The 498,664-nt window shown below is 37.5% G+C and overlaps 4 protein-coding genes across 7 annotated transcripts; 1 reads left to right on the forward strand and 3 right to left on the reverse strand.

Annotated features, from left to right (window-relative positions):
• Window positions 1-485: 485 nt before the first annotated feature.
• UBR3 (ubiquitin protein ligase E3 component n-recognin 3) lies at window positions 486-296,639 on the reverse strand. The gene is made up of 39 exons (XM_057503934.1): window positions 296,017-296,639; window positions 252,390-252,529; window positions 249,545-249,703; window positions 232,607-232,750; window positions 232,003-232,052; window positions 218,562-218,628; window positions 211,178-211,308; window positions 209,591-209,819; window positions 198,388-198,567; window positions 197,683-197,816; window positions 187,171-187,257; window positions 182,949-183,014; window positions 182,775-182,864; window positions 181,877-182,005; window positions 181,164-181,216; window positions 180,939-181,072; window positions 180,489-180,573; window positions 179,097-179,239; window positions 176,410-176,506; window positions 167,438-167,579; window positions 164,948-165,052; window positions 163,704-163,877; window positions 161,417-161,877; window positions 154,925-155,013; window positions 116,133-116,282; window positions 105,642-105,775; window positions 99,614-99,724; window positions 94,807-95,007; window positions 93,431-93,567; window positions 87,384-87,469; window positions 62,101-62,206; window positions 54,427-54,530; window positions 41,862-41,986; window positions 31,484-31,591; window positions 31,239-31,364; window positions 21,233-21,412; window positions 3,877-4,086; window positions 3,184-3,323; window positions 486-2,902 (listed from the first exon to the last, which is right to left on the reverse strand). The coding sequence occupies exons 1-39, from the start codon at window positions 296,562-296,564 to the stop codon at window positions 2,785-2,787; spliced, it is 5,673 nt and encodes a 1,890-aa protein (XP_057359917.1). The 5' UTR covers window positions 296,565-296,639; the 3' UTR covers window positions 486-2,784.
• Window positions 296,640-364,087: 67,448 nt separating this feature from the next.
• Window positions 364,088-375,606, forward strand: METTL5 (methyltransferase 5, N6-adenosine). 2 transcript variants are annotated; one of them, XM_036888081.2, is made up of 7 exons: window positions 364,088-364,768; window positions 367,367-367,481; window positions 367,808-367,986; window positions 368,755-368,837; window positions 372,104-372,155; window positions 375,094-375,143; window positions 375,520-375,606. In XM_036888081.2, exons 1-7 carry the CDS (start codon window positions 364,660-364,662, stop codon window positions 375,556-375,558), a joined length of 627 nt encoding a protein of 208 aa, XP_036743976.2. In that variant the 5' UTR covers window positions 364,088-364,659; the 3' UTR covers window positions 375,559-375,606. The 2 variants fall into 2 exon arrangements, with proteins under 2 accessions (XP_036743976.2, XP_036743977.2); XM_036888082.2 differs by lacking the exon at window positions 372,104-372,155 and having other exon boundaries at window positions 364,101-364,768.
• A 3-nt stretch (window positions 375,607-375,609) lies between these two features.
• On the reverse strand, window positions 375,610-384,185 carry SSB (small RNA binding exonuclease protection factor La). Of its 3 annotated transcripts, none has more exons than XM_057503931.1 (12): window positions 384,028-384,185; window positions 382,304-382,378; window positions 380,260-380,363; window positions 379,999-380,173; window positions 379,253-379,360; window positions 379,067-379,167; window positions 377,917-377,988; window positions 377,550-377,592; window positions 377,019-377,159; window positions 376,479-376,665; window positions 376,200-376,331; window positions 375,610-375,703 (listed from the first exon to the last, which is right to left on the reverse strand). In XM_057503931.1, the coding sequence occupies exons 2-12, from the start codon at window positions 382,367-382,369 to the stop codon at window positions 375,615-375,617; spliced, it is 1,218 nt and encodes a 405-aa protein (XP_057359914.1). In that variant the 5' UTR covers window positions 382,370-382,378; window positions 384,028-384,185; the 3' UTR covers window positions 375,610-375,614. The 3 variants fall into 3 exon arrangements, with proteins under 3 accessions (XP_057359914.1, XP_057359915.1, XP_057359916.1); XM_057503932.1 differs by lacking the exon at window positions 384,028-384,185 and adding an exon at window positions 382,877-382,932; XM_057503933.1 differs by lacking the exon at window positions 380,260-380,363.
• A 55,610-nt stretch (window positions 384,186-439,795) lies between these two features.
• KLHL23 (kelch like family member 23) lies at window positions 439,796-452,511 on the reverse strand. Its single transcript, XM_057503929.1, has 4 exons — window positions 452,192-452,511; window positions 450,185-451,399; window positions 447,052-447,204; window positions 439,796-440,883 (listed from the first exon to the last, which is right to left on the reverse strand). The coding sequence occupies exons 2-4, from the start codon at window positions 451,395-451,397 to the stop codon at window positions 440,573-440,575; spliced, it is 1,677 nt and encodes a 558-aa protein (XP_057359912.1). The 5' UTR covers window positions 451,398-451,399; window positions 452,192-452,511; the 3' UTR covers window positions 439,796-440,572.
• Window positions 452,512-498,664: the final 46,153 nt, after the last annotated feature.

Genomic DNA, 498,664 nt, shown 5'->3' on the forward strand with positions numbered 1-498,664 from the left:
TTCCAAGTCACAGAATCAGTAAGTATAAAAATACATAAAACAGAAAGAAATTTTTGTGAACACAAATGGATTCCTAGCTGTCTTGCAGGGGTAGGGGGGAGGACTGTCCGTTTCAACAAACCCTCAAACCACTCAAAATAAACATTATCAGAAAGCATGTTAGATTTCTGAAGTTCAGATGGGAATTTTCAGAGAGTCGCAAGGACCATAGCAGTACTCCTCAGCTCTGCACACTTGTTTCCTTTTTCCCCACTCCCCAAACCACATGGACTTAGGAAAGGCTTTGTTAGATATGAGACAAGGATAGAAGAAGTAGGAACTAACTCTGTAAATAAAAGGTAAAAGGAAAATCAAACTCTTTATACTTAACTCCACCTGAAGTCACTATTAGTTGTTAGGCTTTAGTCTTTTCAGGTATATTCTCTTACATACATTATTGTCAATATCTTTGGGGAAAAAAAAGAAAAACATGTAGGAACTAAACATTTTAAGGACTTTTCACAAACCAAATGACAGGTTTTTATTAACATATCTTACAATGTTGATTATTCCTAGTTTTGTAATTTCTGCTTAATTATAAAGACTGATTTAGCTTCTACAGTAATGTACTGTATTTAAATGATCATTCATACAATGTATCACACCAGTACATTTTTTTAAATAATATGCACACATCACTCTAACTTGGACCTGTTATTTTTAAAAGTGGGTTTATAAATGGGACTTATAAAAGTTATGGGGAGAAAAATTGAAGTTCTAGTTTAGCAGCATGCATGTATGTAATTCAAGTACAATTTTCAACCAAGTGCTTTTTCAAAATTTATTGGTGACTAATTCACCAATATCAAAATAAACACTATCAAATACCCAAATTTTAATGTTAAGGCTAATATTTTCACTTCACATCCATATGCACAACCATAAGACATTCCATTTTAAATATGTAGTAATCAAAGTTTGAATACATTATACCATGTATACATAGCATCAGAGTTTCAAACTGTAGAATTATTCAAGTTCATGAATCCTGTAACAGTATTCACTAGAGATGTAAATTCGATTTTGCTCTTCAACCACACTTACAAATGGTCTGGTATTCATAATGGCCAATGCAAAAAATATGACAGGCTGAACTTATGATACAGTATTTAAAAAAGTAGCAATGTGTTGGAAAGGACAGCTATTTAGTTAAAGAGAATCATTCTAGTCTTTCAGAAAGTTATCTTAATATTTTTGAAATGTATATAAAAATAACACACTATTTCCACATATTTTATTGTAGAGCTATAGGTAATTCTTTTGACTTTTTTAACACATTTGAATATGTACTGTTCTACTCTATTTTAATGCAAGGCATCATTTAACATCCATTTTCATATTCTGCAACATCATGTCATTCAATCAATTTTAGAATATATGCCTGACTTTATTTTTATATTTTATCATTAGACTTTTTTTTAGTTCATTTTTACATGTAAAAATGTAATTTTATATAACAAGCCATGGAAGTTCAAAAGTACCAGCAATTGCTTGATAGCACTATATATTAAATAATCATAAATTACTGAATCATTTGGAGGAAAAATCTTGTTAGTAATATAACATGCTTTTCTATAATCTTCCTTCTCTACTTATAGAGTGGGTTTTAACTCAATCATTACCACTCTTACTGATTTAAAAACCCTACAAACATAAATTGCTTTTCACAGCAGCTTCTAAGAATGCAGATGCATAGCTCATTCATGGGAGTCAACACCACTGAGCCTTCTCTTTCCTTTTAGGAAACTAATCAGAAATAGTAATTACACTGCACAAATACAACTGAGGTGATAGGAAAGTTTTCTTTTTTTCCCCTCAGCAAAAGCATCAATCCCCCAAACTATGCTTCATTTGTGGGTGAGTCTGAGCACATCCAATTCAATAATTTAAACAAAAAGTTGGTGAGAAAAGGTGGGCACACACAGTCAAAATTTGCCATGTGTATGCTCTTAAAATTTTTGATTTTATAGTAAAATCTATTTGTTACTAGCATGAGAAATTCATCCAATTGAAATACTCGATTTTGATTATTAAGGATTCCCCCCATCACACTTATGTCCCACAAAATGTACTGTATTATATTAACAGCAGCTATCTACTTATTTTACAAGTATTTCAATTATTTACCTGGGGAGAATATTTATGAAATTCCTGAGAATGAATTAAGTTTTTCGCAAAGCCTTAAACTTTTAACAGATTCCTCACAATAAGAAAAAATGTTAAAGTTCTATTATTAGACCAACTTTTACTATACAATATTTCACATAAATCATGTTTTACATTTTTTCTAATTACATACAACAAAAATCTCAAATCAGCACAAGAATGGTAGAGGGAAAGATGCACTATGTTTAGCAGATGCAAATTAAAACACAGATATAAAGAAGCAGTACAACTTTAAATAAATCATACACCCACTCTAAGTATCAATGAACAGCAGATAATGCATTGCAGGGAGAAATCATTTTAACTGATTTTGTCAACAAGTTGTGCTTCTTATTAATTGTAGACTCAAAAAAAGGACTGCTAAAGAATGATTCAACTTACTTGTCATGTTCTCCAGATACTTAAAAAAATTATTATACCATTAATGTAATTACCAAGCACCTAATTTTGGAAAGGCTTTATAGAGTATGTTTTCTTTTTTTTCCCCTCAGCAAAAGCATCAATCCCCCAAATTAAGTTAAAGCTTATTGTTGATAAATTCTTAATGAAAATGATATAATGCAATGCTGGGGTGATGAGTCACAGCCCATTGTAATGTGGACCCCATCTTTTATTGATGTGATCAAAAGTATGAGAAATCCACTGTTGTTCAAGAACTTTGTATCGTTCCTTACAAATGTAGAGAGGTTTGCCCCGCCTAGAATAAAAAGGAAAAAAAAGAATTATTAAAGGTAATATAATACAATGACGATTTCACATGCAAATTTTTAAACCTCATCTAGTAATTTGGTTTATTTCACATGTCCTTAACATGTTGATGGGGATAATATCTCAAAAACTAGAAATAGCTCTAAATTAATAACTGTCAGAATTTAATATAAAAATAATTATCATTATAATTACAAAGCCAGGAATCGCACATTGTTCTTACTGACCAAACCTAAAAAAACCATCTGGCGACACGCACGCGCATCTGACCTCAGATCCCGGTCCTCCTCCCCGTGAGCATCCAGATACACAGAGCCCCAGAGGCAGAAGCGGTGGCCTCGGATGAGGATGATCACAGACGCGTTGATCAAGAGGAAGATCCCTGTTCCAGCACCACAGTTCTGAGAATGCTAAAAAATTAAAAATATATTAATAAACTTCATAATCAAATGAACTTTATATAAAAAATCAAGACTGTCTTAATTAAATGTCTTCTAAATAATACAGAAATCTTTTTTTAATTTTATTAAGATTTGATCTAAGTGAAACAATCTCATTTTTAATAGTTAGTAATACATTTGGAGGAGTTTGGGTAAGGATACCTAGGAAAGCAATTAAGAGCCATCCTAAACTTAATTTAGAGTCTAGCAACTACAACAGTATATATAAACTGTTGTTTCATAGTACAGCATTTAGAACTTTGTACCATTAAAGGGCAGTGGGAGTAGGGAGAGGAACTGGAATTGTACTTAAGAAAGGTTTTACTCACTTAACTAAAGTCTCAGGTGATTTTTTGTTTGGTTTTTACCTTTCTATTGGATTAAAAAGAAAAAAACCCTTATATGTATTGTGTATTTAATTTAAAGAGTAGTTACATTTGAAGGACTGGTTTGACATAATACACATTTCCATGGATATAAGATCTGAGTTTTCATAAATGTCATATTATTTACTATTGCTTACCAACACACATTCACAGTAACTCTGTTGCTTGCAGCAAAGTCCTTTCAGGCACACAAAAGTACCACAAACAAGGCAAACAGCAGGATCTTTAGGAACCTTGGTGCAGACACTACAGGTTTTTCTGTGGTAGTACTGAAAAATGGTGTTGTAATTCTCAGGCAGCTGTAGTAGGTATGGTAATTTCCATCTTGACTCTTGGATAAGCAAGGCCTAAAACATTATCCCAAAATATTCATTAGTCCTATGTATTTGAGTCACATAAATATATTTCAAAAGGCCTTTTTTTAAAAGAAAGGAAAATCTGTCTCCAAGATTGTGGGCTTTTTGTCTTAACACTCTTCTCATTTCCATTTTACAAATGACTAAAATAGTACTTCAAGAACTACCGTTTTCTATTTTAATGTAGTTTCCAATTATAATGTAAGTTTTTAGATTAAGCATCCTAAAACATTTAGACTTATTATTGTAAAAGAAAAACATTAAATATAACTAAGCATGCACAGAAAACAAATCTAGATTTGTTTTTTAGATTTGTTTGTTGTTTACTGGTTTTTAGATATGCTTAATATAAAATTTTAAACAGTTACACTTTAAAAAACCATGTTTGACCTTTCTCAGATAAACAATTCATTGGCTTTTTCTTTAGGGAAGATCGTAGTTATAACACATTATTTCTATTACAATACTTTTTAATCTAGAGCCTCCTTCCTAGAAGGTGTAAAATCTTATACTTCAAGCTATTAAGACTTATTTGTATCCATAAGTGCTGTAGCTACAACTCTTTTCATAAATTTTTCTGCTATAAGTATGAAAAAAAATTAAATTTTAACCCAATTAGTTAAAGTGCAGAATGTACTTTATTCATTATTTGTAGTTGTATAAAAATAGTAGTAATAACACTATTTTTTTTCTAGATGCTACTCCATTAACACTGAAAATAGATAAAATGTAGTATGAATCTATTACCTTAAAAACCAGTATAGATAGCAGGCAATTCATATTTTCATCATCTCACATTACCTACAGCCATTATCCATCTAAACCAATGCAGTAACTAAACAGCCAGTTTGGTCTTTATCAATAAATTGATGGATAAAGTGGCCAAGGAACCAAGGATAAAGACAATACATGGGCTTACAATGTGCTCTTTGCCAGTATTCAGTGCCCAATCCTGAACTTCAAAGATCACATATTCTATAACAGGTTGATTATTTGGAACCCTTCCATCAGAGGAAGGAACAGCAATTTGCCCTCACTTAACTTGACACTTACTTAGAGTAGGTTGTAAATTACTCAACAGCCCACACCACATGGTCTCTAATTAAGGAATTTTATTCATACTATAGAGTTAACTGAACTTATAATCATCTGAAAAAATTACTTATCTTTTAAATGATGAATTATTTTGCTGCTGAATTTTTAGGTGGTAACAATGGTAGAAAATACCTATAGAAAAAGTACATGGTCTAAACAAGCAGCCAGTACATATAGGTGATCATTCTCCTACAGTTGGAATGCACAGGTCTGCAACTCAGGGGGGATTAGGCAGTTGTGGAAATCTTTTATGATTACACCTAAGAATTCAGTCTTTAATGTTTCCCTGCTAGTCTGGATTCTTCTGTGATTTTAGAACCATCCTAAGGAAGCTGTGTACTATCCTACATCAGGGAATAAAATAACAGTTCCAATGAATTAGAAACTAAATGTCATCTGGCCATTCTAGGCTCCCCACATGACTAGAAGAAAGGGAATGGCTTGTAGCATTGTCTGGAGGGAATGACCTGGACTAACAAGAGAAATAGAAATATACAATTGGTAGCAGTACGTTTGGAAATTAAAGACCCATCACATCCCAATACATCCCAAGCTTGAAAGGTAAAAATTAACACAAAAAACTATTATAGCAGAGAGAAGCCAAGATGGTGGCATGACTAGGGGAGTGGAAATCTCCTCTCAAGACCATATACAATTTTGAAAATACAACAAATACAACTATTCCTAAAGGAGAGACCAGAAGATACAGGAAAACAGCCAGGCTACATCCACACCTGCGAGAACCCAGCGCCTCACGAAGGGGGTAAGATACAAGCCCCGGCCCAGCAGGACCCGAGCGCCCCTCAGCCCAGCTGCTGGCAGGAGGAGAGGAGTCAGAGCAGAGAGGGAGAGGGAGCCCAGGACTGCTAAACACCCAGCCCCAGCCATCTGCACTGGGAGTGCAGACACAGAGGGCTGCTGAATATTAGGGAAATGGAACAGTAAAATCTGCGAGTGAGTCCCTGGAGCTGGGGCCCCAGAGACAAAAGAAAGGCGAGTGCTTTTTGAAACTCTTAAAGAAACAGGGGCCTCACAGCTGGACGGAAGCATCCCGGCACACTCAGTTCAGCAGCTGGGAATCCTGGGGAACTCCAGGCGCCCTAACCCTCTGGGATGAAGCGCAGCTGTGAGGCCACTCATGGCAATAAACAGCCTCCCGTCCATTCCCTCTCCAGCGGGGCCGCACCATATCAGGAGAGCAGCCATGCCCACAGCAACTGCCCAGAGCCATCTCTGCAGCTGCCTAGGCCATACTCAGAGGTCCCATGGGCAAGCAGCTTCCCAGCACAAGCCACTAGGAGACATCATTCTCGCAGTAGAGGAAGGCACCCAGCAAGCAACAAGGGACTTTTTTCTCTGAGCTGACACACGCGCCAACTGACCACGACTAACTCTATCACCAAGAAAAGGCAGAAGAATTTGATCCAGATAAGAAAAACCCAGACAACTTCTGAAAAGGAGCCTGGGGAGCCAGATTTAACCAATCTTCCTGAAAAAGAATTCAAAATAAAGGTCATAACCATGCTGATGGATCTGCAGAGAAATTAGCAAGAGCTAACAGATAAAGTGGGGAGAGAGAATACAGAAATAAAACAATCTCTAGAAGGACTTAAAAGCACACTGGATGAGGTGCAAGAGGTCGTTAATGGAATAGAAATCAGAAAACAGGAACACAGAGAAGCTGAGGCAGAGAGAGATAAAAAAAGATCTCCAGGAATGAAAGAATATTAAGAGAACTGTGTGACCAATCCAAACAGAACAATATCTGCATTATAGGGGTACCAGAAGGAGAAGAGAGAGAAAAAGGGATAGAAAGTGTCTTTGAAGGAATAATTGCTGAAAACTTCTCCAAACTGGGGGAGGAAATAGTCTCTCAGACCACGGAAGCACACAGAACTCCCAACACAAGAGACCCAAGGAGGACAACACCAAGACACATAATAATTAAAATGGCAAAGATCAAGGACAAGGACAGAGTATTAAAGGCAGCCAGAGAGAGAAAAAAGGTCACCTACAAAGGAAAACCCATCAGGCTATCATCAGACTTCTCAACAGACACCTTACAGGCCAGAAGAGAATGGCATGATAAATTTAATGCAATGAAACAGAAGGGCCTTGAACCAAGGACTGTATAGAGCATGATTATCATTTAAATATGAATGAGGGATTAAACAATTCCCAAACAAGCAAAAGTTAAGGGAATTTGCCTCCCATAAACCACCTCTACAGGATATTTTAGAGGGACGGCTCTAGATGGAAGCACTCCTAAGGCCAAATAGATGTCACCAGAGAAAATAAAATCACAGCAAAGAAAGCAGACCAACTAAATACTAACTAAAGGCAAAAAATAAAACCAACTACTGAAAAAAGCAGTGAAAGGAAACACAAAAGAGCACAGAATAAAACACATAACATATAAAGAATGGAGGAGGAGGAACAAGAAGAGAGAGAAATAAAGACTCGTCAGACTGTGTTTATAATAACTCAATAAGTGAGTTAAGTTAGACAGTTAGATAGTAAAGAAGCTAACCTTGAACCTTTGGTAACAACAAATCTAAAGCCTGGAATGGCAATAAGTACATATCTTTCAATAATCACCCTAAATGTAAATGGACTGAATGCACCAATCAAAAGACACAGAGTAATCGAATGGATAAAAAAGCAAGACCCATCTATATGCTGCTTACAAGAGATGCACCTCAAACCCAAAGACAAACACAGACTAAAAGTCAAGGGATGGAAAAAGATATTTCATGCAAACAACAGGGAGAAAAAACCAGGTGTTGCACTACTAGTATCAGACAAAATAGACTTCAAAACAAAGAAAGTAACAAGAGATAAAGAAGAACATTACATAAAGATAAAGGGCTCAGTCCAACAAGAGGATATAACCATTATAAACATATATGCACCCAACACAGGAGCACCAACATATGTGAAACAAATACTAACAGAATTAAAGGAGGAAATAGAATGCAATGCATTCATTTTAGGAGACTTCAACACACCACTCATTCCAAAGGACAGATCCACAAGACATAAAATAAGTAAGGACACAGGGGCACTGAATAGCACACTAGAAGAGATGGACCTAATAGACATCTACAGAACTCTACATCCAAAAGCAGCAGGATACATATTCTCCTCAAGTGCACATGGAACATTTTCCAGAATAGACCACATACTATGCCACAAAAAGAGCCTCAGTAAATTCAAGAAGATTGAAATTCACCAACCAACTTCTCAAACCAAAAAGGCATAAAACTAGAAATAAATTGAAAAAAGAAAGCAAAAAGGCTCGCAAACACATGGAGGCTTAACAACATGCTACTAAATAATCAATGGATCAACGGCCAAACTAAAATGGAGATCAAGCAATATATGGAGGCAAATGACAACAACAGCACAAAGCCCCAACTTCTGTGGACGCAGCGAAAATAGCTCTAAGAGGAACATATATAGCAATCCAGGCATATGTAAAGAAGGAAGAACAATCCCAAATGAATTGTCTAAAGTCACAATTACTGAAATAGGAAAAAGAAGAACAAATGAGACCTAAAGTCAGCAGAAGAAGGGATATAATAAAGATCAGAGAATAAATAAATAAAATTGAGAATAACAACCAATAGAAAAAATCAATGAAACCAAGAGCTGGGTCTTTGAGAAAATAAACAAAATAGATAAGCCCCTAGCCAGACTTAAAAAGAGAAAAAGAGTATTAACACACACAATCAGAAGCAGAAACGAGAAAGGAAAAGTCATGACTGACCCTACAGAAATACAAAGAATTATTAGAGAATCCTATGAAAACCTACATGCTATCAAGCTGGAACACCTAGAAGAAATGGACAACTTCCTAGAAAAATACAACCTTCCAAGACTGACCAAAGAAGAAACAGAAAATCTAAACAGACCAACTATGAGCAACAAATTGAAGCGGTAATCAAAAAACTACCCAAGAAAAAAACCCCGGGTCAGACGGATTGACCGCGAATTTTATCAGACATATAGAGAAGACATAATACCCATTCTTCTTAAAGTTTTCCAAAAAATAGAAGATGAGGGAATACTGCCAAAATCATTCTATGAAGCCAGCATCACCCATAATACCCAAAACCAGGCAAAGACCCCACCAAAAAAGTAAATTACAGGCCAATATCCCTGATGAACATAGATGCAAAAATAATCAACAAAATAGTAGCAAATCGAACTCAAAAATACATCAAGAGGATCATACACCACAATCAAGTGGGATTCTTCTCAGGGATGCAGGATGGCACTACATTCGAAAATCCATCAACATCATCCACCACAGCAATAAAACGAAGGACAGAAACCACATGATCATTGCTGTAGACAGTGAAAAAGCATTTGACAAAATTCAACATCCATTCACGATAAAAACTCTCAACAAAATGTGTATACAGGGAAGGTACATAACCATAAAAAAGGCCATATAAAACAAACCCACAGCCAACATCATACTTAAAAGCAAGAAGCTGAAAGCTTTTCCTCTAAGATCGGGAACAAGCCAGGGATGCCCACTCTCCCCACTGTTATTTAACATAGTACTGGAGGTCCTAGCCATGGCAATCAGACAAAACAAAGAAATACAAGGAATCCAGACTGGTAAAGAAGAAGTCAAACTGTCACTATTTGCAAATGACATGATATTGTACATAAAAAACCCTAAAGACTCCATTCCAAAACCACTAGAACTAACATCTGAATTCAGCAAAGTTGCAAGATACAAAATCAATACACAGAAATCTGTTGCTTTCCTATACACTAACGATGAACTAGCAGAAAGAGAAACCAGGAAAACAATTCCATTCAAAATTGTATCAAAAGGAATAAAATACCTGGGAATAAACCTAACCAAAGAAGTGAAAGACCTATGCCCTGAAAACTACAAGACACTCTTAAGAGAAATTAAAGAGGACACTAACAAATGGAAACTCAGCCCATGCTCTTGGCTAGGAAGAATGAATATCGTCAAAATGGCCATCAGGCCCAAAGCAATCTACAGATTCAATGCAATGCCTATCAAAATACCAACAGCATTCTTCAATGAACTAAAACAAATAGTTAAAAAATTCATATGGAACCACAAAAGACCCCAAATAGCCAAAGCAATCCTGTGAAGGAAGAATAAAGTCGGGGGGATCTCGCTCCCCAACTTCAAGCTCTACTACAAAGCCACAGTAATCAAGACAATTTGGTACTGGCACAAGAACAGAGCCACAGACCAGTGGAACAGAATAGAGACTCCAGACATTAACCCAAACATATATGGTCAATTAATATTCGATAAAGGAGCCATGGACATACAATGGGGAAATGACAGTCTCTTTAACAGGTGGTGTTGGCAAAACTGGACAGCTACATGTAAGAGAATGAAACTGGATCACTGTCTAACCCCATACACAAAAGTAAATTCGAAATGGATCAAAGACCTGAATGTAAGTCATGAAACCATAAACCTCTTAGAAAAAAAAACATAGGCAAAAATCTCTTGGGACATAAACATGAGCAACTTCTTCATGAACATATCTCCCCGGGCAAGGGAAACAAAAGCAAAAATGAACAAGTGGGACTCCATCAAGCTGAAAAGCTTCTGTACAGCAAAGGACACCATCAATAGAACAAAAAGGCATCCTACAGTTTGGGAGAATATATTCAGAAATGACAGATCCGATAAAGGGTTTGCATCCAAAATATGTAAAGAGCTCACACACCTCAACAAACAAAAAACAAATAATCCAATTAAAAAATGGGCAGAGGAGCTGAACAGACAGTTCTCCAAAGAGGAAATTTAGATGGCCAACAGACACATGAAAAGATGCTCTACATTGCTAGTCATCAGAGAAATGTAAATTAAAACCACAATGAGATATCACCTCACACCAGTAAGGATTGCCACCATCCAAAAGACAAACAAAAACAAATGTTGATGAGGTTGTGGAGAAAGGGGAACCCTCCTACACTGCTGATGGGAATGTAAATTAGTTCAACCATTGTGGAAAGCAGTATGGAGGTCCCTCAAAAAGCTCAAAATAGAAATACCATTTGACCCAGGAATTCCACTCCTAGGAATTTGCCCTAAGAATCCAGCAGCCCAGTTTGAAAAAGACTGATACACCCCTATGTTTATCGCAGCATTATTCACAATAACCAAGAAATGGAAGCAACCTAAGTGTCCATCAGTAGATGAATGGATAAAGAAGATGTGGTACATATACACAATGGAATATTATTCAGCTGTAAGAAGAAAAGAAATCCTACCATTTGCAACAGCATGGATGGAGCTGGAGGATATTATGCTCAGTGGAATAAGCCAGACAGAGAAAGACAACTACCAAATGATTTCACTCAGCTGTGGAGTATAAGAACAAAGCAAAAACTGAAGGAACAAAACAGCAGCAGAATCACAGAACCCAAGAATGGACTAACAGTTACCAAAGGGAAAGGTACTGTGGAGGATGGGTGGGAAGGGAGGGATAAGGGGAAGGAAAAAGAAAGGGGGCATTAAGATTAGCATGTATAATGTGGGGGGAGGCATGGGGAGGGCTGTGCAACACAGAGAAGACAAGTAGTGATTCTATAGCATCTTACTACGCTGATGGACAGTGACTGTAATGGGGTTTGATGGGGGCACTTGGTGAAGGGGGAAGTCTAGTAAACATAATGTTCCTTATGTATTTGTAGATGAATGATACCAAAATAAAAAAAAGTAAGTGAAAACAAAATAAAACAAAAAAAAATATTACAGTCTTATATAAGCAAGACAGGACCAATCACCAGAAGCTCAGACCTATTAGAACAACATTTGAATTATATCCTTGGTCAAACAAATGCAGCCAGTTGAGGTGTTGATCAAAGAAGGTGAAAGGAGCAGTCATATATTTGACTGTATAGTAGCTACAGCTTTATGACTAGTAGTTTTTCTTGCCTGCTGTGGCATAATTTTTTAAACATTCTTATTCTCTTTTCCTTTCTCTTAGTATTGAGTTCAGGTGAGTGGGTGCTAATTAAAGTTTTCCCCAACATCAGGGTGTGAGTACAGTAAGTCCCAGAAGGAATGGAAATCTCCTAGAGCTTCTGGACTCACGGAGACCCGATGATACAGCTATTGGTTATGACTTCAGGCTGCATTTTTGGGAAAGCAGTGGATGCATCTGTGGTTATAAATGCAATGGTTAAATCATTCTGAAAAGGGTAAAAGTGAAACTCCATGAATGAGAAGAAGATTGTTAATGTGCTGGGGAGGTAATATGTGAAGGTAGTGGGCCACCAGTATTTATTTTAATTTGTTTACAACCTTATTTATTTATCTTAACAGCATTACAAGTTCATTCAGAAAATAACCTCTTTTCCTGCTTCAAAGATCTGATACGGTTGACCCAACACATGGGTGTACATATGATACAAATTAGGCCTATCAGATTTTCTCTCCAGGAATCTGAATCTTGAGCTAACATGCGGAGGGAAGGAAACTAGTTGAGGTAGAGCCATCCCGTGGTGCCACTTCAGAATAAACAGACCAGAGGTTTCAACCAAACATCTGTTTGCAACCAAAAATCTTAGCTGATAACAAAATTAGAAACAATAATTCAGACTATCTTTCAAGGGTACTGCTGTTGGACTATTCGGCTTCATTCACTGTTTATTTTGCTATGTCTCTTCAATTTTAAAATTCTTGGTGAAGAAAACCTGGTTGACCTAGGGTCAGAGTCAGAGTTAGAGAAAGAAGAGAGTGCAATAGGGTCAAGAGAAGGGATGCAGGTTGGATGGGGGGGTGTCAAAGTAAGTGGTAGAAATCCTGGATACTACGGTTCTGACTCTAAAACCAATAATAACCACTCAGTTTTATAAAAAGATGAAATATTTCTAAATGATATATTCTTATTTTCCATCAGTATTCACAACCATAATCATTCACCTAAAATGTAGGATTTCTTCTATAATATCAAGTGAGTTAATTTTTATCCACTGCTTAACCCATGACTCAAATGAAGACCAAAAAAAATTCAGCATGCTCATCAACTTTTCTCCTGCTCTGATTCTACATATACGCCCATCTCTTACTCAAGTCATTCCTCATAGGTTTTCAGACATCAAAATATAACTTCAGGTTCTAGTTATAATCTGTGAATAAAGAAATTACTAGACAGGGAAAATATTTTTTATATAATATGCCAGGTTCAATTAATTTCTTGAACTTCCCTTTCCTTAAAAAAAAAAGTATAAAATGAGATACTATCTCTTAAGACTTCAACAAAAGATGAAATGAGCAAAGAGCAGGGCCATTTATTACTTAATGTTTACCATGCCAATATTATTCACCTCAATGTTTTAAAAATTAAGTCTAGACTGTTATCCCCATCTGAAATATGAAACTTTTTTGTCTTTTGGTGTTAAAATTAAAATTCTCATTTTCCCTGAAACTTGGCCCCCCTTTAATTAGTTCTATTTCTGCCAGTGACATCATCTTACCACTTAATTTTTCCACAAAGATTTATTAGGTGACTTGGCTATTTAAGATACTTTCTAGGAACAAGGGATTGAAGGATAAATAAAAAAACAGCTTTTCCTTTGTGGAGCCCCCATTCAGACACATTAAGCAAGCAAAAAATGATAAATACGGCAACTGTCAGAGATGGGCCAAAATACTGTCACACAGCACAACAGAGGGAGAGGATTAAGATTGTAGAGGAAGACGGACTATCAGACAGAGCTTCATAGAAGAGGTAACATTTACCTTAGCAAAACCTTGATGGGTGATTAATTCAATAGAAGGGTAGAAAGTTTGCATTAAAAATGATAGTAACAGCGAAAAGCAATAGCACAGTGGTTTGAAAAATATATAGCATACTTAAGAAACATTCTTTTGGGAGTCAAGATGGCAGTGTGAGTAGGACAGTGGGAATCTCCTCCCAAAACCACATATATTTTTGAAAATACAACAAATGCAAGTCTTCCTAAAGAAGAGACCAGAAGACACAGGACAACAGCCAGACTACATCCACACCTGTGAGAACCCAGTGCCTCACGAAGGGTGTAAGACACAAGCTGCAGCCCGGCGGGACCCAAGCGCCCCTCACCCCAGCTCCTGGCCGGAGGAGAGGAGTTGGAGCGGGGAGGGAGAGGGAGCCCAGAACTGCTAAACACCCAGCCCTAGCAATACGCACCAGAGCGCAGACACAGTGCGTGCGTGGGGTGCTGGAAACTAGGGAAACAGGACAGTAAGAGCTGTGAGCGGGTCCCTGCAGGCAGCACCCCTGGGACAAAGAAAAAGGAGTGCTTTTAGAAAGTCTTAAAGGGACAGGGACCCCACAGCTAGACGGAAGCGTCCCAGGACACTTATCCCAGCAGCTGGGAATCCCGGGGAACTTCAGGTGTCCTAACCCTTTGGGCAGCAGCTTTGAGACCCCTCATGGCGATAAACAGCCCCCCGTCCATTCCCCCTCCGGCACGGCCCCACCATAGCAGAGCAAAAGCCTGAGGCTGGCCACACCCACAGCAAAGGAGCTTCCTCCACAGTGGCCGGGCAAGAAACAGAGACCCAGTTGAAAGGGTCTTGGTTCTCCCAGCTGACAGATGAGTCAATAGCATACCACTGCATCTATCAACATGAAAAGGCAAAAAACTTTGATCCAGACCAGGCTAATCCAGACATCTTTGACATCCTCTCCTGAGAAGGAATCTGGGGAGACAGATTTAACCAATCTTCCTGAAAAAGAATTCAAAACAAAAGTCATAACCATGCTGATGAACTTGCAGAGAAATATGCAAGAACTAAGGAGGGAGAATACAGAAATAAAACAAGCTCTGGAAGGACTTCAAAGCAGAATGGAGGAGATGCAAGAGACAATTAATGGACTAGAAATCAGAGAACAGGAATGCAGAGAAGCTGACACAGAGAGAGATAAAAGGATCTCCAGGAATGAAAGAATATTAAGAGAATTGTGTGACCAAGCCAAATGAAACAATATTCGCATCATAGGAGTACCAGAAGAAGAAGAGAGAGAAAAGGGACAGAAAGTGCCTTTGAAGAAATAATTGCTGAAAACTTCCCCAAACTAGGGGAGGAAATGGCCTCTCAGACCACAGAAGCACACAGAACTCCCATGACAAGGGACACAAGGAGGGCAACACCAAGACACATAATAATTAAAATGGAAAAGATCAAAGACAAGGACAGATTATTAAAGGCAGTCAGAGAGAAAAAAAGGTCACCTACAAAGGAAAACCCATCAGGCTATCATCAGACTTCTCAACAGAAACCGTACAGGCCAGAAGAGAATGGCATGATATATTTAATGCAATGAAACAGAAGGGCCTTGAACCAAGAATACCGTATCCAGCACGACTATCATTTAAATATGAAGGAGGGATTAAACAATTCCCAGACAAGCAAAAGTTGAGGGAATTTGCCTCCCACAAACCACCTCTACAGGGTATCTTAGGGGGACTCTTCTAGATGGGAGCACTCCTAGAAAGAGCACAGAACAAAATACCCAACATATGAAGAAGGGAGGAGGAGGAATAAGAAGGGAGAGAAATAAAGAATTATCAGACAGTTTTTATAATAGCTCAGTAAGTGAATTAAGTTAGATAGTAAGATAGTAAAGAAGCTAACCTTGAACCTTTGGTAACTATAAACTTAAAGCCTGCAATGGCAATAAGTACATATATTTCAATAATCACCCTAAATGTAAATGGACTGAATGCACCAATCAAAAGATACAGAGTAATAGAATGGATAAAAAAGCAAGACCCATCTATATGCTGCTTACAAGAGACTCACCTTAAACCCAAAGACATGCACAGATTAAAAGTCAAGGGATGAAAAAAGATATTTCATGCAAACAACAGGGAGAAAAAACCAGGTGTTGCAATACTAGTATCAGACAAAATAGACTTCAAAACAAAGAAAGTAACAAGAGATAAAGAAGGACATTACATAATGATAAAGGGCTCAGTCCAACAAGAGGATATAACCATTATAAACATATATGCACCCAATACAAGAGCACCAACATATGTGACACAAATACTAACAGAATTAAAGGAGGAAATAGAATGCAATGCATTCATTTTGGGAGACTTCAACACACCACTCACTCCAAAGGACAGATCCACAAGACAGAAAATAAGTAAGGACACAGAGGCACTGAACAACACACTAGAACAGATGGACCTAATAGACATCTATAGAACTCTACATCCAAAAGCAACAGGACACGCATTCTTCTCAAGTGCACATGGAACATTCTCCAGAATAGACCACATACTAGCTCACAAAAAGAGCCTCAGTAAATTCCAAAAGATTGAAATCCTACCAACCAACTTTTCAGACCACAAAGGTATAAAACTAGAAATAATTGTACAAAGAAAGCAAAAAGGCTCACAAACACATGGAGGCTTAACAACATGCTCCTAAATAATCAATGGATCAACAACCAAATTAAAATGGAGATCCAGCAATATATGGAAACAAATGACAACAACAACACTAAGCCGCAACTACTGTGGGACGCAGCAAAAGCAGTCTTAAGAGGAATGCATATAGCAATCCAGGCATATTTAAAGAAGGAAGAACAATCCTAAATGAATAGTCTAATGTCACAATTATCGAAATTGGAAAAAGAAGAACAAATGAAGCCTAAGGTCAGCAGAAGGAGGGACATAATAAAGATCAGAGAAGAAATAAATAAAATTTAGAAGAATAAAACAATAGAAAAAATCAATGAAACCATGAGCTGGTTCTTCGAAAGAATAAACAAAATAGATAAGCCTCTAGCCAGACTTATTAAGAGAAAAAGAGAATCAACACACATCAACAGAATCAGAAATGAGAAAGGAAAAATCACAACAGACCCCACAGAAATACAAAGAATTATTAGAGACTATTATGGAAACCTATATGCTAAAAAGCTGGAAAACCTAGGAGAAATGGACAACTTCCGAGAAAAATACAACCTTCCAAGACTGACCCAGAAAGAAACAGAAAATCTAAACAGACCAATTACCAGCAACAAAATTGAAGCGGTAATCAAAAAACTACCCAAGAACAAAACCACTGGGCCAGATGGATTTACCTCGGAATTTTATCAGACATACAGAGAAGACATAATACCCATTCTCCTTAAAGTTTTCCAAAAAATAGAAGAGGAGGGGATACTCCCAAACTATTTCTATGAAGCCAACATCACCCTAATACCAAAACCAGGCAAAGACCCCACCAAAAAAGAAAATTACAGACCAATATCCCTGATGAATGTAGATGCAAAAATACTCAACAAAATATTAGCAAACCGAATTCAAAAATACATCAAAAGGATCTTAGGCCATGACCAAGTGGGATTCATCCCAGGGATGCAAGGATGGTACAACATTTGAAAATCCATCAACATCATCCACCACATCAACAAAAAGGACAAAAACCACATGATCATCTCCATATATGCTGAAAAAGCATTTGATAAAATTCAACATCCATTCATGAGAAAAACTCTCAGCAAAATAGTATACAGGGCAAGTACCTCAACATAATAAAGGCCATATATGATAAACCCACAGCCAACATCATACTGAACAGAGAGAAGCTGAAAACTTTTCCTCTGAGATCGGGAACAAGACAGGGATGCCCACTCTCCCCACTGTTATTCAACATAGTACTGGAGGTCCTAGCCACGGCAATTAGACAAAACAAAGAAATACAAGGAATCCAGACTGGTAAAGAAGAAGTTAAACTGTCACTTTTTGCAGATGACTTGATACTGTACATAAAATACCCTGACGACTCCACTCCAAAAGTACTAGAACTGATATCGGAATTCAGCAAAGTTGCAGGATACAAAATTAACACACAGAAATCTGTGGCTTTCCTATACACTAATAATGAACTAATAGAGAAATCAGGAAAACAATTCCATTCACAATAGCATCAAAAAGAATAAAATACCTAGGAATAAACCTAACCAAGGAAGTGAAAGACCTATACCCTGAAAACTACAAGACACTCTTAAGAGAAATTAAAGAGGTCACTAACAAATGGAAACTCATCCCATGCTCCTGGCTAGAAAGAATTAATATTGTCAAAATGGCCATCCTGCCCAAAACAATATACAGATTCGATGCAATCCCTTATCAAATTACCAACAGCATTCTTCAATGAACTGGATGAACAATGAAACTTTAATGAACTGGATGAACAATAAACTTCAATGAACAAGGAAATAGTTCAAAAATTCATATGGAAACAACAAAGGGCCCGAATAGCTAAAGCAATCCTGAGAAGGAAGAATAAAGTGGGGGGGATCTCACTACCCAACTTCAAGCTCTACTACAAAGCCACAGTAATCAAGACAATTTGGTACTGGCACAAGAACAGAGCCACAGACCAATGGAACAGAATAGAGACTCCAAACATTAACCCAAACATATATGGTCAATTAATATTCGATAAAGGAGCCATGGACACACAATGGGGAAATGACAGTCTCTTCAACAGATGTTGCTGGCAAAACTGGACAGCTACATGTAAGAGAATGAAATTGGATCACTGTCTAACCCCATAACCAGAAGTAAATTCGTAATGGATCAAAGACTTGAATGTAAGTCATGACACCATAAAACTCTTAGAAAAAAACATAGTCAAAAATCTCTTAGACATAAACATGAGTGACCTCTTCTTGAACACATCTCCCCGGGCAAGGGAAACAAAACCAAAAATGAACAAGTGGGACTCCATCAAGCTGAAAAGCTTTTGTACAGCAAAGGACACCATCAATAGAACAAAAAGGTATCCTACAGTATGGGAGAATATATTCATAAATGACAGATCTGATAAAGGGTTGATATCCAAAATATATAAAGAGCTCATGCACGTCAACAAACAAAAAGCAAATAATCCAATTAAAAAATGGGCAGAGGAGCTGAATAGACAGTTTTCTAAAGAAGAAATTCAGATGGCCAACAGACACATGAAAAGATACTCCACATCGCTTGTCATTAGAGAAATGCAAATTAAAACCACAAGGAGATATCACCTCACACCAGTAAGGATCACCACCATCCAAAAGACAAACAACAACAAATGTTGGCGAGGTTGTGGAGAAAGGGGGACCCTCCTACATTGCTGGTGGGAATGTAAATTAGTTCAACCATTGTGGAAAGCAGTATGGAGGTTCCTCAAAATGCTCAAAATAGAAATACCATTTGACCCAGGAATTCCACTTCTAGGAATTTTCCCTAAGAACGCAGCAACCCAGTTTGAAAAAGACAGATGCACCCCTATGTTTATCGCTGCACTATTTACAATAGCTGAGATATGGAAGCAACCTAAATGTCCATTAGTAGATGAATGGATCAAGAAGATGTGGTACATATACACAATGGAATATTACTCAGCCATAAGAAAAAAACAGATCCTACCATTTGCAACAACATGGATGGAGCTAGAGGGTATTATGCTCAGTGAAATAATCCAGGTGGAGAAAGACAAGTACCAAATGATTTCACTCATATGTGGAGTATAAGAACAAAGGAAAACTGAAGGAACAAAACAGCAGCAGAATCACAGAACCCAAGAATGGACTAACAGTTACCAAAGGGAAAGGGACTGGGAAGGATGGGTGGGAAGGAAGGGATAAGGGCAGGGAAAAAGAAAGGGGGCATTACTATTAGCATGTATAGTGTGCGGGGAGGGCACGGGGAGGGCTGTGCAACACAGAGAAGACAAGTAGTGATTTTACAGCATCTTACTACGCTGGTGGACAGTGACTGTGAAGGGGTATGTGGGGGGGACTTGGTGAAGGGAAGAGCCTAGTAAACATAATGTCCTTCATGTCATTGTAGATTAATGATACTAAAATTAATAAATAAATAATTATTTTTAAAAAAAGTAGTTGTAGAGAACTCATGTGCATTCACCATACATTTTCTATCATGTATTATTTAATCTCAAGCTAGGAGAGAGAATGGATGTCTATTTTACATGATGCCGTAACGTACATTAGTGAGTTCAACCCACTTAATCTTAAAATAACAGTATCACGTGAAAAAAAAAAAAAAAGAAACATTCTTTTATTATTTGAGCAAGACAGTGGCAGGGAAGTGGTATAGAATGAGTCTGGAAAAGCTGCAAGCAACGTGGTAAAAATCCTTGGAGCCCAGGCAGAGGCCTCCCATATTCAATGCACCATCACCAGTTCAAGCAGAAGCAGATTCCTGTAACTATGTACAGTAGTTACTATCCATCTAATGGTTTGAGTTCAAGACCTTTAAGTCATGAACATCTGGTCACCAAGTTCCATATAATTTTCTAAAATATCTCTTATATTATATTTTGTCTAATTTCCATTATCACAATTTTTTTTTCCCCACCTAAATTTTCTTCACCACCTAAATAATCTCTGGGTTCCCTTTCTTCTTCTAATTCAATTTACCTACTAAAAAGCCACCAGAATTACCTCCCTAAAATACTACTTTCATCATATTATTCCATTTCTCAAAACCATACTTCTAGCTGTAGAACAAAGTCTGAACACCAAACCAACATTGATAGTCACTGAGCAATGCCCCCACTCTACCTGGCCAGTTAGCTCATCTCCAACACAAAACCTTTTATCAGCCGAGCTGGCAGCACAGGACCAGCAAGTTTTAAAATTACAGACATAACCTGTTAGATCTGCTAGTCAAAATCTTTTATTTTTATGTGATAGTTCTCTTTCCAATAAGCTTACATGTTCCCTATCTTAAAAGTCCTATCTTCCAAGTAAAGTGCTATGATTATTTAAGGTATTCAATAAAACCTTATAACCAGAACTAAAGGTAGCATATTAATACCTCAGATTTGTTAACTGAAAAAATCCTTTTATATTCATAAACAAATAATATATAAGTGAACATTTTTTTCAATAGAATTAGTTTAATAAATGCAGTAAAGAATAAATTACCTAAAATCTTTAATTCTTCCCCTTACCTGTTAGCATAGTACCACTATGGCAAGTGAGTACGACCTCTTTTTACATACCTTTCCTTGTTCTGTATGTCTTTCAGTAAATGAATTTATCTCAGAACACCACTGAGATATAATGTCAAATGCTGGAACTGGCCAATCCAGACAGGAGGCACTGATGAATGGATGTTCTGTTTGGTAAAATGCTGGCAGAAGTCCCAGGCAACTAGAAAGAACTGAAAATTCTTCTTCTTCCTTTCAGACATGAAATAGAAAATTCTTAAGATATTTCATCATGAACATTTCCCATGGTTATGTATTTTAAATGCCATCCTCATCACTTACTTTTGAACAGTATAAGAAAACTTTAACCAGGTCAACTGAAATCAGTGAGGGAAGTAGGAGAAGGAAAGAACAGAGGTTCAAAGCTTTTATATCTAAATATTCCCATGTTTCTTCTTGAAATTTAGCACCTAAGTGCCACAGCATCTGCGTCTTTTATGTATTTGTTTTTTACATGGTGTTGTCATATATCTGTTGAATACAGTCTCTAGAACCTAGGTATTCTATGAAAGCAAATGTTAATCAGGACAAAGGGAAAGTGCCTTTGATTAAAAAACATAGACTATCAGTATGGATGAAGAAGGATAGTAAAAACATGGACTTCAAAAGAGGCAGTGCTAAATAATTTGCCTGTACCCTGAATGAGTGTGAAACAAAGTCAGTTTTAAAGAGGGGGTAGAGTTTTTTAAAACCTGAGATGATCTAAGCGCCAATCTAAAGCTCTACTCAGTAATAACAGAACCAGAGAAATCAGTGAGCCAAGGACTTAACTTAAATCAAAGTTGATTTTTAAAGGAGTTTGTTCTTATACACATCAAAATATACTCCCCAATCCCTGTTTATTTACCTGAAAAACCACTGAGGAGGCTACTATGTCTACTTTCCCTTGTCCACTGGATCTGTTCCTATCATCCTTCAAACTCCAGCTCCCCAGGGAAGCCTTCCCGGACTCCAGTTAATTAGACTTTAGATTACTTGGCTCCATTCAGACAAAATTAATCCTTCTATATCTTGTAAACACTATGTTCTCACTTTAATATTTTCTATTAATTACTTTAAAATAAATTAGCCCTTCCTATAAGACTGAGGGAGTAGTCCCTGGAGTAGGGATATCTGTTTGCAAAACTCAATTACACAGATTAATTACAAAATTCCGAGATATGACACAAAGAAGAAAAAATAATGAAGAAGAGAAATGATATGTAGTCTGAAATGTTAATGTTTATAATGTCTAGAAATGAGGCCCAAATCCTCCATTTATATAACTATGTAAAGGAGGCATCTAAAACCCTTTACTGAGGTTTAATTTACATACCAGAAAATTCATTCACTTTAAAAGGTGTAGGTTGATGAATTTTGGCAAATATATATAGTCATGCAACCACTGCTACAATAAAATCTTAGAACAATTCCATCCCTCTCAAAATTCCCTTGTACCCCTGTGGAATCAATTATACCCCCTATTCCTGGTCCCAAGCAACCACTGATCTGCTTTCTGCTATTACAGAGGTTTTTAAAAATTTCATATAAATGGAATCATACAGTATGTAGTCTTTTGTGCCTGGCCTCTCTCACTTAGTGTAGTATTTTGAGATTCATTCATATTATTGTATATATCAACAGTCTATTACTTTAATTGTTCAGAAATATTCCATGTATGGATATACTATACTCTGCTCATGCATTCACTTGTTAATGGGTTTTTTCCAAGTTTTGACTACTACAAATCAGTCTGTTTTGAACATTCATTTAAAAGTCTTTAGGTGACATATGTTTTTGCTTCGCTGGCAGATACCTAGGAGTAGAATTGTTGGTTTATACAGTAAGTGTCTGCTTAACTTTTTAAAAATACATTTTAAAGAAACTGCTAAGATTTTTTCAAATTTGACTATACCATTTTTCATTCCCACCAGCAGCAAATGAGAGTTTCAGGTACTCCAAAACCTCACAAACACTTATGACATTTATTTGTGCTCCTCTAACCAACAATGATGTTGAGCACCTTTTCATATACTTACTTGTTGGTTACTCAAATATATTATTAAGAGAAGTTAAAAATTTTCCCACTTTTTTTCTTTCTTATTAAAAATGAATTATAAGAGTTCTTGACATATTCTGGACACAAGTCCTTCCTCATGTATATATTTTTAAAATTGATATACAATTCATATTCAATAAAATTCACCCTTTTGAAGTGTACACCTTACAGGGTTTTGGTATAGTCACAAAACTGTGTAACTGCCACCCATTACCTAATTCCAGAATATTTTCATCACCCTATTATAAATGGAATTATTTTACTTTCATTTTGAAATTGCTCATTGACCACATATAGAAATACAATAGTTTTGCACATTTACATGTAGCCTACAAGCCTGATCTCATTTATTCGTTCCAATAGTATTTTTTTGAGACTCCTTATAATTTTCCACAACAGATAAGATCATCTAATTTGCAAACATATTTTTTTACTTCGTCCTTTCCAATATAGAGGTTTTTCTTTCTCTCGCCTGTTCTTTCTACGACCTCCAATATAATGTTGAAAAGGTGAAGAAGACAGCCACCCTGTTGTGTCCCTGATCTTAGTGCACGCTGCCTTTCACGTTAAGTATGACGCTAGCTGTGGGTTTTTCATAGACGCTCTTTGCCAGGCTGAAGAAACCCCTTGTTTTTTTAAGCGTTTTTACCAGGAAAGGATGTTGGATTTTGTCAAGTGCTTTGATGATTGAGGTGATATGCTTTTAAAAAAAATGTTAATATGGTGAATTAAATTTATTGCTTTGGTGTTGAACAAACTGTGCATTCCTAGGATAAACCTATTTGGTTGGGGTGTATTATTTTTTCTTTGCTAATATTTTGTTAAGACTTTTGCTTCTCTATGTTCATGAAAGACACGGCTTTGCAGTTTTCTTAAGATGCCTGGTTTAGGTGTCAGTGTAAAACTGGCCTCATGGGTTTGGGGTGTTGCTCTTCCTCTGTTTTCTGTAAGTTTGTATAGTGTTGCTACAATTTCTTCCTTAAATGTTTCATAGAATTCACCATGGTGTAGTTTGTTAGTATAAAGCTATTGACTTTTCTTTTCTAAAGAAGTTTTATAATTATATCAATTCTCTTACTTGGTATAGATCTATTCAAGAATTTCTATTTCTTATTGAGTCAGTTCAGATAATTTGCCCATTCCATTTCTGTTATCAAATTTGTTGGCAAATGTTATCCATGATATTCTCTATGGTTCTGTAGGGATATTTCCTCCCTCATTGCTGGTATTGGTAACTTGCACCATCTCTTTTTCTTATCAATCTAGTAAAGAGCCTGGTTACTGGTTAAAAACCTATGTGTGATTTTTCAAACCTAACTGAAGGTTTTACTTTGCAAGTCTTCCCTATGCCAGACTTGGCACACAAACAATGCACTGCAGTCTCTGATGGCACTTGTAGTCAAGACCTCAGGCGCTCCCCGGCCCATGATGCTCTTTAACTAGGCTCTTCCTAGTCATGGTGTCTTTATTTCCTAGGCCTCTTTACCTGAGGCCCTGGGCAGAGTTCTCTTGGACACCTCTGCCCAAGCCACGTTATGGAGGAAACAATGGGAAACCTTGAAGAGTTTTTTCCCTACCCTGACTCAGTACCCAGTGCTTTTCCACTCCTACCCTTTCACCCTCATCCCCTCTCCACCTCAAGAGTCCATAAAACTGCCAGAGCCTTTTCTTTGGAGTTCCCTCAACAGATCCCCATGTCTGTACTGATCCACCTGATCGTCAGCAAGTGTGCCATTTCATCCACAAGGGCAAATGGTGTAGGGGGAGCTGGTGTTTCCTCTGGTTTTAGCCTCTTGATAATACCACCACAGCAAGTGATTAAAGGACTTACTCTGTTAAATTTTTTACTTGTTACTTCAATTAGCTACTCTGACACCTAGCAGCTCTGTTCTTTTATCTCTCTCAGCTGAGAGCTGAGCTCCTGACATTTAGGTTTCTCCATTTTACTAATCTTTGCAAAGAACCAGATTTTGGACTCACTGATTTTCTCTACTATTTCTCCATTACTATATTATTGGTTTCTGTTCAGATTTTTATAATTTTCTTTCTTTTATTTACTTTGAATTTAATTTGCTCTACTTCCAGCTTCATAACATAGAAATCAGATAAATTATTTTAGATTCTTCCTCTTTTTAAATATAAGTATTTTAAAGCTTTATCTATCCAAGAACTTTAGCAGCATCCCACAATATTACTGTTGCATTTTCATTTTCTAATTTCCATATGATTTCTGCTTTGATATATGTTATCTAGAAGTGTGTTGCTTAATTCCCACACATTTGGGGATTTCCATATTTCTTTCTGTTACTGATTTCTAATTTAATTCCATATGGTCAGAAAATATGTTGTATGATTTCAATTATTTTAAATGTATTGATACTTGCTTATGGGTTGGCATGTGGTATATTCTGGTGAATGTTGCAAGTGCACTTGTAAAAAATATGCATTGTGCTATTTGGTGAAGTAGTCTATGTAAGTCAATTATATGACGTTCACTTGAGAGTATTGTTCAGGTCTCATTTATCTAGTTGATTTCCTGTCTACCTGTTATTGACTACTAAGAAAGAACATTGAAAGCTCCAGCTATAATTGTGGATTTGTCTATTTCTTTAATTCTGTCAATTCCTGCTTTATGTAATTTAGGGTTTTGTTTTTTTGTGTATATATTATTTATAATTGTTATATCTTCCTGCTCTATTGAGAGAGGACATTTATTTTCTAATGTAAGGCAAAAACTTGAGAGAATGGGAACTAATGGTAGAAAAGTGACAAGTTTTTATCTTTATGATAGTAAATCCAACAACAGATAAAAATTAACAAAGATGTACATAAATACAATTTTCTTCCTGGTATTCATAGGGTAGTTCAGTATTACGTAGCAACTCTTATGAAGCAGATGTTGAGTCCAAATGTAAGTCACCAAAATGAAAAAAAAAAAAAAAAACTAACTGAGGAAAATCTGTGAAAGAAGAACAAAAATTAAAGAAAAGTTTCTTATTCCTCCTTATCATCTGACTTAGACAAAACAGACAAGAGTGACAGGTTATTTTAACCAAAGAAAAACTCATGAGATACTTTTTTTAAGATCTGATAAATAATTTTTCTAATTGTTTTCATTTTCTAATTATTTTCAAAAGAAGCATTATGTAACAAGGAGGTCATAGTAAAGAAAATAAAATGGTTCCTAAATATGGGAAATGCACAATTAGGAGAAATGCAAATTAAAACTACACTGAGATATATTTTACCTACACAAAGATCTAGAGGCAAAAATCAAATAGCTTGTTAACACACTAAGTAGACACAAGTATAGGGCAACTATCATATATTACTGGTGTTAATGTAATTGGTACAATTTCAGTGAAGGGCAGTTTGGTAATAAGCATCAAAACTACAAATGTATTTAAAGTGCAGACACAGTAAATCACTTCTAAGAATTTATCTTACAAATACAACCAAAACCATACAAAATACCTTGTAGTATTATTATTCATTGTGGTACTGTTTATAGATAGCAAATGTAGAAATAACCCAAATATTGATTAATAGGGCAATGATTAAATACATCCTGGTACATACTCTGAATTTGTAAAACAAAATGTGAAGGTCTTCATATATTGAATGTGAAATGATCTCTAAGATATACTCCTAAGTGAAAAAAAAAATGCAATTTGTAGAACAATGTATAAAACTCTCAAAGAAAAAAAATACACTCCTGCACATACTTTTTTTGGTATACACATAAAATGTCTCTGGAAGAATACAGACAAAACTGACAGCACCAACAAATGAGTGGCTAGAAAAAGGGGTAGAAACAAATTTCTTCACAGAGCTGTTTTAGCACTTTTTGAATTCTGAAAAATGTGACTACATGACCAGTTCAAAAAATAAACACCTTTTTATCTTCTCTGTACTCTTAACTATTGAAGTAACATACTTCCACTATTTAAAATTTAGAAAGTATGAAAAGATCGTTTTAAAAAAGTCTCTTCATAATTCCTGTTCCCCTTCTATCCAAATCTCAAACTCACCACCTCAACTCCTAGGTAAGAACTGACCAGAGTATCTTATATACAACTGACCCTTGAACAACATGAGAATTAGGGGCACCAAACACCTACACAGTCAAAAATCCACATGTAACTTTGACTCCACCAAAACTCAATTATTAATATCCTTCTGACCAGAAGCCTTACCAATAATAAAAAGTCAATTAACACATATTTTATATATGTTCTTATGTACTCTGTTCTTACAACAAAGTAAGCTAGAGAAACTGTTTTTCAAATTGTTGCAGAAAATTTTTCCAGTATTTGAATTGAAAGAAATCCCCAAATAAGTGGACCTGTGAAATTCAAAACTGTGTTGCTCACAGGTCCACTATATAGACAAGCAAACACGAATACCATTATTTCCCCCCCATCTGCATTTAATATAAGTACACCATGCCTTTGATTACTTAATATATTTTGATATTTTTTTCCATGTTAGCATATAGGAAACTTTCTATTACTTTCTTTTCTGAAGATTATTGCATTGTATGCAGAAACCACAGTTTATTTAACCAGTTTCCCATTGATGGACACTTGAGGTGTTTTTTGTTTTTTACAATTCCAGTATGCTATTCAGCTATCAATAAACCAATCACCATATTATCACATAAGAAATGTTTATAGGTGGAGTATAGTTATATGAAGATCAAAGAGAGTATAATATGTGATATTACAGTGGTTTTTATAGACTTAAAACTAGAAGAAAATCACCTGTACCCCACAAAAAAATGTTTCATGTAGCAAGCAATAGTAAAGCTCAGATGTTAATAGTGCATATTTGGCATCCAGATTAAATGTGCTCAAATCCTAGGTGCTTTATATACTAGCTGTGCATCTTGGGCAAGTTATTAATCTCTCTGTGCCTGTTTACTTGTCTGTAAAGTGAGGATTTTAACAGCTACCTCAAAATTGTTGTGAAGCTTAAATGAATTTTAAATGCAAAGCACTTAAAACAGTGGTTAGCACGTAGCTAGTGTGTAATTAATGCTAGCTCTCATTATATATTTATAGGGAAACTATTTTTGACATATAGGAAAGAAAAAATAATTAAAGGAGTTATATTAGAGATATTAGAGTAGTGGTTTACAACTTCAGGGGAGAGTGGATAATCACAGTTCCCTATAAGAATCTGAAAACTATTTTCTTCCAAAAAAATATACACACAAACATTTTTAAATAATGCAATAGAGTTAAAAAATTACCTGAAGTCCCTCTGTTAAGAATTCCAGAGTTAGAGGACAAATAAGAGAGGATGCACTGAAGTAGGAGAAAAGATGAGAGAACTGGACACGTTACCCCATTTAGCCCTAATATGGCAGTAGAAACAGTGTTGGACTAAGACTTGTAACTAAATTAGGAAGGTCTAATATATTACTGTGGAGAGCAGGCTTGCGGTGTCACAACATGTACCAGGTACCATTCTCAGTGACTTCCCATCCTTAACAAAATGTCTGATTAAAAAATGTATTGTTAAACTCAATCCTGGCTATCTCCTGGCTTAAGTTCACTTAAGAAACAAATACTGGATTTATTTTTATTAGCAAAGTGGCTAAATGTAGAAGATTAATGTTCAAAAATTCCAACTTGGATTTCTACATTTTATCTATACATTAGAAATATAATTTCTAAGTGGTTTTTATTTATAATAAACAAATAAAAAGATATGCACAGGAGACTTTAGAAGCATTCTCTTTGGCATGGGGCACAAAAAAGGGGTGCTGCCTATCCTACTGCTCAAGACAGCGCTGGGCGCGCATCAAGGCAGCGACGGAGAGGCAAGGATCTGAAAGGAAGGGCAATGTTGTCATTATTTTCAGATGGTGTGATCATAATGACACAGAAAACCTAAAAACAATCAACAGGCAAACTATTAGCACTGATAAGGGAGTTCAGCAAGTGGTGAATCACAGGAACACACAAACATAGTAATATTCTAAACCAGGAAGAAGTAATTTGAGAATATTACAGAAAATAAGATACCATTTAAATAGTAACTAAAACCATAAAGCCTCTAGGATTAGCTTTATAAAGAATGCTCCAGATGTTAAGATGACAATTTAAAAATTCTATGAAAGTATTAAAAAAGACATGAATAAAGGCACACACAGTACACTATGTTCAATACCTTAACACCATATATTCTAACCAACTCTCATCTAACATCTTTTGGAAGAATTTTGGATGAAAATTTACAAATTGATTATAAAATTTATATATGAGAATAAAGATCCATATACAGCTAACCAGAAAATATACTCTGCATGAAAGTGACATAAAGAGAAATGTCAAATCCACAAAAGTTAGTGTAATATTACATCCATCTATACCATACAATGATTAATAAAAACAAACAGCTGTGAATGAAGTGTAAGAGCAAAAAAAATGTATCTATATATTTATATATATTACACATTTCATATTATGTATCTATTTTTATATATTACATACATATGTGAAAATAAAAAAGATTACACAGATGACAGAAATCTAAACAGAAACAGAGCAAACATCTACCTATAGCTGTAATCTTATTTTTCTCATTTCAGTTGAATACATTCACTTAAATGGTCCAACCAACCCCTCAACTTGAATAAATGCAAAATATTTTCAGGCCCCCACAAATCTGCTCCATATTTCCTCCTCCTGTTAACTGTCCCACAAAGGTTCAAGCACCCCAGGCTCAAAACCCAAGTACAGCATGATACACATCACAATACCTGCATCATTCACCACACTTCATCTCATCACGTAGGCATTTTACCATCTCACATCATCACAAGAAGGGTGAATACAGTGCAATAAGGCATTTTGTGAGACCACATACACATAACTCTTATTATGATATATTGTTATAACTGCTGTACTTCATTAATAGCTATTGTTGTTAATCTCTTACTGTGCCTAATTTATAAAAAATCTATCATAGATATGCATGTATTGGAAAAAACATAGCATATATAGGGGTTTGCTACTATCCACAGTTTCAGGCATCCATTGAGGGTCTTGGAATGTATCCGCTGTGGATAAGGGAGAACTACTGTACGCCAAAAGGAAAAACACTTATAACTTGAAATTTAAAAATAAATAACTATGGAAGAAAATATCTAATGAATGAATATTTGAATTTGTTCAATATCTTATAATTCTAAATAGAATGTTTTGGAGACAAATGTACAAATGATAAAAAACAAAGACTCCAAACTATTTAATGCAATGGTTAATTACTTAAGGAGCAATTCACTACTTAATTCTGATATATTGCAGGCTTCAAAGACCCATAAATATGATAAATTTCTTAATTCCCACATCAAGTTCCCTGGAAACAAATGGCATATAAAGTCAGGATCATAGTCCTATAAGCACAGTTCGGTTTATTTACCTTCTGGTTTCCTATCCCATCACTTTCTTGCCTACTGACATTGACCCACAGTTTTATGAAATAGGTTAAACTAGCTCATTTAACCAAGTTTTAATATAACTGGCTATAAATTGAACATTTTGCTATTTTAAAATTACATAAATGCCATCATACCTTCAAAAACCAGCTTTCTGACCAACATAATTCTTAAAAGGATTAAAAAATAGATGATGATTAGTGGTAAAAACAGCAATATGATAAAAATAAATAAATATATGAGTATTATGATCCTCTTAAAATATTGAGTATTTATCATCACTGATCTAATCCAAAACTGCTCAAATATCAAATATTAGTAATATTGTCATAAAAATGGGCAGACGCTTATAAATACAAAAATTGTAAATATTCTAAGTATTTATTCATTTGAGAATAATAATTTATGTCCTTATATACTTGTATGACAGTTCTGTATAAAGATATAAGTATTATACTATGTAACACAGCATGTTTCAAAAAAAATTAGCTAACTGTAAAAAAAAGGCTTCCTACTCTCTACCCCAAATATACCTGGCAGCTAGGTAAATCTTCCCCAAAAAGGTGGTGTTGAAGAAGGCTGGTGATTCTGAGGAAAGGTAAGCAGAAGTCCTCTAAGTATTTTTCCATAGATTCAGTAGACCAAGTAATAGGGCTAACCTAAAGTTAAAGAAGAAAATTTTAACAATTCATTCTGTAATAGATACAGCTTAAAAAATTACATTCATAATTTCAACAAAACCCAAACTTTAACTACTATATCTGATCTTAGAGCATACCATTATACACTCCTGAGTTCCTTCTTCATGGTATAACTTTCCTTTAGATAGTTCACTTATCACAAAGCTTAATAACACTTCATAAGACTTTTCCACATCACATGTATTCTGAAAAAAATTAAAAATTAGTTTCATCAGTCACTGAAAATTACAAAATAATTTACACTGGAAAGAACACTTTTGAATAGAGTATAATTCTGATTATGCCATTTTTCAAGCATGTAAATTTCAGTTCCTCAAAATTTGTGTACAACAGTACACCTCTAGATTCACAATGAAATTGGGTAGGTGATTAAAGCCATTCCAACAGTTCTTTAAAAGACAGCATATAAATTACAAAAATGTATGTGTAAGTGAACATATGTTAATAATCTCTTTTGACCTATTAATTCCCAGGCTTAGAAATTCTTCCTGGCAAACTAATAGGAAAAAAATAGCTATACACCCAAGACATTCACTGCAGCGTTATAATAATGAAAAATTAGAAATGACCAACAAAAGTGAGGCAATTACCCAAATTATGACAAATATGAGCTATATGAAAAAGTTTCTAATAATATGATGTGAAAAAAGTAAATTGAAGTATATATACTTATTAAGAGGCACAAATAGTACATGAATGAAATAGAAGAAGAAAATATGGACCACAAATATTTTCTTTTACAATTTCCCTCAAATTCCTAGAATAGGATTTGTTAAAACAATTTACTATAAAAAAATCAGACTATGTTTTTTATAGAATGTACTGATAATTACATGAAATAAGTTTACAAATTAAACTTTATGACTCTATACTTTTTCTAAATTCAAACTTATCAATAAGATTTCACACATAAAATAAATGGGTCTGTTTTTACAGTCACTGACATATTAGGGGTTGTTGCAAATTAAAGTATGAATTGGGATAAAGTAGTAATTTTGCTATGATGTCATTTATTCATTAACTATACTTTTTAAACAGTAAAACATAAAAATTGAGTAAAAACTGTGGGATATAAGAGTACCTTCAATTTTTAAGGCATTGATAGTCTGGACCACAGGAGTCTGTGATTTCATGATACTTAAGTTTTCTACAACCCCTCATTGTTCCTCACATGTCATTGTGCTCTCTTAAACTAGACTGTAAATTCCAAAATATCAGGAACTGTGCTTTGTATTTTTCATGTGTCCTTTTGCATAACAAAAATCTGAGCAATAAATACTTGCTAACTGATGAAATCTGATTCAGTAATGTTGGAATTTCTGAGCTTGGAAATTTCTGGATGTACCTCTTTTGAAAATTAATTCTTTGAATTAATTTAAATTACTTCTCTGCTTTCTGCTAAATCAACTCAGCCATGATGTGTTATCATGTCAGAATTCCAAACTTTAAAAATGTCCCTGACTCTACAACTGCTCACTTTGTCATGTGATCCACCCCACCCATGCCAGATTAATCAACAGGATAAACATTTGCCAAGTATGATGACCTACAGGTTACAAATCAACAACCTGGTGAATATCAAAACAGTAGCATATTTATATTTTTAAAATGGATTTACCACAGTAATACACAGAGTTTACTTGAACTCAAAATGTAGAAAACTCAAAAGAAAATATTACCATGATTTGCTGCTTATTAATCAATGTGACATATTTAGGTTTCTGAAACTATAAAATTCAGCCTAAAAGTTTCCTAAATTCAATAAACTCTTTTGAGTAAAAGATTAACAGAGTATGAGAGAGATTAAGGATGGTGGCACAAGAGGTGAGACAGGCCTCCTCCCAAAACCACATATAATATGAAAATATAATTAATACAACTAATCCTGAAAGAGCAACAGGAAAGAAGGCTGCACTAGACTGCATACACCTGGAGAAAAGAACAGACCTCTAGGAACAGGGTAACATACCAAAGCTGTGTTCCAGCAGGACCCAAGCCCTTCCCCTACCCCAACTCATGGGCAGAAGAAAGAGAAATTGAGCAGGGAGGCAGGTGGAGGCCTAGGACTGCAGAACACCCAGCCCTGGAGATCTGCTCTGGGAACACGAACCTATATTGCATGGTGTTCTAGAGATTAGTGGGGTTGGAAAGCTATAACAGGTGAATACCTGGAGAGACTAAGATTCCAGCTGCTTGTGGAAAACAGGGATCCAAATCTGGCTGATCTGGGACAAAAGAAAGGTGGGTAGTCTGAGAGGTTTCCTAACAGTGAATGGGCTGAAAATAGGGCAAGGATTGCTAAGAGCTTACTGCTCAGGAGAAAGGAAAGGGGGACAAAATTGTTCGGATGAACTAATACGAGCAGGTTGGGAACTTTGAGAACCTTCAGGCACTCCATCCCTCTGGCTGACTACACAGCTCCAAGGCTGCGCATGATACGCAGCCTGCTGCACCTTCCTGTTGGTCAGCACACACCGGCTCACAAAACAGCAGCCCCAGCCCTCAGGTAAGGCCAGCTAGAGGGAAGCCCCACCTATGGCAGCTACAAATGCAAAGCACAGAGGCTTACACCTCTGTTCTTGGCCCACTGGTTCTGGCAGTGAACACAGGCACTGCTGCCAGGAATCAGGAAACAGCTCTTTCTGCCTACCAGGCAGTAGTGCCAATCCCCTGTGACCCCGATATCACTCCAGGGACTGAGAAGCACAAGAAAGTAGAGCTTCTGGGCACTAGAGGTCACCACCTACAAATATGAAACATCAAAGGAACCTGGTTCAACCCAAAATCCCACGAACACCAGAAAGAGGACCAAGTGAAACTGAACTCTACAATCTCCCTGAAACACATTTCAAAATAAAAATCATAAACATGCTCATGGAGGTACAGAAACATATTCAAGAACTAAGGGAAGAATTCTGGATGGAGATTCAATCATTACAGAACACAGTATCAGAAATGAAGTATACAATCAAGGGATTTAAAAACAGATTAGAAACACTATAGGAGATGGAAAATGGAAAAGAAATTAGAGAAGAGAAATACAAAGGAGCTGAGGCACAGAGAGAAAAAAGGATCTCTAAGAATGCCAAAATATTGAGAAAACTGTGTGATCAATCCAAATGGAACAATATTCACATTATAGGGGTACCAGAAAAAGAGAAAAAGGGAAAGTGTCACTGAGGAGGTAATTGCTGAAAACTTCCCCAATCTGGGGAACGAGATAGTTTCTCAGGACATTGAGGTACACATATCTCCCAACACAAAGGACCCAAGGAAGACAACATCAAGACATATAATAATTAAAATGGCAAAGATCAAGGATAAAGACAGACTTCTAAAAGCAGCTAGAGAGAGAAAAAAGATCACATACAAAGGAAAACCCATCAGGCTATCATCAGATTTCTCAACAGAAACATTACAGGCCAGAAGGGACTGGCATGATATATTTAATGCAATGAGGCAGAAGGGCCTCAAACCATGAATACTCTACCCAGCAAAGCTATCATTTAAATTTGAAGTAGGGATTAAACAACTTTGAGATAAGCAAAAGCTGAGAGAATTTACCTTCCACAAACCACTTCTACAATACATTTTGGAGGGACTACTATAGATGGAAGCATTCCTAAGGCTAAATAGCTGTCACCAAGGAAATAAAACCATGGCAAAGTAGAACAATTAATGACTAAGATGCAAAATCAAATCAACTATCCCCTAAGTCAATCAAGGGATAGGGAACGAGTACAGAATATGATAACTAATATATAAAGAATAGAGAGGGAAGGAAAAGGAGGAAAAAAAAAAGAAGAACCTTTAGGTTGTGTTTGTAATAGCATACAAAGTGAGTTAAATTAGAGTGTGAGATAGTAAGGGAATTACCCTTGAACCTTTGGTAACCACGAATCTAAAGCCTGCAATGGCAATAAGTACATACCTATTGAAAATCACCCTAAATGTAAATGGTCTGAATGCACCAATCCAAAGACATAGAGTCACTGAAAGGATAAAAAAACAAGACCTGTCTATATGCTGCTTACAAGAGACTCACTTCAAACCCAAAGACATACACAGACTGAAAGAAAAGGGATAGAAAAAGATATTTCATGCAACTAACAGGGAGAAAAAGGCAGGAGTTGCAGTACTTGTAACACAAAAATTAGACTTCAAAACAAAGAAAGCAACAAGAGACAAAGAAGGACATTACATAATGATAAAGGGTTCAGTCCAACAAGAGGATATAACTATTAAAACTATGCACCCAACACAGGATCACATACATATGTGAAAAAAATACTAACAGAATTAAAGGGGGAAATAGAATGCAATGCATTCACTTTAGGAGACTTCAACACTCCACTCACTCCAAAGGACAGATCAGCCAGACAGAAGATAATAAGGAGACAGAGGCACTGAAAATGTATTAGAACAGATGGACCAAATGGACATACACAGAAGACTCCATCCAAAAAAACAGGATACACATTCTTCTCAAGTGCACATGGATCATTTTCTATAATAGATCACATGCTAGGCTACAAAAAGAGCCTCAGTAAATATAAACAGATTGAAATTGTACCAACCAGCTTCTCAGATCACAAAGGTATGAAACTAGAAATAAATTACACAAATAAAATGAAAAAGCCCACAAACACATGGAGGCTTAATAACATGCTCCTAAATAATCAATGGATCAATGACCAAATAAAAACAGGAATCAAGCAATATATGGAGACCAATGATAACAATAATTTAACAGCGCAAAATCTGTGGACGAGTGAAGGCTGTGCTAAGAGGGAAGTATATTGCAATACAGGCCTACCTGATGAAAGAATAACAATCCCAAATGAACAGTCTAAACTCACAATTAGTGTAACTAGAAAAAGAAGAACAAATGAGGCCCAAAGTTCATAGAAGGAGGGACATATAAAGATTAGAGCAGAAATGAAAAAAATCGAGAAGAATAAAACAATTGAAAGAAACAATGAAAGCATGAGATGGTTCTTCAAGAAAATAAACAAAATAGATAAACCCCTAGCCAAACTTATCAAGAAAAAAAGAGAGTCTAAACACATAAACTGAGTCATAAATAAGAAAGGAGAAATCACGAAGGACACCACAGAAATACAAAGAATTATGAGAGAAAACCATGAAAAATTATATGCTAACAAACTGGATAACCTAGAAGAAATGGACAACTTTCTAGAAAATTACAACCTTCCAAGGCTGACCCAGGAAGAAATAGAAAATCTGAACACACCAATTACCAGTAAGGAAACTGAAGTGGTAATCAAAAAACTACCCAAGAACAAAACTCCTGGACATGATGGTTACACTGCTGAATTTAATCAAAAATTTAGTGAAGACCTAATACCTATCCCCTTTAAAGTTTACCAAACAGTAGAACAGGAGGGAATACTCCCAAACTCATTCTATGAGGCCACTATCACTCTAATACCAAAACCAGGCAAAGACCCCATAAAAAAAGAAAATTAGAGACCAATATCCCTGATGAACACAGATGCAAAAATACTCAACAAAATATCAGCAAACTAAATTCAAAAATATATCAAAAAAGGTCATCCATCATGAACAAGTAGGATTCATCCCAGGGATGCAAGGTTGGTACAATATTCGAAAATCCATCAACATCTACCACATCAACAAATAGAAGGACAAAAACCACATGATCATCTCCATAGATGCTGAAAAAGCATTCAACAAAATTATCGCATGATAAAAACTCTTAACAAATTGGGTATAGAGGGCAAGCACCTCAACATAATAAAGGCCATATATGACAAACCCACAGCCAACATTATACTTTACAGGGAGAAGCTGAAAGCTTTTCCTTTAAGATCGGGAACAAGACAAGGGTGCCCACTGTCTCCACTTTTATTCAACATAGTTCTGGAGGTCTAGGCCATGGCAATCAGACAACACAAAGAAATAAAAGGCATCCAGATTGGCAAGGAAGAAATTAAACTGTCCCTGTTTGCAGATGACATGATATTGTACATAAAAAACCCTAAAGAATCCACTCCAGAACTACTAGATCTAATATCTGAATTTAGCAAAGTTGCCTGATAGAAAATTAATACACAGAAATCTGTTGCATTCCTATACACTAATGATGAACTAGAAGAAATAGAAATTAGGAAAAGAATTCCATTCACATTTGTATCAAAAAGAATAAAATACCTAGGAATAAACCTAACCATGGAAGTGAAAGACCTATACTCTGAAAACTATAAGACACCCATGAGAGAAATTAAAGAAGATACCAATAAATGGAAACACAGTCCATGCTCATGGATAGGATGAATTAATATTGTCAAAATGGCCATCCTGCCTAAAGCAATCTATAGATTCAATGCAATTCCTATCAAAATACCAACAGCATTCTTCAACGAACTAAAGCAAATAGTTCTAAAATTCATATGGAACCACAAAAGACTCCGAATAGCCAAAACAATCATGAGAAGGAAGAATAATGTGGGGGAATTACGCTCCCTGACTTCAAATTCTACTACAAAGCCACAGTAATCAAAACAATTTGGCACTGGCACAAGAACAGAGCCATAGATTAATGGAACAGACTAGAGAGCCCAGGTATAAACCCGAGCATATATGGTCAATTAATATACAATAAAGGAGCAATGGATACACAATGGGAAAATGAGAGCCTCTTCAACAGCTGTTGTTGGCAAAACTGGACAGCTATATGTAAGAGAATGAAACTGAATTATTGTCTAACAACATACACAAAAGTAAACTCAAAATGGATCAAAGACCTGTATGTAAGTCATGAAACCATAAAAGTCCTAGGAGAAAACATAGGCAAAAGTCTCTTGAATACATACATGAGCAACTTTTTCCTGAACGCATCGCCTCGGGCAACGAAAACAAAATAAAAAACCAACAAATGGAACTACATCATGCTAAAAAGCTTCCGTACAGCAAAGGACACTATCAGCAGAACAAAAAGACATCCTACAGTATGGGAGAATATATTTGTAAATGACATATCTGACAAGGGGTTAACATCCAAAATCTATAAAGAACTCATATGCTTCAACACCCAAAAACCAAATAACCCTATTAAAAAGTGGGTGGAGGATATAAACAGACAATTCTCCAGAGAAGAAATTCAGATGGCCAACAGACACATGAAAAGATGCTCCACATCACTAGTTGTCAGGGAAATACAAATTAAAACCACAATGAGATATCACCTCATGCCAGTTAGGATGGCCAACATAGAAAAGAATAGGAACAATGAATGCTGGTGAGGATGCGGAGAAAGAGAAACCCTCCTACACACACTGCTGGTGATAATGTAAACTAGTTCAATGATTGTGGAAAGCAATATGGAGGTTCCTCAAAAAACTGAAAATGGAAATAGCATTTGACCCAGGAATTCCACTCCTAGGAATTTACCCTAAGAATGCAGGAGCCCAGTGTGAAAAAGACATATGCGCCCCTATGTTTATCACAGCACTATTCACAATAGCCAAGACATGGAAGCAACCTAAGTGTCCATCAGTAGATGAATGGATAAGGAAGATGTGGTACATATACATAATGGAGTATTATTCACCCATTGGAAGAAAACAAATCCTATCATTTGCAACAACATGGATGGAGCTAGAGGGTATTATGCTCAGTGAAATAAGCCAGGTGGAGAAAGACAAGTACCAAATGATTTCACTCTTCTGTGGAGCATAAGAAGCAAGCAAAAACTGAAGGAACAAAACAGCAGCAGACTCACAGAACCCTAGAATGGACTAACAGTTGCCAAATGGAAAGGGAGGTTGGGGGGTGGTGGGAACAGAGGGAGAAGGGTAATAAGGGGCATTATGATTAGCACACATAATGTAGTGGGGCAGCACATGGAAGGTAGTGTAGCACAGAGAAGACAAGTAGTGATTCTATAACATCTTAGTATGCTGATGGACAGTGACTGTAATGGGGTCTGTGGTGGGGACTTGATAATGGGGGGAGTCTAGTAACCATAATGTTGCTCATGTAATTGTATATTAATGATACCATTAAAAAAAAGATTCCTATGTGAGAGGTGGCAAAGGTATGTGGGTTAAAGAAAGAAAAGAATCAAGGGTGAGAGAAGCTGTGTAGGATAGTTGCTTTGTCTAGATTATAGAGTGTCTTAAACTTTTGGGGGAACATGCTCTTTGAGTATATGCTGGATGCTACCCTCCTATTTCTCAGCAAAACAAAATGAAAAATAGAGGGAAAGGAACCCAGATTAAGAAATCCTGGTATAAAGACTCTTTTAACAGAAATTCCACTAACCAAAATTTACACTAATTGTAATGATGATTTTTTTCCAGCACACCTAAACCTCATTGTCAAATTAACTCTAATATCCCTTTGAAAAATTACAAGTACCCGTATTTTTATTGCCCTAGGTGCGATTAAATCTGGCAAAAGTCTGTTTTCATTGGAATTATTGTACCTGAGGATAAGGAATCATAGGGATTGGATGAATGAGTGAGGCTTACTGAAGACAGAAAAGAAGGAAGAAAGAAAAAAAGTGAAAGAAAAAGGGAAGGAAGAAAGAAATGGGAAAAAGGAGCAATGAACAATATAGTCACAGAAACCACAATGATACATTTCATTACTCAAAAATATTGTGGCTGCCATTATTTACAATCTGCTATATACCTAACATTTAGATCTACTGTAGAAAAAGTTCATAACATGAGACAAACCAACCTACAGAATATCATTTTCATTCACTGAAATGATTCATATGGCTATACATTTCTGACTTATGTTCTGATAACAATCTGTCTTATGATAAATGTTAAGTACTTTTAAAAATAGCTAACAATTTTCAAATTGAGAAAGAAAATGGACAGAAGAGTTACCTAAATTAATTCATGATTCTTCCATCATAGACTGACAGTTATTTAATTTTCTGTCATTAGGTCTCATCTAAGCAAACAGTAAGATGAATAAATTTAGACCCAAATTATATCAGAAAATATTTTAAATGTGTTACTCTTTCATGATTAGACTAGATAATTAAGGAAACATATTTAAACAATGACACAGCATAGAAATCTAATATATACTTGAAATTACAACAAACAGTCCAAATATCAGATTAGAGTGCATTTAGAGAAACTGAAGTAACATTTAGAAAAGAAAAAGATAATTGTAGAAAGCAAAATTATCCAAGAATCAACTAGGAATAAGGAGGGAAAATCATTAAAGGAAAATAATAGAAATCTATTTTGAGAACTTAGAATTTTAGGGACAGAATGACCCTTATAAATCATATGTTCGAAACCTCTCATTTACCTTTGAGAAAGCTGAGGTTCAGAGTTTTTATGTCTTGACGAAAAAAGGAATATGTCTGTTTAGGGACCATGAACTTGGACTAGTACTCAGGTTGAATGGCCAACAATCAATATCCCTAATTAAGACATAACAAACTTTGTGATAATACTTCCTAAATTTGTGCACACATAACTGATTTGGAAGTAAACCTGTGAAAAAAAGTAAAGGTCACTGAATTCATTTCATGTATGTATAGTTGGTTTTCTCTTCTTTGTAAAAGAAGATATGATTTTAACAAAAACTTTTCAATGAGATTTAAAACCTTTTTAAAAGTCTTTATAAATCAAAAGGTTCAATTTACACCACACCTATCACTTTTTCCTATCAACTTCCCCAAATAAACACTGAAGTAATTTTCTTACTTTATCTTTCTCTAAGCCAAACCACACAGTCAATCCTTTGGTACCATTTGTCCCATTTATCCTCAAGTCACTGAAAATCCTTATATTTAACTAAACTTGCATAATTTTTCTAACATATTTACATAATTTTAACTTAAAAAGAACTCCTTTAAATTTGCTAAGAATTTATATACATATGTGTGTGTGTGTATATATATATGTGTGTGTGTGTGTGTGTGTGTGTGTGTGTATGTATACACACACACACACTCGTTTTAACATGGGGAAAAAAGCAGTATTTAGAGAAGCATAAATAAGAAAAGGCTAGAATTCTTACATTTAGAAGTGGTGACTCAAAAGCCACCTTCTAATTGTTACTGGAGACAAGAACAAGAACAGATAGCAGATAAGTAAAATAAGTAAGACATTTTATCGCAGACACTTTATTATTTATTCACTTTGTTAGCCTAATTTTTATAACTTTTCTAAGTTGAAAGTTTGCAGCAAAAGCAAAACAAAACTGTCCAAATGTAAAGGGAAAAAGGCCAAGGTTTACAGACAGATGTAGAAGACCTCACTGTGCAGGAAAAACATTTTTAACTTTTTTAGCCTGAAAGTGCTCCATTTTCTATTGAAATACTGTTAATAACTCATTTTGCCTTTCAAACACTTAATCTCACTCACTCATATCCCCAACTTATATTAATTCACCAAACTACTAAATGATAAATTCAGGCAAGACCAATACACTAACCTTTTTAAGAGCTCCTGTGTGTTTCCAGGCTGACCTATCTTCTTCACTGCATTTAACTGAAAGTGCCACAAGAGCTTGTGTGTACACTAGGCTAAAAAGCACCCTCACAATGCAGGTGAAGTGGTCTAGAAGAGAAAGAGAAGATCATTATTTCTTTGGAATCTAGGCATTTTGTACTCAAGCTAGTTCATGAATGTATGCTTTCTTTGCATGTGTAACTGGTTTTCATTCAACAGGTAATAAAATGAGATTATAATGTAATACTGGCTACTCAACAGATTTGGAATTATGAAAGCAAAGTTCCCTTGTTCGTCCACAGAATATGAAAATGAGAAGCATCTGACACAATGCAAAGTATGCTCTATTTTAGAAGACCAGAGTGCTAATGTCACTCAACCTCAGCATAGCTATGTAACCTTAGCAAATGCCCTTACTGGACATCATGTGCTTAATAACAATGTCTGGGAGTCTGAATATTTAAAAGCAATACTTCATCTATTTCTAATATGATAGAGATCTTTTAAAGAATAATATCATATCATATATCAGAGCTTCTACAGTAAAAAAGAAAAGAATCCCAATATTTTAGGTACTCTGAACTTAAAACTCAATGAAAACTATTATGAATCAAAGAACAGTAGTAGCAATATGGAAAATGCTTGGAGGCTTCTGGTACATATTAGGTACCTAATAAGTGGTAGATTAGCAATCATAACTAACATTTATATGTACCTAAGAATTTAGAAAATTTCATTCAAATGCCTCATTTAATCCTCATAACAATCTCAGTTGGGCAATTGAGTTTCAAAAGGATGTGCTTGTGATAACAAGGTTAATAAGCAACCAAATCTGAACTTCAATCCATATAGATCATTTTACTTTGGATTCAGTATTCCTTCTATTATATTTGCTGCTCCCCTAGTAAATGGGTACCACCACTTAATCAGTTGCTGAAGTCAGAAACTTACAGACATCCTTAATACTTTGCTGTCTCTTTCTCCCCACATTCAAACAGTGACCAAGTCCTGTCAATCCTACTTTTAGAATATTTCTCAAGTCAGTTCCAACACCCTGGACCGAACTTCCATCTTTTCTTGCCTAGATCTATAATCCCAGCCTAAGCAGCTGTGTTGGGGTCCCTAAGACCACTTCCATGTTTGATGATTCACTAGCAGGACTCACAAGACTCTGCATATAGTCCTATAATTTATTACCACAAAAGGATACAAAGTAAAAGCAGTAAACTCAAAAGGCACATTGGGTGTAGTCCAGATTAAATTTCCAGAGTCTTCTCCCAGAAGAGTCACACAGTACATACTAATTCCCCAGTAATGAACTGTGAAAGCATGTATGAAATATACACCAGGGAAGTTCATTAAGAGATTCAGTGCCCAAGGTTTTTATTGAGGACAGGGCTGGTAGGTATCCTCTGCTTAGCACATACCAAACTTCTAGACTCCTAGAAGAAAAGCAGATGTGTTCAGCATAAACCACATTGTACAGTGTACTCATAGGGAGCCATTCTTATCAGTTCTGGCGATGGTGGAAACTTTCACCAAACCATAAAGTTCCCAGAGGGCAGTCAAGGCATCTTGTTAAGCAGGTTAGCAGTCAAGCCTTCTAACTTCTTCCTGCACAGTGGATTAGCTGCATCACCTTCTAGTCCCTTGCAATCTACTTTTTTATGATTATTACAGCCAGGTTGATTTTTTTTTTTAATTTGGCATCCTTCTCCTGGGTCTCTGTATAAGCTGAAACATTCTTTGCTTCCTTGTAGCCTGAATAACTATTAAATTAGATGACATCTTAAAAGTCACTTCCTAAGGAAAACCTTCCCTTATTTTAAATTGTAGGTGTGTCTCTTATCCATGATGATAGGTTGAGATGGGGACTTGACATAAACTGAGCCAGTCAGAGTACCTACCTGGGACTTTTCTACCTGGAGGTAAAGGGAGGGTATAAAGATGTGTCTGGAAGTGTCAGAGGTCACACTCCAGATCTATGGCAGAGACTCTAAAGCAAGACTGAATGGAGCAGATACACAGAGAGGAGAGACCCAGGATGGCAAAAACCCTGCCAGCATCCAAAGCCCTGGTTCCTGTTACCCCTGAGGCCACCCTCAACTCCTACAGGTTGGTCATGAGTCCATCACTGCTCTCCCTTTGTACTTAAAGCTAGCTCTGAATCGATAGCGTGATATACTGAGTTACATGAAATACATTTTTGGGCATTCATGATCAAATATCTATTTCCCAGGCATATTTGGTCTTCATCAACAGTTCCTGAAAACACTGCAGAGCCTTAAAGGTGAAATGGGTGTTTTGTCACGTTAATGAGAGACTTTTGCACCCCCCACCCGAGGGCAGGGCTGGAGGCTGAATCAGCTAATGGCCAATAATTTGGTCCATCATGACTGTACAGGGAAGCCCTCACAAAAACCCCTGAGAAGAGCTTTTCACTCTCTCTCTATTCGGCTCAGTTGGATCTGGCTTCTTGGTTGGAGAGAGCTTCTATGCTTGTGGTGTCAGAACACCCCCACGTGTCAGGGAGCCAGGCCCCAATCTCCACGAAGACAGAAGCTCCTTTATTTGGAACCTCGCCCTATGTATCTCTTCATCTGGCTGTTAACTTGTATCCGTTACAGAAATATCCTTTACTAAACTGGTAAACATAAGTGTTTTCCTGGGTTCTGTGAGTCACTCTAGCAAATCAATCAAACAAAGGAGATTGTGGAAACCTCCAATCAGAGGCCAGTGGGTCAGAAGCATAGGGAGCTGCCTGGGGCTTGTTGCTGGCATCTGGAGTTGGGGGTGGACGGAGTCTTATAGGACGGAGCCCTTAACCTGGGAATCTGGTGCTGTCTCTGTGCAGATAGCATTGGAATTAAGTTGAGTTCTCCAACAGCCTGCTGGTGTTCAAGAATTGCTTACTATTAGTATGTGTGGGAAGCCGCGCCCCCACCTCCATACATATACACATTGGAATCAGGTCCAGGAACCTGAATGAAGTTATCCTACTATTACTGCTGTGTATAATGTTGTTATTGTTATACATATATGTAGAGGAAAAAAACACAATTCCATCTGGAGTCGGATGAGAGGGACTCACAGATATCTAGATGTCCTAATACCCAGGTACTTAACACATGCCAGGATATAAACAATGAGAACTTATAGTCTGGGTAGAGAAAAAGACAAATTGCTATAAGCATGGAGAGAGTGTAATGGAAGCAATTAGGAGGAGGAACTAATCTAGACCAAAGGCAAGACACAGGGAGCAGAAAAAAGCTTCCAACCCCAATCAGGAGAGTTAGTCTTGAATGACGAAGATAAATAAACGATAATAAGGAAGGCAGGGATGGGGTGAGGTAAGGGGAGGGAATTCCAGACAGAGGAAGACATTTGTACAAGGGGACAGAAAGAGCCTAAGGCTTACAAGAACTGTAAGGTGACCAGTATAACTAGAATACAAGTAGTGATTTTTGAGAGATGAAGCTAGAAAAGTAATCATCATGCTGAAAACCAAAGGTTGCAAACTATAGGCTAATTGTCCAAATGCAGCCTGCACAGATGTTTGGTTTCATTTTATCCTGCTTTGTTTTTAATTACTGACATTTAAAAATAGGATATTTCTTAACAAAAGTCCAGAATTCCACTTACTCTTGGAAAACAGGAAGATGTGGACTATCCTGGGCTCAAATTCTTATATGCCAACAAGTATCTGGAGCTGAGTGGTAACTGGCCTTTTTGATCAAGCAATATTCTCCAGCATGTCACAGTCTCCCACTCCTAATTATATAAAACCAAAGACTATTCACAAGGAGTCAGAATATAACATTACTGTTAAGAATGAATTTAGGTTAGAAGCGAAGCTGTCTAGATTTAAATCCTGACGCTTCAGATCTTAGGCAAGTTGGCAAAAATACTAAAATGCTTTTATTTCCTCATCTGTTAAACGGGAATAATAATATCACCTACCCTAAAGGGATTAAGTAAAATAAGGTTTAAACACTTAAATGCTCAAACAGTGATTGGAAATGGCAATCAATAAATATCTGTTGTTATTACTATTTATGTTGCATGATATCTACAGGCATTTGATTTATATAGCATCAAGACTGGCCAATAAGAAGTCACTGAAGCATTTTAAGCAGGACAGTGATAATATGAGCTTTACAATTTAAAATATGCATTGCTGCTTCCTAGGAGAAAGGGACTGAAATGAGACAAGAGTACAAGGACACCTATTAGCAGATAACAAAAGTACTATATATGTGAATTTAGATGGCCAAGACTAAGGAGGAGTAATGATGATGGAGAATGGGTCAAATTAGAGAAATGTTTAGATGACAGAAGGTATAGAATCTAGCAGACCTTTGGAGATAGAGGATGATGGTAGTCTCTCATTGCTAAAAAGACTGAAAGCAATAGCAATGACTAAAATGGAAAACAGGAAGAGAGCAAGTCTGAGGGGGAAGAAAATGGATTAATGTTCTGCATGTTGAGTTTTAAGTGTATACAGGTATTTGGGTCTGGAACTCACCAGGGAATTGTAGACTGGAGCTAGATATTTGGGAATCACCAAAGAATAGGTGAGTTGAAGCTATGGAAAAGAAGAAAAAAATTGAGAAGGGGGCAGGAACTGAGGAATGACTCAAAGGATGGTGAGAAGAGGAGGTGAATGAAAAGGAGCCTTGAGAATGAGAAGAGAGACAGGAAGAGAACCATGAAAGGAGATGGTATCATCAAAGTCAAAGAAAGTATCTCATGGCTTAATTAAATGTTTTAATAGGAGTAGGAGCCAAGACTGTGGTGTGTGTAGGACAGCGGAAATTTCCTCCCAAAATCATATATAATTTTGAAAATACAACAAATACAACTATTCCTAAAAGAGAGACCAGAGGATACAGTACAACAGCCAGGCTACATTTACATCGTGAGAACTCAGCATCTCACGAAGGGGGTAAGATACAAGCTGCAGCCTGGCAGGACACCCCAGCTCCCTGGTGGTAAGAAAGGAGTTGGGGTGGGGAGGGAGTGGAAGCACAGGACTGCTGAATAACCAGCTCTAGAAATCTGCACCAGAAGCACAGACACACATTGTGCTGGATATTAGAGAAACAGAAAAGTAAAATCTGCGAGCAGGTCCCCACAGCCGGCTCCCCTGGGACAAAAGAAAAGTGTGGGCTTTTTGAAAGCCTTAAAGGGACAGGGGCCTCAAAGCTGGAAGGAAGCATCCCAGCACACTCATCCCAGCAGCTGGGAATCCCGGAGAGATTCAAGCGCTCCAGAAACCTAGGAAGCAGCACAGCTCTGAAGCCCCTCACAGCAATAAACAGCCTACCAGCTATTTCCCCTCTGGCGCGGCACCGCCGCAGCTGCAGAGCAGCTGGAGAGGGGCCCTGCATGCGCATGGAGTGGTGGACCAGCTGGGTAGCAGCCAGGCACAAGCACGCAGCGCGAGAGCAGCTGGGGAGCAGGCGCACCCACAGGAACCACCCAGAATCTCCTCCTGGTGCGCAGCTGCCCAGTCTAGACCCAGAGGCCGCCACCAATGCACAGCTGCCTGGCACAGGAAGAGGAAACCAGGGAAAGGTGTGAAGGGGCGCTGCTCTTGCAGGAGAGCAGAGCTGGTGCACCTGCCACTCCCAGCAGGGCTCTGGGCTACCCTGACGGTGACACTGCCCACAGCAGCTTAGGGGATTAATCCAGAGGTTGAGTCAGGTGTGCAGGTAACTGACACAGGGAGGGGAGAAGGGCAAAGTGACCAAAAAGGAAAGGGCTTTGTTGTCCCAGCTGACACATGCACTACCTGCCTAAAGCTACCTAATACCATGAAAAGGCAGAAGAATTTGGTCCAGTCCAGAATTACCCAAGACAACCCCCGAGATAGGGCCTGGAAAGATAGATTAAACCAATCTTCCTCAAAAAGAATTCAAAAAAAAAAAAAAAAAAAAAGAATTCAAAATAAAGGTCATAACCATGCTGATGGACATGCAGAGAAATATGCAAGAGCTAAAGGATCAAGTTGTGAGGGAGGACACAGAAATAAAACAATCTCTGGAAGGACTTAAGAGCAGATTGGATGAGGTGCAAGAGGCTGTTAATGGAATAGAAAGCAGAGAACAGGAACACAGAGAAGCTGAGGCAGAGAGAGATGAAAGGATCTCCAGGAATGAAAGAATATTAAGAGAAGTGTGTGACCAATCCAAACAGAACAATATTTGCATTATAGGAGTACCAGAAGAAGAAGAAGAAGAGAGAAAAAGGGACAGAGAGTGTCTTTGAAGAAATAATTGCTGAAAACTTCCCCAAACTGGGCGAAGAAATAGTCTGTCAGACCCTGGAAGCCCACAGAACTCTAAACACAAGGGACCCAAGGAGGACAACACCAAGACATATAATAATTAAAATGGCAAAGACCAAAGACAAGGACAGAGTATTAAAGGCAGCCAGAGAGAGAAAAAAGGTCACCTACAAAGGAAAACCCATCAGGCTATCATCAGACTTCTCAACAGAAACCTTACAGGCCAGAAGAGAATGGCATGATAAATTTAATGCAATGAAACAGAAGGGCCTTGAACCAAGGATACTGTTTCCAGCACAACTATCATTTAAATATGAAGGAGGGATTAAACAATTCCCACAAGCCAAAGATGAGGGAATTTGCCTCCCACAAACCACCTACACAGGGTATTTTAGAGGGACTGCTCAAGATGGAGGCACTCCTAAGGTTAAATAGATGTCACCAGAGAAAATAAAATCACAGCAAAGAAAGCAGACCAACCAAATACTAACTAAAGGCAAAAAATAAAATCAACTACTCACAAAAGCAGTCAAAGGAAACACAAAAGAGTACAGAATACAACACCTAACATATAAAGAATGGAGGAGGAGGAATAAGAAGGGAGAGAAATAAAGAATCATCAGACAGTATTTATAATAGCTTAATAAGAGAGTTAAGTTAGACAGTTAGATAGTGCAGAAGCTAACCTTGAGCCTTTGATAACCATCAATCTAATGCCTGCAATGGCAATAAGTACATATCTTTCAATAATCACCCTAAACGTAAATGGACTGAATGCACCAATCAAAAGACATAGAGTCACTGAATGGATAAAAAAAAAGACCCATCTACATGTTGCTTATAAGAGACTCACCTCAAACCAAAGACATGCACAGACTAAAAGTCAAGGGATGGAAAAACATATTTCATGCAAACAATATGGAGAAAAAAGCAGGAGTTGCAGTACTAGTATCAGACAAAATAGACTTCAAAACGAAGAAAGTAACAAGAAATAAAGAAGGACATTACATAATGATAAAGGGCTCAGTCCAACAAGAGTATATAACCATTATAAATATATATGCACCCAACACAGAAGCACCAACGTATGTGAAACAAATACTAACAGAATTAAAAGAGGAAATAGAAAGCAATGCATTCGTTCTAGGAGAGTTCAACACACCACTCATGCCAAAGGACAGATCTACCAGACAGAAAATAAGTAAGGACACAGAGGCACTCAACAACACACTAGAATAGATGGGCTTGACAGACATCTACAGAACTCTACACCCAAAAGCAGCAGGATACACATTCTTCTCAAGTGCACATGGAACATTTTCCAGAATAGACCACATACTAGGCCACAAGAAGAGCCTCAGTAAATTAAAAAAGATGGAAATTCTACCAACCAACCTCTCAGACCATAAAGGCATGAAACAAGACATAAATTGTACAAAGAAAAGAAAAAGGCTCACAAACACATGGAGGTTTAACAACATGCTCCTAAATAATCAATGGATCAATGACCAAATTAAAACAGAGATCAAGCAATATATGGTGACAAATGACAACAACAGCACAAAGCCCCAACTTCTGTGGGACGCAGCAAAGGCAGTTCTAAGAGGAAAGTATACAGGAATCCAGGCCTACTTAAAGAAGGAAGAACAATCCCAAATGAATAGTCTAAACTCACAATTATTGAAACTGGAAATAGAAGAAGAAATGAGGCCCAAAGTCAGCAGAAGGAGGGATATAATAAAGATCAGAGAAGAAATAAATAAAATTGAGAAGAATAAAACAATAGAAAAAAGTCAATGAAACCAAGAGGTGGTTCTTTGAGAAAATAAATAAAATAGATAAGCCCCTAGCCACACTTATTAAGAGAAAAGGAGAATCTACACACATCAACAGAATCAGAAATGAGAAAGGAAAAATCAAGATGGACCCCACAGAAATAAAAAAAATTATTAGACAATACTATGAAAATCCATATGCTAACAAGCTGCAAAACCTAGAAGAAATGGACAACTTCCTAGAAAAGTACAACCTTCCAAGACTGACCAAGGAAGAAACAGAAAATCTAAACAGACCAATTACCAACAAAGAAATTGAATCGGTAATCAAAAAACTACCCAAGAACAAAATCCCTGAGCCACATGAATTCACCGCTGAATTTTATCAGACATATAGAGAAGATGTAATACCCACTCTCCTTAAAGTTGTCCAAAAAATAGAAGAGGAGGGAATACGTCCAAACTCATTCTATGAAGCCAGCATCACTCTAATACCAAAACCGGGCAAAGACCCCAACAAAAAAGAAAATTACAGACCAATATCCCTGATGAACATAGATGCAAAAATACTCAATAAAATATTAGCAAACCGAATTCAGAAATACATCAAGAGGATCATACACCATGATCAAGTGGGATTCATCTCAGGGATGCAAGGATAGTACTACATTCGAAAATCCATCAACATCATTCACCACATCAACAAAAAGAAGGACAAAAACCACACAGACATTTCCATAGATGCTGAAAAAGCGTTTGACAAAATTCGGCATCCATTCATGATAAAAACTCTCAACAAAATGGGTATAGAGGGCAAGTACCTCAACATAATAAAGGCCATATATCACAAACCCACAGCCAACATCATACTTAACAGCGAGAAGCTGAAAGCTTTTCCTCTAAGACCAGGAAGAAGACAGGGATGCCCCCTCTCCCCACTGTTATTCAACATAGTACTGGAGGTCCTAGCCATGGCAATCAGACAAAACAAAGAAATACAAGGCATCCAGATTGGTAAAGAAGTCAAACTGTCACTAATTGCAGACGACATGGTAGTGTACATAAAAAACTCTAAAGACTCCACTCCAAAACTACTAGAACTAATATCGGAATCCTGCAATGTTGCAGGATACAAAATTAATACACAGAAATCTGTGGTACTCCTATACACTGACAATGAACTAACAGAAAGAGAAATCAGGAAAACAATTCCATTCACAATTGCATCAAAAAGAATACAATACCTGGGAATAAACCTAACCAAGGAAGTGAAAGACCTATACCCTGAAAACTACAAGACATTCTTAAGAGAAATTAAAGAGGACACTAACAAATGGATACTCATCCCATGTTCTTGACTAGGAAGAATTAATATTGTCAAAATGGCCTTCTTGCCTAAAGCAATCTACAGATTCAATGCAATGCCTATCAAAATACCAACAGAATTCTTCAATGAACTGGAACAAATAGTTTTAAAATTCATATGGAACCACAAAAGACCCCTAATAGCCAAAGCAACCCTGAGAAGGAAGAATAAAGCAGAGGGATCTCACTCCCCAACTTTAAGTTCTACTACAAAGCCACAGTAATCAAGACAATTTGGTATTGGCACAAGAACAGAGCCACACACCAGTGGAACAGAACAGAGAGTTCAGATATTAACCCAAACATATATGGTCAATTAATATATGGTAAAGGAACCATGGGCAAAGAATGGGGAAATGACAGTCTCTTTAACAGGTGGTGTTGGCAAAACTGGACAGCTATAGTATAAATAATTATGCTTGTTTACTAATGACATTATTCAACTCTTTTCAGAATACCAGAATTTGCATATCAATTTGCCTGTACTTAAAATAAATGATCCTTTACATACACACAGATGTTCTTTGTGATGTAACTTATAATGTAGCACAAGAACATAGTTTTCCACTAAAGAAGAATGGTTAATTATTTGATAGAATTTTATTTAATTGAGGTATAGTTGATACACATTAGAATTTTTTTAATTGAAGTATAGTTGATACACATTATTATGTTGGTTTTGAGTATATCACACCATGGTTCAACAGTTACACACATTATTAAATCCTCACCGCAACTAGTGTAGTTACTACCTGTCAACACAGAAAATGCTACAGACCCACTGGCTATATTCTCCATGCTGCACTTCCATCCCCATGAAAAAAATATATTATGACTGAGATTTCTGTGCCCTTTCCTACCTTTCCCACCCACTCCAAACCCTCCCCCAGGGTAACCACTAGTCACTTCTTAGTGTCTCTGAGGGTACTGCCATTCTGTTCATTTTGTTTTGTTTTTATATTCCACAAACAAGTGAAATCATATGGTATTTGTCTTTATCTCCCTGGCTTACTTCACTGAGCATAATACCCCCTAGGTCCATCCATGTTGTTGCAAATAGCAGGGTTTCTTTCTTATGGCTGAATAATATTCCATTGTGTATAGTAACCACCCTCGTTTATCCATTTGTCTATTGATGGACACTTTGGTTGCTTCCATATCTTGGCTACTGTAAACAATATGGCAATAAACATAGGGGTGCATATATCTTTTCAAATCAGGGATTTTGTTTTCTTCCAGTAAATTCCCAGAAGCAGAATATTGGATTGTATGGTTCTTTTTTAGTTTTTTGAAGAACCTCTATATTGCTTTCTGTAGTAGCTGTACCAATTTACATTCACACAAACAGTGTGGGAGAGTTCTCTTTTCTCTGCATCCTCATCACCACTTGTTATTTCTTGTCTTTTGGATAGTGGAAGAGAGGTGATATCTCATTATGGTTTTCATTTGCATTTCCCTGATGATTAGCGATGTGGAGCATCTTTTCATTTGATTGTTGGCCATCTGTATTTCTTCTTTGGAAAAAAATGTCTGTTCATGTCCTCTGCCTATTTTTTAATCAGGTTATTTGGGTTTTTTGGTGTTCAGTCATATGAGTTCTTTATGTATCTCAGATGTTAACCCCTTATTGGATAAATCATTTATGAAAATATTCTCCCATACTCTAAGTTGCTTTTTTGTTCTGTTGATGGTGTCCTTTGCTGTACAGAAGCTTTTTAGTTTGATATAGTCCCACTTGTTTACTTTTGCTTTTGTTTCCCTTGCCTGGGGAGACATATCCAGAAAAAAAAAAATGCTCACACTTATGTTCAAGATATTTTTGCCTATGTTTTCTTCTAAAAGTTGTATGGTTTCATGTCTTATATCTAGGTCTTTCCAGTTTACTTTTGTATATGGGGTTAGACAGTAATCTGGTTTCATTCTCTTGCATATTGCTGTCCAGTTTTCCTAACACCAGTTATTGAAAAGACTCTTTTCCCATTGTATATTCATGACTCCTTTATCATATATTAATTGACCATATAAGCATGGATTTATTTCTGGGCTTTATGCTGTTCCATTGATCTAGGGGTCTGTTCTTGCACCAGAACCATACTATTTTGATTACTGTAGCTTTGTAGTTGAGCTTGAAGTAAGGAGCATAATACCCCCAAGCTTGTTCTTCTTTCTCAAGATTGCTTTGGCCATTCAGGGCCTTCTATGGTTCCATATGAATCTTAGGATTATTTGCTCTAGTTCATTGAAAAATGTCATTGATATTTTGATAGAGATTACACTGAATCTGTAAATTGCTTTGGGCAGGATATCCATTTTGACAATATTAGTTCTTCCTATCTATGAGCATGGGATAGATTATCTCTTATTTGTGTCTTCTTTAATTTCTCTCATGAGTAGCTTATAGTTTTCAGAGAGCAGACCTTCCATCTCCTTGGTTAGGTTTATTCTTAGGTATTTTATTCTTTTTGATTCAATTTTAACGGAACTGTTTTCCTGATTTCTCTTTCTGCTAGTTTGTTGTAGTACATAGGAATGCAACAGACTTCTGTGTATTAACTTTGTATCCTGCAAGTTTGCTGAATGATACAATATTGTAAGCATCTCAAAATGAAAACTACAAAGACTATGGAACAATAGTTCAAATGTTGCTAATATAATGTTAATGCTGTTAGTGTCATAATATAATAACATCATAATATTATGAGAACTAAAAATGATGGGATATCGTATTTTAAATAACTGTGACTACTACTATATCAAAATATGTATGTATGTAGACAGGGTAGAGGCATTAAAGCTAACAGTTTGCTCTATTTTTCACATTTTTGTATTATCACTTTTTTTTAAACAAAGGTTTTCAGAGTCATTTCCCCATGTCTTTTCCTTATTCCTTATTATTGACTAAAAGGTAAAAAGAATAGACCCACAGGGGGGAAAAAAAAACCTTTACTTGTCATCTTCTTCTGATATATATGATTACTATTTACTAATAATAGGTAAACAATAATGTCATTTACCTCAAAACATTTCCATCAGACTGACTGCTGTATTGGTCCCCAACATTTTTAGAATATTCAGCATATATACTACATAATTTAAGAACCTGTATTACAAAGACATACCTTTGCGTAAGGGTTGTGGCATCATTAAGATCTGGATGAGCAAGAGGGATGTAACGTCATGGTAAAGAATTGGAACCTCAGGCTGTTGTTCTTCATTTCCCTGCCTAAAAGAAAAATACATAACCACTTTAGATAGTATTGTACATATTTTCTAATTTCATTTCATATTTCACATACATGTCTATGGAACTGAAATCAAACTTTTATAAGCAACTGGGAACTCTCAAAAGAAAAAGTTAGGGGCTGCATTTTTTGCCTCAAAATATAATCTTTTGGACCCATTTATTTCTTTGATTCTCCCTAAAATAAAAAAACTACATAGAAAATTTATTAGGTGTTACTAAAGTAAACAACTGGAATATTTTACCTTGACTTGAGTCTTTCTGATCTCTTATATTACAGAAATCAAATGAAGCATTAAATGGAACTTAAAATTAGTTTCACCACAAATGGGGTGGCACATAAGATGCTTGCTATCATAAACTTGACACTAAGGAGTAAATGTTCGCATTATAAGAAAAGAACAAGTACAATTCACAAAGAAGTTACACTGAAAAGTCTTGGTTAATATGTTGTTTAAAAATTGTTTCAACTTTATAATTAACATAAAGTTCAAATAAAATCTTTAACATTTATCTGCAAAGTTTCAAAAAAGATAATAATAACCAAAGCAGAACTTAAAATACATTATAAAAGACAAAGGATTAAACCTGAGGAATGTCATATTATGAAAAACATAGGATATAATGTAATGCAGCATATTTTGTTCTCAAATTTTTTAAACTTCTTTAGAAGGTTAAAGTTTTTGATCATAGGTTTAATTTTTAATGTCAGAGAACAAAAATAAATCTTAAGCTTCCAGAATTAGCTAAATTCTAAAGCTATACTTCTGACTAGACTTGGGATGAACAAAAATTGCTCTTTTTATTAGGTCCATCATTCAACAAATACTTACAAATTACTAACTGTATGTCAGGCACTGAATACACTGGCAAATAAACTAAAACCTGTTGCTATGAAGTTCATAACTGCCAGAGGAAGGAAGACAGCTCTCTGAATAATCTCTATTCTCTACAAATATCTCATTAATTTACTTGTCTTCCTCTCTGAAGTCAACCTTCCATTAATGCTAATGGATCCTACTCTTTCTTGCCTTTCGAGTCTCTCTAGCATCTCTTCTTTACAAGCCCAAAAGTTCTTTTTTAAGAAAAGAATCTGAATGGAGGGGCACCACTTCTTCACCTATTATTCAGATCCCCACAGAAATGGTTTTCCATATGGTCAACAACAATCCTATAATTAAAAATTTAGTGGACATTTTTCAATCCTTATATTACTGATCCTCAACTTTGGATATAGCTGAACACTCTTGTCTGGAAAATTCTCTTGGCTTTGTGAAACACTCTCTCAGCTTCCCCTCTACCTTTCTGTTTACTCCACTTTAATCTTCTTGATAGGTTCTTCTCCTCTGACCAGTACAAATAGTGCTGTTCCCCAAGGCTCCAATTCTCACTCTATTTTAGTATGAAGGACTCTTTTTGAAAGATCCTACAGCCCATGACTTCAATCACCAGCTGTATCCCAAGTCTGTATCTCTAGCCATGACTCTCTTGAACACTCTATGTGAATATCCACTTGTACATTTGACAGACAGCTTAACCTCAACATGCCTGAAACTGAACTCATCATCATTCCACTTTATCCACACACGCAATCCCATCCTAGTCATAATCAATATGCTCTCCCTGCTATAGTCTTAGTCTTGATGTGGCTTATTTATTATATATTTTATTATTCAGCACATGCCTGAAATGTAATGAAAGTATAATGAATAAATAAGCTAGAAACTTGGGACATCCCAAACCCATCTCCTTTCACTAGACCCATATTTAATTGGCAGTAAGTCCTAATGACTCTGCCATCCCTATGGCTGTTTAAGTATTCAATCTTCCCTAATTTTATGTCCCTCCAATTCATCCTTTATATTGTTAGTACCCTGAAAAAAAAGCTTCCATAGGAACTGTATCTTGTTTGCTATTATTTCCTAGATGCCCAGATTGAAACAATTAATAAAAACTAGCTGAATAAACAAATAAATGAAAAATGGATGGATGGATGGATGAACAAAAGAACAAACAGGTGGCAAAAGAAACAAAAACTAGACTAGCTTAGCTACACTAGAACATAATGAGACTGACAAAATAAACCAAGGGAAGACACATCATAGTAAATTACAACCTTATTGATATCAGGGCCCACAGGTCTTACACATTTTTGTATTTCAGTGGTTTTATCACAGTTCCTTTAACGAAATGAACTAAATGACGCAAAAGGAAATATGCAGAAAGGGTGAAACCAGACCCGAACAAAGAGGCGAAAAGAGTAAGAGGAAAGTAAAATTGAAAAACTCTTGCTGTACTATGGATAAAAAAGAAAATGGTCATAATAAACAGGTCCTTTAAAAACTAGAATAAAAATGATTTTGGATTATCAAATCCTACATTATAAATTTAACAGCTGATTAAGACTCAGATTTATAAGGAACTGTATGGATCCATTTAAACTAGGCCAATCTCACCCTTACACAAGGATCCACTTTACTGCACAAAAACAAATAGGCTTGAGAACTTCTTGCATCATAACCTAAAGACCAACAAATTACAGAGCTTTCAGATACAGAAAAGCATTCCCAAACAAGTAAATTAAATATTATTTCTTAAAATGGGGATATTACAAGCAACTGAAAAGCTTAAAGGACTAACAATTCTAGATTTTCATTTATCTTATGTCAACAGTTTTTTTATAATAGAATCAATCTTTCTCAAAATTGGAGGTGGATTATTTGTTTTTTGTTATTATTGCAGTGTCCTTCAAATTTCATTTAAAATCATTCTAAATCCCCATATGCATGGAAACCAATACAAAAATTATATCCTGTTATGATTATTCATATGCTCCTTGTTAAAAATTTAGCAACTTTTATATTAAATACAATTAAGAATGTATAATTAACAAGTGTTTCAAACTACAATGACACCAAAAAATGAAAGAATGGGAAAGGTTTGAGGAGACTGTCTACTATAAAGGTAACTAATTTTCCCAGATTAATTTATGAGTTTAAAATACCTTCAATCAAAATCACAAGTGTTTAGATAATGGTTCTAAAGATTACCTGGAAAAATAAGTGAGAATAGCAGAGAAAAACTGGGAGATGAAGGAAAGAATGAGAGGAATCTAGCCCAACTAGAGGTATACACATATTTCCTCAGTAAATAAACAGCATGGTTTTGTCACAGAAATAGGCTTGTAGGTCAACAGAACAAAGGGAAAAGTCTCTAATAAGGACTACAGTGTACACACACTTAGGATATAAAAAAGTAGGATATAAAAATTGCTAAAAAATTAGCTAGATATTTTAAAATAAATTTTAAATCTTCACCCATTAGTACTGATGAAAATTAACTTCAAGTAGATTATGCATTAAAAAAAAATCATCCAATAAGAAAATTCTACAAAGAATATATAGGTAGATATTGCAAGTCCTAAGATGGGAAACATTATAAAACTGGTTATGAAGGTAAACATCATTATCTTGGAAGGGATAGATAGGCATTTTAAGTATCAAAATAATCAGGAAAAACAAGAAATACAAGGTCTGATTGGTTTGGCTACATGAAAATTTAAAACTTTAATATGTCAAGAAAAGTAACTATAAAATTAAAAAGCAAAACATATTTTTGGGAAAAAAATCTCAACATTTATGACAGTTTAATATTTTTAAGGTACAAAGAATCATTCAAATAATTTTTTAAAATAAAATGCCAACAGAAAAATGGATAGATTTTCTGAATAGATCATTCACAGAGTATATACAAATAGCTAATAAACATAAAATATTTGCATAAAGTTAACTTCACCAGAAATTAAATTTCTTTTACTTTGGGATCCCATTTTACCTACCAAATTAGCCTCTAAAAATGTTTTTTTAGGTGGTAATATGCAGATTGACAAATGGAGACATTCCTACACTGCCTGTGAAAGTTTATGTATACCATATTTCTGGAAAGTATTGTAGCACTATGTAACACAGTACTTGACACTCAGTGAATATTTATCAAATTAATGACTGAAAATATAAAACATTTATATGCTTTCATGTTATTCTGTAAGTTCTGGGGTCATATCTGAATGTTAAGAACTGCTTAACACATCATCTGATATTACGCTGGAAAAGGAGAAACAATTTAAGTCAATAAATAAGTACATCATTTAAGGAATTTTTAATAATGTAAGAATTTGGTTGATATGTGTGAATTTTAAAAAGCAGATTCTAAAACATATAGTATGATTCAAATAGTATTTTAAAATCCATAATATACACACAGAAAAAAAAAGGACTGGACAGAAATTTCTGAAAATGTTAACAGTATTAGAGGAATTCTAGAAAATATAGTTGATTGTTTTCTCTCATATTTGCTCTCACTTTTATGGTTCATTAGTTTATTAAATTATAATAAATTATATGTAACATGTAGGTTATAAGATTTTAGATTATTTCACTTTTTTCTTCAATATTTTTGTATATTATAAACACAATACAATAAATATAACTTTTATTATCAGAAAAAAATTTACAAAAACAGTGACCTAGAGCTTACTGGCTACTAAGATAAAAACAACCATTCTGAGGACACAGAAATGGATCTTTCCTGGCACATGGTAGGCACATAAACAGAATAAATGAATGAATGGATATACCCCACTGTAGAGAAAAGAACCAAAGATTTTGACTGAGGGATTTAGTACCATCATTGTGATACTATCCTTGAAAATGCTTAATATTTTAAAATATGAAATTGTTTCTATCTCTTAAATTTTTTAGGTAATCTTAAAATTCAGATTCTAAAAACTATTAACTAGTAAACTCTATGGATGATATGAGGAAATGGACAGATTAGAGTTAATAGGCCTAATTTTACCATAACATTTTAAAAGAAAGTGATTATCAACACAGTTAAATTAAAAGGAAATAAGGAAATAATTTTATTGAGGACTACTGGAAAAAGTATATATGAGAAACTTGTATTATCAGACATAGAATTTTATGTTGGAAAAGTATTAAGTGAGAAAATTGAAAAAGATACTTCAATTTTTTAAAAATCTAAGATTCAGATATGAAACACAGATGACATATTACAATAAATTATATTACAAGGTAGAGAACTAATGAACCATAAAATGAGAACAAATGCAAGGGTGGGGAGGTTATGCACAAAAATCAACCAAACTTTCTTGAAATTTCTGATTTCTTCGTTCTAGGAAAGGAAGCACCCAGTAATAATTAAGAACTTAGGTTCTGGAATGAGAAAGATTTGATTCAAATGCCAGCTCTCTCTTAACAGCTTTGTGCCCCTAAAGAACATGTTAACTAATGTTCTAAACCTCAGGTTCCTCTTACGTAAAACTTGGAATATAATGGTACCTAGTGCATACAGTTATGGTGAAAAATGCCTAGCATGAAGTAAGCACCGGGTAAGTGTTCACAGCTTTACTACTATCCTATTGAGTACTACATCGCAGGACTTGAGAAGAATACAAACCAGCAATCAGTATCATGGAAAGCACAGGACCTATGCTGTTCTTTAAACTTTAATTCATTGATACTACACTTAATAAACCTTTTGTTTGCTGATTATCTTTAGACTCAGAGTTTGGCATTCTCATGTTATTTGCAAACCATCCCTATCCTTGAGTTTATAGTCTACAGAGGAAAGAAAATCACTAATATCAAGAAAAGTGACTTTCCTTAGCCATAACATGCAAAATACTCATAGCTTGCCAATTTTGTCTATAAAGAAAAAACACATGCAAAATTTTATTTTGGCTTTTTTTTTTTTTGAGAAGTAAGAAGGTATACAAATAGCCTCAAAGTAGTTCCCCACAAGATTCTAACTGCAAAGGAAAAAATAACTTCACAGTGGAAAATCCTGGCAGATACCATGTTAGACAAATGATGGGAGTTATTTCATCAATAACAAGACAAATCAGTAACATGGGCCTATTGATATGATACACTAAAAAGAACACAACATTACTCTCATGGTATTTCTGCCAAAAGTTTATAACCTGAATGTAACCATAAGAAAATATCACACAAAAATAAATTCATAGCTGAGCTCTTCAAAAAAGAGTCAATGTCAGAAATAGAAGAAAAAGTCAGGAACAAAGGAAATAAAACATGGTGACTAAATGTAAGCTCAATCTTGAATTTTCTTTCCACTGACTTTGCATTTCTCAGGACATTACAGAAACAACTGACAAAATCTGAATAGGTTCTGTATAAGGTAGGGGTCAGTATTAATTATTTCTCATATAAATATCCAATTAACTCATCACCATTCATTATAAAGACTATGCTTCCCCCACAGCTCCTCAGTGTCATCTATGCTATATTCAGATATGTGTGGGTTTGGTTTGTTCTAGCTTAACAAGTAAATATAATTTTTTTTCATTTTTTATTAAATTTATTATTGATATACAATCTTTTGAAGGCTTCACATGAACAACATTGTGGCGTCAATATTCACCCATATTATGAAGTCCTCACTCCCCCACTGCAGTCACTATCAGCATAGTAAGATGCTATAGAGTCATTACTTGTCTTCTCCATGCTTATACAAATTTATTTTTTCATCCTCCCTTGATTATACAAGTAGTGGCATAAAGTACACATTTTCTGCTCCCAGATTTTTCTCTTAACTTGTATTGGTGTTGATCTTTCCATATCAGTATACAAAGTACTTTCTCACCTTTCTTTTCTTTTAGTTCTGTTTTAATTTACTATTGTAGAAAAGGCAAAGTAGTAGGACATTTGATAGCTAGCTAAATGGAAAAATACTAAATTGGATCCACTCCTTATATGATACATTATGATAAATTCCAAATGATTAGAGATCTAAATGTAAAAACTGAAGCCACAGAAATATTAAAATATGTCTGATATGGGTTTAAGATCCAAAATATATAAAGAACTAATATAATTCAACAGCAAAAAAAAAATCCAATTTAAAAATGGGAGGAGGATCCAAATAGGCATATTTCGAAAGAAGACATAAATGACTAACAGGGCATCAACTTATTTCTTTGAAAATTCATAAATTGGGAATAATTAAGCCAATATATTTCAGAGTAACCAAATAGCTGATATGGACAACTCTTCTTTATAAAAACATTTTAGCTAATAAATCAGAAGGAAGCCTTTTTTGTTGTTTATTATGTTGCACCTAATGAAATACTGCATTTAGGCAAGAATCATCAGGGCTTGCAAAAATCATTAGGTGAAAGGCTGATGGGGAACTTTACAATAGAGGGATTAGACTAAGGCTACCTGAACCCACTGCTTAATTCTGACATAAAAAGAGAGACAACCAGCCATTATGTGCCTCCATTTGAATGTTTTATCTGGATAAAAACCAATGGGATTCTTTAAAAGATTTCCTCACTTGATAGGAATTTTTAAGCAATTTTTACAAAAGGTATAATGGCTTTCAACTTTTATTAAATATTTCTGTGTTTACAAGGAAAATTCACACTTTTACGAAGAATTTCAATCTATTTTTATACTTATTTTCCAAAAACAGTTTTAATTTACTTAAATTTTTCAATAATACTTACTGTGAATTCATGTCTTCTAGTAACTGTGTAAGCTTTCTCCAGGGATTATATTCAGAATCAATACTATAGAGCCGCATGTGCAAGGCTAATACATGGAACAGCTGATCTAAATAAATTGAAGAAAAGGTAAAATGCACACAATTCCTACAGAAAAAAATTCAGATACAATTTCTAGCTAATTCATAGGGAAATGTTTCCTATCTTTATAATTCATCAAGTTTAAGTACAAATTACTTCATGCTTTCTTTACAGTAAACTGAAATATAGATCCAAATAATTTCTACTAGAATCTGAACTGTCCTTATGCTCAAACAGGAATGTTTTTCTCATCTCCTGTCAAAGACCTACTTTTTCCTTGGCTTTATGGTTCAGCTTTGACAACTTGCAAAAACTCTATCATGGTCACCTCGTAACCAAAATTATTATTATTTTCAATACCCTACCCTAAGTAACATGGACAATAACATCCATATAAATCACTGTTAGATGAATTTCTCTTTTTACCTAATATTTTCTCTTAAATCCTCTTTAGACTGAATTGTGACTTCATCATCTTTTGATTCAACATAAAGAAAAAAATAATTGAAATAAAAGTATTTAGGAGGACTAACTCTGGCTATTTTCATTTCTTCTATCTAAACCATAATAATCTACCTGTCTTAACTTTCAACAAAATTCTGCTCACGCCATTTAGAAGAAAAAATTGTATTAAAAGTATTTTAATTATTCAGGAAAAAAATCCTGAATTTTGCTTTCATATCACGTCTTTTTTTTTTTTGGTATAAATGACAGGATGAATTAAATTATTTTACCACAAATACTCACAAATATTTCTGAATCAAAAGACATTTTCTAGAAAGTCAGATAACAAACAGTTCTTGACATATGACTGAAATTAATTCTTAAAACCAGAAGGAAAAAAGTTAGCCAAATGGCACAAGCGTATTGTCCTTTATTCTCTAAATTAAAATAATCAGAACTAAACAAGATTTTGTTTCTCCAAGCAATTAACTTAGAAATCAACTATATTTTAGATTAACTTAAGATCCATCAGTATTCTTCTTCTATGATGGCGGTATATGGTAGTGGGGGTGGTAGCAGTAGCTGTTATTTTGGGAAGCTATTGTAAGACATATGAGAGCTCTAAGATGAACAAAATAAATGTTCTTCTACTCTGTGGGGCGCGGTAGAGGACATAGGAGGTGGGCAGGAGAGCTGAATCTTAACACTCTACACACAAATTTAAGTTTCAATCTGATCTCTCTATAACACAAATTTAAGTTTCAGTCTGATCTCTCTATAACAAACAGAAAAATCCAAATACTTCACCCTGCTTCACCTCTGTCTCTAAGTCAGTGTATAGTCTATAATTATCTTTTAAAATTTCTTTATCCCATTAACAGCTAACAGTAGCTCAGCATCTATTATGTGCCAAGCACTATTTAATAATCACTTTACACAGATTATCTCAATTAATTTTCACACAAATTCTACCAGGTTAAGTAATTGTGTTATCTCCTACTTTGAGACAAGCCTCCCAAATTTCTAGTTTTTCCAGTAACCTGGTTCCACTGGTTCCACTGATTACACTGAGAACAAGAGTCATTTTTAGTAGAGAAATAATACAAGGAAAGATATATTGGTCGTTTTTATTTTATTTGAATTCAATTACACATAAGAGACTGCTTTGATCAAGCATATACTATTTTAAAAGTGTCTTAAAACCTAAAAGTATTTTTAAAATCCCTAAATTCCTTTTGCAGAAAAATATTAACTCAAGTTGCAAGATGGGGAGTTTTGCAATTTGTTTATATAAGTGCTAACAAAATCAAAGAGCTTTTAAAAATATCTCCTTTCAAGATCATATACCTTAAAGTACCTAATTAAATCAAAAGCATAGAAGTTGCAGTTTTATTAACCTGTTTCACACTGAAAATCACAGCCAGCATACAAATAATATTGCAATCTGCCTATTTTCCTAGCCTCCACCATAATTAAAGGAACATAAATGTCAGAAGGAAACTTTTTACCTTTTTATATTCCATCATCCTGCAGGTGAGGAAATAGGCCAAGAGAAAGGAAGTACCTTGCCAAGTTATCATAGTATTTATAGGAAAAGCTTAAAAATAGAATTCAAGATTTGCTACTTCCTAGTTCTTTCTACCACTCCCAGTCGAGTTCTCCTTGGAATTTTTAAAATTAAAAAAATAGTACAAAATTCCTTTTTTAATACACACACACACACACACACACACACACACACACACACCTTTCTATTCCTATGAAAACCCTGAGGCATCTTCTAAAGCTATTCAAACAATATATGTCAAAAGTCTTTGGTATTGGCTTTAACTAGAACTGAAGAATAACAACATATCTAACAAGTTATATTTACCTTCCAAAAACACTCCTAGAAATTGCAGATAACTTCAGTAGGAAACAGAATTGGCCAAGTAACAATCAATACCTTTTACTATGTTTATACAGTGCACTGTTTTCAAAATTTAATCTGAGACCTATTAGTAAGACTAAACTCTAATATTCAGTTAGCTGCAAAAATATCTCTAATACTAAACAAATATTGACAGTAGTACACACAGGATAAGGAAAACCCTAAGATCATAATCAAAAAGTTAAAAACTAAAAAATAATGAGAAGATGTATTAAACATCAACTATGTACATGGTATTAAAAAGCTGAAAATAATCATATCAGAAAGCATATTATTAAAATTTGAACAATAGTAAAATAAAAGGATAATTCCATCTCTGGAATGACACATTTTAAAGCTCTAAAGTTAGATCTATATTTATAAAAGAGTTTGGAAATAAGAAACATTATTAAATTAACTTATGGGTGTGTTGTGCTTTCAACACACGTATAGGAGGCACCACTGTCTAGTAGGAGTCAGCAAGTCCTGGATTTGAATGCAAGCTCTGTACTGGCCCTATGTGTCCTAGGGAAAATCACCTTAGTCTTATTATCTGTCAAATGGGAATAATATCACCTTTCTGGCCTGTTACATAGTGACAGCGATGATCATAATAGCATACATTTGTAGTGTATAGACAGGTATGCTTACATACATGTATATACATATGGTTTCTAAGATTAAATTCCAAGTAGTAAATTTAATACTTATAAATTTGAGATATTACAACTAAAATTAGAGATTATAACTACAGTAGAAACATCAGGTGTCCACATAAAACTACCACTCCACAAAAAATATTAACATGCATTTTTAACTCTTTCTCACTTCTCCCCGGAACTATTGATACCACTCTTCCTGGTTCTCCCCCCATTTCCTTCTCAGTTACTTTTCACACTCTTCCTCTACTGAACCCTAAAAGGTGACATTCTCTGTAAGAAAGGATAAGGAATGTCTTCTTAGTCCCCTTTCCCTCTTACTCTACACACACTACTTCACTTAAGTTCAACTTCTACTTCTACCTATAAGTTTACAGTTTACAAATTTCTCTAGCACTTCAGATGTTCAATAGGTACCATAAAATCAACATACCCAAAACTAAACTGATTAAATAGCCCAACCTAGCTCCAATGTTCATTTTCTTTTATAATCCCTACTCAAGTTAATGACATCACTGCCATGCAAATATCCAAGGAAAAACTTGGGAGCCATCTTCCGTGTCCTTATCCTCCATAGCCAACTGGTTACCAGTCCTACTGGTTCTGCATCCTATGATCCATCCTCTGCTCCACTCCACTGTGACCATCATTTCTCAGATGGATTACTCAACTGAGTGCTCATTTAGCTTTACATCTTAAGTTGTACCACTGTTAAAATTTACTTAAGGTAAAATTAACTGGGTTGCATTTCCAGACCACTCAAGATTTTAGTCCTATCGATACAGTTATCACTGGTTAAATAATTGCCAGTGAAAAAAATCTCAATTAGCCAAATGACTTTCTGAATTACCATGAGGAAAAAAAAAATCTCAGTTTCTCTGTAACTGAATAATGAAAGTGAGGAAATGGTTCTGATCCATTTATCCAAAAGATGAATGTAACAGGTATGGGTATCCTCTCTCAGCAGAGTCAGCTTCCCCTGGTTCCTCTACACACCCATGAGAAATCAGCCATGGAAAGATGGGAGAGAGCTCCTCAACTGAGGTCTGGGAGCAACTCTAAGGAGGAAAGATCTGCAGCTCTCCTCTTGGTTCCCAAGAAATAGGAGGCTTATACCACTGGGTGGCAGGGACTTTCCCCATGCCACTCCTCACCACTCCAGGCAGGGCAGGGCAGGGAATAAAGTGGCAGTCATGGTAGGAATTTTAAAGGGTTAAAATTTTTGTAAGAATAAAGTAATATATATAAAATACTTTAATTCATAAGATATATAGCATTAGATAATACCATTTGAACCTTTCATTAATCATGGTATGTTAGATATTCAACACAGGTATCATCATCCCCATTTCCACAATAAGGTAAAATGTTAGGGGTGGGGAGGGGCACAATTCTGTTTCCAAATATAGGTAGCCCCAGGAAGTGTAAAGAAACAGGTCAGTTCTTAGGATTCCTAATTTACTTCTTACCAAAGGGCACACTTCATGAATCTAGGTCTAATTGGAGCACCTCATTTAAAACTGAGGGGCAGAGAATAGAGTTCTACTCACACTGAAGAAAAAACGAGATGGATCCCTTGTGCCTATGCCCTGATAGCAGAAATTATTATATGTTGTACTTAGGTCCTGGAATATGCAAGTCATGAATGATGAATGCAGGCAGTCCTGGCTTCCTGGGCCACAAAACAAAGGACCTTCAGAAAGACTGAAGAATTGTCAAAGCCACAACTCTGATCCCAAATATTAAAGCTAAAAATTCCCTGAAATTAACTAAACAGATGAGCTATATCAGTCTTTGGAAATAAATCCCATTCTGTCCTTTCTAACATCATCTCTTAACAGATTGAAAGACTGTTGAAATCTTAAAAAAAAAAAAAAAAGAAAAAAAGAGTTAAAAATTAACTTTCATCTTGCTTCTGGTCTCATCACCACCACCACCACCATCACTAATTTGATAATGGTAGTGTTGAAATAGCAGAAATAGTAATGGTTGAGATTACAATCTATGAAGACTTAAATATACACTGTAAAATTGAGGTCTTAAATAACGATCTTCTGGGTTGAGGACCATGAGGAACAGAATCGATGAGGTGAGAAAGCTCGCAACTAAACCTTGTCTACCATAAAGAATGGTGTCAGGAGGCAAACTCCACATTTTTCTATTAATTTATGCACACTGACTTATAAAATTTGGGGGACAAACTCTCCACTAGTTATGGGGTAACAAAAAAAACAGAAGTTGTGATTAAACATAATTGCAGAATTCATAATTTTTAAATCTGAAAATAAAAACTTAGTAAACCATATATACCAGAATTTTACCAGTGTTCAAGAATAAGGTCAGACTACTTACGAGCAATTTTGGGATTTTACTCAACAATACCTTTATACAGCCTTACTGCAGGGTGAAATTAACATCAAAATAATCTTCCATACTCTGAACTCACAAAAAATTCACTCTCTGAGCAACTAAAGCTACTTTAACTTGCCTGCACACATTTAAGATGGATTGCATTCCATGAAAAACAAATTCAGGGGTCAGTTTTTCATATTTGCATAATTTCTTGATAAGATTGTAAATTATATCACAAATAAGTTAGAACTCCTCAAATGAAAATGTCAAAGAGAGGGTTTGCTTACTCTCTCTTAACTAAAGTTTCATTTTTAATCTCTGTATAAAATCATGAAATCCATTTGTGATACAAATTGAGACTTCTTAAACTACAGTAATAAGCAGAAAGTCTCACCCAACCATGTGCAAAGATGTTTTTTATCTAAAGATAATGTTTTAAAACTTATCCTTTAATGTTAATAATTTACCAAATGACATATCTTGCCTCCAGCCACTGGTTTCAACAATTACTTCATGAGAAATACACTAAGAATGTTATAGCAAAAAAGTGTTGAAAGCCTACGAATCTGTGGAGTTTCATAGGACACACTGGAATCCATGGAGTTTCATGTCACGTTCAAATTACTTGAACGAAGAAATTAACTGAGTAATTTTAATAAGATATTCCTTTATTTAAGGTATCACTGATACACGATCTTACAGAGATTTAACATGACCAACATTGTGGTTATTAAATTCACCCATATTATTAAGTCCCCCTCCACACAAACCCAATTGCAGTCACTGTCCATTAGCATAGTAAGATGCGAGATTCACTACTTGTTCTCTCTGTGGTATACTGCCTTCCCCGTGACCCAACGACATTATGTATGCTAATTATAATATCGCTTAATCCACTTCTCTATCCCTCCCCACTCACCCATCCCACCCCCTTCCCCTTGGTAACCACTAGACCCTTCTTGGTCTGTGAGTCTGCTGCTGTTTCATTTCTTCAGTTTGGCTTCATTGTTATGGTCCACAAATAAGTGAAATCATTTGGTGCTTGTTTTTCTCCGCTTGGCTTATTTCACTGTGCATAATACCATCTAGATATATCCACATTATTGCAAATGGTAGGATTTCTTGGCTTTTTATGTCTCAGTAATATCCATCGTGTATTATGTACCACATATTCTTTATCCATTCATCTACTAATGGAAACTTAGGTTGCTTCCAAATCTTTGCTACAGTAAATAGTGCTGTGATAAAAAGGGGTGCATATGTTCTTATGAATCTGGGATCTTTTTTCTTCAAGTAAATTCCTAGGAGTGGAATTCCTGGACCAATGGTATTTCTATTTTTAGTTTTCTGATGCACCTCCATATTACTTTCCACAACCACTGAACTAATTTACATTCCCACCAATAGTATAGGATGCTTCTCCGTTCTCCACCTGCTCACCAGCATTTGTTGTTCCTTGTCTTTTGGATGGTAGCCATCCAGTGTGATTTTAATTTGCATTTCCCTGATAATTAGTGATGTGAGGCATCTTTTCATGTGCCTGTTGGCCATCTGAATTTCTTCTTTGGAGAATTGTCTATTTAGATCCTCTGCCCATTTTAATCAGTTTATTTGCTTTTTGGGTGTTGAGGCATGTGAGTTCTTTATATATTTTGGAAGTTAACCCCTTATGGATACATCATTTACAAATATATCCTCTATACTATACCATGTCTTTCTGTTCTACTGATGGTGTCCTTTGCTGAACAGAAGCTTTTTAGCTTGATGTAGTCCCATTTGCTCATTTTTGCTTTTGTTTCCCTTGCCGAAGAAGATGTGATCATGAAAAAGTTGCTCACGTTTATATTCAAGAGATTTTTGCCTATGCTTTCTTCCAAGAGTTTTATGGTTTCATGACTTACATTCAGGTCTTTGATCCATTTCGAGAATACTTTTGTGTATGAGGTGAGACAATAATCCAGTTTCATTCTCTTACATGTAGCTGTCCAGTTTTGCCAACACCAGTTCTTTAAGAGGCTGTCATGTTCCCATTGTATATCCATGGCTCATTTATCATATATTAATTGATATATATGATTAGGTATATATCTGCACTGTATATCCTGTTTCATTGGTCTGTGGGTCTGTTCTTGTGCCAGTACCAAATTGTCTTGATTACTGTGGCTTTGTAGTAGAGCTTGAACTCGGGGAGCATAACTCCCCCATCTTTATTCTTCCTTCTCAGGATTGCTTGGTGATTCGGGGTCTTTTGTCGTTCCATATTAATTTCTTTTCATTAAGGTATTATTGATATACACTCTAATGAATATTTCACATGAAAAAACAATGTCGTTACTACATTCACCCATTCATGAAGTCCTCACCCATACCCCACTGCAGTCACTGTCCATCAGTGTAGTAAGATGCCACAGATTCGCTATTCGCCTTCTCTGTGCTACACTGCCTTCCCTGTGACCCCACACACAATGTGTGCTAAACATAATCCCCCTCAATCCCCTTCTGTGTCCCTCCTGACCCGCCCTCCCAAATCCCTCCCCTTTGGTAACTGCTGGTCCTTTCTTGGAGGTCCGAGTTGGCTGCCATTTTGTTCTTTCAGTTTTGCTTCTTTGTTATACTCCACAAATGAGGGAAATCATTTGGCACTTGTCTTTCTCCACCTGGCTTATTTCACTGAGCATAATATCCTCCAGCTCCATTCATGTTCTGGCAAATGGTAGGATTTGTTTTTTTCTTACGGCCGAATAGTATTCCATTGTGTATATGTACCACCTCTTCTTTATCCATTCATCTACTGATGGACACTTATGTTGCTTCTATTTCTTGGCTATTGTAAATAGTGCTGCAATAAACATAGGGGTGCATATGTCTTTTTGAATCTGAGAACTTGTATTCTTTGGGTAAATACCTAGGAGTGGGATTCCTGGATCAAATGGTATTTCTATTTTTGAGGAACGTCCATATTGCTTTTCACAATGATTGAACTAGCTTACATTCCCACCAGCAGTGTAGGAGGGTTCCCCTTTCTCCACATCCTTGCCAACATTTGTTGTTGTTTGTCTTTTGGATGGTGGCGACCCTTACTGGTGTGAGGTGATATCTCATTGTGGTTTTAATTTGCATTTCACTGATGATTAGTGATGCGGAGAATCTTTTCAAGTGCCTGGTTGGCCCTCTGAACTTCTTCTTTGGAGAATTGCATGTTCGTATCCTTCACCCATTTTTGTCATAGGGTTATTTGTTTTTTGGGTGTTGAGATGTGAGTTCTTTATATATTTTGAATGTTAACCCCTTGTTGGATATGCTGTTCAAAAATATATTCTCCCATACTGCATGATGCCTTTTGTTCTGTTGATGACAACTTTTGCCTTACAGAAACTTTTTAGTTTGATGTAGTCCCATGTGTTCATTTTTGCTTTAAGGAGATGCATTCGGGAAGAAGTTGCTCATATTTATATTCAGGAGATGTTTGCCTATGTTGTCTTCTAAGAGTTTTACGGTTTCACGGCTTACATTCAAGTCTTTGATCCATTTCAAATTTACTTTTGTGTATGGGGTTAAACAATAATCCTGTTTCATTCTCTTACATGTAGCTGTCCAGTTTTGCCAACACCATTTGTTGAAGAGGCTGTTATTTCCCTATTGTATGTCCGTTGCTCCTTTATTGTATATTAAATGACCATATATGGTTGGGTTTATATCTAGGCTGTATAGTCTGTTCCATTGGTCTGTGTGTCTGTTCTTGTGCTGGTACCAAATTGTCTTGATTACTGCGGCTTTGGGGTAGAGCTTGAAGTCAGGGAGCATAATCTGCACAGCTTTATTCTTCCTTCTCAGGATTGCTTTGGCTATTCGGGGTCTTTTGTGGTTGCATATGAACTTTAGAACTATTTCCTCTAGTTCATTGAAGAATACTGTTGGTATTCTGATAGGGATTGCATTGAATCTGTAGATTTCATTAGGAAGAATGGCAATTTTGACAATATTAATTCTTCCTATCCATGAGCACAAGATGTGTTTCCATTTATTAGTATCTTCTTTAATTTCTCATGAGTGTCTTGTAGTTTTCAGAGTACAGGTTTTTCACTTCCTTGGTTAGGTTTATTCTTAGGTATTTTATTCTTTTTGATGCAATTGTGAATGGAATTGTTTTTCTGATCTCTCTTACTGCTAGTTCATGGTTAGTGTACAGGAATGCAACAGATTTCTGTGTATTAATTTTCTATCCTGCAACTTTGCTGAATTCAGATATTAGATCTAGTAGTTTTGGAGTAGATTCCTTAGGGTTTTTTAGGTACAGTATCAGGTCATCTGCAAATAGTGACAGTTTAACTTCTTCCTTACCAAACTGGATGCCCTTTATTTTTGTGTTGTCTAATTGCTGTAGAGAGGACCTCCAAAACTAGGTTGAATAAAAGTGTAGAGAGGGGGCATCCTTGTCCTGTTCCTGAACTTAAAAGAAAGGATTTCAGCCTCTCACTTTTCAGTATGATGTTGGCTGTGGGTTTATCACATATGGCCTTTATTATGTTGACGTACTTGCCCTCTATACCCATTTTCTTGAGAGTTTTTATCATGAATGGATGTTGAATTTTGTCAAATGCTTTTTACGCATCTATGGAGATGATTATGTGGTTTTTGTCCTTCTTTTTGTTGATGTGGTGGATGATGTTGATGGAGTTTCGAATGTTGCATCGTCCTTGCATCACTGGAATAAATACTACTTCATCATGATGGATGATCTCTTTGATATATTTTTGAACTTGGTTTGCTAATATTTTGTTGAGCATTTTTGCATCTATGTTCATGAGGAATATTGGTCTGTAATTTTCTTTTTTTGTGGTGTCTTTGCCTGGTTTTGGTATTAGAGTGATGCTGGCCTCATAGAATTAGTTTGGAAGTATTCCCTCCTCTTCTACTTTTTGGAAAACTTTAAGGAGGATGGGTATTATGTCTTCAGTAAATGATTAAAATTCAGCAGTGAAGTCATCTGGTCCAGGGATATTCTTCTTAGGTAGTTTTTTGATTACCAATTCAATCTCATTGCTGGTAATTGGTCTGTTCAGATTTTATTTCTTTCTGGGTCAGCCTTGGAAGGTGGTATTTTTCTAGAAAGTTGTCCATTTCTTCTAGATTATGCAGTTGTTTAGCATGTTGTTTTGCATTGCAATCTCTGATAATTCTTTGTATTTGTGGTGTCCTTCATGATTTTTCCTTTCTCATTTTTTATTCTGTTTATGTGTGTACACTCTCTTTTTTGCTTAATACGTCTGACTTGGGTTTATCTATTTGATTTATTTTCTCAAAGAACAAGCTCTTGCTTTCATTGATTCTTTCTATTGTTTTATTCTTCTCAATTTTATTTATTTCTGCTCTAATCATTATTATGCCCCTCCTTCTACTGAATTTGTGTCTCCTTTGTTCTTCTTTTTCTAGTTTCGTTAATTGCAAGTATGGACTGTTCATATGTGATTGTTCTTCTCTCCTGAGCTAGGCCTGTATTGCAATATACCTCCCTCTTAGCATGGCCTTCGCTGCATTCCACAGATTCTGGGGTTCTCAATTAGTGTTTTCATTGCCTCCATATATTGCTCGATCTCCGTTTTTATTTGGTTATTGATCCATTGGTTACTTAGGGGCATGTTGTGAAGCCTACATGCGTTTGTGCGATTTTTTGTTTTCTTTGCAGGATTTATTTCTAATTTCATACCTTTGGGGTCTGAGAAACTGTTTGGTACAATTTCAATTTTTTTAATTTACCAAGGCTCTCTTTGTGGCCTATTATATGATCTGTTCTTAAAAATGTTCCATGTGGAACATGGCGGCGTGAGTAGGACAGTGGGAATCTCCTCCCAAAAACATACATATTTTTGAAAATACAACAAATACAACTAATACTAAAAGAGAAACCAGAAGACACAGGACAACAGCCAGACTACATCCACACGTGCGAGAGCCCAGCGCCTGGTGAAAGGGGTAAGATACAACCCCTGGCCCTGCGGAACCCGAGCATGCTTCACCCCAGCTCCCGGAGGGACAGAGAGGGAGCCCAGGACTGCTAAACACCTAGCCCAAGCCACCTGCACCAGAGCGCAGACACAGTTCATGCGTGGAGGGCTGGAAACTAGGGATACAGGGCAGCAAGACCTCTGAACGGGTTCCAAAGCTGATACCCCTGTGACAAAGAAAAGCGACTGTTTTTGAAAGTCTTAAAGGGACAGAGACGTAACAGCTAGACGGAAACAACACGTCACAGCCCAGTGGCAGGAAATTACAGGGAAAACCGGGTGCACTAAACCCCTGGGCAACAGCTCTGAAACCCCTCACGGAGGTAAACAGTCAAAAAGGCCCCGCCCATTACCCCTATGGGCGCTGTGAAAGCAGAGAAGCAGCCTAAGGCAAACCACGCCCACAGAAAGGGAAATTCCTCCATCCCGGACGGACAAGACACAAAGACCCAGTCTACACGCGATTACCCAACACAAGCCACTAGAGGTCGCAGTTGTCCCAGTAAAGAAAGGTAAGTAGTAAGTGAAAAGTTTGGCCCTCCCAGCTGACAGTCAATAGCACCTGACAACATGAAAAGGCAAAATAATATGATCCAGACAAGACTACCCCAGACAGCTTCGGCATCGGCTACATCTTCCCCTGAGAAGGAACCTGGGGAGATAGATTTAACCAGTCTTCCTGAAAAAGAATTGAAAACAAAAGTCATAACCATGCCGATGGACTTGCAGAGAAATATGCAAGAACTAAGGAAGGAGAATACAGAAATAAAACAAGCTCTGGAAGGACTTCAAAACAGAATGGACGAGATGCAAGAGACCATTAATGTACTAGAAAACAGAGAACAGGAATGCAGAGAAGCTGATGCAGAGAGAGATAAAAGGATTTATAGAAATGAAAGAATTCTAAGAGAGCTGAGTGACCAATCGACACGGAACAATATCCGCATTATAGAGGTACTGCAAGAGGAAGAGAGAGAAAAAGGGATAGAGACTGTCTTTGAAAAAATAATTGCTGAAAACATCCCCAAATTAGGGGAAGAAATTAAATCTCAGACCACAGAGGCACACAAAACTCCCATGACAAGGGATCCAAGGAGGGCAACACCAAGACACATAATAATTAAAATGGCAAAGATCAAAGATGAAGGACAAAGTATTAAAGGAAGACAGAGAGAAAAAAAAGATTACCTACAAAGGAAAACCCATCAGGATATCATCAGACTTCTCAACAGAAACACTACAGGCTAGAAGAGAAAGGCATGATATACTTAATGCAATGAAACAGAAGGGCCTCGAACCAAGAATACTGTATCCAGCATGAATATCATTTAAATATGAAGGGGGGATTAAACCATTAGTAGACAAGCAAAAGTTGAGGGAATTTGCCTCCCACAAACCACTTCTACAGGGCATCCTACAGGGACTGTTCTAGATGGGAGCACTCCTAAAAAGAGCACAGAATAAAACACCAACCATAAGAAGAAGGGAGGAGGAGGAAAAAGAAGGGAGAGAAATAAAGAATCATCAGACCGCGTTTATACTAGCTCAACAAGCGAGTTAAGTTAGATAGTAAGATAGTAAAGAAGCTAACCCTGAACATTTGGTAACCACAAACTTAAGGCCTGCAATGGCAATAAGTACATACCTTTCAATAATCACCCTAAACGTAAATGGACTGAATGCACCAATCAAAAGACACAGAGTAATAGAATGGATAAAAAAGCAAGATCCATCCATATGCTGCTTACAAAAAACTCACCTCAAACCCAAAGACATGCACAAACTTAAAGTCAAGGGATGGAAACAGATATTTCATGCAAACAACAGAGAGAAGAAAGCAGGTGTTGCAATTCTGGTATCAGACAAAACACACTTCAAAATAAAGAAAGTAACAATAGACAAAGAAGGACATTACATAATGATATAGGGATCAGTCAAACAAGAGGACATAACAATTATAAATATATATGCACCCAATACAGGAGCACGAACATACCTCAAACAAATACTAACAGAACTAAAGGAGGAAATAGAATGCAATGTATTCATTCTAGGAGACTTCAACACACCACTCACTCCAAAGGACAGATCCACCAGACAGAAAATAAGTAAGGACAGAGAGGCACTGAACAACACACGAGAACAGATGGACCTAAAAGACATCTACAGAACTCTACATCAAAAAGCAACAGGATACACATTCTTCTCAAGTGCACATGGGACAGTCTCCAGAATAGATCACATATTAGGTCACAAAAAGAGCCTCAGTAAATTCCAAAAGATTGGAAACTTACCAACCAAATTTTCAGACCACAAAGGCATAAAACTAGAAATAAACTATACAAAGAAAGCGAAAAGGCTCACAAACACATGGAGGTTTAACAACATGCTCCTAAATAATCAATGGATCAAATGACCAAATCAAAATGGAGATCGAGTAAGATATGGAAACAAATGACAACAACAACACAAAGCCCCAACTACTGTGGGACACAGCAAAAGCAGTCTTAAGTGGAAAGTATATAGTAATCCAGGCATATTTAAAAAAGGAAGAACAATCTCAAATGAATGGTCTAATGTCACAATTATCGGAATTGGAAAAAGAAGAACAAATGAGGCCTAAGGTCAGCAGAAAGAGGGACATAATAAAGATCAGAGAAGAAATAAATACAATTTAGAAGAATAAAACAATAGCAAAAATCAATGAAACCAATAGCTGGTTCTTCGAGAAAATAACCAAAATAGATAAGCCACTAGTCAGACTTATTAAGAGGAAAAGAGAGTCAACACAAATCAACAGTATCAGAAAGGAGAAGGGAAAAATCACGACAGACCCCTTCAGAAATTAAAAAAATTATTAGAGAGTACTATGAAAACCTATATGCTAACAAGCTGGGAAACCTAGGAGAAATGGACAACTTCCTACAAAAATACAACCTTCCAAGACTGACCCAGAAAAAACCAGAAAATCTAAACAGACAAATTACCATAAACGAAATTGAAGTGGTAATCAAAAAACTTCAAAAGAACAAAACCCCTGGGCCAGATGGATTCCCCTTGGAATTTTATCAGACATACAGGGAAGACATAATACGAATTCTCCTTAACGTTTTCCAAAAAATAGAACAGGAGGGGACACTCCCAAACTTTTTCTATGAAGCTAACATCACCCTAATACCAAAAACAGGCAAAGACCCTGCAAAAAAAGAAAACTACAGACCAATATCCCTGATGAACGTACATGCAAAAACACTCAACAAAATATATTAGCAAACCGAATTCAAAAATACATCAAAAGGATAGTGCAACATGACCAACTGGGATTCATTCCAGGGATGCAAGGATGATACAACATTCGAAAGTCCATTAACATCATCTACCACATCAACAAAAAGAAAGACAAAAACCACATGATCATCTCCATAGATGCTGAAAAAGCATTTGACAAAGTTCAACATCCATTCATGATAAAAACTCTCAGCAAAATGGTAAATAGAGGGCAAGTACCTCAACATAATAAAGGCCATCTATGATAAACCCACAGCCACCATTATATTGAACAGCGAGAAGCTGAAAGATTTTCCTCTGATTTCGGGAACTAGACAGGGATACCCACTCTCCCCACTGTTATTTAACATAGTACTGGAGGTCCTAGCCATGGCAATCAGACAAAACAAAGAAATACAAGGAATCCAGATTGGTAAAGAAGAACTTAAACTGTCACTATTTGCAGATGACATGATACTGTACATAAAAACCCCTAAAGACTCCACCCCAAAACTATTAGAACGGATATCGGAATACAGCAAAGTTGCAGGATACAAAATCAACACACAGAAATCTGTGGCTTTCCTATATACTAACAATGAACCAACAGAAAGAGAAATCAGAAAACCAACTCCATTCACAATTGCATCAAAAAAAATAAAATACCTAGGAATAAACCTAACCAAAGAAGTGAAAGACTTATACCCTGAAAACTACAAGTCCCTCTTAAGAGAAACTAAAGGGGACACTAACAGATGGAAACTCATCCCATGCTCGTGGCTAGGAAGAATTAATATCGTTAAAATGGCCATCCTGCCCAAAGCAATATACAGATTTGATGCAATCCCTATGAAACTACCAGCAACATTCTTCAATGAACTGGAACAAATAATTCAAAAATTCATATGGAAACACCAAAGACCCCGAATAGCCAAAGCAATCCTGAAAAAGAAGAATAAAGTAGGGGGCATCTCACTCCCCAACTTCAAGCTCTACTATAAAGCCATAGTAATCAAGACTGTTTGGTACTGGCACAAGAGCAGAGCCACAGACCAATGGAACAGACTAGAGAATCCAGACATTAACCCAGACATATATGGTCAATTAATATTTGATAAAGGAGCCATGGACATACAATGGCGAAATGACAGTCTCTTCAACAGGTGGTGCTGGAAAAACTTGACAGCTACATGTAGGAGAATGAAACTGGACCATTGTCTAACCCCATATACAAAAGTAAACTCAAAATGGATCAAAGACCTGAATGTAAATCATGAAACCATTAAACCTTGGAAGAAAACATAGGCAAAAACCTCTTAGACATAAACATGAGTGACCTCTTCTTGAACATATCTCACCGGGCAAGGAAAACTACAGCAAAAATGAGTAAGTGGGACTATATTAAGCTGAAAAGCTTCTGTACAGCAAAAGACACCATCAATAGAACAAAAAGGATCCCTACAGTATGGGAGAATATATTTTAAAATGACACATCCGATAAAGGCTTGACGTCCAGAATATATAAAGAGCTCACACGCCTCAACAAACAAAAAACAAATAACCCAATTAAAAAATGGGCAGAGGAACTGAAGAGACAGTACTCCAAAAAAGAAATACAGATGGCCAACAGACACATGAAAAGATGCTCCACATCGCTAATTATCAGAGAAATGCAAATTAAAACTACAATGAGGTATCACCTCACACCAGTAAGGATGGCTGCCATCCAAAAGACAAACAACAACAAATGTTGGCGAGGCTGTGGAGAAAGGGGAACCCTCCTACACTGCTGGTGGGAATGTAAGTTAGTTCAACCATTGTGGAAAGCAGTATGGAGGTACATCAAAATGCTCAAAACAGACTTACCATTTGACCCAGGAATTGCACTCCTAGGAATTTACCCTAAGAATGCAGCAATCAAGTATGAGAAAGATCAGTGCACCCCTATGTTTCTCACAGCACTATTTACAATAGCCAAGAATTGGAAGCAACCTAAATGTCCATCGATAGATGAATGGATAAAGAAGATGTGGTACATATACACAATGGAATACTACTCAGCCATAAGAAAAGGGCAAATCCAACCATTTGCAGCAACATGGATGGAGCTGGAGGGAATTAGGCTCAGTGAAACAAGCCAAGCAGAGAAAGAGAAATACCAAATGATTTCTCTTCTCTGTGGAATATAAGAACAAAGGAAAAACTGAAGGAACAAAACAGCAGCAGAATCACAGAACTCAAGAATGGACTAACAGGTACCAAAGGGAAAGGGACTGGGGAGGATGGGTGGGTAGGGAGGGATAAGGGGGAGAGAAGTAGGGAGGTATTAAGATTAACATGCATGGGGGGGTAGGAGAAAAGGGAGGGCTGTTCAACACAGAGAAGGCAAGTAGGGATTCTACAACATTTTGCTATGCTGATGGACAGTGACTGTAAAGGGGTTTATAGGGGAGACCTGGTATAGGGTAGAGCCTAGTAAACATAATATTCATCATGTAAGTGTGGATTAGTGATACCAAAAACAAAACAAAACAAAACAAAAAAGGGCAGTTCCTGTGTGGTAACCTCCAATGAGTTCTACACAAGGGTATTAAGGGCATATAAAAGTGTAGGCAAAGGGTCTGTTTGCGTTTATACAGAAGGTCAAAGCCTAATTGGGCTACCCCGAAAATGAACTAAGATACGATATGAAAAAGAACTTCCAACATCAGCATTCTCTGGAAGACTCATGCCAGAAGATGATCATCAAAAAACCCCAACAAAGATCCACGCACTGCTACAGCTGTAGATGCACTCATCCCACCAGCTCCTGGACTTGCCATGGGAATGAAGGAGATATCTAAGCTGGCCTGTGCATACAGTAAAACAACAAATTTGACTGGATCTATACTGTTGGAACTCAACCAAGAATTAGGAGAAGTGCAAATTGCAGCGCTCCAAAATCTTCCGACTACAGACTATTTACTGTTAAAAGAATATAAGGGATGTGAACATTCCCCAGTAATGGGTTGTTTTAATTTGTCTGATTTCTCTCAGACTGTTCAAGTTCAGTTGGACAATATCCACCATATCATAGATAAGTTTTCACAAATGCCTAAGGTGCCTAACTGGTTTCCTTGGTTTCACTGGAGATGGCTGGTAATTACAGGTATGCTTTGGTTATGTAACTATACTCCTATTATGTTAATGTGTGTGCGCAATTTAAGTAGTAGCTTAAAACCTATACATGCTGAAGTTACTCTACAAGAAGATATGTCAAAGAAATAATCAATCTTCCCATGTTTTCTTCCGCCTGCTACTTCTATAGCTTTTCTTCTTCCTTCCTAATTACAACCCTTAAATAGAATTCGTGCCTCATATCAAATTTACCGACTATCATAATTCTTCCAAGTGGTAAAGGCACCTCAAGACAAACGCTGGGCATAGAAGCTACAGGGCATAAATATGCAAAGAAATAAAAAGCTAACCATTTCAAACAATAAGGCTTCTCTCTCACTTACCAACTTTACATTTCCCTGTATGGCCCCGGAAGATGACTGGTTAGCCAGAGACGGGTAAGATTCCTCAAGGGAGGAACAACCTAAGACAGGCACAGTCGCAGGGGGGCCATCAGGTGAGAAATTGGGGATCAACAGAGGTGAGGCTTAGAACCTCACCCCCCCCGTTCTGAGAGAAATCTTCTGCATACGTGGATGTTTTATTGCACTTGTCTAGCTTGGATTAACACACAGTCTACAGGCACACACCTGATCATCTACATTTGCTCTCTTACAACACTAAACTATGTTTTCTACCTTTATCTTGTATCTACCTACCACTTCAGCATTTTTAAAAAAATAATAATAATAAAGAGAGAAATGTGGTATCCACATATAAATCAAGTATAAAAACCAAATGAGTATTCATATTTGAACTGTTTATAGTTCATAATGCATGAGCAAAACCGAAAGTTTCTGTGATGACTGCCCTTGTACTGTTCACTTGTACTGTAACTTATTCATTATGTAAGAATTTGTTCTCCATGTAAGAACTTGTTTGTTATGCCTCAGAAGATTGGAGACTGACGAAAATTAGGCTTGGTGTGGATTAATGATTGTGCATTGAGCATTGACTCCCCTATACAGAGTTTTATTGTCGTTAACAACCATTTGATCAATAAATATGAGAGATGCCCTCACAAAAAAAAAAAAAAGGACAGACTTCCAATGGTAAAATAAATAAGTAACCGGGATGTAATGTATAGCATAAGGAATATAGTCAAGATATTGTAACAGCTTGGTAGGGTGATAGCTGGAACCTAGAATTATGTATATAAATGTTTTATCACTGTGTTGTAAAAAAATAAAATATAGTAAAATAACTTGCTCTTAAAAAAAAAAAAAGATCCTCAATAAATATTTGGTGAAGTTAAAAAAAAAATGTTCCATGTGCACTTGAGAAGAATGTGTATCCTGTTGCTTTTTGGTGGTGTGTTCTATAGACGTCTCTTAGGTCCATCTTTTCTAATGTGTTGTTCAGTGCCTCTGTCTTCTTACTTATTTTCTGTCTAGTTGATCTGTCCTTGTATTGAGTCGTGAGTTCAAGTCTCCTAAAATGAATGCATTGTATTCTATTTCTCCTTTCAATTCTGTTAGCATTTGTTTCACATTTCTGAGTGCTCTATGTTTGGTGCACGGACATTTCTAATGGTTATATCCTTTTATTGGACTGACCCCTTTGTCATTATGTAATGTCCTTCTTTTGTTTTCTCCTGTGACTTCCTTTGTTTTGAAGTCTTTTTTTATCTGATACAAGTACTGCAACTCCTGCTTTTTTCTCCCTATTCAGCTGCATGAAATATCTTTTTCCATCCCTTGATTTTTAATCTGTGTAGGTCTTTGGGTTTGAAGTGAGACTCTTGTAGGCAACATATATATGGGTCTTGTTTTTTTTATCCCCTCTATGTCTTTTGTTTGGTGCATTCAGTCCTTACATTTAGGGTTATTATATGTACTTTGCCATTGCAGGCTTTAGATTTGTGGTTACCAAAAGTTCAAGGGCATCTTCTTTAGTATCTAACAGTCTAACTTAACTTGCTTATCATGCTATTTCAAACACAATCCAAAGAATTTTTTTCTCCATTTTCTTCCTCCCCCACTCTTTATATACTAGATGTCATTTTCTGTACTCTTTGTGTATCCCTTCACTGATTTTGAGGGTAGTTGATTTAATTTCCCATTTGCTTAGCAATTAATTGGTCTACTTTCTTTACTGTGGTGACAGCCATTTAGCCTTTGGAGCACTTCCATCTAGAGCAGTCCGTCCAAAATGCAACAGAGAGATGGTTTGGTTTCTGGGAGGTAAATTCCCTCAACTTTTGCATATCTGGAAATAGTTTAATACTTCCATAAAGTTTAAATGAAAATCTTATCAGGTAGAGTATTCTTCATTTGAGGCCCTTTTGTTTCATTGCATTAAATGTATCATGCCACTCCCTTCTGGCCTGTACGGTTTCGGCTGACAAGTCTGATGACAGCCTGATGGGTTTTCCTTTGTATCTGGTCTTTTTTCTCTCTCTGGATGCTTTGAATACTCTGTCCTTGTCCTTGATCTTTGCCATTTTTATTATTATATGTCTTGGTGTTGTCTTTCTTGGGTCCCTTGTGTTGGCAGATCTGTGCACCTCCATGGCCTGAGAGAACATTTCTTTCTCCAGATTGGGGTGTTTTCAGCAAATATTTCCTCAAAGACACTTTCTGTTCTTTCTTAATTTTCTTTCTCTCCTTCTGGTACCCCTGTAATATGAACATTGTTCCTTTTGGATTGGTTACACAGTTCTCTTAATACGCTTTCATTCCTAGAGATCCTTTTTTGTCTCTCCGCCTCAGGTTCTTTGTATTTCTGTTCCCTAATTTCTATTTCATTTATCATCTCCTTTACCTCATCTTATCTGCTTTTTATATCCCTCCATTGTTTCATTTAGATGCTATATTTTTCAAAGTTTCTGTCTGTTTGTTGAAGTCCTCCCTGAGGTCTTGAAAATTTTTCTGTAGCTCTGTGAGTGTGTTTATGATTTTTATTTTGAAATCTTTATCAGGAAGATTGGTGATTCAGTTTCACTTAGCCTTCTTTCTGGTGTTTGAGGAATTTTGGTTTGTACCAGGTTTTTTGTCATTTCATATTTCTAATGAATCCTACTGAATAATAACTTTGTGTAGGCAGTGGCCTCTAGTGCCCAGAAGCTCTACTCTCTAGAGCTGCCCAGACCCTGGAGCAAAGGCCGGGGTCACAGTTGCACAGGGCCAGTGCCTTCTGGGAAGAAAGAGCGCTTTCCCGTCTTCCTGGCTACAGTGCCTGCCTCCAATGCCAGGGCCAGTAGGCCAAGAGTGCAAGATGGATTCTCTGCGCTACACCCTTATTGGTGCTGTAGGTGGGGCTGCCCTCTGGCTGGCCTGGGATGATGGTGGGGTCAGCAGGTTTGTGAACTGGTGCTGGCTGGGAAGAAGAAGCCACAGGCTGCATATTGCACTGGGTAGGCCTTGGCACTGCGTTGCCAGCCAGGGAAATGAAGTGCATGGAGCTTCTGAAAGTTTCCAATCTGCTCTGCTGAGTGTGCCAGGATGATTTTGTGCACCTGTCTTTTCAGGCAGCAAGCTCTGTATAATCCTTGTTTCTTTAGCAGCCTTCTCACTGTTAGGAAGTCTTTCAAAGTGCCTGCCTTTATTTTGTCCCAACGTAGCCAGTTGTGGGTACCTGTTTTCCACAAGTAGCTAGAATCTACTCTTTCTGAGTATTCTGCCTGTCTTTGCTTTCCAACCCCTCTAATCTCCAGAGAATCGTGTAATATGGGTTCATGCTCCCAGAGCAGATCTCCAGGGGTGGGTATTTAGCAGTCCTGGGCTTCTACTCTCTCCTGCCTCCATTTCTCTTCCTCCCACTGGTGAGCTTAGGTGGGAGAGGGCTTGTGTCACACAGGATCACAGGTTTCTTTACCCTTTCCATGAGGTATTCTCTTTTCCCCAGATGTAAGTTGTCTGTTGCATTCTTCTTTCCGATCGCTCTTTCAGGATTAGTTGTATTTGCTGTATTTTCGTGTTATACGTGGTTTTGAGAGGAGGTTTCTGCCTCATTTCTCACGCAGCCATCATGTTTAATCCCCATAAGACATTATTCTTAATAAAAATTTTGCCTTCAGTTTTTCCATCACTTTGTCCTATATAAGTTGCTAACCAAGTTGGTAGTACTTACCAGCATATACATAACAAAAACTCTAAATTCACTTATATTTCAAAGTCTCGTTCATATCCCATGTCTACCATAATCTTCACTCATTTTACCATCTAGATATGATCCCAAACCTGCAAATTTTCTAGAACTTTATGCATATCCTTCTTTAGAACTTAACACTTTCTACCTTATAATAAATGATCTATAACCAGCATTATCTGTTAAACCCAAGGTCCGGTTAGGTCTCTGAAGCAGGACTCAGTAGCAGAGCTGTATGTTGGAACTGATGCAGATTGTGCACACCAGAAGCGAGGAAGAACCAGTCACCAAACTGGTGAAAAATAAGGAAGAACAAACTGGTAGTCAAGGAAGAAGGAATCAGGACTTGAGAAAATATCTGAAGGACTGGCCCAACACAAAAATAGGATCCACAGAGAAAGGTTGGTAAGAGAAAACAGAGAAGGTAATAGGAGGGTTAGCATGGCAGAGCCTGGAAAGGTCCCATGGCAACAGTATAGCTCAGTCCTTGACCAAGCCCATTGGTAAAGGCCCTAAAGGTTCTGCATCCTTTGGAAGACTTATGGGGAAGGAATACATCTTACAAAACTGAATTTAGAGTCAGAAGAGCTGGGGTGAAGTATGAGCTTGACATTTTCTAGCTGTATGACCTGGCAAGGCAATCACTCTGAACTTCAGTTTCCTTTTCTACAAAAAAGAGATTAACACCTGTTCACATGGTCATTCTAAAGAATAAATAATTTATGTGAAAGTACTTTACAACTTTAAGAATACAAATGTAAGGTATTATTAAAATACCATAGTATTCTGCTGTGTAAATTAATTTTGCTCATTTTTTTTAATGTGGAAAATTTTGCAGACCCATATTTAGGAATGAACTTTTATTATGATTGGATAGTGATCATTTTACCATAAAACTTAAAAAATCTATTTAAATATAAATGTGTTGAAGGGTATTGTTCCACTACAGTATTATTTGATTTCTCAGTATGAATTTAGCCATTTTATTTTCTGCTTTTATTGTGTAGAAAGAACAATCCTCGATCTCCTGTCCACCTCTGACCCCTCGCCACCCCAGCCCTGTGGATATGTGTGTGTGTCTATTAATTACCTGTCAGGCCTCTGAAGCCATTCCAGACAAAATTTGTTAAATCTTACCTTGACTAATCTTCAATTTCACCAAGAAGTTGTGGAGTATTCAAAAAATCTAAGTTCCCTTTCATTTGTTTAATTAGTGGATCATTTTTGGTCTTTCCTCAAAATATTATGAAATTTTAAAAGGACACTTTTAAAATGAGATATTTAATAAAAGGTAATGGAGAGCAATGAATGGGAAAAGGAAAATACTGACATATGAGGAATTTCTAGAGAAAAGACAGAATTTTTGTTTAATAATACCATTAAAGTTCTATTGGAAGATGAAAAAAATGAGACATTTGACCTAGCATCCTATGAAACACCATCCACTTAAGTTCTGGTGTTCAACTTAAATTAGGTTTGAGTTAAGCATGAGTGAAAAACAAGTGCTTAAGTTTATACACTTGAAAAAAAATAGTGGGATTTTATACAATATATTCCATATACATAACTACTTTTATAAGTATTAGGATAAATAACACATGAGCAATTGAACAATAAATCATATGAAAATGAAAGAAAACATTATGTTGTGAAACCTAAACACATAAACTTTTCTTTGTCCATCATACCTCAACAAAGTTGGGGAAAAAAAAGAACTAGTATTAGTTAATAAGAAAAGAAAAGAAAACTAAAAACAGTATTAACATATTTAGAATGAGCTTCATCACTACTTTTTCTATATTGGTACAGTGTAATCTCTTATTACCTAAGGGGAAAATAAAAAGAAGAAATCTGAAAATAACTATCAATTTAATAATTTAAATTAAAAATTGAGGATGATGACTGAAGTGGCTGCTGCTAGAATTTTACTACTACTTTAGGATTCTGGATAAATTAATAATTTACAAGCCTCTGAATAAATTTGAATACTTCAGAGAAAATAAATATGAAAGAGTGTTTGAACGTAAAACTGAAATTCCCTTACTAAATGCTTCCTAATGTAACATTTTCTGGAATATTATCATCTAATGTAAAACATCAAGTATGAATAAATCAACAAGAAAGAATAATTTATGTAAGTGCAATACAGTTTCAGCTAATTCAAACAGACTTTGAAGCTAAAGCCCTTAGCAGTTAGCACCTTCCCCTTTATGTAAAAAATAATACTAAATCACTGATTAAGCAGAGTTTAAGTGTATATACAAAGGATCAATAAATACTGAATACTCAGTAAAAAATAACTTCCAAAACCTTAAACTTTAGGAATCAAGTGATAACCCCAAATAAAATATCAAAATCTAATACAACTGATTAAATATTTTAAAGTAACTCAGTTGAAACTGCACAGAAGTCTGTATCTTTATGTTAGAAAATGCAAGATGTTTTTGATCAGTCTTTTGCTTTGAAATCATTCCAAAATTTAAAAGATATATATCTTCTAAAAATATACTAATTAAAAAAAGTACTAGTAATATTTAGTAACTAATAATTTTAGTACTTAAGAAAACATATTCAATTTTTAGAAAGAATACATTATTTGTTTTAAATAATTTTTATTTCCTATACCAATCACATTAGGTAATATTTTAATGTCAGTGATTTGGGACCAGTAATTAGCTGTATAGGACATTGAATAATATTACTTCTAGTATTCACACTAATTCTCTAAACAATGACTAAATAATGATATTATCAAAATCATATTCATGAAAAACCTCCTTCAAGTTCTAAATGACATTTCTCTCAAATTTACCCTTACAAAAAGTATTGAATCATCATGCTCATTTTATAATATATACTCATAAACAAAAGCAAACATCCACAATTTTAATATATTTTAATGTGCACATCAAAATACAGTAAGTACACTTTCATTAATTAACAGCAGCTACATCTACAGGAATTTTTAGGGAACAGAAATTGTCTTTATAAAAAGATATTCTTAAATCCACACAATTTAAAAATTCTTCAAAAGAACTTAAGTTTGAGGACAATTACAGCTGAAAATACTACATTATTTTTTATTTTGAACCAATGTAAATCTGATTAGTTAGTATGACATCAATTTACTGACTAATAGTATAGAAAGAGCTAAATATTCATATGACTCTTTTAAGTACAAGATTAACCATTTAAAGCATAGAATCACTAGTAAAACTGATTATAACATAAAGTTGAAAATATACCAAAAAACACTTTGCCTGTATATACTTCAAAAATGATGTAATTAGACATTTTAAGAAGATAGCTCTCTTTAATACTTACTTAAACAAGACCTTTTGCCAGCTGTGCTTGCACCACCTGAGCACAAATTGCCTCCTCGATGAATTAATTCAAGTTCCAAATTGGTTCTGTAAGTAAAGCATTAAAATATATCTTAGTCATTAGGCTGAAGCAATATTTTAAAATTTATTTTATTGATATGTCTGAATCAACCCAAATAGTAAAGTTCTTCAACTTTATTATTTGCTGAAGTATAGAATATGCAATATCAGTAATAATCATATTTTATGTATTTAGAACTAAAAAGGGAAACAGTTCATCTATCCTTACTTACATGTTCATATTTATACCTGCATAACTGCACACGTTATGGTGTAACTGTTGCAAAACCTCAACTGTTGGCAAATACTAGAATGTAGGCCTTAAGAAAAAAACTGTAACACATTTCATAAACCTGCATATGAATCTGATGAAAACATTTGCACTCCAACTGTTAGCCACTAATTAGGTAGTTTCTGTCATGTAAGACACAAAGGCATACCAATTTTCCTAGCAGAGAAATGGTTGTCACTCGTTGGAGCTTAGATGGTATCTAGAAATCAGTATTAAGAAACAAAATCACTAACACTAAAGAGGCTATGAACAACACATTTAATTAACGACAGTCTCTTTTACATACTTCTAATATTACAGTTTAATTAAAATATATTGTGTAACTATTAACACTGCTAAACATCAGTACTGTTCATACAGATCTGAATTTATAATATTTAGTGATTATTAGCTTACAGGATAGAAATAATTGTTAAACTGAAATTTCAAAAATCAAAGTGATGCAGAATTCACAGATTTATACAAAAACAGTAACAGTAAAATAGCCAATTTTACCAAAATAAATGAAAATCCAGAATGATAAGTTGTATTTTTACTTCAACTAATAAAAAACACACATTTAGTTGCCACAATTAAAGATGAATAAGCTAGTTTATATCAAAGATATGCATTTAACACTAGTGGTTAGACTTCCCCCATCTTAACAACAAAAAAGAGCAAAGTTTCAAGCTTACACTTTGCAAGTGAATTCAAGAAAGATACCTTATTTGATTTAAAACAAACCATTTTGAACTGTTTTCATTTTATTTTAAACACAGAATGTCTGAAATGTTATTTTCATATATTTACTTACAAACACAAACTTTTAAAAATAATATTCCTAAGTCTGTATGTTTGCCACCCATTTCTGAAGGAATGCTTTAATGCTCTCTACTGGGTGGGGAGGACAATTTAATATTGATCATTTTCCTGCTCAGAGCTCCATCTGGTTGCTGCTGATAAGGGCATCTGTGTGACAAGGGAATTTTCCACCCTTCAGGCGATTTGCATTGCTCACTGAACTTCTAAAAACCTACCAGCAAGGAAGCAGGGACAAGGATTTCATATTAGTGGACAGAAAGCGAGCGGAGACCAGCATGTGTTCCTTCATCAAGGGAATATAAATGAGATCAATACATTTTGTTTTCACAAATCTTCTGTTGCCTAATCTGTAGAAAAAAATTAATGGCTATATTCTCTTATAAAAACTAAGATTTCCTAGATAGTACTTTTAAAAGAGCTACAGAAACATGATCAATTACTATAAATGAATGTCAGAAGCAGAATGCCAACCTTTATTTAAACATACTTTGCAAAAATATTCATTAAAATATAAATACAAGAACAATTCTGTTTATTCAATCATCAAGTAAGATATTTTAAAGGATGACAAACATGTTACCAAGAATTTTACTTTAAAGAATAACTGAAAGAAAACTAGTAAATGTAATTATTTCTGATTATGGTTGGAAGATCTCCAACACAACTTTTCATTTGAGTTAAAAACACAAAAACTACCTATCCAAAGGATAAAAATCCGTATGTCAGAGGCCCTAACCATCAGCTTGCCCATATTTCATTTCATCAAAATTGTTCCTTTGACACTTCTTGGAGGAAAGAAACACAACTGCCTCACATGCCCCACATCTGATTTTCCCTCACTGCTGAAAATCCCAACACAGTCTTCGGCTCCTGTCCCCCTGAATGGATGCTGTAAAAATAAGATGCCCTGGGAGCAGGAGTGTTCTGGGCCTTTTTGTTCTCAGAGAAAAACAGACTCTACTTTCTGTATTTTCTAACACAAATACCTTCAAATTAGTTTGGAAGGGAAAAAAAGAGAAAATCTCTACATTGGAAAGAATGATGAGAAAGACTGCTTACAGATTCCCATAGTGGCCACCTAGAAATCCCATACAGAAACTCCTCCATGTCCCAGCTTCTATTTATATGACCAGGGTCTGCTTTTCCCTTCTACCCCCATGTCAGCACTAACTTCTATTTTTAGAGCTATAATTTGAAAAAGAAATGAGTATATATACGTACACACACACACACACACACAGACACTCAAACACATACTGGTATAGTATAGATTCAAGGCCTGAGCTTACCACCTACTGTCTGTACAAGTTACTGGTTTTCAGAGAAAAAAATATCTTCATCCATACATGACTCAGCTCAAGCTAACTCTTTCAGGAGTTAGCAAGAACTAACTCCTTCTTCTTAGGACAGGAAGGAAGCATTTCCACATATTTTATATTTCAATTTGCTCATTTATGCTTCTGAAGCTCTTCAGCACTTTTTCAATATGATACAGTTTTTTAACAAACTATATTCCATTTTACACACATTGGTGTTTATTAGTTTTGTCTGTCCAACCAAATATAAATTCCCAGAGAGCAGAGACCATTTCAGGTAACAGCTTCTAAATCCCTGATGGTAACTAGCAAAGTGTTCAAAAAATTCTTAGGAACTGACAACAACCTCTTTGTTTTGATATGTAACCAATGATAAGATTCTCCTTAGTCCCCAGTTTATTTTTTCTTTTGATGATCCTTCCTTCCATTCCCTTAAACCCAGCGGTGAACCAACAAGAAAGAGGGGTGGGGAGCAGGGGGAGATTATTTGTTTTTACAAAATAATTTTTTAGTTTTAAAAAGGATTCATAATTTGGTATTCTAGCAAGCATTCCTTTTATTTCACACACAGTTTAGTTTAAACTTACAATTTAACTAATGTATAAAGCAAGGTCCATTCATTCTACTGAGTAGTTCACCCACTGTGATTTAAAGATGTTTCCCCATCTACATCTCAGCTACTTATGTTTTATTTTTTTTCCATTTCCATGTTTCTGACTATATGAGGGCCAACTGCTAGTCACCAATACCTCTAGGCTATAAGTAACTTTCGTACAAAACCCTTGGAAAAATCAGTGTCATTCTTTGTTTCAATAATGAAAAACTGAATTGGCATTGAAGTAAGGAAAGCTTTCTACTCTAAAATTAACTTTCCATAATCCATTTGAATGACACATATTTGCAACAGAAGGTTTTTTAGAAATATGTTAAAACTTGAATATAGTGATTTTAATTAATTTTTATACCACAAAAAGATATCATTCCAACAAATTCTTCTTTGCTACCCTCAAAAAATCTTCCAAGGCTTCAGCATGCAAATAAAATGAGATAGAGATACATATTGTCCTACAAAAAAAAAAAAAAAAAAAACAGCTCTAAAACAGTCACTGAAGAAAACAGCTTTACAAGCTAGTTTAAAACAATCACTGAAGAAAACAGTTTTATAGGCTAGTTACCCAATAGAACTATTTGGTTTCTAAACATCAAAGAATTTAACTCTGAAAGAGCAAACAAAATTTTTTATTCAGTTTGGAGTATTCAGTACTGGGAAACTAGGGTTGTATTCCATTCAAATTACTAATGTCAAATACAAACACACACACATCTAATGAAGTACATTTTTAAGAGTCATAGTTAGTTCAAAAGTTAAATAGTTCAAATTAAGTTCATTTCAGAATATTTTATTGCCTACATTTTAGGCATAAGAATAATCATGATCTGTAATCATAATATTTTATGAAATAAGGTTATATGCTAGGCATAAAATAAAGACCTGGTTACCTAGCTTGAAAAAACTACATCCTATTCAAATAGGATACACATACTTTTTTCTTTCAATTCATGTTTTTGTTAACTCTTCAGTCAATTTGCTTTTTGTTTTCTTTTTAATGACTAAGGAAAACTTAAGAGAAGGCACACAATCTCACTGTGAGAACCTTGCAATGAATGGTCTGGGTAATTTTAATTTTAACCAAAGGATAATGAGGTTTTTAAGGGTTTTAAACTTTCTCTTTTAGACTCATTGTGTTGCTGCTTTAGACTTTATCATTAGGGATCAGAGAAGAATGGGAGAGGGGAGAACACATTTTGTTTCTCTACATACACCCATAGTAAATGACATTTGATATCTGTCCCTGCTTTTCTATAAAAGAAAAACTGAAACATGCTGAATCAAAGTCTCCCATTATCACAACATGCTTTCTTCTATAAAATATATATTTAAACCAAGAAACAGGAACTTCCACTAAACTAAATTTAAATCAAATTATTTGATATATCATGCTGTAGAAAAATTCCATGCACAGATCATTTCCATTTAACCAGGATTTTCTTATAAGGTCAATCTTAATAAAAGGTCAATCTTAATAAAATTAAAGGCATAAATACATAAGCAACATAAATGTGTGTGCATGTAATGTGTATAGCATAACTGAGGTAGTCTTCAGTCATCTGAAGATCTTCTATAACATTACCATAATACTGTACATAAATTTTGTACAACTTGAAACCTTTGCAAAATTAAATTATATTCAATTTAGTTTTCACATGAGATATATTTTGTTCCAAGTATGCAACTGGTAACTTTCCAGAAACAACCAGTACATCTTCCCCCAAATATTGTTCCTATTTATTCACAATAAAAACAGTCCAGGAATGGCAGACTGGAAAGTTATTTTCCCATCCATTAGATCCTTTTAAATCAATCTGCATCCAGCATTCACATTCTTTGACCACAAGTTAATGTTTCCTTATGCTGAGCTGTAACTTTCTTGCTGCAATTTTCCTAAGTCTGATTCCATTTTTCCGGGGTTCTAAAGACTACATATATATAGTTCATCTACTCTTTTGTTACCCTCTGTTCCAGGAATAAGGCAGAGAATGGCCATGATGAATTGCATGCACGTGACCTATAAAAAGCTGAACACAGGAGAGGAAAAAGGATAGTAATTGAAAGAAAACTAGACGTTTATTCATGATTTGAGTTCCAGTCCTATTCTGCCACTAATTTGTTGCATGACTTCAAATCACATTATCTCTCTACATTTTACCTATTATGTAATAAACAGTACTTGGACAAAACATAAAGTATGTTTCTAGAGATATCCAGGGGTCTACAACGCCGATTGTGTTTTTAAGTTCTTAATTGTGCCTACTTCTCCCCAATTTCATTTTTTTTTTATGGTTCTCATTTAATTAAGTTTTCTAAAATTCCTATTTGGAACTGTTTCTTAGGTACTGAACACATTCAGTCAATCAGACTAATCCTACTGGATCTGAAAAATGACAAGTATTTACCTCTGTTTTCTTGAGCCTGCTGCTGGCTACTAATAGAGGCTTAGAACATGCCAGTTCTCTTGCTTTTCTCCCTTACCTGATTTTCTAAGCTACCCGTAGTATTTTTGGATATTACTAGATCTTTCACTAGCTTAAATGAAACAAATTAAGTTCTTCTTATTTTCTTATTTTAAAAATAAATTAAAATGGTTTATATATTACAATGTTTTAGTTCTCAGTATTACCACTTTTGGGCAGTACTTCAATAGGGATTTCTTAACAAAATGCTGTATATATAATATTCACATGCGTTGAGGTAGGTGTCTGTCCCAAAATGCTACTAATATATTTTTTCCCACATATCTTATAATGTTTAATAAAGCTTAACCCAATAGTTCATTAAAATAAAAGCTTCAGAAAATGAAGGAAGACTACACTTTCATACTTTTAGGAGGTTTTAAAACTAGCCATAATTTCAACCAACATTAAAAATAGGCATCCTTTCTTCAAATAAATATGAATGACAATAATAAAACCAATTACTTCTAATAACTAAATACAGAAGTGTATACTATTCTTACCTACCTAGCAACAGAATACATAAAGAGAAAATCATTGTCTGGTGAGCCTGGGGTCTTGCTATAGTCTCTGTATTTCTTCTGAGTGGTATTTTTGATATCTTTCATTACAGATTCCATTTCTTTACTTAAGTTGGTTTCTGACTGCAAAAAATGCAAACATACATGTAAAGTTTATTTATATTCATTTTCTCTAATAGTTTAACAGTACAATGTTTATCATATGAACATACTAGGAAATTAAAAAGTCAAATGTACATTAGCTATCTACTATATTTAGTGTACAAAGGTAAAACAGATCAAGAAATATTTTCTCTTATTTTAGAGATCTTTCATTATAATTCTACATTGATTGGTAACACTATAATCCAACCATGAACTAACCACATAAATTTATATCCTAAACAAATAAGTAGATGTCATTAAAAAAATATTTTAGAACAGTTTCCATATTTATAAAAAACTGGACTTTCATTTGAATTCATTTTTCAAAGACTAATATCAATATCCCTTACTTTAAGCCTATTATTAACACAAAAATTACAGTTTATGAAGAAAAAAATCACACACACTCTAAGAACAGTCTTTAACTGAGAAAAGGAACTGCCAGGAGAGAAAGCTTTCTGAGCAGATTTCAATGATGAATTTCTGTTTCAAAAATCAAATATTCATAGCTTTCATAAATTTACTCCATAGAACAGACACAGCTGTCACTTCTCTCAGGGACCATATCATAGATCTATAATGAAGGTGAAATATTCAAGAATTTAAATCAAATAAACAAATCTTACTGGATGAGATTAAAGAGGAGTTCACTTACACCAAATCCCACAGTAAAACTGACTGACTTATGGTGAATGGTTCAATCAAATATACAATTATTTCTCCAATACAAAGATATGCACTCACACATGTGTAAATCTATAATTGCCCACACATAAAGTATACATGTATGTGGAAATATATCATCTTAATCTAATGTGCCTAATTGGTATATTTTTATGTATTTAGATTGTGCTTTACATAGCAAGATACATATTTGTAATTTGTTTGTTTGGCTTTGTTGTTAAATATTTCAACATCTTAAAAGAGTGTAACCATATCTAAGCTGACAGGATTTTATAATCTGGAAAATATATATTAAAACTATACAATTCAGACTATGGAAAAGTATATCTCTTAGTTCTAATGCCTTTGGTTCTATAATTTGTTCTGTTACTCTTATTTTTGTTTTTAATAACCACAAACAGAGGAGAAAAGCCCCTAAGAGCAATTTCTACTAAATGTACAAAGTTCTGCAGTAATTTATAAACAGAACGAAAATGAAAGCTGAAAAGCAGAGCTGAGTCAACCAGGATATTTCGGCCTCACACTGATGCTTACTGGGAAGGCTCCTGGCCGTCCCTGCAGCTCCTCCACTTCCTTTATGAGATCTTGGATGCTTTTGTTACTAGGACGTTGCCAAAGGTTATTTTCCACATTGCTTCCAGGATAACAAGGAAGGACACTGTTAGCAAACTGCCTACAGAGAGGACACGTAAATTCTCCTTTGTCCACTGAGAAGCCTTGGAGAACCTGGTCATTCTAAAAAATGAAATAAACATACGGATGTATGATGAACACCATTCCACAAACAAAATTGACACCACTACCTTCTATAATAAATAAAATGAATCGCACAAAAAAAGATACATCTAATATATGTCATAAAAACACAAACAAAGTCTCTTATGTAGTTGCTCTTCATTCAGGATAAGACATTCAAATCATCATGCAATCAATCTGAAATGTGCATTTTAGATAAAGAATAACTCAAAAAGTAGGCCACATTAAAGTGGATCTCTTTCCTCTTACTACATGCCCCTGTTTTCACAGTCTATAATCACTACTGGGAAGATCCTCCCAGTACCCATATTCTTTGAGGATAGACAGTTTTTGAGAGTAAACCAAGGCTAAACAATGTGCTGTGTCATTTAAGGTGTCTAATTGCTGAACAAAACTGACTAGTTTTATGCAGTGGGTTTTGGTTTAATTGATAGGGGGAAGACTTAGTTAAATTACTCAGAACATAAGTGTGATAGGAGGTGAATTAATTTTATACTTCTACTTCAGATGCTTCTGATAGGAATTGGAAGAAAAATAATTTTTGAAACAGAGATATATAATGTGCACACACTTAGGAGGAAACTCTTGCTCATAAGAGACGGCAATATATGCTGACTAAACAGACAACTTAAGGCAGGAATTCTGCCTGCTACATCTGTTCCTTTCTTTTGCCTGACACCACCCCACATCTACTTTGCAATTTAAGAATATTGCTATTGTGTAGTCCTAACTACTATATTAATCTTTTCCTAGTAGTCTGTCTCTTACTTTGCCACTAGCCAAATGCTTTATCTCAAAATTTGTATTTAATGCACTGATGTATATGTATGAATCCTACAATATGAGAATTACTACTAACAAGACAAAAATAATGAGAGAAACTGATACAAAGAAAATAAAATGAATTTACAGCCTATGGTTACAAAGGTAGTTAATGACATCAGGATGAACTTAGGTTTCCCAACTCTTAACTAGGTGCTCATTTGACTATATTTTGGATCTCAAAAACTTTGACTAAAAAGAACTGAATTCTATTTTTTTTTTACCTTTTGACATTTTTTCAAATCTTTAAAAATGTGACATCATGTCTTTTTAAATCCACTTCTACAAACCCTTACTAAGCTCCTATCCTGTGTCAAATGCGGTGATGACATAAAAAGGGAAGACACATCTTCACTTAAAGTATAAACCAATTAAAAGCAAACAGAAACAAAAAATTTTGATAAGAGTATAATAAATACAACAGAGAAAGCTTCCCAGAGAAGGAGACTTGTGAGCTAAGTTTTAAAAATATACAAGAAGAGTGTTTTTAGAAGGTTGGGGCAAGGATCCTGGTCACTGAAGGACATTCCGTGTTAAGCTTCCGTAGGGCCTTAATTTTAAAGAAGGCTAGATCCTCCTCTTTGCTTTGATTGACACGAGGTTGTTTCCTGAAGCCTCCCCACAAGCCCTCTCAACTAGGCATTACTCATTCCCCTATATCTGTCACACCTCAGTGTCCTTCTCATCTCCAGTGCAGGCTGGAGATTATGACTCTTGCATTCTTCCGTCTTTGAGGCTCATTTTATTTAATGATACCACACTTTTCCTTCATTTTCACTGAAATCCATTGCCCTCAGTCGCTGAAGACTTTGGTGCCTAGATCAGTTTTCCTCTTCACTCCAAGATCTGCCATCCTCCTGTGCATGTATGTATGTGTGTATGTGGTCAATCAATCTTGTATCTTAGTCCGTCAGCTCTTTGACCTCACCAAATTCTATAGCTTTGGCCTCCTACTCCAGAACATATTACCATGACCATCCCCTTGTCCTGCAATGACTTCAAATTGTCCATATCTGGAAATACAAAATTCAAACATCTTACATTCTGATTGCCAACTCCCCCTATCGCCTTTAGTCCCTCCTTTTTCTCCCAGTTTATCAGGACTTTCCTATCCTGCCTACACACCATGATCTACCATTTCAAAAACTCTCGTCAATGCTTCTCGTTCCCCAGCCATATGTCCTTTTATCTCATGTATCTAACAAAACTTTCACACAGCATTAATCCAATGTATGACTTCAATTCTGCATGCAAACTGAGTGCTGTTAGAGAAAATTGAAATAGCTTCTTGTTATAACCTGTTTCCATCCTCAACTAAGCCCTGAATACTGCCTGGCAATCTTTCCTTACATCTTCTGAGGCACTCTCTAATCCCCATTTCCAACCACTTCACTTGTCAAGTCCCTTCACCTACCCAAGCCTTGCCCCTTTTTACTTGAATAAAGCTACATTTCCTACCTCAGAAAGAACAAAGTCATGCAACTCTTTCAGATTCCTCAAATATCACATTAATCAATCCCATCAGCCCTTCCATCCACTTTCTTCTTTCTACCCCCTTTGCTGGTTATCTCCTAACTAGTCTCCCAACCATACAACTGCTAATATGATCTATGTAATGTGAGACTCTTTTTCCTAATCACAGTTTTTCAATGATCACCATTGTCTCTCACAGTAATTACTTTTTCTTCATATGCTCCACATGCATTCTCTCACCAAGTCCAGAAGACTCTTCTATTAAATATATTTCAAATCTCTAACCCCTTCACTATCTCCACTGCCTTGACTAAGCCTGAGCCACCATCACCTCTTATCTTCTAAATGATATCACCACATTCTTTCTTACTCTCCTACAATCCCACAACAACCCCTGCAATCTATACAACTGCCACAATGGCCTTTCTGAACACGTCTTATTTCTGCTTAAGAGTCTTTAATAGCTCTCTGTAAATAATCTGTCTGAAGTCCAAATTCTTTACAGGGACCTCAAGGCCCTTTACAATATGACCCCTACTTACTTCCCCAATCTTCTCTCTCATCACTCAAGCACCTTACTTCATCAACTGTTCCAACACTTGGCAGATGTCCTAATAAGACCCTGTGCACACTTCATAATACTTAGCACATACACTGCAACTGTTTATTTCTGTCTCATGTAATACATACTAAACTACTTTAAGGAAGAAACTGTCTTTTCACTGCTGAATTCCCAGTGTCTATCATGGTATCTGGAACACTGCAGGCACTGAATAAATATTTGTTAAATGAACAAATTGGATACAAAGGTATGAAAAATGCATAATGTGCTTACTGAGCTATTAATTAGCTTATTAATGCTGAGCTGATGGAAGATAAAGGTAAAGCAATAGGTAAGCCCAGATCATGGAGTGCTGTGAATGTCATTCAGAGAAGAGTGAACTTTTATTGTGTCAGGAAGAAGTCAGCAAAGGATTTTTAAGCCAATAACATGTCATCAGATTTACATCTTAGAAAGATCTAATTTAATGAATAAATTAGACTTGGAGTAAAGAAACTGGTAAGAAAGCAATTGCAAAAGTCAAAATGAGAGATGAAGGCATATACAAAAAGCCTAAGTGGGAATAACGAAGGCATGATATAATCAAGTAAAATTTAGGAGATAGAATCAATAGAATTTGGTAAATGACTGAATGTGAGAGGTAAGAAATAGGGAGGGAAAAGCAGAAATTCACTGTTTCTGAGTTAGGGATCTAAGATCAGAGTAGACAATGCTGTTAGGAAGACAATCTGAGAAAAGGAGAAAGACTGCAGCTACAAGGGAATGTAAGGTCAAGCGAAGGAATTTTGAATAGCAGTGTCTTTATGAGCTGAAAAGAAGGGACAGAGTAGGCAGAAACTGGAGATACAGAAGAAAAATAGGTTACCTACTGATAGATCAAGGCCTCTGAGGTGATGGGGAAAAAGTAGTAGTAAAGCATTAGCAGAAAAATTATTCCTGAACAGAAGAAGGAATACTGCCTCAAGGAGTAAAAAGGAAAGGTTTGGTTGGGATGCTGAGACATTTATCAAGAACAGAAAAATAAGGCAAGAAGCTGAGGTAGTATGTGAGAGACAACAATATCTCCTGGGGTTTAGGCAAAGAGTCTGGGATGAGGGAGGGAAAGGTTTGGAATAGCTGCTGAGGAAACAGGAAAGAGAACTGATCAAAGACAGGCAAATGAATTGATAAGTAGTATCTACAGGCCGGGATCCTAGTCTAAGCTACTATTACAGGAAACTACAAACTTGTAGAGGTACCAGTTCACCTAGTTTTATAATTTTACTAGCAAGACTAGCTGCCTGGGTCTAAAATCAAAGAAGGTAGAGCGAATGACCAGTATTAAAACAGGATGGGGATAGTACAAAAAAGTAAGTTTAGGGAAGAGCTAATGCTAGGAAAAATGCAAAGGGGTTTAAAGGACTAGAGAGCTTCATGTCAGAAGCAAAACAAACATTTGAGAGTGAAAATGAGAATGTGAAGAATAATCATATAATAAGAGGATATGGAAAGGTATTAAAACTTAGTATTTCAAAGCAAGAGTAGCAAAGTCTAAAATTATAGTTATGGAAGTCAGTTGCTAAAGTGAAGTAAAAAAATGAAATCCCTGAAGTTGTAGAGGCAAGGAACTCTCAGGCTGGATAGTTCAAACAGTGAAAAATCACTCAAGATGAAATGGGATGTATTTGCTGTAAAAATATCTAATACCTAGAAAGATACATACCACCAGAAATGTTTCACTCTACTTACCCGTAGAGATTCCATGTAAGATTTATGACAATCTATATGTAATGTGTGGCCACAGGTCTGTACATAAACACCTCCTTCCCAGCCAATTGATACTGCCAAGAGACAAGAACTCTTAAAAAAAAAGAAAAATACAATTAATTTTAAAGAAGTTTAAACAAACCTAAATATACCCACATAAACCTCTGAATGATTTTGTATTATACTACTGTGAACTTTGTATTTTTGTGACATAACACTTGACTTGACAGTGCTAAGCCAGTATCTTTCAACTTGAAACTTCATGAAGTTTTAGCTTCCAAATATCTCTGTATATAATGAAAGAAAAATTTTGAATTAGTCTTTCTCCACCCCATAAAATATAAGCTCTCAATGTTATACTACAGTTCAGTGTGAACTATACTGCTGTTGATTATTTGACATGGTCTACATGGTATTTAACCACTCTACAGCAGCTGACACTAATAGCTTTCTTTGCTTGCCTATTTCCCTCTGGCTTCTACAGTGCTACTCTCTTGACTTTTCTCCAATTTCTTTAACCATTTAGTTTACACCTCCTTTTAAGACTCTTTCTACAGATATGCTTTGGTTATGTAACTATACTCCTATTATGTTAATGTGTGTGTGCAATTTAAGTAGTAGCTTAAAACCTATACATGCTGAAGTTACTCTACAAGAAGATATATCAAAGAAATAATCAATCTTCCCATGTTTTCTTCCGCCTGCTACTTCTATAGCTTTTCTTCTTCCTTCCTAATTACAACCCTTAAATAGAATTCGTGCCTCATACCAAATTTACCGAGTATCATAATTCTTCCAAGTGGTAAAGATACCTCAAGACAAATGCTGGGCATAGAAGCCACAGGGCATAAATATGCAAAGAAGTAAAAAGCTAACTTTTTCAAACAATAAGGCTTCTCTCTAACTTACCAACTTCACATTTCCCTGTATGGCCCCGGAAGATGACTGGTTAGCCAGAGACGGGTAAGCTTCCTCAAGGGAGGAACAACCTAAGTCAGGCACAGTCGCAGGGGGGCCATCAGGTGAGAAATTGGGGATCAACAGAGGTGAGGCTTAGAACCTCACCCCCCCGTTCTGAGAGAAATCTTCTGCATACGTGGATGTTTTATTGCCCTGGTCTAGCTTGGATTAACACATAGTCTACAGGCACACACCTGATCATCTACATGTGCTCTCTTACAACACTAAACTATGTTTTCTACCTTTATCTTGTATCTACCTACCACTTCAGCATTTTATTAAAAATAATAATAATAAAGAGAGAAATGTGGTATCCACATATAAATCAAGTATAAAAACCAAATGAGTATTCATATTGGAACTGACTGTTTATAGTTCATAATGCATGAGCAAAACCGAAAGTTTCTGTGATGACTGCCCTTGTACTGTTCACTATGTAACTTATTCATTATGTAAGAATTTGTTCTACATGTAAAAACTTGTTTGTTATGCCTCAGAAGATTGGAGACTGACAAAAATTAGGCTTGGGGTGGAATAATGATTGTGCATTGAGCATTGACTCCCCTATACAGAATTTTATTGTCGTTAACAACCATTTGATCAATAAATATGAGAGATGCCCTCACAAAAAAAAAAAAAAGAAGGACAGACTTCCAATGGTAAAATAAATTAGTAACCGGGATGTAATGTATAGCATAAGGAATATAGTCAAGATATTGTAACAGCCTGGTAGGGTGATAGCTGGAACCTAGAATTATGTATATAAATGTTCTACCACTGTGTTTTACACTTGAAACTCATGTAATGTAATACTGTGTGTCAACTACCCTTCAATAAAAAATAATTATTAAAAAAAAAAAAAGACTCTTTCTTTGCCTGCCCCTTCAATGTTTATATTCCTCAAAGTTCTATTCTTAGTGCTACTCCCTTCTCCTTAAAACTATTTTCCCTGAGTGATTTAATCAGTAAATTTAACTATCTTCCAAGCCTAGACCTCTCCAGAACTCAAAAAAAAAAAAAAAAATCAGCTGCCAACCAGAAATCTCCACTCTGATGACCCTCAGATAATATAAACCCAGTGTGTCAAAAAATTGTCATTTTCTCCATGCATCTTTCTGTTCCTTTTGGTTTAAAAACTCTACAATCTATTAAGTCACCAAATCAGAAAACTAAGAGTTATTTTCTATAATCACATCCTTTCCTTACACTAATACAACTATATGTATCAGTTCTCAGGCCACAGATTTTGACCTCTCTTCATTCCCACTATAACATTCAAGTCTATATAATTTGTTGTGGGGGAGGGAGTTCTTTAAAATAAAGTTCCTTAACTGGTCTCCTTGACTCCAATTTCTGCTCTCCATGATGTTTCCTCCACACATCTTTCTAAAGTAAAAATGTGCTCATAAGAATAACCCTAAAAAGTATCTTAACACTAACAAGGGTTTCATATAATATGCACAAAAAAGAGACCAAGATTATGTAAGCAAAATACATAGCCTTTTGAAAGTTAATTGCCTTCTTCTCCTCCTTCCCTGCTAATTCCTTCCCTTTAAACCTATAAACAGGCTTAAACTTTTCTTCCTAAAATAATTTTCTTTGAATTTTCCTTTAGCCTCTGTCAAACAGCATTTGGGCTTGAACTTGACTTCACCTTCTTGAGACTGTAGTACATACATGGGCCAAGCCAGAGCAACATTAGGCTCAAGGTCTGACATGAGACCGCATATGAAGAAAGATATGAGAGCCATCAAAAACTGAGTAAACCCTTATATTTTATTTTTATGTTGAAAAGAAACATATGGTAATGTAAGATGACCAAATCATCTTTAAACAATAGTAAACAAAGTTCCAGCATTAAATTAAGACTCTTCATAAGCATCTGAAAGTTGAAATTATTACACAGTGCAAAATGCCTTCCCAGCTGATTTAAAAATGTGCAGCCACAGAAATCAAATCCTCACAGCAGGTGGGCAGCTTTTAATGTTAAAAATCAGAAAAACAACAGGAGACCTGTTCATCTATGCTTTATGCTTCAGAGCTGCTTGAAGTAGAAGCAGATACTGGTATTAGTTCATTTTAGAATAGTTGGTAGTCAGTTAATAAACAAGTTGTTCTCTTTGGCAATGTCTTATAAAAATGTAATTAATCTTTTTAATTAAAGCAGTTAGCTTCTAAAACTGAAAATAGCATGTCATTTGTCTATGCAGCTTTAGATTTCTTATTTGAAATCTGCTAGGGTCAAAAAAAAAAGCATGAACACACTTACTAACATGAGACAAATATTTTAGGAAGATTTCAATGATATGCCCAACTACCGCTGTGCTAACTGCTTAACATTACATCTTCACAACCTCAATATTTATTAAAACCTTGTGGTATTATCCTTGTTTACAAAAAAGGAATGAAAAGTTTACCAAGATCACTCAGTTATAAGTGACAGAGACCAACTTCAAACCCAAGTCTATCTGACTCTAAGGTTCAGGTTCCCTTGCTACTATGTCACCTCTTTCATATAAAATGCTTCTAGTGTCGACCATAAATTCACAGTCATACATGACTAAAATTCTACATTCTACATGTCAACTTTGTAAAATTTGATCTGAGGAAAGCAGAATCTACACAGTGTAATTCCATAATCAGTACCAGTGCCCTTTGGTACTGCTCTGTACTCTTTTCTGCTCTGAGCAGTATCTCTGGCTACAAAACTCTGGTAATCTATGCTAGAGTAATTCAAGAAGAAATCCAGTAAGCATTTATAACATACATAGCATGTGCTAGTCTCTGAATGGAGAAATATAAAACCAATATAAGAAATGGCCCTAAAAGTCCAGAGGTATATAGTCAAGGGAGCACACCATATATACATACAATAACCATTATGAAAGTACATAAAAGTATTAATACAAGAATAGACTCTCATAATCACTAGCAGAAATATAACAGAGAACCAGACAAGTTCAGAGCCTTTTTACAAAAAAGATTTTTTTCTAAAAATGAGTAACTATCCTTGAAGCAAAAAAGGATACTACTTTTTCTTTCCGTTATTAGATCACTCCTTCCCTCAAAATTATTTTACTCCTAGGTCTGGATCATATTTTGATTGAATCAAGTTATTTTTCTTTCTATTTGGCTTTAGGATTCATTTTTACTCATTTACTCTAAAGTGATTCGAAATGATAAAATTAAAACTAAGGTTGTGGCAGGAAACTAAAATTTAAATGAAGGTTGTAATAAATTTCTGCAAAAGCAGAACTTAGCACAACTGTACAATTATCTTTAAAATGAAGATATCTGTTAGTGTCTGAATAATAAAATAATATATATAAGCTTTCAAAAATTCAAAAGAATAATCAAGAAAAAAGTGTTAGGGATGTTAGGTAGAAAGACAGTCACGAGCAGCCAGAAAAGGGGAAGATAAGGTTCAAAGAAGAAGCTGCCCAAACTCTGCCCAGGGAGGGGCTCCCATGTGGAGACAGCAAAGGCTTTGCAGGGAGATAACTTCCTCCCCTCCCCAACCAGATCACAACAGACTAAAAATGCTCTCTGAGAGGGGTGACTATATACAAGGACCTATAAATCAAATAATCCCACCTTGCCAGTCAAACAGGTGCCTCCTAACCAGAATTCAATAGACAAGCCTCCCACCTAACAAATCGAGGCCTTTATCTACCTTGACTCTGGCCCTCTCCTCCATTGGAGTATATTTAAATAAAACATGCCCTCTGATTTGCTGCTGGGTCTCTGCCTTTCAATTCTTACTACAAGTGGGGACAAGGACTCAGGAGAATGAACTCAACCTGCAACAAATGTATAAAAGGCATCCTTTTTCAAAATAACAAAAATTTCATTTAAAAGCTTCTGAAAATATGTGGAAGCATAATCCTCATTACCTAACCCAAACTGCATTATAAAGCCTAACCTGAGCTCTCCTAAATGGGCTACCTTGAATATTAAAAACAACACTTTACATTTACACTGACTTTTATTATGTATAAAGTGATCTAAAGAAATTTCTATCCTGGTGGGTTACTTCATCAAAGACCACGATATGCCCTATTTTACAGATAAGGAAATTGAGCCTTTGAGTGTTTATATAGCCAAGCTCATATTGCTAAGAAATGGAAGAATCAGAATGACAACCCACTTTTTCTGATCTGGGACTCTTTATACTCTATACAACACCTCTGTAACTAGAGACATCATCTCCGCAAGAATCCACCAAAATTTTTCTCCTCTGTCCACCCAACTGAACCATACTACTCTGTTAACATCACTAGGCCAATTCCTGTTTATCTGACGAAGTAATCTTTCTTTCACCTAAACTACTAGTTTCTTATAATTAAATCTAGTGTATTATGAGCAAGAATCTCATTAGCTAACCAAAAATAATGTTGCACTTTGTATTTTAAGCATTTTAAGTTATTATTGTATGTTTACTTAATTCAAAACACAGTAGATCCAAAAAAAAACAGATGAAAGAACACTTCATTTGATAATCTACTCAGGAAACACTAGAAGTGGTATGGAAATTTTACAAAGAAGTTAATAATGCTATTGCTACTAAATAAATAAAGTTGATCTTCTGAGGTTTAGGACACAAGCTCACAATAAGAAACCAGAAAAGCATGAATTAAATATGACCCTACTTTACATTTTAGAAGTATCATAATGAGAGTGTACTGTGTACCTTTAAATAAAAGTAAAAGAAGGCAAAAATCTTTATACAATATTTGTATCGTATCAAAAGTTTTTACAAATATTTACATTCCATTGAACTGAATTTGTATGCCTCATAATAAATAACATTTAAAACAAAGCTATAACATCTATAACCTGAAATTTTTATTTATTGTTTACAATCCATTTCTTTTACTTTTTAAAGATTTCTATTTCCTTACAATCCACACATTAAGTTTTTTTCTAACAAATGTCTAGATTCCAAATTAGAATGACATTTTGTAGAAGAAAAAATATAGAATAACACTCTGGAGAGAAATAACCATCAATTTTGCAGAAAAAAAATACATGTGAAAAAAAGAGTACTTACATCCTTAAAATAACGCTGTAATAATGAAAGCCTCACATCATGAACAGCTGCACATGTGTCCCAAGGGTAAATCTGCTCCTCTTCAGTGACAGGCAGCTTTTTTGGCTCAATGTTGTCACGGCACTGCCCCAAAACTACATTAACAACAGAGATAAGAGCTCACTAAATAACAAACTTATATACCTGATTCACCAAGAAAAGCTGTTATTTACCTCCAGCTACCTTAATTTTTTCCACTATTAGAATATTTTTAAAGACCTAAACTGGTATTCTAGTTTTCTTCTATACAGTAAATAAAGCTTCAAATATACCAAATTTTTAAAAATAACACTAAAATATCAGTATGAACTCTATGGATGGATGGCTGGAAAGATGGATGGATGGATGGATGGATGGAGAGATGGATAGATGGATAGATGGATAGATGGATAGATGGATAGATGGATGGATGGAGTGACTGACGATGGTTTCCAAAATCTGTCCACTGAAAAAATCTAGAAGTTATGGCTCTCCAGTATCAATAAACTTCCTTCCTAAATATATTATTTCTCACTAACAGAAAACAGTGATCCTTGGAGAAAAAGCTGAGTACAGGGCTGGGGAAAAGCACAAGGTGACCTGTAATTGTGTGTAATAAAGAGCAAGGAAGTATTCAAACATAGAGTGGTCAGGGCACTAAAGCAATTTCAATTGGCCAAATTTGAGGAAATTTGAGCATTAAAAATAATGATAATAACAGATAACATATTCACTAATTCAGGCAAGGATTACAAGTAAAAGGGGGCAAGGATAAATTATTAGAGTCAAAATATAGAGGATCATCATATAGATTACCTATCACCTTAACCAAGTAATCAGACTTGGTTGGCATCACCAACAATAGGACAAACTGACACTATGAGCCTCCTGATATGACAAAATGGGAAGGAACATCATCTATCCAATGCCATTACCAAAATTGGTAATGGCATTTAACTTGAATCCAATGATAAGGAAATAATCACACAAATCCAGAAAATGAGACACTCTACAGAACTGGACTCTTGAATATTTTTAGGAAGCGGTAGCAAAAACTGTTTTAGATTAAAGGGGACTAAGGAAATGACAAGCAAATGCAATGCATGATTATTTTCTTGGCTTTAGGACCAAGAAAAAAAAATCTGCTACAAAAAAAATTATTAGGACAACTGGGAGAATTTAAATATAAAAATAGATGATACTATTAAATTTCTTGGATATGATAATGGTATTCAGTGGTTATAAAAAGAATAATACCCTTGAGGAGAGCAGGAAAGATGGTAGCATGAGAAGTGAAGTAGAAATAAACTCCAAAACCACATATATCATGAAAACACAGCAAATACAACCAATCTTGAAAGAGTGACCAGAAGGAAACAGCAACAGACATTACATCTGGGGAAAATAGAAGACCTCAAGGAAAAGGGTAAAGTAGCAAAGCCACAATCGGGCAGAACCCAAGCCCTCTCCCCAAACCCAGCAGGAGGACCAGAAATGGAGGAGGGAGGAAGTAGAAGTCCAGGACCGCTAAATACCCAGCCCTGAAGATCTGCTCTAGGACCACGAACCCACATTGCATGGTGCTCTGGAAATTAAAGGGGTTGGAAAGCAGGGACAGGTGGAACACTTGGGCAGACTGAGATTCCAGTCACTTACATAGAACAAGTACCCAAAAGCAGCCACTACAGGACAAGACAAAGGCAGATGCATTGAAAGACTTCCCAACAGCGAGAGGGCTGCTAAAGGGGCAAGGATTACACAGAGCTTGCTGCTAAAGAGGAAGGATAGTAGACAAAATCGTCCCAGCACACTCAGCCCATCAGGATGGTTACTTTCAGGAGTTTCAGGAGCTCCATCCCCCTAGCTGACAATGCAGCCTTGAGGCCCCCCACTACCATAAGCAGCCTGCCACTCCTTCCTCCTAGCTGGCATCTGTTCACAAACCTGCTACCCCCACCATGGCGCCGGGTCAGCAGGAGGGCAGCACCCAATAAAGTGACTAAAGGGGTGTAACACAGAGGCTGCTCTCTGCATGCTTGACCAACTGGCCCTGGCAGTTCAGGCAGACACTGTGGCCATGAATCAGGAAAGAGCTCCACCATCCCAGCAGACATCAGCGCCACATGCCTGCAACCAATGTGAACACCCCAGAGAATAAAGATCCTGGTCACTAGAGGGAGTGAATTACACAAAGTTATCATTCCATAGGATTCAAGTAGGAATAAAATGTCAAAAGAACCTTGCTCAATCCAAAATCCCTAATACACCAGAGAGGAGAGCAAAACCAAGATAACCAATCTTCTCAATAAAGATATCAAAGTAAAAATCATAAACATGCTCACAGAGCTACAAAAACATATTCAAGATCTCAGGGACAATTCAAGACAGACATAGAGACTTTGAAAAATACAATAGCTGAACTGAAACATACAATGGAAGGATTTAAAAGCAGATTAGAAGAGTGACAGGAGACTCAATGGAATACAAATTACAGAACAGGAACACAAAGAAGCTGAGGCAGAGAGAGAAAAAACGATCTCTAGGAATGAAAGAATATTAAGAGAGCCATGTGACCAATCCAAAAGGAACAATATTCACATTATAAGGATTCCAGAAGAAGAGAGAGGAAAAGGGATAAAGAGGGTCTCTGAAGAAATAATTATTGAAAACATCCCCAATCTGGGGAAGGAAAGTCACACAGGCCATGGAAGAGCACAGATCTCCCAATACAAAGGACCCAAGGAAGATAACACCAGGACATACAATATTTGAAATGGCAAAGATCAAGGATGAGGACAGAATATTAAAAGAAGCCAGAGAGAGAAAAAAGATCACATATAAAGGTAAACCCATCAGGCTATCATCAGACTTCTCAACAAAAATGTTACAGGCCAGAAGGGAGTGGCAGGATATATTTAATGTAATGAAACAGAAGGGTCTTGAACCAACAATACTCTACTCAGAAAGATTATCATTTAAATTTGAAGAAGGGATTAAACAATTTCCAAATAAGCAAAAATTTAGAGAATTTACCTTCTTCCACAAACCATCTCCACACTGTTCCTAAGGCTAAATAGCTGTTACCAGAACAAACAAAACCATAGTAAAGAAAGTAGAACAATTAATTACTAAACAAATGCAAAATTAAATCAACTACCCCAAAGTCAGTCAAGGGATAGACAAAGAGTACAGATTATGACACCTAATATACTAAATATGGAGGAGGAAGAAAAGGAGGGGAAAAAAAATAATGTTTAGATTGTGTTTGTAATAGCATTACATGAGTTAAGTTAGACTGTGAGATAGAAAGAAAGTTACCCTTGAACCTTTGGTAAACACAAATCTAAAGCCTGCAATGGCAATAAGTACATACCTATTGATAATCACCCTAAATGTAAATGGTCTGAAGGCATCAATCAAAAGACATAGAGACACTGAAGGGACAAAAAATAAGACCTGTCTATATAATGCCTACAAGAGACTCAGTTCAAACCCAAAGACATACACAGACTAAAACTGAAGTTATGGAAAAAGATATTTCATGCAACTAACAGAGAAAAAAGCAGGCATTGCAGTAATTGTATTCAACAAAATAGACTTCAGAAAACAAAGTAACGAGACAAAAAACACATTTGATAATGAAAAGGGGTCAGTCCAACAGGATATAACCATTACAAATATCTGTGTACTTAACAAAGAAGCACTCAAAAATGTGAAACAAATACTAACAGAATTAAAGAGGGAAATAGATAGTGATGTATTCATTTTAGGAGACTTCAACACATCACTCACTCCAAAGGACAGATCAACCAGACAGAAAATAAGTAAGGAGATAGAGGCACTGAACAACACATTACAACAGATGAATCTAATGGACATCTACTGAACACTCCACCCAAAAGCAACAGGGCACAAATTCCTTTCAACTGAACATGAAACATTTTCAAGAACAGATCACATACCACAAAAACCCCTAAAGAATCCACCCTAAAACTACTAAATCAAATATCTGAATTCAGCAATGTTGCAGGATACAAAATTAACACACAGAAATCTGCTGCACTATCATATACTAATGATGAACTCGCAGAAAGAGATATCAGGAAAACAATTCCATTCATGATTGCATCAAAAAGAATAAAATACCGAGGAATAAACTTAACAAAGGAAGTGAAAGACCTATACCCTGAAAACTGTAAGACACTCATGAGAGAAATTAAAGAAGATACAAATAAACGGAAACACATCCCGTGCTCATGGATAGGAAGAATTAATACTGTCAAAATGGCCATCCTGCCTAAAGCAATCTACAGATTCATGGCAATCCCTATCAAAATACCAATAGCATTCTTCAATGAACTAAAGCAAATAGTTCTAAAATTCATATGCAACCACCAAAGACCCCGAATAGACAAAGCAATCATGGGAAGGAAGAATAAAGTAGAGGGAATGCTCCCAGACTTCGAGTTCTACTACAAAGTCACAGTAATCAAGACAATTTGGTACTGGCACAAGAACAGACCCATAGACCAGTGGAACAGAATAGAGTTCAGATATTAACCCAACAATATGTGCTCAATTAATATGCGATAAAGGAGCCAAAGATATACAATAGGGAAATGACAGCCTCTTCAACAGCTGGTGTTGGCAAAACTGGACAGCTACATGCAAGAGAATGAAACTGGATCATTGCTTAACCCCATACACAAAGTAAACCCAAAATGGATCAAAGACCTGAATGTAAGTCATGAAACCATAAAACTCTTAGAAGAAAACAGGCAAACACGTCCTGAATATAATCATGAGCAACTTCTTCCTGAAAGCATCTTCTCGAGCAACGGAAACAAAAGCAAAAGTGAACTTATGGGAATACATCAAACTAAAAAGTTTCTGTACGGCAAAGGACACCATCAACAGACAAAAAGCCATCCTACAGTATGGGAGAATATACTTGTAAATGACATATCCGACAAGGGGTTAGCATCCAAAATATATAAAGAACTTACACACCTCAACACCCAAAACGCAGAGCAAATAACCCAATTAAAAAATGGGCAGAGATATGAAGGGACAGTTCTCCAAAGAAGAAATTCAGATGGCCAAAGGCATATGAGAAGATGCTCCACATCACTAATCATCAGGGAAATGTAAATTAAAGCCCCAGTGAGATATCACCTCACACCAGTAAGGATGGCCAGCATCGAAAAGACTAAGAACAAAGGCTGGCGAGGATTCAAAGAAAGGGGAACCCTCCTATACTGCTGGTGGGAATGTAAACTAGTTCAACCATTGTGGAAAGTAATATGGAGGTTCCTAAAAAAACTAAAAATAGAAATGCCATTTGACCCAGAAATCCCACTCCTTAGAATTTACCCAAAGAATACAACTTCTCAGATTCAAAAAGACATATGCACCCCTATGTTCATCGCAGCACTTTCACAGTAGCCAAGATATGGAAGCAACCTAAGTGTTCATCAGTAGATGAATAAATAAAGAAGATGTGGTACATACACACAGTGGAATACTATTCAGCCATAAGAAAGAAACAAATCCTACCATTTGCAACATGGATGGAGCTTGAAGACATTATGCTCAGTGAAATAAGCCAGGTGGAGAAAGGCAAGTGCCAAATGATTTCCCTCATTTGTGGAGTATAACAATGAAGCAAAACTGAAGGAACAAAAGAGCAGCAGACTCAGAGACCCCAAGAAGGGACTAGTGTTTACCAAAGGGGAGGGATGTGGTAGGGTGGGTGGGAAGGGAGGGAGAAGGCGATTGAGGGGTATTATGTTTAGTACATATGGTGTGGGGAATCACAGGGAGAACAGTGCAGCACAGAGAAGGCAAATAGTGACTCTGTGGCATCTTGCTGCACTGATGGACAGTGACTGCATTGGGGTATGGGTGGGGACTTGATAATATGGGTAAATGTAGTAACCACATTGTTCTTTCATGTGAAACCTTCATAAGAGTGTATATGAATAATACATTAATTTAAAAAAATTTTTTTAATTTATCAATTCTTTTATTTTCAAGAAACCAACTTTTGGTTTTATGGACTCTATTGTTTTCCTATTCTCTATTTCATTTATCTCTGCTCTAATCTTTATTATTTTTTTCTGCTAGCTTTAGATTTAGCTGTCTCTTCTTTTTCTAGTTCCTTAAATGGCAAAGTTAGATTAAAGACTTAGGATCTTTTTTAATGTAAGCATTTACAGCTATAAATTTACCTGTGTGCACTGTTTCCATTGCCTCCCACAGATTTGGGTATGTTTTGTTTTCATTTTCATTTACTTCAAAGTATCCACTAATTTCACTTGTAATTTCTTCTTTGGCCCATTATTTGCTTAAGAATGTGTTATTTAATTTCCACATATGTACGAATTTTCCAGTTTTCCTTCTGTTATTGATTTCTAGTTTCATTCCACTGTGGTTGGAATAGATACTTCAAATGATTCCAATCTTTTTAAACATTTTGAGACTTGTTTCGTGACTTAACATACTTCCATCTTGGAGAATGTTCCTTGTGTAACTGAGAAAAATGAGAATTCTACTATCGCTAGATAGAATGTTCTATGTAAGTTTGTTAGATCTAATAACTTATTGGTGTTGCTCAAGTGTTTTCTTTTTTTGATCTTCTGTCTATTGTTCTATCCATTATTGAAAGTGGAACACTGAAGTCTACAACTATTACTGTAGAACTATTTCTCCCTGTAATTATATTGATTTTTGCTTCGTATGTTTTGGGTCTCTACTATTTGGTGTGTATATGTTTTAACTGTTTTATCCTCTTGATAGACTGACCCACTTATCGGTATATAATGTCATTTTTATCTCTTGTAACAACTTTTTACTTAAAATCTGTTGTGTCTAATATTAGCATAACTATTGGACTGTTTTGGTTACTATTTGCATGGAATATCTTTTCTTATCCTTTCACTTTCAACCTACTTGTGTCTTTTGCTCTAAATATACATATAGACAGCACAATCATATTTTTTAATTCTGCCAATCTCTGCCTTTTAATTGGAGAGTTTAATGCATTTGTATTTCAGGTAATTATTGATTTGGAAGGTCTTAATTGAGTCATTTTGCTATTTATTTTCTATATGTTCCTTAATTTGTCCATTACTGCCTTCTTTTGTGATTAACTGAATGTCCTAGTGTACCATTTTGATTTCCTTCTCATTTCTTTTTTTTGTCATTTTTTTCTTAAGTGGTTACTCTAGGGAATGACAATATCTTCACTTTCTAACATTCAAATTTGAATTAATAATAATTTAGTGTCAACAGCATAAAAAACTCGGCTCCTTTATAGCTCCATCTTCCCTCCCTGTCCTTAGTTTTCATCTGAATGCCTGCAATTTTTTTTTTTTTACAAACAAGAACATTAACACTAGACTTAAAAACCTTGATCTGCAGTTCTTTCCAGATTTAGTTCCTTCTTATTAATATTGTTAATGCACTATGAAGATAAAAACATTGACTTTAACTTTGGACTGTCTTAAGCTTAGCTTTGCAAAACTGTGGGGAGTACTGGAACGGAAAAGATTACACAGTACTGTATTCTTCTCCTATAGAGAACTGAAGCTCCCAAAGTTAGTAATATTTACAACAGGCATTCTACATAATAGTGAAACAGCATGTAAATCATTATCTTCAGAATTTTACAGAACTGCTAGAAAGGACCTTAATTTAAGCAGTGTTTTGAAGCATTCCTAACCAAAAGTCTGTAATTCTACACAAGTCAAACATTAGACTAAGGGGTGAAAGCAGGGAACTTTTCTTTGATCCATGGTTTCAAGAACAGGCCAAGAGAGAAACTGAACATAAAAAGGTCTAGGGCAATAAACACACCTAATATACCCAGACTGTAGTCTCTAAATAGCATTTCACACTAAGTGAAACTAGGGGTTCTTAGATAAATGGCTAACTTTAAAGTGGGACATGTAAAAGACAAATATGGCAGAAAATGTAAAGTCCTACTACAAGGTTGTGTCAAAAGGATGCACGAGGTAACTTGAAGAGGCTCTCACTGAATGAAGATGGGAAGAATGTGAACATCAACAAGAAATTAATGGCAACAGAGTTCATAATGATACAAAAAGTACTAATTAATTAGTTTTGGAAAGTTCTGAAGAACCATTACCTCAGTATTTTGAGCACAATAAAAGGAAAAAACAGTATTTATTCTGTCTTTTGTGTACAATCTATACCTCAGAGTAATCAAAATAGGTGATGAGGTGAAATTTCTTTTATAGAAGTATTTCAGCTAACATACAAAGAAAATATGAAAGTGATTTGTGATCACTTTTTGTGATTGTGATAAACTAACAGATCTAGGCAATAATCATCACTTGCTGCTAATATCACAAACAGAGAGGAAACAGGACAAAGGAACATGTTAAACATCATGGGAATACATTCAGCAAAACCCAAAATGTTCTTCAACAATACAATTTCTTAAAAAAAGTAAGATGCATGGTGGGAGGGGAAGGGTCCCCACCTCCCACCAACCCCTCCCTGTGGGGAGGCAGGTACAGGGAAGATAAAAAAGGGACCTATTAATTAGAAGACTACAAGATTACCTAACAACTATAAACTAATTAATTAACCAAAACAAATAAGAGACAACTGGGAAATCTGAACACTGACTATATAGGTATTTGATGATAGTAAGGAACTAATTTAATTAGGAGTGACTGTGGTTATGTTTAAAAAACAAGTTCTTTCTTTTAATGGGAACAGTGAAATATTTAGATGAAATGTTGTCTATAATCTGCTTCAAAACAATTCTAGGGAGTGGGAATAAATGAAATAAGATTGGTCACAAATCAATCACTGTTAAAGATTGACAGGACATGGAGATTTATTTTACTAGTTTCTTTACTTTAGTATATGGCTAAAATTTTCCATGTTCAAATGTAAAAAAGATAAAAGAAAAAGAGAAGAGAGCAACCAAAATAATGGAAGGAGCAAGAGGTAAGGAAAAAGAGGGGGTAAAAGGTGGGTGGATTAGGTTCAGAAAGGAAAGAAAGAAAACGGCCTAAGATTTCACCTGCCACCATTACTGATGCTTTTTAATGTCAGTTTGTTATTCTTTTCCTTCTATTTTTGAAAGATAAAAGAGCTGTGGTATAGTGGATTATCCAATATTAATTAGTTTAGCTGGTGTACAAAATTGTTTAAAAGGGATTCAATGAAGTAACAAGTCAAAGCAACTTAAAAAATATAAAACAAGAATGTAAGCTTCCTCAGGGCAGGGCTTGTGTTTTATTTCTCATTAGAAGAGTGACTGGGACTGAGGTACTCGATAAACACTTGTGGAATGAATGAATGAATGAATGAATGAATAAAACAAAACATTAAGTTAATGATTATAAAATATTTGGTGAAGAAGTAATGTAAAATCAAGTAGCAATAATCTAATAAACTGGTTTCCTCGCAGTTAAAGAAAGGAGAAGTTAACTACGAAGCTCGTCAACATCCCCACATATTTCCTTTTTGTCAACATTCTGGTCTTGACAGCCATACTCCAATGTCCTATTTAACTGGGATTCCCAAATGAATTTCATTTTTATGCAACAAGAGTAGCAAGAGGAGGAACTAGCTTATCAAGCACCATATCAGACCCTGTTGTCTATGTCTTATCACTTAGCCAATACGACAATCCTCCGAAGCCAGTGTCATCTCTGCATGTAAGATAGCACCAGACCTGGCCATGTCAGGCCAGGCAGCACCTGTGTCTGAGCTCCGGGGAGCCTCATGCCTCTTTCTCCTTTACAACACTAATTCAGAGTGACCACCGTAGGAGAAAATGCTCTGGAGAAACATGTTAAAAATATTATTTCTCTTCTTCACACATTTGCCTATTCAAAAAAGACTGGATTCACTGGCAGTAGAGTGTGTGACAGTTATCACCACCTCAAAATGCTTCAGTACGAGAGAGGACCAAAGAGCATTTAGACAAATCCTTCCAACAAAAAAAAAAAAAACCTTTTTTAAACTATGGATTGGCAAATATCAAGCAGCAGGCTGTTTCAAGAATGACTGCTTCAGTCAGCTTAAGAAATAAGGGAAAAGTTACCTGACTGTGTCTTATATAATTAAAATATTTCAATTGACAATATTTCTGAGTTTAAAATTCCAGATTTTAGAAGAATTGCCTAGAAAATTGAACTCAGTTATTGGCCACCTACCATTGATAATACGCCATCAAACTTTAAGGAGAAAGATTATGTAACATAGAGAGAGATCTCTCTGTTACGGGCTTCTTCCAACACTCATGTCCAAGAAAGTGAGATAAACCAGATTAAGAATCTTTGATAAACAGATCTAAATCCATCATTGCTGTACAGATCTACAGTTATTCTGAGATAAAGATAGAACTTTTGTTTAATACAGATATTTATTAAATGTGTTGTATATAGTTTGGCTCTTAATGTTCCCACTAAAAAATTACTTTGATTTTACCTGAGGATGCTTGTAGAAGTACAACCAATCCTGTAGGTCGGTCTTCAGAGGAGGGGCCACTCTGTCCACAAATAACACAATCATATACTGCCTCAGAAACCTGTGGTTCTGCTGTGGTGATCTCCATAGGAATATCGTTCTCCGGAGAATCTAAGGGAAAGAAGTTACAGCTCTTAACTCCAGAGGACAAAAAAGTCTCCAGTGAAAATGTGAAAAAAAATTATAATAATTTTTGAACTTCAACACCAATAAAGCTATACAGTAATAAAAGCATGGAAAAAATTATATTGCTCAAGTAAAATGTTTACTCAGAAAAAGACCAAAAATGACGTTGATATAATGAAAGACTTTAAATAATACATGCTTAAATACACTTCTGATATTCTTGTATCACTCACTATAAAATTGAAACAAAAAAACAGAGGCAAAGACATTTCTATCAAAAAGAAAAAAAACTTGTAAAATATTATAATTTAAGGAAATAAGAGGGAGATTGTTTAATATTCTCTGAGGTACCTCAGAGGGGTAATTTATAATAACATGGAAGCTCTTGGGGAAAAATAACAATACTTACTAGGAGATAAAAGAAGAACAAACTATTCCTCCTTTATTTTCAATTCTACCAATTACATCTTTAGTAATAATAATTATCAATATATTTACTTGTGTATGGAAATCATTTAGTTATGACCATATACTAATAACACAGAACTACTATAGAAAATAACAGTAATTATTTGGTAATGACAGCAAGAAATAAGATATTGAGTTAATAATGATTTTCAGGTAAAGACTGAAATTCTGAAGATAGTGACATTGTCCATAGTGGCAAATAAATGAGTAGAGGGGATTGGGAAGACCATAGAAGCAGAAGTAATTTAAGACATGTTTAAAAGATGGAGGCATATCTTAATAAAAACATGACAGAAATAGAAGAAGATGTGAAATTACCCTGTTTTATTAAGAACTCATGTGGATAAAGACATACTGATGTTTATTAAGAGTAACTGAGAGGAAAAGGGGCAGAAGCCTAACATAGAACTTTGGATAATACTGAGTATTAAGGGAAATAATAAAGAAGCCAATGAAGAAACAGAGAAAAAAGCAATAATACATGAAATAGAATCATAATCAGAAAACTCAATATCTATAAAAATAAGAATGATGGGTAAAAACACAAAAAATATTTCAGAATAAAGTACTAGAGACTATTAAGACTTCAAATATGATTACTTTGTTTTTTAGGGAAAAAAATTAATACAGAAAAAGAAATGTCTGATTGCTCTTAAATTCAAAGACGAATACAGAAATATCTGACTTTGTGACAAGAAAAAATTTAGTATCACATTAACTGCTAAAAAAGTAGAATTTGATTAAATCTCACACACAAACATCGTTTTCCTTTTTAAATGTATTAGTAAAATCAGCTTGAAAACCTAATACCAACATGCATTATCACAGAAGCTGCTAAGTCACCTTTTTCTAGTGTTTTTAAAAGAAAGGCTTGACAGAGATTAAAGATGGCGGTGTGACAAGTGAGACAAAGGTTATCTTCTAAAACTGCATATAATAAGAAAATATAATTAATAGAACTAATCCTAAAAGAGCAACAGGAAAGAGGGCTGCGCCAGACTGCATACATCTGGAGAAAAGAGCAGACTTCACAGAACAGGGTAACATACCAAAGCTGTGGCCCAGCGGGACCCAGGCCCTTCCCCCGACCCCAGCTCACTGGCGGAAGAGAAATGGAGTTGGGGGTAAGGAATGGAGGCCTGAGACTGCTGAATACCTAACTCTGGAGATCCGCTCTGGGAGCACAAACCTACATTTCATGGTGCTTGCATGGTACTCTCATGATTAGGGGATTAGAAAGCTAAGAGAGGCAGAATTCCTGGAGAGACTGAGATTCCAGCAGCTTGTGGAAAGAAGGGCTCCATATCCGGCTGCTCTGGGACAAAAGAAAAGCAGGCAGTCTGAGAGACTTCCTAACATCGAGGGCTTCTAAAGGGGCAAGGACTGCACAAAGATTACTGATCAGGAGAAAGGACAGGTAGACAAAATTGTCCGGGTGCACTCTGTCCAGCAGGTTGGGAGCTTTCATGATTTCCAGGTGTTCCAGCTCCCTGGCTGGCTACACAGGTCCAAGGACACACTCTGTAATATGCAGCCTACTGCACCTTTCTCCCAGTCAGCCCCACCTGGCTCACAAACTGGCAAAACCTACCCTGGCGTTAGCCAAGCCAGAAGGAGATCTGTCTATAGCAACTACAAACACAAAGCATAGAGGCTTATAGCTGTGTGCTTGGCCCACTGTTTCAGGCAGTGGAGACAGGCATAGCAGCTAAGAAGCAGGAAAAAGCTCTTTCTTTCCCCCAGGCACAAATACCACTCCCCTGCAACACCCGACATTGCTTCAGGGGCTGAGCAGCCCCAGACAGTAGACTTCTTGACACTAGAGGGCACCATATACAAATATGAAACGCGAAAGGAACCTGGTTCAAATTAAAATTATTAATACAGCTCCCGAGAAAGATGACATCGACCTCATGAATCGTCCTGAAAGGGAGATCAAATTAAAAATCATTAATATGCTCATGGAGGTACGGAAAGATATTCAAGAACTCAGGAATGAATTCCGGTTGGAGATCCAATTATTGAAGAGCACAATGGAGGGTATTAAAAGCAGATTACATACGGTAGAGGAGATGATAAATGAAATAGAAACAAGGGAAGAGGAATACAAAGAAGTGGAGGCACAGAGAGAAAAAAGGATCTCTAAGAATGAAAGAATGTTGAGAGAACTGTGTGACCAATCAAAACGGAACACTATTCACATTATAGGGGTACCAGAAGAAGAAGAGAGAGAAAAGGGGACAGAAAGTGTCTTTGAGGAAGTAATTGTTGAAAATGTCCCCAATCTGGGGAAGGAGATAGTCTTCCAGGCCATGGAGATTCACAGAACTCCCAACACAAGGGACCCAAGGAAGACAACACCAAGACATATACTAATTAAAATGGCAAAGATCAAGGATAAGGACAGACTACTAAAAGCAGCCAGAAAGAGAAATAAGATCACATACAAAGGAAAGCCCATCAGGCTATCATCAGACTTCTTGACAGAAATCTTACAGGCCAGAAAGGAGTGGAATGGTGTATTTAATGCAATGAAGCAGAAGGGCCTCGAAACAAGATTACTTTATTTGGCAAGATTATCATTTAAATTTGAAGGAGGGATTAAACAATTTCCAGATAAGCAAAAGCTGAGAGAATTTACCTCCCACAAACCATCTCTACAGTGTATTCTGGAGGGACTGCTATAGATGGAAGTGTTCCGAAGCTTTAAAAGCTGTCACCAGAGGTAATAAAACCACAGTAAAGAAAGTAGAACAGCTAATTACTAAGCAAATGCAAAATTAAATTAACTATCCCCAAAGTCGATCAAGGGATACACAAAGAGTACAGAATATGATACCTAGCATATAAAGAATGGAGGAGGAAGAAAAAGGAGGAAAAAAAGAAAAGAACCATTAGATTGTGTTTGTAATAGCATATTAAGTGAGTTAAGTTAGACTCTTAGACAGTAAGGCAGTTAACCTTGAACCTTTGGTAACCATGAATTTAAAGCCTGCAATGGCAGTAACTACATAGCTATCGATGATCACCCCAAATGTAAATGGACTGAATGCACCAATCAAAAGACAGAGAGTCACTGAATGTATAAAATAACACCCATTTATATGCTGACTACGAGGGACTCACATTAAACCTAAAGACATACATAGACTAAAAGTGAAGGGATGGAAAAAGATATTTCATGCAAATGATAGGGAGAAAAAAGCAAGAGTTGCACTACTTGTATGATACAAAATAGACTTCAAAACAGGATTTAGGAGCCAAGATGGTGGCATGAGTAGGGCAGTGGAAATCTCCACCCAAAACCATATATATTTTTGAAAATACAAAAAATACAACTATTTCTAAAAGAGAGACCAGTGGATACAGTACAATAGCCAGGCTACATCTACATCTGCAAGAACTCAGCATCTCACAAAGGAGGTAAGATACAAGCCGCAGCCCGGAGGGACCTGAGCATTCCCCCAACCCTACCTCCATGGCGGGAGGAACAGGGAGCAGGGAGGAAGTGAAAAGCCCAGGACTGTTAAACAACCAGCTCTAGTAATCTGCACTGGGAGCGCAGACACACAGAGCACAGTATGCTGGATATTAGAGAAACAGAAAAGCAAAATCTGCGAGCAGCTCCCTGCAACCGTCTCCCCTGGGACAAAAGAAAAGTGAGTGCTTTTTGGAAATCTTAAAGGGACAGAGACATCACAACTGGATGAAATCATCCCAGCACACCCAGCCCAGCAGCTGACAATCCCACAGAACTCCAGGTGCCCTAAGCCCCTGGGAGGCAGCGCAGCTCTGAAGCTTCTCATGGAGATCAGCAGCCTGCCAGTCGTTCCTCTGGCTGGTGTGGCCCCAGACCCAGCAGCCCAGAAGACTAATAGTGGCAACAGTGGTGCGGCCCGGGAGTGGCCACATGAGCTGGTGGCAGCAGTGGCCGAGTGGCTGCTCAGGCTGGTGGCGGCAACATTTGAACAGCCCAGGAGTGGCTGCGCACGCCCGCAGCAGAGGCTGAGCAGCCGGGGAGGGGCCACTTGCACCCAAGGCAGCAGCTGAGCGGCTGGGGAACTGCCACATGCACCTGCAGTGGCAGTGGAGCAGCCCAGAAGCAGCCATGGCCCCAGTAGCCACCCAGAATGGCCTCCCAGCACGCAGCCACCCGGGCCAGACCCAAACGCTGCTGCCTGGTGCAAGCACAAGAAACCAAGTCTAGGTGGGAAGGGGCACCATTCTAGCAGGAGAGCACACCTAGGGCATCTGCCACTCCTTGCAGGGCTCTGTGCTACACTGACGGCAACCCCACCGATGGCATCTTAGGGGATTAATCCAAACGCTGCTCCAGGAGTATGGGTAACCGACACAGGCAGCAGAGAAGGACAAGGCAACCAGCAAACAGGAAAGGACTTTGTACTCCCAGCTGACACACATGCTACCGGCCGACAGCTACCTCTATCACTATGAAAAGGCAGAAGAATTTTATCTAGCCAGAATTACCCAGACAACATATGAGACAGGGCCTGCAGAGATAGATTTAAGCAATCTTCCTGAAAAAGAATTCAAAATAAAGGTAATAAGCATGCTGAGACACCTCCAGAGAAATACACAAGACCTAAGGAGCAAGTAGGGTGGCAAAATACAGAAATCAAACAATATCTGAAGGACTTAAGAGGAGACTGGATGAGTTGCAAGAGGCCATTAATGGAATAGAAATCAGAGAACAGGAATATAGAGAAGCTGAGGCAGAGAGAGAAAAAAGAATCTCCAGGAATGAAAGAATATTAAGAGAATTGTGTGACCAATCCAAACGGAATATTATTCACATTATAGAAGTACCAGAAGAAGAAAAGAGAGGAAAAGGAAAAGTGCCTTTGAAGAAATAATAGCTGAAAACTTCTCCAAACTGGGAGAGGAAATAGTCTCTCAGACCATGGAAGCCTACAGAACTCCCAACACAAGGGACCCAAGACATACAATAATTAAAATGGCAAAGATCAAAGACAAGGACAGAGTATTAAAGGCAGCCAGAGAGAGAAAAAAGGTCACCTACAAAGGAAAACCCATCAGGCTATCATCAGACTTCTCAACAGAAACCTTACAGGCCAGAAGAGAATGGCATGATATATTTAATGCAATGAAACAGAACTAAAGGAGGAAATAGAATGAAATGTATTCGTTTTAGGAGACTTCAACACATCATTCACTCCAAAGGACAGATCCACCAGACAGAAAATAAGTAAGGACAGAGAGGCACTGAACAACACACTACAACAGATGGACCTAATAGACATCTATAGAACTCTACACCCAAAAGGAACAGGATGCACACCCTTCTCAAGTGCACATGGAACATTCTCCAGAATAGACCACATACTAGGCCACAAAAAGAGCCCCAGTAAATTCAAAAAGACTGAAATTCTACCAACCACCTTATCAGACCACAGGGGTATAAAACTAGAAATAAATTGTACAAAGAAAACAAAAGGGCTCACAAACATATGGAGGTTTAACAACATGCTTCTAAATGATCAATGGATCAATGACCAAATTAAAATAGAGATCAAGCAATATATGGAGACAAATGAGAACAGCAGCATAAAGCCCCAACTTCCCTGGAACACAGCGAAGGCAGTTCTAAGAGGAAAGTATATAGGAATCCAGGCCTACTTAAAGAAGGAAGAACAATCCCAAATGAATAGTCTAAAGTCACAATTATTGAAACTGGAAAAAGAAAAACAAATGAGGCCCAAAGTTAGCAGAAGGAAGGGCATAATAAAGATCAGAGAAGAATAAATAAAATTGAGAATAATAACACAATAGAAAAAAAAATCAATGAAACTGAGAGCTGGTTCTTTGAGAAAATAAAAAATATATATAAGCCCCTAGCCACACTTAACAAGAGAAAAAGAGAATCTACACACATCAACAGAATCAGAAATGAGAAAGGAAAAATCACGACGGACCCCACAGAAATACAAAAATTATTAGGCAATACTATGAAAATACATATGCTAACAAGCTAGAAAACCTAGAAGAAATGGACAACCTCCTAGAAAAATACAACCTTCCAAGACTGACCAAGGAAGAAACAAAAGATCTAAACAGACCAATTACCAGCAAAGAAATTGAAGCAGTAATCAAAAAAGTACTCAAGAACAAAACCCGTTCCAGATGGATTCACCACTGAATTTTGTCAGACATATAGAGAAGACATAATACCCATTCTCCTTAAAGTTGTCCAAAAAATAGAAAAAGAGAGAATACTTCCAAACTCATTCTATGAAGCCAGCATCACTCTAATACCAAAGTCAGGCAAAGACACCACAAAAAAAGAAAATTACAGACCAATATCAATGATGAACATAGACGCAAAAATACTCAACGAAATATTAGCAAACCGAATTCAAAAATACATCAAGAGGATCATACACCATGATCAAGTGGGATTCATCTCAGGGATAGAAGGATGGTACAACATTTGAAAATCCATCGACATCATCCACCACAGTAACAAAATGAAGGACAGAAACAACATGATCATTTCCATAGACAGTGAAAAAGCATTTGACAAAATTCAACATCCATTCACAATAAAACTATCAACAAAATGGGTATACAGGGAAAGTACCTCTACATAATAAAGGCCATATGCAACAAACCCACAGCCAACATCATACTCAACAGTAAGAAGGTGAAAGCTTTTCCTCTAAGATCGGGAACAAGACAGGGATGCCCTGTCTCCCTACTGTTATTCAACTAGTACTGGAGGACCTAGCCACAGCAATCCGGCAAAACAAAGAAATACAAGGCATCCAGATTGGTAAAGAAGTCAAACTGTCACTATTTGCAAATGACATGATATTGTACATAAAAAGCCCTAAGGACTCCACTCCAAAACTACTAGAACTAATATCGGAGTTCAGCAAAGTTGCAGGATACAAAATTAATACACAGAAATCTGTTGCTTTCCTATACACTAAAGATGAACTAACAGAAAGAGAAATCAGGAAAACAATTCCATTCACAATTGCATCAAAAAGAATAAAATACCTAGGAATAAATCTAACCAAGGAAGTGAAAGACCTATACCCTGAAAACTACAGGACACTCTTAAGAGAAATTAAAGAGGACACTAACAAATGGAAATTAATTCCATGCTCTTGGCTAGGAAGAACTAATATTGTCAAAATGGCCATCTTGCTGAAAGCAATCTACAGATTCAATGCAATGCCTATCAAAATATCAACAACATTCTTCAATGAACTGGAACAAATAGTTTTAAAATTCATATGGAACCGCAAAAGACCCCAAATAGCCAAAGCAATCCTGAGAAGGAAGAATAAAGCAGGGGGCATCTCACTTCCCAACTTCAAGCTCTACTACAAAGCCACAGTAATAAAGACAATTTGGTACTGGCAGAAGAACAGAGCCACAGACCAGTGGAACAGAATAGAGAGTCCAGATATTAACCTAGACCTATACGGTCAATTAATTTATGAAAAGGAGCCATGGACATAGAATAGGGAAATGACACACTCTTCAACAGCTGGTGTTGGCAAAACTGGACAGCTACATGTAAGAGAATGAAACTGGATCACTGTCTAACCCCATACACACAAGTAAATTCGAAATGGATCAAAGACCTGAATGTAAGTCATGAAACCATAAAACTCTTGGAAAACAACATAGGCAAAAGTCTTTTGGACATAAACATGAGTGACTTATTCATGAACATATCTCCCTGGGCAAGGGAAAAAAAGCAAAAATGAACAAGTGGGACTATATCAAGCTGAAAAGCTTCTGTACAGCATAGGACACCACCATTAGAACAAAAAGGCATCCTACAGCATGGGAGAATATATTCATAAATGACTGATCTGATAAAGGGTTGACATCCAAAATATATAAAGAGCTCATGCACCTCAACAAACAAAAAGCAAATAATCCAATTAAAAAATGGTTAGAGGAGCTGAACAGACAGTTCTCCAAAGAAGAAATTCAGATGGCCAACAGACACATGAAAAGATGCTCCACCTCAATAGTCATCAGAGAAATGCATATTAAAACCACAATGAGATATCACCTCACACCAGTAAGGATCACCACCATCCAAAAGACAAACAACAAATGTTGGCGAGGATGTGGAGAAAGGGGAACCCTCGTACACTGCTGGTGGGAATGTAAACTAGTTCAACCATTATGGAAAGCAGTATGGAGGTTCCTCAAAAAGCTCAAAATAGAAATACCATTTGACCCAGGAATTCCACTTCTGGGAATTTACCCTACAACTTCACAGATTCAAAAAGACAAATGCACCCCTATGTTTATTGCAGCAGGTTTTACAGTAGCCAAGATATGGAAGCAACCTAAGTGTCCATCAGTAGATGAACAAATAAGGTAGATGTGGTACATATATACAATGGAATATTATTCAGCCATGAGAAAGAAACAAATCCTACCATTTGTAACAACATGGATGAAGTTTGAGGACATTATGCTCAGTAAAATAAGCAAGTTTGAGAAAGACAAGTGCCAAATGATTTCCCTCATTTGTGGAGTATAACAATGAAGCAAAACTGAAGGAACAAAATAGCAGTAGACTCAGAGACCCCAAGAAGGAACTAGTGGTTACCAAAGGGGAGGGATGTGGGAGGGCAGGTGGAGAGGGAGGGAAAAGGGAATTGAGGGGTATTATATATAGTACACATGGTGTGCGGGATTACGGGGAGAACAGTGCAGCACAGAGATGGCAAATACTGAATCTGTGGCATCTTACTACATTGATGGACAGTGACTGCATTGGGGTATGGGTGGGGAGTTGATTATATGGGTAAATGTAGTAACCACATTGTTTTTTCATGTGAAACCTTCATAAGAGTGTATATCAATAATACCTTAGTAAAAGAAAAGAGTGGGGGAAAAAAAAAACTAAGGCTTGACAATCTCCAGTGATATAGTACTAAAGGCATAAAATAAAACAGATGAGCTTTTTAATTAATTGCAATTTTTAATTGGATTGTGACTTTAATAATCCCAGACACTAATGTGCCTTTTGTTTTGCTTTAGGAAACTAAAAAGAACATGGCTTATTTCTTAAAAGAGGAGGAAAATCACTGCTTCTGTATATTCTACGATGAATTAAAATATATTTTTGGTAATTTATTATTGATTCTATTGTGCTGGTGCTCAATTTTAAAATTTTAGTTAAGATTTGTAAAGGACGTATGACTAAATTAAATGCTTGTATTTAAATGTAATTTTTATTTCTCACCTATAGATAAAGACAGTGGAAACATATTTAACAGCACCTATTCTGGAAGAAGTCAGGTTCAAAAGAGTACATATTATATGTAATAGTTACATAAAGCACAAAACAAGCAAACTAATTTATAGGATTAGGAGTAAGGATAGTGGTTCCTCTTGGAAGAGGCAGTGGCAGGGAACATAAAGTGGGGTTATGGGGTACTGGTAATGTTCTGTTTCTCAATCTAGATGCTAGTTACATAGTGATACCCAGTTTTTAAAAACTCAGATAGTTCAATTCTTATAGTACATGCACTTTTCTATGTCTACATTTCAATAGAAGTTTTTTTAAAAGCCCTATTAAATGAACAGTATAAGTCTGTATATTCTGTAAAATTATAATAAAATATTTAATTCTGCCAACTACATGCACATCAACATTTGCACATATTTTCTACACCAAAAAAAATCTAAAAATGTGTCCTGTAAATTGATGCAATTAAGAGATTACAATGGTTTTCTGTAAGTCAACTAAAAGAATGAAGACAGATGCAAAAGTAACAGAGTAATAGTCAGAGGATAAATCCAAATGCTATCAGAGATGATTCTAATAATGAAAACATTCTTGCTACAAATGACCCTTCAAATCTTAAATTCTACTTTGACTTTCAATATACTTAAAATTTTAAATGTTTTTGTGTAAAACTGACACTTGTCCTTTTAAAACAAAAATGCTTAAATTACCATAGTATTATTACAATAAAGGCAAAAAGATTAATAAAGCAATAGTTAATTCATTTGTCCAATTTTATATTTACAGAAAAGAATCTCTGATTTAGGCAGGTGATTCTTCTGAATGCTATTTCAATTTGCCAAATCACTTTGTTAGAATGACTGCAAAAAGGTTCCAATTCTCTACTCCTCCCTCCCTGTATCCATGGTCTTTGCAATATGACTTTGCAAATCCTCCCATCAAGAGGTAAAATTTATTTTCCTATTCTGTGTGTATGGACTTGCCTTGATTTGCTTTAGTCAGGAGAAAGTGGCAGAAATAACTTTCCAAGTCTTTCCAAGACTAGGCCTCAAAAGGTCTTGCTTGCTTTCTCTCCCTCCCTCTCTCTCTCTCTCTCAGCCATACCCCGTACATGAGAATAAAACTGGGCTAGCTTGCTGGAGAAGAGCCAACATGGAACACAGAAAAGCTGTCCCACCAGCTCAGGCCAGCACATTGTAGATCCATGAGTGAGTTGAGATGAGATCAGCTAAGCCTTTGGCAGAAATGTTTGGTCTAAATCATCAGAAATACCATCCAACCTACTGGTTCATGAGAAATAACACATGGTTGTTCTTTTAAATCATGTGGGTTGTTATACAGCAACTGCTAACTGACAGAAAGTTCCTACTCTTCATTATTTACAATATGTAACCTTCCAAGAGAATTGAAGAGCTCTGTCTTACTAAGGTTATATGAGTCATGAAAGCTTATATTTAAAATAATAAAAGTCTCACCATTCAGAATATTTTCTGTTTTAAGGGATTAAAATATCATTTTCCAACAGTAGCATTTTAATATCTACTTATTCTTCAATCATTAATTTTAAGATCATCAGAATGAAATCCTTCAGTGTTCATGAATATTACAATTCTACTTCAAGACTTCACACTTTTACATAAAATTTCTTATTCTTATATTGGTTAAAATTGCTTAAGGTCTATTTTCACATAAAATTAATCTTTAATTATAAAATAGTCTTTGCCTTTACTTTCAAACCTATAAAGTCACTGGATTAAAATCAAAATAAGTATTATAAGACAATAAAAAGTCTTGGCACATGTTTTGTTCTTGTGTTTATGGAGCTTTTTGTATGAATGGAGGAGAGAATGGATAAATGATATAGGGATGATATACTTAGTGCTCTCAGATCATGGGAAATATATTTTTGTTTGAAAACATTAGGTTTCCCCCTAGGGAATGGTCAACTGCCAATCACAAGCGATCACAGGTCAAGTGAGGTCTGCAACACAGTGGCAGACAATTTCTTCATTGCATAAGTTGATCCAAAACTATAAGTATTTTATTTGGTTTTAAGAGCACACCATACACTTTAATTTCTAAGCACAACTGAGTACTTGCTGGTAGCCTACTAGCTGAGTTACTATCCATAAACTAAGTGCACTACTAGTTTACTGTTTTCTGTTAAGAAGTCTAACTGCCCTTTGACAACTGCCACAATCGCAAAACTCCCACTGCACAGTATCATTAAGGATGTACAGTATTGTCCTGAATTGGTCATTATTTTTATTACTGTCATTCCTGCTTTCATCTTTTTTTTTTACTTGATTAAAATAATCTCATTTTAAAACAATTTTAGATTTTCAGAAAAGTTTTGAAGTTACTACAAAGAGTTCTCATATAGTCCACACTTACAATATAAAGTATATTGTGTTTCAGCATGGTATAATTGTCACCATGACCTAATATTGGTATATTTTTGGTACGCTTTTAGTGATATAAAACTGATACATTAACTAAAATCCATAGATAGTTTCTTCAGATTTCCTTAGTTTTTCTATTATCTTAATGTCCTTTTTCTATTCCCATTTATGATGCCATATTACATTTAGTTGTCATGTCTTCTTAGGCTACTCTTGGTTCTGACAATTTCTCACACTTTCCTTGTTTTTGATAACCTTGACAGTTTTGAGGAGTACTAACTGATCTGGTAACACTCTTCAATTGTAATTTCTCTTATGTTTTTCTCATGATTAGTTGGAGATTATGGGTTTTAGAGATGATGACCAGTGAGGTAAAGTACCTCTGTCATCAAATCATATCAAGGATTTGTAATATTACCATGACTTATCACTGTTGATACTGACCTTGATCATCAGGTTAAGGTAGTGTTTGCCAAGTCTCTCTACTGTAAAGTTACTTTTCTCCCCTTTCCACACTATGCTTTTTGGAAAGAAATCACTAAGCACAGCCCACACTTGAGGAGTGGGGCATTATGTTCCACCTCCTTGAGGGTATCTACAAAGTTATTTGGAATTCTTCTGCATGAAAAAGCTGTCTGTTCTCTCTCATTTATTTATTCAATCATTTATTTATATAAGCATGAACCCATGGATATTTATTTTATACTTAGGGTTATAATCCAATACTACTTTATTTATCTTCTTGTTCACATTATTCCAGATTACCATTGGGAGCACTTTTCAATTGACTCCTCTGACATAGTGCCTTACCCACCTCCATCACTGTATTTTGTTTTTTAGTACTTCGTAATAACTTTCTGGTGCTGTGAGATGTTCCATGCTCCTCTCACGTATTCCTTTTCCCACCCAACCCTAGAATAACCATTTATCCAAGGAGCTCTGGTTCTTTTTTTTTTTGAGAATTGTATTAAAATCCAAGATCTGGGGTATTGGGTGTGCTTGTTTCTAATGGAGGGACATTACTTCTAGACCCTCTCAGCAAACACAGCAAGGAACAATGTGTCTGTATTATAACTTGTGTAAGTGCACATACCTACATGTATAAAGATGTAAAAATCTATATCTATATAAATCTAAACATGAGTTCATGCTAATGTCTCCAACTCTAATCCATTACCACATGGATCATTCTATCCTCCTCCCCTTGCTTATCTAGAACCTCCCACTCCAATGGTGAACTGACATCCATTTACTTAATTCATCTGCCATCCACTTACTTAACTGTTCAATTTCAGTATATATGTAGAGTGGCTTCAGAATAGTTAACTTATACTGCCACGGAAGGCATGTTATCAACTACAGTACAGTGCTTATGTGCAGTTTCTTTTACTTAAATTTTTATAGCCTCTTGCTCTCTTACAACACTAAACTATGTTTTCTACCTTTATGTTGTATCTACCTACCACTTCAGCATCTTATTAAAAATAATAAAGAGAGAAATGTGGTATCCACATATAAATCAAGTATAAAAATCAAATGTGTATTCATATTTGAACTGACTGTTTATAGTTCATAATGCATGAGCAAAACCAAAAGTTTCTGTGATGACTGCCCTTGTACTGTTCACCATGTAACTTATTCACTATATAAGAATTTGTTCTCCATGTAAGAACTTGTTCGTTATGCTTCAGAAGATTGGAGACTGACGAAAATTAGGCTTGGGGTGGATTAATGATTGTGCATTGAGCATTGACTCCCCTATACAGAATTTTATTGTTGTTAACAACCATTTGATCAATAAATATGAGAGATGCCCTAACAACAACAACCAAGAAAAAGTACACACTTCCAATTGTAAAATAAATAAGCAACCGGGATGTAATGTATAGCATAAGGAATATAGTTAAAATATTGTAACAACTTGGTATGGTGATAGCTGGTACTTAGAATTATCATGTATATAAATGTTGAATCACTGTGTTGTACACCTGAAACTAATGTAATGTAATACTGTGTGTCAACTACCCTTCAATAAAAAATAATTATCTAAAAAAAAAAAAAAAAAAAAAAAAAAAAAATTTTTATAGCCTCTACTAATTTCATATACTTTTGTATGAAAAGTAAGCATATTATTATGTTTTAAAAAATGTTTTGGTGTGTACCAGTGTGGGTCTTATTTATAGAATAACCAAATCATAACTTTGATTTATAGGCTGCATTTTTTGAAATACAACACATGACAGACAACTGATTTAAAATTACAAACCTAGGACCATCCCTGAAAATAGACAAATTTAAATTCAGAGCAACCAATGTAAAAAATATCCTATCCAGGAGATCTGCTTTCTAATTTCACTGAAAAGGAATTCAAGTAATTTCTACTGGGTTGAGATAATAAAATTTTAAAGTTAACACAGCAAAATTAAAACTACAGTAATTTATAAAATAATGTTTTTACAACACAGATGCAACAGTGCCATAGATACAAAGGGCTGTGCACTATATGTATCCCAATGCCACAAGTAGATAATTCCTACCTAAAAGAAAACAAAGTCCACATATATGCCTGAGTCCAAAGAAAGGTAAGAACATTAAAAAGATGCTAATTTAAGGTAGAACCATACCCTAAACTGTCCTAAAGCAACAAAAAGGTGTGTCAGGAACAAGAGCAGTTAAAGACATAAAGATCATCCTTTTTCACCATAAAAGAAATACTAATCAAAACTAGACCATGATACCATTTCTTTTTTGCCAACAGATTAAAAAAATATTTTAATATTTTTTAATATTTAGTATTTTAAGTTTAATAATATATTCTCATGACAAGGATGCAGGAAAACTGATACCCTGACACACTGCTGGTGGGAATGCAAAATGGTACAACACCTATAAGGTAAGTTGGCAGTATCTACCAAAATTACATATACATTTACCCTTGACCTAGCAATCCCACTTCCAGAATTCTGTTATTACAAATATATTATCAAAATACAAAAAGATATACACACAAAGATATTAACTGCGGCACTATTTGTAGAGCAAGAGACTGGAAACAACCCAAATTCCAATAATAGAAGCCCACTTGAATAAACTATGGGGGAAAAAAATTCTATAAAATGTAATACTAAACAACTAGAAAAAGGATTATCTCTAGTATATAATGTTAAGTGAAAAAAGCAAGGTTGAGAAAGTGCACACAGTACGTTCCCATTTACCTAACAAACGAATACTGGGATAAATATATCTCAATATAATTTATAAAAATATATTCATAGCCCCAACCACCCTTCTTATGTAGGTAGCACACATAAGCAATAAGTATATTTGTTTATACTGTTAAAAAACAAAAGAATACATTTCAAATTGAACTGTATTATTAAATAATAAAATAACCAGCTCCCTGCACAGGTAACAATAAAAATAGACCAAATCCTGACCATGCCAGTTCTTGATTGGACTACTTTATTTTCCAAATCAAATCTTAAAAATGGGTACTGTATGTTAACACTTTATTGGATAAATCATTTACAAATATACTCTCCCATACTGGAGACTGCCTTTTTGTTTCACTGGTGGTGTCCTTTGCTGTACAGATGTAGATGTAGTCCCCTTTGCTTATTTTTGCATTTGTTTCCTTTCCCCAGAAATATGTATCCAGGAAAAAATTGCTCATGCTTATGTTCAAGAGATTTTTGCCTACATTTTCTTCTAACTGCTATGTGGCATCACATCTATACTTGGGTCTTTAACCCATTTCACATTTACTTTTGTATATGGAGTTAAACAGTAATCCAGTTTTATTCTCGTGCGTGTAACTGTCCAGATTTTTCAACACAATTTATTGAAGAGACTTTCTTTTCCCCATTGTATATTCATGGCTCCTTTATCATATATTAATTAATCATATATGCATGGGTTTATTTCTGGACTCTCTATTCTGTCCCATTGATCTATGGGTCTAGTCTTGTGCCAATACTATACTGTTTTGCTTACTGTAATTTTATAGTACAGCTTGAAGCCAGGGAGCATGACAGCCCCAGCTTTATTTTTCTTTCTCAAGATTGCTATGGCTATTCAGTGTTTGTGGGTTAATAACCAAAATATATAAGTAACTCATATAACTCAACATCGAAAAAGCAAACAACCCAATTAAAAAATGGGCAGAGAGGACGTGAAGAAATTTCTCCAAAGAAGAAATACAGATGGCCAATAGACACATGAAAAGATGTTCCACACTGCTAATCATAAGAGAAATGCCAATCAAAACCACAATGAGATATCATCGCACACCAGTCAGAAAGGCCACTATCTAAAAGACAAGAAATAACAAGTGTTGGCAAGAAAGTGGAGAATAGAGAACCCTCCTATGCTGTTTGTGGTAATGTAAATTGGTACAACCCCTGTGGAAAGCACTATAGGGCTTCCTCAAAAAACTAAAAATAGAAATATCACACATCCCAGTAACTCTACTTCTGGAAATTTACTTATGAAAATGAAATTCCTGATTTGAAAAGATACATGCACCCCTAGGATTATGGCCACATTATTTAAAATAGCCAAGATATGAAGGCAACCAAAGTGTAGAGCAATAGATAATGGATAAAGAAAATGTGGTACATATACACACACAATGGACTATTATTCAGCCATAAAAAAGAAAGAAATCCTGCCATTTGCAACAACATCGATGGACCTAGAGGGTATTATGCTAAGGGAAATAAGCCAGGCTGGGAAAAACAAACGTCATAGGATTTCACTTATATGTGGAATTGAAAACAAAACAAAATAAACAAAACAGCAGCAGATTCCTAGACACTGAGAAGTGACTGGTGCTTACCATTTGCGGGGGGCTTTGGGGTATGTGGGGAAACAGGTGAAAGGGATAAAGAAGCACAAAATCTTAATCATAATATAAATTAATCATGGGGGTGAAAGTATAGCATAGAGGATATAGTCAATAGTTTTGTAACATCTTTCTATGTTAACATAGTAAACACACTAGTTGGGGTAAAGATTTAATAATATAACTGGTCATATAAATATGTAACTGTCAAATCACTATGTTGTATACTTGAAGCCAATGCAATACTATATATTAACAATACTTGAATAAAAAAAAGATGGATACTGTAAGAGATACTATTTCTATCTAGCTAGTATCTTCTGCCACAGGAGCTAACAGTAGACCTTATTTGTTTCTTTAGGTCTCACCACCCACTTACAAGTCATGTGATTCGAGTGGTACTGCCCTTATAATCAGGCTAAATTAATAGTCACACCAAGGATTTCTGCTTTAGAAAGTATTCTATACATTCTGGATTTTAAAAATAAATACAATTTACACAAGGATGTCCACTCTCACCACTTTCATTTAACACAGGAAGTCCTAATCATGACAAACAAAAAATGAAGAGATAAAAGGCATCCAAATTGGTAAGGAAGAAGTTAAACTGTCACTATTTGAAGATGACATGATACTATATGTAGAAAACACTAAAGACTTCTCCAAAATAACTATGAAAACTAATAACTGGATTCAGCAAAGTTGAAAAAAAAAATTAATATGTGGTAATCTATTGTGTTCCTATCTACTAATAACAAAATAGGAGAAAAATCAGGAAAACAATTCATTTACAAATGTATCAAAAAGGATAAAATACCAAGGAATAAACCTAACCAAGGAGGTGAAAAACCTGCACTCTGAAAACTGTAAGACACTCATGAGAGAAATTAAAGAAGACACCAATAAATGGAAATCTATCTCATGCTCATGGATAGGAAGAATATTGTCAAATGACCATCCTTCCCAAAGCAATTTACAAATTCAATGCATCCCTATCAAAATACCAACAGCATTATTCAATTAACTAGAACAAATAGTTTTAAAATGCATATGGGAAAATGAGGATTAAAGATGGCACCATGAGAGGAGAGACAGAGGCTTCCTCCTAAAACTGGATACAATTGGAAAATTTAATTGGCACAACTAATCCTGAGAGAGCAACAGGGAAGAGGACGGCATCAGACTGCACACACCTGGAGAAAAGAGCAGACCACAGCGAACGGGGTAACATACCATAGATGTGGCTCCAAGGGACCCGAGCCCCTCCCCAACCCCAGCTCACTGGCGGGAGGAAGACAAACGGAGCAGGGAGGGAGTGGAAGGCTTGGGACTGCTGAATACCTAGCTCCGGAGATCTGGACTGGGAGGACAAACCTACATTTCATGGTGCTTTCATGAGACTCGCATGACTACTGGGTTGGAAAGTTAATACAGGCAGAGTTCCTGGGGAGACTGGGATTCCAGCTGCTTGGGGAAAGCAGGGATCCATATCTGGCTGCTCTGGGACAAAAACTTATACCTGTGTGACCGGCCCACTGGCTCACGCAGTGGAGACAGGCACAGCAGCCGGGAGGCAGAGAACAGCTCTTTCCCCCGCCCAGGCACCAGTACCACCCCCTGCGACCCCCCGCACTGCTTCAGGGGCTCAGCAGCTCCAGAATAGAACTTCTGGACACTAGAGGGTGCCATACACAAACATGAAAGGCCAAAGGAACCTTGTCCAGAGTAAAATTGTTAATACAACTCCCGAGAAAGATTTAAATGATTTGGACCTCATGACTCTTCCTGAAAGGGAGTTCAAAATAAAAATCATCAACATCCTAATGGAGGTACGGAAAGACATCCAAGAACTCAGGAATGAATTCAGGTTAGAGATCCAACTGTTAAAGAACACAAAGGAGGGTATTAAAAGTAGGTTGGATACAGTGGAGGAGACAATAAATGAAATAGAAACTAGAAAAGAGGAATACAAAGAAGCTGAGGCACAGAGAGAAAAAAGGATCTCTAAAAATGAAAGAATATTGAGAGAACTATGTGACCAATCCAAGCAGAACAATATTCGCATTATAGGGATACCAGAAGAAAAAGAAAGACAAAAAGGGATAGAAAGTGCCTTTGAGGAGGTAGTTGCTGAAAACTTCCCCAATATGGGGAAGGACATACCTGTCAGGCCATGGAGATCCACAGATCCTCCAACACAAGGGACCCAAGGAAGACAACAGCAAGACACAAAGTAATTAAAATGGGAAAGATCAAAGATAAGGGCAGACTGCTAAAAGCAGCCAGAGGCAGAAATGAGATCACATACAAAGGAAAGCCCATCAGACTAACATCAGACATCTCAGCAGAAACCTTACAGGCCAGAAGGGAGTGGCATGATGTATTAAATGCAATGAAGCAGAAGGGCCTGGAACCAAGATTACTTTATCTATCAAGATTATCATTTAAATTTGAAGGAGGGATTAAACAATTTCCAGATAAGCAAAAGCTGAGAGAGTTCACCTCCCACAAACCATCACTGCAGTCTGTTTTGGAGGGACTGCTATAGATGGAAGTGTTCCTAGGGTTGGATAGCTGTCACCAGAGGTAGTAAAATCATGGTAGGGAGGGTGGAGCAGCTGATTGTGAGGCAAATGCAAAATTAAATTGACTATACCCAAAGTCAATCAAGGCATAGAAAAAAAGTACAGAATTTGATACCTAATATATAAAGAATGAAGGAGGAGAAATAGAAAAGAACCTTTAGATTGTGTTTGTAACAGCATACTAAGTGACTTAAGTTAGACTCTTAGATAGTAAGGAAAGTAACCTGGAACCTTTGGTAACCATGAATCTAAAGCCTGAAATGGCAATAAGTACATACCCATCAATAATCATCCAAAATGTAAATGGACTCAATGCACCAATCAAAAGACACAGAGTCACTGAATGTATAAAAAAACAAGACCCATCTATATGCTGCTAACAAGAGACTCACCTCAAACCCAAAGACATGCACAGACTAAAAGTGAAGGGATGGAAAAAGATATTTCATGCAAACAACAGGGAGAAAAAGCAGGTGTTGCAGTACTAGTAACAGACAAAATAGACTTAAAACAAAGAAAGTAACAAGAGATAAAGAAGGACATAACATAATGATAAAGGGCTCAGTCCAACAAGAGGATATAACCATTATAAATATATATGCACTCAACACAGGAGCACCAGCATGTGTGAAACAAATACTAACAGAACTAAAGGAGGAAATAGAATGTAATACATTCATTTTAGCAGCCTTCAACACACCATTCACTCCAAAGGACAGATGCACCACACAGAAAATAAGTAAGGACACAGAGGCACTGAATAACACACTAGAACAGATAGACCTAATAGACATCTATAGAACTCTATACCCAAAAGCAACAGGATACACATTCTTCTCAAGTGCACATGGAACATTCTCCAGAATGGACCACATACTAGGCCACAAAAAGAGCCTCAGTAAATTCGAAATGATGGAAATACTAGCAACCAACTTCCTAGACCACAAAGGTATAAAACTAGAAATAAATTGGACCAAGAAAGCAAAAAGGCTCACAAACTCATGGAGGCTTAACAACACACTTCTAAATAGTCAAAGAAACAACGACCAAATTAAAATGGAGATCCAGCAATATATGGAAATAAATGACAACAACAACACAAAGCCCCAAATTCTGTGGGACACAGGAAAAGCAGTTTTAAGAGGAAAGTATATAGCAATCCAGGCATATTTAAAGAAGGAAGAACAATCCCAAATGAATAGTCTAATCTCACAATTACCAAAATTGGAAAAAGAAGAACAAGTGAGGCCTAAAGTCAGCAGAAGGAGGGACATAATAAAGATAAGAGAAGAAATAAACAAAATTGAGAAGAATAAAACAATAGAAAAAAATCAATGAAACCAAGAGCTGGTTCTTTGAGAAAATAAACAAAATAGATAAGCCTCTAGACAGACTTATTAAGGGAAAAAGAGAATCAACATACATCAACAGAATCAGAAATGAGAAAGGAACCATCATGACGGACCCAACAGAAATACAAAGAATTTTTAGAGACTACTATGAAAACCTATATGCTAACAAGCTGGAAAACCTAGAAGAAATGGACAACTTCCTAGAAAAATACAACCTTCCAAAACTGACCAACGAAGAAACACAAAATCTAAACAAACCAATTACCAGCAACGAAATTGAAGCGGTAATAAAAAAACTACCCAAGAAAAAAACACCCGGGCCAGAAGGATTTACCTCGGAATTTTATCAGACATACAGAGAAGATAAAATACCCATTCTCCTTAACGTTTTCCAAAAAATAAAAGAGGAGGGAATACTCCCAAACTCATTCTATGAAGCCAACATCACCCTAATACCAAAACCAGGCAAAGACCCCACCAAAAAAGAAAATTACAGACCAATATCCCTGATGAATGTAGATGCAAAAACACTCAGGAAAATAATAGCAAACCAAACTCAAAAACATATCAAAAGGATCATACACCACGACCAAGTGGCATTCATCCCAGGGATGCAAGGATGGTACAACATTCGAAAACCCATCAACATCATCCACCACATAAACAAAAAGAAAGACAAAAACCACATGATCATCTCCATAGATGCTGAAAAAGCATTTGACAAAATTCAACATCCATTCATGATAAAAACTCTCAGCAAAATGGGTATAGAGGGCAAATACCTCAACATAATAAAGGCCATATATGATAAACCCACAGCCAACATCATACTGAACAGCGAGAAGCTGAAAGCTTTTCCTTTGAGATCGGGAAGAAGACAGGGATGCCCACTCTCCCCACTGTTATTTAACATAGTACTGGAGGTCCCAGTCATGGCAATTAGATGAAACAAAGAAATACAAGGAATCCGGATTGGTAAAGAAGAAGTTAAACTGCCATGGTCTGCAGATGACATGATATTGTACATAAAAAACCCTAAAGACTTCACTCCAAAACTACTAGAACTGATATCAGAATACAGTAAAGTTGCAGGATACAAAATTAACACACAGAAATCTGTGGCTTTCCTATACACTAACAATGAGCCAATAGAAAGAGAAATCAGGAAGACAATTCCATTCACAATTGCATCAAAAAGAATAAAATACCTAGGAATAAACCTAACCAAGGAAGTGAAAGACCTATACCCTGAAAACTATAAGACACTCTTAAGAGAAATTAAAGAGGACACTAACAAATGGAAACTCATCCCATGCTCCTGGCTAGGAAGAATTAATATCGTCAAAACAGCCATCCTGCCCAAAGCAATATACAGATTTGATGCAATCCCTATCAAATTACCAACAACATTCTTCAACGAACTGGAACAAATAGTTCAAAAATTCATATGGAAACACCAAAGACCCCGAATAGACAAAGCAATCCTGAGAAAGAAGAATAAAGTGGCAGGGATCTCATTCCCCAACTTCAAGCTCTACTACAAAGCCATAGTAATCAAGACAATTTGGTACTGGCACAAGAACAGAGCCACAGACCAGTGGAACAGATTAGAGACTCTAGACATTAACCCAAACATATATGGTCAATTAATATTCGATAAAGGAGCCATGGACATACAATGGGGAAATGAGAGTCTCTTCAACAGATGGTGCTGGCAAAACTGGACAGCTACATGTAAGAGAATGAAACTGGATCACTGTCTAACCCCATACACAAAAGTAAATTCAAAATGGATCAAAGACTTGAATGTAAGTCATGAAACCATAAAACTCTTAGAAAAAAACATAGGCAAAAATCTCTTGGACATAAACATGAGTGACTTCTTCATGAATATATCTCCCTGGGCAAGGAAAACAAAAGCAAAAATGTACAAGTGGGACTATAACAAGCTGAAAAGCTTCTGTACAGCAAACGACACCATGAATAGAACAAAAAGGTACCGTACAGTATGGGAGAATATATTCATAAATGACAGATCCAATAAAGGCTTGACATCCAAAATATATAAAGAGCTCACGCACCTCAACAAACAAAAAGCAAATAATCCAATTAAAAAATGGGCAGAGGAGCTGAACAGACAGTTCTCTAAAGAAGAAATTCAGATGGCCAACAGACACATGAAAAGATGCTCCACATCACTAGTTATCAGAGAAATGCAAATTAAAACCACAATGAGATATCACCTCACACCAGTAAGGATGGCTACCATTCAAAAGACAAACAACAACAAATGTTGGTGAGGTTGTGAAGAAAGGGGAACCCTCCTACACTGCTGGTGGGAATGTAAATTAGTTCAACCATTGTGGAAAGCAATATGAAGTTTCCTCAAAATGCTCAAAATAGACTTACCATTTGACCCAGGAATTCCACTTCTAGGAATTTACCCTAAGGATGCAGCACTCCAGTTTGAGAAAGACAGATGCACCCCTATGTTTATTGCAGCACTATTTACAATAGCCAAGAAATGGAAGCAACTGAAGTGTCCATCAGTAGATCAATGGATAAAGAAGATGTGGTTCATATACACAATGGAAAAGAAGATGTGGTTCATATACACAATGGAATATTATTCAGCCATAAGAAGAAAACAAATCCTACCATTTGCAACAACATGGATGGAGCTAGAGGGTATTATGCTCAATGAAATATGCCAAGCAGAGAAAGACAAATACCAAATGATTCCACTCATCTGTGGAGTATAAGAACAAAAGAAAAACTGAAGGAAGAAAACAGCAGCATAATCACAGAACCCAAGAATAACCCAAGAACCCAAGACTAACAGTCACCAAAGGGAAAGAGACTGGGGAGAATGGGAGGGTAGGGAGGGATAAGGGCAGGGAAGAAGAAAGGGGGTATTATGATTAGCATGTATAATGTGGGGGGTGGGGGAAAGGGGAGGGCTTTGCAACACAGAGAAGACAAGTAGTGATTCTACAACATCTTACTATGCTGATGGACAGTGACTGCAATGGGGTTTGTAAGGGGGACTTGTGGTAGGGGAGAGCCTAGTGAACATAATGTTCTTCAAAAAGAAAAATACCATCCTTAGAAAAAAAAAAAACGATGGTCTTTTGAACAGTCTTACTCATGACTTGTAGGACCATATATTCAAACATTTTATTAGGCATCATGATTTTATCAAAGAATTATACTACTCTCTACTCCTGTGAGCACAATATAATGGTATGCATTGTTCCACAGTCTTTGAAATTGTCAGTTTCTATTTTTTGTCAGTCTGATGAAAGTGAACTGACATTGTGAATTTCATTTGCATTTTCCTGCATGCTAATAAATTGATACCCTTAATGAAAAAAAAAATGCATATGGGACCACAAAATACCCTGAATAGCAAAAGCAATCTTAAGATAAGAAGAACAAAGCTGGGAGGATTATGCTCCTGACTTCAAGCTCTACTACAAAGCTACAGTAATCAAAACAATACAGTACTGGCACAAGAAGAGACCCATAGTGCAATGGACAGAATACAGTGCCAAGATATAAACTCATGCACATATGGTCGATTAATATTTGATAATAGGAATCTACAATGGGGAAAAGACAGTCTCTTCAGTAACTGATTTTAGGCAAAATGGACAGCTACATGCAAGAGATGAAACTGGATTACTGTCTAAATCCATACACAAAAGTAAAGTTGAAATGGATTATAAACCCAAATGTTAAACATAAAACCATAAAACTCTTAGAAGAAAACATAGGCAAAAATCTCTTGAACATAAGTATGAGCAATTTTTTCCTGGACACATCTCCTCAGGCAAGGGAAAAAAAATAAAAAATGAACAAGTGAGACTACATCAAACTAAAGATCCTGTACAGCAGAGGACACAATCAGCAGAACAAAAAGACAACTGACAGTATGGGACAATATCTTCATAAGTGATTGATCCAGTAAGGGGTTAATATCCAGAATATATAAAGAGCTCATACACCTAAAAACCACAAAAAGAAATAATCTCATTAAAAAATGGGTGGAGGGCCTGAACAGAAATATCTCCAAAGAAGAAAAACATATAGTCAACAACAGTCACATGCAAAGATGCTCTACCTTATTAATCACCAAGGAAATGCAAATCAAAACCACAATGAGATACCACCTCACACCCGTTAGAATGGCCACTATCCAAAAGACAAAAAATAACAAGTTTGGCAAGGATGTGAAGAACTGGGAGCCCTCCTATACTGTTGGTGGGAATGTTAATTGGTACAACTGCTGTGGAAAGCAGTATGAAGGTTCCTCAAAAAATTAAAAATAGAAATACAATTTGGCCCTGTAATTCCGCTTCTAGGAATTTACCCGAAGAAAATAAAAACCCTAATTTGAAAAGATGTACACACCCTTATATTTATTGCTGCATTATTTACAATAGTCAAGATATAGAGCCCAAGATATGGAATCTAAGTGTCCATCAAGAGGAATGGATAAAGATGTGATATATCTATATGATGGAATATTATCCAGCCATAAAAAGAGAAATCCCACCACTGCAACAACATGAATGAATCTAGAGGGCATAATTGTCAGTAAAATAAGCCAGATGGAGAATGACAAATATCATATTATTTTACTTACGTGTGGAATAAAAAAACCAAAAGCAAAACAGAATAAACAGCAGAGCAATAGACTCAATGACAGTGAGCAGTGACTAGTGGTTACCATGGGGGTGGGGTCAGAGTGGGCAGGACGGGAGGGTGAGGCACAAAAATTCCAAATCATAATATAAGTTGTTCACAGGGACAGTAGTAGAGAATGGAGAATATAGCCAATGATTGTGTAACATCTTGCTATGTTGACAGAAACAGCACCAGAGGGAGTGGGGATTTAATAATAAGGGTAACTGTTGACCCACTGTGTTGTATACTTGAGACCAGTATAAGATTGTATATCAGTGATACTTCAAATAAACAAATAAATAAATAAAACTTTCCAATCATGTTGAATATCCCTTCTATCCTCTGCCTCAATCAGTCAATCAATCCATCAATCAATCAGCAATCAATCAAAATTCTAATTTTGAAATTGTTCTCCTAACTGTTCCTTCCTATACCCAGGCCACCAAACTGGCGGGGGTACAGTGGAATATTTCACTCTCCTCAAATTTGCCTCAAATTTAACAAATTAGTAAAGAATAAGCAAAATACAATCGTTGATTAATAGCCTAGGTACTACCATTTACTTATTGTAGCACCTCAGGCAAATTTCTAAGGTTAGGCATCTTTATCAAGAATAATATGACCAATCTCATGAGTGTGTCAGAACAAATAAGTAAATATGAAGAAAGTATTCAGCACAGTGCTGGCTTTACAGTTAAAATACAAAAGTCTATTTCACCATCATCAACCCCAAAATTAATACTCTCAGACCCAGATTGAAAATACAGAGAAGGTTCTGTGCACACAGTGTTTATAATAATTAAAATTAGAAAAAACTAAAGTCCAATTATAAGGGGATGATTAAGCAAATTATAGAATAAAAATATTAATAGTAAGAGCCAACACTTATAAACACCTATTATGTGCCAAGCATTCTGTTCTAAGCGTTTTGAATGTACTAATATGTTCAATCCTCACAACAGCCCTGTGAGGTAGGTAGTATAATAATAATCCCTCTATAACTATGTGGAAATCAATAAAGAGGCTAAGTAAATTACTCCAGGCATGGAGTGGCTGAGATAAGAACACAGACAGTAAATCTCCAGAGTCCATGCTTATAACAACTACACCATACAACCTCTCCAATGAAGCATAGCCTTTAAAAACTATAGTTACCAGGAGTTTTAGTAATAATTTAAGGATATTTTTATGTTAAAATGTTGGGTAAAAAGACATGATACAAAACTGTGTAACACAGGGAAGCAGGAAAAAGATGGAGGCAAGAGAAGTGAGGCAGAAACATCCCCCGCAAACCACATATAACATGAAAATACAGCAAATACAACTAATCCTGAAAGAGCAACATGAAGACTAACGAACAGACTGCCTACATCTAGGAAAAAAAGAAGACCTCACAGAAAAGGATAAAGCACCAAACTCGTGACCCAGTGGGACTCAAGCCATCCCCCTACCCCAGCTCACTTGCAGGAAGAAGAGAAACAGACAGGGAGAGAGTAGAAGCTCAGGACTGCTAAACACCCACCCACCCCTGGAAATCTGCTCCAGAAGCAGAAACCCACATTACATGGTGCTCTGGAGATTAGTGGGGTTGGAAAGCAAAGTCAGGCAGAACACACTGAGAGACTGAGATTACAGACTCTTGTGGAGAACAGGTACCCACAACTGGCCTCCCTGGGACAAAAGAAAGGTGGGCACTTTGAAAGACTTCCCAACAGTGAGACGTGTGCTAAAGGGGCAAAGAATACACAGAGCTGGCTGCTCAGGAGAAAGGGCCGCAGGACAAAATCATCCCAGCACACTAAGACCAGCTGATTGGGAACTCTCAGGAGCTTCAGACATTCCATCCCCCTGGCTTACAACACAGCCCAAAGGACCCCAAATGCAGTATGCAGCCTACAGCTCCTTCCTCCCAGCAGGCACTGGTCCCACACACCTGTTGCCCCCGCCATCCTGCGAGGCTAGCCGGAGGGTGGCTCCACCTATGGCAGCTACAGAAGCATAGCACACAGGGTTCTCCCTGCACGCTTGGCCCACTGAACCTGGCAGTGGAGCCAAGCGCTACAGCCACAAAGGCAGGAAAAAGCCCTTCCCTCCCAGCAGGTGCCTGTTCCACTCCCGTGCAACTCCCCTGCCATTGCTGCAGGTGCTTGGCAGATCCAGAGAGTACAGCTTCTGGGCACTAGAGGGCACTGCCTACATAAAGTCATTATTCCACAGAAATCAATAAAAAAATGAAATGGCAAAAAAATTTTGTCCAAACAAAAATACAGAAAGACATGCCAGAACGAGGGCTAAGTGAAACTGAAATAACAAATATTCTTGATAAATATTTCAAAATAAAATTCATAAACATGTTTATGGAGCTCCAGAAAAAAAAAAGATCTCAGAGACAGATATTCAAGAAAGAGACAGAAACTTTGAAAAATACAGTATCTGAAATAAAACATACAATGGAGAGACTTAAAAGTAGATTGGATGAGATGGAGGAAACAGTAAATGAAACAGAAATTAGTGAACAGGAATACAAAGAACCTGAAGCACAGAGAGAAAAAAGGATCTCAAGGAATAAAAGAATAATAAGAGAACTATGCAACCAATCAAAACAGAGCAATATTCATACTATATGGGTACCAAAGGAGAAGAGAAAGAAAAAAGGATAGAACATCTCTTTGAGGAAATAATTGCAGAAAACTTCCCTAATATGGGGAAGGAAACAGTCTCTCAGGCCATGGAAGTGCACAGATCTCCCAACACAAGGGACCCAAGAAGACAACAACAAGACATATAATATTTAAAAGAGCAAAGATCAAGGATAAGAACAGAGTATTAAAAGTAGGCAGAGAGAAAAAAAGATCACATGAAAAGGAAAATCAACCACGTTATCATCAGACTTCTCAGCAGAAACCCTACAGACCAGAAGGGAGTGGCATGATATATTTAATGCAATGAAACAGAAGGGCCTCCAGCCAAAAATACTCTATCTGGCATGATTATCATTTTGATTTGAAGCAGGGTTTAAACAATTTCCAGATAAGCAAAAGTTGAGGGAAGTTATCACCAACAAACAATTTCTACAGTGTATTTTAAAGTGACTGCTCTACATGGAAGTGCTCCTAAGGCAAAATAGCTGTCACCAGAGAAAATAAAACCACAGTAAAAGAAGTAGACCAATTAATTAACAAGCAAAGGAAAAATTAAATCAGTTACTCAAAAAGTAAGTAAAGTGATACACAAAGAATACAGAATATGATACATAATATACAAAGATATATATTCCACAAGGAGGAGGAAGAAGAAGAGGGAAAAACATACACATCAATAATCACCTTAAATGTAAATGGACTGAATGCCCCAAGCCAAAAAAATAGTTACAGAATGGATAAAAAACAAGAATATACATATATGCTGCCTACAGGAGACTCACTTCAAACCCAAAGACATACACAGACGAAAAGTCAAGGGATGGAAAAAGATATTTCATGCAACGAATAATGACAAAAAAGCAAGAGTTGCAGTACTTGTTGTCACACAAAATAGACTCCAAAACAAAGTCACAAGAGATAAAGGACATTACATAGTGATAAAGGGGTCAGTGCAACAAGAAGATATAACTATTATAAATATCTCTGCACCCAACAGAGGAGCACCTACATATGTGAAACAAATACTAACAGAATTAAAGGGGGAAATAAAATGCAATGCATTCATTTTAGGAGATTTCAACACACCACTCACTCCAAAAGACAAATCAACCAGACAGAAAATAAGTGAGGACAGAGGCACTGAACAACACACTAGAACAGATGGCCTTAACTGACATCTACAGAATAATTGACCCAAAAGCAGCAGGATACACATTCTTCTGAAGTGCACATGGAGTGCTTTCCAAAATAGATCCCATAGTAAGACAGAAAAACCTCAGTAAATTCCAAAACATTAAAATTGTGACAACCAGCTTCTCAGACCACAAAGGTATGAAACTGGAAATAAATTATGCAAAGAAAACAAAAAGCCCACAAACACATGGAGGCTTAACAATATGCTCCTAAAAATCAATGGATCAATGACCAAATAAAAACAGAGATCAAGCAATATATGAGACAAATGAAAACAACAACTCAACAGTCCAAAACCTGTGGGACGCAGCAAATGTGCTAAGAGGGAAGTATACAGGCTTACATCAGGAAAGAAGAACAATCCCATATGAACAGTCTAAACTCACAATTAATGAAACAAGAAAAAGAAGAACAAATGAGACCCAAATTCAGTAAGAGGAGGTACATAATAAAGATCAGAGCAGAAATAAATAAAATTGAGAAGGATAAAACAATAGAATGAATGAAAGCAGGAGCTGGGTTTTTGAGAAAATAAACAAAATATATAAGCCCACAGTCAGACTTATCAGGAAAAAAAGAGAGTGTACATACATATACAGAATCAGAAATGAGAAAGGAAAAATCGCTACAGACAATATGGAAATACAAAGGATTATTAGAGAATACTTTGAAAAATTATACGCTAATATACTGGATAACCTAGGAGAAATGAACAACTTTCTATAAAAATACAACCTTCCAAGACTAACACAGAAAGAAACAGAAAATCTCAAAAGAACAATTAAGAGCAACAAAATCAAACTGGTAATAGAAAATCTACCTAAGAACCAAACTCTTGGACCAGATGGCTTCACTGCTGAACTTTATCAAACATTTAGAGAAGACATAATACCCATGGCTCCTTAAAGTTTTCCAAAAAGTAGAAGAGTAGGGAATACTTCCAAACTCACTTCTATGAGGCCAGCATCACTCTAATACCAAAACCAAAGACACCACAAAAAGTAAAAATACAGACCAGTATCCCTGATGAACATAGATGCAAAAATACTCAACATAATATTAGTAAATGCAAAAAGATCATCCATCATGATGAAGTGGAATTTATTCTAGGGATGGAAGGATGGTACAGCATTTGAAAATCCATCAACATCATCCACCACATCAACAAAAACCACGTGATCATCTCCATAGATGCTGAAAAAGCATTTGACAAAATTCAACATCAACATCCATTCACGATAAAAACTCTCAACAAAATGGGTATAGAGGGCAAGTACCTCAACATAATAAAGGCCATAATATGACAAACCCACAGCCAACATCATACTTAACAGCGAGAAGCTGAAAGCTTTTCCTCTAAGATCGGGAAGAAGACAGGGATGTGCACTCTCCCCACTGTTATTCAACATAGTACTGGAGGTCCTAGCCATGGTAATTAGACAATACAAAGAAATATAAGGCATCCAGATTGGCAAGGAAGAAGTTAAACTGCTATGGTTTGCAGATGACATGATATTGTACATAAAAATCTCTAAAGATTCCACTCCACAATGACTAGATCTAACATCTGAATCCATCAAAGTTGCAGGATACAAAATTAATATACAGAAATCTGATGCACTCCTATGCACTAATGGTGAACTGGCAGAAAGAGAAATCAGAAAAACAATTTCACTTACAATTGCATTAAAAAGGATTAAAAGATCTAGGAATAAACCTAACCAATGGGGTGAAAGACCTATATCCTGAAAACAAGACACTCATGAGCAAAATTAAAGACACCAATATATGAAAATACATCCTGTGCTCATGGATAAGAAGAATTAATATTGTCAAAATGGCCATCCTGCCTAAAGCAATCTACAGATTCAATGCAATGCCTATCAAAATACCAACAGCACTGTCAATGAACTCGAATAGTTCTAAAATTTATATCACCAAATACAAATAGCCAAAGCAATCCTAAGAAGGAAGAACAAAGCTGGGGGGATTATGTTCCCCACCTTCAAGCTCTACTACAAAGCCACAGTAATCAAAACAATTTGGTACTGGCACAAGAACAGACCCATAGATCAATGGAATAGAACAGAAAGACCAGATATAAACCACATACATATGGCCAATTAATGTACAATAAATGAGCCATGGATATACAGTGGGAAATGACAGCCTCTTCAACAGCTGGTGTTTGAAAAACTGGACAGCTACATGTAAGAGAATGAAAATGGATTGTTTTCTAACTCAATACACAAAAGTCAACTCAAAATGGATCAAAGACCTGAATGTTAGTCATGAAAACAAAACTCTTATAAGAAAACATAGGCAAAAATCTCTTGAATATAAACGTGAGCAACTTTTTCCTGAACATATCTCCTTGGGCAAGGGGAAAAAATGTAAAAGTCAACAAATGGGACTACATCAAGCTAAAAAGCTTCTTTATAGCTAAGGATACCATCAGCAGAACTAAAAGGCATCCTACTGTAATGGGAGAATATATTTGTAAATGACTTATCCAATAAGGGGTTAACAACCAAAATATATAAAGAGCTTACATGCCTCAACACCCAAAAAACAAATAACCTAATTAAAAAATGGGCAGAGGACCTGAACAAGGGACTTCTTAAAAAAAGAAATATGGATGGCTAACAGGTATATGAAAAGATGCTCCACATAGCTAATCAACAGAGAAATGCAAACTAAAACCACAATCAAGTATCACTTCACACCAGTTAGGATGGCCAACATCCAAAAGACAAAAAACAACAAATGGTGGTGAGAATGCAGAGAAAGGGGAACCCTCCTACACTTTCAGTGGGAATGTAAAGTGTTCAACCATTGTGGAAAGCAGTATGGAGGTTCCTCAAAAACTAAAAATAGAAATACTATTTGACCTAGGAATTCCACTCCTAGGAATTTACCCGAAGAATACAAGATTTCAGATTCAAAAGGACACATGCACCCCTATGTTTATCACAGCACTATTATGTTTATAACCAAGATAGGGAAGCAACCTAAGCATCCATCAGTAGATGAATGGATAAAGAAGATGTGGTACATCCACACAATGGAATATTATTCAGCCTTAAAAAGAAAACAAATCCTACCATTTGCAACACCTTTTTTCTCTCTCTGGCTGCCTTTAATACTCTGTCCTTGTCCTTGATCTTTGCCATTTTAATTATTATGTGTCTTCATGTTGTCCTCTTTGGGTCCCTTCTGTTGGGATTTCTGTGTACTTCTGTAGTCTGAGCAACTATTTCCTCCCCCAGTTTGGGGAAGTTCTCAGCAATTATTTCTTCAAAGACACTTTCTATCCCTTTTTCTCTCTCTTCTTCTTCTGGTACCCCTATAATGCAGATATTGTTCCTTTTGGATTGGTCACACAGTTCTATTAATATTGTTTCATTCCTGGAGATCCTTTTATCTCTCTCCGCATCAACTTCTCTGCATTCCTGTTCTCTGCTTTCTACTCCATCAATGGCCTCTTGCATCTTATCCATTCTGCTTATAAATCCTTCCCGAGATTGTTTCACTTCTGTAATCTCCCTCCGGACGTCATTCCTTAGCTCTTGTATACTTCTCTGCAGCTTGTAAGCATGTTTAAGATTTTTATTTTGAATTCTTTTTCAGGAAGACTGGTTAGGTCTATCTCCTTCTCAGGGGTTGTGATTTTGCTCTGTATCAAATTTTTCTGCCTTTTCATGTCAATAGAGATAGTTTGCAGAGCTGGTGCAAGTGTTGCTGGGAGAACGTCCCTTCTTGCTGGTTTGTGGCCTTCCTCTCCTTGGAGAACAGCGACCTCTAGTGGCTTGTGCTGGGCAGCTGCACACAGACGGGGCTTCTGATTCTTTCCCGGCCGCTATGGTGTTTAGCTCTGTGTTTGCTGTGGGCGTGGCCTGCCTCCAGCTGCTGCTCTGATATGGCGGAGCCTCGTCGGAGGGGAAACGGCCGGAAGGCTGTTTTTCTCCATGAGGGGCCTCCAAGCTGCCCTGTTGCCCAAGGGGTTAGAGTGCCCAGAGTTATCCGGGATTCCCAGTTGCTGGGCTAGGTGCCCCGGGACACTTCTGTCCTGCGGTGGGGTCCCTGTCCCTTTAAGACTTTCAAAAAGCATTTGCTTTTCTTTGTCCCAGGGGTGCCAGCTGAGGAGACCTGCTCACAGGTCTTACTGTCCTGTTTCCCTAGTTTCCAGCACCCCACGAACACACTGTGTCTGTGCTCTGGTGCGAATGGCTAGGGCTGGGTGTTTAGCAGTCCTGGGCTCCCTCTCCCTCCCCACTTCGACTCCTCTTCTCCCGCTGGGAGCTGGGGTGAGAGGCGCTCAGGTCCCGCCAGGCTGGGGCTTGTATCTTACCCCCTTCACAAGGCGCTGGGTTCTCGCAGGTGTGGATGTAGCCTGGGTGTTGTCCTGTGTCTTCTGGTCTCTCTTTTAGGAAGAGTTGTATTTGCTGTATTTTCAAAAATATATGTGATTTTGGGAGGAGATTTCCGCTGCTCTACTCATGCGGCCATCTTGGCTCCCTGCTTACAATCTTTATACTTAGCATTGGTGAGCAATGTGTCCTACTCTCCAGCAGCTGCCCCAAACCTCAGGTAGCATTCTTTTCACTCAGCAGAACTCACCTTTTACTTAACCCTGAAAACTGAAGCAACCATGTGATCACCTTCCCTTCCCTTTCCCATACCCCCAATGGGACTTACCTCTATCTCCATCCATTCTTCCCAATTTCCCTCCAGGCTCCTCAGGGCTTGAGGTGGCCATTCTCCTGTTTCAAACAACACTTCCTAACTTCCTCTAGGTACTTTGCTTAATCAGTTCCTCAGAAAACTGATTTTGTTTTATCTTGCTTGGGAGTAGGAGGCAACAGATAAAAACAATTTCTAGAAGAATATTTTATTAACTAAGCTTTTTATCTTAGTTCCTAAAGTTGCACAAATAAATCAAACTGTACATCAAGGTGGTTACATCACCTACCAAAAAGAGGACTGCTCTCAAAGTGACTTAGGAACACAGAACTTTTGAGTATACACTCTTAGTGGGATTTACTGAAGGGCAAAATGAACTGTAAGCAATTTTCAATTTTTTTAACTTAATTCAATATTATCAGTGTTCACATAATATCAAGCTTGGTATTTTGAAGCTACTTTCTTCACTTCGTAGGAAAAAGTACTTTTCTTACATATATATTGTGGTTGAATAGGAGAATATTCTCAACCCTAGAACATGCATACTAAAGTACTTAGAAATAAAACATCATGATATCTGTAACTTACTTAATTTATTATAGAAAGGAAAAAAGAGCAAGAGAACAAGTAAAGACAAATCTTAACTAGGTGAAGGTTATGTTGGTATATGGGAACTAATACCATTCCTTTAGCATTTCTGTATGTTTGAAATTTTTCCTAAGAAAAAAGAGCACTGATAAAAAATTATCTCATTTTGGTAAAAAATGCATTTATATGCATATACACTTAGAAAAATATTTGTAAGGATACTGCCTGGGTTATGAAATGCAGCAATAAAAATATATTATTTTCTTATTTTTGATTATATGTGTTCTCTCTATAATAAAAATTTAATGCTTTTTAGTAACAGAAACTTTAACTTTATACATTATAATAAATATTACTATTAAATGTCTAACTCAAGATTGCAGACTGAACACATGCTTTTGTCTCTCATTCCTCCTAAAAATCTACTGAAATAAAAGTAGAGAAATACATGAAGAAATATTTCCATAAGAATACATACAAAAACAAGAATGGAGTTGTGGAAGAGAATTTCACCAACCAGCATATAAAAGATGTCAATAAAGTTTCTGAAATATTAGAGGAAATGGAGACATGTGGACAGATTAAAGAAAGGCATAAAAGCTGCAACCATTTATGCATTATGAAAAGGTCAGAAATGGAAAAACTGATCTGTCCATTAGAATATCAACTCCGGGCTCAGAGTCAGACAGTGAGGCCAAGATTAGTAGTCATAATTACAAAGTGACTCTAAAAACAGGATAATTAATTGAAGGACTATATAGAGAACTTAACATTCTGCCCCCAATTCCTCCCAAACCTTGACTGACCAGAGTACTCAGGTAGCTTGTCATTAACCTCACAGAGGAAAACAAAACAACTATTCTCCAAAGAAACTATACAAGCTGCTTGGGAAGGACTAGAGTTTCTAGGTGGTGGTAATATTTGGGGTTCCAAACAGAGCAGTCTGATGTCCTTCCACCCAAATCTAAGTCTGATAATTGACATACCTCACCCAATATATACAGACTAGAAATCAAACCTATTTCCACTTCAGTAAAGAAATCCAAATTAGCTACCAGATCATCTTTCCTGGGCAATTAAGAATCATCAAGCAAATGAAAAAAACTAAAACTAGCAACATGAAAGACCAACACAAAATTTAAAAGTAATTCAGAAGGATAAAGGATAATTTAGAGAGAGAGAGCTGTCTAACACATTCAGAAAAATCTGAGAAACAATTCTATGGACAAAGTTAGAATAAGATACAAAGAGAGAAAATTTCTAAGCATGTAAAACAAAAGGAAAACATGACATAAAAGACAAAATACATGAAAGAGTAAAGGATCAATCCAGGAGATCCAACACCCACCTAGTAGTCCCACAAAAGGAGAATAAGAATATAAAGGAGAAAAGTATTGTAATAGTTCTCTACAGCTGTTAAACAAATTATTCCAAAATTCAGTGGCTCAAACCAACATTTATTATCTCACAGTTTCTGGGGATCAGGAATCTGGGAGCAGTGCTAGCTGAGTGGTTGTGACTCACAGCCTCTCATGACACTGCTGTCTGACTAACGGCAGAGCTGTAGCCATCTGAAAGCTCGGCGAGGGCTGGAAGTCTCACATCCAAGCTCCTTCACATGGCTGCTGGCCAGAGGCCTCAGTCCCCCTCTACACAGGCCTCTCCAAGGGGCTAATCACAACACAGCAGCTGGCTTTCCCCAGAATGAGTAATCCAAGAGTGAGAAAAACAATCAAGACAGAAGCCACAGTGTCTTTCATATCCTAATCTCAGAAATGACACACTAATCACTTCTACCATATTCCAGTGCTCATGCACACCAATTCCAGTGCAATGTGGGAAAGGATCACATAAGGCACAAATACCAAGAGGCGTGGATCGCTGAAGGTCACTTTGGAGGACAGCTATACTAGTTATCAAGGAAATCTTGGGAAATTTTTTCTCAGAGCTTCAGAGATATGAATTTTCAGATGGAAAATGCCAATTAAGCATTGAGAATGAAAAAAGATCCACCTAGATAAAAATCCTAAAATTTCAGATCTCTAGGGATCAATTATAAATGTGTCACAGTAAAGGGAAAAAATGCTCTCCTTAAAGGATTAAGAATCAAATGACCACCAGACCTATCATCAAATAACAGTAAAGGGCAAAGGACAATTGCCTTAACAGTTGTGACAGAAAATGTGTATCAACCTTGAATTCTACATTCATCCAAATGAATAGAAATGCATGAGAGCAAACTAGAGTCCCATCCAGAAACACAAAAAAAATCAGAAAGCTTAGCCTCCACAAAAGCATTACTAGTACATGAGGCTGCATTCCATTAAAAGAAAACCAAAAAAGACAAACAAAAAAAAGGATGATAAAGGTGCTGGAAATCCCAGATCAACCCAACAAGTGAAAAATGTAAAAGTAATGGCTGCACAGCAAATGGCCCAGACTGGAATTGAATTCCATATGAAGGTTAGTATGACTGCACAGGTAGAATGACAGAGATGTCATAAAGGTACATTAGTTAAGAAAAAAAGCAGTTGGAAACTTCAGGAAAAACAAAAGACAATATAACAAAGTAATGACCCAAACAGAAACATGTAAATGGTTTTAGCAATCGAGAGACCATAAGAAAAGAGGCTATACACTAAATACAATCTCCTTAAAGTGGTCTAGAAATCAAAAAAAGTAAATGAATCCTAGCACATTATGTAGCCCTGTACTGAAAACATTCATAAAGTCATATTAATTATATTCAACTATTAAGGTCAACCTTTGGATGGAAGACTTGATTACAACTGCAAAACAAAATGTTAGCAACCTTGACAATTTAAAAGTAAACAAGCATCTGATAAAAGGCAGGAGGCAGAGATGAGGAGAGGAAAAATTAAAGATAAGGTGATTAGTTTTATATGAAAGAGCATGAAGAAACTGGCTATAGATAGAACAATTAATAGATATAATTACCTTTAATAAATAAAAAATACAAAACATAATTGTCAATTTTTGGAAAGAAGAAGAAAAAGAAGAGATGGATAAAGGGAAAGCAGCATCAAAGAACTAAATCCTCATCATTCATATGAGAAAGTCAACTGATACTAAGTTAACCCAATAAACAGAATTCAAGTATTCTTTACATCAAAGATATACCCTGAACAGAAACTCTACTGTTTATGGTTCAGAAGACATTATACTAAATCTGGACAGACCCCCTCCTCCACACCTCTGGATGTTGCTTACAGGTACTTATGTACACCAAACTGCATGAGAATGTATGTATATGCAAGTTTGAGTACACATATATATACAACTATAGTTTCTCTCTGCATTTTTGTCTAAAAGAAAAAAAAAATCAATGGAATGCAACAAGTACTCAAAGAAAAGAGTATCCTCATGAACTGAAGACTGAGATTAACTGAAATGTAATCTATTTCTCCAACATTTGCAGAAGATTACTCATAGCAATCTATCATTATATAGGAGAATGGTATCTCCTTTCATTGTATAAATGCTAATCCTATTGGAAGTAAGAAGTTCACCTGATTTTAAGAAATACTGAAGGGATATCAGAAGGAGGCAGCATTTAAAGTATCTGAAAACAATTTTAAGGATCTTATAATAATTTCACAGAAAAAATAAGTAAATACATATCTGTCAATCTCACAAATCTGAAGGACAGTTTAATAGATGATAACAGCAGGAGGATACTGTATTACTACCATCAGCAAGAACTTCTAACTGTAGCTACTCAACAACAGGATGGACTGCCTATAAAAAAGGTCTGATCTTCCATCACTCTTATTTAAATAAAGATCAGAATCCTCTGTCTATAATGTTTAAAATTGGTAGAAGATTCAACTAAATAATCTCTAAGGTAATAACTAAAATTATTAGAGGCCTAAACTAACAAATTTTAACTTACCAACATCCATTGCAGTTTCCATGAAGCTCTTCTGTCGTGAAGCAAACTCTGCAAGCAATTTCTGCTGCCTTTCTCTAGCCTTTTGTCGCCTAGATTAAATACAAACAAAGAGATAAGTACCAAACATTCTTAAGATATCTATTATCTTTCAGGAGTACATAATGTATGAAAAGCCCCTGGCACACTGTTAAATAACACCTATTTCCTGTATAATGTATTAAATTTCATTTAAAATTTGATTGTCCTGGATTAAAGAAGGTGGCATGAGAGGAGAGACAGAGGCTTTCTCTTAAAACTGGATACAATTAGAAAATACAGTGGCACAACTAATCCTGAGAGAGCAACAGCAAAGAGGACAGCACCAGACTGCATACACCTGGAGAAAAGAGCAGACCTCACCTAATGGGGTAATGTACCAAAGCTGTGGCCAGGCGGGACCCAAGCCTTTCCCCCACCCCAGCTCACTGGCGGGAGGAAGAGAAACTGAGCAGGGAGGGAGTGGAGGCCTGGAACTGCTGAATACCTAGCTCCAGAGACCTGCGCTGGGAACACAAACCTGCATTTCATGGTGCTTTTATGATACTTGCGTGACTACTGGGTTGGAAAGTTAATACAGGCAGAATTCCTGGAGAGACTGGGACTCCAGCCACTTGTGGAAAGCAGGGATCCATATCTGGCTGCTCTGGGACAAAAGCTTATACCTGTGTGCTCGTCCTACTGGTTAAAGCAGTGGAGACAGGCACAGCAGCCGGACAGCGGGGAACAGCTCTTTCCTCCCCCCAGGCACCAATACTGCTCCTCTGCGACCCCTGACATTGCTTCAGGGGCTGAGCAGCTCCAGAGTAGAGCTTCTGGACACTGGATGGTGCCATATACAAATATGAAATGCCAAAGGAACCTGGACCAGAGTAAAATTAATATAACTCTAGAGAAAGATTTAAATGACATGTACCTTATAACTCTTCCTGAAAGGAAGTTCAAAATGAAAATCATCAACATGCTAATGGAGGTAAAGAAAGATATTCAAGAACTCAGGAATGAATTCAGGTCGGAGATCCAATCACTGAAGAGCACGATGGAGGGTATTAAAAGCAGGTTGGATACAGTGGAAGACAAGATAAATGAAATAAAAACTAGAGAAGAGGAATACAAAGAAGCTGAGGCACAGAGAGAAAAAAAGAATCTCTAAGAATGAAAGAATATTGAGAGAACTGTGTGACCAATAAAATCAGAACAATATTCACATTATAGGGATACCAGAAGAAGAAGAGAGAAAGGGATAGAAAGTGTCTTTGAGGAAGTAATTGTTGAAAACTTCCCCAGTCTGGGGAAGGAGATAGTCTCACAGGCCATGGAGATCCACAGATCTCCCAACACAAGGGACCCAAGGAGGACAAGACCAAGACATATAGTAATAAAATTGGCAAAGATCAAGGATAAGGACAGACTATTAAAAACAGCCAGAGAAAGAAATAAGGTCACATACAAAGGAAAGCCCAACAGGCTAACATCAGACTTCACAGCAGAAATGTTACAGGCCAGAAGGGAGTGGCATGATGTATTTAATGCAATGAAGCAGAAGGGCCTTGAAACAAGATTATTTTATCCAGCATTATTATCATTTAAATTTGAAGGAGGGATTAAACAATTTTGAGATGAGCAAAAGCTGAGAGAATCTGCCTCCCACAAACCATCTCTACAGTCTGTTTTGGAGGGACTGCTATAGATGGAAGTGTTCCTAAGGTTTAATAGCTGTCACCAGCGGAAATAAAACCACAGTAAAGAAAGTATAACTGCTAATTACTAAGCAAATGCAAAATTAAATCAAATATCCCCAAAGTCGATCAAGGGATACACAAAGAGTACAGAATATGATACCTAGCATATAAAGAATGGAGGAGGAAGAAAAAGGAGGAAAAAAAGAAAAGAACCTTTAGATTGTGTTGGTAAAAGTATATTAAGTGACTTAAGTTAGACTCTTAGATAGTAAGGAAATTACCCTTGAATCTTTGGTAACCACTAATCTAAAGCCTTCAATGGCAATAAGTACATACCTATCGATAATCACCCTAAATGTAAATGGACTAAATGCACCAATCAAAAGACACAGAGTCACTGAAAGGATGAAAAAACAAGACCCATCCATATGCAGCCTGCAAGAGACTCACTTAAAACCCAAAGACATACACAGACTAAAAGTGAAGGGATGGAAAAAGATATTTCATGTAACTAACAAAGAGAAAAGAGCAGGAGTTGCAATACTTGTATCAGACAAAATAGACTTCAAAACACAGAAAGTTACAAGAGACAAAGAAGGACATTACATAATGATAAAGGGGTCAATCCAACAAGAAGATATCCATTATAAATATCTAAGCTCCCAACACAGGAGCACCCACATATATGAGACAAATACTAACAGAATTAAAAGGGGAAATAGAATGCAATGTATTCATTCTAAGAGACTTCAACACTCCACTCACTCTGAAAGGCAGGTCAACCAGACAGAAAATAAGTAAGGAGACAGAGGCACTGAACAACACAATATAACAGATGGACCTAACAGACATCTACAGAACTCTACACCCAAAAGCAACAGAATACACATTCTTCTCACGTGCACATGGAACATTTTCAAGAATAGATCATATACTAGGCCATAAAAAGAGCCTCAGTAAATTCAAAAAGATTGAAGTTTTACCAACCAGCTTCTCAGATCACAAAGGTATGAAATTTGAAAGAAATTATACAAAGTAAATGAAAAAGTCCACAAACACATGGAGGCTTCACAACATGCTCCTAAATAACCAATGGATCAATGACCACATAAAAACAGAGATCAAGCAATATATGGAGACAAATGACAACAATAATTCAACATCACAAAATCTGTGGGACGCAGCCAAGGCTGTGCTAAGAGGAAAGTATATTGCAATACAGGCCTACTTCAAGAAAGAAGAACAAACCCCTATAAGCAGTCTAAACTCACAATTAATGAAACTAGAAAAAGAACAACAAATGAGGCCCAAAGTCAGTAGAAGGAGGGACATAATCAAGGTTAGAGCACAAATAAATAAAATTGCAAAGAATAAAACAATACAAAGAATCAATGAAAGCAAGAGCTGGTTCTTTGAGAAAATAAACAAAATAAATAAACTCCTAGCCAGACTTATCAAGAAAAAAAGAGAGTCTACACACATAAACAGAATCAGAAATGAGAAAGGAAAAATCACTATGGACACCACATAAATACAAAGAATTATTAGAGAATACTATGAAAAATTTTATGCTAACAAACTGGACAAACCTAGAAGAAAAATACAAACTTCCAAGGCTCACCAAGGAAGAAAAAGAAAATCTGAACAAATTACCAGAAATCAAATTGAACTGGTAATCAAAAACCTACCTAACAAAAAAACTCCTGGAACAGATGGCTTCACCATTGAATTTCATCAAACATTTAGTGAAGACCTAATACCCATTCTCCTTCAAGTTTTCCAAAAAACAGAAGAGGAAGGAATACTTCCAAACTCATTCTATGAGGCCAGCATCACTCTAATACCAAAACCAGGCAAAGACACCACAAAAAAAAGAAAATTACAGACCAATATCCCTGATGAATGTAGATGCTAAAATACTCAACAAAATAATAGCAAACTGAATTCAAAAATACATCAAAAAGATAAACCATCATGATCAAGTTGGATTTACGCCAGGGATGCAAGGATGGTACAACATTCGAAAATCCATCATCATCATCCACCACATCAACAAAAAGAAGGAAAAAAACCACATAATCACCTCCATAGATGCTGAAAAAGCATTTGACAAAATTCAACATCCATTCATGATAAAAACTCTCAACAAAATGGGTATAGAGGGCAAGTACCTCAACATAATAAAGGCCATATATGACAAACCACAGACAACATTATACTTAACAGCATAAAGCTGAAAGCTTCTCCTTTAAGATCTGGAACAAGACAAGGATGCCCACTCTCCACACTTCTATTCAACACAGTACTGGAGGTCCTAGCCACGGCAATCAGACAACACAAAGAAATAAAAGGCATCCAGATTGGCAAGGAAGAAGTTAAACAGTCCCTGTTTGCAGACGACATGATAATCTACATAAAAAACCCATAAGAATCCACTCCAAAGCTACTATATCTAATATCTGAATTCAGTAAATTTGCAGGATACAAAATTAACACACAGAAATCTGTGGCATTCCTATACACTAACAATGAACTAGCAGAGAGAGAAATCAGGAAAACAATTCCATTCACAATTGCATCAAAAAGAATAAAATACCTAGGAATAAACCTAACCAAGGAAGTGAAAGACCTATACTCTAAAAACTATAAGACACTCATGAGAGAAATTAAAGAATATGCCAATAAATGGAAACACATCCCATGCTCATGGATAGGAAGAATCAGTATTGTCAAAATGGCCATCCTGCCTAAAGCAATCTATAGAGTCAACGCAATTCCTATCAAAATACCAACAGCATTCTTCAATGAACTAGAGAAAATCGTCCTAAAATTCATATGGAACCACAAAATAGCCAAAGCAATCCTGACAAGGAAGAATAAAGCAGGAGGAATTATGCTCCCCAACTTCAAGCTCTACTACAAAGCCACAGTAATCAAGACAATTTGGTACTGGCACAATAACAGACCCATAAACCAATGCAACAGACTAGAGAGCCCTGATATAAACCCTACCATATGTGGTCAATTAATATATGATAAAGGAGCCATGGACATACAGTGGGGAAATGACAGCCTCTTCAACAGCTAGTGTTGGCAAAACTGGACAGCTACATGCAAGAGAATGTAACTGGATTATTGTTTAACCCCATACACAAATGTAAACTTAAAATGGATCAAAGACCTGAATGTAACTCATGAAATCATAAAACTCTTAAAATACAACACAGGCAAACATCCCCTGAATATAAAAATGAGAAACTTCTTCCTGAACGCATCTCCTTGAGCAAGGGAAACAAAAGCAAAAATGAACTCATGGGACTACATCAAACTAAAAAGTTTCTGTACACTAAAGGACACCATCAACAGAACAAAAAGGCATCTTACAGTATGGGAGAATATATTTATAAATGACATATCGAACAAGGGTTTAACATCCAAAATATATAAAGAACTCACACGACTCAACACCCAAGAAGCAAATAACCCGATTAACAAATAGGCAGAATATAGGAACAGACCCTTCTCAGAAGAAGACATTCAGTTGGCCAACAGGCACATGAAAAGAGGCTCCACATCACTAATCATCAGGGAAATGCAAATTAAAACCACAATGACATATCCTCACACCAGTAAGGATGGCCAGCATCAAAAAGACTAAGAAAAACAAATGCTGGCGAGGATGCAGAGAAAGGCAAACCCTCCTACACTGCTGGTGGGAATGTAAACTAGTTCAACTATTGTGGAAAGCAATATGGAGATTCCTCAAAAAACTAAATACAGAAATACCATTTGACCCGGGAATCCCACTCCTTGGAATTTACCAAAAGAATACAACTTCTAAGATTCAAAAAGACATATACACCCCTATGTTTATCGCAGCACTTTTTACAATAGCCAAGATATGGAAGCAAACGTGTCCATCTGTAGATGAATGAATAAAGAAGATGTGGTACATATACACAATTGAATATTATTCAGCTATAAGAAGTAAACAAATCCTACCATTTGCAACAACATGGATGGAGCTTGAGGACATTATGCTCAGTGGAATAAGCCAGGCGGAGAAAGACAAGTGCCAAACGATTTCTCTCATTTGTGGAGTATAACAATGAAGCAAAACTGAAGGAACAAAATAGCAGCATACTCAGAGACTCTAAGAAGGGACTAGTGGTTACCAAAGGGGAGGGATGTGGGAGGGCACGTGGGGAGGGAGGAAGAAGGGGATTGTGGGGTATTATGTTTAGTACACATGGTGTGGGGGATCACAGGGAAAACAGTGTAGCACAGAGAAGGCAAATAGTGAATCTGTGGCATCTTGCTGCACTGATGGACAGTGACTGCATAGGGGTATGGGCGGGGAGTTGATTATATGGGTAAATGTAGTAACCACATTGTTTTTTCATGTGAAACCTTCCTAAGAGTGTATATCAATAATACCTAAATAAAAAATGTTTTTAAAGAAAAGAAAATAAGAAGAGAAGTTTAGAACCCAACAGTAATTACAGAAGTTCAATTTTTCCAAAGGGGCCCACAAGTTTAAAGTAAGTAATTTAGTATTAGGGGGTCAGAACTCTCTTCTCACCCCCAACTAGCATACGCATACTACATGCACAAACACTGAGAATACATTTGGTACCATTAATCTTACAAACTCATCAACTCTGATTATCACTGCTAAACATCCAGGTAATAAGCCTCAGATGGCCAGAAAAGGCAAATGTATCAAATCTTCAACTACATCATACATGTTTAAAGCATTAAAATTAAGAACTACCTTTCTTCTTTGTCCAGTGTTTTCTTCTCTGCTGCAGTGACTTTTTTGGGTGGCACAGGAGGCATCACTTTTCTACATATCTCTTCAATGATGCGCTTGCTAATTCTGCTTTGCAATGCAGCTTTTAGTAAAATTCTTTCTACTGCAGTTACACCATCGCCATGACTGTATTTAGGAATTTCTGGTTGGATTAAAATTTCTATGTCATCAAGCCAAGGAGGATAGTAGGAATTTTGTTTTCCTGAGAGTTTGTGGTGAAGTTTAATTAGCAAAGACAATATGCTTTCTTTAATTTCCAAAATGGCTGTAGTTAACTGTGGAGCTGAACCAGGAGCAGACCATTTACTGGAAGTTTTTGGACGAACGACCTGATTTGCTTCACTACTACTGCGGTTGATGATCTCCTGAAACTTCTTTCTACGCTCTGCTACCAAGCTGAAAACTTGAGCTGTACCAGAATTCTACCATTAAAAAAGAGAAAGAAAGAAAAATCAAAAGTTATTCAGTGTCAAGTTTAAAAACATATTAGTACTACATTTTCCAAAAGGAATGTTCAACATTTCATCCAAAGATTTCTTCAACAGATTTGCCCTATAAGTAAATCTGTAGGGGACCTTCACCTCTTTTTTTGTATATACGTAGTCCACTCAATCTTGACACATGAAAAAAAGGAGATTATCTACAATAATACCTGTTTTGTTGCAACCTTCTGGCTCATCTACCAGGGAAAACAGACAACACTTGAGCAGTATCTACAGCCACATTAAAGAGGAATCATAAACTAAGTTCCTCATCAATTTATAAGAATAAAAGCTGTTCTATCCAACATTCATCAAAAATACTACACTCTTTGTTAACTTCTAGAAGACTGCATTTTCCAGTTAAGAGAACTATAATTTTTTTTTCTAAATCTGAACTGCTAATTAATTTCATTTTTAACAAACTTCAAAAAGTTTGAAAATTATTTCTAACATAAATGCTGAAAGTTACTAAAATGAAATATAAAGATGAAAAATTAAATATTTGAATACACTGAAATTTTAATTTTTTATTTAAACAGTTTTAAACTATTTTTCTCAATAATTTATCTTCTAAACAGTCTTGTTGCCAAAGCAGTCAAAATGCATTAGAGATCTTAGAAATCATCTTTTAATTAAGATGTGAGTTAGTTTAGTGGATTTCATTATTTTTTTAAGCAAGCATAGAAAGGATGTTCCAATAACAGTTGAGCTTTTATAACCTAAGTTATGGTTTATATTATTTTTTTAATATCCAAGCTGTTGCTGTTTTTCAAAGTACTCTCTATCAGCATTAGAGATAAAAGCTGCCTCTTAAGATATTCTAATATTTTAATCAAAATTCTTTATAGTGTTCATAGCAAAAACATACTGTGAAAGACAATAAAAGTGCCTACAAATGAACCCTATGAAGAAAAATGACTGAGTATTCTCTACTCACAAAAATGTAGATTGTAGGGATTAGACTTACTGAAATTTAGTTACATGGGATGTCATTTCAAGGTTTATCATTTCTGCCTCTTAAAAATTAGGTAATTAAGATACATGCAGTGAGAGAGCTGTTTTTCAAAATGAGTCCAAAAACACAATACATGGAGTTTAAGATTTTTGTTGGCTTATTTTATCAGTTAATTAATTGCCAGAGAAACAAACAAACAAATCTATAAATGGGCATGCTGCCAGAAATTTAAGATTAAATCTATTTTAACTTAGGAAACAGTCATTCATTTTTAAGATATTAGAAACAATGCTAAATGGAAACAGGCCCAAATGTGCTCCTCATAATTGGTCGAAAATAAAATACTACTTCTACTTTCTCACACTACTTGGAAAAACTCACTATTAAATAGACAGTGTTATTTTTTTAAAGTTCAATAATATGAATTTTCTTTAAAATTAAGGTTAAATCACTATATAAAATACACGCATACATACATTAAAGAAGCATTTTTACAAATTTAACCATATTAATTAAACATACACACAAATACTTCAAAGTGTTTTTCCCCATTTCCAGTTAAAGCCATGTTGCTAGTTAATGTAAGTATCACACACATCTACCTCTCTTTGAAGAACTTTAGGCCGTCGTGAACTCTGGCAGATTAAAGGAAAAAGATGGGTAAGGCAGAAGTTGCTTAGATAAATCAGAGGAAATAAAATTTGAAGTTATCTACAACCACATTTTCTTTTGGATATCATAGGATGATCTAAACAATATATCCCTACATAACAAAGCCTTTTTTTTTTTTCTTTCTCTCTTTCACACTTACTTGTAAAGAACCCAGGCTATCAGAGCTGGTACTTGCAGATGGGTCTCTCTTCACTTCGGGAGCAGTTTCTGGAACTCTCACTCTGACATAGTTTATAAAGTGTCTCATGTTCGATACTAAGCTACTGCCAGGAAACCAACTGTCATGACAACGTTCAGGCCCACACACTGGTGCCTAAAAGATAAACTTAATGAGTACCAAACTCTGCCAAGTCAGGTCTAAGATAAAATGAAATCTAACAAGCCACAAATATCATCCACTGCCTTATTCCTGAATCCCTTACACTCTCATCCACAAATTATAAAGTGCTAATAAAATCAAATTCAAACACAAAATACAGGAATATACTTCTCAACACTAACATGGTAAATCCAATGGAAGTCAACTAAATTTCTCCTCAAAAAATACATTTTTCAATCTAGAAATACATAACAGTACAGAATATTTTCCACCATCCTTTAGTACTGACTCATAATACTGTGAAGTATTATGCTAATTTGGACTAATTGTTGAAGAAAGTCTGAAAAATCAACCAAAAGTCTTCCCTAGTCTTAGAGCAGTCTTAATGATCCATTAGTATCTATGAAAGTATTTATGTTGATTCAACTGGACTATAACATACTGCTTGTTTGTTTGCTTTTTATTTGTTTTTGTTCATTTCTTTTTGCTGTTAATATGTTTTATTTTGTCTTTTTTAGAAGGAGGGGATGAGGAAAATCTTACATTTGAAAAATCAATTTATAGTAACAATTGTTTATATGGAAACAATACTTCTAAAGTCTTGAAAAAACATTAACAACTTCTATTCTTAAGTACTTGAAACATTCTCTTTTTCTCCCATATATATAATATTCACTCTATTAACTTAAAATCTTTAGTAGAATTTGCTACTCAAAAATGGTCCTCAATCAAATTATTAGAATTTCTAGATTTAAGTCCTAACATAACAATTGTTTACCAGTACTTGATGTTATTAGCATAACACCAAAAATGCACTGGGTATTTTTCTTATATCTATATAGTATGAATTAAAAATTTTAAATTCAGTAATTCCATAAATAGAGTTTAATGCATCAGTGAAACTCTAAAAGCACCTATGTATCTGAAGATCAAAAAGGGTCTTTTCTAAGTAGTTCTTCAGAATATCTTATAGAAGTATGATATATCCATATACAATTCAAGATGACATACTACCTTTAAGGTATGCATAACTTTAATATTCAAAAATATAAGAAACTACTTACCTCTTCATCTGATTCCTCTTCTGCTGAATTTTCAAGTCCTAATTCAATCAGATATAAAACCATGCAGAGCACATGTTCTGACAGATTTTGATGATCCATCAAAATCTTTAAAAAGGAAAAAAATGCCTCATAATTACTTTTTCCACAAAAAATATCATTTAAATATCTAAAATAATTTTAAAGTTATAGATGAAAATGACATAATCATACATATATCACAACCAGATATGTAAGTAAAGCTACATCTTGGTGAAAAGACAAAACCAATAAAAAAAGAGGTTCCCTCTCAAGATCACCTAGTTTTTTAAGCAGTATCTAGAAATACTAGTTTGCTATCTCCTAATGTTTAACACATTAAAGAGTCCACTAAAACCATTATTATAAATAAACTAGTATCTAATAAAGTAATTTAGTAAGACTATTTTACATCCTAATTTGCTGACTGATGACAAGAATATCACATAAATAAGTTTGCTAAATAGGATAGTTGTTGTACATATGGTTAGCATAGCACCTTTCATACAACTGGGAGCACGATAAATGTTCATGGAACATCAATGTTCTTAAAATCTGTCTCTAAAATTGAAGTTCGAAGCCTGAGTATTTTATGTGGTTGTATAAATGTGTATATTAGCATGAGGTTTATATGGTAAGAAAGGAAAACAGGATGCAAGTGGTTAGGAGAGAGGCTTCTATGAGGAAACCCTGATAAACCTGACCCTATACATGGACTGTACAAAGCCAGCCTCACATATCTTATTCAGGATACCAGGGCTAGCCTACACCAACCTCTCCTTTAGGGCAATGCAATAAATACTAACCAGAAGATACTTAAAATACAGTAAGAAAAAAGTGGCCTGGCAGCTATCATACTGTCCTCATTATAAAAAGCCATCTGGCAAAATAAGGTAAGAGGAGGAGGTTCTGCGGCGAGTTGGCATTGTCAGCTTTGGGTGAGGCTACAGAGTGAAGAGGAGAGAGTCTTGGCTGACGCTCACAGAAACCGCCCAGATGGCTGAGGGGGCTCAGAAAGACTTAAAAGTCACTTACAAGCTAATCTGCTGTGACTAAAGAATAAAGACTCAATTTAGTAACTTTTTGTTTTGACTACTGAGAAGGCTTTTCCATTCATCTTTTGTGCGGCACAGTGGTAAGGAGTGTAGACTTTGAAAAACTTGTAAAACCTGTTTTATACGAATTCTGTATGGACCTATTTGACCTTGAGCAACAGACTGTGGCCTTAGTTTTCCCATCTTTAAAACCAGAACTGTTGTGAAAATTACCTGAGTGAATGTAGGTAATTTGCTCAGTGCATTAACTAGCAGCTGGTGTTACAAACAGTCGGTAGGTAGGTGGTGCAAGTGGTGGGAGGAGCAGGAGCAGCAAAAAGAGGGGACTGGAGACTGGGAACAGAGGTCAGCCCTTTCTCATCCACTGCTTCAGAGCGGAAGCCAGGGCTCAGCCGTAGTGTGAGCAATGATTGAACATGGATTTCATTCTCCTGACTATCGCCTGTCAGTACTACACTGCCTGCTCTTGATAAAGTGAAACATTACTAGCTAAATTCAAATAAATTTTGGCTTGAAATTCTGTGACATTACATTGGACAGCTTCAAATGATTAACTTAAAAGCTAAGAAAAATATCACTTAATTAGGTACTGCAAAAAAAAAAAACAGAATGATTCTTCTGGGGAGTTTTATTAACATGTTCCATATTAATATTTTTTAACATTAAACATGGAAGGAGATGAAATGGTTTACTGACATTGATTTTTTGGAAAGCTGACTTGCCAACACAGCATCAATTAGAGAAGTTTTACCAATTATTATAAGGGCAGGAAAACTATTATACAGTTAAGATTTTTTTAAGTTTGTTCATAAGTCACTTTTAACTGAAATATTGCCATTCTATATTTGATAAAATACTATTTTTAAATTAGGCAAATGAAAATGTTGGAAAAATATAACATGATGGAATGTAAATCACCTGTAGTAACACATCTTTAATTTTTAAATCATGAACTAACATTACTTATTAATCACATGATACTCAGTTTCAGCATCTGAACTAGTTATCTAACCTTTAAAATTCAATAATCATATTTGAACAACTAGAATAACAAAACTTAAATTCATAAGGATTTGTGCTATGTTAATGTATATAAGTGTATACAGTGTTTAAAAAATCTGGCACTAAGTAAACTTTCAAAAATCTCTGTTATTTGTAAGATAAATATAATTATCTTTTTAGTAAGAAAAAATATTCTACTTTTTTAAATAAAGTAAACATTTTAAATTATTTTCCTGAATAATCCTCACAGAAACTAATGAATTAATGATTATGACACACCCTTACACATATTTAACGTATAAATACACTTTGCTTTATAAATGGTACTTTTATGTAAATATTATCCTTTGGCATTTTTATTTGAAATTTACAGAAATAAATTCTAATCTGAGTCTTTCTATTCAAATTACTACTATACCTTGTAAAGCAGAGTGAATAGCACAATGTGTAAAGTTTTACAGTGCAAAAGTCTCATAAGACCTTTATAGCTAGGATGGAGTGGCGTCCTTTTCTTGTAGGGAGGCCAGGGATTTCCAGGGAATTTTCCACTATGTTTTAAACTGTAAAAAAATAAAATAAAACTAAAATTAGATGACAGACTCAAGATTAAACTGTGGTTTAAACAGTGATTTACAATTATTAATCTTGTCACATTTTTCTATGCAGACCTATTTTTAATCAAATTGCTCAAAAATGCCAAACGGGTATCTATTCTCTCCACAATGAACATTACAATTTCCTTTCATATTGGGTAAAAATAAGTAGAGAGAGCTAAGCTGGACACTAGGGAAAATATGAATAGGAAAATGTTAACAAAGAGAAACAGAAGGGATACAAAGTAATAAAGAAATATCCAGTTGCAACAATTAACAAAAAAGATTAACTAAAAATTCTCTTCCTACCACCAGCTGAGAAAGCTGGATAAAAGATAAAATATAATCTTCTTAATGCACATTTGAACTCATACACAAAAATGTGGAGTTCCCCAAATACCAGAAAATTAGGAGTTAACAACGAACACTAGCACTGTGTTTGTCAGCAATTTTAAAGTCCTTAAGCAAGCAGATCCCAGGGCATTGGGCTTATGTAAGGCTCAGAGTTGGAACTGAGATCCCACATAAAGCTGAGATCTTTGAGAAGCTTTATTTTCAATAAAAGTACAACTCAGGAGGAGAAATAAGAAAGCCTGTATCTCTTCTGTGATGCAAGAACAACAAGATCCCCAGAAGATAATAATTAGGAACTTGTATACGAGTAACAGCATACTCAATACATAAAAGGCAAAATCTGAGAGAATAATAAAGAGAAATTGAAAAATTGTAATAGAGGATATTAACATACTTCTGTCTAATAGAAAGCCCAAGAAAAATACACTGGTAAGGATTTTGAAAATTTTAACACAGGTAACAAGCTTCAACCAAAGACAAAAGAGGAACATCCAATCACAGCACACAAATAATTTTAAGTGCACTCAGAACCTTTATAAAAGTTGACAGACTATTAGGATGCACAATAAATCTAGAAAATGCCAAAAGACTGACATACAGACCACAACTACTTGTCATAAAGCAAATTAAACAAGAAATCAACTAAAAGATAACCCAAAACTCCAGGCATGCAGACACCTTGAAAACTCTGTTCTTTGAAATTCAAGGGTCATTGTAATCATAATAGAAAATTCTAAATATTTAAAACCTAAATTTATATATTAAAAATTGTGGGACACCACTAACACAGTACTTGGAAAGAAATCCATAACCTTAAGTGTGTAAGTTTTTTAAAGCATCCAAGAAAGGGGGGAAAACCCAAAAAAGCTAAAAAAAGGTAACAACAAATAAAGAGGAAAAAAAAAAGAATGAAATAGCAAACAAGGGTGTGTGTGTGAAATCCCAAATTAGTTTTTAAAAAAAATAAAACTGTCAGTCTTCTAATAAGACTAATCAAGAATAAGATACAGTAAACATAACTACATAATAGGAATAAAAAGGCAGACAGGATTTTTAAATCATTAATTATACACAAGACAAACTAGATTTCTTAGAAAAATATAACTTGGCAGTCCTTCTTAAGAAGTAAAAATACCAAAAGTTTCTGTGATGACTGCCCTTGTACTGTTCACCATGTAACTTATTCACTATGTAAGAATTTGTTCTCCATGTAAGAACTTGTTCGTTATGCTTCAGAAGACTGGAGACTGACGAAAATTAGGCTTGGGGTGGATTAATGATTGTGCATTGAGCATTGACTCCCCTATACAGAATTTTATTGTTGTTAACAACCATTTGATCAATAAATATGAGAGATGCCCTAACAACAACAACCAAAAAAAAAAAAAAAAAAAAAAAGAAGAAGTAAAAATACTGAGCAGGACTATAACCTTTAAAGTGAATCAATAATTTGAAATTATGATACCCTCCACCAAAAATATTACATGAGGCTCAGGTGGTTGAATAGGCAAGTTCTATGAAAATTTTAAATACACATGAATAAGAATGAAGTTGGACCACTACTTCACACCACATGTAAAAATTAACTCAAAGTATATCAAAACTTAAAGGTAAGAAATAAAACTATAAAACTCCTAGAGAAAAACATATGCATAAGTCTTTGTGACCTTGGATTAAGCAACAGATATGAAACCAAAAGCATAAAAAACAAAAGAAAAAAATAAATAGAACTTCATTGAAACTTCTGAGCTTCAAAAGACACTCAAAAAAGTGAACAGATAACCCACAATCTATTTTCAAATCACATATCTGATAAATTTAGTATTAAGAATATATGAAGAGTTCTTAAATTCAATAATAAAAAATCAATCCAATTTAAAAAAGGACAAAAGATCTGGACAGTTCTCCAAAGAAGACATATGAATGGCCAATAAGCACAGGATACATGCTAACTTCATTAGTCATCAGGGAAATGCAAATAAAAACTACGACACCTGCAAGGAGGATGACTATAATCAAAAAGTCTGATAACAAGTGTTAGTAATGATGCAGAGATATTGGATGCCTCAAACACTGCTGGCAGGAATCTAAGATGGTGCAGTCACTTTGGCAAACACTCTGGTAGAGCCTCAAACTTACAGAGTTACCATAAGACCCAGCAATTCCACTCAATAAGCATATACTTAAGAGAAATGAAAACATACGTCCACATAAAAATTTATATATAATGTTCATAACAGTATTATTCATAATAGCTCAAAAGTGGAAAGAACCCAAAATATCCATTAACTGATGAATGGATAAATGAAAGTGGGATATCCCTAAAATGGAATATTATTTGGGAATAAAAAGAAACAACTGGAATGAAGCTTGAAAACTTTACGCTAAGTGAAAACAGCCAGTCACAAAAGACCACATTTAATTCCTTTTATATGAAATGTATAAAATAGGCAAATAATCTTACTACGCTGATGGACAGTAACTGTGAAGGGGTATGTGGGGGGTACTTGGTGAAGCGGGGAGCCTAGTCAACATAATGTTCTTCATGTAATTGTAGATTAATGATACCGAAATAAAACACACAAACAAATAAATAAATAAATAAAATAGGCAGACAGACACAGAAAAATAGATTAGTGGCTGCCTAGGACTGAAGGACTGGGGGAAACAAGTAGTGGCTGTTAATGAATACAGTGATGAAAATGTAAAATTTATTGTGGTGATGGTGGCATAACTGTGCATATACTAAAACCACAGATTGAACCTCACACTTTAAATGGGTGAATTGTATTGTATGTGAATTGTATCTACATAAAGCTGTTAAGAAAAAAACTTCAATGGGGGCACTCCATAATATGCATGAATGTAGCAACCACATTGTTTTTCTTGTGAAACCTTTATAAGAGTATATATCAATGATACCTTAATTTTTAAAATGCTAGGAAAAAAATAAATAAAATTAAATCTCAAAAAAGAAAAAAAAACTTGAAGAAGCAGATAATCTCTATCTCCTGACAAAAATTTGAGAGCAGCAAAAAGGTAAAAGATACACATATAATTCTATGATGCTAATATAATCTTGTTCCTAATATAAAGACAGGATGATAAAATTATAACACTATCACTTTTAATAACATAATGGAAAAAAATTCTTTAAAAAAATTAGTAAATCACATCAGGCAATATTTTACTTAAATAAAAGACTACATCATGATGAGACAGGGACTGTGGGTATAGTCAGAGTAGGGTGAGGGCCTCCAGAAAGAGTAAGGCAGGATATTTACAGTCAGAGCAATGTAACTACATGCAAATAAACCCTCTACCAAAACTCTGTGTGAAGTATTAAGCTCAAGAGTCATTCTTCAGTAAGATCAGTTAATATTCCCTAGATAAAGGAAAGTAGCCCATGTTTTTATTATGCTAATCGTTTGTAATCATGGGTAAGATTCACTTTAGCATGCTGAAAGGCCCGGGCCTATGTGCTGTCTTTCCTCCGTCAGACCTGATGAGGTGATTTGCAAACTGGGCAACTAATTTAGCATGCAGGCCCAGCCATAAACAACACAGTAAAAGGCAGGAAAGATTTCATCCATCTTAAAGATAAGACTGCATTTTAACACCCACTGAGTTAAGAAGTAAGATTCTTTACTTACTCTTTGGAAAACAGACCATAACTCAGCCCACCTTGGGGGCTGGGCAGGCAGCCTTGATTGATATGTTCCCATTCCAAGATACCAGTATCCCAGGGAGAAATCAAAGCAGTAAATTTCTGGTGTTAGGTCAATTTTTAATATTCAGAGCCCACTTAACAAGTCCACACCCCTAAGCCTTTTATCCAGTTCCCAAAAATCCTCAACTGCTTATGAAACCCCTAGACAATTCACAACTACAGGCTCTCTTGTCCCCTCCTGGCGTGAGCCAGGAGATCTGTTTTCTCACTGCATTTTCTCAATAAAAGCCTCTCCCTGACTCTCCTACCTTGGGTGTTAGCTAAGTACATTCTTTAACTCCACGAAGGCATCAAAAACAAAATTGGGTTTTTGCCAATAAGGCAAGGATATGTGGATGGTATACCATCATGTACATAGACATTAAGAAAAGCACATGACAAAATTAAAAACTCACTCATAATAAAAATTCGTGGTAAATATGCAATACAAAAGAAATACCTCAGTCTGTTAAAGTGTAGCTACAAAACCATAATGAAAAGTTGTATCTAATAGCAACACATGTAAAGAATTCGGAAAAAGACAAGAATTCTTTTAATCTCTGCTATTATTAAATACTATACAAGAGACCCAAGTCAGCAAGGTAAGGCAAGAATGTATGTGTTTTAAAAAATTATATATATAAATAAACCAAGAGGATTAAAGATGGCAGTAGGAGAGGTGAGGCAGGTAAGTCCTCCTACAACCTCATATAATACGAAAATATAGTTAATACAACTAATCTTAAAAGAGCAACAGGTGTATGCTGCACCATACTGCATACACCTGGAGAACAGAGCAGACCATACAAAACAGGGTAACATACCAAAGACTTGATCCGGCTTAATAACTATTAAAAATATCTGTGCACCCTTTTCCCAACCCAGTTCACAGTCAGGAGGAAGAGAAACAAAGCAGGGAGGGGGAGGAAGCCTGGGACTGCTGAACACCCAGCCCTGGAGATCTGCTTTGGGAGGACGAACCTACATTGCATGGTGCCCCTGGAGATTAGTGAGGTTAGAGAGCTAAGACAGGCAGAATATTTGAAGAGACTGAGATTCCAGCCATTTGTGGACAACAGGGATCCACATCCAGCTGCTCTGGGACAAAAGAAAAGCAGGCAGTATGAGAGACTTCCTAACAGCAAGAATGCTGCTAAAGGGGCAACGATTGCATAGAGCTTGCTGCTCAGGAGAAAGGGCAGGTGGACAAAACTGTCCGGGTACACTGTGCCCAGCAGGTTGGGAACTTTCAGGACCTTCAGGCGCTCCAACCCCCTGACTGGCTATACAGCTCCGAGGCCCCCCCACCATGATATACAGACTGCTGCGCATTCCTCCTGGCCAGCCGGTACTGGCTCTCAAACTAGCACTTACTGCCCTGGCATCAGGCCAGCCAAGAGGCCCCACCTTCAGCACCTACAAACACAAAGCACAGAGGCTTATACCTGTGTGCTTGGCCCACTGGTTCTGACACTGGAATTTTATCAAGCATTTAGTGAAGACCTAATACCCATCCTCCTTAAAGTTTTCCAAAAAGTAGAAGAGGAGGGAATCCTTCCAAACTCATTCTATGAGGCCAGCATCACTCTAATACCAAAACCAGGCAAAGACACCACAAAAAAAGAAAATTACAGACCAATATCCCTGATAAACAGATGCTAAAATACTCAACAAAGTATTTGCAAACCGAATTAAAAAATACATCAGAAAACATCATCCATCATGACCAAGTAGGATTTATTCCAGGGATACAAGGATGGTACAGTATTAGAAAATCCATCAACATCGTCAACCACATCAACAAAAAGAAGAACAAAAACCACACAATCAGCTCCATAGACACTGAAAAAGCATTTGACAAAATTCAATATCCATTCATGATAAAAACTCTCAACAAAATGGGACTAGAGGGTAAGTACCTCAACATAATAAAGGCCACATATGATAAACCCACAGCCAACATCATACTGAACAGCGTAAAGCTGAAAGCTTTCCCTTTAAGATCAGGAACAAGACAAGGATGCCCACTCTCCCCACTTTAGTCAACATAGTTCTGGAGTCCTACCCACAGCAATCAGACAACACAAAGAAATTAAAGGTATCCACATTGGTAAAGAAGAAGTTAAACTGTCACTGTTTGCAGATGACATGATATTGTACATAAAAAACCCTGAAGTACACACTCCAACACTACTAGATCTAATATCTGAATTCAGCAAGTTACGGGATATAAAATTAATACACAGAAATCTGTTGCATTCCTACACACTAATGATGAACTAACAGAAAGAGAAATCAGGAGAACGAGTCCATTCATAATTGCATCAAAAAGAATAAAATACCTAGGAATAAACCTAACCAAGGAAGTGAAAGACCTATACACTGAAAACTACAAGACACTCATGAGAGAAATTAAAGAAGGTACCAATAAATAGAAATACATCCTGTGGTCATGGATAGGAAGAATTAAGATTGTCAAAATGACTATCCTGCCTAAAGCAATCTACAGATTCAATGCAACTCCTATCAAAATACCAACAGCATTCTTCAATAAACTAGAGCAAATAGTTGTAAAATTCATATGGAACCACAAAAGACCCCAAATAGCCAAAGCAATCCTGAGAAGAAAGAATAAAGCAGTGGAGATTACCCTCCCTGACTTTAAGCTCTACTACAAAGCCACAGTAATCAAGACAATTTGGTACTGGCACAACAACAGACCCATAGACCAATGGAACAGAGCAGAGAGCCCTGATATAAACCCAACCATATATGGTCAATTAATATACGATAAAGGAGCCATGGATATACAATGGGGAAATAACAGCCTCTTCAACAACTGGTGTTGGCAAAACTAGACGGCTACATGTAAGAGAATGAAACTGGATTATTGTCTAACCCCATACACAAAAGTAAACTTAAAATAGATCAAAGCCTGAATGTAAGTTATGAAACCATAAAACTCTTAGAAGAAAACATAGATAAAAATCTCTTGAATATAAACATGATCAACTTTTTCTTGAATGCCATCTCCTCAGCAAGGGAAACAAAATAAAAAATGAACAAATGGGACTACATCAAGCTGAACAGCCTCTGTACGGCAAAGGACACCATCAGCAGAACAAAAAGGCATCCTACAGTGCTGGAGAATATATTTGTAAATGACATATCTGACAAGGGTTTAACATCCAAAATATATAAAGAACTCACATGACTAAACACCCAAAAAGCAAATAACCCTATTAAAAAATGGGTGAAGGATATGAAGACACTTCTCCAAAGAAGAAATTCAGATGGCCAACAGGCACATGAAAAGATGCTCCACATCACTAATCATCAGGGAAATGCAAATTAAAATCACAATGAGATATCACCTCATACCAGTTAGGATGACCAACATAGAAAAGACTAGGAACAACAAATGCTGGCAAGGATGCCGAGAAAGGGGAACCCTCCTACACTGCTGGTGGGAATGTAAACTAGTTCAACCATTGTGGAAAGCAATATGGAGGTTCCTCAAAAAACTAAATACAGAAATACCATTTGACCCGGGAATCCCACTCCTTGGAATTTACCCAAAGAATACAGGATCCCAGTTTCCAAAAGACATACGCACCCCTATGTTTATTGCAGCACTATTTACAATAGCCAAGAAATGGAAGCAACTTAAGTGTCCATGATTAGATGAATGAATAAAGAAGATTTGATACATTAATACAATGGAATATTTTTCAGCCATAAGAAGAAAACAAATCCTACCATTTGCAACAAGGATGGAGCTAGAGGTTTTTATGCTCAGTGAAATAAGCTAGGTGGAGACAAATACCAAATGATTTCCCTCATTTGTGGAGTATAACAACAAAGCAAAATTGAGGGAACAAAACAGCAGCAGACTCACAGACTCCAAGAAAGGACTAGGGGTTACCAAAGCAAAGGGGTAAGGGAGGGTGGGTGTGGAGGGAGAGAAGGAGGAGGGGATTGAGGGGTGTTATGATTGGTACACATGGTGTGGGGGAGGTCTTGGGGAAGACAGGGTAGCACAGAGTAGACAAATAGTGACTCTGCAGAATCTTACTACACTGACGGACAGTGACTGCAATGGTGTTATGGTGGGGGGGGACTTGATATTGGTGAATGTAGTAACCATATTGTTTTCATGTGAAACCTTCATTAAGAGTATGTATTAATGATACCTTAATAAAAATAAAAATAAAAAAATATCTTGGAAAACTTTTACTCTCTACACTCATCAACATTTTAAACTGCTTTGTTAAATACTTACAAATAAAATTCATTTTGCTTTGGCTATTCTCCCAGGTAGCAAGAGCACAGCAATATTACCCCACTTCTTATAGATAAGACAATTTTATTCTCAGACAAGTTTTTATTCTCTTAACTTGTGCCGTCTGTACTGATTTAAAAGCAGAACAACACAAAAACAAGCTTTGTATCCCACTGATTAAACAGCAACTTCAAAAATTTGCTGTTTTTTTATTTATATCATTTCTGATACTTTGTAAAATTTATTTTTATCAAATTAACATCAGATTTTGGATCAAGATCTTGAGAACAAAAATCGCAGCCAGATTATTCCTTTTTATCTTAAAATACTATTTTCTCCCCCAAAGATTGACTGTATACTTTAATAAGAACATACCACATTTGCTGTAATTGAAATTTTTAAATATAAATACATAATATTCATTATTACACTAGTCAGTTTAACAGACTTACAACGCTGTATATCTGTCCATTGCAGATTGCACATCTCTACGGTAAACTGTTCGAAGAATGACAATGACAGGGTCAAACTCCTGATCCCAGACTTCAGCTATTATTTAAAAGAAAGAAGAAATAAATCAATGACTTCTTAGGAATAAAGTCAACTCCTAATGACTAATTACATTTAAGTATATTTTAAAATTAAAAGATGGGAGAGTTTAATTTGATTGCATATTTAATAAACTAGATATTATGACTACTAGTCTATGACTACTACTCTAAGTCAAAGATCACAATTTCATCACTATGAATATTCTCTTAAATTCAACAAGAACAAAAGAGCAAAAACTTTAATGTGATAATACCTCATCATAGAAGTTTAGTTCATGGGTTTTTGTTTGTTTTTATTTTGGTATAAAGTGCCAATTAGAAAGTAAGAAACATAGTTCATCAACAGTTTTTAAAGTAATTAAAATAAAAACACAAAACCTAGGTCAAAAAATTAATGAGATACTGACTTTCAAGAGTCTTCCTTTATAACATTTTTGGTTTATAAAAGATTATCTGTTCTTCCAAAATTGGTCATTGATCTCTTTGTCATCTCCACGTGTAGTATGTGTACAATTGGTGGGACACAGATGATTTTAAGTATTAAGTGTACAAAGATTTTTAATAATTATATTAAAATGTCTTAGAAAATTGTACATTGCAAATAAAAACCCGTGAACTCATTAATAATCATGTTTAGAATGAGAAGCTTAAAAAAGTGAATCCATTTACGAAAATACAGAATACTGCAGTGTAGAGATGGTATTTAGATATGCAAAAATTTACAACATGTCCTAAGAATAGTTATTTTAGAAAACATTGCCTTAAGAGTGTCTCCTTTCTAGATTAAGTTTTTTCCCCCTCTCATTCTAGCTGAATCCTTAACACTTGAAAACATGTAAGCTTAAAATTCTTCCTACACTTCTGTAACTTCAACACCCTACATAAGAAACATTTAACTGTCCCTTTTTTCATGTAACAGGCTCTTTGTCTTAAATTATCCTAAGTATGACTTAAGATCCTTAAGATAGTCCTTCACAAAGACCTTTGTTATTATTCCTATTATCCTATATCACCCTTGACTTTTAAATCTATTAATTTGTACAAAATAATTGCCAATGCTATTATCAGAATTATAAAACCAAGAAATGGAAAAAAATTTTAGTGACTAGGACAGCAAGATTCAAACAGTGTTCCATGGAGCTGAATTTCCTCAGAGGTTTAACAGAGGCCACTTAAGGAGTAAGGAGATGGCAAAACATATAATAAACTACATCTACCACCCACAGCCCTTTAACAAGAGTAGGTCTATTTTTATCAGTTTCATATAACAGATTCACTTAAGGCTTAGTTCCTCCCTAAAACTAAAGGCTTACTTCAACTACTTCTAAAAAACTTAAGAAACACTCATTTATTCCATCTCTTGCATTTTACAAATAACAAGTCAAATCCAAAAATAAAAAATGATTTTTCTCAACATTACCCAGCTAGCTAATACAATTCAATACTGTATTTGAATATAACATCCAATTTCTTGGCTCTAATCTTCAAATGCCCAGTGCGCCATCTCAGAGTCTCAAACTCTACTGTGCATGACAAATATCTTACAGAGCTTGTTAAAAAGGCAGATTCCCAGAATCCATCCCCAGAGATCCTGATAACAACAGATTGGGGCTGAGACATAGGAACCTGTTTTTAATAAGGACCACAAGTGAGTATGACAGAGACAATCCTCAAGTCACACTTTAATATACACTGAACTACACAAGGACACCACTCCACTCCACTTTGGAGCTCATCTAAATTTTAGATACAAAGTGTTCTCTACAGTAAAGAAATACTGTACTTTTTTCCTTTAATGGACTTCACTAGAACCAGAGAGTCTGGAAGTGTTCTTGCAATCTTTGTGAATTCCGTGAAAAATCCTACACGACAGGGCTTATCTGTGTTTGCCAAACATAGTACATGCCATTGACAACTTCCAAGTGGGCATCAGTTTTTCATTTAGACAATGTGTGCTGAGGGAGTCAGGAAGCATTTAACTGCTTCTTCCTTCAAATCAAAATTTTAATTCAGATTAGTAAAAATGTAAAGTGAAAAAGAGAAGTCTGTAAATCAAGACTTCACCTACTTCTGGCTCTCGTCAAGCATGTCCTCTATGAATCCAAGGGGAAAAACCTTAGAAAACCAACCACTTAAGGAAAAGGTTTCTATGTACTTACTTTCTTATGATTTTCAAAACGTAAGAAAATGTTAACATTTATACAAATTTTAATTTTTACTGTTTCAAGTTAAAATCTGGGTAGGGAGAACTGTTTCAAATTCAAATTTAGAGAGCAAATACTTTCAAAATGTTTTTAAGTATATATCCTGTCTTATAATTTCTGGTTCATTTACAGTTCATTCACTTACAACAATGAAGTAGAGTTCACATATAATGTTCCTTTTATAATTTAGAGTCATCTAAGAAGTCTTATTACAATATAAAACCATAGATTTGAAAATAAATGGAAGCACTATCATTGTATACCTTAAAAGCAAACATGAAATTTGAGAGAAAAATACCAAAGCCGAGTTAAAGGCAAAACATTTTTATTCAGTGTACACAACAGCTCACCTTCAAAAAACTGATATTTGAATGAATATATTACCTTTAGGAGTATACATGCCTTGTTGCATAGAACCTCCAGGCTCAAAAACAGGAGCCTTAAAATCAGCTACAGCTGATAAGACTGATTCAAAGCTGTAACTGCCTGGGATAATACCACTTTTGGGGTTTGGATTTTCTGGAATATGAAGCATGTGTCAAGAGAAAAATTTCATGAGAAACCAGCTTTATAATCTTACCAAGGTACTGTAGTTCCTCTATAACTAACTGCTTTTGCTAAAAAAGGCAGAGTAATTGGATGTAATACATAAAGTTGGGCACAAGAGGGCGGCTATATTTTTAAAAACTGTTCAATAACTTCTATTATTTGTGAATTTTTTAAATATTTTAACCTAGAAGCTTAGTAATAAATTGTACGCTGAAGTAGTTCCCCAAACAAATTTTTAAGTTTCAGAAAATGAAAAAAAAAAATTTTAATTAATCACCTTTTCATCATTTTGCAAATAATGTACTTTCCCTCAGAAAATCAAAGGGAATATCTAAAAATTAACTAAGACTTATATGAGCAAAGATTATTTTTCCAAAAACACAAGAAGTCATCCTCAAAGAAAAAAGAAAAAGATGCTAAGCAAATATTTCAGACACCAGAAAACCAGAGACTTTCCCATTGATTTCACATTAAAGTATATACTTCTTTTTAAATTCAAAGTTACAGAGAAAACTTTAGCTCTGTTACAACACTGCTAATAACCTACATTAATCATCAAACAACAGAAAATTATCGCTGCTTAGGAAAATCTTCAAAATTATCAAATAGGCATTCCAATAGGAGTTATTTCCCAAATTTTGGTCAATTATTCTGAACACAGTCAAAATATACAAAGTAAACTTAGTCAAAAATTTACAAAGTAAATTTTTACACAAAATAACATGATCTTTGTATAAAATTTTATTAATAACTTTAAAAACAATAATAAAGTGTCTATCGTATGCTCAATCCTATAGAAAGAGCCATACATTTTCAATTTGTAGACTATACTCTTTGCCCTTAAAAACCTCAAGCTGAATTCTATGAAAAAATCCTCTAAATGTTTAAAACCCTGGTAATAATCATTAGCTGGTATACCTCTAAATTCTAACCATGAATTCTAGCCTGGCTATATAGATGAAGCAGACATAGATGCCCTTTACAAAAGGTACACTTCCCTTTCACTAATGCTATCCTGGGATTCCCAGAGCCATCTGTCCCAAGGTGGAGGTGACAAAAAAACATCTAGTACTGGCCCTGAATACACAATTAAATAAACAATGGAGTTATTTTCCATACTATTTTTCAACTTAAAATAAAAATTAAGTGATAGATCTTAAATCTGTAAAAATTACTTATTATTTAGGTCCTACAACTAACAGAAAATTAAACTTTTAAAAGGATATGAGGTCCAGCAGTGAACTATGTGTCCTGTCATTCATACACAGCTGGGCTACCATCTCTGCCCTGAGAATCTCATCATCAGACATTCCTAAAATAATTAAAAACAGAATTAATAAATCTGAATACATGTAAATTACAAAGAAACAAATTACCACACATTTTACTAAGCTGTTCTACCAAAAATGAGATGCATCAAGTATTAAAGAACAAAGAACACGATGCCCCAAATATATCTGCAGTTTACCCTGCTGTTCGCAGTTACCTCAAGTAATGGGTTTTTTAAAGGATATCCTCAAAGGAGTATCAATTGTACACCACATCAAGAGTTTGAAACAATATTTACACATATTTGCACCCTTTTCTTTTTTTTCCACTAGGTCATTTACTCTCACAGGAAGAGGGGAAGAAAGGGAGAATAGTTAATACCCAAGTATTAGTACAAGTGTTCTTTACCTAAATGTAAACGAAGACTCAGAAGAATCACAAGAAATGTAAGGGCGCCTTCTAACATCGATCGCTCATGTTCTGCATCGAGTACTGTGTTTTGATGTTGTGAGGCCATTGTCAACAAATCCACTACCTTAAATCTATAATAATAAATATTTCAGACAGATTTTTTTTAAGTTAAAACAAAATCTAAATTCTTGCTAATACCTGTCTTAATAAAATTATGCTTACCTTTCAAACACAGATGAAATAAAATAATCTGGGTCAAGTCTAGAAGCACAAACCTGTAAAACACAACCCCACAAACTTTATTTCTCAATATTCAATTTTTCTTATGTATTAACCATGCTTTTTATTTTCTGTATCTTATGATGTTTTGATATCTTGGCAGGGAAGGGGTTGAGGGTGAGGTCTTATAGACCTAGGGAGAGATTTACCCCTCCCAGAGTTGGTAATTTCTGAGGATAGTAAACAGCTTACTTGGGAACAAGTCTCTTATATGCGAGTCAATCACCTCCCTTATCTAATTATTGCACACTAAACCAATATTCCCCCTGCCCTAAATCAATCCAAAGTCAGGTACCAGATAGCTGGGAACAGCCCCTAAACCCAACACCCGACAGAATTATTCAAACTACCTAATTCTAAACTTGTGCCCTGCCTTGCCTTTCCTGTAAACACTTTCCTGAAAACCCCAATAAAGGCTCTGATCTAGGATTTCCCCTCGCTCCTCCTTTTCTCCCTTCACCAAATCTAATGCTTCCCCTGTGGTCCTGGCATGGCAATGGTATGCCCCCTTCTCTTGGAAAATATAAGCAACTAATTCTTCTATCAATAGTATTAATCCCTCTGTGTCATCATATAGTCACCCCTAAAAATTAAAATCCCAAAGTACACATGAGACACTTCTAAAGTACAACATCTGCATTATCATACTGGCTTACCTGTAATAAGTAAATGTCAGGGTCAATCATGGAATTACAGAAATGAGATTGGACATAGGTCATGGCTTGTCCTTTGATTTGAAGGCCATTTCTTACCCACATATTGCTGTGGATTTCAGCAAGACTTGCCTGATATAGTAACAATTAAGTAAATTAGACAAAGAAGTCATCTAAATTCAATCTTTATAAAATCATGTTATACTGAACAATCATTTCAAAATAACTTTTCCAAATAATTGGTAGGTAAGAGAGAATCAGATTAGAATAAATTTCCTTACCATACTAATATTTTATCCTTCATGTATTTATTCCCTGTATCAACTAAGACTAAACAATCATTACTTCATCTCTTACTTGCTCCTACTCCCCAGAGTTAAAGTTCAATAATCACTAACAAATATGAAATAGCCAGGAAAAACAAACTGAAGTGTAAGTCCCTCTAATGTACATAAAAGGTTGAGTCACAAAATTGCAGCATTAAAACTGAAGAAACCACAGTGATTATGCAGGCTAACTCTTCTCTCTTCTCTCCTCTTATTTTACAGATGGGGAAACTAAGCAACAAGTGAGTTACCCCAAACAACCTGGATAATAAAACAGTGGAAGCACCAAGACTAGAATATATTGGATCTCCTGCCTCACAAAACAGGGTTGTAGTATGTTAAAAAGAATACCGTGAAAAACATAGTGATAAGAATTCCTGGGGCAATAACTAAATGTAAATCTCATAAAACAGAAAAAAACCTAAGTATAATCTGGCAAAAACACAAGAACTAAGTTTAAAATTTTTTTCAAACATTTTAGCTATAATAATAATGACTAAGGCATAAAAATAAAATTAAAAAATCACATAACCAAGAAATTCAACTCAAAACTTTTTAAAAGCCTGAATACATACTTGAATTTGGAGTGGATGAATCATTAGCTTCATTAACATTTCCTGGTCTGGTAAAACAGAATCCAGATCTAATTCTTGACATTTCACAGCCTAAAAATGATGATTTTTAAGAAGTTACTAATTCAATATTTCTCAATATCAAAAAAAGAAACAATTGTTTAGTGGCAGTCTTACCTTACTCAAAAACATAGCATAATAACGATGTAGTGGCAAATGAAAAGTGACTTGGTTAGGTGCTGGCTGGAATAAACAAAAGAAAAGCCACAAGTCAAGCCATGTTTTACAGAGCAGTAAGGGGTTTTCAGCACAGTCCTACAGGGAGGCACAGGTGAGGGGCTTGCCTTAGATCCTTCACCAGCTGGGTGAGATGCTCCCCATTATCAGCGCCAAGGACACAGCCCCTAAAAGAAAGCTTAGTACAGGATATGTCTGGGAATCCTTGTGAATGTTGTAAGATTGTATTTTAAATCTGTGACTTCCATGCATCACATTATCATTATAAGGCAAAAGCTGTCCTTCTTAAACAAAGAAGAAAAATTAAAAACTAAAATGTATTGTATTTAATGCTTTGTAAGTTTTTTGTAAAGCTTTTTCCTGTTAGAATTTTATCCAGAATATTCAGATAATTATGCTAACAAAAGACAGTTATGAAGAGTTGCAATATTTCACCATCCCTGGAAGTTTTTTTTCAAAACCAGTATGAGAATAACATTCTCCTCAATATGTGATTAAGTGGGTATAGAAAAATCGTTCTAATAAATAAAAGTTTGCCTTCCCTAAGAAGGAAGAAGTTTCTGACACATGCTATAGCATGGATGAGCCTTGAGGACATTATGCTCAGTGAAATAAGCTGTCATAAAAGACAAATACTGTATGATTCCACTTACATGAGATACTTATCATTTGTGTGTTCATTGGAGTAGCACTTTTAATTTCCATCAAGAACTTTTTCTTTGCATTTACAATCTGGCTAACTCTTTGGTGCAAGAAGCCAAGCATTTGCCTTATCTCAGCTTGTCACCTTCCTTGCTAAGATTATTTCTAGTTTTTGATTTAGAGTAGGAGATGTGTGACTCTTCCTTTCACTTAAACACTCAAAGGCTACTGTAGGGTTATTAATTGGCCTAATTCCAATACTGCTGTGTCTCAGGGAATAGGGAGGCCCAAGGAGAGGGACAGAGTAGAGGAATGTCCAGTTTGGAGAGTAATCAGAACACATACAACATTTATTGTAAGTTTGCCATCTTATATGGGCATGATTCATGGCACCCCAAAACAATATCAAAGATCACTGATCACAGATTACTATAACAAATACAATGATAACGAAAAATCCTGAGATATTGCAAGAATTACCAAGTTGTGACATAGAGACATGAAGTGAGCCAATGCTGCTGGACAAACAGCACCAAAAGACTTGCTCAACACAAGGTGTCCACGAACATTTAATTTATTTTAAAAGTCCATTATCTATAAAGTGCAATAAAGCAAAGCACAATAAAACAAGGCATGCCTGTAACTTGTAAAGTGAGAACTGGATTGAGAGACGTTCCAGTTGAAGCTCCAGCTGAGACTAATCCTAGACGGGGTGAAAAGAGTAAAGCAGGTTGAAAGTAGGACGGAGCTCTGTAGAAGCCAGAGAATGTTTTCTCTGAAGACTGACTCATTACCATTTACATAAACTAAGTTCAAGCTTAGAGACCAACATTTAGACAAGGCAAGAATCACAGTGATCTGGTGAGGGCAGAATCAGGGTCCAAGAGGACAACGTGGCCAGGCTGAAAGCTCCAGCAGGCATGAATGCTGGAGGAGCAATGATCAGGGTTACAGATGAGCTATTTTGGGGCAGGAAGGATGACAGTTAAAGATAGCAGGGGGCTCTTCCCTTCACGGACTATTCAGTCCCAACGCCAGTGGTGGGGGGAGAGTGACAGAGGAAACGGAGCAAAATAGGTATCTACAGGTAAGAAGTCCAACAGGGGATGTCAGAGCCAAGGATGAAGCAGACAGTCTTGGGTGGCATGATATGAAATGTGAGAGATTGTTCTGGGTGAAAAGAGTACCCACACAGAAGGCGGGGAGGCTTGATGAAGGGGGCTGTAGCCTGGCACAGGGAGCCAGGTGTGAACGGGGCCTGAAGAGCACCCACCCAAGAGGCTGACAGAAGTCAGAGGACAGTGACACAGGGAGCCAGCCTCGCATAGCAAATCAAAAATCAAACAAGGCAAGAAGATAATCCACATGTACAAAGGGCCCAATATGGGGCATCAGAGCCACCCAGAAAGAGGAAGATCTTGGTGTGAGAACTCAAAGCACGAATAAGTTGAGAAGGAATTCTTCTCAGAAGGGCAGTCCAAGATTGGGAGTCAGGCCCCAGCAGGATGTGGAGGGTATCCACATGGAGGGGAGGAGGACACACACACACACACAGAGAAGAGGGTATCCACGCAGGAAAAGGGAAGCAACTAAGATAAGAAATTGGTTATGTACAAGAAGATTGGTTAAATAAGTAAATATGTTCATGAAAGCCAGGGTTCTCGCTGAGGGAGAAAACTAGAATAAATTCTGTGGTGTCACACTGAAATTTAAAATACTCGTTTCAACGCACAGCTTTCAATATATTAACAGGTAAACAAATACAGTTGCAAATATGCATATGTTATAATGCATGTCCTTCTAAACCTGTTCACTGAGGGTGCCTGGAACAGTGGCAGTCCAACAGCAATGAGCACACCATTGCTATGGGACTTTCTTGCTTGCTTTCTAAAAATTGTTTTCTACTAAATCTTGCTTTCTAAAAACTATTCTCCTCTAAAAGTAACCAGGAATCTTTAAAAAAATGGTTGATTTCAGGAATGATACAGAAAAATATAAAGTGGGGCAGAAACATCTTGCTGGGCCACAAAGAATGGAAGTGCTGATAGGATAAATGGGTCAAATGAACAGGACATGGAGACCAGCTAAAAGGTGCTCTTGCCCATCGGATCTGAGACAATCTGAGCATTAAATCATACTGATAATGGATTAAAACGCATTGAATAAAATAGAAACTATGAATTCCTACAGATAAAAATTAATTAATTAATTGAAAATTATATGAGAAAGTAGGTATATTTACATAGCTTCAAAGTATGTCCTCAAAAAACAGTCTGTTAATTACAATTGGGAAAAGGGTCGCTTTATGATGAATTCTGGCTGGTACAACCCTAATCAAACAATCAAAGGGAATATCATCAGTAACAGGACAAACAAAAACCCTGAACTACCACATAGGGTATTATGAAAAGACTGCAACATCACTTTGCAATATCCCTGCAAAAGATGCACAATCTTAATCTAATCAGGAAGAAACCCAGATTGAAAGATGTTCTACAAATCACACAGCTGTACTCTTCAAAATGCTATTGACTTGAAAGGCAAAGAAAGAATGAGAAGCTGTTCCAGAATAATAGAGACATGATAATTAATGCAACATGTGATTTTGAATAGGACCCTTCTGCTATAAAGGACAACACTGGACAATTTGTAAAACATGAATGAGACCTACAAATTAGTAACAATAATATATTACTGTTAATTCCCTAATTTGTACAGTTGTATCTGGTTATATAAAAGAATGTCCTTGTTTCTAGGAAATATGTACTAAAGTATTTGGGGGTAATGGGTATCAAGTCAACAACTTAACTCTCAAATGGTTCAAGAGAATAAAGTTCTTTGTATTCTATTTCTAACTTTTCAGTAAGTCTGTGACTGTATCAAGATTTTACAAAAAGAAAGAAAAATTAAGGAAAGAAACTCCTCATTCCCCCAACACACACATCAAACACCAAAAAAAAAAAAAAGAGCAGGAACTCCATCTCCCCAAGATTCAGAAATCAGATGGGGGAGCTAGAATTGTCTGAAACATGGCATCCCTTCTCCATGTGGCATATTTTGACCATACTTTATAAGAGGAATAAGAGTCTTCTGATAGGAATCTTGGCTAACTAATTAAAAACTAGCCCTTAATTTAATTAATAAAGAGCATGCTCTGTGCAACTCCTCTCAGGAGAACACTGGTCAATTAATAAAGTGATGCCCTTTTCACCAGCCTCCCCTCTCCTATTCACAGCTGCACTGTCACTTTTACCTATTCAAATGAAACTAAGTTTCACTCCTGGGAAATATGGATACACATTTAATAACAGAAAAAGGAATTATGCCCTTCTTTAGAAAATAAGCAAATACATTAATGCACTGTACAATTTCCTAAATGTCAAAGAACTGATCTCCCACTTCTCCTTTTCTAAAGCCCAATTACATCATGTTCAATAAAAAGATACTCATTATTTTCAGTGTTAAATGATCTAACATTTTTTCTCTCAAATGCTTTTATGTATATATCAAAAATACATACCTCATCTACGAAGTTAATAGCATCAAACCAGTCTTGAAGAGCTTCAAGGCAATATCTAACAACATTTCGGGTATATTCTTGAGTTTCCTAAAATAAGTTATATAAGTTTTATAGTACATAAATACATATATTATAAACTTTAAATGATATATAACACATAAAAATAAGTAACGTGCATTATGAGAAATATTTTCAAAGTACATTTGCCATTTCACAAACTAATAGTAACAACTAGTGACAATTATGAAAATTAAAGAAATAGGCTCTTTTCTAAAAATAAATCAAAGCTGAAATGAGATTTATGTGATACAAATCACATTCCATTTCAAGATATCCCACAAAAATACTGTAACTTTCCCAATGCTATTGTTTAATGGGTATAGTTTCTTTTGGGATATTGAAAAAGTTCTGGAAATGGATAGTGATTGTTACACAACACTGATAATGTATTTAATGTCAATGAATTGCTTACTCACTTAAAAATGATTAAAGTAGTAAATTTTATGATATGCATATTTTGCCGCCATAAAAATAATAAAAATGGAAGGCAGGACATACAAGTAGTCTGTGCATATCTTAAACATTCAACAGAATTTAGAAGAAAGGTAAGTGTGTGCCACTTAAAATAAGGGTATTGTTTAAGAAAATTATGTTTTATGAAGAAATGGATCTAAGTGACATACACAAATATTAAGTTAAATGGAAATAGAAGTATTGAGTGAAATAGTCAAGTGTTAAGTTAAATGGAAATATAAACTTAAAAAATTTTTTTAATTAAAAAAAAAAGCAAAGGATTTGAATAGATATTTCTCCAAAGATTTACAAATGGTTAATAACCACATGAAAAGAATGTTATCAGTCATTAGGAAAGTACAAATCAAAGCCACAATGAGATACCACTTGACACCTATTAGGATAACTAACTTTTAATATGTAAAATAAAATGCTGGCAAGGATGTGGTAAACTGGAACTCTCACACGCTGCAAGTGGAAATATAAAACACTGCAGCCACTCTGAACTTGGAGTTATCATATGACCAAGCAATTCTACTCTCTTATACTCAAAAGAATTGAAAACATATGTTCACACAAAGATGTGTATACAAATGTTCATAGCAGCATTGTCCATAGTAGCCAAAAACTTGAATCAACCCATGAATGGACAAGTAAAAATGGTGTACCTACACAATGGAATACTCTTAAGCCACCAAAAAAGAACCAAGTACTGATACATACTGCAACATAGTTGAACAATGAAAACATCATGCTAAATCAAAGAGGCCAGTCACAAAACACCACGTATTGTATGATTCTATTTATATGAAATGTCCAGACTAGGTAAATTCATGGAGACAGAAGGCAGAACAGTGGTTTCCAAAGGATAAAAGGAAAGTGGAATTGGGAGGTATGAGTTTTCGATGGGGGGGTAGGGGCAGGGGAGTGATGGAAATGTTCTGGAATTAGTGGTAATGGTTGCACAATTTTGTGAACACACTATAAGCTACTGAATTGTACACTTTGCAATAGTTAAAATGCTGAATTTTACGTTCTATAAATTCTATCTCAATAAAATAAATTTTTTAAAAGCCATTTTGGGGCATCAATACATAATAGAAGTGCAGTTATAATCAATATAAAGTAAGTTAAACTCATCAGCTACATATATAAATTACACTCTGCATTTAAAAAAGCTAAACGTCTCACATTAATTACAGACTTCTCCTTTACCCTGCTCAGACTCTACGTCCTGTTAATTCTCCCTTGATATTATCATGTAGGTTCATGATAGCTGCTACCATCAAGAACAAATACAACTGAGACAGGGACCATGGGTGTAGTCAGAGTAGGGTGAGGGGATCCAGGAAAAGCAGGGCGGAATATTTACAGTCAGAGCAGTGTAACAATGGGCAAAGAAGTCCCTACTGAAAGTCTGTGCTAAGCATTATGCAAAGTCAAGGTGACACTAATTCTCTAGGGTAAAGATATACACATCTTCAGTGAGATCAATTAAAGGTCAAAAGGCCAGGAGCAACTTGGCCTGGAATGTTTGAGTGTTCTGCAAGGGCATCAGCACAACCCGTGACTCCGCTGTCACCCCTAGCAATCAGGCTATAACCCAGCCCACCTTGAGGACAGGGCAGGTGATATAAGTCCACACCCCTGTTTTTCATGTTCTCGAAAAATCCTCAACTGCCTATAAAACCCCCTAGACAACGCAGCACTACGGGCTCTCTTGTCCCCTCCTGGCATGAGCCAGGAGCTCTATTCTCTCACTTTATTTCTAAATAAAAGCCTGTACCTTGCTCTCCTACCTTGAGTGTTTGTGAAGCTCATTATTGGGCTTCGTGAACAAGAACCCCGGCATCATCTTTGGGGGCTCATCCGGGATAACTTCGGAGGTGAGTATCGGCATCCAAGCCTGCCTTTTCTTTCGCTGTCCTTACAGAAAGAAGCCGTCTATGGCACACAAAATTGGGGCACTTGTCAGCCACTTAAATGGAACTAGCCTGGCTGCCGATCTCAAAGTCTCAAGCGACAGGTTCCCCTGCGTCTCCCTTAGTGGATTCCCCTTCTCCCTTGGGAGCCGGGAATGTCACCTGAGTGGAGGCCAGGATTCCCCTTCAGAGGCATCTCCCTGGATGCGAGGGACTGAGGAAGGCCGTGGGCAACTGCAAGAGACTAGGCTGAGGCTACACTTCAGGGGCTTCTCAAAGGCCCCCGTGTCTGGAATCAGACCCTGAGAGCCCAACTGGGTATCCGTGAGGAGCGCCTCTGTCTCTGACTGCCAGCCTGCTTCTTCAGGCTGCCCTGGCCTCAGTGAGGCAGAAGGCATCCCTAAATCCCTTCTAACTTCATCAATTTCACGGGATGCTCACCACCACAAGGTAGAAGATCCACGCTTCGCTCTTATTCCTAACTAAATGCTGTACTTTTTATCTCATAAAAATGTGTCTGGGCACCCGTTAGCCACTTAAAAGACGATTAGCGTCGGCTACCAGTCTTAAGTCTCGGGTGAAAGGTTTCCCGGTGTCTGCCACTCCTTGATCCCCCACCTCCAGACTGAAGGGAATGTCGGGGAGTGGCTGAGCCGATTTCCTACTTTCCTATCCTAATCTGCAGACTCCGAGGGCAGACCGGACTAGTAGACAGTGGTCCTTGGATCTCTGCTCTGACTGATCGGACGGCGCTGAGTGAACCTCTGGCTAGGCTGCTGCCTATGCGAGAGTCGCAAATGACACCTGACCTCTTGTCTAAGTGATCAGATCTCTTACAGTGGGTGACAGCGGGATAATTTCCAGGCAGTGACAGAAACTGGTGTTTGAGACTATAGCCCCACCGACCCCCCCCGTAAATGTCCGTGGCAGCCCCTGAATTTTATTTCTGGCCTTAGCAAAAAGTTCCCTTGCTCTCCATTCAAAGCAGTCCTCTCAGGCCTGCACCACTTTCTCCTGTGTAATGTAAATGATGTCTGTAAAGTAATCAAGCTGAAACCTGAGACCAACATGTAAATGGCTCTATTCTGTTGATCTCCTTTCCTTAGAGGCAGTCATCCTGGGGATAGGCATTTCCTTTTCTGCAGCCAAGGAAAAGCAAAACAGGCTTGTGACTTAGATCAGGGCTCTGGCAAGTCACACAGTCCCTGCACTTATCAGACAGGCAGGGGGCGCTAAAGGAAAGCTCGTGCAGAGAAAACTAGGGAAACTCCCAGAAGGTGAAAGTAGGAGCACACTGGTAAGGTCCCACTAAATCCAGAGCTCTGAAGCAACTCTTGCTTAGTGGGAAGGCAAGAGGGGAATCAAGGCAAGGTGCAGGCCACGCTGGTAAGGAGTGGTTAAATCCAGTAGGCCTGGCAGAGGAGATAACTGACCACTGTCACCCAGGCTCCAAGGCGAGGGGACACCCTCACAGAGGAAAGACCAACCAGGTGTCGCACACCTGTCTTTCTCTCTCCCAGGTGGGAGCTTCCTCTTAAAGTTAAAGCCAGACATGCCTCTGGCATGCATTCTAAAGAACTGGGAGCAAATGTGATCCCCAGACCCTGAAAAAGTGCTTTACCTTCTGCACACAAGCCTAGCCTCAATACAAACTCTCTAATGGAGAGGGTTGGCCCCTGAGAGAAGTATACAATATAAGGTTATGCAGCTAAATTTATTTTAATGCAAGGAAGGAAAATAGTCAAAAGTCCCGTGAACTACTATAATATGGGACTAGTTTTCTAAATTATTTTGGTGGAAATCTATTCTACTTAATGGGTTCATTATCTTCAAAAATTGGGAGGTTTTTAAACTAGACTCCCTGAAACAGAAGAAATTTATCTTCTGCAATACAGCCTGGCTTTAAATGCCTGGAGCTAGAATTGTACTTGCATTTCATTTCCAGCCACCTGGAGACACACAGTCCCTATCAGTTCAGAGCCTTCATTGGCCCTGTTAGTCTGGGGCTGTCTAAACCTTAACCCAGTTATATAAACTGCTCGCCTGGACAGTGTATTCTTGAAAACTGAGATACTTTTAGTCAAATAAGCTAAAAGCAAAGGCAATTGGATATCAGTAACTCAAGTCTCTGTGTCAGTTTATCTGTCTGTGTATATGTTCTTTTTATGAAGAGTGTTGCTAACTGTAGTCATTATGTCTCAATCTGTATGTTTGTGTGTCTAAGCGTGTAGATGAAAGATTTTTCTACCTCCGGATGGTATTAATAAAATTGATTTAAAGACAAGTGCTTGTGAAAATTGGGCATTCTAAAACTTCCAGAGAATTGTAATAGAAAATATTAAGCATTAATGCTAATTTAAGTTGAACTGAAACGGACGTGTCCTTATGGTTATCAACTGCCTATGTTTACCTAAAGTCATTAAAGTTGATGTTATTGATGCCGGGGTTCTTGTTTACGAAGCCAAAGAATGAGCTTCACAAACAGTCAAGGTAGGAGAGCAAGGTACAGTCTTTTATTTAGAGATAAAGTGAAAGGACAGAGCTCCTGGCTCACGCCAGGAGCGCACAAGAGAGCCCGTAGTGGTGCGTTGTCTAGGGGGTTTTATAGGCAGTTGAGGATTTTTTGAGAATGTGAAGAAGAGTTTAGGGGTGTGGACTTGTTAAGTGGACCCTGAATATTAAAAAATAACTTAACATAAGGAATTTCCTGCCTTGATTTCTCTCTGGGACACCAGTGCCTTGGTCTGGGAGCACGTCAAAAGGCTGCCTGCCCAGCCCCCAAGGTGGGCTGAGGTATTGTCTACTTGCTAAAGAATCTTGCCTCTTGAACTTCCTGGGTGTTAAAATGCAATCTTATCTTTAAGATGGAATTCTTCCTGATTTTTACTATGCCGTCTACAGCTGGGTCTGCATGCTAAGTTAGTTGCTCAGTTTGCAGAATTACCTCGTCAGATCTGAAGGAGGAAAGACAGCACATAGGCCTGGGCCTTTTAGTATGCTAAAGTGAATCTTACACATGGTTACAAATGATTAGCATAATAAAACATGTGCTACTGTTCTTTATCTGGGGAACATTAACTGATCTCACTGAAGAATGATTCTAGAGCTTAATGTTCAACATAGAGTTTTAGTAGGTGGGTTTCCTTGCATGTAGTTACATTGCTCTGACTGCAAATATCTCGCCCTGCCCCCTCCGGAGGCCCTCACCCTACTCTGACTACATCAGAGTAGTCCCTGTCTCATTATATGCTAAATCTTTCAAGTATAAAATGCTTAGAGGCTTGACTTTGTCTAATATTCAGTAAAGGTTTTTTAACTAGTCTGGCATAGTTGTTAAGAATAAGTAAACTTAAGTGTAGCAAGTGAACATCTTAATAATTGTGTGTTACAGTGTGTATACCCTCAAACAGCCTGACAATCTTTGTGGTAACCTAAAACCTTAAAGTTTTGCTGAGTTTAGACATATTTTGTGCTTAGTGAGACTGTGCTATAAAGCACACGGTTCCAAAATTATAAAATGTGTTCATAAATTTGTCAAAGAATGCTTCTCAGTGTTCACTAAAAATTAAGGTACCTAATGGTTTTAAGTTCTAATTAAAACTACTTAAAGTAATAAGGAAAACATTTCTGCATGCTCAAGAATGTGTCCTTTGATAAAAAAACGTAACTTTAGTCTAAAGTACAGGTGTTTATTTAGAGGGAGAACTCTAAATAAAAAGGTTGTTGAAAGTTTTGGAAGAATTTAATATGGTCATGCTATATAAAATTAAAGCAAATGAGTCAGTATCAAGTACACAGCAAAATTAGAATTTTGTTTTCAGTTAAAAAGACAGTTTTCTTAACTGTTAGTCTGCTCGTAATATTGAAAGATTGCAAAGGGTTCTCTAATTGTTTTATTAAAGCAGTTTCTCATGCTTAAAGTCTCAGTGAGCTGTCGGAGTATTTAAGAAAATGAGATCTTAATACTAAAAGGACTGAAAGCTGAACTTTGCACAACTGTGTAACCTTTATTTGCCTTTGAGGTATTTTGTTGTCACTCTGGTTAAATGGATAAGTATTGCTTCATGGCAACCTATAATCCTATTTAAGCAAGTGTCAAAAGAAAAAAAAGCAAAAAGTCAAATGCAAAAAGGTGCTTTTACCTGTAGTTAACTCTGATATTTTCCAGAGGGCCCCTGGAACATGTCAGAGGAATTTTTTCTCATTGGGGAAAGTATTTGGCTAATTTGGCTTATTTATCTGATATATAACTACCTGCTTAATTACCTGGAAAGCACTGTCAAAGGGAATGATGCTAAACTTTGTTACTGAATGTTTTGTGTTACACAAATATCCAGATTTCCTTATGTCAACTGTCTTACAGTAAGCTCTCATCAGATCTTTAACCATTGTCATTTGTAAGTCTTTTGTCATTTATAGTCACTGTTTTATTACTCCTAAAGTAGTAAAAAACTAGATTTCAGCAGAACAGGTATTGGTTACATAGGATTAAGTAAACTAAGGAAGATGATTTTGTGGCTTTTTGTTTCAAATGTTGCTGATAAACTGTTTTAAGCTTTTTCTCTTAAGCTGACAATAGTTAATTAAATGACTAATCTTTATAAGCAGAATTGAAACTTATCTTTCTCTCTACCTGATCTCTCCAGAATTTAAAAACTCTCAGTGACTATTTTTATATTTCATGGCAGTATGTTTACTTGCATAAGTTCAATAAGAACCTGCTTTAATCAACTGCTCTTCTTGCTGCACTTATGCAAATAATAAAGCCAAGTGTTAATTATTTTCTTAACCTGGTTACTTCTAAAATGAGGGTGATTTTAGAGAAAAGTATTGTTTCAATAATGCAGACTTATCCATACTAAATCCTAATATAGTCATTGGAACATAAACTAGATCCAGAATTCTAGCTTCTTCAAAATATCTGGCTATGATTTCCAAGATATTTTAGATTTCTCCTATCATTTCAATTAAAGTTTTACTATTTCTGCCCTTAACATTTTCAAGAACCATATAGCATTCAAGGGCAATCATACTAAGAAAGTAAGCTATCAGGTGAAGTTCCCTTCAGTTTTACATTTTATAATTAGAGAATATAAACATAAATTTTTTTACTTTGAGTAACAGTCTTTCTTCTAGCTGATACTTCTAAAACCTGACAACACTGCTCCAAAGAGCTCTAGGCATTCTTGGTTAAGAGACAATTAGAGCAAAGGGGTAAAGGGCACTGGTTCTAAAATCAGATGGAGTTGTTTTCAAACTCAACTACCACTTACAGTTGTGTGAACTTGAGCAAGTTATTTAGCTTCTGAAAGGAAGGGATGACACTAACTATAAGAGATGCTATAAAGACTAGATAAGAATATAATGCAAAAGAATACAGTGTAAAATAAAGAACAATGTCTGCCATAGTGTACATACATGCTCATCAAGAGAACATCCTATCTAGGAAGTAAATGCTCCTTTTACTGAGAAACTACTCTCTCAGATTCTAGCAGGACAATACGAGTTTGTTTTCTCTCTATTCTCTTCAATTCTTAGTTTAAGGAAACCATAACACATGGCACTCCTGACCTTCAAAGCTAAAAAATAAAGTATTGCCTGGAAACAATGATCTCTCATTATCATAAAGATAAACATAACCTCATCTTCATAATCCATATTCATCCTAAACACAGTTGTCAGAATAAACCTCCTAAAATACTGATCTTTTCACATCAACATCCTAACAATCCTTCCTCCTCAATCACTGTCTTCTGTTGGCTTATAAGACACTGCATTCTGGCTTTTCCCCTCCCCCTCTCTGATGCCTAAATGTTAATTCTTCTGGGTCATTTCTCTTCTCTCTCTACTTGATCTCATCCCATCCTTTGGTGATAAATACCATCTGTATTCCCAAGTCTAAAATTTATAACCTTAGTTCAAATTTCTCTTTTGATCATAAGACTAACCAGTTCCCACCTTCATTACTCTCATAGCAACTTATTTTCCTACAGAGCACTTACAAAAGCTTACACAATAAATCTATATGTTTACTTATTACATAATGTCTATCTGCCTATTAGACTGCTCCATAAGACCAAGAACCACATCTATATGGTTAAATACCAAAAACTCAAGCATCTACATAGTGTCTGGCACAGAATAGCCATCAAAAAATATATTTTGAATGAATTAACAAATGAACCTCATTTTTTATGAGTTTTTGATAAATGCTACATTTGAGATTAAGTAAGGTACTATGAAAACACTAAGAATGGAATCATAAGTCTGACTGAGAGAGCTTAGATAAGAAGATTACAGATCAGATGAACCTTACAGGTAGAATTTTTGAAGAACTAACACTAGTGCTTCTTCACTCTGGTTAGAATCACTGCCAAGGTCCTTCTGCAAATCAAATAAATCAAAATCTCTGACATCAGAGCTTAGGCATATGTATTTTTAAGCTTCCCAGATGATTATTATATAAGAGAGCACTGAACTAAGCAGAGAGAATTAAAGAGCATATGCCAAAAAAGGACTAGCTTGAGCAAAAGCACAGAAACCAGGAAAGGACACTGCATGTTGAGGAATGGTAATCAATCCAATGAAGGCCTGGAGGTAGACAGGGTATAGGAAGGTGAATTGTGAGAGACAAGTTGAAGGCAAATTGTGGAGGATCTTAAGTGTCTCTGTAGGAAACACAAACAGTATCCTGTGGACAAATGAGAACTTGAATGACTTTTAGGCAAAGGAGAAATATGCATAGAGTTTAGAAAAGTAACTTAAGGACTGGGACAGCTTAGAGTAGGAAGAATCTAAAGGAAGGAAAACCAGTTTAAAAATTACCTTAACAACCCAGAGTTTAGAAATTTAAAGAAATAACGTAAGACAGGGAAGAAATGGTAGGGAGAAATTTCTGGAATAGAAGAGAGAATTCACGGCATCTAATTACAGGCTGGTACAGCAAGGGGAGAGTTTCTGTATCAGATAATTGCATATTTTAAGATACCATTAAATAACATTGAGGACATAGTATGAACAGATGGTTTTTAAAAATTAGCTAGAAACCTGAGAAAATTCATGCACCTATAAGGAGTTATCCCTGAATAACCACAGTTGTTGGAAATTTGACCTGGCTAGACTGCAACAAAGTTGTGAGTCATCTGCATTTGGAGAATAGATGAAGTCAAAACAGAAAATATTTATCTGCTTAAAGAAACACATACATTTAAAGAATGTATGGGATAACAGCCTCATAATAACTCTGAAAAAGAGCAGGCTTTACTGTCACATTTCCATTCCATTTTGTTTTTTAAAAAATAAGGAAAAAAGACTGAAAAGTTCAAGTGGATTTAAATTAGTTGACCTAGTCACGTAAGCAGAAAGAGGCAGAGCCAAGAACAGAATCCAGGGCTTCAAAATATTTCTACTATAAAATCTTGTACGACATACTTATTGGTACAGGCTAGCAGGCTAGCAGGCTGGCCTTCATAGCAAAATATCAGGCAAGTCCTTACTCTAGTAGGGTCAGTGGATTCCATTTTTCTGGATTGTCCAAGGATTCTGGAGACCCATCAAGCCAATACTTTAAAATGCAACAGTAAAATATTATTTGTATAGAGAGACATAAATACCTGCAATTATAAGTGAGCATTTCTTATGAAATTATAAGAATTCATGTTGCTGTTACACTACCCTTAAGTTCCTTTTGTAAACAACTGAAAGTTATATGAAATGTATACTAATTTTGTGCTTAGAATCTTAAAGGTATACTTAATTGAGGACTATCCTCATCCCTTCAAAGACAAGAAGGCAACTACTGATAATGGGTAAAATGAAACAATAAAGATGAACATGGAGATTTTAAAGTTCCAAAGATTATTGGCAGTCAGGGAAGGCTGGAAAGATCTGTTAATATAAATGAATTCCAACTTGCCTAAGAATAATAATTACTGTTTTGGGTCAGCTTTCACAGAGCTGAATTCAGAATTAAACAACTGCCCATTTTTATATACAAATAAACACAATGTTTTCACAAATATTTTTCTTAAATTATTTTAAAGGTAAGCACAGATATTAACAAATATTTTCAACATACCCTAACTTTACAATGTGATAAGAGCCCCCACATTGGCTGTGCACAGGCCTCAAGTTCAGCAGCAAAGGCAGCATAGTAGGTCTGAGACTCAAATTCCACATGCTCATTTAGTTCTCGCTTGTTTAAGTTCATACCTTGCAAAAATTAAAGCAGATATAAATCTTGCCAATGGAATCATGCATTCATATTAAAAATCAAGTGAAATACTTCCCTGTATCAAACATATTTTAATGCACAGAAATGGCATATATGACACAATACATATAAAAATAAGTAAATTACTAAAAATAAAATAATCTAGGCCTTTGGAATTCTGTACAAACTAGATTTTCTTGGAAACACTTTGTGAATCATCTTTTTTAAATAACGTAATTGAATATATAAAATAAGAAAGCCAAAACCATTTTAACTGATACAAGTTGAAATTCTTATGAGTTATGAAGCTTAAAGAATAGATTAGAAATTTCTAGATTAATGGTTTAAAATGCTAAGAACAATTATACTGTTTCCTTTTTAATAATTTGACATTTTTCATAACTGATGTTTTCATGAATACTTTATTACAGCACTTATAAATATTAACTAAAATGAGACATTTCACATGTAACCTAAATGACGTGCTATTATGTTTTAATTAGTATTAGACAGCTTAGCAGTAGGCATTTTGCAAACTAAAAAAATGAACAAAAGAAGTAAAACTCATACCTTGAAAGAAAGATACAAAATTCATCCAAGTAACTAACAAACCATGGTCCTCCAAAAATCTCTTGGCCACACTTTGATGAGAAAGGATATTAATAAAATCACTGACGAGAGGCCAATAAGTGTTATTCTTCAGTAAGGCTTCTCCACAGTTTACTACCACATGTAAACTATTTTCTTCATCTAAAACAGACATATACAGCCCAAAAATAAGCTTAAAAAAAAACTTTACCATAGATACAGATTACATATTTTAGAATCAGAGACACAAATTCAAACCCCAGCCTGCCATTTAATACCTATATGGCTTTAGGTGTGTTACTTAGACTCTAAGTCAATTTCCCCATCTATAAAATGGAAAAAACACATATATGAGGGAATTAAGTGAAAATATTAACCTAACACTTAGCATAACACAATTATCATATGTCTTAACATATTACATGACCTTGAGTTAGCTTTTATAGGTTATGTTTATAAAGCCTTATTTTCTTGATTCTAACAACATGATACTTTCTGTTCCAGTCAATAAAATAAAGTTACCCCTAGATTAATCTCATTCCATCTTGACCAACTCTGTTTGACTTAAGATGTATTTGATAGCTTTCTTCTATTCAAAGAACATGAAAATACAATTACTTATCAAACACAGTATTTCAAAACTGAAAGAACAAAAGACACACACATAAACTTCTTAAGCCTTATAAAAACATCCTCAAAGTTTAAATACATTGTTTGGGCAGGGGGAAATTAAGCTTATGCAAATCTTTACCACTAGAAGTTAGAGTATATATGCATTAGCTCTCTTAATCTATTCCAATTTAACTGATTCACTGGACAAATGGACTCCCCCTAATTCCTGCTATAAAACACACTGGTAATACACAGAAATGCTCAAAGCTAGGAGCCTACTTCCTAGTATACAAGCCAAGGTATATGCTTATCAAGAGTCAGTTTTTGTTTCTATTCATTCTAATTACTCTTTTAATTATAAAATTTAAGTTAAAAGCTTATAAGCTGATGAAATATGGATGCATAAAGAAAGGTATTACAAAAACTGGAGACAATAAAAGTGCCTAAGAAAATGCCAAAAAGTCCTGTGAGGAGGAAAATCATGAATACCTAAAAGGCGTTTTACACTCAGACTGCTACACAAAGATCTTTATGTTCTAACTCTAAAGATACTGAAACCTGAAATCACACACGATGCTTTACAGATGTGCTATATATAAGAAAGATGGCAGAGAACTCACAGTCAAGGAAACCCTACCTTAAAAATGCTTTGCCCAATATTAAAAGATATTGGAGAATGAAAATGAACTTCTGTGTTTTTAGTCAAAATACACTGTTTAAGATACATATGAATTGTTTTTTAAAGACTCCTCACTTTGATCAACTTTTCCAATTAACCATCTACTTGCCAAACTCATCAGTAAAATGATTTCTACTGCACTTCGTAATTTCCATACATTAAATTCAGGTTTCAGTCCATGAAATAATTTTACCCAACTCTTAAATTTAACAATACATAAGGACAGGACCCACAAGATTAACTATGATCTCTTTCAGTGTTTCTCAATAGAATAAGAGAGGTTATAACTGAATAAAAGAGTTGGGAGTGGGGGATAAGCCCGCTTTACAAATTACCCACACCTGAGATTCCAAAAAGTCCTCCCTGACTGACAACTACTGCCACTTGAGTGGCTGAGCCACTAACATTCATGGGACAGTGATTCAGGGATGCTGGGATTTTTTTTTTAAACTTAAATACCGTCAATCTATTGTATATATACTACAGTATATATACAGACATATTTAGAAACACATATACACATGCAATAACAGAAAAGAAGCAGGCTTGATTGAGAGATAATGAGTTTTTGGTGTGGACATTGTGTATCTGAGGTGTTTGCAAACATCCCAAGAATATAGTTCAATAAACACTTTAACATGCAGGACAGAAGATCCATCTGGGATTATGAGCCACTACATACATTTCTATGGTTATGCAATACATGGGAAAGTTCCATTTTACACAGACGGTTTCATAAGACAAACTGTAAAATTTCAGGAATATGGAAAGTTAGGAGTTATGTACAGAGCAGCGTAGTGCAGAAATGAATACAACAAAGTAAAAGTGTTAAGATAGGGACCACACACTACTAAAGGCTTTTCCTTTTAATCTTCAGCTAGTTACTGCTATGGCCCTGTGAATTCTCACAGTATCAGCTTCTGTATTTACTAACAGTGTAAACAAATTTTCAAATATTGTCTAACTATAATTTATGCAAAGGCTAGACAGAAGCTATTATAAAATGAAAGAAAGTACAGAGATCTTGTTGTAATATCAGTAGATAGTTATAGGTAGTTAAATATATTTAAAGCTCATTCTAATACTCTTGATGTAAAAACAGGGAAAGCTTAGGGCACTTTTGGAAAACCAGTAAATATATATCATGAAATGTTATGCTTCTTTTAAAAGAGGAAGAAAACACCATAGCAGCAGAAGAGAGTTTTAGACCTTGGCTTATAAATAATGTAATTTGCAGATAGGAAAAACATTTGTATTTAAAGATCTTTGCAATGCTATCTATAGCAAATTAGCTTCTGGAAAATTTAATTTGTGTAAGAATTTCAAGGACAAACTGTATATACAGAAAGCAAATAAGAACATACAGTAGATTTCAGAAAATATGGGAAAAGTGAAAAGAGCAAACATATCAGGACTAAGTGCCAAGAAACACCAACATGGATAGGACAAGTAGAAAAGGGTTTGGGTCCACAGAAAGCACAGATTCTCAACAGCATGAAATGCTACTAAAAATCAAGCAAGATAAGGCCCAAAGAGTGGCCACAGGGCTCCTCATCATGTAGGTCCAGAAAAGGTGGCCATATAATTTATCATATAAATGGAGACACTTTTGAGGGTGGAGAGGATGTACTAAACGGTCTGTCAGAACAACTGGGAAAAGTAGGACATGTGGCTAATGGAATCACAGACAGTTTTGGAAAAAGCAACAGAATGATGGAAGCAGACACTAGATTGAGGTGGGTTATGACTGACTGGAAGGTAAGGAAACAAATATAAACTGTTTTAGGAAAACTGGCTATAGAAAAAAATGGGAGTCAGACTAATATACATCTTCTTCCCCAACATTCTTCCTTGAAGACCAAATGCAAACCATATTTAACAAGCACAGCTAAATCATTTAGTCAGGAAAATAGATTCTAGATTCTTTTTCAAAAGAGCCGATATTTCTAAATTTAAAAAGTTTTCAGCTTTATGAATTAAAAATTCTTTTTGTGGAAGCTCCTTCTCGAAATATATAATTCTTTATATAACTGATACAGGTGAATGATGATTACTATTTCAAAAAAGACAGAAGAGGAATATATGTAATATATGCAGCTAAATCTTAAAGAAAAAGTCTTCTCCATGAAGATAGGAAAACTATAATACAAAAGTTATTAGATTTTTCTTTTAAAAAGTAAGAACAGTTATATACTAAATGTAAATAATGTATTACATTCCTACTACACCTAAATGGTTAGGCAGAGTTGCATATTGAGCACAAGTATAGGTTTTGAAGTCAGACACCCAGCCTTCATACTTACAGCTATAAAACCATAGATCACTGGCTTCAATTCCCTAAGCCAGAACTGCCTCACCAATAAAATGGAGACAACAGTATGTACTTCATGGAATATTGGTGGTTAAATAAGATAACACACATGAAGTACTGAGAGAAAAACAGGCATATAGTGAGCACTCAAAAGATGGCAACTTTCATAATTATTAACTAGCCATTATTATAGGTAAGGCATTGTGCCCTGCATGGAGCATATATCAATTTTCAAGGTGTAGTATCACATCTGAGAATACACAGACCATTAGTATAAAGAGAAGTAGGAGCTGATATGTAAAAGGATGCAATAGTGGAACCACAAAAGCGTCATCTACAAGATCTCTCCTCCAGAGAAAGGTTCTAAGGTTTAATTTCAGTTATTATTTTTAAAGTTTAGCTCCACATCTCAACAAGTGAAGACACAGTCCTACAATGTTGGCCGGGACACGTCAAGGTTAAGGACGAAGATACTCCCATTAGGAGCTATGAAGCATATCTTGGTTCTGTCATTTACTAGCTATACTATCCATGGCAAATGACAACTTCTCTAAGCCTCAATTTACTCATATTTCAAGTGGGGATACTAATAATGCCAATCACAGAAAACTGTTCAGAAGCTTAATTGAGAAACCATATAACTATATTAATGCAATGCCCACTATGTAGCAAATACTCAAATAACATAAATTATCACAGGGAAGTAAAGTTAACATAAAGGACCACAGAGAAATCAGAATGGGAGGAGGTCCCAGAAAATATTGTGGCAGGCTAAGAATTATGAACCATAGAGTGGGCACAAAGGAAGAAAAAAATATTTCAATAAGGGAATACAAACAAGGAAAGATTTATTTCAAATTTTAAGTTGTAAAACTATAAAACATATAAAAATGTCTAAGGCTGATAGTAACAAATTCATGATTAAAAAAATACAATTAGAGAAAGAGGAGATTCAAGATAGAGGCACAGAAGGTGAGACAGAGAACTCCTCCCCAAACCACATATAATACAAAAATACAGTTAATACAACTAACCTAAAAAAGCAACAAGAAAGAAGTTTGTGCCAGACTGCATACACGTGGAGAAAAAAGCAGACCTCACATAACAGGGTAATATACTAAAACCTTGATCTGGTGGGACCTAACGTCTTCCCCCACCCCAGCTCATGCGCAGGAGGAAGAGAAACAGAGTGGGGAGGGCGTGGAAGCCTAGGACTACAGAACACTCAGCCTTGGACATCTACTTTGGAGCACAAACATACATTGCATAGTCCTCTGGAGATTAGTGCAGTTGGAGAGCTAAGACAGGCGGAATACTTGAGAGACTGAGATTCCAGACGTTTGCGGAGGACAAGGATCCACATCCGGCCACTCTGGAACAAAGGAAAGGCGGGTGGTATGAGATGCTTCCTAGCAGTGAGACGGCTGCTGAAGAGGCAGGGTTTGGACGGAGATTACTTCATGGGAGAAGGGATGGGTGGACAAAGTTATCTGGGTGCACTCTGCCTGGAACTTGGAAACTTTCATGAGCTTCAGGCACTCCATCCCCCTGGCTGCCTACTCAGCTCTGAGTCCCCCACAGTGATATGCAGCCTGCTGTGCCTTCCTCCTGGACTGCTGGCACTGGCTCACAAACCAGAAGTCACTGTGCTGGCATCACACCAGCCACAGAGAGGCCCCACCTATGATAGCTACATATGCAAAGCACAGAGGCTTACACCTGTGTGCTCGGCCCACTGGCACTGACACAGGAGACAGGCACTGCAGCCGGGAAGCAAGAAACAGCTCTTTGCTCTGCACAGGCACCAGAGTGGCTCCCCTGCAATCCCTGACCTCACTTCAGGGGATGAGCAGTCCAGAGACTTATGGGCACTATACGACGCCACATAGAAATATGAAACGTCAAAGGAACCTGGTTCAGACCATAATCTCACAAACCCCAGAAAAAGGGCCAAATGAAACTGAACTCACCAATCTTCCTGATAGAGAGTACAAAATAAATATCATACACATGCACATGGAGGTACAGAAAAATGTTCAAGAACTCAAGGACGAATTCAGGACAGAGATTCAATCACTAACAAATTCCATATCTGAAAAGCAATATACAATGGAGCAATGTAAAAACAGATTAGATGTCGTAGAAGAGAAGGTAAATGGAGTAGAAATTAGAGTAGAAGAATACAAAGAGGCTGAGGCACAGAAAGAAAAAAGGATCTCTAAGAATGAAAGATTGAGACAACTGTGTGACCAATCCAAATGGAACAATATTCACATTACAGTGGACCTAGAAGAAGAGAGAGAAAAAGGGATAGAAAGTGTCACTGAGGAGGTAATTGCTGAAAACTTCCCAAATCTGCGGAAGGAAATAATCTCTCAGACCATGGAAGTCCACAGATCTCCAAACACAAGGGACCCAAGGAGAACAACACCAAGACATATAATAATTAAAATGACAAAGATGAACGATAAGGACAGACTTTTAAAAGCAGAGAGAGAGAGAAAAAAAGTTTACACACAAAGGAAAACCCATCAGGCTATCATCAGATTTCTCAACAGAAACCCTACAGACCAGAAGGTAGCGGCATGATATATTTAATGCAATGAAAACAGAAGGGCCTCAAACAAAGAATACTCTACCCAGGAAGGTTATAATTTGAATTTGAAGAAGGGATTAAACAATTTTCAGACAAGCAAAAGTGTGGAGAATTTACCTCCCACAAATCACCTCTACAGTGCATTTTGGAGGAACTGCTATAGATGGAGTATTCAATAGGCTAAACAGCTGTCACTGGGGGAAATAAAACCACAGCAAAGTAGAACAATTAATTACTAAGAAGAAGCAAAATCAAATCTACTACCCGCATAATCAATCAAGGGATAGACAAAACGTACAGAATATGACACCTATATATAAAGAATGGAGGAGGAAGAAAAATGAGGGAAAAAAAAACTTTTTAGTTTGTGTTTGTAATACATTACTAAGTGAGTTAACTTAGACTGTTGGATAGTAGAGGAATTACCCTTGAACCTTTGGTAACCACAGATCTAAAGCCTGCAATGGCAATAAGTACATGCTTATCAATAATCACCCTAAATGAAAATGGTCTGAAGGCACCAATCAAATGACATAGAGTCACTGAACAGATAAAAAAATGAGACCCGACTCTATGCTGCCTACAAGAGACTCCCTTCAAATCCAAAGACAAACACAGATTGAAAGTAAAGGGACAGAAAAAGATATTTGATGCAAATAATAGGGAGAAAAGAGCAGGAGTTGCAGTACTTGTATCACACAAAATAGGCTTCAAAACAATGAAAGTAACAAGAGATAAAGAAGGACATTACATAATGATAAAAGGGTCAGTCCAACAAGAGGATATAACTATTAAAACTATGCACCCACGAGAAGATCAACTACATATGTGAAAAAATACTAAAAGAATTAAAGGGGGAAATAGAAAGCAATGCATTCATTTCAGGAGACTTCAACACACCACTCACTCCAAAGGACAGATCCACCAGACAGAAAATAAGTAAGGACACAGAGGCACTGAACAATGTATTAGAACAGATGGACCAAACAGACATGCACAGAAGACTCCATCGAAAAGCAACAGGATACACATTCTTCTCAATTGCACATTGAACATTTTCAAGAATACATCAGATACTGGGCCATAAAAAGAGGCTCAGGAAATTATAAAAGACTGAAATTGTACCAACCACCTTCTCAGATCACAAAGGTATGAAACTAGAAATAAATTACACAAAGAAAACAAAAACGTCCACAAACACATGGAGGCTTAATAACATGCTCCTAAATAATCAATGGATCAATGACCAAATAAAAACAGAGATGAAGCAATACATGGAGAAAAATGACAACAATAATTAAACACCGCAAAATCTGTGGGAAACAGCGAAGTCTGTGCTAAGAGGGAAGTATTGCAGTACAGGCCTACCTCAGGAAAGAAGAACAATCCCAAATGAACAGTCTAAACTCACAATTAATGAAACTAGAAAAAGAAGAAGAAAGGAGGCCCAAAATCAGTAGAAGGAGGGACATAATAAAGATTAGAGAAGAAATAAATAAAATCAAGAAGAGTAAAACAATCAAAAGAATCAATGAAAGCAGGAGCTGGTTCTTCAAGAACATAAACAAAATAGATAAACCCCCAGCCAGACTTATCAAGAAAAAAAGAGAGTCTACACACATAAACAGAATCAGAAATGAAAACGGACAAATCACTACAGATACCACAGAAATACAAAGAATTATGAGAAAATATTATGAAAAACTATATGCTAACAAAGTGGATAACCCAGAAGAAATGGACAACTTTCTAGAAAAATACAACCTTCCAAGGCTGACCCAGGAAGAAATAGAAAAATCTGAACAGACCAATTACCAGCAAGGAAATTGAATTGGTAATAAAACACTACCTAAGAACAAAACTCCTGGACCAGATGGTTTCACTGCAGAATTTTATCAAACATTTAGTGAAGACCTAATACCCATCCTCCTTAAAGTTTCCCAAGAAGTAGAAGAGGGAATACTCCCAAACTCATTCTATGGGGCCAGCATCACTCTAACACCAAAACCAGGCAAAGACACCACAAAAAAAGAAAATTACAGACCAATATTCCTCATGAACATAAACGCAAAAATGCTCAACAAAATATTAGCAAACCAAGTTCAAAAATATATCAAAGAGATCATCCATCCTGATCAAGCAGGATTTACTCCAGCGATGCAAGGATGATGCAACATTTGAAAATCCATCAACATCATCCACCACATCAACAAAAAGGACAAAAACCATATGATCATCTCCATAGATGCTGAAAAAGCATTTGACAAAATTCAACATCCATTCACGATAAAAACTCTCAACAAAATGGGTATAGAAGACAAGTACCTCAACATAATAAAGGCCACATATGACAAACCCACAGCCAACATTATACTTAACAGCTAAAAGCTAAAAGCTTTTCCTTTAGGATCAGGAACAAGACAAGGGTGCCCACTCTCCCCACTTTTATTCAACATAGTTCTGGAGGTCCTAGCCACGGCAATCAGACAACACAAAGAAATAAAAGGCATCCAGACTGGCAAGGAAGAAGTTAAACTATCCCTGTTTGCAGATGACATGATATTGTACATAAAAAACCCAAAAGATTCCATTCCAAAATGATTAGATCTAATATCTGAATTCAACAAAGTTGCAGGATAGAAAATTAATACACAGAAATCTATGGCATTCCTATACACTAACAATGAATTAGCAGAAAGAGAAATCAGGAAAAAAATTCCATTCTCAGTAGCATCAAAAAGAATAAAATACCTAGGAATTAACCTAACCAAGGAATTGAAAGACCTATACACTGAAAACTACAAGACACTCATGAGAGAAATTAAAGATACCAATAAGTGGAAACACATCCCGTGTTCATGGATAGAAAGAATTAATATTGTCAAAATGGCCATCCTGCCTAAAGCAATCTACAGGTTCAATGCACTCCCCATCAAAATACCAACAGCATTCTTCAACGAAATAGAGCAAATTGCTCTAAAATTCATATGGAACCACAAAAGACCCCAAATAGCCAAAGCAATCCTGAGAAGGAAGAATAAAGAGGGGGAGATTATGCTCCCCAAACTCAAGCTCTACTACAATGCCACAGGAATCAAGACAATTTGGTACTGGCACAAGAACAGACTCATAGACCAGACTCATAGACTAGAGAGCCCCGATATAAACCCAACCATATATGGTCGTTTAATATATGATAAAGGAGCCATGGATATATAGTGGGGAAATGGCAGCCTCTTCAACAACTGGTGTTGGCAAAACTAGACAGCTACAGGTAAGAGAATGAAACTGGATTACAGTCTAACACCATACACAAAAGTAAACTCAAAATGGATCAAAAACCTGAATGTAAGTCATGAAACATAAAAGTCTTAGAAGAAAACATAGGCAAAAATCATGAGCAACTTTTTCCGGAATGCATCTCCTCAGGCAAGGGAAACAAAATAAAAAATGAACAAATGGGACTACATCATGCTGAGCAGCTTCTGTACAGCAAAGGACACCATCAGCAGAACAAAAATGCATCCTACAGTATGGGAGAATATATTTGTAAATGACATATCTGACAAGGGGTTAACATAAAAATATATAAAGAACTCACATGCCTCAACACCCAAAAAACAAATAACCCTATTAAAAAATGGGTGGAGGATATGAACAGACACTTCTCCAAAGAAGACATTCAGATGGCCAACAGGCACATGAAAAGATGCTCTACATCGCTAATTATCAGGGAAATGCAAATTAAAATCACAATGAGATGTCACCTCACACCAGTTAGGATGGCCAACATCCAAAAGACAAACAACAACAAATGCTGGTGAAGATGCGGTGAAAGGGTACCCTCCTACACTGCTGGTGGGAATGTAAACTGGTTCAACCATTGTGGAAAGCAGTATGGAGGTTCATCAAAAACCTCAAAATAGAAATACCGTTTGACCCAGGAATTCCTCTCCTAGGAATTTACCCTAAGAATGCAGCAGCCCAGTTTCAAAAAGACATATGCACCCCTATTTTTATTGCAGCACTATTTACAATAGCCAGAAATGGAAGCAACCTAAGTGTCCATGATTAGATTAGTGGATAAAGAAGATGTGATACATATACACAATGGAATATTATTCAGCCATAAGAAGAAAACAAATCCTACCATTTGCAACAACATGGATGGAGCTAGAGGGTATTATGCTCAGTGAAATAAGCCAGGCGGATAAAGACAAATAAGAAATGATTTCACTCATTTGTGAGCATAAGAACAAAGCAAAAACTGAAGGAACAAAACAGCAGCAGACTCACAGAACCCAAGAATGGACTAACAGTTACAAAGGGAAAAGGACTGCAGAGGGTGGGTGGGAAGGGAGGGATAAGGGGAATAAGGGACATTATCATCAGCACGTATAAAGCAGGTAGGTCCACAGGGAAGGCAGTATAGCACAGAGAAGATAAGTAGTGACTCTACAGCATCTACTATGTAGATGGACAGTGGCTGTAATGTGGTATGTGGTGGGGACTTGATAATGGGGGGAATCTAGTAACCACAATGTTGCTCATGTAATTGTATATTAATGATACCAAAATAAATAAATGAATAAATAATGGGAAAAAAATATATATATATATATATAGGAACACACCTCATAAAAAAATGGCTAGTAAGGTATATGATATTCATACCTGTAACCACTAAAAAACACGTTCTGGACATGTACACTACGGTAACATACTTTTAAAGTTTTATTTGTGTATAAAAGTATACTCATATCACATAAAAAGACAGAAAACATCCTAAAATGTTAACAGTTATTTGTGAATAACTGTAGGTAATTTTTAAAGTTGTTTTTTACATTTTGCTGAAAATTTTCAAAAATTTATTTAACAAATATTATTTTATAATATTCTGAAGCTATTTTTAGTATATAAGGAATTCATAAAAGTAGTTTTATAAAATACACCAATAATAAAACTGTGAAAATAATTCTGGGTTTACCTTGTAGCTCACTTTTAATAAGGCAACTTTCCATCATGTACAGTAGCACAGTAACCATGATATCCAGCAGCTGACATTCTTCTGTTACCTGTCTGGCTAATTCCTCATTGCTGAACAGCTGAACACTAATATGTACAATTCTGTTAGACATTGTGTCTGATTCATGACTTTTCTTCAGTGTTTTCATAATGAAAGCATAATGCTGTACAAAAGTTTTTGTAAAAGCAACCTGTAAATTTTTTTAATAGGATGAAAAAACACATTAGTTTAACTTTGAGGTTTATAACACATTTTCCAATATATTATATTAGCATTGTAAAACTATTATTAGCTTCTCATATGTCCAAAGTAATTGAAAAAATAATTTCAATGATACCAATGGTTTTAGGTCACATTTTCTTTTTTTTGAACATTAGGAAAATATTCTGATGTTTAAAAAATTTTTAATAGGCATTTTAAATTATTGCAGTTTTAAACCAATTATAAATAGTATGATTTAAAAACACAAATTTTCACTTTCCTCACAAATATATCAATTTGCTAATGTCAAAGTACGTCTCTTTGTTCTGTGTTGTTTTAACAAATTCTCAGCTAAAAACCATCAGAGGATTTAATATAACTAAATAAGTGAGTCAATGTGGTTACTCAAAAATAAGTACCTTCTCTAGCATCTTACTACACTGACGGACAGTGACTGTAATGGGGTATGTGGTGGGGACTTGATGGGGGGAATCTAGTAAGCACAATGTTGCCCACGTGATTTTATATTAATGATACCAAAATAAATAAAAAATAAGTACCTTCACCTATTTGATGTGAAAACTAAATACTTCTGTGTAACATGCACATTTCCTCTGTTGTATTCTTAAGTAGGTATAAAGACACAAAACAGTAACAATATTAAATTGATACTCAAAAAAAAAAAAAGGGAAAGAAAAGGGTCACTCCTAGAGTCTTTGTTATCAAAACCATTAAAAAAACTACATAGTACAATTTATTTTCCTTTCATACACTAAGCTGTGTCACTTTGCCATAACCATATAGTGGTAATAAGTGGGTCCAGACCCTCTAGGACTACAGACTTAACCTACTTGTATATGTAAGTCAATGCATATATACATGAATCAATAACTGTTCTGTTTTTAACAGTTATGGCCAGCTACTACTAACCCCATCCTGTTTTCCCCTGCCTAACCCCACAATTGAAATTCAGTTGCCCTGATTAAAAACTCATAGCAACTTGCATTTCTCCTTTAGAGAACTTACTTAAATTAGTAATTGCATATTTATTGGTGCAATTGTGTTTTTGTTTGTCCCCCAACATTCCCTTCAGACTAAGTTCCATGCAGAAAGACAACCCTTAAGAATTCTGCACAGTAATGCTGCTGTGCCTCTGATCTATAATACTGTGCTTTTTGTGCAGACCCCAATTTGGCAACAGAGGAAGCTAATGTTTTTTCACTGTGTTCTATCAGTCCTCAGAGCTACAACAGAAAAAGCCACAGTTGAGAAATACACCAAAAAGATTTAGTTACGAAAAGATAAAAAAGGGGAGCATGTTCAGAAAGGAAAAATAATTGTAGATACCTTATACTCTTGATCTGGAAGCATGTTGAGTAAGAAAGTCACCATCTTCTGGGGGAATTCATACTTTATAGTCCAAAACAATAGTTCTTCTAGGAAACTTTTATGTTTCAAAACATCCATTATGGACTGATCTGCATATGAAAAAGAAAATTTACCACCCTGTAATTTAAGTAGTTCACCTCACTTCAACCTTACCATAATTAGTAACCTAACAACCTCAAACACCTGAATGTATCTAAAAGGATGATACCCTTTCAATAATTCAATGATAATACTGACATCATCAAACTAGATTTCTATAACCTCCACAGTATGTAAAAAACAAAATACTTAATCGTTATATTTTCATATAAAGCAGTTACTAGAATGTAAGTACTTGTTCTAAACATAAACCATTTATCTAAAATTTCTACTAAGATTCAAAACAATTATCATACAAGAACAATAATCATTGGACTTAATTTAAAACATCAATCATTTTAAGCTAAAAAATATACTATTTAGCACAAAGTCCAAACTACCTAAATTTTTCAATTTTTAGAAAAAAGGGAATGTTTATAGGATTCAATAATTTTTTACCTATTGCTTTAAAAGTACCCTTCATAAATGAAATACTAACTTCACTAAAGAAAGAAATTACTAATGCATTTCTTACTCTAGTATAAAAAAGCATTAATTTTTTTCTGGTAAGATTATACAAGGAAACATATAAAGAAAGTTAGATATGCTTACCTGCACTGGACTCAAGATGCCCTCTTCAAATATAGAGGAAAAAGGAAATGGATACCCCTCTTTTGAATAAAGGTATTTAAAGGGGGATAAAATTACCTACTGAAAAGCCTAATTATAAGGCCAAGTGTCACTCCTTGAGGTCTAAACTATCTCTTATTCTCTGCATCTTTGGTCAACAACTTAGTCAACAAAAAAGACTCAACTGGTATATGAAGAACTGAGTATTTTTAATACTTTGGCTATTTCTTTCTCTTTTTTTTTCCTAAAAATGAACCAGGTATTTCCAACTATTAATCTTTGTAAGAGCAAATGATCTTGGGCTACTGGTCTGGATCATCAGCTCTAGATAAGGATATCAAGAGGATGTAACAAGAGTCAACTGTGAATGGGCTGGTTCAGTGACAGTGCTTAATCAAGGACTAGAGTTATAGATGAGAGATTTGAAAAAAACATTATCACATGCACCAAAATACTCAAGTATAGGCCTAATTATATTATAGTTCAACTTGTCTTACATGATAACCTTCTAGGATTTTTCAATTAATCCTACCCCAGTTTCACAGTTCTTCTATTACTGAGTAATGTGTTCATACCATATCTCCTCAGGTAATGGGGTCTAAAAGAGTAACAATAAGGTCAATGTATCATCAATCCTTTGATTCTTCTTTAATACATTCTAAGTTAAATAAGGCTTGAATCAGTCTAATTAGACAGAACTTTAAACCAATTTTCCCATTAAAAATTAACAACCCATTTTTTTTCAGAATAATAATTTCATTATTCTGGGGACAATGTATGATTTTACTACAGGGGAGCAAAAGCTATTTCCCAATCCTTTACCTAACTCCCTTTTAGTGATGCCCTCAGTATAAGCAATATGTAATAGGGATATATATAAAATATAAATAAACAAAATTACACTATACATCCCTTTATTGGTAACTATTTTCTAAACTATTTTGTTTATTTTCCAAATTTCAGAACTTCCTACTCATAAAACAGAAGTCTCTGACTCCTGAAATAGATCATCCCCAGGATATGGCACTGTTTTAAAAAGAGAAATAAATCAACCTTGCAGAAAATGAAGTAAAATATATTCAAAGGTACACTGAGGATTCAAAACCAAAAAGTAATACAATTAGGTCCCAAGTGAATCAGGTGACAGAAATATAAGGTCCATAATTTAAAATTAGAATATAATCCAGAGCACATTTCTGAAGACAATTTAATTCTCACAATTCACTTGGCACTACCATGACTGAAAATTTCACAGACTACCAAAAATATAAACTAAAACCCTTACAAATAAGTACTTCTAAAAATATTTACAAAGCTAAACAAAACTACCAGTATTCAAAACTTAGAATTCATGCATTCCTTTACACTAATGATGAATTGGAGAGAGAGAAATCAGGAAAACAATTCCATTCACAATTACATCAAAAAGAATAAAATACCTAGGAATAAACCTAACCAAGGAAGTGAAAGACCTATACCCTGAAAACTACAAGATACTCTTAAGAGAAATTAAAGAGGACACTAATAAATGGAAATTCATCCCATGCTCTCGGCTAGGAAGAATTAATATTGTCAAAATGTCCATCCTGCCTAAAACAATCTCCAGATTCCGTGCAATCCCTATCAAAATACCTACAGGATTCTTCAATGAACTAGAGCAAACAGTTCTAAACTTCATATGGAATGACCAAAGACCCTGAAGAGCCAAAGCAATCCTGAGAAGGAAGAATAAAACAGGGGGAATTATGCTCCCTGACTTCAAGTTCTACTACAAAGCCACAGTAATCAAGACAAGTTGGTACTGGCACAAGAACAGACCCACAGACCAGTGGAACAGAATAGAGAGTCCAGATACAACCCCAAACATATATGTTCAATTAATATATTGGATATACAATGGGTAAATGACAGCCTCTTCAACAGCTGTTGTTGGCAAAACTGGACAGCTACAAGTAAGAGAATGAAACTGGATTATTGTCTAACCCCATACACAAAAGTAAACTCAAAATGGATCAAACACCTGGATGTAAGCCATAAAAACATAAAACTCTCAGAAAAATATATAGGCAAAAATCTCTTGGACATAAACATGAGCAACTTCTTCATGAACATATCTCCCTGGGCAAGGGAAACAAAAGCAAAAATGAACAACTGGGACTACATCAAACTTAGAAGCTTCTGTACAGCAAAGGACACCATCAGGAGAACAAAAAGACAGCCTACAGTATGGGAGAATATATTCATAAATGACAGATCTGATAAGGGGTTGACATCCAAATTATATAAGGAGCTCATGCACCTCAACAAACAAAAAGCAAATAAGCCAATTAAAAAATGGGCAGAGGAGCTGAACAGACACTTCTCCAAAGAAGACATTCAGATGGCCAAGAGGCACATGAAAAGATGCTCCACATCACTAATCATCAGAGAAATGCAAATTAAAACCACAATGAGATATCACATCACACCAGTTAGGATGGTCAACATCCAAAAGACAAACAACAAATGTTGGCAAGGATGTGGAGAAAGGTATACCCTCCTACACTGCTGGTGGGAAAGTAAATTAGTTCAACCATTGTGGAAAGCAGTATGGAGGTTCCTCAAAAAACTCAAAATAGAAATACCATTTGACCCAGGAATTCCACTCCTAGGAATTTACCCTAAGAATGCAGCAGCCCAGTTTGAAAAAGACAGATGCACCCCTATGTTTATCTCAGCTCTATTTACAATAGCCAAGAAATGGAAGCAACCTAAGTGTCCATCAGTAGATGAATGGATAAAGAAGATGTGGTCCATATATACAATGGAATATTATTCAGCCATAAGAAGAAAACAAATCCTACCATTTGCAACAACATGGATGGAGCAAGAGGGTATTATGCTCAGTGAAATAAGCCAGGCGGAGAAAGACAAGTACCAAATGATTTCACTCATATGTGGAGTATAAGAACAAAGAAAAAAATTGAAGGAACAAAACAGCAGCAGCCTCACAGAACTCAAGAATGGACTAACAGTTATCGAAGGGAAAGGGACTGGGGAGGATGGGAGGAAAGGGAGGGATAAGGGGGAAAAGGGGGCATTATGATTAGCACCCATGGTGTAGGGGTAGGAGGCACGGGGAGGGCAGTGCAACACAGAGAAGACAAGTAGTGATTCTGTAGCATCTTACTAAGCTGATGGACAGTGACTGTAATGGGGTATTGGGTGGGGACTTAATAATGTGGGGAGTCTAGTAACCATAATGTTGCTCATGTAATTGTACATTAACGATAATGAAAAAAGAAAAAAAAACTTAGAATTCAAAGTTATGACTCTTTAAGTTTGCAACAGCCAAATTGAGAGCCTGAAGCTATCATGCTTATTATATGTCAAGCACTTAAAAAGAAAGATACTTTAACTTTGTATTAAATAAAACAAACCAAATGTGCCAGAAAAGCTGTGGCTTCTATTAAAATGAACAGCCTGCAGTTACATATAATTCAATTTTTTTCATCTTCAGGCCAAAAAAAAATTCTACAATGTCTTCACTGTTGTTACCTTAAAACAGATGATGTCAGTTTCTCAAGCTATTTAAAGTATGTGCTATGTACCATATGTATTATAGTGCTTCCATTAGTTATATATGACTACATATTTACCTTTAAAATCTTGATTAGATTGTCATGACTCAACACATTTCAGGCAAGGGAAACAAAATTAAAAAAAAAAAAAACAAGTGGGACTACATCAAACTAAAAAGCTTATGTACAGCAAAGCACACCATCAGCAGAACAAAAAGGCATCCTACAGTATGGGAGAATATATTTGTAAACAATTTATCCAATAAGGGGTTAACATCCAAACTATATAAAGAACTAACACACCTCAAAACCAAAAAAAACAAATAACCCAATTAAAAAATGGGTGGAGGATCTGAACAGACACTTCTCCAAAGAAGAAATTCAGATGGCCAACCGGCACATGAAAAGATGCTCCACATCGATAATTACCAGGGAAATGCAAATTAAAACCACAATAAGATAATACCTCATACCCGTTAGGATGGCCAACATCCTAAATACAAGGAACAACAAATGCTGGTGAGGATGCAGAGAAAGGGGAACCCTCCTACACTGTTGGTGGGAATGTAACTTAGTTCAACCATTGTGGAAAGCAATATGGGGGTTCCTCAAAAAACCCAAAATAGAAATACCATTTGACCCAGGAAATACACTTCTAGGAATTTACCTGAAGAAAACAAGATTTTTGATTTGAAGAAACATATGCAACCCTATGTTTATTGCTGTACTACTTACAATAGCCAAGATATGGAAGCAACCAAGTGTCCATCAGTAGATGAATGGATAAAGAAGAGGTGTTGAATACACACGTGATGGAATATTATTCAGCCATTAAAAGAAAAGAAAAGTAATCCATCTGAAACAAAATGGATTGATCTAGTGGGTACTATGCTCAGTGAAATAAGCCAGATGGGGTAAGACAAGTACCAAATGACTTCACTCATTTGTGGAGTAAAACAACAAGGCAAAACTAAAGAGGCAAAATAGCAGCAGACTCAGAGACACTGAGAAGGGACTAGTGGTTACCAAAGGGGAGGGATTGGGGAGGGTGGGTGGGGAGGGAAAAGGGGATTAAGGGGCACTATAATTCACAATCACAATATAGGTAGGTCATGGGGAAGGTAGTACAGCACAGAGAAAACAAGTAATGACTCTACAGCATCTTACTACGTTGATAGACAGTGACTGAAATAAAGGGGGTGAAGACTTGACAATACGTTGTTTATGTGAAACCATCATAAGATTGTGTATCAATGACACTTTTTTTGAAGAATCAGCACATGGTGCAAATGTATGAGTAAGGTAAAGGTTTCTATTAGACAGCACAGTCCAGGCTTTGCAACTCACAAGGTCAATGATTTAGACCATTGTTTGCTAAAATAAAGCCCTCTAGGTCCCAGTTTCTTCATTCTTAAAATTTAGGTATTAAGAATAGGCAGTGAAAGTATTTAATACAATAACTCACCTCTTGCCTATCATTACATATTTTATTTTCAACTCATTTTCAAACTGTTGAACCAAAGTTTTACAAAAACTAAACCACTCCCTGAACTTCAGATATCCTCAAAAGCAACAATCAGTTTTTTGAAAATACAGATTCTATTAATTCAAAAAGCCATTTCCATTTTTTTCCATGTACATACTTAAAACAAAAAATTATTAATGATCAAGTCTTAAATCTCTGTACCACTTCTTACCAGTGCAGGAAGAGAAGACAATCAATCCAATCCCAAATGGGAAAAAATTCAGGTATAAAAGAAAATAAACTTCAACTTTAAGTCTGCATAAGAAGTATCTTCAGCCAGAATTTGATGAGACTAAAGGAAAACAAGGACCTCTTACACCACAAGGGCTATTTTCTGAGCATCCTTAAAGCTTAAATTCAAGTATGTGCCTAACAATCCGCTCCAACTCACGTGTCTCAAGTACTCAGGTAAACACATAGATAACTCTGGTAGTAAGTCAAAGGGCCAGGTTTCTAATTACCTTTGGGCATCACAGGTTCTCTGCTTAGCCAGGAGGAAGGGGAACATGTGTGCATCATGGCTTACAAATCAAATTTCATGCCCTTTGCTAGTAGGCCACAAATTAAATTCAACAGCATTAAGCAGTCTACCACACTTAAAAAATGAACCTCAACTGAAACTGCCTGCTTACTTTTCCATTACAAGCAGTCCTAAATATTCCACAAGATGCATTTAACAGCAGAAGAATCTTCTTTTCATCAAAATAATAATTTGACCTCTAGAAATTTTGTAACATACCATACTAAGCCAAAAAATAAACCATGTTAAGATTTGGAAATTCATGACAAAAATCCAGAGTACAGGCTGTCAACTGTGTCAACACAAGTATCCTCTAGAAAAGCGTTTAGTGGGGTCAAGAAAACACTCTGGGATCTTACCTAAGGATCTACCTCTCATTAGCTATAATCTCTAACATGCTTCCATTTATCTCCTCATTCATAAAATAGTAGTAATAATAAAACCTGCTTCATATGGATTCTTTGAAAATTAAATGTCATAAAGCACTGAGCACTATGTCTAGCATATACAAAAAGTTCAGTAAACACTACTCATTATTATCACTATCTAGCCCTCGCTACAGGCCTACCTACTTCCTCCTTTGAGTAAACATGTTATGAGTCCTTACTCAACTCTTAGTATGTGTTCAGTGCCATTCATTCTCATTCTTTTCTACCTCTCTCCCTCACCCATTTCTCCCTTGCTTGTCCTTTTTCCGTCTAGAAATTACAAACCCCAGATTACAAAAAAATGCAAACCAAACTAAAACTTTATACCAAAAACACTACATGAAAAGCCTTACTTTTGCATGGCTCAAATATACTAATTCACACTCTATGAAGAAACAATAAACAAAATCCCTATGTTTTACTTCCTTCTGAGATCCCCCACCATCACCCTTATCAAGTTTCTCCATAATTAGTCAAATTTAATAACCTAACTCTCCCTTCAAACAGCTTTGATGTCAATTTGGCAAGCCAATGCCATGCTCTTAGTGATTAAGTATTTTTAGGAGCTTTTTATACAAGGAAAATACAAAAAATAAAATACCTTTGGTGCTACTGCTTAGTTTCACCCTCTTTCTCTTGCCCAGACCTTGACTCCCATCCTGATCCTCCTGGAAGAAAACAAAATTAGCATTATACACAGTCCTATTCAAGAATTTATACATTTTACATAAATATAAATATGCTTATAAATTATGTTAAATATATAATATAGGCATTCTTACATATTATTAGTCAACACATTTTACTTTTATCTATTTCTGTAATAAAATACATTATAATGCTAATTTTAGATTAAATTTTTTAATTAGCATATATAATGAAATCCTTAGTATCAAAATACAAGAGCTCCTAAGCTTAATCTGCACACCTAATGGAAGACTCTTTAAACACCCCAAAATGCCAAAATAAAAACTTTCTTAACCTTATAAACATAACATCAAATGCTCAATTAAGCTAATTGGGAGGGAGGGAGCAGATTAGCATAGGAAGGAAAAAGAGAAGGGGAAGAGGCCTAAAACAATGAATAAAGAGAAAGCTTTGAGGTATCTAAGACAAAATGAGTTCAAGAAATCAAGTTCCAAAAAATAAGTACCACATATAAGAAACTGGAGTTGTCAGGTAAAAAATAAGAACATATTACAATATACTTGGGAAAAAAACCCAAGAAGGAAATAAAGCCATTTCTGATCATACGTTATATATTTATTCCCATAAAAACCACACATTAAAAACAAGAAGGCTTATGGGGGAAAATGGTGAGGGGCAAATCACTCACAAGTTTGTAACCAGAAGTAACAAAGTCAATCATAGGTACGTGGGGGGATCACTTGGATGCCCTGGCAAACATCTTGGAGCTAAGGTGGACTCAGCGGATGTTAACACTGCACCACAACAGCTGATGAAGACTATGCAGAGGGACAGGAGCACAGAAAGCAGGCTGCCAATAGTGAAACCAGTATGAAGCTAGGGTACGCCTCTTAAGGAGGGAGCCTTGGGTGCAGGTACTCATTTCTGATTTTCTTAAAATGTTTCTACAAAGGTTCCTGAGGCCTTCACAGCATAGTTCAGAGTTTTTTCCCCTCCAGCTAAATGGTATGATTCTACTCCATTATCCCAGTTCTCCTAAACTAGGAAAGATAACATAGGAATCTAAAACTTTCTTATACTGACATCTTTTTCCTAATTTCCAAACATATATGAACCAACCGGTATTATGTGTCTTTACACATGTGTTACTGTTTTATCAATGGTGTTGGTAGAATTTGTTTGTGGTTACAAATTCCCAGATACTTTCTCAATTAGAGCCCATCAAATTTCCAAAGCAGAAAAATAGCCTCAGCTTCATTCTGCTACTCTATCTACTGGTATAGCTTCCGTGACCTACATACCACAGCCTTAAGTTCAGGTTTCTGCCAACTCCAGCATCAGTCCTCAGGGTCAGTTGGGTTTTCCAGAGATACCACTTAGCTCAGTCATTCAGCATTTACTAAGCACTTCAATATGTCCTCCCTGTAAATCCTCCTTTGCCAGGCCTCTATGGCCATTAACCTGGTAGCACTACTGACAGCCAAACTACACTCTCCTCCTCCTCTACCACCCTCACCTTGCCCTTGGAGAAACTCAGCCAGAATGAAATTTGGAGGCTTAAAAGACAGAAAACAGACAAAAGAATGTAAAATGTAAAATTATGCCATAGGAACATATGCCATATGACCAGAGGGTTCTAAAGTTTGAAATTTTAGCTAATAGCTATTTATGAAACTGTTCTCCCAATCCTGAGAGAAAAGACAAATTTGGGAAATAAAATGTTACATATTATGTTAGGATTACTTCATAATTCCAATGTAAATTCCCTATAAAAAGAGTATCCTTAATCAAGCAATGGTCATAGCAAAATGGAGTTCTATAAGTTTCCCAAGGAAAGTCTAAAAAGGACAAGTAAAATTAGCTAAGCAAAGGAGGGGAAGAAAAGACAGCATGAGCATAGGCACAATGACAAAAGTCTAGAAACACAGACCAGTGAGTTGGCCTCAACATCATGGTAGATATCAAACCAACAAGGAAGGAAATTACCTCCATCTAAACTGGTGAGAAAATAGGTAGTCTTTTACATTGCTGGTGAGAGTACACAGTACACAGTATCATCTTTCTGAATGGCAATTTGTCAATACATGTCAAAAGTCATTAAAGTATATTTATCACTGGAACAGAAATTACGGTTATAGGAATTCATCCTAAAGAAATCATCAGACAAGTGAATAGAAACTAAATATATAACTATTCATCACAATGTTATTTATAATAGCAAAATAAAAGAATCTTTGGTTTCCAGCAGAAGGGGATTAGCATACCTATACTCTATGAAGAAAAACAATGGTCAAGCTCTATACTCACTGTGACCAAATAGATGTTCAAAAAGCTATTATTAAAACTGAGGAAAGCATGTTATGTAGAATAGCATATGTAGTACAAAACCATTTATGTATTGAAGATACACACAAATAAAATCTGTTAAAATATACTCCTTGTTATAGAGGTTGAAAACTATCATGGGTGAGCAAAACAAATTATAGAACAGCATGTAGAACATGAAACCACTAAACATTAAAATATACTATATATAAAAATCTGTTTAGAATACAGATGTTATAGTAAGTTACCTCTAAGTGATAGAGTAATAGTTAATTATATTATCTTTCTGTTATTATTTATTTTCCATTTATTTGACAATGAATATAGATTGTAGCTTTAAGTTAATATGGATGTCTTTTTAAGTGCTAGTGCAGATTTCCAATCCTAACTGTAACAATCTGCTCAGGAAAATGGATTACTTTGTTAACTGTTACAGGTTTTATTTATTTTGAGAAAGAACCATAATTTTTAACAAAGAAGAACTCACAGTGGCAGAAATTTCAGACATTAAGGAAGATGAAAACAATAAACTGTATTATCATAACCACGATAACCCACCCACCCCAAATTAATGATGGGGAGTTATAGTTCTTCCTTAATAAGCAGGACAAGCCCCTATAGAACCCTGGGAAAAAATGATGGCCCAAAGGACAAGATAGTCAACCTCAGCCCAGACAGCACTTGTGCAGCCCTCAGAAATACTTTCCAGACATTAACTAGCCACTGGGCAAAGAAGTAGACAACATCGTTACATGTGCTTCAGACACAAAATACGTATATAGATCCAAATTGAAGTAAGAAGACCCAAGAAAAACAGACTCAAACTCCCAGTCTGCGAAATTTACAAATGGTTTCTCAACCTAAAATACCCTCTTTTTTGTTCTTTGATGAATTTACAAGACAAATGAAAAAATGTGAGTTCCAAAAAAGAAGTCAGGTAAATTCACATCTGGTCATAACATTACTCAAGGAATATTAATACAGAATACACATGACTAAAAGGCATATTTAACATTAGCAGGTTATAAAAATAAAATTCAAATATCTTAAGAGACTAGAACAATAAAGCAAAACAAAGATTTAAGTAAACCACTGTAATCTGAGATTGTTTACTTAAAATCTACAACTACAAAGCAGAGAGGGAGCTCTAACTTGTCAGCTGTAAATCTGGTAGGCAAAAACCTAGGCATTTCATTTTGACCACTGGGACTCAATCCAACAGTCTGGCATGGCTGCTAAAAGGTTACAAAAACCAGGGGCCTTAATGAACTGTATGCTTACCAAAAGATGTCCCATCACCATGCACTGAATTAGATCACAGATTTTAAAAGGGAATGAATAGGTGAAAAAGGTATGTACATCAGACAATATTAAATAACTAAGGATAAATGTTGAAAGGGTGTCTGACGGAAGTAGAAATAAAAATCTTTCTATTGGAGAAAATAAATGTGTGAAAATTGCAATACTAAAGACAGTATTAAGAAGAACTTCCTAATAAGTAGAGCTGTCAAACAAAGGAACAATTTGCCTCATCAACTAGGTGTAAGCTTCCTATCATTGGGAGTGTTTATGGAGAAGCTTAGCAATTGTCAGGAATGCTGTACAATCAATTACCATGCTGGAAAAGAAATATACTAGAAACTTCTAAGGCCTTACCAACCAAAAGTTTCTATGATTCCCCATTTCACCCTTAACCACTAATGAATTTTACTGCTAACAAATTAAAATTAACACTTATATCACAAAAATTAACATTAATTTTTTTCCTATTCATTTAAGAAAAGCAACTCTGACTTTCAATTTCAATAATCCTGCATCTTGTACAGGTTTTGACAAACTCATTTTAACAGTTTTGGATTCTGTATTGAATAAAAGGTAAGCATATCGACAGCATATCTACACAGTGACTAATTTTTGGTAAGTGATTGTTTCTCAATTATCTAAGAGGGTGCAGAAAAAAACCCTAGAAGTAATCAAAAAAAATTAAACAATGGTTATCTCTGGATGGTACAGCTATTTTATCAATTTTCCACAATGGACATTCATATTTTTATAGTTTCACAGGGGAGAAAGTGCTTAAAATATTTTCATTTGCATTAACAACTAAGTACACTAAAGTGACAGAGATAATTATCTGGTCACTGTACACAAATACATGGACATTACAGTAATGGCCACAGTGAATATAATCTTTCCTTAAAAAGTACCTTGATCTAAAAGATCCTATTTTCTCTGACAAACTCACTAATTAGGCCCATGTATAAGATACAGTACTAGAGATAATTTTCTTTTTAACTGAATTACCTGGTTACAAACCGAATAAATTCAAAATTAAATTTAAAAATACTTTGTAAAGTTAAAATATGCTTGTTTTAATTTCATTTTGGTTCCATACAATTAAACAATATGTTCTTCTATTATTTCATGTGAGCTACCCAAAAAAAGAATAAGAAGAGTATGAAGAATGTCATGTTTATAAATAGCACTGCTGAGTACATAATGTTCTCTGTGAACAGTAGGGACAAATATCTGACACAACTTGCATGAATTAAATAGACTGCAATATGCATGCTCCTTCAAGTAAAAGTCTTTACAAATATAAAATCTTGTTGCTATTAGTTTCAAATATGTTTCTTCATTTTTAAAACAAACTGGTGGGGTTAGACTACCACTGGGGTATTCCAATTCTGAATTCTGACTTACAACACTTTTTTAATTGCTGTATTCCCCTATCATTGTAATTGAGATGTCACAGCTGTCCTCATCCAGTCTTAATTTTATTATTATTTGTTAAATTACAAGAATGAAATCATGAAAAGGGTTTTTCCTCAATAGTCATATGGGCCTGTAGAGTTAAGAGTGTAGAACTATAATCCTTAAGCCATATCCAGCTCTTCATTAAATCTGATATATAAATACTAAAAGCAAACACACCATTTATGCCTCCATTTGTAAGAAAAATGCAATATAGCTTTTTTTTTGATATCGTTAATGTACAATTACATGAGCAACATTATGATTACTAGACTCCCCCCATTATCAAGGCCCCACCCAATACCCCATTTTACAGTCACTGTCCATCAGCTTAGTAAAATGCTACAGAATCACTACTTGTCTTCTCTGTGTTGCACAGCACTTCCCGTGGCCCCTCCCCCTACACTGTGGATGCTAATCGTAATGCTCCTTTTTCCCCCTTATCCCTCCCTTCCCACCCATCCTCCCCAGTCCCTTTCCCTTTGGTAACTGTTAGGCCATTCTTGGGATCTGTGAGTCTGCTGCTGTTTCGTTCCTTCAGTTTTTTCTTTGTTCTTATACTCCACAGATGAGTGAATCATTTGATACTTGTCTTTCTCCGCCTGGCTTACTTCACTGAGCATAATACCCTCCAGCTCCATGCATGTTGTTGCAAATGGTAGGATTTGTTTTCTTCTTATGGCTGAATAATATTCCATTGTGTATATGTACCAGTTCTTCTTTTCCATTCATCTACTGATGGACACTTAGGTTGCTTCCATTTCTTGGCTACTGTGAATAGTGCTGCGATAAACATAGGGGTGCATTTGTCTTTTTCAAACTGGGCTGCTGCATTCTTAGGGTAAATTCCTAGGAGTGGAATTCCTGGGTCAAATGGTATTTCTATTTTGAGTTTTTTGAGAAACCTTAATACTGGGAATGTAAATTAGTTCACAGTGGTTGAACTAATTTACATTCCCACCAGAAGTGTAGGAGGGTACACCTTTCTCCACATCCTCGCCAGTATTTGTTGTTGTTTGTCTTTTGGAAGTTGGCCATCCTAACTGGTGTGAGGTGATACTTCATTGTGATTTTAATTTGTATGCTTAGTGATGTGGAGCATCTTTTCATGTGCCTGTTGACAATCTGAATTTCTTCTTTAGACAATTGTTCAGATCCTCTGCCCATTTTTTAATTGGATTATTTGCTTTTTGTTTCTGTAGGTGCATGAGTTCTTTATATATTTTGGATTCAACCTTTTATCAGTATGTCATTTATGAATATATTCTCCCATACTGTAGGATGCCTTTTTGTTCTATTGATGGTGTCCTTTGCTGTAGAGAAGCTTTTCAGCTTGATATAGTCCTACTTGTTCATTTTCGCTTTTCTTACCCTTGCCCGTGGAGATATGTTCATGAAGAGGTTGCTCATGTTTATGTGCAAGAGATTGTGACCTGTGTTTTTTTCTTAGAGTTTTATGGTTTCATGACTTACATTCAGGTCTTTGATCCATTTTGAGTTTACTTTTGTGTATGGGGTTAGACAATGATCCAGTTTCATTCTCTTACATGTAGCTGTCCAGTTTTACAAACAACAGCTGTTGAACAGGCTGTCATGTCCCCATTGTATATCCATGGCTCCTTTATCATATGTTAATTGACCATATATGTTTGGGTTAAGATCTGGACTCTCTATTCTGTTCCACTGGTCTGTGGGTCTGTTCTTGTGCCAGTACCAAATTGTCTTGATTACTGTGGCTTTGTAGTAGAGCTTGAAGTTGGGGAGTGAGATACCCCTTGCTTTATTCTTCCTTCTCAGGATTGCTTTGGCTATTCAGGGTCTTTTGAAGTTCCATGTGAATTTTAGAACTATCTGTTCCAGTTCGTCGAAGAATGCTGTTGGTATTTTGATAGGGATTGCATTGAATCTGTAGGATTGCCATTTTGACAATATTAATTCTTCCTACCAAGAGCATGGGATGAATTTCCATTTGTTAGTGTCCTCTTTAATTTCTCTTAAGAGTGTCTTGTAGTTTTCAGGGTATAGGTGTTTCACTTCCTTAGGTTTATTCCTAGGTATTTTATTCTTTTTGATGCAATTGTGAATGGAATTATTTTCCTGATTTCTTTCTGCTAGTTCATGGTTAACGTATAGGAATGCCACAGATTTCTGTGTATTAATTTTGTATCCTGCAACTTTGTTGAATTCAGATATTAGTTGCAGTAGTTTTAGAGTGGATTCTTTAAGGTTTTTTATGTACAATATCATGTCATCTGCAAATAGTGACAGTTTGAATTCTTCCATTCCAATCTGGATGCCTTTTACTTCTTTGTGTTGTCTGATTGCCGTGGCTAGGGCCCCCAGAACTATGCTGAATAAAAGCAGGGAGAGTGGGCATCCTGCCTTGTTCCCGATCTTAGGTGAAAAGCTTTCAGCTTCCCACTGTTAAGTATAATGTTGGCTGTGGGTTGTCATATATGGCCCTTATTATGTTGAGGTACTTGCCCTCTACACCCATTTTGTTGAGAGCTTTTATCATGAATAGACATTGAAAGCTGTCAAATGCTTTTTCAGCATGAATGGAGATGATCATGTGGTTTTTGTCCTTCTTTTTGTTGATGTGGTGGATGATGTTGATGGATTTTCAAATATTTTACCATCTTTGCATCCCTGAGATGAATCCCACTTGATCATGATGTACGATCCTCTTGATGTATTTTTGGATTCGGTTTGCTAATAATTTGTTGAGTATTTTTACATCTATATTCATCAGGGATATTGGTCTGTAATTTTCTTTTTTTGTGGTGTCTTTGCCTGATTCTGGTATTAGAGTGATGCTGGCTTCATAGATTGAGTTTGGAAGTATTACCTTCTCTTCTATTTTTTGGAAAACTTTAAGGAGAATGGGTATTATGTCTTCTCTAAATGTCTGATAAAATTCAGCAGTGAATCCATCTGGTCTGGGGTTTTGTTCTTAGGTAATTTTTTGATTACCAATTCAATTTTGTTGCTGGTAATTGGTCTGTTTAGATTTTCTGTTTCTTCCTTGGTCAGCCTTGGAAGGTTGTATTTTTCTAGAAAGTTGTCCATTTCTTCTAGGTTATCCAGTTTGTTAGTATGCAATATAGCTTTAAAAGCCTTAATGAAATTTTTAAATGGCATAAAACAGGTATGTATTTAAGAATATTTGTATCTGGTTACTCTCCTTCTATCACACCCTTTCCATCTAACCTACCCCTTCATCAGCTTTCTCCTTTATTATATATTCCACCCTTTATTAAATTACTGCTTACATTTTTAATCATTTTAAGTAATATATATATAAAAAATACTTTGAAAAGAAGTACAATACAAATTTAAAGTATTAATGTTACTAGTTTTTATGTGAGTAGATGGAAATTCTTCTATTTTCCCTGTAAATAAATCACACTAAAACTCAAGTAACTTGCTTCTTCTTTATGATGCTTAGCCCCAAATGGCATTTTCTTTCCATATATGTCACTGATCCTAGTAAAATAATGTTTCCCATTAAGTAAAAGTAGAATAAAGTAGAACAGAAGACCCCAAGAAGAGACTAGCAGAAGAGTTATAATAATTTTACAATTTCATGTTTTAATTCATAAGTATATTTCTTTCCCTCGGCGGCAATGAATGCTACTAAAATTTTAGTATACTCCCTTTGGCTTTACAAAGGTAAAGATCAAATTCTTTGAGAACCCTCCTATCAAGAGGTGGGATCTGCATCCCCTCCTATTGAATTTGGGCCACCTTAGCAATTCACAACTGATAGTATGCAGTGGAAACGCCACTGTAACTCCCAAGGCTATTTCAGAAAAGGCTCTCACAGCTTGCTCTCCGGCTGCTCATTCTGATAAAAGCCAGTAACTATAAAAGAAGTTAAAAATATGTAAGAATTTTGAAAATATGTTCAGAACCAAAAAGTAAAGACTTTGCCATATATATATAAAACATAAGTAAATATGTTTTTGTGTAAAAAAAATTATGATCACAATCTTAAAATAGAAAATTACCTGACTGTATACACTAAAACTATGATTGACCTTCAGTAATGGTCTTTTCTTTATATTTTCCCATCCTGAGGCCACGGGGTTGAAGAAACCACATGCAGGCAGTTTGGCCAACAGCCAGCTGAGTTCCTTCTGGACAATCAGCATTAACTGCCAGCCCTGTCAGAGAACCACCTTAAATCCTCATCCCAGTTGAGCCTTCAGATGACTGCAGCTGCAGCCAACAACTAACTGGAATCACATACGGTAACCGAAGCACAACTGCCCAGCTGCTCTCCCTGAATTCCTAAATCATAAAATTGTGAGGGGAAAAAAAGGTAACTTTAAGCCACAAACTTTAGGACAAATTGGCTGCATAGCAGTAGTAGAACAGTGATTTATCCACATTGCAGAGAGAATCTAATCTAGACCAACAGATACAGATAGCAGATCTAGTGTTCATTTCACACTCTAACACTAACTAGTAGAAAAAATTCACTTGCCTGAGTGAATTAGTTAATTCTGTAGAATTCAGCTTCCTCACCTATACGAAAGTTATGCAAGATGAATTTTAACTTCTCTTTTGGCTCTGCTAGCATTTGTTATTTTTATCACCTTCAAACTGCCTCCTCCTAATTCTTATTTTGTTTTGGGTTTATTATATGACTTTTCTATTTCCAATTCAAGATTTGAAAATATATTCATAACCAAAAAGCAAAGGCTTTGCAATACATATATAAAACATAAATTAATATGTTTTGTGTAAAAAAATTATGATCACAATCTTAAAATAGAAAATTTCCTGACTTCATCACAAAAACTATGACTGACCCTCAGTAATGGTCTTACCTTTATGCTTCCCCATACTTTCCACTTTAAATATGTGTATGATTTTGTACTCAGAAAGAAATCTATTAAAATTTAAGATATGCATACCGTGACCTAGCAATTCTACAACTTAGAATACTATTTGCACATCTGCATAAAAAGAAATGTAAGCATTGTATCTTCTATCTTGTAATAAAAAACTAGAAATTAAGGAAAAGATTGGGTAAACTGTAGTATTCATATTTCAGAATACTACAGAACAGATGGGAAGAAGTGAGTATGACAAAGATGGATTTGTATATTATGGAGTAAATAAAAAGCCACAAAGTAACATAACATTTTTTATTTACACACACACACACACTATACATTCTATAAATACAGTTATTTAACTACACAGAAAAGGTTCAATTAAGGACATCCAAGCTATTAACTGTAGTTATCCTTAGGATGTGCTGGTATTAGGGAAGGTAGAGAGGGGACTCTTACCTGAACTGTCTGGCAAAACAACTACATGTCATTTTGTACTCATGTTTTGTACTTGTGATCATATAATACTTAGGTAATCTTTATTTTTAAAAATAAACTATTCGGCTTTTAAAACATGTGTTAGTAAACTATTTCCTCTGAAAAGATGAGCAGAAATGTCTATAATATGACCCGCAACAGCTCTAAACTTCAAATATTTGAATCCCTTCTGCACTTAAGTACTAGGATAGAAAACATTAATCATGAGCATAATCCTGCCTGGTTTGACTGGTACTTTACAGATGTTATCCCAGTTAATCCTAAGAGTTACCACCATTTTCTCATGAGGAAATTGATGTTCAGAAATTAATTAAGCTGGCAAAAAGCATAGTGATATTATGAGACAAGATTCAAACTCAAGTTTGCTTAACTCTAAAAGCTCAAGTTTCTCTTAAAGAAAACCTCAGGTAGATAACCCTTCAATCCACTTCTAGCTAAACAGCTCTACTTCAAATTCTTAAGCTTCCAAATGCCTAAATGATCTCATTTTATCCCAACTAGAAAACATGATAAATATATAAACTAGAAAAAGTACTTTTAAATAGACTAAAAGTTTAATTATAAAATATTACTTAAAGATCAGAGTCTAAACTACTTTTAAATGGGGGAGTTAAGTATACATCAATGCTATAAAAGTCTCAGCTACTATCATAAAAGTAGTATAAGGATAGGTGCTGAAATCAAGTATCTTGATGTCACCATCAAGAGTATTTACTATGATATTCACACTAAGACATAATCATAATTAAGGAACAAATTACTATATAAAACATATTACATACACAATTTCTGAAACAAAAAACCCAAAATGAATGAACAGAAAGAACAGAAGGGAGGACCTAGGAAGGACATACTAGAAGCAATGGTAACAAAGAACGAACAAATTTCAAATCCTCTAATATACCTCTAGAAATTACTTCTAGAAGGAACTCAAAGCATCCTCTCCCTGCCACACACAAAAGGATCTCTTTCTAGCAGGCTACCATAAAATACAGTGTGTTGCAATGCCATTATTAACAATTAAGTCTCCACTGGCAATTTAAAAGCTAAGCTGGAGAGTTTAGCCTAAAATAAAAATGAGTGTTACTTCTTTCCCAGACAGAGGAGAAAGCATCTATATTGAAGATCAGCTTTCCACATGCCCAGAAATCAAATTCAATTCATGAAAATAAAGTAGAATTGTTAGCAAGGCTGTTGGATGCATAATGCTAGGTATGCTAAAATAGTATGAAGGTTTTAACCTACTGTATAAACAAACATAACTACAGATATTTATTTTTCTAGATCACATCAAGATGTTTAGGTTATTTTAATAAAGTGTTCTGCAATATCACTAAGCCATTTCATTATGTAATCATTTTCTAAAGTTTCTACTGACAATAGATACAAGGCTCCTTTCCTGTCTGGCTAGCTTTAGCCAAGGAAGTACCCATGCAACCACTCGTATTCAACTCCTAGTACTCCCTGATGTCGCCTTTTGCGAGGTCCTTCTGCCTCCCTACTAAATGCCTTAAAGAAAGCAAAATGAACAGTTTAAGACCACATCTATTATAATCTTCCCTCCCTGACATACAAAAAAATTAGCATCATTGCCTCCATCACTCCCCTTTTCTAGCCTCAGAATGGAACTATTACTGTTTTAGTTGAAATTATAAGCAATGTTTATATGTTTTTGAAATTCTGTTTTAAGTACCAGCAAGTTTTCCCAATTTATCATTATGGTAACCTTGTTCTTAGAAGTAACTCTTTAAAGTTTAAAAAAAAAAAAGCAAAAATTTCAGCTAATGATTTACATTAATTTTGTTAATGATTTCATTTTAACTTCTTTATTTAAGAAACATACATATAGTGTTTACAATGTATCAGGCACTACTGCTTTAAGTGCTTATGGATATTAATTAATTCAACCCTCATAATAACCCCACATAATACTATTATCATGTCCATTTTACAGATGAAGAAATTTAGGCATGGAGAAGTTAAGACACTTGCCCAAAGTCACACTTCTAATTGGTACAGGACCCAGTCCAAATCCAGGGCACTCTAATCGCACAGTCAAACTCATAAGCAGTATACTCAACTGCCTCTCCAATTTGTTGAAAACTCTTTAATTGTCCAAAATGAAACTCAACAAAATGCTGTATTTTGTGGGAGCCTTTTTAGAGGGAAAAAATACTACTACAAAGTTCTGATTATAAGGCATTAAACCAATTACAAGCCTTCCATAACAGAAATCATCCCTTCAAAGAGAGGGTATTTGGCTTAGTTCATGTATTATCAAATAAGGATGGGATCTTAAAGTAAAAAAATGTATGTTTCAATGTGACACAATTTAGTTTAAAAATCTCAATCATTAAATGTGTAATTCAATAAGAACATGAAATTTAACTTTTTAAAGCAAGGTATAAACAGTATTTGTAAAAGAAGCAGTTTTCCATTATAAATTGCATACTAATAAAATATACAGGTTTATTAGAAATACATATGATTGCTAACCTCTATAAAAACTGAAATATTTCAAACCGACAGTCTATTTTCCAGTACTCTGCTCTTTTAAATAATCTTTGACACACCACATATAACTTGATTATGAGTTTAGAAAAGCAGTTACATTTCATATTCTCCTAATAAATTATTCTAGACTTAGTTAAAGGTCTTAAAACTATTTCATTATATGTAATAACATTCAGATAAATTTAGAGATATCTTCCTAGAAGAAATCTCTATCACTTTCCATCTTCCATATCTAAACTGTGAAAAGAGAAATGAATTATAAACAGGAAGTAAAAATCTAGTTGTAGTCCTTGTTCTGTCACTAAGTAACTGTGTGATCTTGGCTAAGTTATTCCACTCTGGGCATTAGTGTCCTTGTCTACAAAAAGATGAATTTAAACTAGATAAAATCCAAAAATCTGTATAGTTCTAAAGCTTTTAAAATTCTATTTTTAAAAAGTTTTCAATTTTATATCTCACCTCATCTGAAGAATCTAGTTGTCCCAATGTTCCTGGTGCACCTGCAAAACCTTTGGAATGAAAAAAAAAAGAAAAGGTTGCCCTTTGTGTTGTTATATATTACTTTACTTTAAAATTATTTTGAGACATAACGATATCAAAAAATTTAGTTTTGTTATGTTAAGACATCTCATTCTAAGAGTTATGTTGGCAGAGTTTAATATTTATCTTAAAAAATTTCGGCCTAATAGGTTTATACTTCAAAAGAAAATCTCCAGTGAAAGCCCAGATTTGATAACCACAAATGATGCTTCAGAAGGATCTCTTTCGTTATAGTTTTGAACCATGGTTTATAAAATATTCACATACTGAAGTTTGAGGCTACTCTTAAATAGTAACTACTACATTTTTCATGAGTTAGAACCACAATCTTAATAAACTAACAAAACTTAAGTTACATCTCATTTGGTCAATCTATTCTTGCTTGCTTCTAAATTTTTATTACTTTTACTACTTTTCTTACAATGACACATTATTTAAATTTCTTCAGTAATGAGTAAAGTTTGAGGGATTTTTGTTTTAATACAGAAAAGTTACCACTGTTCAAATTAAGTGTTAGACAAACCTTGAACTGCCAGAGTGCTAGTGCCAGCAGATGGCTCCTGTATACCATATACAAGTTTATCCTCAGGATATGTAAGTCCAGAGCTCTTCAAAGCTACAAGGTACTTTTCGTGGCTTTTCTTTGCACAGGCATTTTCTCCAAGACCTTATTTTTAAAACAAATTTAAAATCAGAAAAAACATCCTATTCAAAATATAAGTAGAGACATCTCAGTAACTAATATACATATTATATATTGCATATATATGATATATATATATCAGACATATTCTAGTAGGAGGAAACCTGGTATGAATAATACAAATAGGTCAATGGAATAGATTAGAGAGCCCAGATATAAATCCAAGCATATATGGGTCAATAAACATATAATAAGGGAGCCATGAATATACAATAGGGAAAAGACAATAACTGGTGTTCTTAAAACTGGACAGCTATATGCAAGTGATGAAACTGTATTACTATCTAACTCCATACATAAAAGTAAACTTGAAATGGATTAGACCTAATTGTAAGACATGAAACCATAAAACTCACGAAGAAAATGCAGGCAAAAAATCTCAACATGAGCATGAGCAATTTTTTCCTGAATGCCATGTCCACAGGCAAGAAAAATAGAAGCAGAAATGAATAATTGGAACTATGTTCAACCAAAAAGCTTCTGTACAGCAAAGGACACCATCAGCCGAACAAAAAGTCATCTTACAGTATGTGATAATATATTCAGCCGATAAGGTGTCAACATCCAAAATATATAAAGAACTCATACACCTGAACACAAAAAACACAAGTAACCCAATTAAAAAATGGGTGGAGGACCTGAACACACATTTCCCCAAAGAAGAAATGGCCAACAGGAACATGAAAGATACTCCACATTATTAATCATCAGGGAAATGTCAATCAAAACAACAAAGAGATACCACATCACACCAGTTAGAATGGCCACTATCCAAAAGACAGAAATAACAAGTGTTGGTGAGGATATAGAGAAATGGGAACCCTCTTACACTCATAGTGGGAATGTAAATTGGGAAGCCACTATCAAAAACAGTATGGAGGTTCCCCAAGAAAATAAAATATCAGACAATCCAGTAATTCCACTTGTAGAAATTTCCCCAAAGAAAACAAAATTCCTGATTTGAAAAGATATATGCACCCCTATGTTTATTACCACATTACTTACAATAGCCAAAATATGGAAGAAACCAAACTGTCCATCAACAGGTGAATGGATAAAGATGTAAAACATATATACAATGGAATATTATTCAGCCATAAAAAAGGAAAGAAATCTCGCCATTTGCAACAACATGGATGGACCTTGGGGTACTATGCTCAGTGAAATAAGCCAAGTGGAGAAAGACAAATGCCATATGATTTCACTTATTTATGGAATCTAAAAACAAAACAAAATGAACAAAATAGCAGCAGACTCATAAACACTGAGAAATTACTAGTGCTTACCATGGGGGAGGGGCTGGAGGAGGTAAGTGGGGAGGGTGAAGAGGATAAAAGGACACAAAAATTCTCAATTATACTATAAGATGGTCACAAGGATGGTAGTAGTACACCATGGAAATATAGCCAATGATTCTGTAACATCTTCCTATTGACAGATAGTAACAGCACTAGTGGGGGTGACGATTTAATAATATGGGTAACTGTTGAGAGGATTACAGATGGCTACGTGAGAGGTGAGACAGACACTTCCTTCCTAAAACCACAAAATAAGAAAATATAATACAATTAATCCTGAAAGAGCTACAGGAAAGAAGGCTGCACCAGATTACATACACGTGGAGAAAAGAACAGACCTCATGGAACAGGGTAATGTACCAAAGCTGTGACCCGGCAGGGCCCAAGTCCTTCCCGAACCCCAGCTCACCAGCAGAAGAAAGAGAAACGGAGCGGGGAGGGAGTGCTGGCCTGCGATTGCTGAACACCCAGCCCTGGAGATCTACTGTGGGAGCACAAACCTACATTGCATGGTGCTCTGGTGATTAGCGGGGCTGGAAAGCTACTACAGGTGGAATACCTACAGAGACTGAGATTCCAGCTGCTTGTGGAAAACAGGGATCCATATCTAGCTGCTCTGGGCGGGCGGTCTGAGAGACTTCCTAGCAGCGAGAGGGCTGCTAAGGGGCAAGGATTGCACAGAGCTTACTGATCAGGAGAAAGGACAAGTAGACAAAATTGTCTGGGCACACTCTGCCCAGCAGATTGGGAACTTTCCGGATCTTCAGGCACTCCATCCCCCTGGCTGGCTACTCAGCTCCAAGGCCCCCAACCATGATATGCAGCCTGCCGTGCTTTCCTCCCCGCCAACCCACACCCGGCTCACAAACTGGCAACACCTGCCCTGGTGTCAGACCAGCCAGAGGGAAGCCCCACATACAGCAGCTAGAAAGGCAAAGCAGAAAGGCTTACACCTGTGTGTTAGGCACACTGGTTCTGGCAGTGGAGACAGGCATAGCAGCCAGGAAGCAGGAAACAGCTCTTTCTTCCTCCCAGCACCAGCACTGCTCCCCTACGACCCCCACCATCGATCCAGGGGCTGAGCAGCTCTAGAGACTAGAGCTTCTGGGCACTAGAGGGCAACACATACAAATAGGAAACGTCAAAGGACCCTGGTACAAACCAAAATCCCACAAACATCAGAAAAAGGGTCAAGTGAGACTGAACTAATCAATCTTCCTGAAAGAGATTTCAAAATAAAAATCATAAACATGCTCACAGAGGTACAGAAAAATATTCAAGAACTCAGGAATGAATTTAGGATGGAGATCCAATTGTTAAGGAATACAATGGAGGATTTTACAAGCAGATTAGATACAATGGAGGAGACAATAAATGAAATCAAATTAAAGAAGAGGAATACAAAGAAGCTGAGGCACAGAGAGGAAAAAGAATCTCTAGGACTAAAAGAATATTGAGAGAAATGTGCGACCAATCCAACAGAACAATATTCACATTATAGGGGTACCAGAAGAAGAGAGAGAAAAAGGAATAGAAAGTGTCTTTAAGGAGGTAATTGATGAAAATTTCCCCAATATGGGGAAGGAGATCGTCTCTCAGGCAATGGAGGTGGCACAGATCTCCCAACACAAGGGACCCAAGGAAGACAATACTGAAAGGAAGGAGCGACACACAGCAGCAATTCACCGGAGAATTCCGCTTTATTAGGGAAAGGTGCTGGGTTATATAGGAAGGGGCATGAGCTGGTTGAGGTGTCATTTCTACGGGGCTGGTAGCTGTTGGCTAGGTGCTGGGATTGGGAGGGGGGCGAGGGGTGATTGGGCTTCAGGTGGCGCCAGCGGGAACCGAGGACCCAGAAGAGAAGCAGAAAGTTCGCCATCTTATGGGGGGAGGACCTTCATTCCCCCCTTTCTCCTCTATGGGGTTGTGGACATTGCTTTCTCTCTGACTGCTTCCTGCTGAACAGGGGCAGAGAAGGGAGTGAGGGCTTGAGGACTGGGAGGAAAGGGTTGATAGGACTCCCCACAGTAAGGACAAGTAGATGTGGACTTCTTCAGGTTGGAAATCAATGAAGGTTCCCTGTAACCATAGGTCGAGGACTTGTTGATTCTAATGGTGCCAAGAGGATACGGGTGCCAGAAGCCAGGTGTCTGCGGCCATTGTTTCCAGGAACAGTTTCCAGCGGAGAGAGGGGTCCATCTCAGCGTGTGGTGAGGAGGTCACGTGAGGGTGAGGGATCTTCTGTGGCTAAAAGCTGGTAGTTCCTGAGTAAAAGCTGGTTGAAAGTTTGATTAGAGATTTTACCAACTTGGGATTTGATAAACTTTATTATACAAGGCAAGAAGAGACAGGCAAGGAGAATGATTATTATAGGGCCTGCAATGGGCCAAAGCCAGGTAAGGAAGGGGTTTGTTAGTATTGAAGAGAATGGGTTGGAATTGGAAGCAGAGTGGAGGCTGGAGGCAAGGTCAGTGAGTTTGGTAATGTCAGTTTCGACAATGCTGAATTCGTTGATGTAATAGCAGCACTCTTCCCGAAGAAAGATGCAGGTGCCGCCCTTTTCAGCTGTAAGCAGATCTAAGGCCCGCCGGTTTTGAAGGATGACCTTAGCTAGCGAAGTGACCTGTCTTTGGAGAGAGGCCAGGGAATCGGCAGTGGATGTCAGGGCTCCCTCAACTTTGGCGTTGAGATCTCTAATTGCCCATAGAGAGTGACCCAAGGCTCCACCTGAAAATCCTGCCCCAATGGCTGAGGTGGCTAGGGAAATACCGACCATAATGGGAAGGAAAGCAGCCCTTCTTGTGCGCAAAGGCAAAGGAGGTTGGAGCTCAAGGAATTCTGCCATGCTGTAAAGTGTAAGCTGTGGGATTAGGGTGATGAGAATGCAGGGTGTGCTGGAGTTGGGAGGCAGTGAGTTGAAAAGACTGCCATTACACCAAAAGAAGTGTCCCGGTTGCATAAAAGTCTTAGAGCCGGAGGTAGGGGTGCAGATAGAGAAGCAGTGAAGTGCGCTGGAGGGGAGTGGAGTTGGGCCTATACAATGACGGATGGTGAGATTGTTTGCGTATTCTGGTTCCCATAGGGGTATGTCTGCCAGGGGACGGAAGGGTTGTCCTTCTGTGTGAAAGGAGTAATTGGAAATGTTAAGGGGCACGGCAGTTAGCAGTGGGCGCTGTAGTGATGCACACAAGAAACAATTGGCGGTGTTAAGGGTGTGGTTGAGAAAGATGGTGGTGTCCTGAATAAGCTGTAACCAAGAGTAGGAAGAATGGGAAGAGGGGAGGGGATAAGAAGATGAAGAGGCGCCATCAAGAGTTTGGATAATGACTTTTTCAGAATGTCCAATATCTGATGCAACTTGAGAGATATGGGAATTAGAGGGAACATACTCTCGAGAGATATGAAGGGTACAGTGGGGGGTCGAGGACCCCCCGTAGTACTCCGGCGGCCCATCAAGAGTCCCAGGGATCTGGGATTGATAAGGAGAATGAGCTGTTGAGATATTTTATGAAACGGTTGGAGGAGTAATAATGGCACAAGAACAGTAGGGACATCCCCCGTAGGTGTCTGGCCATCGCCTGCAATAGGCTTGTTTTTGGTCATAGAGGAAGCAGAGGTAGGGAGAATAAAGGTAGCTGCTAGTGAACACTTCGGTGGAGGGAGGAAAGTGGAGGTATAAAGGCTCGGAGCAGCCTTTCAGAGGGTAGTCTGATGTAGCAATGAGGGCAATAATTTTTGTTTGATGCTGTGTGTAAGTCTGTCTGACTTTGAATCGCCATACAAAGGAGGCTGGGGTGGCGGGGAAGACAATAGGAATGAGGAAAAAAAGTGAGAGAGAGCAAGGGAGCAGTAAAGGAGGAAAAAGTCATGATTCAGGTATGGATGGCAAAGGGGGTGAACGGGATTTTGGAGGAAAGAGGACAGTAAGGTCAGGAGTCTGGAGGGAGGGAGAGTCTGTAAACTTTTGTAGGTTAAGAGATCCTTTAGGTGATGTGGGGACAGAATGGTAAGGGGTGCCCCGAATGTCAGTTTATAAGCTTCCTTCTGTAAGAGCTGTCCAGCGGCTAATGCCCGTAGGCAGGGGGCCCATCCCCGAACTGTGGGGTCTAATTGCTTGGAAAGATAAGCTACTGGGGCAAAGGATGGGCCATAATGTTGGCCTAGGACTCCTAGAGCTTGACTGGACCTCTCATGAATGTATAATGAGAAGGGCTTCGACAAATCAGGAAGATGGAGAGCTGGGGCTTCCACAAGGGCTCGACGGAGCTTAATGAAGGAGTGTCAGGGTGAGGAGAATAATGGTTCTTCAGGGGGGCCCTTGCTGAGGTCATATAGGGGTCTTGCCAACAGGGAGAAGTTAGGGATCCATGCTCTAAAATACCCAGCCAGGCCTAGAAAGGATTTCTGTCTTGGTTTTGGGAACAGGCAGGTCAGAGAGGAGCCGTTTTCTGTAAAAACTCTTGGGAGGAGGGGTCCAGTGGGATAGGAAAAAAAATGCGTCCTTGAGATCTAGGACTGAGAAGTGGGAGGCCGAGGCAGGGATCTGCAATAAAAGGGTGTATGGATTTGGAACTAAGGGATGGATAGGGACGATGGCCATGTTGACAAGGCGAAGGTCTTGGACAAGGCGGAAAGATCCGTTGATTTTTTTAACAGCTAATATGGGGGTATTAAACAGGGAGTGAGTGGGTCTGAGGTAATTTTGTTTAAAAGATCTTGAATGATGGGTTGGAGGCCTATGAGGGCTGAAGTGGTTAGGGGGTATTGGGCCTGACAGATATACTGAGAGGGGTCACGTAATTTGATAGAGGCAGGAGGACATAGAGCCACGGAGGGGCTTGTAATGTCCCAAACTTTGGGATTTACAGGGTGTATGAGGGTGGAACTGGAGCTTTCATTGGGTAGAGGGGGGTCGTCGGCTATGAGGGCCATCAGAAAGGGAGTACTGGGGGCTGTGGGAGTGGATATAGTTATGGAAACATGGAGGAGAGGATGTCCCATCCTAGTAAAGGGATGGGACACTGGGGCATAACCAGGAAGGAGTGGGAGAAAGGTATGGGATTGTCTTGGATTGTGCATAAAACGGGGGGGTTTTTAATGGGAAAATCTGTTTACCTCCTACCCCGACTATAGGAGTAATGTCAGGCGTGGTAGGGCCCCGGTATTCTCGCAAGACTGAGAAGGTGGCTCCTGTATCTAGGAGGAAGGAGATGGGGCGACCGTCTACTATTAAAGTAACCCTGGGCTCCTGTTTGGTGATGGAAATGGTCGGGCGAGAAGCCCCCGGGCCCCGTCAATCTTCTTCTGCCAGCCCCACTACAGCCGGCTTAGGATGGGGGTTGTTCGTCCAGCCTCCCCTTCGGGTGGTTGGGCAATCAGACCCCCAGTGGCCCTTTTTGTGGCATCTGGGGCATGGGGTAGTAGGAGATCTGGGGGAGGGGCACGCCCTTGACCAATGTCCTTCTTTTCCGCACTTGAAACAAGCTCCTGGGGGGGGCTTGTTTGTAGAGGGGTGCCCAGGTTGTGGTTTTATCAGCTGGGCCAACATTTGGAAATTGGCCTGATCAGCCTTTTGTTTACTGCATTCTTTCTCCTCCTCCTGGTTATGGAAGACTTTAAAGGCCACTGTTAGGATCTCAGTCTGTGGGGTAGCGGGGCCCTGTTCTAACTTTTTGAGTTTAGCTTTAATGTCAGGGTAGCTTTGTGCTAGGAAGTATGTCATAAGGACATGTCTTCCATCAGGCGTTTCTGGGTCTAGGCTGGTATATTGTAATAGGGCTTGAGTGAGTCTGTCTAAGAACTCGGAGGGAGTTTCCTCCCTCCTTTGAATTATGCCTTGGAGCTTTTGAAAATTGACTACTTTACGAGCTGCCTTCTTTCAGACCTGCTATTAAGCAGCAGGCGAAGATATCTCGAGCGCGGAGGCCCACGGCGGTGTTATAATCCCAGTGTAGGTCTTGTTCGGGGACAGTGGTGGGGCCAGGGGGATAGGTGGGGTCAGTCCTGTGGGTTTCGGTAGCGTGCGTTTGGGCGAAGTTCCAAACTCGTCTACGCTCTTCAGGAAGGAGGGTATTGGCCAGGAGCATGAAAATGTCATGATGTGTGACGCTGTATGACTGGAGGGTCCATTGAAACTCCCTGATATATGTCGTGGGATCAGTGGAAAAGGAACCTAGGCGTTTCTCAAGTTGGGCTAAATCTCCTAAGGAGAAAGGGACGTGAATGCGCATGATGCCTTCAGATCCTGCTACCTTCCGGAGGGGGGGCGATAATTTTGGGAGGCCCTCGGGACCGAGTCTGAGGGGGACTGAAGGGTTCTGGCTCAGTCTGTTGGGGAGAAACAGGTGATGAGGGCAAAAACAGAGGAGGCCCCCGGGATCTAGAAAAAGGGGGGCTGAAAGGCTCAGGCTCAATCCACGGGGAGGGGTAGGGGAGGGGGGGCGAAGGCGGAGGAGGTGAGATGGGGGAGGAGATGGTGGTGGAGGAAGGGGGAGGGGATGTTGTAGGAGAGGAGGGGGAAGGGAGTGGGCGGGAGGCTTCTGCGGGGGAGGAGGTGGAGGCTGGGGAGACGGTGGAAGAGGTCAGAGGGGTTGTAGGAGGGGGAGGGACTGAAGGGGGAAGCCTGTATGGCGGAGGTTCATCGGCTGGGTCAAAGGTAATCGAAGAGGGACTGGGAGTGTGTGGAGGGGAGGGAGACAGCTTGCAGGCTAGGAGAACTTGGGGCGGGGAACAGATGATGCAGATGCTGGGATTTTGAGCTAGGAGGCGAAAAGCCTCGATATAGGGAATCTCCTTCCATTTTTTTCAGGTGCTGGCAGTAGTGAAAAAGATCGCAAGTGATGTTAGGATCAAGAGTTCCCCCTGCGGGCCATTGGTTGTTATTGTTTAGGGGGTATGTCGGCCAATCTTGGGAGCAGTATTTACGGAGAAGTTTTGGTTTTATATCAGGTGTCAGGGAGAGGGTGGCTAGATACTTGAGCAGGCATTCAAGAGGTGAATCTTTAGGGAGGGATGAGGAGGCTCCCATGGCTAAAGGACAGAGGAGACAAACAGGGGAAGATGAAAGGAGATCCTCGGACTGGGAGCAGACCACAAGGAGACAAAGGGCGTCCCCGATGATCCTTGGTGGTCTGCAGAAACTCGTATACGAGTCGGAGTTTCTTAGGAAGTGTGGGTCGTCACCCAGACTTCTCTAAGAAGGCAGAGTGCCGGAGTCACGAGGAACCTAGTACTAGGAATTTTCGGCGGAAGGAATTTTTGGCAGAAGGAACAGAAGGGGGGGGGGAGAAGGGAGCGTTCTCATCCGCAAAGGAGTCACCTCGTTTATGGCTGTTGGAGGAGGGGCCTGAGGGTCCCCCGCAGCTGTGAAGGCCTAAGGCGGGGAGAGTTCCCTCCTCATCCCCGAGCGTCAGGGCCTTGGCGGACGATCACGGTCAATGGCACTGCGATAGCTCGGGGAAGAGCGGCCTGCTCCGGGGGAAAACTTACCCAAAGGCCAAGGAGGAGTGGTGAGTGGGAGGAGCCAGCGCCGGAAAAAGAGGACGAGGACAAGCTGCTGCTGGTGTCGGGGAGAAGACGGGTCCCAGCTGGGGTGTCCTGTCTCCCGGGTTTCGGCACCAATGAAAGGAAGGAGCGACATACAGCAGCAATTCACCGGAGAATTCCGCTTTATTAGGGAAAGGTGCTGGGTTATATAGGAAGGGGCATGAGCTGGTTGAGATGTCACTTCTACGGGGCTGGTGGCTATTGGCTAGGTGCTGGGATTGGGAGGGGGGCGAGGGGTGATTGGGCTTCAGGTGGCGCCGGCGGGAACCGAGGACCCAGAAGAGAAGCAGGAAGTTTGCCATCTTATGGGTGGGGGCCCTTCAAATACCAAGACATATAATCATTAAAATGGCAAAGATCAAGAATAAAAACAGACTATTAAAAGCAGCCAGAGAGAGAAAAACAATCACATACAAAGGAAATCCATCAGGCTATCATCAGACTTCTCAGCAGAACCCTCATAGGCGAGAAGGGAGTGGCATAATATATTTACTGCAATGAAGCAGAAGGGCCTCAAATGAAGAATATCATTTAAATTTGCAGGAGGGATTAAACAATTTCCAGATAAGCAAAATCTGAAAGAATTCACCTCCCACAAATCATCTCTACAGTGTATTTTGGAGGGACTGCTATAGATGGAAGTGTTCCTAAGGCTAAGTAGTTGTCACCAGAGAGTGTATATCAATAATACCTTAATTAAAAAATTTAAAAAATAATGTGGGTAACTGTTGAACCACTGTGTAGTATATTTGAAACGAATATAAGATTGTATATCAACAATCCTTCAATAAAAAATTATAAAATTGTTTTTGTAAAAAAAATAATAATAACCACAAGTAGTTCACAAAAAAATAAAGAATCTCTAGGGTCCTATATAAGAAATGACTAAAAATATGAATAATAAAAGCTATGTATTCATCTCAGAAACAGTAAATGAAATTTCTGTAATACTTTTTAGCAAAATATATATCATCAACCCCACAGAACAAGCCTGGCAAAATGAGTGTATAATCATTTTTATAAGTGAAGAAACTGAGGCATATAGAAATAACTAGTGAGTAAAGAAGCAGTGATAAGAAGTGAAGCTAGACTGTGAATTTTAAACTTTTAAAAAAAGATACAATGTGATTTCCATCACTAAATGTTAGTTAAAAGATTTGTTTTCTTCTTTAAATTTAAGAGTTAAGAGTTTTAAATTGTAGATACAAATGACAAGCATGAAAATCATTTGTAAGGTATACATTCTTACAATGATTTAAGGACAAGCTGTTGTTCTCTTTCTCAAAGGTTAAGTTTCCAAATAACCATTTCCTAGGGTGAAGATTAATAGACCCTCTAGGTTTAATTTTTCTCTCTCTCCCACTTCTTCACCAAAACACAAAATGCACTCAAAAGCAAGCTACCATCATCTTTATCTAAGGCCACAGTATCTGAGATTCTGTTCTCACCCGTTCCAATCTCTTCTTGGCAAATTAGCAAGTTATCTTTTTAACTGACATACCTGATCATGTCTCAAACTAGAATGTCTCCATGATTTCCCACTATATTAAGGAAAAGATGTAAAATCTTTAATGGTCCATGAGGTGCTACCTCATCTGGATCTAAAGTGGCCACTTCACTTGTGCCACTATCCCCTACACTAATTTCATTCCAACCACACTAGCCTTTCTTAGTTCCTTTTAAAAAAGTAAGCTCATTCTCACTCATGAATATCTATCATACTGGTCCCTCTACATGGAATCAAGGTGTCCAGGTGTGATACTCTTTATAAATTTATTCAGTTTGGGGTTCATTAAGCATATCGGATAGTACAGATCCAAGTCAATGTTTCTCATCAAATCTGGGGATTTCTAGTCATGATTTTTCAAAGATTTTTTCCTGCCCTATTCCCAACTCTCTCGTCTCCTGGATTTCAATTATGCACAGTAGATGATCTGATTCTAATAGGTCCCAGAGACTCCACTGTGTTTTCTCTGTTCTCTAGATTAGAGATAATCTATTGCACTATCTTGAAATTCACTGAATCTTTCTTCAAACCTCTCCAATCTGTTACTAAACCTGTACAGTAAATTTTCAGCTCATTTATTGCATTCTACAAACTGGAATTTCTTTTTTTAATTTCTTTACATTTCTTAGCTTAGATTCTTTATTTCTTCACTCATTAACATATTTTCCTATAATTCTTTGAACAGATTTCCTTTAATTTTTTGAACATATTTACACTGGTTGCTGTAATGTCTTTATCTGCTAAATCCAACAACAGGATCATTCCAAAGTCAATTTCTACAGACCATTTTTCTTGGTTATAGTGCACAATTTCCCATTTTCTTCAATGCCCAGTAGTTTTTATACTGGATATTCAAATGACACAGTGTCAAATCTGGATTCTCCTATCTTCCTTTGAGGAGTTTTCATTTTAATTCTAAAAGATGGTTCAATTAACAGTCTGATTACAAAGAACTATGAAGGTTTGGTTTTACACTTCGCAAAGAGCACATATTCTTAGAAGGCTTACGGTTATCAAAAGGCCCTCTAAATGGACAGAAATAATCTCCAAACTTTGTCTCAACTTGCAGATACTGTGAGGGTTTTAGGCTCCATTAAGACCAACCTACACATTGGGACAGGATGAGAGATGGCAGCGCGAGAGGTGAGACAGAGGATTCCTCATAAAACCACATATAATACAAAAATATAATTAATACAATTAATCCTGAAAGAGCAACAGAAAAGAGGACTGCACCAGAATGCATACACCTGGAGAAAACAGCAGACCCCCAGAACAGGCTAACATTCCAAAGCTGTGGCCTGGCGGGACCCAAGTCCTTCCCCAAACCCAGCTCACTGGCGGGAGGAAGAGAAGTGCAGCAGGGATGGAGTGGAGGCCTAGGACTACTGAATACCAAACTCCAGAGATCTGCTCTGGGAGCAAAAACCTGCATTTCATGGTGCTTTCATGATACTCTCATGATAAGAAGATTAGAAAGCTAAGACAGGAAGAACACCTGGAGAGACAGAGATTCCAGCCACTTGTGGAAAGCAGGGATCTGTATCCACCTGCTCTGGGACAAAAGAAAAGTAGGCAGTCTGAGAGTCTTCCTAACAAAGAAGCCCTTAGCAAGAGGGCTGCTAAAGAGGCAAGGATTGCAAACAGCTTACTGCTCAGGAGAAAGGACAGGTAGACAAAATTGTTCGGGTGCACTCTGCCCAGGAGTTTGAGAGCCTTCACAATCTTCAGATGCTCCAGCTCCCTGACTGGCTACACAGCTTCAAGGACCCCCTATATGAGACGCAGCCTACTGCACCTTTCTCCCAGCAAGCCCCACCTGGCTCACAAACCAGCAAAACCTACCCTGGCATTAGGCCTGCCAGAGGGAAGATCTGTCTACAGGAACTACAAACGCAAACCACAGAGGCTTATACCTGTGTGATCGGCCCACTGGTTCAGGGAGTGGAGATAGGCATAGCAGCCAAGGAGAAGGAAACAGCTCTTACCTCCCCCCAGGCACCAATACTACTCCCCTGCGATACCCGACATTGCTTCAGGGGCAGAGCAGCTCCAGAGAGTAGAGCTTCTGCATACTAGAGGGCGCCATATACAAATATGAAATGGCAGAGAAACCTGGTTCAAAGTAAAATAATTAATACAACTCCTGAGAAAGATTTAAATGACATCAACCTCATAAATCTTTATGAAAGGGAGTTCAAAATAAAAATAATTAACATGCTCATGGAGGTATGAAAAGATATTCAAGAACTCAGGAATTAATTTTGGTCGGAGATCCAATCGTTGAAGAGCACAATGGAGGGTATTAAAAGCAGATTAGATATGGTGGAGGAGATGAAAAATGAAATAGAAACTAGAGAAGAGGAATACAAAGAGGCTGAGACACAGAGAGAAAAAGAATATCCAAGAATGAAAGAATATTGAGAGAACTGTGTGACAAATTCAAATGGTACAATATTCGCATAGCAGGCGTACCAGAAGAAGACATAGGAAAAGGGATAGAAAGTGTCTTTCAGGAAGTAATTGCAGAGAACTTCCCGAATATGGAGAAGGAGATAATCTCTCAGACCATGAAGATCCACAGATCTCCCAAAACAAGGAACCCAAGGAAGACAACACCAAGACATATAGAAATTAAAAGCAGCCAGAAAGAGAGATAAAATCACATACAAAGGAAAGCCCATGGGGCTATCATCACACTTCACAACAGAAACATTACAGGCCAGAAGGGAGTGGCATGATGTATTTAATGCAATGAAGCAGAAGGGCCTCAAACCAAGATTATCCGGAAAGATTATCATTTAAATTTGAAGGACGAATGAAACAACTACAAGATAAGGAAAAGCTGAGTGAATTTACCTCCCACAAACAATCTCGATAGTGTATTTTGGAGGGACTGCTGTAGATGGAAGTGTTCCTAATCTTTAATACCTGTCATCAGGCAAAATAAGACCACAGTAAAGAAAGTAGAACAGCTAATTACTAAGCAAATGCAAAATTAAATTAACTATCCCCATAGTCAATCAAGGGATACACAAAGAGTACAGAATATGATACCTAATATATAAAGAATGGAGGAGGAAGAAAAAGGAGGAGAGAAAAACAAAGAACTTTTAGATTGTGTTCGTAATAGCATATTAAGTGAGTTAAGTTAGACTCTTAGATAGTAGTGAGGAAGTTAATCCTGAAACCGTGATAACCATGAATCTAAAGCCTGCAATGGCAATAAGTACATACCTATCAATAATCACCCTAAATGTAAATGGACTGAATGTATGAATAAAAAGACATAGAGTCAATGAATGGTTAAAAAAGGAGACCTATCTATATGCTGCCTACAAGAGACTCACTTTTAACACAAACACATACACAGACTAAAAGTGAAAGGATGGAAAACGATATTTCATGCAACCAATAGGGAAAGAAAAGCAGGAGTTGCAGTACTTGTATCACACAAAATAAGACTTCAAAACAAAGAAACTCACAAGAGACAAAGAAGGACATTACATAATAATAACAGGGTCAATCCAACAAGAAGATATAACCGTTATAAATATCTATGCACCCAACACAGGAGGACTGCATATGTGAAACAAATACTAACTGAATTAAAAGGGGAAATAGAATGCAAAGGATACATTCTAGGAGACTTCAACACACCACTCACTCTGAAGGGCAGATCAACCAGACAGAAAATAAGTAAAGACACACAGGCACTGAACAATGCATTAGAACAGATGTACCTAAAAGACATCTACAGAACTCAACATCCAGAAGCAGAGAACACACATTCTACTCAAATACACATGGAACATTTTCAAGAATAGATCATATACTAGGCCACAAAAAGAGCCTTGGTAAATTTAAAAGATTGAAATTGTACCAATCATTTTCTCAGACCACAAAGGTTATGAAACCAGAAATAAATTAGGCAAAGAAAATGAAGAACCTCACAAACACATGGAGGCTTCACAACATGCTCCTAAATAATCAATGGATCAAGGACCAAATAAAAACAAAGACCAAGCAATATATGGAGACAAATTAGAACAATAATTCAATAACACAAAACCTGTGGAAAGCAGCGAAGGACGTGCTAAGAGGAAAGTATACTGCAATACGGGCCTACCCCAGGAAAGACAACCAATCCCATCTGAGCAGTCTAAACTCACAGTTAATGAAACTAGAAAAAGAAGAACAAATGAGGCCCAAAGTCATTAAAAGGAGGGACATAATAAACATTAGAGCAGAAAAAAATAAAATCGAGAAAAATAAAATAGAAGAATCAATGAAAGCAAGAGCTGGTTCTTCAAGAAAATAAACAAAATAGATAAAACCCTAGCCAGACCTATCAAAAAAAAAAAGAGTCTACTCACATAAACAGAATCAGAAATGAAAACGGAAAAATCACTACCAACACCAGAGAACTACAAAGAATTATTAGAGAATACTATGAAAAATTATATGCTGACAAACTGGATAACCTAGAAGCAATGGACTACTTTCTAGGAAAATACAACCTTCCAAGGCTGACCAAAGAAGAAACAGAAAATCTGAACACACGAATTACCAGCAATGAAACTGAACTGGTAATCAACAACCTACCTAAAAACAAAACCACTGGACCAGATGGCTTCACCACTGAATTTTATCAAACATTTAGTGATGACCTAATACCGATTCTCCTTCAAGTTTTCCAAAAAATAGAAGACTATTTCCAAAAAATACTTCCAAACTCATTCTATGAGGCCAGCATCACTTCAATACCAAAACCAGGCAAGGAAAACACCAAAAAAGAAAATTACACACCACTATCCCTGATGAACATAGATACAGAAATACTCAACAAAATATTACCAAACCAAATTCAAAAATACATCAAAAAGATCATCCATCATGATCAAGTGGGATTCATCCCAGGGATGCAAGGATGGTACAACACTCGAAAATACATCAACATAATCCACCACATCAACAAAAAAAAAAAGGTGAAAAACCACATAATCATCTCCATAGATGCTGAAAAAGCATTCAACAAAATTCAACATCCATTCATGATAAAAACTCTCAACAAAATGGGTAAGGAGGGAAAGTACCTCAACATAATAAAGGCCATATATGACAAACCTACAGCCAACATCATACTTAACAGTGAGAAGCTGAAAGCTTTTCCTCTAAGATCGGCAACAAGACAGCAATACCCACTCTCTCCACTGTTACTCAACACAGTACTGGAGGTCCTAGCCATGGCAATCAGATTAAACAAAGAGATACAAAGCATCCAGATTGGTAAAGAAGAAGTAAAACTGTAACTATTTGCATATAGCATGATATTGTACATAAAAAAACCCTAAAGAATCCACTCCAAAACTACTACAACTAATATCTGAATTAAGCAAAGTTGCAGGATACAAAATTAATACACAGAAATCTGTGGCATTCCTATACACTAACAATGACGTAGCACAGAGATAAATCAGGAAAATAATTCCATTCACAATTGCATCAAGAAGAATAAAATACCTAGGAATAAACCTAACCAAGGAAGAGAAAGACCTATACTCTGAAAACTACAAGACACTCATGAGAGAAATTAAAGAAGACTAATCTCACTCATTAGACCATAAGCTTTATAAGGCAGTCATAGGGCTACCTCGTTTACCATTTATGTTCCCCACCCCAAACTCTAGTACATAGTCCAAAGTCAAGCACATAGTGGGTGCTTAGTAAGTATGTGCTGAAAAAATTAACATATCAGATAAGACTATCTCTAACACTTAGTTAATAAAAAACATGAAGTTTCACCACTGCAGAGAAAGAAGATAAATTTCAACTTTCAAAACATGTTCAAGAGCCAGCAAAAATAATGCTATTCAAAATATTTATAACAAGATTTTTAAATACTTTATATCTATTAATTGTAGTATAAATCTCAGCTGAATGAATGGTGTAAAAACTAAACTATCTTATATAACAGTATATCTTGCATGAACATATTCAACAAATTTCAAATTTTATAACTTAAACTCTAAATTACTATAAAATCCTAGGCCATACAATCCAAAAGTTAGAATAATAAAAGTCAAGATACAGAAGTGCTTGTTGTTATTGTTTGGAAAAAGGGAGGTAAAGTATAATTATGAATATGTCACACCAAAAGTTAATCAGGAGACCTGGATTCTAGTCCCAACTCCAATATAAGTTAGTTGTGAGGTCTTGAACCAGTCATTTAATATTTCTGGGACTCAGTTTCTTCATCCATAAGATAAGAAGTACTCCTAATAACTTTCAATTTTAGCATTCTTTGAAAAAAAATCTACATTTTTTAAGTTCTAAAATACATAATTTCTTATTATTATAGCAACACAGGTAAATTTTAACTTACTTCTACCATAACATTTTACTCACCAGAAGTCAGATCTTTGTAGTTTTGCTGGTTTGTCAAAACCTTAGTAAGAACAGACCGCATTGCTCCTCCCATTTTGGTCAGATCTTCTAAAAAGGAAATCTGAGGTTCCAAAAGCTGAAGGACTTTGTTAAGGTCTTTTTCTGATGGTACATCAGCTGCTAAAATAAAATATATGTGTGTATATATATATATAAATAGCTTTAAAATATTTTGCTGAGAATAGAAATATTTTATTCTTTTAAAATTTAGTGACTTGATGACAGTATTTTATAATCAAAAAAGTTAATATAAAGAACTCTGTTTAGAAGGTAGGTGTCTACTCAGCACCCAACCTAAGAAAGACTTGCTCAGGAATTCAGTCCTCTGATAAAAGGTTGATGGAAATAGGACTTTACAAGGTATTAAGCATTAATTGTTATAAAAAGCATTTAATTTGAGGGTCCTATACTTCCAGATACATATATATAACCATAAGATCATTTCAAAACAAGGTAGTGTTTAAGAAAGAGTATTAGGACAAAATTATGTCAGCTCTAAATTTAAACGTGTGAAGTAAATAACCCATCATCTATCATATTCCAAAAATACATACTCATGTTAACTAGAGGCCAAAGCAATGAAAATGAAAACCTGTTTTCATAAACATGAATGTTTTTACTAAAACAATTTTAAAATACCAGGCAAGATTTGCCTAGTAGAGCAAGAAGGAGAGAAAAGAAATTTAGACAGCAACTGAAAAAATATTTAAGAGGGAAAGAATAAAGAAGTGTTTTGGAGAAACCAAGTTCTCAAAGGAACAAATGAAGAGAGAGATTTGAGCTTAGCCATAATTGACTGAAAGAAGAATACATATATGGGAGCTAACAGGCTCTGTGTACCCAAGAAAAGGGACATCAATTCCACTCAACATGTGTTCAGCATCTTCTATATAACAGGCACTACAAAGCAAAACTGAGTAAGGCGTAGTTCCAAGGAACTCATGTTATTCAAAGATGATCTGTGAATGAATTTCTAGATAACTAAGTCCTGGGATGCAAAAAAACAAAAAACCTTACTTTGTAAGTGGAAAACTGAATCTGTGTATTATTCAACTTTATTCTCCCCAATGACTTATGTAGTAATACAGCAGATGCTCAATTAACATTTGTTTTTAGTTTCCGGGGGTTCTAACACCAGTTCTGACACCAGTCTGAAAATGGTAGTGTGAAATAAGAAATGGAACTCAATGCAATTATCAAAGCACAAGCTCTCTGAGCTTCATTATATTGGAATAGAATATTTAAAGAATTTCTTTAACTTTAAATTTTAAAAAGTGATCTCTCCACAAAGCAATGCAGTGATTTTTTGGCATAGACAGAAAAAATTAATGCTGAGCACAAGTGGTAAAACAGAGAGGAAAGCTTCTTGAAGCTAAGTTCATGAAGCTCATCTTAAGACAAAAAAGTGCTTCCATGCATTCCTTTATATTTTCAGATAATGGTAACATAATTATCAAAGCCATGTACCTATGTCGTCTTTTAGAGCTGCTAAATATCACCAAATGAAAAAATATGTAAGTATATTTTTGTATTGATTACTCTTTGAATAAATTAATGGCCAATTTTTAAGGCTGTCAAAATAAATGATTTCTACCTATTATTTCCCTAAAATATGACACCTATAATACAAAATGTAAATTTCCAAAAAATCTGTTAACTAATATATAAGAAATAACACAAAAGGCAAGTTCAGTAACTCAGCTGGTCTCCAGTTTCTTCATTCCAAAGAGAAAGTAGTTTAGGACTAAATCAAATGTCTTTCTGTATTTGAAATAATTTGAACCAGTATTTCTTTTTGTATTTTAAGATACAAACTCTGAGAGCAGTAGAAGTACTTAACAAAGGACAGCATACTTTGCTTAAAAATGTCAAAATAAGTTTTCTCTCACAATGAAGATAAAATGATGCCTTTAGAAATGATGACAATGATATATATTATTTCTTTACACTTAAAGATAGGGGAAAAACAGACTATAAAAATGTGTGCCATAGTTAAAAACTGGATTTAAGATTATTTGTACCAAATAATTTAAAACCTCTAAAAGTAATGCAAAATGCAGTCCCTTAAATGATAAAAAATGCAAGTATCATCAGAAAGGTAAAAGACATCATAAAAAGTTGATACATTTGTTTCATACCACTAACTGATATTTGTAATTCACAATATCAGACACAGAACTTTAACTGATGAAATCTAAATCCAAATATTTAAATAAAATATGCAAAGTAATAAAGACTGTAACTAAATCTTAAAAAGCAAAAATATATGTAACTTGCATGTTTCTTTTCTCATTTCAATACTATCACAATGCTTACACCCATTCTACAAGTAACATGGAAGTGAGCAATGTAACCCCCTCCTAAGTTGTTATATATGGAAGGGAATAAGCATATATGGATGTTTACAAAAAAAAAAGAGAGAAAGAGGAAGACTGGTGAAACAGTTTATCTTCTGAAAATCTCAAGTTAAATTCAAACATTTCCAGGCATTCTTAACTACTATCATAATGTAATTGCAAATAAAGTCACTTTAACCCCATAAAATGATTATTTACTCATCTGCAAATGGCCAGGTAAATTTGACCAAAAACATTTCTGACCAAAGGAAAAGAGGGTGTCAAACTGTACCTAAGACAAGAGATCTATGAGATTATATAATTGATATTTACTGTTTTTATTTAGTCTCTGTATTTCACAGTCATCTCATAAAAAATGTTAAGCAAAAAAATAATTTCCCCAGTTATCAATGCTAAATTTTGTTAATAGACAACTTAAAAAGAGTACTCAAAGAGTGGATGAAACATACCTGGTTCATTATAGCCTTCTCTTAAGTACTGAATAAGACAAAAAATAAATCTTGGAAGAACAAATTCAGACATCATCAATAAGTCTTTGGGGACACAGGGAATATTCAAACTTGATTTAATTTGATGCCTTTTGCAAAACCTGTAATATGAAAAAGAAAAAAAATTAACAGTGATGTCTAGTCTGCCAAGAATATATTACTCTTATTTACATATCACAGTACACAGGCTAATGTCAAAGCCAGTGTATCAAAGCCTCCTTAATGATTTTTATGGCACCAAGTTAAAATATAGTTTCAATAGGTCTTTAAATGAAAAATGGTGCTGAAGGAAATTTCCTACTAATAAAAGACCATACTAGTTAAGTTCCAACTAGAATACAAAACAAAAAATAAAAAACAACTCACTATTTATTACAAGTATTACTTCCAAGTACTACTGTATTGCTTCCACTCTGTAAATCATTATGTACAAACTGATGATTTCCCAAAGAATTTGCACTTACCATTCCTTAATTACTTCTAATTTACTGCATTAACAAATAGATAAGTGATATAAACAGAAGGTTTATTTGAAAAGTTTATACACATTAAGTATACACAATCCTTCTAATCTTGTTTATACTTAATTTTAAGGTATGACTGGGATGGATATACTTGAGCAAAAAATGAAATAAACTATTCTATATTCACATTCCAACTAAGCACTAACAAGGTAACTTGTGACCAAACACAAAATAACCATACTAAACATATAAAATGCATAGAAATAAAATTATTACTAAAAGTGAAGAATCTATTTTAGCTAAAAAGTATATACAAAAGATCTGAATAGACAAAAACTATATTACCACATGAAAAAAATGATTTATTTTTGAAAGTCAGTTCCACCAAACTTAATGCCATCAGAGTTAATCTCAACAGTATTAACCACAAACTAATATTAAAGTTCAAGTAGAAGAGTACACGTGTGGGGAAAAAAACTAGTAACACTTGAAAAAATCTGATTAATGATAGTGACATAAACCCTAAAACACAGTACACAAAGCTATTATAATGAAAAATCTGTAGTAATGTGATAACATTATTGGACCATAAGGGAATATAGAAACAGACTATGTAACTTTGTGAATTTAATATAATAAATGTAGCATTTCAATTCAATGTTATCAAAAGACCTTCAATAAACTGCTTTGACACGATTATTTACATGCAGGAAGTAAATGTGACTTTTCTACAATATACAAAATATGTTCTATACAGATCAGAAATCAAATGTAAAGATAGTAACATAGTTACCAGGAGGAAAATAAAATATTCCCCTACCTTATCTCAAGTTATAGAAAGCCTAAGACTTTAAGCCAAAAGCCATAGGAGTAAAATTAAAATTGGCTATATAAATCAAAAATTTCTATGCAGAAGACAATTACAAACCAGAAAAAAAATATTTACAATAGATAAAACAAATAAAAGATTATTATCTATGAGTATAAACTCTTGAGAAAGGATAAGAAAAAGAAAAAATTGAAAAAAAATTGTTCAACCAAGATCATCAACAATTCATGAAAGAAGTACTGAATAGCCAATAAACATATGAAAAGATGCTCAAGTTCTCTGATAATCAAAGCAATGAATTTTATTAAAATAAAAAATGACTAACTAGAAAATGACAAATTTGTGATACCTACTGAAATAACTGACCCATGCAATGGAGCCATTAGAGGGAGGCTTGAGGGGAAGTTTTCCACTTAGAGATCAGACAGTTAACATTCTTCCAATCTTAGTATCACCAGAAATGAAAAAAATCAATGCTTCAATGCTTATGAAGCAACAGTACCATTTATGAAGTTATCTTAATAACTTGAAACTGAATGACACCAAGTCTCTAGAGCTAACTTCCATTTATAAGAAGAATAGGACATAAATGAACAAGTTAAATGACATCACAAAAAAAGCAAATAGACAAATTATGAATGTAGAACATTATACAGGACAACTGACTGAGTTTCTGCAAGCTGTCAGTGGCAGTGGGGAAAAGGAGGTAGAGGGACCGAGCACTCTAGGTTGGAAGACAGGCCAAATAACTAACTGTATGTTATGTGTGAACCAGTTTTAACCAACCAACTTTAAAAAGGCATTTTTTTTAAGACAATTGGGGAAGTCCAATTATAAACTGCATATAAATTCATTAGATAATTCTATTAGGTGTGATAACAGCATTGTGGTTTTATAAGTAAACGTTCATGAATATTTGCTGATATTAAGAATTATTTTGTGTAGGTATGACAATAGCAGTATTGTAGTTATCGCTGAAAAAGGAAATCTTATCTTTGAATATATCTACATAAATATTTACAGATGAAATGTTATAAAGTATGTGACTTGCTTCAAAATAATCTGGTGGAGTTACAGGAGCAGGTGAGAGTATACCAAGATAACTAGGAGTTGTTAACTGATGAAACTGGGAGATGGATGCATGGGGTTTCATTATTCTATGCTCATTAAATAGAATGCAGGCCAATTATCAAAACCAGCACAACACTCCTTTCAGATTCTTAAGGCACCAAGTCAAAAGAATTTAGTTTTAAGTAGTCTTTAAATAAAAAATGTCATGGACGGAGTTTTTCCTAATAAAAGATGATACTAGTTAAGGTCATTATGCTCACTGCTTATATATATGATTGCAATTTTATGTACTAAAACACTAAATATTTTTTAAAAGAAAGGAAATGTTCACATTTTAAAGATGAACACTGAAGCATGTCAGAGTAAGGACATAATGTTTGGAATTCACTTCAAAATATTCAACAGAAGAGAAGAAAGGGGAAAATGTGGCAAAAATCTTGATAAATGTTAAGTATGGTGATGAGGATATGGGAATATGGAGGTTCAATGTCCTATTGTCTTTACTTTTGCATGTTTTTAATACTTTTGATAACACAACAAATGTTTTTTTTTTTCATCTTGAAGATAGATTAGAGAAGCCTCATTTTTCTAATCTATTGTTGGAAAGTATGCTCACAAGGTAATATCATACACTTGGACATGTAAATAGATCCAGTTTTTGATAACATTCATAACCTCTGCTTAGCATTCCTATTTCTAGGTACTTACTATGCAGATACTCCTAAGTTTGCAACAATATTATCTACAATGATGTTCACTGTTTCACAGTTTGCAATGCAAAAAAAATGAGAAGCAACTCAAATAATTCAGTAAAAGAATAAAGGTTAGCCAAATCATGGGAAAGCCATAAAAACACTTTGCACTTATTAAAAGAATGAGGAAAATCAACAAGTACTGAAGTAAAATCATATCTAAGATAAATGAGAAAAGAATTGTAAATAGCATATATATGTATTATACTCTCTTTTATAAATAAAATTTTGGAGAAAGTGTAAGAAAGAAAATGTTAATATATGTAACAAGAAAAATATTTAAAGAAATATGTACAGAATTTGGTGGAAATTAAATGGGCCACACATTTCACTTTCTACATTAATTCTACCTGTAATGTTCGAATATTGTGTAACAAATAGATGCACAACTGAGAAACCAAAAGGAAAAAATTCACACCGAAAGCAAACAAGCAATGATTGTGCCATTCATTTGGTTTTAGTTCCACAGTTTAAAGCATTAATTCTTAACCCTTCTTTGTTCATAGATCCTTTTGAGAATCTAATGAAAATTTTAAAGCTCTTCCTTAAGAAAAATATGTATACAAAAACAAATAAAACATTCAGAGTATTCACACACTGTTGAAGTCTATCCACCCATCAGGCAGAGCTTCCAAGTGTCAGGTTAATAGATTACATAGTGCGGTGATATGGATTTCCTCAGTCCTCAAAGCAGAGAGACGGGCAGAGTCTGAGCAGTCTCCTCAGCTGCTTGTGTCACATCCAAGTATCATTTCCATGTCTACCATATTATGGAAAAGGTTAGGAAATACTACACCTTAAGGTCCAAACCTTTATTTAAAGGGAAATATGAATTTCAGAACTTCTTTCAGCAGAGGCACATAAAATCTTAGTAAAACCAAAGAAACTTTTAAAATCTTATCATTTCTATTTTAAAAGCTTTTATTTAAAGATAAAAAAAGAACCTGACCTGTATAACAGGTTAGAGAACCAGTGGTGATATAAGATGACGAAAGCGCTTACGAGCATATGCATGAAGAAAACAGATGAGGAGAAAGCCACAAGAATGAGAAAACATACTGAGACACAAAAAATACAAGATGCAGTGAAAGGCTCGACAGCAGAGAAGCAGGAAGAGAAAAAGGATTAAATAAAGGAGGGCATAGTAAGCCCTCTTAGACTTTCTATGTAGGAAAGAAATGAATTTAAAAGAGCTACTGGGCAGAAACTGAACAACAATTTGAACAGAGTGTCAAGTGGCTTCAAGAGTGAAATTTCAAACTGGAACTAAGCCCAAAGAACAGCACAACTGGTCTAAGCAACTTAGAGACTGGGGTTACAGAAGTATATCAATGGCTATCAATTGAGAAAAATAGTACCCAAAAGAATAAAGAACAAAGTTCTGTGAGCTAGTTAAGTAATGTAGGACTGTCTTATATCTGTGTAAATTACTAAAGATCAACAAACAAAATTGATTTTTGTATTTCAGGCTGAGCATAGTATGAGTGAACTACAGCATCTCACATATTACATAGCAGGTGCTCAGTAAAGGTTTAATGAAACAAAGACTTAATCCAAATAGAATACCAAAAATGACTTCAAGGGCATCCAATTAAAGAATAACGAGAAACCCATGTAATAGTTCCAGTCTTTCAAATATGTTTTGAAGAACCTATATGCCTGGCACTTAGGGGCCTGGCTCTATTGGAGCTACATATTGGGGGAGGTGGGTAGAAGACGAAAAAGAGAGAAACAAAAAATAAATATGAATAATAAACTATGAAAATAATTCAATAGAATGATTTATAGACTGCATCCATTACACTCCTTTAAATTGGGCTTGAAAGAGAAGGTCTTTCTGAAGAGGTGATATTTAGGCTGCAGACCAAATGACACAAAGGAGCTAGGCCAGGCATGCAAAACTCTGTAGGTAAAGTATATTGTCAAGAGGTCTGACAAAAGCAACTGAATATAAACAGGTACCAAGTGAAGAGGAAATTGGCTTTCTAGACAACTAGTATGGCTCCAAAAAAAAAATGAGCTATGCAGTAATGTGTTCACATTAACAGTTCACAGGTCACATACATATACTTTCTGAAAGGGACCCAATGGTTTTGAATGATTAAAAAGGTAACATATTTCTTAATAGAGCAGGATATTACAGCAATAAAGAAACAGCCAAATAGAAGTCTAGAAACAGTTCATAAAAATTACCTCTCAAAATTTTATATTACAACTTTTCCAAAATTTTTCGTTGAAATACAACTGACAGAAAATTGACAAAAAAAAGTGTCCAATTCAATGAAGTATTAAAAACTGAACACACCCTTGTAAATACCAACTAGATCAAGAAACAAAACAACACCAGCATCCCTCCTGTGACTCAACTGATATGAAACTTAAATGACTAAAAGCAGAATTCCTGGATTCTGAGAGGAGAGGGGAGGTATATAGGACAGGAGGGGAGGAGAGAGGAGGAAAGAAAAAGGGACAAGGAATTCTGGCACTCTGTTTGCAAGTTACTGAGACCAGGTGAAAGGTAGGAAGGCAAAGAGAAGGAACTCAAATAAATCAACAACATGTTTCAAAAATTAGAAACGCATCAGAAATAAGCTCCCGTAAAAATTAGCCTATGGCCTGTACACCCCATTGCATACTTAGCACAAATTCCACACTATTTTGCATATAATTTAAAGTAATTCACAGAGATCTGTGAAGAGATATGCATCACAGATTAAAAGCCTCTGAAATAAACGGTTCTCCTCATTTTAAAGATGGAAAAATCTCAGAAAAGCTAAACGACATGCCTAACTAATAAAATTGTTAAAAGACTACTGAAGATCACAAAAGGCAAACCATAAATATTGTCTCTACATAATCTATAAATTTAATATGACCTTAGTAAAATAAACAATAAGGAAAAAATGAGCTGATTCTAAACTTCCTATGGAAAAGTAAAAATAGCTAAGAAAATTCTGAAAAATCAGGATAATAAAAGTAGAGTAGCTTTATCAGATATTAAAATTTACTTTAAAGTTTAAACAATGAAAACAGTGTTATATGCTGACTAAAGAGAGTTCACATTCTAAAGGGTAGACACAGATATTAACGATAAAAATACTTAAATAAACTATAAAGAAATTGATTCAAGATGGCAGCATGAGAGATGAGACAGTGAACTCAAAACAAAAACAGAGACCAAGCAACATATGGAGACAAATGAAAACAATAAATAAACACCCCAAAATCTGTGGGACAGAGCAAAGGCTGGGTAAAGAGGGAAGTACATTGCAATACATGACTATCTCAGGAAAGAAGAACAACCCCAAATGAACAGTCTAAACTCACAATTAACAAAGCTAGAAAAAGAAGAACAAGTGAGGCCCAAAGTCAGTAGAAGGAGGAACTTAATAAAGATTAGAGTAGAAATAAATAAAATAGAGAAGAAAAAAACAACAGAAAGAATCAATGAAACCAAGAGCTGGTTCTTTGAGAAAATAAACAACATAGAAAAACCACCACCTGGACTTATAAAGAAAAAAAGACAGTCCACACACATAAACAGCATCAGATACGAGAAAGGAAAAGTCACTACAGGCAACACAGAAAAACAAAGAATTATTAGACTGTACTATGAAAAATTATATACTAACAAACTGAATAACCTAGAAGGAATGAACAACTTTCTACAAACATACACTCTTCCAAGAATGACGCAGGAAGAAACAGAAAATCTGAATGGATCAATTACCAGCAAGGAAATTGGTAATCAAAAAACTACCGAAGGTCAAAACTCCAGGACCGATGGTTTCACTGCTGAATTTTATCAAACATTTAGTGAAGACCTAATATGCATCCCTCCTGAAAGTTTTCCAAAATGTAGAAGAGGAGGAAATACTCCAAAACTCATTCTACGAGGACAACATCACTCTAATACCAAATCCAGGCAAAGACACCACAAAAAAAGAAAATTACAGATCAATACCCTGATCAACATAGATGAAAAAATACTCAACAAAATATTACCAAGCAGAATTCAAAAATACATCAAAAAGATCACCCATCATGATCAAGTGGGATTCATCCCAGGGAAGCCAGGATGGTACAGCATTCAAAAGTCCATCAACATCATCCACCACATTAACAAAAAGAAGGACAAAAACCACATGATCATCTCCATAGATGCTGAAGAAGCATTTGACAAAATTCAACACCCATTCATGATAAAAACTCTCAACAAAATGGGTACAGAGGGCAAGTACCTCAACATAATAAAGGCCATATATGACAAATACACAGCCAATATTATACTTAACAGTGAGAAGCTGAAAGCTTTTCCTCTTAAGATCGGGAACAAGACAAGGATGCCCACTCTCCCCACTTTTATTCAACATAGTTTTGCAGGTCCTGGCCATAGCAATCAGACAGCACAAAGAAAAAAAAAGGCATCTAGATTGGCAAGGAAGAAGTTAAACTGTCCCTGTTTGCAGATGACATGATATTGTACATAAAAAACGCTAATGAATTCACTCCAAAACTACTAGATCTAATATCTGAATTCAGAAAAGATGCAGGATACAAAGTTAATACACAGAAATCTGTTGCTTTCCTATACACTAACAATAAACTGCAAGAAAGAGAAATCAGAAAAACAATTCCATTCACACTTGCATCAAAAAGAATAAAATACCTAGGAATAAACCTAACCAAGGAAGTGAAAGACCTACAATGTGAAAACTACAAGAGTTCATGAGAGAAATTAAAGAAGGTACCAATAAATGGAAACACATATCGTGCTCATGGACAGGAAGAATTAATATTTTCAAAATGGCCATCCTGGGTAAAGCAATCTACACATTCAATGCAATCCCTAGCAAAATACCAACAGCATTCTTCAATGAACAAGAGCAAATAGTTCTAAAATTCATATGGAATGACAAAAGACTCCGAATACCCAAAGCAATCCTGAGAAGGAAGAATGAAGTAGGGAGAATTGCGCTTCATGACTTCAAGCTCTACTACAAAGCACAGTAATCAAGACATTTTGTTACTGGCTCGAGAAGAGACCCATAGACCAATGGAAAAGACTAGAGAGCCCAAATATAAACCCAAGCATATATGACCAATTAACATATGACAAAGGAGCCATAGATATAAAATGGGGAAATGACAGCCTCTTCAACAGCTGGTGTTGGAAAAACTGCACAGCTACATGTAGGAGAATGAAAGTGGATTATTGTCTAACCCCATACACAAAAGTAAACTCAAAACAGATCAAAGATGTGAATGTATGTCATGAAACCATAAAACTCTTAGAAGAAAACTAAGATGTTAATGTTTTGCTTTGTTTTTACACACTCTTGAGGTGAATTCCTCCAGTGATAACAGATTTTGTATGGAAGACAAACTGGTTTGAATAAGTGAAATATATATGCAATGTGAAAAAAAAATCTCTTGATATATAAAAGGCAAAAATCTATTGAATATGAACATGAGCTACTTTTTCCTAAGCGCATCTCCTCGGGCAAAGGAAACAAAATCAAAAATGAAAAAATGGGACTACATCATGCTAAAAAACTTCTGTACAGCAAGGACACTATCCACAGAACAAAAAGGGATGCTAGAGTATGGGAGAATATATTTGTAAGTGACATATCTGACAAGGGGTTAACATAAAAAATATATAAAGAACTCACACGCCTCAACACCTAAAAAGCAAATAACTGTATTAAAAAATGGGCAGAGGATATGAACAGACATGTCTCTAAAGAAGAAATTCAGATGGCCAAAGGGCACATGAAAACATGCTCCACATTGCTAATTATCAGGGAAATGCAAATTAAAACCACAATGAGATATCACCTCACAGCAGTAAGGATGGCCAACATCCAAAAGACAAGGAACAGCAAATGCTGACAAGGATGCAAAGAAAGGGGGACCCTCCTGCACTGCTGGTGGGAATGTAAATTAGTTCAACCATTATGGAAAGCAGTATGGACATTCCTCAGAAAACAAAAAAACAGAAATACCATTAGACCCAGGAATTCCACTCCTAGAAATTTACCCTAAGAATGCAGGATCCCAATTTCAAAAAGACATATGCACCCCTTTGTTTATTGCAGCACTACTTACAATAGCCAAGAAATGAAAGCAACCTAAGTGTCTATCAGTAGATAAATGGATAAATAAGATGTGCTACCTATACACATGGAATGTCATTCAGCCATAAGAAGACAACAAATCCTACAATTTGCAACAACATGGATGGAGCTGGAGGGTATTATGCTCAGTGAAATAAGCCAGGCAGAGAAAGACAAGTATGAAATGATTTCACTCATCTGTGAAGCATAAGAACAAAGCAAAAACTGAAGGAACAAAACAGCAGCAGACTCACAGAACCCAAGAATGGCCTAAGAGTTTCCAAAGGGAAAGGGAGGGATAATAAGAGTAAGGGGCATCATGATAAGCCCACATAATGTAGGGGTGGGGCACGGGGAAGGCAGTATAGCCCAGAGAAGATGAGTAGTGACTCTACAGCATCTTACTATGCTAATGGACAGTGACAGTAATGGTATATGTGCTGGGGTTTTCATTATGGGGGAAATCAAGTAACCACAATGTTGCTCATGTGATTGTATACTGAGACCAAAATAAAATAACAAAATAATTTTTAAAAAGAGTTGAAAAAGATGTGGAGAAAAGAGGACTCTTGTTCACTGCTGCTGGGAATTTAAATTGGTCCAACATTATAAACAGTATGGAAATGTCTCAAAAACTTAAAAATAGAACTAGCAATATAATCCAGCAATCCTACTTCTGGATATATCAGAAGGAAATTAAATCACTATCTCAAAGACATACGTCAACCCCCGTATTCACTGCAGCATTGTCACAATAGTGAAGACATGGAACAAACTGTCAGTTGACAGATGAATGGATAAAGAAAAAATACAGAGAGATAGAGAAAATCACACACAATGGAATATTATTCAGCAATAATAAAAGAAATACTGCCATTTGTTATAACATGGATGAACCAGTAGGGCATTATACTAAGTGAAATAAGACAGAAAGAAATACTGTATGATCTCACCTATATGTGGAACCTAAAAAAGTTGAACTCATAGAAACAGAGTTGAATGGTGGTTATCAGGGCCTAGGGGATGGGATACTTGGGAAGCTGTTGAGTCACAAGATACAAATTTACAGTTATAAGATGAACAAATTCTGGGGATCTAATGTATAGCATGATGACTGGAGTTAACAAACTTGTATTACACACTCAAAATTTACTAAGAAGTAGATCTTAAAAGTTCTTACTACAAAGGAAAGCTAACTATGTGAGGTGATAGATGTGTTAACTAACCTTACTGTTGTAATCATTTTGCAATATATAATTCATCATGTTATACATCTTAACATACACAATCTTATTTGCCAATCAGACCTCCATAAAGCTAGGGGTAAACATTTAAGGCATATGGTCTTTCTACTTAAATGACACTAATCAATCATCTTGGTTTAAGAATCTTTTATATATAGTATTTTAATATCAGAAGTAAGGCGGAACCTCTGTAAACTCTTTCTAATCTCAACGCCTAATCCCTTAACATCCAAAACAGCTTTTTATTTTAGTCTTAAAAACCTTCATCTCACTAGATTTTATGTCAGCTTGAATTCAATTTATATTAGAATTAAGGTAATAGAAAACATTTATCAATACATAGATCTATTTTTTAAAGATTATTGAAGTACCTTTTAATCCCCTTCACCTATTTCTTAAAGAATACAGTGGTACATGAATGCTCATTATACTAAAAATTTCCACACTGAAAGTACATTTCTTTTATATTGACGTCGTTAATGTACAATTACTTGAACATTACAGTTACGAGACTCCCCTATAATCAAGCCCCACCACATACCCGATTACACTCACTGTTCATCAGCGTAGTAAGATGCTGTAGAATTAATGCTTCTCTTCTCTGTATATAAAGCCTTCCCGAAGTCCCCCCTACCCACCGCTACATTAAGTATGCTTATTGTAATGTCCCTTCTTCCACCTTATTCCTCCCTTCTGACCCATCCTCCCCAGTCCCTTTCCCTTTGGTAATTGTTAGTCCATTCTTGGGTTCTGTGAGTCTGCTGCTGTCTTGGTCCTTCACTTTTTGCTGTGTTCTGATACTCCACATATGAGTGAAATCATGTGATGCTTCTCTTTCTCGGCCTGGCTTATTTCACTGAGCATAATACCCTCTAGTTCCATCCATGTTGTTGCAAATGGTAGGATTTGTTTTCTTCTTATGGCTGAATAATATTCCATTCGGTATATGTACCACATCTTCTTTATCCATTCATCTACTGATGGACACTTAGGTTGCTTCCATTTCTTGGCTATTGTAAATAGTGCTGTGATAAACATAGTGGTACATATGTCTTTTTCAAGCTGGGCTTCTGCATTCTTAGGTAAATCCCTAGTAGTGGAATTCCTGGGTCAAATGGTATTTCTATTTTGAGCATTTTGAGGAACATCCATACTCCTTTCCACAATGGCTGAACTAGTTTACATTCCGACCAGCAGTATAGGAGGGCTCCCCTTTCTCCACATCCTCACCAATATTTGTTGTTGTTTGTCTTTTGGATGTTGGCTATTCTAACTGGTGTGTGGTGATATCTCATTGTGGTTTTAATTTGCATTTCCCTGACGATTAGCGATGTGGAGCATCTTTTTATGGGCCTGTTGGCCATCCAAATTTCTTGTTTGGAGAAGTGTCTGTTCAGCTCCTCTGCCCATTTTCATTGGCTTACTTGCTTTTTTTGTTGTTGAGGTGCATGAGCTCTTTATAAGATTTGCATGTCAACCCCTTATCAGATATGTCATTTTCAAATATATTCTCCCATACTGTAGGATGCCTTTTTGTTCTACTGATGGTGTCCTTTGCTGTACAGAAGCTTTTTAGTTTGATATAGTTCCACTTGTTCATTTTTGTTTTTGTTTCCCTTGACCAGGGAGATATGTCCATGAAGAAGTTGCTCATGTTTATGTCCAACAGATTTTTGCCTATATTTCTTTCTAAGAGTTTTATGGTTTCATGACTTACATTCAGGTCTTTGATCCATTTTGAGTTTACTTTTGTGTATGCAGTTAGAGAATAACCCCGCTTCATTCTCATAGATGTAGCTGTTCAGTTTTGCCCCCAGCAGCTACTGAAGAGGCTCTCATTTCCCCCTTGTATACCCATAGCTCCTTTATTGTATACTAACTGACCATATAAGCTTGGGTTTATATCTGGGCTCTCTAGCCTGTTCCATTGGCATATGAGTCTGTTCTTGTGCCAGTATCAAATTATCTTGATTACTGTGCCGCTGTAGTAGAGCTGGAAGTCAGGAAGAGTAATGTGCCCCACTTTATTCTTCCTTCTCAGGATTGCTTTGGCTATTTGGGGTCTTTTATGATTTCATATGAATTTTAGAACTATTTGCTCTAGTTCGTTGAAGAATGCTGTTGGTATTTTGATAGGGATTGCACTGAAGCTGTAGATTGCTTTAGGCAGGATGGCCATTTTGACAATATTAGTTCTTCCTGTCCATGAGCACAGTACATGTTTCCATTTATTGGTATCTTCTCTAATTTCTCTCATGAGCATCTTGTAGTTTACAGATTATAGCACTCTCACTTCCTTGCTTAGGTTTATTCCTAGGTATTTTATTCTTTTTGACGCTATTGTGAATGGACTTGTTTTCCTGATTTCTCTTTCTATTAGTTCATTGTTACTGTATAGGAAAGCCACAGATTTCTGTGAGTTAATTTTGTATCCTGCAACTTTGCTGTATTCTGGTATCTGTTCTAGTAGTTTTGGAGTGGAGTCTTTAGGATTTTTTATGTACAATATCATGTCGTCTTCAAATAGTGACAGTTTAACTTCTTTACCAATTTGGCTTCCTTGTATTTCTTTGTTTTATCTAATTGCCGTGGCCAGGACCTCCAGGATTATGTTGAATAACAGTGGGGAGAGTGGGCATCCCTGTCTTGTTCCCGATCTCAGAGGAAAAGCTTTCAGTATGATGTTGGCTGTGGGTTTATCATATATGGCCTGTATTATGTTGAGGTACTTGCCCTCTATACCCATTTTGTTGAGAGTTTTTATCATGAATGGATGTTGAATTTTGTCGAATGCTTTTTCAGCATCTATGGAGATGATCATGTGGTTTTTGTCCATCTTTTTGTTGATGTGGATGATGTTGATGGATTTTCGAATGTTGTAGCAACCTTGCAATCCTGGGATGAATCCCACTTGGTCATGGTGTATGATCCTTTTGATGTATTTTTTAATTCGATTTGCTAATATTTGTTGAGTATTTTTGCATCTACGTTTATCAGGGATATTGGTCTGTAGTTTTCTTTTTTGGTGGGGTCTTTGCCTGGTTTTGGGATTAGGGTGATGTTGGCTTCATTGAATGAGTTTGGGAGTATTCCCTCCTCTTCTAATTTTTGGAAAACTTTAAGGAGAATGGGTATTATGTCTTCTCTGTATGTCTGATAAAATTCCGAGGTAAATCCATGTGACCCAGGAGTTTTGTTCTTGGGTAGTTTTTTGATTACTGCTTCAATTTCATTGCTGGTAATTGGTCTGTTTAGATTTTATGATTCTTTCTGGGTCAGTCGTGGAAGGTTGTACTTTCCTAGGAAGTTGTCTATTTCTCCTAGGTTTTCCAGCTTGTTACCATGTAGGTTTTCATAGTATTCTCTAATAATTCTTTGTATTTCTGGGGGTCCATCATGATGTTTCCTTTCTCATTTCTGATTCTGTTGATGTGTGTTGATTCTCTCTTTCTCTTAATAAGTCTGGCTAGAGGCTTATCTATTTTGTTTACTCTCTCGAAGAACCAGCTATTGGTTTCATTGATTTTTTCTATTGTTTAATTCTTCTCAATTTTATTTATTTCTTCTCTGATCTTTATTATGTCCCTCCTTCTGCTGACTTTAGACCTCATTTGTTCTTCTTTTTCCAATTTCGGTAATTGTGACATTAGACTATTCATGTGGGATTGTTCTTCCTTCTTTAAATATGCCTGGATTGCTACATACTTTCCTCTTATGACTGCTTTCGCTGCGTCCCACAGTAGTTGGGGCTTTGTGTTGTTGTTGTCATTTTTTTCCATATATTGCTGGATCTCCATTTTAATTTGGTCGTTGATCCATTGATTATTTAGGAGCATGTTGTTAAGCCTCCATGTGTTTGTGAGCCATTTTGCTTTCTTTGCACAATTTATTTCTAGTTTTATACCTTTGTGGTCTGAAAAGTTGGTTGGTAGGTTTTCAATCTTTTGGAATTTACTGAGGCTCTTTTTGTGGCCTAGTATGTGGTCTATTCTGGAGAATGTTCCACGTGCCCTTGAGGGGAATGTGTATGCTGTTGCTTTTGGATGTAGCGTTCTATAGATGTCTTTTAGGTCCATCTGTTCTAATGTGTTGTTCAGTGCCTCTGTGTTCTTACTTATTTTCTGTCTGGTTGATCTGTCCTTTGGAGTGAGTGGTGTATTAAAGTCTCCCAAAATGAATGCATTGCATTCTATTTCCTCCTTTAATGCTGTTAGCATTTGTTTCACATATGTAAGTGCTCCTGTATTGGGTGCATATATATTTATAATGGTTATATCCTCTTGTTGGATTGAGCCCTTTATCATTATGTAATGTCCTTCTTTACCTCTTGTTACTTTCATTGTTTTGAAGTCTATTTTGTCTGATACTAGTATTGCAACACCTGCTTTTTTCTCCCTGCTGTTTGCATTAAATATCTTTTTCCATCCCTCGACTATTAATCTGTGCATGTCTTTGGGTTTGAGGTGAGTCTCTTGTAAGCAGCATATAGATGGATCTTGCTTTTTTATCCATTCTATTACTCTGTGTCTTCTGATTGGTGCATTCAGTCCATTTACATTTAGGGTGATTATTGAAAGATATGTACTTATTGCCATTGCAGGCTTTAAGTTTGTGGTTACCAAAGGTTCAAGGTTAGCTTCTTTACTATCTTACTGTCTAACTTAACTCGCTTATTGAGCTATTATAAACACGCTCTGATGATTCTTTATTTCTCTCCCTTCTTTTTCCTCCTCCTCCATTCTTCATATGTTGGGTGTTTTGTTCTGTGCTCTTTTTAGGAGTGCTCCCATCTAGAGCAGTTCCTCTAAGATACCCTGTAGAGGTGGTTTGTGGTAGGCAAATTCCCTCAACTTTTGCTTGTCTGGGAATTGTTTAATCCCTCCTTCATATTTAAATGATAATTGTGCTGGATACAGTATTCTTGGTTTGAGGCCCTTCTGTTTCATTGCATTAAATGTATCATGCCATTCTCTTCTGGCCTGTAAGGTTTCTATTGAGAAGTCTGATGATAGCCTGATGGGTTTTCCTTTGTAGGTGACCTTTTTTTTCTCTCTGGTTGCCTTTAATACTCTGTCCTTGTCTTTGATCTTTGCCATTTTAATTACGTGTCTTGTTGTTACCCTCCTTGGGTCCCTTGTCATGGGAGTTCTGTGTGCTTCTGTGGTCTGGGAGGCCATTTCCTCCCCCAGTTTGGGGAAGTTTTTAGCAATTATTTCTTCAAAGACACTTTCTATCCCTTTTTATCTCTCTTCTTCTTCTGGTACCCCTATAATGTGGATATTGTTCCGTTTGGATTGGTAACACAGTTCTCTTAATATTCTTTCATTCCTGGAGATCCTTTTATCTCTCTCTGCATCAGCTTCTCTGCATTCCTGTTCTCTGATTTCTAGTCCATTAACAGTCTCTTGCATCTTGTCCATTCTGCTTTGAAGTCCTTCGAGAGCTTGTTTTATTTCTGTATTCTCCCTCCTTAGTTCTTGCATATTTCCCTGCAAGTCCATCAGCATGGTAATGACTTTTGTTTTGAATTCTTTTTGAGGAAGACTGGTTAAATCTATCTCCCCAGATTCCTTCTCAGGGGAGGATGTGGAGGATGTCTGGGTTAGTCTGGTCTGGATCAAGTTTTTCTGTCTTTTCATGCATGTTGACAGATGCAGTGGTATGCTGTTGACTTGTCTGTCAGCTGGGAGAACCAAGACCCTTTCCACTTGCTCCTGGCCTTTCTTTACTGGGACAACAGCAACCCCTAGCGGTTTGTGTTGGGCAGTTGCGCGTAGACTGGTTCTCTGTTTCTTGCCTGGCCACTATGGAGGAAGCTCCCTTGCTGTCAGCGTGGCCTGCCTAGTCTTCTGCTCTGCTATGGTGAGGTTGCACCGGATGGGGAACGGGCTGGGGGCTGTTTATCACCATGAGGGGTCTCAGAGCTGCTCTGCTGCCCAGGGGGTTAGGGCGCCTGGAGTTCCCCGGGATTCTCAGCTGCTAGGCTAAGTGTCCCGGGACAGTTCTGTCCAGCTGTGGGGTCCCTGTCCCTTTAAGACTTTCAAAAAGCACTTGCTTTTCTTTGTCCCGGGGCACTGGCTGCAGGAACCCGCTCCTAGGTTTTACTGTTCTGTTTCGCTAGTTTCCCGCACTCCTCCCACTGTGTGTCTGCACTCTGGGTGCGGATAGCTAGGGCTTGCTATTTAGCAGTCCTGGGCTCCCTCTCCGTCCCCACTCCGACTTCTCTCCTCCCGCCGGGAGCTGGGGTGGAGGGCGCTCGGGTCCCGCTGGGCCGGGGCTTGTATCTTACCCCCTTCGCGAGGACCTGGGTTCTTGTGGGTGTGGATGTAGTCTGGCTGATGTCCTGTATCTTCTGGTCTCTCTTTTAGGGACAGTTGTATTTGTTGTATTTTCAAAAATATATGTTTTTAGGAGGAGATTCCCACTGTCCTACTCACGCCACCATCTTGGCTCCGCCCCTAATTAACTATATTTTCATACTATTTGTCATTTGGGAGGAGTTCTCCATCTCACCTCTCATGCCGCCATCTTGAATCTAGCTGTTACTTACACATACATTTTTGTACACAATTTCCTATGTACATAAATTTGATAACATAAAAAAACGCTTAAGTGGGTGAAATAGTTGGCAGGGACAAAAGGATACAAACTTCAAAATGTAAAATAAATTAGTCACAGTATATAGTACAACACAGGAGAATGTAACAATACCGTAATATCTTGGTATGGTGATGGGGGTAAACTACACTCACTGTGGAGAGCACTTAGTAATGTATATAATCATGGAATCACTACATTGCACATCTGAAACAATATTTTTTATCAACTATACTCATAAGAAATAAGGAAAAAATTGGTATAGTAATGGGGTAACTACATTTTCAGTGGTGAGAGCATTTAGTAACATCTACAATTATCAAATCACTATATTGTCCATCTGAAACCAATATATTACATATCAACTATATTGCAAATAAATTAAATTATTAAAAAATACTTAAGATTTATTAATACAGAAACTCATAATCTGAGTTAAACCCCTACTCAATATTATTCCAAATAAGCCCACAGCAAGGCAACACTTCCCTCTTTCCCAATGAGAAGGGTTGATTTTAATCACGTGTTAAAGTTCAGGTTTATAAAAACCTAAACCTCTTTTCTTTCAGAGTACCTAAATGCAAGATGGGAAATTGAGTAAATGATTAGAAATGTAATTAGCAAAACCATGGTAACACATTAAAATAATAATTTCAGAGATAAATAAGAACACTACCTTACAGATTTTTTTCTATTATTGTTTAGAAAATAAAGTAAATATTCAGGGTACCTTTACACCACAATTTTTTAACGGATTTCTCTTTTTCCTTCTTCTCTTCCTTATCCTATACACAAATACATATACATGCAAACAACACACATAAATTCATGCATATTTCAAAGAAACTAAATCTTTATAGGGGGAAAAAAATGTTTTTACATTTTCAGAACCAGCACATCTTTGTAATCAGCTGACACAAATACCGTGCTTATAGTTTATAATAAACCCTCATCAATGGTAAATGATTCATTGCTAAACACAATGGTAAGTTCTCAACAACTGTCTCTCTCTTGATCAGCTCAGATCTCTGCTCACCTAACCTGTTCCCCTCCAGGTTTCTTCTATCAGCTAATGTGCAACTATTTTTTTCACTCATTCATAAGTAACTCCTTCTCACCTTTCAAACTAGAATTCAAGTGGTTAAGTGATTGTCAGGTATGTTTACATTAGTATATGATATGAGAAAAGTAATATTTAAAGCCAAACAATGTCTATCGAAAATTTACACTCTTTCAATGTATTTGGTTTTGGTGAGATCTCTATTTAATAGTTATTCACAGGTTTTCTAATAATTTTCATTAGTTGAGAAAGAAAAGGTATTCACAGTTCTATAAAAATCTATAGCTCTATTACATGAGCCAACAATTTTTTCTTGAAGGGCCAGATAACAAATATTTTAGACTTAGAGTATCATACAGCTTTTGTTGCACCTATTCCATTCTGCCTTTGAAGAGTGAAAGCAGCCATAAACAAAGTAATTAAATGAATGTGGTATACTCCAATAAAAAATTTTGTTTAAAAAAACAAGCAGTTAATTCCTGGGCAGTTTACTAACTCCATGTTGAAGAAGGATCTGAAGGATATACAGCAATAGAATAGAAAATGCAAAAGTCTACCTAATCCATAATCAAATGAACCCATTAATCAATGAAGCCAGTGCTCTTAGACTGCAAAGAAAGTATTTAAAATAGAGATCTGAATCATTGCTTCAAAGATCTAAGGTACATCTCAACTATAAAATGAAGAGTTGGTAGCAAATGATCTCCAAGCTGTGTTATAGCATTAAAATTCCATGTGTACATTTACAAACGGGCAGCCTAAGGCCTAGAGGGATTAAACCACAGTGCCCTCTCACCATAATTAATAAGCAGGAAAAAATAATTATAGAGGGAACATTACCGGCAATATGAGCATCTCTGAGAAAGAGTCTTAGGACAAACGGCAAATCAGTAAGCAGAAGAGTAGTTGACATTTCAAACCAATATTTATTCAACAGACTCCAATTTCGAACTATACCTTAGCTATGACAGTTACTACTCATTAAGACTTACTCTTATCCTTGACTTCCTCCCCCATAAAATAAGAACAAAAATACCTACCTCAAAGACTGCTGTATGGGAAGAAGTATAAAAAAAGTAATTCAAAACAGAAAATCAGCAGGACAGTGGATATTAATAAAACCATATCAAGAATTACAATAAATGTGAATAGTCTAAGCATGCCAATTAAAAGACAGAGATTTTCAGAGTGGATTGAAAAAACACAATCTTAATATATCCTCTCTATGACAAATGGACCTTTTTTTTGAGATAACTGACAGATAACATTATATTAGTTTCATATGTACAACACAATAATTTGGTATTTGTATATATTGTGAAATGATCACCACAATAAGCCTAGTTAAGGAAATATACTTTAAATAAGTATGAAACATACATAATTACATATAATATATATATACATATATTTAAGTTTAAGATACATTTGTTTAAAAGTAAAAGGATGGAGTGAGATATACCATGAAATTCTCATGTAACCAGTGACTGACTAACCTTATAAAAAACAAGCAAAATGTGCCTAACTTAAACACTGAGAATCCTGACATTACATGTTTTCAGGAAAATCTACCCATGAAAGCAGATGAGGGTACTTTTGGGCCCCTTCTCTAAAAGGAGATCATATTCTCTCAAAATTAGAGCAAAATCCAATAGACTTTCTAGGAGCATCTGTACAGAATAAAGGCCATTTAGCTAACTGACCAAGGTAAATATAATTACAAGAATATAGTATATAATACTGTACTACAAATATGTGCACACTTATTGAGCTAAGCATTATTAAATACATCTCATTTAAAATGTATTTGTTTTCTCAAAGGGAAGATAGACATTAACCCTTTTTCCTCAGGACTTAATAACCAAAGTACTATTTAATTTGAAAGGAAAAAAATATTATAATGATACTGCACTTCAAAAATAAACTTCATTAATGAAAGTGAATTAAATAAAACCTGTATCAAAGGCCTATTTAAAACTTGCACTTCAGTGCTTTTTCTCATCAGCCCAAGACAGTGTAACAGGCACAGGATTTACCCCCAATCCAAAACAACCAAAACACCAGATAAAATATGTGAATCAGTGGTTTTCAAGACACTGAACATCAGTCAATGAAGGACATGACCTCAGACGAGAAGCAAATGAAGTGAGCCCTGTTAAGTGTCACAACTTACTGCCTTGAGAGTTTCAAGGTCACAATACAAGGAAAGAGAATCAAATGGAGCCAGGAAACTTCCTGAGTTGAGAAAACAGAGCTGAAAGTTCTGAAAATCAATGCTGCTGAATTTCATAAGACACAATTCCAAAGAATGCCACAGAGAAATAATTCCAGAAACCTACACAAGATGCCCAAGTATCCACCAGAGTACAGATTAGCACATAAGTATGAGGGAGTAACTACTTAAAGCCAGGCAAAAGAAAACACCAGGAAGGATAACTGTACGTGCTCACATAAGGACCATGAGTGGTGTCTGCTCCCATCAGCTAGCCTAGACAAATTCATAATTCATGAGACACTAGGTACTTCCCTTGGGAGCAGGAAGGGTCTTTCCTTCATAGTAGGGAATAATTAGCACAAGACTGAACACTTCTCCAGACCCACTTAACAAATCATAAAAGCAAGACCTGAAAGAATCAAACTATTTCCCAAAAAATTAACTATATATCAAAACAAAGTTCAAAAATATTATTAAGTACAAAAAATATCAAGCACCCAAGAAGGTAAAATTCAATGTCAAGTATCCAATGTCTGGGTTGTAAGGAAGCAGGAAAAAAAAAAATCTGTAGTGAGAAGAACAATCAATCAAAAGTAATCTAGAATTAACACAAATGCTCGAATTAGCAGAAAAGAACATTAAGAGTTATCATAATGGTATTCCGTATTTTCAAAAGTAGAGATGTGGAAATAAAAAAATTGAAGTTGTAGGAATTATACTACAATGTCTGAGAAAACATACAATGGATTAGATTAACAGATTAGAGCAGAAGAAAATATTAGTGATCCTGAAGATAAATAGATACTAACAAGAAGAAAAGGGGAAGGAAAGATCTCCAACAATGAAAAGAATATCAGTGATCTATGCTCTAAGCAGCCTACCAGACATAATCAGAGTCCCCAAAAATAGAGGAAGGGAGAAAAATGTACAAAGAAATAATGTTCAATTTTTTCCAAATTTGGTTAAAATTATAAACCCACAAATCTAAGAAATGAAACAAACCCAAGCACAAAAACCATGAAAAAATCTACACCAAAGATCATCGCAAACTACACAAAAGCAGAGATAAAGAGTAAAATCTAAAAAGTCACAGAAAAAGACAGATAGGTACAGATGAGCAAAGAAAAGGATAACAGTAGATTTTCCTTAGAAATGGTGCAATCAAGGTGACACAGAAACAACATCTTTAAAGTACTAGAATCCTAAAACCAAAGAAATTATCTTTCAAAGCCAAAGGAGGAAAAAAAGAGCAAAATAAAGATACTTCAGACATTTAAAAAATGAATCAATCCATCACTAGTAAACCCACACTATAAGATATGTTAAACTAAGTCATTCAGGCAGAATGAAAATGATAACAGATGAAAACACGGACATACACAAAGGAACAAAACACACTGGAAAGGATAAGATTTTTTTTATTATTTAAGTCTCTTTTAGAAATTATTGAGTAAATACAAACAACAATGTAATCAGGGTGTTATGATATATATAAAAATTAAATTTATGGACTTAAAGATGGCAGCGTGAGAGGAGAGACAGAGGCTTCCTCCTAAAACTGGATACAATTAGAAAATATAGTTAGCGCAATTAATCCTAAGAGAACAACAGGAAAGAGGACGGTGCCAGACTGTACACACCTAGAGAAAAGAGGAGACCTCACCGAATGGGGTAACGTGCCAGAGCTGTGGCTCCACGGGACCTGAGCCCCTCCCCTACCACAGCTCACTGGTGAGAGGAAGAGAAAACAAGCACGGAGGGAGTGGAAGGCTTAGGACGGCTGAATACCTAGCTCCAGAGATCTGCACTGGGAGCACAAACCTACATTTCATGGTGCTTTCATCATACTCTTCTGATTACAGGGATGGAAAGCTGGGACATGTGGAGTTCCCGGCAAGACTGGGATTCCGGCTGCTTGTGGAAAGCAGGGATCCATATCTGGCTACTCTGGGACAAAAACTTATACCTGTGTGACCAGCCCACTGGCTCAGGCAGTGGAGACAGGCACAGCAGCCGGGAGGTGAGGAAAATCTCTTTCCTACCCCCAGGCACCAGTACCGCTCCCCTGCGACCCCCGACATAGCTTCAGGGGCTCAGCAGCTCCAGAATAGAGCTTGTGGACACTAGAGGGCGCCATATACAAACATGAAACGCCAAAGGAAACTTGTCCAGAGTAAAATTAATATAACTCCGGAGAAAGACTTAAATGATATGGACCTTATGACTCTTCCTGAAAGGGAGTTCAAAACAAAAATCATTAGCATGCTAATGGAGGTACAGGAAGGTATCCAAGAACTCAGGAATGAATTCAGATCGGAAATCCAATCACTGAAGGGTACTAAAAGCAGGTTGTATACAGTGGAGGAGACGATAAATTAAATAGAAATTAGAGAAGAGGAATACAAAGAAGCTGAGGCACAGAGAGAAAAAAGGATCTCTAAGAATGAAAGAATATTGAGAGAACTGTGTGACCAATCCAAACGGAACAATATTCGCATTATAGGGATACCAGAAGAAGAAGAGACAGAGAAAGGGATAGAAAGTGTTTTGAGGAGGTAGTTGCTGAAAACTTCCCCAGTCTGGGGAAGGAGATAGTCTCGCAGACCATGGAGATCCACAGATCTCCCAACACAAGGGACCCAAGGAAGACAACAGCAAGACATATAGAAATAAAATTGGCAAAGATCAAGGATAAGGACAGACTATTAAAAGCAGCCAGTGAGAGAAATAAGATCACATATAAAGGAAAGCCCATCAGGCTAACATCAGACTTCTCAGCAGAAACCTTACAGGCCAGAAGGGAGTGGCATGATGTATTTAATGCCATGAAGCAGAAGGGCCTGGAACCAATATTACTTTATCCAGCAAGATTACCATTTAAATTTGAAGGAGGGATTAAACAATTTCCAGATAAGCAAAAGCTGAGAGAATTTACCTCCACAAACAATCTCTACAGTCTATTTTGGAGGCACTGCTATAGATGGAAGTGTTCCTAAGGTATAATAGTTGTCACCAGAGGTAATAAAACCATAATAAAGAAAGTAAACAGCTAATTACTAAGCAAACGCAAAATTAAATTAACTATCCCCATAGTCAATCAAAGGATAGACAAAAAGTACAGAATATGATACACAATATATAAAGAATGGAGGAGGAAGAAAAAGGAGGAGAAACAGTAAAGAACCTTTAGATTTTATTTGTAACAACATACTAAGTGAGTAAAGTTAGACTCTTAGATTGTAAGGAAATTAAGCTACAACCTTTTGTAACCACGAATCTAAAGCCTGCAATGACAGTAAGTACACACCTATCGAAAATCACCCTAAATGTAAATGGACTGAATGCACCAATCAAAAGACATAGAGTCACTGAATGGATAAAAAAACAAGACCCATCAATATGCTGCTTACAAAAGACTCACCTCAAATTCAAAGACATGCACACAATAAAAGTCAAGGGATGGAAAAAGATATTTCATGCAAACAACAGGGAGAAAAAAGCGGGTGTTGCAGTACTAGTATCAGACAAAATAGACTTCAAAACAAAGAAAGTAACAAGAGATAAAGAAGGACATGACATAATGATAAAGGGCTCAGTCCAACAATAGGATATAACCATTATAAATATATATGCACCCAACACAGGAGCACCAGCATACGTGAAACAAATACTAACAAAATTAAAGGAGGAAATAGAATGCAGTGCATTCATTTTGGGAGACTCCAACACACCACTCACTCCAGAGGACAGATCCATCAGACAGAAACTAAGTAAGGACACACAGAGGCACTGAACAACACACTAGAACAGATGGACCTAATAGACACCTATAGACCTCTACATCCAAAAACAACAGGATACACATTCTTCTCAACTGCACATGGAACATTCTCCAGAACAGACCACATACTAGGCCACAAAAAGAGCCTCAGTAAATTCCAAAAGATTGAAATCCTACCAACCAACTTTTCAGACCACAAAGGTATAAAACTAGAAATAAATTGCACAAAGAAAGCAAAAAGGCCCACAAACACATGGAGGCTTAAAAACAAGCTCCTAAATAATCAATGGATCAAAGAACAAATTAAAACAGAGATCAAGCAATATATGGAAACAAATGACAACAACAACACTAAGCCCCAACTACTGTGGGATGCAGCAAAAAGAGTCTTAGGAGGAAAGTATGTAGCAATCCAGGCATATTTAAAGAAGGAAGAACAAACCCAAATTAATAGTCCAATGTCACAATTATCGAAATTGGAAAAAGAAGAACAAATGAGGCCTAAGGTCAGCAGAAGGAGGAACATAATAAAGATCAGAGAAGAAATAATTAAAATTGAAAAGAATAAAACAATACAAAAAAAATCAATGAAACCAAGAGCTGGTTCTCTGAGGAAATAAACAAATAGATAAGCCTCTAGCCAGACTTATTAAGAGAAAGAGAGAATCAACACACATCAACAGAATCAGAAACAAGAAAGGAAACATCACAACAGACCCCACAGAAATACAAAGAATTATTAGAGACTACTATGAAAACCTACATGCTAAAAAGCTGGAAAACCTAGAAGAAATGGACAATTTCCTAGAAAAACACAACCTTCCAAGACTGACCAAGGAAGAAACACAAAATCTAAACAAACCAACTACCAGCAAAGAAATGGAAACGGTAATCAAAAAACTACCCAGGAACAAAACCACTGGGTCACATGGATTTACCTCGGAATTTTATCAGACATACAGAGAAGACATAATACCCACTCTCCTTAAAGTTTTCCAAAAAATAGAAGAGGAGAGAATACTCCCAAACTCATTCTATGAAGCCAACATCACCCTAATCCCAAAACCAGGCAAAGACCCCACCAAAAAAGAAAACTACAGACCAATATCCCTGATAAATGTAGATGCAAAAATACTCAACAAAATATTAGCAAATCAAATTCAAAAATACATCAAAAGGATCATACACCATGACCAAGTGGGATTCATCCCAGGATTGCAAGGTTGCTACAACATTCGAAAATCCATCAACATCATCCACATCAACAAAAAGATGGACAAAAACCACATGATCATCGCCATAGATGTTGAAAAAGCATTCGACAAAATTCAACATCCATTCATGATAAAAACTCTCAACAAAATGGGTATAGAGGGCAAGTACCTCAACATAATACAGGCCATATATGATAAACCCACAGCCAACACCATACTGAACAGTGAGAAGATGAAAGCATTTCCTCTGAGATCGGGAACAAGACAGGGATGCCCACTCTCCCCACTGTTATTCAACATAATCCTGGAGGTCCTGGCCATGGCAATTCGACAAAACAAAGAAATACAAGGAAGCCAAATTGGTAAAGAAGAAGTTAAACTGTCACTATTTGAAGACGACATGATATTGTACATAAAAAACCCTAAAGACTCCACTCCAAAACTACTAGAACTGGTATCAGAATACAGCAAAGTTGCAGGATACAAAATTAACACACAGATATCTGTGGCTTTCCTATACACTGACAATAAACTAATAGAAAGAGAAATCAGGAAAACAATTCCATTCACAATTGCAACAAAAAGAATAAAATACCTAGGAATAAACCTAACCAAAAATGAAAGACCTATACCCTGAAAACTATAAGACACTCTTAAGAGAAATTAAAGAGGACACCAGCAAATTGAAACTCATCCCATGGTCTTGGCTAGGAAGGATTAATATCGTCAAAATGGTCATCCTGCTGAAAGCAATATACAGATTTGATGCAATCCCAATCAAATTACAAACGACATTCTTCAACAAACTGGAACAAATAGTTCAAAAATTCATATAGAAACACCAAAGACCCCAAATAGCAAAAGCAATCCTGAGAAGGAAGAATAAAGTGGAGGGAACTCACTCCCCAACTTCAAGCTCTACTACAATGTAGCCACAGTAATCAAGACAATTTGGTACTGGCACTAGAACAGAGCCACAGACCAGTGAAACAGAATAGAGACTCCAAACATTAACCCAAACATATATGGTCAATTAATATTCGATAAAGGAGCCATGAACATACAATGGGGAAATGACAGTCTCTTCAACAGATGGTGCTGGCAAAACTGGACAGCTACATGTAAGAGAATGAAACTGGATCACTGTCTAACCCCATACACAAAAGTAAATTTGAAATGGATCAAAGACCTGAATGTAAGTCATGAAACCATAAAACTCTTAGAAAAAAACATAAGCAAAAATCTTTTGGACATCAACATGAGCGACTTCTTCATGAACATATCTCCACGGGCAAGGGAAACAAAAGCAAAAATGAACAACTGGGACTATATCAAGCTGAAAAGCTTCTGTACAGCAAAGGACACCATCAATAGAACAAAAACGTACCTTACAGTATGGGAGAATATATTCATAAATGACAGATCTGATAAAGGGTTGACATCCAAAATATATAAAGAGCTCATGCACCTCAACAAACAAAAAGCAAATAATCCAATTAAAAAATGTGCAGGGGGGGGTGGAGCCAAGATGGCGGCATGAGTAGAGCAGCGGAAATCTCCTCCCAAAACCACATATATTTTTGAAAATGCAACAAAGACAACTCTTCCTAAAACAAAGACCAGAAGACACAGGACAACAGCCAGACTACATCCACACCTGCGAGAACCCAGCGCCTTGGGTAGGGGGGTGTCAGATGATCAGCTATGGAAGTACATTTTTCTGATAACATTTCTTTCTCTTAAAAAAAAAAAAGCAGTTCCTGTGTGGTGATCTCCAATAGGCTCTTCACAATGGTATAAAGGTCATATCAAAGTGTGGGCAAAGGGTTTGTTTGTGTTTATACAGAGGAGCAAAACCTAATTTGGCTACCCAGAAAACGAATTAAGATACGATATGAAGAAGAACTTCCAACATCAACATCCTCTGGAAGAGTCATTCCAGAAGATGATCCTCAAAAAACTTCAACAAAGATCCTGGCGCTGTTGCAGTTGTAGCTCCATTCATCCCACCAGTTCCTGGACTTGCCATTGGAATGTAGAAGTAGATATCTAAGCTGGCCTGTGCATACAGTAAAACAACAAATTTGACTGGATCTATATTGTGGGAACTCAACCAAGAATTAGGAGAAGAACAAGTTGCAGTGCTCCAAAATCGTGTGACTACAGACTATCTACTGTTAAAAGAACATATGGGATGTGAACAGTTCCCAGGAATGTGTTGTTTTAATTTGTCTGATTTTTCTCAAACTATTCAAATTTAGTTAGACAACATATTATTGATAACTTTTCACAAATGCCCAGGGTACCTAAATGGTTTTCTTGGTTTCACTGGATATGGCTGGTAATTGTAGGTCTGCTTTTGTTATGTATCTGTATTCCTATTCTGTTAATGTGTGTACACAATTTAATTAGTAGTTTGTTAAAACCTATACATGCTTATGTTACTCTACAAGAAGTTATGTCATACGTGGATGTTTTATTGCCCTGGTCTAGCTTGGATTAACACATAGTCTACAGGCACACACCTGATCATCTACATTTGCTCTCTTACAACACTAAACTATGTTTTCTACCTTTATCTTGTATCTACCTACCACTTCAGCATTTTATTAAAAATAATAATAATAAAGAGAGAAATGTGGTATCCACATATAAATCAAGTATAAAAACCAAATGAGTATTCATATTTGAACTGTTTATAGTTCATAATGCATGAGCAAAACCGAAAGTTTCTGTGATGACTGCCCTTGTACTGTTCACTATGTAACTTATTCATTATGTAAGAATTTGTTCTACATGTAAGAACTTGTTTGTTATGCCTCAGAAGATTGGAGACTGACGAAAATTAGGCTTGGGGTGTATTAATGATTGTGCATTGAGCATTGACTCCCCTATACAGAATTTTATTGTCGTTAACAACCATTTGATCAATAAATATGAGAGATGCCCTCACAAAAAAAAAAAAAAAAGAAAAAAAAAAAAGAAGTTATGTCAAAGAAATAATCAATCTTCCCATGTTTTCTTCCGTCTGCTACTTCTATAGCTTTTCTTCTTCCTTCCAAATTACAACACTTTAGTAGAATTCGTGCCTCATATCGAAAATTACCGAGTATCATAATTCTTCCAAGTGGTAAAGATACCTCAAGACAAATGCTGGACATAGAAGTCACAGGGCATAAATCTGCAAAGAAGTAAAAAGCTAACCTTTTCAAAGAATATTGCTTCTCTCTCACTTACCAACTTTACATTTCCCTGTATGGCCCTGGAAGATGGCTGGTTAGCCAGACACAGGTAAGATTCCTCAAGGGAGGAACCACCTAACAAAGGCACAGTCACAGGGGGGGCCATCAAGTGAGAAATTGGGGATCAACAGAGGTGAGGCTTAGAACCTCACCCCGTTTTGAGAAAAATCTTCTGCATCCGTGGATGTTTTGTTGCCCTTGTCTAGCTTGGATTAATACTTAGTCTATAGGCACAGACCTGATCATCTACATTTGCCCTCTTACAGCACTAAATTATGTTTTCTACCTTTATCTTGGCTCTACCTACCACTTTAGCATTTTATTTTTTTAAAAAAAAGGGAGAAATGTGGGTTCACATATAAATCAAGTATAAAAATCAAATGAATAATCATATCTGACTTGATTTATAGTTCATGATGCTTGATCAAAACCAAAAGTTTCTGTGATATGACTGTCCTTGCACTGTTCACCATGTAAGAACTTATTCACTATGTAAGAACTTGTTCACCATGTAAGAACTTGTTCGTTATGCTTCAGAAGATTGGAGACTGTTGAGAATTAGGCTTGGGGTTGATTAATGATTGTACATTGAGTCCCCTATACAGAATTTTATTGCTGTTAACAACCGTTTGATCAATAAATATGAGAGATGCCCTCTCAAAAAAACAAAACAAAAAAAAAATGGGCAGAGGAGATGAGCAGACAGTTCTCCAAAGAAGAAATCAGATGGCCAATAGACACATGAAAAGATGCTCCACATCACTAGTCATCAGAGAAATGCAAATTGAAACCACAATGATATATCACCTCACACCAGTAAGGATTGCCACCATCCAAAAGACAAACAACAACAAATGTTGGCGAGGTTGTGGAGAAAGGGGAACACTCCTACACTGCTGATGGGAATGTAAATTAGTTCAACCATTGTGGAAAGCAGTATGGAGGTTCATCAAAAAGCTCAAAATAGAAATACCATTTGACCCAGGAATTCCACTTCCAGGAATTTACCCTAAGAATGCAGCAGTCCAGTTTGAAAAAGACAGATGCACCCCTATATTTATCACAGCACTATTTACAATAGCCAAGAAATGGAAGCAACCTACTTGTCCATCAGTAGATGAATGGATAAAGAAGATGTGGTACATATACACAATGGAATATAAATCAGCCATAAGAAGAAAACAAATCCTACCATTTGCAACAACATGGATGGAGTTAGAGGGCATTATGCTCAGTGAAATAAGCCAGGTGTAGAAAAACAAGTTCCAAATTATTTCACTCATATGTGGAGTATAAGAACAACGAAAAACTGAAGGAACAAAACAGCAGCAGAATCACAGAACCCAGGAATGGACTAACGGTTACCAAAGGGAAAGGGACTGGGCAGGAGGGGTGGGAAGGGAGGGATAAGGGCAGGGAAAAAGAAAGGGGGCCCTATAATTAGCATGTATAATGTGGGGCGGGGGCACAGGGAGGGATGTGCAACACAGAGAAGACAAGTAGTGAGTGTACAGCATCTTACTATGCTGATGGACAGTGGCTGTAATGGAGTTTGCGGGGGGGCCTAGGTGAAGTGGGGAGTCTAGTAACCATAATGTTCTTCATGTAATTGTAGATTAATGATAATAAAATGAATTTTTTAAAAATGGGCAGAGGAGATGAGCAGACAGTTCTCCAAAGAAGAAATTCCGATGGCCAACAGACACATGAAAAGATGCTCCTCATCACGTGTTATCAGAGAAATGCAAATTAAAACCACAATGAGATATCACCTCACATCAGTAAGGATGGCTACCATCCAAAAGACAAACAACAACAAATGTTGTGAAGTTGTGGAGAAAGGGGAACCCTGCTACACTGCTAGCGGGAATGTAAATTAGTTCAACTATTGTGGAAAGCAGTATGGAGGTTCCTCAAAATGCTCAAAATAGACATACCATTTGACCCAGGAATTCCACTTCTAGGAATTTACCCTAAGAATGCACCAGTCCAGTTTGAAAAAGACAGATGCACCCCTATGTTTATCGCAGCACTATTTACAATAGCCAAGAAATGGAAGCAACCTAAGTGTCCATCAGTAGATGAATGAATAAAGAAGATGTGGTACATATACACAATGGAATATTATTCAGCCATAAGAAGAAGACAAATCCTACTATTTGCAACAACATGGATGGAGTTAGAGGGTATTATACTCAGTGAAATAAGCCAAGCGGAGAAAGACAAATACCAAATGATTTCCCTCATATGTGGAGTATAAGAACAAAGAAAAACTGAAGGAACAAAACAGCAGCAGAATCACAGAACCCAAGAATGGACTAATAGTTACCAAAGGGAAAGGGACTGGAGAAAATGAGAGGGAAGGGAGGGATAAGGGCGGGGAAGTAGAAAGGGGGTATTACAATTAGCATGTATAATGTGGGGGGTAGGAATGGGGAGGGCTGTGCAACACAGAGAAGACAAGTAGTGATTCTACAGCATCTTACTACGCTGATGCACAGTGATTGTAATGGGGTTTGTCGGGGGGACTTGGAGAAGGGGGGAGTCTAGTAAACATAACGTTCTTCATGTAATTGTAGATTAATGATAACAAAATGAATTAAAATAATAAAAAAGAATTCAATTTATGACAATAGGATAAAGCTGGGAGAGAAAAAACAGAAACTATAATTATACTACATATACATAAACAATTATACTACACATGAAAAAGTATAATATAATTGCAGACTGAAAAGTTATATATATTATAAACCATAAAGCAATCAGGTAAAATAACAAGCTAATAAACCAACAAAGGAGATAATATGGAAATATTTTAAATGTCACTGTCAGAGAGTATCTGCTTGGATTTCTTTAAAAAGGCCCAAGAAGATCAACTGGCTGTAAGAAATGAGCCTTAAATAAAAAGACACAAATTGTTTAAAAGGAGAAAGACTTTTAAAACATATACCATGCTGATACTAATAAAAAGAAATTCATGTGACTACATTAATATCAGACAAAGCAAACTCTCAACAAGGAATATTACTAGGGATAAAGAGGACATTGCATATTGATAAAGGAGTTAATTCACCAAGACATAACAATCCTATGTATGCACCTAAATAGAAAACTTCAGAATACAAGAACCAAAAAGTGACAACTGCAAGGAGAAAGACAAATCCACAATTATATCTAGAGACTTCTCTCTCAGTAATTAAAGAACAGTAGATGGAAAAATCAGTAATAACATAAAAGACCTAAATAATACTATCAATCAATTTGACAAAACTGATATTTATAAAACACTACAGCCAAAAACAGAATACTTTTCTTAAGTTCACATGTAACATTCACCAAGACAGACCATATTCTGGGCTATCAAGGAAACCTTAAATAAAGAAAATGAAAGAAACCCTTAAGAATTTTAAATGAACTGATGTATGTTCTCTGCCAATATCAGAATTAAACTAGAAATTACTAATAGACATAACCTGAAAAATCTCCAAAACTTCTAAGTCATGGGTCAAAGAGAAAATCACACAAAACAAAACATTTTGAACTGAATAAAAGTAAAAATGTCAAAATTTGTGGGATGCCTATAAAACTGTGCTTTGAGGAAAATTTGTATCATTAAATGCTTACATTAGAAAAGAGGAAAGGTCATAAGTCAATGATATAAAGTGCTACCACAAGAAACCAGAAAGAGATCACAAACTGAGAGCAAAAAAAAAGGAAGAAAATAACAAAGAACACAAATCAGTGAAATTAAGAACTGAAAGAAAAAAAAAAAAACAGAAAAATCAATAAAACGAAATCCTGGTTTGTTGAAAAAAGCAACCACAGCCATAAAGGACTGAAAAAGAAGGTATCACTACATACCCTACAGACACTGAAAGAACAATAAAATATTACAAATTTTGCCCATAAATTTAACTTAGATGAAATGGACAAATTCCTTGAACTTTCTCACATCAGAAAAAAGGTTACCTTAATAACTACTAAGTCATTAAAGAAATTGAATTTGTACTTAAAAACGTTCCAACAGTAAGTGCTCCAAATCTAGATTGCTTCACTGCCAAATTCTACCAAACATGTAAGGGAGAAATAACTTTATATGTTACACAAACCCTTAAAAAAGAAGAAGAGGGAACCCTTCCCAACTCATTTTATGAAAGTGGCTTTACCCTAACACCAAAATCAAAGATATTACAAAAGAAGAAAACTACAGTCCAATATACCTCTTGAGAACAGATTCAAAAATCCTCATGTCAAAATCCTAGCAACTTGACATTCATCAGTAGATGAATGGATAAAGAAGATGTGGAACATATACACAATGGAGTATTATTCAGCCGTAAGAAGAAAACAAATCCTACCATTTGCAACAACATGGATGGAACTAGAGGATATGATGCTCAGTGAAATAAGCCAAGAGGAGAAAGACAAGTACCAAATGATATCACTCATCTGTGGAGTATAAGAACAAAGCAAAAACTGAAGGAACAAAACAGCAGCAGACTCACAGAACCCAAGAATGGACTAAGAATTGCCAAAGGAAAAGGGCCTGGGGAGGGTGGATGGGAAGGGAGAGAGAAGGGGAATAAGGGTCATTACGATTAGCACACATAATGTAGGAGGTCACGGGGAAGGCAGTATAGCACAGAGAAGAAACGTAGTAACTCTGTAGCATCTTACTATGCTGATGGACAGTGACTGCAATGGGGTATGGGTGCGGGACTTGGTAATATGGGTGACTGTTCTAACCACAATGTTGCTCATGTGAAACCTTCTTAAGATTGTATATCAATGATACCTTAATAAAAAAAAATACTAGCAACTTGAATTCAACAATATATAAAAAAATAATACATCATGACCAAGTGGAGTTTATCCCAAGAACAGAACACTGGTTCAATATCCAAAAATTATTCCATGTAATTCACCGTATCTACAGACTGAAAAAGAAAATCACACAATAATCTCAATAGAGCACAAAAACATTTGACAAAATCCAAGAACCCATTCCTCATTTTACAAAACAAGGAATATTAGAGAAATTCCTCAATCTGATAAAGAGCATCTATAAAACACCTACAGTAAATGTCATACTTAACAACAAAAGACTTATTCTCCCCTAATATTAGGAACAAAACCAGGATGTCCACATTCACTACTTCTGCTCATCACTGTGCTGGAGGTTCTGCCCCATCCAATCAGGGAAAAAAAGAAAACAAAGAGAGGGCACTAAGATTTAAGAGGAAGAAGTAAAACTATCTTCATTCCACTCAACATGCTCATCTATATAGAAAACCTAATGGGATCTATAAAAAGCTCCTAGAACAAATAAGTTTAGTGAGGTTGCAAAATGCAAAAACAGCATACAAAACTCAATTGTATTTCTGTTTACTAGCAGTAATTATTCAGAAACTGAAATATTTTAAACTACCATTTCTAATAGCATAAAAATATGAAATACTTAGGCATTAAAATAAATGTGCATGACCTCTACACTGAAATCTACCAAACACTGCTGAGAGAAATTAAGGAAGATCCAAAAAAATGAATAGATTTACTATGCTTATAGAGCGGAAGATTCACAGTAATGTTAGGATGTCAATTATCCCCAAATAGATCTACAGGCTCAATTCAATCCCAGTCAAAATCCCAGCAGACTTTCTTTCTTGTAGAATTCTGACAGGCTTATTCTGAAATTCATATGTAAACACAAAGGCCCTAGAATACCCACAATAACTTTGAAATAAAAAATAACAAAATTGGAAGGCTAACACTATCTGATTTCACTACATTCTTATTAGTCATCAAGACAGTTTGCCATTGGCATTAAGATAAAAAGTCCAGAAACACATCCACACATATATGGACAATTTTTGACAAAGGTTTTGACATAAAGCTATTCAATGAAGCTTTTCAATAACTGGATATTCATAGGCAAAAGTATGAACTTTGATCCATGCTTCATACCACATATAAAAAATTAACTCAAAATGTACCATAGGCCTAAATGTAAGACCTAAAGCTATAAAATTCCAAGAAAAAAATCTTGATGTTGAGCTAGGTAAATACTTCTTAACTCTAACACCAAAGGCAGGATGCAAAAGTGAACACACTGATAAATTAAGACTTCCCAAAAATTAAAAACCTCTGGTCTTCAAAAGATATTGTTAATAGGTAAGCCACAGATCAGGAGAAAATATTTGCAAATCACATACCTGATAAAGGGCTTGTATTCACAATAAGTAATGAACTATCAAAACTTAATCACTGGAAAGAAATAAACAAGTAGGAGAAAAATAGACAAAAGACTGAGCCAACACCTCACCAAAGAGATACATATAGACAGCAAATAAGCACTTGAAAAGTTGCCAAACATCATTAATCACTAAGAAAATACAAATTAATACTACATGATACCACTACACATCTACTAGAACTGCTAAAATTTTAAATACTGACAACAGGAAGTGTTAACAAGGATGCAGAGGAACTGGAACTCTCACACACTGCTGGCAGGAATGCAGACTGGAACACCCACATGGAAAACATCTCCGAAGTTTCTTTAAAAGTTAAACATTATGTAATTAATGCCACTGAATTATACAATTAAGAAGTATTCAAATGCCAAAATTTTACATATATATAAAAACTATGATAAAAATCGTTCTGAATTTTTAAAAATTAAACATGCATCTACCATATGATTTATTCACTATATACCTACACACATACCAAAAGAAATGAAGTATCCAAAGACTTCTTAATATCCATGTAAAGACTTAAATATTAATGTTCATAGTAGTTTACTATTAGTAATAGTCAAAAACTGGAAACAACTCAAATGTTCACCAACCAGAAGAACAGATAAACAATTGTGGTATATCCATATAGCAGAATACTACTTAGCAATAAAGGAATGAACTAGTGAAAAACAACATGAATGAATCTCGTAATAATTATGCTGAGTGAGACACCACATCAAAAACAGATTAAAAAAACTTGTTGAGTAAGTGCACTTACATAAAATTCTAGAAATGCAAATTAATCTATAGCAACATAATATAGACCATCAGTTGCTGGGCAAAGTGGCACAGGAAAAAATGGGAGGTAGGGATTACAAAAAAGGGACACATTTAGGGATGGTTGCTATGCTTACTATCCTGATTGTGGTGATAGTTTTACAGCTATATACATATGTGAAAAAAACACTGCATTTGAAATGTGTGCAGCTTATTGTAAATTATTTATGTGTCAATAAAGCTATTCCAAAAGTTGCCCTCAAATCATATGCAGTTGCCTTGGTCAAGCATTTCTACCCAATGCTCTGATAAAAGGCTTTCCTTCTTACAGTTCTGTCCACAAGAGCATCAGTATAATGGAATATTAATATGGTATGCCAGTATGATTCAGATTCCTGGGCAATCAATCACATAAAATGGGAATAGTACCATTCCACATATATAGTGTGTGGTATCTCAGTTAATTTTTTTTTTAATTGGAATAGGTCAAATACAATCCCATTTTACATGTAAGAAAACTACAACCTAGGAAAATTAAATGATTTACCCAAGGACAAAGAGCTAACAAATGTTGGAGATACAACCAAAACATGGTAGGTATGTTCTCACAAATTCTAAACTAAAATTACGAAGACCAAAGTTTTCCTGTCAAAAACTGTTTTCTATAAGGTGTTTTCAATCAATGACTGCTAAGCTAACTAGAATTTTCTGACAATGAAAAATATCCTAATGAATGAATTAGACTATAATAATATATTTTAACAAACCGGTATTCTTGGAAACTCTTCCCATCATTATAGGTTAGATTTCCAGAGGTTCTTTCAAGAACATGTTCCACTTGTTCGTTATGCTTCAGAAGATTGGAGACTGATGAGAGTTAGGCTTGGGGGGGATTAATGATTATGCATTGAGTCCCCTAGACAGAATTTTATTGTTGTTAACAACCATTTGATCAATAAATATGAGAGGTGCCCTCTCAAAAAAAAAAAAAAAAAAAAGAACATGTTCCATTAAATTTTCCCCACCTGTCCCAATAAAATAAACTACAAGCAGGGTATCTCTACCTGAACAATGGATAAGGGTTAAAATTCCCTTCAGAAGTCAAAACACCAAATCTAGGCTTCATGCAAGTTTGCAGTTTAAATTTACATTACTTGTATGATATTGGAACTACCCAAGGCAGAAGAAATTAATTTTTAAATTGGCACTGAGTCAATGTTATGACTGCTGGCAGAAAACCATTCTAAGAGGTTTTCAAACCCAAATCACAAGGTATTTCGCACAGAAAAAGCATTCCTATTCCACTCTACCCCAGGACTGAGATACAAACACTAAAGAAGAGCTTATATTCCAAATGTCAAAACACAAAGAATCCATCAAGAGTGTCAGAAGACACAATAAACAGCATGTTTATTTCCCAAAGAACTTCAAAAATAGAACAAAAATTTCTGAAAAGACTCTACTACAAAGCCACAGTAATAAAAACAATTTGGTCCAGGCACAAGAACAGACCTACAGATCAATGGAACAGAATAGAGAGCCCAGATATAAACCCACACATATATGGTCAATTAATATACAGTAAAGGAGCTACGAATACACAATAGAGAAAAGACAGCCTCTTCAGCAACTGGTGCTGGGAAAACTGGACAACTACATGTAAGAGAATGAAACTGGATTATTGTCTAACTCCATACAAGAAAGTAAACTGGATATGGGCCAAAGACCTGAATGTAAGTTAAGAAACCGTAAAACTCATTGAAGAAAACAGGCAAAAATCTCTTGAATATAAACATGAGCAACTTTCTCCTGAACATATCTTCTCAGGGAAGGGAAACAAAATCAAAATGAACAAGTGGGACTACATCAAAGTAAGAAGAGTCTGTACAACAATGGACACCATCAGCAGAACAAAAAGGCATCTTACAGTATGAGAGAATATATTTGTAAATGACATATCTGATAAGGGGTTAACATCCAAAATGTATAAAGAACTCATAAGCCTCATAAGGGAAGGGATTGAACAATGGGATTTACAAAGTCTATGGCAGTTACAATAAGAAAGAATCCCAGAACTCGTAAGAGGAAGGGTTGGGGAGGGTGAGTAGGAAAGGGGAGGGGGAGTAAGGGGAACAATAATTCACAATCACAATATAGGTTGGTCATGGGGACAGTAGCACAGCACAGAGACTATAGGTAATTATTCTGTAATATCTTACTATACTGATGGACTGTGACCACACTGGAGGGGGTGAGGACTTGATAATATGGGTAAATGCTGAACGACTACGTTGTGTATTTGAAACCATCATAAGATTGTATAACAATGACACTTTAATTTTTTAAATGCCATAGGAAGTATAAAACAACATTATAAAGTTTTTTTGCCAAAAAAAAAATAGAATCTAAAATTTGATCAAGACTCTAGATCCAACTACTGGTTTACAGGAAATAAAGGGCAGAGAAACAAGTTAATCATCACAGAGATGCAAACAGTAAACCCAGAAGGTAGGTTTCTTCAACTAATAAACTGCAAAAAGAAAAGAAGGTGGCAGGGGACACTAAAAATTAAGAGTCCTAAGAGATATAACAACTAAATACAATATGAGAACCTTGTTTGGATTCTAATTCCAAATAAACCCTAAGAAATCATTTATGAGACAACTGGAAAAATCTGAATATTCACTGGATATTTGAAAACATTAAGAAATGTTTTAGGTGTGATAATGGTACTTTGATTATCCCTTAATTGTGGTTAAAATATACACAACATAAAACTTATCATTTAACCATTTTAATTGTACAGTTCAGTGGCCTTAAGTACATTCACATTCTTGTGCAACCATCACCACCATCCACTTCAAGAACTTTTTCATCTTCCCAAACTGAAACTCTGTACCCATTAAATAATTCCCCATCCACCCTCTCCTCAGCCCCTGGCAACCACCATTCTACTTTCTATCTCTATGAATTAAACTACTGCAAATATGTCATACAAACAGAATTATACAACATTTACCCTTTATGTCTGGTTTATTTCACTTAGCATAATGTCTTCAAGGTTCATCAATTACTTATAGCATGTGTCTGAATGTCATTCCTTTTAAAGGCTGAATAATATCTATCTTATGTATATACCATATTTTATCTACTCATCTGTCAATGGACATTTGAGTTATGTTTTATTTTTAAGAGTTCACATCTTTTTACTGAGATACATACTCAAATATTTATAAATTACATTATAAGATATCTCATATTTGCTTCCAAAACTCCATTTGGGAAGAAAGACCTGTGGGGGGAGAGGAAATAGATGAAACAGGTTATCATTTCTTATTTAACATATTAACAAAAATTAGAAATACTGATAAATACATATATATTGTCCAGGACATAGAGAAACATGCCCTTTCACACATTACTGGTGGAGTGTAAACTAATTTCTTTGAAGGGCTTCATCAAAGTTTAAAACCAACTTATAATTTCTGGGAATTTATCCTCACATATATGCTCACACATATACACACAAAAGTGTATATAGCATACTGACTGCAACAATGATTATAATAGCCCAAGACTGGAAACAATTCAAAAAATGTCTATCAATAGGTAAATAACTGCATAAATTACAGCAAAATATAAACATATGAAAATACAATGAAATATTATTTAACTTTAAAAAAGAAAATGAGAGAGTTCTATGTGTACTAATAAGAGACAGTGTCCAATAAGTACATTAAAGGGAAAAAAACAAGGTACAGAAGAGTATGACATATTCAACCAAACAGTCACTGTTTCCATTTCTGGCATTGCCAAAGACCAAATATCCTAAAAACCTCCCTCAATAAAACATCTAGAAACGCTGAGTAAATTATAACTAACATCTTTAAATGTATAAGCTCAAAGGAAAGGGAAAAAAATCTCACTGAGGAGTAAGATAGAGGAAGAGGAACTTTTTACTCTGTCCACTTATTTTTATGTAATAAACAATAAGTATTACTATTGAAATTAGAAAAGAAAGAATTATCCCTGAGCACTCTGAGAAAAGAGGCTATGGATTTAATCAATGCCACCTCCTGAATAACTAAACCAATGTCATCTTAGGGCAAATTTTCAGATATAACAGCCACTATTTTATCCAATGTAATTAAGTATTTACCAAGCACCTACTAAGTGCTTGACTATGCTAGAAGCTCATTAATAGCAAGCTGAGGTTCATATTTTTTTAAGGAGCTCAAAATCTGTAAGGAAGAACAAGCAAGAAGGCAAAAAAAAAAAACTATAATACAGGATAGAACCTGAAAATGATCATCCTCTGCATCAAACTTTGGGAACTAAATGTTTAAAATTCTAATTCAGGTTAGTACCACCAGATCCCCAAAACAGTCATACATTATTTCAGATTTTCCATTACTATTTTTTTATAGCTCATCTATCCATCAACCATTTATGACAATGATTGCACTTACTCAGTAGCAGCAAATCTATTCAGTTACATATACAGTTATTAATGTATATTTTCCTTAGTCTGTGATCTCATCCCAGACTCAGTATGAAGTCTCAGTAACTGTTTTCTTCCTTTGGTTTGTATACCTGTTAGTACCACCACAGATATTATATAAATACTACTAATCAAAAATAACTGAATCCTCTCCCATATTCCTATAATTACAAATTTGAAAATTAAATAGTAATCCACATTGTGATAGAGCCAAGATTCTTCCCCATTTCTAACCATACAGCATCTTTCCCACAGTCAAACACTTGAGAAATGGATAAAGGCACATCACAATTTCTTCTCTTTTTGCTATAAGAATGCAGATACATGGAAAAATGGAATGCTGCCTTAAAAATGTACTGAACAACGGGATTTACAAACTTCTATGGCAGTTACAATAAAAAAGAATCCCAGAATCAACACATCTTCAATATTTAGCAACCTAAAAGGAGTTTAAGAAATATCAAAAACAGAGAAGTTAAATATATTCAGTCCATGCCAGGCCAGTTCAGCTTTGCCCACCAGGAACACTACTAAAATTTGTTGATTTCCAGTTCCAAAAAGGTTCCAGAAGCAGCCTTTTCAACTGCACTGTTGGCTAACCTTACCTATGTCTCTCGAGGCAGTAGAATAGGTGTGTAGCCCAGACTTATTTTATCCAACCCAAAGAGTTGTAAACCTTTCAGAAGAATCACATAGCCACAATACTGTTTATTGTTCAACTGCCGCCCTTAATGAAAACTGGAAATGGCAACTGCTGGCACATACAGACAACTGCGCTGCATTTTAGATACACAACAATAATTATTTAAATATTATATATCAACTCATTGAGGGTTGCCAGACTGGGGAGAAATAAGAATCTAAGAGATGTCAATAAAAGCAAATACTGTAAGATTAGGATGTGTACTATATATATATATATAGCCCAGATGCCCTAAACCTGTGTGAGTAACTTTAAAGAAACTCACTGAGATATTTCCACTTCTGCACTGAAGCATTACAATTAGGAATCAGATTTGCATCTAATCCAGATCAACCTGATAATTATCTCTGTGTACCAAAAATTCAGTAAAGAATCAATATTACTTCCTACTTTCATGTCGCCTAAATGTTAACCTACCCTAATAAGTGAATATGTCTAAATACCAGTAAAGGATTATTCCAATTCCTCTGCTTTGAAATCCCTTAAAATTTTTTTTAAGTTTTTAAAAAGAAAAAGAACCAAAGGCCCAAATAAGAATGGCATATGAAGCGGGGGTGGGGGGGAGAAAAAGACAAAACACAGTATTAAACAGAGATCCCAGTAAGAACCCTATTTGTAGAACCAGTGGAGAGAAGCATTGAGCTATCAGGCTCTAGAAGGAGCATGCCTAGCTAATTTACCTGTGGAATCCAGAGTAAGACTTTTAAAACTTTCCTCTTCTTTACAATGGGGATAATAACAGTAACAATCTCAGTGTTGCTGAAGATTAAATGAGTTAAACCATGTAAAGCAGTTAATACCTGACCACTTTACCAGACAGATGGATAAAAATCCAAAGTTTTAATAACACTCTGTTGATGAGGCTGTTGGAAAACAGGGAGCCTCATACTCTTAGTACTAAGCCTTAATGGAGCACAATTTGAAAATCCCACTTTTGAGAATTTCATCCCATTGCCATTCTAGCAAAGGTGTGAAAAGAGAGATATATTAGGATTTTTTATTCATACCGGAAACCCAATGTCCATCAAAAGTGATGATTAAATAAAGCATGGCAAATTCATGACATGGAACACTGTAAAACAGACTCTTCTGTAAAAAAACAATACACTGATTTGCTGACACGGAACGACCTCTTAGGTAAGTGAAAATTTAAGATGTGTAGAACAGTGTATATGTTACTTTTCGCTTAAAAAGAGACTGAAAAATCAAAATAAAATAGTCATCCTTGTTTGTTTCTGCACTAAGGGAAATTAGTTACAGTAGCAAGGAGACAGAATGGAAAGGAAACTTCAAACTACGTATCATTTAACTTTTTTTTAGTTTTAACTTTATGAACTTTTTAACTATTCAAATATTAATTTTTAAAAGTACTTTTTAAGGGTCACGCATACAAGCTGTCAAATATTAGATGCAATTACTACTGTTGCTATTGTTAGCATCAGTAGTAGTTGGTTGTTGTTAGGAAGCTCAAAATACCTCCTTTCTGAAGGCTCTTACTTCCTTTGTATAGAAACCTCCTCCAACTCCCAGATTATTTAAGGAATTTATCATTTTATACTCTAGGGCAAGCAAGCTGCTTAGGGGTAGGTCATTGTCTTGCTCATTTTTAATATCCTAGGAGCCTTGCTTGGTAGATACAAACATCCTGGAGTACAGTAACCTACTAGTATTCCAAAGAACAACAAAGTAGTGACCACTTCTAAAGCATTTATGCTCTATCATAAATTATAAGATCTGAAAACTTAAAAACTTGAATAACTGGATTTGCTAACATCCTTTCAACTACTGCCCAGCCAAAATCCCCTCTTTCACTTAGTTTTTTCTTTTCCCAAGACTTTCCCAGACATTATCATCATCATGCCCAAGCCAAGACAGTACAGGCACTCTTTAATTCACTGCAGTCTCCGAAGTCTTTTGTCCTAAATCCCAACACACAGATATTCCCTCCCATCGAAAAAGTATTTGTTGACTGTCTCCTTTCTGACAGAGGTTCACATATTACTCAGTGAATAAAGTACCCCTTTTAACACTTGACTGCTAATTGGCTCAGTGTTTTGCTTGTTTTTCTGGTATGGAGGAAATTCTATAACTGATTGCTCTGTAGCCCAATTCTAGATGTCATTCCGGCACACCAAACACTCCACTGACAGCTCAACAACCACTTTTCACGCAGGCCCCTCCCCTTCCCTCCTCCCTCCTCCCTCCTCCCTCAACCCCCATCAGCTCTAGAGCTCCTTCCCTCACACTGACAGACACACTGACAGTTCAGAGATCCTTTTACCCCAAGTTGTCCTCCCCTGCAATTGAAGACCACCTTCCCGATTCTCATCATCCTGCAAGCCAATACAGTCCCCCAATACCATCTCCCTTCCAACCAATCTAAACCTGACCATCAGTGTCTTCCCAAAAACCAGGCAGCCTTAAAGCCTTTCCCAACAAGTACACAACCGACAGCTCTACACCAGATTCCCCAAGGATCCTTTCCTCCTCCCTCCCCTTCTACCCTCCACACCGGCTCTTTTCTGTTATCTCTCGTTTGCCCTGGCTTCCCCGAAAATTCACAGCCTCTCCACTAAACCTGCTCTCGGCTCTCCCCTTCTCCCCATCCCTTCCCGCCTCTGACAGTTCAGTCACCTCCCTTCCTCCCCATGTGACTGCACCCTCCCCTCCGTTCCCCTGACAGCTCAGGATCGGCTCCCAGCCGCCGCCCCCAGGCCTCCCCAGACCTCGGCCAGGCCGACCCCGCTGCCCCAGGCCCGCGGAAGGGCCCCACTCACCCACTCTCCCGCATCACATTGCTGTCCCCGCAGTCGCAGGCACCCCCGGCCTGGCTGCGGAACATGTTGAAGTCGTGCCCGGTGTGGTCGCCCTGGTGGAAGCACTCGGCGCACAGCGACATGCAGGGGGAGATGCCGCACGTCCGGCAGCGGTAGGCCACGAAGTTGGCCGTCCACACCAGGCCGCAGAGCGCCGCGGGGTCGTAGGCCCGGACCGCCGCGCAGAACTCGTCGTAGCCCCCGCCGCCCGCCAGAAGGCACTTGCACCACTCCAGGGCTTCCTCCTCGGCCGCCCCCGGGCCGCCCCCGCCGCCCGCTGCCGCAGCCTCCTCGCCGTCAGCGGCCGCGGCTAGCGGCCGCTCGGCGCTCAGCACCCGCTCTAGCAGCGCCTGCAGCTCCTCGGCGCCAGCCCGGTTGTCCGGCCGGCTGAGGGCCGCCTTCAGGTGCGCGGCAGTGGCCGCCTTGTCCACAGCCGGCACGGGAACGGGCAGCTCGGGCTGGGGCGGCTGCGGCCCCCCGACGGCAGCCGCCGCCGCCGCCGCCGCCATGATGAGAGCTCAGAATTTGGAGAGCCCAGGGCCCACGGCTCCTCCCGCGAGGTGGGGAACCGACTGCTGCGAGTGCTCGGCCCGCCCAACTCTCGCGATACCCCGAGGCTGTCGGCGTCCCCGCCCTGCACAAGCCTCCTCGGGCCGGGGCGCCCGCCCACCGCCTCTGGCGCCTGCCCTTCTCCCGAGCTCCTGGATTTCGGAGTTGAGAGCTCCTGGAATAAGGAACTACTCGCCTTAAAAAAAAACTTGATATAGGCAATTTTAATATGGACGATATGTGAAATCTTTAATATGGACAGTTCTTTATTTAGCCGGACCATAGGAATTATACACAGCATCTTTCAGATACATTTTAAGGATTTCATTTTGAAATTTCCACTGTTATCAACCCTTAATAACTATTGAATTACTGTTACATTGAAGTAACCGCCTAATTTTTTTCCCTCTGAATTAATTCTTTCACTCACGCTATTACCAGGTTAATCTTCTAAAAGTACCCTTTTTAGAAGATTAAAATAGATTTTACTGTCATTCTGTTCACAATCTTCAGGGGGAACAAAAGCCCAAAATCCTTAAATCTTCTCTCAAAATACAACCTATCTTTCTATCCTTATCTCTTGATACCACTCAAAGTTTGCCACTTCAAAGGGACCATTGAGACTATTCACTCTTTTCTGAAATTGCTTTATAATTTCCTGTCTCTGGGTTTTTATTGTTCCTAATTCCCACACTTCTCTATCCCACACATTCACCCTACAATCCAGTTCTAGCATGTCTGCCCATGTCATTTCCTTTCTTCAAAAAAATGGTTCTTAACTTACTTACTTGATATAATTTGTTGCCTTAACTTCAGAAATCACATCCCCACCCACTGCTAATAGGTAAGTTTACTGAGGGTAAAGAATTAGCCCTCTTCATCATTGCCCCTAAGTGCTCAAATGTTTATCTGATGATTGTTAAGTGGAATATAATTACAATATTACAATTTTACATCTGTTGCATATGTATTATGGGTTCCATTCTTTGTACACTTTATTTTAATCCTCTCAATAATTCTATGAATTAATAAGTGTTGTAACAGGAGACTAAAATTTAAGGAGGTAATTTATGTGCCCAAAAACAGGCAGCTGGCAACTAAATGAAATATGACTAGAACCTAGAACACAGATCCACCTGAGTACACAAAGCCCTGCTCCTGCTACCACATCAATGCTTCCCAAACCTACCTGATCCTAAGATTATCTCCTGACACTCTACACACAAAACGGATGTCCAGGCTCCATCTCAGACCTAAGGAATCAAAATTTACAGAGGTTATATGCCCTATGTAGCAAAATCTGAATTTTGAGATACTACTATTAATGATCCTTCAAGAACTAAAAATCTACAGCTCATTAAGTTTCCAGAGCTCACCTCCACAGAACTGGTTGTGTTACATAAATAACACATAACAGAGGACAACCAAGAATGAAGAAAAAAAAAATGTAGGAGAAGCAATCCAAGGAAGTAGAGTAAGAGTATCTCCAATACATATTCTGGAGTTATAAATGAACTGAACATAACAAAACCAAACTGTTTCACATGTCCTGACCCTCTACATTAATAAGAATTTCACAATCATCATTTAACAGTGATAAGTAATTCAAAAGTTGCTCAATAATTCTTTTTATAAATCACCAAATTATGAACCAAATAAAATCCAGTAACATCTAAGATGTAACTAGTGTGTATCCACTACTCTGTGTCTGTGGGTTAAGGCAGTTGGGGAAGTGTGCTGGTATCATTACTGGATTGCTTTCCTATGGAGAATAACAAGGGAGCCTGGTCCGCTTAACCATGATAATACATGTAGCAAATGCAGCTTTTTCAGCATTCCTCAGGGGTATCCACACACTCCTAAAATTCTGCAAGTGTCTACAAATTCCACCACTTGTAACCAGGGCCTCCTTTTTTCTGTAACTTAAAAAAAAAGTTTAAATACCATCTGGTATTTCAGTTATATATATATGTATATGTATGGAAGTCTGGATGTTTGCTAGATTCCACACCTATTCTAGTCATGATGATATTAGGCCTGATCAAAATGAAAGAACCATTAAAAATAACTAGTAATAACAAGGGTACAAATAACTCAATTAAAAAATGGGCAAAAAAAGTGAATAAGCATTTTTCCAAAAAACACATATATATGGTCAAGAGACAGAAAAGATACTCAGCATCATTAGTCATTCAGGAAATGCAAATTAAAACCATGAGAGACCACTGTACCCACCAATGGAATGACAATAAGTAAAAGGCAGACAATGGCAAGGATATGAAGAAACATGAACCCTCATGCTTCACTGATGGGAATGTAAAAAGGTATAGTCTCTTGGAAAACATTTGGCAGTTCCTTAAAAAGTTAAACGTAAGTTTACCATGGAGCCCTGCAATTCCAAGCCTGGGAATTTACTCAAGAGAATTTATAACATATCCACACAAAGACTTATAAGTAAATATTCATAACAGTATTATTCATAATAGCCAAAAAACCTGAAAATGATCCAAAGGTCTATCAATTTGTAAATAAACAAAATGTGCCATAGTCACATGATGGAATACTATGTAACAATAAAAAGGAATGAAATACTAATTGGACAATCTAGAAGAAATGGACAAATTCCTAGAAAACTACAACCTTCCAAGATTGACCCAGGAAGAAACAGAAAATCTGAACAGACCAGTTACCAGCAATGATTTTGAACTGGTAATCAAAAACTTCCAACAAGCATAAGTCTAGGACAAAATGGATTCACAGATGAATTTTACCAAACATTTAAAGAAGAGCTAATAGCCATCCTTCTTAAAGTATTTCAAAAGGTATAAAAGAAGGGAATACTTCCAAACTCATTCTGTGAGGCCAGCATCATTCTAACACCAAAACCAGACAGACACCACAAAAAAATAAAATTACAGACCAATATTTCTGATGAACATAGATGCAAAAATCGTAAAAAAATATTACCAAACCAAATTCAAAAATGTATCAACAGAATCATCCATCTGCAAGGATGGTACAATATTCACAAATCAATCAATGTGATACACCACATTAACAAAAAGGATTAAAACCACATAATCATCTCAATAGATGCTGAAAAATCATTTGACAAACTTCACCATTTATGATGAAAACTCTTAAGAAAATGGGTATAAAAGGTACATACCTCAACATAATAGGACATATATGACAAACCCACAGCCAACATCATACTAAATGTCAAAAAAGGCTGAAAGCTCTTCCTCTAAGATCAGGAACAAAACAAGGATGCCCAGTCTCACCACTTTTATTCAACATAGTACTGGAGATCTTACCCATGGCAATCAGACAAGATAAAGAGATAAAAGGCATCCAAATTGGTAAGGAAGAAGTTAAACTGTCACTATTTGCAGATGACATGATTTTATATACAGAAAATCCTAAAGACTCCACCAAAACACTTCTAGAAACTGTATTCAGCAAAGTTGCAGGATACAGTATTAATACACAGAAGGCTGCTGCATTCCTATATACTAACAGGGAATTAACAGAAAGAGAAATCAGGAAAACAACTCTATTTACAATTGCATCAAAAAGAATAAAATACCTAGGAATAAACGTAACCAAGGATGTGAAAGAACTTTACTCTGAAATCTTTGAAACACTCATGAGAGAAATTAAAGAAGACAGCAAAAAATGGCTATCTATCCCCATGCTCATGGATAGGAAGAATTAATATTGTCTAAATGGCCATCTTGCATGAAGCAATTTACAGATTAAATGCAACCCCTATCAAAATACCAAAAGCATTCTTCAATAAGCTAGAGCAAATAATTCTAAAATTCAGATGGAACCACAAAAGACAGTGAATGGTCAAAGCAATCCTGAGGAAGAAGAATAAAGCTGGGGGATTACACTCCATGACTTCAAGCTCTGCTACAAAACTACAGTAATTAAAACAGTATAGTATTGGCACAATAACAGACCCATAGATCAATGGAACAGAATAGCATCTAATATATAAATTATATATATATATATATAATATATAAATAGCCTAAATATAAATTCACTCATATGTGGTCAATTAATATGCAATAAAGTAGCCATGAATACACAATGGGGAAAAGATAGTCTCTTCAATAACTGGTGATCGGAAAACTGGACAGTTACATGCAAGAGATGAAACTGGTTTACTGTCTATCCCCATACACAAAAGTAAGCTTGAAATGGATCAAAGACCTGAATGCAAGACACAAAACCATAAAACTCTTAGAAGAAAACATAGGCAAAAATCTCTTGAACATAAGTATGAGCAATTTTTGCCTGGACATATCTCCATTGGCAAGAGAAACAAAATCAAAATGAAAAGTGGGACTACATCCAACTAAAAAGCAGCCAAGGACACCATAAGCAGAACAAAATGGCATACAGTATGGGAGAATATATTTGTAAATGACTCATCTGATAAGGTGTTAACATCTAAAATATATAAAGAACTCATACACCTCAACACCAAAAAAAAAAAGCCCAAATAACCCAATTAAAAAATGAGTGGAGGAACTGAACAAACATTTCTCCAAAGAAGAAATACAGATGATCGACAGGCACATGAAAACATGCTCCACATTGCTAATCATCAGCGAATGCAAATCAAAACCACAACGAGATATCACCTCACACCAGTGAGAATGGCCATTAACCCAAAAAACAAGAGATAAGTGTTCACAAGGATGTGGAGAAAAACGAACCCTCCTACACTGCTATTGGGAATGTCAATTGTTGCAGCCACTGTGGAAAGCAGTATGGAGGTTCCAAAAAAAACTAAAAATAGAAAAACCATAAGGCCCAGTGATCCCACTTCTAGGAATTTCCCCAAAGAAAACAAAATCCCTGATTTGAAAAGATATGTGCACCCCTATGTTTATTGCTGCGTTATTTACAATAGCCAAGTTATGGAAGCAACCTAAGTGTCCATCAATAGGTGAATGGATAAAGAAGGTATGGTATATACACAATGGAATATTATTCAATCACAAAAAAAGAAATCCTGCCATTTGTAACAACATGGATGGATCTAGAGGACATTATGCTCTGTGAAAAAAGCCAGGCCAGGTGGAGAAAGACAAATGCCATATGATTTCACTTATTGGTGGAATATAAAAGCAAAACAAAACAAAATGTACAAAACAGCAGTAGACTCATAGACACTGAGAAGTGACTGGTGGTTACCATGGGGGAGGGATTGAGGTGGGTTGGTGGGGAGGGTGAGGGAGATAAAGGGGCACAATAATTTTCAAACATAAGTTTGTCACAGGGATGTTAGTACAGCTTGGAGAATAAAGCCAATGATTTCTGTAACATCTTCCTGTGTTGACACACAGTAACTGGGCCAGCGAGGGTGAGGATTGATAATGTGGGTAACTGTCGAATCACTGTGCTTTATGCTTGAAACCAAAATAGAATTAGATAACAATAATACTTCAATTTTAAAAAATAGTTACCAAAATGTTTTTTTAATCTTCAATATCAATAAAGGATCTCTTTATTAATTAAAGAAAAAGGAATTAAGTGCTAATAGATGCTACTACATAGATGAGCTTCAAAAATACGTCAATGAAAGACACCAAAAAATGCATATTGTATGATTCAATTTACATAAATTGTCCAGAAAAGCAGATTTCTAGAGACAGAAGGTAGATTAGTTGTTGTCTGGGGCTGGCAGTAAGATAAGGAGTGAATGCAAATGGGCACAAAGGATCTTTTTTGGATGATAGAAACGTTCTAAAGTGGGATGGTGGTGATGGTTGCACAGCTATGTAAATTTATGAAAAATCATGAATTCTAGTCTAAAAACAGGTGTACTTTATGGTTTGAAATTATACCTTAATAAAAGAGTTAATAATAATAATAATCAGTATTGTTTATTGTTTGAGATGTATGAAATAATCAAATTTCTGTCCAGGTAGAATCTATTTTACTACTTTAGCTTTCGAAATCAGTTTAACAGATTCTCAAACATTTGCTTCTCCTAGGATGTCTGGGGCTTCTATCACTTGGATTCAAAATGTCTTGTCATTTTTCTCTTTCAGTGTGTTAGTATAATATAAAGACTCTTCTAAATTGCCTCCCGAATCACTGGGCTGTGTCATGGAGAAATTCCTACTGTGATCATATTTCAAAGAGGGAAAACCAGATTGAAATTCAGCTGAAAACTCTGCACTCGCCATACATGATACAATTATATTCAATTGTATCAGAATGGCTTATTCTACTCTTACTTTACCAAAGACATTGAATAAATAACACAACATGCTATTGTAATAGAAAGTTCCAAAATTTTACCTTTAAAAAGTATGTGTTTTTATGTATTCCATCTTAATGTAAAGAAGAATGTTGTGATACTTGTAAATTGGCTTTTTCAAATTAAAATAAGCCACACAGATGAGGTAAAAACTTTAGATGATAGATACATAATCGCTTCCAAAATTAGAGATCCTTAACAGAGAACTCATAAATTAACATAAATGCTCCAAAGCTGATTTTGTATTTATCAGGATGCTATTTGTTGAAATAGACAAAAACCGGACTTGAACTAGCTTAAGCAAAAATGAAGACTATGTCAGGTCATATAAACACTGGGGCAAAGAGGGAGGAGAACCCAGACTCGTCCTCGTCTTTGCTTTCCGCAACGGAGTCGCTATCTCCAGCAGCTTCTGGGCTTGGGCCTCCCCCAAACCAGATCCAGGGTGCATCTCCAAAACTTCACATCAGAGTAAAAAGTTTTAACTCTTCTGGATCCACTTAAAATCTGGGAAAGAAGGTGGAGCCAAGATGGCGGTGTGAGTAGAGCAGCGGAAAACTCCTCCCAAAATCACATATATCTATGAAAATATAACAAAGACGACTCTTCCTAGAATAAAGACCAGAGGACACAGGACAACATCCAGACCACATCCACACCTGGGAGAACCCAGTGCCTCTTAAAAGGGGTAAGATACAAGCCCCAGCCCGGCGGGACCCGAGCACCCTACCCCCAACTCCCAGCAGGAGAAGAGTAGGCAGAGGGAGACGGAGCCCAGGACTGCCAAACACCCAGCCCCAGCAATCCAGACCAGAGCGCAGACACAGTGCGTGCGCGGGGCTGTGGATACTAGGGAAACAGGGCAGCAAAAATGGTGAGAGGGTACCGGAGGCCTGGTGCCGGAGGACATAAGAAAAGCGAGCGGCCATTTTTTTTTTTTTTTTTGCTGTTTTGTTTTGGCGAGCACTTTTCAGGAGTCTTAAAGGGATAGGGACCCCAATACTAGGGAAACAGGGCAGCAAGACTGGTGAGCAGATGCCTGAGGCTGGCGCCGGAGAATAAAGAAAAACAAGTGGCCATTATTTATTTTTTAATTTAAAAAAAATTTTTTTTTTTTCTTTTGGTTGCTTGTTTTCGCAGGTGCTTTTTGGAAGTCTTAAAGAGCAGGGCGGGACATTTAATCCAGAGGTAGGGAATCCGGGGATCTCTGGGCACCCTAATCCCCTGGGCTCCAGGGAGCACAGAGGCCCCTTACGGAGATAAATAGCCTCGAGGCCGCTCCCCCTCCAATGCGACTCCACAACTTTGGAGCAGCGGCCCGAGCCAGGCCATGCCCACAGCAACAGCGGAGACAAACTCCATAGCAGACGGGAAGGAAGCAGAAGCCCTGTCTGCGTGCAGCTGCCCAGCACAAGCCACAAGAGGTTGCTGCTATCCCAGGAGAGGAACGAAACAAACCAACAAGAAGGGAAGTTCATCCAGCCGTCACTCGTTCCAGCTCTGCAAACAATTCCTATCACCATGAAAAGACAAAACTACAGGCAGACAAAGAACACAGAGACGACACCAGAGAAGGAGACAGACCTAAGCAGTTTTCCTGACAAAGAATTCAAAATAAAAATCATAAACATGCTGACAGAGATGCAGAGAAATAAGCAAGAGAAATGGGATGAAGTCCGGAGGGAGATCATAGATGCCAGAAAGGAGATTACAGAAATGAAACAAACTCTGGAAGGGTTTATAAGCAGAATGGATAAGATGAAAGAGGCCATAGATGGAATTGAAACCAGAGAACAGGAACGCTTAGAAGCTGACATAGAGAGAGATAAAAGGATCTACAGGAATGAAACAATATTAAGAAAACTGTGTGACCAATCCAAAAGGAACAATATCCGTATTACAGGGGTACCAGAAGAAGAAGAGAGAGGAAAAGGGATGGAAAGTATCTTGGAAGAAATAATTGCTGAAAACTTCCCCAAACTAGGGGAGGAAATAAACAAACAGAGCACGGAAATACACAGAATCCCCAACAGAAAGGATCCAAGGAGGACAACACGAAGACATATAATAAATAAAATGGCAAACATCAAGGACAAGGAAAGAGTTTTAAAGGTACCTAGAGAGAAAAAAGTCAACTATAAAGGAAAACCCAACAGGATAACATCAGACTTCTCAACAGAAACCCTACAGGCCAGAAGAGAATGGCATGATATATTTAATGCAATGAAACAGAAGGGCCTTGAACCAAGGATACTGTATCCAGCACGACTATCATTTAAATATGATGGTGGGATTAAACAATTCCCAGACATATAAAAGCTGAGGGACTTTGCTTCCCACAAACCACCTCTACAGAACATCTTACAGGGACTGCTCTAGATGGGAGCCATCCTAGAAAGAGCACAGAACAAAACACCCAACATATGAAGAATGGAGGAGGAGAGATAAGAAGGGAAAGAAGAAAAGAATCTCCAGACAGTGTATATAACAGCAAAATAAGCGAGCTAAGTTAGGCAGTAAGATACTAAAGAGGCTAACCTTGAACCTTTGGTAACCACAAATTTAAAGCCTGCAATGACAACAAGTACATATCTTTCAATAGTCACCCTAAATGTTAAAGGACTGAATGCACCAATCAAAAGACACAGAGTAATAGAATGGATAAAAAAGCAAGACCCATCTATATGCTGCTTACAAGAAACTCAACTCAAACCCAAAGACATGTACAGACTAAAAGTTAAGGGATGGAAAAACACATTTCAGGAAAACAACAGCGAGAAGAAAGCAGGGTTGCAGTACTAAAATCAGACGAAATAGACTTAAAAACAAAGAAAGTAACAAGAGATAAAGAAGGACACTACATAATGATAAAGAGCTCAGTCCAATAAGAGGATATAACCATTCTAAATATATATGCACCCAACACAGGAGCACAAGCATATGTGAAACAAATACTAACAGAAATAAAGGGGGAAATAGACTGCAATGCACTCATTCTAGGAGACTTCAACACACCACTCACCCAAAGGATAGATCCACCGGGCAGAAAATAAGTAAGGACATGGAAGCACTGAACAACACAGTAGAGCAGATGGACCTAATAGACATCTACAGAACTCTACATCCAAAAGCAGCAGGATACACATTCTTCTCAACTGCACCTGGAACATTCTCCAGAATAGACCACATACTAGGCCACAAAAAGACCTCAGAAAATTCCAAAAGATTGAAATCCTACCAACCAACTTTTCAGAAGACAAAGGCATAAAACTAGAAATAAACTGTGCAAAGAAAGCAAAAAGGCTCACAAACACATGGAGGCTTAACAACACGCTCCTAAATAATCAATGGATCAATGACCAAATCAAAATGGAGATCCAGCAATATATGGAAACAAACGACAACAACAACACTAAGCCCCAACTTCTGTGGGACACAGCAAAAGCAGTCTTAAGAGGAAAGTATATAGCAAACCAAGCATATTTAAAAAAGGAAGAACAATCCCAAATGAATGGCCTAATGTCACAATTATCGAAATTAGAAAAAGAAGAACAAATGAGGCCTAAGGTCAGCAGAAGGAGGGACATAATAAAGATTAGGCAAGAAATAAATAAAATTAAGAATAAAACAATAGCAAAAATCAATAAAACCAAGAGCTGGTTCTTTGAGGAAATAAACAAAATAGATAAGCATCTAGCCAGACTTATTAAGAGGAAAAGAGAGTCAACACAAATCAACAGTATCAGAAACAAGAAAGAAAAAGTCATGACAGACTCCACAGAAATACAAAGAATTATTAGAGAATACTATGAAAACCTATATGCTAACAAGCTGGGAAACCTAGGAGAAATGGACAACTTCCTAGAAAAATACAACCTTCCAAGACTGACCCAGAAAGAATCATAAAATCTAAACAGACCAATTACCAGCAACAAAATTGAAGTGGTAATCAAAAAACTACCCAAGAACAAAACCCCCGGGCCAGATGAATTTACTTCGGAACTTTATCAGACACACAGGGAAGACATAATACCCATTCTCCTTAAAGTTTTCCAAAAACTAGAGGAGGAGGGGATACTCCCAAACTCATTCTATGAAGCTAACATCACCCTAATACCAAAACCAGGCAAAGACCCCACCAAAAAAGAAAACTACAGACCAATATCCCTGATGAACGTAGATGCAAAAATACTCAATAAAATATTAACAAATCGAATTAAAAAATACATCAAAAGGATCATACACCATGACCAAGTGGGATTCATCCCAGGGATGCAAGGATGGTACAACATTCGAAAGTCCATCAACATCATCCACCACATCAACAAAAAGAAAAACAAAAACCACACGATCATCTCCATAGATGCTGAAAAAGCATTTGACAAAGTTCAACATCCATTCATGATATAAAACTCTCAGCAAAATGCGAATAGAGGGCAAGTACCTCAACATAATAAAGGCCATCAATGATAAACCCAAAGCCACCATTATATTGAAAAGTGAGAAGCTGAAAGCATTTCCTCTGAGTTCAGGAACTAGACAGGGATGCCCACTCTCCCCACTGTTATTTAACATAGTACTGGAGGTCCTAGCCACGGCAATCAGACAAAACAAAAAAATACAAGGAATCTATATTGGTAAAGAAGAAGTTAAACTGTCACTATTTGCAGATGACATGATACTGTACATAAAAAACCCTAAAGACTCCACCCCAAAACTACTAGAGCTGATATCGGAATATAGCAAAGTTGCAGGATACAAAATCAACACACAGAAATCTGTAGCCTTCCTATACACTAACAATGAACCAACAGAAAGAGTAATCAGGAAAACAACTCCATTCACAATTGTATCAAAAAAAAATAAAATACTTAGGAATAAACCTAACCAAAGAAGTGAAAGACTTATACTCTGAAAACTACAAGTCCCTCTTAAGAGAAATTAAAGGGGACACTAACAGATGGAAACTGTGGAGAAAGGGGAACCCTCCTACACTGCTGGTGGGAATGTAAATTAGTTCAACCATTGTGGAAAGCAGTATGGAGGTACATCAAAATGCTCAAAACAGACTTACCATTTGACCCAGGAATTGCACTCCTAGGAATTTACCCTAAGAATGCAGCAATCAAGTTTGAGAAAGACAGATGCACCCCTATGTTTCTCACAGCACTATTTACAATAGCCAAGAATTGGAAGCAACCTAAGTGTCCATCAGTAGATGATTGGATAAAGAAAGTGTGGTACATATACACAATGGAATACTACTCAGCCATAAGAAAAGGGCAAATCCTACCATTTGCAGCAACATGGATGGAGCTGGAGAGTATTATGCTCAGTGAAACAAGCCAAGCGGAGAAAGAGAAATAAAAAACGACTTCACTTATCTGTGGAATATAAGAACAAAGGAAAAACTGAAGGAACAAAACAGCAGCAGAATCACAGAACTCAAGAATGGACTAACAGGTACCAAAGGGAAAGGGACTGGGGAGGATGGGTGGGTAGGGAGGGATAAGGGGGGGGAAGAAGAAGGGGGATATTAAGATTAGCATGCATGGGGGGTGGGAGAAAGGGGAGGGCTGTACAACACAGAAAAGGCAAGTAGTGATTCTACAACATTTTGCTATGCTAATATACAGTGACTGTAAAGGGATTTATAGGGGGGACCTGGAATAGGGGAGAGCCTAGTAAACATAATATTCGTCATGTAAGTGTAGATTAATGATACAAAAAAAAATGCAGTTCCTGTGTGGTGACCTCCAATGAGTTGTACACAAGGGTATAAAGGGCATATAGAAGTGTAGGCAAAGGGTCTGTTTGTGTTTATACAGAGGATCAAAGCCTAATTGGGCTACCCTGAAAATGAACTAAGATACGATATGAAAAAGAACTTCCAACATCAGCTCTCTCTGGAAGACTCATGCCAGAAGATGATCATCAAAAAACCCCAACAAAGATCCACGCACTGCTACAGCTGTAGATGCACTCATCCCACCAGCTCCTGGACTTGCCATGGGAATGAAGAAGCAGATATCTAAGCTGGCCTGTGCATACAGTAAAACAAAAATTGGACTGGATCTATACTGTTGGAACTCAACCAAGAATTAGGAGAAGTGCAAATTGTAGCGCTCCAAAATCTTACGACTACAGACTATTTACTGTTAAAAGAACATAAGGGATGTGAACATTCCCCAGGAATGGGTTGTTTTAATTTGTCTGATTTCTCTCAGACTGTTCAAGTTCAGTTGGACAATATCCACCATATCATAGATAAGTTTTCACAAATGCCTAAGGTGCCTAACTGGTTTCCTTGGTTTCACTGGAGATGGCTGGTAATTACAGGTATGGTTTGGTTATGTAACTATACTCCTATTATGTTAATGTGTGTGCGCAATTTAAGTAGTAGCTTAAAATCTATACATGCTGAAGTTACTCTACAAGAAGATATGTCAGAGAAATAATCAATCTTCCCATGTTTTCTTCTGCCTGCTACTTCTATAGTTTTTCTTCTTCCTTCCTAATTACAACCCTTAAATAGAATTCGTGCCTCATATCAAATTTACCGACTATCATAATTCTTCCAAGTGGTAAAGATACCTCAAGACAAATGCTGGGCATAGAAGCCACAGGGCATAAATATGCAAAGAAGTAAAAAGCTAACCTTTTCAAACAATAAGGCTTCTCTCTCACTTACCAACTTTACATTTCCCTGTATGGCCCCGGAAGATGACTGGTTAGCCAGAGACGGGTAAGATTCCTCAAGGGAGGAACAACCTAAGACAGGCACAGTCACAGGGGGGCCATTAGGCAAGAAATTGGGGATCAACAGAGGTAAGGCTTAGAACCTCACCCCCCCTGTTCTGAGAGAAATTTTCTGCATACGTGGATGTTTTATTGCCCTTGTCTAGCTTGGATTAACACATAGTCTACAGGCACACACCTGATCATCTACATTTGCTCTCTTACAACACTAAACTATGTTTTCTACCTTTATGTTGTATCTACCTACCACTTCAGCATTTTATTAAAAATAATAATAATAATAATAAAGAGAGAAATGTGGTATCCACAGATAAATCAAGTATAAAAATCAAATGAGTATTCGTATTTGAACTGTTTATAGTTCATAATGCATGAGCAAAACTGAAAGTTTCTGTGATGACTGCCCTTGTACTGTTCACCATGTAACTTATTCACTATGTAAGAATTTGTTCTCCATGTAAGAACTTTTTCGTTATGCTTCAGAAGATTGGAGACTGATGAAAATTAGGCTTGGGGTGGATTAATGATTGTGCATTGAGCACTGACTCCCCTATACAGAATTTTATTGTTGTTAACAACCATTTGATCAATAAATATGAGAGATGCCCTCACAAAAAAAAAAAAAAAAAAAAGAAATATTATCAGAAAAAAAAAATCTGGGAAGGAACTCTGACTGACCCAGCTGGTGGCCCATGCCACCCTTATTACTAAAAGGGAGAGGAGGAAACACCTGCTGGGAACATAAACATCCAAGATACCTACAAACGGTATTAACTTCTAAATTTCTGCATCCCTCCAAATATACACCAGACCTTCTTTATGTACACAGCAAGTTCACCAGTTCTAATGGCAACTGCCGAAATTCACTCCATAGGAAACATTGTGCCTACTATGTACAAGATATTCTGCCAGGTGGTCACATTTAAGATTGATGACAACCCTGAGAGGAAATTATTATTATCCTCATTTCACAAGCAGCCGTGATACTCTTCATTTCATAGCCTTCAAAACATACGAAAGAACCCTGGAAGAAAAATCACAAATTGTTGCTACAGCTGCCTATGTTTTTCCTTTCTCTCCTCTCTCCCTCCCTTTTTCATGCTTCCTCCTTGTCCTTCCTTTCTTCCTTAATAACTGAGCCCTTTAAGACCTTGCAATTATACTTACTGTGATTCTCTCATTTGTTTATATTGAAGCAAGGACATTTTTAGTAAGTTTCTCAACTCACACTTTAGAAATATTTTTTAGGAAAAAAGGATGACAGTGCATTAACGGTTTGACCTGTATTAGCTCCTCTACAGACTGGTCTGTGCAAATATTCCAAGCTTATAAATGCTTAACAACCCTCTTCAGTCGTTTTTTATCATCATTTAATACCATTGAAAGTTGTCCTAATTTTCTTTCCCTCCCCGTTTTTTTAAACCAAAGGAAAATTTCCTTCTCAGCATCTCTCCTAAAGACCAGATTTTCACCCACTATATTATTCATGCAACAAATTAATTCAACAAATAATTGTTGAGCCCCTATCATAGTTGTCTGCAAGAGCTAAGAATAACACTGTGAACAAAACAGACATGGTCAACGGCAGAGCCTCGTGTGGCACAACTCCAGGGGGTACAATTCACAGAATACAATGATCCTGCCCTGGAGTTTACAAACCAATGGAAGCATACTATAAATTATAACAACCTGTAAGTACATTATTACTATTGCTACAATTATTAGTAAAAAATGAAAAACATTTTTTAGTGGGCACAAAAAGTACTAAGCTTGAAAGAGAAGACTGACAAAATGGGTTATTTAAATTTTTTAATGTTTATTCATTAAGAGTTTCAGACTTGCTGTTGGCAATGGTGAAAACGTTTTGGAACTAGGTCGTGATGATGGTTGAACAACATTACAACATAATTATTGCCACTCAACTTTACCCTTAAAATGGATAAAATGGCAAATACATGGATAAAACATATATAATGTTTTTTTTGGTATCATTAATCTACAATTACACAAAGGACATTATGTTTACTAGGCTCCCCCCTTCACCAAGTTCCCCCCACATACCCCTTCACAGTCACTGTCCATCTGTGTAGTAAGATGCTGAAAACTCACTACTTGTCTTCTCTGTGTTGCACAGCCCTCCCTGTGCCCCCCCACACTATACATGGTAATCATAATGCCTCCTTTCTTTTTCCCCGCCCTTATCCCTCCCTTCCCACCCATCCTCCCCAGTCCCTTTCCCTTTGGTAACTGTTAGTCCATTCTTGGGTTCTGTGGTTCTGCTGCTGTTTTGTTCCTTCAGTTTTTCTTTTTCCTTATATTCCACATATGAGTGAAATCATTTGGTACATGTCTTTCTCCACCTGGCTTATTTCACTGAGCATAATACCCTCTAGCTCCATCCATGTTGTTGCAAATGGGAGGATTTGTTTTCTTCTTATGGCTGAGTAATATTCCATTGTGTATATGTACCACATCTTCTTTATCTATTCATCTACTGATGGACATTTAGGTTGCTTCCATATCTTGGCTATTGTAAATAGTGCAGCAATAAACATAGGGGTGCATCTGTCTTTTTCAAACTGGAGTGCTGAATTCATAGGGTAAATTCCTAGAAGTGGAATTCCTGGGTCAAATGGTATTTCTATTTTGAGCATTCTGAGGAACCTCCACACTGCTTTCCACAATGATTGAACTAATTTACATTCCCACCAGCAGTGTACGAGGGTTCCCCTTTCTCCACAACCTCGCCAACATTTGTTGTTGTTTGTCTTTTGGATGGTGATGATCCTTACTGGTGTGAGGTGATATCTCATTGTGGTTTTAATTTGCATTTCTCTGATGACAAGCGATGTGGAGCATCTTTTCATGAGCCTGTTGGCCATCTGAATTTCTTCTTTGGAGAACTGTCCATACAGCTCCTCTGCCCATTTTTTAATTGCATTATTTGCTTTTTGTTTGTTGAGGTGCATGAGCTCTTTATATATTTTGGATGTTAACCGTTTATCAGATCTGTCATTTATGAATATATTCTCCCATATTGTAGGATACCTTTTTGTTCTATTCATGGTGTCCTTTGCTGTACAGAAGCTTTTCAGCTTCATATAGTCCCACTTGTTCATTTTTGCTTTTGTTTCCAATGCCTGGGGAGATATGTTCAAGAAGAGGTCACTCATGTTTATGTCTAAGAGATTTCTGACTATGTTTTTTTCTAAAAGTTTTATGGTTTCATGACTTACATTCAAGTCTTTGATCCATTTCAAATTTACTTTGTGTATGGGGTTAGACAGTGATCCAGTTTCATTCTCTTACATGTAACTGTCCAGTTTTGCCAGCACCATCTGTTGAAGAGACTGTCATTTTCCCCATTGTAAGTCCATGGCTCCTTTATCGAATATTAGTTGACCATATATGTTTGGGTTAATGTTTGGAGTCTCTATTCCGTTCCATTGGTCTGTGGCTCTGTTATTGTGCCAGTACCAAATTGTCTTGATTACTGTGGCTTTGTAGTAGAGCTTGAAGTTGGGTAGCGAGATCCCCCCATTTCATTCTTCCTTCTCAGGAATGTTTTGCTATTCGGGGTCTTTGGTGGTTCCATATGAATTTTTGAACTATTTGTTCCAGTTCATTGAAGAATGCTGTTGGTAATTTGATAGGGATTGCATCGAATCTGTATATTGTTTTGGGCAGGATGGCCATTTTGACGATATTAATTCTTCCTAGGCAGGAGCATGGGATGAGTTTCCATTTGTTAGTGACCTCTTTAATTTCTGTTAAGAGTGTCTTATAGTTTTCAGGGTATAGGTCTTTCACTTCCTTGGTTAGGTTTATTCCTAGGTATTTTATTCTTTTTGATGCAATTGTGAATGGAATTGTTTTCCTGATTTCTCTTTCTATTAGTTCATTGTTAGTGTACAGGAAGCCACAGATTTCTGTGTGTTAATTTTGTATCCTGCAACTTTGCTGAATTCTGATATTAGTTCTAGTAGTTTAGGAGTGGAGTCTTTAGGGTTTTTTACGTACAATATCAAGTCACCTGCAAATAGTGACAGTTTAACTTCTTCTTTACCAATCTGGATTCCTTGTATTTCTTTGTTTTGTCTAATTGTCGTGGCTAGGACCTCCAGTACAACGTTGAATAACAGTGGGGAGAGTGGGCATCCCTGTCTTGTTCCCAATCTCAGAGGAAAAGCTTTCACCTTCTCACTGTTCAGTATTATGTTGGCTGTGGATTTATCATATACAGCCCTTATTATGTTGAGGTACTTGCCCTCTATACCCATTTTGTTGAGAGTTTTTATCATGAATGGATGTTGAATTTTGTCAAATGCTTTTTCAGCATCTATGGAGATGATCATGTAGTTTTTTTCTTTCTTTGTGTTGATGTGGTGGATGATATTGATGGATTTTCAAATGTTGTACCACCCTTGCATTCCTGGGATGAATCCCACTTGGTCATGGTATATGATCCTTTTGATGTATTTTTGAATTCGGTTTGCTAATATTTTGTTGAGTATTTTTGCATCTACATTCATCAAGGATATTGGTCTGTAGTTTTCTTTTTTGGTGGTGTCTTTGCCTGGTTTTGGTATTAGGGTGATGTTGGCTTCATAGAATGAGTTTGGGAGTATTCCCTCCTTTTCTATTTTTTGGAAAACTTTAAGGAGAACGGGTATTATGTCTTCTCTGTATGTCTGATAAAATTCTGAGGTAAATCCATGTGGCCCGGGGGTTTTGTTCTTGGGTAGTTTTTTTGATTACCGCTTCAATTTCATTGCTGGTAATTGGTCTGTTTAGATTTTCTATTTCTTTCTTGGTCAGTCTTGGAAGGTTGTACTTTTCAAGGACGTTGTTCATTTTTGCTAGGTTTTCCATCTTGTTAGCATATAGGTTTTCATAGTATTCTCTAATAATTCCTTGTATTTCTGTGGGGGCCATCGTGATTTTTCCTTTCTCATTTCTGATATTGTTGATGTGTGTTCATTCTCTTTTTCACTTAAGAAGTCTGGCTAGAGGCTTATCTATTTTACTTATTCTCTCGAATAACCAGCTCTTGGTTTCATTGATTTTTTTCTATTGTTTTATTCTTTTCAATTTTATTTATTTCTTCTCTGATCTTTATTATATCCCTCCTTCTGCTGTCCTTAGGCCTCATTTTTTCTTCTTTTTCCAATTTTGATAATTGTGACCTTAGACTATTCATTTCGGATTGTTCTTCTTCTTTAAATATGCTTGGATTGCTATATACTTTCCTCTTAAGACAGCTTTTGCTGCATCCCACAGTAGTTGGGGCTTTGTGTTGTTGTTGTCATTTGTTTCCATATATTGCTGGATCTCCATTTTAATTTGGTCATTGATCCATTGATTATTTAGGAGCATGTTGTTAAGCCTCCATGTGTTTGTGGGCCTTTTTGCTTTCTTTGTGCAATTTATTTCTAGTTTTATACCTTTGTGGTCTGAAAAGTTGGTTGGTAGGATTTCAATCTTTTGGAATTTACTGAGGCTCTTTTTGTGGCCTAGTATGTGGTCTGTTCTGGAGAATGTTCCATGTGCAGTTGAGAAGAATGTGTATCCTGTTGTTTTTGGATGTAGAGGTCTATAGGTGTCTATTAGGTCCATCTGTTCTAATGTGTTGTTCAGTGCCTCTGTGTGTCCTTACTTAGTTTCTGTCTGGTGGATCTGTCCTCTGGAGTGAGTGGTGTGTTGGAGTCTCCCAAAATGAATGCACTGCATTCTATTTCCTCCTTTAATTTTGTTAGTATTTGTTTCACGTATGCTGGTGCTCCTGTGTTGGGTGCATATATATTTATAATGGTTATATCCTATTGTTGGACTGAGCCCTTTATCATTATGTCATGTCCTTCTTTATCTCTTGTTACTTTCTTTGTTTTGAAGTCTATTTTGTCTGATACTAGTACTGCAACACCCGCTTTTTTCTCCCTGTTGTTTGCTTGAAATATCTTTTTCCATCCCTTGACTTTTATTGTGTGCATGTCTTTGGGTTTGAGGTGAGTCTCTTGTAAGAAGCATATAGATGGGTCTTGCTTTTTTATCCATTCTATAACTCTGTGTCTTTTGATTGGTGCATTCAGTCCATTTACATTTAAGGTGATTATTGAAAGATATGTACTTGCTGCCATTGCAGGCTTTAAGTTTGTGGTTACCAAAGGTTCAAGGTTAGCTTCTTTACTATCTTACTGTTTAACTTAACTCACTTATTGAGCTGTTATAAACACTGTCTGATGATTCTTTATTTCTCTCCCTTCTTATTCCTCCTCCTCCATTCTTCATATGTTGGGTGTTTTGTTCTGTGCTCTTTTTAGGAGTGCTCCCGTCTAGAGCAGTCCCTCTAAGACACCCTGTAGAGGTGGTTTGTGGGAGGCAAATTCCCTCAACTTTTGCTTGTCTGGGAATTGTTTAATCCCTCCTTCATATTTAAATGATAATTGTGCTGGATACAGTATTCTTGGTTCGAAGCCCTTCTGTTTCATTGCATTAAATATATCATGCCATTCTCTTCTGGCCTGTAAGGTTTCTGTTGAGAAATATGGCGATAGCCTGATGGGTTTTCCTCTGTAGGTGACCTTTTTTTTCTCTCTGACCAGCTTTAATACTCTGTCCTTGTCTTTGATCTTTGCTATTTTAATTATTATGTGTCTTGGTGTTGCCCTTCTTCGTTCCCTTGTCATGGGAGTTCTGTGTGTTTCTGTGGTCTGAGAGGTCATTTTCTCCCCTAGTTTAGGGATGTTTTCAGCAATTATTTCTTCAAAGACACTTTCTATCCCTTTTTCTCTCTCTTCTTCTTCTGGTACTCCTATGATGCGAATATTGTTCCTTTTGGATTGGTCACACAGTTCTCTTAATATTCTTTCATTCCTGGAGGTCCTTTTATCTCTCCCTGCATCAGCTTCTCTGTGTTCCTGTTCTCTGATTTCTAGTCCATTAGTGGTCTCTTGCATCTTGTCCATTCTGCTTTGAAGTCCTTGCAGAGATTGTTTTATTTCTCTGTTCTCCCTCCTTAGTTCTTGCATATTTCTCTGCAAGTCCATCAGCATGTTTATGACTTTTGTTTTGAACTCTTTTTCAGGAAGACTGGTTAAATCTATCTCCCCAGATTCCTTCTCAGGAGAGGATGTGGAAGATGTCTTGGTTAGCCTGGTCTGGATGAAATTTTTTTGCCTTTTCATGTTGATAGATGCAGTGGTATGCAATTGACTCTTCTGTCAGCTGGGAGAGCCAAGACTTTTCCCACTTGCTTCTGGCCTTTCTTTACTGGGGCAATGGTGACCCCTAGCGGCTTGTGTTGGACAATTGCATGTGGACTGGGTCTGCTTCTTGCCCAGCCGCTATGGTGGAAGCTCTCTTGCTGTGGGCATGGCCAGCCTCAGGCTACTGCTCTGCTATGGCGGGGTGCTGGTGGGGGAACAGACGGGGGCTGTTTATTGCTGTGAGGGATCTCAGAGCTGCTGCCCAGGGGATTAGGGCACCCGGAGTTCCCCGGGATGCCCAGCTGCTGGGCTTAGTGTCCCGGGACGCTTCCGTCCAGTGGTGGGTCCCTGTCCCTTTAAGATTTTCAAAAAGCACTTGCTTTTCTTTGTCCCAGGGGCACCGGCTGTGGAGACCCGCTCACAGGTCTTACTGTCCTTTTTCCCTAGTATCCAGCACCCCACGCCTGGGTGTGGATGGCTAGGGCTGGCTATTTAGCAGTCCTGGGCTCCCTCTCCCTCCCAGCTCCGACTCCTCTCCTCCTGCTGGGAGCTGGGGTGAGGGGCGCTTGGGTCCCATCATTCCGGGGTTTGTATCTTATGCCCTTCCCCATGCGCTGGCTTTTCGCAGGTGTGGATGTAGTCTGGCTTTTGTCCTGTATCTTCTGGTCTCTCTTTTAGGGATAGTTGTATTTGTTGTATTTTCTAAAATATATGTTTTTTGGAGGAGATTCCCACTGTCCTACTCACACCGCCATTCTGGCTCCACCCCCATATATAATGTTTCATAATTATTTTTAAAGACTAATAATGCAATATACTCCAAAGCACTGAATTACATACTTTAAATTAATGAATATCATGGCATGTGAATTATATCTCAAAAAAGCTTTTTAAAAAATGTAGTAAGACTAATAAGGCAAGCTACAGGATAGGAGAGAATATTTGCAATATATCTAACCCCAGAAAGATATACATCTAGAACACATATTGAATTCCTACAAATCAATAAAGAAATGACTGTCATTCCAATAGAAAAATGGCAAAGAGACTTCTGCAGACACTTCATAAAAGAAGATACCCAAATGACAAATAAAAAATGAAATATGATTAATAAAAAGAGAATTGAATTGCTAATTAAAACAATGTTGAATGTCCACTATAAACCCCCCAAAATGGCTAAAATTTAAAAGACTGATAATATCAAATATTGGTGAGGATGTTGAGCACCTGGAATAATCAATTCCTGTGTATGTACCAAATGGTTCAGTCACTTTGGAAGGGAGTTCAGCAGTTCTTATAAAGTTAAACATACACCTACTCTGTCATCCAAAAATTACATGTAAAAGAAATAAAAAATATATGTATATATACACAAAAAATCTGCACAAGAATATTCATAGTAGCACTATTCATATTAGCCAAAAGCTAGAGACAGCCCAAGTGATGAATGTATAAACAGATTGTGATATATTCATATAGTGGAATGCTACTCAGCTATGAAAAGCAATGAACTACATCCAGGAAGAATCTCAAAACTTTATGCTAAGTGCAAGAAGCCAAACACAAAAAAGTACATATGCATGAGTCCATTTATATTAAGTTTTGTAATGGGGAAAAGTAACCTATGCTGTTTGAAATCAGAATAGTGATTGCCTTTGAGATGGCAGCAATTGAGTAGCAAGGAAAGAAGGGAAATTATTGGGATGAATGATATTGATAGTCACTGTATCTTTTTTATTAAGGTATCACTTATAGACAATCTTATGATGGTTTTAAATAGACAACACTGTGGTTTCAACATTTACCCATATTATCAAGTCCTCACTCCTCTATTGCAGTCACTGTCTATCAGTGTAGTAAGATATTATAGAGTTATTATTTGTCTTCTCCATACTGTACTACCTTCCCCATGACCTACCTATATGGTGATTGTGAATTAATGTGCTCCTTAATCCCCTTCTCTCTCCCCTCTCAAACTCCCCAACCACTCCCCTTTGGTAACCGCTAGTCCCTTTTTGGTGCCTGCTATTTTTTTCCTTCAGATTTGCTTTGTTGATATGCTCCACAAATGAGTGAAGTCATTTGGTACTTGTCTTGCTCCACCTGGCTTATTTCACTGAGCATAATACCCACTAGATCAATCCATGTTATTGCAAATGGCAGGATTTCTTTTCTTTTATGGCTGAATAATATTCCATCACATGTGTATATTCACCACATCTTCTTTATCCATTCATCTGTTGATGGACACTTAGGTTGCTTCCATCTCTTGGCTACTGTAAATACACACCAATAAACATATGGGTTCATATGCCTTTTTAAATCAGAAATATTGGTTTCTTCAGGTAAATTCCTAAGAGTGGAATTACTGGGTCAAATTGTATTTATATTTTTAGTTCCTTGAGGAACCTCCATATTGCTTTCCACAACAAGTTGAACTAATTTACATTCTCACCAGCAGTGTAGGAGGATTCCCCTTTCTCTGCAACCTCGGCAACATTTGTTGTTCCTTGTCTTTTGGATGTTGGCCATCCTAATGGTGTGAGGTGATATCTCATTGTGGTTTTAATTTTTTTCATTTCCCTGATGATTAGTGATTTGGATCTTTTCATGTGACTGTTGGCCATCCATACTTTTTCTTTGGAAAAGTGTCTGTCCAGATCCTCTACCCATTTTTTAATTGGGTTATTTGTTTTTGGGGTAATGAGGCACATGAGCTTTATATATATTTTGGATAGTAATCCCTTATCAGATAAACTGTTTATGAATATATTATCCCATACTGTAGGATGCCTTTTTTGTTATGCTGATGGTGTTCTTTGCTGTACAGAATCTACAGAATCTTTTTAGTTTGATGTAGTCCCACTTGCTCATTTTTTATATTGTTTCCCCTGCCTAAGGAGATATGTTCAGGAAAAAGTTGCTCCTGGTTATGTGCAAGAGATTTTTACCTATGTTTTCTTCTAAAAGTTTTATGGTTTTATGACTTACATTCAAGTCTTTGACCAATTTTGAGCTTGCTTTTGTGAATGGAGTTAGACAATAATCCAGTTTCATTCTTTTACATGTAGTTATTCAGTTTTCCCAGCACCAGTTATTGAAGAGATTGTGTATTCCCCATTGTATATTCATGGCTCCATTTATTGTATATTAATTGATCATATATGCATGGGTTTATTTCTGGGCTCGCGATTCTGTTCCATTGATCTATGGATCTGTACTTGTACCATTACCAAATTGTTTTGATTACTGTGGATTTGTAGTAGAGCTTGAAGTCATGGAGTGTAATACCCCAGCTTTGTACTTCTTTCTCAGGATTGCTTTGGCTATTTGGGGTATTTTGTGTTTCCATATGGATTTTACAACTATTCAAGTTCACTGAGGAATACTGTTGGTATTTTGATAGGGATTGCATTGAACCTATTGATTGCTTTGGGCAGGTTGGCCATTCTGACATATTAATTCTTCCTATCCATGAGCATGGGATAGATTTCCATTTTTTTTCAGTTTTCTTTCATTTCTCTTAAAATTGAGGAGAGGGGACTCAAGATGGCGGCATTAGAGGTGGAATGGAGAACTCCTCCCCAAACCACAAATAGTATGAAAATATAGGTAATTAATACAACTAACCCTAAAACAGCAACAAGAAAGAAGGCTGAACCACACTGCACACAGACCTCATGAACAGAGCAGACCTCACGAAACAGGGTAATGCATGAAAACCTTAATCCAGTGGGACCCGAGCCCTTCACCCACCACAGCTCACCCAGAGGGAGGAAAAGAAATGGAGTGGGGTGGGGGTGGAATCCTGGGACTGCTGAACACCTAGCCCTGGAGATCTGCTTGGTGAGCAGAAACCTATATTGTGTGGTGCTCTGGATGTTGGGGAGCTTGGATGGGGGGAGATTGAGATTCTGGCCATTTGCATAGGGGGGATCCACATCCAACCGCACTGTGTCAGAGGAGGGTCAGGCAGTCTGGGAGGTTTCCTGGAGGCAAGAGTGTTGCTAAAGGAGAGGGGTTTGTGCAGAGCTTCCTGCACTGGAAAAGGGAGAGCTGCACAAAGTGGTCAGGGTGCACTTTGCCCAGATGGTTGGGAATTTTGGGACCTTCACAAGCTACAAACCCTTGCTGCCTACACAACTCCAAAGCCACCCCCCTTAACATGCACTCTGCTGCACCTTCTTCCTAGCCTGCTGGCAACAGTTTGCAAACTGGCAGTCACTGTACTGGGTATCAGACCAACCACAGGGAGGCCCCGCCTACAACAGCTAGAGATGCAAAGCACAGAGGCTACACCTGTGTGCTCAGCCCACTGGCTGTGATACTGGAGACAGGCACCACAGATGGGAATCAGGAAACAGAACTTTCCTCCCCACAGGTACCAGATCCACTCCCCTATGACCCCTAACCTCACTCTAGGGACTGAGCAGCTCCAGAGACTGGAGCTTCTGGGCACTAGTTAGCACCACACCGAAATATGAAATGTTAAAAGAATATGGTTCAGACCAAAATCTCACAAAACCGAGTAAAAGGGCCAAATGAAACTGAACTCACCAATCTTCCTGAAAGAGAGGTCAAAATAAAAATTATAAACATGCTTGTGGAAGTACAGAAAAATACTCAAGAACTCAGGAATGAATTTAAGTCAGAGATTCAATCATTAAGAAATTCCATATCTGAAATGAAACATACAATGGAGGGATTTTAAAGCAGATTAGATGTAGTAGAAGAGACAGTAAATGGAATAGAAATTAGAGAAGAGGAACACAAAGAGGCTGAGGCACAGACAGCAAAAAGAATCTCTAAGACTGAAAGAAGATTGAGAGAATTGTGTGTCCAATCCAAATGGAACAATATCCAAATTATAGGGTTACCAGAAAAGAAAAAGGGATAGAAAGTGTCATTGAGGAGGCAATTGCTGAAAACTTCCCAAATCTGGGGAAGAAGATAGTCTCTCAAGTCATGGAGGTGCACAGATCTTCCAACACAAGGGACCCAAGGAAGAGAACATCAAGACATATAATAATTAAAATGGCAAAGATCAAGGATAAAGACAGACTTTTAAAAGCAGCTAGGGAGAGAAAAAAGATCACATACAGAGGAAAACCAATGATGTTATCAACAGACTTCTCAACAGAAACCTTACAGGCCAGGAAGGGGTGACATGATGTATTTAATGCAATGAAGCAGAAGGGCCTGGAACCAAGAATACTCTACATGGCAAAGATATTTAAATTTGAAGGAGGGAGTAAACGATTTATAGATAAGCAAAAGCTGAGAGAATTCACCTCCCACAAACTACATCTACACTGCATTCAGGAGGGACTCCTATAGATGTAAGTATTCCTAAGGCTAAATAGATGTCACCCAAGGGATAGACAAAGAGTACCGAATGTGATTCATAACGTACAAAGTATGGAGGAGGAAGAGAAAGGATGAAAAAAAAATAGAACCTTTAGGTTGGGTTTGTAATAGCATATGAAGTGAGTTAAATTAGACTGTGAGATAGTAAGAGAATTACCCTTGAGTCTTTGGTAACCATGAATCTAAAGCCTGCAATAGCAATAAGTACATACATATCAATAATCACCCTAAATGTAAATGGTCTGAATGAACCAGTCAAAAGACATAGAGTTACTGAATGGACAAAAAACAGGACCCATCTATATGCTGCCAACAAGAGACTCACTTCAAACCCAAAGACATACACAGACTGAAAGCAAAGGGATGGAAAAAGATATTCTCTGAAACAAATAGTTAGAAAAAAGCAGTAGTTGCAGTAATTGCATCAGACAAAATACACTTTAAAACAAAGAAAGTAACAAGAGACAAAGAAGGATATTACATAATGATAAAATGGCAGTCCAACAAAAGGATATAACTATTATAAATATCTATGCACCCAACAAAGGATCACCTACATATGAGAAACAAATACTAACAGAATTAAAGAGGGAAATAGAATGGAATGCATTCATTTTATGAGACTTCAACACACCAATCACTTCAAAGGACACATCAACAAGACAGAAAATAAGTAAAGAGACAGAGGCACTAAATAACATATTACAACAGATTAACCTAATGGACATCTACAGAACACTCCATCCAAAAGCAACAGGATACACATTCTCCTTAAGTGCACATGGAACATTTTCAAGAATAGATCATATACCAGGCGACAAGAAAAACACCATGAAATTTAAAAATATTGAAATTGTTCCAACCAGCTTCTCAGATCACAAAGGTATGAAACTACAAATATATTACACAAAGAAAATGAAAAAGCCACAGACACATGGAGGCTTATAAACATGCTCCTAAATAATCAATGAATCAATGACCAAATAAAAACAGAGATCAAGCAATATATGGAGACAAATGACAACAATAATTCAACAACACAAAATCTGTGGGACACAGCGAATGCCATGCTAAGAGGGAAATATATTGCAGTACAGGCCTACCGTAGGAAAGAAGAACAATCCCAAATGAACAATCTAAACTCACAATTAATGAAACTAGAAAAGGAAGAATAAATGAGGCCCAAAGTCAGTCGAAGGAGGGACATAATAAATATTAAACCATAAATAAATAAAACTGAGAAGTATAAAACAATAGAAAGAAACAATGAAAGGAGGAGCTAGTTCTTTGAGAAAATAAACAAAATAGATAATCCCATAGACAAACTTATCAGAAAAAAAGAGAATCTACACACATAAACAGAATCAGAAATGAGAAAGGAAAAATCAACACAGACAGCAAAGAAATAAAAAGCATCTCTATGAGAGAATACTATGAAAAATTATATGGTAACAAACTGGATAACCAAGAAGAAATGGACAACTTTCTAGATTAATACAATGTTCCAAGGCTGACCCAGGAAGAAACAGACAGTCTGAGACCAATTACCAGAAAAGAAATTGAATTGGTAATAAAAAAAAACTACTTAAGAACAAATCACCTGGAAGAGATGGTTTCACTGCTGAATTTTATCAAACATTTAGTGAAGAACTAATACCCATCCTCCTTAAAGTTTTCCTAAAAGTAGAGGAGGAGGGAATACTCCAAAACTCAGTGTACAAGGCCAACATCACTTTAATACCCAAACCAGGCAAAGACCCCACCAAAAAAGAAAACTACAGAAGAATATCCCTGATGAACGTAGATGCAAAAATACTCAACCGAATTAGAAAATACATCAAAAGGATCATCCATCATGATCAAGTGGGATTCATCCCAGGGATGCAAGGATGGTACAACATTTGAAAATCCATCATCATCATCCACTACATTAACAAAAGGACAAAACCACATGCTCATCTCCATAGATGCTGAAAAAACATTCAACAAAATTCATCATCCATTCATGATAAAATAGCTCAACAAAATGGGTATAGAGGGCAAGTACCACAACATAACAAAGGCTATATATGACAAACCCACAACCAACATTATACTTAACAGCAAGAAGCTGAAAGCTTTTCCTTTAAGATCGGGAACAAGACAAGGATGCCCACTCTCCCTTCTATTCAACATAGTTCTGGAGGTCCAATCCATGGCAATGAGACAACACAAAGAAATAAAAGGCATACAGAGTGGCAAGGAAGAAGTTAAACTGTCTCTCTTTGCAGAGGACATGATATTGTACATAAAATAACCTAAAGAATCCACTCCAAAACTACTAGAACTAACAACTGAATTCAGCAAAGTTGTGGGATACAAAATTAATAAAGAGAAATCTGTTCCATTCCCATACACTAACAATGAACTAGCAGAAAGGGAAATCAGGAAAACAATCCCATTCAAAATTGCAAAAACAAAATAATAAAATACCTAGGAATAAACTTAACCAAGGAAGTGAAAGACCTATACCCTGAAAAGAACAAGGCACTGTTAAGAGAAATTAAAGAGGACACTAATAAATGGAAATTCATTCCATGCTCTTGGCTAGGAAGAATTAATATTGTCAAAATTGCCATCCTGCCTAAAGCAATCTACAGATTCAATGTAATCCCTATTAAAATACCAACAGCATTCTTCAATGAGCTAGAGCAAATAGTTCTTAAATTCATATGGAAGCACAAAAGACCCCTAATAGCCAAAGAAATCCTGAGAAGGAAGAATAAAGCAGGGGGGATTATGCTCCTTGATTTCAAGCTCTACTACAAAGCTACAGTAATCAAGACAATTTGGTACTGGCACAAGAACAGACCCAGAGACCAGTAGAACAGAATAGAGAGCCCAGATATAAACCCAATCATATATGGTCAATTAATATATGATAAAGGAGCCATGGATATACAATGGGGAAATGACAGCCTCTTCAACAGCTGGTGTTGGCAAAACTGTACAGCTACATGTAAGAGAATTAAACTGGATTACACAAAAGTAAACTCAAAATGGATAAAAGACCTGAATGTAAGTCATGAAGCCATAAAACTCTTAGAAAAAACTACAGGCAAAAATCTGTTGGACATAAACATGAGCAACTTCTTCATGGACATATCTCCCTGGTCAAGGGAAACAAAAACAAAAATGAACAAGTGGAACTATATCAAACTAAAAAGCTTCTGTACAGCAAAGGACACCATCAGTAGAACAAAAAGGCATCCTACAGTATGGGAGAATATATTTGAAAATGACATATCTGATAAGGGGTTGACATGCAAATCTTATAAAGAGCTCATGCACCTTAACAAAAAAAAAGCAAGTAAGCCAATGAAAATGGACAGAGGAGCTGAACAGACACTTCTCCAAACAAGAAATTCGGATGGCAAACAAGCCCATAAAAAGATGCTCCACATCGCTAATCATCAGGGAAATGCAAATTAAAACCACAATGAGATATCACCTCACACCAGTAGAATAGCCAACATCCAAAAGACAAACAACAACAAATGTTGGCGACGATGTGGAGAATGGGGAGCCCTCCTATACTGCTGGTCGGAATGTAAACTAGTTCAACCATTGTGGAAAGGAGTATGGATGATCCTCAAAATGCTCAAAATAGAAATACCATTTGACCCAGGAATTCCACTACTAGGGATTTATCCTAAGAATGCAGAAGCCCAGCTTGAAAAAGACATATGTACCACTATGTTTATCACAGCACTATTTACAATAGCCAAGAAATGGAAGCAACCTAAGTGTCCATCAGTAGATGAATGGATAAAGAAGATGTGGTACATATACATAATGGAATATTATTCAGCCATAAGAAGAAAACAAATCCTACCATTTGCAACAACACAGATGGAGCTGGAGGGTATTATGTTCAGTGATGCAAGCCATGTGGTGAAAGACAAGTATCAAATGATTTCAGTCATCTATGGAGTATAAGATCAGAGAAAAAACTGAAGGACCAAGACAGCAGCAGAAACACAGGACCCAAGAATGGCCTAACAGTTTCCAAAGGGAAAGGGACTGGGGAGGATGGCTGGGAAGGGTGGGATAAGAGGGGGAAAGGGGCATTACGATTAGCAAACATAATGTAGCAGGGGGGCATGGGAAAGGCAGTATATACATATAAGACAAGTAATCATTCTATAGCATTTTACTACACTGATGGAATCAGTGACTGTAATGGGGTATGTGGGGGGTACTTGATAATAGGGGCAGTCTAGTAACCATAATGTTGTTCAAATAACTGTACATTAACAATATCAAAAAAAATTGAAGTGTGTTGAATTTTTCACAGTAAAGGTCTTTCACCTCCATGGTTTGGTTTATTCCTAGATATTTTACTCTTTTTCATGCCATTGTGATTGGAGTTGTTTTCCTGATTTCTCTTTCTGCAAATTTGTTGTTAGTATACAGTAATGCAACAGATTTCTGTGTATTAATTTTGTATCCTCCAATTTTCTGAATTCATTTATTAGTCCCATAGTGTTTTGGTTTAGGGTTTTCTATGTATGATATCATGTCATCTGCAAATACTGACAGTTTAACTCCTTCCCTATCTATTTGGATGCCTTTTACCTCTTATCTTTTAGGATTGCCATAGCTAACATCCAGTTCTATGTTGAGTAACAGTGGTGAGAGTGGGCATCCTTGTCTTGTTCCCAATCTTAGGGCAAAACCTTTCAGCTCTTCGCAGTTAGGTATGATGTTGGCTGTGGGTTTGTCATATATGGCCTTTATTATGTTGAGGTACTTGCCCTCTATACACATTCTGTTTAGAGTATTTATCATGAGTGGATGTTGAATTTTTTGAAGTGCTTTTCAGGATCCATTTTGATAATCATGTGATTTTTGTTCTTTTTGTTGATGTGGTATATGGTGTTGTTTGATTTTTGAATATTGTACCATCATTCAATCCCTGGAATAAATCCGACTTGATCATGATGGATGATCTTTGTGATTTATTTTTGAATTTGGTTTGCTAATATTTTATTGTGTATTTTTTGCATCTGTGTCCATCAGGGAAATTGGCCTGTAATTTTCTTTTTTTGTGGTGTCTTTGCCTGGTTTTGGTATTAGAGTGATGCTGGCCTAGTAGAATGAGTTTGGGAGTATTCCCTCCTCTTCTACTTTTTGGAAAACTTTAAGGAGGATGACTATTAGGTCTTCTCTAAATGTCTTATAAAATTCAGTGGTGAAGCCATCTGGTCCGGGGGTTTTATTCTTGGGTAGTTTTTTGATTACCGAATCAATTTAATTGCTGGTAATTGTTCTGTTCAGATTTTCTGTTTCTTCCTGGGTCATTCTTGGAAGTTTGTATTTTTCTAAAAAGTTGTCCATTTCTTCTATGCTGTCCATGTCCAATTTGTTGACATATAATTTTTCATAGTATTACCTGATAATTCTTTGTATTTCCATGGTGCCCATTGTAATTTTTCCTTTTCATTTCTAACTCTGTTTATGTGTACACTCTCTTTTTTCTTGAGAAGTCTGGCTAAGGGTTTGTCTGTATTCTTTATTTTCTCAAAGAACCAGCTCTTCCTTTCATTGATTCTTTCTATTGTTTTATTCTTCTCTATTTTATTTAATTCTGCTCTGATCTTTATTATGTCCTTTCTTCTACTGTCCTTCGGCCTCATTTGTTCCTCTGTTTTCAGTTTCATTAATTGTGCCTTTAGAGTGTTCATTTAGGATTGTTCTTGTTTCTTGAGGTAAGCCTGTATTGTTATGTACTTCCCTCTTAGAACTGCCTTCTCTGCACCCCACAAGTTTTGGGTTGTTGAGTTGTTGTTTTCATTTGTCTTCATATATTACTTGATATCTGTTTATATTTGGTCATTGATCCATTGATTAGGAGCATGTTGGTAAACCTCCACATATTTGTAGACTTTTTGTTTTATTTGCATAATTTATTTCTAGTTTCATACCTTTGTGGTTTGAGAAGCAGATTGGTAAAATTTCAATCTTTTTTAATTTATTGAGTCTCTATTTATGGCCTAGTATGTGATCTATTCTTGAAAACATTCCATGTATGCTTGAAAAGGATGTGCATCCTGCTGCTTTTGGATGGAGTGTTCTCTAGATGTCTGTTAGGTTCACCTCTTCTAATATGTTGTTCAGTGCCTCTGTATCCTTATTTTCTGTCTGGTTGATCTGTCTTTTGGTGTGATTGATGTGTTAAAGTCTCCTAAAATGAATGCCAATATTCTATTTCCACCTTTAATTCTGTTAGTATTTGTTCACATATTTAGGTGTTCCTTTATTGGGTGCATAGATATTTAAAATGGTTATATCCTCTTGTCAGACTGACTCCATTATCATTATGTAAGGTCCTTCTTCATCTCTTGTTACTTCTTTTGTTTTGAAGTCTATTTTATCTGATACAGGTACTTCAACTCCTGCTTTTTCCTCCCTACTATTTGTATGAAATATCTTTTTCCATCCCTTCAGTTTTAGTCTGGGTATGTCTTTAGGTTTGAAGTTTCTTGTAGGCATTATATAGATGGGTCTTGTTTTTTGTCCCTTTAGTGACTCTATGTATTTTGATTGATGCATTCAGTCCATTTACATTTAGGGTGATTATTGATAGATATGTATTTATTGTCATTGTAAGCTTTAGATTTGTCATTAACAAAGGTTCAAGGATAGCTTCCTTACTATCTAACAGTCTATCTGAAATTGCTTATTACTCTATTTCAAATAGAATCTAAAGGTTCTTCCTTTTTCCCCCTCCTCTTCTTCTTCTTCCTCCTATACTCTTAATATATTAGGTGTCATATTCTGTACTCTTTGTGTATCCCTTGAGTAACTTTGTGAGTAGCTGATTAAATTTTGTATTTGCTTAGTTATTAATTGGTCTTCTACCTTCACTGTTTGTTTATTTTCTCTGGTGACAGATGTTTAGCATTAGGAGCATTTCCATCTTGACCAATCTCTTGCTTATCTGGAAACTGTTTAATCCCTGTTTCAAATTTAAATGGTAATTTTGCTGGGTAGAGTATTCTTGGTTGGAGGCCCTTCTTTCATTGCATTAAATATATTGTGCCACTTCCTTCTGGCCTATACAGTTTCTACTGAGAAGTCTGCTGATAGCCTGATGGGGTTTCCTTTATAAGTGATCTTTACTGCTCTTTGGCTGCTTCCAGTACTCTTTCTTTGTCCTTGATCTTTGCCATTGCAATTTTTATGTGTCTTGATGTTGTCTTCCTAGGGTTCCCTTTTTTGGGTAGTCTTTGTGCTTCCAAGCCTGAGTGTCTGTTTCCCTCTTCACACTGGGGAAGTTTTCAGCAATTATTTCCTCAAAGAGACTTTGTATGCCTTTGCCTCTCTCTTCTCCTTGTGGTACCCCTATTATTGTATATTATTTTGTTTGGATTGGTCACATAGCCCTCTAATCATTCTTTCATTCCTAGAGATCCTTTTTTGTGTGTGTATTTCTCAGCTTCTTTGTTTTCCTGTTCTCTAATACATATTTAATTTACCATCTCCTCTACCTCATCTAATCAACTCTTAAATCTCTTCCTTCTGTTTTTCCTTTCAGATACTTTATTCTTCAGCTCTGAGTAGCTTTTCTTCAGTATTTCTATCTCTTTGTTGAAGTCCTCCCTGAGATCTTAAATACTTTTTTGTAAATCCATGAGCATGTTTATGACTTTTTTAAAAATTTTTTCTCAAGAATATTGGTGATTGCAGTTTCACTAAGCCTTCTTTCTGGTGTTTTTTCTTGTATTTTTGTTTGGACTAGTTTCTTCTGCCTCTTCATCTTTTTTTTTTGAGTGCTTCTTATGAAATAATAGGTTTATGTAGGAGGCCCCCTCTAGTTCCCAGAAGCTCAATTTCCTGTGCAGGCCCCCCAGCTGTTGGCATGCAGTGGGTTGTGGCACCTTTCTGCCTTGTTCATAGGGATCTGATGTCAGGTGGGCTGTGTGGGCCATCATCTGATCTTGGGAGCAGGGAAAATACTCTCTGGAGCAGTTGTGGGCAGAGCCACCCTCCTTCTGACCTGCTATGGTGGCAGAGGCTGCTGATGAACAGGACCAGCACCTGCTGGGAAGAAAGAGCTCCTGGGAGTGGCTCCTGCAAGCAGCTCCCTGGCTTACCCAAAGTAGGTCTATGCAGGTTGGAGATTCTTCCCCTGCCTACTTGGCAGCAAAGTTTGGTTTTAGTGCTGGCTGGCAGGCTGCACACTGTCACTAGGAGCCTGTGGCTGTTCTATCCACAATGGGGTTGGAACATCTGAAGCTCCTAACATCTCCCAACCTGTTGGGCTGAGGGCAGGCTGGGGAGGTATTGTCTACCTGACCTTTCTCCTAAACAGAGAGCACTGTGCAATCCTTGCCCCTCTGGCTCCCCCTCACTACTGGGAAGCCTTTCAAACTGCCCACTCTGCTTTCTTTCTCAGAGGGGCTGGTAGAGCATACCTGTTCTCACAGGTGGAGATCTCAGCCTCCCCTAGTGTTCTGCCCGTCTCTGTTTTCCAGCCCCACTAATCACCAGGGCAGCATTCAATGTGGGCTTGTGCTCCCAAAGCAGATCTCCAGGGCCAGGAATTCAGTGGTCCTGGGCTTTTAGTCCCTCCTCACTCTGTTCTTCTTAGTCCCGCTTGTGGGCTGGGGTTGGGGGAGTCCTTGGGTCTCGATAGATTGTGGGCTGCCACTTTACCCTTTACTGTAGGCTCTTCTCTTCTCCCCCAGATGTAGTTAGTTGGTGCTGCAGGCTTCAGGTCTTTCTCAGGTTTGTTGTATTTGCTCTATTTTCATGTTCTATGTGATTTTGGAAGGACATTTTTGCCTTGCCTTCCTAACAAGACCATCTTTTCCCCAAAATCTGACCAATAACTGTATCTTAATAATAACTGTATCTTAATCTTAAATTATTACATGTATAAATACATGGTATTTACATGGCATATGTGTTAGTCATGTTTCATCAAACTGAGCAGTTAAGACCTATGCATTTTATGTAAACTGTGTCCTAATTTCAAAAACTGAAACAAAGTATCCATCAACAGTAGAGAAAATCAGTTATAGTATATTCACATAATGGGCTACTATACAATAATGAAAATGAGCAAACATGGTTGAATCTTATAAACATAATGTTAAACAAAATAAATCTATCACAGAGGCTATGATTCTACTTATGTAAAGTAAAAAAACAATTGGCAAAAGTAATCTGGGGTGTTAGATCAAGGTTGTGATTACTTTTGGAGAGGGAGGCAAGAGAGTGATTGGAGGGGAGCATATGGAGGATGTTTTCAGAATGCTAATCATGTTCTGTGTCTTGGCCTGGTGATGGTTATATAGATTTGTTCACTGTATTCACTTGTTCATTGAGCTGTTCATTTATAATTTGTGTTTATGCATGTTATATGTCAATAAAGTCTTTAAATTAATACTGTTATTGAGGAAGATTCATTGCCATGAAATGAACTTTATAGTTTCTCCTTTATATGTGTGGAACATTTTGCACTTAAAATTTATGAATAAATGAATGAATCTTCAGCACTGTATATGAAATAGTCCAAATTTAAAGGTTAACTGTGATTATGAATTTACTTAAATTGAAACACTAGAATATGCTTTGTAATACTTGAAGTACAGATTCATTACAGTTATATTTCACTGAACATGTACTTATATTCACTCTGCCTCTGTTCCACACATATAAAGGAGAAACTATAAAGTTCATTTCATAACAATGTAATATAAGTGAGAGTCAAAATGAAAATTCAGAAAGAATTTCTCCAGTGTGTCCCTAAAGGACATATGCATAAAGATCCTTGGGACAAGTATTTTTGCCTCTACAGAAAATAGGTACCATTCCCTAAGTAAAAGAAAAGGGGGCTGGTCCGAGTGCAGTAGTGTTTACAATTAATTGATCACAGACCGTTACACACTTCTTTGTTCCTTCTCCACTCCTTCTGCTTCATTTGACCGGTCTAGAAAGAAAGAAAGAAAAAAAAAAGGGAAGAATATCATATTATTGGATTAAGGTAAAAAAAAAAAAGGGAAGCAGGTAGGATATACAGAACAAAGCCTGAGATAAGAGCTCATAGAAGGGGGATGGAAGTGCAGCATAAAGATTATAGTCAATAGCTCTGTAACATATTTCTAAGTTAACAGATAGTGACTGCATTAGGGTTTAATAATGTGGGTAACTGCTGAATCACTATTGATTCTACATTTGATTTTGATTCTAATTTGATTCAATCACTATTGAATCACTATATTGAAACCAATATAATATTGTATATCAACTATACTTCAATTAAAAAAAAATTTTTTAAGGATTCATAGAAGGATATTTGGGCAATGATCAGGAGGGAGGTTTTCTACTGTAAGACTCATTGCTACAACATGCATAAGCTTTGAAGACATGCTATTAAGAAGCATATGAATGAAGCATTACGAATAAAGAAGCCAGACCCAAAAGGACACACATGATTTCATTTACATGAAATGTTTGGAATAGGCAAATCTGTAGAAGCAGAAAGCAGATTAATGATTTTCAGATGCTAAGGGAAAAGGAGGAATGGAGAGGGAAAACTAATGGGCATGGTGTTTCTTTCTGGAGTGATGAAAATATTCTAGAAGAAGTGCTGATGGTTGTACAACCTTGTAAACATACTTAAAAATCACTGAATTTTATGCTTCAAATGTCAAGTTTTTTTCTCAACTTATGTATATATTTCCATCTCCTATAGCACTTCTGCTTCCAGGAAGATAGAATAGATTAACTTTTCCCTATTCATTCTGAGTACAATTGAAAATCTGGGACATTATATATAAAAAAAACATAAGACTCTGAAAATGGAAAGAAGCGAACAGACTGGCTATTTACCTTGAGATCCAAGGAAGAACCAGCAGTGAATTTCCTGGGTTTTATTTTTGCCTCATATATCCCAAACTTCCAGATAAAGAAGTCAGCAATTCATAAATTCCAACAGTCCAAACAAAAGTCTCCTCTCCCTAGACAAAGGACCAGGAAAGGTGTAGATTAGCAAGACAGAGAACTTTTAGATATTAATCATTCCACTCCAACCAAACACCCAGAAAAACCCTGTGGTCCTACCTATATCTATGCTAGCAAAGGCTCAGTGGTGAGCCTAGACTTAACGTTCTGATTAAGTTGTACTAGGCCCCCCATCACCCCCACTCCTCCTCCAACCCAGATGTCAGTGGAGACCACACAGAGAGCATATACTTACACCCCCTTCTGACATTAAAAAGGACTGTAACAGGGGATATCACTACAGACCCTTAAGGATAATAAGGAAACACTACCAGCAACTCCATACACATAAATTTGACAATTTAGATGAAATGGATCAATTTCTTGAAAAACACAAATTACTACAACTCATCAAATATGAAATAGATTGTTTGAAAAGCCCAAACTAATAAGAAAATTTAATTCAAATTTTAAAAAACTCATCTCCTTGTTCCAGGTCCAGATGATTTCACTCTAGAATTTTACCAAGCATTTAAAGAATTAACACCAATTCTGTACAATCTCTTCCAGAAAATGGAAGAGAAGGAATATAATCCAAATCATTTTATGAAGCAAGTATTACCCTGACACTAAAACCAGACAAATGCAGTACAAAAAAAGAAAATGAAAAATATCCCTCATATATATAAAGGCAAATATCTTTAATAAGATATTACCAAATAGAATTCAACAATGTATAAAAAGAGTTATACATCCTGACCAGTTAGGATTTATTCCAGGAATGTAAGGCCAGTTGAAAAATCAGTGTAATCAACTCTATTAAAAAGCTAAAGAAAAAAACCCACATGATCATATCAATTGATATAGCTAAAGCATTTGACACAATTCAACACCCATTCATGATCAAAACTCATTCATGATCAGAAAACTAGGAATGAAAGGGAACTTCCTTAACTCAATGATGTACATCTACAAAAACCTATAACCTAACACTATACTTTATGGTGAAAGAATGGATGCTTTCTCCCTAAAACTGAAAACAAGGTAAAAGTTTCTACTCTTTCACTCTTATTCAGTACAGCACTGGAAGTTCTAGTCAGTGAAGTAAAGCTAATGAATGAAATAAAAGGCATATAGATGAGAAAGTTACTGAAGGGTGTACAGATAAACAGACTGATGGAACAGAATAGAAAAACCAGAAATTGACCAACATAAATATACTCTAACAGATTTTTGACAAAATTTCAAAAGCAATAATGGATGAAGTGTACCCTTTTCAAGAAATGGTGATGGAGAAATTGGACATTCATAGGGAAAAATAATCTCAACCTAAACATCAAATTTATATAAAAAATAACTTGAATGGATTCACAAATCTAATGGAAAATGGAAAGTCATAAAACCTTTATAAAAAAACATAGGAGAAAATATTTTTGAACTCTAGAGCATACAAAGATTTCTTAGACTTGACATTAAGAGCATAATCCATGAAAAGAAAACTTGATAAGCTGGACATCATCAAAACTGAAAAATTTGGTTCTACAAAAGACTGCTAAGGGGATGAAAAAAAGCTATAACTGAAAGAAAATATTTGGAAACCACATATCCAACAAAGGACTAGATCTAGAAAATATAAAGAAATCTGAGAACTCAACAGAAAAAAACAAAAACAAAAAAGCAATTCAACTAGAAAATGGACCAAAAAAATGAACAGACAGGACTTCGATTCAAGATGGCTGTGTGAGATGAGAGACAGAGGCTTCCTCCTAAAACTGGATACAAGTAGAAAACATAGTTGGTGCAGCTAATCCTGAGAGAGCAACAGGAAAGAGGATGGCGCCAGACTGCACACACCTGGAGAAAAGAGCAGACATCAGCGAACAGGGTAACGTACCAGAGCTGTGACTCCACGGGACCTGAGCCCCTCCCCCACCCCAGCTCACTGGCAGGAGTAAGAGAAACTGAGTAGGGAGGGAGCAGAAGGCTTGAGACTGCTGAATACCTAGCTCTGGAGATCTGCACTGGGAGCACAAACCTATATTTCATGGTGCTTTCATCATACTCTTCTGATTACAGGGTTGGAAAGCTGGGACAGGTGGAGTTACTGGGGAGAGAGGGAGTCCAGCCGCTTGTGGAAAGCAGGGATCCATATCTGGCTGCTCTGGGACAAAAGCTTATATCTGTGTGCTCAGCCCACTGGTTCAGGCAGTGGAGACAGGCACAGCAGCCGGAAGGGGGGAACAGCTCTTTCCTCCCCCCAGGCACCAATACTGCTCCTCTGTGACCCCCCCTCTGAGCAGCTCCAGAATAGAGCTTCCAAACACCAGAGAGCGCCATATACAAATATGAAACACCAAAGAAATCTGGTCCAGAGTAAAATTATAAATACAACTCCCGAGAAAGATTTAAATGATATGGACCTCGTGACTCTTCCTGAAAGGGAGTTCAAAATAAAAATCATCAACATGCTAATGGAGGTATGGAAAGATATCCAAGAACTCAGGAATGAATTCAGGCTGGAGATCCAATCGTTGAAGAGCATGATGGAGGGTATTAAAAGTAGGTTGGACACAGTGGAGGAGACAATAAATGAAATAGAAACTAGAGAACAGGAATACAAAGAAGCTGAGGCACAGAGAGAAAAAAGGATCTCTAAGAATGAAAGAATATTGAGAGAACTGTGTGACCAATCCATATGGAACAATATTTGCATTATAGGGATACCAGAAGAAGAAGAGAGAGAGAAAGGGATAGAAAGTGTCTTTGAGGAGGTAGTTGCTGGAAACTTCCCCAATCTGGGGAAGGACATAGTCTCTCAGGACATGGAGACCCACAGATCTCCCAACACAAGGGACCCAAGGAAGACAACATCAAGACACATAGTAATTAAAATGGCAAAGATCAAGGACAAGGACAGAGTATTAAAGGCAGCCAGAGAGAGAAAAAAGGTCACCTACAAAGGAAAACCCATCAGGCTATCATCAGACTTCTCAACAGAAACCTTACAGGCCAGAAGAGAATGGCTTGATACATTTAATGCAATGAAACAGAAAGGCCTTGAACCAAGGATAATGTATCCAGCACGATTATCATTTAAATATGATGGAGGGATTAAAAAATTCCCAGACAAGCAAAAGTTGAGGGAATTTGCCTCCCACAAACCACCTCTACAGGGTATCTTAGAGGGACTACTCTAGATGGGAGCACACCTAAAAAGAGCACAGAACAAAACACACAACATGTGAAGAATGGAGGAGGAGGAATAAGGGAGAGAAATAATCATTAGACTGTGTTTATAATAGCTCAATAAGTGAGTTAAGTTAGACAGTAAGGTAGTAAAGAAGCTAAAAGGCTAAAGAAGTAAAAGCAAAAAGGCTCACAAACACATGGAGGCTTAACAACATGCTCCTAAATAATCAAGGATCAATGACCAAATTAAAATAGAGATCAAGCAATATATGGAAACAAATGACAATAACAACACAAAGTCCAAACTTCGGTGGGATGCAGCAAAAGCAGTCTTAATAGGAAAGTATATAGCAATCCAGGCATATTTAAAGAAGGAAGAACAATCCCAAATGAATAGTCTAATGTCACAATTATGGAAATTGGAAAAAGGAGAACAAATGAGGCGTAAAGTCAGCAGAAGGAGGGACATAATAAATATCAGAGAAGAACTAATAAAATTGAGAAAAAACATTGGAAAAAATCAATGAAACCAAGAGGTGGTTCTTTGAGAAAATAAACAAAATAGATAAGCCTCTAACCAGACTTATTAAGAGAAAAAGAGAATCAATGCACACCAGCAGAATCAGAAACGAGAAAGGAAAAAGCACGATGGAACCCACAGAAATACAAAGAAGTATTAGAGAGACTGTGAAAACCTATATGCTAACAAGCTGGAAAACCTAAAAGAAATGGACAACTTCCTAGAAAAATACAACCTTCCAAGACTGACCAAGGAAGAAACACAAAATCTAAACAAACTAATTACCAGCAAATAAATTTAATCGGTAATCAAGAAACTACCCAAGAACAAAACCGCAGGGCCAGGTGGATTTTCCTTGGAATTTTATCAGACATACAGAGGAGATATAATACCCATTCTTCTTAAAGTCTTCCTAAAAACAGAAGAGGAGGGAATAATCCCAAATTCATTCTATGAAGCCAACATCACCCTAATACCAAAACCAGGTAAAGATGCCACCAAAAAAGAAAATTACAGGTCAATATCCCTGATAAATGTAGATGCAAAAATACTCAACAAAATATTAGCAAATCGAATTCAAAATACATGAAGAGGATCATACACCATGACCAAGTGGGATTGACCCCAGGGATACAAGGATGATACAAAATTCGAAAATCCATCAACATCATCCACCACATAAATAAAAAGGACAAAAACCACATGATCACCTCCATAGATGCTGAAAAAGCATTCAACAAAATTCAACATCCATTCATGATAAAAACTCTCAACAAAATAGGCATAGAGGGAAAGTACCTCAATATAATAAAGGCCATATATGAAAAAACCAACAACCAACATCATACTGAACAGCGAGAAGCTGAAAGCTTTTCCTCTGAGTTCGGGTACAAGACGGGATGCCCACTCTCCCCGCTGTTATTTAACATAGTACTGGAGGTCCTAGCCATGGCAATTAGACAAAATAAAGCAATACAAGGAATCCAGGTTGGTAAAGAAGAAATTAAACTGTCAGTATTTGCAGATGACATGATATTGTACATAAAAAACCCTAAAGACTCCACTCCAAAACTACTAGAACTGATATCGGAATTCAGCAAACTTGCAGGATGCAAAATTAACACACAGATATCTGTGGCTTTCCTGTACGCTAACAATGAACTAATGGAAAGAGAAATCAGGAAAACAATTCCATTCACAATAGCATCAAAAAGAATAAAATACCTAGGAATAAACCTAACCAAGGAAGTGAAAGATCTATACCCTGAAAACTACAAGACACTCTTAAGAGAAATTAAAGAGAACACTAACAAATTGAAACTCATCCCATGCTCGTGGCTAGGAAGAATTAATATCGTCAAAATGGCCACCTGCTCAAAGCAATATACAGATTCGATGCAATCCCAATCAAATTACCAACAGCATTCTTCAACGAAGTGGAACGAATAGTTCAAAAATTCATATGGAAACACCAAAGACCCCGAATAGCCAAAGCAAACCTGAGAAGGAAGAATAAAGTGGGGGGTATCTTGCTCCTCAACTTGAAGCTCTACTACAAAGCCACAGTAATCAAGACAATTTGGTACTGGCACTAGAACAGAGCCACAGACCAGTGGAACAGAATAGAGACTCCAAACATTAACCCAAACATATCTGGTCAATTAATATTCGATAAAGGAGCCATGGACAATGGGGAAATGACAGTCTCTTCAACAGATGGTGTAGGCAAAACTGGACAGCTACATGTAAGAGAAGGATACTGGATCACAGTCTAAACCCATACACAAAAGTAAATTCGAAATGGATCAAAGACCTGAATGTAAGTTATGAAACCATAAAACTCTTAGAAAAAAACATAGGCAAAAATCTCTTGGACATAAACATGAGCGACTTCTTCATGAACATATCTCCCCAGGCAAGGGAAACAAAAGCAAAAATGAACACCTGGACTACATCAAGTTGAAAAGCTTCTGCACAGCAAAGGACACCATCAATAGAACAAAAAGGTACCCTACAGTATAGGAGAATATATTCATAAATGACAGATCCTATAAAGGGTTGACATCCAAAATATATAAAGAGCTCATGCACCTCAACAAACAAAAAGCAAATAATCCAATTAAAAAATGGGCAGAAGAGCTGAACAGACAGTTCTCCAAAGAAGAAATTCAGATGGCCAACAGACACATGAAAAGATGCTCCACATCGCTAGTTATCAGAGAAATGCAAATTAAAACCACAATGAGATATCACCTCACACCAGTAAGGATCATCACCATCCAAAAGACACACAACAACAAACGTTGGCAAGGTTGTGGAGAAAGGGGAACCCTCCTACACTGCTGGTGGGAATGTAAACTAGTCCAACCATTGTGGAAAGCAGTATGTAGGTTCCTCAAAAAGCTCAAAATGGAAATACCATTTGACCCAGGAATTCCACTTCTTGGAATTTACCCTAAGAACTCAGCAGCCCAGTTTGAAAAAGACAAATGCACCCCTATGTTTATCGCAGCACTATTCACAATAGCCAAGAAATGGAAGCAACCTAAGTGTCCATCAGTAGATGAATGGATAAAGAAGATGTGGTACATATACACAATGGAATATTATTCAGCCATAAGAAGAAAATAAATCCTTCCATTAGCAACAACATGGATGGAGCTAGAGGGTATTATGCTCAGTGAAATAAGCCAAGCAGAGAAAGACAAATACCAAATGATTTCACTCATCTGTGGAGTATAAGAACAAAGAAAAACTGAAGGAACAAAACAGCAGCCGTATCACAGAACCCAAGAATGGACCAACAGTTACCAAAGGGAAAGGGACTGGGGAGGATGGGTGAGAAGGTAGGGATAAGGGCGGGGAAAACAAAGGGGGGTTCTTATGATTAGCATGTATAATGTGGTGGGGGGCATGGGGAGGGATGTGCTACACAGAGAAGACAAGTAGTGATTCTACAGCATCTTACTATGCTGATGGACAGTGACTGTAATGGGGTTTGTGGTGGGGACTCGGTGAAGGGGGGAGTCTAGTAAACATAATGTTCTTCATGTAATTGTAGATTAATGATAACAAAATGAATTTTAAAAAAATGAACAGGATATGGGAGGGGCGGAAGATGGCGGCGTGAGTAGAGCAGCGGAAATCTCCTCCCAAAACCACATATATCTATGAAAATATAACAAAGACAACCCTTCCTAGAATAAAGACCAGAGGACACAGGACAATATCCAGACCACATCCACACCTGAGAGAACCCAGCGCCTCGCGAAGGGGGTAAGATACAAGCCCCGGCCCCGCGGGAGCCGAGCGCCCCTCCCCCCAGCTCCTGGCGGGAGAAGAGCAGGCAGAGCGGGAGGGAGACGGAGCCCAGGACTGCCGAACACCCAGCCCCAGCCATCCGGGCCAGAGTGCAGCGCGCTCGATACTAGGAAAACAGGGCAGCAAGAACAGTGAGCGGGCACTGAAGGCTGGACGCCAGAGGACATAAGAAAAGCGCGCGACCATTTTTTTTTTTTGCTTTTTTGCTGTTTTGTTTTGGCGAGCGCTTTTTGGAAGTCTTAAAGGGATAGGGACCCCAATACTAGGGAAACAGGGCAGAAAGACCGGTGAGCAGAGGCCTGAGGCTGGCACCGGAGAATAAAGAAAAACGAACAACCACCTTTTTTTCTTTTTTTTTTTTTTTTAATAAAAAACTTTTTTTTTTAATTTAAAAATTTTTTTTTCTTTTTTTTTTTTTGGTGGTCGTTGTTTTGTTTTGGCGGGTGCTTTTTGGAAGTCTTAAAGGGGCAGGGCGGGTCACTTAATCCAGAGGTAGGGAATCCGGGATCTCTGGGCACCCTAACCCCTGGGCTGCAGGGAGCAGGGAGGCCCCTTACGGAGATAAATAGCCTCCCAGCAGCTCCTGCTCCAACGCGACTCCACCATTTTGGAGTAGCTGCCCGAGCCAGGCCACGCCCACAGCAACAGCGGAGATTAACTCCATAGCAGCCCGGCAGGAAGCAGAAAACCTGTCTGCGCACAGCTGCCCAGCACAAGCCACTAGAGGTCGCTGTTCTCCCAGGAGAGGAGTGCCACAAACCAACAAGAAAGGAAGTCCTTCCAGCCGTCACTCGTCCCAGTTCTGCAGACTATTCCTATCACCATGAAAAGGCAAAGCTACAGGCAGACAAAGATCACAGAGACAACACCAGAGAAGGAGACAGACCTAACCAGTCTTCCTGAAAAAGAATTCAAAATAAGAATCATAAACATGCTGACAGAGATGCAGAGAAATACGCAAGAGAAATGGGATGAAGTCCGGAAGGAGATCACAGATGCCAGAAAGGAGATCGCAGAAATGAAACAAACTCTGGAAGGGTTTATGAGCAGAATGGATAGAATGCAAGAGGCCATTGATGGAATTGAAATCAGAGAACAGGAACGCATAGAAGCTGACATAGAGAGAGACAAAAGGATCTCCAGGAATGAAACAATATTAAGAGAACTGTGTGACCAATCCAAAAGGAACAATATCCGTATTATAGGGGTCCCAGAAGAAGAAGAGAGAGGAAAAGAGATGGAAAGTATCTTAGAAGAAATAACTGCTGAAAACTTCCCCACACTGGGGGAGGAAGTAATCGAACAGACCACGGAAATACACAGAACCCCCAACAGAAAGGATCCAAGAAGGGCAACACCAAGACACATAATAATTAAAATGGCAAAGATCAAGGAAAGGAAAGAGTGTTAAAGGCAGCTAGAGAGAAAAAGGTCACCTATAAAGGAAAACCCATCAGGCTAACGTCAGATTTCTCAACAGAAACCCTACAGGCCAGAAGAGAATGGCATGATATATTTAATACAATGAAACAGAAGGGCCTTGAACCAAGGATACTGTATCCAGCACGACTATCATTCAAATATGACGGTGGGATTAAACAATTCCCAGACAAACAAAAGCTGAGGGAATTTGCTTTCCACAAACCACCTCTACAGAACATCTTACAGGGACTGTTCTAGATGGGAGCACTCCTAGAAAGAGCACAGCACAAAACACCCAACATATGAAGAATCGAGGAGGAGGAATAAGAAGGGAGAGAAGAAAAGAATCTCCAGACAGTGTATATAACAGCTCAATAAGCGAGCTAAGTTAGGCAGTAAGATACTAAAGAGGCTAACCTTGAAACTTTGGTAACCACGAATTTAAAGCCTGCAATGGCAATAAGTACATATCTTTCAATAGTCACCCTAAATGTTAATGGGTTGAATGCACCAATCAAAAGACACAGAGTAACAGAATGGATAAAAAAGCAAGACCCATCTATATGCTGCTTACAAGAAACTCACCTCAAACCCAAAGACATGTACAGACTAAAAGTCAAGGGATGGAAAAACATATTTCAAGCAAACAACAGTGAGAAGAAAGCAGGGGTTATCAGACAAAATAGACTTCAAAACAAAGAAAGTAACAAGAGATAAAGAAGGACACTACATAATGATAAAGGGCTCAGTCAAACGAGAGGATATAACAATTCTAAATATATATGCACCCAACACAGGAGCACCAACATATGTGAAACAAATACTAACAGAAATAAAGGGGGATATAGACGGCAATGCATTCATTCTAGGAGACTTCAACACACCACTCACCCCAAAGGATAGATCCACTGGGCAGAAAATAAGTAAGGACACGGAAGCACTGAACAACACAGTAGAGCAGATGGACCTAATAGACATCTATAGAACTCTACATCCAAAAGCAACGGGATATACATTCTTCTCAAGTGCACATGGAACATTCTCCAGAATAGACCACATACTAGGACACAAAAAGAGCCTCAGAAAATTCCAAAAGACTGAAATCCTACCAACTAACTTTTCAGACCACAAAGGCATAAAACTAGAAATAAACTGTACAAAGAAAGCAAAGAGGCTCACAAACACATGGAGGCTTAACAACACGCTCCTAAATAATCAATGGATCAATGACCAAATCAAAATGGAGATCCAGCAATATATGGAAACAAATGACAACAACAACACTAAGCCCCAACTTCTGTGGGACACAGCAAAAGCAGTCTTAAGAGGAAAGTATATAGCAATCCAAGCATATTTAAAAAAGGAAGAGCAATCCCAAATGAATGGTCTAATGTCACAATTATCGAAATTGGAAAAAGAAGAACAGATGAGGCCTAAGGTCAGCAGAAGGAGGGACATAATAAAGATCAGAGAAGAAATAAATAAAATTGAGAAGAATAAAACAATAGCAAAAATCAATGAAACCAAGAGCTGGTTCTTCGAGAAAATAAACAAAATAGATAAGCCTCTAGCCACGCTTATTAAGAAGAAAAGAGAGTCAACACAAATCAACAGTATCAGAAACGAGAAAGGAAAAATCACGACGGACCCCACAGAAATGCAAAGAATTATTGGAGAATACTATGAAAACCTATATGCTAACAAGCTGGGAAACCTAGGAGAAATGGACAACTTCCTAGAAAAATATAACCTCCCAAGATTGACCCAGGAAGAAACAGAAAATCTAAACAGACCAATTACCAGCAACGAAATTGAAGCGGTAATCAAAAAACTACCAAAGAACAAAACTCCCGGGCCAGATGGATTTACCTCGGAATTTTATCAGACACACAGGGAAGACATAATACCCATTCTCCTTAAAGTTTTCCAAAAAATAGAGAAGGAGGGGATACTCCCAAACTCATTCTATGAAGCTAACATCACCCTAATACCAAAACCAGGCAAAGACCCCACCAAAAAAGAAAACTACAGACCAATATCCCTGATGAACGTAGATGCAAAAATACTCAACAAAATATTAGCAAACCGAATTCAAAAATACATCAAAAGGATCATACACCATGACCAAGTGGGATTCATCCCAGGGATGCAAGGATGGTACAACATTCGAAAGTCCATCAACATCATCCACCACATCAACAAAAAGAAAGACAAAAACCACATGATCATCTCCATAGATGCTGAAAAAGCATTTGACAAAGTTCAACATCCATTCATGTTAAAAACTCTCAGCAAAATGGGAATAGAGGGCAAGTACCTCAACATAATAAAGGCCATCTATGAGGCGGAGCCAACATGGTAGCGTGAGTAGGACAGTGGGAATCTCCTCCCAAAAACATATATACTTTTGAAAATACAACAAACACAACTAGCCCTAAAAGAGAGACCAGAAGACGCAGGACAGTGGCCAGACTGCAGCTACACCAGCGAGAACCCAGCGACTGGTGAAAGGGGTAAGATACAAGCCCCGGCCCGGCGGGACCCGAGCGCCCCTCCCCCCAGCTCCCGGCGGGAGAACAATAGGCAGAGCGGGAGGGAGACGGAGCCCAGGACTGCCGAACACCCAGCCCCAGCCATCCGGGCCAGAGTGCAGCGCGCTCGATACTAGGAAAACAGGGCAGCAAGAACAGTGAGCGGGCACTGAAGGCTGGACGCCAGAGGACATAAGAAAAGCGCGCGACCATTTTTTTTTTTTGCTTTTTTGCTGTTTTGTTTTGGCGAGCGCTTTTTGGAAGTCTTAAAGGGATAGGGACCCCAATACTAGGGAAACAGGGCAGAAAGACCGGTGAGCAGAGGCCTGAGGCTGGCACCGGAGAATAAAGAAAAACGAACAACCACCTTTTTTTCTTTTTTTTTTTTTTTAATAAAAAACTTTTTTTTTTAATTTAAAAATTTTTTTTTCTTTTTTTTTTTTTGGTGGTCGTTGTTTTGTTTTGGCGGGTGCTTTTTGGAAGTCTTAAAGGGGCAGGGCGGGTCACTTAATCCAGAGGTAGGGAATCCGGGATCTCTGGGCACCCTAACCCCTGGGCTGCAGGGAGCAGGGAGGCCCCTTACGGAGATAAATAGCCTCCCAGCAGCTCCTGCTCCAACGCGACTCCACCATTTTGGAGTAGCTGCCCGAGCCAGGCCACGCCCACAGCAACAGCGGAGATTAACTCCATAGCAGCCCGGCAGGAAGCAGAAAACCTGTCTGCGCACAGCTGCCCAGCACAAGCCACTAGAGGTCGCTGTTCTCCCAGGAGAGGAGTGCCACAAACCAACAAGAAAGGAAGTCCTTCCAGCCGTCACTCGTCCCAGTTCTGCAGACTATTCCTATCACCATGAAAAGGCAAAGCTACAGGCAGACAAAGATCACAGAGACAACACCAGAGAAGGAGACAGACCTAACCAGTCTTCCTGAAAAAGAATTCAAAATAAGAATCATAAACATGCTGACAGAGATGCAGAGAAATACGCAAGAGAAATGGGATGAAGTCCGGAAGGAGATCACAGATGCCAGAAAGGAGATCGCAGAAATGAAACAAACTCTGGAAGGGTTTATGAGCAGAATGGATAGAATGCAAGAGGCCATTGATGGAATTGAAATCAGAGAACAGGAACGCATAGAAGCTGACATAGAGAGAGACAAAAGGATCTCCAGGAATGAAACAATATTAAGAGAACTGTGTGACCAATCCAAAAGGAACAATATCCGTATTATAGGGGTCCCAGAAGAAGAAGAGAGAGGAAAAGAGATGGAAAGTATCTTAGAAGAAATAACTGCTGAAAACTTCCCCACACTGGGGGAGGAAGTAATCGAACAGACCACGGAAATACACAGAACCCCCAACAGAAAGGATCCAAGAAGGGCAACACCAAGACACATAATAATTAAAATGGCAAAGATCAAGGAAAGGAAAGAGTGTTAAAGGCAGCTAGAGAGAAAAAGGTCACCTATAAAGGAAAACCCATCAGGCTAACGTCAGATTTCTCAACAGAAACCCTACAGGCCAGAAGAGAATGGCATGATATATTTAATACAATGAAACAGAAGGGCCTTGAACCAAGGATACTGTATCCAGCACGACTATCATTCAAATATGACGGTGGGATTAAACAATTCCCAGACAAACAAAAGCTGAGGGAATTTGCTTTCCACAAACCACCTCTACAGAACATCTTACAGGGACTGTTCTAGATGGGAGCACTCCTAGAAAGAGCACAGCACAAAACACCCAACATATGAAGAATCGAGGAGGAGGAATAAGAAGGGAGAGAAGAAAAGAATCTCCAGACAGTGTATATAACAGCTCAATAAGCGAGCTAAGTTAGGCAGTAAGATACTAAAGAGGCTAACCTTGAAACTTTGGTAACCACGAATTTAAAGCCTGCAATGGCAATAAGTACATATCTTTCAATAGTCACCCTAAATGTTAATGGGTTGAATGCACCAATCAAAAGACACAGAGTAACAGAATGGATAAAAAAGCAAGACCCATCTATATGCTGCTTACAAGAAACTCACCTCAAACCCAAAGACATGTACAGACTAAAAGTCAAGGGATGGAAAAACATATTTCAAGCAAACAACAGTGAGAAGAAAGCAGGGGTTATCAGACAAAATAGACTTCAAAACAAAGAAAGTAACAAGAGATAAAGAAGGACACTACATAATGATAAAGGGCTCAGTCAAACGAGAGGATATAACAATTCTAAATATATATGCACCCAACACAGGAGCACCAACATATGTGAAACAAATACTAACAGAAATAAAGGGGGATATAGACGGCAATGCATTCATTCTAGGAGACTTCAACACACCACTCACCCCAAAGGATAGATCCACTGGGCAGAAAATAAGTAAGGACACGGAAGCACTGAACAACACAGTAGAGCAGATGGACCTAATAGACATCTATAGAACTCTACATCCAAAAGCAACGGGATATACATTCTTCTCAAGTGCACATGGAACATTCTCCAGAATAGACCACATACTAGGACACAAAAAGAGCCTCAGAAAATTCCAAAAGACTGAAATCCTACCAACTAACTTTTCAGACCACAAAGGCATAAAACTAGAAATAAACTGTACAAAGAAAGCAAAGAGGCTCACAAACACATGGAGGCTTAACAACACGCTCCTAAATAATCAATGGATCAATGACCAAATCAAAATGGAGATCCAGCAATATATGGAAACAAATGACAACAACAACACTAAGCCCCAACTTCTGTGGGACACAGCAAAAGCAGTCTTAAGAGGAAAGTATATAGCAATCCAAGCATATTTAAAAAAGGAAGAGCAATCCCAAATGAATGGTCTAATGTCACAATTATCGAAATTGGAAAAAGAAGAACAGATGAGGCCTAAGGTCAGCAGAAGGAGGGACATAATAAAGATCAGAGAAGAAATAAATAAAATTGAGAAGAATAAAACAATAGCAAAAATCAATGAAACCAAGAGCTGGTTCTTCGAGAAAATAAACAAAATAGATAAGCCTCTAGCCACGCTTATTAAGAAGAAAAGAGAGTCAACACAAATCAACAGTATCAGAAACGAGAAAGGAAAAATCACGACGGACCCCACAGAAATGCAAAGAATTATTGGAGAATACTATGAAAACCTATATGCTAACAAGCTGGGAAACCTAGGAGAAATGGACAACTTCCTAGAAAAATATAACCTCCCAAGATTGACCCAGGAAGAAACAGAAAATCTAAACAGACCAATTACCAGCAACGAAATTGAAGCGGTAATCAAAAAACTACCAAAGAACAAAACTCCCGGGCCAGATGGATTTACCTCGGAATTTTATCAGACACACAGGGAAGACATAATACCCATTCTCCTTAAAGTTTTCCAAAAAATAGAGAAGGAGGGGATACTCCCAAACTCATTCTATGAAGCTAACATCACCCTAATACCAAAACCAGGCAAAGACCCCACCAAAAAAGAAAACTACAGACCAATATCCCTGATGAACGTAGATGCAAAAATACTCAACAAAATATTAGCAAACCGAATTCAAAAATACATCAAAAGGATCATACACCATGACCAAGTGGGATTCATCCCAGGGATGCAAGGATGGTACAACATTCGAAAGTCCATCAACATCATCCACCACATCAACAAAAAGAAAGACAAAAACCACATGATCATCTCCATAGATGCTGAAAAAGCATTTGACAAAGTTCAACATCCATTCATGTTAAAAACTCTCAGCAAAATGGGAATAGAGGGCAAGTACCTCAACATAATAAAGGCCATCTATGAGGCGGAGCCAACATGGTAGCGTGAGTAGGACAGTGGGAATCTCCTCCCAAAAACATATATACTTTTGAAAATACAACAAACACAACTAGCCCTAAAAGAGAGACCAGAAGACGCAGGACAGTGGCCAGACTGCAGCTACACCAGCGAGAACCCAGCGACTGGTGAAAGGGGTAAGATACAAGCCCCGGCCCGGCGGGACCCGAGCGCCCCTCCCCCCAGCTCCCGGCGGGAGAACAATAGGCAGAGCGGGAGGGAGACGGAGCCCAGGACTACCGAACACCCAGCCCCAGCCATCCGGGCCAGAGCGCAGACACAGTATATGCCCAGGGGGCCCTGGATACTGGGAGAACAGGGTGTAAGACCTCAGAGCGGGTGCTGAAGCTGATGCCCCTGTGACAAAGAAAAGCGGGGGCTTTTTGAAAGTCTTAAAGGGACAGGGACTTAACAGCTTGACGTAAACAACCCAGGTCACAGTACAGCAGCTGGAAATTACAGGGAAAACCGGGTGCACTAACCCCCTGGGCAACAGCTCTGAGACCCCTCACGGAGGCAAACAGTCAAGCAGCCCCCCCATCCATCACCCCACCGGGCGCTGCGAAAGCAGAGAAGCAGCCTGAGACAAATTCCGCCCACAGAAAGGGAAATTTCTCCCTCCCGGCCAGGCAAGACACAAAGACCCACTCTACACGCAATTACCCAACACAAGCCACTAGGGCTCGCAGTTGCCCCAGTAAAGAAAGGCCAGTAGTAAGTGAAAATTTTGGCCCTCCCAGCTGACAGTCAATAGCACCAGTCAACATGAAAAGGCAAAAAAATATGATTCAGACAAGACTAACCCAGACAGCTTCGGCATCTGCTACATCTTCCCCTGAGAAGGAATCTGGGGAGATAGATTTAGCCAGTCTACCTGAAAAAGAATTCAAAACAAAAGTCATAACCATGCTGATGGACTTGCAGAGAAATATGCAAGAACTAAGGAAGGAGAATTCAGAAATAAAACAAGCTCTGGAAGGACTTCAAAACAGAATGGACGAGATGCAAGAGACCATTAATGGACTAGAAAACAGAGAACAGGAACGCAGAGAAGCTGATGCAGAGAGAGATAAAAGGATCTCCAGGAATGAAAGAATTTTAAGAGAGCTGAGTGATCAATATAAAAGAAATAACATAAGAATCATAGGCATTCCAGAAGAAGTAGAGAGAGAAAAGGGGATAGAAAATGTCTTTGAAGAAATAATTGCTGAAAATTTCCCCAAACTAGGGGAAGAAATGGCCTCTCAGACCACAGAGGTACACAGAACTCCCATGACAAGGGATCCAAGGAGGGCAACACCAAGACACATAATAATTAAAATGGCAAAGATCAAAGACAAGGACAAAGTATTACAAGCAGCCAGAGAGAAAAAAAAGGTTACCTACAAAGGAAAACCCATCAGGCTATCATCAGACTTCTCAACAGAAACCCTACAGGCCAGAAGAGAATGGCATGATATACTTAATGCAATGAAACAGAAGGGCCTCGAACCAAGACTACTGTATCCAGCACGAATATCATTTAAATATGAAGGAGGGATTAAACAATTCCCAGACAAGCAAAAGTTGAGGGAATTTGCCTCCCACAAACCACCTCTACAGGGCATCCTACAGGGACTGCTCTAGATGGGAGCACTCCTAAAAAGAGCACACAACAAAACACCCAACATATGAAGAAGGGAGGAGGAGGAATAAGAAGGGAGAGAAATAAAGAATCATCAGATTGTGTTTATAATAGCTCAACAAGCGAGTTAAGTTAGACAGTAAGACAGTAAAGAAGCTAACCCTAAACCTTTGGTAACCACAAACTTAAAGCCTGCAATGGCAATAAATTCATACCTTTCAATAATCACCCTAAATGTAAATGGACTGAATGCACCAATCAAAAGACACAGAGTAATAGAATGGATAAAAAAGCAAGATCCATCCATATGCTGCTTACAAGAGACTCACCTCAAACCCAAAGACGCGCACAGACTTAAAGTCAAGGGATGGAAAAAGATATTTCAAGCAAACAACAGAGAGAAGAAAGCAGGTGTTGCAATTCTGGTATCAGACAAAACAGACTTCAAAATAAAGAAAGTAAAAAAAGACAAAGAAGGACATTACATAATGATAAAGGGCTCAGTCCATCAAGAGGATATAACCATTATAAATATATATGCACCCAATACAGGAGCACCAACATACCTGAAACAAATATTAACAGAACTAAAGGAGGAAATAGAATGCAATGCATTCATTCTAGGAGACTTCAACACACCACTCACTCCAAAGGACAGATCCACCAGACAGAAAATAAGTAAGGACACAGAGGCACTGAACAACACACTAGAACAGATGGACCTAATAGACATCTACAGAACTCTACATCCAAAAGCAACAGGATACACGTTCTTCTCAAGTGCACATGGAACATTCTCCAGAATAGACCACATACTAGGACACAAAAAGAGCCTCAGTAAATTCCAAAAGATTGAAATCCTACCAACCAACTTTTCAGACCACAAAGGCATTAAACTAGAAATAAACTGTTCAAAGAAAGCAAAAAGGCTCACAAACACATGGAGGCTAAACAACACGCTCCTAAATAATCAATGGATCAATGACCAAATCAAAATGGAGATCCAGCAATATATGGAAACAAATGACAACAACAACACTAAGCCCCAACTTCTGTGGGACGCAGCAAAAGCAGTCTTAAGAGGAAAGTATATAGCACTCCAAGCATATTTAAAAAAGGAAGAGCAATCCCAAATGAACGGTCTAATGTCACAACTATCAAAATTGGAAAAAGAAGAACAAATGAGGCCTAAGGTCAGCAGAAGGAGGGACATAATAAAGATCAGAGAAGAAATAAATAAAATTGAGAAGAATAAAACAATAGCAAAAATCAATGAAACCAAGAGCTGGTTCTTCGAGAAAATAAACAAAATAGATAAGCCTCTAGCCAGACTTATTAAGAGGAAAAGAGAGTCAACACAAATCAACAGTATCAGAAATGAGAAAGGAAAAATCACAACAGATCCCGCAGAAATACAAAGAATTATTAGAGACTACTATGAAAACCTATATGCTAACAAGCTGGGAAACCTAGGAGAAATGGACAACTTCCTAGAAAAATACAACCTTCCAAGACTGACCCAAAAAGAAACAGAAAATCTAAACAGACCAATTACCAGCAACGAAATTGAAGCGGTAATCAAAAAACTACCAAAGAACAAAACCCCCGGGCCAGATGGATTTACCTCGGAATTTTATCAGACATACAGGGAAGACATAATACCCATTCTCCTTAAAGTTTTCCAAGAAATAGAAGAGGAGGGGATACTCCCAAACTCATTCTATGAAGCTAACATCACCCTAATACCAAAACCAGACAAAGACACCACCAAAAAAGAAAACTATAGACCAATATCCCTGATGAACGTAGACGCAAAAATACTCAACAAAATTTTAGCAAACCGAATTCAAAAATACATCAAAACCATCGTACACCATGACCAAGTGGGATTCATCCCAGGGATGCAAGGATGGCACAACATTCGAAAGTCCATCAATATCATCCACCACATCAACAAAAAGAAAGACAAAAACCACATGATCATCTCCATAGATGCTGAAAAAGCATTTGACAAAGTTCAACATCCATTCATGATAAAAACTCTCAGCAAAATGGGAATAGAGGGCAAGTACCTCAACATAATAAAGGCCATCTATGAAAAACCCACAGCCAACATTATATTGAATAGCGAGAAGCTGAAAGCATTTCCGCTGAGATCGGGAACTAGACAGGGATGCCCACTCTCCCCACTGTTATTTAACATTGTACTAGAGGTCCTAGCCACGGCAATCAGACAAAACAAAAAAATACAAGGAATCCAGATTGGCAAAGAAGAAGTCAAACTGTCACTATTTGCAGATGACATGATACTGTACATAAAAAACCCTAAAGACTCCACCCCAGAACTACTAGAACTGATATCAGAATACAGCAAAGTTGCAGGATACAAAATCAACACACAGAAATCTGTGGCTTTCCTATATACCAACAATGAACCAACAGAAAGAGAAATCAGGAAAACAACACCATTCACAATTGCATCAAAAAAAATAAAATACCTAGGAATAAACCTAACCAAAGAAGTGAAAGACTTATATTCTGAAAACTACAAGTCACTCTTAAAAGAAATTAAAGGGGACACTAACAGATGGAAACGCATCCCATGCTCATGGCTAGGAAGAATTAATATCGTCAAAATGGCCATCCTGCCCAAAGCAATATACAGATTTGATGCAATCCCTATGAAACTACCAGCAACATTCTTCAATGAACTGGATCAAATAATTCAAAAATTCATATGGAACCACCAAAGACCCCGAATAGCCAAAGCAATCCTGAGAAAGAAGAATAAAGTAGGGGGGATCTCACTCCCCAACTTCAAGCTCTATTATAAAGCCATAGTAATCAAGACAATTTGGTACTGGCACAAGAACAGAGCCACAGACCAATGGAACAGACTAGAGAATCCAGACATTAACTCAGACATATATGGTCAATTAATATTTGATAAAGGAGCCATGGACATACAATGGCGAAATGACAGTCTCTTCAACAGATGGTGCTGGCAAAACTGGACAGCTACATGTAGGAGAATGAAACTGGACCATTGTCTAACCCCATATACAAAAGTAAACTCAAAATGGATCAAAGACCTGAATGTAAGTCATGAAACCATTAAACTCTTGGAAGAAAACATAGGCACAAACCTCTTAGACATAAACATGAGTGACCTCTTCTTGAACATATCTCCCCGGGCAAGGAAAACAACAGCAAAAATGAACAAGTGGGACTATATTAAGCTGAAAAGCTTCTGTACAGCAAAAGACACCATCAATAGAACAAAAAGAAACCCTACAGTATGGGAGAATATCTTTGAAAATGACACATCCGATAAAGGCTTGACGTCCAGAATATATAAAGAGCTCACACGCCTCAACAAACAAAAAACAAATAACCCAATTAAAAAATGGGCAAAGGAACTGAACAGACGGTTCTCCAAAAAAGAAATACAGATGGCCAACAGACACATGAAAAGATGCTCCACATCGCTAATTATCAGAGAAATGCAAATTAAAACTACAATGAGGTATCACCTCACACCAGTAAGGATGGCTGCCATCCAAAAGACAAACAACAACAAATGTTGGCGAGGCTGTGGAGAAAGGGGAACCCTCCTACACTGCTGGTGGGAATGTAAACTTGTTCAACCATTGTGGAAAGCAGTATGGAGGTACATCAAAATGCTCAAAACAGACTTACCATTTGACCCAGGAATTGCACTCCTAGGAATTTACCCTAAGAATGCAGCAATCAAGTATGAGAAAGATCAGTGCACCCCTATGTTTATCGCAGCACTATTTACAATAGCCAAGAATTGGAAGCAACCTAAATGTCCATCGATAGATGAATGGATAAAGAAGATGTGGTACATATACACAATGGAATACTACTCAGCCATAAGCAAAGGGCAAATCCAACCATTTGCAGCAACATGGATGGAGCTGGAGGGTATTTTGCTCAGTGAAACAAGCCAAGCAGAGAAAGAGAAATACCAAATGATTTCACTCATCTGTGGAATATAAGAACAAAGGAAAAACTGAAGGAACAAAACAGCAGCAGAATCACAGAACTCAAGAATGGACTAACAGGTACCAAAGGGAAAGGGACTGGGGAGGATGGGTGGGTAGGGAGGGATAAGGGGGGGAGAAGTAGGGGTTTATTAAGATTAGCATCCATAGCGGGGTGGGAGAAAGGGGAGGGCTGTACAACACAGAGAAGACAAGTAGTGATTCTACAACAGGTTGCTACGCTGATGGACAGTGACTGTAAAGGAGTATATAGGGGGGACCTGGTATAGGGGAGAGCCTAGTAAACAAAGTATTCGTAAGTATTCATCATGTAAGTGTAGATTAATGATTTAAAAAAAAAAAATGCAGTTCCTATGTGGTGACCTCTAATGAGTTCTACACAATGATATAAAGGACATATAAAAGTGTAGGCAAAGGGTCTGTTTGTGTTTATACAGAGGATCAAAGCCTAATTTGGCTACCCCGAAAATGAACTAAGAAACGATATGAAAGAGAACTTCCAACATCAGCACTCTCGGGAAGACTCATGCCAGAAGATGATCATCAAAAAACCCCAACAAAGATCCACGCACTGCTACAGCTGTAGATGCACTCATCCCACCAGCTCCTGGACTTGCCATGGGAATGAAGGAGATATCTAAGCTGGCCTGTGCATACAGTAAAACAACAAATTTGACTGGATCTATACTGTTGGAACTCAACCAAGAATTAGGAGAAGTGCAAATTGTAGCGCTCCAAAATCTTACAACTACAGACTATTTACTGTTAAAAGAACATATGGGATGTGAACAGTGCCCAGGAATGGGTTGTTTTAATTTGTCTGATTTTTCTCAAACTATTCAAATTCAGTTAGATAATAACCATCATATCATTGATAAGTTTTCACAAATGCCTAGGGTGCCTAACTGGTTTTCTTGGTTTCACTGGAGATGGCTGGTAATTACAGGTATGCTTTGGTTATGTAACTATACTCCTATTATGTTAATGTGTGTGCGCAATTTAAGTAGTAGCTTAAAATATATACATGCTGAAGTTACTCTACAAGAAGATATGTCAAAGAAATAATCAATCTTCCCATGTTTTCTCCCGCCTGCTACTTCTATAGCTTTTCTTCTTCCTTCCTAATTACAACGAATTCTTAAATAGAATTCGTGCCTCATATCAAATTTACCGAGTATCATAACTCCTCCAAGTGGTAAAGATACCTCAAGACAAATGCTGGGCATAGAAGCCACAGGGCATAAATATGCAAATAAATAAAAAGCTAACCATTTCAAACAATAAGGCTTCTCTCTCACTTACCAACTTAATATTTCCCTGTATGGCCCCGGAAGATGACTGGTTAGCCAGAGACGGGTAAGATTCCTCAAGGGAGGAACAACCTAAGACAGGCACAGTCGCAGGGGGGTCATCAGGTGAGAAATTGGGGATCAACAGAGGTGAGGCTTAGAACCTCACCCTCCCTGTTCTGAGAGAAATCTTCTGCATATGTGGATGTTTTATTGCCCTTGTCTAGCTTGGATTAACACATAGTCTACGGGCACACACCTGATCATCTACATTTGCTCTCTTACAACACTAAACTATGTTTTCTACCTTTATGTTGTATCTACCTACCACTTCAGCATTTTATTAAAAATAATAAAGAGAGAAATGTGGTATCCACATATAAATCAAGTATAAAAATCAAATGTGTATTCATATTTGAACTGACTGTTTATAGTTCATAATGCATGAGCAAAACTAAAAGTTTCTGTGACGACTGCCCTTGTACTGTTCACCATGTAACTTAGTCACTATGTAAGAATTTGTTCTCCATGTAAGAACTTGTTCGTTATGCTTCAGAAGATTGGAGACTGATGAAAATTAGGCTTGGGGTGGATTAATGATTCTGCATTGAGCATTGACTCCCCTATACAGAATTTTATTGTTGTTAACAACCATTTGATCAATAAATATGAGAGATGCCCTAACAACAACAACCAAGAAAAAGTACACACTTCCAATTGTAAAATAAATAAGCAACCGGGATGTAATGTATAGCAGAAGGAATATAGTCAAAATATTGTAACAACTTGGTATGGTGATAGCTGGTACTTAGAATTATCATGTATATAAATGTTGAATCACTGTGTTGTACACCTGAAACTAATGTAATGTAATACTGTGTGTCAACTACACTTCAATAAAAAATAATTATCTAAAAAAATAAAAAAATAAAAAAATAAAGGCCATCTATGATAAACCCACAGCCAACATTATATTGAACAGTGAGAAGCTGAAAGCATTTCCTCTGAGATCGGGAACTAGACAGGGATGCCCACTCTCTCCACTGTTATTTAACATAGTACTGGAGGTCCTAGCCACGGCAATCAGACAAAAGAAAGAAATACAAGGAATCCAGATTGGTAAAGAAGAAGTTAAACTGTCACTATTTGCAGATGACATGATACTGTACATAAAAAACCCTAAAGACTCCACCCCAAAACTACTAGAACTGATATCGGAATACAGCAAAGTTGCAGGATACAAAATCAACACACAGAAATCTGTGGCTTTCCTATATACTAACAATGAACCAACAGAAAGAGAAATCAGGAAAACAACTCCATTCACAATTGCATCAAAAAAAATAAAATACCTAGGAATAAACCTAACCAAAGAAGTGAAAGACTTATACTCTGAAAACTACAAGTCACGCTTAAGAGAAATTAAAGGGGAGACTAACAGATGGAAACTCATCCCATGCTCATGGCTAGGAAGAATTAATATCGTCAAAATGGCCATCCTGCCCAAAGCAATATACAGATTTGATGCAATCCCTATGAAACTACCAGCAACATTCTTCAATGAACTGGAACAAATAATTCAAAAATTCATATGGAAACACCAAAGACCCCGAATAGCCAAAGCAATCCTGAGAAAGAAGAATAAAGTAGGGGGGATCTCACTCCCCAACTTCAAGCTCTACTATAAAGCCATAGTAATCAAGATAATTTGGTACTGGCACAGGAGCAGAACCACAGACCAATGGAACAGACTAGACAATCCAGACATTAACCCAGACATATATGGTCAATTAATATTTGATAAAGGAGCCATGGACATACAATGGCGAAATGACAGTCTCTTCAACAGATGGTGCTGGCAAAACTGGACAGCTACATGTAGGAGAATGAAACTGGACCATTGTCTAACCCCATATACAAAAGTAAACTCAAAATGGATAAAAGACCTGAATGTAAGCCATGAAACCATGAAACTCTTGGAAGAAAACATAGGCACAAACCTCTTAGACATAAACATGAGTGACCTCTTCTTGAACATATCTCCCCGGGCAAGGAAAACAACAGCAAAAATGAGTAAGTGGGACTATATTAAGCTGAAAAGCTTCTGTACAGCAAAAGACACCATCATTGAACAAGAAGGATCCCTACAGTATGTGAGAATATATTTGAAAATGACACATCCGATAAAGGCTTGACGTCCAGAATATATAAAGAGCTCACACGCCTCAACAAACAAAAAACAAATAACCCAATTAAAAAATGGGCAGAGGAACTGAACAGTTCTCCAAAAAAGAAATACAGATGGCCAACAGACTCATGAAAAGATGCTCCACATCGCTAATTATCAGAGAAATGCAAATTAAAACTACAATGAGGTATCACCTCACACCAGTAAGGATGGCTGCCATCCAAAAGACAAACAACAACAAATGTTGGCGAGGCTGTGGAGAAAGGGGAACCCTCCTACACTGCTGGTGGGAATGTAAGTTACTTCAACCATTGTGGAAAGCAGTATGGAGGTACATCAAAATGCTCAAAACAGACTTACCATTTGACCCAGGAATTCCACTCCTAGGAATTTACCCTAAGAATGCAGCAATCAAGTTTGAGAAAGACAGATGCACCCCTATGTTTCTCACAGCACTATTTACAATAGCCAAGAATTGGAAGCAACCTAAATGTCCATCGATAGATGAATGGATAAAGAAGATGTGGTACATATACACAATGGGATACTACTCAGCCATAAGAAAAGGGCAAATCCAATCATTTGCAGCAACATGGATGGAGCTGGAGGGTATTATGCTCAGTGAAACAAGCCAAGCGGAGAAAGAGAAATACCAAATGATTTCACTTATCTGTGGAATATAAGAACAAAGGAAAAACTGAAGGAACAAAACAGCAGCAGAATCACAGAACTCAAGAATGGACTAACAGGTACCAAAGGGAAAGGGACTGGGGAGGATGGGTGGGTAGGGAGGGATAAGGGGGGGAGAAGTAGGGGGGTATTAAGATTAACATGCATGGGGGGGTAGGAGAAAAGGGAGGGCTATACAACACAGAGAAGGCAAGTAGTGATTGTACAACATTTTGCTATGCTGATGGACAGTGACTGTTAAGGGGTTTATAGGGGAGACCTGGTATAGGGGAGAGCCTAGTAAACATAATATTCATCATGTAAGTGTAGATTATTGATACCAAAAACAAAGCAAAAAAAAAAAGGGCAGTTCCTGTGTGGTAACCTCCAACGAGTTCTACACAAGGGTATAAAGGGCATATAAAAGTGTAGGCAAAGGGTCTGTTTGTGTTTATACAGAGGATCAAAGCCTAATTGGGCTACCCCGAAAATGAACTAAGATACGATATGAAAAAGAACTTCCAACATCTGCACTCTCTGGAAGACTCGTGCCAGAAGATGATCATCAAAAAACCCCAACAAAGATCCACACACTGCTACAGCTGTAGATGCACTCATCCCACCAGTTCCTGGACTTGCCATGGGAATGAGGAAGGAGATATCTAAGCTGACCTGTGCATACAGTAAAACAACAAATTTGACTGGATCTATACTGTTGGAACTCAACCAAGAATTTGGAGAAGTGCAAATTGTAGCACTCCAAAGTCTTACAACTACAGACTATTTACTGTTAAAAGAACATATGGCATGTGAACAGTCCCCAGGAATGGGTTGTTTTAATTTGTCTGATTTCTCTCAGACTGTTCAAGTTCAGTTGGACAATATCCAGCATATCATAGATAAGTTTTCACAAATGCCTAAGGTGCCTAACTGGTTTTCTTAGTTTCACTGGAGATGGCTGGTAATTACAGATATGCTTTGGTTATGTAACTATACTCCTATTATGTTAATGTGTGTGCACAATTTAAGTAGTAGCTTAAAACCTATACATGCTGAAGTTACTCTACAAGAAGATATGTCAAAGAAATAATCAATCTTCCCATGTTTTCTTCCGCCTGCTACTTCTATAGCTTTTCTTCTTCCCTCCTAATTACAACCCTTAAATAGAATTCGTGCCTCATATCAAATTTACCGACTATCATAATTCTTCCAAGTGGTAAAGATACCTCAAGACAAATGCTGGGCATAGAAGCCACAGGGCATAAATATGCAAAGAATTAAAAAGCTAACCTTTTCAAACAATAAGGCTTCCCTCTCACTTACCAACTTCACATTTCCCTGTATGGCCCCGGAAGATGACTGGTTAGCCAGAGACGGGTAAGATTCCTCAAGGGAGGAACAACCTAAGACAGGCACAGTCGCAGGGGGGCCATCAGGTGAGAAAATGGGGAGCAGCAGAGGTGAGGCTTAGAACCTCACCCCCCCCGTTCTGAGAGAAATCTTCTGCATACGTGGATGTTTTATTGCCCTGGTCTAGCTTGGATTAACACACAGTCTACAGGCACACACCTGATCATCTACATTTGCTCTCTTACAACACTAAACTATGTTTTCTACCTTTATCTTGTATCTACCTACCACTTCAGCATTTTATTAAAAATAATAATAATAAAGAGAGAAATGTGGTATCCACATATAAATCAAGTATAAAAACCAAATGAGTATTCATATTTGAACTGACTGTTTAGAGTTCATAATGCATGAGCAAAACCGAAAGTTTCTGTGATGACTCCCCTTGTACTGTTCACTATGTAACTTATTCATTATGTAAGAGTTTGTTCTACATGTAAGAACTTGTTTGTTATGCCTCAGAAGATTGGAGACTGACGAAAATTAGGCTTGGGGTGGATTAATGATTGTGCATTGAGCATTGACTCCCCTATACAGAATTTTATTGTCGTTAACAACCATTTGATCAATAAATATGAGAGATGCCCTCACAAAAAAAAAAAAAAAAAAAAAAAAGGACAGACTTCCAATGGTAAAATAAATAAGTAACCGGGATGTAATGTATAGCATAAGGAATATAGTCAAGATATTGTAACAGCTTGGTAGGGTGATAGCTGGAACCTAGAATTATGTATATAAATGTTCTACCACTGTGTTGTACACTTGAAACTAATGTAATGTAATACTGTGCGTCAACTACCCTTCATTAAAAAATAATTATTTAAAAAAAAAAAAAAGAGAAAAGAAAAAAAAAAAATGAACAGACATTTCACCAGAGTGGATATACAGATGGCAAATAAACACATGAAAAAATGTTCAACATCATTGGCCATTAAAGAAGTGAAAGTTAAAGCCTCAATGAGATATCACTACACACCTATGTAAATAGCTAAATTAAAAAATTGTGGCAACAGCAAAGGCTGGCTAGGATGCAGAGAAACTGGATTACTCATATATGACTGCTGGGAATGTGAAATGATATAGCTACTCTGGAAAAGTTTAGAGTTTTTAAAACAACTAAACATGCACTTACCATATGACCCAACAATTGTACTCCTGGGCATTTGTCCCAGAGAAACGAAAAGTTAGGTTCACACAAAAGCTGTACACAAATTTTCAAAGCAGCTTTATTTGTAATAGATAAAAACTTGGAACAAACCAGATGTTCTCCAGTAGGTAGAATGTTTAAACAAACTGGTACATCCATTCCACAGCAATAAAAAGGAACGAACCATTGATACACACAACTTGGATCTCCAGAAAATTACAGTGAATGAAAAAAAGCCAGTCCTAAAAAAAGTTCACATAGTCTATGCCTCCATTTATATAAAGTTTTTGAAATGGTACAAGTCAAGAAGTGGAGATTGTCAGAAGTTATTGAGGAGTGGGTGCAGAAGTGAAGTGGTTGTGGCTAGAGAATTGCAACAGGAAGGATCTTCGTGATGGAAATGCTGTCTTGACTGTATCACTGTCAATATCCTAGTTACCATACTATACTATTAAGTTTTGCAAAATATTATTGGGGGAAACTGAGTACAAAATATACAAGATCTCTAAGTAATATTTTTTATGGTTACATACAAATTTAAAATCATCTCAAAAATTAAAAATTAATTTAATTTTTAAAAATTGCCTTAAATTTCCAATGGGCCAATTGTTTTTCCATATGTCCAGCTAGTTTCAATCATTCTTTTGGCTCAGACCCCTTACTCTAGCCACTTCCTTCTCAACAGATAACTACGATCACAACCACCATTTCCAGCTATCATTTACTTGGCATTTGTTATGTGACAAAGGATTTTACGTACTAAGAATTTTATATGTATTAAGTCTTTTACTCCTCATAACAGATAACTCTGAATTCTATTTTTCATAGGAAGTAGCAGCCTCAGACACCAGTCCCTCTACAGCCTCATATATCCACATCTTTCCCTTCCTTTAATAATGAAAACAAGAGTACTGGAAGTCCAGAGAAAGGAAATCCTGGGGCAAAAAACTCCTAAAAACCAAAATCAATCAAAGAGAGAAATAAAGTTCAAAACCTGTTCATTGCTCACACACTGCAGTCCCAGGCCATCTTTCTTCTCTACTCGAGCTGCAACCACACCAGCTCTCCCCCTCACCTCTCAGGTACAGATAAGCCCTCTGTTGTCCAGGTAATCACCCAATGATACGGAGATGAACTTCTCCACCCCTGAGGAAAGATGCAAATGCACTAAAGCCATACTGCTTTCCACCTCTGAACGCCTATTGATATGCAGATATACTAAAGCCAGGTGAGATATTCTGGAAATGTTTCAATTTTACCCACAGGCCACCCCTCCAGAAATCTCACCTTACAATTTACTCGATCCCTCTCTTCCAACCAATCTAATTACATGCAATAGCAACAGCAATAAAATCTTGATAATCCTCAAGCCAGACAATTCAGCTAGGTTACTTTATAGCACAATCTCTCACTAAGCACAAAAATACATTTCTACACTTGTTTACTCATTCTTAACAATCATACTAGATTGCTCACAAAACTTTTACAAAAATTAGACAAAGTCAAGCCTCTCTTTAAACATTATTTTCTTGACAACAGCAACACAATCATAATTCTCAAGCCAGAGGATTCAGCTAGGTTTAAAGTCCCATGCAGATTAAGTCCAAAGCTCGTCCATTCCAGCCATCACGTGGCAGCTGCAGCCAGGGGGTGCATCCAGTTCACAAAGACCGTAGAAGCAAATAACCAGGATTGTCGGGGGCCAATTTGCTGTTATTACAGGAATACACAGAAGGCCAGCTTCCAGGCCTTTTCCCCAAGGTGCCAGAAGAGCCAGCCATCGCCGATCCTGTGTTGAAATGTCCAGGGCCATGTCCATTTTACTCCTAATTGCTGCACCCATCCTTGCAACACATGTCCAAAAAAGTGGGTACCTTGATGGCTCTCAGTAACCGGTGACCGACCATAGGCTGCAGAGAGACGCTCTAGGCCCCTCTTGGTGGTTTGGTGATCTGCACAACATGCAGGGCACTCCTTCCGGGCTCGGCTGACTTCTTCAAAGGTGAAAGGCAAGCCCCACTGACAGGCTCACATTGTCTTTCGAGGTATCTGTGCCACGCCACTCCGTGGCCTTTGGGTCCAGTCTCGCACACACACCGCGATGGGATAGGAGGTTATTACCTTGGTTGGACCTTTTCCGGCGATGGGCTCTGTAGCCAGCAAGGCATGGTACACAGCAACCAGTTGCTTCTCTATCAAGGTGACCCGGACCTCTGCTCCTTTCCATGGTTGTGGCCAGGCTCTGGCCAGCAGCAAGAGCAGCAGCAGTGGCAGAAGCAGTAGCCTTAGGCTCGGGCCATGGGTCGGGGTCGACGTGGCCAGCAGCGGTGGTGGCGCCTTCGTGACCACATGAGTGTAGACACATGTCCCTCGGCGCGAGCGCCACTTCTCCCCATCATTTCTAGGGGCGGCCCTCGCAAAGAGCGCACCATTATGACAGGTTTCGGGTTCACAGGAACCCTGCCAACTTTCGCCAGTTGTAAGTCTAGGGAAAGGAAATCCTGGGGCAAAATACCCCTAAAAACCAAAATCAATCAAAGGGAGAAATAAAGTTCAAAACCTGTTTATTGCTCACGAACTGCAGTCCCAGGCCGTCTTTGTCTCCTGCTCAAGCAGCCACAACCCCGGCCCTCCCCCTCACCTGTCAGGTACAGATAAGCCCTCTGTTGCCCAGGTAATCACCCATTGATATGGAGATGAACTTCTCCACCCCTGAGGAAAGATGCAAATGCACTAAAACCATACTGCTTTCCACCTCTGAACGCCTATTGATACGCAGATATACTAAAGCCAGGCCAGATATTCTGGAAATGTTTCAATTTTACCCACAGTCCATTCCCCAGATTAAAGGGTATCCTTTCCCTTGAACACTGGAACCTATGTTCTCAAGATCCTAACTCCTTTCAACATCCTCTCTGGTATTTTAAACTCCTATTAGCTATACACTGTCTGAATTTAGGTAAGCTCATGTCTCCCCCTATCGTTTAAAAGAACAAACTTCCCCCAACCTCACTTAGCATCAACTATTCTCATGCCTCTTCTTGTAGCCACTTTCATTAAAAATTGTTTACATTTACTTTGATTCCTTAAGTTACATTCAGTTCACAAACCACGACATTTCTGCTTCTACTCTATGAAAGCTGACCTCTTCCCAGCCTTTGACACCACTACCTATTCCTTCCTTTAAACAATTTTTGGGCTTTTCTGACATCACCATTCTGTGAGAGTTGAGCTAAGTGACACAAGTGACCTAAAAAGAGGTAAATAAATTTATAATAAAGTTAGGTAAGTGTAAGATAAATTTTAGCCGAAATAAACTGGCGAAGAGAGGCAACAAAGGGCCAGGTAGTTTATTTGAACGCAAATTCCCGGGTGATATTTTACCATCTGGCTATCACAGGCTGGGGAAGTTACACTCAGCAGGGCAGGCAGCGAGTTTTTAAAGAAGGTAGGGGGAGGCAGAGCTTAGATTTACAGCGGCGCGAGGATTGGCTAGCCTGAGGCACATTTTCAGGTTGGGAGGGGGCAGCAGCTGGGTACTTCGGCACGTCATCAGTGCCTTACGTGCTCATTCCTCTCTCCAGTGCCTTTAACCTTACAGTAAGCAAATGGATTTAACCATTTAGGTAAATGGGACTGAAGGTTGCTACTTTTTGAGAGGAGACTTGGAGACAGGAAGCAGAAAGGACACTGACATTAAAACAATGTGACCGTGACTTTCAACGCTCTCTTCCCCATCCTTTAAAGGCCTGCAGGTACTCAAGGAAAAGCTAAAGGGCGAAAGGCAGCGGGGGCCGCCCGGCGCCTGCGAGAAGGGCAGGCTGTACGGCGGTGCAGACCTTGCTCCGTGGAGGTGAAGGAAGGTCCTGGGTCGCCAGCGGAACCCGTGCGCAGGACCCGGTTGCAACCCGGCGCCAGGCGGCGGTGCGGTGGGTGCCACGCGCGTGCGCGGCGGCGCTTCCGGCTCCGGCAGCCTCTGCAGTGTGCACCCTAGTTCCGGGCTCCCTGCAGTTCCCGAGGCCGGAGGTGCAAACGGCTTCTGCGGACCTCAAGCTCAGCGCCGGACACCCTGGAGGCGGGCCAGAGGCTGCCGGAGCCCACGCCCGTCGCCGGCGCCGGGAGGAGAGCGGAAGCGGCGTGCGCTCTCCGAGCCCGGCGTTCCGGGCTCGACCGAGCGGCGCTGGAAAAGGGACCCGCGGCGGGGATGGAGGAAACCCGGGTCGAATAGGTTTCTCAGCAGATTCAGGGCTATAAAGCCATGCGAGCTCGCACTTTTTAAAAAAGATGAAGAAATTAAAACTTAAGGAACTGGAGAGTCGCCTGCAACAAGTGGATGGATTCGAGAGGCCCAAGCTATTTCTAGAACAGTATCCGACGAGGCCACACATTGCAGGTAGGGCGGCTGGTTACCGCGGCCGTGCTTGCCGGGTTCGTCCTGTCCATCCACTCCACATTGACAAATAGAACAGTTATCTGGGCACAGAGAACGTCTAGAGGAAATTCCGTATTACGCCAGAGAGGACTTCCTTGACACCGAAGCTGGAGATACCATCCACACACACTTCGTTTTCCTGTTTGGTTTTCTGCATATTCCGTAGCATTGTCGGACATCTTTTTATTGTGTTTTGTTTCTTTCGTTACGCTATAAACTCCTTGAGGGCAAAGAATTTCCAGGTCTTGTTAACACAATTACCAGTGCCTCGGAGAGTTCTGATACAAGTTAGGAGCTTAGAAAATATTTGACAAACAAGAATTAATTTCCTATTTCAGTGAATTGCCAGTGCAAAGATTCCTGTGATATACACTGCCTTATAAATGAGTGCTAGAGTTGGTAGCAGGAAGACTTGAGTTTAACAAATCCAGAATAAGTACTATAGATAAAGATGAGGATGCATTTCAGTTTTAACAAATGATCTGAGAATCAACAGTGTTGCTTGACGCAAAAGATTGATACTAAGAGTTACAGGAGAGAACACTGGAAAACCCATTTACATTGATAAAACCTATTGCCAAAGTCATTGGGGACTCTTAGGGAAATTAATTTGTTGGGAACCCTGCAAGAAGGAATTCCGTTGCAGTTCCAAAGTAGTTCTGTTTCTAAACTACCAGTGAAAGTCAAGGAAAATACATGCGTACCTGCTTTCAACACCAACATACTGTATTTTTTTTTTAATCAGTTGTTCTGCACCCAGTGTGTAACATGCATGGGTGTGCTAATTTTTTGAGATACTAGCTTCAAAGTCACACCTGTATCGATACTCAGGACAACTGAGTCAGCCTGAGATGTCCCTGGGTAATTGTGTTTTGATAAAATCTTTGGATCCTGGGGGTCATTTTTGGCAAGTAGTCTTTGCTAGGTTCAGATATCCATAGGGAGATACCAGCGGGTATCTCTACTCATACCTCACCTTCAGTGTATCCCAGAACTCTGTATGTTTGAAAGGTCCCTTTCCAATCTCAGCAACTTCTGCTCTGTTCCTCAGTAGTTCTCTTATTAGGTCTCATTAGATTTTGAATATATTGTGTCTGTAGACCATGAATATATGTGTCTAAAGGCTGTATTGTGGATGTAGGTCTTTTCCTTTCCCATTCTAGCTTGAATTTACGGCATTTGTGTTCTGGTGACAAACTTGTTGCAAAAAGTTCTGTGCCATTTTAATGTTAATTCTTGTTCTATATTTACAAGTGATTCTCCCAGACTTACAGGTTTCACAGATTGATAAAAATTTCAAAACCATTTTGAAAACTGACATAGGGTTGCCAAGTTTTTATTTTGACAAGGAAAGATATTTTTTAAACCTTTACTCTTACCATCCTTTCATAAAAATATGTCAGTATCAAAGAAAGAACTGATATATATGAATGGCAAGATTTTGAACAAGCTGAAGAAAAAACATTTTTACCTTATTTTTCTCATTTTACTTTAAAGTTTTGTCATTCCTGACATTGTCAGCAGAGACTACTTTTTGGAAAGCTTTGGTATGTGTTAATCATCCTTTGTGGGGCCTCTTACTGATGCTGGGGTTCTTGTTCACGAAGCCGAAGAATGAGCTTCACAAACAGTCAAGGCAGGAGAGCAAGGTACAGGTTTTTATTTAGAGATAAAGTAAAAGGACAGAGCTCCTGGCTCACGCCAGGAAGGGACAAGAGAGTCCATAGTGGTGCGTTGTCTAGGGGGTTTTATAGGCAGTTGAGGATTTTTCGAGAATGTGAAAAAGAGTTTAGGGGTGTGGACTTTTTAAGTGGACCCTGAATATTAAAAATTAACTTAACACAAGGAATTTCCTGCCTTGATTTCTCTCTGGGACACCAGTGCCTTGGTCTGGGAGCACGTCAAAAGGCTGTCTGCCCAGCCCCCAAGGTGGGCTGAGGTATTGTCTACTTGCTAAAGAATCTTGCCTCTTGAACTTCCTGGGTGTTAAAATGCAATCTTATCTTTAAGATGGAATTCTTCCTGCTTTTTACTATGCCGTCTACAGCTGGGTCTACATGCTAAGTTAGTTGCTCAGTTTGCAGAATTACCTCGTCAGATATGAAGGAGGAAAGACAGCACATAGGCCTGGGCCTTTTAGTATACTAAAGTGAATCTTACACATGGTTACAAATGATTAGCATAATAAAACATGTGCTACTCTTATTTATCTGGGGAACATTAACTGATGTCACTGAAGAATGATTCTAGAGCTTAATGTTCAATATAGAGTTTTAGTAGGTGGGTTTCCTTGCATGTAGTTACATTGCTCTGACTGCAGATATCTCGCCCTGCCCCCTCCGGAGGCCCTCACCCTACTCTGACTACATCCATGGTCCCTGTCTCATTACCGCATACCAAGTTACTATACCTTATGTGTTTTTAATAATCTGCAACACCATGTGGGGGATAATTGAATAATGCAATACAAGATATTGTTTTAGAAGAGTCATTTGTACAAATTTGATTTTGGTCATCACCTTGCTTATGTATTCCTCAAAATGTTCTTTGATCTTTCAGCATGTATGCTATATACAATCCATAACACATATGATGACATTGAAAATAAAGTGGTTGCAGATCTAGGATGTGGTTGTGGAGTACTTAGCATTGGAACTGCAATGCTAGGAGCAGGGTAAGTGACCCACTGTGTACTACTTGGGTATGGGTGGCCTTAGTAAGCATAAATAGAATCAACTGAATTAGAGTTATGGGACTGTATAGTATGAGATGAGTAAGTATTTGATACTGTATATTTTGAATGGGCAGAACAGCAAAACAAACTAAAAAAAGAAATGGTAATGCATCTGAGTAACACACCTGCCGGGATGGGAAATCATGCTGTTGAAAGGTAACACTCACCCTTACTTTGCCAGTTGAGTTAAAAAGTATGTTTTTGGTTTTGTTATTATTCTGACTTGGGAGCTGTAAGTAGTCATTCTTTGTGTTTTGTATTTATAGGTTATGTGTTGGATTTGACATAGATGAAGATGCACTGGAAATATTTAACAGGAATGTGGAAGAGTTTGAGTTAATGAATGTTGACATGGTTCAATGTGATGTGTGCTTATTGTCTAACAGAATGTCCAAGTCATTTGATACAGTAATTATGAATCCTCCCTTTGGGACCAAAAATAAAGGTTGGTAACAAGAATCAGGTATACTGGTGTATTTGTAGAAAAGTACATTTTAAAAGCCACTGTCTCCTCGTTTGGGTCAGTGTTTTTATCAGTGTTTACTAAATAAACCAACCTCTTACCTGTATAGTTATTACAATTTCAGTTTGTTAATGCATGGCTATGGAATTGAATATTTCAGTCTTTTTCACAAATTTATACTAATAAAGTCTTTTTATTCATTTATTACTTATACTACGTTTTAAAGAATGATTTACCTAACCCTGTATATGATTATGTGTCTTATAAAGGATAGTAAGCTTTCAGAACCTTTTTTTAATACCTTAACACACTCAAAGGTTTCAACATATGGCTGTCAGTGACTTACTGTGACCACTTATTTTGTGCATGCTATGGGCAAGGAGCATAGGAAGTTAGTAAGAGGAGGAAAATAATGTAGTTTAAAAAGTCATCACTCCAGACCCCACTTGATTCTGATTGCTACTCTGTTCCCTTCTCCCTTCTTTCGAAGTTGTTAGTTTGGAATTTAATATTGAAATTTTTACTTTAACCTTACTTAACCAAGATAGTATCATTCTGGTTTTATTCTATCAACCTTAAAAAAAAGTATTTAGATATTTTATTTGTTTGTACCCTCTCATTGCAGAAAGAATTTGAAGTGGCTATTTTGGAATTTAGAAGAAAATGTTTTAAAATACCTAGTATTCATTTGATTTTCTGTTTTGATAACAGGTTTATAATGTAAACAGGAGCTTTTTCTACTCTTGACAGGGACAGATATGGCATTTCTGAAGACTGCTTTGGAAATAGCAAGAACAGCAGTATATTCTTTACACAAATCCTCAACAAGAGAAGTAAGTTCAATCATTTTCTGTGTCATTTGTTTTAAATTTATGACTGTTTTAAGGATTTGCTATGAATACTAAATACTAGGGTATCTATTTCTTCTGACATTTGTTAACATCTGGTACTTAGAAACTGAATTTTCCCTTTAACTACCTAGCATTTGTAATCAGCTTTTTCCCAGCCTCTATATAACTTCTTTTGTCAAAAATTTGTTCTGGCAGAAACTGTTACTGGGAACAAGATGATAAATCAGTAGAGAAGTATGGTATACCTTGGGTTATGGTATGTCCTCGTTTTCCTGGGTAAATCCTGATTGATGCCTGTAGTCCCAGTGTCCCTGTGTGTGGTTTCGTGTGCATAAGGAAGGCAGTTAAGTCCTGATTTTTAAGAACAGTGAACCTGGATTCAAACTGATTTGAGTTCAGAACCCACCTCCTTCCATTATTCTCTTGCCAGCATGTAATACATGGGGATGTATAAGATGTATTTCCAGAAAACTGGGGGTGAGAGTGGTGCATTTTTTTTAGTGTCTATATAATATAGTGATCAAGAAGATAAACTGTAGAGCCAGACAGCCTAAGTTCAGATCTGGACTCTGCTGCTTCCCAATTGTTATCTTGGTCAAAGTACTTGAGTTCAGTTTCATCCCCTATACTGTATTCACCTACACTCTTATAAAGAACTAAAAGTACCTTATACCTTGTAAGGTTGTTGTAAGGATTAAATCAGCCAATATTTGCAAAGACACTTAGAAGTGTCTTGCATATGTAACTGCTACATTAGCTGTTACTTTAAATCATACATGTATACTTTAAATCATACATGTATAGATTTTGAAGTAGTTTTGTAGGAAAAAAATTGCGTAAATACACTGTACTGGAATCAGGTTGGAAAAAATAAGTTCTGCATCTGCAGTAGTCTAATTACCCTTTAAAATACATAATTACGTGGCTAAAAATATATACACTGCTAACATGAGTAATGGTACATGCAGAAGCTTGTGTTGAGGAGGTTCCCAAGACCATCCTCAGGTTTGGTGATTCACAGGGAAATCTCACACTATAGCATACAGTCATACTCATTATTTACTGCTAAAAGATACATAGCAAAAATGGCAAAGGGAAAGGTGCGTTAAGTAAGTACAGGAGCAACCAGGTGCAGGCTTTCAGAGTTCTCACTTAATTCCTCAGCAGCAAATCTTTGTGACAAAGCATGTGAATGTCAACCAGGGAAGCTCACAAAGACTCAGTGCCCAGGCTTTTTATTGAGGTCTGATCACATAGGTACTCCTCTGCCTGGCAAATCCCTAATTCCAGACTCCCAGTAGCAAAACAGGTATTCAGCATAAAAGTTTAAGCACAGTGAGCCACTGTTATCAATTAAGGGTATGGAGAACAAAAACCCTCTGAAAGTCTAAGTTTCCATATTCCAGCCAACCAAGGGCTAACCTTCTACGTAGGACTCCCTAAGAAAAAGCTGTCAGGCCTCCTGCTGTGAATTCTTCTCTGTGCAGCTTGGCATAACATAAATTTTATGTTACTCATATACAGCAGGCCAAGTAAAAATAGAAGCAAGCAGCAAGTCTAATTTAAATGAATTCTTGTTGCCATGTTACCAAAGAACTCCCATCTTGGTTGTTTGGTATTGCCATGTTCCACTATTAGGAGGCAGCGTTATCAGCATTTTATTTAAAATTTTAAGCAAATATTTCATTAAGTGCATTTTTACTTAGTACAAAAGTATTTCCATCGGACCAATGATGAAATAACATAATCTGGTGTGTATTGTGCATACTGTGAAGGAGGTATGATGAGAAATAACTTCTAATATTAAGTCCTTATTTTATCCTTTTGTAGATATACCTGCTCTAAACTTGTGAAAATGTTAAGTATTACTATAGTAATAATTCACTGAAGATTACCCCAGATCCCTTAACTATAGACCCTTCTCTTTTAAAAGTGCTTGACCATCTATTCTTAATATAGTTATATTTGACATAGAATAATCTTTTGATAGAAGTACTTAGGTGAAATATGTGTATCCTGGCAGCTATGTTAATAAACTGTTAACTTTCGAAGCTGTTGCCATATCTTCCTTTAGACATTGTGAATATTTAGCTTTTGACTTGTATTAAGTAGGTAAGCCAGGCACTGTTGTTTCAGTGTTTATCCCAAACTTAGCCCATTAATTCTTTGACATTTCTGTCACAACCAAATATATTCCATTGTATAATCTAACATGTAAAATCTCTTTCATTAACCTTAGGGCTCAGACAGCAAAGAAATACCATGTTTCTCTCAAACTTATCAAGGATCAAGCTTCCATTAACTTGTATTGTTTGCGCTAAAGGCTGTATCCTTATACAGAAACTCTAGATCTCAGTTTCCTCAGAGGAAAAGCAAGCCTAGAGCTGGGACTATTTAAGTTCAAGAAAAAACTACAAGCACAAACATTGTCAGTTTGTTTATAATGGAAGTATTTGAAACTAAAATTTAGGGAAAGTTAATTTTATCAGTCAACTTGATGCCAGTTAACTACTATTATGAACACTGCCAACATGAACAAAAGTTTGATACCAAATATTGATGTCTCTACTATAGTATTTCTAGAAAATTATGCACATAACTTATGTAGAGGATTGTGGGAATTTTTTTCCCATTTCTATTAATGTTGGAGTGTTTTATATAGATTTTTTAAATTCATAAAACAATTTTTTATAACAAATTGAGAACCAAAAATTTTATGAAGTAGTTTTGAGAATTTTAGACCTCTAAATAGCTAACTTAGTATTACTATGTGTGCTGGCACAGTTCAAAGTACTGTTCACATTCTGTGACAGTCTGATGAAAGATACTATTATTCTGTTCTAAAAATGCACTTAATGAAGTATTTGCTTAAAACTTGTAATCAAATGCTCATTAAATACTAGATAGATACTACTATCCTACTATTTCCTCATTTAACAAAATGGTTGCCAGGATAGCTGTATATATTGATGAAATAAATGCTATAAAACCATATGAATACATTGTGCATATTGATGGGTTTCTGAAAAAATAACTTTATTTCTTTAATTGTAATTTGGTTCAGATTGTTAAAAATACATAAATGGCTTGGTTTATTTCCAATATACTATCCATACAATTGAAAATTTTTTAAGAGTCTAAATTCTAAGGAAATATTCAAAGCTTTAAAACTTACTATCAAGTATTAGTAGAAAGTTTTCAAAAAGTATTTAAAAATCAGCTCACATTAACATGTTATTTATATTCAGCATATTCGAAAGAAAGCTGCAGAGTGGAAAATAAAGATAAATATTATTGCAGGTAAGACAATTTATAAGTTTCTTACAAAACAGAACTGTAAGGCCAACATGCATTAGTGCAGCTAGAATATTTATACAATTGCTGAGGAGACACTATAGAACACGTTTTCCAGTGTGGCAAATGTGCTTGTTGGTAATGGGTTGGAAATGGAATGAAGGCAGGGTACCAGTGTTTGCCTAGATGGTCCCAATTTATGCATTTCACTGAAAATTTCTAATAGTACCCAAGTATGTGGTCACTACAGGCTAAGAGAACCCTGTATAGCATCACAGTGACAAAAACTTGGGCTCAGAGTTGGTCCGACCTCAGCTTGAAATCTATTCATGGAAAATACACTACCAAATTTCAATTGCCTTTCTACTGAATTTTCTAATTGTCCCTAGAGTCAAGTAGATACAATATAATCATCCACACTCCAAGTAAATAATATTTGATCCTTTTATTAGTAAATTTGATAATATTCACAAACGTCAAAATGGGAAAAGCATGTTAATAGCTAAGTATAATCCAAATAATTCTGAAAAGCCTCAAGTAAGAGGCTTGGTAAGGGGAAATGTTTTTTACATAACCAACTACGTATTACCACTGTGATGTTTACCATATAAACAGATACATTACTATTCATAAGTAACGTAGTGCATAAAAGGTCTATCACTCTTCCTATTTATATTCAGTATTGTCATTCCTTACCCAGTGTAAGGTATTGTAATATGCAACATGGAGCATCTTAGAACAGTTCCTGTAGCATACAAAGCCAGAACCTTGCTACTTCCAAATAATGTCCTCAGACCATTAGCACAGCCATCCCTTGGGAGCCTATTAGACTTGCAGAATTTCAGGCTACACCCAGACCTACTGAATTACAGTCTACATTTCAAAAGGATTTGATTTGGAAGTGATCTGATTGCACATTAAAATTTCAGAGCTGTTAAGAGATCTAGAGTTACAATTTACGTTGAAAAGTATGAAACATAAGTAGACTACTGCCTGTCAGAGTCAAGTTCCAACCGGGGTGGGAACCACGAAGGAAAGGACAGCATCAGTGAATGAGGAGACAAGACTCAGAGTCAGTGTGAAGTATCTCCTGACATCAAGTAGCAGGGTCTTTATTTTTATATCTTTTAGGTCTTACATAATGTTAAACATTTTCTTTGATCATGGATGATACAGTGTTTTTTCCCTTCAGTTTTTGTATAATTCTGGCTCATTACAGATGTTACCATTTCTTTGAACAGCTTCCTTGTAACATTTAATGTTTAACTTTCCCCTAACCTTTTTGGCCAGAGATGTAGGTTACGTGCTAGGTGCTAGACAGAAAAATGGTGTGACGGCATGTGGTTTATAATGTCTGCTTTTGCTTTTAAGCGTATGAGGTTATATATAAAGTTTACTTACAGTTCATATTTAGAATCTAAGGTTATACTCAGGTTATAAGATTCTTTTCTAAGCTAATACCATCTTATACTCATTGTCTGCCACTTGGGTTTACACCCAAAAGTTATCCATCCATCCTATTTTAAGGTATGGGCCCTCACAATCTGGATCTAATTCCCGTATACAGTATAAAACATTTTATTCTGTCATAATATTCATTCCACATTTTTAACTCCTTGCATCTTTCCTCTCATGTCCATAGGCAGTATGGTTTCCTAGCTCTTTTCATCCTCATGTAGTGACACAGAGTCTGCACGTACTACTTTGCCATTGATGTAACAGTATTTTGTTTTCATCATAAATTCCTGTGTAAGGGATACCTGTAAATGTCCATCTGTCTATTTTGCCCATAGACTTCTTTCCCCTGGGTGGATACCAGAGGCGTCCCCTTATTTTATAAACAACATGGGGAGGCCCCTGAACCGTGATTATTGGATCTTTTAGTTTCACTTTGCTGTTTCATTTAACTTTCTAATAAAAATGGGATTTTCAATGGCCCAAGTTCCCGTAATTCTTCCTTAGCCAATCCAGTAAAGAAGTCTTCATTAGGCATGTTTGTGTTATTGCAAAAGGGGGAACAGGCCACATCTAATTCTGTGAATATTTTAGGTTGTTCTAATGTAATTGCTCGTGGCAGTATGCCTGGGACGGTAAGTCCCGGAGCACTGCTTTCGTTCCCGGCACTATTATTTTGATCATAGCTTTGGGTCAGATTATTCTCCTCTACGAGGGTCAGATTGTTAGTCAAAATATTTGTCATGAAAATTTTCCCATACATGAATCCAATTATCAGCATCATAACTGCAAAAACAAATACAGGGACTAGCAGGGGCCAGCTGTGAGGTTTCCTGACTTTCAGGATTCCTCCTGTTGCCTGGACCTTGTCAAACAGCATGAGTAGCATGGCCCGTGCCAACTGCCATCAACTGATCAGTAGTAAGTTTAGAATAGCTAGACTACTGCCATCAATTGATCAGTAATGTTTGGAGAACCTACATTATTCTTTGGAAAGAAAGAATATTAAAACTTAGTAGGGAAATAACTAATATAACTACATTACTACCATTACTAAAATCCAGGTAAGTTTTTCAAATAAGCATTATTATGAGATTGCTAAGCTATAGATTATTAGCAAATTAAAATTAGCGAGGTATGGAGAACATACAGAATGCAATGAAGGTACGCACAAGCTTTACAACTTACACAAAAATTCACTCAACATTCTCCATAGAAAAAAAAAAAATTAGCGAGGTACTATCATTTTCAAAGGATATACTTTTTTGTCCTCATCACCCTTCTAACTTCCTCATGACCTCAAATTTCCACAACTAATATATAAGTCATGGGGATAGATATGAAGTCAGCCCTTGGGTAAGTCAAGGTGACAGGACTAAAATATTCAGCTTACCAGCATTTAATACTTGCAGGGTTTTTTTTTTTGAGTCAAGTGTGGTAAATGTTTGAAAATGTAATTTTTATCCTTTGATGGCTTTTGTTTTTCTAGAGCTGCGATACGACCTGCCAGCATCATACAAGTTTCATAAAAAGAAATCAGTAAGTCTCTTGATTTTGGCTTATCTACATTTAGTACTGAAAAACTTTGCAGTAAGTAATTATTTCTAGTGTTGTCAACTTGCCCAAGTAAATACAGAAAATGAGCCCAGGAGATAGAAGCATTAACTAAGGGCCGGGCCTATAATCAACATTCTTAAGTGCTTTGGGCACAAAAAGAAAAACTAAGATTTTGCTCTTTTTATGTATGTTTTATTGGTTTGTACTAATACATTCTCATATTACAAAGGCAATTTAGTGGAAGAATCCTTTTGATATTTGAATTATCTGCAATAACACAACTACACATTAAAAAAAGAAATCTTCATTTGGATTAACAAAAAAAGGTTAAACAACAAAAAACTTTCCTTTCTTGCAGGTGGACATTGATGTGGACCTAATTCGGTTTTCTTTTTAAAAGCCTCCTAAGACAAATTAAAACCTAATTAAGATGAATTTAAAAAAATGTCTAAACTACTGATCTCCAGCACCATTTTCTGTTTTCTGTTGTTTTGATGCAGGTTCTTCTTTGTCTGTTTCTTCTCTTGCTCTTTTTACCGGTCCTATGCAACAAGAGAATTAACTTCTGTTAAGTTTACTGTATTACTCTATTTTCATACTGAGCCTGAAAAATAATTGTTTAGAAAAACCTCCTACACCAATGAGAAAAGTATTTTCCTTTTGTACAGACTTGTTCTCTAATCTTACCTTCCATATATCTGTGCTTCCCACTTGTCAAACAGAATACCCAGTGTGTATCACAATCCAAGAACGTCACTTATACAGAAGTTGAAAAACCACATGCCATTCTGTCCCACAAATAATTTCTTATGAAAGTACTAAAGGAGTTTAAAAAGCTTACCCTAGGGCACAGGAAAGGCAGTATAGCACAGCGAAGACAAGTAGTGACTCTATAGCGTCTTACTATGCTGATGAACAATGACTGTAATGGGGTATGTGGTAGGGAGTTGATCATGGGAATCTAGTAACCAATGCTGCTCGTGATTGTATATTAGTGATACCAAAATAAAATTTAAAAAATTAAAAAAAAAAACTTACCCGATGAACGATTTTCATCACGTTCTTCATCACTATCAAATTTAGTTTTCTTGCCCTGAAACTGTACTTTTCCTTTAGCAGATCCAGTCTGGGCAGTTTTATTTCCCTTTCCTTTTCCTTTAAATCTGCGACCTGTGGAGACATAATGCAGAAATCAGTAAAGAAATGTTTTAAATCTCTTGTCAGTGTCTTTCAACATATTAAATTTTTTTTTCACATTAAATTTTTTACTCAAATGAATTAAAATAACTGTCAAAGAAAAAAATCAGAACTAAGGACCTTTTGACTTCCATTTGCTTAGGGATTCTTGTTGATCTTCAATGATTTTTTTCAATGCTTCTTTTTCCACATCTCCTTCTAGTACTTCCCATGTCACTTCTTTGTTTCTTAATTGTAAGTTACCATTATTTGCATCTTTGGCTTTATCCAGTGCTTCCTTAGCTCTTTCTTTAAATAGAATTATTCCCTACAGCAAAGACAGATGAAAGCCACATCCTAAAGCCACAGTTAATTTCTTCACACAAACAATTTACCTACACTGCAAACCTTGCACACCATTACCAGTTTCAATGAATTTTACTGAACATCAGGAAGTTATTGTGAAACTTCAAGTCTAACAGTTATTCACAGCAAAATTCAGAAAATATGAGACATCACATCCAGTGATAGCAGTAACAAAATGGAAAGTAAATGATCAAGTAGAAAGTATTCACAAACACATTAATAAAAAATTGCTTTTCTATTAATTTTATCTTCTAAAAGGTAAGTTTCTATGGATTTTTAAGCTGATTGCTAAAAAGCATATGAATGTTTCCAAACCTCTTTTGCTCCTCTGACAAAGTCTATCCATTTTATTTCACCATGATTTGAGAAAAGGATGTGCAAATCTTCTCTACAGGTCTGATCATCTAAGTCACCTGAAAACTTCAGCAAGCAGCCAATCTTTTCTTCTAAAGATTTCTACAAAAACATACAAAGTAATAAAAAAGTTTCTTAATGCAACCACCAGTCAGAAATGGCTTATACCACTCTATACCTACACAAAGAAAAAGCTAAAAATTAAAATGCTGTTTTGAAGTAGGTTAACGGTGCACTTCCCTTTGTCGTCCTTTGTTTTACAGTGGCTTCTGATTTTAACTCACCTAATATCTCCAAGTAGTATTTGTTGTGTGATATTAGTTATGTCTGTACTATTTAATATCTAAGTAGTAATTTTAGCCAATATTATTTGGCTATGACTTCAGTGTAGTGACAACTAGAGAATTTTTTCCATATATTCTTTAATGTTCTCAGACTTTTTAGTCTCATAATTGTGGATTATAAGATTTCTTAGATACCATTAATACTCACCATTTCGGCATTTTCTGCTAACTTTTGTTTTTCTTCCTGCTCTCTACAAATAAAAATGTAATTAGAATGTTTCCATTTACTGTGAAAGAAAATTAAATCCTGATAAAGTTAACTTTGATCATGATCACTAAACTAATTAGTAACCAAAGCCAATCCTTTGGTTTCCTGATGGTCTGATGCTAGAATGCAACAGAGTGGCCCCAGGGTTATCAAGGCAGCTTATGACCTCAATATTTCACTAGCAAAAGAAGAGCCTACTGCTACTCATTTCAGTGCACATGAGCTCCACTTCCTGGAACCACTTAACTCTACCCCCCTGTCAAAGCTTTAAGCAATTAAAATGTTATGATTAGCTCAACATACTTACTGTTTCGCTCGTAATTTCGCTTCCACTTTATTTTGCTTCCTTTCTTCATTTTTTTTTGTGAAGTAATCTTCCCTAAAGGACACAACATAGAGGCTAAAGTTTATGAGGGCAAAGACTGCCAATTACTCTAAATGATTTAAGACAAAGCACAGGAAGGAATATTTTCTATCAACATAATTACCTAATTACCTAAAAACTAAAAAGATGCCAAGGTAGTTACTTATTTTTTAATAACAGCTTCACTGAAAGATAATTCACATACCATAAAATTCACCCGTTTAAGTGTACAATTCAATGTTTTTTAATATATTCAGAATCACCTCTGAATCAGTACTAAGATCCAATTACTACTATCTAACCACTACTAATTTCAGAATATTTTCATGACCCCGAAAAGAAACCTCATATCCACAACAATCTCATGTTGGTTTTCATTTATCATTCATGTACAAAAAAAAGTACAAATAAACCAGAAGTAATGTTTCATAATTTTTTAGTATTTCACAGAAGAAAATTCTAAAATCTCTCAGACCAAGAATTAAGAATTATGAAAATCACGTTAAAAAATACTTTTTGAGGCTCTAACACTGATAATGATTCATCACAGTGCATCTCCAAGTCCATCAGATTTAATACATAGCATTTAAAAGATTGTATAATAAAAAAGTAGGAGACTATGACCATATAACTAACTTTATTATGAAAATGTTCTCATTCATCCTAATTTGTGGACACACACAGGCATATTAAAGAATATAGTCCAACTCTCTCTTAAATAATCTTTTGTATGGTATAAAAAGTTAACATGCATATATACAGACCAAGAAATATGAAGAGAGAAAAATTGTACAATGATTTCTTCTCTAACCACACCAAAAGCCCAAATTTTAGTATCAGTCTGTTAAGTACTAAAACTTAGCCTACTTTATTAATTGCTAACACTGAAAAGGTACTAATAAACACTTTCCTATAGTCTCAAAGGACTAGTAATTCACACTGAGCAAATCTCTAGCATTTCTCAAAGGATACCTAAGGATACTAAAAATACTGGCCTTACAGGGGATGCTATCTATCCCATGCATCTTAGCCCAGTGCCTCAATTCCATAGAACTAAATGGTAGCCAGAAGAAACATGAGCAAAAAGACTTACTTGAAAAGTATTAGCAGGTCCGTGTCTTTGTACTTCTGGCCAGAGGTCTCAACGAACTTCTTAGCAGAGTCAATGCTATCAAACACAGCAAATATTGATCCCTATTTAAACAGGAAGACAAATTTTTGAAAGTCATGTCCCATATATTTTCAACTACAAAAAGTCTGTAACATTACCCAACCATACCTTAAATGCTTTGTGCAATGTTCTTCTCATCTGAATATTTAGTACTTGACCTTTATCTTCTAACCACTCTTTTATGTCATCAAGGGTTGCATCAGTTGGGAAGCCTTTCTGTGAGTAGTAGGGAGAAATACACAAATGACTTCTCAGAAAAAAAACAAACCATTCACTAGAAATTGATTCATTTTGTTCTGAAGCCAAGCTCTGTGTCTCTTAAATGTCTAACAGCTCGGGTTAAGAGCCATTGTTGTCTAGTTCAACAAAAGTGACTTACTGATCTGGGATTCACTTCAAAATAATCCAGTTGGGGCAGAGATAAGCCAAGATTAATCATATGTTAATAACCGTCCAAGTTGGGTAATTGTACATTATTCAGTCTACTTTTGAATTTCTGGTATTTTCCAGAATAAAAAAATAAATACTTAAATATGCTAAAAAGAATTGCTATTAAGTTTAGCTACTTATAAATAAGAACAGTTGATATGCACTAGGTGCTTAAAATATGCCAAAGATTTTGTATAATAGTGGATGGAATTTTTTTTCATTTAATTCTCTCAACAGTTCTACAAGGTAAAAAATAATATCCCCATTTATGAAGGTAAGGCTTAGAAAGGTTAAGAACATTGCCCAAGGACATTACAGTATATGGTGAAACTATGATTCCGGAACCCTTATTCTTAATACACCCTGCTATATATTCTTTCTAAATAAATTAAAAATACAATTAAATGCATTAAAGACCAACTTACGATATAAACAGATCTGTTTTTTACATCATTTTTATACTCATCAGTCACTTCAGGGAGGGGTTTGGTTGGAGATCTTCGGATTTTAGTTTTATCTTCACTTATTTCCATGAGTTCTGCCTTTGATTTACTCAGTGCTTCTACTATTACATTAAAGTCTGTTGTTAGACGGTTTAACCTGAATATACATAAAAGAATTATAAGACTTAATAGTAGAACTTGTTAATAAAAAAATCTAAAGATGATTTTTTAAAAGGTTTTTACCTATTGAATTTTATCATTATCTCCAGAGGTACCCAGCCTTCATCCAGTTTAATCTGTTCCTTTAAAAATTTGTCCCGAGGTAAATTGAAATCACCAAAATAATACTGCAAGATAATTACAGTTTATTTCAGAGCATTGTATAACATTGACTCTGATCCTGGAGTTTTCTTTTCTTACCATTGCATCACTAAGTTCTAATCTATAAAAATAACGTCATTGGAGGCAAAAAACACTCTCTCCTACATACACTAAAATGCAAAATATTTATAACACAAATTAAGAAAAAGGGCAAACTAAAAATTGATTACTGAAACAATACAATTGATAGATAGGTCAATAGATTAGAAAGCCCTAAATATAAAAATATATTTAAGGATTTAGTATATGAAAAGTCTCATTTCAAATCAGTGTAGAAAGAATAGATTATTAAACAAAAGGAATTGTAATAAACTGGTTAATCACTAATTTTTAAAAGTTAAAAAATAAGCATTTATCTATTTTAAGTGGAAAGGTATTCTTTCTCAGTATAAAAAAACTACACATGACAATAGCCAAGTGTGACTACCTGATATGCCAAAAGTAGCATAAAAAGTAAAAAACATGTAAGTTTGTTAATAAGTCTTATAACTTAAGGCAAATTTAAATAACCAAAAATAATACTGCAGGATAATTACAACATATTTCAGAGCATTGCATAATATTCTGATTCTGAAGAAACAAACATTCATTTTGGCTAACAGAAAAAAGACATTAAAAATAAAAATGTACTACAAACATTTAAAAAGTTCAACTACATTATTAATCAAATGCAATTTAAAACAACTGAAATAGCATTTTTCACCTAACAAATTGGCCCAATTCTAAAAACAAGAATACCTAGTATTGGCCTGAACGTAGTAATGGTCATACAGGTAGGAATGTATACTGGCAATAAGTGACAAAACTTAAAAAAAATATGCATAACCCTTGAGCCAGTACTTCTCTTAGGAATTTTACCTTAAATCAGTAAACATGTTTACTAAGATTTATATATAAAAATATTCATCACAGAACAATCACAGCTAAAAAATTGAAAATATACTACAGATCAAGTAGGGGATTGTGTTAATTTTTGACACGAAATTTTACTCCCCCCAAAATGCATTCCATGTTCGGTGGGGGAAAGGAAAGTATGTTGGTGAGAGCACCAACCAAAGTGTGAAAGGGTATTCATCTGGCTTTTAGCCCTTGATTACCTCAGGAGGGTGGGATTTGAGAGGCGGCAGGTTGTTGAAGAGCCATTAACTTTTTCTATATACAGCTTTATATTGTTCTAAATATTAAACACAAAATAAATCATCTGTAATTTTTCTTAAAATCGTAAGGAAAACACTAAAGAAAGTTGTAAAATAGGAAATTTGAAATGGCAGAGAAGCACAACTTAAAAGACACCAAACAATATGATCTTAAGTTTCTCAGAAAACAAAAGACTTAAATTATGCTATAATTTCTCATGGAGCCATTATTGACACTGTAAAGCTTCAACTTAAATACCTACGTTCAAAAAAATGCTAAAAGGACTTTGAAAACAGGTATTATGTTAGAAGTTACAATAGCGGAGAACTAACTGGGCAGAAAAAAAACTAGTAGGACCTGTAAGAATAGAAAGTGTTATTTAACAGGGAAGGTACTTTACAAAGGATTCTTATGTGCCAGGCACTCCACTAAATGCTTACATTTTACTAAACGAAGGTAATCCTCACAAACACCTTAAGAAGAGTGTACTATTACCGCCACTTTATAGACTAGGAAACTAAAGCAAAAAAAAAAAGTAGCACTAGTTTACAGTGTTATCTTTTGAAATGTTTGTAGTGCTTAGTTTTCATAAACTGGCTCCACCAACAGAAAACTACTTACTCTTACATGTTAATCTAATTCCAAGAATCAAAGGCAAGCCAAATAGGTCAGTATAATGACATTAAATGTTCCTTCTGTATTCGTTTTGAGGCCCTAAATTTCCTTTCAAAGGGCTTGTTTTTGCAGTTTAATAGTACAAGAATCATACCTCAATTTGATGACAGATTTTGGTCTCAAGAGCAGCCATTTTTTCATTATCACCATTTTCGGCCATTGTGGCTATCTGTAAATTTTCCCAAATTGGCATAAAGAGGTTATTTTTTTTTTTCTTTATATAAAACTCAAGACCAGAAAAAAAATGTTTTGAAATGATCACTATCGCATTGTTTTCTTAAATATCAGCAATTTTTAATTTCACAGGTTTGATTACTCAATTCTCAAATGCCAACAAAAGAAAACTTTGGAACAAGTGATGTAAAGTTGAAAAGCTATCAATAATCCACACTATTTTCAGTAAATCACTGTTCCATCTTCTATAACAAAGCAAGTGGTTATCTTCATTTAGCTGGTCAAGAAAAGTTTTGGGGGAAAAACTCCAACTACTCACCAAACATTTCCAGCTTTAAGCAGAACACTATATGTCAGTATATTACTTTTGGACCTCAGTCCTATATATTTTGGTGTGGGTCACATTTCTTTCAAAATTAATCACAGCTGATGTGCCAAAAACTTCTCAGCAAAAATTAAGTATCATAACTTCAGGTGAAAAAAATTCACTTACTACAGTCAGGGTTAGATTAGTTGCTGCATGTTAAAGAACATATGAAAATGATCATTTGTGAGGACATGGACACTAAAATAACGTTAAATGGGTGTATACCTACTAATTCGCTAACACACTAGTCAATCTTGCAGCCAGTTTCCTATTTCACACCCCTGACATTAACAATGCAGGAAACAACGAAGGTTGTGAGGTTGGTTTGCTAGAGATCACAAAACAAGTCTTCTGACATCAAACTGCTAGCTTCCGGTGCTCTATTTAGCCAGTCAGTCATCCACTTTGTATAGAAGTATATTTTTAAGATTTCATCATGGGTGTCTACCACTGACTCTAGTGATGAACTATCATTAACTACACTTAAGAGATATAGCTTTAAACACTATAATTGCTTTGCAATAACCTAGATGCACCCTGGAAGCTCTTGCAGTAAGAATTTGGATGGTACACATCCCAATACAAAATTTGCATAATCATACGTATCGCTTTGACGACCACAATCAACATTCCTAAATTATCATGACCTAGAGCCCCTTATAAAGCAAGGGATGAGATAAAAGAACTATGTAACCCTTCTCTGGCCTATCCAATTTTGGAATTTCGTTTCATGAGATACTTTCCTTATGAAATATACCCACACTTTCCCATTTCACACAGAAGCTTTGATGTGAGTGTATGAGGACCTTAAAAACCCAAGAGGGATGCCAGAACACCTGCCCCAGTCTGTCCCACAGGATTCAACGAACCCTCCAACATCTAGCCCACGCCAACCTCCCCAGAACCCCACCCAGGGGGCGGGAAACGCCCGCCTTCGGATACGCGGGAAAGCGGTGGAGGAAGGAAGCCTTTACGGCGCAGCTGGGTTGCGGACAGCCCCGTCTCAAAGCAGCCATCACTGCTCGCCTGAGCCCCAGCCCGCGGCGGGAACCCTCGCTCCCGCCCTCCGCGAAGAGCCGGCTCGGCAGCTTGCGCGCCCGCGCCCCTACGCTCGCACAGGGCGCCCCGCCTGGGCCCACGCGGCGCGCGCCGGGACGGAAAGCAGGCACGCGGTGACGCGCCTGCTGTGAGGCGGCCGCGCAGGAGCGCGTCACCGCGTCCCACGCGAAGGAGGCCCTTTTGTACCGTCCTCTCTTGAGCCACCGAGGGTTGCTCACCTGAAAGTCCGGGCCCTGCACTGCTCCGCCACAGGACCACTTACAGCGACGGCACTGACTGGTTTCGAAGCGCCGCTGGGGGCCTGACGCGCGCAAGGAAGATGGGGGCCGTCCCAGCAGCCCCTGCGGCCAGAGCGGGCGGGGCTGCGTACGGGCAGACGCCAGCCCGCGCTGTGAGCATGCGCGCGGACGGCGGCTCTACGGCGCGGAGTCCCGCCCTCACTGAGAGGACATCGGGTTGGAGTATTGGGCCCGTAAATGGGAGGAGAGTGTTTGGATAAGTACTTATTTTTCAGTAGGTACTGACGGCGTTTGTATTCAGCCCTTACTTAGCCTCTCCATTCATATGAAGTATTTGGCTTTTGTTTTATCAGATTACACTTTTCAAAAAAATTATTTTATTTCGTTACATCATGTAATAATTCTGAAAAAAATGACAATTATTAAAGTTTTTAAAAATCAAAGATTCATAAAATCTTAGAGTTAAGAAGACAATACAGTAGAGTGTTTAAAGCTTGGAGTCTGGAATCAGACTGTGTTCAAATAGCAATATTCCAGTTCACAGACTGTGTGACCTTGGACAAGTTACTCAACTGCTCTGTCCTCATGTTAAAGTGGGCCAGTGATAGATATCACCTATTTCCTATAGTTGTGGGCATTATACGCGATATACCTTGCTCAGATCTGCCTGACATATAGCAACAAAAGCAACATATGTTAATTTAAAACAAATAAAAAATGTGATTATAAAAGAACAAAATGCCATATAGTGCAGAAGCCTGTTGCCTCTGCTAGAGCCATTTCCTATTAGTATACGTTGTTTTTTTTTTGAGAGGGCATCTCTCATATTTATTGATCAAAGGTTGTTAACAACAATAAAATTCTGTATAGGGAACTCAATGTGCAATCATTAATCAACCCCAAGCCTAATTCTCAACAGTCTCCAATCTTCTGAAGCATAACGAAGTTCTTACATGGTGAACAAGTTCTTACATAGTGAATAAGTTCTTACATGGTGAACAGTGCAAGGGCAGTCATATCACAGAAACTTTCAGTTTTGATCATGCATCATGGACTATAAACAATCAAGTCCGATATGATTATTTGCTTGATTTTTATACTTGATTTATATGTGAATCCCACATTTCTCCCTTATTATTATTATTTTTTTAATAAAATGCTGAAGTGGTAGGTAGAGGCAAGATTAAGGTAGAAAACATAATTTAGTGCCGTAAGAGGGCAAATGTAGATGATCAGGTCTGTGCCTATACACTAAGTATTAATCCAAGCTATTAGTATATGTTTTGCACAATAATTTTACTCACTTAATTTCAGGGAACTTTTCCTTGTGGTGAGGCAATCTTTTATTTTTCCCCTCAGTTTTCTTGAAAATTTAAAATGATAATGGTGAAATAGCCTGTTTAAGTGATCTCAGGACTTCTTGGCAGCCCCCAAACAAATCAAATGTATTTATCTGGAAAGAAAAATGCATTTACAGATTCACTCCAGACATTGCATCAAGCCAATGAGAAGAAAAAAGAGAACTATGCTCTGGTGGTTTAAATTCAGATTAATCAGTTCTCTCTTTTTTTTTTTTTTAGATAATTATTTTTTATTGAAGGGTAGTTGACGCACAGTATTACATTACATTAGTTTCAAGTGTAAAACACAGTGATAAAACATTTATATACATAATTCTAGGTTCCAGCTACCACCCTACCAAGCTGTTACAATATCTTGACTATATTCCTTATGCTATACATTACATCCCGGTTACTTATTTATTTTACCATTGGAAGTCTGTCCTTTTTTTTTTTTTTTGTGAGGGCATCTCTCATATTTATTGATCAAATGGTTGTTAACGACAATAAAATTCTGTATAGGGGAGTCAATGCTCAATGCACAATCATTAATCCACCCCAAGCCTAATTTTCGTCAGTCTCCAATCTTCTGAGGCATAACAAACAAGTTCTTACATGGAGAACAAATTCTTACATAATGAATAAGTTACATAGTGAACAGTACAAGGGCAGTCATCACAGAAACTTTCGGTTTTGCTCATGCATTATGAACTATAAACAGTCAGTTCAAATATGAATACTCATTTGGTTTTTATACTTGATTTATATGTGGATACCACATTTCTCTCTTTATTATTATTATTTTTAATAAAATGCTGAAGTGGTAGGTAGATACAAGATAAAGGTAGAAAACATAGTTTAGTGTTGTAAGAGAGCAAATGTAGATGATCAGGTGTGTGCCTGTAGACTATGTGTTAATCCAAGCTAGACCAGGGCAATAAAACATCCACGTATGCAGAAGATTTCTCTCAGAACGGGGGGGTGAGGTTCTAAGCCTCACCTCTGTTGATCCCCAATTTCTCACCTGATGACCCCCCTGCGACTGTGCCTGTCTTAGGTTGTTCCTCCCTTGAGGAATCTTACCCGTCTCTGGCTAACCAGTCATCTTCCGGGGCCATACAGGGAAATGTAAAGTTGGTAAGTGAGAGGGAAGCCTTATTGTTTGAAATGGTTAGCTTTTTATTGCTTTGCATATTTATGCCCTGTGGCTTCTATGCCCAGCATTTGTCTTGAGGTGTCTTTACCACTTGGAAGAATTATGATACTCGGTAAATTCGACATGTGGCACGAGTTCTATTTAAAGGTTGTGATTAGGTAGGAAGAAGAAAAGCTATAGAAGTAGCAGGCGGAAGAAAACATGGGAAGATTGATTATTTCTTTGACATATCTTCTTGTAGAGTAACTTCAGCATGTATAGGTTTTAAGCTACTACTTAAATTGCGCACACACATTAACATAATAGGAGTATAGTTACATAACCAAAGCATATCTGTAATTACCAGCCATCTCCAGTGAAACCAAGAAAACAGTTAGGCACCTTAGGCATTTGTGAAAACTTATCTATGATATGGTGGATATTGTCCAACTGAACTTGAACAGTCTTAATCAGTTCTCTTTTATTCCTTCAAACATTTATCTAGTATCAACTTTGTGCCAGACATAATTAAAAACTTAATTCTTGTTTTGATCAAGTCACTGAGAAGATAGATATTTAATGGAACAAATCATATGTGTCAGGGTACTCTCACTCATCCATTCAGCAAACTGTTTTATTACATATCTACCAATATACTGGTATGGAGCTTGGCACTGGGAATAAGAAGACCAAACTCTTGTAACTCTGTGGGGCAAATCCTGGGGCAAAATACCTTTGAAACGGAAATCAGTCAAAAGAGAAATAAAGTGGGAGAAGCCTATTTATTGAGTAGAAGCAGTCTTCCACTACTGCTCTGCCATGTCTCTAGCATCCCAGCTGTAGAAGAAGGGGACCCCCACCCAACCTCTCCAGTTCAGATATGCCCTTGCTTGCCCTTGTAATTACCTATTGATATGGAGATAGACTACTTCTCTCCACCCTTGGAAACACCTATTGATATGGAGATGCACTGAGGCTGGGCGAGAGATTCTAGAAATATTGCAATTTTACATGTACCCCACCCCTCCAGAAAGCTCACCTCACAATCTACTCACTCCCCATCTTCCACAATGGCCCCTGTGCAAGAAAACTGGAGCACTGTAAATAGACTAATAACAACAACAATATAATCCTCAAACCGGAGGATTCAGCTAAATTCAAAGTCCTATGCAGATTAAGTCAATAGCTCACCCATTCCACAGTCAGTAGCTGAACAGGCAGGGAGTTCAGAGTAATCATCACACAGCACATGCAGACAGGGGGTGGGTCCAGGCCATAGGGACTGTAAAAGAAAATAACCTTCAGGGCAATAAGATACATGTTTTAATGACACCAGCATAGGCAAATCTTGTCCATCAGGTAGGATACATTCAGAGAGTGGTCCTGTGATAGGACAGTGGCAGGAATGGTATCTCATCCTGGCCTAGTATACCAGACTTTCACTCCCCTCCCTGTGGGAGTTACAGATAGGTCAATATATAGGGCTATGGGAGGTACATGCACTGGCCATAAACATAAAACTTCCCCATAAGATGCTCTTACCTCCTGGATGTTTTGGGTACACTACTGTGATCTTTGGGGGCCACTCTGCTGTTACTCCAGGAATATACGTGAGGTCAGCTTCCAGGTCTTGTCCCCAAGGTGCCAGAAGGGCCAGCCATCACTTGTCCCTGTGTTGAAATCTCCAGGGCCACATCCACTAACAGTGTCTGCAGGATATAATGCAGTTGGAGTTGGTAGCAGGATGTCGCTCGGCTGGCCATATCCTGACTTCAGTAACTCCTCTTTGGTTTGCACATACAGTTGTATAGGAGAGGCAGCAGTGTGTGTTAGCATATCCACAGGGCTCAAGGCTCCTTTCAGGGCTTCTCGTTCAAATGCCACAGCACTGTCCATAGGTGAACTGACCAACCCTGTAGACTATTGGTGTCTGACTTCAGACCAGAGTTCAACAAATTGTTGTACCTCTTTATCATGCCTGCCCCAGTAGGGTTATATGGTACATGAAACTCCACTTTATTCCTAATTGCTGCACCCATTCATGTAACGCATGTCCTGTAAAGTGGGTGCCTTGATTGCTCTCAGTCACCTATGACCAGCCATAGGCTACAAAGAGTTGCTCTAGGCCCCTCTTGGTGGTTTGCACAATGTTCTGCACATGTGCTGATCTGCACAATGTTCAGGAAAAGCAATTAACAGTCCAGTAGCCATGTCCACCAAGTCATGGCATAACAATATTCTTCTGATAAGGGCAGAGGCCCAATATAGTTTATCTGCCACCTGACAAGGGGTATCGACCCCTTTACTCTTGTCCCATGTTGCTGTGGGACTCAGTGTAAGTCCCTCTTAGAGCACAAAAGGCACTCCCTCCATACTCTGCTGACTTCTTCAAAGGTCAATGACAAGCCCCAGTGACATGCTACAGACCACATTGTCTTTTGCCCCACGTGCAACAAACACTGATGTAACCATGGGGCCACATCAGAGGCAGGCTTTCCTTGTAGCCAACACACTTGGGCCAATGTGTCTGCTTCATCATTCCCTGGGGATGCCAAAGGCAAATGGCCTGTCACATGATATACAGTCAGAGTCTTACTCTGGTCAGATGCCCATAGGTCTTGCCACAATTCTTGCCCCCAAAAGGACCAGTGACCAACCATCCAGTTAACATGGTACCATGTCAGGAGCCACAGGGTCAAGCCCCAATAGATGGCCCAGCTGTCAGTGCAGACAACTCTAGGGGAGGGCTCCTGGGTGATCACGAGCCATACTGCCCACAACTTAGTCCATTAGCTGCTCTTTCCCTTTCCATCTTCCATCCATATGGTCTAAGTCTTGAAATGGAAAGCCACAGCCCTCCACTTCAGGGGCTGCCCACCATCTGTATACCAAGCATCTTCAGGTATAGGTGCTTTTCTCCCCTAATAATGACTCTCAGCTACCAACGGTTCAAAAGCAAGTTATTCCTGCTTTCCACTGGTATATGTCACTGGCCGCAGTAAGCATTGGAGTTCTCCACTTAAGGGGTGAATAGACAGGGTGCTGTGCTGCTGTAAGTATGCACCCCATTTGGCCAGCTTAGGTGTCTGTGCCATACCACTCCATGGCCTTTGGGTCCAGTCTCACACTCACCCTGCAATGGAATAAGTTGTTATTACTATGGTTGGAGCTGTTCCAATGATAAGCTCTGTAGCCAACAAGGCATGGTACACAGCAGCCAGTTGCTTCTCTATCAAGGTACACTAGACCTCTGCTCCTTTCCATAGCAGTGATTAGAATCCAATAAGTTACTGTGTCTCTTCTAGCTGCTGCTAAAGGGCCCATCCACAACCATCTTTGGTTACATGAACATCTAGCTCACAAGGCCTTTATGAGTCCATTACACTCAAGGCCTCTATGGCCTTGACTGCCCGCTTGGCAGCAGTAAAAGCAGCTGCACATTTCATCCCAGTCCCACCTGCTGCCCTTTCGTACCAACCTGATAAGGGCTTCAGAATTTGTGCTAAGTGTGGCATAAACACTCTCCAGTGGCCCCAAAGACCCAAAAACTCTTATAAGACTGCTGCAGTTGTAGGGGTAGGGAAAGCCTGGACCTTGTCTATGACTGCTTCTGGGACAACTTTAGTTCTACCTGACCAGAGAACCCCCAAGAACTTTACTGACAAACTAGGTCCCTGAACCTTGGTGCTTTCCACAGCCCGTCCTTTCTCCTGCAGATGTTGTAGCAGTCTAGGAACTGCCCCTTCTAAATCTGCAAGAGGATCAGACATGAGAATGATATCATCAATGTAGTGATACAGCCACACCATTTGCGATTTCTTCCACGTGGCCAATTCCTGGGCTACAAGTCCATGACAGATGGTGGGACTGTGGAGGTATCCCTGTGGAAGGACAGTGAATGTTCACTGCCACCTTCCCACATGAAGGCAAACTGTTTCTGACTTCCCTGTTCTATGTCAATAGGGAAGAAAATATTAGCAAGGTCCACAACATAATGATACGTCCCTATGTTTATAACTGAGGGTGTCCATAAGGCTGCTATAGAGGGGACAGCAGAATGCAAAAGAAACTTACTTAAATTCCCTGTAATCCATGGTCATACACCACGAGCCATCTGGCTTTTTTGCTGGCCACACTAGGGAATTAAAAGGACTATGAGTGGCCATTATGATGCCCACCTTCCCCAACTATAGGGTTTCTCCAATTTCCTTGTGCCCCCCAAGCAATTTATACTGCTTAGTATTTGTCACCTGCCAAGGTACAGGAAGAGCTACAGGCGAGTGCTTAGCTTATCCCATCAGAACTGTCTTTGAAGGGGACTTAGTTTTTCCCCCAGAAGTTGATTTTATTTTTAGAACCCTCCTTAGCATAAGTGCTGCCATTTCAAGGATCTTACCTCAGCCAATCGGAGTTTTGGCTCTCTCCTCACCAGTCAGCAAGAAGCCCACCAATTACCCCTTGACCCAGCCAATTGGCCAAGGCCACACCTCTCACCCCACCAACTGCCCCTAGATCCCCAATAAAACCTTTGTACTTTTGAAACTCGTGCTCTTTCTCTGCCATCTTGCCACTGCGTTGGTGCAGATGAGAGATTGAGCTCAAGCTAGCTAGAATAAAGGCTCTTTGCTTTTGCATCGGTGTTGGCTCCTTGGTGGTCTTCTGGTATTCACAGCTTTGGGCACAACATCCTTACCACATATACCCTCAGTCTGAACTCACCTGCAGTGGTCTGTAACCACAGACCCTGCAGGATGTCTACCCCCAAAATATGTTCAGGGATGGGAGAAATGTACACAGTATAGTCCTTTGGGGGTAAACTCCCTATTCCTAATGGGATTTGGGCTTTATTCACTCTAATTGCCTTACCCCCATAGTCATCTATCACAACAGGGGTCTCAGGAAAACACTCAGGGTTGCCATAAGTCAGAGAACATTCAGCTCCTGTGTCTACTAGTGCCAGAATACATTGTACATTCACAGGGGACCACTGAATTGCTAATTCTAGATGTGTCCTGTGGTCTTCACAATGTCCCCCAAGATGGGGACCTTGAACACCCCCATCAATCAAACCATGAAGCCCAATCATCCTCCTGTGGGAGTGAGGGCCTAGGTGGAGCATGAATACTGTCCCCCAGGAAGTCTTTCAGAGACACAGGCTGGGCATGGGGCTTTGCCTCTGGCTTCCATTTCCTGGACCTCAGCAGCTGGAACTGCTGCTCTGGCTTTAATTGGTGCCACAGTTCTAACAAGATCCTGTTGGGCTATCCATCAAGTTTTTATTTCACTACTCCAGCCTTTATCAAATCAACCCACATCTGGGTCCTTGAGAACTTCATGGTGCTCTTTCCACCTCTCCTTTCAGTCGTAGCTGGTACTTCCTTCCGTGCTCTTATTGTTTCAACCTCCCCCAGATCTGCTAAAGTACGAGTAGCCTCACTTATGGGTTGTCCTATGTGGGTGGCAAGAATAGTCACTAGGGAACCAAAGAGAGATGGGGGAGCTGTATGGAGATCCAGATTTCTCATTCCTACAGAGAGCAATGCCTCATCAGGGCCCTCAGGGGTCCATATTATAGATGACATTTTTCATGCCCAACTCCCCTAACACCTGCTGGAGCTCTGCATATGTTTTCCAGCTAGTTGGTAAGTATGGTAAATCACCCTGTTTAGGTCAAACTGCCCTGATGTTTGCTGTCAGCCAATTCAGAAGCACCTGATTCCCTGAGATGTGATGGGCACATTGCAAACGCTGCCAGAGGTAAGGGTGAGTCATCAGGAAAGCCAGTCTACCCATTTCAGAATTTGACATAACATTTTGCACCCCTATATCCCAGAGGCTGAAAAGCCATGTAGGCAGAGGTTTCAATGCCTTTAGCTGAAACCGGACACTCATTTCCACCAGCTCATCCTGGGTATAGGGGTGGAGCATGGAGCGCTCCACAACCTGGGGAAGAGGCTGCTCCTCCCAAGGAGCCCATGGTAGTTGTGTTTTCATTTTCTTAATTACAACCAGGTGAGCCTTTAATACAGGAGAGGCTGGTGCCTTGGGCAGTGTCCTCGGTGACAGATCAGCCCTTAGCCTCACCCTCTCATCCTCTCCTGACATCTCCTCTACCATCTCTGGGGCTGAGGGCACTGCTCTTCCCACTCACCCCCATGGCCTCCTGCATTGCAGCTTCTCCTGCTGCCTCCTCCCTCTCTGCTATAATATCTTCCTGGAGCACAACCTGTCTTCTTAAAAACCATCTCTCTTTCTTAAGGGCATTCCATAGGTCATCACCCAGCTCCTCCAAGCGATGTGGAAGTGTGTCTCTCTCCTGCCAAATTCTCTCTCTCTCTCTCTCTCCTTGATAACCCTCTCTTTCTCCTCAATAACCCTCTCTCTCTCCTCAATAACCCTTTCAACTACCTCAAGAAACAGACATCCCACAATCCTAGGTGCTACATGGTCACTCAGTGCCTCTAAGCTGTCTTCTATCTCACAGAGAGCTAATTCCACAGCTTCTAGTGTCTCCACCCTTCCTGAATTCTGGGGAGGGCCCCACGCATCTAGGAGGTGCTTTATCCTAGACAATTCCCCATTAGGGGCTCCCAATTGGAAACCCCACAGATAGAGGGCTCCTGGGTGAAGCTGCACCCTCTACTGCTGCAGTCACTTGGGCTTCTCCACCATCCACAGTGGCCGTTCTGAGTATCTGTGCACCATCTCTAGGGGCAGCCCCTCCAAGGGCACACTCATGAAGACAGATTTCGCGTTCAGAGGTCCTGCCAACTACTGCCAGATGTAACTCCAGGGGGAAAATCCTGGTTCAAAACACTTTGAAACTGAAATCAGTCAAAGGGAGAATTAAAGTGGGAGATACTCGTTTATTGTTTATAAGCAGTCATCCACTTCTGCTCACCCATGTCTCTCATGACTGGACTGCAAAAAAAGGAACCCAACACAGACTCTCAGGTCCAGATATACTCTCACTCCCCCTTGTAATCACCTATTGATATGGAGATGGACTACTTCTCTCCATCCCTTAGAAACACTTATTGATAGGGAGATGCACTAAGGCTAGGTGAGAGATTCCGGAAATACTGCAATTTTACCCACACTCTGCATGGAGACAGTGGCACCTAAACAAATGTAACTGCTCTTTTATGCAACACCGTGTCTGTATAGAACTGCAGATACAGTCTACTACACACTTACTGCAGAACACTTATTTAGTATCCCCATCAGGGATCTCATCCTTTACTCTCCCTCTAGCTTTTTATTCTCCATCCCCTCCAGAGGCTAAGCTCTTGTGCACCCATTAGTCTTTGGAGAAAATGGATTCCTGGCTACACATCAAGAAGCTTCATTTTTTCAGGTAGGAACTAAGAAGACTCTCATGATAACCTCCATCTCTCTCATAGTATAACTTTGTAGGATAATATGCTAAAAGACTATCTTGGTGTAAATTTAGAACAATTATTTTAGAGAGCAACTTGTTGTATCTGTTGAAGTTTATGATGTACATAGTTGATGGCCCCAAAGCCCACTTCTAAAAATATATTCTAGGGAAATGTTCACATCTATGCACAATAAAGCACATTCAAGAATGTTAATAGCAGCATGGTCTATAAATGCAACAATTTGGAAATCAACTCAATGACTATCAAAAAAGAATGGATAACAAATTGTGGTGTAAATGTAACAATGAAATAGTAAACTATATGGTGATGAAAACAAACCAGATATGCATGCACTGACATTGATGAAATTCACAAACATAATGCTGAGTTAAAATTCTTTGGAGAAATATAAGAAGCACCCCAGCCATTGTGGCAATGGGAAAAATCCCATCCACACTTCTAAACACTAAGAAATGTGTATTGCTCCTTCTGTTCCCCTCCTATCATATTGAGAACAATTAGTCTAGAATAATGGCCTTTTTCTATTTTGGACATTTAGACTTACTCTACTTGGACTTAACAGACATCCAGGTAGAGATGCCAAGGAGACAGTCAGCAAATGAGTTTGGAAGTTAGGGGTGAAGTCAGGGTTGGGGATACAAATTTTGGTGTTATTAGCATTTAGAAGACATTCAAAGTTATGCATTTCCTTGGTGACTTATCATGTTGAGCACCTTTTTACATGCTTACTTTTCATTTGGACATCCTACCTTGAGAAATGCCTATCCAAAAGTTTTGTCCATTTTTAAATTGTGTGTTATGTCATTTTTAAAAATTATTTTTAGGGGTTTCTTTATGTAATCCAGACATAGGATTGACATAGATCCTGTCAGACATGTATATTGAAACTATTTTCCCCTAGACTGTGGTGTGCTTTTTCATCTATTGGTGTCTTTGGATGATTATTTCTTTTTATATTGTGTTTAAGAAATCATTGCCTATTCCTAAGTCATGAAGAATTCTCCCCTGATTTCCTTTACAGCTTTATTGTTTTATTTTCACATTTAGTTCTGTGGTTCATTTCAAATCGATTTTGAGATACAATACAAGATAGACAACAAAGTTCCTTTTTTTCTATATGGATAGAAAATGTTCTAGGTCTTTTTACTGAAAAGACTGTTACCGTGGCTAGTTATAGAATAGTTATCCAAATTTAGAAAGATATTTTTGAAAGTCAAGAATAGAAATTAGCCAATTAAAAAATTCAGGTTGTATACTTACCTTTAATAGTAGCATTATTCACAATAGCTAAACTGAGGAAGCAACCTAATTATCTATTGACTAATGAATGGATAAGCAAAATGTGGTATATACATACAATGGAATGAAATTCAATACATACAATGGAAGACATATAATAGAATTTAGTCTTAGAAAGGAAGGAAATTCTGCAATATGCTGCGGCATGAATAAACCTTGAGGACATTATGCTAAGTGAATAAGCCAATTGCAAAAATGCTAATATTGTAGAATGCCACTTATATTGGGTACTTAGAGTAGTCAAAATCGTAAGTACAGAAAGTGTAATTGTGGTTGCCAGGTGCTGGGCGGAGGGGCATATGGGGAGTTATTATTGTTAGGCTGGAGAAAGGAAAAACAAGGGCATGCAAACAGAACAGAGAGATGCCATAGGGGGAGAACAGACCAGACCCCAAAGTCCGTGCCGTATATGGAAAGGGGACAGTTCTTCCTGAATTCCATCCTGATGTGCCAAGACCTGGACGTCAGCCTCCTCCCTCTTGGAAGGAAAAAAGTTTCTAGTTGACTATTATGTCACCTTTGGCCAATCATACCTCTCAACACCCCCCTAAGATAGTTTGCCCACTCCTCCCCCTCCTAATCCCTTATAAGCGCCCCACTTCCCTAACCGGGCATGACTTCTCCGGCTTATAGTACCCAGGCCGCGAAAACATCACCCGGGGGTATTTAAACAAAGTACCTGGCCCTTTGTTGCCTCTCTTTGCCTGCTTATTCCAGCTAGAATTTATCTTACAGATGGTGCCGAAACGCGGGAGGAGTGTGAGCGCGAGGCCCCCACCGGCCACCGGCGGCCCCGCCCCCTCCTTCCCCGACCCGGGACCTCAGCCTGCTCTCCGCTGCGTAGATTATTTTCCGGTGAGTCCCTCAGTTTCCCCGTTCTGCTTCCCTTCCTAACTCCGTTTCACCTGGTCCGTCCAAAATCGTAGCTACGACCAGGTCCGGGCATTCAGCCCATCCGTTGCGAGTATCCGGGATACTCTCGCCCCTGGCCCTGCGGTGGGGGAGACGTCCCTCACCCAAGCTCCCAGGCCGTCTCCCCTGACTTGGTGCACTTGGGACGCTGGGTGCTCCTCTCAGCGGGATATTTTTTTGGGAAGTGGTCGCAGACGTGAGGAACCAGCCCATGAAAGCAGAGGCTCAGACCCCACTGCTGTGTCTCATTTCTAATCTGGCTACTCTGTTTGTCCCGGGAAATTCACAAACAGAAGTTAGTGTTCCTTTGATCTGAGGCCGGGCCTCAGTATCCCTTGGACAACCAATCTCGCTGGCCCCCTGAGGGAACTTTTGATTTTAGCCTCCTCACCGACTTAACTAATTATTGCCACAGGAGCAGAGAGTAGAATGAAATCCCACATGTGCAGGCTTTTTGGACTTTGCACTCCCATCAAGACCTTTATGTTAAGTGTTCTATAACTCAAGTTCTCCTAACCCGATCTCCAGTTAAAGATTGTCAGCCTCTTACTCTGCTCAGTCCTTTTCAGATCTGCGAGAAAACCTCAGTCGCCTGCCTCCCTCAGCTCGCAATCCCCTCCCCCTCTCTCCACCACCATCTCTAAATCCTTTGTCTTCACACGTGTCGCCTCCATCTTAAAGCCCTGCATTCTCAACCATGCCGTTGTCCTGCTCTCCTCTTCTGGTGGCTGCCCCACCCCCTCCCCCTCTCCTTCCACCTTCACCGCCCTCTTCCCCCACCGGAACACGCCCCTCCCGCCCTCTGGTTCCAGAAGCCACAGACAAGAAGCTGAAGAGAAGGAAGGCAATTGGATATCAGTGACTCAAGTCTCCATATCGGTTTGTCTGTCTGTATATATGTTTTTGTGTGGAGGGTGTTGCTGACTGTAGTCCTTGTATCTTAGTTTGTTCGTTTGTGTGTCTAAGTGTATAAATGAAAAATATTTTTATTTAAAAACAAGCACTTGTGAAGATTGAAAATTCTAGAACTTCCAGAGAATCTAATAAAAAAAAAATGTTAAGCATGAATGCTAATTTGAGTTTAGCTGAGGCGGGTATGTCCTTGTTGTTATCAGCTGCCTAAGTTTACCTAAGGTCATTTAAATCAATGTTTATCTGCTAAATCTTTTAAGACTTTGATAACTGTGCAACCTTTATTTGCCTTTGAAGTACTTTGTTGTCATTCTAGTTAATTGGATAAGTGTTGCTTTATAGCAACCTATAATCCTATTTAAGCAAGTGCCTTAAAACTTTTAACAACTTCCCAAAATCAAATTCAAAAAAGTGCTTTTACCTCTAGTTAACTCTGATATTTTCCAGAGGGCCCCTGGAACATGTCAGAGAAATTTTTTCTCATTGGAGAAAGTATTTGGCTAATTTGGCCTATTTATCTGATATATAATTATCTGCTTAATGAAGTCTTGGTTTGCTGACTTGGGGCCTTAACATAAGTGACTCCATTTTGGGCCTGTGGTTTTCTTTTTAACAGTGGTAAATTTTATATGTATTTTACCACAATAGAAAGAAAGAAATAAACAAATCAACCCAGGTAATTCTCTGATCATTCACCTTGGAGGTATGACTATTCTGATCCCCAGAAAACAGACATTTATAAAGAGTGATTTTAGAGAGGAAGTTAAATGTAGAGTGAAGAATTTGCTGCCTACACAAGGCTGATACAAACTATCCCAACAGGAAAGGAAGATATTTTCAGATTAGGTAATTTGAAGACAGTTTAATAAACTACTTTCTGCAAGGGTGTGGGAAGGGCATAAATAAATTCTGAGGGATAGAGCAGTGTTCCAGGGCAACTAATATTGAAAGCCCTATTACTGTTCAAAGGGCTGACCAAGTGAAAGGAATAGCCACTGGTGACAAAGAGGATGGTGTGGAGCAGGCCGTCACAAGAGGCATCCAACTCATGCCAACCCCGCAGCAGAGGAGCCAGGGGAGCAAAAGACAAAATGCGTCACCCCCCTCCTTCCAGTCTCTTGTGCTCTCCTTCAGCTCTACCCAAGTGGAAGCTATCAATGTGATCCATACAGATCAGCCTGGGTGGAGAAGGAGCTGGTGGAGAGTGCGTCTGGAGGGGAAAATGGATTATCCAGCACACAAAACACAGGAACATACTTTGTAAAAGAGGAAGAAGAGGTTACTCAATATCAGAGGTGGATTTACAGTAAAGATAATGAAGTTGAAGCCTCAGGACCCTGAGGGGCCCTGACAGAAACTCTAGCACTGTGTTCACAAGATCATATGCTTTGTTCAATTTGCAAAAGTAAAATATTTTAACCCAAATCTTTAAAACTGCTGTTCTTTTCGTATCAAACTGTCTTCCATCCCATTTCCCCTGGTGTCCGGTAGTGCTGAAGTGACATGGGCATTTTTGGTAACCGTTTATTAAAGAAGTTGAATAGAGAATAAGCTATTGTATCTATAATTCTAGCAGATGTTTTAAAATATTTCAAAAAAAATGTGAAGAAATTACAGGTTCCTGATTTATTTATTAAAGAACTGAGAGAAATTCAGATGAAATAATGGAGTATGAAGTTCAAGCAAGCCATAAAGAGAATGAGAAAATCAGTGGAAATTATTCTGACTTCAAGAAGCAAATTATGCCAAACAACTTTTAGATCATACCAGTAGCAATGATTAAGAAGAAATAAATTTCAAAAAATAAATGAATAAGCTTCTTGGATTGTTTATAATCCAATTGATGAAGACAAGAGAATCATAAGAACACATTGGAAAAAAGGTTTTTGCTGATTTGAAAATAATGACAAATATAACCTAAAATTAGAAAACACCATTTAAAGAATTTCATCAAGTACATTTACATGAGCTGAAATCTTAGAGCCCCTATGTGAAAAAGACTGATAGTTTTCCCAAATGTAAAAATACTCTTAAATATTTACAAGGCATCACCAATAACAATAGACTGATACTTTTCTTTTTTTTTTTCCTTTTTTTTATTATTGAAGGGTAGTTGACAACAGTATTGCATTACATTAGTTTCAGGTGTACAACACAGTGATTCAACATTTATATACATGATAATTCTAGGTACCAGGTATCACCATACCAAGTTGTTACAATATTTTGACTATATTCCTTATGCTATACATTACATCCCGGTTACTTATTTTACAATTGGAAGTGTGTTTAAATATATATATATTTTGTGAGGGCATCTCTCATATTTATTGATCAAATAGTTGTTAACCACAATAAATTTCTGTATAGGGGGGTCAATACTCAATGCACAATCATTAATCCACCCCAAGCCTAATTTTCATCAGTGTCCAATCTTCTGATGCATAATGAACAAATTCTTACATGGAGTACAAATTCTTACATAGTGAATAGGTTACATGGTGAACAGTGCAAGGGCAGTCATCACAGAAGCTTTCGGTTTTGCTCATGCATTATGAACTATAAACAGTTCAAATATGACTTCATTTGATTTTTAAACTTGATTTACATGTGGATACCACATTTATTATTATTTTTAATAAAATGCTGAAGTGGTAGGTAGATATGAGATAAAGGTAGAAAACATAGTTTAGTGTTGTAAGAGAGCAAATGTAGATGATCAGGTGTGTGCCTGTAGACTATGTGTTAATCCGAGCTAGACGAGGGCAATAAACATCCATGTATGCAGAAGATTTCTCTCAGAACATGAGGGGGGAGGTTCTAAGCCTCACCTCTGCTGCTCCCCATTTTCTCACCAGATGGCCCCCTGCGACTGTGCCTGTCTTAGGTTGTTCCTCCCTTGAGGAATCTTACCCGTCTCTGGCTAACCAGTCATCTTCCAGGGCCATACAGGGAAATGTTAAGTTGGTAAGTGAGAGAGAAGCCTTATTGTTTGAAATGGTTAGCTTTTTATTGCTTTGCATATTTATGCCCTGTGGCTTCTATGCCCAGCATTTGTCTTGAGGTGTCTTTACCACTTGGAAGAATTATGATACTCGGTAAATTCGACATGTGGCACGAGTTCTATTTAAAGGTTGTGATTAGGTAGGAAGAAGAAAAGCTATAGAAGTAGCAGGCAGAAGAAAACCTGGGAAGATTGATTATTTCTTTGACATATCTTCTTGTAGAGTAACTTCAGCATGGATAGGTTTTAAACTACTAATTAAATTGTGCACACACGTTAACATAATAGGAATATAGTTACCTAACCAAAGCATACCTGTAATTACCAGCCATCTCCAGTGAAACCAAGAAAACCAGTTAGGCACCTTAGGCATTTGTGAAAACTTATCTATGATATGGTGGATATTGTCCAACTGAACTTAAACAGTCTGAGAGAATTCAGATAAACTAGAACAACACATTCCTGGGGACTTTTCATATCCCATATGTTCTTTTAACGATAAATAGTCTGTGGTTGTAAGATTTTGGAGTGCTACAATTTGCACTTCTCCTTATTCTTGGTTGAGTTCCAACAGTATAGATCCAGTCCAATTTTTGTTTTACTGTATGCACAGGCTAGCTTAGATATCTCCTTCATCATTCCCATGGCAAGTCCAGGAACTGGTGGGATGAGTGAATCTACACCTGTGACAGTGTGTGGATCTTTGTTGGAGTTTTTTTTTTTTTTTTTTCTGATCATCTTCTGTCATGAGTCTTCCCGAGAGTGCTGATGTTGGAAGTTCTTTTTCATATCGTATCTTAGTTCATTTTCGGGGTAGCCAAATTAGGCTTTGATCCTCTGTATAAACACAAACAGACCCTTTGCCTACACTTTTATATGCCCTTTATATCATTGTGTAGAACTCATTAGAGGTCACCACATAGGAACTGCTTTTTTTTTTTTTTTTAATCATTAATCTACACTTACATGACGAATACTTTGTTTACTAGGCTCTCCCCTATACCAGGTCACCCCTATATACTCCTTTACAGTCACTGTCCATCAGCATAGCAAACTGTTGTAGAATCACTACTTGTCTTCTCTGTGTTGTACAGCCCTCCCCATTCTCCCACCCCGCTATGGATGCTAATCTTAATACCCCTCTTTTTCTGCCCCCCCTTATCCCTCCCTGCCCACCCATCCTCCCCAGTCCCTTTCCCTTTGGTACCTGTTAGTCCATTCTTGAGTTCTGTGATTCTGTTGCTGTTTTGTTCCTTCAGTTTTTCCTTTGTTCTTATATTCCACAGATGAGTGAAATCATTTGGTATTTCTCTTTCTCTGCTTGGCTTGTTTCACTGAGCATAATACCCTCCAGCTCCATCCATGTTGCTGCAAATGGTTGGATTTGCCCTTTTCTTATGGCTGAGTAGTATTCCATTGTGTATATGTACCACATCTTCTTTATCCATTCATCTATCGATGGACATTTAGGTTGCTTCCAATTCTTGGCTATTGTAAATAGTGCTGCAATAAACATAGGGGTACATTGGTCTTTCTCATACTTGATTGCTGCGTTCTTAGGGTAAATTCCTAGGAGTGCAATTCCTGGGTCAAATGGTATGTCTGTTTTGAGCATTTTGATGTACCTCCATACTGCTTTCCACAATGGTTGAACAAGTTTACATTCCCACCAGCAGTGTAGGAGGGTTCCCCTTTCTCCACAGCCTCGCCAACATTTGTTGTTGTTTGTCTTTTGGATGGCAGCCATCCTTACTGGTGTGAGGTGATACCTCATTGTAGTTTTCTTTTTTTTTTTTTTTTTTTTTTTTTATTGAAGGGTAGTTGACACACAGTATTACATTACATTAGTTTCAGGTGTACAACACAGTGATTCAACATTTATATACATGATAATTCTAAGTACCAGCTATCACCATACCAAGTTGTTACAATATTTTGACTATATTCCTTATGCTATACATTACATCCCGGTTGCTTATTTATTTTACAATTGGAAGTGTGTACTTTTTCTTGGTTGTTGTTGTTAGGGCATCTCTCATATTTATTGATCAAATGGTTGTTAACAACAATAAAATTCTGTATAGGGGAGTCAATGCTCAATGCAGAATCATTAATCCACCCCAAGCCTAATTTTCGTCAGTCTCCAATCTTCTGAAGCATAACGAACAAGTTCTTACATGGAGAACAAATTCTTACATAGTGAATAAGTTACATGGGGAACAGTACAAGGGCAGTCATCACAGAAACTTTTGGTTTTGCTCATGCATTATGAACTATAAACAGTCAGTTCAAATATGAATACACATTTGATTTTTATACTTGATTTATATGTGGATACCACATTTCTCTCTTTATTATTTTTAATAAGATGCTGAAGTGGTAGGTAGATACAACATAAAGGTAGAAAACATAGTTTAGTGTTGTAAGAGAGCAAATGTAGATGTTCAGGTTTGTGCCTGTAGACTATGTGTTAATCCAAGCTAGACAAGGGCAATAAAACATCCACATATGCAGAAGATTTCTCTCAGAACAGGGGGGGTGAGGTTCTAAGCCTCACCTCTGTTGATCCCCAATTTCTCACCTGATGACCCCCCTGCGACTGTGCCTGTCTTAGGTTGTTCCTCCCTTGAGGAATCTTACCCGTCTCTGGCTAACCAGTCATCTTCCGGGGCCATACAGGGAAATGTTAAGTTGGTAAGTGAGAGAGAAGCCTTATTGTTTGAAATGGTTAGCTTTTTATTTCTTTGCATATTTATGCCCTGTGGCTTCTATGCCCAGCATTTGTCTTGAGGTATCTTTACCACTTGGAGGAGTTATGATACTCGGTAAATTTGATATGAGGCACGATTTCTATTTAAGAATTCGTTGTAATTAGGAAGGAAGAAGAAAAGCTATAGAAGTAGCAGGCGGGAGAAAACATGGGAAGATTGATTATTTCTTTGACATATCTTCTTGTAGAGTAACTTCAGCATGTATAGATTTTAAGCTACTACTTAAATTGCGCACACACATTAACATAATAGGAGTATAGTTACATAACCAAAGCATACCTATAATTACCAGCCATCTCCAGTGAAACCAAGAAAACCAGTTAGGCACCCTAGGCATTTGTGAAAACTTATCAATGATATGATGGTTATTATCTAACTGAATTTGAATAGTTTGAGAAAAATCAGACAAATTAAAACAACCCATTCCTGGGCACTGTTCACATCCCATATGTTCTTTTAACAGTAAATAGTCTGTAGTTGTAAGATTTTGGAGCGCTACAATTTGCACTTCTCCTAATTCTTGGTTGAGTTCCAACAGTATAGATCCAGTCAAATTTGTTGTTTTACTGTATGCACAGGCCAGCTTAGATATCTCCTTCATTCCCATGGCAAGTCCAGGAGCTGGTGGGATGAGTGCATCTACAGCTGTAGCAGTGCGTGGATCTTTGTTGGGGTTTTTTGATGATCATCTTCTGGCATGAGTCTTCCCGAGAGTGCTGATGTTGGAAGTTCTCTTTCATATCGTTTCTTAGTTCATTTTCGGGGTAGCCAAATTAGGCTTTGATCCTCTGTATAAACACAAACAGACCCTTTGCCTACACTTTTATATGTCCTTTATATCATTGTGTAGAACTCATTAGAGGTCACCACATAGGAACTGCATTTTTTTTTTAAATCATTAATCTACACTTACATGATGAATACTTACGAATACTTTGTTTACTAGGCTCTCCCCTATACCAGGTCCCCCCTATATACTCCTTTACAGTCACTGTCCATCAGCGTAGCAACCTGTTGTAGAATCACTACTTGTCTTCTCTGTGTTGTACAGCCCTCCCCTTTCTCCCACCCCGCTATGGATGCTAATCTTAATATCCCCCAACTTCTCCCCCCCTTATCCCTCCCTACCCACCCATCCTCCCCAGTCCCTTTCCCTTTGGTACCTGTTAGTCCATTCTTGAGTTCTGTGATTCTGCTGCTGTTTTGTTCCTTCAGTTTTTCCTTTGTTCTTATATTCCACAGATGAGTGAAATCATTTGGTATTTCTCTTTCTCTGCTTGGCTTGTTTCACTGAGCAAAATACCCTCCAGCTCCATCCATGTTGCTGCAAATGATTGGATTTGCCCTTTTCTTATGGCTGAGTAGTATTCCATTGTGTATATGTACCACATCTTCTTTATCCATTCATCTATCGATGGACATTTAGGTTGCTTCCAATTCTTGGCTATTGTAAATAGTGCTGCGATAAACATAGGGGTGCACTGATCTTTCTCATACTTGATTGCTGCATTCTTAGGGTAAATTCCTAGGAGTGCAATTCCTGGGTCAAATGGTAAGTCTGTTTTGAGCATTTTGATGTACCTCCATACTGCTTTCCACAATGGTTGAACAAGTTTACATTCCCACCAGCAGTGTAGGAGGGTTCCCCTTTCTCCACAGCCTCGCCAACATTTGTTGTTGTTTGTCTTTTGGATGGCAGCCATCCTTACTGGTGTGAGGTGATACCTCATTGTAGTTTTAATTTGCATTTCTCTGATAATTAGCGATGTGGAGCATCTTTTCATGTGTCTGTTGGCCATCTGTATTTCTTTTTTGGAGAACCGTCTGTTCAGTTCCTTTGCCCATTTTTTAATTGGGTTATTTGTTTTTTGTTTGTTGAGGCGTGTGAGCTCTTTATATATTCTGGACGTCAAGCCTTTATCGGATGTGTCATTTTCAAAGATATTCTCCCATACTGTAGGGTTCCTTTTTGTTCTATTGATGGTGTCTTTTGCTGTACAGAAGCTTTTCAGCTTAATATAGTCCCACTTGTTCATTTTTGCTGTTGTTTTCCTTGCCCGGGGAGATATGTTCAAGAAGAGGTCACTCATGTTTATGTCTAAGAGGTTTGTGCCTATGTTTTCTTCCAAGAGTTTAATGGTTTCGTGACTTACATTCAGGTCTTTGATCCATTTTGAGTTTACTTTTGTATATGGGGTTAGACAATGGTCCAGTTTCATTCTCCTACATGTAGCTGTCCAGTTTTGCCAGCACCATCTGTTGAAGAGACTGTCATTTCGCCATTGTATGTCCATGGCTCCTTTATCAAATATTAATTGACCATATATGTCTGGGTTAATGTCTGGATTGTCTAGTCTGTTCCATTGGTCTGTGGCTCTGTTCTTGTGCCAGTACCAAATTGTCTTGATTACTATGGCTTTATAATAGAGACTGATACTTTTCTAAGCAACTAATAATAAACACTCTAGAGCAGTTCTAATTATTCTAGGAGAAAAACTGAGTTGTCTTTATACCCTTTCTGTAGAAACTTCACTGTAGAAAATATTAGAAAATCATTGATATGTGAAGAGTAATCAATCTAGCCAGCCACAAAATATAGCAACAAAGTATTATAGACATACTTTAATGTCTATAATAAAAGTTAGCTAATGAAAAATGTTAATTTTTCCTGGATTTTGTGTTGTCTGTTGTGATTTTATCTAAGAAGATACTCATTTTCCTACCTAATTTGGTATTCTATTTTCTTAAAAGTGTGCCCCTGCAAATTGCCTTTAGCACCATGCCCCACAAATTCTGATATGACCCTGCTCAGAATATACACAAAAGAAGCAGGTACTGCACTAACTTCAACAATACCAACAAAAGCAATTACATTAGAACATGAAGCATTCTCCTTTGGATAGACAGCTGGCATATTATTTATAAGAGCCTATGAAACTCCTTAAGGAAAAAGGGGAAAAAAACAAAATGTGCTGAGATGGCTAACTTGCCTTCTGGAGGAAATGCAACCCATATACCTTTGACAGCAAAGGGGTAGAAAATCACTCCAGAAGCAAAGCAAATTCAAGAAATTCCCTATCACACAGCACTCCCAGGAAAGCTTTGTGCTGCAGCACAGGAAGGCCTGAGGGATCTGTTTATGCACGAGCTGAAACCATACTTTGAGGGCAGCGCCTCCTACTGGGAGAGTTTCTCTAATCCACACATTGTGGAGCAAAACTGATGCAATTCGAAAAATCCAAGGGAAAGAATTCTATCCTATTCATTCCAATACAGAAATGAAGCAATAAATTAACTTGAAAGGGTAAGAGGAATTTTGAGAGAGCCAGGGGTTCCCAAGGAAAGAAACCAGATAAGCATTGTAAAGATATAACTAGTAAATAATTCATAGGCTTTAGGATGAAATCTCAAGGAGAAAGCTCAGAGGGTTGCATTTTTTTTGCCTTTTTTGTTTTTTTTTCTTGGTTTTCCCTTTTATTATGGAAATTTTTAAGCATACTCCAAAAGTAGAAAGAATACTATCAAGTCCCCAGGTGTCCATCATACAGTATTTACATTCCTCAGCATGACCATGTCAATATTTCATCCATAAAATATGTTTATGTATCTTTAAGAATAAGGACTCTTTTAAAAAATATAACACGTTTACCATTATTATACTAAAAATATTAATTACCTCCCACAAACCACCTTTATAGGATATTTTTAAGGGACTGCTCTAGATGGAAGCACTCCTAATGCTAAATAGATGTCAACAGAGAAAACAAAATCACAACAAAGAAAGCTGTGACTAATACTAACAAAAGGCAAAAAATAAAACCAGCTACTCACAAAAGTAGTCAAAGGAAATGCAAAAGAGTACAGAATAAAAAACCTAACAAAGAATGGAGGAGGAAGAGGAATAAGAAGGGAGAGAAATAATCATCAGATTGTGTTTATAATAGCTTAATAAGAGAGTTAAGTTAGATGGATAGACAGTAAAGAAGCTACACACCAACCTTTGGTAACCACGAATCTAAAGCCTGCAATGGCAATAAGTACATATCTTTCAATAATCACCCTAAATGTAAATGAACTGAATGCACCAATCAAAACAAACAGAGTAATAGAAGAGATAAAAAGGCAAGACTCATCAATATGCTGCTTACAAGAGACTCACTTCAAACTCAGACATACACAGACTAAAAGTGAAGGGATGGAAAAAGATATTTCATGCAAACAATAGGGAGAAAAAAGGAGGTGGTGCAGTACTTGTATCAGACAAAATAAACTTCAAAACAAAGTAAAAAGAGATAAAGAAGGACATTACATAATGATAAAGGGGTCATCAGAACAAGAGGACATAACCATTATAAACATATATCCAGCCAATATAGGAGAACCAACATATGTGAAACAAATACTAACAAAATTAAAGGAGGAAATAGAATGCAATGCATTCATTCTAGGAGACTTCAACACAACACTCACTCCAAAGGACAGATCCACCAGACAGAAAATAAGTAAGGACACAGAGGCACTGAACAATGCACTAGAATAGATGGACTTAACAGACATCTACAGAACTCTACACCCAAAAGCAGCAGGATACACATTCTTCTCAAGTGCACATGGAACATTTTCCAGAATAGACCACATAATAGGCCACAAAAAGAGCCTCAGTAAATTGAAAAAGACTGAAATTCTACCAACCAATTTCTCAGACAACAAAGGCATAAAACTAGAAATAAATTGTATGAAGAAAGCAAAAAGGCTCACAAACCATGACGGCTTAACAACATGCTCCTAAATAATCAAAGGATAAATGACCAAATTAAAACAGAGGTCAAGCAATATATGGAGACAAATGACAACAACAGCACAAAGCCCCAACTTCTGTGGGATGCAGTGAAGGCAGTTATAAGAGGAAAATATATAGCAATCCAAGCCTATTTAAAGAAGGAACAACAATCCCAAATGAATAGTCTAAAGTCACAATTATTGAAACTGGAAAAAGAAGAACAAATAAGGCCCAAAGTCAGCAGAAGGAGGGACATAATAAAGATCAGAGAAAAATAAATAAAATTGAGAAGAACAAAACAATAGAAAAAATCAATGAAACCAAGAGCTGGTTCTTTGAGAAAATAAACAAAATAGATAAGCCCCTAGCCACACTTATTAAGAGAAAAAGAGTATCTACACACATCAACAGAGTCAGAAATGAGAAAGGAAAAATCATGATGGACCCCACAGAAATACAAAAAATTATTAGAGAACACTATAAAATCTATATGCTAACAAGCTGGAAAAATTAGAAGAAATGGGCAACTTCCTAGAAAAATACAACCTTCCAAGATGGACCAAAGAAGAAACAGAAAATCTAAACAGACCAATTACCAGCAAAGAAATTTAATGGTAATCAAAAAACTACCTATGAAAAAAACACCTATGCCAGATGGATTCACCGCTGAATTTTATCAGACATATAGAGAAGACATAATACCCATTCTTCTTAGGGTTGTCCAAAAAATAGAAGAGGAGGTAATACTTCCAAACTCACTCTATCAAGCCAGCATCACTCTAATACCAAAACCAGGCAAAGACACCACAAAAAAAGAAAATTACAGACCAATATCCCTGATGAACACAGATGCAAAAATACTCAACAAAATATTAGCAAACTGAATTCAAAAATACATCAAGAGGATCATACACCATGATCAAGTGGGATTCATCTCAGGGATGCAAAGATGGTATAACATTCGAAAATCCATCAACCTCATCCACCACATCAACAAGAAGGACAAACACCACATGATCATCTCCATAGATGCTGAAAAAGCATTTGACAAAATTCAACATCCATTCATGGTAAAAAACTCTCAACAAAATGGGTATAGAGGGCAAGTACCTCAACATAATAAAGCCCATATATGACAAACCCACAGCCAACGCCATACTCAACAGCAAGAAGCTGAAGGCTTTTCCTCTGAGATCGGGAACAAGACAGGGATGCCCACTCTCCCCACTGTTATTCAACATAGTACTGAAGGTCCTGGCCATGACAATCAGACAAAACAAAGAAATACAAAGCAACCAGATTGGTAAAGAAGAAGTCAAACTGTCAATATTTGTAGATGACATGATATTGTACATAAAAAACCCTAAAGACTCCACTCCAAAACTACTAGAACTAATATAGAAATTCAGCAATGTTGCAGGATACAAAATTAATACACAGAAATCTGCGGCTTTCCTATACACTAACGATGAACTAGAAGAAAGAGAAATCAGGAAAACAATTCCATTCACAACTGTATCAAAAAGAATAAAATACCTAGGAATAAACCTAATAACCAAGGAAGTGAAAGACCTATATCCTGAAAACTATAAGACACTCTTAAGAGAAATTAAAGAGGTCACTAACAAATGGAAACTCATCCCATGCTCTTGGCTAGGAAGAATTAATATTGTCAAAATGGCCATCCTGCCCAAAGCAATCTACAGATTCAATGCAATGCCTATTAAAATACCAACAGCATTCTTCAACAAATAGGAACAAATAGTTTTAAAATTCATATGGAACCACAAAAGACCCCAAATAGACAAAGCAATCCTGAGAAGGAAGAATAAAGCAGGGGAATTTTGCTTTCCAACTTTAAGCTCTACTACAAAGTCACAGTAATCAAGACAATTTGGTACCGGCACAAGAACAGACCCACAGACCAGTGGAACAGAATAGAGAATCCAGTTATTAACCCAAACATATATTGTCAATTAATATATGATGAATGACCCATGGACATACAATGAGGAAATGAAAGCTTCTTCAACAGCTGGTGTTGGGAAAACTGGACAGCTACATGTTAGAGAATGAAACTGGATCATTGTCTAACACCATACACAAAAGTAAATTTGAAATGGATCAAAGACCTGAATGTAAGTCATGAAACCATAAAAATCTTAGGAAAAACAAAGGCAAAAATCTCTTGGACATAAACATGAGTGACTTCTTCATGAACATATCTCCCCAGGCAAGGGAAACAAAAGCAAAAATGAACGACAGGGACTACATCAAACTGAAAAGCTTCTGTACAGCAAAGGACACCACCAATAGAACAAAAAGACATCCTACGGTATGGGAGAATATATTCATAAATGACAGGTCCGATAAAGGGTTGACATCCAAAATATATAAAGAGCTCAGACACCTCAACAAACAAAAAGCAAATAATCCAATAAAAAAATGGGCAGAGGAGCTGAACAGATAGTTCTCCAAAGAAGAAATTCAGATGGCCAACAGACATATGAAAAGATGCTCCACGTCGCTTGTCATCAGAGAAATGCAAATTAAAACCACAATGAGATATCACCTCACACCAGTAAGGCTCACCACCATCCAAAAGACAAACAACAACAAATGTTGGCAAGGATGTGGAGAAAGGGGAACCCTCCTACACTGCTGGTGGGAATGTAAACTAGTTCAACCATTGTGGAAAGCAGTATGGAGGTTCCTTAAAAAACTCAAAATAGAAATACCATTTGACCCAGGAATTCCACTCCTGGGAATTTACCCTAAGGATGCAGCAGCCCAGTTTGAAAAAGACAAATGCACCCCTATGTTTACTGCAGCACTATTCACAATAGCCAAGAAATGGAAGCAACCTAAGTGTCCATCAGTAGATGAATGTATAAAGAAGATGTGATACATATACACAATGGAATATTATTCAGTCCTATGAAGAAAACAAATCCTACCATTTGCAACAACATGGATGGAGCTAGAGGGTATTGTGCTCAGTGAAATGAGCCAGGTGGAGAAAGACAAGTATCAAATGATTTCACTCATCTGTGGAGTATAAGAACAAAGGAAAAACTGAAGGGGCAAAACACCAGGAGACTCAGAGAACCCCAGAATGGACTATTTACCAAAGGGAAAGGGACTGGGGAGGACGGGTGGGAAGGGAGGGATAAGGCAGGGGGTAAAAATAAAGGGGGCATTACGATTAGCATGTATAATGTGGGGGTGGAACAGGGAGGGCTGTACAACACAGAGAAGACAAATAGTGATTCTACAACATCTTACTACACTGTTGGACAATGACTGCAATGGGGAATACAGGGGGTACTTGGTGATGGGGGAAGTCTAGTAAACATAATGCTCCTCATGTAATTGTAGGTTAATGATATGAAAATAAATAAAATAAATAAAATAAAATAAGTTATTTAGTGTCATCAGTATTCAATCAGTATTCAAATGTCCTTGATTGTATCATAAATATTTTTTCAGTTTCTTTATTCAAATCAGGATCTGAATGCTATTTACATATTGCATTGTTGTTATGGCTCTTAAATTTCTTTTAATCTGTAGGTTCTTTTCCTTTTTTTTTTTTTTTACTTATTTGTTGATAAAATCAAGTCATTTTTCCTGTAGAATTTGTTACATGCAGATTTGGCTGATTGTATCCTGAGGTGTTTTTGAAATGTTCCTCTGTTCCCTGTATTTCCTTTATACTGAAAAGTAGGTCAAAAGGTTTGATAAGATTCAGGCTAGATATTTTAGGAGAACTACTTTATAGGTGATGCTGTGTTCTTATTTTATCACATCAGGAGGCATATAATGTCTGTCACTTTTGGAGAATATTAAAATGAATCAGTGGGTTCAGTTGTTGTCATCTGATCCATCATTATAAAGGTCCCCATAAGCTTCTCACCTAGTGATTTAGCAGCTGTTGACAACCATTGACTGGATCCATTATTTCCTTAAAGTGGCAAAATGGTGATAGTCTATCATTCTTTCTTCTTTCATTAGCTAGAATTCTTGTAACAAAAATCTATTGAACCCATTCAGAATTTGGTTTTCTTGATGATAGCTCATACAGGAAAGACAGGATATATGCTTAATTTTTCTTCTTTTCACCAATTTCAGAATAAAAAGTTGGTTTCTTAACATTCTTCCAGAGTAACCAATTAGTTTGGCTGCAAGTTTGGAGATTAAGTTCCCCAAAGAAAGTCCAATCATGCTGAGGATAGAGCTAAACAACACTGTCCCTAAAAGTAACTGGCCCCTGAACCTACTGAACCAATCAATTCCACAGTCTTTCTTATACTATCTGACAATTAAATAGGTTTTTGAAAAATTGTCAAAAAGAATCATCATTAATATACAATAGATTTCACATGATGACTCTCCCAGGAACCCCAAAATTTTTAAAGGAAACAAGAAGGTAAAAATCCAACATTTTAGTCACCCATCTATACCTGCAGTAAGAAGTAAGGCAGTAAGTCAGGGGACCAGTCAGGGGTGTCTTGGTGGCAAGAGCCAGAACCTCAGAATAAATCATTGGAATTATGTTTTCGGGGGAAATGTTTTTATTGGGAGAAATAAAAGTTCAAGATGTCATAGGTTATATGCATAGTTCAGAATCAGGAAAGAGCTGTAGCTTTCATTTACTTCCATCTCTTGAAGGTTATTGATATCTACATAAGAACCTAACAATTGAGAAAGGTCAAACAAGCTTAGATCAGTTTGCACAAGACCCCAGTTAAAATGAAGAAGGAGAAGTGTCTATTGAACTCAGCAAACATGAAAGTCATAGGTGAGTTGGTAACAGTAGTTTCAGTGATGTGATGGGGATGGAAGCCCTGGAGTGGGTTGTAACAGGGAATGGGAGGTGAAGAATTGGAAACAGAAAAGGACTGACAACTCTTTTGATAAGCTTTGCTATGAAGAGGGAACAAAGAAATGGGCTACCTCTAGAAGGAGATCTTAAGGTCAAGTGAGGATTTTTTTCACAATTGTTTTTTCTTTTTTTTAAGATGACAATTTAATTCTAAGGGCGGCAAATCCCATAATAATAAAGGGAAAAACATGTGACCCCTGAGAGGGGACAACTGCAAGAGTGATGGTCTGAAGAAAGCAAGAGAATACAGGATTCAGAGCACGAAGGGACCGGCCTTCAATAAAGTAGTGGCACTTATAACAAGTGGAAAATATAAAATATTGGTAAAGATACTGGAAGAGTTGGTAAAGGAATAGAGTCCCTATTTAGCTGCAGTGATTTTTAAGGAAAGTATGTGGTAGATCATTATCTGAAAGAGAAGGAGGGTTGGAATTCTGGGGAAGAAAATAAAATAAAACAGTTGATTCAGAGAGTGAAACATTGACCTTAATAAAAGAATCTTTTAGGATGGTGGAGCAGATGCTGACTGCTCATTTCAAATTTGTGGTCATAAATTAAGACACTGTTCCAGTGTTTGGCTGCTCTGTTGCAGACCCAGAGGAGATCTGAAGTTATACTCTCAGCAGGGCAGGTGGGTATAAAAGAAGTAGAGTTGCTTTTCTTAATGATGGACCAGGGAATCAAAGGTACCTGAAAGAGGGAGAATGAAGACAGGATATATATAATGGACAGTTCAGAAAAAAGAGTGGGGTCACGGGGTTGGAGTACCCAGGGTGCTGGGTGGACAAAAATGATGATGAGAGAAGGACGAAGAGGGAGACAATGAGCCAGGCGCCAAGTCTCCAGTGAAGGAGGAGGAGTGACTGGCCGATCACTAGGCTTTTGATGAAAGAAATTTGAGTGACATTGGGTAGCAAGGAGAAAAAACAAGCTTCCCTCACTGATCAGAAGTGTACAGGTTGTGAGAGGAATCCTTGCTTTACTTGGAAAGGCTACTGGGGAACCCGTGTCCTTATGTATCAGTGTCAGGAGGTGAATAGATAGCTCACAGGGAAGCCCAGGAGTCAGAGGAAACATTTATGAAAGACGTTAAGAAAATAGGGAGCATGTTTATCACACATCTGGAGTGCCAGGGTTTTAGAAGGCACATAGGGTTTTGGAGGGCTAGAAGGCTAGTGCATTTGGTCAGACTGGGAGCTGTGCTGAACAGAGTGAGAGGAGGTGGTTGGAGAGGCTTAAGCTTCCAGTGGCTGTGGAAGGGAAGGTTAGCCACAATTGACAGCTGGACTGGAAGGAAAAAAGTCAGTCATTTCCAGGTCTTAGTTCAGACATTATTTCTTTGGGGAAGTTGCCTCTCTTCTGTGCTGCCATAGTACCCCATGCTTCCCCAGTTAATGCACTTCTTACTGTTTTGCATATGAATTAAGATTCAGTCCTAGTTCTGGACTTCATACATTATCAGAACCAACATGAGTGCTTCCTTCTTCCACTGAAGGAGCTATGTTATATCTAGAACCAGTACACTAAAGTTTGCTCAGTATAAAATCCTGAGCTTTCATAGCTCAATGATGCTCATTTCCAGCACAGGTGCTACACAAGACCTCCAATCTCCCAAACCTGACATTCAGTGAGCCATACCATCCAGGCCTAACTTCCAGGGTCTGGGCCTTGAAATTCATGTGATGCCCATACTCAGGCAGGCTCCTACCTTCTCTGACTACAGGGCAGGACCTGGGATTCTCCATTTCATCCTTCTGGGTTTTTTGTGAGTGGGCCTTGGAAAAACAATAAGACACCCATATTTAAAGTTGAAACCAAGTATCACCAGGCAGCACAGAAGATTATGGTTTCTAAAGCTCAGTTCAACATTAATTATTAATTCCACAAATATGCATGGTCTGTCTACCATGTGCTTGCCCCTAAACATACAAAAGTAAATAAAACAGGCAGAGCCTCAGGAAGGCTCAGAGTCTAGCTAAAGTCATCATCTATCCAATGACAATGTCTTTATTAAAGGTGGACAGGAAAATAAATAAGATATACTGCTTTGAAACTTTTTAAAAAGCTTATTTATTATTTCCAAGTTGTTTAATAACCTTTTGGTCTCTTTTGGCTTTCCCCTATCCCTCCCTTTTCTGCTGATTCCCTCAAAATAATATTCAGTGCACACACATCATCTGTTTTAATTAAATGGATGTATTTACTTTAAAAACAGAGGTAAGAGTTACCAACTTGAAGGGTTCTTCTTCCTTTGTCTATGGATAAAGTAAACTTTTGGAGACTCACAGAAGATGCAAAAAGGTTTGTTCTGGTTGTTGGAGTTGGAGCACTAGAAAGGGTCACTGTCAGAAATAGAACTTAATAATTTTAGGCTTTCAGGAGTATCATTGTGGAAGACCAAGTGTGGACATGTGAGTCAGCCTATTGACTTTGTACAGTCCTAAATTCCAGATTCATTTGAAGAAAATGAACCTGCTTCCATGAAAATTCACCCTTTGCATCTCTTAGGAATTGACTGACTAATAAGTAAATGCACTAATTTGTAAGATAAATTTTAACCGAAATGAGCAGGTGATGAGAGGCAACAAAGGGCCAGGTAGTTTATTTGAGCACAATTCCCAGGTATGTTCCCTGGTCTGGCTATCACAGGCTGGGGAAGTCACACTCAGCAGGGCAGGCAGTGAGTTTTTAAAGCAGGTAGGGGAAGGCAGAGCTTAGATTTACAGCAGCGCGAGGATTGGCTAGCCTAAGGCACATTTTTCAGGTTGGGAGGGGGCAACAGCCAGGGGCTTTGGCATGTCATCAGTGTCTGATGTGCTCACTCCTCTCTCTGGTGCCTCCAGCCTTACATTCCAGCCTTTTGGTCATAATGGGTGATGACTCGATCTGGCTGACAAAGGATGTTGTGGGGGGAGTGTTTAGCATGTAGTTACATTGCTCTGACTGCAAATATCCTGCTTGCTTTCTCTAGAGGCTTTTACTTTATTCTGTGTAAGCTTACGGTCTCTGACTCATTCTCTCCTCTACAGATAGAGACCTTAGCTGCTGCTAGGGAAAGGGGGTGATGACTGCCCTGGCTGCTTCATGCTGAGAGGGAGCACAGTATGGGGTGCAGTTAGGTCTCCATCACTGGTCAGTTGAGAGGGCCTAGGAAGGTTGGCACTTCTATTCTGGAAGGACAAACTTGATGAGATTAAGAATGCATGGCTGAATATGAGAACTAGAAATATGAAGAGTTTAATTGAGAATCATAGCTAGGTATCATGGAGAAACTAGAATTCTGGATCGAGTTTATATCTCAATGACTAGTATTAGGATTTAGTATAGATAAGACTGCATTATTGAAACAATACTTTTTTCTAAAATTACTCTCATCTTTATTAGAAGTAACTAGGTTAAGAAAATAATTAACACTTGGCTTAATTATTTGCATAAGTGCAGAAGAAGAGCAATTGATTACACAGGCTCTTTTAAATATGCTTTGCTGGAACTTTTTGTAAGGAATTTCAGATTGAACTTTAAAGGCCTCTTGAGGCTAGACAGCTAAGCCAAACTTGCTATCAGGTTTTGCCTGCAGTACCTGTAGATTTGGGTGAATTCTTCTCTTCTCAGGTTTTCAAGACAACCTGAGGTTCTTGCATCTGCCAGGAAGTGACCTTCTTTACTCACCTGGTAAGGCTGCTGGGAACTCTGTAAGCAAGGTACCAGGCTAGTTTTTCCGAGGGGCTTTGTTGGCTTTATAAAGTCAATCTTAGTTCTTTAAAGCTGTTCATATCTGAGTATATGCACATGTCTCTCAGGTATGACATTTTAGTCAAAGCTTTGGTAGTATAACCCGTGTTTTTAACTGGTCATCTTACAAGGAAAGCAGGTTCTTGTTGAACTTATGCAAATAAACATACTGCCATGAAATATAAAAATAGTCACTGAGAGTTTTTAAATTCTGGAGGGATCAGGTAGAGAGAAAGATAAATGTTTCAATTCTGCTTATAAAGATAGTCATTCACTAAACTGTTGTTAGCTTAAGAAAAAAAGGTTAAAACAGTTTATCAGCAACATTTGAAACAAAAAGACACAAAATTATTTTCTTTAGTTTACTTAATCTTATGTAACTAATACTTGTTCTGCTGAAATCTAGTTCTTTACTAGTTTAGGAGTAATAAAACAGTGGCTGTAAATGACAAAAGACTTACAAATGACAATGGTTAAAGATCGGATGAGAGCTTACTATAAGACAGTTGACATAAGGAAATTTGAATATTTTTATAACAAAACATTCAGTAACAATATTTAGTATCGTTTCTTTGACAGTGCTTTCCAGGTAATTAAGCAGGTAATTATATATCAGATAAATAAGCCAAATACTTTCTCTAATGAGAAAAAATTCCTCTGATATGTTCCACGTGCCCTCTGGAAAATATCAGAGTTAACTAGAGGTAAAAGCACCTTTTTGCATTTTTTTGTTGTTACACTTGCTTAAATAGGATTATAGGTTGCCATGAAGCAATACTTATCTATTTAACCAGAATGATAACAAAATACCTCAAAGGCAAATAAAGAAGGTTACACAGTTGTTAGCATAGTTTAACTTTTAGTCTTTTTAACATTAAGATTTCATTTTCTTAAACACTCAGACAACTCATTGAGACTTTAAGCAGGAGAAACTGCTTTGATAGAACAATTAGAGAACTTTTTGCAATCTTTCAATATTAAGAGCAGACTAACAGTTAAGAAAACTTTGTTTTTTAACTGAAAATAAAATTCTAATTTTTCTGTGTACTTGATATCGAGACTCTTTTGCTTTAATTTTATATAGCATGACCATATCAATTCTTCTACAAACTTTCTACAACTTTCTTTTTACATTCAGTGTTCTCTTTCTTTAAATAAATATCTGTACTTTGGAACAATTACCTTCTTGTACCCTCAACAAAACGAATTTTTATTCTTTATACTTTCTCTTACTAAAACACATCTTTTTTTAGCAAGTAGAGATGTTTTCTTCTTTAAGTAGCTTTAATTAGACCTTAAAACTATTAGGAACTTTAATTTTCAGTGAACACTGAGAAGTAGGCTATTGTAAATGTTAAAGTAACATTCTTTAGATTGACAAATTTATGAACACATTTCACAATTTCGGTAACCAGGAGCTTTACAGCACAATCTCTCACTAAGCACAAAGTATATCTTTTTAACTTAGCAAAACTTTAAGGTTTTAGGTTACCACAAAGATTCTCAGGCTGTAGATAGGTATATACACTGTAACACAATTATTAAGGTGTTCATTTGCCACACTTATTTAGTTCACTTATTCTTAACAACTATGCTAGGTTACTTACAAAACTTTTACTGAACATTAGACAAAGTCAAGCCTCTAAGCATTTTATTCTCAAAAGATTTAGCAGATAACATCAACTTAAATGACTTTAGGTAAACTTAGGCAGCTGATAACCATAGGGACATGTCTGTTTCAGTTCAATTTAAATTAGCATTAATCCTTAATATTTTCTATTAGAATTTTCTGGGAGTTTTAGAATGCTCAATCTTCACAAGCGCTTGTTTTTAAATCAAGTTTTATTATTACCATCTGGAGATAGGAAAATATTTTTCATTTACACACCTAGACACACAAACATACAAACTGAGACACAACGACCACAGTCAGCAACACCCTCTACATAAAAACAGACAGACAGACAGACAAACTGACACAAAAACTTGAGGTACAAATATTCAACTGCCTTTTCTCTCTTTAGCTTCTTGTCTGTGGCTTCTGGAACCAGAGGGCGGGAGGAGCGTGTTCCGGTGGGGGAAGAGGGCGGTGAGGGTGGAAGGAGAGGGGGAGGGGGTGGGGCAGCCACCGGAAGAGGAGAGCAGGACAACGGCATGGTTGAGAATGAAGGACTTAAAGATGATGGCAACATGTGTGAAGACAAAGGACTTAAAGATGGTTGTGGAGAGAGGTGGGGGTAGCGAGCTGAGAAAGGTGGGAGACCAAGGTCTTCCAGCGGATCTGAAAAGGAAGAAGGACTGGGCAGAGTAAGAGGCTGACAATCTTTAACTGGAGATCAGGCCAGGAGAACTTGGGTCATTGAACACTTAATGTAAAGGTCTGGGCGGGAGTGCAAAGTCCAGAAAGCCTGCACATATGGGATTTCATCCCACTCTCCGCTCTGGTGACAATAATTAGTCAAGTCGGTGAGGAGGCCAAAATTGAAAGTTCCCTCAGGGGGCCAGCGAGATTGATTGTCCAAGGGATACTGAGGCCTGGCCTCAGAGCAAAGAAAGACTCGCTTCCATTTGTGAACTTCTTGGGACAAATATAGAGCAGCCAAATTAGAAATGAGACACTGCAGCGGGGTCTGAGCCTCTGCTTTTGAGGGCTGGTTCCCCATGTTTTGAGGGACGTCTCCCACACCGCAGGGCCAGGGGCGGGCTGGATGCCTGCAGATGTCCAGGGGCCTGGGGTAGGGATGTCTCCTGCACCACAGGGCCAGAGGCAGGCCGGATGCCCACAGAGGGTGGGCTGGATGTCCTAACCTGGATGTAGCTACAATTTCGAATGGACCAGGTGAAACGGAGTTAGGAAGGGAAGCAGACTGGCGGAAACTGAGGGACTCACCGGAAAATGGTCCACGCAGTGGACAGCAGGCTGAGGTCCTGGGTTGGGGAAGGAGGGAGCAGGGCTGCCAATGGCCAGTCAGGGTCCTGCGCTTATGCTCCTTCCTGGGTTTTGGCACCAAATGTAAGATAAATTTTAACCGAAATAAGCAGGCGACGAGAGGCAACAAAGGGCCAGGCAGTTTATTTGAGCGCAATTCCTGGGTGATATTCTCCGGTCTGGCTATCACAGGCCGGGGAAGTCACACTCAGCAGGGCAGGCAGCAAGTTTTTAAAGAAGGTAAGGGGAGGCAGAGCTTAGATTTACAGCGGCGTGAGGATTGGCTAGCCTGAGGCACATTTTTCAGGTTGGGAGGGGGCAGCAGCTGGGGACTTCGGCACATCATCAGTGTCTGATGTGCTCACTACTTTCTCCAGTGCCTCCAGCCTTACAAATTAATGCAATTGTTCCTTGATTTTGTAGATATAAAATGTTCTACAGAAATTAACTAAGCCTAGGATAAATTCTTTTGGGTGACAAATGTACAGAAGATCTCAAGAGTGCACATGCTTCAGAGCCTTTGCACTTGCTATTTCCAAGGTTCTAGTCTTTCTACCTCCAAGCCTCAGCACAAATGTCACCTTACCAGAGAGACCTTTGCTGACCACCCTGTATAAACAGTGCTCCCTCACAGTTATGCCACTCAAAAAATTCAGGGTATGCAACATAATGATTTGACTTATATATATAAATAATGAAATGATTACCACGGTAAGCTTAATTAATATCCATTATCTCATATAGACAAACAAGTAAAAGAAAAATATTTTTGTGTGATAAGAACTCTTAGGATTTATTCTAACAACTTTCACATATACCAAACAGCAGTGTTGACTACAGTCATCATGTTGTACACTGTATATCTAGCACTTCTGCATCTTATAACTACAAGTTTATACCTTTTGATCACCTTCATCCAATTCCCCTTCCCCACTCCCACCCGTGCCTCTGGTAATCACAAATCTGAAACCTTTTACTCTAAGTTTTGTTTTGTTTTAGATTCCACATAAATTTTCCAAGTAATATCATATAGTATTTGTCTTTCTCTGCCTGACTTTTTTCACTTAGCATAATGCCCTCAATTTCTATCCATGTTGTCATAAAAGGCATAATTTCCTTTTTATGGATGAATAATGTTCATACACACACACACACACACACATTTTCTTTATCCATTCATTCTCTGATTTACACTTAGGTTGTTTCAAGTCTTGGCAATAGTGAAAAATGCTGCTGTCAGCATGGAAGTGCAGATCTCTCTTTGACATAGTGTTTTCATTTCCTTTTAATATATTCCCAGAAGTGGAACTGTTGGATCATATGGGATTTCTATTTTTAATTTTTTGAGGAACTTTCATACTGTTTTCCACTGTGGCTGCACCAATTGACAGCCACACTAACAAAGTACAAGAAGGGTTCTCTTTTCTCCACATCCTCGCCAGCATCTGTTATTTCTTCTCTTTATGGTGCTTGCATCCTAACAGACATGAGGTGATGTGTGATTTTAATCTGCATTTCCCTGGTGGCTAATGCAGCTGATCCTCTTTTCATGCTCCCATTTGTATATCTTCTTTGGACAAATGTCCATTCAGGTTCTTTGCCTATTTCTTAATAGGATTATTATTATTATTTGCTTATATTAAGTTGTATGAGTTCCCTGTGTATTTTAGATATTAACCCCTTTTCAGATATATGATTTGCAAATATTTTTTTCCCATTCTGTAGGTTGTCTTTTCAGTTTGTTAATGGTTTCTTTTGTGGTGCAGAAGCTTGTTAGTTTTCAGGTAGTCTTATTTATTTTTTGCTTGTGCTTTAGGTGTCATATCCAACAGATAATTGCTGAGGCCCGGCCCTTGTCAAGGAGCTTCTTTCCCATGTTTTCTTCCCTGAGTTTTATGGTTTCAGGTCTTAAATATTTAAGTCTTTAATCCATTTCAAGTTAATTTTGTGAATGGTCTATGACAGGGGTCTGATTCCATTCTTTTACATATGAATATACAAGTTTCCCAACACCATTATTAAAGAAACTATCTTTTCTCTATTGAGTGTTCCTGGCTTTCTTGTCAAATATTAGTTGATTGTGTAGGTTTAGTTTTGTTTCTGGGCTCTTGATTCTGTTCCATTGGATTATGTGCCTGTTTTTATGCCAAACCACCTGATACCTTGTCTTGCCAATGGGTTCAGCCCCGGGAAAGTTTGCTATGGATTCAATGTGACCAAAGAAATTGACAGCAAAACGTTCTTTGGGGTGAAAGGGTTTATTACCAGGCTTGTTCTCCCAGTGGTAGGTCAAGCACTAGCATCTCTGCCTCCACCCAGAGCACTGGACCAAGCTCTCTATATAGCGCAATAGTAGCTTATTTCCTAAAGGTGTGGAAACAGTAACCTAGCAATAGGCCAGTTACATCATCAGGTGGTTTAAATTCAGTGAGGATCCTGGTCATAGGAACCCTAACTTCCGCACAGTAACAAAGACGCTTTCTGTTGGAAGAACTCAGTAAGTTGAGCAGTGAGAAATTTTCATTTAAGGCAAAAAGTACACACTCAAAAACACAAAAGTGCAGGCAACCTCAGAGAGGAGGGGCCCTTAAGGGATTAGGATTCTGTCTTTTAAGGCTTTCAGGAATGTGGCAAAAGGGTGGGGGTTGGGGTGGTTGGGCCTAGGCTTGACTTGTGGTCCCATGATATCTCTCTCTAATGAAGGACACTATGTCCTCATCCTGTCAGTCCTCTAGATAATTCTGTAGGAAATACTCAACACAAGGAAATTTATTAATCCTGTTCCTCTCCAAGAGAGTGGTTTCCCTCAAACACTGGTAACATATTAGTTAACACTGCTTGCCCTTCCTTAAGATTGGGTGGGTTATTGTCTGATTACCAAAGAATATGTTAGGAATCTTACCTCCTAACATGCTGGTTTTTAAAATGGAATCTTAGCCTTAGATGCAGTCCCTCCTGTTCTTACTACACTGTTTTTATCTCATCATTTTTCATCATAGGCAAGAAAAGTTAATCATGATGCTTGTCCCAGGCCCCTGCCCTGCCTCATGTATACACCACCTCTCCAATTAACTTGGAAAAAAATTATACCTCTTCCTTTCCCACTTTGGCCACTCTACCCTCTCAGCTCTGCTTTCTTTTCTCTTAGTACTATTATTTTTCAAAATTATCTGCTTGTTTAGTTGTTTCTTATCGAAATGCCCTGTTGGGAGAACCTTTTTTCCAGAGTTTACAGTAGGGCTTACCAAAAAAGGAGGCTTTCAATAAGTACTTTCTGAATAAATGAAAATAAGCAAGTACTTTTCATGATGAAATTTACAATACAGCCAGTTCTCCAGGTATCTATTTATATGAAAATTTCATTTAGGTATGCAATTATGTGCTGATTTAGAGGTATAAGTATTTAATAATATTTTGGGAGGTATGATTTCTACTTTGAATTTGCACTCACTGGCTATTTCTATGATTTTAAGGAGTAACAAATATATAATGCACTTAGCTACCATGTTCCCATCCTCTGAGGCAAAATAAAATGATTGAGTCATCAGTTTCTTATATATCCTTCCTGTAGTAGCCTATGAATATACTAATAAATGTGTATTTTTCCTCTTCTTATGCAATTAAGAGTATACTATACTCAAGTTCTGTACCTTGCTTTTGTTCTGTGGTTTGGTTCTTTTACTTTATCTCAGAGGTTGCTCAAATTTTGTGCTGTATAGTACACCACTGCACAGCAGAATCTTACTCTATCTAAGTAATTCAATATGGACACTTAAGGTTGTTTTCAGACTTGCTGTTACAAACAATGCTTCAATGAATAGTTGTGTACAAGAGCCACTTCACACATATGTAAATATATCTGTAGGATAAATGAGTATATGTGTTTAGATCTTAGAGCAATAAATAACACTCCTCATCCTACCCAACTTCTGAGCAATTAGAAATAAGACAAAAGAATTAAGCAGACAGATCAAAATATGACCTTTATTACTGATAGAATTTGATGCTGAAGACTGTGACCTACATTTGCAAGTAAGAGGGCTTCCTAATTCTGAATCTCTTCATTGAAAGAAAGGCAAATGTTGGTGAACTGCAGGCCTCCCTGTGTAGGGTTTAGGAAGAGGAGGGGCTCAGTGGAGTCTTCTACATTATTCTTTATAAATTTAGTAATTAGAAAAGTAATTCCTCCTTCTCCAGGGAGAAACAAGAGAAGCCAGTGATGTTAAAATAGTAGAGCTACTTCTGCCTCCAGGAGAGGGGAAGAAGGATTCCTACCCTAACAAAGTACCCTTCCAGTTCAAAAGGATTTTTCCTTTATAATTTTGTTACATTTTTATTGGTTGCTCTCAGAAATGTACCAATTTAAACTACTTCCAGGTGAATGAAAATGTAATATAAAATAAAGGTTTTCAATTATCTGTTTGTCTATTCATGTCTCAGTACCTCAGTTTTTCTTTAACCTTCTTTATTTTGAAATATAGCACACCAGAATTTTAATTATAGTAGTTTTACAGCATTTTATTATCCAGCAAAGACTGTCAATGGTCCCAGTATCCATTAATCCCTTCCTCCTGTTTGCAACAAGACTCTAGGCTTTTACCTGAGCATGTGGCCATCTGTCTGTGTCAGTCTGCAACACACATGCACACTATTGTATGGACTTCTGCATTGACTTGGAATAAAATGGGGTTTCACTGCAGGGATTTTAACAGAGGGGGTGACATAATTGCAGTGTCCTGTAGATCTTTTACTGCTGTCAGCAGGGATTTATCTGCTCATGAGGAAAGCCTGGTAATGTGCATGGCAAGGCATTTGTCCAGTCAAAGAACAGACAGCCAAGTACTCTCTAAGACCAGAATGAAAGCTATTCTGCAAGCTGAGGAGACTAAGTCACTGGAGAACTGCATGGGTGGCTCTCCTGTCCCTCATCCTAAACTCTTCTAAATGTTTGTTTATTTTTCAGAAAAGGAAGGGGAAAAAGAAAGGAGCCTGATGAGAAAGTTTCTGATCCTGGACTTATGAGACAGGTTGCTGTGCTACTTAGACAGATATTTCATCCTATTTATGCAGTTTTCTCATAAAACTTTGGGCTTCCAAGGAGGAGCCAAGATGGCGGCTTGAGTAAGGCAGCAGAAATCTCTTCCCAAAACCATATATATATTTGAAAATACAACAAATACAACTATTCCTAAAAGAGAGACGAGAAGATACAGCACTACAGCCAGGCTACATCTACATCTGGGAGAACTCAGCACCTTATCAAGGGGGTAAGATACAAGTCGCAGCCCGGTGGGACCCAAGCGTGCCTCACCCCAGCTCCCGGTGGGAGGAGAGGAGTCAGAGCGGGGAGGGAGAGGGAGCCCAGGACTGCTAAACACCCAGCCCTAGCCATCTGCACCAGAGCGCAGACACAGTGCATGGTGTGCTGTATACTAGGGAAACGGAAAAGTAACACCTGTGAGTGGGTCCCCACAGCTGGCATCCCTGGGACAAAAGAAAAGTGAGTGCTTTTTAAAAGTCTTAAAGGGACAGGGGCCTCACAGCTGGAAGGAAGTGTCCCGGCACACTCAGCCCAGCAGGCTGGGAATTGTGAGGAACTTCGGGCTCCCCAGCCCCATGGGTGGCAATGCACCCCTGAAGCCCCTCACGGCAATAGGCAGCCTGCCAGTCATTCTCTCGGGCAGCGTGGCCCCAACACAGCTGCCAAGTGTGGTGGTAGAGCAGCAGAGAGCCACCTCACGTGCCTGTGGCAGCAGAGGAACTGGAGAGTGGCCATGCCTGCCTACAGAGGCAGAGCAGCCGGAGAGCGGCCATGGCCACAGCACTGCCCAGAGTCTCCTGCCAGCGCACAGCCGCCTGGGCCAGACACAGAGGCTGCTGCTGGGGTGCAGGTGCCTGGTGCAGGCAGAGGAAACCAGGGCAAGGCGTGAAGGCGCACTGTTCTCACAGGAGAGCACACACGGTGTGCCGGCCACTCCTTGCAGGGTTCTGGGCTGCCCTGACGGTGACCCTGCCCATGGCAGCTTAGGAAATTAACCCAGAGGCTGCTCCAGGAGTGCAGGTAACCAACACAGGAAGTGAAGGGCAAGGTGACCAACAAGCAGGAAGGGACTTTGTTCTCCCAGCTGACACACATGCTACCTGCCTACAGCCACCGCTATCACCATGAAAAGGCAGAAGAATTTCGTCCAGTCCAGAACTACCCAGACACCCCCCGAGAGAGGGCCTGGGGACATAGATTTAACCAATCTTCCTGATAAGAATTAAAATAAAGGTAATAACCATGCTGATGGAGCTGCAGAGAAATATGCAAGAGCTAAAGGAGCAAGTAGGGAGGGAGAATACATAAATAAAACAATCTCTGGAAGGACATAAGAGCAGAGTGGATGAGGTGCAAGAGGCCATTGATGGAATAGAAAACAGAGAACAGGAACACAGAGAAGTGGACGCAGAGAGAGATAAAGGGATCTACAGGAATGTAAGAATATTAAGAGAACTGTGTGACCAATCCAAACAGAACAATATTTGTATTATAGATGTACCAGAAGAAGAAGAGAGAGAAAAGAGGATAGAAAGTGTCTTTAAGGAAACAATTGCTGAAAACTTCCCAAAATGGGGGGAGGAAATAGTCTCTCAGACCATGGAAGCCCACAGAACTCTCAACACAAGGGACCCAAGGAGGACAACACCAAGACATAATAATTAAAATGGCCAAAATCAAAGACAAGGACAGAGTATTAAAGGCAGCCAGAGAGAAAAAAAAGGTCACCTACAAAGGAAAACCCATCAGGCTATCATCAGACTTCTCAACAGAAACCTTACAGGCCAGAAGAGAATGGCATGATATATTTAATGCAATGAAACAGAAGGGCCTTGAAGCAAGAATTCTGTATCCAGCACAATTATTATTCAAATATGAAGGAGGGACTAAACAATTCCCAGACAAGCAAAAATTGAGGGAATTTGCCTCTCACAAACCACCTCTAAAGTATATTTTTAATGGACTGCTCTAGATGGAAGCATTCCGAAGGCTAAATAGATGTCATCAGAGAAAATAAAATCACAACAAAGAAAGCAGACCAACCAAATACTAACTAAAGGCAAAAAATAAAAGCACCTATTCACAAAAGCAGTCAAAGGAAACACAAAAGAGTACAGAATACAACACCTAACATATAAAGAATGGAGGAGGAGGAATAAGAAGGGAGAGAAATAAAGAATCATCAGACTGTGTTTATAATAGCTTAATAAGAGAGTTAAGTTAGGCGGTTAGATAGTAAAGACATTACCCTTGAATCTGTGGTAACCACCGATCTAAAGCCTGCAATGGCAATAAGTACATATCTTTCAATAATCACTCTAAATGTAAATGGACTGAATGCACCAATCAAAAGACACAGAATAATAGAATGGATAAAAAAGCAAGACCCATCTATATGCTGCTAACAAGAGACACACCTCAAACCCAAAGACATACAGAGACTAAAAGTGAAGGGATGGAAAAAGATATTTCACGCAAACAATAGGGAGAAAAAAGCAGGTGTTGCAGTACTTGTATCAGACAAAATAGGCTTCAAAACAAAGAAAGTAAAAAGAGATAAAGAAGGACATTACATAATGATAAAGGGCTCAGTCCAACAAGAGGATATAACCATTATAAATATATATGCACCCAAAAAGGAGCACCAACATATGTGAAACAAATACTAACAGAATTAAAGGAGGAAATAGAATGCAATGCATTCATTCTAGGAGACTTCAACACAACACTCACTCCAAAGGACAGATCCACCAGACAGAAAATAAGTAAGGACACAGAGGCACTGAACAACACACTAGAATAGATGGACTTTATAGACATCTACAGAACTCCACACCCAAAAGCAGCAGGATATACACTCTTTTCAAGTGCACATGGAACATTTTCCAGAATAGACCACATACTAGGCCAAAAAAAGAGCCTCAGTAAATTCAAAAAGATTGAAATTCTACCAACCAACTTTTCAGACCACAAAGGCATAAAACTAGAAATAAATTGTACAAAGAAAACAAATTTGCTCACAATCACATGGAGGCTTAACAACATGCTCCTAAATAATCAATGGATCAATGACCAAATTAAAACAGAGATCAAGCAATATATGGAAACAAATGACAACAACAGTACAAAGCCCCAACTTCTGTGGGATGCAGTGAAAGCAGTTCTAACAGGAAAGTAAACAGCAATCCAGGCCTATTTAAAGAAGGAAGAACAATCCCAAATGAATAGTCTAAAGTCACAATTATTGAAACTGGAAAAAGAAGAACAAATGAGGCCCAAAGTCAGCAGAAGGAGGGACATAATAAAGATCAGAGAAGAATAAATAAAATTGAGAAGAACAAAACAATAGAAAAAATCAATGAAACCAAGAGTTGGTTCTATGAAAAAATAAACAAAATAGATAAGCCCCTAGTCAGACTATTAAGAGAAAAAGAGAATCCACACACATCAACAGAGTCAGAAATGAGAAAGGAAAAATCATGATGGACCCCACAGAAATACAAAAAATTATTAGAGAATAATATGAAAATCTATATGCTAACAAGCTGGAAAACCTAGAAGAAATGGACAACTTTCTAGAAAAGTACAACCTTCCAAGACTGACCAAGGAAGAAACAGAAAATCTAAACAGACCAATTACCAGCAAAGAAATTGAATCAGTAATCAAAAAACTACCCAAGACCAAAACGCCTTGGCCAGATGGATTCACCACTGAATTTAATCAGACATACAGAGAAGACATAGTATCCATTCTCCTTAAAGTTGTCCAAAATATAGAAGAAGAGGGAATACTTCCAGACTCATTCTATCAAGCCAGCAGCACTCTAATAACAAAACCAGGCAAAGACCCCACAAAAAAAGAAAATTACAGACCAATATCCTGGATGAAGATAGACGCAAAAATACTCGACAAAATATTAGTAAACCGAATTCAAAAATACATCAAGAATATCATACACCATGATCAAGTGGGATTCATCCCAGGGATGCAAGGATGGTACAACATTCGAAAATCCATCAACCTCATCCACCACATAAACAAAAAGAAGGACAAAAGCAACCTGATCATCTGCATAGACACTGAAAAAGCATTCGACAAAATTCAACATCCATTCATGATAAAAACTCTCAACAAAATGGGTATAGAGGGCAAATACATCAACATAATGAAGGCCATATATGACAAACCCACAGCAAACATCATACTTAACAGCAAGAAGCTGAAAGCCTTTCCTCTAAGATATGGAACAAGACAGGGATGCCCACTCTTCCCACTGTTATTCAACATAGTACTGTGTGTCCTGGCCACGGCAATCAGACAAAACAAAGAAATACAAGGTATTCAGATTGGTAAAGAAGAAGTCAAACTGTCACTATTTGCAGATGACATGATATTATACATAAAAAACACTAAAGTCTAAACTCCAAAACTACTAGAACTAACAACTGAATTCAGCAAACTTGCAAGATACAAAATTAATACACAGAAATCTGTTGCTTTCTTATACACTAACAATGAACTAGAAGAAAGAGAAATCAGGAAAAGAATTCCATTCACAATAGCATCAAAAAGAATAAAATACCTAGGAATAAACCTAACCAAGGAAGTGAAAGACCTATATCCTGAAAACTATAAGACACTCTTAAGAGAAATTAAAGAGGACACTAACAAATGGAAACTCATCCCATGCTCTTGGCTAGGAAGAATTAATATTGTCAAAATGGCCATCTTGCCTAAAACAATCTATAGATTCAATGCAATGCCTATTAAAATACCAACAGCATTCTTCAACAAACTGGAAGAAATAGTTTTAAAATTCATATGGAACCACAAAAGACCCTGAATAGACAAAGCAATACTGAGAAGAAAGAGTAAAGCAGGGGGGGATCTTGCTCTCCAACTTCAAGCTCTACTACAAAGCCACAGTAATCAAGATAATTAGGTAGTGGCACAAGAACAGACTCACAGACCAGTGGAACAGAATAGAGAGTCCAGATATTAACCCAAACATAAATGGTCAAGTAATATATGATAAAGGAGCCATAGACATACAATGAGGGAAATGACAGCCTCTTCAACAGCTGGTGCTGGCAAAACTGGACAGCTACATGTAAGAGAATGAAACTGGATCATTGTCTAACCCCATACACAAACGTAAATTTGAAATGGATCAAATACCTGAATGTAAGTCATGAAACCATAAAAGTCTTAGAAAAAACAAAGGCAAAAATCTCTTGGACATAAACATGAGTGACTTCTTCATGAACATATCTCCCTGGGCAGGGGAAGCAAAAGCAAAAATGAACAACTGGGAATACATCAAACTGAAAAGCTTCTGTACAGCAAAGGACACCACCAATAGAACAAAAAGTCATCCTACAGTATGGGAGAATATATTCACAAATGAGAGATCTGATTAAGGGCTGACATCCAAAATATATGAAGCGCTCACACACCTCAACAAACAAAAAACAAATAATCCAATCAAAATATTGGCAGAGGAGCTCAACAGACAGTTCTCCAAAGAAGAAATTCAGATGGCCAACAGACACATGAGAAGATGCTCCACATCACTAGTCATCAGAGTAATGCAATTTCAAACCACAATGCGGTATCACCTCACACCAGTAAGGATCACCGCCATCCAAAGGACAAACAACAACAAATGTTGGCAAGGATGTGGAGAAAGGGGAACCCTCCTACAATGCTGGTGGGAATGTAAATTAGTTTAACCATTGGGGAAAGCAGTATGGAGGTTCCTCAAAAAACTCAGAATAGAAATACCATTTGACCCTGGAATTCCACTCCTAGGAATTTACCCTAAGAATGCAGCAGCCCAGTTTGAAAAATATATATGCACCCCTACGTTTATTGCAGCACTATTCACAATAGCCAAGAAATGGAAGCAACCTAAGTGTCCATCAGTAGATGAATGGATAAAGAAGATGTGGTACATATACGCAATGTAATATTATTCAGCCATAAGAAGTAAACATATCCTACCATTTGCAACAACATGGATGGAGCTGGAGGGTATTATGCTCAGTAAAATAATCTAGGCAGAGAAAGACAAGTATCAAATGATTTCACTCATCTGTGGAGTAAAAGAACAAAGAAAACTGAAGGAGCAAAACGGCAGAACACTCACGGAACCCAAGAATGGGCTAACAGTTAACAAAGGGAAAGGGAATGTGGAGGATGGATGTGAAGGGAAGGATTTGGGTGGGGGGAAGAAAGGGGGCATTATGATTAGCATGTATAATGTGGGTTGGGGCACAGGGAAGGCTGTACAACACAGAGAAGACAAGTAGTGATTCTACAACATCTTACTATGCTGATGAACAGTGACTGTAATGGGGTATGTCGGGGCGACTTGGTGATGGGGGGAGTGTAGTAAACATAATGTTCCTCATGTAATTGTAGGTTAATGATACCAAAAAAATAGGAAAAAAAAACTTTGGGTTTCTTTGTTGAAAAAAATCTCAAAGCTTTAGCTCATCCAATCAATAGGCAAGAACTTCTTTATTTATAACTTGCAGAATAAAAACACAGGGGTTCACAGAAGGTGGATGTCATTATGGGAAGATGTCCAAATAGATGAAATATTTTTCAAAATACTACAGGTAAACAAGATGAAAAACTCAAATTTGGAAATATAAAGCCAAAAATTGCACTTGAAGGCTGAAGTTGTGTCCAGCCAAGAGAATAATGATAATTAACATTGAGCACAATTTTGGCTTAAAATTCCCAGTAATTTCATAAACCTGTGCTGTTATTTTGGTGAGGATATGCAGATGCTCGGACATTTAGGGCTTCTAAACAGTGTGCAATTCCTGCCCCCAAACCTTCTAGAGAAGTTTCTTCTTGTTCAAGGAAACAAGGATTTTGGACTCTTTCACCTTGCCTTCCTAACTTCTTTTGAACGCAGAGGTAAAAGAGAGAATAGATACATTTTAAGCCAGTTTCTTTGGGTTTCTTTGGGTATTTACTTAAAAACAGCTGAAAACAATTTTATGCGTCTTTTTTGTTGAGTGAATTTCCTGACATTTTGACAAGGGGAAAAGTTATCTGGAAGAGTCCTCCAAGCAGGCACTGTCTGAGCCTCCAAGAACACCTTACACCAGAAGTGGGAAAATGAAAAAGTAGATGGAGTGTTTCAAGGACCTTCAAAAATTATGAAGAACAAAGCCCTCTAAAACATTCCTACTACTTAAGTATGTTCAGAGTTCTTTGCTGGAATTCCTTATCACTCTTTCCTTCTGACCAACTAAAAATCCAAGTCTTAGTCAGTTTCAACCACATCTTCCCATCTGCTGTTTGTAATTTTTTACAAAGTGCAAAATAATTGAAAGCCACGCTCAAACTGCATATTGGTATTGTTACTCTGAAAATAGTGTGTGTGTGTGTGACGTGGGACAAAGCAAATGAGTTATAGTGTGATATTCTATTATCCCAGGTGATTTTGAGAACCAGAATACTTCTGTGTGAAAAAGGGGCCACACATGTTAGGGTAGAAGAGGTCAAGTAATTACCCTATGGTGCTTTCAGCACTTCCATGACAATGCTAGATTCTTAGAAAAATCTTGCAGTAGGGGACCGCAAAAACGAGAGACCAAGTCAGAATGAGGTTTAATGCAGAGGATTTAGACTTCCTTGGAGACTAAGCAACGAGGTAGAGTGCCCCAGCATCTTTATTAGATTATAGCAAGCAGTGAAACAATCATTGGTTAATAATTATTGAATGTACTTTCTCAACGATTCAACCAGTTGCGAACTAGATGTTTTCTATATTCCTATTGTGTTAAGGCAAGTCATCCGGTTAGTGAGTTTTACAGCATGTTCCTTGTCTGGGTTTGCCGCAGAAAGGATCCCAGGAACTGTTTGCAGCTCCTGTTCCACACTGTTCATAACTCACACTAGATTTCAGGGATTAACACTTTGTTATTTCTATTAGGTTGGTTTTGGCTATTAATCAAACTTAAGCAATAAATATATTGTTCTTTTCTTTTAGATTAGTTTTGGTTATAAATCAAGCTTAAGCAGAAACTAAACTACATCAAAGTTAATTATTTTTATGTTTTTTAAGTTTAGGCCTAGAAACAATGAGCAAGTAGTAGCAATAAGTATCTCTAGTACCTAACCTATGGTCCTGAAATACAATTTTTCACTAAAAGAGTCCAGAACTGCTTAGAGAAATGGCTGACTCCACGTTTGAAGTAGAAAATGTCCAAGATGACCCCGGAGCATCTTGTCATACTAGAGAGCAAAGCAGCTATCAAAATTATTGTGTCAAAAGAAAATGGGAAATAATCTAGTGTCTTCTACTGGCTCAAGACGAAATAAATTGAGAGTCAGTAAGAATAACTGCAATGGACTGAAAATTGCCAGGGATGTTTGGATCCACGAGTTCATAACGATTAAGACTATGAATATAATTCATCGTTGAAGGACGCTAAAAACAGTATTTTGCAAACTAATACACAAAGGTAATGAAATTATCCTGCCTTTTCTATACAGACTATACCTCTGGGTAAACAACTAGCAAATGAAGGAAAGTTTCTATTTGTAGAAGTATTTCAACAAATATACCAAGAGATGATAGCATTGGAAATCACCATTTTTCAGTCTCTAACACATTAAAGTTCTAGGTATTGAATATCTGTGTCGGGGGGCCTCTGGCTGGTGTATTTAGTTAAGAATATGCAGATTATGGTGACGAAGGAAGCACAAGCCTCCCACACTGAGAGCAGATGGCTCCTTCAGCACCTGACCTCCCCCTTTGGGGAAGTGGATCCAGAGTCGTTTTGATTGGAGGCGCAGTTTCAATATATTCACACAAAGGAAGGCACGTCATGAAATCTGTTACTTATAAATCCCAGAAATGAGTGTGGGGAGGGCCCCCAATGTCCTCCGTTGCTGGTCATGGGAGCAGGAGGCAGAGCAGGGAGGCAAGCACTCATCACGTGTCCAGGGTTGGGCGGACATCACTTAGCTAAATGTCCAGAATCGGAGTATGAGCAGGGTTTTCATGCTGTAAAATGTCTACATAGTAACTCAAAATAGCTGTTTTCTTATCACAATTTCTATAGCCACTAACATCACAAAGAGACAATTACGTGTCTTGACAAACACACCACCACCTATGAAGTTGTCTGACAAAAATATCAAACATGAATGTGACTAAGCTTCTGATTTAACTATCAACTTACAGGAAACACAGAGGACAGAGGAATGTGCTCAGCTACAAAGCAGGAACACAATCAGTGCCGCCCTGACTTTGGGAAAGCAGGATATATGATCCAGCACCTTCAATAAATACATTACAAGGGGTTAAGAAAAAAGAAATGGAGAGAGAATCTATAGATTAAGAAACCTAAAACTCACAATAAAGCCAAAGGTAAACGTAGCGTGTAGTGGGTTGGATGGCGGCCCCTCCAAAAACATGTGCGCGCCCTGCTCTCTGACACCATGGGGCTTCTTTGTCGGGATCGTGACCTTATTGGAAAATGGGTCTTTGCAGATGGAATTATATTAAGGGTTTTAAGAGGAAGAATTAATCTTGGATCATCTAGGTTACCCTAAATCTAATTTCAAGTGCCCTTAGAAGAGTTAGGCAGAGGGTGATTTGACAGGCAGAAGAGGAGCTAATGTGATCAGGAGGCAGAGGTTGGATCGGTGGGGTTCCAAGTCACGGAGTGTGGATGACCACCAGAAGCTAGGAACGGACATTCTCCTCTGAAGTCTCCGGGAGAGCAGCCCTGCAGACACCCTTCTTTTGGACTCCTGGCCTCCAGAACTTGGAGGGAATAAACGGTTGTCTTAAGCCACCCAGTTTGTGGTAACTTTTAAGTAACACCCTCAGGAAACTAGTAATACAGGTGATACTAGCCAGTAGGAGAAAGAAGATGATCACCGCGGTGAAGGCAGAGGCCATTCACAGGCGTGCAAGGCTGTGTTCAGGCGGCATCATGGAGGGTGTCTGGCAGCTCCTCTCTCCTGACATAGAAGCCAGTTACAGGCTGGTTTCCCTTTAATAACTCACTAAACTGTACATTTGTTTCATGTGGCTTTCTGTATTTGCATTGTATTTGACAGTTAAAAAAAATCATTCTAGTGAAGCTCTTTTTATTAAAATGTGTGTCTGTGCACAAGGCCCTATAATCTCTTCACTGGCAACAGGTATCTCACTTCCCTGATGAGGAAGGTCTGAGGAGGAAAGAGCTAAAGGGACAGAAGAGGTCTACAAGGACACCACAAATGTCACTTCTGTGTATCCACCTGTCCAGAAAAGAACTTTCTAGATGTATAACAAAAGATGTATTTGACAAGTTTGATATTATGAAGTACTTTGTGGCTTTCCCATATATACTTACATTTAATAAAGATTAGTAAACAAATCTTAAGAAGAGACTTTGTATAGTGAGCCTAAGAAAGAAGAGCAACCATGCTGAGTCTTATCCATCTCCTAGGGGAAAAAGTAATTTTTTTTTCTGTAAGACCCTCAGGACTTCTCATGTCTTAGAGATTAGAATTGTTTCATTTCATACACATTCCTAAACCAAACACTGACAAAGAGGATGGAATAACATAATTGGCTTAAATGAATTAAGAGTCAAGGAGCATGTCTTCCCAGTATACCAAAAGATCTGCAGCTTTTCCCTGCCAGCAAAAAATGGTTGTAGGGTTGGTAATCCATATCTTTGACACAATTATAGTGATTTTTCTTGCATTATATTTTGTTTTTTAAAGACTAGCCCTTTGCATTGTAGTTTATTGCAAATGACCATGTGACCAACTTTTCTTTTCTATCTACTGTCTACCTTCCAGTCCTCAGGGGTCCCTGGGACCTATCATGTTTTATTCTTTTTCTTCTATCAGACCTCTTCTCAGAAAAGTAAGATAAATTCAACTACACGGAATTGCAAAAATCAGTTTAAGACAATATATTACTAACTGTGGTAGACAGAATAATGGCTCTCTGAAGATGTCCATGTCCTAATACTCAGAACCTATGGGATATGTTAGGTCATATGGCAAAGGTTGCAGGTTATATGGAATTAAGGTTGCTGAAACCAACACAGTGAGACCCCTGTCGGACTTCTATCCTACAGAACTATAAAACAATAAATTTGCTTTGTTTTACATTTGTGGTAATTTGTTACACCAGAAATAGAAAATGAATACATTATCCAAAAAAATTTTACATTTTAACATTTGCTTGATACTAGTCAGACCTCTATTGGTTGCAAGAAACAAAGATACAATTCAAAACAAAAAGGGACCTATTGGTTCACATAATCAAACTGTGGAAAAGACAAGAACGAAGCTGCATCAAGAAGGCGTAGAACCAAGACATCAATGTCACTCCCCATCCCTGTCCCTGTGCCATCTATATATCAGTTCTCCTCATGCAACCAGCAGGGAAATTGGCCAACCACAGGTCTGGACTCATCCCTGTGGCTGGAGATGACTAGTACTACGGTAGCCCAAGTGTAAGTGTTCCATAGAGGAGTCAGGGCACCAGTACAGACCCTGTCTTTGGGAGTACTTGGCAGATAAAAGCCCCCTATTATAACCTAAATGAACATGAAGCTGTGTTTATAGTTTCAGACATTTCAGACTAATAAAACAGGTATTTTGGTTGCTTTGTGCAGGAGGGGAGAGGAGGGAGGACACAGGACTGGGGACAGACAGCTGACTGCCTAGTGCTGGCCAATCCAGCCCTGATCTGCACCAGACAAAGGGCTATCTCCTCCTGCCAGCAGGCTGTGCTCGTAGGCTCAGGCTGCCAGAACAAAATACCACAGACTGAGTCACTTAAAGTGCAGACATTTTTTTCACAGCTCTGGAGGTCAGGGTCTGGTGAGCGCTCTCTGTCTGGCGTAGAGATGGCTGCCTTCTCCCTGCGTCCTCATATGGCAGGGAAAAGGAGAGGGAGAGAAGGGGAGAGGAAGAGAGGGAGATGGTGGGGACAGAGAGAGAGAGAGCGAGAGACAGCACGCACTCTCTGATGCCTCTCATAAGGACACTACTTCTATTGGGTGAGGCCCCTACCCTTATAATCTCATTTAACTGTAATTACTCCTGTAATGGCCCTACCTCCAAATACAGCCACACTAGGGGCCAGGGCTTCAACCTGTGAAGTTTGGGGGGGCCAAACATTCAGTCTATAACACAAGTATATAATTACATGAATGTGAAAACAAAGGTTAATGTGCCTTTAAGCAAGTACCATAGATGTTGATCTTATTTCAGCTGAAGCTAAAAATTAAAGTAAGACTTGTGAGAAATGGCAACTTTTAAAATTTAGGTACTTAAAATTTTTATGGAACTACAAAAGAACATAAATAACCAAAGCAACCTTGAGAAAAAAGAAAAAAGCTGGGGGTATCAAGCTTCCTCATTTCAAACTATATTATAAAGCTATAGTAATCAAAACTACTGGCACAAAAATAGATACATAGATCAGTGGAACAGATTAGAGAACCCAACATGGATATGGTCAATGAATATGACAAGGGAGGTAAGAATATACAATGGGGAAAAAAATAGTCTTTTCAATAAATGTAGTTGGGAAAACTGGACAGCTGCATGCAAAAGAATGAAACTGGATCACTGTCTTATACCATACACAAAATAGACTCAAAATGGATTAAAGACCCAAATATAAGATCTGAAACCACAGAACATCTAGAAGAAAACATAGGCAGTAAACTCTTGAAATCAGCAATAGTAATTTTTTTCTAGATATGTCTCCCCAGGCAAGGACAACAAAAGCAAAAATAAACAAGTGAAACTACATCAAACTAAAAAGCTTCTGCAAGGAAAGAACACCATCAACAAAATGAAAAGGCAGCCTATGGTGTGGGAGAAGATATTTGCAAGTGATATATCTGATAAGGGGCTAACATCCAGAATACATAAAGAACTCACACAAATCAACACAAAAAAAGACAATCCAATTAAAAAATGGGCAGAAGACCAGAATAGACATTTTTCTAAAGAAGACACACAGATGGCCAACAGACACATGAAAAGATGCTCAACATCCCTAATCATCTGGGAAATGCAAATCAAAACCACAATGAGATATCACCTCACAACAGAGTGGATAATATAAGAAGAAATAACAAGTGTTGGCAAGGATATGGAGAAAAGGAAACCCTCATACATTTGTAAGTTGGTACAGTTACTATGGAAAGAAATATGGAGGTTTCTCAAAAAACTACAAATACAAATACTATGTGACCCAGTAATTCCACTTCTGGGAATTTACCAAAATAAAACAAAATCACTAATTTAAAAAGATATATGCACTCTTATGTTTATTGCAGCATTATTTACAGTAGCCAAAATATGGAAGCAACCTAAATGTCCATTGATAAATGAATGGATGAAGAAGATACAGCATACGCATATACAAAGGAACATTACTCAACCATAAAAAAGAATGAAATCTTACCATTTGGGACAACATGGATGAACTGGAGGCTATTACACTAACTGAAATGTCAAAGAAAGACATATACATATGACTTCACTTACATGGAATCTAAAAAAAACAAAACAAATGAACAAACAAACAAAACAGAAATAGTCTCATAAACACAGAAAAGACTGGTGATTGCCATAGGAGTAGGAGGTGGTAAAGGGAAAAAAATTAGTGAAGTTTGCTATCTTGATCTGGTTGATGGTTATGTAAGTATGTACACATGTCAAAATTCATCAAGCTGCTTACTAAGATTTGTGCATTTTATTGTATGTACCTTAATTAAAAATATAAATTAAAATCCCTGCAATTCTTGAGAAAAAAAATTTGGATACTTAGAGTCCTTTTAATTAAGTCCTACTTAAAATTATCTCCACAATTTTAATTATTTTGTAAATAATGTTTGCCCTCCAAAGCAATGACTTGCATTTACTTATAGTAAAATATTTTTTACTCATACTACAGTGATTTGTAACTTGGGATAATTTTGACAGAAATGTTTATCTTCCTTAATCCTTTCTTGAAATGCACACAGTCAATAGCAAAAAAGAATTTTACAGACAATGAGAGCAGCAAATTAAGCACCTCAGATCACAAACTATTTTTAAATCCTAGAAGCACCTCTGGAATGCTTTTCTGTAAAAATAATTGATAGTATCACCCTTTAAAAAAATCATGCTGGATATACAAATGAAATGCTATACCTTGAGAATTCTAAGAATAAGATGTGATCCATGATCTCAAAACTAGCCAAGACATACTATGCACATACAAATGATAAATCCTTTAAACATGACAATAGGAGTTTTACTGTAGCTGAAACAGTCAGGAAAGAATTCCCAGAGTTTGGATTTGAGTCAGGATTTCAGAAGCTAAAAAGAGAGGACGGTGATGGCAACTATTTGTATCTATTCAGTAAAACAGATCTCTAAATCACTACTGCGTAACGTATTATCAGCCCAGCACTGATTGCTAAATGTTTTTGAGAGCGATAAAACAGCCTGTAATTACAGATTGAAATAGTCTATAATTCAGTTGTTTCACTAATTCAGACTATCCTTCAAGTTAACTAACCCAAATTCAAGCAGTTTAACTACATATATAGTGATTTATTTTTATTGAAAATACAAAGTAATATTAAAGAAAACAATTAAATAAATTAAAAATCATTCCATATCCCCCTACACTAACAAAATGAATTTCAGTTTTGTGTACTACCTTCCACATCCATAAAGATTTCACAAAGTCCCAACTACAGTGTGCATATTATTTTGCATTGTGCTTACTTTACTTACCATATCAGAGAGACATCCATGTTTCTACATCTTCCAAATAATGACTTTAATTTTAGTAAAATACTTCACTATTTTTATTAGCCCACTTTCTTCTTTCACATGTAGATTATTTCCAATTTTTTGCTATGATAAATAATGCAGGCACAAACATCCTCATGCATTTACCTTTTTTGTTTGCTTGTTTTGTTTTTATATTATTCCTTAGGTTACAAATCTAGGGGTAGGATTTATGGGGCAAAGATATGATCATTTTTATGGCTCTTTTTACGTAGTACAATATTGCATTCCCACAGGGTTATATCTATTTAAAATGCCATCTGAAATGAATGCATTAAGTAAGTTCTTTCTAAAATTAAACTAAAAAACCCTGAAGAGTTAGTTTTAAACTTCCATACTTAGAGTTAAAATTACTGTCTCTTTATAAAAATGAAGAGTGTGGCTAGATGGTCTAACAGATTACTAAAAGTTTAGATGTGTTAACTTAAGCAGTACTTCCTACCTATTTTTCAAGTTATGGCATACATGCAAAGAGATACTGTAGGCACACTAAGGAAAATGGATAAAGGTATTTCTGGCCCAGAAGCTCCAGACACCCAGGCCACCTCTGGTGGCTGCAAGGGTTATAGGGATCATTGTCTATGCACATCTATGACCCAAAGTAACAGTGTTCATGGATCAGGAAGCTCTAATAGAAGATAGGTTAAGTGGCTCAATTCCGAGTCAAATATTTAGTTAGTGGTAGAGCTGGGAAATGAATGCAAATTTCTTCTCATCAATGTATTTTCTACTATGTCACAACTGTTCTACATGCTTTCTGGCATGTATGCAGATATGTTTCATGTTTCTATACTTAATTATAAGAAGGATTTTCTAACATGCTTAAACTAAAGACACCTATACAAACAATTTACATCAAAGTTGAAAATTAAAAATAGCTCTTAGCATCAGCAAATATTCAACTATTTAATCTGCAACTTCCCAGATTTTCCATTCTTTTAAATTTAGTTTGTAAACTCTGGACAGTAATAATCTTTGCACAGTACCCTGCCTATCTCTGGTAGTTAGTAAAAAGGATAACAATAAATTATACACATTCCAAAGGGAAAAAAAAAACTACTTAAAGTAAATTCAAATTCAAAGTAATTCTAAAGGTGAAAAAGAACTTTTTTAAAACTGTTGACTTTGTAGAGGTAGAAAAGATTCCTTCCTTAAATTTACAATTCCCTGCTAGCTAAACAGAACCTTAATTACACTGTCTATTACATTACAGGGTCATTGGAGACATTTCATTCCACAGAATGATTTTGACCTGTACAGTATTGATGCTACCAAGAGAAAAAGTTCACTACAAAGGTTTTCACCTTTTACCAAGTGTCCAAATTCCATTTTACCTTTGGCAAGCAGAGATTATAGGTGTTACCACCACTGATTCAACTGTTAAGTGCACATAAGATTTTTCTTGACCAGTAATCACTGAGTTTGGGTATAGAATGGGAGTTAGTAATAATTTACCTATTATGTGCCACAATAACAAGTAACGGACTCCAAATCCTGTTCTACTCCAGAGCAGTGACTACTTGGTCATTTCTATGAATTCAATCAGACATTATACACACAAACGCATCCATGGGACCGCATGGCACTTGGAAGATTACCAACTATTTCCCACTTATTAAGATCTGGATCATATTTCTCAATGCTCTGAAGGTATGTTCCCTTCGAGTAGGAGTACCCCCCAGCGACGTAAATGCACCCGTTCATGCCGACAGCGCCGCACTCCATCCTCCTTTCCACCATGGGTGCTATCTCTCTCCATCCGTTCTGTTCAGGGTCATAGCATTCCGTGATTGTAGTTTGTCCACCAACTAGATAGAGCTTATTTTCAAATGGAACTGAACACAGTCCGTATTCTATTAAAAAGAAAAAAGCAAACTTTTATTAGGATAATAAATAAAAGAGATGACTAAGGGTGGTAATACAATAATCCTTCATAATTCAGCAGACAAAAATAGGATGGTCATGACATTTGATTCCAGCACATGCTGCCACAAGACTGAGCCTTAAAATCCATTCCTCGTTACTTGATTCCGATGGCCTGCTCCTGCCACTCTCCCCAAGGCCATCCTCAAGCTGGCTATGCGGGATGCCAGCAAGATCATCCTAGACCACTGCCCTTCTGGGAACTTCCCAGCGCACACACCTGTCCTTCCACACTTCTGTGTGAAAGATTGTAGCACGGTGTCTCTGACACGAATGAAGACATACTAGCTAACTGGTGTAGGTTCCTTCAGGCCTTTGCAGCTATCCCTGCAACCGTGGCAGGCTGTGTGGAGTGTCTGCTGCCACAGGGGCCAGATTATCTTGCTTGTCTCTCTCACAATGCTGGTCAAGGTAAGGACTTAAGAGTTCAGAGAAACACACAACCAGATTAGTGGAGGACTGCAGTCTGTCATATTAAGAAGCTGTGAAAGGTACTCAAAGGCAGAGGGCTGCTGCATGAGGTCCAGGCCCTAGGGCTGGGAGCCCCCTGTCTCTAGGGGATCAGCCTTCCAGGCCATTTTAATTTTTCCCATTTTTATCTATCTCCCCCTCCACATTCAAACTTGTTGACTCTTCAAGGCACAGGCTCTTGTGCAGCCTCACCTCTTCTCCCTTCCCAGGGCTGTGCCTATGGCGAGACAAGCAGGACGCCAGAATACAGAACACAAGGAGGCTCTCACATTTGCGGACTCTCCGAAGGACTTCTTCAGCTCTCTGCCTCGAGTGTCTCTCTGGCCTCACCCTAGTCCCAGCCCTGTTTCTTCCACAACCCCAATTCTAACATCACTACTAGCCTGTGAGTCCATTCTCTGGGAATATCAGCTGTAAGATGACCCTTAAGTACTTCTAGCCACAGACCTGAAGGAAGAGCAGGATTCGTCAGTGGCACTAATGTTGAAGCAAGTAAATGACTGAGCTGCCCCTGCTGCCTATAAGCCTTTTCTTTCCCAGGTCTTTGCACAGGCCATCAGAGGGGCCTTCCCTGACCATCCAACTCTGAGTGGCCAGTCAGGTATCTCTTCCACATCGCCCTATTTTAATCATTTCTGCAGCACTTCTCATTCTCTGATACGTTCCCTGTTTACTGTCCCATTCCCCATTCTAACAGTGCAGGAAAGGTGTCCTGTCCACCAAACATAACCAGTTAGGGAATGGCAAGTGCCTGGCGCCTTGTAAGGACTCAATAAATGCTGGATCAATGAACGAACTGTACCTTGTACCCTCTGTACCCAAATATTCACTCCCATTGTTTTATGGAAGGAAAGCTTAAAAGTCCCTCTATAGAAAGATAGCATGCAGAGTCAGAATGTGATTCCTCCTTTACAAATGCAACAAACTTTTATTAAGTTCTTGCTATTTGGGTTTTGAAGGCTGAGGAAAAGTCTGTGAAGATGACAATTTTTGCTTTGAGTCCACATTCTGTTGTTAAGTTTCTGACATCAAAGAAAATAAGAATTCTCTCACCTCTGAAAAACCTATTTGTTACTTATCACTTATGTTCATGTAAAATTTTCATAGAATTTAATTATTCAAGTACTTGTGAAATATCTATATAAATTATATGAATCACTTCATCCAACGGTTACTGTAAAAATTAAAATTCAAAAAATTTATCAATTGGTAGAAGTGATTCAAGAGTAAGCTTACTAGGCTTTCCTTATTATTCAGTTTACACAAAAATCCTCAATTTGTGATTCTCATGTTTAGAGAGGCATCTCAATCTTCCTATGCAGTAAAAATACTTAAAAGTGATTCCTGGTAGGTTTTCCCTTGTAATCCAAATACAACATAATGTTCTGTTATTGTTGTTGGAAACTTTTTCTTCTTCAGCTACAACTGAGTTTTTTCTTGTTGGTCATGCTACGAAGCTACTGAGGTTAAGGAATTATGTCTTGTTTATTGAGCTCCTCCCAGCCCTGTACATTGTACACAGGAAGTACTCAGCAAGTATCTGTGGCACAAATGAATAACTTCAAACCAAGCATGGGAATGGGACCATCTGTCACTGCTCTAAGAGATTATATACAAATATTCACTATAAAATACATGGTAGTCTGTATTCAGTGTTACATGAGTAAATTATGAACAAAGCCATTCAGGGAATCAAAGATAACCACAATATTTTCTGGTATTTAATATCTATTAAGATGATTTAAAAGTTTTTTCCTAAGATTTATCTTATTGTAAAGACCTAAGGCTTATCTAATCTAACTTCCTAATTTTTTGGAAAATAAGATGCAATGCCCAAAATTAAGTAAGTAAATAAATGGCAGAGCCAGGACATAGCTCGCTCCCACCTTGACACAGCTCTCTAAAGGTTTTCTCCTTTATCACCTCCTGCTTTTCTGTTCCTCACATGCTCTTCTTCCTCAGCTCATCACTTACTCATGCTGTTTCTCAAGATTCTGTCCACAGCTGTATTGTTGTTCCTACCCTCCTAAGCAGCTCAATTGCTCCCTCACCCATAGTCACCATATCTAAGCAAACTCCCAGATCTCTATATTAGCCACATTCTTCCTCCTGAGCTGTAGACCCCCAGTTCTGCTGTCCAGAAGAGCTGAACAGCTGGACACCTCTTCTGCATTATCCAACTAGTACTTCACATTTAACTGCAAGACTGAGCTCCAGTTCAGCTCCTTTTCTCCCTTCCTATCTTCCTCCTTCAACGGTCCCCATCCTCCCAGTCAACCAGTCACAGACTCTGGAATGACTGTCAACTCCTATCTCTCCCTCATCTCCTATATCCGATCAGCCAAGATAGTAATCATTATCAATTTGATGGTAAATATGTAATATTCCTCATATCTATCTGTTTTCCTTTCCTACCACTTCAGGCTTTTAGCACTTCTCACCTGGTATATTACAATTGTTTTAGCAGATTTCCTTGTCGTCTGACTTTCTCCCACTTTATTCTAAAAGCTCTCTTCTTAAAACCACAACTAGTCACACATTAGTCTCTTGCTCTGAAACCTTTGATAGTTCTGTTTTTTAAATCCTCCATTCAAAGCCCTCTATGATATGTTCCTCAGCTGAACTCTCCCACCCAATCTCTTATTCAGCCTTCTTACATCTTATTCATATACACCTACTCCCAGGTACTGGAGTAAACCTGTAACTTTCCCTTCTGCCTTTCTTCATTGACTAACTTTCTGCCTGAAAACCCTTTCTCAAAAACTACCTTCCTTATTTGTAGCCATTCTTTAAGGCCTAAATCATAGCAACCTACTTCTGGAACCCTTCTAAGATTGCCAGAATCCTCTTAATTAATATCTAATCCTTAATTAGACTCAACTCCTCTCCACCCTCTAATTCAAAGCACTTGTTTCTAACATTGTCTTGCATCCTGGTTACATGTGTATATTTGCTACTAGATTCTGAGCTCCTACGGCAGTAGAGACTAGCTCTTAATCATCTTTGTGTCTTACATAATAACTAGAACAGTAATCTCCCAAGGAAAGGTCTCAATGAATATTTCCTTGAATTTAATGGAATTATAGTCCCATGTTTTTTTAACTATACAAAGCTGCTTCCCTTAAAGGCATTAATAAAAAAATAACATTTATACTACCTTTTAAAAATAATAGTCATTTCTTTGCAGCCTAAGCCACGTATCTATATGTAGATTCAAGACTAATGTTTTAATGCTCCTCAGGAGGGGCTCCTAACATGCACAAGCAGCATACCTTGCTATAATTCAGAGGATGTAGATCTAAATGCCTTCAAGGACTAAGGAAACAACAGACTAGCTGAATCAAACAGGCAAGGGCATAAGAAAAAGCAACAGCATGGGTCCCCTAGGTCTATGATGTGATAAGGATGGAAGACTGGTGAAATGGAGTACACAAGCCTCATCTAGAGGGAATGGCCACCACTTGGCCCTTAGTGATTGCTGCCAGGAGGGAAGGTTGCCAGACCCTCCAATTTTTCTAAAGACCAGAAATTATGATTTTTATTTGAAATCTCCCGGATTTCAAATATTTATAACATGCCAGTTAAAAGATATTTTAAATACTAAACAGAACCTACAATGTAAGGTGCTAATTTGCTACTTTTGTTTCTTACATTATGTCAGGAAAAAGACCAATGTCAACCAAAACTGTGCAAATGAAATTATATGTTCCCATATAATTAAATATTTATTTATGACTTAACTTTAAAAAAAATTTTTTACCATGGCTTTCATACTTTCTTTATTTCATACTTATCAAATTTTGCCATGGCTTTTCATACTTTGGCTATATCTCACTGCCTTTTAGACTCTCTTTCATATAGTTAACAAGCTATATGCAACTTAAATATGTTATGGGACATTTATTTTTAAAGGAACCCCTTTACAAAATGTATATTAAATTTGTAATGCTAATTTGTTAATCTGAGTTTTCCTATCCTGGATTTTCTTTGTAACAATAACTCAGAGTAGTATCTAACTCATAAAGTCAACATGAGGATCAAACGAGATAATAGTATAGTTGTTAAGAGCATGAGCTCCCAGCCAGCCACCTAGATTTAAGTCTTAGGTCAAGTCTAAGAAGCACTAGCTGGCTGCTCTTGGACAATTTACTTACTGTCTCTGTCCCTCAGTGACCAGTAAAATGAGATGATAATAGTACCTAGCTCAAAGGATTGCTGCAAGGTTTGAATACATTAATACATGTAAAATTATTGGAATACTGCCTGACACATACTTATCGAATAAATGTTGGCAATTAGTCAATATTAGCTGTAATTATTACTTCCCATTATAACTTTATTGGTCATTACAGAAAGTGGTGGGGAGTCTGAGAAAATACATATTGGCTACCAGGAGACAGAAGGCTGCCCATCTATGATGCCTTCAGAGCCAGGACAGCCTGGAGCTGAAGTGTCCTCTCACGCAAAGCCTGTGGCATATGGAGGTGCAGCATCACATTCACATGTGTGCTCCACCTGAAGTGCAAGGTGACATATATGATGTATGGGTGGGAAGTAGCTGTGCTGGTCAAAAGCAGGAGAGCCTGCTCCCTGAAGGAGAGGCAGACATTAATGGTTATAGCTCAGGTTCTACTCAAATTCAGATTGCCTGAACTCGAATCCTGGTCCACCACTTCGAAACTGTGTGATCTTGGCAGTTACTTATCCTTTCTAGCCTCCATTTCCAAGTATGTAATGGGGGTAAACAATACCTACTCACAGGGTTGTAGTTAAAATATGAGGTAATTTATACAAAGTGCTAGCCTAGTCAGTGCCTGACGTATGGAAAGTATTCAAGAAGGTTCACTATTACAGTTACTCTCAGATGACTCAAGCTTATGAATTTCAAATTGCTCTCCAGTAACCCACACAGAAGGCTGATGCTATATGGAAAAAGACTGAAAGTAGTATGGTGATATGAATCCTTCCTAATGAGAAAACTTAAACATATGGCATAACTGTGACAGGTTACAGCTTATGCTTCCCCCCGAGCTCTTCACAAAGAGACACGTCAGAGAACAAAAGCCCAGCAAAGGCAAGTCATTCCTTGTGGGCAGATGATATGACCCTCTTCTAACTGTTAAGCTCTGTACATTGTAGGAGTGAGTGCTTAAGAGTTACTGAAACCCAGAAAGAATATGCTTCTAAAGAAGAAACCATCTCCTGATGACTGATTCAGTGGGTATACCCTTCCTGACTATTTGATAGACTAGAACTTTTTAACTGTCCATAAAATTTGTGTTTTATATAATACATGTAAATGAAATAAAGCACATAACAAAGGAAAAGGAAATAATAAAGAACCTAAGTGAAAAAAATTTAAAAAGAAGCTGCCACTTTTAACCATGAAGACCTTTAAAATGTGTGCTGTGTAAAGTCATCAGGGAAAGTATTTGTGGATGTGAGCTAATTAGAATAATCTAATTGTGATTACTGTTAGATGGACATAGGAATATTTTAAGCCTCTTAATGACACCTATATCTAATCTGCTATTAATATAGCATTTTCAATTTCCAACCAATTTTTAGCCATGTTTTATACTGATAAGATGTATCACAATGTGTGCTACTTTAGACAGCTGTGTTACCTGGATGTGGACTGGAAGTGATGAGGCTCCATTCATTGGTATCTGAACTGTACCTCTGGACCTTGTCATACGTGCAGCTTCCTCTGTAGCCACAGTGACCACCAATGACGTAGATGACTTCATGTAGGACACAGGCTGTAGCGTTTCCCACGCCTGTGTGTTAATTAAAATCACATCTTCAGGTTGGTCTTTCATTCTGTTTTGCAATAAATATTGAGCTAAATTTATTATTGTTTTGTTATTATTGATAGTAGATGCAAGGCATTGTGCCTGTGCTAGGTGCTACAAGGGACAGAAGAAGGAAAAAGAAAGGCTCCTTTCACTCTTTTAAAAGACATTGAGACATTTCCACAAATAATCAGAACACAGGGAACAGTCCTACTGTGAGTGTTCAAGGCAAGGAAACATTGTACTGACTAGGGAGACCCCTGAAGGAGGCAGCAGAGTTTGGCCTGGACAGAGTAGGCAGAACACTGGCCAGCAGAGGTGCCAGGAAGGCATCCTGAACAGGGGGAAAGGCAAATGTGACAGCTTATTGGGCAATGTGAAGTAGCCCAGTTTGATGCCAGCATGCAGGAAAGGCATTCTGTGAGGGATTCCTGTGTGGGAATTAAAGTTGACATGGTAAGTTGAAGCTACAAAGCAAGAGATCCTGATGCCCCACTAAGAAATGTGGACTTAGTGGGATTTTAAAGGTTTTAAACAGAGGAATGGAGGGATTACAAAAGTAGAAGAACAAGAGTCAGCAAGATCTCAGTATTGGCCTGACTGAGAAGGAGCCTTGGCTGTGGAGAGAAAGGCCTGAAGCAAGAGACAAAGGTGAACAGGCTCTGGGGACTGCCCACGTCAGTGACCAGCAGGACTGATTCTGAGGTTCTCAGCTCAGAAGACTGGGCAACACTGATGTCACAGGAAAAAGAGGAGGAAACGGGCTCAGCAGAGGAAGAAAAGAGAAAGAAAGATGGTGAAGCTTGTTTTAGTTGAAAACGTCAGTTTAGTCTTTCAACCAACTTTTTACTTAGCACCATTATGTGCTGGGTGCAGTTCAAACTCCTTGCGCAGTTCTGCACCAAAACTTATAAGCAGGACAGTTATGATGAGGGGGGAAAAAAGTTAGAAGTTCTTAAATAACTAGCATTTATTTCTTCTCTGTACATCTCTAAGCCAAAAAAGGAAATGAATTTGAAATTTGGCTCTACCCAGTTCATATTCTCATTTCCAGGAAAAGCTGCTAGTTCACTTCATGACTACAAAATAAAACAAATTGGGGAAAATGTTATCCTTTGTACAGAAAAATGGGAAACTTAAAGCTTTTTCAGCATGAGTGCACCCATGAGAACCAGTACTAGCCAAAGTGCACATAACTGACAAAGTGTGACTCTTCCCTGGAATGATTAGATAGAATCAGGAATCAAAACTTCAAGTTAAAAGTATAAAACTTTGGAATTTCAGACCCAGATGGTAGATGGGGGGGGACTTTGGTTTCTGAGGGTCTTCCATTCCACTCAAGGCTAAGCAAGAACACATGGCTTTCTCTCACAGTGGGCACACCACTGCAGCACGTTCTTCTCAGCAAGTATTGTTTCAAATATGATTTAGTAAATTTTTGGTAAAGTAGTAAACTTCCATCCTCAAAGAAATATACTCTAAACTACAAAACCATTGAAACTGTTATATCTGAACTTTCTTGTTTCTTTTGAAGGAAATTCAGAACCACCCTGGGAAGGAGACCCGGGATCAGTAAGTAATCAAGCTCAGGAAGAGTAAAAAACTAGAGCAGAAACAGCATCTGGTTTAAGTACCTTCTCCCGCCTTCGGAACCACCGCTGAGCCTTCGCGTGTGCAAGAGAGGGGCCCCGATTTAAAATGGAGGTCATTCTTGTCCCATTAAAGCTGAAATGTTCTTCCATAATGACTTTGAGGACAATAACACCTAATAGGCTTGCTCCAGGCCAGACATTGTTCTAAGTGCTTCACATGCATAAATTCATTTAACTCTCTCAAAACCCTGAACATATGTAATGTTATCACCTCCACTGCACAGATGGCAAAATTGGGGTGCAGGGAGATTTAACAATTTGCCCAAGGTCTCCAGCAAAGTAAGTGGAAAGCTGGGATCTGGACCCAGACAGTTTGGCTTCAGAAGTAGTGTGCCTAGTCACAAGACCATTCTGACTCTCAGGCTTCCTGCTTGTCATCCAAGATTATACTGGGTCAGATTCCCAGACCAGGTCAAGTTCCCACACCCTCATTAGCGTTAAAAATGAAACAGTCTTCGGAAGAAATATTTCGGATAAAATGACTCAAATTTGGTAACAACCTACCAGCTGTTCTCGTGTAACTTCCCAGCACCAATGAATAAATGTAATTAAATAAGATACCAGTTTAACGTATTTCTTCTGGTGGGGGGCAAAGAGAGCAAGGCTAACATAGTATCAAACAGCAGAAAACACAGTGTTCATCAGATAGGGTTTGAGGCCCAGTAAGTGCCTGGCTTTGTGGGCCACGCAGAGGGTATGGGATCTACCACTGGCCTTCACCCTATGAAACAAGACTTGAATAACAAAAGGCAGAGGCTGTTTGTGCCTAGTTTCTGAGAGAATGTAATTTGCTAAACCCTTCAAGGACCAAACTTTTCAAGGTTTTAATGAAAGACCTTTTAAAAAAGGGATGATCAGATGATGAGAGGGGGAAAAAGCTGAATATTTAAAAGAATCAAAAAAGGTTCAACATAAAAAAAAAATGAAACACTGACTAATAAAAGTACCTAGCTTTCTCTCTCTCTTCATTTAGCCTATGGCTTCTAATATAAATTCTTAGGACTCAAAGCAAGATTTAGGCTCAAAACAGGCCATGGAGTAAGTAGAATTATACTGTTTTCTTATATAAATGGTATTTCCTTTTTAGCCTGAGAAGTGTACTCTAATCATGTAACTTGTAAGACAAGTTGGGGACTGCTATATAACCTTTTTACTTGAAACATTCTGTGCATGATTATTTGTAGAATCCACTGTAGTTCCTAGATGACATTCCAAAGTGATAAATTCTTTTTAAATTTATTTGCAACAGAACTGAGACCACTGGACTGACCCCAAGCATCTAAATATAGAATAAACATAATCTCTGTACTTACCTTTAATCATATTTGCAATAGGAATCCATTTCTCCTTTAATGGATCATAGAACTCGGCCTCTTCTGCTGGAGCTCCTTTTCTGTAACCGCCTAAAGCGTAGACACAGCCGCTCAAGGTGACTGCACAATGATAATACCTGGCATTGAGCATTGGCAAACCTTCTGTCCATTCATCATTTTCACTATTATAGATCCACACTGTGTCAAGAGCTTCTATGTTATCAGTTCTGTAACCCCCGGTAACATAAATGTTGGGTCCCAGACATGTGACACCATAGCTCTCCCTAGTAAAATCTGGTATTTCCGCTCCCTGAATCCAAACATTTGTCAAAGGATCCCATACGTGAACCTCTGATAAAGGATGCCAATAATAGCCTCCAATGATATACATGGTGGCTGTAGATCTCTGGGAAATCTCTTTATGCATGGGATTCAAAGCATTGTATATTAGAGATCGGATCTTATTTTCAGTTAATAGGCAGCTTCTTTGAAGGCCTAAAGCTGTTTTTAAATACACTGGATCTACATCTACGTTGATATAGCTCAGTAGATTACATAGGCATTCAATTCGATTTTCTACATCATAAGCAGTCCACTTAATAACTGGCTCTATGATAGCTTCTTCTTTCCAAACACTGAGATTCTTTCCTGACAGGATAAAGAGAAACTTTTCAAGGCTGATTTCCAGAAATTCTTCTTGTTGCCATACTTCCTTAAACTTTGAACAAATAATTCTTCGAGATTCCTTCTCTAGTTCTGAACACATGTGAAATTCTGCAAAGGAGTGCATTCCAATACAATTATCAATATCCAGGTGCCTTACCAAAAACTGCTCACAAGCTTTCTTTACTGAAAGGAACTGTAGCAGATCTGCTGCTTCAAGCAGACTTTGAACATTTCTTTTAGTTATTTCAATTTGGGAAGTGTATGCATAATTTACAAGACCTTCCAAAATATCATGGTGTATGCCAGAGATTTTTATTTTATTTTTAAATTTTTCTTTCATGTCAGCTGTGAACATTGCCTTAAAATAATTACTGCAAGCAGCTAAAACAGCTCGATGACAATGGAAGATTATGCCTGAAGGGCACTGAAGGGTAATATCAGTAAATAATCCATCCAAATAAAATGTTCTGAAAGCATCCAAAAAATCCACTGGATGCGTTGAATCCTTGAAAAGGTAAATATAATCTTCTTGTCCTTTTAAAGCCATACCTGCAATAAATATGAAAAAATAAAATGTTTTCAATTCTGCATATTACCTCAATCAATGCTAAATACTCCAATCACTATGATGATAGATTAGCATAGAATTTACTCCCAAACCAGCCTAAATTCATTATTCTAAGTAACAAATGCAAAATGTGACGGATTATTTTGTAATTTACACAATGGCCAATTTAAATTCAGGGTAGCTCGAAGCCTGAAATGAGGTCCTTGGATTTTTCAGTAGTCCTTTTGAGAAGAAATATTGCCCGGCTCCCCCATTCACCAGTCTCCGCAATCAGCCCCAAGCGGGCGATCCCAGAGAGGTCCACACTGGGCTAGCCGAGTGTCCGAGGAGTCACCCCGCTCGCGGCCGGACCCTAGCCGTCGCGGACCCGCTCCGAATCAGCCTTTCCCCCCAGCTGCGTCTCCCTTTCAAACCGCAGCGAGACGCGCGGGAGGGATGACCGAGATATAACTGGGCAAGACCCCCGGGAGGGAGCCCTTGCGCCCTTCCGCCTAGGGGAGGGCAGAAGGGCCAGCGGCCCGGCCGCGGCACCCCGGCCCGCGCCCGCGCCCCGCTCGGAGGCCGCACGCCCGCCGGGCCCGGCGCGGGGACTCGGCGGGAGGCGCCGCGCGGGTGAGGAGGCGCGCGGCTCTCGGCCCGGCCCGGAGTCCGCGCGGCCATTGTCTCCGCGCCCCTGCCGAGGGCGGCGTCGGGAGGCGGCGCGGCCTCGCGGCCCGCGCCAGGCCGTTCGCGCCCTGCAGACGGGCCTCGGCGGTGCGGCTGCACGCACCTACCTGCGGCGGGGCTCCGGGAAGCGGCGCTGGCCCGCGGACTAGCGGCGGGCGGCGGCGGGGACGCCCCCGGGCCCGGTGACCATCTTTGGAAGGGGCGCGGCGGAGGCTGCCTGATAGGGCAGTTCCAGCCCACAAGCGGCCCCTCTTTCGGTGCCCGGCGGCTCCCCGCCTCCAACCGGACGGCCCCCCGCGGCCTGGGTGCGGGGCACTCGCGGGAGCCCCAGGGGGCGGGCGGCTGCAGTTCCCCCCGTGGCCGCTGGGACGGCCGGCCTGCTCCACTCGCGCTGGGTCGGCCTCTAACGCATACACCCCGAGCACCCTCTCTGCGCGAACTCTGTAATCCTGAATTAAGACCATATATGGGGGCGGGGACAGGGTTTGGCGGCTTTCCCTCCTTCAGTAACTCGTAACCAGTCCAGCTTTAATGGCGGGGAGAGATGGAGGGAAAGTGTGCGAGAAGGCAGCAGAGGATTGGGTTGAGGTCGCCTTCAAGATGCCAGGAGCTGCCGCCACTTTCCCACGAACGCCATCCCCCCTTAAGCAGATTACTCGGGAGGGAGCCCTGGGTTTTCACCCTATGGGTTAACCTGGGGGCTTTGTAAAAAACTGGAAGCAGCCAGGGCGGAGGAGGCAGGGTTTACCATATTGAGAGCAGAGCAGCGGGAAGGAGCAGTCTCCAGCCTTTCTTCCTGGTGACAACCAGTCTGATCACATCAACACGTCCATGTGCTACCAAAAAGTTCACTTTCTTATCCCAATAAAAGCTAACATCAAATATTTTCACTTATTCATTCATTTGCAAGATTTTTTTGAGTGCCTGATAAGGCTAGGCACTAGTGATATAAGGGTGAAAGACGGTCCATTGCTCTTGTGGACTTTACAAAGTAGCTACCTTAAGGGAGGAAGAAAAGAATGAAGCAGCCCAGAGGCCCAGTGTTTTTCTGAGAGACAGAGTACACAAATGGACAATGGACACACTGTATATGACAACCCAAGTCTGAACGCAAACCACAGCCTGCAGCAATTGTACTAGAACAGTCAGGACATAGTCAAGGACCACCAACTTACCTATTTTTACCCTTACCTGGACTGACCAGAGACCACCCAGAGAAAGCCAAATATGCTTCCCAAGCCAATGACTTAAAAGTCCTTGTACTTCTAGTAGCCCACCTCTAGCTTTCCCAGTACAACAGCCTCCAACCGGAGTATACCTAAGACCTTCCCCTTTTTCTCACCTTCATAAAGCTTTTCTACTTGCCTGCTTGCCTTTGAGCCTCTGCCAAAGGCAAGTGACAGTGGCTGTCTTGCTATAGTAAGATCTGAATAACTGGCATCTGCTTGTTCTCATTTGGGTGGTTTTACTTTAATTCCGCATGTCACACTATCTCAGTTGAATTATGTGAGATGTTGGTTACTCAGCAATCCACAACCACCACCACCTCTCAAGACTTCTCTGGGGTGGAAACCTAGGAATCTGCATTCTAATCAAGGACATTAGGGATTCTTTTGCACAGTCAGAACAATGTATGTTGAACCCCAAATGGAAGAAGAATGAAAGGCTTAGTATCTCAACATGCAATAAACAGTTTAGCAGAGAAGAAAAGTATGAGATTTTATTTCAGACTTAAAGTTCATCTTCACCACTTATCTAACATGTAGCCTTAAGCAAGTTATAAAATTCTCTGATTTAGATGGCCAACAGACACATGAAAAGATGCTCCACATCGTTTGTAATCAGAGAAATGCAAATTAAAACCACAATGAGATATCACCTTACACCAGTAAGGATCGCCACCAACCAAAAGACAAACAACAACAAATGTTGGCGAAGTTGGGGAGAAAGGGAACCCTCCTACACTGCTGGTGGGAATGTAAACTAGTTCAACCATTGTGGAAAGCAGTATGGAGGTTCCTCAAAATGCTCAAAATAAAAATACCATTTGACCCAGGAATTCTACTTCTAGGAATTCACCCTAAGAATGCAGCAGCCCAGTTTGAAAAAGACAGATGCACCCCTATGTTTATTGCAGCACTATTCACAATAGCCAAAAAATGGAAGCAACCTAAGTGTCCACCAGTAGATGAATGGATAAAGAAGATGTGGTACATATACACAATGGAATACTATTCAGCCATAAGAAAGAAACAAATCCTACCATTTGCAACAACATGGATGGAGCTAGAGGGTATTATGCTCAGCAAAATAAGCCAGGTGGAGAAAGACAAGTACCAAATGATTTCACTCATATGTGGAGTATAAGAACAAAGAAAAAACTGAAGGAACAAAACAGCAGCAGAATCACAGAACCTAAGAATGGACTAACAGTTACCAAAGGGAAAGGGACTGGGGAGGATGGGTGGGAAGGGAGACATAAGGCAGGGGGTAAGAAAGGGGGCATTACGATTAGCATGTATAATGTGGGGTGGGGCACGGGGAGGGCTGTACAACACAGAACACAAGTAGTGATTCTACAGCATCTTACTATGCTGATGGACAGTGACTGTAATGGGGTTTGTGCGGGGACTTGGTGATGGGGGGAGTCTAGTAAACATAATGTTCCTCATGTAATTGTAGGTTAATGATACCAAAAAAAAACCCCACAAATTCTCTGATCTATAAAACACAGAAAATAGCAATACTTTCTCAACCTAAGTTTATTGGAAAGACAAAATTACTAATGTGAAAGCACTTAAGACTTGGTATATAAATGTTAGCATCATAAAAGAAAGATATTTACACTTAATTCTGTCACCTCAATTTGGAGATTAGTATCTTATTAACATGTCTTCAAAAAATTATGAACTTTCAGTTACCTGTAATTACAGTTTGTTCTTCATAAGTGGTAGTGATGTTATTGCTGGTGTTGCCAATCAAGGACACAACTGCGGTGATTAAAGATGGGGCATTCTTCCCATGTTTGTCACTTAAGTGTGGAGACAGTTGTTTGTGGCTATACCAGTTTTGATATATAGAAATTATTATATGCCCTGCCTAACTCAGAGTATGGGCTTCTAGAATCATAATGGCATGTGACAAATGATTCTTGAATAAAAGAATTCTCTATATTGTCACTTGTGCATAGCTATTTCAGATTGCTGTATAGATTAAAACATTTGCTTCCACTGCCCAATGTTCCCTTGTTATGAATTATTGCTTAAAAGCATCTATCAGCTGTCAATTACATCTCAGTTTTTTAAAAAGACCAATGGAAGTATCAGCATATATTAGACTGCTTCAACTTGCCAAGAGAAGAGCAGGTCATTCTGGGTATTGCCAAGAGCAGTTGTTATTTACCACATGTTTTATCAAAGAGACCACTGCAAATGCTAATAGATTTGATGAGCTCAGACACATAGAATTAGCATTGAAAAGTTAAATAAATTAATGACACTGTTCAAGAAAACAAATATGCCATCTGTGAATCCAAGTCTTAAGGGAATAACGAACCACCATGGAGATGAGACAAAAATGACTCTTGGCAGGTACTGGACTTGGCATGGAGTCAGATGCCTTTGGATAGCAGACTTCACTTCTCAAAACTCTTGGTTTCTAAAAAAATAACAATTTTATTTATTGTTTTTACCTTATTAGTACATCGTCCCACTAGGTTTGCTATGTCATTAAATGTTTGATATGCCAATTGTGATATCATTATTAATGTATATAAATGGCAGGTAGATACAGAAAATTTTATATACTTCACTTACATTTGGGATTAAACAAGTTGCTGTTAAGTAACAAACAGTAGGTATAACTTATCAGGCCACCCCATAGAGCTGTGTCAGCTGTGCCCTGAACAATTCCAGCTCCTTCCACTCAGGTGGAGTGCAGTGTGAGCCCTGTCCTCAGGAGTTGGACAGCACACAGCCAGCGCAGGTATATGTGGCTGCCCTGAAGTTGATAGGTCTCGGCAAAGGCTTTTTGATAAGCTACCTGGAAAATAAGAAAGTGAACATTCTAATGACTGGATAATAAGTAATTTTGCAAGTCAGAAGGTTTCTAATTTCTTGTTTTCAACAAAAGCTAAAAAGCATTTTGACAACTTGGAATCCACAAACTAAGTGGCATTGCTATAAAAAGAGTCCTCTCATTTCCATCTACTTTTCTATGTGAACACATTTTCTCAGAGATTTTATCTATAGATATGAAAAATGGGAATGTCATTGATCCTTAACTGTCATTTCCAGCAGTAAGCAATACTCAGCCAAGGATATCTGGTCTAAATTAAAAGAAAATGAATTCATCAGATTGAAAGAACTTCTGGTAAATTTTTACATTTGACTTAAACATTTACGTTGTTTGATCCATTATAATAATTGTAACACTAATCAGCTTAGAATTTTTTTTACTGCTTAAGAATCAAGAATGTAAAACAGTTAAAATTTTAATTTATGTACATTTACATTTTTGTTTCAGAGAAGTTGAGAAGCATTAGTAAAAGATTTTCAAGTATGAAAATACAGGCAGTTCCAGGCAGAGAAAGACAAGTACCAAATGATTTCCCTCATTTGTGGAGCATAACAACAAAGCAAAACTGAAGGACCAAAACAGCAGCAGACTCAGAGACTCCAAGAAGGGACAAGCGGTTAAGATTATTTTGTACAATCTTGCACAGTCATTTTTCTGGTCCTGCAGTCCTGCATGAAGTGAGGATTGCCTGTATTTTAGAAGGTCAACATTCTCTGAGAGAAGTTAGAATGGAAATATGAGCTCAAGAAGAAAAAGAGACAACTTGTCTACTTATTTTTAAATGAATGATGGTAGGTTTCAAATTACTATGATTAGCTTTTACTAAATAAATTTTTAAAAGTTATTTAAAAGCCTACTAAAAATCACTATTTACAATATTAATGTTACAATTGTAATGTTAAAAATTAAAACCTTGGCAAATGTTTAAACTTATGATGAAAAGTTTTCAATATCAATCTGAAAATGTGGAAATGAGCATATAGGTTTTTTTTTTGTTTTTTTTTTTCTAGGCAGTTATCCATTTCTCCTAGGTTTCCCAGCTTGTTAGCATATAGGTTTTCATAGTATTCTCTAATAATTCTTTGTATTTCTGTGGGGTCCGTCGTGATTTTTCCTTTCTTGTTTCTGATACTGTTGATTTGTGTTGACTCTCTTTTCCTCTTAATAAGTCTAGCTAGAGGCTTATCTATTTTGTTTATTTTCTCGAAGAACCAGCTCTTGGTTTCATTGATTTTTGCTATTGTTTTATTCTTCTCAATTTTATTTATTTCTTCTCTGATCTTTATTATGTCCCTCCTTCTGCTGAACTTAGGCCTCATTTGTTCTTCTTTTTCCAATTTCGATAATTGTGACATTAGACCATTCATTTGGGATTGTTCTTCCTTTTTAAAATATGCTTGGATTGCTATATACTTTCCTCTTAAGACTGCTTTTGCTGTGTCCCACAGAAGTTGGGGCTTAGTGTTGTTGTTGTCATTTGTTTCCATATATTGCTGGATCTCCATTTTGATTTGGTCATTGATCCATTGATTATTTAGGAGCGTGTTGTTAAGCCTCCATGTGTTTGTGAGCCTTTTTGCTTTCTTTGTACAGTTTATTTCTAGTTTTATGCCTTTGTCGTCTGAAAAGTTGGTTGGTAGGATTTCAATCTTTTGGAATTTTCTGAGGCTGTTCTTGTGGCCTAGTATGTGGTCTATTCTGGAGAATGTTCCCTGTGCACTTGAGAAGAATGTGTATCCTGTTGCTTTTGGATGTAGAGTTCTATAGATGTCTATTAGGTCCATCTGCTCTACTGTATTGTTCAGTGCTTCCATGTCCTTACTTATTTTCTGCCCAGTGGATCTATCCTTTAGGGTGAGTGGTGTGTTGAAGTCTCCTAGAATGAATGCATTGCAGTCTATTTCCCCCTTTAGTTCTGTTAGTATTTGTTTCACATATGCTGGTGCTCCTGTGTTGGGTGCATATATATTTAGAATGGTTATATCCTCTTGTTGGACTGAGCCCTTTATCATTATGTAGTGTCCTTCTTTATCTCTTGTTACTTTCTTTGTTTTGAAGTCTATTTTGTCTGATATTAGTACTGCAACCCCTGCTTTCTTCTCGCTGTTGTTTGCCTGAAATATGTTTTTCCATCCCTTGACTTTTAGTCTGTACATGTCTTTGGGTTTGAGGTGAGTTTCTTGTAAGCAGCATATAGATGGGTCTTGCTTTTTTATCCATTCTATTACTCTGTGTCTTTTGATTGGTGCATTCAGTCCATTAACATTTAGAGTGACTATTGAAAGATATGTACTTATTGCCATTGCAGGCTTTTAATTTGTGGTTACCAAAGGTTCAGGGTTAGCCTCTTTAGTATCTTACTGCCTAACCTAGCTCACTTATTTTGCTGTTATATACACTGTCTGGAGATTCTTTTCTTCTCTCCCTTCTTATCTCTCCTCCTCCATTCTTCATATGTTGGGTGTTTTTTTCTGTGCTCATTCTAGGAGTGCTCCCATCTAGAGCAGTCCCTGTAAGATGTCCTGTAGAGGTGGTTTGTGGGAAGCAAATTCCCTTAGCTTTTGTTTGTCTGGGAATTGTTTAATCCCACCATCATATTTAAATGATAGTCATGCTGGATACAGTAACCTTGGTTCAAGGCCCTTCTGTTTCATTGCATTAAATATATCATGCCATTCTCTTCTGGCCTGTAGGGTTTCTGTTGAGAAGTCTGTTGATAGCCTGATGAGTTTTCCTTTGTAGGTGACACTTTTTCTCTCTCTGGCTGCCTTTAATACTCTGTCCTTGTCTTGATCTTTGCCATTTTAATTATTATGTTTCTTGGTGTTGTCCTCTTTGGGTCCTGTCTCTTGGGAGTTCTGTGTCCCTCCATAGTCTGAACAATTATTTCCACTCCAAGTTTGGGGAAGTTCTCAGCAATTATTTCTTCAATGACACTTTCTATCCATTTTCTCTCTTCTTCTTCTGGTACCCCTATAATATGGATATTGTTCCTTTTGGATTGGTCACACAGTTTTCTTAATATTGTTTCATTCCTATAGATCCTTTAATCTCTCTCTATGTCAGCTTCTATGCGTTCCTGTTCTCTGGTTTCAATTCCATCAATGGCCTCTTGCATTCTATCCATTCTGCTTATAAATCCTTCCAGAGTTTGTTTCATTTCTGTAATCTCCTTTCTGGCATCTGTGATCTCCCTCCGGACTTCATCCCATATCTCTTGCGTATTTCTCTGCATCTCTGTCAGCATGTTTATGATTTTTATTTTGAATTCTTTGTCAGGAAGACTGGTTAGGTCTGTCTCCTTCTCTGGTGTTGTCTCTGTGATCTTTGCCTGTAGCTTTGCCTTTTCATGGTGATAGGAATAGTTTGCAGAGCTGGAACTAGTGACGGCTGGAAGAACTTCCCTTCTTGTTGGTTTGTGGCCTTCCTCTCCTGGGAGAACAGCGACCTCTAGTGGCTTGTGCTGGGTAGCTGTGCACAGACAGGGCTTCTGCTTCCTGCCTGGCTGCTATGGAGTTTATCTCCGCTGTTGCTGTGGGTGTGGCCTGGCTCGGGCCGCTGCTCCAAAGTGGTGGAGTCACGTTGGAGGGGGTGCGATCTGGAGGCTTTTTATCTCCGTAAGGGGCCTCCGTGCTCCCTGCAGCCCAGGGGATTAGGGTGCCCAGAGATCCCCGGATTCTCTACCTCTGGATTAAGTGTCCCGCCCTGCCCCTTTAAGACTTCCAAAAAGCACCCGCCAAAACAAAACAACGGCCACAAAAAAAAAAAAAAAATGGCTATTCGTTCTTCTTTATTCTCCGGCGCCAGCCTCAGGCATCTGCTCACCGGTCTTGCTGCCCTGTTTCCCTAGTATTGGGGTCCCTATCCCTTTAAAACTTCCAAAAAGCACTCGCCAAAACAAAACAGCAAAAGAAAAAAAAAATGGCCGCTCCCTTTTTTTATGTCCTCCGGCACCAGGCCTCCGGTACCCTCTCACTGTTCTTGCTGCCCTATTTCCCTAGTATCCAGGGCCCTGCACATGCACTGTGTCTGCACTCTGGTCCGGATGGCTGGGGCTGGGTGTTCAGCAGTCCTGGGCTCCGTCTCCCTCCTGCTCTGCCTATTCTTCTGGGGGGAGGGGCGCTCGGGTCCTGCCAGGCCAGGGCTTGTATCTTACCCCCTTTATGAGGCACTGGGTTCTCGCAGGTGTGGATGTGGTCTGGATGTTGTCCTGTGTCCTCTGGTCTTTATTCTAGGAAGAGTTGTCTTTCTTATATTTTCATAGATATATGTGGTTTTGGGAGAAGATTTCCGCTGAGCATATAGTTTTTTAAAAATTATTTTGGGGGTACTTGTTAAAAACATATGAAAGACTACTGGTATATTCTCAAAATAAGAACTAGCCCTACTACTCTTTGAGGGGAGGGTCAACATAGTACATTGAAAATATGTTCTTGGGTGTCAGTTAAACCTAGATTCCATATGAAATTAATTTAAGACAGAGGACAATAAACTAGGACCTTTTACAGTTACAAGCAACAGAAATCCAATTCTTCCGGCTAGAAAATAAGAATAAGAGCATTGGCTCAAATAACCAAAGACAGACGGATACTCAGAATTCTAAGTCAGAGATAAAACTCTCCAACCACTCCCTGTCTCATTCAGTAGAAGCCAAAGTACTTAGAATGGCTTTCTGGGCTTTCCTCCCCAGCGGTAGCTCTGCCTCAAGGCCTTACTGTCTTGTCTTGTCTGCTGTCTTGTCTGCACTGCTGTTTTCACAGCTGCTGTTACATGATCTGCTCACTCACTTCCATATGGTTTTGCTCAAATACCAACTTCCTAGGTAGGTGTATTTTTACCAACCTATTTAAAATTATTTCCCTATTCTACCTCCTGTTTCCTATTCCCCTTCCCTGATTTATTTTAAGTGACATGTATTTGGGATAAAATAACATATTTGTTACTATACTATATATTTTTCTTATTTATCAGTTTATTGTGTGATTTCTCCCACTGGTGTCTCAGCCCCACCAAAGCAGTGATTTTTGTCTGTTTTTTTCATGGTTATATCTTCATTTCTGTATCCCTACAACAGTGTCTGCCACATAACTAGTGCACAATATTTGTTACAAAAATGAAAACATGAACAGATTAAAAGTGAGATTTTCAGAATTTTCTTTAAAAACTTATTCAAGGGCCCATAGTTCTATAAGAAATTATATAAACAACTTAATCCACAGGCACTGCCCTCCTGCAGCATATGGTAAAAGTTCTGTTTTATTTTTTTTCATTTTCAAATTCAAAGCATCTGGTTGTGCACCCCTTCTTTTCATTCTGACATCACTCTTATCAGGTCTTTATCATTTCTCACTCAGATTATTGCAATATTTTCCTATGTCCGTCTCCCCTTTCCTCTCAAGCTGTCTGTTACCTTTTATTGTCTCCAAACACCATGTTCTTCATGTCACTTCCCTTTACTTGCTCCTAACGGCTACCAGGAAAAAATTCAAACTCCACCTTTCAAAACCTAGCATAAACTGACCAAATCCCCATATATAAAGATTTATTCCAGTACTCCCCAGTTTAAACCCTTAACTTCATCAGGCCAGTCATCTCATCAGTAACTCATGAATATGCTATGCCCAACCCATCTTGGTTCACATCGTTCCTTTCATCAGGAAAGCTCTATCAAGTCCTCTCCATATCTCTAAACCCCTTCCATCCTTTAAGGCGTGGATCATAGTCTACCTCTTTCAAATGGCTACTCTTCACAGTACAGTCAAGTACAAAACACAATGCTATAAGGTCATCTAGTCCTTCCTTGACCCAAGTACTTTTTATGATGATTACTGAGATGTATTATGAAGCATACTTTGGAATGATGAATTATATATGTACATATCCCACCCATTCAATCCAACTATGAATTATTTGAAAGGCATCATTTTATGTAAGACATATTCTTACACTTCTTATATTTCCACAGGTTTTTGGGTTTTTGCACATAGTAAGTACCCCAAAAATATTTGTTGAATTAAGTGTTTTTAGCCTCCAAAACTGTGCAATAGGTTATTTTTCTGGATTTAAGTGTGAAGAGGACTAGGTTTTTAATAGATCTCTGAAATAAAATACTTTCATATTGAACTGAGAATAATATCTCAGGGACAAGGTTGTGAACAGAGTTGTGGTTTTGATATGTCTTGCCAATGGGTGTCAGCCCCAAGCAAGTTTGCTATGGATTCAGTGTGACCAAAGAAATTGACAGCAAAATGTTCTTGGGGTGAAAGGGTTATACCCAAGTTTATTTCCAGGTGGCAGGTCAGTTACTAGAATACCATTCACTCAGAGCGAGTCTGCAGGCAGCAAACCTGTCTCTGCCTCTGGGCCCCTCTGTCCGCACAGCCGTCCCACAGAACCATCCTCTGGGCCTCTGTCCTCAGTGCTGCCACCACTGCAGCCCCTGCTCTGCTCTCCTGCAGCCTTGCCGCCCTGCCACCGTGTCGTGACCAGAGCACTGGGTGGAGCTCTTTATATAGAGTCAAATTGCCCACAGGTGTGCAGTGAGCTAGTCAACCAGGGCCAGGTGAGAATCCTGGCTACAGAAACTCTCATTTACATCCACAATATGTAACAAAATCCAGATTACTATAGAGTGGTAAGAAAAACATGAAGGAGAAGGTTTTCCACTTTGTACTGATTATAAATTTCCATGTGCCAAATGGTAGTTTAATTGTAAATATTTTTTACTAGTTGTTTAGATACATGGCTGAATATTATTTAAATATAAAAACAAATTAAGTTTTTACTAAGTAATATCCTCCATAAACAATGGGAGTTTCTAAGAATTTGTTAGGAAATATCTGTTATTACTTTGTTTCCATATGAACTATCATCAGTTAGACATCAGTTTGCACTACATAAACTAGCAGGACAGATTCAGCTTTGAGCCTAAACCATATTACTCTATAAGCCCTTATAGAGGACACTGAAAAGTCTATCTACAACAGAACTATCCACTTTCCACTAAAAAAGAAACCCACTAGGGTGCACAAAATGATAGGGTATTAGGTAAAGGGGTTTAGTCAATTCAATATTTTTTATATATTCCCTACAACTGGTCTTATGTGAATATGTGCTTGTAAAGTTCTTAGATCTTCCTCTCATCTTCTGAAAAACAAAAAACACATCTGATAATAAGGGTAGGGCAGCGGTTGTGAATTCCAGTCCCACTCATACTTATTAACAGAGCTGCTCTACTCAGCTGCCTACAGTTGCTCTACTGATGTATCAGCTGTCCCTTGAGGTAAATTAAGAGACTGTAAAGGAAAACCATCTCTAACTCTTTTTCAGGGCTAGAACACACCAGGAGCTAAAATATTCAAAGACTGTAAAAGTAAAGGAACATGTGGACATATTAGAGAAAATAATTTTAAAAAGATAAAATAAACATATAATTATAACTTGCACTACAACAGCAGATTTAAATTAATAGATGTGTGCCACAATACATATAGTACCCAGGTAGGAAAAGAAGCATTATACATATCTAACACATGAAGGAAGTGACTGAGTTAGGCATCAAAATAAGTATTTATTAAACACTCAGCTGGTGATTGCTTTGCTGTGACAAGGCTGTGGACTTGATGATAAGGATTTCTTTTTATAGCAACAAATATTCTGGATCTGTGGATCTCAGAGTAGCAGTACTTTGTATGAAAAAACTGCTGTATCTTCACTTGATCCACACATAAAAGATATGGACTTTCAAGTATTAAGGAAGCAGTTCCCAAATGGGGACAATTTTATTCCCCAGGAGACATTTGGCAATGTCTGGAGATTTTTTGACTGTCATAACATGGGCAGGGGTGCCACTGGCATCTAGTAAATAGAGGTCAGGGATGCTGCTAAATATCCCACAGTGCAGGCCCATCCCCTTCTCACTCTGACTTACAATAACAAATTATCCAGCCCAAAATGCCTATAGTGCCAAAGCTGAGAAAGTCTGCATTAAGTCATTTACTGTACCAGGTCCCACTCTAGCAGTTTATCTCTGTGTCTAGTAATTCTTCTGTGATGATCAAGTGCACAGGAGCTGGGATAGGTTAATTCTATGGCAGGTAAGCTTATACATTATATATATATACATTATATATATATGGTGTTTGGCTGCTTAGAGGGGCCAACTAACTTTCACATTCTTTCTGTGGCACCCAGACTTAATCTATGGCTCAGTCAAGATTGGTTTCTGGGTTTTATTGTTTTTATAGGAAATGGTGCTAGACTCAGGAGGTTAGGCAATCAAGAGGCACTTAAGTATTTGTAGCAGCCATGTTGATAGAACTTAGGCATCCTTGGGAACATTTCTGGAAAAAAAAATGTATCACCTTACCACAAGAATTCTGTGAAGTGGTACTACTTAGGGTTGTGGGAAAGAAGTCATTAAATTTTTTCTTTATCAAAGCACATTTCACTAGAATATATTCAAAGTGTGGTCCTGGGACCAGCACCAACATCACCTGTATTTAGGAAGGCAGATTCTCAAGTTCCAACCCAGACGTAGTGAAACGATTTGCATTTTAACATGACCCCTAGAGAAGCAGTGTTCTAAAACACTGAGGGAAAGAGGAAGAGAGGAGAAAGAAATTGCTTAAAAGCACAAAATGAGAAAGATAATCAGTGACTTGACCTTGAATGTAGTACTGTGTCCAGTCAGTTCAGGGACCATTTTGAAAGTCAGAGAGGACTTGCAATTAGGTTAGCTATGAAAATAAAAACTAATATCTGAGGATCAGAGAAAAAGATTATAGTTATGTAGTTCAAAGAAAGCTAAGTGACATGAAGAGTTCAAACCTGTGATCTATTAAAAATTATAAGCAAGGCTGACGCCAAAGTGGTTTTAAATTGTAGTAAAATGAAAACCTCTTTCTAATGACGTTAAAAATAAGACAATGACTTAACTTTATTTAAAGGATAGATTTAAAAACCTCCTGATAGCCAAACCTAGAGACCACTTAAATTAATGACACTAGAACCACAAAATTTTAGGACTGCAAGGCAGTTAAGAATAAAACTCATTCAATCTAGTCATTTTATAGAAAATAAAATGAATTCCAGAGAAGCTAAATAATTGACCAAAGTCACACAGCTAGATAGCAGTTAGAGATGGGACTAGAATTCAGATCTCAACTCAACATCGTCTAGTTCTGAGGAATCATTTTTTTACTTAGTTCTGTGAGTTCACTGAGTATGTTTTCTTATATAAAAAACTGGAATAGTATTCCTATTTTGCAAGTTTTTGAAAGATAAAATTAGTTTATACTTATAGTATATGTAGTAATGCTTATACTTTCCTAATATAGTAACTATTTCACCCTTCACCTCTATACTGTCCTCTTATTTTATTATGAGTTTTTTGAAGGAGTAGGGCCTTTTCTTTCCTTCCTTTCTTCTTTCTTTCTATCCTTCCTTACTTGTTACAATTCCCTCATAATTTTATTTAATTCTCCATTTCATTTAAAATGCAAAAAAACATGAATATTTAAAATTTTAACCTTAAATAATATTATTACAGGTCAATATGCTATAATTTTTTTGAGGATTTAATTTGTGCTATAATTTTACATGACAAAAGCAATATAACAGTTATAGGAATAATCCATCTGTGTCAAAGACTGTGTATATACATGTGTGTGTGTATGTGTGTATGTAGAGACAGACATATACATATATATATACATATATATGCATACATACGCACACACACACACACACACACACACATATACACTCGGAGAAAATTCAGAAAGGATTTGGTATATGGCGGCATTATAGGCAATTAGTTTGCAAATACTACCCAAATAGTGAAGAAGCAGTAGGGTCTCTGAACATTAAGTACACCTTAGTAAAGGTTTTATCTAGATGCTGGAGAAGGTCTGGGCAGAACTGGTTTAATGAATGTGTGACTTGTTCAGTCAAAAAACTCCACTCTTAATGCTCTGCTGTCTTGAAATTCTTAATTTTTGAACAAGAGGTGGCACATTTTCACTGTTCTCTGATCCTTGCAAATTATGTAGTCAGTCCTGTCTAAGAGGCTCAGCTCTGGCCCATTCACTAATAGATGTTTGTGGAGTATGCTTTATCTCTTAGGAAGTCTTGCTTTATTTCTTTAAATTTTTTTTTATTTTTAAAAAAATAAAGTCATAAAAAAATTAGAAAATAGATTAGCAGAAAAATTAAATCAACCTTAAAACTCTTAAAGGAAGGGATTTTTAAATAACATCTCTTCACAAATCATAATCATGCTTGGTGTTCACAAAGAAAACAAAATGACTCATTACTTTTTAGTATGAATTGCTGAACATCTTATTACAAAAAACAGGTATGCACGTGAAAATTAGGTTGTTACTTGAGAGACAGGATTAGCTATTGTATTAGTTTTCTACTACTATGTAACAAATTAACATACAAATTTAGCAGTTGAAAAAAATACAAATATATCATCTTACAGTAACTGCACATCAGAAATCTGGGCATGGTGTAACTGGATTCTCTACTCAGGTTCTCAATGGACTGAAATCAAGGTGTCAGCCTGAGCTGTTTTTCTCAGTGGGACTCAGGGTCCTCTTCCAAGTTTATATGGCTGTTGGTAGAATTCATTTCCTTGTAATTAATTGTAGGATTGAGGTCAGCCATGAGCTGCTCTTGGATCCAAGGCTGCCACATTCCTTACTGCATGACTTCCTCTGTCTTTAGGCCAGCAATGGCAAAATGAATCTTTCTTGGGCTTCAAATCATGGACTTCCTCTTCTGCTACGAGCTAGGAAAACTTTGCTTTAAAGGATTCATGTACTCAGTACTGCTCTACTGAGACCCCCAACATCGTTCCAGGGGCTGAGCAGCTCCAGAGAGTTGAGCTTCTGGGCACTAGAGGGCACCACATACAAATATGAAATGTCAAAGGAACTTGGTTCAAACCAAGATCTCACAAACAGCAGAAAAAAGGAGCAAGTGAAACTGAACTCATCAATCTTCCTGAAGGAGATTTCAAAATAAAAATCATAAACATGCTTAGAGAGGTACAGAAAAATATTCAGGAACTCAGGGAAGAATTCAGGAATGAGACTCATTAAAGAATACAGCATCTGAAATGAAACATACAATGGAGAGATTTAAAAGCAGATTAGATGAAGTAGAGGAGACAGTGAATGAAATAGAAACTAGAGAAGAGGAATACAAAAAACCTGAGGCACACAGAGAAAAAGGATCCCTGAGAATGAAAGAATATTGAGAGAACTGTGTGACCAATTCAAATGGAACAATATTCACATTGTAGGGGTACCAGAAAAAGAACAGAGAGAAAAAGGAATAGAAAGAGTCTTTGAGGAGGTAATTGCTGAAAAATTCACCAACCTTGGGAAGGAGATAGTCTCTCAGGCTATGGATGTGCACAAGGGACCCAAGGAAGATAACACCAAGACAAATAATAAGGTGGCAAAGATCAAGGATAGGGACAGAATATTAAAATCATCTTGAAAGAGAAAAAAGATAACATACAAAGGAAAACCCATCAGGCTATCATCAGACTTCTCAGCAGAAACCTTACCAGACAGAAGGGTGTGGCATGATATATTTAATGCAATGAATCAGAAGGGGCTCGCCTCAGAATACTCTATGTGACAAGATTATCACTGAAATTTGAAGGAGGGGTTAAACAATTTCCAGATAAGCAAATGCTGAGAAAATTTACCTCCCACAAACCATCTCTACAGTGTATTTTGAAGGGACTGCTGTAGATGGAAGGGCGCCTAAGGATAAATAGCTGTCACCACAATCACCAGAGGAAATAAAACCACAGTAAAGAAACTAGAACAATTAATTACTAACCAGATGCAAAATCAAATCAACTACCCCCAAAGTCAGTCAAGGGATAGACAAAGAATACAGAATATGGTACCTAATATAAAGAATGGAGGAGAAAAAAACAAGAATCTTTAGATTGTGTTAGTAATAGCATACTAAGTGAGTTAAATTAGACTCTTAGATAGTAGGGAAGTTACCCTTCAACCTTTGGTAACCACAAATCTAAAGCCTGCAATGGCAATAAGTACATACCTATCGAAAATCACCCGAAAAGTAAATGGTCTGAATGCATCAATCCAAAGACATAGAGTCACTGAATGGATTAAAAAAAAAAGATCTGTCTGTAGGCTGCTTACAAGAGACTCACTTCAGACCCAAAGACACACAGACTAAAAGTCAAGGTATGGAAAAATATATTTCATGTGAATAATAGGGAGAAAAAAGCAGTAGTTGCAGTACTTGTATCTGACAAAATAGACTTCAAAACAAAGAAAATAACAAGAGATAAAGAAGAACATTACATAATGATAAAGGGATCAGTCCAACAAGAGAATACAACCATTATAAATATCTCTGCACTGAAAACAGGTGCACCAATATATGTGAACAAATACTAACAGAATTAAAAGAGGAAATAGAATGCAGTGCATTCATTCTAGGAGACTTCAACACACCACTCACTCCAAAGGACAGATCCACCAGACAAAAAATAAGTAAGGACACAGAGGCACTGAACAACACACTAGAACAGATGGACCTAATAGACATCTACAGAACTCTACATCCAAAAGCAGCAGGATACACATTCTTCTCAAGTCCACCTGGAACATTTTCAAGAATAGATCACATACTAGGCCACAAAAAGAGCTTCAGTAAAATAAAAGATTGAAATTGTACCAACCAGCTTCTCAGCTGACAAACGTATGAAACTAGAAATAAATGACGCAAAAAAAAAAAGAAAAAGAAAGAGCCCACAAATACATGGAGGCTTAACAACATGCTCCCAAATAATAAATGGATCAATGACCAAATATAAACAGAGACCAAGCAATATATGAAGACAACTGAAAAGAACAGCTCAACTCACCAAAATCTGTGGAATGCAGCAAAGGCTGTTAAGAGGGAAGTATATTGCAATACAGGCCTACCTCAGGAAAGAAGAACAATCCCATATAAACAGTGTACACTCACAATTAATGAAACTAGAAAAGGAAGAACAAATGAAGCCCAAAGTCAGTAGAAGGAGGGACATAGTAAAGATTAGAAGAGAAATAAATAAAATTTAAAAGAACAACACAATAGAAAGAATCTATGTAAGCAGGAGCTGTATATATGAGAAAATAAACCAAATAGATAACCCCCTAGCCACACTTATCAAGAAAAAAGAGAGTCTACACATATAAACAAAATCAGAAATGAGAAAGGAAAAATCACTGCAGACACCACAGAAAGAATTATTAGAGAATACTATGAAAAATTACATTCTAATAAACTGGATAACCTAGAAGAAATGGACAACTTTCTAGAACAATACAACCTTTCAAGGCTGATCCAAGAAGAAACAGAAAATCTGAACAGACCAATTACCATCAACAAAACTAAATTAGTAATGAGAAAAAACAACTACCTAAGAACAAAACTGGAGCAGATGGCTTTACCATTGAAATTTATGAAACATTTAGTGAAGATCTAATACCCATCCTTCTTAAAGTTGTGTGAAAGGTAAAGAGGAGAGCATACACACAAACTCATTCTATGAGGCCAGCATCACCTAATACCAAAATCAAGCAAAGACACTACACACAAAAAAGAAAATTTAAGACCAATATCCCTGATGAATATAGATGCAAATATCCTCAACAAAACAGCAAACTGAATTCAAAAATATATTAAAAAGATCACCCATTATGATCAAGTAGGACTTATTCCAGGGTTACAAGGATGGTACAGTATTAGAAAGTCCATCAACATCATACACCACATCAACAAAAAGAAGGACAAAAACCACATAATCATCTCCAGAGATGCAGAAAAAGCATTCAAGAAAATTCAACATCCATTCAAGATAAAAACTCAACAAAATGGGTATAGAGGGCAAGTACCTCAACATAATAAAGGCCATATATGACAAACCTACAGTAAACATCATACTTATCAGCAAGAAGCTGAAAGCTTTTCCTTGAGATTGGGAACAAGACAAGGATGCCCACTCTCCCCACTTTTATTCAACATAGTTCTGGAGGTCCTAGCCACGGCAATCAGACAACACAAAGAAGTAAAGGGCATCCAGATTGGAAAGGAAGAAGTTAACTGTCACTGTTTGCAGATGACATGATATTGTACATGAAAACCACAGAGAATCCACTTCAAAACTACTAGATCTAATATCTGAATTCAGCAAAGTTGCAGGATACAAAATTAATACACAGAAATCTGTTGCATTCCTATACACTAATGATGAACTAGCGGAAAGAGGAATCAGGAAAACAATTCCAATCACAATTGCATCAAAAAGAATAAATTACCTAAGAATAAACCTAATGAAGGACATGAAAGACCTAAACCCTGAAAACTACAAGACACTCATGAGAGAAATTAAAGAGGATACCAATAAGTGGAAACACATTCCATGCTCATGGATAGGAAGAATTAATATCAAAATGGACATCCTGCCTAAAGCAATCTACAGATTCAATACAGTCCTTATCAAAATACCTACAGCATTCTTCAACAAGCTAGAGCAAATAGTTCTAAAACTCATGGAACCACAAAAGACCCTGAATAGCCAAAGCAATCCTGAGAAGGAAGAATAAAGCTAGGGGGTTACACTCCCCATCTTATAGCTCTACTACAAAGTCACAGTAATCAAGACAGTTTGGTACTGGCACAAGATGCATAGATCAATGGACCAGACTAGAGAGCTCTGGTATAAACCCGAGCATATATGGTCAATTAATATATGATAAAAGAGCCATGGATATACAATGGGGAAATGACAGCCTCTTCCACAAATGGTGTTGGCAAACTGGACAGCTACATGTAAGACAATGAAACTGGATTATTGTCTAACTCCATATACAGAAGGAAAGTTGAAATGGATCAAAGATCTGAATGTAGGTCATGAAACCATAAAACTCTTATATGAAAACATAGGCAAAAATCTCTTGAATATTTACATGAGCACCTTTTTTTCTGAACACATCTCCTTGGGCAAGGGAAACAAAAGCAAAATGAACAAGTGGGACTACATCAAGCTAAAAAGCTTCTATACAGCAAAGGACACCATCAGCAGAATAAAAAGGCATCCTACAGTATGGGAGAATGTATTTGTAAATGACATATCTGACAAGGAGTTAACATCAAAACTGACTTCAACACCCAAAAGGCAAATAACCCTATTAAAAAATGGGCAGAGGAGCTGAACAGACACTTCTCCAAAGAAGAAATTCAGATGGCCAACAGGCACGTGAAAAGATGCTCCACATCACTAATTATCAGGGATATGTAAATTAAAACCAAAATGAGATATCACCTCACACCAGTTAGGATGGCCAACATCAAAAAGACTAGGAACAACAAATGCTAGTCAGGATGCGGAGAAAGGGGAACCCTCCTACACTGCTGGTGGGAATGTAAGCTAGTTCAACCATGTGGAAAGCAATATGGAGGTTCTTCAGAAAACTCAAAATAGAAATACCATTTGACCCAGAAATTCCACTCCTAGAAATTTACCCAAAGAAAATAACTTCTCAGATTCAAAAAGACATATGCACCCCTATGTTTACTGCAGCACTATTTACAATAGCCAAGATATGGAAGCAACCTAAGTGTCCATCAGTAGATGAATGGATAATTAAGAAGTGGTCCATATACACAATGGAATACTATTCAGTCATAAGAAAGAAACAAATCCTACCATTTGCAACAACATGGATGGAGTTAGAGGGTATTATGCTCAGTGAAATAAGTCAGGCAGAGAAAGACAAGTACCAAATGATTTCCCTCATTTGTGGAGTATAATAAGAATCAAAACTGAAGGAACAAAACAGCATCAGACTCACAGATTCCAAGAAGGGACTTTTCAGTTTCCAAAGGGGAGGGTTGGGGCAGCACAGGTGGGGAGGGAGGGAGAAGGGGATTGAGGGTTATCATGATTGGTGCACCTGATGTATGTGGGGTCACGAGGAAGACAGTGTAGCACAGAGGAGACAAGTAGGGACTCTGTGGGATCTTACTACACTGATAGACACTGACTGCAATGGGGTGTGGGTGGGGACTCAATAATAACATTGAATCTAGTAACCACATTGCTTTTCTTGGGAAACCGTCATAAGAGTGTACATCAATGATACCTTATTTAAAAAAAATAAAAGTGAAGAAAATATATGCAGTGGGAATGATGGTGTTTGACTTCTGAGACTAGGTCACAAAAGGAATTGTGGTTTACCCTTTGCCTTGTCTCTTTGTTCACTTGGCAGGAAGTCATGTCTTCTTGACACTCAAGCAGGGCTTTGGAGAGGCCTATGTGGTTGGAAATTAAGGCCTCCTTTCAGCAACCAGAAATAAATTGAGACTTCCTGATAATGATCAGTGATAATCTCAGTCTTCCTGCCAAAACCCGTGTGAATGAGCCCCATGCAAACATATGCACCAGCCCTAGTCAAGCTTTCACATGACTACAGCCCTAGCTGACATCTTGACCCATTATAAATACCCAGTCAGAACGACCCAGCTAAGTGCCCTTGAATTCCTGCCCTGTAGAAAGTATGAAATAATGCTTAGTTTTAAGACATCAAATTTTGAGGTAATTTACTATGAAGCAATAAATTATAGTCACAAACTACCAATGCTTACTCAAGAAAAATTACACAACCTGAATAGCTATTAAAGAAGTTGAATTAGTAGTTAAAAACCTTCCAACAGAGAGCTTTAGGAAGATGGCAGAGTGGGAGGATCCTGAGCTCATCTCTTCCTATGGATACATCAAGGCTACAACTACGTATAGAGCCACTCACTTTGAAAATGACCTGAAAACCAGCAGAACAGGTCTTCCACAGCTAAAGATAAAGAAAAAAGCCACATTGAGAAGGGTAGGAGGGGTCAGCAACATGTTAGGGAACTCAACTGCTCGCACAGCAAACCAAAAGTGGGAGGAATATCCCTGGTGAAGAGGTCCTCCACGAACATCGAGGGGATCAAGCCTCACACTGGAAACCCACTACCATGGAGATATGCACTGATAAGTCACCATGTCCGGCTCTGAAAATCTGTAGGGCTTAACTAGGGAGAGTCAGAGGGCTATAGGAAAGTGGGACTCCACTCTTAAAGGGGAGCACACTATATCACTTACTCCAAAACCCAGCAGAGGCAGCTGTTTAAGTGCCTGGGTTATTAATGAAGGTTCATTGATTAGATTAGTTTTAGGGCATGTGCCTGAGTGGCCAGGATCTGTACAAACTTCCTCTGGAAATAGAAGTGTTGCTGGGCACCATTTTTCTTGACTTCTATCAGCCTAGATGACCTGACACTGGTGGAAGTTAGTTCTAACACTCTCCATCTACCTTGCTAGCACTGCCTAGTATTCCCTGTGGATCTGTCTCACCCAGCCTGTCCACCCTGACAGGCACCCCTCCAAATAAGCTCTTGCCCTGACATAACCAGCAGGCAGATTCAGTCAGGAATGGCACCTCCACAACGCAACTACCACCCTGCCACACCCAGCAGGCAGCCCTAGCCAGAACTGGAAACCCTCTAAAATAACTCCTGACCCAGAGATGATAGGAGAGCCGGCACTGCCCACCAGCATGCTCACAACAGTTGTAGCCAGGCCTCTCAGCCAGCTGTGCTGCAGGCCAGCCCTGCCAAACAGTGCAGTCACAGCAGTGGCAGCCCAGTTATTGCAGCCATCAAGGCTAGGGACCAGCCCCACCAACTAGTATACCTGCAGCAGTCAAGGCACAGACACAGGAGGGTGCATTCAGCACACTCAGGGAATACCTCTGAACACCTGATTCTAGTGAACAGTAGTGATTGTGCTAATAGGCCTCAAAAGACACCATCTGCAAAAGGCCATTACTTTCAAGACCAGGAGACATAGCTAACCTATCTAACACATACAAACAAACACAGAGAGTCAGAAAAAAAATGAGGAGTCAGAGGAATATGCTCCCCCCATAACAGAAAAAGATTAAAATCTCAGAGAAAAACTAACTGAAATGGAAATAACCAATCTACCTGGTAAAGAGTTCAAAATAATGGTCATAAAGATGCTCACTGGACTTGAGAGAAGAGTGGAGGAACTCAGTGAGAACTTCAGCAGAGAAAAGTATAAAAAAAAAAGAACCAATCAAAGATGAATACAATAAATGGAATGAAAAACAGAGGGAATCAACAGCAGATTAGTCTACGGAACAGATCAGCAATCTAGAAGACAGTGTAACGGAAATCATCCAAGCTGAAGAGCAAAAATAAAATAGAATTAAGACCTCTAGACATCAAGCATACCAACATTCACATTTTAGAGGTCTCAGACGGAGGAGAGAGAGAGAGAGAAAGGGGTGGAAAACTTATTTGAAGAAATAATAACTGAAAACTTCCCTAACCTGGGGAAGGAAACACACATCCAGGCCCAGGAAGCAGAGAGAGGTCCACCCCATAATAACCAAATGTGAAAAATTAAAGATAAAGGAAGAATATTAAAAGCATCAAGAAAAAAGCAATTAGTTGAATATAAGGGAAACCCCACTATGCTATCAGCTAATTTTTCAGTTGAAACGTTGGAGGCCGGATGGGAGTGGCAATAATACATTCAAAGTGCTAAAGGGAAAAACAGAATACTCAACCTAGCAAGACTACCATTAAGAATTGAAGGAGAGATAAAGAGTTTCCCAGACAAAAGTTAAGGAGTTCCTCACCACTAAACCAGCCTTACCAGAAATACAAAAGTGACATCTAAGCAGACAAAAAAGGCCATAACTAGAAGCAAGCAAATTATGAAAGGGAAAAATTTCATGTGTAAAAGTAAACATATAGAAAGGAAGTAGATCAATCACTTATAAAACTAGTGTTAAGGTAAGAAGACAAAAGTAGTAAAATCAGCTATATCTACAAAACAAAGGATACACAAAATAAAAACTGTGAAATATGACATCAGATTCATAAAAAATAGAGTGGGGAGTAAAAACATAGTAACTTCAGAATATGTTCAAAATTAAGTGATAATCAACTTAAATAAGACTGCTATACACAAAGGATGTTATATGTGAAACTCATGGTAACCAAAACCAGAAACTTAGAACAGATACACAAAAAGTAAAGAGAAATGAATCCAAGAAAAACACTAAAAAATGAATCATGTCACAAGAGAAAAGGAAAGGAACAGAAAACTACAAAAACAACCAGAAATTAACAACATGGCAATAAGCGCATTACCTATCAAGAATTACTTTAAATGTAAACAGACTAAATGCCCCAATTAAAAGACACAGGTGACTGGTTAAAAACAAAAGACCCATCTGTATCTGCCTACAAGAGAATCACATCATAACTAAAGACACATTCAGATTGAAAGTGAAGAGATGAAGATGTTACACATTACATGCAAAAAAAAAAAGATGGAGGAGTAGGAAATGAATTGGAACCCCCCTCACACACACACATCAAGGCATCAAGGAAGCAACTACAGCAAATACAATAAACCCTGAAAACGACATGGAGACTGCAGAACAGACCACCTCCACCTGAGGAAGACAGGACCACACAAAGAAGGGTAAAGTGGCAGATGCACGATCAAACCGGACCCCAGCCCTTCTCCCATCCCAGCTCACAAGCAGGAGGAAGAGGATAGAGTGGTGAGGGCTAAGCACTCAGGAATTCTGCAGACCCAGCCCTGGAGATTGTTCTAGGAACAGAAGTCCACACTGCATCAGGTGTTGGTGATTAGTAGGGCTGTATACTAGGGGAATTTTGAGCACTCTGGGAGGCTGAAACTCCTGCTACTTGTAGAAGACAGGCATGTTCCTGTGGTCTCACTGAGATCCAAAACTGAGGCAGCAGTTTGAAAGATTTACCAGTAGCAGGAAAGGTGTCAGAGGAGTGAGGGTTGAGTGGAGCTCTCTCCACAGGAGAAAAGACAGATGGACAACACTTCCTCAATCCTCCCTCTACTCAACAGGTCGGGTACCAATGGGAGCCCCAAATGTTCCATCTCCCTCGCTGGAGGCTCAGGTCTAAGGGGCTTCCCTGCACACCCACCAGGCCAGCCAGCTTGGCCCAGCAGCATCATACTTTGCTGCCTGGCAGGCAGAGGAAGGCTTTCCCAGCTTTATTGGCCCAATCTCAGCCCAACTGCTGTGGCACCTGTGGGACTGTAGGGAAGGCACCCCTCCAATCACCACTTTCTCTACTGGTCTATGAGAACAGCTGTCCGCTCCTTCATCACAAATAGGTCTGGCCTTGTATGGAGCCAGATATGTCTGGCCTTGAGAAACCTGAAAACACAGCATGTTGTACCCACGAGTAAGGAGCTAGATAAGGGCCATGAAGTCCAAATGCATGTGCATCTTAAAACACTTATGTAACCATGAATTAGCAGTATAGCAGTATAACTAAAGTTTTGTGCAGAATAAAGTAGCCTCTTTAAGCACCCTCCATGATGATTCCCACTGCCTTCCTTGCTCTTCACGTTGCCCCCAAACCTCAAAGGCAACCGTCAGACCCCGACACTTGGTGCTGTGAGCAGGATGAGGTAGGTGGTCGTGAGAGCAATGGTCCTTCAGCTTCCATGGACACAGAGGGGCGGGTGGAAGAGATTTGGCCCCCAGCCTCTACTTGGTACCTGGTGGCAGAGTACTTGACTACTCAGGTAGCGCTGGAGTATTGGGAGTCTGTATAGCTGACCAGAGACTATATAGATGGCATTAGAGACCCTAGAGTCCCTAGTTCCTCCGGCCCAGTGGGAATTGGCTGGATGAGTGGTGTGGATGTTCCTGACAGTCGTCTGCCATGCCGCTTGGGAAACTGCAGAGTTGCAGCAGTGAGTGCAGGGTTTCCCACAGAAGGAGGAGGACTTGGAGTGTCGGCTGGCAGCTGCCAAACATATGTTACAGAGATTGGTCACTACTGCCCTGTGCTCATCGCAGGCTGAAAGCCCAAGTGCAGTGCTTTTTGCTTGGTTGCCCCGCCTTGTAGCAACACGTGAAGATACAAGAACCCATAGCCGCAGGGGGGCAGCCGGGTGTGCCCCATAGTTACCCGGCAAATGACATACATGGCCATAGAATTGAGGAATTTGGCCGAACAGTGTAAGCAATATTTGGGGGAATCTGTGCCTTCCTATTGTGACTGTGAGATGAAGGCGCTGAGAACACAAAGCAGTGTCAGCATTAGCTCACTTGGGAGACATATGAGTAGAGCGACCTCAAGTGACCAAAGTGAGAACTACCACAGTAAAGCAGCACAAGGAAGAAAAAAAAACAGCCATGGTGAAAATGGCACTGGAGATGGCTGAGGTAGGACCACTGAAAGTGTGAGCCGCAGACAGGTATGGACTGACTTTTTTGGCTGCTGGTTTGGCTCATGAGAATCTGGATGGACAGCCTTTGGAAGTTGTGATGGGGCTATGGAAACAGTTGCATTCTGATCAATGCCATCACCCACTGCCTCTGAAGCAGGTGCAGGTGAGTGCTGAGGCTGACCAGGAACTCACACCTTATGCACTATTTTCCTCCCCGAATAGGGGTGGGGTTGAGGTGCCCGGTATACTGGAACACCGGAGGACCAGAGGCCATTTGTTGAATTAGCCATTCACTGGTTCCCACAGAATGTACAATGGGTGTTGGCCCTGGTGGATACAGGTGGTGATTAGAGAATGCACATATCATCTGCCCAGCACACAGCCCCTTTAATGCACACATGTAGCTGTGAAGAAGCCTGATGGCACTTGGTTAATGACAGTGGACTATCGGGAACTAAACAAAGTGACTCCCCCACTGCATGCTGTAGTACCAAACATTACTGACCTGGTGGGTAAACTGACTGTGACTTTGGAGACTTATCACTTTGTTTTGGACTTGGCTAATGCCTTCTTTTCCATTGACATTGCACTGGAAAGCCAGGATCAATTCGCCTTCACATGGGAGGGCTGCCAATGGATGTTTGTGGTCCTCCCACAAGGATACTTGCACAGTCCTACTTTGTGTCACGGCTTGGTGGCTAGTGGCCACATCCACCCTTGGTTCAAGTGTTCCATTATGTAGATGATGTAATGTTAACACGTGATTCTGTTCCAAATCTAGAAGCTGCAGCTCGCGGTTTGCACCAGGCCCTCCAGGTGGGGATGGGCCATCAATGAAGACAAGGTGCAGGGACCTCATTATTCTGTCAAGTTATTGGGTGTTGTCTGGTTGGGTAAGACAAAAGCGTTACCTGAAGCAGTGACTGAAAAACACAACAGTATCCCTACTTAGAAACTGTTAAGCAGCTACAAACATGTGGGCTTGCTGGGGTATTGGAGAACATTTACCCCTCACTTAGCCATGCTGTTAAAGCTGCTGCATCACCTTATAAAGTGAGGGGAAATGTGGGACTGGACGCCAGAGGTAGAAAAGGCTTTTGCTGAGACAAAAAGAGCAGTGGCTCAGGCCCAGATGCTGTGACTCACTGACCTCTCCATACCATTCCTGCTGATGGTGTCTGCCAGCATGGATGGGTATGGGTGGGGACTATGACAGAAGCACGGGACCTACAAAGTCCCAATAGAATTTTGGTCTCAGTTGTGGGAGCAGTGTTTGCTGCCTTACTGGTTACTGAAGGAATCATGGGAATGCAAGCAGTACAGGTCATCACTGCCCTCCCAATTGAGGGGTGGGTGCAAGCCTCGGCTACAGCTCTCCAGACTGGGATTGCCAACTGGGGTTGCCCAGACACCCACCATAACCAAGTGGGGAGCCTATTTAGAATGACAGGCTAGATTTTCCAAAATCCCTCTCTCACAGGAATTGCAGCGAGTCCTGGGATCATTAACCTTTGTGGTTGAACCCACATCCACCTTACCAAGCATGGAAGTGCCAATGGTAAGCCCCTGTGAGGAGGGGACAGGGATGCCACCAGAGTAGGCCTGGTATACAGATGGATCCACAAAGGGCCACCCACCAACATGGGTGGCTGTCACCATTCCGCCCTTACAGGAAGAGTTCTGGTATGAGTCTGGGGTAGGGCAATGGGCTGAAGTATGAGCTGTGTGGCTTGTTTTGACTAGGGAATCAGGTCAGATAACTGTCGGTACTGACAGTTGGGCTTTGTTTCATGGCCTCACTGATTGCCTCAGTGGGCAGCACAGGACTGGGAAATCAGCTATCACCCCACTGTGGGGACAAACGATGTGGAAATACTTGTGGAACTGTGGATTAAAAGTGCCCTGACATATCACATGTCAGGACACCACCCAGCATTGAGCCCTGGAAACTGCCCCCTATGGACATGGGGCCATGGCTGCATAAGAAACCAGGGCATGTAGGCCCTAGAACCATGTGTAAAGTCACCCAGAGATGGCACATTCCACTGACATTTGCTGATACAAAACAAGTGGTGCAAGCATGCGCTCAATGTGCTTTTACTCATGTCATCTTCTGGTACCCATGCAAGAGGGACAGCTCCTCCACTCACCAGAATCCTTACAGGTGTGGCAAGTAGATTACATAGTCCCTTGCCCAGTAATCAGGGATGTAAATATGCATTCACAGCAGTGGACATGGCTAAAGGATTGGAGTTTGCCCATCCTGTGACCCAGGCTACCTGACACACTACTAAACGGGCCTTGCAGCCCTTATGTGCCAGTTATAGGTGTCTGTTAATGGTCAATAGTGACTAAGGGAGCCACTTTACAGGACAGGAGATACAAGAATGGGCTCAACAACAGGACATTGTATAGCACTTACATGTGCCATATTGATCTCAAGCGGCTGAAATGAAAAAAAGGTATAATGAGCTGTTAAAGGACAAATTGAAACATTTAGGATGGATGCAGTGGGTGAAGCACTTACCTGTAACAGTATGATTGTTGAATGAGCAACCAAGAAAAGCTGGACAAAGTCCCATAGAGAAGTTGTTGGTGGCTTGCCCATACGTCTTGAAATATTTGAAACAAGTCCCAGTAAGTAGCAGCCACAGTTGCTGGAAGAAACATTGCTCCTTCCTGCCCCACATATGCTGTCCCCTGGTCATACAGACTGGATGTGGCCTTGGTGTTTGAAGGACATCCATTAGTTGCCTTGTATGAGGCATGGGGGTAGGGGCTGGCCCATGGGTTACAAGTTACCCCATGGATAGGAAAGTGGCCTTTTAAACTGACCTCCTCCTTGCCGGAGAGGGCAACAGCCATATGGCAGGAACTTTGGTTGTGCAAGTGTAGCCGATACCACATTTCTGTTGAAGGCTGAACCTGATACTTGCCAGTGTCTTTGGGCATTCTGCTCTAGTATCACAGACCAGGAAAGCCGACCCTGGGAGCCACTGTTTTGTCACAGATGACAAGGTCTCTTGTATCCTCCCAGAGAACTGGGACTTGCCATTGATGGTATCTTTGCCCTGTCTTTCTGGCCAGGTTGACAGAGAACAACAGTATGGTGGCATGGGCCCATACTTCTGCCCAGGTACATAATGTGTCCCACTGATGGGTGTGTATGGAACTGCCCACAGAAATCACTGCCAGAAGGCCTTGGAAAATTGCTCCCGCTAATGTCTGTGTGGGAACGCCTTCAAGCTTGGAATCGCAGTGATGCCAAAGATGAAGCAAAACAGCATGTAACCAAGCAGTTATCTGACACTCAGCATACACTCCGCCTGGGGAGAGTACCATGTATAATGGGCAGGGATGGATGTCTAGTATACATGTAACCTTGCAAACCATAGCTCTGCTGTGCATTGAACAGCAGGTTTCCATACCCAATCGTGTGGTTGGTTAGTTACCCAGAGAACTGTGTGCCAATGTCAGTGTTAATCGCACCCCTAAGCACTGGTGGAACAGTCATGCCAACTCACCCCCCTGTCAGGAGAAAACATTTGGATATGTGGGGAGTATGGCTGTTCCCATCTCCCTGCAAATTGGACAGGCTATTGTACTTGGGGCCACCCATATGTATCAGGATAGATACTACAAACTTGCCAGAACCCACACATAATTGGGATGCTGTATATTCCCATTGGCATCACCCAAAACAGATGGGATGGTGATTTTACTCCCTGGCTATTTTCCTTCCAGGAGCTGGCACTGTAGATGCAGAATTACAAATAGAAGCCCTGGCACAGCATGTTGTTCATGCCCTGAATATAACAAGGCCCTCGCTAGCCCTATTACTAGATGAAGTCACCCAAATGCAGAAGGCGATTTTACAAAACAAAATGGCTCTGGATATACTCACAGCTGCACAAGGAGGCACCTGTGCTTTATTGGACGTTGACTGCTGTGTTTATATCCAAGACCACCACCAGCAGATACAAGTCACACTCTGGGAAATAGATGATTAAGTGTCTGAGATACAAGCCTTATCCCAAGACCCCTTGTCTACTTGGTAGTTACAGCTTGGTCCCACCTGGCAGTGGTTCCTAACCGTAATGGCCACTGGGGCATGTGGCCTCCTTGCTTATTATTGTTCTTTATATTGTTTCTGTGGGCTGTGAGCACAGAGCTCTGCTTTGTGTGCAAGGAAGAAGCACACGTCTGCTGTCCTACAGAAAGGGGTGGGATGTAGGGAACACCCCCCCACACCTTTCCCTACTGTTCTATGAGGACAGCTGTCTGCTGCTTCATCCCAAATATGTCTGGCCTTGTATGAAGCCAGATATGCCTGGTCTTGAGAAACCTGAAAACACAGCATGTTGTACATGTGTAAGGAGCTAGATAAGGGCCTTGAAGGCCAAACACCTGGCCATGAAGGCCATGTGCATGCATGTCTTCAGTATTTATGCGACCATGAATTAGCACTGTAGCAGTATAAGAACTACAGCTTGATGCAGAATAAAGTGACCTCTTTTGAGCACCCTCCATGATGACTGACTCCCGCTGCCTTTTTTGCTCTTTCTGTTGCCCCAAAACCTCAACAGCAACCCCTGGACCTCAGCAGGGACCCAGCTCAGAGTACTCCTTCCTCCTCATGGGCAGCCCAGTGCAGTGACAAGTGCCCACATGCTCCGCCACCACACACCCACATACTGCGCAACCACCTCTCCCACTCAATAGCCCAGCAGCACCAGCTGCAGTGGAGACAGAGGATGGCCCCACCCACAAGAATCCCAACAGAAGCACTGCTGCTCAGCTCACAAAGGGCCAGCTGAGAACTACCATCTGCAGCAGACTGAGACAGACCACTGTAGGCAGACAGAAAGGCAGCCCAGACCATAGCCCACCAACAGAACCTGGGGCTACACCACAAATAAGAACCAGGCATAGAAGAGTAAAAAGTCTTGAGCATCTGGACACCATGGGACACCCTCTTCATTAAGTCATCCTCTCTAGACCAGGAAGCACAGCAGATCCATCTAATACAAAGGATGAAACACACAAAACCTCACAAAATGAGGTGGCAGAGGAATATGTTCCAAACAAAACTACAGGAAAAGACACCAGAAAGAGGGCTAAATGAATCAGAGATTACCAATCTTCTTGAAACAGATTTCAAAGTAAAAGTCATAAATATGCTCACTGATATGCAGAAAAGTATTGAAGATTTCAGGGAGGACTTCAGTAAAGTGATACAAAAGCTGAAAAAACAACTTAGAGCTGAAAAATGCAATAACTGAAATGAAATATACAATGGATGGAATAAATAATAGATTTCTCCAAGTAGAAGAGATAATCAGTGAGATGGAAATTAGAGTAAAGGAAAACAAAAAAGGTGAGGAACAAAGAGAAAAAATAATCTCTAGAAATAAGAGGATGCTAAGAGAGCTGTGTGACAATTCCAAATAAAACAATATTCACAGAATACGGCTACTGTCACAAAAGATAGAGACAAAGGAGTAGAAAGTCTCTTTGAATAAATAATTGCCGAGGAGGACTTCTGGAAAAAGATGGTAGAGTAGGAAGGCAAGATGGAAACCTCCTCCCAAAAATACATAAAAGAAGAAAATACAGCAAACAACTAAACCTGAGTATGACCTGAAGGCTGCAGAGCAGACCACCTACACCTGAGGAAGGAGAGAAGACCACACAGAAAAGGGTAAAGGGTTAGAACTGAGATGGGGTGGGACCCAAGCCCTACCCCCCATCCCAGCCTACATGTGGGAGAAAGAAGACCAGAATGGGAAGGTGGGGCAAGAGCCCAAGAGCACAGCACACCTGGCCCTGGAGATATGCTTTGGGAGATCTACATTACACTGGGTTCTGGTGATTAATGGGGCTGGACACCAGGGACAGGCAGAACACTCTAGGAGGCTTGGACTCTAGCCATTGTGAAAGACAGCCATGTTCCGCCAGTCCTGAGACCCAAAGCAGAAGTGGCAGTTTGAAAGACTTGCCAGCAGTGGGAGGGATGCCAGAGGGACAAGGGTTAGATGGAACTCTCTCCTCAGGTGAAAGGGCAGGTGGAGGATACCTACCCAATCCTTCCTTGGCCCAAAATATTGGGAACTCTTAAGGAGTCCCAGAGACTCTATCCCCCTTGCTGGCTATGCAGCCCCAAGGCTCCATCCTGTGTGTACTTCCAGGAGCCAACCCACTTGGGCCGGCAACAGCATAAGACTTTGCTGCCTGGCAGGCAAAGGGGGATTCTCCCAGCTTCCTTGGCTCCATTCCAGCCCAACTGGGGAGGTATATGCAGGAGACAGCCCCAGGAGCTCCTTTCTACCTATGGGTGTCCAAGCCCACTGCTGTAAGTATAGCCCGGGCAGAGCCGCATGTCACCCCATCTACTTCATTACCCCTGTCCCCCTCCATTGCGGCAGGCCAGGCAGAGGACAGCCCCACCAACAGCTAGCTCAACAGAGACTCCTGCACTGATCACAAAGGCAGTGGCTGAAGCAAACTGCCAGCACAGGCAGAAAGACACCATGCTCACTGCACACCAACAGTTGGGGCCCCCTGCAAAATAGAACCAGGCACTACAGAGAAAAGAATCTTGAGCTTCTGGGCACCATATGATGCCTTATTCATAAAGATATTTACTGTATAGGCCAGGAAGCAGAGAAGAGTCATCTAATACAAAGGAAAACGACAAAAACCCTGAAAAAATGAGTAGGAGAGGAATATGTTCCAAAACAAAACTACAGGGCAGGACCCCAGAAAGAGGGCTAGATGAAATGGAGATCACCAACCTTCTTGATAAAGATTCCAAAATAAAAGTCACACACATTTTCACAGATTTACAGAACAATATTCAGGATCTCATGGAGGACTTCAACAAAGAGATAGAAGACCTGACAAGAGCCACCCAGAGCTGAAGAATACAGTGTGAAATGAAACATACAATGGAGGGATTTAAGAGTTAATTAGTGCATGAAGATAAAAAAGAATGACAAGAGAGCTATGTAACCAATCCAAACAAAACAGTATTTGCATAATAGGGGTATGTATCAGAAAGAGAAGAGAGAGACAAAGGGATAGAAAGTCTCAAGGAAATAATTGTTGAAAACTTCCCCAATCTGGGGAATATATTTAATGAACTGAAACAGAAGGACCTCCAACCAAGAATTCTCTACCCAGAAAACTTATTTAAATTTGAAGCAGGCATTAAACAATTTCCAGATAAACAAGTTGAAGGAATTCACTACCACTAAGCCAGCCTTACAAGATATGTTAAAGAGACTGCTCTAAATGTAACTCTCCCTAAGGCTAAACAGCTTTCATCAGTGAAAATAAACTCACAGTAAAGGTAGTGAACCAATTAATTATGAAGTATGAAACTGAAACAAAATAAAATAAGAAAAATCACTATATACAAAGTCACTTAAGGGATACACAAAAAGCAGATTACGTCTAATACAAAAAATGCGGAGCAGAAGGGGGGAAAAGTATCCTTAGATTGTGTTTGAAATGGAGTAATCAGCAATCTAAGATAGACTATTGTAAGTAAGGATGGTATCCCTGAACCTTTGATAACCACAGAACTGAACCCTACAATATACAGACACACACACACACAAATAAATAAATAGAAAAATATAATTATGACACTAAAGAAGAGTATAAGAGAAGAAGGAACAGAGAAATAAAAAACAGCAAGAAAACAATTAATAAAATGGCAATAGGTACATATCTATCAATAATCACATTAAATGTAAATGGACTGATTGCACCAATCAAAAGACACAGAGTGGCAGAATGGATAAAGAAACAAGACCCATCTATATGCTGCCTACAAGAGACTCATTTCAGACCCAAAGGCACACACAGACTAAAAGTGAAAAGATGAAAGATATTCCATGCAAGTAATAGGGGCAAAATACCAGGACTGTGTCAGACAAAACTGATTTCAAAACAAAGAAAGAAGGACATTACATAATGAAAAAGGGATCAGTCCAACAAGAGGATATAACCATAATAAATATATATGCACCCAACATAGCACCTAAATACGTAAAACAAATACTAACAGAATTAAAAGGGGAAATGATTGCAACACATTCCTTTTAGGAGTCTTTAACACACCACTCACATCAATAGATCAACCAGATTTGAAAAGACATATGCAACCCTATGTTTACTTCTGCACTATTTGCAATAGCCAAGGTATGGAAGCAACCTAAATGTACCTCAATAGATGAATGGATTTCAAAGATGTGCTATATACATACATAGCATGCAATTATTTTTCAGCCATAAAAAGAAAGAAATCCTCAATTTTCAACAATATGGATGTATCTAAAAGATATTATGCTCACTGAAATAAGCCAGGTGGAGAAAGACAAATACCATATAATTTCACTCATTTCTGGAATATAAAAACAAAGCAAAACAGAAGGAACAAAACAGCAGTAGACTCATCCACACTGAAAACTGACTAGTGGTTACCAAGGGGGATGGGTTGAGGGGGACAGGGAGGAGGATAAAGGGGCACAATTTTCAACCACAATATAAGTTGATCACAGGGACTGCTGAGCAACTGAGATGTACATTTGAAACAAACATAATATTGTATATTAACCATAATTCAATTTTGAGAAATTCCTGAAACTTCCCCAATCTGGAAAAAGAAATAGACACCCATGTCCTGGAAGCACAGAGAACCCCTAACACAAGGATTCCCAAGAAGAAAACACCAAGAAATATAATAATTAAAATGACAAAAGTGAAGGAAAAGGAGACAGTATTGAAAGCAGCCAGAGAAAGAAAACAGATTATTTACAAGGGAAACCCCATCAGATGATCAGTAGAATTCTCAGCAGAAACTTTAAAGACCAGAAAGGACTGGCATGGAATATTTAATGAACTGAAACAAAAGGACCTTGAACCAAGATTCCTCTACCCAGAAAATTATTCAAATTTGAAGGAGTGATTAAACATTTCCCAGATAAATGAAGGTTGAAGGAATTTGCAACCACTAAACATAAAATTTACTATTTTAATCATTTTCAGTTATACAGTTCAGTGGCATTATGTACATTAACATTATAGTACAATCACCACCTCTCCAACTCAAAACTTTTTTACCTCCTTAAGCCAGAACTGTGTACCCATTAAACAAAAGTTCCCCATCTTCCTCTCCCCAACCCCTGGCAACTACCATTCTACTTTTTGTCTCTGTTAGTGTGACTGCTCTAGGTAACTCATGTAAATGGAATCATATAACGATTGTTCTTTTCTATCTGGCTTATTTCATTTTGTATAATGTCCTCAAGATTCATCAATGTTGTATGTGTCTTGTGATGACAATGTGTTGCTTTGTCTTCATTCTGTTGGTAGGGTCTGTTGCATTGGTTGATGTTTATATGTTGTATCCAGCTTGCATTCCTAGGATAAATCACATTGGTCATGGTATATAATTCTTTGTTATTTGCTGCTGGATTTGGTTTGTTTGTATTTTGTTGGGAAGTTTGTGTTTGTATTGACAGGGGATATCAGTCTGTAGTTTTCTTTCCTTGTGCTGTCTTAACTAATTTGGTATTGGGGTTACCCTGGCCTGGGAAGTACTCCCTTTTTTCATTTTTTGGAAGAATTTTTGAAGGAATGGTGGCAATTTTTCTTTTAAACATTTGGTATAATTCACCAGTGAAGCCATCTGGTCCTGAGTATTTTTTTTTTTTTACTTATTTTTATTAAGGTATGATTGATATACACTCTTATGGAGGTTTCACATGAAAAACAATGTGGTTACTACATTTACCCACATCATCAAGTCCCCACCCATACCCCAATGCAGTCACTGTCCATCAGTGTAGTAAGATGCCACGGATCCACTATGTGCCTTCTCTGTGCTACACTGTTCTCTGCATGATCCCCCACACCATGTGTACTAAACATAATACCCCTCAATCCCATTCTCCCTATATCCCCAACCTCCCTCCCACATCCCTCCTCTTTGGTAACCAATAGTTCATTCATGGAGTCTCCAAGTCTGCTGCTATTTTGTTCCTTCAGTTTTGCTTGCTCCACAAATGAGAGAAATAATTTGGCATTTGTTTTTCTCCACCTGGCTTATTTCGCTGAGCATAATGTCCTCCAGCTCCATCCATGTGGTTGCAAATGGTAGAATCTGTTTCTTTCTTACTGCCGAATAGTATTCCATTGTGTATATGTACCACATCTTCTTTTTTTTTTTTTTTTACTTTTTTAAAGTTTTTTTTTTTATATAATTATTTTTTATTGAAGGGTAGTTGACGCACAGTATTACATTACATTAGTTTCAAGTGTACAACACAGTGGTAGAACATTTATATACATAATTCTAGGTTCCAGCTATCACCCTACCAGGCTGTTACAATATCTTGACTATATTCCTTATGCTATACATTACATCCCGGTTACTTATTTATTTTACCATTGGAAGTCTGTCCTTTTTTTTTTTGTGAGGGTATCTCTCATATTTATTGATCAAATGGTTGTTAACGACAATAAAATTCTGTATAGGGGAGTCAATGCTCAATGCACAATCATTAATCCACCCCAAGCTTAATTTTCGTCAGTCTCCAATCTTCTGAGGCATAACAAACAAGTTCTTACATGGAGAACAAATTCTTACATAATGAATAAGTTACATAGTGAACAGTACAAGGGCAGTCATCACAGAAACTTTCGGTTTTGCTCATGCATTATGAACTATAAACAGTCAGTTCAAATATGAATACTCATTTGGTTTTTATACTTGATTTATATGTGGATACCACATTTCTCTCTTTATTATTATTATGTTTAATAAAATGCTGAAGTGGTAGGTAGATACAAGATAAAGGTAGAAAACATAGTTTAGTGTTGTAAGAGAGCAAATGTAGATGATCAGGTGTGTGCCTGTTGTAGACTATGTGTTAATCCAAGCTAGACCAGGGCAATAAAACATCCACGTATGCAGAAGATTTCTCTCAGAACAGGGGGGGTGAGGTTCTAAGCCTCACCTCTGTTGATCCCCAATTTCTCACCTGATGACCCCCCTGCGACTGTGCCTGTCTTAGGTTGTTCCTCCCTTGAGGAATCTTACCCGTCTCTGGCTAACCAGTCATCTTCCGGGGCCATACAGGGAAATGTGAAGTTGGTAAGTGAGAGGGAAGCCTTATTGTTTGAAAAGGTTAGCTTTTTACTTCTTTGCATATTTATGACCTGTGACTTCTATGCCCAGCATTTGTCTTGAGGTATCTTTACCACTTGGAAGAATTATGATACTCGGTAAATTTAATATGAGGCACGAATTCTATTTAAGGGTTGTAATTAGGAAGGAAGAAGAAAAGCTATAGAAGTAGCAAGCGGAAGAAAACATGGGAAGATTGATTATTTCTTTGACATATCTTCTTGTAGAGTAACTTCAGCATGTATAGGTTTTAAGCTACTACTTAAATTGTGCACACACATTAACATAATAGGAGTATAGTTACATAACCAAAGCATATCTGTAATTACCAGCCATCTCCAGTGAAACCAAGAAAACTAGTTAGGCACCTTAGGCATTTGTGAAAACTTATCTATGATATGGTGGATATTGTCCAACTGAACTTGAACAGTCTGAGAGAAATCAGACAAATTAAAACAACCCACTCCTGGGGACTGTTCACATGCCATATATTCTTTTAACAGTAAATAGTCTGTAGTTGTAAGACTTTGGAGCGCTACAATTTGCACTTCTCCAAATTCTTGGTTGAGTTCCAGCAGTATAGATCCAGTCAAATTTGTTGTTTTACTGTATGCACAGGCCAGCTTAGATATCTCCTTCCTCATTCCCATGGCAAGTCCAGGAACTGGTGGGATGAGTGCATCTACAGCTGTAGCAGTGCGTGGATCTTTTTTTTTTTTTTTTTTTTTTTTTTTTTTTTTTTTTTTTTAATAATTATTTTTTATTGAAGGGTAGTTGACACACAGTATTACATTACATGAGTTTCAAGTGTACAACACAGTGGTAGAACATTTATATACATAATTCTAGGTTCCAGCTATCACCCTACCAGGCTGTTACAATATCTTGACTATATTCCTTATGCTATACATTACATCCCGGTTACTAATTTATTTTACCATTGGAAGTCTGTCCTTTTTTTTTTTTTTTTTTTTTTTTTTTTTTTTTTTTTGTGAGGGCATCTCTCATATTTATTGATCAAATGGTTGTTAACGACAATAAAATTCTGTATGGGGGAGTCAATGCTCAATGCACAATCATTATTCCACCCCAAGCCTAATTTTTGTCAGTCTCCAATCTTCTGAAGCATAACAAACAAGTTTTTACATGTAGAACAAATTCTTACATAATGAATAAGTTACATAGTGAACAGTACAAGGGCAGTCATCACATAAACTTTCGGTTTTGCTCATGCATTATGAACTATAAACAGTCAGTTCAAATATGAATACTCATTTGGTTTTTATACTTGATTTATATGTGGATACCACATTTCTCTCTTTATTATTATTATTTTTAATAAAATGCTGAAGTGGTAGGTAGATACAAGATAAAGGTAGAAAACATAGTTTAGTGTTGTAAGAGAGCACATGTAGATGATCAGGTGTGTGCCTGTAGACTATGTGTTAATCCAAGCTAGACCAGGGCAATAAAACATCCACGTATGCAGAAGATTTCTCTCAGAACGGGGGGGTGAGGTTCTAAGCCTCACCTCTGTTGATCCCCAATTTCTCACCTGATGGCCCCCCTGCGACTGTGCCTGTCTTAGGTTGTTCCTCCCTTGAGGAATCTTACCCGTCTCTGGCTAACCAGTCATCTTCCGGGGCCATACAGGGAAATGTGAAGTTGGTAAGTGAGAGAGAAGCCTTATTGTTTGAAAAGGTTAGCTTTTTACTTCTTTGCATATTAATGCCCTGTGGCTTCTATGCCCAGCATTTGTCTTGAGGTATCTTTACCACTTGGAAGAATTATGATACTCGGTAAATTTGATATGAGGCACGAATTCTATTTAAGGGTTGTAATTAGGAAGGAAGAAGAAAAGCTATAGAAGTAGCAGGCGGAAGAAAACATGGGAAGATTGATTATTTCTTTGATATATCTTCTTGTAGAGTAACTTCAGCATGTATAGGTTTTAAGCTACTACTTAAATTGCACACACACATTAACATAATAGGAGTATAGTTACATAACCAAAGCATATCTGTAATTACCAGCCATCTGCAGTGAAACCAAGAAAACCAGTTAGGCACCTTAGGCATTTGTGAAAACTTATCTATGATATGGTGGATATTGTCCAAATGAACTTGAACAGTCTGAGAGAAATCAGACAAATTAAAACAACCCATTCCTGGGGACTGTTCACATGCCATATGTTCTTTTAACAATAAATAGTTTGTAGTTGTAAGACTTTGGAGCGCTACAATTTGCACTTCTCCAAATTCTTGGTTGAGTTCCAACAGTATAGATCCAGTCCAATTTTGTTGTTTTACTGTATGCACAGGCCAGCTTAGATATCTCCTTCCTCATTCCCATGGCAGGTCCAGGAACTGGTGGGATGAGTGCATCTACAGCTGTAGCAGTGCGTGGATCTTTGTTGGGGTTTTTTGATGATCATCTTCTGGCATGAGTCTTCCAGAGGGTGCAGATGTTGGAAGTTCTTTTTCATATCGTATCTTAGTTCATTTTCGGGGTAGCCCAATTAGGCTTTGATCCTCTGTATAAACACAAACAGACCCTTTGCCTACACTTTTATATGCCCTTTATACCCTTGTGTAGAACTCGTTGGAGGTTACCACACAGGAATTGCCCCCGCCCTTTTTTTTTTTTTGCTTTGTTTTTGGTATCACTAATCTACACTTACATGATGAATATTATGTTTACTAGGCTCTCCCCTATACCAGGTCTCCCCTATAAACCCCTTTACAGTCACTGTCCATCAGCATAGCAAAATGTTGTAGAATCACTACTTGCCTTCTCTGTGTTGTACAGCCCTCCCTTTTCTCCTACCCCCCCATGCATGTTAATCTTAATACCCCCCTACTTCTCCCCCCCTTATCCCTCCCTACCCACCCATCCTCCCCAGTCCCTTTCCCTTTGGTACCTGTTAGTCCATTCTTGAGTTCTGTGATTCTGCTGCTGTTTTGTTCCTTCAGTTTTTCCTTTGTTCTTATATTCCACAGATAAGTGAAATCATTTGGTATTTCTCTTTCTCCACTTGGCTTGTTTCACTGAGCATAATACCGTCCAGCTCCATCCATGTTGCTGCAAATGATTGGATTTGCCCTTTTCTTATGGCTGAGTAGTATTCCATTGTGTATATGTACCACGTCTTCTTTATCCATTCATCTATTGATGGACATTTAGGTTGCTTCCAATTCTTGGCTATTGTAAATAGTGCTGCAATAAACATAGGGGTGCATCTGTCTCTCAAACTTGATTGCTGCGTTCTTAGGGTAAATTCCTAGGAGTGGAATTCCTGGGTCAAATGGTAAGTCTGTTTTGAGCATTTTGATGTACCTCCATACTGCTTTCCACAATGGTTGAACTAACTTACATTCCCACCAGCAGTGTAGGAGGGTTCCCCTTTCTCCACAGCCTCGCCAACATTTGTTGTTGTTTGTCTTTTGGATGGCAGCCATCCTTACTGGTGTGAGGTGATACCTCATTGTAGTTTTAATTTGCATTTCTCTGATAATTAGCGATGTGGAGCATCTTTTCATGTGTCTGTTGGCCATCTGTATTTCTTTTTTGGAGAACTGTCTGTTCAGTTCCTCTGCCCATTTTTTAATTGGGTTATTTGTTTTTTGTTTGTTGAGGCATGTGAGCTCCTTATATATTCTGGATGTCAAGCCTTTATTGGATGTGTCATTTTCAAATATATTCTCCCATACTGTAGGGATCCTTCTTGTTCTATTGATGGTGTCTTTTGCTGTACAGAAGCTTTTCAGCTTAATATAGTCCCACTTACTCATTTTTGCTGTTGTTTTCCTTGCCCGGGGAGATATGTTCAAGAAGAGGTCACTCATGTTTATGTCTAAGAGGTTTTTGCCTATGTTTTCTTCCAAGAGTTTCATGGTTTCATGGCTTACATTCAGGTCTTTGATCCATTTTGAGTTTACTTTTGTATATGGGGTTAGACAATGGTCCAGTTTCATTCTCCTACATGTAGCTGTCCAATTTTGCCAGCACCACCTGTTGAAGAGACTGTCATTTCGCCATTGTATGTCCATGGCTCCTTTATCAAATATTAATTGACCATATATGTCTGGGTTAATGTCTGGATTCTCTAGTGTGTTCCATTGGTCTGTGGCTCTGGTCTTGTGCCAGTACCAAATTGTCTTGATTACTATGGCTTTATAGTAGAGCTTGAAGTTGGGGAGTGAGATCCCCCCTACTTTATTCTTCTTTCTCAGGATTGCTTTGGCTATTCGGGGTCTTTGGTGTTTCCATATGAATTTTTGAATTATTTGTTCCAGTTCATTGAAGAATGTTGCTGGTAGTTTCATAGGGATTGCATCAAATCTGTATATTGCTTTGGGCAGGATGGCCATTTTAACGATATTAATTCTTCCTAGCCACGAGCATGGGATGAGTTTCCATCTGTTAGTGTCCCCTTTAATTTCTCTTAAGAGTGACTTGTAGTTTTCAGAGTATAAGTCTTTCACTTCTTTGGTTAGGTTTATTCCTAGGTATTTTATTTTTTTTGATGCAATTGTGAATGGAGTTGTTTTCCTGATTTCTCTTTCTGTTGGTTCATTGTTAGTATATAGGAAAGCCACAGATTTCTGTGTGTTGATTTTGTATCCTGCAACTTTGCTGTATTCCGATAACAGTTCTAGTAGTTTTGGGGTGGAGTCTTTAGGGTTTTTTATGTACAGTATCATGTCATCTGCAAATAGTGACAGTTTAACTTCTTCTTTACCAATCTGGATTCCTTGTATTTCTTTCTTTTGTCTGATTGCCGTGGCTAGGACCTCCAGTACTATGTTAAATAACAGTGGAGAGAGTGGGCATCCCTGTCTAGTTCCCGATCTCAGAGGAAATGCTTTCAGCTTCTCGCTGTTCAATATAATGTTGGCTGTGGGTTTATCATAGATGGCCTTTATTATGTTGAGGTACTTGCCCTCTATTCCCATTTTGCTGAGAGTTTTTAACATGAATGGATGTTGAACTTTGTCAAATGCTTTTTCAGCATCTATGGAGATGATCATGTGGTTTTTGTCTTTCTTTTTGTTGATGTGGTGGATGATGTTGATGGACTTCCGAATGTTGTACCATCCTTGCATCCCTGGGATGAATCCCACTTGGTCATGGTGTATGATCCTTTTGATGTATTTTTGAATTCGGTTTGCTAATATTTTGTTGAGTATTTTTGCATCTACGTTCATCAGGGATATTGGTCTGTAGTTTTCTTTTTTGGTGGGGTCTTTGCCTGGTTTTGTACACCACATCTTCTTTATCAATTCATCTACTGACGGACCCTTGGGTTGCTTCCATATCTTGGCTATTGTAAAATGTGCTGTGATAAACATAGAGGTGCATATGTCTTTCCGAATCTGAGAAGTTGTATTCTTTGGGTAAATTCTAAGGAGTGGGATTCCTGGGTCAAATGGTATTTCTATTTTTAGTTTTTTGAGGAACCTCCATATTGCTTTCCATAGTGGATGAACTAGTTTACATTCCCACCAGCAGTGTAGGATCTTTCTCTGCATCCTCACCAGCATTTTCTGTTCTTAGTCTTTTCGATGCTGGCTATCCTTACTGGTGTGAGGTGATATCTCACTGTGGTTTTAATTTGTATTTCCCTAATGATGAGTTATGATAAGCATCTTTTCATGTGTCTGTTGGCCATCTGAATTTCTTTTTTGGAGAACTGTCTCTTCATATCTTCTGCCCATTCGCTAATCGGGTTATTTGCTTTGTGGGTGTTGAGGCATTTAAGTTCCTTATATATTTTAGATGTTAACCCTTGTCAGGTATGTCATTTACAAATATATTCTCTTATACTGTAGGATGTTTTTTGTTCTGTTGATGGTGTCCTTTGCTATAAACTTTTTAGTTTGATGTAGTCCCATGAGTTCATTTTTGCTTTTGTTTCCATTGCTCATGGAGATGCATTCAGGAAGAAGTCGTTCATGCTTATATTCAGGAGATGTTTGCCTATGTTGTCTTCTAGTTTTATGGTTTCATGACTTACATTCAGGTCTTTGATCCATTTTGAGTTTACTTTTGTGTATGGGGTTAAACAATAATCCAGTTACATTCTCTTGCATGTAGCTGTCCAGTTTTGCCAACACTAGCTGTTGAAGAGGCTGTCATTTCCCCACTGTATGTCCATGGCTCCTTTATCATATATTAATTGACCACATATGGTAGGGTTTATATCAGCACTCTCTAGTCTGTTCCATTGGTCTATGTGTCTGTTCTGGTGCCAGTACCAAATTGTCTTGATTACTGTGGCTTTGTAGTAGAGCTTGAAGTTGGGGAGCGTAATTCCCCCTGCTTTATTCTTCCTTGTCAGGATTGCTTTGGCTATTTTGTGGTTCCATATGAATTTTAGGATGATTTTCTCTAGTTCGTTGAAAAATGCTGTTGGTATTTTGATAGGAATTGCATTGAATCTATAGATTGCTTTAGGCAGGATGGCCATTTTGACAATACTGATTCTTCCTATCCATGAGCATGGGATGTGTTTCCATTTATTGGCATATTCTTTAATTTCTCTCATGAGTGTCTTGTAGTTTTTAGAGTATAGGTCTTTCACTTCCTTGGTTAGGTTTATTCCTAGGTATTTTATTCTTTTTGATGCAATTGTGAGTGGAATTGTTTTCCTGATTTCTCTCTCTGTTAGTTCATTGTTAGTGTATAGGAATGCCACAGATTTCTGTGTATGAACTTTGTATCCTGCAACTTATCTGAATTCAGATATTAGATCTAGTAGTTTAGGGTGGATTCTTTAGGGTTTTTTATGTCCAATATCATGTCATCTGCAAACAGGGACAGTTTGACTTCTTCCTTGCCAATCTGGATGCCTTTTATTTCTTTGTGTTGTCTGATTGCCATGGCTAGGACCTCCAGTACTGTGTTGAAAAGAAGTGGAGAGAGTGGGCATCCTTGTCTTGTTCCCGATCATAAAGGAAAAGCTTTCAGTTTCTTGCTCTTAAGTATGATGTTGGCTATGGGTTTACCATGTATGGCCTTTATTATGTTGAGGTACTTGCCCTCTATACCCATTTTGTTGAGAGTTTTTATCATGAATGGAGGTTGAATTTTGTCAAATGCTTTTTCAGCATCTGTGGAGATGATCATGTGGTTTTTGTCCTTTTTGTTGATGTGGTGGATGATGTTGATGGATTTTCAAATGTTGTACCAACCTTGTATCCCTGGAATAAATCCTACTTGATCATGATGGATGATCTTTTTGAGGTATTTTTTAATTCGGTTTGCTAATATTTTGTTGAGTATTTTTGCATCTATGTTCATCAGGGATATTCATCTGTAATTTTTTTTTGTGTGTGGTGTCTTTGCCTGGTTTTGGTATTAGAGTGATGCTGGCCTCATAAAATGAGTTTGGAAGTATTCCCTCTTCTTCTACTCTTTGGGAAACTTTAAGGAGGATGAGTATTAGGTCTTCACTAAATGTTTGATAAAATTCAGTGGTGAAGCCATCTGGTCCAGCAGTTTTGTTCTTAGGCAGTTTTTAAAAATTACCAATTCAATTTCATTGCTGGTAATTAGTCTGTTTAGATTTTGTGTTTCTTCCTTGGTCAGTCTTGGAAGGTTGTATTTTTCTAGAAAGTTGTTCATTTCTTCTAGGTTATCCAGTTCGTTAGCATATAATTTTTCATAGTATTCTCTAATAATTCTTTTTATTTCTGTGGTGTCCATAGTGATTTTTCCCTTCTCATTTCTGATTCTGTTTATGTGTGTAGACTCTTTTTTTCTTGATACGTCTGACTAGGGGTTTATCTATTTTGTTTATTTTCTCAAAGAACCTGCTCTTGTTTTCATTGATTCTTCCTATTGTTTTTTCTTGATTTTATTTATTTCTGCTCTAATCTTTATTATGTCCCTCCTTTGTTCTCATTTGTTCCTTATTTGTTCTTCTTTTTCTAGTTTCATTGTGAGTTTAGACTGCTTATATAGGATTGTTCTTCTTTCCTGAGGTAGGCCTGTATTGCAATATAGTTTCCTCTTAGAACAGCATTGGCTGCGTCCCACAGATTTTTGTGTTGTTGAATTGTTGTTGTCATTTGTCTCCATATATTGCTTGATCTGTTTTTATTCGGTCATTGATCCACTGGTTATTTAGGAGCATGTTGTGAAGTCTCCATGTTTGTGGGATTTTTCATTTTATTGTATAATTTATTTCTAGTTTCATACATTTGTGGTCTGAGAAACTGGTTGGTACAATTTCAATCTTTTTGAATTTACTGAGGCTCTTTTTATGGCATAGTATATGATCTATTCTTGAAAATGTTCCATGTGCACTTGGGAATAATGTGTATTTTTCTGTGTTTGGGTGTAAAGTTCTGTAGATATCTGTTAGGTCCATCTGTTCTAATGTATTGTTCAGTGTCTCTGTGGCCTTACTTCTTTTCTGTCTGGTTGATCTGTCCTTCAGATTGAGTGGAGTGTTGAAGTCTCCTAGAATGAATGCATTGTACTGTATTTCCCCTTTTAATTCAGTTAGTATTTGTTTCACATATATAGGTGCTCCTGTGTTGGAAGCACATTTATAATGGTTATGTCTTCTTGTTGGATTTACCCCTTTATCATTATGTAATGTTCTTCTTTGTCTCTTGTGATATTCTTTGTTTTGAAGTCTATTTTGTCTGATACAAGTACTGCAACTCCTGCTTTTTTCTATTAGTTGCACGAAATATCTTTTTCCATCCCTTCACTTTTAGTCTGTGTATGTCTTTGGGTTTAAAGTGAGTCTCTTGTAGGCAGCATATATATGGGTCTTGTTTTTTTATCCATTCAGTGACTCTATGTCTTTTGATCAGTGCATTCAGTCCATTTACACTTAGGGTGATTATCAATAGGTATGTACTTATTGCCATCGCAGACTTTAGATTCGTGGTTACCAAAGGTTCAAGGATAACTTCCTTACTATCTAAGAGTCTAACTTAACTCACTTAATATGCTATTTCAAACATGATCTAAAGGTTCTTTACTGTTTCTCCTCCTTTTTCTTCCTCCTCCATTCTTTATATATTAGGTATCATATTCTGTACTGTTTGTCTATCCCTTGATTGACCCTGGGGAGAGTTATTTTAATTTTTCATTTGCTTAGTAATTAGCTATTCTACTTTCTTTGCTGTGGTTTTATTACCTCTGGTGACAGCTATTAAACCTTAGGAACACTTCCATCTTTATCTGTCCCTTCAAAATACACTGTAGAGATGGTTTGTGGGAGGTAAATTCTCTCAGCTTTTGCTTATCTCGAAATTGTTTAATCCCTCCTTCAAATTTAAATGATAATCTTGCCGGATAAAGTGATCTTGGTTCCAGGCCCTTCTGCTTCATGGCATTAAATACATCATGCCACTCCCTTCTGGCATGTAAGGTTTCTGCTGAGAAGTCTGATGTTAGCCTGATGGGCTTTCCTTTGTATGTGATCTTATTTCTCTCTCTCTGGGTGCTTTTAATATTCTGTCTTTATCCTTGATCTTTCCCATTTTAATTACTATGTGTCTTGGTGGTGTCTTCCTTGGGTCCCTTGTGTTGGGAGATCTGTGGATCTCCACGGCCTGAGAGACTATCTGCTTCCCCAGATTGGGGAAGTTTTCAGCAATTACCTCCTCAAAGACACTTTCTATCCCTTTCTCTCTCTTCTTCTTCTGGTACCCCTATAATGCAAATACTGTTTCGTTTGGAGTGGTCACACAGTTCTCTCAATATTCTTTCATTCTTAGAGATCCTTTTTTCTCTCTGTGCCTCAGCTTCTTTTTATTCCTCTTCTCTAGTTTCTATTTCATTTATCGTCTCCTCCAGCATATCCAAGTTGCTTTTAATACACTCCATTGTGTTCTTCAATGATTGGATCTCTGACCGCAATTCATTCCTGAGTTCTTAGATATCTTTCTGTACCTCCATTAGAATGTTGATTATTTTTATTTTGAACTCCCT

The sequence above is a fragment of the Manis pentadactyla genome, chromosome 6 (assembly GCF_030020395.1).
Source record: "Manis pentadactyla isolate mManPen7 chromosome 6, mManPen7.hap1, whole genome shotgun sequence".
NCBI lineage: Eukaryota > Metazoa > Chordata > Mammalia > Pholidota > Manidae > Manis > Manis pentadactyla.

Bases quoted from the DNA above. Each gene is read 5' to 3' on its own strand.
- SSB (XM_057503931.1), bottom strand. From the start codon at position 382,369: ATGGCCGAAAATGGTGATAATGAAAAAATGGCTGCTCTTGAGACCAAA. The intron at 379,361-379,998 runs GTAAGTTGGTCT...TACTACTCACAG, and splicing joins AAAACAGATCTGTTTATATC to AAAGGCTTCCCAACTGATGC. The intron at 377,989-379,066 runs GTAAGTCTTTTT...TGTGTCCTTTAG, and splicing joins GACCTGCTAATACTTTTCAA to GGAAGATTACTTCACAAAAA.
- UBR3 (XM_057503934.1), bottom strand. From the start codon at position 296,564: ATGGCGGCGGCGGCGGCGGCGGCTGCCGTCGGGGGGCCGCAGCCGCCC. The intron at 211,309-218,561 runs GTATTTTATTTT...TTTCATATGCAG, and splicing joins ACTAAGCAGTAGCACCAAAG to ATCAGTCCATAATGGATGTT. The intron at 182,006-182,774 runs GTATGTATTCAG...TTACTATATCAG, and splicing joins TTCATCCACTCCAAATTCAA to GCAAGTCTTGCTGAAATCCA.
- KLHL23 (XM_057503929.1), bottom strand. From the start codon at position 451,397: ATGGCTTTAAAAGGACAAGAAGATTATATTTACCTTTTCAAGGATTCA. The intron at 447,205-450,184 runs GTAAGTACAGAG...ATTAACACACAG, and splicing joins TATTGCAAATATGATTAAAG to GCGTGGGAAACGCTACAGCC. The intron at 440,884-447,051 runs GTAACACAGCTG...TCTTTTTAATAG, and splicing joins CACTTCCAGTCCACATCCAG to AATACGGACTGTGTTCAGTT.
- METTL5 (XM_036888081.2), top strand. From the start codon at position 364,660: ATGAAGAAATTAAAACTTAAGGAACTGGAGAGTCGCCTGCAACAAGTG. The intron at 367,987-368,754 runs GTTGGTAACAAG...TACTCTTGACAG, and splicing joins CTTTGGGACCAAAAATAAAG to GGACAGATATGGCATTTCTG. The intron at 372,156-375,093 runs GTAAGACAATTT...TTGTTTTTCTAG, and splicing joins AAAGATAAATATTATTGCAG to AGCTGCGATACGACCTGCCA.